Source organism: Urocitellus parryii, chromosome 1 (assembly GCF_045843805.1).
Source record: "Urocitellus parryii isolate mUroPar1 chromosome 1, mUroPar1.hap1, whole genome shotgun sequence".
Classification (NCBI taxonomy): Eukaryota; Metazoa; Chordata; class Mammalia; order Rodentia; family Sciuridae; genus Urocitellus; species Urocitellus parryii.
The window spans coordinates 206,286,196-206,773,022 of record NC_135531.1 but is presented as its reverse complement, the minus strand read 5'-3'; the positions used below and the strand labels follow the sequence as shown (position 1 = coordinate 206,773,022).

The window sequence follows — 486,827 nt, the reverse complement described above, 5'->3', positions numbered from 1 at the left end:
TCTCTTGGTCATCTATCTGTGTCTGAGTGTGTGTGTGTGCTTGTGAGTTATGAATAGTTGTTGGTTGGTTGGTTGGTTTTTTAGTACCAGGGATTGATCCTAGGGGCACTTAACCACTGAGCCACATCCCCTGCCCTTTTTATTTTTTATTTTGAGACAGGGTCTCTCTAAATTACTTAGGGCCTTGCTAAATTGCTGAGGCTGGCTTTGAACATGTGATTCTCCTGCCTCAGCCTTCAGAGCCACTGGGATTATATGCCACCATACCTGGGAAGAATAGTTTTATAGCTGGGTTCAATAGTGCATGCCTGTCATTCTAGCTACTTAGGAGGCTGAACTGGGAGAGTTGTGAGTTCAAAGACAGCAGAAGCAATTTAGTAAGATCCCATCTTAAAATAAAAACGATACTTTGATTTGATTTTTGAAAACTGCAAATTAGCCATGAATGCAAAGTCAGGAACCCATTTGCTCAGCAACTAGAGGGAAATGAGGCCTTTGGCCTTGCAGGTGTCCCTGGTGAGCACAGAGAGGGATGCAGGAGGTGCTTGGCTCCTAGGCAGAACAGAGGCTGGGTCTCCAAAGGTATTCCACATGAGCTGGTGGAGACACGAACTGCCACACATGGAGCTTCATCTCAGATCTCCCACACAGCCACAGGGCTCTCTGGCTTCAGCCACTTGGCTGAGGAGTTGTTTGATTAATATGTGGTTACTCTGTTTACACGACACAGTACAAGGTCCTTAAGAGACCTCAAGATCTCTGAGTTCTCTTCCTGGGACTTCTTCTCTCATCTGCTGGAGGCCATGCCTAGGTCTCCTTGAATACTCACAGGCAGTGTCGTGAGAAAGGTCACTACCTGGACATCATTCCCACAGCTCTTGTTGACAATTTGGGTCTGGCTTGCATTCATAAGCTGTGATATCACTTAGCATCTGCTAATCCAAAAGTTACCAAGCACATATATTTTGAGTCTTACATTATTCCATAACTATTTACTGAGTGTGTTCTACAATGAATTAATTTTTTAAAAAATCCAATTCTGCCTTGCTTTTCAAGGGAAAAATCTCACTATATAAAAATGGGGTGGTGGGGTGCTACAATTCTGTGATAAGCTTCTACTGGGGTAAACTCAAGGGAACACCTTACAACCATGGGCTCCAAAAACCATTGTCAGAAACCTCTAAGCAAGGAATATTTTCAAATGTTAGAAAGGGGGTGGTGGTGGTAGTTGCATGTCAGTTCTATGTCAATAGCCAGTTTTAAGTAAGATGCTACTAATTTAAACCACAGTCTAGTTAACTCTTTGGGGAGCTATTGAACTCGTATTACTTAGCAAATAGACCGTCCTGAGAGTCAAGTCAGAGAGGAGAAGGTCTCAGAGAAACCAACTGTCACATAAGACACTGTGCCTGAAAGCATTATGTAGATGGGCGATGGATCTCTAGATTTCTTGGCATCTGATTGTTCAGAGCACACCAGGCCATGGAGACTCTGACTGTGGACCGTGAGGTGTATTTAGTGTGGTCAGTTTAAAAGTAGCAGGAACCATTTCTCTTTCTGGTGACTGATTTGAAAAAACTAACTGCCTTGAAAACTTGGATTTTTCTCGATCTTTTCTCAGGCAAAAGGGGAAACAGATGGTGAGTACAGAGTCACTCTCTTTCCCATCTGATCCTCCCGGCAACTGTCTGTGGCTGACTGGATGATTCCAAGCTCAAGTCACGATGATTCTCTGTTAGAAATAACTTAATTTGCATTTAAAGATTAATAAGAAAATACAACTTTTTCTAGTGAGGCATAAATTGGATAGCTTTGAAGTGACACATTTTGAAGAATTTTAGATGTCTGAGACGTCTGAAAACAAACTTTCAGGACTTCAATTTTGTTTTCCTTTTCCTTTTGCTATGGATGTCATCTTTCCATAACTGACATGTTTAATATGGTGATTATTTTCCATCAATGGTTGCATAGACAGTAAGAGTTGCATTAGCTTGATTGTAAAGGTCATAATATGTCAAATGGTGTTGATTGACATCAATATCAGAAATTTATACCCACATCCACCACATGTATGTATGTTTGTGTATGTACACGCATGTGTGCAGCATATGGGGACATTGAATGACATCTTTTATCAACTCAAAAGTAAACATCAAAGTGATACTCATTTTTTAATTACAAAGACTAATTTCTGAGGTGAAACAGTAAGGCAAGTCAACTGTTTATAATTTACCTTTAAAAAAAAAAAAAAAAAACCAAAGGCCAGCTGTGTAGCTTGAGTTGCTCTGAGGTAAGGGACAGATCTGAGGCCCAGGCTGTGGAGCTAACTCAGGGTCTCAGGTTCCACCGTGTCCTCCAGGTCTATTTTCTGCTTTCTTGGTTTCTCACACTGGCATCTCCATATGCCTATTAGATTGGGAAGTAGTTCAACATTCAAGGGCTGAAGGCTAGAGGTAGATCCCTTCATTTGCTTGAATATGCATTCATTGAGCAGCTACTATGTGCTGAGTTACAGATAAATAACACCACTTCTGCTCACAGCCTAGTGATGAGTGACAAAAGCAATACCACACAGGAGACCCTGTTCTAACAGATGCCTGGAACATCTAAAATAGGCTGCGAAAACAGAAGTTAAGAGTAACTCTATATTTTAGATCCCTAGGGCTATTGTAACAAAATATTACACACTGGGTAGCTTACAACAGAAATTTATTATCTTGTAGTTCTAGAAGATAAAGAATCTTTATCTTGTAGTTAAAGATTCCAAATTAGGACTCAGCAGGGCCAGGCACCCTAAGACTTGCAGGGGAGGACCTTCCCTCTTCTAGCTTCTGATGTTTGCTGGTGGTCCCTGGTGCTTTTTGGCTTGCTGATGGGTCACCAGATCTCTGCCTCTGGGAGCATCTGACTGTCCTTTCCCCTTTGTCCCTGTCTCCTCCTGGATGCTATTTACTTGGTGAGCCTTTCCACTTTTCACAAGGTCACCTGTCATTTTGGGATAAGGGTCTACCCTACTCCAGCAAAACCCATCTTCACTAATTGTATCTTCAATAATCCTGTCTCTAAATGAGGCTGCAATCAGCCTCTGGGGGATGGGCCTTCAGCTTATCTTCTGGGGGGCCCAATTTAACCGATAACCCCCTGAGATCTAGTTTGTAAAATATGAAAGTTTTGGGAGACTAAGTCTGGCCTGTTCCACTTCCTTGTCAAAGTCTCTGATTTGCTTTAAAACAAAAATTTTTAAATACTGCAGCAGGCTCATTAAGCTTATAAACACTGTGAGACACTTCAGATGGTTTCAATTAACATCTGAAGTAAACTTCTAACACACAAAGCAGAGGGCAATACAAGTACTAGAACCGGGGATGTCATTTGGTCATCGAGTACTTGCCTGGCATGTGCAAAGCCCTGGGTTCAATCCTTAGTATCGCAAAACAAACAAACCAACAAAACAAAACCAACTAATTGATGGTGTATTGTCAGAAGATATAAATGTTAAGTCCCCAGATGAATGGTAATGTATTTGTTGGTTTCTGTCCGTCAGCAACTGTGACGCTCATCAGTCATAACTTCAGACACCTACTCTTGAGGTCCTTGGAGACAGGTCCTGGATGCTGCTCTTGCTTGGCAGAACAATTTCTATTGGAATGTGTCTGGAATGTGCCAGTTTCTATTGGAATGTTCCCTTCTACCTGCTGAGCCATCAGCACTGCCTTTGCTTGGCTTAGCTTTCCACCCGGCCTCATGCTTCTGACTCAGAGCAGCGTCCGGCTGACTCCTGCCCTCTCTTCTTCTCCATCCTGCCTGCTCTTTGCCAGAGGGTGGACGTGCCACCATCAAGGCTGCAGGTGGCTGCTATTTGCAGCAGTGAGCTCCGCACACAACACTGTACTCAGCCCAGGCCTTAAGCCTGTTTGCTCTTGTCCCATGACCTGAGAGATCTCTGGGCCCAGAACAATTTTCTGAGTGCTGCAAGTGTTCTCGAGAGGCACTGTGAAGCCTACTGTAGTATAGTCTCCACATCTGATGGAGAGAGACTGCTTCACCAGACTCCACGGCCCCTGCCCCAGAGAAGTGATAATAACCAAGTTTATTGAACACTTAGCCGTGTACTGGGCACCGTGCTAAACTCCTTACATAAGTTCTCTCATTTAATCTGCACAAATCCTTACAAAGCAGGTATAAAAATCATCCTTATTTTATAGATAAGGAATCCAAGGGACAAAGCAGGTCCCTTGTGGGCCAGGTGACTACCCAACAGTCACACTGTTGGCATCTTTGCGGAGCCAGGTGGCCCGCCACTCAGGAGCTCTCACCCCAGGGACGAGATCTCTCACTACTATAATTCTGTCTTGGTCTTTTCAGGCTGCTATCACAGAATACCATTGACAAAGGTAGCTTATAAACAACAGAAAAAGATTTTTGTTGGCATTTTGTAAGTAAGTCATTGTAAACAGCAGTTTATTTTTCACAGTTCTGGAGGTTGGAATGTCCAAATTCAAGGTGCCAACAGAAATCATGTCTGCTAAGGGCCACTTCCTGGCTCCCAGATGACCATCTTTTTGACGTAATCTCTCATGGCAGAAGGGGCAGGGGAGCTCTCTGGGGCCTCTTTTGTCAAGGGCTGTGATCCTGTTCAAGAGGGCTCTGTCCTCATGCCCTGGAAACTCACTCTCAAAGGCCCTGCCTTTGAATAGCCCTCATTAAGAATAGGTTTTAAAACATGAATTTTGGTTTTATAGGCAAACTGCTGAACAAGGCAGGAACGAGAAGTGGATTAGTCATTTCTAATGTTACTTTTCTTGTGAGATGGGGACAGGGAAACACAACAATAGGAAAATGACTGATTAGTTAATATCGGGTTATTTCATGTTCCTTCTTTTGTGCAAGGATTAACTCCATTTCCATGTCAATTGAAACTGACCTGTTTGGGAAATTTTGGTCATTTTTTTTCTCTAATCCTTATTTCTTCTAAGGTCAGATAAACAGACTAGGTTCAGTTTAGTCACTGGAATTTAGCATGACTAACTACATTTTGAGCTATAGCCTGGTCTGTTGGGGCTAGTACAGCTTGGTTCAGAATCATGTCCTTCTGTGATTTTTATTTAACAGATGTGTGAGACATTATCTCGAGGACTTGATATATCCTGAGTGGGTCAATCAAGCTCATGAGGCACAGATCTATGTCTATTCAACCTTGTATCTGCTCTCAGCTCACGCATCTATTGTCCACCATAGACCTTCCTCTACAGGGGGCCAGGTGTGGTCTAAATGCCATGAAGCAGTAAGGCCCAAGGGTGAGTGTTTGGGGTTCTTTGTGACACTACCTGAGTGTCATTTCCAAGTTGGGTTAACTTGGGCCAGATTTTTTTTTCAATATCTGCGTGCCTCAGTTTCCTCTTTTGCAATTAATGAGGAGGGATTATAATCCCCCCTTATGATGTATGTTAAGCTCTCATATTAGGGCCTTAGAAAAAGCTTGTGCTCTTTAAATGTTGTCGAGTATAATTATTACAATTATTTAGTAAGACCTTACTTTCATCTTGTATGCCAAAGCTTTCAAAGCTTGTTATAAGTGTTTTCTCAAGTGACCCCCAACCATTCACATGTGATAGACAAGGAAAGTATTGATCACTAATTTACAGAGGAGGAATTCATATCCTAGAGTTTAGGAGCATATGAAATCCTAGAGCCTCAGTGATAGATGTAGAAGGGTCTGGAAGCCAGGATGCCTAACTAGGCGCTGAGGGCTGAGAACCCCCTGAGTAAAAGGACCCTCTCTCCTCTACTCATTCTTCACTGCAGCAGCCTGAATTTCTATTTTTAATTTTTTTTTTTTTAACTTGGGATTGAACTATAGGCCTTACCCATGCTAGGCAAGTTCTACCTAATAGCTACATCCCTGGCCCATCTTTATTTATTTATTTTTTTTTAAACAGTCTCATTAAATGGCCCAGGCTGGCCTCAAACTTGTGATCCTCTTATCTCAGCCTCCCCAGCATGAGGAATTGCTCTGAGCTATAATCATCTCCAAGGTTTGCTTGGGCCTTAAAGGATTGCTTTCCACATGCCTATTGCTCACTTAAGGGGAGGGACAGAAGGGGCCCTTTAGACGCTAAGAAATGAAGCTATGATTAGAGATGTTCCAGGGACTCCTTCAAGCACTAGAAGGACTTAACACATTTACATTTTAGATAGATAACTCCAGCTACTGACGTCAATAGATAGGAGGCCTTGATTCAGAGAGACCATCAGAGGTCCAAATGAGGAATGTTGATTGTTTTGAATTTAAACAGTGACAATGAAGGAGAAGAAAAGAAGTGATGTAGGACAGCTTTCGGAGGCAGTGCTCAGAGTTTCTGTTGACTGGGTAGATGTGGCAGAGATGGAGAGCTGTTTGGAGATTCTTATAGTCAGGCTGAGGGTGACAAGCAATACTTCCTGGAGCAATGATTCTCCAGCAGCAGCATGTGTCAGGATCCCTTGGAGGGCTTGCTAGAATAGACTGCTGGGCCCTGACCAAGAGTACTGGTTCAATAGGCTAGGATGAGGCCCCAGAATTTGTATTTCTAACAAGTTCCCAGATGGTCCCAATGTTGCTTTTGGTCCTGGGACCACACTTTGAGAACCACTATCCCTCTTAATAGTGTAGTTAGGTTTGATGTAGTGTCAGTTGGAAAGACTGAGGCACAGATTGAGAAAACACAGGAAAGCATTTTCAGACCTAAGTGGCATGGGCAAGGCAGTAATGAAAGATTGTGACATGCCCATTCAAGTGGTCTCTTGAGGGCCAGAGCATGGTGGAGATGACACTTCCTTTCATAACCATGTGCTTTTGTGGCATTACCTGTTTTTGAGAACTCTTCTTGCTCATGTTGTGAAATGGCCATTGGACATAGTGTGACTTACTATTTGTTCTTCTAGATGTAGACACAGAGAAAGTGACAATGCTTCATTTAAGAAGTATAGACACCTAAAAAATAAATATTAAAAAAAAGAAGTATAGACAACTACAAGGGAGAAAGGCATAGTGCATAGGGAAGAGGAGGTTGTTATTAACCCACAGGAAACAGGATCAGTTCAAATCACATGCCTTGGAATTTTCCCGACCAAGATGGAAAGGAACTGGAATATATGTACACTAATTCTTGAGCATCATTATTAAGTGCCACGTAAGGTGACAGGTTAGATGTGTTAATCCCTTGATACTTCTGGTCTTTGCTTTAGCAGTACAGCTTCCCTTAGCCCTAGGGAAAGAGCCCCAAACACAGATATGCAGATACAAGCTTTAGAAGTAGTGGGGATCAATGATCCTGAGGAGAGGGTGACTATATATAAAGTACCATCTGCCAGTAATAATCCCTGATAAGGCTTCTGATTTGGACCTGTGGTGACCATGGTACAATAACAAAGGGCTTTGTGAGTCTGTGTTTATTTTGTGCATCTAGAGAAAGAGAAATCCATCACGCTTGGGTTGAGGTGGGGTAGGGAGGATTCCTTTTGGCATTCTGAGGATGCCAGATAGTTAGCCTCTGGAAACAGTGCGTTTTGGAGTTAATCTTTCCTTCATGTGGGAGTTTTGTTTTGTTTTGTTTTGCCTACTCTAAGAAGCAGAAGGAAGTTCCAAACTGCTGTTGGGATCTTGGATTTCATTTTGGATATTCATTTGAGATTAACACATTGCTTGTTTATCATCTCATAGTTTCTCCCTATGACTTTTTCTCAATCTGTATTTTTCATTGGGTATTCTTTAAAGTACTGTGTCTTAATTTGGTTTGCTGTACCTAGAGACCACAGACACAATGATTCAAACTATAGAAATGTATTTCTCACAGTTCTAGAGACTGGGAAGTCCAGCATCTGCTGGCAGATGCATTGTCTGGTGAAGGCCTCTTCCTGGTTTTCAGATGACCATCTTCTTTCTCATTATCCTCATACAGACTTTCTTTTTTTTTTAGGTGTAGATGGACACAACACAATGCCTTTTTTTTTTTTAATGTGGTACTGAGGATCGAACCCGGGTCCCGCCCGTGCTAGGCAAGCACTCTACCGCTGAGCCACAATCCCAGCCCCGAGCTCTAGACTTTCTCTTCTTAAAGAGTCACTAATATTATGGTGGCTCTACACTCATGGGATCATCTAAATCTAATTATATCCCAAATGCCCTCTCCTAATATCAACCCATTGGGGGTTAGGGTTTCAATGTATGAATTTGGGAGGATACAAATATGCAGTCTGTAACAAATACCTGTTCCTGTAAGTTTTATTTTCTTGGTCATCTGAATTGGATTTGCATTTTACCTGTGGCTTCTTCCAGTCTCTGCAGTTTCAAATTCATTTTTAGATGAGTAGAAGGATATTTCTTTGCTGCCATTTACAGTTTAAGCAAAATGAGAGAGAAACAAAATGTTTTGACCACTTGTTAAGGACCTGGGGTGATTGAATGAGTTGCGCCTATGACTCATCAAGGACTGTACTAACCATATTGAAATGTCTTTTATTTTTATAAAAAAGCAAAAGCAAATAGAAAACTTTAAAGTAAGATGTCATTATTAGTCCCATGACTCCTGGTGTAACTCTAAAATTTATTGAAATTCTTCTTGGAATGTCCAGAGACATTTCCAAGTATTTATTAACTTTACATACATTTAAAAAAAAATAAAAATCAGGACCTTCCTTCATTTTTGTTAAATAAAATATATATGATTGTTTTGCAATGTAATGTAATATAATGGTTTAAAAATAGTATAAAATACTTATTCTTGGAGGTCAAATTGGTCTGGTTTGAAAGTAACTAAGTGTCAATCTTCAGCTATAAATTCATCCTGAGACCCAAGATATGGAACATCTATTTATGGAGGATTAGCTGTGGTGTCTGTCATTCAGCAGCCTAAGGGCTGTAGAGAGGTCAAGTTCTAAAGTGAACCTGACCCAGAGGAAAGTATTTCATGCAATGACAGAGCTGAAAGGGTCATGAAGCTCACTCATTTTACAGATGAGGAAAATGAGTCCCAAAGCAGGAGAATGACTTCCAAGAGTAACACATTTAGTTGTCAATTAAATGGCATATAGGTCAGAGATGGGGAGGATGATAATATGAGCCTCTCTTCCCAGTACTGGGTGCCAGTTCTATTCAATGTCAGCCCCAAGGATTTGGGTTTGGACCAGGCCAGGTCTGGAGCTGCTGTTTTGGACAAGTGTTAAAGTACGGATTCACAAAGCACATGTTGGGCAATAAAACTAACTGGTGTTACTTAAAGATATTGTTTTGAAGTGGTGTAATTTCACACATGCAAGGTGAAAGAAAGCCAGTAGGACTCTTTTTTTACTTCAAGGATCAGCTTCTTGGAGTCATTACAACTTGACATACCTACAAATATCTTAGGGGAGTTACAGTGTTGAGCATCTCCTACACTTGCGGACCGTGGAACTCCCTTCTCATGGATCAATTTATGGAATTAATGATTCTTAAAAACTCATATGAGACAAGGTCAGTCCCAAAGGAAGCCACAGTGAGGTTTTATAGGACCAGATTTCTATTTTAGAAAAATAAATTCTCAAGCTTAACTAAGGTCTAGATATGCCTACTCCATAGTTTACTGAAAAGACAATTCCAGAGATGTATCAAGTCAGGCTTCATTGTGGGTCTGAGATTATCTGTCTAATTCAGGGTTCACAGTGCTGCCTTGGCCCTCCCTAAAGTATATTCTAGGTCACTGGAGACAATAGAATTGACCTAGTTTTTTAGGGACTTCCAAACTACCAGTGTTCAATGTGTCATCTGTATGGTATATGACGAAGTGGATTTTAGGAATAGACCTGTGCTCTAGACATTTTCCCCAAAATAATATAGATCTGGGAATTAATGAGACAACTGTTTTTCACTGTTTATCTACCCATATTTTCTATTGTCAAGCTTTCAACAGATGCTATGTAATTGATTATAAAAGGTGAATACAGACAAACTTCTCTTCACTTTCTAGGAAAAGGACCTGTTCTGGTCCCAGATACTTTTAGTAACAGTGATGGGAATATGAGTTAGCTATTAGTTAAGACTTGGTCAAGTGACTTTGACATTTCCAGACTGTTCATTAACTCAAAAAGATCATTAATAACTATTTAATCAAATTGTTTTTAAAAAAAGAAGAAAAGAGAGCCATTTAATAAATTATTGTCCAAGGAAGGCTTAATTGGGTTAGTTTGGCATTTAAAGGACTTAGTAAAATGTCACCTGCTTCCACACAGCCTTTTCTGGCTAACTAGAAGTTATGTGACAGTTTCCTCCCCAAGACCAACTCATATGAAAACTAATGAATGTGGAAAAATCTGAAATTTTAAAAATTGTCATCTGAGTTAGAGGACCTTTTGTATTACAAATTCTGTAGCTGCCTCTATGTTCTTATTCACATTTCCATGCAAACCTAGATACATGTAATGTGTCATTTTCTAATGCTCAGATTTATTTTTGACAACAGTGTAAGGACTTACATATTCAAATTAGTATTTGATAAGTCATTTTTTCTGAAAAAATATACACATAAATACAAATGCACATGTGTCCACACATGCATATACAAATAATTGGTATGTGAGGAGCAAGCTTTGGAGATATAGCCTATGCAGTTATAAATCTGCTACACAAGAAAATGAGTTTTGCTATTTTATCTTTTATATTGCATATTGGAAATTCCTTAGAAGTTAGCAATTAAGGACGGGCACTTGTGAGTCTGGTTGGAGAAGGTTAGTAAATTGTGGTTCATCTGATTGTTCACATTAATAATTGGATAATGTAGTTGAAAGAACAATTTGGTACTGGCTGTGAGAGGGGAAGATTAGAACAAAACATTGAAAACATTGGCTATTCTTATTTCAATGCAGAAGACAAAAGACAGGTGACTTAAAATTCAGACTTCTCCAAATAATAAAATTTAACACAAGAACTCACTTAGAAGATAAACCTATGGCCCAAGTCCCTTAAGAAATAAAGGGCAGGAAAAAAAGAAACCAAGGGGGGAAAAAAGGTCAGAGGAAAACTTAATGTTTTTAAAACCTCTTCTTTCTTATTTGTGTTTATGTATTTTTCACAGGGTCTGATTGTAGGGAACATCAGTAGGAGGCGGTAGGAGCATTTAGAAGGGAGAGTGGGCAACACTGGCGAAATGTATTATGTTACACCAGGATTTTGAAAAGCAGATAACGTTTGGGAGGTTCGATGGTTTGTGAAAGCTGTTTTCAATGCTCACACAAATTTATACTTATCCTGATGTTCCTGCTGTGTTCTTGAATCTGCATACTTCACAAGTGAATATGTTTAATTGTATACTGAATAATGTATTTTAGAGTATTTCTACTTTTTCAGTGTCTGATTTGTCTTAAAGCTTTACATTTTGTAGAACAGAATAGCAATATGACAATGTCAGAGCATAGTAATCCTCCACTGCTAGGTTGGGGGCTTGAGATCCTTCTTGTGTAGCTTTACACCATGGTCTTCCATTGCTACATATACTTTATGTTTGATCTAAATCAGATTAATCTACATTCCCCAAACACACCTTTCTGCCTCTATGGTATTGCTCACACCATCCTCCACTCCTGGAATGCTCTCCTGTCATGTCTAGTCCTCAAAATCCTAACTAAAATTCATGGAGAACACTATCTCCATGCTTTGGGTTCAAGTTGGGTAATATGCATCAAACTCTCAAATGTTCAATCTTTCTGAAAATCTCAATGAATTTACAAAAACAAGTTAATAAATAAATAAATGAACAACAGTAATAAAAAAAAAAAACAAGAATCTGGGCTGGGGATGTGGCTCAAGCGGTAGCGCGCTCGCCTGGCATGCGTACGGCCCGGGTTCGATCCTCAGCACCATATACAAACAAAAATGTTGTGTCCGCCGAAAACTGAAAAATAAATATTAAAATTCTCTCTCTCTTAAAAAAAACAAACAAAAAAGAATCTTGATAAAGAGTATCTACTAGAAATTCTACATAGAATCTACAAATTCTACTAGAATTTTATTCACAATGAAAGTAAATGTTTTAAAATACATACGAACATAAGGGTTCCAAGTATGGGTAGTTTGCAGGTCAGGTCTCCAGAAATAGACACTAAGATGAATTTGGGGTATAAGGCATTTGTTTGTTGTTGTTGTTGTTTTTACTATTATTATTATTATTATTATTTAATGCTAGAGATTAAACCCAGGGCTGTGCCATGCTAGGCTAGCACTCTACCATTGAGTTGTACCCTCAGCCCCAAGATGTTTATGATTAACCTAAGAGAACATCAACTGATGGATGAATAAACAGAATTAGAATCTGAATATATTTCACATTATGGAATATTATTCACTCATAAAAGGAATGAAGTATGGATATATGCTATAATATGGATAACCATTAAGTGAAAGAAATCAGTCCCAAAAGGCCATATATTATATGATTCCATTCATATGAAAGATCCAGAATAGAAAAATCTATAAGGGCGGAAAGTAGATTAATGGTCGTCAGGGGCTAAGAGAGGAGGGAATGGGGTATAACTGCTAATAGGTATGGAATTTCTAAGAGTCATGAAAATGTTTTGGAATTAGTGGTGATGATTGCACAATTTTGTAAATATGCTAAAATCACTAAGTTGTACTGTAACAGAGCAAATTTTTAAAAAAGAAAAAGAAAAATGTTAAATTGTACAAAAGCTTTCAAAATAGCTTCTTTAGTCTCACTGGTTATCTAATGGTAGAAGATTCACATTTTTTTCCTCCAAGGAAAATATGTAGTAACTTTACCCAAGAAGCCTACATTCTAATCGTAGTAGGCAGGCTATATCTGCAGTATTGTCATTCCATTAAAGAATTTGCAATAAATCTTAATAATACATGCAAATACCAAAAAAGCATAAGAATATACTCAGACTATTCAATATGCAAGACCTATATAGAGAAATCAAAATTTTGCTGAAGGATATAAAAAGAGGTATGGAAAGGAAGATTACTTTGTAAAAGTGTCAATTCTTGCAAAACAATCTATAAATTCAATGCAATTATTTTTTTTTAATGCAAGGATGATTTTTTTGGATGCCTCTTCTTTAAGAACAATAGTGAAGGATGAAGGCAGCCTGCCGTATAGATCTCAAAGCTCAATAATGAGCTATAGTAACCAAAATAGTGTGACACCGACTTAGGAACAGTTTGAGACTAATTGAATAAGAGAATTTTTAGGAAAATTGATAAAGTAGTTTCAAAATTCAGATGGAATATACAAGACAGGAATAGTCAAAACTCTCTTGGACATGAAGAATAAGGTGGTGATGTAAGACAGTTGAGGCTGGACACCTTCAGTATTAGCAGGAAGCAAGTTTATTTAAGCTGCCTGCTTTTCCAGAAATCAGGGCTTACTGTAAAGGTATGGAATTAATGCAGTGGCTGTTGGTGCAGAGATAGACAAACAGACCTGTAGATAGGAGCTCATAGAGAGCTCATGGGTAGGAGAGCAAGATTGCTAGCAGAGAAAAACTAATTTCATCCGGGGGGGGGGGGGAACAAAATTCTCAATAAATGGTGCTGGGACAACTGACTATCCTTTTGCAAAAAAAAAAAAAAAAATTAAATCTCTCCTTCATGCCACATAAAAAAAAATATTTTCCAGATAGGTTAAAGATTTAAATGTGAAAGTGAAACACTAAAACTTTTCAGGGTATATGAAAACATATCTTGTGTGACCTTGGAGTACAGAGTATCTTATTGAAAGCACTAGTCAAAAATGAGAAGATTGATGAAGTAACAAAATAAACAAAGCAGCATGGGATTATAACTCAAAAGTACAGAATAAAAAACCATGACCCTTTCTGATATAAATAAATAATTGAATGAATTGATCGATTGGGGAAAAGATAAAAACCTCCTATGCTGAAGAATTTCAAATAATTTAGGCACTCACTCCACCCTGGAAGAGGGGTGATCTCCTCTTCTTTAGGTTTAGACTGTGCCTAGTAACTCCTTCCAAAGTGTAAGGTTTGGGGAGGGCAGAGAAAGAGGAATTCTCTGGAGCTTCTGATAAATGCTGCGGGCTGATGTCTCTGAAAAATACCAGGAGCAAATTTTTTAAAAGTTTGAGGTAATTAGTGCCAAGTGTGTATAATCGTGCTGCCCAGCACCATGGCCATCTGCTGTTTAGTTTAAATAAAACATTTAAGAATTCAGTTCTACAGCCACACTCGGCACATTGTGAATGTGCCATGGTGGCAAATGGCCAATGCTCACCCTACCCGGCATGCTGGGGTGGATCAGTCACACCATTGCAGGAAGTTCTCAGAACACTGCTTGTCCAGAAAGATCAAGCCAGGGGAGAAAATATGAGATGAGAAAAATATCAACTCCCACAAAAACGAACCTTGAGGCAGAAAAATAAAGCAGTCAAAATATGTGGGATCGGACTGTGATTAGCCTTTTGTTAGTCATAATAATGTCAATGTGGAATCCTGAATTCACTGGGCGAGTGGAGCAGTGGGAGGCGAGGCTGTGTGGGTGAGCCTTGACTTCCCAGGTGGACACTCAGTAGATGAAGCTTAGGATTGACAAGCCTCAAAAGAGCCATACTAGGGTTTGTTTGTTTGTTTTTGATTTTGTTATTTTTTATTAAATTATTTATTCTAATTTGTTATATATGATGGCAGAATGCAATTCATTTCATATTACACATATAGAGCACAATATTTCAAGTCACTGGTTGTACACAAAGTATTTTCACACCATTTGTGTCTTCAGACATGTACCTAGGGTAATGATGTCTGATTCATTCCACCATCTTTCCTACCTCCATGCCCACTCCCTTCCCCTCACCCCCCTTTGACCTACCTAAAGTTCCTCCATTCCTCCCATGCTCCCTGCTCCCATCGACGTTATGAATCAGCCTCCTCATCAAAGAAAACATTCGATCTTTGGCTTTTGGGGATTGGCTTACTTCGCTTAGCCTTATATTCTCCAACTCCATCCATTTACCTGCAAATGCCATGATTTTATTCTCTTTTAATGCTGAGTAATGTTCCATTGTGTATATATACCAAAGTTTCCCTATCTGTTCATTTACTGAAGGGCACCTGGGTTGGTTCAACAATTTAGCCATTGTGAATTGTACTGCTATAAACATTGATGTGGCTGAGTCACTGTAGTATAGACCAAGGAGTGGGATAGCTAAGTCAAATGGTTGTTCCATTCCAAGTTTTCCAAGGAATCTCCATACTGCTTTCCAGATTGACTGCACCAATTTGCAGTCCCACCAGCAGTGTATGAGTGTCACTTTTTCCCCACATCCTCTCCAAACTTATTGTTTGTATTCTTGATAGGTGCCATTCTGACTGGAGTGAGATGAAATCTTAGAGTAGTTTTGATTTTCATTTCTATAATTGTTAGAGATGTTGAACATGTTTTAATATTTGTTGACTGATTGTATATCCTCTTCTGAGAAGAGTCTGTTCAGTTCCTTGGCACATTTATTGACTGGGTTTTTTGTTTTTTTGGTGTTAAGGTTTTTGAGTGCTTTATATATCCTAGAGATTAGTGCTCTGTCTGATGTGCACGTGATAAAGATTTGTTCCCATTCTGTAGGCTCTCTATTCACCTCACTGATTGTTTCTTTTGTGAGAAGAAGCTTTTTAATTTGAATCCATCCCATTTATTGATTCTTGGTTTTTATTCTTGTGCTATAGGACTCTTATGAAGGAAGTAGGGGCCTAATCCAACATGACGGAGATTTGGGCTTACTTTTTCTTGCATTAGGTACAAAGTCTCTGTTTTAATTTCTAGGTCCTTGATCCACTTTGAGTAAAGTTTTGGGCATGTGAGAGATTAGAGGCTTAATTTCATTTTATTGTATGTGGACTTCCAGTTTTCCCAACACCATTTGTTGAAGAGGCTATCTTTTCTCCAATATGTTTTTGGCACCTTTGTCTAATATGAGATAACTATAATTATGTGGGTTTGTCTCTGTGTCCTCTGTTCTGTACCATTGGTTTACAGGTCTATTTTGGTGCCAATATCATGCTGTTTTTGTTACTATTGCTCTCTAGTATAATTTAAGGATTGCATTAATATGTATAGTGCTTTTGGTATAGTGTGATCATTTTGACAATATTAATTCTGCCTATCCAAGAACAAGGGAGATCTTTCCATCTTCTAAGATCTTCTTTAATTTCTTTCTTTAGCATTCTGTAGTTATCATTGTAGAGAACTTTCACCTCTTTCATTAAGTTTATTCCCAAATATTTTATTGTTTTTTGAGGCTATTATAAATGGGTGGTTTTTCTAGTTTGTCTTTCTGAGTATTTGTCACTGATGTACAGAATTACCTTTGATTTATGTGTTGATTTTATATCCTGCTAATTTGCTGAATCCGTTTATTAGTTCTAGAAGATTTCTTGTGGAATTTTTGAAACTTTTATGTATAGAATCATATCATCTGCAAATAGTGCTAATTTGAGTTTTTCTTTTCCTTATCCATATCCCTTTAATTTTGCATCTATATTCATTAGAGATATTGGTCTGAAGTTTGCTTTCTTTGATGTGACTTTGTCTGGTTTTGGAATTGGGGTGATATTGGCTTCATAAAATGTGTTTGCAAGTGTTCCCTCTTTTTCTATTTCATGAAACAGTTTGAGGAGTATTGGTGTTGGTTCTTCTTTAAAGGTTTTGTAGAACTCAGCTGTGTATCCATCCAGTCCTGGGCTTTTCTTTGTTGGTAGGCTTCTGATGGCATCCTCTATTTTCTTGCTTGAAATTGATCTGTTTAAATTGTGTATCTAGTCCTGATTTAGTTTAGGTATATTATATGTCTCTAGAAAATTGTCGATGACTTAGACTTAACTGATACATATATCAGTTAAGTCTAAGTTATTGGTTATATTATTGAGTTCTATTATATTATTATATACTCTATTTGTTTAGCTTGTTTGAATGAAAGAGGTGTGTTAAAGTCATCCAGAATTATTGTATTGTGGTCTATTTGACTCTTGAATTTGAGAAGAGTTTGATTGATGAACATAGATGCTCCATTGTTTGGGGCATATATATTTTTAACTGTTATGTCTTATTGATGTATGGTTCCCTTGAGCAGTATGAAATGTCCATCTTTATCCCTTTTGATTAACTTTGGCTTGAAGTCTACTTTATTTGATATGAGGATGGAAACCCCTGCTTGTTTACTCAGACCATGTGAATGGTATATTTTATCCCAACCTTTAACCTTTAGTCTGTGGATGTCTTTTTCTATGAGATGAGTCTCTTGAAGGCAGCATATTGTTGTTGTTGTTTAACCAATCTACCAGTCTATATCTTTTGACTGCTGATTTCAGGCCATTAACACTCAGGGTTATTATTGAGATATGATTTGTATTTCTGGCCATTTTTGTTTAGTTTTGGTTTTTAACTTGACTTGGTTTCTCCTTTAATGAATTTCTTCCCTTTGCAGATTTTCATTGTTGTTTTTCATTTCCTCCTTGTGGAATATTTTGCCATGGAATGTTCTGTTGTGCAGGCTTTCTTGCTATAAATTCTTTTTTATTAAATTTATATCTCACCGCAGAATGCATTACAATTCTTATTACACATATAGAGCACAATTTTCATATCTCTGGTTGTAAACAAAGTATATTCACACCAATTTGTGTCTTTACATATATATGTACTTTGGTTAATGATGTCCATCACATTCCACCATCATTTCTAACCCCATACCCCCTCCTTTCCCCTCCCACCCCTCTTTTAGCTTTTGTTTATCATGGAAGGTTTTTATTTCATCATTAAATATGAAGTTTAATTTTGCTGGATGTAAGAGTTTTGGTTAGCACCCATTTTTTCAGAGCTTGGTATATGTTGTTCCATGATCTCCTGGCTTTGAGGGTCTGGGTTGAAAAATCTGCTGAGATCCGAATTTGTCTTCCCTTATATGTAATCTGATTTTTCTCTCTTGCAGCCTTTCAAATTCTATCCTTATTCTGCATGCTAGGCATTTTCATTATAATGTGTCTTGGTGTAGATCTGTTATAACTTTGTACTTTTCGTGTCCTGAAGGCCTCTTATCTAAGGTCCTGTCTTCCAAGTGATCTAGTTGTTGGTGATGCTTTCTATTGAGTTTTTTTATTTCGCTTATTTTTTCTTTCATTTCAAGGATTTCTGTTTGGTTCTTCCCCCACCCCCCAAAAACTCTGTCTCTTTCTTGAAGTAATCTCTTGCTGCCTGTATTTGTTCTCTTATCTTTTTCTTGAAGTGATTGATTTTTGCTTTTATCTGCTCACTTAGGTCATTCTTTAATTCCCAGGTTATTTTAGTTATACATATTTTGAACTCTTTCTCTGACATTTCATCTACTGCACTCATCTATGGATTCTATTGTTATAGTATCTTGGTTTGTTTGGGCCACTTTCCTCCCTTGTTTTTTCATGATGTCTATGTGTCTTTCTATCTTGCAGTGTTGGCCTGAGGTATTACAGCTCCTGCCCAATTGTCTTATAGTGTCCTCACAGGTTACCAATGCCTCACCTTTAAGGGGGAGATCAATATTAAAGCACTCAGTGTACCCAACATTCAGCCATACATCAGTAAGCTTTTATTTTTCATTTACAGTTTTGTCACTATAATCAGAAATGCTGAGTTTGGTTATCTTCTACCATATAGTCAATTGGCTTGCGTAATGGGTAACAGTTTCTAATGGTAGAATGGGAGGCTGGGAGGTTGGCTGAGATGTTTATGAGGTAGGATGTTAGAATATGAGGTATTAGATTATATGACTAGTGAGAGGGTAATCATAAGAAGTTGGCTGTTAGGAGAAATGAGAGAGGCAACCCATGCAAGACTCCTTGCTACCTCAGCAACAGGATAACCGTTAGCACCCCTAGAAGAGATACCTCTGGTGCAGCCAGGCCCACAGGAACCTTGGTGACATCTTACCAGGTCCTTATTGTTGTCCCTTGAGAGAAGTGGCGATATCCCAGTTTTGTGGCAGTGGCTGCCTTAAGCCTATATATACCCTGATGTTGGGCTTTGGAGCCATGTTTTGGTGAATAAGGAACCCCCCACATGGGTTGTGGGCACAGGATGCCTCTCTCCTGGTCCCCAGCCATGGAGTGATGGGGTGGGTCTCTCTGCTGGTCACCTGGCCATATGGAACGCCATACTAGTGTTTTGTAAAATGTTTTAAGGTATATGTAACAAAGACAGCTAAAGGAGAGTTTGTGATTACTCTAGGGAAGAAAAAAAGGAGAAAGAGTGCAAGTGGATGCTGATTTAACAAGTCTTGTAAAACATCTGATCCTTAAACTATGTGCATACATAATTTGATCAAAATAAGGAATAAAATCAAAGAACTTACAACAAACACTCTGTCACAATGCCCTCTCCCCCATCAAATCTCCTCTGTTCCCCAGGCCCAACATTTCTACACTTTGATGTTTAGGAAAGCATCACCTGAAGTTCTGCTCTCCTGTGACTCTTTCCCTTTTTATGTGCTTTGAAAATTATTAGGGCAACTTTCTTCAGGCCAGTGTAGCTGGGACTTTGGGACCTTTGTTCTTTTAGAAAGAGATCCATCCCAAGAAGTCTGAGACAAGGTCTACTTATGCAGACTCATTATCCTGGCCCCATAACTTGTTAGACCCTGTTCTTCTGGGATACATCCATTTTATAAATGGGTTTTGGAATTCTACTTATCTGGAGTCTCTCTTTTGCCTGCTGTGGTGTTTTCAAAAGTGATGAACGAAGGATATCTTTTCTGCTCTGCTATACCAGAAAAATCATAAACTCTGTGGCTTATAAAAATTAGAAATTTACTTTTATCTGTTCTGGAAGCTGGAAGTCTGAGATCAGGGTACCAGCATGATTGGATTCTGATGAGGAATATGGGTTGCATATTGCCATCTTCCTGTATCCTCATGTGGCAGAAAGATGGCAAGGCTACTCTCTGGGTCCTCTTTTATAAGGATGCTAATCCCATTCATGAGGGCTGCACCCTCATGACCTAACCACCTCCCAAAGTCTGACCTCCCGATTCTACACATTGGAGGATTGGTTTTCAACATATAGATTTTGAAGGGACACAAGATTCATCCTACAACAAAGGAGTTGAATATTTGCCCATTAGAGTGTACATATTTGAAAAGGTTGTTAATCCCTAATATTATTGATATGTGTGCACAGCAAACTAGTGTAACTATTTTCGATGGTGCATTTGATGATATTTATCGGTTCTCAAGATGTGCCTATATCCTCTGCCTCAGTAATTCTATTTCTAGAGATTTATTTACAGATATATTTCTTATGAGTATACAAAGATAATGTGCAGGGATACTTACTATATGTTTTATTTTGTCATAGCAAAAATTGTAAAACAATCTTAGTGGTTATGAATGAAGTAGAAATTAAACAAATTATACTCTATTTATTCAATAGAATTGCTTATGGGAAATAGAGTAGGATATAGCTATGCAAATTTTCATAAAACATGTACATTAAATTTTGCTAAATATGTAAATGAATGTTAATAACTCTCTTGAAAATATCTAAAACTTAAAATTGATTACTTTTAAGAAGGTCTATGCTTATTTATTAGTTACATAATTTTGTACTGTTTTTAAAAACATGTATTATTTGTCAGTTTAACAACAACTTTTTACAGCATGTGTGAAATAGGAAGTCACGATTCTTCAAGTTTGCAGCTACCAAGTGAATGATCTCATGTTACACAAATATCCTTTGGTCATAAGACTTGTGAGAGCACATGAGATGAACAGGTACAAATAGTTAAGATGATAAAATGAGGTTAACTATTACCACTGTATGAATCAAGGAAGAGGAGGAGAAGTAAATATGTTTAAAATATGAGATTACTTTCTAATATTTAACTTCAACAGTTACAATATGTTTATCTCAAATCTTTATCAAGATAGGAATGACCCATAGGGTTTTTGCCTCAATTTAGAAGCAACCCAGAGAAAAAGGGCAATTCTCTGCCCTATAAGAGCTTGTGATTTCTATGCTATATGTAGGTACATACAGACAGAATTAGATTTTAAATGAAAAGAATAGTCCAGGAGCAAAGAAAGTGCAAGAGCAAGGAACAACAGGTAAGTTTTAAGAAAATTGTTGGATGATTTTTACAAAGTAAATGGATTATATTCGGAAATGCCTAGTAGGACATTACTTTATTCTGAGTGGTAATTTACTGATTTTCAATTTTTCTGCTCTTGCTGTTTAGAAAATGAGCCTTTTGAGGCTTATGTCCACACTTTGTCCCCAGGAGCCAGGAGTTATAAGTTAATAGGAAATTAGAAGTCAGTGACCCCATTCCATCTGAGAGGCTCTGCATTATTAGTAGCTGGCCCTACCTAGGTTGGAGGTCAGGGAAATGAGTGGGCAGACCCCTTGGTTTTGTTACAGAAAATGATGCGGCCTAACCTCATTATACTGTGGATATCTTATCTAGTGTCACCATCAAATATTTTCACCTATAATTCCATTCATCACATTTTTAAAAATTGCTTTTGACAACTTGATGTTTTCTGGATCCTATTTCTCTCACAGCAGCACCAGTATAACTTGCCAGTAGTTCACCTGGTGACCGTCACACCATCCTGTACAGATGGTGTGACGACACAGTTATCGAAGGGTCAAAGTCTCTCAAAGTCATGCTAATTTTCTTTAAGTTCTTTTGCCTGAATAGGATCTTGAACGAAGGCGCAGTAAAATGAAAAATGGAACCTAAATTTGACCTCTAGAGTTTGGAAGTTAGGTAAAATTCCATCACGTTGGAATAGTTCTAAGCAAGCAATTTGTTACCCTTTATCCTTTAGTGGAACTGTTGAACAGGTGGTTTTCAGAAGATCACTCAGTATATTTAGCTGCTGAAATTTGAGCAACTCAAGGTCTGATTGGCTGCTCCTGCCACATGATAATTCGAAGCCCAGGCACTGAGCAGGCTCTTGCCTGGGGTTCTCAGGAGGGGAGAGTTGGGAGAGGATTTGCTGCTGAGGAAGTTTATTTGATAGCTTGAAGGTAAGGTCTGTTTATGTCTTTTTCTCTAATGTTCTCTCAAGAGATATTCCACAGTTTCCCTTGAAGTAATTTTCAAAGTTTGGGGTCCTAACTGGGGGTAATAGTGATAGAAATGTGCCCAAGAAAGCCTGTAATCCTATTGCCCTTCAAAGGCCCTATGGATATCTGACATGTAGCATGTCTGATCAGAGTCAAGTCCTGCACCGACCGATTTATTGCTTGACCAAGTTGACTGTCTTGTCCAACAATGTTTTTTTCATTTTTTTGCCTTCAAGTTTTTCCCCTAAGTATATTAGTATGAAGGAGGACATTTGTCCTACGTGCCTATATTTATCCTGTTCTACTGGGCTTCATTGGCCTCAGATGGAGGGGTGGTTTCGCTAGCTTAATAAAACCAGCCACTGTGGGGTATTGGTTTACACACAAGCATCTTTGGGCAAAGGGACAGCTGCTCCCAGCCATCATCATCTTATATGGGAAGGCCCTACTTGTTGGCATCAGACTGAAAAGGCCTTGGGAGATCCTTTCGTTAGTTCCTGAATTAGAAGCTTAAGCCAAAGACCCATAATCTTATGTATACTTCAACCAGTGCTTTAAAAAATTTTTTCCCCTTTCAGGGTTGAACAAGAGCTACAGAAAAGAAAGAAAAGATCCGTATAAGCCAATGGTTTTCCGGAAGAAAATAACCCCATTGCCTTGAGGTTTCTGTTTTTCTCTTACAATTTATCGACAGATTTATTTTTATGTGTTCTAATTCAAAGTGTGAGATAAACTGCAGCATGCTAGAGCAGTACAGAACTCAGTTGACCCTTTTTTTTTTAAAAAAAAAATCTTTTTAGTTGTTGAGAGATCTTTATTTTATTTATTTATTCGTGGTGCTGAGAATCAAACTCAGTGCCTCACATGCCAGGCAAGTGCACTACCACTGAGCCACAGCCTCAGTCCCTCAGTTGACCCTTTTGACATTTTGGCTGTATGACCTTTACTTCGCTAAGAGTTTTGCTTGAAAATGCTTTTTCTCCAAGTGTTTAGACATTTACATTCTCTATCCCTGGAGTCCAGACTCTCTTCTTACTCACTCACCTTGGTGTCCACATTCAACTTTAACTGAATTGATTGTGTAGAAGGAGCAATATTCAATATTCAATAAGGAGAAAGAGGTTTGAGGTTTCCTTTGTTTAGGCCCTTATTCTAAATGTGTTCCTCCCCTTAGCCTGCAAAAAATATGTGTTATGTAGATTAGATGGGTCTTAACTCTATCTTTTATAGTGTTATAAGATCGTTTCTGTCCTGGAAATAGATGCTAATGTGTTTTCATTTGTGTGGAATATGGAAAGTTTGTAGGTGCCACTACTACTCTGGGAAAATGGCAGACGACGAAGAATATGAGGAGGTGGTGGAGGTAAGACTAAAACAAAAACAAAACACACAAAAAGCCCCACAATAGCTCTGATAGTAAAGTAGCCCTGTAGTGACAAAGCTGTGTAGGTGAATTGATCATTTAAAAAAAAAACACACACACATTTTTTATTATAACCTCACAAAGAATCATCATTAAAGCTAAGAAAGGAATATTTTATGTTCAGTTTCACTGTAATAATGTGGGGTGTAGAATGGAAAGGAAATACCACTACTTGTCATTTTTGCTTTTGTTTGAACTCACAAAAACCAAAACCAAAGTGTGCCAAACCTACAGGCATGTTTTACTCCCCAAATGGCTTTTTTTCCCACCTCCCAACACCGATAATCAAAGGGACAGAGGTGACACTATGGGGAGAAAGTTCCAGAAACTAAACTGTTTCTTAGTGTCTGCACAGCAATAGAGGAAAAAGAACTCAATCCTCCTTGATTCAATTTATTGATTGTCTGTCTGTAGGGTGATGTGGGTTACCTAACTCAGAATCATCACATCTGTGAGATTGTATATATGTGTATGTGCATATATGGCCACAAATATGTAGAAACAAATTCATGAAGGTCAGAAGTGATAGATAGTTGGAGCCACTTTCCCACCAACTTTATTGTATTTACCCATATAAGCAAAATTAGCTTTTGCTTTTGAAACTTGAATAAGTATGAAGACCGTAGTGGGTATCTTGACAAATTTTCTCCACATTATTGGTGGACGTCTGACATTTTATAAAGTCATTATTTTATATTTGTATCAGTTTACTTTGATCATGTTATAGAACTGTTTTCCTTACCAGTTTTTACCTTCAGCTTCACATTCTAGAAACAAAATCTAAATGCTTGGGGCTGTCACCCATACACAGTGCCATGATCTGAGAGTGCTTAATAATTCATAATTAATGATAATGATCTAAATATGGAAGCAGTTTTTAAAAATCTGTGCTCTTTAATAAGACTGAAAGTAACTGTAAGAGCTGCTCCAAAACAAATTCTAGATGAAAGTGTCAAAATTTATCTATGGAAAACTATTTTAGCAACCAGTCTCTATTTAGATGAAGAGGGAAGAATATTAAAAAACAAACCAACCCAGAATGAATCTCATACACTATAGTATTTGGTCTCTGACTTAAATGCTGATGGCCACATCTTCCGTAATATTCTCAATATTATTACTAGTGAGCATTTTATGTAGGTCCCTAAGGATCAGAATTATCACTATCAGATATTAACATAATTATAAATTAAATTATCTTTCATATGATGACAATACCAGGAACACTTTTTAGCCTCTTACTTAAATATCCCTTGACTTTCTTAAAATAATTGTGTTCATTTGTCATTGGAAATTGTCCTCAGTGCAGGGCCTGATTGATTTAACTAGTCATAAAAACGGAAGGGTCTATTTTTAGGCATCCCATCCATGCCATTTTGTCCCCATTACTACTTCTGAGTCTGACCAGCAGGTGCTAGACTAATAGACTGCCTGCCAGTGAGTGTTGAACCGAGGTCTCTTTGGTCTCAAAAAAAGATCCTGAGAATGGAATGGTGGCAGATTTGAGAAAATTGGTCAGGGAAGAGTTTAAAAACAGAAGAACTAGCTTTAAAAATATATCTCCTAGGGATCTTGGACATCTGAAATAAAATTTTACTGTCACTCTTAAACTTGGAAAGAAAAATAAGTAAGGATAGATGTACTATCTAATTAGTGGCACAGCTCTTTAAAAAAGAGTGAGACTTGGCACACATGTTAATGCCAACCATTTGGATAATGCTGCCTTTTTAAAAACTTATTTCTAAGATATATTTACCAATTGCAAGAGCCCAGAAAGGTAGGATTGGATGGCTCCCAAAGAGCTTCTTTTACTTGGATATTAATAAAATCCAAAATATTGGGCATCATTCACTTTATTTTATTTTATTATTTTTTTAAATAGAGAACTTTTATTTTATTTTATTTTTTATGGGTTCAATTTAGTAAACATTTTTTTAATGGTTGTTCACAACATTACAAAGCTCTTTACATATCATATTTCATACATTAGAATCAAGTGGGTTATGAACTCCCATTTTTACCCCAAATACAGATTGCAGAATCACATCGGTTACACATCCACATTTTTACATACTGCCCTATTAGTGACTGTTGTATTATGCTACCTTTCCTATCCTCTACTATCCCCCCTCCCCTCCATTCACTTTAGTTTAATATTTCTTTTCAAGTCACTCATGCTTTGTGTGACCAAAAAAATGGATCCATGTGGCATCAGTATCAATATTTTGTAAAGTGTCCAAACAGTATTTTTTCATGTGCTGATGTCACAAGGGTAAAAGAGCATTTCTCTGATTCCTATTGCTATATGTAAGGATATACAGAAAAAAATATATATTTTTTTAGTAAAAAAAAAAAGACATTAAGCAGGTGAAATAGAGCAGGTGGCCTTTTGATCATGGTTAACTATTTTGATGAGAATTTGCTGAACACAGGGCAGAAAAAAAAAGGCCATTGAGGAAAATTTTGCGACTCTTTCCCCTCCCCTCTCCCCAGTAAGTATTTCGGTGTCAGAAATAAGAGAAAAGAAGTGTAAAATGTTATGTATTTTTTGCCTGAGAAAATGAGCCAAGAATTTCATTTTTATCCCTTGCCTTGTGTGTCTTGGCCTAAATGAGCTTTGTCTTCTGTTTGCCCAGCAGAGCTGGGTGAGGCTGGGGCAGGATTCCACTCTCCTTACGCATCTGAAACAAAATGTCAGCCGGTTCCTATCTGCATCTATTTATTGCTAATGATGTCAGAAGTAGAACAAAAGTAGACTTATTTTCAGATCCAGGCTGCAGGCACCTTGTAGCCATCCGTGGCAAACAGCAGCTCAACTGCCCCACATTTTGTGTGGAGTCTTCTCATTTTTCCTTCCTTACCTTGGCATTTACAGATTGTCTTCTTAGCACCTGTTTAGGACCGTCACACGACGTTTCCCCCATTTTTCTTGTTGGTGCACTATAATTATGATTATAATTATAATTATTGTAGGATCCATTGTTACATATTCATACATGCACATGGCATAAGTATAATTTGGACCATACTGGGGACCATCCCACTATTGAAAATAGCCATCCCTCCAGAAGGATCGCTTAGTAACCAGGGATGTAGAGGAATAATTGAGATGTAGGTATGCTCTTGGATCTTATTTCCATGATTTCCCTTTAAAAATTTATTCTCTCTGGGGTGTCTGTCTTGTTTTGTTGTCAGTAAACAGTCTTAGTGCAGTTTCCCTTTGCCCAAAGGGCACACTCAAGAAATTGTTATTGTATTCTTTGCTAAGCAAATTCTATCTGGGGTACAATAAGAAACCATGTTACATGTCCCAGGAAAATAGCTTCCCCTGACTAAAAACCAACCTCATTACTGCATCTTTTCAGATGTCATTTACTTGAGCTTTCCTGAAGCTTCCTGAGGAGAAAATGGGCCCCCAAGTATGAATAGGCTCCCTCACTACATCCTTCCCACAGATATTCTAAACCAACTAAGCTAGTGATGTCCCTAAGGGCTCAGCTGAGGTGGGGGTGAGGTGGTTCCTGCTCTGCTTCTCATGACCATGCCTTTATGCTCTGTTTATAGTACTACACAGAGGAGACAATTTACGAAGAGGTGCCAGGAGAGGTAAGGCCCAGTCCATACCTGCATGAGCCGCATTCTCATTGAAGTGGGAAGAGCCTTCTTCTCTCTCAGACTCTCAAGGCCGCAATGATGGCAGAAGGGAGTATCTGAGGAAAGCTTACCCACCTACCTGTGCCCAGAATTTGGTGGTAAAAGAACAAACATTGCAGTTTGACAGGTTATCTCACGCTTTTTGCTATTCAAAAAGTCAGCAGCTGATGGTTCCTCCCATTGCTCATACTCTTTTGTGTAGACATTGCCCATTAGGCTAAAGTCAGTGGCTATCATCACTCTATAATAGCCTTGGACTTGTAACTGACATAGGGTCCCTCAGTTGCATTGTGTAGAGTTGTAGGATACCATCTCTGCACTAGGGCCTATGACTCCAAGATTTTGTCCCTGATGATGCAATAAAATGTTACTGGGATTTTAACACATTGGGAATTCTGAGAAAGCCACTCCCATAAATAGTCCAACTTGGAACCTTTTTTTTTTTTTTTTAAACACCAAGTTGAAATACCTCTCTAATGCTTCATTTTCTGCATGAAGCTGTTTCTCTTGGAGCATGATACCCAGTGATATGGATGGCTAACCTTGAGGCCTGCTCAGAGAGCCTGTGTCTGCATTAAAAATAAACATCTGTAGATGCTATAAATTGGTTGGTTTCTCATGATCAGCCATGGATTAGCAATAATGGACAGAAAACAACCAATTAGTAATGATCCAGCAACTTTAGAGGGAGTTTTCCTGAACGTACAACTTCTCTGTCAGGTTTCTCTTTTCATAATTTATGCCAGAACTCTTCCTTTGGCACAGATGATATTTGATCTGAAGGAAACGATACTGTGAGATGGATTGAAGACTTGGCTGCATACCTTCTTTTCCTACATATAGTATTTTTAACCTTGATCTAGATTCAAACTTTGAATCTTAGTTTCTTCCACCATAACCTGTTGTAAGAAACCATGATTTCCCACCTACTATATACACGGAATTGTTGTGAAGAGAATGACCTCATTTATGTTGTCATTATTATTCTTGTCCATCTAAGTGTGAGTGGGAATGGCACTCCAGTTCACATTAATTAACTCAGCCAAGAGAATGGTAAATACTTAAACTATGGATGCAATTCATTTTTTAAAAGTCCGTTATTCTTTATCTCATTCTATAGAGAAGAATGCCTGAATGCCTTCAGAAAATGCAACTGATTTTTTTCTTTACTCATTTAAAAGTTAAAAGTAAATAATCTGAGCATTATTCAGTTGTCTTAACCTTTTATTCCCCGGTCTTAAGTTTGCTTTCATTTTATGCAGACTACTTAAAATTTTCAGATGTTTATGAATGTTATTTCTGATTTTATGCTAGCTCGAAGTGTTTGAGTGTCTTTCTGTAAATGCAATTAAGGCAATGTCACCATCAGCATTGGGAGTTCTGTAACATAATATGCCTTCATATGGCTATAGTGTGTAGCTTCCTGTTTTGGCCTGTTTTATACCTCAGAAGTAACACCAGGAATGTAATCTGACTTAAAGTTAAAATAGTGTATACCAATACCATGGCACCACAGTTTTTACTTTCATAACAATGTTGAACTGCATGTCAAATTTTCAGACAATAACAGAAATCTATGAAACCACGACAACAAGGACAACGTCTGACTATGGGCAATCGGAAACTTCCAAACCTGCCCTGGCAGCGCCAGAGCCCGCAAAGCCAGTGGAGAGGAAGAAGGTCATTCGGAAGAAGGTGGACACTTCCAAGTTCATGACCCCCTACATTGAACATAGTCAGAAAATGCAGAATCTTTTTAGCCCAGTGAGTATCCAACTCTTGATGAACTGGTTTTATTATTGAGAAGTTACTGATCTTAACTGACTGTTTTGGATGCTGGCTAGATTTTTGTTTCTCAACCTTATACGAAAAAAAACTTACTGTATAGAAACACAAGCTCCTTTCTTGTGATTCTTGAATTTCCTTTCATGTGTTCATTTGTACCACTGCAACATCAATGCAAATTATTCCTGAAAAAAATAAGCATAAGGCCAATTATAAAGCATTTATTGGTACTTAATCACTACTTGCCAATCTTGAATAATGAAATCATAAATATAGACTTCACTGAGGTCAGTTCAGGAAAGTGAGATAACATACATAAACTATGAGCAGAATAGACTCTTAAATAGAGTAGCTAACAGAATATTAAAAATCTGTAAGGGATATGCAGTGAGGAAGAACTTGTAGATCAGACTGGAAACTCACTTGAGATTGAGGATCAGATATACTCCAGAACCATGGTTTTTAACCATGACTTCACAGTGGAATCCCTAGGAGCTTGAAAACTCCTGATGCTTAGGTCATTCTAGTTTAATTGGGCCAAGGCTCATGTCTGTGCAGAAGTAGCTTTAAAAGCCCCCCAGGTGATTCTCATGTACAGCCCAGGCTAAAAATCACTGTGCTTGGTGGTGTCTGATCCTTTAAGTCCCTGTACAGTTCTATAGTTACACTGATGGGCAGCAGATTTAGACCCATTTTGAAGCATCTAACTTGTTGATTTTTTTTTTTCAAGATCTAACTAGGTAGTTTGATTGCATGTCCTATGGGGGCTTAAGAAACTGAAATCCAGATCAGGGGAAGATTGGATTACATAGGACTAAAGTTGATGTCAAAAGTGCCCTGTTGCATTTGGCCAATTAATATTTACTTTGGGTTAAGTATCAACTCCTGGCAACTACTGAGTAAATTTCTACTTCATATTCTTGAATGATCTAAGATTTAGGTGTCTAAAAATTAAAAATTTCTTTATCACTGCCATATTCATCAAAGATAGAAAATTGTTTTGTTAATTTATTGCCACAAAATCTCATTAGTTCAGACATTACAAACCTAGAATTTCTGATATTCTGAAAAAGACTGTCAGCAAAGTTCTATAATATTTCAAAAGTGATTAGGAACAAAATCAATGATATAATTTAGATTGTTGACTATTCTGCTCAAGAGAACTCTTTGAAGTCTTAATAGTGATAAATTATGCATGTTATTGTTAAAGCAAGAATTCATTGTATAGTTAGCAGAAATAATAAAAATGCCTTTCATTTCAAAATATTCCATAATTTAGACTTTTCATTAATTCAGCGGGTGTCTCAGCTATCTAAACCACTGAGGTTTAGATGCAACTTCTGAATTGAATATTTTTTGTATTGTAATAACAATCAAATCTTTTCAGACTTAACTCATTTTCTATATTTATTTTCTAAAATAATTGAGGTTCAGGCTTTTTATATGCACATTCAAACAAAAAAATTTGAGAGACTCATTTTAGGGCATTTCCAAGACAATAATCTCTAACAAATTTCTACTATTTCTAGGACCCAATCATATTTAGGAGGAATGATTAACAAATCTATTTTAGTTTTTGCTGAGAGGATATTAGACAAAATAAAAGCTGTTATAACTGATAATTGTTGTAACTTGGAGAGTTTTTTTTTTTAAATCAGTTGAGGATAAGTGTATTGTCTGACATTTCTGCTGCTATCTTATCAGATTCTAGGTGAGTATCTAACTTTTTCCCCCCTTTAGAATAAATACAAGGAGAAATTTGAGAAAGCAAAAGGACAGCCATACGCCAGCACATCTGATACTCCAGAACTTCGCAGAATCAAGAAAGTGCAAGATCAACTTAGTGAGGTGGGCTGCATTGCTTAAATAAAGAAGAGAGACATTTCGAAAATATGCCTAGCACTGGGGGCTTTAAATATGTGTAGTGAGAATAAGGGGTTGAATTACTGTGAGCAGGTTCAGAAATCTAGAGAAAGCATTGACCATAGATTATGTTGCCATAAACATGAACCCAGAGACTTCTGTGAGCTTGGCTCAGCGATGAGCTTAAGAGGAGACTGAGGTAGAGGCTGTAGTCCTCCACATTGGAGCACAGTGAGGCCGAGAAGGAGCAGGCTAGAGATTCAGCCATGAAAGCAAAACAGTAGATGCAGGCTCTGTGTCAGTCTTTGGAGATCACAGTGTCCTAGATAAATTCAGAAATTTTGCCTTGGGATGCAGACTTAGTCATTGAGTTAATGATCTTCGTTGATAAGCTATTCTTTAATATTCTCACGTTTTAGCTTGTCGTAAACTATAACCATGCATCATTTCTGCAGGTTAAGTATCGAATGGACGGTGATGTTGCTAAAACTATATGTCATGTGGATGAAAAATCAAAAGATATTGAACATGCAAAGAAAGTGTCGCAGCAAGTCAGCAAGGTGAGGCTGTGGCCTGGGTGGCTGGGCTATTTAACAGCAGGTATGTTACCTCTGCTTGTCCTGGAGGAGAAATGGGTGGGCTGATCCTGCTCACCAGTCCCACAGGCAGTCTGAACTAAAGGCCCACACATATCAGAAAGCCTCCACAGAAAACTGAGTTGCCTATCAGTGGATAGAGAATTCTGTGACGTGCCCAAAGGGGCAGCTGAAACTTAGCTCCGGGGGTGCTGCACAGAATGCAATCCCAAAGTCCTGGAGACTCTTATTTCTTTCTTTATTTTTTAAGAATTTGGGGTGCTGACTTTCTATGAGAAATTTCCCAATTTCAAATGTATGCAATTCATTCAAAACCATTTTTAGAATAACATGCAAGTCAAAAGAAACATGTCTGCCACCCAAACTGAGTCATGACTGATTGCAACCTTTGAAGGAATCTGTACAGACTCCAAAGTAATGAATTAGTTCAAAAAACTAGAATTTTTAAGCGAAATCTTCCTAATTAGGTGAAGGTCTGATAGTATGTGGACATGGTCAGCATTTTCCTGGTAACCTATCCACAGCTTTTGCGAGAGGCCCCCTTTACTACACTATAGTCCCTCTGTTGTAGAAATCCTCATGCCTTGGGTGAGACATCCAGACATAAGTCTTCTGCTCTTTCTCTCTAGGTTTTATATAAGCAAAACTGGGAAGACACCAAGGATAAGTACCTGCTTCCCCCTGATGCCCCTGAACTTGTCCAGGCCATTAAAAACACAGCCATGTTCAGTAAGGTAAGCCTCTGCTTCCTCATTACCTCCAGCTTCCTCCATGATCCCGTCATAGAAATTTATCTCAATACCTGGTACATTCTTGACAATCTGGAATACAGTTCTCCAGTCTTTTTGTGAATAGCCTGGAGACATATAGGATTGCAAAGTGGGGCTTGGCCAAGAGGAGCCTCAGCTCCTCTCAAAGCTCTTGGGCAAAAGGGTACAGAATCTTTTGAGACCCTGAGAACCAGCTGGAACATGAATGGAGAGAAGGAAAACACACTTGAGAACCAGCTGAGATTGACAAAGTACTATTTTAAATTTTTTTGTAGCCCCTGTGCTATACTTCTGTTATCCCTGGCATAACCCTATTAGAGGTTTATTTTGTGGCAGAAACTATTGGACATGCTTCCTGGCTTCTGACACTTGTGTTAGCAGTCATTTCAAGAAGCAGGTTAAGTTTCAGGGAGAAGATAAATTCGGCACATCTGTGTGGGTTTGATGGAAAAGGGGGGTTACCTATGAATCTCATCTATCTCTGTTCTCAATTTGCCCTTGGTGCCTTAGGCCCTTAGTGAATAAGTTTAAAATCGTGCACTTTATGTGTGATCACATTTTATTTCATAACTTTTCACTCTTTTCGGATTTAGAAACTGTACACAGAAGACTGGGAAGCAGACAAAGGTTTGTTTTACCCATATAATGATAGCCCAGAACTGAGGAGGGTTGCCCAGGCCCAGAAAGCTCTCAGCGATGTAAGTGAACTGAAGTCGGCATGAGTGGGGTGTGTGGAGTTGGGGAAAACTGGAGTTACACCTTCTGGCCAGATGTTCACTGAAAGTCTTTTTTTTTTTTTTTTTTTTTTAAAAAAAGACTATGTGCCATTATTGCTAAGGAGTACCTCCAGAATCATTGTTTATGATATCTAATTTAAATTAGACATAGAATGTGCTATATATTAGGTGTAATTTAGTCCAGTCCTTTCTTCTAATAGGTGAGGAACTTGAGCCTAAGATCACATAGGTAGGTCACATAGTGGCAAAGCCCAGACTTGTGTTCCTCCCACAAACCAGTGTTCTTTCCACTAGATCACGTGCGGTTCTCTAGGCTTTGTTTGAAGTTCTTCTGTGACAATGGAGTGGCATTTTTTTTTTAACAGCTATGGAATTATAGCCACGCTCTCACAAATGTATTAAGTAAGCAGTATTATAGAGGAACTTTGTGTTGCTGTCCTGGTCAACAAGTCTTAATGGTACTGTGTCTTACTTCTGCACAGAGACTGACAGGCGACTTGTTGAAACATGTTTGTGTGGTTATCCCACAAAGAGCTCTGAGCAATGGTGTCTGGAGAGGATATTTCAGAGTTAGCAAAAAATCACCAATCCCACTTGACAGAATTTTAATATTCTAGACATTGAAAATTGTATGTTAGAGGAACTTAAAAGAGTGAAGAAGCTCTCCTTAAAATTGAGAGCCCCACTCAGGCCTAGCACTTGCCCTTGTTTTGAGGTACTTTATTTCTTGACCCCTGGATTTGCTGGAAATCATATGGAAAAATCCAAAGTCTCCTGATCTAGGTTTTAGCAGAGCTCTGTGTTATAAATACATGGTACTTGTTGTTCAACTGTTGAGCCAGATCCTTGAAACTTCTTATATTCAATATGGACTTGAGCTACTTGAGACCTAGTGAGATTTACTTGATTTACCAATGGGTGCTAGGGTTCAATCTTGTCCTGAACTGAAGTTTACATGCTAATTTGATGGTGCCTCCAACTTTTGAAGTATAATTTTTATTGCTTCTCATTTAATATCACCTGAAAATTTAGTGGACTCATTTTCTATCCCACTTTTCATGTGATGAAGGTAAACTCTTACCTTTCCATAAGGGCAGGTGAGAAAATAAAGAAGGCTTAATAAGATCCTGAAGTCACATAGTACATAGAGTGTGGGTACCTACTTCTAAGATGAGCTTTTGATTCTGTAGTTCATGAATTCATAACATTGTTATGAGCCGTTAGCAAGTGATTAGTGATTATTTACTGAACTCCATTATGCATCCATACCTAGCAGGATAGGAAAGTACTACAAGAAGTGTTCATCTTTTCCTTTGAGAATTTATAATTAGGCTAAAATATGACCACGCTATATGTCCAACAACAACAAAAAAATGTTAAAAACAAAATACTATAGTCTAATACCTGATATAAGAAAGGACACATACGTAATCAGAGAAGGCCATGTGGAGGCAGATCCAGAAGGGCTGGGTAGTGATGAAGAAGAAAGACATCCCAAGTGGAGACTGCACTTGAACGAGGGACCAAGGTCAAATGAGTCTGGATATCATGGAACAACGAATGTGAATGATGTGGTTGTGAGATTGCTGACAGCAGGACTTTGGAAATCAGACAAAATACCTTTGCCACAATAGGGGAGGCAACGAACAGCATCATTGGATGCTTGAGAGGGAAACAGCATGATAAAAGAATGTGGAAAAATTTTGATAGGCAATATGTTGAGTTGGGACTAGGAAAAACTAGAAACAGTGAAATTTGTAGAAGTCTATTTTAGTGATATAGATGGATCAGATGGTGGGAGTAAAGATGAAGAAAGTAATTGATGGTAATAAGTATTAACAAATGTTAATGATACTGGATGCTGGAGATGGAGAGAAAGAAGTCATAAATGAGTTTATGATCATAGATAGGTGGTCAGGGTGAATGGGGTACACCTGATAAAGATGCACTAATGGAAAGAGAAGCAGATTCGTTTTAATGGAAGGAATGTTCAGATCAAGGCATTCTAGGAATATATAGAAATTTAGAATGTCAAAGAGATCAGAGATTAGGGCAAGAACTCAATATTTAAAAGTCATCAGAGCGAAAATGGTAGCTGGGGACTTGAAATGCATGAGGGAGGTAGAAGAGTGCAGGGTCAAGGGCAGCATTGGAGGATACCCACACTTAGGACATCTGGAGAGGAGCCAGCAAAGGATGAGATCAGAGAAGCTGAAGGGGGACCAGGAAATGCCATGTCATATAAGCCCAGGGAGAGGTTTCCAAGAAGACACTTAATCTCCTGTATCTCCCTTTATCCATGAAACAGAGGAAGGATTACCTCCAGTGAATGTCAAACAATTGATTTGGCTACACTTTTGAGATAGCACAAAAGAGAACATAATGAAGGAGAATACATAATAATGAAATCTTCTCTACTCTTCTTCAGTAGGACCTGGCAGTTACAGTAGAGCTTTTGTTTTGATTGCAGACCAAGTATGCACTAAGTATCAGATTATCAACATGCTATTAATACTATTGTCAGCACCACAAACTTCTACAAATATCCAGCATAGAGCCCTAAGCAAGCATTTGTTCACAGAACATACCACTGGGTAGGCATATAGGTTTTCAGCTAGGGGCTTAGATTTAGATGTTCCTGCTCCCTCTCCTGTCTCTTCTTCCTATGACAATTTTAACTCTACTTATTGTAGTTCCCTTATTATGTAAGTAGAGACAACATATATTACAAATACCAAGAGAGTCTTTAAGTTGATCTATTTATTTTTAAAAACTATTTCTTAATGTTCATAACATTTTTTCCCCTTTCTTTTCTTTTTTCTTTTTTGGTGGCACTAAGAATTGAACCCAGAACCTTGCACATTCAAAGCAAGCTCTCTACCACTGATCTACATCCCCAGCCCTTTAAGCTGATCTAGAGTGCAGAATTATAACGAGACAGAATTCTGAACAAGTTTCTGAGAAAATTGGACTTTTAGATCTGATTTCTCTGAAACTTCTTGACAGAATGTCATTTGGAATAAGCATTTATCCTGTTTGCATGTTATCTTCTCCCTAAGGACTGAAGCAGGCATGGAAAATTCCAGTTGGCCTATGCCTGAAATAAAGTCTTCACTTACTTAAAAGAAACTTAGTGGTGGAATTTATGCCTTTTATGCATTTTTAAAACTGTTTTGTATCCCAGTTGATTTGATGTTCATGAAAGCTCTTGTTACAGGCACTAGACAGATGGGGTAAGCTACAGTTAGACTTGGTTAAAGAATAAAATGATTAGGACCGTGGAATTATCCAATCCTTTTTTTTTTTAAATTAAGAATACTGGTTGTGGAAGGAAAAAAAATTGTAGGAGTCTCACAGTTGTGTGACAGAAGAGTTGGGATAATATTCCTGTTGTCCTCTCCCAGACTTGGTGTGTAAGACCCACATTCTGAAATCAGTCACTGAACATTCCTCCAAGTCAGGGACCATGCAGGCCACAAGTGTTCCCAATGAGAAGACATTCCTTTGCCATCCCAGGACTCACTGTCCAAGAAAAAACAGACATGTAGACAATTCCTTACAGTGTTATCTGAAGGAGGTAAAGGTCACCTTGAGTGAGATCCCTAGAGAAGGAAACTGCGTCTATGTTGGGAGTCAGGGAGGGCTCATGCCATTGGGTACTGGAGACAAAGGAGGGCAAGTCATGCCATCCTGAGACCAGGAGAAGCAGCAGCAGTTTCAGACAGATGGGGAGTCAGTGGGGTCGGGATATTCCTGAGAGAGGAAACAGCATACAGAAGGCCCTGAGGAATTTGAGGGCCACATATATCTAAGAATCTTCTATGGATAGTTTCACATTAATGGAGGTGGGGCCACAATTGGTGGAAGAAAACTCCAGAAGAGCCAATAATAAAGAGAAAAAGAAGAACAAGAGTGAAAAGGATGCATGACTCGTGAATACCATCCTTACTTTAAGGTGATAGAGGTCTTTTAGAGGCTGAAGGGAAGGCCTTGGTGAAGAGGAGAGATTGAAACTGTGAGAAAGGAAAGGGGTGACCATCAGAACTGGGCGCAAGGGGCAACAGGAAGGAACGGTACCCAGGGTGCAGAAGCCGGGCCCTTTGGAAGGGATGCTTCTCCTAGGAGTCAGGGCAGGCAGTGGGAGGGGCAGGGGTGGGTTGGAGAAGCGTAGCCTTTGTTTACAATGGGGAGCTGAGAGTAAGGTAGAGTTGACTGGGAACTTAAGGACAGTGCTGGGGTTTTAGACTAGTTTTTGGGCATAGGGGCTGACCAGAGACATACTATGGGATGCTAAAGCCTTCTTGAAGACAAGTGGCAAATGGATACCACAAAGTTATAGAGTATTGGATACAGAGAGCAAACCAAGTTGTTCACAGAACATACAAGTGGGTAGGCCCATAGATTTCGAGCTAAGGGCTGGGGTTCAAAGCTTCTTCCCCTATACCTTCTTCCTGTGTCCCTCTTAGTCCTACTTATGTTATCATTACCCCATCCATAGATTTGTGTGATTTTTCTTCTGTAACACTCAGCATTCTTGGCATAAGAACAGAAAGTATGTGATAGTGTTGACCCACAACTGAGGGCTAATTAAGTAGGAATGGAGAAAAGACAAGATACTGAGAGTTGAGGATGCTGGTGAAAAAGAAAAATTGAAATTATACAACATGGTATGAAAACAAATGGAAGGAAACAAAAGATCTAGAGTCAAGAAGACCCCGGAAAAGAGAGAAGACTCAAAGACATAGAAATAACTAGCTGTACTGAGAACTAGGACATGCACTGTCTAGAAGGACAAATTATGATAACATGGGTACTAAAACTGAAGACTTCATACAAAGATGGAAGCATCATCTTTTTTAAAAAAAAACATGCTAATAAATGGAATATGAGAAATGGTATAATTTTATGACTCATGAGCATTCCTGTCTTTTATTTTGTTAGATTACCTACAAAAAAGGTCACATCGAACAGCAGTCTCAATTCACATCTCTGGCTGATCCTCCAGATATTGAATTTGCCAAGAAAGTAACCAATCAATTGAGCAAGGTAAGTAAACAGAGCTGGGACCCTGTATCTTTTGGAAATTCTGCTTAATGATTTCAACCATTTAAGAAAGAAACTAAAGGTGAATTGAAAACAAAACAGAATGTTTTCTGCATGTGAAACCAAAACCCTACAGCAAGAGTAACACATCTATCCATACTATAAACGATGTTAATAAGTTTAGCCAGCTTGATGACTTGGTCATTTTTAAATGTCAAAATCACCTTTTGAAAACAGAGCCTGTGTCCTAATGTCACTTGACATTTTTACTTATGAGACTAATACTAACAGAGTAACTTGAATAACTGCATCCTTCCATAGAGGATCTGGGCTAATTTGGTGTGAAGACACTTTACAGTTTTATACAATCAGGTGTGCACAGATAAGAATGTGTGAGTGGGCCCTCAGACACAGCTTAGCTGACAGCACTGGGCAGTACACTCCATAACTTTTAAGGCCCTAGCAAGCAGCTTAGTCTGCCTATATTTAGGCTGGTGAACTAGCTCAGAGGAATGCAGCCCTGATAAGGAATGCAGCCCTGACAAGGAATGCAGAAACAAATGTTGAACTGCTGAATAGGCCCATGCTGAAGTCCTGTTTTAAATTGGTCCAAATCAGGTCACTTTCTCCTGGGATACTGCTGCTTTTAAATACCTTTCTTTGTCCTCGGTGGAGTTGAGTCTCAGTTTAGTCTTCTGCTTGAATTTTCATGGAACCTCAAGATTTCTACTTTAAAAAAAAAAATTATCTTGGGCCAGGCATGATGGCACACACCTGTAATCCCAGTGGCTCGGGAGACTGAGGCAGGAGGATCACAAGTTCAAAGCCAGCCTCAGCATCTAAGGGAGGCTCTACACTTACTGAGACCCTGACTCAAAATAAAAAAATATAGAAAAGGGCTGTGGATGTGGCTTAGTGGTTGAGTGCCTCTGGGTTCAATCCCTGGTACAAAAAAAAAAAATTAAAAAAATAAAAAATGATTTGCTGGTGGGGGTAATATTTCTTTCCTAGAGAATGAAAAAAAGATACAGATGATGAAATCACTTCAGTGTTTGCTTTTGTGGACTACACTGTAGAACCAGGAGCTGTTTATAGAAAGAATCTAGAAAGTATAGTGAATTTTCACTAATAAGAAAACACCAACCTGACATTTTCCCAGGGCTAAGCAGAAATTAACTTAAGTACTGTGTAAAGAGATGATTACTGAAAATGTTGCTATTGGAAATAAGATTGGGGAGGACAATTTATCTTTTAAAATAAAAAAGTTGTTTTTAAATGGTCATTTAGAGATAAAAAAGAATATTTTTATTTAAAGCATATTTAAAAAGATGTCTTACTAAGGAAATATTCTTTTACCTTATTTGAGTATGCAATGTTGGCAATTTTAAAAACTCACTTTAAACCCCTCTGTAATAATTTTTTTTTCACCAATTTAGGTTAGCTAGATTAGAACTATGCTTTTCAATCTGGTAACCACTAGCAAAATGTGACTATTGGGCCTTTGAAATGTGACCAGTATAAACAGAGTATATTAGTCAAGTTGGGCTCTATAACAAAATGCCATACACAAGATGGCTTAAACAACACACATTTATTTCTCACAGCTCTGGAAGGTGGAAGTCCAAGATCAAGGATTCAGTTCCTGGTAGGGCCTCCTTCTTGGCTTGTGGATAAGCCACCTTCTTGTTGTACATGGTAGAGACAGAGAGCTGTGTTCTCTCTTACCCTTCTTATAGGGACATGACCTCATCTAACCCTAAGTATTTCCAAAAATCTCCACCTTTAACTACCATCACATTGGGGGTCAAACCTTCAACAAATGAATTTGTGTTTGGGGGAAAAATTTGTTTCATAACACTCAAAGCTCTATATGTGAGAAATATACACTTGGCCTTGAAAACTTACTAGGAAAGAAAAAAAAACAATGTGAAGTAGCTCATTATTTTATATGATTACATGTTGGAATGACAATATTTTGCATTTAATGGGTTAAAGTATATTATTAATTTCCCACCTGTTCCTTTTTACTAAAATGCCCTTCATTGTATGTCTATTGGAGATTGCCACTCTATTTGGATAAGGTGACAGTGTAGGGTACTTTGAAAGCATTGCCAGACCTGAGTTTACCCTTGTGGTACAATATGAGATAAGGGGAGAGTGGCTGTGGATAAAGGTCACTGGATTTGACCATAGTGACATAATTCATCCTAGTCTTATCTAGATTTCCAAGTTCTTAATGACTATTGTGCATCCAGAATAATAATCATGCTGGAGATTAATGCTTGTGCTTGGCAGCACTCCATTTAGCAAGAGAGGCGCATGGCTGCCAAGGGTGACTTATCTATGGGGCTCTTCCCTTCTCTTGAAGTCTCCCCCATTAACAAGCTCTTCTGACCCATATTCCTACATCATCATGTCCTCTTTCTCTCCAAAAAACCTCCTTTACCGACTCTCATGTATTTAAACACTTGGCATTCCCTTGCCAGATTGTATCTTCCAGATCCCTCCTTTGACTTACAGTGCAGATGGTAATGGTCACATATCTGCAAGAGTTATATTCATAATACATTCTATTTATCAGCCTTCCTTATTATTACCTGTCAGAAGAAATTCTCTTACCTTGGTCTTTGGCTAAATTAATGAGCTACCTGCTAGCACCCTCTCCTGGCTCAGGTGTATGCTATAGCACTAAATGCAGATGGATAGGTAAACAAATTTGTTCATATCAGCAGATATTCTTGGTGAGGAAAATAGGTGCCCTGTCACCACCTAGAAGTGGGGTTCTGAATGGAACACTTGGAGGTCCCTTCAGTTCCTCTGGGCCTGCCTCTCTACTTCCCTCCAGATTGACAATAGTAAAAACATAAGATTTTATGTTAGAAACTGGAATCTAGAATTTTTTTAAAAGAAAATCTTTCAGCAACATATTGTTACATAGCAAAAAACTCTGTTCTTCTGAAATGGAAACTCTATTGCATAGAATTGAGAAGACTCCTATTGATTTTACAAGAAGAGATTTGATTGAGTCAGGAAGGTAACCCTGGGCCCACAGTTGGCAATAAAAATACCAGTTGGGACCCCTTCCATGCTCTCTGAAAGGATAACTTCTATGAATGGGGCCATCAGGAGTCTCAGGTTTAGCTATTCACAGAAAAAAATGTGATTAACTAACTAGCTTTATATTCCTTTCTATTTAATAACCATATAAAAACTCAGATGCAAACATGGAAAATAGAAAATGAGGTCATATGCTTCACCAAGACATTAAGGGTCCTGATTGGCAATTCAATGGAAGTCACTTTAGTTGACTTCTGGGGAGGATAGACAATGCTTTGGGGACAGAATCTTGGTCTATTTATTGACATGTGGCCCCCTCTTAGCCACAGAAGGTGTCCTAGAGCTTGTAATTGTCCCAGTGTATTTTCCTCTATTGAACAAATAAAAAGAGTAGGGAAATTTAATTTTTTTTCTCTAGGTGTCCACTGGTCAATTCTGAAGTCAGTGGAGTGGGAGAGAAGTGGTAGGAGGAGTTGGATGTCACACCCATGTGATGGTATTCCATGTGTCACCACAAAATGCCCCAACGTGCACAGTGAGACTCCTTGGATGGCAGAGAGGCTCCATTGGCATCTGCCTCCCTCTTCCTCTTACTCCTCCAGCTACAGGGCTTTGTCCTTTTAACTTCTCTCCACCTGCAAATTCAGGGGAGGCCATGACTTCCTCAGCAGCTAACAAGAACAGAGTCATCCTGGACTCAGGAGTGGACTGCAAGTAATCCATCTCCACCCTGACCCATTTCAGCTGCTGTGTAGGAAGAAATAATAATCTTTAGTTCAGATAGGTTAAGAAGGCAGGAAGGACCTTGAAATGAGGGGTCTGGTGGTCTTATAACTCTGTTTTATATCTTGTTTTAATATCTTTTTAAAAATCAGACATCTGCCTTTCACTGTGAGGATTATCTCCTACTCAATTTTCATTCATCTATTGACATAATACAGGAGCCCAAGGTTTGACCCTATTATTTAGGACTATCTGCTGCTTCTAAACTTCAAATGGCATTACAAAGTTCTCTGTATCTTGGTTTGGGGATGCGTCAGGCCTGAGTGCCCCTCCCAATCCTACAGTTTTCTTCCTCTGACAGCAAGCAGGATGAAGGGCTATATCCCTACCCAAAAAAAAAAAAAAAAAAAAAAGAGTTTAGAAGATCTTGAATTATGTGTTCATAAAGAACCTCTGAAAATTTAAGTGTTTTCTTTTTTTCCCCTTAGCAAAAATACAGAGAAGACTATGAAAAGAATGTCAAAGGCAAATGGAGTGAGACACCTTGCTTTGAAATTGCAACTGCCAGAATGAATGCCGATAACCTCAGCACAGTAAGTAGGAACAGAAGGCTAGGTTTCTTAGCAGGGGACCCTCTTTCTGCATGACTTCTAGCCATCTACCACATCTCAAGTAGTGCCAGAGCCCTGGAGGTCCCTCTTCTTAGGGACAAGAGGTGATGCAGAGTTCCTATTTTAAAAGAAATCCCACAAACTCTTTCCTTTTAAAAATTTATTTTGAACAAATGCCCTTATTTTTACCTCGATTTTCACAGGAACAAGATGGTGAGACCCTCTTACTGACTGCAAAGTGCAGTTGGTATAAGTTAAAGGGGCTCTTTTGTGTTTATTCTATATGAATCCCACCATTATATGCTATTATAATGCACCAATAAAAATATGGAAAAAAATAAATTTATTCTTTGCATGGGGCACCAAACTACCTTTGTAAAATTGATTAATTTAGTTTCTTTTAATGGGAAGTTGGAAATTTAATTGTTCTTTTTCTTCACTCTGCTTCTTGCTTTCAAGAAGCACTTTCTTAGTAGCCAGAACAGGCCTTTCTAATTATTTTTCCAGCTTATTCTGATTGTTCTAAATCTCCATTAAGTTGTGATCATTTTTGCAAGGGCACCACATTCTCTGATTGTAATCTGACCTCTTAAACCAAGGGGTGTTTGGCTTTGGATGACTTCAAATGCCCTGTGTCCTCTTATGTGAACTCTTGCACGGTTTGTTCTCCAGTATGTTTATTGTTTTACAGAGGAAATATCAGGAAGATTTTGAGAACCTCAAAGACCAGATCTACTTTATGCAGACCGAAACACCAGAGTATAAAGTGAATAAACAAGCTGGGTTGGCAGCTAGCAAGGTATGAGGGATTGTCCTGTTGATCTTGATGGTTTCAGTGGGGTAAATTTCTAACTCTGCTCTTACACATAATGAAAAAGGAAGGGTGGGTTTTGGAGGGAACTATCAAGGTTGAGACCAGTGAATTTCAGGCATTTGAAGAGCAGAATAAAAACAATAATATATCAGCAAAAGGAGGTAAGTGCAGAGATGGGAAAGAGCCGTATAAGCTGAGGAGCAGGTGAAGTGGGAAGGGAATCATCAAGAGTGTCAGATATTTCTGAAGTAGGTTTGCTGACCCCTGGGTGGCAATCTGTAGAACAATTTGGTCAAATCTACTTGGAGAGGGTCCATGAGTGAATAAGAAGGAAAAAATTGAAGTGATGAGTATATTCAACTCTTTCAAATCATTTTCCTGGTGGGGAGGGAAGAAAGACAATGGGGAAGAAGCTGATGGAAAAGTGGATGAAGAAGGATTTTGTAAGATAGGAGAAAAAAAGAAACCCACCATGTTTCTATGATGGAAACCTTCAGTAGACAGGGGACATGGGTTGATGTTGGAAGACGGAGAACGGCTGGAGTGGCATCCGTGATAGGTGAAAGGGGACGTGATCTGGTGCTTAAGAGGAGGGATGGCTTTGTCACAAGCCTTGACAATCCACCCACATAACAGAGAAGTCTTTGTATCCCAGAAGCAGATAGGGGAGAGGGGGATTTGTGAATTTGCTCTCTGGTCATTTCCATTTTTCAAGAACATATATAATTCCATAAGGCAGAAAGGCTGTGTCTTCTACGCCAGTGGAGTCCCCCTGTGATACTGTAGGCTGCAGGATTGGTGCATCTGAGTTTCAGCCGTGTGTCTCTTGCCTTACGATACTAAGCTGATCCATTTTGTTTTCTGAGATTCTTCAATTGTTGGTCATTTATTTAGGATTCTTTAAACTTCTATGATTATCCCAACTGAAAGAATGATTTAGACAAGGGATCATGCTCAAAACCAGAATCTTGTTCTACCCCCCACTGATGTGCTCCTGGTAGGGACTTGAGGCTCTCCTCCCAGCCCACCACCAACTTACTGCTTCTGCCAGGGCTGAAATGAAAAGTGCAAGTTGGGAAGGACAGAATGACAGGGTGAGGTTGCCACTATTCTTCCCACCACAGCTCTTTCCTCATCTTCCTGCTTGTGCATTAAATATGTGCTGCTCAACACACAGTCGCAGGTGAGGCATGAAAGAAGAGGGTGATGATGCTTCTAGCTGAGTTTCTTTAAAACTGTGTTGACAGAGAGGCAGCTGGAGGGTAAGAGCTGAGTGAAGGTTCTACAGCAGCAGGCATCTGGGACCCGATGTGCTGTCTTTATTTGTGTCATTCTCTCCCCCATTATTTATGTATCTTTTTTTCTCTTTGAGGGCTGGGACCATGTGTTATTCTTTCTTGTGTCTGTCTCAGAGCCAGGCACATAATCAACCTCCTATGGATATTTCTGAATAAATAAATGAATGAGAAGAAAAAAGTATCCTGGAAATTTATGCAGTTTCTCTGCCGCTATTATGAGTTACTATGAGTAAATAGTTTGTAAAATGTCAAGCTGCCATTTTTCTAAAAAGAAAATTGATTTGTGGAACTATGTCATAATACCCATGATGGAGATTGGGGACAAAAATAACTGGAGTTACTTTATCACTTTATTCATCCTACAGGTAAAATATAAAGAAGACTATGAAAAGAATAAAGGAAAAGCAGATTATAATGTACTTCCTGCTTCAGAGAACCCACTGCTCAGGCAGCTGAAGGCGGCAGGAAATGCCCTAAGTGATGTAAGTATACTCTTCTCAAAAAAGTGTCTTATAAACCTTGGCTGCAAGAATGATGTCTTTTTTCTTTCCATAATGACTAAATATATACATAACTTTACAAATACTTGAAGGTTAGGGAGTAACCATTTCATGGGAACTAGTTATGAATACCTCTGAGTGAGATAAGGCTCAGTCTCTGCAAGCTTGGGGACTTAGTTCAATGAACAAGGAAATCCTCTTGTGGTTAGAAGCTCCAAGTGGCTGGACCTCTGTGGGCAAAGAACACAAGGAGATGTACAGTGATTTTGACAGAGCAGAAGACTTTCAAAGACAGATATTAACCCCAGAAACCATCGTTTGCTGACAACACAGCTTAAAAGATTGCTCCCTGTGTCTCAACAGGAATTTCTATTTTCTACATGTGGAATTAAGAGTCTGACTAAGCCAGTAGATGTAAAGTAAATTAGATAAATAAACCTGACTTTGATATTTAAAGACTAATGACCTAAGACCAATTTGATCTCCCCCACCACACCACACACACACTCAATATGTGATCATTTGAGGTTTTTCTTTATGGTAGATTGTATTAAGCTTTCTCAATAGTTAATCATTTTATGCATCTCTCTGGGTGGGTTGGTTATCTTTTCTTTACCCTTGAAGGAAGTCAGTGCCATAGGAAATGTGTGCATGAGATTGGGGAGGGGTGGGGTGATGGGGCAAGTGAGAGAGTGCAAGTGTCCAAAATGGTTCTGGGAAATCAATACAAAACTTGTGCTTTGAAATGAAGGACATCTTTATCAATCATGTACAATCCCAGGCGCAAATCTGCTTTTGTTGATAAAAGCGGGAATCTAAGCACATTTTAAAAGAATAGAATCATTTTAAATTTTGAAAACCCAACATGAAAAATGTAACAATGATCTGCTTTCACAGCTGTGCATTTAAAACCAATAATTGATTCATTGCTGTTCAAGCTAAAGATAAATCCTAGCAGAGAAGAAGAGTTAGTAATGACTCATTGTTTGGATTCTCATATAGGCCTTATTTTGGGGGGATTTTTTTCCTCCCTTGGTACAAGAAGGAAGAGAGATTATGGATTTCTCAACCTATGTTTACTTCTTCATGAGGGTTTATTAAAAAAAAAAAAAAACTTGTTCAAAAGTTCAAAACCTCCATGTGTGCCAGGGTATCCTTAGTGAGGAAATTATGTGCATTGAGACAAAGAATAATCTAGAGATACCCAAGCATCTGAACTAAGGCCTTGGTTAGAGGTGGAATATTGGTTTCTTAATTTTTAAAATGTTAAAGACTTATGCTTTACAATACTTGCTAATACAAAAGGCTTGTGATTCATGGCACCCCATGTTTGACTGTCAGCTTTTAAGAGAGTTGACAGGCAATATCTTTTCTTCTTTTGTTTAGTTTTGGAAAATACGAGTGTTCTAATCAGCGTGGGAGTGACAGGAATCTATTTTAACTGATTTTTTTTTCTTTGACAGAAACTATACAAGGAAAACTATGAAAAGACAAAGGCAAAGAGCATGAATTACTGTGAGACCCCCAAATTCCAGCTTGATACTGTTCTACACAACTTCAGTAGTGACGTAAGCAATCCTACCCCCGCGGTTAATAAGGACCCATCATTTGATAAATTACTTAATCAATGAACAAATGAAATACATTTTGTCTTTCAGACTAAATATAAAGATTCCTACTTAAAGAATATTTTAGGACACTATGTAGGCAGCTTTGAAGATCCATATCATTCACACTGCATGAAAGTCGCAGCCCAAAACAGTGATGTAAGTCCTGAGACAGTTGTTTGGCTTTCCAAATAGCACATGTTGGGGGGCGGGCATACAATGGTTGCATCTTTTTATCTACTTCTTTTTGTCTTCATAGAAAAACTACAAAGCAGAATATGAAGAGGACAGAGGAAAAGGCTTCTTCCCCCAGACCATAACTCAGGAATATGAAGCCATCAAGAAACTAGATCAGTGTAAAGATGTAAGTCTCTAGTGTGAACTCGGAATGTTATTGCCCTCCATAGTGTCTAGTGGTCAAGATAAAGTTAAAATGTTGACACTTATGCAAATGTAAGTGAGGAAATTGTAAGAAACCAAAATCTATCTTGTAATAGAGTAGCTATTTTCTTCCTTTGGCATTCCCACATTTCAAGAGCTAATTCCAGCTCGTTTTTCTTAAATGAGTTATGGGGACTCTGAGGACATGAGAAGGCTTTTCAGATAGCTGTAAGAGCATCCCCCAAACTACAGACTATAAAACTAAAAAAAACTAAAGTTTTCAGTTTTAGTTTTTTAGACTAGTTAGAACTAGACTACAGTCAGTGAATGTTTCATTAGCATTGAGGAGGTAAAGTTCTGTCTGTGATTCAGCCCATGGATCACCTTGGATTTGACAGGTGCTGATAAAACAAATCTCTTTGCTTCCTACAGCACACCTATAAAGTCCATCCAGATAAAACAAAATTCACGCAAGTTACCGACTCTCCAGTTCTGGTACAAGCCCAAGTCAATTCCAAGCAACTGAGCGATGTAAGTTCCTCTAAATAGCTAGGAAATCCACTTATAAGGGAGAGTATTTTATAATTCTATATGTGAAATTCAGTTTTATTTCTTTATTGAAGGTCTGGTGATAAAACCCAGGGCCTCATTCATGCTAGGCCAGGGTTTTAACATTGAGTTATATACATCCCCAGCCCATAAAATCCAATCTTTTGTCACATTTATAGGAAAGGTTGTGTAAATTTTAACAAGTTTAACTTTTATATATCTGTAATCACCTAAAATATTTTCCTGTTTGGTTGTCTTCAATCTTCCTGGGAGAATAATGCTTCTGTGATAGAAACTGATGTCCCCCCTTAAAGCAGGGAAAATATGAGTCCTGGAATCAGACTAAACTTCCAGCTCTGTCACTTATGACCAGGTGGCCATGTTCTTTAACATCTCTGTGCTTCATATGTCCCTTGCATAATTTATGGCTGTTGTGGAAATCAAGTGAAAGGAGAAGTGTGAATAGCATTCAAGGTGGCCCTGACCAGGTATTCAACATATGGGATTTCTCTCTCCCAAATAAGTTTCTGGGAAATGGGAGTCTTTGAGACAATTTTTTTTTTTCATTTAAGCTCTGAGTATGAATTTCCAAACTTGTGTGAAAGGATAAAAATACAAGTGATCTCAGCAGATTCATAGTCAGAAATGAAGGCTCCTGTTGGAGCATCAGCAGCGCTGATGGACGTGAGGTGACACGCAGGGAGGCTTCTCTAGAAGTGAAACATTGATAATGAAAGGAAGATGGACTATGTGTGTCTCAGGACCTAGCGGGCCCACTGTGGCGTGCACAGGGGAGGGGTGAGGTGGGGGAAATCCACTTCATTCCATGAGGGTCTTGCCATGGTGACTCTTGTGGTATCAGCTGTCAAAGGTCCAGCACATGGGCTCAACAAAGCAGGGTGGCCAGCTGGAGCTCTGGATCTCTCTTTCATCTTAACAACTTTGTTCCTACACAAAATGTTCCATGCAAGAGAAGTTTTTTAATTTTGCAGAAATTCTTCTCCTGAACTAATTGGTTCTCTTCTACCCCTGCCCCCCCCAACACCCCTTTCTCTTTTAGCTAAATTACAAAGCTAAACATGAAAGTGAGAAGTTCAAGTGCCACATACCCGCTGATACTCCTGCCTTTATCCAGCACAGAGTCAACGCTTACAACCTGAGTGATGTAAGTCCCATTCCCACTGTACCATGTGGGGTACTGACAACCAGTGCTTTTATCTTTGAATTGCCTCACTGCAGTTTAACACAGGCTTCAAGGTTAAAGATGGAAGAACAGTTAACATTTACATCGTGTTGATATGTCTGCCAAGGTGACTATGAGAGTTCACCTTGTAAGATGTGTATAGCCATTTTATAAGTAGCTTCATTCAGTTAGGAAATCTTAATATCTTTTAACCAACCCTAAAACTACCACCTCTCAAGTATGCTTAATTGCAAATCTAGGTATTAGATCTTTTCACCATATTTTCATTTGTGTTATGCCACAATTAATTTTTTCAGAACCTGACATTTTAGATATAATTTCATTTCCATTTATTCCCCAGGCCTATAATGTCCTTATTTTACACAAATTATACTTATTTCTCCATGTAAAAGAACTTGCACTAATGAGAACGCAGCGTAGTTAAAGGGCAGAAGGCCAGGTATCTATTGCCGTCTTTCATTTTCTGAGCTTAATTTTGTAGAAAAGTCAAATTACCCTTGAGGATCTCAATTTCTTCAATTCTATAAATGAATTCTAAGATTATCTGGCATCAATGAGTACAGTAATGATTCATGAAATAACCTTTGCAAAGGATTTAGAGATCAAATGAAAGTGATGCCCTTATACCATAAAAAGTAAGTTAACTGTAGAATATTTGTGTGCCACTCTATAAAACATTCAGTGTTTAGAAATCAAATATTAGTATGAAAACTAGAATTAATTTAACGAAAGATTCTAAGGGAAAGCAGAGAAGCCTGATCTTGGAGAATTACAAATTCTAGCTTCAGAATTATCTGAAGTATGCATGATTTCCTCAACACTGCCCAGAGTCTGTCTGTTTGATATTTAGACGAGGTAACACTTACCCTTTAGCCGTTAGGTGTAACGATACACTTATCACTTTTGTTCCTGTTCCTTTGCTGAAAATTTCCTGTCCAGAATGTTTATAAGCAAGACTGGGAGAAGAGCAAAGCTAAGAAGTTTGAAATTAAAGTGGATGCCATCCCCCTGCTGGCAGCCAAAGCCAACAGCAGGATTGCCAGCGACGTGAGTATGGCCCTTCCATCTGGGCAGGAGGCCCCAGGCTGTGTCCTGGTGAGTGGGCTCCAGCAGGTGGGATGTCTTTGCAGGTGATGTACAAGAAAGACTATGAGAAGAGCAGAGGGAAAATGATTGGAGCCCTCAGCATTAACGATGATCCCAAGATGCTGCACTCCTTGAAGACGGCCAAAAACCAGAGTGATGTGAGTTTCTTTGTAAATCACTCTTACTTTCAGATTTGGCCACACTGATGTTTAATATAACCTTGAGTTGTCTATTAGTTAGCCTAACTGATATCTCAGGTGCACGATGACAAATCAAATGTGAAAGGCCCGATGATTAAGAAAGATGAACTTTCTCATTTTTACTGATGTCTCTGTACTTTGAGATGACGCTAAGTGTTACAAAGGTCCCTTAGTGTCCTCTGTCTCATTAGGAGGAAAAATGTACTAGCTATATCATTTTCTTTATTGTTTTTCCTAGAAATGGGCTCCGTATCTTAGTATATATAAATGTATGTAGCCTATGGTATTCGTGTATTCATTCAGTGCCCTGAGCTGATTAAAGTTGTTTGCAAAGACATAGGCAGGAAAATAAAAAGCAAGATGTGAGAAAACCAATTCACAGACAAAAAGCAGGAAAAACTAGATAGAACATAAACTCAAAAACAAAGTATTTTACTTTAGGAATTTTATAAAGTATCGATCTCATTGTAAAAACTTTAAAACACTTGCTAAAAATAAAACCTTTACCAAAATTGTTTTTCTAATTTCTATTAAGAAAATAATATCCCCTAACTTTCATATCATTTACAAGTATTCTTATCTTTATTGAATATATTTTTTGATTTCTATATGAGAGAATTAAATTAAAACTAGAAGAAAGATGATACATACATTAAAAACAGAAGTCATCTTTTCATGTTTTGCTATTACAAAAAAAAAAATGTTAGAACTTAATGATAAAGCCAACTTCTGGGAGTGTAATAAACTGTGTTTTTACCAAGTGGTAAACTGATGCCTCTTCTAGACTATGCCCAAGTATCTAAGGTCCACCTTATACTGTTACACCTCATTTTGCATCTAAAAAAAATTCATTTTTCTCCCAAAACATTCAAATGGAATGAATTATTTTAGTACAGTAACTTTCCTGAATAATAGTATTGATGTGCTATAATTTATTCAGTCTGAGAAATATTGGGACAAATAATGTAAATACATTTATGGTTTTTAGCAGATGAGATTATACAAGACATGAGCCTCAAGCATGGATGGATATCCTGCTTTTCTGCTTAGTGGAAAATACATGTGGAGAAAATACATTGGTGAAAGGGAAGCAATGGCATGCCAGGCTTTTATTCCATGAGATGAATTTTTCTTTGTTTAATTTTCTTTTCCCTTTGACAGAGATTATACAAGGAAAACTATGAGAAGACAAAAGCAAAGAGCATGAATTACTGCGAGACCCCTAAATATCAACTTGATACACTGTTGAAGAACTTCAGCGAGGTTTGAGTGGCCCAGGTTACCTCTGGGGTGGGAAGGCTTTCCTCTTGTTTGACAGATGACTATTAATATGAATTGTGCACATTTTCTTTTTCAGGCTAAATATAAAGATTCATATGTAAAGAATATTTTGGGACATTATGTAGGCAGCTTTGAAGACCCATATCACACACACTGCATGAAAGTTTCTGCTCAAAATAGTGACGTAAGTTTGAAGACAATTATTCACGCCTCACAGAGACATTGTTTGGAACAATAGGAATCCTGATCTATTTTTATTTTTTCTCATTATAGAAAAGTTACAAAGCAGAATATGAAGAAGATAAAGGGAAATGCTACTTCCCTCAGACAATAACACAAGAATACGAAGCAATTAAGAAGCTGGACCAGTGTAAAGACGTACGTCAGCTGCCCTGGATTCTTGAAATTGGGTTTAGGGTTCTTGTGACATCTAGTGGTAAATTTAGCAGGAATTTAAATACTAACATCTAGTGGTTAGCCAGAGACATTAAATTTAAAATTTTGCTTTTTGGGTAGAATCAGGAAACACAAAAATTACTACAAAGAAGTCATTTCATTATGAAGTAATTTTAGGTTTTATAGAGCTTTACTGTCCTTAGTTTATATGTATGCAAATTCAGGGCAAAAGGAGGACACACAGGTTGGTGAGAGGTTTGGTATTCACCATTCCACAAATTTACAAGAGGGGCTGGCAGGTGCCAGGCACTGTCCTTGGTGCTGGGAAAGGATAGAGAACACAGTGAGATGCCTCTCCTGGAGCTTCCAGGGAGGAAGAGACAGATGATAAACAAAGGAAGAGAGCTCAGAAGCGAGAAAGATATGAAAAAATGATGAGAAAATCAGGAATTAAAACAGGATGCTACTGAAAGAGTGGTTCAGTGCCTTGAATTACAAGGTCAAAGAAGGTCTGAGACAACCACACCAAGATGAGCGGTAGAGAAGCAGGAAGAACAGTCTGAAAGGATGAGGTTACTGTGATACTGGGGAGGGAAGAGTAGCAAGAGGTAAAATGGCAGGAGGTGAAGGAGGGTGGATCCTGCAGGGTTCCTCCACCATGGTGCAGTTTAGATTGCAAACGAAATGCAATGGAGAGCCACTGCAGTGCTTCAGCGCTGGAAGATGAGTGACTGGGATGTAGCAGAAAGACGAGATAACTGCAGGAGGAGAGAGGAGGAAGAGCAAAAAAGGAGTTAAGAATGTTATCAATCAAGTTTTCAAGAATAAAACAACTTTTGGCTAGAGCCTTTTCATGCTTTAGTGTGTATATGAACAAGAATATGAAGATATAGCATAAAATTTCATTGAAGGATATCTTCTTTTCTAGCATACCTATAAAGTTCATCCGGATAAGACTAAATTCACGGCAGTCACTGATAGTCCTGTACTACTGCAAGCCCAGCTCAACACCAAGCAGCTCAGTGATGTAAGTGCCTGGCTGGTGCAAGTGTGGGTGACCCAGAGTGCTTGGCTTATTTAAAATGTCAGTATTTACAAGCTTATTCTTCATAGACTCATCTACCATCCCAATAATGTTATTTTGGGTTGAATAAAATGCAAATAAAGCTCCTAGATTGAGATGGAACTTAAGGAAAACCATGTTAGACAATAAAAGTAGCTCACATTTCTTCAATACCTCATTGATTTTTACTAGAAGTACCAGACTTACTCATTAGGGTCTATCATAAGCACGCTAAAACTTCATGCCATCTTTTTAAATGAAGCACCAACAAATGCATTTATTGGGGTAGGTAACAAGGCAAACATTCATATTCTTGAGTTTGCTAACAAAGATTTACAAAAAGAAAGCACACTAACAACAATGACTTCAGGCAATGATAAGGAACTAGTAGACAATTATCCTTCTGAACTAAAATAGAATGGCGTTGGAGAGTGGATGGGCATTTCAACCTTTTAGTTAGGAAAAGTGGAAGGCAGGAATGGCCCAAGCATGCTGGAATCAGGAAGAACAACATGCTTCCTAAACATGCACATTCTTGTGATTACCCAGTGTCCCTGTTAATGTGTAGATTCTGAATCACTAAGTCTGGGGTAACCTCATGCTCTGAGTCTGTAAGAGTTGTTAGGTGCTGCTGCTGCTGCTGCTGCTGCTGCTGCTGTGATTGCTAGACACACTGTAAATAGCAAGGTGCTAATGTGCTAAGTTCTAAAGTCAGGGAAAGATATAGTTCACCCAACTAGAAAATGTGTTTTAGTCACACAAGTTAGCCCCCATTCAATCGGTAAAGACAATAGCATTAGTATCACTTAAAAGTCATATCAGTTCATATGCAACTTTCCCTAGCATGTTAACATTTTGGAACCCTATAAATAACAGCTGAATACTAACCATATTGCCCAGGCTGGACTCAGCAAACTACAGAAGAATGTGGGGCTGTACAGTTGTCTAGTTACAGTGTTCTTCTTGTTGGCCCAGTTAGGCCACAGGCTCTGTCTTAGAGGTACTTAATGCACAGTTCTCAGTCTTGTGCATTTTGCTTTTAGCCCTAAAATTCAACAGCCTCATTCCTTCTTTATACTTCTACCTTATATCACCTTCTTAAAAATTTAAAGTCCCAAGTTTAATATTTTAATGAGAATTTATCTTTTTAGCCTAATATTTTACTTAGAGTTATTGGTGGCCTTTGTTACTAGTCTGATTGCAGAATTTCATAGGTTTTGGGTTTTCAGGCCCACTAGGCACAGCCTAGTGGTGTTGATCAGATTTGTTCCCCATGTATATAGTCTAATAGTAATTACGAAATGGTGCCCCAAAGTCTGGTTATACCACCATCCCTGAAAAAGAAAATGAGAATTCAAATTCTGTGCTAGATTTTGACAGGATTGAATTCTGTTAAGAGTTATTTTTCTTTAAAAAAAAGAAAAGAAAAGAAAGAAGAGGGCCATCAAAAACTTTGGTATATATATATTGCCCTACATAAATTGAAGGAAATTGCTACCCTGCACTGTTTGGATATCTGTCTTAATCTATTGTCTGTTGCTATAACAACATACCTGAGATCAAGTAATTTATAAAGAATACAGGTTTATAAATAAACCTCTCATATTTCTGGAACCTGGGAAGTCCAAGAATGTGATGCCAGCATCTGGTGAGGCTTTCTTGCTGCATTATAATGTTATAGCAAGACAGATCTAGCCACCCAGAGCTCACTTTTATAACAAAACCACCCCTGTGATAGCCCTTTTATCCTTTAATCCATGAGTGGATGAATGCATCCATCAGGGCAGAGCACTCATGATCCAGCCATCTCCCAGAGGTCTTACCTCTCAAATACCAATAACATATGACTTTGTGATTTAACTTTGCAACACATAAAACTTGGGGATACATTCAGCCCATACTAATATCCTTTACTGTTTTTCAGCTGAATTACAAAGCCAAACACGAAGGCGAGAAGTTCAAGTGCAACGTGCCAGCAGATGCCCCAGAGTTTATCCAACACAGAGTCAATGCCTACAACCTGAGTGACGTAAGTACCAAAGCCTCAGAAGCCTGTGTGAAGAGAGGAAATGTCACAGGTGTTCATTTAAAAAGACAAAATTAGGAATTATGCATACACACCACTGTTGAGATTGTTACCAGAGTGCAAGTGGAACTTGTAAGGCTCAAAGCATCGAAGACCCTTACTTCGCTTTCAGATTTTGTTTTCCAAGGCCTCTGTAATTATCAGAAGTATTCTCTCATTTATCCCTCTGCTAACCCCAGTAGTTTTATAAGGTATCTCTGATGTAAATATCCCATTTCACCTTTTGCAAATGGTCATCATTTTGCATTATCCATTATACATCAGGATAGCAGTCTTTAGAAAGTCCCCAGAAGCCAAGTGCAGTGGTGCATGTCTGTAATCCCAGTGGCTCAGGAGGCTGAAGAAGGAAGATCACGAGTTCAAAGCTAGTCTTAGCAGCACAGCGTATGGAGGCCTCAAGCAACTCAGTGAGACCCTATCTCTAAATAAAATATAAAAAAGGGCTGGGGATGTGGCTCAGTGGCTATGTGCCCCTGAGTTCAATTCCCAGTACCAAAAAGAAAAGAAACGAGAGTTTCCAGAACATTAAAGAGTGTTCTGGTACTTAACTTAGTGATATGGAGGAAGAAACTAGATGATAAGTAAATCAATACTACCATTTGGTAAATAAAGTATTTCTAGGTAAAATAAACCTACATATGCAAATTACGAATTTTTAAAAAAATTTTTTACTGGATTAATCTGTGTTCAATGTTGTTTTTATCATTTTCTGCTGAAATTTTCCTGTCCAGAATGTTTACAAGCAAGACTGGGAGAAGAGCAAAGCTAAGAAGTTTGAAATTAAAGTGGATGCCATCCCCCTGCTGGCAGCCAAAGCCAACAGCAGGATTGCCAGCGACGTGAGTATGGCCCTTCCATCTGGGCAGGAGGTCCCAGGCTGTGTCCTGGTGAGTGGGCTCCAGCAGGTGGGATGTCTTTGCAGGTGATGTACAAGAAAGACTATGAGAAGAGCAGAGGGAAAATGATTGGAGCCCTCAGCATTAACGATGATCCCAAGATGCTGCACTCCTTGAAGACGGCCAAAAACCAGAGTGATGTGAGTGTCCGCTCATCTTCAAGGGGGCTTCCTTGTGAGCATGCTGGAGGGAGTGACGTGAAAAAGCACCTTATGCCCTTCGCGCCCTCGCGTTCACATCTACACACCAACTCATCGGTTTACACTGATGAGAACTGGAGGAGGAGGAGTCCCCAAACTCTTGCACCTTCCAACATTGAGGACAGAAACCACTAATGGGTGCTTGGTGTCCTTTTCATTTTGAAAAATGTATTCAATAATAGCAATAGATTATCAATTGCCGTTCTCCAAGCCCCTTGGAAAACATCAGTAGATGTTTTCATCTAGGTGTAAAATAACTTTTGAAATGATGATTTTAAAACTACTTTGGAAAAAAAAATGTCATGAATCACAAATACAATATCTAAATATAGGGAGCTGGGGTAGTGGCTCAGTGGTAGAGCACTCTCCTAGCATGACATGAAAATAAATAAATAAAATAAAGATATTGTATCTATCTACAACTAAAAATATTTTTTAAAAGTTCTAAATATAGCTATTAATGCTTTTTATTGACTTCAGTAATTAGTACTGGCCTAGGTATAAGGAAAATACTCCGTTGATTATTGGCTCCTTGAGAATATCATAAAAAATTTTGAGCCACTTCTCTAGAAAAATGAACATTTTTTTTCATTCCTCTTGCCTGAATTTCAGGGATCTTGTAGATACCCTTAAGAGCACCTATGGGGCCATCTATCATTTCCTGGTTAAGTTTTTACTCTACAGGGGAAAACATTTGCTATTGCAAATTACAGTATATATTGTGTTTTTAAAATGTTTAGAGTAATAATGATATCCAACAAAACTTGCAAATAATCATTTTTTATTACAAAGGAAGATGTTCGTATCATGTCCTTTAATGTTAACGTTCGGTACGTTCCTTCTTTATTATTATGTCAGTGCTCACATACCTAATGCTATCAGTTCACCAGTTCCTCATACCCTCTCAATAAGGTTATAGCTCCCCATCAACACCATATGTGTCTTTATCTTTTGTTTTTAACCCTATCACTCAATGTATTAGAACACTAGGCACAAAATATATCAATAAATACTTGTTAATTGATTTATATTGGCAACTGAAAGACATAATCTACAAGTCATTTTCTCATAACATCCAGTCTGTATTTTGACAGATTACACATACACCTTGCCTTGCCGTCATATATATCTAAAAATAACAAATCAAAAAAGCCTATTTGATAAAAGCAACAACAATAAAAAGTATCCACACTAAATGCTAAACTGCAGGTATTGAAAAGCCATTTGGATCTTTGACAACATTTTCTATGCACGGATACATGTCTGTTTTATGAATACGAACAAAAAAGTAAAAATCACATCTACATACCAACTACAGTTGTGACATTGCTTTATCCATTTATTTATTTTTTTTATGTTTTTGCATACCATAATAAGTCTCCATATTTTCATAAGCCAGGTTTGAGATTTTACAATTAAGAGCTAAGTTTATTCAGTGAAAATGACAATCCACAAAATATGAGAAGGAAATCAAGTTCCCTTAGCTAAAAGATCGGTCCACTGGTGAAAGAAAGTTCCACAGGAGATTGATAATGCACACCTGTACTTACTAGCTCGGCACTGTCTCTGATACTTATGTGACTATAGGGAGATAGGGTGGGTTTATGATATTCCCACAGGCAGTGGGTCAGAATTTTTCTGTTAAGGCAATGGGTGAGAAGATATGATGAAGTCGTGACTTTGCCCTAATTAGCACCCTGTCTAATCATTCCAGAAAAACCGCCAAGAAAGGCTGGTGCCTCCTGAGGCCCTACCAGGACATTTGGTTTATGAGAATATTATACATAAGTGCCAAGGCTACTTATGGCTCAGTTTCACAAACTTTTCTCCTCTGAGGTTTTTTCTCCTCTGAGGTTGCAATCTGAAGCGACTTTTATTTTTTTTAATTTTTTAATTTTTTAATTTTTATTGTTGGTTGTTCAAAACATTACAGTTCTTGATATATCATATTTCACACTTTGATTCAAGTGGGTTATGAACTCCCATTTTTACCCCATATACAGATTGCAGAATCACATCAGTTACACTTCCATTGATTTACATACTGCCATACTAGTGTCTGTTGTATTCTGCTGCCTTTCCTATCCTCTACTATCCCCCCTCCCCTTACCTCCCTTCCCCTCTTCTCTCTCTACCCCCTCTACTGTAATTCATTTCTCCCCCTTGTATTTTTTTCCCTTTCCCCTCACTTCCTCTTGTATGTAATTTTGTATACCCCTGAGGGTCTCCTTCCATTTCCATGCAATTTCCCTTCTCTCTCCCTTTCCCTCCCACCTCTCATCCCTGTTTAATGTTAATCTTCTTCTCATGCTCTTCCTCCCTGCTCTGTTCTTGGTTGCTCTCATTATATCAAAGAAGACATTTGGCATTTGTTTTTTAGGGACTGGCTGGCTTCACTTAGCATAATCTGCTCTAATGCCATCCATTTCCCTGCAAATTCTATGATTTTGTCATTTTTTAATGCAGAGTAATACTCCATTGTGTATAAATGCCACATTTTTTTTTATCCATTCGTCTATTGAAGGGCATCTAGGTTGGTTCCACAGTCTTGCTATTGTGAATTGTGCTGAATTGACTTTTAAATTGTTACCAAAATTAAACTTGGTATAAAAAAACAAAACCCTTGCTATTCTCAGTGGGACTTATCTACTGTCAAGACTATAACAATCAGGTTGGAAAAAACTTGGTAACTATCCATTTAAAAATGACTCTAGAAAGTCAATAGTCTAGAAAGTCAATAGTTTATGAAGTAAATATCTTATGAAATCAAAGGCTTTAAATGATTGTCATGTGATTTTCATTAATTAAAAAATGATTCTTGGGCCTGGGGCTATAGCTCAGTGGCAGAGCACTTGCCTAGCATGTGTGAGACACTGGGTTTGATCCTCAGCACCATATAAAAATAAACAAATAAAATAAAGGCATTCTGTCTATCTACAACTGCAATAAAAATGTTTAAAAATGATTCTTGATTACAAAATGCTTCAAAGGCTAGATTGCATGAATAGAAAGAATGCTTACTAGTAGTCCTTGGGAAAACCTATTTTTAAATAATGCTGGCTTAAGCAGAAGCTGTAGCCCTTGCTGATGTCTTCTGTGAGTCTGGTAGCTGTTTTTTCGATCTAAAAATCTTTAGAAAGATCCATCCCTGTGTGCTTTTTCTGGGGCATTTCAATGATGGTTGACATATAAGCAAATTTAGGGGCCAAGTCACTACTCAGATGTTTGTACCCATTTGTCTAAATTCCATTTTCTGTACATTCTTGGAAATCCACTGAGGATGTGTGGTAATAAATGATCATCTCCATTTTGCAGCGTGAATATCGTAAGGACTATGAGAAGTCAAAAACTGTCTACACGACACCTCTTGATATGCTCCAAGTCACTCAAGCTAAGAAATCTCAGGCAATCGCCAGTGATGCAGACTATAAGCACATCTTACACAACTACAGCTACCCACCCGACAGCATCAACGTGGACCTTGCCAAGAAGGCCTACGCGCTACAGAGCGATGTGAGTGAATGGCCTTTCTCTATTCCCTCTTTGGAAGGTAGACACCAAAAGGGATTCCTACATCGAGTGATGCTTGGGTACTTCCCAGAGGCATCTGTGTTGTCCTCCGTGTGTGAGCAAATAGGTAATGGAAGTTACCCAAGTGGTTCTGCAGGAACACACCCTTCAGGGTTAGGGACCCTTGGTCCGGCAGGCACTCCACTACGATTTCCCTTTGGGAAAGTTATCAATCTTGCTGAGTCTGTACTCCTCCTCTGGTTAATTGGAATAAAACAAAAACATAGTTTGGAGGAATTAAATGGATGCCAAATACTTAGCATGGTATCAAAGCCTTGGTAAGCTCTCAAGAAACATGATTATCATAATTGTCACATTTATCATATGTATATATACACATATATTTTTTTCAGTACTGGGCATTGACCCCAGGGATGCTCTATCATGTAATTATATCTCTAGCCTTTTTTGAGTCACTAGAATTATAGGTGTGCGGCACCCACCACACCTGACTAGATTCATTATTATCAATAATTTACATAATCACTATTTTGTCTGCAAAAATATATCCTTTGCAAAAATCACTTTTTATAATTGAGTTTTTCTGCATATCATAACTAGCCAAATTAATGTAAGCTATAGAATCAAATACTTTATCCTAACAATTACATTTGTTAGGATAAAGTTGCAAGGACCACACAAAGAATATCAATTTGAATTTTGTGTCTAGAATATAAATTTTAGGTACCATCTAGAGCCAGACAGAGTGAATCTTTATTTTAAAAGTGTCAAGGAACTGTCCCCCAAATAAGACCAATTCCAAACATTAACTGCTTGCTTATGAAAATTAATGAGTTAGACTATGTTAAAATGTTTCATTGGCCAGTGTAGACATACTCCTAAACTGACCAGTACATATGAAGTATAATATATACAAATGCTTAGGATAAATAACTACTTGTGGAGAGCGGTGACAGAGAATGGGAGAGCAGTGACTGAGATCAGGGTCAAAGCTGATAAGACTCTTGCACAGAGCCTCTTTGGGCCGGGAGTCACCATAGCAACTAGGCATCCTGTACCCTTGCACAGAAACATTCCCAGGCAGCAGGAGCACCACAGCCCTGAAGTCATCAGAGACCCCCAGTTTCAGTCACTGCTCACCACAACTACTACCAAGTCTTATCTAATTAAAAAATGAGCAAAATTATCACCTTCAATGTGACCATCAGGGCTAATTTGACTCTAGAAACATGCTAGAGTTCCAGGGAGCAGGCAGGTGACATCTGATCATCTAAATATTTTTTTCCATTTATTCTTTGAAACACGGCTTTGAATTGAGCATTTTTCAAGATTAGAATCATAATTCCACAAACTTCTATTAAGTTGGAAATAAGGATAAAATGGTACCTAAGCCAACTAGAAGAAAAGAAAAAAAGCCTCAGGGCTGTTAAAATCTCTCACCAAAAAAGTGTCTATGTTAACCTTCCCGTGTGGAGTGAGGGAGCAGGTCAGAGATCCTAAAACATCCTGAGTACCGTGTTACCGATTTATGTAAAAAGGTTGGCAGTGAGCAAAGAAAAGTCTCTTTCCTCTTGGTGTTTTAGGTGGAATACAAAGCTGACTATAATAGCTGGATGAAAGGCTGCGGCTGGGTGCCTTTTGGGTCCTTGGAAATGGAAAAGGCCAAGCGGGCTTCAGACATCCTTAATGAGGTAAAGTTGCTGGGCTGTTGGGAGAGGTCTGAATGTGTCCTGCTGCAACTTTCAAACCCATGGAAAGTGCTTCCTTTCTGCCTCATTCTCTGATTATTTTTTCTGAGAAAAACTTACCACATGCATGAGTTAGTTATTCAGGTAGATAAGCATACTTATTTACCAAAATCATTCATACTATTTATAATAGAAATAGTTCTAATAATTTTATTAAAGTATATTTTTTGTACCACAAAAATCACCTATTTTAAGCATGTTCCTTGACAAACTTTTATAAACTCATGTAACTGTGCAGTCATCACCACAAATTAATTTTACTTTTTTGAAGGATGGCGGTATAGAGAATTAAACTCAGGAGCACTTGACCACTGAGCCACATTCCCAGCCCTATTTTTTGTATGTTATTTAGAGACAGGGTCTCACTGAGTTGCTTAACGCCTCACTTTTTCCGACACTGGCTTTGAACTCACAATCCTCCTGCCTCAGCCTCCAGAGCTGCTGGGATTGCATGTGTGAGCCACTGCGCCCAGCCACAAATTAATTTTAAATGCTATCAATACTATAAAAAGTTTCTCAAAATATCCTATGCCCATCTTTAGACCCACAGCTGATCTACTTTCTGTCTCCATATTTTTAACCATTCTAGAAAATATAATTGGCAATAGCTGAGCTGTTTGTCTCTATAGTTTTAACTATTCTAAATTTTTCTTTTTAATATGGATTCTTTTGCTTCTCATGATGGTTTTGAGGTTATTCGCATTTCTGTCTATATTTAAAATCATTCCTTTTTCTTAATTAAGTAGTGTTCCTTTGTATGTATATACCAAATGTTGATGAGTTCTTAACCAGATGGTGAATGCGTGGATTATTTCCAGTTTGTGATGATTTTGAATAAAGAAACTGAAGAATTATACGCCATCTTGTATTCTTGGTGCATCTGAAGTAGCATGCAAGTTATTTTTCAGTCTAGGAAGGAACAGTCTTCAAATTCAGGCTCTTAGCAACATGGTTATTTGTCCCTTCTCTGTCAAGACCAAAAACTGCCACTGTGGGTTGTCAGATGGACATGTCTATCAGGGAGAACAGATTTCATAAAGCACAGAGGTGCTGAGTAACAGTTGTCCTTCAGGCTCAAGTTTTTATTCTTCTTATATTGTGCTTTTGTTTGGTTTTGGCAAAAACAACTTTGCCAGACTGGGGATGTAGCTCAGTTGGTAGAGTGCTTGTCTAGAATGCATAAGGCCCTGGGTTTGATCCCCAGCACCACAAACTAACTAACTAACTAACTAATTAATTAATTTAAAAAGAATAAAACACAACTTTGCCTACTTGGAATTTTCAAGAAAAAGTTGTTTGGCTTGGTTGTTTTTCAGAAGTCCAAAGTTGAAAAAATGTCGTTACTATGTATGCAGAAGTGGAGTGTATGAGACACAGAAAGGATAAGGACTGGGAAAACAGAGAAGATATGGGAATAAGAGTGGCCAAAAGTTGCCAGTTCCCAATTGGGCTACCTTCCAAAAGTCTCTTTTCTTGGCCTCTTCAGCCCTTCAGTGATAACCTATATTTAAACCAAAGTGAGGCTTGCAAAGCAAGTGTCTGCGGTCTCATTAGTAACCCCAGCTGAGTGACATTCCTAAGAACTTGACAGTGTCATGCAAAGAAACCCAAATCTCCTTGTTTGCTTATCTGTTAATCCTTCAGAAAATTCTGTGATGTTTCTGGACCTTGCATAGCTCCGAGTACCTTTTTTTCTTGTCAGGAGCAAGAAATTGAGGGAGCAGTGTAAGTCCAGTTCCTGAGAGTTATATGATCTGTTCTCCCAAACTACCCATAATGAAAATGATTTTTTAAAAACATTGATTTTGTATTGTATTCTTTTTTTTTGTCCAAGCCAATCAACACTCTGATATGTTTACATTTTTACGTTTTCTCTCCAAAATAAAGTTCAAAGATTTTGAGATGTTAGACTTCAGTGAAAGTAACACAATTTCCTCTTTTTGATTTACCAAACAGAAAAAATATCGCCAACATCCAGACACACTCAAGTTTACCTCAATTGAAGATGCTCCGATTATAGTACAGTCTAAAATAAACCAGGCCCAGAGGAGCGATGTAAGTGTTCATCTACCAATATTTTGATCACTGTTAACTAATATAAATGTGTTTGTATTTCAAAGGTACTGACCACCTGCAGCATTACACAATCTAAAGAGCCTTGCTTACATGAGAAACTGCATAATTTTCCACCAGTTCATTAATAAAGCAGACCTCATTCAGATCTTCAGGGAATTATGTATACAATACTGTACATAATGACTATTGTTTCATCCCTTGGCATTACTCTAAGGAAAAAGTATGAGGGACTTCTCTTAATGAACAGAAAGAATAAATATAGGCACTGCATCAAATGGAAGAAGTATGTTTTAAGTCAGAGTTAGAACAAAATTCATAGAGACAAAAACATCCCTAAATCCCTTTAGTCACCCATGGAAGTGGCTGGTGTATTCCCCCCTGTTAGCCTTTCCTATGTGCAGAAAAATGTCTGCAGTTAAAATTTTCATCAGGTTACCTTCCTGGGCTAAGGTCCACCAGGCGCCCCTCTAGGTAGGTCCTGAGATTCTGAAAGTATACCAAGGAATCTTTGCCAAGACTGAAGCAGCACTGAGATAGAACCCTTTGCAACTGCACTTGTGACCTTGAATGCCTAAGAGGTATGTGCAGATGAATATGGACAGTACAGAGAGCCTTTCCTAAAACCACCCCTATGTAAAATGATCCTGCTGAAATTATTTTCCTATGATCTTAAATGCTTATTTCTCCTAAAGATTTATTTGATTTATTTATAGACGTTTTTTCCCTTCTAGATTGCTTACAAAGCCAAAGGAGAGGAAGTTCTGCACAAATACAACCTGCCAGCTGACCTGCCGCAGTTCATTCAGGCTAAAGTGAATGCCTATAATATCAGCGAGGTGCGAATATAGACTCAGGCTGACCCGTGTCCAACCTCTGCTAACGTGAACCTTGGGGTGAAACTCAAATGATGTTTTTCTTTCAGAACATGTACAAGGCAGACCTGAAGGACTTGAGCAAGAAGGGGTATGACCTGCGAACTGACGCCATTCCCATCAAAGCTGCCAAAGCAGCCAGGCACGCGGCGAGTGACGTAAGTCCAGCTGTGGCCACATGTGTAACTAGAAAACACAGGTAGGGGGCTTAGGGGCCAGATGGGTGGCCAGAAGTCCCTGGCCAGAAGCAAATCTGGCTGAAAACTGTTCAGGAAAGAAAGTTCAGGTATGAATGATCTTGGAGGACTGGATTAGGGTAACTTTCTGATGAGTTCTCATCAGGGCCCTTCATTTAAGATCATTATCTACATTTCTGCCCCAATTCACATTGCCTCTCTTATGGAAATGAAGAAGCAATTTACCATTTAAGTCATCCTGATGGTAAAATTTTATCTTTAAACTTTCCTAATTTATGTGATTGCCCTCTTTCCCTTTTTCTCTCTTTTTCCTTCATTATGTCTAGAGACTGGTGAATTGGCCTCCAGTTTCCTACCCCCTAGGAGTCATTAGTTTCCATGAAAGGAAAGAATTTTAAGGAGCTGAGAATGCAACTCAGTAGCAGAGCATGTGCTTAGCATCCTCAAGTACTGCCAAAATAATAATAATAATTTTCTTTCCCAGATGTGAACTGAAGTCACTTTTGCTCTTTCAGATTTAAATGAAATTGGCTCAAGACCCCATCTGTTGTCCTATAGGAAGTAGAATCCCCACCCCCACTAATACAACCAACACTGAGGTCTTTGCTTTTGCCGTCACCTCTGGCTCCTAGATTACAAAGGGTAGTTTTACTTGAGCTCACCTGAGCTCACCTCTGGTAGATCTACTTCTCCTTCTGCCCTGCACGACTCAGAGATGGAACAGCCCTTTGGTTTTGATTTCCTTGAAAATGCCAAGCACAACTATGTCCAACCAGACACAACTAGAGATTTGCATTGCACCAATGTAGATACTTTACAATTAAACAACAATATCCTTGTCCTGAGAAACCCCACCACCCAGAATTTCCCACTAACCCTTTCTCTGTGGGTGTTTTCCTTTACCACCCTATGCCCCACAAATATTTCCTCATCTCTGCCTCTGTTCCTCAGGTCCTCTCCAGTTCTTCCCAGGGATACTCAGTTCACCTCTCTGTATTATTTGGAGCCCATTAACATTCACCACTACTGGCTCATTCTGGGTCTCCCTTTGAGTAATGAGGAACATCAAATTTCTGTTACTAAATTCTGGCTAATCAAACAGCCAAGAACTTGGGGCTTCAACCCAATTGGAAGAGATAGTGAAATATTTAACTTTCCATTCTTCTCTCCTGATGTCTAAATGGACAGGAGCATTATAGAGACTTATCACTGATATGAAATATGGTAGCATCCCCATCCCAACCTCTCTTGGGTGGGCAGAAGAAGCTATGGACACCCAAATGGATTCTAAACATTTTTATATTACCAGGCTACATTTCAAAGTACAGTTGGCCCTTCATCTCTTTGGATTCCATATTGACAGACTCAACCAACTTTGGATTAAAAATATTTTAAAAAAGATAGGCGTGGTGGCACATACCTGGAATCCCTGCTACTTTGAAGGCTGAGGCAGGAGGACTGCAAGTTCAAGGCCAAACTGGCAACTTAGTGAGACTCTGTCTCAAAATAAAAAACTAAAAAGAGCTGAATGATGTATCTCAGTGGTAGATTGCCTTTGGGTTCAATCCCCAGTGCCAGGGTGGGGGGAATGCATCCATATTAAATATGTAAGGGCCTTTTTCTGATCATTATTTCCTAAATAAATGCTTTTTTAAAACAATATTTATTTTTTAGCTTTAGGTAGACACAATATTTTTATTTTACGATTATGTGGTACTGAGGATCGAACCCAGTGCCTCGTGCATGCTAGGCGAGCGCTCTACCACTGAGCCACACGACACCAGCCCCAATAAATGCTTTTTAAATAGCATTTACATTGTGTTAGGTATTATAAATAATCTAAAGATGATTTAAAGTATAAATGATGGTATCCACAGGTTATATGCAAGTACTGTGCCATTTTATAAAAGGGACTTGATTTTGTCATCTGAGGTGGGGTGGGTAGGATCCTGGAAATAGTTCTCCTGGAGGATAACTATATGCACACTGACTAGCTAATTGTTTATCAAAGAATAGTAATTTCTGGAAAACTTAATTAACTTGAATCATAGCCTCATTGCTCAGTAAAATCTTTTAAGATATGCCCTCCTCTGTGTCCAATAGGTTCAATACAAAAAAGATTATGAAAAAGCTAAAGGGAAGATGGTCGGCTTCCAAAGTCTCCAAGATGACCCCAAACTGGTTCATTATATGAATGTGGCCAAGATACAGTCCGATCGGGAATATAAAAAAGACTATGAAAAGTCGAAGACCAAATACAACACTCCTCACGACATGTTCAATGTCGTGGCAGCCAAGAAAGCTCAGGATGTCATCAGCAATGTCAACTATAAGCATTCTCTCCATCATTACACCTACCTGCCTGACGCCATGGACCTGGAGTTGTCCAAAAACATGATGCAGATCCAGAGTGATGTAAGTGACAGGTGCTCCCACGAGGAAATCCCCCTTAGGTTCTGAGCCTGCTGGGTCCTCACGCCTCTCTTCTCCCATGCTGTAGAACACCTACAAGGAGGACTACAACAACTGGATGAAAGGCATCGGCTGGATACCTATTGGTAGTCTTGACTTAGAAAAAGTTAAAAAGGCTGGAGATGCCCTGAATGAAAAGAAGTACAGGCAACATCCCGACACCCTCAAGTTTACCAGCATCGTGGACTCCCCAGTAATGGTCCAGGCAAAGCAGAACACACAGCAAGTCAGCGATGTGAGTACAAAGAGCCGGCAGAAGGTGTGGAGGGGAGAGCTGGCAGCCCGGTGCTTTTATTCCTCTGCACCAGTATCTTTTCATTTTAACTTTATTGTGTATTTAATTTAAAGATAACCTTACAGTTATTTTTAGGTCAGGCACTAAAATTTTCTTTTTTCTTTTTTTTTTTTTTAATTTTTTTAAGAGAGAGTGAGAGAGAGGAGAGAGAGAGAGAGAGAGAGAGAGAGAGAGAGAGGAGAGAGAGAGAATTTTTAATATCTATTTTTTAGTTGGTGGACACAACATCTTTGTTGGTATGTGGTGCTGAGGATCGAACCCCGGGCCGCACGCATGCCAGGCGAGCGCGCTACCGCTTGAGCCACATCCCCAGCCCAATTTTCTTTTTTCTTAAAAATTTATTCCTTTACCTTTCTTTAAACTTTTTTTTTTTAAATCTGCCTTGAAAAGACCTTGTTATTGGATACATTGGACTTGGTACAAAAAATTCTAATACTACCCATATATACACACGCAGAATTTAAGCTTAAATCAAAGACATGTTATTGTGACAAATTCATTGATTTTTATTCTATATTAAGTTGTTCATATTTGTTTTTCATATATAAAACATTAATATGGTGAAATACTACAAATGAATGTATGTTTTGCTTCTCAGAGTTCAGCATATGAAAAGAGACACTTAAACTCATGCCTTGGTGGAGATATGTGTTGTCTGCCTGTCTGTGAGCAATATATATGACCTGGCTAAAGTCAAAATCCTCTAAGGAAAAGTTTGGCATAGAGAAGAGTTAAAAGAATATCAAAAAGCATTCACGCATTAATTCATTTAATGATTTTTTTTGCACACCTACCATGTGCCAGAAACTGTATTATGTCCTAGTGGCAGAAAGATAAAATTGATGAAGATTAATTAGTGAGATACAGGAATTAAGGAGGGCTGGGGATGGAGCACAGTAGTAGAGCTCATACCACACATGCACAAGGCCGTGGAGTGATCCCCAGTACTGTCCTCCCCACACCAAAAAAAAAAAAAAAAAAGAATTAGCAAGAATATAGGACGAGAACATAAGAAAAAAAGCATTTATAGAAGCAGGGTTGCCATATGGAGATGAAAACTGTGGGAGAAGCAGCTGTTAAGTACAAACAAGCAAAGTGGGGGGTGACTCCTACCAGAGATTTCCTGGCAAATGTGGGAAGGACACACTCCTGACAAAAGGAGAACAGCAACGACAGGGAGGAAGGAGGGAATCCAGGAAAGGAAAGAGCTCGGGACTGCAGCCTGATGGTCAGTCTCCTGTATGCTAATTTGTAGAGGCCGAAAACTATGGGGGAGGTGGAAGATGTTAGAGATTTTTAATCCATGGAGTCCCATCATTAGGTCGTGTATAAAATATAAAACTCCAGCAAAAGAAAAAAATACGTGGGGACTGTAAGGGAGAGGAGAGAGATCAGAGACAGACATTTGAATTGGACATCTTGCAGAAATCAAAGATAAGACTTCATTGAAAAACTAAGGCAGTAGCAATGATAGTAAAGGAAATGTTTAGAAGGTAGAATCATGAAATTTGGGGAATGTTTAAATAATGCTCCTAAAGGCAGTGAGAAATTAAAGAGAATTCTTGGGTTCCTAAAATAAATGATTTGGTATTTGGGCATTGATTTGAAAATCAACCGTGTGTTGTTTTACTTGTGGTATGTTCGCACCATCTATGTAAGATTTTTCACATAGTCAGCCCTGGGAAGTGGATGTATAAAGGAAATGACAACTGAGAGACAAGATCTATCTACCATTCTGACTGCCTTTTAGTTTTAGGAAATATTCGTTTATTTCACTATTACCCAGAGGGTTCAATAAGATCGCAATGTCAGATAGTTCGATGTTTTTTTTTTTGTGAAAAGTGTATGTAATTTTTACAATGACAAAATAGGATAAGTGTAAAATGATAAACCTTTTGAGAGTACCAGATCCATGTATAAGCACCTGCCCATTATGAGAAAAATATTATATGCATTTACTGATAGAATGGGAAAGGCTTTAACAGAAATAAAAGACTCAGTTAACTGCTATTTCCTCTCTAGGAATGAAAAACCCTAGAAATAACAAAAACCCAAAACAAAACTTTTAGAGCTATTAACTCCACAGGCAAGAAAATAAAGTCATCTGGCTTTGGTGAATTTTGTTATTCATGTGAAGTTTTCATGTTTGGATTGACTTTCCTGTCATCTCTGGCAGCCAAAGATTTCTATGTACTTAAAAGATTTTTTGCTCTTTTAACATAAATAATTATTGAATAGTCCTAAATATAATAAGATTTTTTTTTTTATGTAAGAAAATGCCTTTGATGATTTTTAACAACACAAATAGGGGAGATTGTGTTAGGATTAACTCCTTTTAAGTGTGCACTTGATGGACCTTTTTCTTTTAGCATGATGTGTAAAGGTTTTTTATTTTCATGTCTGTGTATTGCAGATCTTATATAAAGCGAAAGGAGAAGACATGAAACATAAGTATACTATGAGCCCTGATCTTCCACAGTTCATCCAGGCTAAGTGCAATGCTTACAATATCAGTGATGTAAGTAGAACCTTTAGAGTGTGAAACTCAGAGCTGACAATAAAACAACAGAATTTTAGAATAAGAGAATGGCTTGATAATTAAGTAGTTCAGTTTCCCACATGGCCCCCAGTAGAGGGAAGACCTATGGGAATGTTCTTTGCCTCTTGAGTTGGCCCTTTTTAAGATAGGAAAACCACAGGACATTGCCTTCTTCTTATGTATTTCCCTAAAATTTCTACTTGGTTTATCTAGTTTTGCTTATGGGGGAGCTTATTACTCTCCATAAAAATGAAAATAAATAAAATCACTATTTTTTTTTCACAATCACCCTAAAATTTCTAAAGCTGATCACTGTGTCTTCTCTTGACTTTCCTTTCATAAGACTGAATAGCATACCTTACATACCAGGGTTTCCAGAATCTTCATTACTCTCCCCTGGATCTATTCCAGCTTTTCAGGATCTCTTTTTAGTAAGTGCCAACACCAGCTTTGGGTGAATAAAGTGCAGAGTCCAGGAATGGACTAATTCATGCTAAACACAAAGGGTGACACTTTGCTCCTGTGATTTCCTAGAAGAGGGTGTGCAAGAGGGGACTCCTTTAGCTTACTTCTGGAAAGGAACAAAACAACCGCCATTGTTTAATGCACAGCATGCTGACACCCTTGTTTGCTCTTCCATCCCAGGTCTGTTATAAACGGGACTGGCATGATTTAATAGCCAAGGGCAACAATGTCCTGGCTGATGCTATCCCCATCACTGCAGCCAAGTCATCAAGAAACATCGCCAGCGATGTGAGTAAAAGTCTTAGGTGAAATTTGAGTGATTGCCTTGCTAAGAAGTAATCAGATGTGGGCTTGTTTAAATGGATACCACATTGAAAACAATATGTTGAATTAATGACATTCGCATTCTCCACAAAAGATTGTTTTGAAAACCTGTCACTTTTTCAACATTTTTTGATTCTTTTCAGTTGACCCCACTTGGTAGAGCTGTCATAAATCTGACAGTGGCATTCTCCCCTGATTCATAGCCCAAATTACCTTTGCTGACACATTTTCCTGACAACCCACATTTATTTTCATTGGGAACACCCTGAGTGACACTAACACATTAAATTCAAATGACTGCCTGCATTATAATTATATTTAAAAGATTGAACAGATATTATATAAATGTACATATTTTATAAACCAAAAATTTTTTTAAAGCCCACTATTTTAGGATATAATTTTGAGACAGGTAGATTGATGTCCATTTCATCTGTAATTTTTTTTAAAAAAATATACACTTATTCCCGTCTTTTCTTGAGGGGAGGGATACTGGGGATTGAACTCAGGGTCACTCGGCCACTGAGCCATATCCCCAGCCCTATTTTGTATTTTATTTAGAGACAGGGTCTCACTGAGTTACTTAGTGCTTTAAGTTGCTGAGGCTGGCTTTGAATTCGCGATCCTCCTGCCTCAGGCTCCCGAGCTGCTGGGATTATAGGTGTGCGCCACCACACCTCTCAAAAATTTTGCATGTGTTGCAGGGTTCACCGTCACACACAATTCCGGGGGCTACCATCTTGGTTTAAGAAAGAAAACAACCATGTGTACAGCCCACATAGGAGATGGAGGCATAAGGACTCTACATCTTTCCCTGTAGGAACAGTACTGAAAACATCTTCAAGACTTTGCACATAATGCACATTGCTATGAAATACATTTCTAGTTTAAGTCAAATGCAAAATTTTGAAGTATATCTTTTTGTGTGTGTGTGGGGGGGGCAATTGCCAATGTTCTCACTACATGCCTAGTGATCATTTGATAATCCTTGCTTGCACTTGCTAAACCCTTGTTTAACAATGCATACTTACACTGCAGGAGCTCAGTGTCTGTAGGGTTTAGGTAGATTTGAATGCCCTCACACAAAAATTGAGGTTTTGACCTATTATAGGATATAGCTCAATCTACATTCCATTGCTGATCCCAGCAGTGATAAACTTTGAACAGATTCGCTTTTTAGAATAGGTTTTTACTGATGAGAAAAACCGGCAGCAGTTTCTGCCCTTACTGTAGCCCCTTAATTCATTCATAGCTGTTTCATCTCTGAGTTTGGAAGAGGACTGTTTTGATCAGTAGGTAGGCAAAGGCTGCATAGCTAATACTCACATTCATGATGTGAAATCACATATTGAATCAGGAGAATTCACATCCCTGTGAAACCAAGATATATTGGTTTTATATTTAGAAGGTGACATGTTCATTTTAGGTGTGGAAATTGAGTTGTTTTTAACTATGGTTCTACATGCAAATCACCTGTAGGAGTCAAAGCAATGGAAGAGAGCTGGTCTTGAATTTATCATAACACTCTCTTGAAATCCCAGCTGAGTTCTGAAATTTCTGAAGAAGGCGAGGTGTGGTTTGCATTTCTTGATCACTCTTCCAAAATGTCATGATATTCCCAGTGCCTCTCTGTGTGAATGTAATTGATGTCCCTTGTGTTCCCAGTGCTTAGGACAGATATTTGTTATCAAACAATTTGCTAACCAAATTCTGCCTCTGCAGTACAAGTACAAAGAAGCTTATGAGAAGTCAAAGGGAAAGCAAGTGGGTTTCAGAAGCCTCCAGGATGATCCCAAGCTTGTCCACTATATGAATGTGGCAAAGTTGCAGTCTGACCGTGAATACAAGAAGAACTATGAGAATACCAAAACCAGCTACCACACACCTGGGGACATGGTTAGCATTACAGCTGCAAAGATGGCCCAGGATGTGGTTACCAATGTCAACTACAAACAACCGTTGCATCATTACACATACCTACCTGATGCCATGAGTCTCGAGCACACTAGGAATGCAAATCAAATTCAGAGCGAAGTAAGTATGTATATCATGACAGACCCACAGATCCTTGTACTTCGAGGGTGATCATTTTTCTCCATTTTATTAGGCTTCCGATACAATAAGATATTTTAAAAATACACTTTAATATAAGCAACATTTGTTTAAAAAGGCATGGTAGATAAGTTATATTTTTGCTGGCTTTTTGTGCTTATAATCATTGACACTGTCTTTGTTCATTTATGGATGAAAGGTAAGACTTTACCTTTTCCATTAACTGCATAAGCCACCTTGATTCTCAGCCAGAGGTGCTTCTGTGGGCTTGCTTCTAAGGTGATAGCTGTATAATGCAAAAGAGGAGAATTATTGATGCTTTCTGAATTTAGGAAGGTTTCTTTCTTTCTTTCTTTCTTCTTCTTCTTTTTTTTTTAACACAAGGTCACATTGTCAACCATGTAAATCCATGTAATGAGTCATCTAAAATGAACTGGGAAGGCTTTGTACTTGCAGCATGATTCATGGAGAGCCGCACAGGGAGGTGTTTAACATTCAGGGCATTTCTTTCTGCAGAAGCCAGATTTCTGTAAGAATTGTCTTCTGTAAAGGGAAGAAATGGAACTCACTTATTGGTGCTGCATAAAAATCTCTCTACCCAGCTAGATCAGGAATAGCTCAGGTAGACAGTGTAGATGAAACTCAAAAGTTTTGGAGTCTTCAGTGAAATCTAAAAGAAAGTCCAATTTACTGTCATAAGAAACAAAATTTTTTTAGCAGTACCCATGGAAATATATGACCTAGATTCCCTTCTGGTGCAGTATAATGCACTCTAACAACAGAACTGCTTTTTCTTCTCATCAAATTCCAGGTAATAATCCCTGTGACAGACATGGTCAGACAGGAGCATACTGAAAAGAATTGCTGTCTATTTTCCTTGGATAGAAATGCAGACCTAAGAAACATCCCTTGAATATTCCTTAGGATGCCTCTTCACATGAGCTTCTTCTTTTACAGAATGTATATAAAGATGAGTACAACAACTTCTTCAAAGGCATTGGGTGGATCCCTATTGGCTCTCTGGAGGTCGAGAAGGTCAAGAAAGCAGGTGATGCACTAAATGAGAGGAAGTATCGACAGCACCCAGATACCATCAAGTTCACAAGTGTGCCTGATTCCATGGGCATGGTTTTGGCTCAGCAGAACACAAAGCAGCTAAGTGATGTAAGTGGCTTCCCTTCAAAGGATTTGTTTATGAATAATCCCCTGTGACAGCCACTCCACCATCCTTAATTTAATACATGAGGATGCATCTATGCTAACTAATAAACTACTTTCAGAGGTATAAAACACAGGTAAAAACAGTCAGGGGAAAACCTGTATGTTCCAAATTTATTTTCCAAATGTTATTTGTTTGTGATATTTATAAACAGACCCTCACCCATTATACATGGTAAAATGACATTATTACTATTATCATCTGCTACTCTGTCTGGGTTGCAACAGTTCTACCCAGGTACACAGGAAAGAAGCATAATGTCCTAATTCCCTTGCATAACAGCTTCATGCTCTGAGAGGCAATCTTCGGATAAGGCCTCTGGGGAGGGGATAGGCAGTTTATTTGCAGGCATCCTGGGTCTCACTTCAGATTCCAGGACCCTTGCTCTTTCAGTCAGAGGCTAATTATAATGCTTTGGGCTTGAATCATTTAGTAATTTCAGAGTTCTGTTAAAATGCCTTCATCAGAAGGAGAGAGGTAAGTAAAAAGCAAAGAAAATGATTTTGTTCTTAGCCCTAGGTTTTGAAAACTGGGGAACACTTTAGTGGACTTGACATCTTAGGGTAGTCCCTGCCCTCGTATTACTGCAGATGTTTAAGGATTGAATTCCATTTCAATGGTCATAAATTGGTGTAGTTTCTTTTGATTTATTTTGTACTAAGCACGGTGGTGTCACTTCTCATTGAGTTTTTCTAGTTAGCTAGGAACACTATATTCTCACTATATTAAGTCTTCCCTGTCCTAAAAAATGCCATCAATGTCTGCCTGGTTACTGAAGCCAGAAATGTGGTGGTCACCTGTAAGACCTCCTTGGGAAGCCCCTCATCCTGTATATCTGCTAAGTCAAGGTCCTAAATACCTCACTGGATGCTTGTGCTTGTGCTGCCACATCCTACAACTGGCTTCCTTATCTCTCATGTGGATGACTGCAACACCTATAGTCAGGACTATCTGCCTGGTGTCTCAAACAATAGCCAGAGGTCTTATATGTAACACCTCTTAGGAACTGCCCTTGAAACTTAAAACCTAACTCGTTATAACTCATTAACTTGACTGAAAGTACTCTCCACTCCAGGGCCTGGCCCACCTGACTAACCCTCTTGGCTGCCCTTGGCACATTCCAGCCCCAGGTCTCAGGCTGCTCTCAGATCTTCAAGGTGGCCAGGCCATTTCCAGCCTGAGAGTCTTGAATGCATTTTTGCCCTTACTCCAAATCTGAGTATAAATGTCCCCTCTGCAGAGCACCTTTATGAACATCCTTGTTCCTCTCCTATAGTTACTCCATTTTCAACACATCATAAATTTTAGCTATAGTTTATAGTTCACATGTTTATTATCTATATCCTCTACTAGACTATAAACTTCAAGAGGTCAGGTCTGCCTTTCTCAGCACTTTAAACACAGAGCTACCACCCTGCCTAGCTACAGTCCAGTGGAACGAGAACACCAATATGTTACCCGAGTCTCTTCCCTGCCAAAGTAAGGCATTACCATGTATGTGGAAATCACAAATGAAAGCCTTCTTTTGCAAAGAAGTGAGTGCTTGGTGAAACTCATGTCACATCAGCTGATGACATCTGCACACTTCCTCCTTTGTTTGCAGTTGAACTACAAGGTGGAGGGGGAGAAACTGAAGCACAAGTACACTATTGACCCTGAATTGCCTCAGTTTATTCAAGCCAAGGTCAATGCCCTCAACATGAGTGATGTGAGTATTTGAGTATTTGGCGTGATGCCATATTGCTTATGTGAGCTTCTCCTTCCTGTTCTGGAAAACGTTTTCACTGAGTAGTTCAAAGGGAGAAAACTGAGCCCTTTATCATGCAACATGTGACTAAAGGTCACCATAAAATTTTGTTTAATGTGGACTTCTTCAAACTATGGGCTGTGACTCATTGATGGGTGGTAAAATCAGTCTAGGAACTGGTATTTCATTTTGGAGGGAAAAAAGGAACAAAATGAGATAGACAAGATTGTAAAATACAGAAATGCATAGTCAGTAGTAAAGGTTAATATTTCTTAGTATAACTTTTGTTTCAGTTATTTATTGAAACTTTCAAGAGTTCAATTTTCTTCAGAAACTGTGTTTTTTTAAATGCAGTTAGCCTGTCTCTTAGGTAGTCTAGACACATAAATGGTGATGATGTTTAAATTCACTATATGAATTGTTTCTTACTTATTTGTTTCTTTATTTATTTATTATGGTACTAGGGATCAAACTCAGAGCCTCATGCATGCTAGGCAAGCACTATACCACTGAGCTATATCCTCAGCCCTTTTTCAAATTTAATATTGAGACAAGGTCTCACTAAGTTACAATCCTCCTGTCTCAATCTTCCAAGTAGCTGTGATTACAGGTGTTTACCACTGTGCCTGGCTCTCTTTTTTAGAAAAAGAATGTTGGAAAATTCTGATATAAAATTATAATCATGGCTGGGGCTATGTGTAGCTCAATGGCAGAGTGCTTGTTTAGCATGTGTGAAACACTGGGTTTAATCCCTAGCACAACATTAAAAAAAAAACTGAACAAAAAAAGGCATGCTGTCCATCTACAGCTATAAAAAAATGTTTTTTTTTTTAATTATAATCAAACCCAGATATAACTGTTCATTTCTTTAGAAGTAGGCTTAGTCATTCTTTCTGACATTTTTAGGTTTATCTGGTTTATCTCCAAATATATTTTTTTGGTAATAATTTCCAGATTTTTGGTTCATTTGAAATTTCTTTCCTAATTTTTTAAGTAACATTTAAGCATGAAGGTCAGTTAAAGCTGGGTAGTATTAACATCTGATTTTTTTTATTTTAGCATCCATGTTTCTCTATAAGTTTGAATTGCTTTATTATGAAAACTTTGCCCAAAGTATTACATAACATTATTATTATGTAAAATATAGAAAATTGTGAAAAAATAAATGAAAATTTTTTTGTTATCCTATATTCAAGGAATTATCTTTTTATTCCTTTGTTACTCTAACATATACAGTTTTTAGTCAGTTAAGATTATAGCATGTACAGTTTACTGACATTTTAAAAAATAATCTAATGTGTATGTAAAACATGAATGAATAAGCCTAACTGAATTCTCTTCATAGGAAGAGATGTGTTATGACATGTTTTATAAGAAATATTTTGGCATCCTCTTTCATTCCTCTTTTTATAATGTCAAATAATAAATAATCTTTCCTATTTTTGAAGGCTCATTATAAAGCAGACTGGAAGAAAACCCTCGCTAAGGGCTATGATTTGAGAACAGATGCTATTCCAATTGTTGCTGCAAAGAGTTCAAGGAATATTGCTAGTGATGTAAGTCTAATTTGAAAATAGTTCTCTCTCTCTCTCTCTCTCTCTATATATATATATATATATATATATATACACACACACACACACACACATGCAAACACACACATGCACATATATGTTTTAAAAATCTGTACATTGAAGATGAGACTATGAATTATATAAGGAAGCAAAGAAATTATAATATACAAATATTTCCTAATATCCTAAATGCCAATGATGTTTTTTACATTGCTTCATTTAAGATATCTTTAAAAATTCAACATAACTGTTATCAAGAAAAAAACCTTTTTTTCCACATTGTGAAAAAGTTGAAGCTCTCATTAACATATTATGAACATAAGAACTCCTTTTTATTTGGATCCTGCCCAGAAAAAGTCTTGACCTACCAAAATATCACTAAATTTAAAGAAATTCAAGTATTTTATTAGAATATGCTGTTTTAATTTCTTAATTTCCATAAATAAAAAATCAAGTGAAGTAAAAACCAAGAAATATAAATTAAATAATAAGATATTAATTAATTACTCTTTACAGATTAAGTTATACTTTCTCAATGAATTCATATAAATGCCTCAATAGAGTAAAAATTTGTTCAAGTTGAATAGTTTGTATTAGAGCTTTGCAGAAATTTACTCATGATTACGCAACTACTTTAAGGTAATGGAAATTAATAGAAACAAGGTAAGAAATACACATCAAACACTTAACAAACTTTTGAGGAACCTTTAAGCATATTCAGAGAATCTACTGGTGAATAATCTGGATACAAATGAAGTATTCCATTCTCAAATATCCTGTGAACAGGTGCCAAGACCATCCACTAGAAATATTTTGCTAGTTTTTTTTAAAATACTAAAATAAATAAATAAATAAGTTTAGATGTTACCTGGATTAAAACTGAACTTGGCTTTTGCTTGTTATGTAAATTCTGTTTCTATCAGACATTGACATCTACTCTATCAAACTTTGCTTTGCTCTTCTCTTTCAAACAGTGCAAATATAAGGAGGCCTATGAGAAAGCCAAAGGCAAGCAAATTGGGTTTCTCAGTCTTCAAGATGATCCTAAACTGGTTCACTACATGAATGTGGCCAAAATACAGTCCGATCGTGAGTATAAGAAAGGCTACGAAGCCAGCAAGACCAGGTACCACACACCTTTGGATATGTTCAGTGTGACAGCTGCAAAGAAATCCCAGGAGGTTGCTACCAACACCAACTACAAGCAACCCTTCCACAACTACACTCTCTTGCCTGACGCCTTGAATGTGGAACACTCCAGGAATGCCATGCAGATCCAGAGTGACGTAAGTACCAGATGGCAGCAGGGCTCATAGTCCATTTCTAGAGGTGGGAGAGAGGAAGGAAAGCCACGCACTCCATGCTGGGCTCACTGTTCTCCAGGGGCCTCCTGCAGAACTTGAAATTGTATTTGAACTACATGTAGCTTCGTTGATGTTTTAACATACATATCTGATATATTAAAATAATACTTTTTAAACTTTAGATGTTTGACCCAACATATGATGCATTTTGTGAATTTTTTTTTTATCCCAAAAGACCATAGGGAGTAAAAAACAGGCATTCTCCCTCCCCTCCACTCTTCCCTCACCGTTTTTCCTGATTCATTAATGAATAAGTCATGTAGACAAAGAAATGCAAGCCCTGGCTATTTTCTGAAAGGAAAATTTTTATTCTTGTTGTAAAGAATCTATACAAATCTGACTTCACCAATTGGATGAAAGGGATCGGCTGGGTCCCCATAGACTCCCTGGAGGTGGAAAAAGCAAAGAAAGCAGGAGAGATTCTTAGTGAGAAGAAGTATCGACAGCACCCTGAGAAGCTGAAGTTCACGTACTCCATGGACACAATGGAACAGGCACTGAATAAGAGCAACAAACTGACTATGGATAAGGTAAGAGCCACCTGCTGGCCCCAGCAAGGAGCCCTCAAGAGCTCCTCCTATTGAGCCCAGCTGTGCCCCTGTAAGCTACTTCAGCACCTTCACCTTTCTGGTGGTTCTGGTGGTGCTGATAGGGGATTCCATAGCTTTCATCATGTCCAGGGAGCCTTCTTATTGACCTCAGGCCGTCTCTCACCATCATGTTGCAGAGGCAACAGAACTAAAGAGCTCCATAGAGTTGTGAGGTGGGGGCAGGATGGAATTTGCTTCTCCAGTGGAAGAGGGCTCCTCTGGTTTGATGGTTATATTTCTTGTATATCCATTTTCCTTAGCTGTCTTGCTATTTCATCCATATCAGATATCAGGTTTAACCTCTTTTACCATGGAGACGTACTCTCTTCCTCTTGCTAGCACGATTACAAGCTTGTCCTGCTACAAAATCATGCACTGACCTTTGTGTTGCAGAGGCTCTACACTGAAAAATGGAACAAAGACAAGACCACCATTCATGTCATGCCTGACACTCCAGACATTTTGCTCTCCAGAGTAAACCAAATCACCATGAGTGATGTACGTAGATGGGGGAGAAGGTGGGAGGGAGCTAATATTTTTGGAATGTCTGTCTTTACTTGCCAACCACTTTGGAATCAGGATCCCCATTCTAACCCAAGTAACATGCTATTATTTTTCTGTTTCATTGTCTAGAAACTATACAAAGCTGGCTGGGAAGAAGAAAAGAAGAAAGGATATGACCTGAGGCCTGACGCCATTTCAATAAGGGCTGCAAAAGCCTCTCGAGACATTGCCAGTGACGTAAGTGTTTCCTTTGGGCCTGCTGAGGGCCCAGTGAAGGAAAGAAATGAGCTGTGCCTGTGGGTGTCGCGGAGCTGTGGTCAACTCTGTTTAGTTTTGGTGGACACGCCATCCCATGTAACTCACAAGTTCCCACCTGTTTTAGTCAGCATTTTTTGTCACTGTGACCAAAAATCTGACAAGGACAATTAGAGGAGGAAAAGCTTAATTTGGCTCATGGTTTCAGAGATCTTCTTCCATAGAGAGCCAACCCCATAGTTCTGCACCAAAGTGAGGCAAAATATCATGGTAGAAGGACCCAGTGGAGGAAAGCACCTCAGGTTATGGCAACAGAAAGCAGAGAATGCTCTGCTTATCAGAAACAAATATAAACCCCAAAGGCACATCCCCAGTGATTTACCTCCTCCAGCCACACACTAGCTGCCTATAGTTACCACCAGTTAATCTGTAACAGTAGATTAATCCACTGATTAGGTTACAACTCTCATAATCTACTCACTTTATCTCTGAAAGTCCTTGCATTGTCTCATACATGAGCTTTTGGGGGACACCTCTTATCTAAACCATAATGCCTCCCTTCCCCCAGTCTAAGCACTCTCTAATCATTCATTCATTCTTTAAGGTACAAAGTAGCCAGGTCTTACTTTCAAATTTTTCTTTTGGAGTATTCAAATCATTTACAGACAACTCTAAGCAAAGGTAATGGTGCAGTCTACACATTTTACCCAGCAGAACCATGGCCAGGTTCTCTGGAACTTTAAAGATGCAGCCTGAAGATTCATGCCTGCAGCTTTTTCTGTGCTTGGACAGCTGACAAGAAGAGCTGCTTTCTCAAACACCCTAAGCCAACTTAGTTTTGCATCTCTTTGATTAACTCTGTTGTTACTGTCTTTCTGGGGACTCAAGTCTAAGATGGATTCAAAGCACAAAACTTAGCTCCCCGACTAACTTAGGAGAGCTCTAAAATCCTTTACCTACGACTTGTGACTTGTGAATGATCCTTTGTTCTCCTTCCTTCATCATTTTCATTGCCACGCTTTCTTCTCCTTCCACAGTACAAATACAAGCAAGCCTATGAACAAGCCAAAGGGAAGCACATTGGTTTCCGGAGCCTGGAAGACGACCCCAAACTGGTGCACTTCATGCAGGTGGCCAAGATGCAGTCAGACCGTGAATACAAGAAGGGCTATGAGAAATCCAAGACATCCTTCCACACGCCAGTAGACATGCTCAGTGTGGTGGCCGCTAAGAAGTCTCAGGAAGTGGCCACCAACGCCAACTACAGGAATGTGATCCATACCTACAACATGCTTCCTGATGCCATGAGCTTTGAATTGGCCAAGAATATGATGCAGATTCAAAGTGATGTATGTAAAAGCCACAACATTGACAGAACGTTTACCCTAGATAATAAGCAAATCACGGGGCTAGAATTTTGGCTCAACAGTAGAGTGCTTGCCTAGCACGTGAGAGGCGCTGGGTTTGATCCTCAGCACCACAACAAAAATATATTTATTAAAAAAAAAGAAGCAAGTCGTGAGTGACTATCAATGATGACATTTTAAAATCCTGAAAATCATGTGCAGATTACTGATGAGGGATTTTATTTGTTACCTTACATTAAATTTATTTCTTTTAAAAAATGGTGATTAACTCTAGAAACTAAAGTCTTATTTTCTGCTGTTGTTGTGAACATTGTTGGATTGTGAATTCAGCAAGCACAAATAAGATTTGGTTTCAGGAAGAGAGTGTTGAAGGAAAAAAGTCTACCAAAGGGAATCAAATGCATTAAAGGCTCCTGATAGGGGAATAAAAAGGAAAGCAAGAAATCAGATAATGCAATAACTCCAGCTCCTCGATCCCAACTTGCTTTCATTCTTATGTCTGTCTTTGCAATTGTCTATCTTACTGATGATATATCGAGGAGACAATGATAGGCTGTTTTTTGGAATGAGTATAGAGAAGGCAGAGAAGGGTTCAGAGCCAGGAATTTGGCTAAAGAGGTTATTTGGTGGCTGAAAGAAATGAATTTAAATTACCAACCAAAAGCAGACAGCCCCAATCCAAGCCTACGTTTCTCCGTGGGAATGCAAACCTGAACTATTAATTGCCAGAAAGATACATCAGTGCCTGAATGAATGAGAGCAATTATGGCACATCTGTTGGAAAGAAAAAGAATAAAATTTGCAGTAAGAACCAATAAGGGTTCTGTGTTGTCTGAAGGAATGGGATATAGATTGGATTGGATATGGATAATCAAAGACTGATAAAGAGAGAAATGGGGCTTGCAAAAGTAATCTACTAACCAAGGGAACTTGGAAGTCTTGGTAAGAGAGGTCACATAGTCACTTTCTCAGGGAGAAAATAGTCTCTTGGCCAATTAATCGATTTGGTATTTCTTACCACTCTTTATTAAAGTGTCAAGAGAAGCAAATCACCAAGATATTTCTGTTTACTTTTAATTTCCCATGCAAGGAAATATAAACAAAGATAAAAAGGGGCAAAAATGGTCAAAGTTAAATACACTGCTGGTTAAAAACTGAAGTGGAAGTTATGGAATATTAAGTATATACTCCTGATACTTGGGAAGTTCTGATTTCTTCTCCTCATTGAATTATTTCTTCCTCTTGGACAGAATCAGTACAAAGCTGACTATGCTGACTTCATGAAGGGCATTGGATGGCTCCCTCTGGGCTCCCTGGAAGCTGAGAAAAATAAGAAAGCCATGGAGATTATTAGTGAAAAGAAGTACCGCCAGCACCCAGACACTTTGAAGTATTCCACATTGATGGACTCAATGAACATGGTTTTGGCCCAGAATAATGCAAAAATTATGAATGAAGTAAGTCTTTCAATAATAAAGTGTTTCATATGCATCAAAGGAAATTTGGGCATGTCAGATTTAATCTACAAGTTTTGCTAACACAGTTAATAAGGATCATACTTGAGTTTTACTTTACTTTGAAAAGGGGCATTGAAGATTAAAAAAATAACATAGAAATTATTTCCCCAACTGTTTAACGAATCATCCTATCACATTGAAGTAAAAAAAAAAAAATAGGGATCCTTTCTTTATATACATATTGAAAATACATATCAAAAGTCCCTTTTGTCCAAGGTGAGGTTGAGTAGAATTTCATGGCATTGAACCAGCAGAGCACCAGGTAACAGCTGGGACTTGGCAGCTGTGCTTCTGGTTGCTTTGATGGGATCAAAGGAAACTCCTGGGTTACATGGCTGTAGCATCATTCAGAGCCAGAATCTCCTCAGTGCGGTGTGTTGGTGCAGGTGGCAATCCCAGCTACTCCGGAGGCTAAAGCAGAAGGATCACAAGTTCAAGGCCAGCCTCAGCAACTTAGATGTGACACTGTTTCAACATGAAATTTTAAAAAGACTGTGAGTGTAACTCAGTGGTAGACTACTCCTGAATTCTATGCCCAGTACCAAAAAAAAAAAAAAAAAAAAAAAAGGAAGAATCAGGTCCTTCTCTGGGTAGTCATGGCAATAAGTTTTGTATACCACTATTTTCTTGTACTATTTATTAAAACTAAAGTAACTTTCTAAAATAACTTTTAGAAAAGCTTACTGTATTTTTTATATTTATTTTCCATAAGATGGTATCAAAACCAATAAACATATCAACCCTAGATACCTATTTTTAAAGTTAAAAATAATAAAATAATTATAGCAGCACTGGTTATATTGTGTGGATTACAATTAGAAATGCTTTTGATTTTCAAAAGAAAGGAAAAAGTATTCAGACCTTAACCGTAAACAATTGGAGAAAATAATGGTTCTGGTTGCACTGGAAATACGGCTGTCTTACATACACTCAACCTTGGGGTAAATCCTCTGGCATCTCTTCTGGAGACAGATTTTTCAAGAAGACCAACCTTCTTGAAAGGTACCTGCCTAAACAAGGCACAAACCTCAGTATTCCTTTTCAAAATTTGGAATCTAAACTATCATGAAGATAGATTTTTAAAATATTAGATACTTTCATTTTTTCAGTGTTAGAATGAACATTTTAGGAGAATGATGCCAAAATGAGAATCATAGAAAGGCAAATGATATTGAGAGAGATCTTGGTGATTATCAGGTTGAATCTTCTCATTGCAGAGTTAAGGAAAGTGTGACCTAGAGAGACAAAGACCTTCTAATGAGGACACAGCAAGTCAATGGCTGGGTTTAGACTAGAACATGGAGTCTTATGACTAGCCATTGCTCTCTCCACTAGAATTGCACTGTCTAATCCTATAATCACGAGCCATTTGTGGTGACTTATATTTAAATTAATTAAATAATAATAATTCATTATTCACATTAACCAATACTCAATACCTTTATGTTGTCTGAGGCTACTATATTGGACTGTGCAGAACATTTTCATCTTCTCGGAACATTCCACTGGGTAATACTGGCCTAACACAGAGGTTATAAAACTATTGCTTTTTTGTCGTTGTTGTTGTTGTTGTTGTTTTTGAGACGGTGGTCTTACTATGTTGCCCAGGCCGGTGTCAAAGTGGCTCAAGTGATCCTCCCACCTCAGCCTCATAACCAGATGTAAAGCAAGTTTTACCATAACACAGCTATTCATCTGTATATTGTCTATGGCTGCATTTGCATTATAATATCAAAGTTGAAATCTTGTGTCCCACAAAGCCTAAAATATTGACTATCTGTCCATCTGCAGAAAAAGTTTGCCAACTCCTAGTCTGGGGAGTTTTAATTATTTTAATTCAGCCTGACTTAAAGAGCATTTTTAACTTACTAGATTTATAAATAGTAAAAAGTGTGTCGTACACAGTATCAGAAAGGGAATTTATATTAATGCACAATTTTAATCAATAACTGTTAAAATGAAAAATGCAGATGTTCATTATCCTATAGAAATCCTTAATATTGTGCAAAAATACACATAATACATGTGTAAAATAACTGTTCTTGAAAGTGAGGGCTTCTGAGAGAAAATGTTGAGATGGAATTAGGGGAATGGGGTATTTTTTAGGAATTAGTACCTGTGGGAGAGAAAGAGTGGGCAGAGAGAGAAGTTGAACTATAATACAGACCTGAGAAAGCCTTGGCCAGTGCCTTGGCGGGCTCTCAGGTGTCACTTGTTACAAGTGGGCTGAAATGAACAGGCCTTTGTCTCCCACCCTTGCTGGGTGATTGGATGTGGGCATCTGGGAAGGGCATGCTCTTGGGTAAGGCAGCCAGCCCTAGGAGCTGACAGCTAGAGGCTGTCTTGCCAAAAGCTGGGCAGCAAGTCCTTCTTTGATTGAGTGTCTGTGTGTTTCTCCAGGCCCACCCCAAATATCATGGCATTGTTGCTTGTGGTGGAAAAAGACTGAAAACCACAAATTAAATATCTGTCAATGAAGAAAGGGTTAAATCAATTGGATTATACCACCAAATGGGATACTATGCAGCTTTTTAAATGAATGAAGTCAATTACTTTAGGAAGGTTCCAAGATGTCTAATCTACATTAAGTAAAAGAGCAAGCTGTGGAATGTCATGTATTATGTGACTTGACTTACATTTTGAAAGGACTGTGAGTTGTATTATATGGAGAAAACTTTAGGAGGGAGATGATATCTATGGGCTGTAAGTTAAAGGGTTTAAGGTACTTTCACTTTCTTATATCTTCTCCGCTGTATTTTTTGAATGAACGCCTTTTTCACTAAAAATTTTTCTTTAAACCTAGGGAAAAAAAGCAAAATATAGGCATATAATATATTGCATAGTGATATTTGTGTGCTAAGTGAGCTCCTTTAAAGATATCATACTTTTCTTTCTAGCACCTCTACAAACAAGCATGGGAAGCTGACAAGACCAAAGTCCACATCATGCCCGATATCCCCCAGATTGTGCTGGCGAAGGCCAATGCAATCAATATGAGTGATGTAAGTATGATTCCTGTTATCTGTTTGAAACCGGTAAAAACAAATTAATCAAGAACTGTTTCAATTATGTGAGTCAATGTTTAAAGAACAGTAGTGGAAATCTACAAACAAGAATCTTTCCATTTCTAATCTTGCTCTGCTAAAAGATGGAGTGGCCAGTCAATGGGAATTGGCATAAGCAGTTAGGAATTTAAAGGGTAACTGGATTTTGTTTTGGAGTAGACACTTGGTAACTAAGAGACTCGGCAGGAAGAGATGATGTGGGGGTTACCAATGGAAGGAAAAGAAAGTAAAAGTCCCAGGACCTCATTTTTAGAGAGCCCTCTCCACCATGAAGTCCAAAAGAAGGGTTAAATGGAAAGGGAAGATGGGCATTTTGAAGAAACTGGGGCAAGCTCTCCAAGGAATGTGGAACACTTGTTAGAAACTGCATTGATGTTTTATTTCATTTCCTTTCTCATCCTAACCATAATTGCAAGGAAATCCTCTAATCCTACCATCTTTTTCCCTTCGGTTAAATTCCACGGAGATTTGGAATTGCTGACTTTTAAAATTATAGAATCCACATGATTGTATAAATAAAAGTGTCAATTGTAACACAGTGAAGTTTTCTTTTGATGTATGAAGATGCACATTTCTTTTGATGTTTCGTAGTCTTCCTTTTAACCCTTGTCAGATAAAATACATCAATAAGAACCTACTAGATTTTATATATTTCATGTATATTTGCAACCTGACAGAGACCAGGGCCTTTTACCTTTTTCTGGTGGTTTCTTGAAAATATGTTTGAGTTTGTAATTACTTTTTTTCAAACACACTTGTGTTATTCATGAGGATATTCAACCATTAAGCCACCAACAAAGCCTTTTGCCCCAGATTTAAAGACTGCCACAGAGCTAGTTCAATCTTCTAGAATAAATCCAGGCTTTCCCATTTAGAAAAAAAAACCTATTGTCTTTGCCTATTACAGAAACTCTACAAACTTTCCTTGGAAGAGTCTAAAAAGAAAGGCTATGATCTCCGAACAGATGCGATTCCTATCAAAGCTGCAAAGGCTTCTCGAGATATTGCAAGTGATGTAAGTGTGTAGGAAGGCGGTGGTCGTGCTGGGGCTTCCAGGAAACCAAAATATAAGGGCTGCATTCTGGAAACACCGATGGGAAAAATGAGAAACAATGGCGTGCCTGCCAACAGTGGCCTCACTGTGTTCCATGTGTGCCTCTTAGCCTCGTTCCTGTGTTGTCTCTGGCCTTTCTGAAAGACAGACTGCTAACCCTGTCATGATGCTCATAGATCTTGGCTCCCTGCCTCAGGAGATCTAGGTGAACTTTGAATTCTGTTAGAAAGGCGATAACATGTAGAAACCAAAGCCCTTCACCAAGTTGTCTTGGTAAAGGCTTGTGTTGTTCTCGCCTTCTGCCTCTTAGGAATGACTTCCTGACAGGTTGTCTCCCGTGGTGTCATGCAGGGGAGCTCATCATTTGGGTTCATGACAAGTGATCATGATTTGGGCTCAATGACAGCCTGTTTTTTCAACTAATCAGAAATTTTGCAAAGCAGTTGCTAAAACCATTGGCAGCTTGACATCAGTTGTCTTGGGAATATTTATATCCCAGAAATGGTGAACTCTGTGAATTAAGGCTCCCCTCACCCCCAGAAAGCTGGTGTACCAGCAAGCACTGTCAATATATCTCCTACGTGAAACAGTTCTTTCTGTGTATTACTATTTCCCCTCTCTAGAAACTACGATGGTAGTAAAATTTCTTCCCAGTTAGGCTAATTTAGAGAGCCTTAAAAGAAGTGGAACTCTACAAATATAAAGTCACTCTAAAATTATGCTGTGTAATTCATAATTGAATCTATTCTAATCAGCAAATGACTGTTCCCCAGGGCAGTATTAAACTGCTTAGACCATTGTGTTTTTCTCTTATTTGCTGAATTCTTTCTTATTCTTATAATAACAGTGTGTATAAGTCCGTGTGATACAGCATCACAAAACCTAGGCTCCAATCCTTAGCTACCTCAACAAGTTCATTCATCTCTCTGGTTTCAGCTCATAATCAACTATGAAATAAATGGGGGCAGTAATAAGAACTTTGCTATCTACCTTACCATGTGTAGTTTTGAGAAATGTCATAAAATGTGTTTTGTGAATGCACAGAGAATGTCAAGAATGTGTTTTATGAACTATAGGGTTCTCTACAAGTATCATTTTTAGTGAAATACAAAACATTGATATTGGAATGATTTCTAGTCCACAGAATTGCTCTTTATGCACATTTATATTTTCTTCACAGTATAAATACAAGTACAATTATGAAAAGGAGAAGGGAAAAATGGTTGGTTTCCGCAGTCTTGAAGATGATCCCAAATTAGTCCACTCCATGCAAGTAGCGAAGATGCAATCTGATCGAGAGTACAAGAAAAACTATGAGAAGACAAAGACCAGCTACCACACCCCTGCCGACATGCTCAGTGTCACAGCTGCCAAGGATGCCCAAGCCAACATCACCAACACTAACTACAAGCATCTGATCCACAAGTACATCCTCCTTCCTGATGCCATGAACATTGAGCTGACCAGGAACATGAATCACATCCAGAGTGATGTAAGGTTCCCTTCCACCTGGGCCATGGTTGGATTCCTAGATGGGCAGGAAGAGTACAGTCTTCAATGCCAAACTTTGGTGTCTAAGTCATTTAGGTAAAGCGGAATTTGCCTCTTCTCTTTATAGAATGAATATAAGCAGGACTACAATGAATGGTACAAAGGGCTTGGCTGGAGTCCAGCTGGTTCCCTCGAAGTGGAGAAAGCCAAGAAAGCCACTGAATACGCCAGCGACCAGAAATACCGCCAGCACCCTAGCAACTTCCAGTTTAAGAAGCTGACTGACTCCATGGACATGGTGCTTGCCAAGCAGAATGCACACACCATGAACAAGGTAGCGAGAACACTTGTCCTGACGCATAACTCCCAAGTGAGGAAAGGGAAAGGTTAACCAGCTTTGGTTTCTGTTGGAGAAATTTAACTCGGGTCTACCATTTCCAGGAAATGGCAAATAGTTCTGGAGCATTTCCAATGCCATTTTCTGATACTCATCTCACATTTCTTTCCCTTGCCCTTCTAGTAAGATTAGAAATTACTTATATTTTTATTAGAGCATTTGAGTTATACATAGTTGGGGAAATCACTTATATTTTAAAATGATTATCTTGAAGTACTTTCAATCCATTCTGGATGATGTAAATTATCTAAAACACTATTTTTTTAAAGATCAAAGTTTGTAAAAGCCAGGTGCAGTGGTGCATTCCTGTAATACCGGTGACTAGGGAGACTGGGGCAGGAGGATTACAGGTTGGAGGCCAGCCTCAGCAACTTAGCAAGACCCTGTCTCAAAATAAAAAGTAAAAAGGGCTGGGGAACGTGGCTCAGTAGTAAAGCACCCTTGGTTTCAATCCCTAATAGCCCCTCAAAAAGTAAAATCTGAGTTTTTAATATCTTTTCTGAATCATATCTTACTTTAGTTATTATTTACTTGTTCTAAGTAAGCATGTTCAAATCACCTGTATATTTATTTTCTTTGCTGTTTGTCCCAGTTTATTCAGATTTCATGTATCTTTTTCCTCTCTTCCCAGCATTTGTACACAATTGATTGGAATAAAGATAAGACCAAGATCCATGTGATGCCTGACACACCAGATATTTTACAAGCCAAGCAGAATCAAACACTATTTAGTCAGGTAAAAGTACATAAATATTACTATTATGTTTTAACCTTAAGACTTATTAAACCTGTAAATGATGTACTAGTAAATAACTGATGTAAATGCTAAGCCATGGAAGTGAGTGACTCTCAAGCTGCTTGGCTTAGGGAAGTTGCAGAATGTATTAAGTTGCAGAATATACCTTCAGCTACAGCCATATGCTACATGGAGGCAGGTACTGTATCTATTTTGTTTATAAGGAAATGTTGAAACAAAACAAAATTGCATCAAAAAGACCTGGTGTGGGCTGGGGGTATAGCTCAGTTGGTAGAGTGCTTGTCCCACATGCACAAGGCCCTGGGTTCAATCCCTGGCACCACGCAAAGAAAAGACCTGGTGTGTGTTTTGGCTTTGGCATTTATGAGTTACTTGATATTGAGCAAATTACCTACCTCTATAAACCTCAGTTTTCTTATTCCTAAAATTAGGAATAAAATCATAAAAGTGCCTATGACATTAGATTTCTCTGAGGACCAAATTAGAAATTCTATAGAAAGCTCTCAGCCTAGTACCTGGTACTATTTTACATGTAGATAGTGTAAAATTAGCTGTCAATAGAAAGTACTGGATAACTGTTATTTTTGTTACTATCCATTTTTAACACTTACATAGGTTAATTCATTTGTTGCAACTTTTAAAAGATATTTCATCTATTACTTTTATCACTTAAGTAATTAAAATTTTGTGATCTCATTTTCTTTTAGTTTTCTCAATATTGATCTTTAGAACAGTGAACCAGACTGTAGTTAACAGCAGGAGGAAAGGTCCCTTATATACCCCATGTGACCATATTGTTGTTCAAATATACCACTAAGGATTCTCAGAGCCAAAATGAAAATCAAGCCAGGTCACATGATACAGCCTCAGTACTTTTTCTATTATAAAACCTATTGGGGTTTTATCAATATCTTTGTAGAGATCAAGTAGATGATATTAGAGTCTGATAACTATTCTCTGAAGTAAACTTCTGCTTGATAATCTATTGAGATTTTTAATAAAGAAGAAATAATGCTAATGAATTTCTTTAATTTTCAGAAACTGTATAAGCTGGGATGGGAAGAAGCTTTGAAGAAAGGCTATGATCTCCCAGTAGATGCGATTTCAGTACAGCTGGCCAAAGCTTCAAGGGACATTGCTAGTGATGTAAGTTCTATTTTGATTTGTTTGAGGATATTTTTATCAGAATGACATAATGTTGGCAACTATTTTTGTAGATAGACTTTACTTTTAAAAATGTAATGTTGTTCCCTTCATATTCTCCTCCCTCTTTGGTTAAACAGTCTGCACTTTATCTTTCACTATTCAAATAGGAACAGGGGCTTCTTTGCAGGTCAGCCAGAACACCTGTCAGATCATTGCTTTAACATGTTGTGTCTCGAGATACACCAAAGAACCAGATATTTCAGTTTTTCTATTGTGGCCTCAAATTAATTTTCCTGTTTTCTGCTTATATATTTTGGACAAAGGCAAATTGCTAGATATAAATCAGCCTCAACAACACAATGTTGATAGATATTACATGTAGATAGTGTAAAATTAGCTGTCAATTATTTTTATTTAGCCCATCCTTTTACTTACATCATTACAATTAATTAGCTTGGGGCATATAAAAATCCAGAAAGGCTCAGAAATTTAGGTTTTTTGGCATCAGAGGGTTTAACTCTACTTTCTGCTGGATGTCTGGTTCAAAGTTCAGAGAACAAGGATCTTTGTGTTCCAAAAAGTAGCTTCTAATTACTAGAAAGGGTAATATATCTGACAAATAAACTAAACATGGTTAAATTTTTGTATGTTACACTTAGATAATCTACCTATAACCATTTAATTTTGCTCATCTCAAAAATTAATGGGAAAAAATTCATAGGATATTGGTGATAGAGAATAAATTACTAAAATTTCATAGAGAAATATGACCTCTTAATGAAAATCTCAAAAATAAAAGAATGATCTGGTTCAGTATACAGGTTGAAGTACAGAAGGGAGAGACAGTGCTTAAAAACAGAATCTGACAAATTCTAAGAATTTAAGGGAAAATTCTGCCTAATCAAATTGTGGCACTCCAGAAATGCTAGATAATTAATCTGATAATATATTATCCACACTCTCTAGCTTATCTGTCAATAATTCATTAGAATCGATATAATGATGAACCTAAAGCGATAATGATGCTTGAATATTCCCCAGAAAGAAAATTCATTTTCATTTAATGTTATATACTAAAAATAGTTTAGGAATTGAAGAAATAGCATCAATAATTTCTGAACAACCCAACATTTGACAGTACCTAATTTCTTTTCTTTTGAACCCATTAATTAGATAGAAACTTTTTAAATCTTCCTTTAAAATCAGCTAAAGTGAACTTTCCCACCATTGTAGATATTGTATTTCCTTTCAGTTTCAAGTGATTGTTATATCTATAAAATTTCAGAAAATGAATGCTATTTTAAATATATAATTTAATACATTAAAATAACAGAATTTAGAGTTAGAAAATACATAAAGGTTATTTAATCCCATCTCCCCACTCAGCATCAGATCTTTTCTCCAGGTCTAATAGTCTGCGGATATTTACAATTATAAGCTTTTGGAATCCTTCAAAGCAGGTCACTTCCTTATTGGATCATCTCCATTTGTCATTATACACTTTCTTATTTTCAATCTTAAATATTTTACCAATCAGTCTCTGTTCTAGAACATCACAAAGTAGCTTATTTTCCCTTCTCTTTGATATCTCCTCAAACATTTCAAATTCTTATTTGCTCTCCTTTGGCTTTAATTTAATAAGTTTTTCAATCTTCTGATCATCCTATTAGTGGTTTATCCTGTGTTTTTTTTTAAGTATCTTAAAATAGAGTGTCTCAAAATTTAGTGATAGTCTATTGCTAGAAGAGGTCAGGCCAGAATAAATGAGATTCTGATATGCATTTATCTGTGCCCATACAGACTTTATGGCCCTAGTTTTTATAAGCAACTTTGTCAGATTTTCTGTATGAAGCTACAGACAATTTAAAGTCCTGAGTAGTTTTACTATGCATAACCATGAAACTGAGTATTGTGAGAAAGCCGGACCTACTTATCTGAGTAGTAATATATGTTTAGCACCTAACATCCAGTAGATGTTATTATACTCATTATCATTGTTGTTATTGTCATCCATTGCTAATGTAATTTTTCCCAAAGAATCTGAATGCCGGATTTTAATTTTACTCTCTTTCATTTATATAACTCATTTTTACCCATTTGGACACCCATGCATGCAAGACATAGATTCCCAAATAGGACAAGGTGTATGACATAACGATATGACAAATATCTAAAAATCCTGCTACTGAATAAATACAGTTTTAAGCCTGGTGACCAAGTCATTTATCTTACTAATATGCATAACCATGAAACTGAGTATTGTGGTTATGTATATTAACAAGAATATTTTCCATTCAGCCTATATTTTTTTCTCATGAGATTATCATTCCCCTAATAATCTGACAAGGGCTTGATAAAAATGTAATCTGGAAAGTCAGCATATATCATGTCTAGCATATCCAATGATATATTTCTACCTCTGGTTGGAATTAATTTCTCAACTACATTAGGTTTCTTTGATAGCCTCCACTTAAATAAAATTTACCTAAGTAAGAAAACATTTCTTACTAAGTTAGCATGGTCATCTATTTTCTCATTTCAGTTTTTAAAATCAAATATAAAAACAAAGAAAATTTAATGTAATTTGGTTTTTGTGTTAATAAAAGGACTATGTTTCCTCTGATTTCAGTTTAAATATAAACAAGGCTACCGGAAACAACTTGGACACCATATTGGATTCCGGAGTCTGCAAGATGACCCGAAGCTTGTGTTATCAATGAATGTAGCCAAAATGCAGAGTGAACGAGAATATAAGAAAGATTTTGAAAAGTGGAAAACCAGGTACACCAGCCCAGTGGACATGCTGGGAGTGGTGCTAGCCAAGAAATGTCAGGCCTTGGTTAGTGATATAGACTACAAGAACTACTTACATCAGTGGACATGCCTACCTGATCAGAATGACGTCATCCAAGCTAAAAAAGTATACGAACTACAAAGTGAGGTCAGTGTCTATTAAATTTAATAGTTTGTGTATTACTTCATATTTCATATTAGTAGCCACTTAGTCATAAAAAAAGAAACTAGAAAGAGGAATTGTCATTGAAAATCTAAAGTGCATCTATATGTAGAGCATAGAATCACTTAAGGCATAGATACAGGAGAGGATGGGGTTTTGATGGCTTGCTTTGTCCTTTGGCAGAATGTGTATAAGTCTGACCTTGAGTGGCTGAGAGGCATAGGATGGAGTCCCCTTGGTTCTTTGGAAGCAGAAAAGAATAAGCGGGCTTCAGAAATCATCAGTGAGAAGAAATATCGCCAGCCTCCAGACAAAAACAAGTTTACCAGCATTCCTGATGCCATGGACATAGTTCTGGCAAAAACAAATGCCAAAAATAGGAGTGATGTGAGTAATTCTTTAGAAATTTATTAAATACATTATACTGGCTGCCATTTGGCAGTTGCTTAGTAACTTTCCCTTAATAAATGAGTAGAAATCTGAGCGTGATGTTGTGCACCTGTAATCCTAGTGACTCACTGGGAAGGCTGAGTTGGGAGGTCAGCCTGGGAAACTTAACAGGACCCTGTCTCAAAAACAAACAAGCAAAACTAAATAAATAAGTGAATAGATTAGGAGAGAATTGCATCATATAACACAGCAAAAACGTTTTACATTGGTTTGCTTTGAATTATCAACTACCTTACACTGAATAAGGTAAAAAAGTCTAGTGTCAATTTTAGTCACCTAAACCTTCCTTACTTAGCTAGATGTATTGAGAAATTATTGATTATATTTTTTCTTTGAAACTTGAGTGCATTAAAAACCTAGGATTTTGTTGTTGTTGGGATAAAGAATACTAAGGCAAGAGGTTCTGAATACCTTACAAAGGCACAGTGAAAGTATTATAAAGATTGTTATTTTTCTGCCAAATGATTGATAAAGTTAGTTCTACTAAATCAAGATAAATCAATAATACTATTGCAGAGTATATAATTGTGTATTTCATCTCCAACTTATTTTCTTCTCTAGTACTGACACCATTGCCTGGTAAATAACAGGTGCTCAGGAAGTATTTATTGAATAAAATAAATAAAAGCAGTTTGGAATAATTTTATGCACAGAAAGGAAAGATTAATCGGTACTCAACTAAAAGCCTAATCCTGATCGTTTCAGTAGATTGAATTATGTGTACTGAGATTCTGGAACTGGTAAAAAAAAATTAAATAAAAATAGAAAGGACTGGAAGGTGTAGCTCAGTGGTAGATTGCCACTGGGTTCAATCCTGAGTGTGGTTAAAAAAAAAAGAAAGCTTAAATAGATATATAATTAGACACCTGAATGGTCTAAATACATATACTATATTTAATATCTATATATTTTATGTTTATCATATGCATTATGAGTTTTATGTAACATGTAAACCCATAATCAGCTTATAGTAAGCAATCAGTAAGTTTTAGCTCCTCTCTTCGTAAGCAACCCATCAGATTTTTTGCAATTTTGTTTCCAAAATTTAAAGTAAATTCTGACTTGTCAACTTCATTATGAATGTCTAAGTATTCATTTCTTCTTCTTCTTCTTCTTCTTTTTTTTTTTTGTTTTTATGATGGCAAGAGTATTTTCCTTCTCTTTGAATCCTAGTTTCTTGGGAGAGAGCTCTGACTAATAAGATGAGCAAGAGAAAAACCTGAATCATAAAGTTAATGGACACATCCCCAGCCGTGAGCCCTAGGTACAGGGATGCAGAAATACTGATCTGCTAAGGCCTCTGGAATAGAACCCAGACTAGTTAGGCTCCTTGCACCTGCTGCCTCTTCTTTTATGTAGGCTGATAAATCTGCCAGCATATTCAATATTAGCATTTTTTCCTGGGTTCCATGGAATGAAAGTGGCACATGCCACTGAAGCAATGATCTCATTTAGTGGTTATTAACCAGAGACAGTTTTGTCCCACAGGAGACATTTGACATCTACAAATATTTTTGTCACAACTTGGGGGTGGCATGCTGCTGTCCTCTAGTGGATAGAAACTAGGTATGCTGCTAAAAATACCACAGTGCACAAGAGAGCCCTCTACAACCAAGAATTGTCCAGCAAATGAAACCAGTAGTAATAAGGTTGAGAAATTGGTGTTCTTGATCAGAAAGGCTGGTGCAGAGCTGGAAAAAATAATGAAAAATGATGAGCTTTGATTTGTCTGGGCCCTGAAGATCTTAATCAGCTTCTCTAGGTTATATGAGCTGTAGTATATATATTCAAAAAGAAAAGTGCCAACCTACTCATCTCACACAAAATATCTTAAAGGGAAATTGACAAATCCAAGGAATCCATGAAATTTTGAAAAATGTTATATTGGAATAAACTTAGGCATACATAAAAGTTCAAACCCAGTATAAATTATGTATTTTTTCCACTCACATTTCACAAACATTAATGTTTTAACACATTTGTATTCTCTTTCCCTCTCTTCTTCCTTCCCTCATTTTCCCTATCTCCTGAATGTATCTATATGACAAAGTAAATTACTTTATGATGCCTCATCACCCTGAAATACTTCATGTGTATCTGCTGAAAATAAGGACATCTTATATAACTTTCATTAGAATGATCAAAATTATGAAATTAATGTTGATAATTATCAGTTTGCAGAATTTGTTCAATTTTGTCACTAATGTCATTTATAGCAAAAGAAATTTTTTTTTCCTGGTCCAGGATCCAATCCAAGATCATGTGCTACGTTTTCTTGCCATATCTTTAGTTTCCATTATTCTAGACTATTTTCTCAGTATTTCTACATCTTCCGAGTCCTTGACATTTGTAAAAACTACAGGCCACTTATTTTGTAGGGTCTGCTGGAGTTGTGTTTCCTGGTGTCCTCATGATTAGATTCAGATTCTCTTTTCAGGCTATCTCACATTGTGTCCTGAGTATATCATATTAGGAGGCACATTATATCAATTTGTTCCATTACTGATAATTTAAACTGATCACTCTCAAGTTACCATTTTACCCTTTGTAATTGATAAGTATCTTGTGGAGATATTTTCTAATATTATATAAATAACCTGGTTTAGATAAGTGAGATAACTGAGTTTTTTGTCTGGGTCTTTTTGTTTTCTATTGAGGACAAACTTAAGGATAGCTTTTGAACATCAAATAGATTTTAATAAATTCCCAAATGTAATCCTTTTGGGAATCCGAATCCTCAAAAATAATATTAACATAAATAGTAAGCCTGTTAGAAATACTGAGGTGCTGCAAGAAATCAAACACATTCAAAAGTAGGTAGGCAAGGCATTTAATTCTGACAGAAGGGCAAGCTACAGAACTTGGCTAGCAAGTGCACCTGGGCAAGCAGTCCACTAACATAATGCTGCCTTTCACCCTATTTGGAGGACTTGGATACAATTTATACAATTAGCTAATTCTAAAATTAGGGTGGGTAAAAGGGAAGGGCTATGGTTAAAATGGCTATTATTGGATCCAATAAAGGCTGAAAATGGACTAGCAGACTTTCTATTTCTCCCAGCCACATAAAAAATGAAACTCCCTAATTTCTAGGCAAACTTTGAATAAGTTATTTTTTGAGAAGGCTGGGCCCTCTTGCAATTAAACACTAAGGGAAACTTTACAACCCCCAAAATGGAAAAATCTGTTCCTTTTTATAACATTGGAAAAAGTTCTAATTATTTGGACTGGTTTCTTAAGGGCAGAATTATCTGTAACTTTGAAAGTGTGGTCCATAATATACATTTTGGAAGACAATCGTGTTCCAGATGTTTATATTGTCTACTATTTCATCAGTAATAATGTTTAATGTCAATGTAATATTTGATGATGCTTAAAGTAGAAGCCACCTATATCATGTGCTGATCTAATACAACCATTGAAAAATTCTTATTTCTCATTTTAGAGACTTTATAGAGAAGCTTGGGACAAGGACAAGACCCAAATTCACATCATGCCTGATACACCTGACATTATTCTGGCTAAGGCAAACTTAATCAATACAAGTGATGTAAGTTTCCAAATTCAGCATGCATTTTCAGAAAGCTCATTTTAATTGCTTCTGTGTCATTGAAGTTGTTTGGAAGTCTTTTTGAATCCCTGAACCATTTAAATTAACAAACTACATGCGATTCAGATCCCTTATATAAAACTTTCAGATTGAAGCTCAAGATTTTGGTACTCCTGACACAGGCAGAGTTGGGAAGCTGCTCTCTCTGTGCCTTGCGTTCCACTATTACACATCTCAAAGTAATGTAATGTCCCTATATGGGGCATGTGTTTCTTATAGGCAATTCCTACTGGGTCTTGAGTGCTTACCTAGCACGGTGCCCAACACATAGTAGATGTTCAATGAAAGTTGGAGTGAGTGAGCATATAAAATTCATGCGGGATAATTTCATTTTTATTGTCAACATAATCTCCTGAAATTTATAGATGAAAAAAATGAACTATTTTAAGAACCCATTTTAAGCTCCAGGAGAGTGACTTCAACATTAAATATGTTAGAATAATAATACCATAAGGATTAGTATAGTTCTTAATTATGTCACAAATATGAAGAAACAAATGACTATACATAAATTGTAAAAATTTAATGGTTAAGCTCTTTAAAATTTTTAGCTTTAAAAAATTTTGAAGGATTCTGTATATTACCTACAGATGTTGATCCTTCTTTAGATGGCCCTATATTATAAACAATCATTCACAATGCATCAGCCACATGAAAGCAGAAGCAGAAGCCACTTACACAAAATTTTCCCCCTAGAGGAGAAACATGGACAGGTGTTACTCTTTTCTAAAAATAGCTCCTAGTAAAATACTCCACATTAATTGGAAAACAGTATCTAAGTATCTTTCATTCCATTTTTCTATCAATTTGCTTCTGCAGTCTCATAAGAATTTGGGAAGAGCTGACATTTAATTTTGTTCATCTAGGCAATTAAAAAGCTTTAAAGTTTAAAATAAGATCATTAGCAATCCCCGACCATAATTTCCAATTATATTTGAGTAGTCTAGAGCACAGATATTATTCCATGGACTCTTAAAGTATTCAGCACATTGGATTCATTATGCTGCATATGCAGTTGTTTATAGAGAACAGTTTGCCAAGTGACCTTCTCTCAACAGAAAATCTACCGAATGGGTTATGAGGAGCTGAAGAAAAAAGGCTACGATCTTCCTGTTGATGCCATACCAATCAAAGCAGCCAAAGCATCCCGGGAAATTGCCAGTGAAGTAAGACCTCATCCCCTGTTGATATTGATTGAATTACAATTAATCCCTTCAAAGCAGTCTCAGTGTAATTTTAAATAGAACAAAATCTTCTATGGGATAACAAATTAAAACAGTGAAATAGTCCCAGACATGCAGTGTGAGATGAGGAATAAGATCAAGGATGCATTTATTATGTATGAAATTGTAACTGAATTTAGCCTTTAATCTTTCCTATCAAAAAACAAAATCTGTGGCTTTCCAGGATTAGTACAATATTTAGAATTAAAGTTATTTGTGATTTCCCACAAAAAAATGGCAACATAAGTTAATTTTGAAAGAAATGAGATACATTCTTTGTTCCCCTCAGTACAAATACAAAGATGGGTACCGAAAACAGCTGGGCCACCACATTGGAGCCCGAAATATTAAAGATGACCCCAAGATGATGTGGTCCATGCACGTGGCCAAAATCCAGAGTGACAGGGAGTACAAGAAGGACTTTGAGAAGTGGAAGACCAAGTTCAGCAGCCCAGTGGACATGCTGGGGGTGGTGCTGGCCAAGAAGTGCCAGACCTTAGTGAGTGACGTGGACTACAAGAACTACCTGCACCAGTGGACATGCCTGCCTGACCAGAATGATGTCATCCATGCTCGGCAGGCCTATGACCTCCAGAGTGATGTGAGTCTAAGGTTTCTCTTTGATCAGTTAAATATTGTTTATGTTTTCCTTAGTGTCAAAATTCCCCTAAAGTGATTGGAGTTGAGGGCTGGGGAAATAGCTCAGTTGATAGAGTACTTACCTTGCGTGTGCTAGGCCCTAGGTTCAATCCCTAGCACCACACACACACACACACACACACACATACACACACATACACACAAATTCACCTAATGTAATGGGAGTGGAGGTTACACAATGAGTTCTACATCCCTGAACTAATGCCCAGTTTTATCCACTCACCAACATCTGGAGGCATCATTATTCCACAAAGAAAGATCAGCAGAGTCATTGCTTTGATGGAAACCTCTAGATTGCTAATCTAGGCAATTAAAGAATTAAGTTGTCCTTTGCATGCTTCTGTTAAGTGTTTTCCAAAATATGCTTCTTTTTTTTTTTTTTTCATTAACCACACAAGTCTTTTTATTCTAATGTAAAAATACAGAATTTTTTAGAGGGAAGGATAACATGAAATAAATCAGAAAACATCTTCACATTAATCAGTCTTTTCATATACTTCAAATTTGTACTTAATGCCTTTCTCCTCCTGGACCTCAGAAAGAACACCTGGGTATTCTGGAAGAAGTTTATATTTCTCCAAATCAATTTCTGGGAAAAATGTGTCACTTTCAAATTCCTGCATGATCCTTGTCACAAACAATTTAATATGGCCTGGTTGAATCATGGCTTCCTTATAAACAGAACTGCCTCCTACTATCCAAATCATGTCTATTTTACTTGCTAATTCTGGCTGCTCAGTAAGTTTTAAGGCATCGGTCAGACTTTTGGCAAGAAAATGAGCTCCTTGTGGAAGTTCTCTTCTACTGAAGGGGTTGTCGTCATTCTTTGGAAATACTTGAATTCATTCCTGTCCTGCGATGTCTCGGCGGAAGCCTGTATCGGGCAGTCTTTCTGCAGCCGGCCCAGCCCATGGGAGACAAGCAGTTTTGAGCCGATTCTTTCACTCCACGGGAAGCCTCAAATCCATTTAGTCTCCTACGGAAGCCGCGGCGAAGGCAAACCACGGCTCCGCAGCACTCTTAGCGTCCACCGCCCAGCCTCCCAAAATATGCTTCTGATATGAGCATTTTGATGATTGAAAATTCATTCCAAAATTTTGAAATTTTGTAAGAATTCATTAAAATATTATAGATGTATTATATATAGTCATATGTAATGTTACATACTATAAACTCTTATTTCTTCAGGGACATATGCTTTTGTTTAGTGATTTGACACTTGTAATTTCAGAATTTGTACAAGGCTGATCTTCAGTGGCTAAAAGGCATTGGCTGGATACCTTCTGGTTCTCTCGAGGATGAGAAGAACAAAAGAGCTACTCAAATTTTGAGTGACCATGTTTACCGTCAGCACCCAGATAAATTCAAGTTTTCCAGCCTTATGGACTCCATACCAATGGTTTTGGCAAAAAATAATGCTATTACCATGAACCATGTAAGTCCTTTCTTTGCATGAATGAAGTACTGATTTTTAAAAAAATTGGTGGAAACACTGAAATTTTTTAATATAAAAGAAAATTCATGTTCAATTCTTTTACTTGATATCAAAGTAGTTTTTAAGTAAGTGTGCTTCTTACTGACAGGAAATGTCTCAACCTGTAAGTGTCACAACCAGGTCACAGAGCAGAATCTCTTTAGTCTCATTAGGAATCAGATTATTCATTACTAACCTGTATTTTGTTTGTTTTAGCACCTCTATACAGAAGCTTGGAATAAAGATAAAACTACTGTCCACATTATGCCAGATACCCCTGAAGTTTTACTAGCTAAACAAAACAAAGTAAATTACAGTGAGGTAAGCAGTATATTAGTGGTAAATGATATGTTTTCCTTACAATGCACTTTATAAATAAAACTTATGATTATTTATGTCTATTTCAGAAATTATATAAACTTGGCCTAGAAGAAGCCAAGAAGAAAGGCTATGATATGCGGCTCGATGCCATTCCTATTAAGGCTGCCAAGGCCTCCAGAGACATCGCCAGTGATGTAAGTACACCTGAGAAATTCCTCATCTTAGCTTTGGATCCAAGATCACTTTCTCTAGCCTAGATGTATAGTAGAGCAAGTAAGCTATGAGGCTAAAACTGTTGCTAATGGTTTGGTTTTGCAGCAGATAGTTTAAAATAATGGTAATCAAATTCTTAGCACCCAGGTTAAATTCTACCTCTTCTACCTATGACTGAGTCCATAGCAACATGCATTTCAAAACATGTCCATTTCCTGCTGAACAAAAGCATTGGGTAATTGACTGTAATTTAGATATCTTTTTGGTTTTTCCACATGATCTATATATATAATCAAATTTATTGTAGGGTTCCTTTAAAACCAAACCTAGGCACTGCAGAGACTGAGTAAATAGGATACATTACTCAAAGTCCAACCATCCATGCAGACCATGTTTGTCCCTGTACCCAGTGATGGGCTGCAGATATTTGCTTTCTTTTTTTTTTTAATTTGTTCTTTTTAGATATACATGATAGTAGAGGGTATTTTGACATATTATACATATATGGAGTAAAATATGGATTTTCTCACATTTCTAAAACTTTTATCCTTTCATTTCTTTTGTCCATCAGGTAAAAAAAAATATTTTTCTTTTATTTCCAAAATGTGGGAAGTAATGATCATAATTTAAAAATGAATAGTCATTTGGGAATAGGAAGACTGTAGAATGAATTGGACATAACTTTCTTATGCTCATATATGAATACACAACCAGTATAACTCTACATCATGTACAACCACAAGAATGGCAACCTAAATGTAATGGGTTGCACTCCATGTATGTATATGTCAAAATACACTCTACTCTCATGCACATCTAAATTTAAAAAAAAGAATGATCAACAATCAAAGGATGAAACATAGTAATATAATCCACATAAAGAAAATCAAGTTTAAAAATCAAATTTATAAAGACTACTTAGTGACACAGGAAAATTCTTATATAATAACCGAAAAGAGCAGGCAACAACCCATATAATGTTTGACTCATGCTCTAATTTTATTCTGTTTTATACACATGCACCACAAAAATTTCTCTGAGTAATAGAGTAGTGTTTTAATTTCTTTTTGTATATATATATTTCATTTGTTTTCTAAATGGCTTTTAAGATGCATATGTTGTATACTTATATATTCAAAGAAAACCATTACTTTTAATTAATATAATAATTTAAGCCTAGTAATGTTTCTTAAAGTCAAAATAAATAACAAACAATCTTTTTCTTCTTCTAGTTCAAGTACAAAGAAGGCTATCGTAAGCAGCTGGGTCACCATATTGGTGCCCGAGCTATACATGATGACCCCAAGATGATGTGGTCCATGCATGTGGCCAAAATCCAGAGTGACAGGGAGTACAAGAAAGACTTTGAGAAATGGAAGACCAAGTTCAGCAGCCCAGTGGACATGCTGGGGGTGGTGCTGGCCAAGAAGTGCCAGACCTTAGTGAGTGACGTGGACTACAAGAACTACCTGCACCAGTGGACATGCCTGCCCGACCAGAATGATGTCATCCATGCTCGGCAGGCCTATGACCTCCAGAGCGATGTGAGTACTGAGGATCTTGGACATGCAAAGGTGGGAAGTTGGTGAATTAATTCCCCTTGGAGAAGGTAGCAATGGGTGGCACCAAGCTCACGAATCCTAGTCAACAAAGAATACTTGCCTTTCTTCTTAGGAATGTTGTTAATCCTTTAACCCTCCAGACAAAATGTCCTGCAGTCTGAACACTACATGCCTACAAAACTGTTTTTAAGTGTACTCTTACTTGATTTTATGTTTTATAGATAAAAATGCATTTCCAATGAAGGGATAAATACTGATTCACTATTTGTGTCAACAGAATTTGTATAAGTCAGATCTCCAGTGGATGAAAGGCATCGGCTGGGTGCCCATTGGCTCTTTGGATGTGGAAAAATGCAAAAGGGCAACTGAAATTTTGAGTGATAAAATCTATCGTCAGCCTCCAGACAAATTCAAATTTACCAGTGTGACTGATTCTCTGGAACAAGTATTGGCCAAGAATAATGCCATCACCATGAACAAGGTGAGGTTTCAGAGTTCTGAGATCCAAGGTGGGGCTGAATGGAAGAAAAAGTAGCATAATTGAGACAAGACATGGAATATTGAGCAAAAAGAGACACCCATCATCCTTCATTATTTCTCCATCTAATCTATCATAAAACTGATGTTATTTATACTTTAATATTTCAGTTATTTCGTGGTTTTGATAAAATGGCATAAATTTATAGAAAATAATCTTTGTATAAAAGATGTTTATTCTTACATTCCTTTTAATTATTAACATACATGTTTCAGGTTCTCAGAAGGTATATATAAATATCTATTCTGCTGCGAACTGATTACTTGAAGACATTTATAAAATACATAATGAATATAAAATGCCATGACCTTGTCTTTTTTTTGTCGTTGTTTATATACAACAAAATTCCTATTGATCGTACACTAAATTCTTTTTCTGATGGATTAATATATTTTCTTTAATAGCGTTTATACACAGAAGCCTGGGACAAAGACAAGACCCAGATCCACATAATGCCAGACACGCCAGAAATCATGTTGGCAAGAATGAACAAAATCAACTATAGTGAGGTGAGAGCAGATGCTAGTTCTTTGATCTTTGCACCCTATTTCTTACTTCAATCAGTTTATTCCAAGATGTGTAATGCTGCATGGCAGATTTATCAAGAATCTTTCTTCGTGCAAAAAAACAAATCTTAGATTTCTCAATCACCCTCACAGATGTCAATCTTTAAGTAGTGAGAATTGTCATTTAAGGAGAACGAATGATAAGAATTAATGATTTAAGTAGTATCCATAAGATTAAGTAGTCTATTTTGTTTTATTATTTAAATTTTTTTAAATTGTAAATGGATACAATACCTTTATTTATTTATTTATTTATTTATTTATTTATTTATTGAATGTAGTGTGGAGGACTGAACCCAGTACCTCACACATGCTAGGCAAACACTGTAATACTGAGCTATAGCCCAGCTCCTTGTTTTATTATTTTGAAGTGAAGAAAAAAGCAATAGGCCAAATGTGTCTCTTCTTGACAGTAAAGCAAAGCTTTTGTAAATATATTTAAGCTTTTTAATGTGTAAAATTAAAGTCAAGGACTAAAATTACAATTCCACCAAGTAACATACACTTGTAGAGGGTTGGGAACAGAGACAGAGAGACTATGAAAGAGAATCTGTCAGTGTGTGTGTTAACAAGCCATTTCCTTTTCACTTCTAGACAGCATAAGGCCACATGCCCCCATTTTAGAATCCTTTATGCTAAAGACAGAGAGTCCGCATCTCTTCTGATAAAGGAATTCCCACTCCACAAATCATTGACCCGCCTTTGCTCAAGGGTTCCCAGGGACAGGGAGCTTATCTCATAAATCCATCTGTTCTGGAAAATTCCATTAGAAAGTGCTTCTGATACATGATTTTTAAAAAGTGCTTCTGATATATTGAGTCACAACATTTCTCAAATCCACGCAGTGCTCTGAAGTTAGCAGAACTAATCTGTGCCTACCCTCATAGGTAGTGATAGCCACAGGGGTCCTCCCCCACCAGTCACACCCCAGGTTCTCTTTGTAATCTAAACATCCCAAGTTCCTGGGCATTCCTCACATAAAATCCCTGGCAAAATGTGACTGAGACTTGAACAAAATACTGTGAAGTCGGAATAACTAAAGTAGAATATAGTTAGCTATAACATTTCCTCTTCTGACCTTCATTTCTGCACCCTGTGCTCCCCAGGGGCACACTGGCTGCTCCCTCACTGCTGGTGCACATGAACTTGGGATCAACTCCAAGGCATTTACATGGTCTGAAGCTAAGTTTTCTCTACCCAGAATTTATGCATTTGGAAGTTCAAATCTCGGTTCAGAGATTGCTATTTATCTCTGTGTCATTTCTTAGACTGAGGCTATAGGTTTAAGCCTGTGGAGATTTTTGTGACTCTGTGACTATGTAAGCTGATCGATTGTATTTTTTTTTAATCCCAGCTTGGAGCCACCAGCAAGTAAAGTATTATTTTTTTTGACAGCCCAGATCAATAGAATTTTACTCTTCTTCAGGTTACAATTTAGAGAATTTAGATAGAATACCCTCCATCTTAAGTGGCTTTAGGGATGCAGACTGCAGTTTTAGTGCTTGTGTAAGTAGCTGTTCACTAAAAAATAAAAACATCAAGTCCTGCTCTTGAATTTTTAGCCAAACTTATAGTGGAGGTCCTTAATTGGTATAGGAAAACATTCATTGCATGATTGCATGTGCAGAAATTTCAGGAAACAGAGCCTTGTAACTCTCCATTTAACATTTCTGAAATTTCCAACTCTGCTAAAGAAAGCTTAGAAAAAATGTAGGATGAGTGATAGTTCAAAAAGGCCAAGGGAGAACACCCTCCATTGAGTGCTTAGCCTGCCTGGTTTCCTTTCTCTGTCTTTTCTCTATCAGTCAGCTTATTTCAATTCTTTTGTGTTTCCATTTCATTTTGGGCAGGAAGTTATAATGCAAATTTAGTTTTCACTCTTTTTCTGGAAGATTTTTTCTTGGTTTCCTATTTTCTGTAGAATTGAGCACCATATTCTTAGCTTCAGGTGTTCACAGTCCAACTTTGGATTCCTCTCCTGCCACCTCCTCTCTGGGGCCTCTCCCACTTCCTTCACCACCCGGTGCCTTAGTCCACTGTGCACTGATTCATGCCATTCTCTCTTCCCTTGGCTCCATCTTAGTCTGTGGAAACCAGCCCATGACTCAAGGTCCAACTCAAAGATCACCCTGCTGCAGGAACTTTCCTGATGCTTAGTCCAGAGTCAATGACTCCTTTCTGGAGGTCTTTGCTAATAATGCCATTAAATCACCTGTTGTGGTCTGACTTCTCAGCAATTGGTTTTGTAGGTTATCTGTCTTTTATCACTTGTCCCGGAAGCTTTAAAGTTCAGAGCGGTCTCTTCTTCATCTTTGATTTCCAAGTACCCAGCTCAGTCACAGACACAGAGTCAGTATAGAATACATGCGAATTGAATTAATTGCCATGAGCAATAGTTTATCCACATTCTGCTACTGTTTGCCTGAGTTAAAGCTTAGTTTTTTCCCAGTATTTTCAAACTCAATTCACTGCTTAAACTAAGATTTTCAAAACAATATTATATATATATATGTATATATATATATATATACACACACACATATATTTACACACATATATATTTACACACATATATATGTGTATAAGTATATACATACACATATATATGTATTCAAAATATTTTAAAATAAAGATGCAGTGATCATCAGAGGTACCATTCTTAAGCCTTAATCTAGTAAAAGAAATTTAGAAGATTTGGTATTCTCAAAACACTGTCATAGACACTATCTGTGCAGAATTTTGTGAATTATCTAAGTTCTATATCGGCTTTTGGATATGAGTATCAACATCTGATTTTTCCCCCCAATTTCAGAGTCTGTATAAACTCGCCAACGAGGAAGCAAAGAAGAAAGGCTACGACTTACGAAGTGATGCCATCCCCATTGTGGCAGCCAAGGCCTCCAGAGATATCATCAGTGATGTGAGTTGACAATTCCATTCCCAGTGTGTGATCAATCTGATGTGGCATTTTCACTGATCTAAATCTTTAAAAACAAAACAAAACAACAACTTTGCTAAACTTTTGAAGTGTATCCTGATATATTTGTGTGGGGTTTTTCAGAAACCTACTTTTGAGGGAAATGGAAAATTTGGTATTTGTAAACAGGACCTTGTAACCTGTAAGACATGGTGTCTTCATCCCACCAAAGACGGGAAAGATCCATGCATGTGTAAACTGCCAGAATGCAGCAGTAGGCTTGGAGATATTTACACAAAAATTATCACTGTGCTTATAGAAAGTATAACTCATAAACTTAAGCTCACTCACTGAGAATCATATCTGGCTTTATGTAACAGTTTAATATTCAGTGTTTTAAAATGCATATGAAAAAAATAAACTGTAAAGTTATAAAAAAAATAAAAATAAAAAAAATAAAATGCATATGATATTCACAGCTGGGCGAGGTGGCACATGCCTTTAATCCTAGCAGCTCGGGAGGCTGAGACAGGAGGATCGTGAATTCAAAGCCAGTCTCAGCAAAAGCAAGACACTAAGCAACTTAGTGAGACACTGTCTCTAAATAAAATACAAAATAGGGCTGGGGATGTGGCTTGAGTTTAATTCCTGGTACCAAAAACAAAAATTCATATAACATTTGCTATTACAATTTGCCCTTGTAAGATTATAAAAAGAACGCAATTGATCAGGACCAGAAGGAGGATTCTGACCTATGCAGGTAGCCTTTACAGTAGCAGGAGCCTGGTTGTGTAGGGTAACCTTCCAGGTAAAGCCATCATCCTTTCTTGGTGCCTCAGGAACAGAACACTGCTCCAAAAATCAAGGACCACTATTCAAGAATGTTCTTTCTTTATATTGGAATATCATATAATTGATTCATTTGTGCATGTTAAATCCCCAACAAATGGATTTATGCCAATAATAATAATAATAATAATAATAATAATAATAATGGCTAGGGCTGTAGCTCAGTGGTAGATGGCTTGCCTAGCACATGCGAGGTACTGGGTTTGATCCTCAGCACCACATAAAAATAAATAAATAAAATAAAGGTATGTGTTCAACTGCAACTAAAAAAATATTTAAATAATAATAATAATATGAGTATTAGAGCTAAGAAGTGTGCTCACCTGTGCTTAGAACTTTATGTGTATTATCTCACTTCATAATTACCCTAGACTTCACAATTGCCCCTAATTAGTGTTTAAACAACTTGCCCCAAATCAAAGTCTCAGTGGGGAGCAAAGTTGAGACTCTAGACAACCTCATTCCTTCCTACTAAGCCAAGTTCCCACTACCCCTACCAATTGGTCCCTACTTTCTAACTCAGTTGTCCTTGAAATCAGAAGCACATATTTGGGATAATTGGCTTAAGTTCCAGGGTGAAATCATTGGACATGGAATAATAAAAACATTGTTGGCCCATGTGAAACTGAAACCCATGACCTTATGAGGAGCATGTTCTGACCATTTGATTTGCTAATCAGTTTTCCAAATGATGCCAAAAATTGGCCACTGTCACTGAATGCATGAATTCAATATAAATAATAAATTCTCTGTTGCCACTCTAGGCAGTACTTGACCTGGAGTACTGGTTCCTGGTGCTTACAGGAACCATACACTCATTTTAGAACTTATTAAACACACCATGCCGCCAAGCATGCTTTTTCTGACATGCTTTCAGTGTATAAGATCCAATTTTCCAGGTCACCTAGTCCAAATGCTCTCTCCCTGATTTCTGCAGGTCACCCCTCGCCACTGTGTGTGCCTTCTGCCTCCAGAAATATTCTTTAGTCCCATTTCATAGATGTTTTTGAGTATACTCTACAATTAATAAATTCTATCTATTTTACCACATCTCTATGCTTCCAGGACAAAAGCCAGGATTACTGGCTGCAGTTAATGCTTATCTGCAAAACTACAATGAAAGTAAGATGATTTTGTACAGATGTGTGGTCTCTAACAGTTTATAATGAAGACTTATTTGTGCATTTTCATTTCAGTACAAATACAAAGATGGCTACCGCAAACAGCTGGGCCACCACATTGGAGCCCGGGATATTAAAGATGACCCCAAGATGATGTGGTCCATGCACGTGGCCAAAATCCAGAGTGACAGGGAGTACAAGAAGGACTTTGAGAAGTGGAAGACCAAGTTCAGCAGCCCAGTGGACATGCTGGGGGTGGTGCTGGCCAAGAAGTGCCAGACCTTAGTGAGTGACGTGGACTACAAGAACTACCTGCACCAGTGGACGTGCCTGCCTGACCAGAATGATGTCATCCATGCTCGGCAGGCCTATGACCTCCAGAGCGACGTGAGTGCAGCATCCATCATAGATCTGTGTGTAGGAATACTTTATGCAATAAAAATAGGCCTATTATTTATATACCTTTATATTATATAATCCATTGGCCTATTTAAGCTAGGATTTAATGTTCAGTAAATGAGATTTGAATCCGAATTTTAAGTAGTTTTATTGCTTATCATGAATACATTAGTAGTCCTTATAAGGAAATGAAGTTTGCAAGTGGAATTGATCTCATAAAAAACAAAACTGGAGCCAGGCATGTTGGTTCATACCCATAAGACTAGCTATTTGGGAGGCTAAATCAGGATTTCAGGATCAAGCATGGGCAATTTAGACTGTGTCTCAAAATAAAATATAAAAGAAAAGACAGGATATGACTCATTGGTAAAGTGCCCCTGGGTTCAATCCCTAGTACCAAAAAGGAGGGAAAAAATGGAATTAAGCAATGCTAGAATTCAGGGTCCACCAGAGGGAGACATTTTCTTTTATTCTCTTAATGGGGAATAAAGGAACGCATCTTTATTAAAAGAAAAAATTACTCTGGAATTTGTTGTTGACTTTCTTGCCAAATGAATGAGAGTGTAATTATTGGAATGCTAATGCCAGCTAGGATTTAATGCTACATGTCATTCTTAGCAAATGAAGGAAGCTGCGTGTGTAAGCTATTGGGTCGTTCCACTGACTCCTGATCCTTCAGTGAAGCTCTTTGTATGGAGGAGCCACACAATAATGACAGAACTCGGTACCTATTAGAAGTAGATGCACAATCTCAAATCAGGGTGTGAGAAGCACATTGCCTGCACAATTTTATAAACATTTAAAGGAATTTTTAAGTATTTGGGAAGCTTTGGAGAATTAAGACAAATTCATAGTAATCATACATTAATTGGTTTTTCAGCCCATCTGAAAAACTTCCACACTCTTAAGTAGCTTTCAACAGACATAGGCCTGTACCTCCAGAAGAAAGGATTTGCTTGCACATAAAAGGTAGTTAATAAGGGTTGTTGTCACCCATAGAGTGACAGTGTTGACATATGGCTTGCCATTTGTCTGTTTGTCAGGCACCTTTTTGGATTGGCTTCCTTCCATTGTGATTGGTTTTAATAATATGGGAGGCATTTGAAAGTTAAAAGGCACTCTAAAGGTATAAAATGTTATTGTTTTCATTCTTGCTGTTATTATTGGGGTTGGGGGACAACTAGTCAGCACAGAACAATTCCTGTAGGTTTTTTGTCTGCAGAATACCAGTTTGTATTTTCTACTTAGCTATTATAGGTGAACGCTTTCCAATCAATTGAGCAGAGGTCCAATACCATTGTTGAAAAGTAGTTATGAATACCTACGGAGTACATAAAAGTCTTTAGCAGAGAAAAAGACTAAAAATGGCAAGATAAGTCAGGATAAGAGTCAGTGATTCCTATCCTGAGAGCTTGGTGAGGCAGGAACTGGAACCCTGGGACAATGATATGGTCATTTACTGTCCCGAATCTCAGATAATATTGAAGTCATCAAAGGTCTGTCTTGGGACATCATTATTGTATAATACTTCCCCTCTCTCTTTCTTTTCAAAGAGTATTACAGCTATTTCAAGTTATTAGAAAAGGGACATAGAAGACAATAATAATCCAGTTTGATCCAACCACTAAAAAAGTCTATTCTTGCATCTGTAATTCATCTACCCTCATTGTTTCCTGCATTACTTATTCATTTAATATTATATTAACATTTCTATGTATTGTCAATATTCTTAGAAAATGAGGCTTTTGGTAGTTGCAGAGAGTTTTATTTGCCAAGGCCTAACATTGATTTATTGGCCTGTTTCTGGACATGTGTGGTTTCTCTCCCTCTAAGGTCGCATTCTTTCCTGTGCTCATGGATATTTTATATAACAGTGTTCACTGAACTGACTGAGAGAAGATATTAGTTGGGATCATGCCTCTCCTAACAAGCTGAAGTATTTGACAACCCATCATTATGGCTCAGAGACATTTCTGGGTCAATTTAGAGTATATTTCTTCTTTTAGTCTGTCTGCTACAGTGAGCTTGTTTACTATAAGAAAAATATGGAATCATACTTTATTATTGATACCATTTGCATATTTGCCCTAAATATTTTGGTCCTGATGAAGAGTTTCTGCATTTTCTTTTTCTTTTCTCAGAATATTTATAAGTCTGATCTCCAGTGGTTGAGAGGCATCGGCTGGGTCCCCATTGGGTCTCTGGATGTGGTCAAGTGCAAGAGAGCTGCAGAGATCCTGAGTGATAACATCTACCGCCAGCCTCCAGACAAGCTGAAGTTCACCAGTGTGACAGATTCTCTGGAGCAGGTGCTGGCCAAGAACAATGCTCTCAACATGAACAAGGTGAGCACTGGATGCCTCAGACTTTCAAGACTTTCTAAGATGCCAAGAGATGTTATGATATTTTAATGAAGAGCAGATTAAAAAATATTCATGAAAGAGTAGGGTCATGTTTATCTTTTAAATTACATACTGGAAATCCTCTAAATAATCTCTGTTTCTAGTTTTGACCTCGATGACTAGCAGTCTCAAACCTCCAACGAAATACAGGTCAATAATAACCCTGTTTTAACTTGGCTTTTTGTAATTTCTGTCTCAAATGTTTTCAACCAATACCTTATCTTCTTTTATAGCGTTTATACACAGAGGCCTGGGACAAAGACAAGACTCAGGTTCACATAATGCCTGATACACCCGAGATCATGTTGGCGAGACAGAATAAAATCAACTACAGTGAGGTGAGGGCAAACCCTGGGGTGCTGCATTTATTCTGTTGTTGTCATTGTTGGGGTTTCTACATTTAGTTTCAGGGAGATTCTTGGGCCTCAGCTATAAGGGTGCATGCGAGCTTTCTTACGAATACACAGCCCATCCAACATTTCCTCTCTGGGTTGAATATGCTATTTCATGGGATTCTGGACAAATGAAATTACATTGTCTTTTTCAGTTCATGGCTATTCCAGGGTGGTTAGTAGCTCTGAGAAGTCTTTTGGGCATTTCTAAGAAGTAGAATTGCCTTATAAAACACTGGCTCACTATTTTTGTTTTACACGTGGATACACTATCTTTATTTTGTTCATTTATTTTTATGTGGTGCTGAGAATTGAATCCAGTTCCTTACATGTGCGAGGCAAGCACTCTGCCTCAGAGCCACAACCCCAGCCCTGGCCTACTACTTATACTAAAATATTCTTTGTTTTTGCCTGAAATTCAAGTTCAGTTGGGTGTGTGATATTTTTATTTGCTAAACCTGGCAACCCTACCAAAGAGGACTCTAGGGGTCCTAAAAAAAATTGAGAACTAAAACTATGGGGTAGAAATAGCAGTCAAGTGTCACTATTTTTCTTTTAACTACTAAAGTTAGGTCAAAGGACACATATTTATGACAGTCGAACGAGCCAGCTAACTGAATGTGGGAACTGGTTTCCCTACCAGGGTTCTGGCACCCTGGAAACAAGTAATGTGCCTGTCGTCTCAGAGGTGAGCCCCTGCTTAGAGGGCACTAGGCTAGTTCCCTGGAGAAAGAGAGAGCTGACTGAGCATGCCCACTAATCCCATCCCCACCAACCACAAAAATGAGTAAGTCCCTGCACCTCTCTAGGTAAGAGAGTAAAGGAACAGAGAAAGGCCAGAGTTAAGTAATTGAACTTCTTGTCTAGAAAGAAAACCTCAAATGTGCGAAGAAGCATTCTCCATCAACAACACAGCCTACTGATTTTTTATAAAGTAAAATATAATTTTTTAAAAATATTTATTTTTTAGTTGCAGTTGGACACAATACCTTTATTTCACTTATTTATTTTTTTATATGGTGCTGAAGATGGAACCCAGGGTCTTGCACGTGCGAGTCGAGCACTCTACTGCTGAGCCACAACCCCAGCCCATAAAATATAATTTTTAAAAAATATTTTTAGTTGTAGATGGACACAATACCTTTATTTATTTATTTATTTATTTATTTTACTTTTATGTGGTGCTAGGGATTGAACCCAGGGCCTCGCACATGCTTAGGCGAGTGCTCTACCACTAAGCTACAATCACAATCCCAGTCCCTAAAATATAATTTTATAGACACATATTTTACTAATACCATAAAACCAAAATTTAGAATCTTAAAGTTGAGATTATAGTCAGGTTAACTATGTTGTAAGTTAAGTTACTCTTTCTTTCTGATATACTTTCTAAACATTATAAAATATTATGATTGTTACAAAATTTTAAGTAATAAATGAACAAAAGTGTATATATTTTATTTATAAATTAATGATATTAAACACATTATTCTGCCATTTCTTTTACACTTAGTAGTATATATGAATTGATGCTCTATGAATCTATATAGATTATATTCTCTATTGATATGTATATCATTAATATTACAATCTGCAAATAATGTATTTAATTTAAAATGCTATAAATATAATAGATGAATATATCAATCTATATTAATACCTATTAGTATATCTCATGTATTTCTAACACTATATAGTTTTTTGGGTACGATATAATTTATTTGCTAGAAACTTAGATTGTTTCCATTTTCTAGTTTTTTAAAAAGTATAGGGTATAGGGCTGGAGTTGTGGTCCAGTGGTAGAGCACCTCGCACGTGTGAGGCCCTGGGTTTGATCCTCAGTACCACATAAAAATAAATAAATAAAGGTTAAAAAAAGTATTTGGTATAAATTACTTGATAATCTCCAAATTGTTGCTGTCAAACCTTTTGTTTTAACTCTTTGACTTTCTTTCTACAGACCCTGTATAAACTTGCCAATGAAGAAGCAAAGCAGAAAGGCTATGACTTGCGAATTGACGCCATCCCAATTGTGGCAGCCAAGGCCTCCAGAGATATCGCCAGTGACGTAAGTAACAGCACCCAGATATTTATGTGGAAGGATGGGGAGGGGAGACTGACTCACTACTAATACATGATGTTGCATCCAGATGTCTTACTGAACACTGATTGATCAATGCTTCTAAAGCATTTTTTAATTTGAAAATATTTCTTTTTAATTTTAAAAGTCTATAATGTCCATGTCTCAGGGAGAAAGAGTTATCCTAAACTTTGGTATAAAATTGAATCAGAATCCATAGTTTTTTATAATTATGAGAAATTCATCTTTACATTTTGAGCATGTAATTCTGACATAATTCAGAAAATGCTAGAAGAGTAATCATTTGGTCACATGCCTTGGTTCAATAGCAGGTGAACACCAGGTACACAGCCTGGTCTAGGAAAATGTACCTTTCCCCAGATCTGCTCTGTAGTTTTGCCAACTCTTTCTTTGAAAATTATTTTAAGTGCTTCCTTTTGAATTATTTTCCAATGAAAACTAGAAAGACAAACAACCAAAAGATGAACCTGTTGCTCTCTGAAGGAAATAGGTCCCTTGGAAAAGAATTCAGACTTTTATAAATAGGTACTAGAATTTGTGTGATGTTGTTGCCTAAAGTAGATAGAAAATACCCAGAGTCAGCCCTTGCCAAAACCAGCAAGATGTTTTCTTGCTCATTTATAGTTCATTTTTCCACTTGAGGGATCCCAAACAAACCTCAGCCAGCTATCTTGGGCATAGCAGGGCAGACACAATCCAGTCCATCTCGGGGAGCCAAGTGACCCAACAAAAGTCATCAGAGCCAGATTTTAGAGGGGCAGAGAATGGGTTGGGGGAAAGAGAAAATGTGGATTTAGGATTAGCATTCTCAAAGTTCCATGTGAGATTTCCAGGTTAGTGATGTCGCTAGACTAACATGACAAAAGGCAGTGAACAGTACAGATTAATCTTCTGAAAAGTGTCACCACTTTTATTTCTAGGAACTAAATGTCTGCAAACCATGGGACTGTGTATTTCAGCCTGTCTTCCCATTTAGACTAGTGCTATGAAGTTTAATCAGCTTAGGATAAGGAGTTTAGTTGATGTGCAGATAATTTCATTTTTTTGCAAGAATTATAAATTTTAAAATAACAATGTTTTAAATTAATGAGACTTTTAACACTTTCTATTAATTTTTTTTATTTTTATTTTTAAGTTAATTTTTTATTTATATATGACAGCAGAATGCATTATAATTCTTATTCCACATATAGAGCACAATTTTTCATACTCTTGGTTGGATACAAAGTATATTCACACCAATTCATGTCTTCATACATGTACTGTGGATAATGATGTCACATTGCACCATCATTTCTAACCTCTTGCCCCCTCCTTTCCCCTCCCACCCTTCTGCCCTATCTAGAGTTCGTCTATTCCTCCCATGCTCCCTCTCCCTACCCCACTATGAATCAGCCTCTTTATATCAGAGAAAGCATTCGGCATTTTTTTTGGGGGGGGGAGGGGATTGGCTCACTTCACTTAGCATTATCTTCTCTAACTCCACCCATTTAACTGCAAATGCCATGATTTTATTGTCTTTTATTGCTGAACAAAATTCCATTTTGTATATATGCCACATTTTTTTTATCCATTCATCTATTGAAGGGCATCTAGGTTGGTTCCACAGTTTAGCTATTGTGAATTGTGCTGCTATAAACATTGATGTGGCTGTGTCTCTGTAGTATGTTCTTTTTAAGTCCTTTGGGTATAGACCAAGGATAGCTGGATCAAATGGTAGTTCCATTCCCAGTTTTCCAAGAAATCTCCAAACTGCTTTCCACATTGGATGCACCAATTTGCAGTCCTACTAGCAGTATATAAGTGTACCTTTTCCCCCACATCCTCACAAACACTTATTATTATTTGTATTGACAATAGCTGCCATTCTGACTGGAGTGAGATGAAATCTTAGAGTAGTTTTGATTTGCATTTCTCTAATTGCTAGCAATGATGAACATTTTTCATACATTTGTTGATTGATTGTATATCATCTTCTGAGAAGTGTCTCTTTAGGTGCTTGGCCCACGTATTGATTGGGTTATTTGTTTTTTCGATTCTTAGCTTTTTGAGTTCTTTATATACCCTAAAGATTAGTGCTCTATCTGATGTGTGAGAGGTAAAGATTTGCTCCCAAGATTTGCTTCCTTAATAAGACTCCTTTGGCACAAAAATTAAAATCAAGAAACAATAAATGGGATGAGCTCAAACTAAAAAGTTTCTTCTCATTTTTATTTTTGAAACCACCATTTTTATTTCAGTATAAATACAAAGATGGCTACCGCAAACAGCTGGGCCACCACATTGGAGCCCGAAATATTAAAGATGACCCCAAGATGATGTGGTCCATGCACGTGGCCAAAATCCAGAGTGACAGGGAGTACAAGAAGGACTTTGAGAAGTGGAAGACCAAGTTCAGCAGCCCAGTGGACATGCTGGGGGTGGTGCTGGCCAAGAAATGCCAGACCTTAGTGAGTGACGTGGACTACAGAAACTACCTGCACCAGTGGACGTGCCTGCCTGACCAGAATGATGTCATCCATGCTCGGCAGGCCTATGACCTCCAGAGCGATGTGAGTGCCTGAGAGCCATGATAACTGCATTTGTGGGAGCAATGCATATTAACATGTAGACAAAGGTCTCATATTTGATAGAAACCTTGGAGGATGATGTTTTTTGTCTCTGTTCCTCATTTTTTCAAGTGTCCATTACTTTTTTTTAATAGATGATATAATACCATAAAATGTCTCTAATTTTCCTTTATATTTTAATGGATAGAGATATAAAATTTAAGATACCAATGTTTTTTCAGTGTTTCCCCCCTGCCCCTCTGGCTTTGGAAATCAAGTGTCATAACAACTTTAATAATACTTGCTTATGTGTTTGATTTCTTCAGAATGTTTATAAGTCTGATCTCCAGTGGTTGAGAGGCATCGGCTGGGTCCCCATTGGGTCTCTGGATGTGGTCAAGTGCAAGAGAGCTGCAGAGATCCTGAGTGATAACATCTACCGCCAGCCTCCAGACAAGCTGAAGTTCACCAGTGTGACAGATTCTCTGGAGCAGGTGCTGGCCAAGAACAATGCCATCAACATGAACAAGGTGAGCCCCCAATTTGAGGGGAAATGAACAGGATGGAATGTCATTTAGAATACCTATGATTGTTTAAGTTGATCTTTTTTTGTTTTATCCAATTAAATTACTATCCAAACTATAGTGATGTGGTTGAGTTTTGTATTCTCTTATATAAGAATCCTACATATATATGATAGGAATTCTGCTTTGATATTACTCATGAAATAGAGTTAAAAATGGGACAGCTGTTTGGGGTTCAAATTGTTTGAAGTCTATGAGAGTTATATATTGTTTGGTATATAACCTTCTAATAAGATTCCTATCTTGCTGGGTGCCTACCCAGGTAAACATAGAGAAGATAAATTAGATGCAAATCTTTATATCATTCATTAAAAGAAATTCTAAACATGACATACTCAGGCACATTTGCAGTTAATAAATGAAGAAAAACAAAACCATAGGAAGAATTGAATATAGTCGCACATAGATGTGTACATATACTTGGGAAATGCCTAATTTTAATTTAATTGGAGTGTGGGGAACCTGGTAACATGTGTGTGTTAATGGTATTTATGTTTACATTTATATTTAGTTATAATGAATACTCTGTAAAACCAAAGAGGTTGAAGAGTGTTAACATACTGTATACTGTTGAGATACCAGGGATAAGTTTTATCATTATCTCTTAAATGAAAACCATTTTCAAAAAAACTTTGTTTTTCTAACTCATCAACCTTTTTATCCTTCACAGCGTTTATACACAGAAGCCTGGGACAAAGATAAGACCCAAGTCCATATTATGCCTGATACACCTGAAATTATGCTGGCAAGACAAAATAAAATAAATTATAGTGAGGTGAGACCATTTGTTTTATTTTCTTCTTCTGAACACATTGGTTTTTGCTGATTTAGAAATGTCATATTATGAATTAATCACCAAGCAGGCTAATTAGTTCAGTATTGTATTTTATGCTCATTATCCTACCTTGACTGTATATATCATTATAAAATAGGTAGAGAGAAAAATAAATAAGCACAAAATATCTCAGGAGCGAAAAATCCTCATAGTCAACTATTAATGTCTGAAATATTAAGTTTTATTTAAAGTAATTATTGCTATTTATCAAATTAGAACTTCCTTCAAAATTTGTTCTGCATGTTTGTTGTTTTTCGTTTATTTTACCTGTAAAATGGGATAAAAATCTCTATCTTGAAAATTTTTTGTGGTGACTCAATGAGGTAAGATATATAAATGCCCAGTGTAAAGCCAGGTATAAAATAATTGCTTAATTCATAAGCTTGAATTTCTCTCCTTTACTCTAATGTCACCTGAAAATTGGACATGTGACATGCTCAAAATGATGACATTTATTTATTTTATTTATTTTTTTTCTTTTTTGACATTTATTTATAAGAAGTGAAATAAGAATTCTCAAACTCACCCATTTCAAAATTGCCTGAGGATAATAAACTACATTCTTTCATGAGCTACTCCAGCCTTGCTAAACTTGTAATCACACATCTTTCAGTCCAGAAATCCTGTTGCATAGTCTTTTGCTCAATTGCTCTTGCCTAAGTCAAGAATTAATCTGGTTGATTCAAGAATACTGATTTCTTATATGGTTAAATATATTTTTTAAAAAAATGAAGACAGACTTTTCAGTTTGAGATCACTGGAAAATTTAAACATTTAGTCTCAAGACTTGATTGAGATAATTATTTTACCTTTACTAGATGAAGAATTATTTTTATTATTCTTTAGTCTATAATTATATAAAGCTAAAAAGGAGGCATGTTTATATCAAATAACCAGGACAAGTAAAATGAAGTGGATATGACTTCACTTTCTCCAGCATCATAAAACAGACCTGAGTTGGGTTCGGTTGCAGATGTCTGTAATCCCAGAGGCTTAGTAGGCTGAGTCAGGAGGATTGAAAGTTCTAAGCTAGCCTCAGCAACTTACTGAGTCCCTGTCTCAAAATAAAAAAGGGCTGGGGATGTAGCTTAGTGGTAAAGTGCCCCTGGGTTAAATCCTGACTCCCCCACCGTCCAAAAATCACTCTGAGGAGAGTGATCACAAGTATTTGATTGAACTTGGCTGTACTCATTTTCAAATGAGCCATTTTCTCTTGGCCACAGAGCTTCTCTGTTGAGCTACCTTCTCTGGGAGCTTTATCTTAGCTAGGCAAATGAAGTTTAGCTTCTATCCCAGATTGTACGTGCATCTCACAAACCTCTCCTTTTTACTGAGGTGAGTGAAAGTTGCTGAGAGGATATTGGGCTATTTTTAATTCTAAAAATTTCAGCTGGATCTACTGAGATTGCAAAAATATATTAATTCTGTAAGAACTGTTTTCTTAAAAATAGATTTCAGAGTGGTGAACTTGAACTTCTGCTCAATCTGTGACCAAGGGTAATTTCATCCCGTTCTTTACTCCAGAAATATAAAACAAAGCAAACACATCTTACTCATTTCCCTTAGATTCTCATTTACCTATTCTAATTCTCTTGGGTAAGTGACCTACCAAACTTTAAATTGTAGCCTTGGTGATAATGAAAGGCATTCTCTTCTTTGAAGTACTACATCTTTTTAGAATGTTGGGCATATTCAAGAAATCTGTTTGATCTGAAGCAAAAAGATGATTTAAGCACATTTTCCCCCATTACCATAGAAAAACATAATAGATAAAGTATTTGATTCTTTAGTTATAAAAGAAATATTTCTAGAAAATTTTCAAAAAAACTAACCCTCTGGGGCTAGGGCTGGGGTTCAACTGATAGAGCACTCACCTAGCCCATGTGAGGCACTGGATTCCATCCTCAGAACCACATAAAAATAAAATAAAAATATTGTGTCCACCTAAAACTAAAAACAAACAAACAACAATGACAAAAAAACTAACCCTCTGTATATTATCTTAAAAATATTAAATTTATTCTTATTTTTACTTTAGCTTTTCCTTATGAAATCTCATCTTAAAAAGAATGTAAACTGTCACATCTTGCTGATCCATGTTATAAACAAACAATAACATCTACGACCCTTAAGTCATTTAATATTAATGCTTCTCCACCATATTTAAAATTCAGATATTGGTACAGTATTCTTAATTCAATTTGAGAATTATGAAACAACTATTTCTGCCACACTTTCAAAAAATTATCCTTACATCTAAAATTTTGTCTTTACATGGCCTAAACAATTTAAAAGTATGTTGGACAAGGTAAGGTAGAAAGAAGGATCTAAAAGAATTATAGATCATTGTTTTTCCTTTAAAGCCATAAGCGATTTCTAAATCATTTCCCAGAACTATCTACTACTTCTATGTCTACTTTAACTGACTCAATAAATCTCTATCCTAGAGGAAATGAGAAAGAAAGATTAAATAGTTCAATTGTAGGCTGATGTGAGTGTGTGTGTCTGTATTGGGTATAGGGATGAGCTGCCTTCCAACCTCAGTTACCTTTGAGTTTGACAAAGGTTTTATAAGGGGCACGCTTGCATGGCTGAGTGTAAGCAAGGAGTTAACAAAGCTTCAACTTCTGTATGTACTCCCTGCCTGGGAATGCCCCTGCTCTTGAGTGGTGTTCCATTTCCTTTTTCATAGTCATTCTTCTTTCACTTTAAAATAAAAAAGGTACAGTTTAAAGGTGAGGAGAGAAACTAGACCAAAAAAAAAAAAAATGCAACTCATGATCTTGAATTTAATTCTGGAGAGAAAAATAACATTCTATAAAGGATTCTATTGGGATAGTTGAAATTTGAATGATCCTGTATATTGGACAATGATATTGTATCAGCATTAAATTTCTGGCATTGGATAAATATATTGGGATTATATAAAACTATTTTTAGTCTTTGGAGAGAGATACATGGTGAAGCATTTTAGGTAAAGTTATCATGAGGTCATTAGCTTTAAATTAAATAAATATACTATGTAGTTCTTAATCCAAAGTTCTACATCCATTCTTTTGACCTTATTACAGTTTTGGAGTGAATGTGAATTCTGTGAGAACCAATTAATTTTCTCTTAATTGGTTCAACAATTGAAAATAATAAGAGAAAAATATACACAATATATACACACATAAAGAGGGAGGGAGAGAATGCAAACATATGGCAAATATTAAAGAAGTAGTTAGTTGTGGATGTTCCTTTTCCCATTCTTACAACTTTTCTGTAGGTTCGAAATTTTTCACGAAAAGGAAAATGCACATTTAAAAATATTGAAACATAAATTTAAATATTCGACCAAGTATTGTTATATAAAGATTTAATTATAAAAAGAAGAAAAAGAAAGAAAGGAATATCTGCCCCAGTAGGTACTGTATTATCTGTCAGAGAATACTAAAACAAAACTTTGCCAATTTAATTCAGTAGTGCCCGACAAGATCTGTTTGAGTCAAGGCACTGTGATAAGTCACAAATATCTTGTTAAAAGAGCCAATAAATTTTTACTTTTTATGTTTAAAAATAGTTTATCAAAATGCATTTCATTTTGACTTATTGAATACCAGTACTAGCAGTTGTTTTAAATTTCATGTTTTGAGGATATAGAATTAATTAAAATTCGTGTAAACAAAGAAACTGACAAAAATGGCTAAAGACTATTAGTATGGATAATTTATTTAAAGTATGGTTGTCAAACTGTGCACCCATGGAACACCTACATTTTGCCTTCTGTGTATTTGTCCTGCCAGGGCTGAATGGTGGTGGTGGTTTTTTTTCAAAGAAAAAAAATAAGAATTTTATCATTTTTGTACTTTTGACTTATAAATCTTTGGAACCCTCTATCCCCACATCCGCTAACAATTTCCAACAGTTAACACAAATAAGAGAAGAGAAAATATTAGCATAGAAATTGAGAAACAGTAATTCATCCTTCATTCATTTCTTATCAGGGACACCATGCTCAAGTAGTGATGATATATATTATTATATAACCATATTGGCTGCTAGTAAAGTTATTCTTAATTCAGATTTGGAGCTGAATCAGTATTTCTTGGTCGTTTCATTTAGAGCAAGTGCTGAACAACATAAACACATTTAAGAGCTATTGATTTAATGTATAAAAATCTATGAAGATTTGTACAAAGAGAAGTTGTGATGTTAAAATTTGCTGAATGTGGAATTTCCACTTAATTGTTTCAAAAACTGGTAAAATAAAGAGGTCTTTTTTTAAAAAAAAAAATTTAAAGCTGAATATACTAGTGTAGTTCTATATCTATTCTTTTGACAAAAATCACAGTTTCAGAGTGACTGTGAGTTCTGTATCTCTCCCCTCAGAGCCTCTATCGCCAGGCCATGGAAGAAGCCAAGAAAGAAGGCTATGACTTGCGAAGCGATGCCATTCCCATTGTGGCTGCCAAGGCCTCCCGGGACATTGCCAGTGATGTAAGAGCTGATCGAGTCCTGACATGGGTCCCATTAGGCCAGTCACCTGCATGGGGGATTGTGTTCTGGGAATATAGCAGGATGTCTCTTTAGTCATTGTCCATCTTAATGCCCTCAAATGCATGATCATATAAATTGGGACGTGAGACTATAGGTGACGTCCCTAGGGTCACAACCCTCATAGTGTCCAAGCCTAGATTGGAATGTGGTTCCTTTGACTATCATCTTTTCCTCTTTGCTTGCTAGGAATGAATGCCTCACTTAAAGTCAGTTGGACATGTTGGGCTACTCATAAAACCTAATGAATTCTCTTCTGGGTACACCCAAGGCAAAAGTGACAGAAAAGAAGCAGGTTTACCTGAGTTCTCGAGAGCCCACAGGAGGGAGGACACAGGATAGCAAAGCAGCTAGAAATCTTCATACTGTGGGGTCTACAGGATCATTTTTTTTTTTTTTTTACTTTAAGAACAACATGTTCCTGGACATCTTTAAAATTTATCCAAGAGTAGAAAAAAAAAGTTTGTTCTTATAGGTTTTTAAAACTTTTAAATTGTGGGCAAAAAAAAAAGAAAAAAAGGGGGAAAAAACCAAAACCTACATAAAATTTACCATCTAAAGCATTTTCAAGTATACAATTGCACAGCATTCAATATATTCATATTGTTGAACATAGATCTTCATCTTGCAAAACTGAAACTATGTCCATTAAATAAAATTGCCCATTTTTAAACTACCCCTTCTGGATTATTTGTGAAAAGGAAACTGTTTCTCTATAAAAATTTAGTTTAATTTCTAAAAAAAAAAAAAGTAATTTCTATAAAAATTTTAAACCAGCTAAACACGCACCCCAGTTGTTCTCTCAGATGGAGTGACTCACATGAGGACTTCCAAGGCGCTATCATGACTTGTCATTCTAATTGGGCTCACTCAGTGTTCATCTTTTATCACTTTTGACACCATAGAAATTCTCCAGCATATATAGAAGAATTGTCAGGGGTCCTTCTGTGGAGACTTTAAGCGTAGCTCCTTCTTCTTTGGACCTAAGTGGGCCCGTATACAGCATCAGAGCAGCTCATTTAAGGAAACCCCCTGTTAACTTGAGGATTTCACAGAAAGAATAGCAGGGATCACCTTTGGTGCCACCTCCCCATATGTTGGGTTCTCTCTTTCAGTACAAATACAAAGAAGCCTACCGTAAGCAGTTGGGTCACCACATTGGTGCCCGAGCTGTCCATGATGATCCCAAGATAATGTGGTCCCTCCACATTGCCAAAGTGCAGAGTGACCGTGAGTATAAGAAAGAATTTGAGAAATACAAGACAAGGTACAGCAGCCCAGTGGACATGCTTGGTATTGTTTTGGCCAAGAAATGTCAGACCTTGGTCAGTGATGTGGACTATAAACACCCTCTGCATGAATGGACCTGCCTGCCCGACCAGAATGACATCATTCATGCCCGGAAAGCCTATGACCTCCAGAGCGATGTGAGTATCCCTGCTGTTGCCTCTGTATGTCAAAAGCAGATCTGGAACATGTCTGTGGGTTCCAATTAGTGCCAATGGACTGGAATTTATATATTTCAGACAACATGCAGTTGAATGCTCTGAAGGAGTTTCCAGCTAGAAGTACTATAGTTTGTTTTCCTCTCTAAAAGTTATATGTAAGAGGAAATAAATAGTATCCATTCTGTACAAGAGCATATCCTAGTGATTCAGGAATACTTTGTCTGAGTTAGATGAAACTTAACCCTCAAAAATAAATCACTAGCTGGGCACAGTGGTGCACAACTGTAATCCCAGCATCTTGGGAGGCTGAGGAAGGAGGATCATGAGTTCAAAGCCAGTCTCAGCAACTTTGTGAGGCCCTAAGTAACTTAATAAAATATTAAAAAGGGATGGGGAAGTGGCTCAGTGGTTAAGTGACCCTGGGTTTGATCCCTGGTATGTATGTATAAATAAATAAATAAACAGATCACTAGCAGCTGAACATGGTAATCCCAGAAATTCATGTAATCCCAGAAATTCATGTAATCCCAGAAATTCAGAGTCTGAGGCGGGAGGATCACAAGTTCAAGGTCAGTCTCAGCAACTTGGTGAGGTCCTAAGCAACTTAGTGAGACCCTGTGTCAAAATAAAATGTAAAAGGGAATGGGGATGTGGCTCAATGGTAAAACACCCCTATGTTCAATTGCTAGTGCCAAATAATAATAATTAAAATAATAATAATAATAATAATAATAATATCACTATCAACTTTTGGGTAGAGAGGTGGAAATGTGTGTGAGTATTGATATTAGAGTGTAATATGGAGAGAGTGGGAAGAAAAGTACGTTGTACTAAATTACTTTAATAAACATTCAAGTCTTAACATTTCCTGATGGAAATAAGGAAATAAGACATTCTTACTTTTTTTTCAAAATAAGTCATCTAATACTTGTTAATATTCAGTGTGTCCTATTGAAAGTAAAAAATAAAATGACCAATTAGATGAACACCCAATACCACATTTCCTTTATGTACCTCATTTTTAAAGATGAAAACTAAAGCAAGAGCTTATGATGTCAATAATCCCATGCCATTGGTCTGAATGTGTGGTTTTATTTGCAACTATTACCACACCTTTTTTTAATATTAAAAGAACATTCCTCCTGGAAAAAAAATCTTGTAATTCTCTCAAGGGCAGAACAATGTATTTTAAAAAAAAAATTATCATTCTTAATGTAATCCTCTGTACCAAAGAATGATCAGGAAAAGAATGTCCTTATGATCGAGTGACTGCTAATTGAGGATGCTGGCCTCTTTATCTGTTGAATAGTACCTTTCATTTCTCTGGTATGATCCATTTTGTGACTATGAAGTCAAAACACTAATAAATGATAAAAAACTAATAAATTTATTTTTTTTAATCAATTGATCTTCAGAATTTGTATAAGTCCGACCTGGAATGGATGAAAGGTATTGGCTGGGTTCCAATTGGTTCCTTGGAAGTGGTTAAAGCCAAGAGGGCCACAGAGATACTGAGTGATAATATCTATCGTCAGCGTCCAGACACCCTGAAATTCACCAGTATAACTGACTCACCGGAGCAGGTGCTGGCAAAGAACAATGCTTTAAATATGAATAAGGTGAGTCTTTGGTCCTCACTGTCGGAGATGAGAAGTTACCCTAGGACTAGGTAAAAAGTCTGATATGTTTTTAAATTTCAGAGATTACCATGAGATTTATAACACCTTTTAAAATGATCTTCCACTGCTCAGTGCTACTTCAAACCATGAAACTGATATTAAAAATACTGTGCTGCACAATTCACAATAGCAAGACTGTGGAAGCAACCTAGATGCCCTTCAATAGACGAATGGATAAAAAAAAAATGTGGCATTTATACACAATGGAGTATTACTCTGCATTAAAAAATGACAAAATCATAGAATTTGGAGGGAAATAGATGGCATTAGAGCAGATTATGCTAAGTGAAGCTAGCCAATCCCTAAAAAACAAATGCCAAATGTCTTCTTTGATATAAGGAGAGTAACTAAAACAGAGTAGGGACAAACAGCATGAGAAGAAGATTAACATTAAACAGGGATGAGAGGTGGGAGGGAAAGGGAGAGAGAAGGGAAATTGCATGGAAATGGAAGGAGACCCTCAGGGTTATACAAAATTACATACAAGAGGAAGTGAGGGGAAAGGGAAAAATAATACAAGGGGGAGAAATGAATTACAGTAGAGTGGGTAGAGAGAGAAGAGGGGAGGGGAGGGGAGGGGAGGGGAGGGAGGATAGGAAAGGCAGCAGAATACAACAGACACGAGTATGGCAATATGTAAATCAATGGAAGTGTAACTGATGTGATTCTGCAATCTGTATATGGGGTAAAAATAGGAGTTCATAACCCACTTGAATCAAAGTGTGAAATATGATATATCAAGAACTATGTAATGTTTTGAACAACCAACAATAACAAAAATTGAAAAAAAATTTTAAAAAATAAATAAAAATACTGTGCTGCAAAATATTCATAATGCTTTACAGATATTTAAATACTGCAACCCAAACATACTTTTTAGAACTGTTAAAATTTTTTAATGGTTAAATTATTTAAGGAATTTTAATGAAAAACAAAAGGAGTTTATATACAGCTTTAATAGTTTTGTTTCTGCTTTGCATTCAAGAGAGATGAATGGCATATAATCAAAAGAAAAAAATGTTTATAAACACCAAAATAATTTTTTTCATTTTCTTTTAAAGCGCTTGTATACTGAAGCCTGGGATAATGACAAGAAAACAATCCATGTCATGCCTGATACACCAGAAATCATGCTGGCCAAACTCAACCGAATAAACTACAGCGATGTGAGTATCTGTGTTTCTGTGATGAACTATAGTATCTGTTTTATTAGTGGAATATTTTTGTTTCCTTTTGTTTTGTTCTTCTTTTTTTTTTTTTTTTTCTTTTTGGTACTGAGGTTTGAACTCAGATCTTCACGTACGGTGAGCAAGTGCTTAATCACTGAACTATATACCCAGCTTTTAGATTTTTTTTTAAATTTTGAGACAGGGTCTTGCTAAATTGTGAAGTCTCAAATCTGCAATTTTCTACCTCAGCCTCCCAAGTGGATGGGATTAGAAGCCTGTACCACCATGCCTCCAGCTCTTAGTGAAATGTTTTGACTAACTTATACATATTCCAAACCAACATTGTCATTGAGAGAATTCTCCCTTGGTTTAATTTTACATCATGTGGTAGGTCCATAATGAAGGGCAGCCTATCAGGAAATAAAATGTGTCTGAACTAGATATTCTTGCCAGAGCAATTAAGGAAGAAGAAGAAAATAAAAAGGATAAAAATAGGAAAGGAAGATTAACACTGTTTGCAGATAATATGATCCAATATTTAGGAGAATGAAATAGCTCCACCAAAAGACAACTAGAGCTAATCAACAAATTCAGTAAAGTAACAGGTTACAGAATCCACATACAGAAATCAATAGCTTTCCTATTTTCCAATAATGAATCAGCTGAGAAAGAGATCAGGAAAACAATTCCATTCACAATAGCCTCAAAACAAAAGCAAAACAAAACAAAGAACCCTAGGAATAAATAAACCAAGGAGGTAAAAACCTCTACAGTGAGAACTATAGAACATCAAAGAAGCAAACTGAAGAGACAAGAAGATGGAAAGACTTCCCATGTTCATGGATAATCAGAATTAATATTGCTAAAGTGGCCATACTACCAAAAGCAATATACAGATTCTATGCAATTCCCATCAAAATACCAATGGCATTCTTCCTAGAACTAGAAGAAAACAAGTTCTAAAATTCATTTGGAAGACTAAAAGACCTAGAATAGCCAAAACAATTCCAAGTGATAAAAGCAATATTGGAAGCATCACAGTACCTGACTTGAAATTATACTGTATGGTAGTGGCTTAAAAACATACATAGAGCAATGGTATGGGATAGAAGACAGAAAACTCCATGTATCCACAGTCATCTGATCCTGACAAAAGTGTCCAAAATATACATTGGAGAAAAGTTAGTCTTGTTAACAAATGGTGCTGGTTATCCCTATGTAGAAGAATAAAACTAGAACCTTACCTACACAAAAATAACTCAAAATGGATCAAAGACCTTGGAGTTAGACCAGAAACTATGCCACTCCCAGAAGAAAATGTAGGGTAAACACTCCAACATATAGACACAGACAATGACTTTTTCCTTAGGAACCCTAAAGCTCAGGAAATGATGCAGAGAGTTAGTAAATGAGATGGCATCAAAAAGCTTCTGTACAGCAAAGAAAATAATTAAGAACAGGAAGAGAGAACCTACAAAATGGGAGAAAATATTTGCTGCCTCATGGAGAAATAGCCTAACAGTAATTACACTCTTTTCTTTAAATATTTTTTAGTTGTCAGTGGATCTTTTATTTTATATTTATTTATATGTGGTGCTGAGGATCCAACCCAGGGCCTCACACACGCCAGGTAAGCTCTCTACCACTGAGTCACAACCCCAGCCCTCTTTTTTTTCCTGTCACAGTCAAAATAGTTTTTAGTGTAAGCCTTAAAATTTCTTTTCAGAAGTAACTTTAAAAATGCTTTCCTAATTATGGGAGAGTAGACCCAGGTAGTCTAGTCCAAGAAAAGGAGAATATTTCAGCTTAAGATACACCAAGGAAAGTCAGTGTTTTGCTTGTTTGAAAGCAAACAACAACATAGAGAAATTAAGACATATGTATACATATTTCTTAAAAAAGAAAAATAAACTTTTCTAGTATCAAGAGAATTTTCCTGGCATTGTTGTTATCATTGCCACAGTGACTGATATTTGTTCTTTGAACCAAACACTCAGAGAAGGATCATATGCTTTCAGCAGTGTTGCAGCTCTGGGCTTTGGGATAATAGCAAGATTGCCAGGTTATCGAGCTTCATCACTGGCCCACAGCATAGCCTGTGATCAGCTGGGCCAACTGTCATAAAAAAAAGAATGTGACGTATTTATGCCAAAGAAAATAATTCCAACATATGCAAGAAACTGACATAAATGTCTTCTCCTCCTTCCTCTGGTTCCAGTTGATTAGACCTAGCTTTAGGTCGTGATGATCTTAAGACCTTGTTGTTTGGGTCTTGCATGAAAAGAAGAAGGATGAGCTATTGCTTTCAAGGCCTGAGTGACAAAGGGAGGAAATGACATTACTTAGTAGCATAATAAGTAACTGATTTAATAATGCTTGGGGCAAATGAATGGATATGTGAGAGCAGAGGATGCCCCAGGCATGTCAGCAGAAAGGAGAGAAAGTTAGAGCACAAGTATTAAGGAATAGGGTACTTTGGAGGGGAAAATGGTAATCACACTCTTATAACTTTCCCCTACAGATATCAGTATGTGTATCAATCAGCCCCTCATATCTGCAGGTTCCACATTAGTAGATTCAACAATCATGGATCAATACTGTTTTGTTTTGTTTTGTTTTTAATTTGCATCTATGCTGGGTATGGTGGCCCATGCCTGTAATCTCAGCATGTTGGGAAGCTGAAGCAGGAGGATCGTAGGTTCAAAGCCAGCCTCAGCAACTTATCGAGGCCCTAAGCAACTTATTGAGACCCTGTATCTAAATAAAAATATAACAAATGGATGGGGATATGGCTCATTGGGTAAATGCCACTGGGTTCAATACCTGGTACCAAAAAAAAAAAAAAAAAAAAAAAAAGAAAAGAAAGGAAAATTGCCCCTGTACTGAACATACACAGACTTTTGTTTTTGTTCCCTAAAAAATATAGTGCAACAACTATTTACATGGTATTTACATTGTATTAGCTGTTATAAGTAATCTAGAGGTGATTTAAAGTGTCCTGGATGATGTAAGTTAAATGCAAATCTATGCCATTTTATATGAGGGACTTGAGCAGCAAAGGATTTTAGCAGAGGAGAAGAGAAGTTTGTGGAACAAACCCTCATGGATGCTGTAGTCAGCTGTGTTTTATTCAACAGTTACAATAAGCAGACAGTAGGTTGGAACTCAGGAAGTTATTATGCCCTGTATTATTTTGCTGCTTTAATATATTCTGTTTGTCATATAATGTACTTGCACAGATAGCTACACCTGACGATAGTCCACAGCAATGAAAAAAACAATAAGAGCAACAAATTGAAGTTTTTGTAAAATCAAAAATGGATTTTTAATCACTCCCTATTCTTTTTCCTCCTTTAGTAGTAAGATGGCCATCCTTTACTTATGATGACAACTGAAAATGGTTGTTTTCACATGTGCTTGTTTATCAAAGTAAAATTTTGGCAACCAAATGCTGATTTACCTACAAATTTATGAAATTTACCAGTCAACAAAATTCCAAAGTTTAAAACTTGTACATAGTTTGTAAATCCACTTGAGTAGTTGACTTTGTGGATTTTTTTCCAGTCATTTAGTGAGGACAGAAAAGTTAACAAAACAATCAGCTTCATCTTTTATGAAAAAGTGATGACTAACGACTCTCTTTTCCACAGAAACTCTATAAACTTGCTTTGGAAGAGTCTCGGAAGGAAGGCTGTGACCTGCGGCTGGATGCGATTCCAATCCAAGCAGCCAAGGCTTCAAGAGATATTGCTAGTGATGTAAGTTGAAAGTTTTGAAAGAAGCATTTCTTACTCACAGATGTGGACAAATGGCAGCTTTTAGAATTTTTCTCGCCAGAATTTCAGTTGTCCTTACAGATCTCAATTTCCTCTCATGATTCTCACACACACAAAGTTGCAAATGACAAGGGAGGAAAAGAAATCAGGTATTAAATAATGTGCCAGTTGTACCTGTTAATCCATCAAGAAAGAGACACATTCTTTTTGGTGGGAGAGAGTTACAGGGGATTGAACTTTGAGGCACTTGACCCCTGAGCTGTATCCCCAGCCCTATTTTGTATTTTATTTAGAGACAGGGTCTCACTGAGTTGCTTAGCACCTCTCTTTTGCTGAGGCTGGGTTTGAATTCATGATCCTCCTGCCTCACTCTCCTGAGCTGCTGGGATTATAGGTGTGTGCCACCCCACCTGCTAAAGACATATTCTTAAAAAGTAAAAAATAGTTTTTTTTGAGTCTGAAGAATTGAGCATCTAAGATGCTCAAACATCCCAGAGGTTTGTGAAATTAAAGATATTAATACCTCAAGTAAATTGATCAATATAAATGTGAACTCTTTCACACTACTTCTGTCCATTTATTATTTGACACTGAAAGAAGAATAATGATGAATATCTCCATGTTCTCTTACTAAGATGCCCCTAGCAAGAATAAACTGTGAAATAAGTGAAGTTTCTTTGCAGCACCTATTTGCCTCTTCTCTCTGCTCCTTTTCTTCATGTGAAAAACATCTCCTTAGGGTATCCTTGACCTCACTGTCTACCAGGCCTCCCCAGAGCAAGATCCAGACTTCTGGAAGGGCCCATGCCTCAGACTTACATTCTTATGTACTTTGGACTTCATTCCTTCTATTTTTAAACACTTTCCAGCTATTATGCTAGAGAAGCCCACATTGTGATCATCTCATAGTAAATCGGATCTTGATGTTATTCTTGGATTTTAAAAGTAGTCTTAACCCCAGCATGGGATTCTGTTGGTGGAAGTTTAATGTTCCCAGGTCCAGTAAGAGAGATCTTTCCTTGTGGCACATAAACTATTTACATGTGATATATATCATTGGCCAGGGACTTCACTTTCGATTCTAATAATAAGGAAGGTGTTCTAAAATATTATTAATGTTAAACATTTAAAAAAAAACATGCATTTTGTTTGTTTTTTGATACTGGGGATTGGAAACAGAGGCCCTTTACCACTGAGCTACATCTTCAACCCTTTTTACTTTTTATTTTGAGACAGGGTCTCACCAAGTTGCTCAGCCTGGTCTCAAACTTGCAATCCTCCTGCCTTGACCTCCCAAATAGCTGTAATTATAGGCATTCTAACATGGGGTAGATGACCCATTGGGTTGTACAAGATGTTTTATTTTTACTTGTTAAGGAAGTACAATGGTACACCAGGTAGTATAGTGTAGAGAAAGGGAAAAAATATTAGGAACAAGAAGCTCTCCATCTAGGCTCAGCCCTACCCCCTACTTGTGATGTGATCTTCAGGTGCCTACTTTATAAAATGGGGTTGATGATATTCACCTCTCTCCTCATGATGGTAGAGGGTAAAATGAAGAAAGAGTGTGTATTTTTAATCATTAGACTAATATTCCTTTTCTTTCTCCAGTACAAGTACAAGGAAGGCTACCGCAAACAGCTGGGCCACCACATTGGGGCCCGGAACATTAAGGATGACCCCAAGATGATGTGGTCCATCCATGTGGCCAAGATCCAGAGTGACAGGGAGTACAAGAAGGACTTTGAGAAGTGGAAGACCAAGTTCAGTAGCCCAGTGGACATGCTGGGGGTGGTGCTGGCCAAGAAATGCCAGATCCTTGTGAGTGACATTGACTATAGGCATCCTCTACATGAATGGATCTGCCTTCCAGATCAGAATGATGTCATTCAGGCCCGGAAAGCCTACGACCTGCAGAGTGATGTGAGTGACTCTGACATCCTTCAACCATGTGTTTAAAAGTCTTAAAAGGGGGGTTCACAAATATTTCGTGCCATAGATTCAAGTACTATCTTTTGAGTATTGTAGCTCCATGTTTTGATCAGGCTCTGACTAGTCACTCTTGGAAGAATAGTAAAAATAGTGTCATTGTTTTAAAAAATGTTTCCAAAAAATATTCAATAAGAATTGTTACCCTTATTTATGAAAAAAAAATTCTTCTGTAGTCAATTATTTAAGTTCAGGGAAGAAAATGAAAGGGATAAAATTCCTTCTTACTCAAATCCTAAGACAAGAGAAGGAACTTAAAGTAAAAAGGTGAGTATTCTTTGACTTAGAAGCATGCACATAGAATCATATGAATAAAAATGCCATATTTTATTGTTCCCCAAAAAACACATTAATTCACAAATGGTCGATCACAGGCATTCATCCTTTGCGTATATCACATGGCTGGCTGAGAGGGCTACTGTCCATAAGATAGGAACCCACTGAATTCTAGTAGAGTATTATTCCCACACAAGTATGTATGGAGAATCACATCAGAGAATAAACACCTTGTTTCAGGAGGGAGGTGGTAATTTCCTTAAAGTGGTTTTGTGTCACTGAAATAACACTATTAAAGAGATTTTATAGGTCTTTAAAACAGCTAATATTGACTTCTATCAAAGGCAAGGCATTTGACCAGCTATTCTCAATAAAGTAAGGCAATCCTGTGGATTGTCCTAGAAATGTACACAAATAAGTCTCAGAATTATAAATTGTCTGTATATGTTTAATCAAGATTGAGCTGTGGGTGGTGGCACAGGCCTGCAATCCCAGCAACTTGGGCGACTAAAGCAGGAAGATCACAAGTTCAAGGCTAGCCTGGGCAGCTAGACCCTGTCATTCATTCATAAATAAATAGAAACATCAAGCTCTGGCACCAGGATCATTAGGTAATATCTCCATATTTGACATTATTTCATGTCCAGGCTATTTACAAGGCTGATCTTGAGTGGCTGAGAGGCATTGGATGGGTTCCTATTGGCTCTGTGGAGGTGGAGAAGGTGAAGAGAGCTGGAGAAATCCTGAGCGACAGGAAATACCGCCAGCCTGCAAACCAGCTCAAATTCACATGCATCACAGACACCCCAGAAATTGTCCTGGCAAAGAATAATGCCCTCACAATGAGCAAGGTGAGTCCTCAGCTGCTTCCTGTTGCCAGAGTCATAATGAACTTGGCTTGTGGAGTAGAAAATGCCCTCAAGGGTCACCAGAGAAAGGAGGTAGAATGGACCTGATTCTCATGCAGGCCTTCACCTAAGTATCTGCTTGGCTTCTGGAAGGCTGGATCTCTACACTGTCTCAAACCATGCCCTCTAATTCCCTGTGTGCCTATGAAAACAAAGCCCCAAGTAATTGCTCGGAGTACTGCACATTCTCTCCTGAGCAGGACCTAGCAATACCAGGAATGCATTACCTTTCCCTGAACACTCCCCTAGGCAGAGCAGACTGAGGCTGTTGGTTTTCTCTGTCCATCTAATAAAGAATATAAGCCAAGCAACATGAACACTCCCCTAGGCAGAGCAGACTGAGGCTGTTGGTTTTCTCTGTCCATCTAATAAAGAATATAAGCCAAGCAACATGGTGTTTCATAGTAGTGCCAGAACACAAATTAGTTGCTTTTCCATCTTAGGTTGTAGAAATCCACTTTAAAAAATGAGCTGCTATTTCTGCTTTCATTACATAAGATAGATGATCACTTTTGTCCTCTAGAGTTCTATCAATCTGTTTATTCCATGAGTAGGCTCTTATTATGCACATTTTAGATTGAATTGAGCTTAACTGAATTCTGGCCTGGCCTGAACATTTTCTAATCATTCAGTAGTAAGATTGAGTGCTCAAATCGGAATAGGAAATTGGCTCTCAAACAGCAGACTTCAGAGTTGGAGCTATAAAACTCCAGAAACTATTTCATTCCATAATAGCAACCACAAAGATAATAACAGTAGGAAACACCAAAAGAAAAAAAAACTTAAGAACCTACTATGGCTCAGACATTTTATATATGCAGCTAGTCCTTTAAAATATTCAAAGAAGATATAAATATCCCCCTCTTAGAAAATTTGAGAAGTTTTGTACCATTCTGAAGATTGCACAAGTTAGAGTGAAGTTGAGTTTGAACTTGAGATAGACTCTGGTGTCTGGGGATTCCTATAGCTCTATCACCAAGCTCTGCCTCCAACATCCTAAGAGGAAGCTTGTGATTCATTGGATTAAAAGAATTCATAATTAGAGCTTTATATTAGCTGTGAAACAGCTATGTAGTGTTTAAATATTGCCCTGTTTTATTCTCCACTACCCTTTTTTTCCCCCTACTTCCAAATAACCTTAACAGGATTGATTTTGTAGTTAAATTGGATAGTAACTGGATTTTAAAGAAGGTTCTGTTTCCCCCTACCCTCCTGTAGCATTTATACACAGAAGCTTGGGATGCTGACAAAGCCTCCATCCATGTGATGCCGGACACCCCAGAAATCCTGCTGGCGAAGAGCAATTCTGCCAATATCAGCCAAGTAAGAGATTTCCTGATTGTCCCCTATGCCTTTCTAGAAGTCATTAAAATGCTTCTTCTACCTTAATGATTTCTTCTCTAGAATTGGCCTATTAACTTCCTAAAACACTTTTATTTTATTTTTGTGTGTGTGTGTGTGTGTTTTATGTTCCACCTAGAAACTTTATACCAAAGGGTGGGATGAATCAAAGATGAAGGACTATGATCTGAGAGAAGATGCTATTTCCATCAAAAGTGCCAAGGCCTCTAGGGACATTGCCAGTGATGTGAGTACCTTCCATCTAACTCCCTGAGTCCCCGCAGTGCTGAATAACCCAAAGTTGGACTAATGGACCACACTTTGTAATTGTTTCCACATGCCTCCGGTCCTGCTTCCTTGAAAGATCTTTCCCTTAATTGTCACAGAGAAGAAAAATACTTTTGGAACTTGAGTTGGAGTTGCTGCAGGGAAAGTTCCCACCAATGAAAATATAAGAGTATTTTTATTATAGTATTAAAAAATAACATAAAATTGCCCAGAGATGTCAAAATGTCTGAAGTATAAAATTCTTACCCATTTCATATTGTCTGTAATTCTCACCATGAGCATGGTCCCCAAACTAAATGTCTAAATCTGTATTTCTGGCATTTTAGTACAAATACAAGGAAGCATATGAGAAACAGAAAGGCCACCATATTGGAGCCCAGTGCATTGAAGACGATCCCAGGATTATGTGTGCCATACATGCAGGGAAGATTAACAGTGAACTTGAGTACAAAAAGGACTTTCAGAAGTGGAAGACCAAGTTCTCTAGCCCAGTGGACATGTTGGGCATCTTGCTGGCCAAGAAATGCCAGACTCTGGTCAGTGATATTGATTATCGCAACTACTTGCACCACTGGACCTGCTTACCTGATCAGAACGACATCATCCAAGCCAAGAAGGCCTATGAACTGCAGAGTGATGTAAGTGATTTGTGCTTTGGGAAGGAAGGAACTGAGGGCTGAATATCATAGATTTGCGAATTGTCCAGTATGCCCCTGTGGACAGATAGTCATGCACTGTGTAACTCAGGCAGGGTGAGGAGACACTATTCACATTAATACAAACCCCTAGTTAGGCATTTATGGGAAGCATAGAGAGATGAAATCATGTCCTTTATTTCCTGGCCTTGATTCAAAACTGTTTTCTTATGTCATTTGTAATTTCTAGCAATGAAGATATATTTCACACAAATATAAAGCATCTGAGTGTTTTTAAAATAATTGCCACTGTTAGGCCAGATCCAAAACACTAAATAGTATTTCATTGGATCAGCTATTATAGGATTAAAATGGAATAAGATTTAATAAAATAGTCCTTTAAAATTTTTCCAATTTTAAAACTTTTAGAAATATCAAATAATTATATCATGAAATTCTTTATTAGAGGTGTTTCTTATTTGTGGCTTGTAGAAATAATTTTGGTTTTACAAATGACTTTTGTCACCAACATATATCTTATGTAAGATCTTAGGTCTTACTTTTTCAGAACTACCATTCTGTGCTCATCACCCCCTCCACTTTATTTTTCCACTGAGGGCTGAATGTCTAACACTTGGAACAATGATTTCTCTACCGTCTTTGTAGAGTGTGTATAAAGCAGACCTGGAATGGCTACGCGGCATTGGCTGGATGCCAGAAGGCTCCGTAGAAATGACCAGAGTGAAGGGTGCACAGGACCTTGTGAATGAAAGGCTCTATAGGACTCGACCAGAAGATTTGAAATTCACCTGCATTGTTGACACTCCAGAAATTGTCCTGGCAAAAGCCAATTCTCTGCAAATGAGTGAGGTAAGAATCATCGAACTACCAAGCTTCTGTCTTTCTGGATTGTGTGTTCAGATAATGGCAGTGAAACCAAACAAGTACAAGCTCTCTTCAGTGAATTACAGTGGTGGGCAGATCCAAGAGTCACTGGACTAGTTTAGTGAAAGCATGTGAAAAGCAGAACTCTGACAAATACATTGTGCCTTCCCCTCCCACACACATACTTTGAAGCAATAAAATGAAAAATATCTCTCGATGATAAGGCCGGGTGTGGTGGTGTAACCTGTAATCCCAGCAGCTCAGGAGGCTGAGACAAGAGGATCTGAAGTTCAAAGCCAGCCTCAGCAACTTAGCAAGACCCTAAGCAACTTAGCAGGACCCTGTCTCAAAATGAAACATAAGAGGGCTAGGGATGTGACTCAGTTATTAAGTGTCCCTGGGTTTGATCCCTGGTACAAAAAAAAAAATCTCAATGTTAATTCAAGGAAACAAATAATTCTATTAATAATAAGACATGTAATATAATGTTATATAATAAATGGTATAACATTGTGAGAGTCAGGATTCCCTAAAGGAACATATCCTATTGAATGTATTTATAGATGTATTTATGAACACACAGAGAGACTGAGATTTTAAAGAACTGATACATGCAATATTGCAGATTGGCAATTCCAAAATCTGCAAGGCAGAACAGCAGATTTGAGACCCAGGGAAGACCGCAGTTCAAGTTCAAAGACAGTTTTCTGAGCCAGGTGTAGTGGCACACACCTGCAATCCCTGCAGCTCAGGAAGCTGAGACAGGAGGATTGAGAGTTCAAAGTCAGCTTCAGCAATGATGATGTGCTAAGCAATTCAGTGAGACCCTGTCTCTAGATAAAATACAAAATAGGGCTGGGGATGTGGCTCAGTGGTTGAGTGCCCATGAGTTCAATCCCAGGTACCTACCCCATCACCACCACCAAATGATAGTTTGCTGAAAGAAATTCCTTCTTGTTTGGGGAAATCAGACTGTTAAGGACCTTCAATTGATTGGATGACCCCCAACTCCATTATGGAGGGTCCTCTGCTTGGTTTAAAATCTGCTGATATAAATCCGAATCTTATCTGAAAATTATTTTAACAAAAACATTCAGAATAATATTTGACTAAATATCTGAGTATCATTGCCTGGCCAAGTTGTCACATCAAATAAACCATCCTAAACATATTTTAGAAACATTTTCCCAAATAAAATAGTTACTAAGTCTTAATATTTCAAATGTCCATTCTCTATCATTGAATTAAATATTTCCCTTCTCTCCACAGAGGCTGTATCAAGAAGCCTGGAATAAAGATAAAACCAACATCAACATTCCTTCAGATACACCAGTTATGCTGCAGGCCCAAATCAATGCCTTGCAAATTAGCAATGTAAGTGCTATAAATATGGACTGTAAAGGCATACATTGTGGGACAGTGTCAGTCAGCTTGTGGAGTGTGTTATAATTGAAAAATTACCTATCTTAGAAATGTTCATGTCTTTCAGTGCTAGATTTTTTTTCTTTAGCTATCATTCCCAAAGTAAATGAATGTAGATTCTCATTTAAATGTTAGCATAGATACATGGCTAGGTGCCTGGACTGCAGGAGTTGGAATACCTGAGTCCTATTGGTGATCTGCTTTCAACCTTGATCCATCCTCCTATATCCCAGCGGTTGTGGCTCCATTTCTCATATGTTCATTGGGAACAGTGGAACCCTAGTCATGTTCCATTGACTCTCAACAGTGTCTGTTATCTTATTAGTGTCTGTTTTGATTGACCCAGAACTTTCTTGTTTGACATTTCAAAGCCATATGAAAGTCAAAAGAAATTTTAGTCATATTTGAAGAGCAGGGTCCATATGATATCTATGTCTTATACCTTTAGCAAACACATCTGATGCATCAAAGGGCAAAATAAGGGAAAAAATCTTATCCAGTCTTGTTTGGTACTTTGATACAGATTCTCTGGTTCTCTGTTGACTCTTAGTTTCCGTGTCCTGTGCAGTGGAGTATTTTCAAGTACATACCATGTTATGATGAGTATAAATATTCAAATATTAATAGAGTTAGATGTTTAGCTTTAAAAGTATTCTATGCTCTACAAAGTAAACAACCAACAATAAAAAGAATTCAGAAGTAGGTGCTTTTTTTCTTATGCCACTTTCCATGTTTTCCCTCAATAGAAACTCTACCAAAAAGACTGGGACGAAGCCAAGCAGAAAGGCTACGACATAAGAGCAGATGCCATTGAAATCAAACACGCCAAAGCCTCCAGAGAAATTGCGAGTGAGGTAACTTTCCTCGATTTCTTGTGATTCTTCTCTTCTATAAAACAAATGGGGACACTATTTGTCAAGAATTTTGTCTTTTTAATTCATGCAAACAATTGCATTTTGTCATGTGCTAAAAACTTTCTCTTAGTTAAAAATGTTAATCTTTATTGCTACAGATAGATATAGATAGATAGATATAGTAAACGGGCCAACAATAAAAAGAATTCAGAAATGGGTGCTTTTTCTTCCATGTTTTCCCTCAATAGAAACTCTACCAAAAAGTAGTTTCAGATAGATAGATAGATAGATAGATAGATAGATAGATAGGGATAGATAGATAGATATAGATCGGTCTTCTGCTTTGTTTCTAAGTAGAAACAAAATATCATGAAAAATTCTTAGGAAATTTTTGGAGAAAATTGAGAAACAAATATAATGTATTTTATCCCCAAACATTTCTGCCATTTTCCACAATATAAAAAATAGATGGTAGTTTCATATTAGACTTACCACTGAACTCACATTTTATATTAAACATTTTATACTGAAGGCTTATGTAGAATGCTTTCAGTAATGTTTTCAAATTCACTTAACACTAATTTTAAAACTAATAGTCAAAATGATTATCCTACCAAGCCTACTCCTACTCTCAGCTCCAAATCTTTAAGACACTCTTCCCCGCCCCCACCTGAGGTTCTTCTCTATTTATTTGTTTTTTATCTCATGTATCCAGCTGTTACCTCCTTCTATGCCTCATTTTTACTTTCAATAACCAATAACCACAGCTGGTTCACAGTAACTGCCTTAGTCCCAGTTTTCTCTCCCTTCTGTCCAGACTTCCCCATCTTATCCAATTCAGGAAAGAAAAGGACATCATTTTTGTTCTCAACTCATCTGATGGAAATTCTAGTCCATAGACCTTTAATTGTCATTTTCTGATTCAAGTCAATAATCTTGATTTCCATCCCCAAAATGTATATATTTCTTCTCCAGCTCCAAAACCAATCACATGACTTTTCCCTGCCTGAGGTATCCTCAGTGCTCTTGGGAAACCATCTGACCTTATGTTCCACTTGCCAGGCAACCTTGGTTACCCTCATGTGCCTTATTTCTCCCAATTAAATATAGGATAATAATAGTATTATGGGCAGAGTGGCACCTGCCTATAATCCCAGCTATATAGAAGGCTTAGGCAAGAGAACCACAAGTTCAAGGCCAGCCTGGGCAACTTAGAAAAAATATAAAGATCTGGGTATGTAGCTCGGTGTTAAATGGCTCCTGAATTCAATCCCTAGTACTTAAAAAAAAATAGTATCTACCTCATAGAGACATTGTATAATTGTCACCATTCAACAGTTTTCGACTAAAACACTTCCACGGTTTCATATGGATCAACCTAATTCATTTGAAGCTCTCATAATAGTGTGTGGCATACAGTGACTGCTTAGTGTGATGGTGTTAGTCTGTTTTCTATCACTGTGACAAAATGCCTGAGAAATCAGCTTAAAGGAGGAAAGATTTATTGGGGCTCATGGTTTCAGTCCACGTTTGGCTGGCCCCATATCTGTGGTTTGTGAGGCAGCACATCATGTCAGTGAGAGCTTGGTAGAGCAAAACTCTCACCTCATGGGGGTTGCGAAGCAGAGAGAAAAGGGCCAGGGATAAGAATAATATTCCAAGGGACTTACCTTAAGGACCCACGACCTTCAACTAGGTCGCATCTCCTACAGTTTCCCACACCTTCAGTTATGAATCTATCCATGAATTAATCCATTGGTGAAGTGAGAGCCCCCGTGAGCCTGGCAATTCCCAAGTCCCATCTCTATAAACATTGCTGCACTGGAGAAAAGGCCTTAAACACAAGAACTTTGGGGAACATTCCAGATCCACACTATAACAGTTAGTTATTATTTTTTATTCTTGTTTGCCATGCTATTTTCTTCCTGGTTTATTCATTTCTTCTAAAAGAAAACTACCTAAAATTGTCCTATTTTCTTTAAAGTGAACTGAAATATATAATAACTGCCAGTGTTGAGCTAATTTACATTAAAGTTAAGAAAATATCCTGAAATCATTTAAAGAAAAATCCTCACTACCTTATTTTCATATGTTGTTGTTGTTTAATCTGTTTTTTCACACCTTTAGTACAAATACAAAGAAGGCTACCGTAAGCAGCTAGGCCACCACGTGGGTTTCCGCAGCCTGCAAGATGACCCCAAGTTGGTATGGTCTATACATGCCGCCAAGATCCAGAGTGACAGAGAGTACAAGAAAGCTTATGAGAAATCTAAGGGAATTTACAATACACCTTTGGACATGATGTCAATTGTCCAAGCCAAGAAATGCCAGGTCCTGGTTAGCGACATTGATTATCGCAATTATCTGCACCAGTGGACGTGTCTGCCAGATCAGAACGATGTGATCCAGGCCAAGAAAGCCTATGAACTGCAGAGTGATGTGCGTATATTGTCATCAGATTCTGGGGAGATGTGTGTTTGTTCCCTAGAGGCTTAATTTAAATGGTAATCTTAATAGAACCTGAAGTATTCTGTATAATTCATGGTGACAGAGTCTTTTCAAACATTTTCTTTCTTATAAAGAATTCTTTCTTGTAGAAGCAGGACCTTATCACCAAGATGAAAACCAGTCTCTTATACTTTGTAATTAGGTAGAGAATTTCAATCCTAGCTGTTCTGATCTATTACCTTTGCATGATAAGATGTCTAATTTCAGAAATAGATAAAAGCATAAGGAAATATTGAACTTCAAGTTTATCTGGCACACAGATAAATATAGATAGAGGTAGATTTTCTTCTCATTATATATACATCTAAGGATCTTTTTCTCTAAAATTCCTACAGATGTTTTTGTATCTCAGTGATACATAAAAGGCAGACTTCAAGTGAGCCCAGAAGCTCAACCTAGAATAGAAAAAAAAAATTATGTGCCATTGCTATCTGTCATTCTAACAAGTGTACCACTTGTGAGCCCTGCTCCAATGCTGTAGGATATTGTGAGCTTCTCCTAGAGATGTGTGCCAGAGACATAACACCCACCTTCTAACATTTAATGTTATCCTTGAATTCTATGGATTGGTTGCCTAGCTGATGGAGTCTAGAGGTGGTTTGCAAGCATTGAACTCTGTGGGTAAATTTGTTTCTTCCCTACTGTGTGTTCCTCTCCTTCCTGTAGAACATATACAAATCAGACCTGGAATGGATGAAGGGTATTGGATGGTTGGCAGAGGGTTCTGTGGACGTGATGAGAGTGAAGAATGCGCAGAATCTCTTGAATGAAAGGTTATATCGTGTAAGACCTGAGGCCCTCAAATTTACCAGTATTGTTGATACACCAGAGGTGGTCTTGGCAAAGACCAATGCTCTACAGATCAGTGAGGTAAGCTGGGTTGGTGACATTCTCAGACAATTTAAAGACTTCTCCAGAAGTCTAAATGTGAACTGCAAACTGACAATACCCACATTAAGATCTTGAACATAAAAGTATCTAGATAGATCTTCATGCTGTCAATCTGTTAGCTGTCTCTAGATTTCGTTTGCTTTGATATGTCTTTGTCAACACATGTGGGCCCAGATTCTGATATATTTAAATCACATTTTGAAATCCAGACTATAATACAGATGATTTTATGATACCATAATCACAAAATTCCCTCCTTTTAATAACTATTCAATCACAAAATAGCCTGAGAGGTCCAGGGATAAATATTAGATATTATTGTAGCTCTTCGTAATAAGAAAGAAAGGTCCTGACTAGCAATGTGAATAATCATAGTTTTTCTGCAAAGGTGGGCTTACCTGCCAGATCATTAGATGTGAATTAATGGAAAAGGATAATTTTACTACTGTATTTCTTATTCATTATAAATTTATGTTGTGTCACATATAAGTGTGTTCTTGAAGTTACTTTTGGTACTTTAAATAAAAATCACAAAATGAGCCAGGAATGGTGGCATATACCTGCAATCCCAGTGATTTAGAGGCTGAGGCAGGAGGATTGCAAGTTGGAGGCCATCCTGGGAAATTTAGTGACACCCTGTCTCAAAATACAAAATAAAAATGTCTGGGGATGTGGCCTGGTGGTAAGTGTCCCGGGTTCAACCCCCAATACAAAACAACAACAAAAACAAGCAAAATGAAGGCAAAACATGATCTACATTTTTAATTAGGAAACATGCAAAGGTAACTTTTAACTTTATTTAACATTTTATTCATGTAGTCATTACTAATCAACACCTCATTTTAAAATTTTTTACCAGCCACGGTATCGTGATGCCTGGGACAAAGAGAAAGCTAATGTGAATGTGCCAGCTGACACTCCACTGATGCTGCAGTCCAAACTCAATGCCATCCAGATAAGCAATGTAAGACACAGCTTGTTCCTCTGCTTGACAGCATGCTCACTGCCTAGCCAAACCTTTTATCAAAAGTTGGGCATGAAAACATTTTTCCACCAGTCTCTTTATTTCTAGTGTTTAAGCTAATAACAAGTAGTTATGTTGGTCTCTGTGTATTTTTATAATGTAGAAGTGTGCATTGCTATTTTTATTGGAAAAAAAAACTTAAAGATGCATGAGTAGTAATATTTAGTTTTGGTTTTGAGTGGCTCATCATTGCTTTTTCCTCTTAAAAGCTAGATTTGCTGTCTTCTAAATTTATGTCTTTTAAATAAATATTGAGATTTCTTTTCTAAATATCATTAAAAATCTACTCAAACTCAAGTTCTATCTTGTGAATCTCAAGGAGAGATTAATGGCCTGCCTGTTCATAGCTATTCTTGAACACAAGTAATGGTGACTCAGTAGCTCCCCCTTCAGACTGATTGTGACATTGCACGCTCAATTCACAGAAACAGTATCAGCAAGCTTGGGAAGATGTCAAGATGACCGGCTATGACATAAGAGCAGACGCCATTGGAATCCAGCACGCCAAGGCTTCCAGAGATATCGCCAGTGATGTAAGAGCTCTTCCTTGCCAAGCCTTAACAAATGCTAACTAGTAAACACCTAGGGAGTTGAATTTCCCAGGAATTATATTTAGATAGAATACAAGTTATTATTAGTATATTTATATCATATCATTAATATATTAGTAACATATTATTAGTATATTATTTTAAAATCTCAAATTCTAGTACAACTCATACAGTAATTTGAGAAATCCCTTCATCTGTGCTTGGTTCTGCAATTCTTATATTTAAACACAGTTTATTTTTCCCCAGAAATCTCAGTATCAGTCAGTTTATAGGAATTGGAAATATCATGGGTACAGAGAATTCTGTTGATACACAAAGTATGCCATGCTTACTACTGATGGTTCCTGAGATAATTTTATGTGGCACTATTCTTTTAAATAATTACGTGTCTGTTTTAATATGTGCTAGAAAAACATTGATTATCCTCCATTTAGATTGGGTTTTAAATTTTAAATAAAATTTTGAAACAAGTTTATAACTTAAGGATTACATCTATTTAAACAAAGGATCATTTTGACTTAAAGGAATATGAAGTGCAGGTTGTATTTGTTTGTGGCAAAATGTCTAAGGATAGTAAACAGTGACTAACATTTGGAAAATGCTGAATGGGACTCTATTAAGAGATGATCAGATACACAGTTCTTGACTTAGAGGTATTCACAATATTTTCAATTATGTACATATAGAAGACAGCCAATGTAACAAAAAGTATAAAACTTAAAGCATGAATTTAAAGAAATACTAATGTCTAAAAGGTAATCTAAGCAAGGTGGAATTATATTGAATAGCTATCTAGAGAAAAGCGAATTTTGAAAAACCCCTTCCTCTGTTCTCATCTACCAGTATCTGTACAAGACTGCTTATGAGAAGCAGAAAGGCCATTACATTGGATGTCGCAATGCCAAGGAAGATCCAAAACTTGTTTGGGCAGCAAAGGTGCTGAAGATGCAGAATGACAGACTGTACAAGAAAACCTACAATGACCACAAGGCCAAAATCACCATCCCACCGGACATGGTGTCCATCAATGCTGCCAAAGAGGGCCAGGCATTAGCAAGTAATGTGGACTATCGTCAGTACCTGCACCAGTGGTCTTGCTTTCCTGATCAGAATGATGTGATCCAAGCCAGGAAAGCTTATGACCTGCAGAGTGATGTAAGTATGTCCCTCAGGAAAAAAGGCTTCTATGGCTTGGCACAGCGACTCCTTCCCATGCTATGGAAAACATCTCTCCCAACCTAGGCACTTCCCTTTAGTGTTTTACCAAATTTATTGATTACCTACTTTACTGCTAAATTAATTTAGGAAGTTTTCATTTTCATTAAAGTTGCTACCAGAATCTTTCTATTCAGTTTTTAAGGTGTATAGGTTTATAGGTTATTAAATTTAAAAAAAATACTTAGTCCTTCAACTATGTATTAAAGGAGGACAGAAATTAATTTCAAAGATTAGTGTCATGCTCTAAATTCACTTGTTTCCCTTAACTGGATGTTCTTCACAATGTGGTGTTTCATTAATTTTCCAAGCCATTTTTAGATTTAGCCATTTTCATATGTTATGCCCATTCAATCTTGTAGAAATAATGGACTTTATAAGGTTATTTGTTTCTTGTGAAGAGTGGACACCTTCTTTTAATTATCTGAACTTAGTTTCCTCATGCTTCAGGAGATTTATTTTTTTAATAATAAATGAGTTTACTGCAGGCAAGTAGGCTCATCTCTTGAATTGCCTAGTGGTAGAGGTAGGCCAGTTTTTAAAGAACTGCAGTCTCTTCATTCGCATGAACACACTGGTAAATGAGGCATGCATATCAATCAAATTCTTACACGAAATCAGAGAGGGGAATTTGTATGTTATCTTCTTTGAGAATTCCTTCTGAATTTTGGAGATTCATCATATTTTAAACTCTAAAACATATAATGTCATTCTTCCTTAAGAGGTAGAGATATTCTAATATTTTTAATTCCCCTTACTACCATTTTTGCTTGATATTTGTATCCTGTAACTATTACAATACCATTTTTAAGCAACATACTGGCTCTTAATAAATTTAATAACTGGTGTTTAACGTAGAAAATTTTTATCTGCTTAACATTTTAACTGTATGTGGGAAAGCAGGTGTAGTAGATAACCAAGAATTTGCAAATTCCAATTAAAAGCAAGATGCTATCTTAGATTTTAAAAAGGCTCAATTGTGAACCAGTTGTGGAGACTGTTGGTTGAATTCTTTTTCTGAGAGAGCATCTCTCTATATAGCCCAGGCTGTCTTCTAACTCCTGGAATCAAGCTATCTTCCAGCCTCCCCACTAGCTACGACTAGAGCCAGGTGCTACCAAATCCAGCTATGAATTCTTAATTATCCCTTTAAAAATATCAGACATTGTGTTAGCACAATATACAGCGGTAAATATAGGGGAAGGAAAAAGTAAGACATAGCTCCTGAGATTAAGGAGTTCACATTGATAACAAAGAACTAGATGTTAATTAGAGAATATCAATGAATGAACAATGGGGTGAATAGCTGAGTGGGTTCCATGATCCTAAGAAAAAAGAGGTCAGGGAAGGCTCTTTGGAGAAAAAGCTAACTGTGGGGTGGGAGCAGATGAATTAATGATGATTAATTCATGCCAATAGGCCTGGTACAAACTACAATCGCAGAGTGGTCAGAAGCACAGGGTGAAGGGACACCTGAGACTGTATGTAGGGACTGTGTCAGACCACCTGTCTCCTCCTAGTCCATGTTAAGGATTTTGATCTTCATCCTTAAACACTGGGAAGCTATAAGATAAGCAGAATGTTGTGACATCAGATTCATATTAGGAATTTTGAAAAGATCATACTGACTGTCATGTAGAGAACTTACCAGAGAACCCATTATTATTGCTTTAAAAGTCCACAATGGCTGGTATAATGATTGCTTAAATATTCGTCAAAAATTGACCATGTGTACCCCCAAATAGAGAGCTATTTCCATGTCATTTCAACTTTCAGAATGTGCATAGGCACCCCAATACATATGCACAGAAAACAAAACAATGCTGTGTGTGAGGAATTACATCAGTCAGCAGCGCTCTAGATGTTTAATTTTTTTTTTTTTTTTTTTTTTGGTAGTACTGGGGATCAAGCCCAGGGCCTCATACTTTCTAGGCAAGTGCTCTACCATTGAACTATATTCCCAACCATTTTTATTTTATTTAGAGACAGGGTCTCACTAAGTTGTCCAGGCTGGCCTGGAACTTACAATTAATTCTCCTGCCTGAGCCTCATCAGGATTACAGGTGTGTGCCACTGCACCCACCCCGTGATCTATTTTAAATAATTTTGTTATTTGACAAATCTTTTTTTTTTTTTTTGGCACTATGGATTGAACCCAGGGGTACTTTACCACTGAGCCACATCTCCAGTTCTCTTTGTTTCTTTATTTTGAGACAAGATCTTGCTAACATACGTAGGGCCTCACTAAGTTGCTGGGGCTGGCTTTGAACTTGTGAACATCCTCTGCCTCAGCCCCCTAAGTGGCTGGGATTGCAAGTACACACCACTGTGCCAAGCCTTTAATTATTATTTATTATAAAAAACTGTCTCCTCATTTTATTACAACAGTAAAATAAAAAAACGCTGCTCTGCCCTAACTTTGCTTTCTTTCCCAGGCCATTTACAAGGCTGACTTGGAGTGGCTGCGTGGCATCGGCTGGATGCCAGAAGGGTCTCCAGAAGTATTGAGAGTCAAGAACGCCCAGGAAATCCTATGTGACAGTGTCTATCGAACACCCGTGGTGAACCTCAAGTATACAAGCATTGTTGACACACCTGAAGTGGTCCTTGCTAAAGCAAATGCTGAAAATATTAGCATTGTAAGTCGCTTTTGTTTCCATCTATCAAAATCAAATTGGAACCATAAATAAATAATAAATTCCCAAGATCAAGATAACATGATAAAAATTTTTATTAAAATTTAATAAAGGATGTTGACAGCATTCTTTTTGCTTATTAAATTTAAACAAAAATATATTGATTGAAGGTATAAATATAGACTTTTATCATATTAAATTGGAATTACTCATTGAAAAGATTCTAGAAACTTGGCTTTAATATGAAAAGATTTTGGATCCGATTCAAAAGAAAAGTTAAAAGTTATACACTGAAACTAGCAAAATTACAGATTGTGAAGTGATTTTTGTTATTGGTTCTTTCCATAGCCAAAGTACAGAGAAGTCTGGGACAAAGATAAAACTTCAATCCACATCATGCCAGATACGCCAGAAATCAATCTCGCTAGAGCAAACGCTCTTAATGTGAGCAATGTAAGTACCACAGCAGACGAGGTTTCGTTTGGAGAAGGGTGGGGGACGGCTCCTTGACATCAGCCCTTGGCCCAGAGTGAGAAAAACAGCAGTGACTGGAGAGCCAAGTCAACATGTCGAAAGGGTGAGGTGAAGGACAGAGAAAAGGGAAGAAGAAAGGACAATTAATGACAGATTCAATTCAACTTGAAATATTTATGAGAACTCTTTAGAAAGCCATACAAATGAATTTTAAAACCCGGGTCTATGGGGGATTTTCTTTAGGAAATGACAAATAACTCCTGGGGGAGGGGGAACAGAAAACAGCAAAAAATGAAATGTTATTAGACACATTCCTTCATTATCTCAAATGCTAAGGTCATTCTCTGGAAACTAATAAAAGAAGGAAAGCCATCACAATCACCAAAACTTATCAAAGGTAGTTCCAAAAATGAAAACTGTAGACCATTAATAATGGGAAAATAAATTCTGCAGTACAAAGGATATGATCCAAACAACCAAGGCTCATGCAGGATTGCCAAGACAGCTCTATGTTCAGAAACCTAATCATTTAATAGCACAAAAAGCAAAACCATATGCTCATTTTAATAGACTTGAAAAGGCGTGCGGCAAAATCCAATATCCATTATTTTTTAGTAAAATCTTAGTTAAACAAAAAAGATAAATGAATATTTTCTTGAGACGATTAAAAAATAAATCTTAAATCAAAAGCCAACTCATTCTCATTATGTAAGCTTTTCTTTTTCTTTTTCTTTTTTCTTTTTTTCTTTTGGGGGTTGAATCTAAGGCCTTGTGCAGGCTAGGCAAGATCTCTACCATTGAAAGTAAGCTCCTGTTTCTTATTCAAGCCAGGATAAAACCCAGGATGCCACACCTGTAATCTCAGCAACCCCGGAGGCTGAGGCAGGAGGATGGCGAATTCAAAGCCAGGCTCAGCAAAATCGAGGTGCTAAGAACTCAGAGAGACCCTGTCTCTAAATAAAATACAAAATAAGACTGAGGATGTGGCTCGGTGGTCGGTGGTTGAGTGCCCCTAAGTTCAATCCCCTGAGTTCAATTTTTTGGAGGGCACCCTCCAAAAAAATAAAAAATAAAAAACAAAACAGGATGCCCCCTAATGTCATTTATTTAACATTTAACTGACTGAGTAAGTTTCTCATTAATACTAAGAGGTAGATATTGGAAATAAAAAAATAAAGTCATTATTGCAGATAAATCATTTGGGGTCTGGAAAAAACAAGAGCATCAGCAGGGGAAAAAATGTGTTAATACGTAGAATTCAGTTACATGGCTCTTACACAATTCAAGGAGGTTCAAAAGAGGTACCATCTTCATGGATCAGAGATTGCTTGTGCATGGAATAAGTCTGACCTTAAAAGAGGGATACCACTTTAATGCAGTGGTTTGGAACATGACATCCTTTCAGAAGAATAATTAATCTTTCTGAGGAAAGAAGTGTGCCAAGTAAAAATTCCTCACCATATGTCCAACTTCTCCATTAATTCTACTATAATGAGCTATTTGGGTACTAATTATTTTCCAGTGTTTGGAAGGAAATACAATTTTAGGGCATAGATGTGCTTTGGGGAGGTGAGGCCAGAATCAACATCATAATGCAGTATAATTCTTGTCAAGTGGTTGAATCGAGAGGCAGTTAGTTCTTCATTACAGCATAGACTGTTCTTCAATTCAATCTTTGACAGGAGAGTTCTGGAAAGTCTCATATGCTACTTTTGTATGATAAATTTCTCAGCTGAAAATACCAGAACCTTACCATTGCTATCATGATATGAACAAAACTAGCGCAGTATTCAGAACTATGCCAAAAATCAAGCTATTAACTTTAGAAATTTAATGAGAGTAGCTGACATTTTAGAGGAAACCAAACATCCCATTTGAATTTAAATGAAAATGTATATATTTTTACACATGGTATTGCTGTTATTATAATCTTGATATAATTTGCTCTTCAAAACTGCTTCCATTGTTTAGAAAGCACAACTTTCACAGAATATTTTTATATTATTTTATGGGTGACAAAATATATTCATATTAAATTGATTCATAATTTTCATACTACCTATGTTAATAAGGTATGGTTTGTTTTGCTTTTATTAGATGAGAAAGTTGAGATACAAAAGTCTATGTTCTCAAAGTCTCGAAGTTAGTAGAAAAAGAATTAGTTCTCCAGCCCAGATTATTTTTACTTGACCTCATAAAATTTATTACGTAAGAAAAAAAATAGTATAACTATCTGTGTAATGAAATAAGATAAAAGCAAAAAAAATCAAATTAAGGGACAGAGGTTGTGACTCAGTGGTAGAGCACTTGCCTGGCATGTGTGAGGTACTGGGTTCGATTCTCAGCACTGAATATAAATAAATGAATAAAATAAAAGTCCATCAACAACTAAAGACATATTTTAAAAAAATACTTTGGTGAGGTCTGAAATATCTCATGCTGTTATTCTTCAGGAAAGAGAAAAACTAATAAAGTTTCCCCTGTCCTTTGCTTAAAGAAATTAACCTTTCAAAAATTAATTTTAAAAAATAATAAGTAAAATTAAAAGGTAACATGACATTTTTACATTAAATATCCTCTTGTATAATACATTTCAATTTAGAGAATAACTTTTTCTTTTGTACATAAAACAAATCAATTGGTAAAATAGGCCCACCCAAAATGCAAACAAAAACTTAAATGAAAATTCATATAAAACTCAACCATGCTTACAACTATTAAATTAATCTGAGCTTTCACTTTTCAGAAACCAAATGCTATGAAATTGTAATGATTGAAATTCACCTCTTTCTGCACAATAGAAGCCCCATACTGATTAGTTTGATTTATGAATTATATATTTAAATTACTGTTATTTCTGAGTCTTTCCGCCATTGTCAATACAGAATGTATCTATTAAAATATAAATATATATTTAAGTACATCTTTTAAAACATCTGTAGATCAGTCACTACTTTAGTTAAACTCTTTTAAAATGCAAAACAAATAGCTGTCACATCCAATTGTACTTTAGTAGATCTAACATTCCTGAGTAACATGCACTATTAATCATACAAAAAGAGCCAAGAAAAACTCACAAATGTGAAAAGGCTAATTCTTAACCTTACAAAACTGAATTGAGTCAAAGACATTCAACAATAACAATAAAAGCCTTTTAATGTTTGAACTTATCCCAATGCTGTCAATCCATTAACAAGGAAAAAATAAGTAAAAAAAAAAAAAAGTAATTACATTATGCATACAATTATAACCTTGAACTCCAAATCATTTTATGGCCCAATACAATGGTGCAGAGAATGATTTTTGTCACCTATTATCTCTTATCATTTAACTGTTCTTCAGTCCTGGAGCTTCGAATCTGCACCCCTATAATATTAATTTTACTTTACTGGGAGTTATTTTAAATTTGAATCTAGAATGATACCTTACTTTTTCTCCTCTTTAGAAAATTTACCGTGAGGGTTGGGATGAAATGAAGATGAGTTGTGATGTACGGCTGGATGCCATCCCTATCCAGGCTGCCAAGGCCTCCAGGGAGATTGCCAGTGACGTGAGTGTGGCCATTTTTACCTTCTCAGTTTTTTAAGCAGGTACCCCAGGGATATGGGAAGAGAATGCTGTGATCCATCTGCTTTGTTTTTTCCATCCCCAGTATAAATATAAGCTTGACCACGAGAAGCAGAAAGGACACTACGTGGGCACCCTCACAGCCAGGGATGACAACAAGATCCGGTGGGCCCTCATCGCTGGCAAGCTTCAGAATGAAAGAGAGTACCGGCTGCATTGGGCCAAATGGAAGACTAAGTTCCAAAGCCCTGCAGACATGCTCTCCATCTTGCATTCTAAGAAATGCCAGACTCTGGTCAGCGACATTGATTATCGCAATTACCTGCACCAGTGGACATGCCTGCCTGACCAGAACGATGTGATTCAGGCCAAGAAAGCCTATGAACTACAAAGCGATGTGAGTGAAAAATGTACCATGAGCTCTTCTATCATTTTGCCTTGATTCCCAGAAAGTTTGTGACATTAAATCTTTTTGTTGTCATTTCACATCTTTAGTCAGCCAAGAATTTTATATCAGTTTGACCTTTATAATGTGATATCAAAATCACCAAGACCAGAAGGGATCTAGACTTTGTATCATGAAATAAATAGTAGTGTGAATGATCTGTGAATGCATCAGGTTAAAGAAAGTTGCTGTGAAAAAAAAATATTATTTTTGTAGAATTTAAGTAGCAGTTAAGGTTTATATCAAGGAAAATATTGGTAGCCCGTGGACAGTATCTGGGCACAGATCTCTTTTTTCAGTTGACACCATTGTTGAAAATTTTTGAGTTAAGTTGCTGAGGTTTTTTAAAACAGGAAGTTTTTAAGAAATCTAGAATTTACCATTTCTCCTGAAGATTCAGAAGCTGTAGCTCTAGATATGAATTAGCCTTTGGCAACAATACCTGGAACTGAATTGAAGTTGACTCATGTTAAGTAGAAAAAAATATCCTCGAGTTTGTCACACTACGTGACTTAATTAATTTTCTTATATTACCTCCCTGGCTGCTTGAGTATGTCATCCTTGCCTTATAGAGTGTCTAAATTGTATTTCTTCATCAGACTTGTGAATAGGCTAAAAAGGACGAGGAGATTTGAATTTATTCTGGCCCTGTTTTCACAGGCTGTTTACAAGGCTGACTTGGAATGGTTACGTGGAATTGGTTGGATGCCAAATGATTCTGTTTCTGTCAATCACGCCAAACATGCGGCAGATATCTTCAGCGAGGTATTTTACAATGTTGCCATTTCCCAAGAGAATGAACAAAAGTACATGAGCCAAAATATAGTCATTGTATATCAGCAATTTAAACCATTTTTAAGTGCTGTAACTTAAGCTAGACATATTTTCCCAAAATAATCCTGTAGTATTTCTATCACATTATGGGACCATATTCCTAATATAATATCCAGCACACTCATTGATGCTTGGAATTGTATAAAAGGAAAAATTCTTTGGTCAGCAATAGAAACATATTGGGAGCAGTTTGACCACTTGAAAAAAAAATAGATTGTTATGATACACATAATTATGTGACTCTTGGAGATAAGCAAACTTGTTACTTTATAATCTGTAGGAAGAATAAGAAGCCAACTCATTTATTTAAAAATAAAATGGCAAAAAGAAAACAAAATTGTCATGAAGATGCCATTCATATATGGAACTCTGTGCCTCAATAGAGGAGGGCCCTTAAATTTAGTTAATCTCAGTTCACCAAGACCAGGGACTATGACTAAGGTTTTTTTCCCCCCCTGTAGAAAAAATATCGCACAAAAATAGAAACTCTCAACTTTACTCCTGTGGATGACAGAGTTGATTATGTGACAGCGAAACAAAGTGGTGAGATCCTCGATGATGTAAGTATATGGCTGTTCTTTTGTTGTTTTGTTATTTTTAGTTATACACAACAGTAGAGTGTATTTTGACATACCATACATACATGGAGTATAATTTATTCCTATTAGGATCCCATTCTTGTGGTTGTACATGATGTGGAATTTCACTGGTGGTATATTCACATGTGAACATAGGAAAGTTATGTCCTATTCATTCTACTGTCTTTCCTATTCCCATCCCCCATAAAATCACACAGCCTTGCAGATATCATTTCCAGAGCTTTCCTGCCTCCTTGCATTCAGTGTGCAAGAACTGCCTGAGAAATATATTTTAAGTAACACAATGATCGTTGCTAGCAATTACTTGGACATTATGGTTTGGGGGGGGACGGGGCAGGGAGGGTAACTGAGGATTGAACTCTGGGGCACTTGACCACTGAGCCACATCCCCAGCCCTATTTTGTGTTTTAGAGACAGGGTCTCACTGAATTGCTTAGCACCTCATTGTTGCTGAGGCTGACTTTGAACTCGAGATCTTCCTGTCTCAGCCTCGTGAGCCACTGGGATTACAGGCATGCACCAGAAGAATGTTTTCTTAATATCAAGTAACTTGCCCCTTTGCCTTTCATTTTTAGATTAAATACCGGAAAGACTGGAATGCCATCAAATCAAAGTACACCCTCACAGAAACCCCACTGCTGCACACTGCCCAGGAGGCTGCTCGGATCCTGGACCAGGTATGGATTTACTCTGATGCCTGATACTTCAGTGGGGATGCAGAACCCTAAAGAAACCATTGGGGATTTATGCACATGGCTCACCTCTTCCTTCTGATACCTCACTTAACTGCTATTGTGGCTCTGTCTTTTAGTACCTCTACAAGGAAGGTTGGGAGAAACAGAAAGCCACAGGTTACATTTTGCCTCCAGATGCGGTGCCATTTGTTCACGCCCATCACTCCAGCGATGTTCAGAGTGAGGTAATGAATTATCCTGTTCTAAGTGTACTGTGCTGGGCATCGCCCTTAAGGGATGTTCATTTCAGCTTGACAGACCTGGGTGGGCTTGCTGAGAGCTGCAGTTTGTGCTCCGCTTTGGGTGTTTTCCCATGGGGTTTGGTCTGCTTCTTCCCACCCCCCACCTTTTTTTTGTTTTGCTTTTTCAACAACTATTGTTTAAGTTTTAATTTTTTCTATATTCTCTTCCCTCTCTAAAATCTCTAGGATTCCAGATAGATACTTTCAGAATTAAAGAATGCATATAGGAATTTTTTTTCTATTTTAAAATAGCAATTTGGGGCTGGGGCTGTAGCTTAGTGGTAGAGCGCCTACCTCGCATGTGTGAGGCCCTGGGTTTGATCCTCAACACCACATAAAAATAAATAAAGAAAGATATTGTGTCCATCTACAACTAAAAAAAAATATTTTTTTAAATAGCAATTTCTTCATATTTATTTATTTCAGTGCTTTGGTTATCTGTTTCTTGGGGAAGGAGTGTCAAATGGGAGGCTGAATTAGCAAATGTTCCTTAGAAGATAGTCAGGCTCCCTCTGCCTTGTGTACTTATCAGCACTGACGGGATCTCTATTCTTCTTCCCAACAGCTGAAATACAAAGCTGAACACATAAAGCAAAGAGGTCACTACGTTGGTGTTCCAACCATGAGAGATGATCCTAAACTGGTTTGGTTTGAGCATGCAGGCCAGATTCAGAATGACAGACTCTATAAAGAGGACTATCACAAAACAAAAGCCAAAATCAATATACCTGCTGACATGGTGTCAGTCTTGGCCGCCAAGCAGGGGCAGAACCTTGTCAGTGATATTGATTACCGTAATTACCTGCACCAATGGATATGTCATCCTGACCAAAATGATGTTATTCAGGCAAGGAAGGCCTATGACCTACAGAGTGATGTAAGTGATTTTTGTTTCTTCTTTTTCTAGAAATGTATAGTACACTCTGAGAATGATAAGCAGCATTTCACAACCACCTGTCTTTGAAGCTTTAAATCATAAATATTTCATTTGTTCCCAGAAAAGAATCGAGGCTAGATAGGAAGTAGAGAAAGATCAGGAGCAGTAGCTGATTGATAGCTTTGCCTATTGACTACATTTCCGAATAGCTTTCAATTATTTTAAAAATCTGCTCTTCTACCCTGTCTGCCATCACCCAACTCCTTATTTATATTCTCATGGAGAATTATCATTAACTTAAAATAGTAATTGGCCTGGGTGAGAAAGGAGATTGAGTTGAGGTTTGGCAATAGTAGGTGATCATATAGACAAGGACCTAGGAATGCCTCATTCCTGCTTTGCCAAGTTCCTTGAGGCCTTTATGGAGAGTTCCTTGTAAGGAGTCAAAGTAAAAGAGACGAATTATTGCTTAAGCTGCACAAAGGCCCAGCATTCCTCACAGAAAGCTTTGGGAAAGCTTGGAGCAGAGAATCTGGCAGTCCACCTTGCACCAAAGCCTGAATTAAGATGGCTCCCTGCCCCCAGGCATAGGTAGCTGAGGAGCAGAAGCTGATACATAAAGTTTACTTGCTCTGGTATACAGAGTCACTAATCCTACCTGAGTCTTCTCATCATTACCAGAACATAGACAGGAAGTCAAACCTGCCTGAAGCATAGGTGCTGAACTTGAACATCCCTCCTCACTGGTTACTGCCCCAGAATGACTAGGGTGAAACTTTAATCAGAGTAGCAGCACCTCCTCATCTGGCATGGGGTGGTCTAGGAGGATCCAGGAGCTGGGAGTGGGGAGAGGTGGTGGTGGTTGAAGAGATAAGCTTGATGAGACTGGGAGAGATGCCTACTCCTTCCCTACAAAAACATGAGCATTTACTTGTGTAGTTTCCTTCATTTAGTCTCAGTACCCTAGATACCTTTGCATAACTAAATGCACCAAGTCAATCTGAGAGTGCCTCCTTCCTGGTAAACCTTTTTTCATGGCCACCGCTGAAAATATTGCTCCCTGCACCTAGAAGAGCACTCATGTGGGCTTCCTTTCAAGCACTTAACCTTATATCTTAAAGCACCGTGCATAGTGCTTCATGCACAGTCACAGACTTAAGAAATGTTGCTCCATTGAAACCAATATTAATGAAGGAGATAAAAGTCATGAGAGAGAAATCTTTCTAAAACAAAAGAAAGAAAGAAAGAAAGAAAGCAAAACCTGTTTAGAATCTTCTGTCTGTACTCCTGTGTGAGTCATGTGTCTTCCATCATCTCTCTTCCTACTCTCAGAATGTCTACAAAGCTGACCTAGAGTGGCTCCGTGGCATTGGCTGGATCCCCTTGGATTCTGTGGAACATGTGAGAGTGACAAGGAACCAAGAAATGGTGAATCAGGTATGCAAAGCTCATTCCCTTTTGAACCTGATACCTGTGCTCCTTACCTATCTTGTAGGGGTAGGTGCCCTGTGGCCGTAGATCTGTTTTCATTATATCTATTGCTTTGCAGATAAAATATAAGAAAGATGCTCTTGACAACTATCCCAACTTCACAAGTGTGGTGGATCCTCCAGAGATTGTTTTGGCCAAGATTAATTCAGTCAATCAAAGTGATGTAAGTTTGCTCTGGATGTACTGAAATACATAGTCAGAGGAGGTGATTGTCTATCGTTGAGTGGATTTGGTTTAACTCTAGATAGTTGCTTGTAAAAAATTGGAAGAGGGGTAAATTATAAGACAATCTTTAGGGAGATGTCTGAAACTTAATGTCTAAATGTAGATTGATTATTATGTTGCTAGATAGATCCTATAAAAATTTAAGTATACATGTATAGTAATCAAAAGGTTTTATTTTCTCTTCTTAGATAAAATATAAAGAAACATTTAATAAAGCCAAGGGCAAGTATATATTTTCTCCAGATACACCGTATATCTCCCACTCCAAAGACATGGGAAAGCTCTACAGTACCGTAAGTCCTACTTTATGTTATAACTACTCAGTTCCTGATTTATAGGTTCTTGTCAGTATTTATATTCTTAGCTGATTTTATGAAGAGCTGAAATGGTAGGGTGACCTACTGTTTTCATTGCATTTCATCTTCTCTGTTAGGAGGAGCATAATATTCAAAGCGAAGAGCATGCATTTGGCTGGTAGTTTCTGAGCTTCTGTGATGAGCTCAATGAGATGAGGCCTTCATGAGCTCACACAAGGGAGAGGAACAGACATAACTAGATCAATAATAATGTGACAAGTGCTATAAGGGCTCCAGGAGCACATAGGACAGAGCAACTACCAAGAGAAAAAGCAGGAAAGGCTTGTCTTTCTACAGCAGTCATGCAGTATTTCCAGCTAACAGAGAACTTGCCCTCCAAAATTCAGTTCAGCTAATTTAAAGGAGGAGGCGTGTGTGTGTGTGTGTGTGTGTGTGTGTGTGTATGTGTGGTGTATGTGTGTGTGTGTGTGTGTGTGTGTGTGTACACGTACATGCGCCCCGGTAGGAAGCAGTCTTTGGTGATTTATTCTTTGGCAATTTCTCATCACTTTATATGGAACTTTAAATATAATCAACTCTATTATAAAGTGCCTCAGAAGCTATAGATCTAATCTGCAATCAATCAAACGATTGCCGTGTTCTAGGAAGGCACACTAATGGCTAAAAATTAAAATTTAAGCCTTGCTTTGAACATTAATGTTTTACCTTAAGTTTACCAATTGTTTTAGTGGAATCTGAAAGTAGTTAAATGCAAGATTTTATTGACACATGTTTCTTTGTTCTAGATTCTATATAAGGGGGCATGGGAGGGAACCAAGGCGTATGGCTATACCCTGGATGAGCGCTATATTCCCATTGTTGGAGCCAAGCATGCTGACCTAGTGAACAGTGAGGTCAGTATGGCCTTTGCCTGTAATTAGGTTTGGGGATCTTTGTTGAGGGGACAAAAGGGACTGGTTAGAAAACTCTACTGATTCTCAACGGTGAATCTGCTTCACAGCTGAAATACAAAGAGACATATGAGAAGCAGAAAGGTCACTACCTGGCTGGAAAACACATCAGTGAGTTCCCTGGTGTGGTTCACTGTCTGGATTTCCAGCAGATGAGGAGTGCGGTAAGCCCTGTGTCTGCCTGTTTATAGCTGCCCTGTGGCTCAGGATGAACTGGGGGTGGAGTAGTGGGATCTTTCTTGGAACTTCCCATCTCTTCCTGAGGACTATGATCTTCCTCCCTCCCCTTCCCTCCTCCACTACAAAACACACGTGGAGGGCTCTGCATGGGGAAAAAGAAAAAGCAACAGGGTCTCTATTGACCTTGTACTGTAGAAGGATAGGCAACTTAAAAAGGAGAAGAAAATAATAAAAGATCACCTTTTAAACATTAATCGATTCTAGAGGTATATTGGAAATAAGACTCTAACGAGATTGATATGAATCATTTCAGTTTTCATTTTATTTTCTAATTTTTTGTCTTTAAAAATATTATTCTTTAGCTGAATTACAGAAGAGATTATGAGGACACAAAAGCCAATGTTCATATTCCTAATGACATGATGAATCACGTGCTGGCTAAAAGGTGTCAGTACATCCTGAGTGACCTGGAGTATCGACACTACTTCCACCAGTGGACGTCTCTTCCGGAAGAACCCAATGTCATTCGTGCCCGAAATGCCCAGGAGATCTTAAGTGATGTATGATGTCCTCTCTGCATCTTAACTTAGTTAAAGGCTTCACCCCATCCTTTGTTAGCACAATCACCCCTGTGCTTATTGACCCAGCAACTTTAAACTGAGTGGCATGAATAATACCACCTCTTAGTGTGAGAATCCCTTTGAGCCTTAGGACACCTAGGTTAAATAGTTAATCTGTTCAAGACTAGACTAAGGCTTAGGTGCTGCTGCCCCTAGGTTTTATAGACCAGGACATTAAAAACCTACCAGCTGGCAAGAGGCCTACCCAGTCTCCACTAAGCATAGCCAAGGGCCAATAGGAAATTATCAGGGTGCTCAATTGTAAATTCAGAACACCTGTCACATTTCATTGTTTTTTCTTGCAGAATGTATATAAAGATGACTTGAATTGGCTAAAAGGCATTGGTTGCTATGTTTGGGATACACCTCAGATCCTCCATGCCAAGAAATCATATGACCTCCAAAGTCAGGTAAGCTAATCTTCCTAGAAGCTCTGGCTGTCCATAGGCCATTGGAATCCATGTTGGTATCAGTGGGCTACTGGCCAGGCTATGTCTATGCTCTGTTGGAGAAGCTTCTGGAACTGTGTATGATCTAAGAGGATCAAGCCTCCCCTTCCCTTGCTCCTAACTAAATATCTCTGGTGTTCTACTTGGTGCTGGACCTTTTTGGTATGGGTTTCTCCTGGAGTTAAAATCTATGCAAATTTACAACAGAAAGTTATCTGAGTGGTTCTACATCTTGAGCTATTCTGAAGCATCTGTACCTTGGCCAGGTTAACTGTTAGAAAGTGGGAAGCGAAAGCATAGTTTGACCACAGGGAGATATATGTTAAAGGGAAAAATAAATTCTGGAACATTTTCTAGCATATGGTTCAGCTCTGATAGGGCAGGTGCAACAGATGGTTGAAATCGTGTGGCTGCTGTCAGGGTGGAGAATGAGCATGCAGAAAGCAACCAAATGAAGAAGAGTCCCTGGTAAACATCCAGACCCCACCTTTGATCAAGGGAGATTTTTTTTTTTTTGGGTTGCCATATAAGGTCTGAAGAACTACAGTGCAATAACCTGTTTCTTAGGATTAAAGCAGAAACCCAAAACTAAGTCAAGTCACATGTAAGTTGGCACAGACAACTAAAGGTAATGACAGATGGGTGTCTTATCATTATGGGTGACTTCTGTTTTTCTTTACAGCTCCAATACACAGCAGCAGGTAAACAGAATCTACAAAACTACAACCTGGTCACAGATACTCCACTTTACGTGACTGCTCTCCAAAGTGGCATCAATGCCAGCGAGGTACGTCTTCCTTCTTCTTCTTCCAAGGACAAGGTATTTCTTGTCTTTACACGTCTCCCTGACAGTAGAAGTGAATAAGCAATTCTTTCTTTGCAGGTGAAATATAAAGAAAATTATCATCAAATTAAGGACAAATACACCACAGTTCTAGAAACAGTGGATTATGACAGAACCAAGAACCTGAAGAGTCTTTACAGCAGTGTGAGTTGGGATTCTTTCCTCTTATATATGAGTCATCCTTTCCTTTTCAAAGATAATAGGAGAATAAGTGGGGGTAAGTATCCTATCCCCCTAAAGGGTTTTCCGGGTTTTCTTCTGGATCTTCAAATTCCCACTTTGTCTCATAAGATTCTTATATGTATAATTAAATAAACCTCAATTTGGAGAGAAGTCCTCGGGGTTGGCAAGGAATTTCTGAGAAGGCCAGAAATGAGGAAAACCTGCTCTTGAGGAGCTGACCAGAATGCACTGTCCCATAGTCACAAGATTTGTAACCCCTCCAGAACCTGTACAAGGAAGCCTGGGATAAAGTGAAAGCCACCAGCTACATCCTGCCGACCAGCACCCTGTCTCTGACACACGCCAAGAACCAGAAGCACCTGGCCAGCCGTGTAAGTTGAGTACAAACGTGACAGCCACACACACCCGCCCTTTCCTGCTCCCCACATTGAGAATCCTTCAGACAGGTTCAGAGGTTGCCCAGAAGTATTCAGGCACCTCCACAGCAAATAATTCCAGATTCTGCACTCACCAACTCCTCTAAGGTCCTGTGGTCCAGGAAAGATCACAAACACCAGCAAGAATGCAGAAGTGACCTTTTTTTTAGGCTGCTTGTCTGCAGAGGACATGGATGGAAAGTCTCTGTTTTAGCCAGAAGTGAGGAGAGAAGAAGATATAATAGACCATATAAAATAGACTCTTAGCAGAGCTTGGTGGCGCATGCCTATAATCCCAGGGGCTTGGGAGGCTGAAACAGGAGGATGGAGAGTTCAATGCCAGCCTCAGCAAAAACTAAGCAACTCAGTGAGACCCTGTCTCTCAATAAAATAAAATAGGACTGGGGATATGGCTCAGTGGTTGAGTGCCCCTGAGTTCAATTCCTCATAACCGCCCCCCCCAAATAAGCTTTGTCAATTGAATAATGTACATTTGGGGGCAAAAATATGATTATGATAACTGGGTATCATACCATCACCAAATAAACAGAATAGACCATGCCAGAGGGGCAGACTTTTCACTTGGAAAGAGGAGTTTTATAGATAGGATTTACAAAGGCCAGTGGAGGCTTTATCCTTTAGTCATGAAAACAGTAACAGAGGCAGGATTCTAGGCCAATTGTTTTTGGAACATGGTGGGCACAGGGAAATTAAAAATGGATTCCAACCTCAGTTTATTAAAAAAAAGTTTTAAGAAAAAAAAGAGTTCTTTTGAATACTATCCTCTTTATAGCTGAGGAATACATTAGAAGAAACTGGAATGTTCTGGAAAATTCTGGTGGACATTTTGGTTGGTCTCCAGTCAATGAAGGGCTTAGTTGGAATTCTGAAACAAATTCTCCCAACTCCCTTTTTCCACTAAGAATTGGGTCTCTGGGTTCTAAGAGAGTTTTTATTTTATTACCATGTGCTAGGAGTTTGGATCTTCATTTCTGCTTTAACACCTAATTCACATGATCATGGAACATTAATTCATAGGTAACACAGCATAAGAGCTGAACGTTTTCCCTCAGCTGTTTGCACTGTGTTGTTGAAAAACTTGTAGAAACTGAAATTTAATTCTCTCCCCTAAGCATTGAGTTTTTCAGTTATTAAAAACAAAGAGAGGGATGTAGCTTAGTGGTAGAGTGCTTGCCTAACATGCTCAAAGCCCTGTGGTCCCTAGCACTACAAGACAGATAGATAGACAGGAATTCCTGAGCAGAGTTTTAATCTTTTATTTAAAATAGTAAGAAAAAAAGCCATTATCACAAAAGAGATTATTTAAAAATCACATAATTTGGGGCTGGGGGTACAGCTCAGTGGTAGAGCACTTGCCTAGCATGTGGTTAAAGCCATGCATTTGATTCTCAGCACTACAAAACAATGAAAATGTAGTAATAGACTAAAAGTCATGTAATCTTAAAAATGAATTGGTTAGGGGTTGGGGTGGTGGCTCAGTGGTAGAGTGCTCACCTAGCATGCATAAGGCACTAGGTTCGATCCTCAGCACCACATGAATGTAAAAGAAAGATATTGTGTCTACCTAAAAAATTTAAGAATAAATATTTTTTAAAAAAATGAATTGGTTATAGTGGCAGCAAAGCCTCCATTAGTATACATGTTTTGAAAACAATGAGGGGCTGGGAATATAGCTCAGTGGAAGAGTGTTTGCCTAGCACTCATGAGGCCCTGGGTTCAATCCCCAGCACCACAAGAAACGAAAGCAAACATAATAACTAAAATTTTATAGTGCTCTGCAATGTAAGAGTACTTTCAGATACAGCCTGATAAAAGCCTCACAAATGACCCTGTGGTAGGCATTGGTCCCTATATATCTCTATAAAGACAAGGAAATAAGTTCAGGGGAATGATGTCCCCAAGTTAGCCAGATCTTGGGACCAGGTCCTTCCCATTAAGTTTCATTTTTTTTTAACAAAATAAATCCATTACTCTCTTTAACAATTTCACCCCTTCTATTTTTTTTTCTATAGATCAAGTACCGAGAAGAGTATGAAAAATTCAAAGCTCTTTATACTTTACCAAAAAGTGTTGAAGATGATCCCAACACAGCGCGATGCCTCCGGGTTGGCAAGTTTAACATTGATGTAAGTAACTCCTGAGGTCTTACTTCAAGCCAAGAAAAATAGCTATGTATTATCTATCAGAAAATTTTCCATTGAACCATGCAAGGGGCACTGACTTTTAATATATACAGAAGCTAAACATTATCTCAGCCTTTGTTGCTTTAAAAAATTTTTGTAGTATTAATTTGTGAAAAGTGTCCACTCACCCTGTTCCTACAGCTTGCTGTGAGCTGGCTGCCCTGACTTCTCTGGTACAGGAGCAAGGCATATATTCCATGATGGCTTGTCACAATTGTCCTGTATCATGAGCATGTAACTTTAACTTCACAGCGCCTGTACAGATCAGTTTATGAAAAGAACAAGATGAAAATCCACACCATACCTGACATGGTGGAGATGGTTACTGCCAAGGATTCTCAGAAGAAAGTCAGTGAGATCGATTACCGCCTGCACCTCCATGAATGGATTTGCCACCCCGACTTGCAAGTCAACAGTCACGTCAGGAAAGTCACAGATCAGATCAGTGATGTAAGCCCACTGCCTAGTTGGGGCCCCTGTTTCACCCCCACTCACCCAACCTGAGGAGACACAGATTTACCTAAGTGTTTGCTTCAGCCTTTCCTATGTATCCATGGGTCTGGCTGGGTTCGGAGCAACACCTGGAGGAAGGGCTCTCTGTGTGGGTGTTTCTGTGGCATCCTTAGCCTCACTGCATAACGAATATCTTTTGGTTTTTATTCCCCAAAGTCATCTGGGTCCAGGTTTGCATGTTTCTTAGTGTTGATATTATGTTCACTTTTTTTTTTCCTGATCCCCTGAATTGGCTGAAACCCTCCAGATTGTGTACAAGGATGATCTCACCTGGCTGAAAGGAATTGGTTGCTACGTCTGGGACACTCCAGAGATTCTCCATGCAAAACACGCTTATGATCTACGCAATGATGTACGTTTCCTTGTTTCTTTCTTTTTCTTTTCTTTTTTTTTTTTTTGGTATATTTCCATCTGTATATGGACTAGTGTTGAAGAGATAGTATGCAAAGTAGGGACATTGTCATAGACCAACTGTGGATTAAATCATATTGAGGGTGGCTGAGCTAGAGAAAGGTGCTAGAACAGAACAGCCATTTCTCAGCAGTGCATCTGGCATTCCTGTCAAACAGCATGGTCCAGCTGTGCCATTGTCCTTTGGTAGAGAAAGGATATCTGGCTCTTTTCTCTGCCTTTTGGACTTTCTTGAATACAGTAATAAGAACATAATTGTCATTATAGGCAAATATCGTCAGCTAGAAGTTTATGGACTATAGGCAGGCTTTTCTTAAAAAGAGCAGATTTATCAGGCAAGTTTATATTGCAATGAGGAGTTCAGTAAGAAAGCTTAAACTTTCCTAGAAAAGCAGCGGTCGAGTCTCCTAAAGACTCTAGAAGCCTCAGAGAACTATAAGCATTAGTTACACGGATGGTTATAACATTCAAATCCATTGTTGTCTGTCGAATGAGTGTTGATGAATGTGAATCTCATGAGTTAAAAGCTACCGAACCCTCTGTGAAAGCCAGCAGTTTCTAGTGTAATAAATGGTCTAATGCAGGCTGTTTCTTTCCTCTTGGCAGATCAAGTACAAAGCTCATGTGCTGAAAACAAGGAATGACTACAAGTTGGTCACTGATACACCAGTCTACGTCCAGGCTGTCAAAAGTGGGAAACAGCTAAGCGATGTAAGCACTCTCTGGGGAACTTACAGTGGACAGTAACAAAGTCAGAGGCCACCACTTGGTCAAAGACTGGGCAGCACCAGCCTTTCCTAACTGGGAAACCAGAGTTGGTCCCTGGACAGTACTTCAGATGCTGACTTTGTTTGCTAACACATGAAGTGTCAAGTACTTCTCTGGGGTGGAGTTGTAAGTGAGCTGGTCTATGAAATACTTCGTGTTTTAGAGCTTCCAAAGCCACTTCTTGTATCTATGTGTCATGAGCAACTGTTTCTTTCTCAGTGTCTAGGCCTTCTAATAATTAGGGCCACCTGGGGCAGAGTAAAAAGCCAGCAGGCTCTAAACTGGAAGTGTGGGTGGAGTCCTGCCTCCACCACACACAATCTGACCTGGTGAAAAGCATTTAGTCCCCTGAGCCTCAGCATCCTTATGCATAAAATGGGAAAATGTACAGAACAAATACAAAGCTGCTTCTTAATAATTAAATCCTCAGGCTTGTAAGTAAATATTAGATCCTCAGTGAGCTAAGAGGTTGAGATCTATTATTTTGGAACTTCTTGTGATGAAATGCCCAGGTTTCCTCCTTTCATATCTGGGGTGTCTTCACTTCTCAGTCCAGTGTCCACAACCTGGCCCTGATCCTACTACAAGAAACAAGAACATGTCAGAGTTCTCTAGGGAAAGGGAAGCAGGCTACTGACTTTTTTTTTTTTTTAAGAGAGACTTTGGTTTCCATTTACTTTGCTTCTTTCTAATAAGATTGCCTTGGTCTGAATCAACTCACTCTGCTTCTGTCTACACCCAGGCTGTCTATCACTATGACTACGTGCACAGTGTCAGAGGCAAAGTGGCCCCAACCACAAAAACTGTGGATCTGGACCGAGCACTTCATGCATACAAGCTCCAGAGTGAGGTGAGTGGTGAGAACTTGAACGTACCACTAGGAATTCAGACTACTGGCTCCCGTGGAAGCAACCGCAATGTGGGCGTCTTCTTGGTCGGATCTTGCAAAATATAAATAGTGTTCCATTCAATTAGTTGGCAAAACAAAAACAGAGTATCACCTGTCTTTCTCTTTGCTGACAGAATCCTCCTATCAAGCAATCAAATAAATAATAGCAATATTTCTAAAATATTGCTAAAATTTTTTCAAATATTGCTAAAATATGTCAAAAGCTTAAAATGCAATAACAAAGACAAAGCATTAAATTTTAAAAAAAATTCTAACAGAAGAGAAAAATGTAGACATGACTGTTGGAATTTAGAAGAAAGAGAACTTAGACCCCACTCGCATATTTACTCTCTTTATTCTGCATTACTCTGTGGAGGTGTTTTGGTCTCAATTATATTTTCAACTTCCCATCTTGAATATTAGAAGTAATTTAATTTTTAATTTTAAACAATATTCTTAATCCTGTAGTTATCTGAGAGCCACAATACTTAAGGTCATAATTAGAAAGTCCCCTGATTCCTGGCATGAGTATGTGCATCCTGACCACTTCCTAGCCTGTGTCAAGGCACTGTGCTATGGGGCAGGGAGGAGGGAAGTTGGAGAGGGCAACACAAAGAGGTGCCTGATCATTAGGACCGGCTCAGGGATTGGTGAGGGTTTGAATATCACCTGAAGGTGGGATTTTGGCTGCCTATCTTCTCTGCATTTCACAAATTCTCGCTAAATGCTCTGCATGCAGTCAACTGGGTATGTATTTGGAAGCAGAAAAAGAATTACTTTCCATGTGCTATTTCTTTCACTCAGCATTCTTTTTTCCAAAACAATGGGTTCAGAGCAATGTGATTCATTTCATGCTCTTAGAACTTACTTGCTAGGCATTATGGTGCACACCTATAATCCCAGTAGCTCTGGAAACAAGGTAGGAGAATCCTGAGTTCAGAGCCAGCCTTAGCAATGGTGAGGCATTAAGCAATTCAATGAGACCCTGTCTCTAAATAAAATACCAAATAGGGCTGGGGATGTGACTCAGTGGTTGAGTGTCCCTGAGTTCAATCCCCAGTATCAAACAAATAAACAAACAAACAAACAAACAAATAGAACTTACTTATATTCTTCCTTAAATCAATTTATTGAGCATCAGTCTATTGAGTATCTGATTTTAAAAATCTAATATGAACTATATGTGATTTGTTCAACTGGGATCAGTTTTTGATGCCAACTGTCATTTAACCTATTCTTCCATTTTGGCAGAATCTGTACAAAACTGGCCTGCGCTACCTGCCTACTGGGTATAGGCTTCCAGTTGATACCCCTCACTTCAGACACAACAAGGACACCCGATACATGAGCAGTTATGTGAGTGGCCTCCTTCTTGTTCATTTGGGATCTGAAGCTGGGTGGGAGGGAACTATTATTAGTTAATAACCTATTCTCATCCTCAAATCACACCTAAATGTTCAACATGATATAATGATGGGAGAAGGGGACAGCATTTGGGGGCAGGTACTGTAGAATCAACTATGTCTGCAATCAGGCAGGGTCTGGGTAGCCCAGTGAGTTAGGATGGGACATTCATGGGAGCTTTGGCTCAGGATTCATGGCTGTCATGATTCCTCTACTTCTGCTAGCCTCAGTACAGAAACATCCTGAAGCATCCAATCCATTTACTGGAAATTCAGCTTTGCACACACGCTATTGAGGCCTGTAGAAGATACGAAACTGTGTGTCTCTTAGAAAAGAAAGGACTTCTTTCCCAGCTGTTGCTACTGATACACCCTTCCTCATTTTAAAAAGTACCAGATTGTACCTGCTTGATGCAGTTATCCCATGGACAAATCCTAGAGAAGTTTGGTCGTCCCAGTGACTGGCCACAGACTGTACTCATAACCCAGCCTTTGGCTGCAGACCTAGTTCTCCTCTCCCTGCCGACTTTGAGTCCTGGAAAGCAACCCTGATGGCCAGATAAGGTTGTGACCCATTACATGTTTTGAAGGCAGAGAGTAACAGATATGAAAATCTACCACGTTATTTTTTTTAAATCAGTCTACAGTCATTTATCAATTTTGAAATTATTCTCTTGTTCTTCTTCACATTTCTAATTTCCTAGCCACATTGGTACAAAAGATGTAGGCTTTTCTTGCATTTTGAAGACCTATCTTACAAAAAGATCTCACCCAGAAAGGTTAAAATGTATTCCTTTCTGGGTCTAGATTTATTCTCCAACAAATAATTTTCAAGACTTGGGACAATATTAAAATTTTGTCACTGACTTTTCCCTGTATTTAAGGCTTGAAGAGCAATTCTCAAGTAAAGGTGACATCTCTTTTCTAACTGAGAAATGCAGTGCTGCTTTGTGTACCAACCATTGATCTCATTCTGACTTTGCTTCTACAGTTCAAGTACAAAGAAGTCTATGAACACATCAAGGCAAATGGGTATACACTAGGCCCCAAGGACGTTCCATTTGTCCATGTCCGAAGAGTCAACAATGTTACTAGTGAGGTACTGTGACCGCTGAATTCTCTGGGGGGAATTTGAGTTTCAAATACCATGGCTTTGTTTGAAATGCATTAGAAGAATTTGTTGAATTTCAAACTTACACATCAACAAAGAATTAGAGTACTTTTTGTATCCCTTGGTGGTGTTTTTATATATTTAGAAACATCATCACAGAATATCATTTCTATATTTATGATGCAATAGTTTTCTCTTTTAAAATATTTTCAGATGTAAATGGACACAATATTTTTTTAAATTTATTTATTTTTATGTGGTGCTGAGGATCAAACCCAGTGCATCATACATGCCAGGCAAGTGGTCTACCACTAAGCCACAACCCCAACCCTATGATGCAGTAGTTTTCTAAGGAAACAATTCCTTCTGTTGACATTTGTAGTAAAAAAATCTTTAATAAGTTTGCATTTTAGTCAGACTCACAACCTTGGTTTTCAACATCATCTACTGATTTGTACATCTGATCCTACTATTTTTGTACTCAGAATTCTTCACCTAAATGAAATATTATTTTTTAATTTTTGTCCTAATCTTAATAATTTTTAACATTCCCATTATTTTCTCTGCTGACTTGGTACGTAAAATATTTGGTTCTTAGTCAGTAGATGCCCTGGTCATCCTATACTAAATATCTGGAATGGTTTTATTTCCCCAATGTAGAGACTATATCGACAATTGTACCATAAACTAAAAGACAAGATTCACACAACTCCTGACACACCTGAAATCCGCCAAGTCAAGAAGACACAGGAAGCTGTCAGTGAGGTGAGTATTTTCTTAATAGAGAGAACAGTCTGTGGACCCCAGGGGTGAAAGTGGACCATGCCTTTAATGTGCATGTCTTTTTCCCCCTTAGTTGATCTACAAATCAGACTTCTTCAAGATGCAGGGCCACATGATTTCCCTGCCGTACACACCCCAAGTGTTGCACTGCCGCTACGTGGGAGACATCACCAGTGATGTAAGCATCCTGTAGGGCTCTTTCTGGAAAGCAGCCTTGCTTTCAGCCTTTTCCATTAAGAACTACTAAACTACTGGTACAACTTAGAGGTGGCACAGTGCAGAAGCAGGATTCTGCAGTTTCCTAGCTATGCAAACTCTAATAAGAGGACCTCTGGGATATAAAAGAATTGCCACTGTTCTTTATCACTCAAATGACCACAATTATATATTAGACACTGGGTCCTTACTCCTCACTCTTTGGTGCTCTGTATTCCAAGTCATGTTTAGTAGCTTCTCCTACTCATCCTGTTCCCATCCTCTTTAGCAACTTTGCATTGCCATTTAAAAAAATTCTTGCCTGTTTCTTTCTTCGAAAAGATCAATCCTTTCCATCTGGGCTTTTCTCCCATCCATATGAGAATAAAATAATAGCAGTGCTCTCTCCTTAGCTCAAGGTTAGAAATTTGTGATTTATTTAAGTGCAAGCAAACTAAGAGCATAGCATGAATATGCTGAACCAAAGTGAAAAATATAGTAGCCCCCTCTTATATGCAGGGGATATCTCCCATGACCCGCAGTGGTTGCCTGAAACTGTGGATAATACCAAACCCCATATATGCAGTTTTTTCTACATAGTTAGAATAAAGTTTAATTTATAAATTAGGCACAGTAAGAGGTTAAAAATAATAACTAAGAAAACAGCACGATTATGATAATATACTATAATAATTATCTTAAACTCATGAATTGTTTATTTCTGGAATTTTCCATTTAATATTTTCAGACTGTGATGGACAGTGAATAACAGAAACCAAAGAATGGGGCGGGGTGGAGCGCTATTGTATATCAACTAAGAAGTGCTGCTACCCTCTCTTTTTTGGTTCCTGGTTTACGTTTGCTCATGAGTAAATATCTATTTGTATTTGCCCCAACAGATTAAGTACAAAGAAGACTTGCAGATCTTAAGGGGACTTGGTTGCTTCCTGTATGACACTCCTGACATGGTCCGCTCCCGACACCTGAGGAAGCTCTGGGTGAGTACATTTTTTCATGACACAGCTACTCCTGCACAGCTGCCAAGTGCCCATCACCAGCCTCCAGGACTAAGAAGAAACAAATCTTAGCCTGCAGCTACTTTTAAAGAGAAATTTACCATCAATTCACTTGGACAGGTTATAACTTACTTAAGATGATTTGTGCCTCCTATAAAAGGTAATGATCTTAAATGACAATTGTTTTTGTTTCTACCTAATAAAACACCCAGGAGACAAGAGGGCCTGTACCACTTGCACATACCAACCCTGTGAAAGATAACATGTCAGTCTCTTCAATGATTAATCGACTTATATATCTACTGTTTTTTTGTTTTAGTCTAATTACCTGTACACTGATAATGCAAGGAAGATGCGAGACAAATACAAAGTGGTACTTGACACTCCAGAATACAGAAAAGTGCAGGAACTGAAGACCCATCTGAGTGAGGTAAGTAAGGATGCTTTACCTGTGGCTCCAAGTAGACCAAATTGACCAGTATGAATAACACTACTCAGGAAGGTTCTTAGTACCTCTCTCTAGCAATCACTCTTTAGGCAACTGCAAATGTAAAAATTTCCCTTCTGCCCTTAACTGCAGAGTGGCCACAATGTCTAAGAAAGTCAGTTGACCTCACTTTGGCTCAATTTACTTACTTTTCCCCTTTTGGTAAAGTGAGAATATTAATACTTACCCTTCCTGTGACTTGAACTGATGAGAGGTTTTACATGATTTTATAGAAAGTCCTTTTGTCATACACTACTGTTGTAGTCTCCAAATTGAACTTATTTCAGATTTTTCTCTCCTGCTATCAGGATCCCAATCCTGGCAGTGACCTTTGAATAGTCTTCAATGGCTCCCTTTCTTCTGCCCGCTCAATAAATTCCAAACTAGTTTCATTTTCATCTGCCCGTCTGGCATTGAGGCTCATGATCTGTTGCAATATTTGTATACAGATTTGATCCTGTCACCTAGACAGTGGGTTCCTTGAAGTATCAACCCCATCTTCCTATCTTATTTACAAGTGTGTCTCCATAGTGCCTTGGCCACGTTAGTAGACATCTATGTTGGCCAGAGATTGGATGTGCTTTGCAAAAGTAAGAGCATTCCACAAATGTAAATGGTTGCTCTGTTTTCATTTTGATTTGTTTTAATGGTACTGGGGATTGAACCCAGGGCCTCATGCAAGCTACCACCAAGCTACATCTGTAGCTCTTGGTTGCTGTTCTTATAAGCGACTTGGCCATTCTCCTTCTACCATCAGGCTATATTGTGGCTCAGTTTAGCAAGCTTCATCAAGCTGAGCCAAGCATTGGCTGTCAGACCACTTCATCATTCTCAATGACTCTGATGGCTGCTGACTAGGAATCTCATACTCTTGGACTTACAGATGCCTTGACACAACAGATATTGCCCTCCTTGGAGGGGTTGTATAGCTTCTTACACTCTATGAGCCAGAGTCAGAGGATGATTAATCCTTTAGCTTTTATAAATGCTAATTGAGTCCATTTGCTTTCCTAAAAGCTTCTCTCTGTTATTTCAACTGGTACGCACACTCAGACAAGAATGCTAACATTCTTTTTATCCCAGTAAGTGCTTCTCCCTGGTTTAGGAGCAGAATAGCCAATGGGATGTTTTTAAACTACCCTTGGATGGACTTGACCCCTAGTTCCACTGGAGTATGATTTTGGGCATCAGTATTGTTTTTTTCTTTTGTACTGAGGATTGAGCCCAGAGTTGCTAAGCGACTGAGCAACGTCCACAACCCTTTTTATATTTTATTTAGAAACATGGTCTCGTTGAGTTGCTTAAGGCCTCGCTAAGTCACTGAGGCTGGCTTTGAACTTGCAATCCTCCTGAGCCACTGGGATTACAGGAGTGTGTCACCATGCCTGGCCCATCTGTATGTTTTCTAGATGCCCCAAAGATGATCCTCAAATCTACCCAGGGTTGAAAACCACATCATCACATCTCTACTTCAGCTACCAAATAATAATAATAATAATAATAATAATAATAAAATGCTTTGGTAATTTAAAAGTGCTTCAAAGTAAATACTTGTTTTGTTTTAATGGTACTGGGTTTAATGTCTGGATTCAGAATTATCCAAAACTTGAGTTTCCCTTCTTCTCACTTCCTGTTGGGATTTTATGTATACTGTGCATCAACATTTGAGGAAGAAAAAAGGGTCTTTTTCAGTACTGTAGTTTCTACCATATTTGCCTCTCCATAAGAATGACCATCCTCTGAAGTCTGGGGGTAAAGGCTACAATAAAGTCCTCGGGAGTTTTTGGTATCAGGAAAGCTTGAGAAATATTGACTTGGTAAAAAGTTTGGCAAAAAGGAAGTTCAATTTACTGACTTTTAAATTCTCTTTGCATTATGTAGATTCTTGACATAAAGTATTTGTAATGCTAAGAAACAGAAGCATGAACAATGCACACCTAAGTACAATAAAAATGTAACAGAAAAAGAACTATAGAAATGGCATGGGACACTGAATTTTAGTTTCAGGTTTACTTCCAATTAGCTGTATGGCCTTATATGAGTCACAATGTCAGCATTTTAATTTCCTAAGCTTGAGAAGTTGATTACCCGAGGAGAGTAAGACAGAGACAGAGGCAGACTGAACCTGGAAGAAATTAAATTTTAATTTAATTTTTTTCCAAAAGTGACACCACAGTAGCTCCAAACACATGAGCAACATTTTATATTAAATATAGTTCTAATAATTTAGATATTTTATATATATACATATATGTACATGTCAAGAAAATTTTAAATTTGTTTCTTCAACTGGTATTTATATCTGTATTAGAATTTATTTGGAATTCATTTGTTCCATCTAGTTTGCCTTATTAAATTCCCTCCACATTTATTAGGGGACTACTGATTTTCAGGCCTCTTGTCTAGGAATTAGGTGACGAAAAGATCATACAGCTGAGCCACTACATCCAATGTGCCCCTGGTCTGGGAGAAGAAATAAACATCAGTGTGATAAAAGGCATTTTATAGGACTAGTCAAAAGATTATGCATAGACTCTAGTTTCGACAGCAGATAAGAGGGAGAACATTGTAGGCAGGAAGGATAGTATGTGAAAGAAGCCATGAGTTCTAACAGCTGGGGTAGTTTAAAATAGCACATGAGGACTATGAAGAGTATAAAAGGGTTTTGGGAGATGAGGCTAGAAACCTCATCTAGGATTTTTCATAAATCCCAAAAGCCAGGTCATAATACCTTAAAGATATTGTAGTAGTGACCTTTGGGATTTATGAAAAACCATTGAATTATTTCTATGCAGGATAGTTTGAGTATTGCAAAAATCTGTCTCTCAGACTTGTGAAAGATGGGTGAGCCACATGGAGCAGTCCAGTAAAGGAGCCCAGCTGAGGAGACTCTTAAAGATGTGTAGAAAACAAACAGGACAGAGGCTGAAACAGGGTAGTGCTGGTGGGCAGGAGTGGAAGGGTTGGGAATTAGGAGTCTAGGATGACTCCCCAGATTCTCTCTGGGTGACTGGGAGATCAAGGAGTCATTTAGCAAAATAGAGAAGACATGAAGCAGATGTGAGGTAGAGATGGGAGTGATATAAAGAATTCTACATTAAATGTGATAAATCACATTTAGGAAGTTGTTGAAAGTTGGGTCTGGGGTTCAGGAGACACAATGGATATAAAGATTTGGAAGTCATCAATCTCAAAGTGAGGTCAAATGAGGTACAAATGAGCTCACCCAAGGAGAATAGATGGGATAAAAGGGACCAACACTTCACTCTAGCTCACAACAGACCATGGAGGGAGGCCTGGAGAGATAGGAGGCCACCAAGCAGAGGATGGTGGAGTAGGAAGTACACAAGACAGTTTTTAGGATTGAACTAGAACAGGGTCTGTTGCTACAGAGAACTGTGAAGATTTTATTGAAGCAAATACAATAAATATTTGGTACTCTTATCAAGAGTGACTTCACTGGTACAGTTGGATAGAAGCCAAGGATCTTGAGAAATTAACCAAAAAGAGAAAGAATAAACACGTAGGTGATTTGGTTGTAAACGGAAGGAGGGAAGCACTGGCTAGAGGTTAGAAAAATCTTAATGGAGGGAGAGATTTAGACCTGTTTTCAGATGAAGGAGAGTGCTGAAAAAGCAGGAAGGGCTGAGGATAGGAGGACGAAAAGGTAGCTGTCAGTTAAGGGTTCCAGAAGAAACAAGTGGGAATGGTACTAGGAACAGAGCGGGACGCTTGAATCTTGGACAGGTAGGTGGGGAATGTCTCTTCTTTTGCTAAAGAGGAGGGAAGGCAGGCTCAGAAGGTAAGTACTAATAAGTCATTGGTTTATTAGGAAGAAATAAGACTTTTACAGTGGGGGGGGGGTCCTGCTTTTCCTATGAGCAAGCAATAAAGGGATCTACAGAGAATATATCAGGTCAATGAAGCAGAGATGACGGCCATGATGTGTTTTATGTACAGCTGGTGTACAGAGCCAAAGGCAAGAAGCTGAAGTCAGTCTTCACTTCAGTTCCCGATACTCCTGATCTTTTAAGAGCCAAGCGGGGGCAGAAGCTTCAGAGCCAGGTAACACCAATTGTAAATGAAGATTCAAACCCTGCCATGTGGGTGGCATTGCCTGGGGTGGGACTGTGCACCTGGCCTCTCCTAACCAGTGGTAGGCCCTTAGCCTTGCCTGTTCTTGCTGCAGTCTTGTGCCCATCTGCACTTCACTTTAGGAAGCATCTACCTTTCAGGACATCACCATTACAGCTAGGTTTCATGTGAGCAAGGATGCCACACCTTCTTTTCTAAGTGCTGAGCAACTTTAGTCACTTCATGAGTGGTCTGTGACTGCACGTTGTGAAAATGGTTATTGGATCATTCCATTGGACTTGCTATCCACAGATAAATGAAACCACATTTCATGCATTCAGGCAAAATTAAGGGACAAGTATGCTGAGGGAGCTCTCAGAATCCTCTCACTGCTCTCCTGGCATTCCTGATCACCTGTCTTTTCCATACTCAGCAGTAGGAATAGTAGATAAATGGAACATATATGTGTTTTTAAATTCGAGACACAGAGAAAAATTAACAATTGCCTATAACAAAAACACAAATAAACAATCAAACCAGGACAACAGATTCTAGAAGCACTCCCTTCCCCTCCCACTGAAGGGTTAGAAATGAATGAAGAGGGCTAAATACTAAATGCTTCATCTTTGTGACATCTCACCTTATTCTCTTATTTTAAAGTATCTCTATGTTGAACTTGCCACAAAAGAGAGACCCCATCATCATGCTGGAAACCAGACCACAGCCTTGAAGCATGCTAAAGATGTAAAGGACTTGGTCAGTGAGGTAAGTTGGGATTTTGCACTGAGTTAAAGAAAACAAAACCTTCACCTGCCCGGTGTGTGTGTGTTGCTGGGGATTGAACCTAGGTTTTGTGTCTACCAGGATCTACCACTGAGCTACATCCCCAGAATCCACCTGTTAACCTCTGTTCAGAGAGTTCATTATTCTAAGTTGTACTCAGCATGATCAAAATACAGAAAACAAAGCCATTCTCTCAAAGAGTGTGATACATTGTCTCCCTCTGCTAGATCTGTAAGTTGGTTATGAATTGGAGTAGGGTAAAAACACCTGACCTCAAATTTGTCTCTCTCTTCTATTTTTTTTTCCTTAGAATAAGTACAAGATCCAATATGAAAAGATGAAGGACAAGTACACTCCGGTGCCAGATACACCAATCCTCATCAGAGCCAAGAGGGCTTACTGGAATGCCAGTGATGTATGTATCCTGCCCTTCTTTTTCCTGTGTGATAGGGAGAGCTGCGGTTGCAGTACCAAGGAACATAAGCTCTTCAGTCACATCCACAGTTCAGAGTCAAGGCCCACAACACAGATCAGGAACAGAACAGAAACACTGACCCAATATCAGCCAAGCAACGTAGCTGAGAATAGTGTTAAGAGATGCTAGAAGCCTACTGCCCCTTTTCTCATGAGCAAAAGTGTGGTCCTTTCTTATAACTCTTTTGCAGTATTTCCTAGGGATACTTTACAACTAATTTACTTACCCATAAAATCATGGTCTTAAAGTGAACTGAACATGGATTCAGTCATGACACTGTCATATGCTTGCTCTATGACTCCATAATTTGTTTAATATTTCTTTTCCTATCAGATGAAGATGAGAATCATGAAAAATAAGTAAACTACACAAGAACATGTATATAATATTCCTAGCATGCTATAAGAAATATGTGTTCCTTTTATTCTCCTAATTGCCTAAATGTGGATCATGTGAATGACATACAACTCAGGTGTTAGAATTAGGAGAGACAGAATTTCATTTCTTGTAGCATGTGATTAAAGGCAAGTCTGCCTTTTTTTTTTTTTTTAGAAAATGGAAAAAGAAGTTTTATTGCTTAGCTAGCAAAGGAGTCATCTTTTATATGTGTTTTTTCAGAGCTACCTAAAAACAAAGGAACTGTTTGAGGTTGAAAACATATTAGTCAAAGAAGCACTCGTCTTATGTAGATGAGGTGAATCTTCTATGATATTCTTTTTTTTTCTTCCAGTACTGAGTATTGAACCTAAGAAGCACTTTACTGCTGAGCTATATCCCCTGCCCTTTTAATTTTTTGAAAGAGGGTCTTGCTAAGTTGCTCAGGCTGGCCTCAAACTTGTGGTCCTCCTACTTTAGTCTCCTGAGTCACTGGGATTACAGGCGAGCACCACCATAGTCAGCTGTCTTCTCTAATGGTCTTAAGTTAGAGTCAGAGCTGTTTTCTCTTGAAATATCACACACCTAAAGAGTGGGGAATGCCTATAATCCCAGCAGTTTGGGAGGCTAAGGCAGAAGGATCATGAGTTCAAAACCAACCTTAGCAAAAAGCAAGGTGCTAAACAACTCAGTGAGACTCTGTCTCTAAAATAAAATACAAAACAGGGCTGGGGATGTGGGTCACTAGTCAAGTGCCCTTGAGTTCAGTCGCCAATACCAAAAAAAAAAAAAAAAGTAAAAATAAAATTTTAATATTCTTAGTGCAGAAGTCATTTTAACAGTAGGAATTAGAAGCTAAATCTTTCTCCTCTTTCCATATATGTTAGTATGTCTTGTACTCAGTTCATTTTTTCCCTCCAAAATGAGTGTTTGATTTATTCATTTTACATTTACAAAAAGATTTTAAATAGTCTTAGAGTTACCGAAAAGTGGCAAAGATAATACAGAGAATTCCCATATACCCCTCTGTTAACAATCTACATTACAATCATGCATTTGTCATGGCCAATAAACCAAGGTTGAAAATGTTATTCTTGCATCAAGCTGTACTATGTTTGGGTTCCATTAGTTTTTCTTAGTGTCTTTTTCTTTTCCAGGATCTAAAATGATCTTCTTAATTTTTTCTAAATGTGTTCACAAGAAAACCTAAGAAAGAAGAGTTCAAGCTTAAGAGAGCCCAATTATTCAGTGTAGTGGTTCTCATAATCTATGTGCTTGTTTTCTTTCCAGCTACGCTACAAAGAAACATTTCAAAAAACCAAAGGGAAATATCACACTGTGAAGGATGCTCTGGACATCGTTTATCATCGCAGAGTCACGGATGACATCAGTAAAGTATGTCCTTGTATTTCTACTTATGTTGGACTCTCCAACCCACCATTACTTTCTTTTCTCTTCTTAGAAAATTCCCTTTTGTAAAACTCCAGAGAAGAGGAGACTTTGTACGTTAATTTTGGGAAAGACTTTATAGCTGTCTTTGTTTTTTTGTGGCAGGTGAAATACAAAGAGAATTATATGAGCCAGTTGGGCATCTGGAGGTCCATTCCTGACCGCCCAGAACATTTCCATCATCGGGCAGTCACGGATGCAGTCAGTGATGTGAGTGTTGACATCTGCTTTCACATATAAGTTCATATTCTCATATGAGTTATGATGTCAGCCACTGTGGAAAAGCTGATAAGACTCACACCTAGCTTTAAGATCTTGTGTATGGATGTTTAAATTATAAAATTCAATTGCTAAATGAATAAACTTCGGTGTGTAAGAGGAAAAAATATGCTCAAGTTTGTACCTATTTTTTTCTTCTAAATGACTGGAAGTGCAGTACTTCATCTAGAAAATACTCTGTTTGATCCACTGACAATACAACTTCATGGAGCAATTAAAACAGCAATGCTCATTTAGATAAAAATTTCACCTCTCTATATGAAAATATAACTACCAAACTAATGAAATACTCACTAGGAAAAATATATCTTATTAAATTTGAGTTATTTTAATGAGTAATAAAAATGAAAATGTTTACATACTGTAAACCATGTACCATAAAATAAGCAGAAATTACTATTACTGGAAACCTCTTTAAATAATAGCTTCACTATTTTATTATTCCATATACTTCAGGAATCAGAGTTTGTATTTGTTCCACTTGTATAGACCCTAACCTACAGCTGTTTGGAGTAGGTTCTTAAAAAATCTTTGATGCTGATGTTCTCATCTCAGGTAAAATATAAAGAAGATTTGACCTGGCTTAAAGGCATTGGCTGCTATGCTTATGATACCCCTGACTTCACCCTGGCTGAACAGAACAAGAAACTCTACAGCAAGGTATATCCTCAAGAATGGTCACGTGCATTCAACCCAGACCTGGACTCACAGGCAGATTAGCACTGAGGAAATAGCCTTTCCTGTGTCTGTCCCTGTCCTTGCTTCTAGACACTGTAACTGCAACACATACTGAACTGTCACTCTCCCGCGGAAATTTACTTATTTTTACCTCAATGACTGTATTTTATTTGAATTTATCTGAATTTGATGAAAAGTCACCACAGTGTAGCATTTCACAACCCTCCCAGAATCTCCTCCCTATTAATACATTTCTGGATGATTCACTGTACTAGAGATATGGTAGCAGGTGTACAGTGGGGGTGTTTCGGTCCATATTGTGTGACTCCAGGCAAGTCAAGTCTTTTATGTCCTCATTTTCTTATTTACAAAATAAAGCAGCTGAAGAGTCTTCTTTGGGGTTGTAAAATAGGAGTTAGCCATTTTTTTTTTCTTTCTGATAAGTACCAGACAATAGATACTTCAGACTTTTGTGAGTCACATTCCTTCCAGTTCATATTCTCCTTTGTTACAACCCCTTTAAATTGTAAAAAGACATTCATAACCACATTCAAAACATGTGATTACTAGATAGGCTATAATTCACCCCTACTCTATATAATCATAAGTATCCAATTAATTGTTGAGAAACTATATTCAAGTTAATGGACTAAAAATGACCATCAAGTGTACATGAAAATACATTCAATGTAAAATAATAATATATAGGAACAAAGAAAAAATTTATTTAGACTTTTACCCAGAGTGTATAACATCTGATATCCATTCAAAGAAAGTGTTTTCTAATGTGTCTTTTGGGTTAGTTTTCAGGACATCCAGGCAGGTGTACCCATCACTGCCATTGGGAGTGGGTAAAGGCCTAGGGAATACTTCTTAGCCCTGTACATGAATCATCACAAGGATAAGATAAATAGCATGCCTCATTCTGAAGATTCACTAGCAAATAATCATGCTCTTTTCCTCTAGTATAAGTACAAAGAGGTATTTGAAAGGACAAAGTCAAATTTCAAGTATGTTGCTGACTCTCCAATCAACAAGCATTTCAAGTATGCAACTCAGTTGATGAATGAGGTATGTTTGAACTAATGCAATTAGACCTATTTAGTTCCCTGAAGAAGTCAATAGAGTTGTTTGATTAAAACCTAATATATAGAAAGACAGGACAGTCATCCTAAGTGTTCATTCAAACTAAAGATTTGGAAAGACTGTATAATGTCACCATCTCATGGGGTCTATGTAAACCATGAATAAGGAAAAGCAAAGGGACCATTCAGAGTGGAGTGAGGACCCTACAGCCACCTGTCCCTCTGCATGCACTATCATGGGGAGGCACAGCCCTGTGAGTGCTGACACAGGTCAAGGACTTTGTGGACTATCATATTAACTCCCTTAAATATGATATTATGTAAAGTTGGGAGATCCATAGTTTAATGTTAATTTAGTGTCCCCTATAAAGACACCAAAATGGCAGTGGTCGGGAGACCACTCCAAGGGGATAGTTGAGATTCATGTATTCAAATATGTTGCTGTTGTTACTATCATGTATGTTAGTACACAGAAGAATCTATTTGCACAAAAAATTTCCTTTGTATTTTACCCAGTCTTTCCTGTTAACCATCCTGCGAGAATTTAAGTTAAATTTTAAGTTGAATTTAATTCAAGAATGCTGAAAAATGCAAGATATGAATTTATTTATGTCTGGATGGTTTTATAATTAAAATTGTACTTAACTGTATTTTTAGGTTTTCCACAAACTTATATAAGTTCAAAACTAATGCTAGAAATGTAGTAAAATATATCTAATAATGAAAATATAGCAAATAGTATATTTATTCATGACTTTGTGTTGTTCATGTTCATTTTTTAATTTGATCTAGTTCATTTTCAGTAGACATTTCCAGGCTGGACAACCCTGAAGAACTACTATCAGTAGCTTCCTAGCAGTGCAGTCTTGATATATTTTGTTTCTATTTTTCTATTTTGCAAAGGATTTCTAGGTCTTTTTTATAATCAAATAAATTAACTTGTGTTCAAAGACTATGACAATTTTTCCATAAATGTTTTAGCGTTAGTTATGCTTTTGGGTTCACAGCCTTAGATGGTAAATCCATAGCTTATCAATATTTTATTTTATATTTTAAAGACCCCTGGGCTGGGCTAGTTAGGCCTCAGTAGCCATATTAAAATCATATGCAACTTCATTTTTGTGGTTCTGGCTATAGAGGCCAGGGCCTAGCACCTGATAAGCAAGTGCTGTACCACTGAGCTACACCCCCAACCCTAATCCCTTTATATTATTATTTATTTATTATTTATTATATTAAATACAATGTAAGATGCCATAAAGCCTAACATTGCTAATGACATCATATGAAAAGGTAGATTAGAAACTTCAATTCCAGCTTCATTAATCTGATCTATCCAGGTCCCAGCTATCCCCAGACAATCGCTCTTTACTGTCTCTCTTTTCTCCATACCCATCCCCCATTTTTACTGTTCTGGGTGCTTTGGGAAGCCACTTCTAAAAATGATATGTTTCTGGCTCTCTGGAGAGTTTACCTTGGGACATTTCTCTGTGGCCTTGAAGTTGTACTCTTGCTATAATTTGATATGATGTTTGAGCAGAAAAAATACAGAGCTGATTATGAGCAGCGGAAAGATAAATACCACCTGGTAGTCGATGAGCCTAGACATCTGCTGGCTAAGACCGCAGGCGACCAGATCAGCCAGGTACTGTGAAGGGGCTGGCCGATGGTCCAGGCAGACTGTGCTCCGGGTTTCTCATGAGGTGTCGTCCCGTCTGCTGCAAGGATGTCATAGGTTCTGCCTATGATATTGAACTGTTCTGTTACTAAGTATCTGTGTAGCCACCCAAAGAGCCCATGAGCTATTTGAGTGTGCCAGTCTGTGCTCTGTGTCCTCACTTGTGCTGTGGTGAAGATGGAAATGAGGACTGGGTCCTCCCACAAGTTTTTTTTCTTTTACACAATTTCTTTGCAAATGTCAGTTGCAAACCAAGCTATAAAACTAAAATAAGACAAAAATTATTTTCTGTTCTGATGATGTCTTCTCTGGAAGACACTTTTGGTGGTAACATAAGTGAGACTAGCTATGTCGTTCCTGTTCACAAGGACTCTGGACAGTCAGCCATCAATACGTCTGTCACTGTGCTCACCACTGTCGTGCATCTGGCCTCTTCACCCACACAGTCATGTGAGGGCACAAAGCATATATGCCTACATCTCTTCACTCAGAGGTGACTGGGATATAGAGCCGTGTCCCTTTCTGTCTTCATAAGTCTCTTTTGTGCTTCACTGCTCTTTGCATGGACAGAGAAAATATAAATCTAGTGCCAAGATGCTTCTGAAACAAGGATGTAATGAAATTCTGCGTCCAGATATGTTGACTGCTCTCTACAATTCACACATGTGGAGCCAGGTAATGTCTTAAGGGTGTGAGGGAGGAGGTTAGATTCTTAGGTGCGTTCCCTCTTCTGCTTTCTTTGGTCTCTGCTCCCTACCCATGCTGGCTTCACATGATAAAACTGCATAAATATTCATTCCTTATAAATGAACTCAACGTGGCTGAAGGTAGTGATGGAAGAGCCATCATCTATATGGACCTGATGCTGTAGAAAGTCCTAGAAAAATTAGCTGAGCCTCCTTCAAATGATATTTCCAAATTAGTATAATACCAATTTATATTTTTTCGGTATTTGCTTCAAAGAAATAGATTCCTTAGAGACTGTGGATATAGAATTAGTCAACAGCATTTAAAGGTCTGAATATTTAATGTTTTCATCTAATTTTCCCATTGTTCAATTATCACTGCAACTGTTCCATTTGGGAGAGATGAGGATTTCCATGCAGCTCTTTGAATATTACTTATATTCATGGTGCCTTTTGAGTGTGATGCTGAATTGCTATATTATTGCCAGCATTTCTGTTTTCACACACTTGTTAGCAGTGTTGCTGATAAAATTGCCTTCCTACAAGGCCAGTGGAAACATATGCGACCATCTTTCCATCACAGGCTGAAAAGAAAATATGGAGCAGCAATAAAGAGTGGTAATGTTTAACTACAGATATAATGTTAATAAAATGCCACTTTCTCAGATCCTCCCCCTCCCCAAATTTTAATCTTTTGAATTAGCAAGATGTTTTATCATTTTAGTTTGTCATCAACTCAACACACACAATGAGAAGGAAGACTCTCTCCATAAACATCCTGTTTGCCTAAACTTTCTCATTGGCCTTAATATATCATCATCAAATAGTTGTGCATGAGATTTTGTTAAGCTGTCTGTATCCGTCCTGCTTAAAACAGCTTGTGTGCATGTGATTTTAAAATTGTAAAAACAAATGATTTTTTAAATGATAAATACTTTTCAAACTCTATACACTCATTTCCTATTTTATATCTATTTTATCTTTGATATGGAGAAATCCTTTAAGAGACTGTACACACTTAACAGTACATTGTGAGTGCAATGGTACTTTTCAGAGTCTGGAGAACAAGTTGCTCTGAGACTCATTCTACAGGTTCCATTGACTCAGTGTCCTAACCTCTCAGGGACTCCATGTGTAGAAAATAGATTATTATCTGTTCACTCTACTATACTATTGCTATCAAGTGCAAATTTATCTCCAACAATTCTAGTTAGGATTTAAAGTGAAAGCTGTATGACACTATATCCCACTCGGGTGTTTCATTAGATTTTTAAAGTTCTCTATTCTACTTCTTAGAGTGAACTAATTCTTCTCTTCAACAATTTAGATCAAGTACAGGAAAAATTATGAAAAGACAAAGGACAAATTTACCTCGATTGTGGACACTCCGGAACACCTGCGTACCACAAAAGTCAACAAACAAATCAGTGATGTAAGTACAGGGAACACTGAAGAGATTCACAAACTTGGGCATTCACAAATGTGGAGGGCCATTATGGATTGTCACGTTTATGAAAGGCTACTGCTATTTGGTGGGAGGAAGGGGGATGCTTCATGTCTGCTATGCATAGGACGATTCTTCTTTCACAGTGAAGAATTGTTCCCACCAAACTGGCCAATCACCAGTTGAGAAACACAGAGGCCTTAGAAGATAGCACTAACACACTCAGTGAATTTATTAAATTTTCTTTCCTGTATTTACTAAAAAAAAAAAAAAAAATGCATTTATATTTGTACATTGTAAAAGAAGCATAACATTGTGTCCATCTTCTTTTAAATCTCTTTTAGATACTTTATAAGTTGGAATACAACAAGGCCAAGCCCCGGGGCTATACCACGATCCACGACACGCCCATGCTGCTGCATGTCCGCAAGGTCAAGGATGAAGTCAGCGATGTAAGTACTGCAACGGCCTCTCGGTCCCTCTCATCTTGGCCTCCTCCTGATGTGATGTAACAAATCCTGGCTCAGTTTCCTGTGTTGTTTCTGTGAAACAACTACCCCAAAACTTAGTGGCTTAAAAATAGCCGTCTTCTATTTTGCTTATGACTCTGAGTTGACTGGGCACAGCTGAGTAGTTGTTTCTATATGCAATGGGCAGACCTCCGAGGCTCAGTTAGTCCAGGACATCCAAGGCAGATATTCCAGAACAACCCAGTCCCAGCATATAATTGCCCCAAGATGCAGTAAAAATAAAGAAAAAAAGGCAGGCAGATCCACAGTGGCATAGAGTGCAGTTTATTAGGACTTATAGACAGAAGCTGGGCCTGGATAGCAGCAAGACCAGGTAGATCCCCGTGATTTGGGTCAGGAGGAAGGGTATATATATTGGTCAGGACAAAGGGACTTTATTCAAGCTGAATGTCCCTGGTTTATCCTAAGATAATGTCAAAGAGTCGGGAACATTCCTGGTATCAGAGACTGATTGAAGAAATAGATATACCATGTTTTGTCTATTTACCTACTGGGAAACCATGCAGAGAAAACTGACTAGGGTTACTCTGGGACAGTCATGGAAGTTCAACTCAAGATGGTGGCAGTCAATTGAATCCATACAGTAACTCGCTCACATGGCTGACAATTGGTGACTGCTATGGGCTGGGAGCTTGGCTCTTGAATAAGTGAGGACCTATGCATATGGCCTCTCCATGTGCTTGCACACCTCACACACAGTATAGTGGTCGGGTCCAAGAGGCAGGAAGTAAAAGCTTCCGGGTCAGTTAGGGCTCCTCCTAGAACTGACACTGCATCATTTTTTTTTCCATCTTTAAACTCTCAGAATCAAGACGTACGTTAGTTAGCTTTCTGTCCCTATAAAAAATGTCTGAGATATGTTAACTTATGAAGAAAAAAAAAGGTTGATTTTTGGCCCTCGGTTATGGAGGTTTCAGTCCCTGATTGACTGGTCCTGTTGCAAGGCAGCACACTGCTAACCTCATGGCCAGGACACAAAGAGAGAAAGAGGAAGAGCTGGGGTTTTAACTGTCCTTTTCAAGGACATGCCCTCAATGCAGAAGACCACCCCCCACTGCCAGGCCTCCCTTCTTAAAGATTTCACTACTTCCCTGTAACACCATGGACTGAGGACAGGACTGTAACACATGGGCCTTTTGGGGACATTCCAGATCCAAACTATAGCAAGAGGTACAGCGAAACATGCCATCTCTGAACAACTGGCAGAGCCACACTGTAGAAAAGCATGTGGAACAGGAGATATTGTTGAAGTCATTCTAAAATATGCAATGTGCCATAAATGCTATTTGTACTCTAAGCTTCATCTTGACTAAGAGGAACAAACTTGTTATCCTAATATTCTGAATTGGAAGAGAAGTTGTATTCCTAAGTTTTCAGATATTTGGCTTGATTCTGTAGTTGAAAACCGTCATTTTGGTTGAAAAAAAAAAATTCAACAGTTTAAAGAATTCCATGGCTACATAAGTGCCTGGGCACTAGGAAGAAGAGTCAAGGCAGTTGTGGAATCGCTCATTCCTATCCCAAAGTCTTGACTATAGCTAGAGGCTCAGGGATTCTTCAATAGATGAATAAATATGACCCTGAGTCACCATGCAAAACAACAAATGCATTCAGTGCACTGGTTAAGAAAGCTGAGATATACGAAGCATCTGAGATATATGAAAATATAGGTTTTGGTGCTATAAACATGAACATTAGGTATTCATAAACATCTATCAAGTAGATCCCTTAATGTGGAACAGCCCATTCCCCAACACTGAAGAAAGATGAAGAATTTCTATATTCATTTCCCCAAACTTTCTGATATAAGATTTTGGGGATCCTGATCTAAAATATTAATTTATAGGCCTTTTCCTCAAAAATATTGATTAGTAAGTTAGGTATGTGGTAAAGACCCCCAAATTGTAATTCTTATGATTCATTTAGTAAACCCTATAATGGCTCCTTTAGATCAGTTTATTTTGGCTTCAATCACATTAAAACCTGGGATCCTTCCCCAATAATTTAATGAGAAAGCCTAGATTGGGCCCGAGGACCACAAAATTTAGGAAGCCATGAAATATGGATGAAGTTAGAAGCTACGTATTGGGTCTGCAGACACTCCAAGCCTTCTCTGCGCCCCACCCACCCTTCCCAACCTCCAGGTACCCAAACTAGGTAGAAACACCTCTAGTAATGACAATGGTGATGACTGCATCCATCAATTCATTCATTCATCGAATGTTTACTGAGTTTCAATGTGCTGTACACTAGGAATGACATAATGAATGACCCCAAACCTTTACGCTCAGGTGGTCCAGCTAATAGAGTAGGCAGATAAATAATTACAACATATCTCAACAACAGCAAGAACTGTGGGATCAAGACTAAAAATCTAACAAAGTGGGTTGGAGTGGGGAAATCTTCTCTAATAGCTATCTTCAAGATGTTCTGAACTCAGGCATTTCTGAGTTGGGGAAGGGAAAACATGCATGGAGAGCAGTCCATCGGCCCTCTCAGCACAAGCTCATGGAGGTAAATCCTGGGGTAACACTGATGACCACTTTCAGTGTGCACTGGTGCTGGTGTTAAGATTTCAGATAGAAAGCTGTGCCTCTGCATAGTTGCATCCTTTCTTCACAGAATATTCTTTTTAAAATATTCTATCTTAGAAAGTTTTGAGTATTATAATCACAGTTCGAATTTCTTGGTTTTTAAAATGCTTAGTAAGATGCCATAAAAAATTAACTTTGTCACTCCATTTTTTCCCACAGCTAAAATATAAAGAAGTTTACCAAAGAACTAAATCTAACTGCACCATTAAACCAGATGCGGTTCATATCAAAGCAGCCAAAGATGCCTATAAAGTCAACACCAACGTAAGTTCTAGGAACTTCCAGGCTGTCTTAGTCTGTTTTCTGCTGCTAAGATGACAGAAAATGAGACTGGGTAATTACCCAGATAATTACCCCACTCCAATAATAACAGCTGAATCCATTCAGGAGGACTGAACCCTCATGACCTAATCACCGCTTAAAATCCCACATTGTGCCCAGCAGAATGGCTCATGCCTGAGACAGGAGGGTCGCAAGTTCAAAGCCAGCCTCAGCAAAAGATAGGCACTAAGCAACCCAGTGAGACACTATCTCTAAATATAATACAAAATAGGGCTGGGGATGTGGCTCCATGGTGGAGTGCCCCTGAGTTCAATCCCCGGTACCAGAAAAAAAAAATTCCACATGGTAATATTATCACAATGGCAGGTCAATGTCAGCATGAGCTTTAGATGTTTATGAGTTCAGCTTACTGAGTGATTTCTTTCTGTGGTATTAAAAACAACTGGACTGGGGCTGGGGATGTGGCTCAAGCGGTAGCGTGCTTGCCTGGCATGCATGTGGCCCGGTTTGATCCTCAGCACCACATACAAACAAAGATGTTGTGTCCGCCGAGAACTAAAAAATAAATATTAAAATTCTCTCTCTCTCTCTCTCTTAAAAAAAAAAAAAACAGCTGGACTACAAGAAGCAATATGAAGCCAACAAAGCCTACTGGAAGTGGACCCCTGACCGACCAGACTTCATTCAGGCCGCCAAGTCATCCCTGCAGCAAAGCGATGTAAGGAGGGAATGGCAGCCTCAAGGAGCCACCTGGCCTTTGAGCTAGCTCTGCTGGGCCCAGACACCGAGGACGCAGACTCCTGACTGAGGCTGGGGAGGGTCTGGGGGAAGGTGGGATGGGAGAGCACAGTCCTGGTCCTGGCCCTGGCTGCTGGATTGGGAAGGAATCCAGCATGCAGAAGGGGGCCAGGCAGCCCTCCCCTCACTCTGTGAACACATCCACGTCGTCTCCTAAAAAGGGCTCCCCATAGGTTTCATCAGATGCTCAGCTTCCACTTGTGCCTGTGACCCACTTTGTCTTCCTTTCTTCTGTCACAGTTTGAATATAAGCTGGACCGAGAGTTCCTCAAGGGCTGCAAGCTTTCTGTCACTGATGACAAAGACATGGTGCTGGCCCTCAGGAATTCTATAATAGAAAGTGACGTAAGTATTCAGTCCCTTCCATGATGCCTAACCTCACCCTGGATCCTCTTCTGTGGCACCAGTCTCCAGGGATACCCAGGAGGTCTGTTCTGTAGGAATTCAGGTGTGGTCCTGAAACATGGCCATGCACTCAATGGACACCAGTGATGTGACGGGGTCAGGTGCAGCCATGCCAAGGCTATTAAACCCAGGTGACAGGTTTTGGTTTATACTGTACCATGAGGCAGTTCACACTACACAAATTAGGAATCTGAAGACCTGGCTTGATTCTATGTAGAAACAGTCATTTCTTTTCTATAGGATCCTCATTTGTAAGGGGGGAATAACAATGCCTCCCTGGGCTGACGGGAGGGCGGAGAGATGTATTTGAGAAGAGAATGCTCTCAACTAATGTTTGTCGGTTGAAGATCCATCCTGAGACCCTCAACTTGCAAGCAATAAGGAAAACACCCTTTTGAATATTTCTCAGGATTTCCAAGTGTCAAATCTTTTATAAACTAGGGTTTAGTGTTCCTAGTTTGTCAGTGATGCCCTTCTCCCAGCTATAAGATTTGGGGGTTTAATAAAAATATACAAGTTATTCAGAGAAGCTTAAGAAAAATATTTTTTCACTCCCATAGTTGAAATACAAAGAGAAACATGTCAAGGAAAGAGGAACCTGCCATGCTGTGCCTGACACTCCTCAGATCCTCCTGGCAAAGACTGTCAGCCATCTGGTGTCTGAGGTAATCCTCCAACAGCCATATGCTCTGCTTCCATCATGGGCTAAGGTCCCGGGCAGATACCTTAACACCGTCTTTCTGGATTCCCCCAGAACAAGTACAAGGACCATGTCAAGAAGCACTTGGCCCAGGGCTCATACACTACACTGCCAGAGACCCTGGACACGGTTCATGTCAAGAAAGTGACCAAGCATGTCAGTGACGTAAGTGGCTAGCCACAGGACTCTTAAAAGCAGCAATGCCACTTCACCTGAGGAACTGGTGAAAGACTTTCTGATGCTCTTTTGCATATAAGTGCTCTCCTTTATGTAGCTTAACTCTTACCATCAATACCTATGTGAATCCTCAACTCTAGTGTTAAAATGATCCAGTGTTTATTGGTTTTCCAATTATGATAATTATGGCAGATGTGGGTTTTGCCACAGGACGTTATCTAGAATATAAGATGTAACTAATATTAATGTTAATAGTGGAAGAAAGCATTGTCAATTAAGAGTGGCCTCTCCTATTTTTAAACTTGACACATTTCTTAAGAGGTAAAAAAAAAAATCACCTTTTCACGTTTTACTAATCTCTGGCCACTGTATCCTTTTAATGTATAATCATGGAATTATGAGCTTTATATGGCTTTATATTTATAAAAGGTAGAAGTGATAGGAAAAAAGGTTTAATTTACTTCTATTCAGTTCTCCAAAGATTGCTAGATGGTTCCATTGTTGGGTTCCAGGTCAGAAATGACAGGGAAGAACCAGAATATGGGCCAGAGATCGAAGTCCCAAACTGACGCCAAAATGGGAAGCCATGGATTTTCTTGGAGAGTTTTGAGAGTTCCTCACATAAAACAATTCTGCTCCCAGCTTCCTCCACTAACAGGAATAATTTCTCACTCTATTTAGACAAATTACAAAAAGAAGTTTGTCAAGGAGAAGGGAAAATCCAATTACTCCATCATGCAGGAACCTCCCGAGGTGAAACATGCCATGGACGTGGCCAAGAAGCAGAGTGACGTATGTTTCCCCTCCTGACATCCTCAGGGTCCACTTGAGGCAGTGGACCCCAAACTGGTGCATGCTCTTGTTCCAGCATGTGCTCACCAGAACTTTCATACCTGGTAGTCAAAAAAAAATAAGGTGATGGGCATTCGTTTGGTTTTAATTAAAAAGGTTGTTCATGCTTAATGGGGACTTTTGGGAAGACAACGTATCTCAAGTGAGTCAATATTTACTTCCCTAAATAAAGGTTGCTTACAAAAAAGATGCCAAAGAGAACCTGCATTATACCACAGTGGCTGATCGGCCAGACATCAAGAAGGCCACGCAGGCAGCCAAACAGGCCAGTGAGGTAAGGGTGTAGTTAAAATGTCCCTGGTCCTGTGGCTACTGCCAACAAGTAGTAAAAGGCACTCATCAGCAAGAATGCTTTGCCTATTCTGGATTTCTTTAATTCAGGTGGAATACAGAGCCAAGCACCGCAAAGAAGGCAGCCATGGGTTAAGCATGCTTGGTCGCCCAGATATTGAGATGGCTAAGAAGGCAGCCAAGCTGAGCAGCCAGGTAAGGTAGATGGTGAAGTGGCAACTCTAGTGTGAAGAGATTTTAGAAACCTTGCCGAACGAAGTGATTTCCAGAATGAAACTGCAATATTAACAACCAAAAGAGATTCTGGATCTTTAATCACACTGCAGAGCTTTGAAAAGTCACATCATGGCAAGAATGCTGAGGACCTTATCTCATTTTCCTCTAACCAGCTTAGGCCTTTCTCACTCTCCACTCCTCCATGTACGGATATGCACACCTAGGTAGGTGTCTGTGTACTTAATGACCATCATGTGACAAAGGGCACGTCACCCCAGGCAGTGAGAGTTGTTTCCTAAGGATCTGATTCATACTTCAGTCACCTGGGAGAGATTTGTTAATGTGTAAGAGCCGTGACATTCTAACTTCTAACACCTAACCAGATGAAGGAACCTTTCTTCTTTCCTTCACCATATAATCATTGAATGCCTGGACTAAGAACTAGGGATGAGCAAATGTCCTCAGACTACTTGTAAGTGGATAAATAATTACAATTTGGTGTGATGAGTGTTCATCAAGGTATGTATGCATAGGGTGCTCAAGAAGATGCTGCTTTCTAGCAAATTTCATGTTATTGAGAAGATGGGACTCAGAAATGTGTCACCCAAAGCTGATTGCCACATTGCTTAATTTCCCTTGTGAAGCCAATTACCTAGAGCACCCCCAAGTTATTACAGATTTTCAGACTTAAGCTCAGAGACCCCATGACTTTGCAGAGAGCAAATTTTGGTCACAGTACTTGAGCTTAACAATCTTATTTTCCTTCCAATTTGGAGATACCAATTCCCTCTTTTTCATGGTCCATTCTCTTCAAATATTTGGTTGAAGAAATAGGTTTGGGATACATTTGGTGGTTGTATGTGCTGACTTTCAGCAATACCAAACATGGGATCTGACTCTTTAGAAAGCTATAAAGTATTACTGTCAAGTGACAAACAAGTTGGAATTATGAAAAGATAAAATGTTCAGATGACTGATAACAAGCAAATATGATTTTTTATAGCTATACTTAAAAATCCTATGAAATATTTTTATTACAAATTAATGGAATTGTATCTGAGATAAAAATTTAAAATTACTAATAAAACAGAATTGTTAAGATTAATGAAATATGACAATATAAAAATGTTTAAATGTTTTTAAATTTCCAGTCATACCCTTATCAAATTCAAAACAACTTTGATGTTGAAATTTTGAAAACTTCAGTTTTGAAGGTTAAGAGGCTCATATTTCTAATCCTAAGGAATCCTATGTTATAAAGAATGGGACCCAGCTGGTATACAACTATAATCCCAGGAACTTGGGAGGCTGAGGCAGGAGGATCTCAAGTTCAAAGCCAGTCTCAGCAACTTAGTGAGACTTTGTTTTGAAAAAGAAAAAGGGCTGAGGATATGGCTCAATGGTTAAGTGCCCCTGGGTTCAATCCCCTGTACAAAAACAAAAGGCGGGGGACACAATCAGATCCTTTTATGAGCTCATCTTTCTGAGTTCGCTTCCTATGAAAAATGTTTGCATCTGGTTTGACAGCTTCATGGTGTGGCCCCTGACCCAAAGAGACCGTCCGTCCCATTCTGACTTTACTATCTCACTACATACTCTAGGCGGAATACCTCAAAGACCAAAGGAGAGGGCCCGGGCACGGCGCTGCATCTTTTGACACCCCTATGATGAGGCATCTTAAGAAAATTAATGTACTCATCAGTGATGTAAGATTGACATCAGCAAGCCAATATCTCTGTCTTTCTCTTTTTCCTGTCTTCTTTTCTTGGTCTCTGTCAGAGAACTGACCAAGTTTTACTTTTCTCTGTTGGTTTCATGTTGGAACGTGTAGAATGCTGTGGAAATTTGTTGAAGGATATACTTTTGCACACACCCTTCTTTTCTTGCATGAAACTTATTCCCTGGATCAGAAAGAGCAGATGTGGAAATGGTCTCCTATCAGCAACTTTAGGTTGCATGTCCTTTATCAAATTAAAAGATGAAATAAAAATAAATTGAGGATCTCATCTCCAACCACACAAAGGAAACCTCAAGGACTGGAAATTAGCTCAGTCATTGAGCACTGGCCTAGCATGCATGATGGCCTGGGTTTGATCCCCAGCACCACAAAAATGAAAACAAACAGAAAACTTCCTCTTCTTCTGAAGCTAATTACCCTTGCTAATATTTCAGGTATTTAAGGCTGGTACTCAGTAGAGTTTCTCAGTTTAGATATACTATGAATCAACAGAATAAACCACTTAAAATGTTTTCATTCACAGCTTCTTGGTGCTTTACAGTCTTCAAAGCAAGCAATTTAATAATTTAGGCCTGTTCTTCCATCTTTACAAATACGAATACATAATTCCCTGAAAAAGAGCTGAACAATTAGATGTTAGACTGTTAAATACAATTAAGCTTTGGAAAGGAAATTAATTCATAATCACCTTCCTGCACCACATCCATAATAGGCCCAGTATCTGAGCCCGAGGGATGACAGAACATTGGTGGTGCTACTTGTTGGTGCTACTTGTTGGTCTGTGGCATGGTATAGTTACCTCCCAGGCTTCCATGGTTAACATTCTAGAAGGCTTTACTGTTCCATAATGCCACATGTATGCAGTATTACCATGCTTATCATCTAGTCCAACCCCATTCTACAAATTACTGAACTCCTGAATCTGATGTGTGTCCTAATCTTTCAAGAGGTAGTAATTCTTAAGAAGACCCAGTCAAAACGGAAAGTTCAAAGTGCTGCAGATTCATATTAGAAGTTGTGCTAGGCTGTATTTGCTTGCAGCCCTCTTGTTGGAGAGGAGAGGCATCAACTTTTTTTTATTAAAGAGTTGGAAAATTAAGTTGAAATGAATTAAAGAAACTAAAGTAAAACCAATAGAACTGCTGCTTTTCAAAACAAGTTGTTTCATAAAAGAAAGAGGACTTTTAGCATGTTTCTAGAAGCATCAGCTTTTCTTCTCCCCCCAGACAGTCCTCTGCTGCTCTTACACCCCAGTCTAGCTCTTTTGCATCTGTTTAACTTTCTCTTTGGTGTTTTGCTGCTTTGGGGGAATCTCTCTTATGTTCTGGGTTCCTATATCCCTGAGGAGAAGTTGTCTTTTGGTCTAGACACCAGCTCCCCACCTCTGGCTTTCCTTTATAGATTATTCTATTTCTTCATTTTAAGAGTGAATTTCTTTCAGAGAAGAACCACTGTAGTATTCTTCACATTTTGTTTTGCTGTGACGTGGGGTTTCTGCTTCCCCTCTGAGTGTGCCTGCCTTCCCCTGTACTGTTGTGTGTGCTTGATTTTTCTCTGCATTCTTATTATGGATGTGTTCAAAGTGAATGAGTCTCAGCACTGTGGATGCTTTTTATCCCTGTTTTTAGCATTTGAGTGGTTTCTCTTTGTGTCTGTTTTTCTGGATATGTCAAGTTGTAGAGAATGGAAGTACAGTGATGGAACATGAAAGATACTGGTTTTAAAAGCCCACAGTGAAATATCCTGGTGACTGGATCCTGGTATGCTGACTTCCTATTGAAAGAGACATTCATCTTACCAGTAACAGCAACTCTAGGTTTCCCAAGAGTCAAATATTGCCCTTTCAATTGGCTCACGTCTAGAAATAATTCATTTTGAATCTTCCTAGAGTATGTAACTGATGGCATTCTACTTCTGAACTTAATCCTCCTATATTATGGACTAAGGTACCCATCTGTTTTTCAATAAGGAAGAGTTTCTGTCAGTTATTCAGTTAAATTCTCCTGATAAGTAAATCATCTTTACGTATTTTATGTAGGCATAATGACTGTCTCTTCCTTCTGTGCAAATATTTGTTGAGCAACTATCAGTGTAGGCATTGTACTGATTTTTAAAATTGAGGATATTTAATCCTCTGCATATCCTTTTGTGTATCCTAAAAGTACATTTAATGTTTTCTCCTTATGCTAAAGTATCTCGCTTTTTCCTTACTTCAAACCTGAAATAATAATTGAAGCCATTAACACTCAGAATCTGTTCTTTTTTTTACTCAGAAGTTATGCCATCTTTGGCCAAGTCTAAAAAATTTAAAATGATATAATCAAAGTACTATTTTAAAATAAGTTCTTTAACTTAATAGATTATTTTACTTCTCGACCTTCCTGCACATTTACAACCCCTCTTCCAAGTCCTTACAGTAGACCTAAAGAGTTTTTTTGTTTTGCCTTAGTTAGGAGAGCCACACCACTCCAAAATAAGTACATTAGATTGCTTCTCTGAAATTAGCTTGAAGTCCTTTCTTATTTTTCATACCTCTGGATAATATAAAAATGAGCAAGGCCAATATTAAATCACTGGATCTTGTACTTGCTTACCTGTTGCCCCAACAAGATTAATAATTATTAACAGTGCCTTCTTTTTCTCTTAAAAAGGTCTCAAATTGGATGATAAGTTATAGGATCTCTTTATGTATAATATGAATATTCTTTGGCATTTATGTTTCCACTATTCTTTAGTTCCCAAATTTGTTGATGTTCAGGAATAATTTAGATGTTTGCATTTGCCATTAGGTTAAATACCGAGAAAATTTCGACAAAGAGAAGGGCAAGACCCCAAAATATAATCCAAAAGACAGCCAGCTCTACAAAGTCATGAAAGATGCCAATAATCTCGCAAGTGAGGTATGGAGTTTATTTTGTTTGTTTGATTTTTAAAATTTTTGTTCAATTTTAAAAATTTGTTCTTTTTAGATATACATGACAGTAGAGTGTATTTTGACGTATTTTACATACACAGAGTATAACTTACTCTAATTAACACCCCATTCTTGTGGTTGTGCATGATGTAGAGTTTCACTGGTTGTGTATTCATATATGAACATAGGAAAGTTATGTCCAATTCATTCTACTCTCCTTCTTATTCCAGTCACCCCCTTTCTTCATTTCGCTTTGCTTAATCCAATGAACTTCTATTTCCCCACCCCCACCTCTTATTGTGTGTTAGCATCCACATATCAGAGGGAACATTCAGCCTTTGTTTTGGGGGGGATTGGCTTATTTCTGTTAGCATTAATTGTGGTTAATATATAACATAATATTTGCCCTTTAACTATGTTTCAATATACAATTCAGGAGCATAAATTACATTTTCAATGTTGTTCAACTACCACCCACTACTTCCAAAACCCTTTCATCACTCCAAACAAAAAGTCTCTATTAAGCAACCCCTGTTCCCTCTTCTACTTAGCTCCTGGAAACCTCTACTCTCTATCTCTACAGATTTGCTTAATTTATAATTTTTATATAAATGGAATCATACAATATGTCTTTTTATGTCTGGCCTATTTTAGTATAACATTTTCAAGGTTCATCCATATTATAGCATGTATCAGAACTTCATCCCATTTTATGGCTGAATAATATTTCATTGTGTATACATATCACTTTTTTGCCCTTGATCTGTTGATCACTTGGGTTGTTTGTACCTTTTGACTACTGTGAACATGGTATGGTTTTTCATAACACCTCTAACATTTGTTTCATAATGGGATATTTTACTGGGATTTCCATGAGTGCCATTTTCCATTTTCTATAATTTCCTTTTTCTCTCCCTTAATATGTAGGTTAAGTATAAGGCTGACCTGAAGAAACTTCACAAACCTGTGACTGACATGAAGGAATCTCTCATAATGAATCATGTCCTAAATACAAGCCAACTTGCTAGTTCTGTAAGTTCAACTGTTTGTTCCAGAAACAACTTATTTCACCCATCTGAACTCCAGTCCTTCTCTGAGCTCACATGTATCTCCATCTCTGCTACTGATATACTGCATTTATTACAAAGCTGCTCTTCTATTTGAGTGTATTCTTCCAAATTGCATTAACCTATCAATTCTCCATTGACTATAACACCTCTCAGGATGTAAAAGTGCTTCTGTTTTTAGAATATTTCAATCTTCTTTTCTCCCCAATTAACCATTCCCTTTTCTCCTTTCCAAGGACATAGAACTATCATATGAAATAGTTCTTTCATTTTGAACTTTGAACTTATAGCATCTACTTTGAAGAAGCTGAAGTAGTGTTTACATCTGGTAATAAATGACAATAATAAACTGGGGTCTTCTATCTTTTAAAACATTTTTTTACCCCTCTTCCCCATTTAATGTCTGCAAATTTTAGCTTGGTCTTGACAATGCTGCTGTGCAAATGTCTAAGCGAAAGGAAAATTAGGAAACTAAGCAGCTTTTCCACTGAGGTGCCTTTTTTGTCCCCTCCCTCTCAGTACCAATACAAGAAGAACTACGAGAAGAGTAAAGGCCACTACCATACAATCCCTGATAACCTGGAGCAGCTTCACCTAAAGGAGGCCACAGAGTTACAGAGTATAGTAAGTCAATCAAGGCTGGCTTCTCACCTGCTGGGCCTTTGTCTCAGTGTCAAAAACTTCCTGATGGGAGTGATGCTTTTAATTGCCATGGTTTGAAAATAAATGTACAAAGATAGAGAATCTTTGATTTAGTAATATTTTGAAATACATTTTTGTTAAAATTATAATAGCAATTGCATATAGTAGAGAAATATGTATGTGGTATGTGTTATTCAGACTACTTTCAGGGCTGGGAGCACAATGATGGTGTTGCAAGGGTGACAACTCCTCACAGTAACCCCTGTGTCTGTTCCCAGGTTAGAATACATTAATGGATGGTAGGGAGTCTTGAGAGAATTTTAATCAGGGAAGTGACATGATCATTCTACCTTGAAGAAATGTCTGGATTTTTAAGAGATTGCTAAATTTATAAAATAACTGAAGATTTCAGAGGAAAGAACTTGTTATCCCATGACCTCTATATAATAAATTCATTACTATTTAGGTCCCCCTTGGATTTTAATCAGAGAACTATGTCCTCATGTCCTATGTAAAGTAGCATATGCCCCTAGACCACTATCTAATGTCTTGTTATAACCCAGAGCTGAGATTGAGCAACGCCATTAAGGTGTTGTGTGAACAAGGGCTTTTGCCTCTGTCTTTCAACTTCTCTATGAAATATGAATATTTATGTGGCTCCCCCATTCCTAATAACGTGTTATAAGGATGAGGAAATTTAACTTGTAAAATAGCCTTATGAGGGGCTGGGGTTGTGGCTCAGCAATAGAGCATCCCCCTAGCACAGGCAAGGTCCTGGGTTGATCCTCAGCACCACATAATAATCAATAAAGTGAAGGTATTGTGTCCAACTACAACTAAAAAATAAATATTAAAAAAAACAGCCTTACAATTCTTTTGATAATGTTAAGCTTATTAATAACTCATTCAACATGCAAACTAGTTTTTATATACATAGTATAAGTTAATTTATGTGTTTTTTTCAATATTTATTTTTTTGGTGTAGATGGACACAACACAATGCCTTTATTTTTATGTGGTGCTGAGGATCGAACCCGGGTCCCACCCATGCTAGGCGAGCGCTCTACCGCTGAACCACAATCCCAGCCCTGCAAACTAATATTCATTTTTTTTTTTTGACACTGGTGATTGAACCCAGGGGCACTTTTCCACTAAGCTACATCCCCAGACCTTTGTATTTTTATTTTGAAACAGGGTTTTGCTAAATTGCCCAGGCTGGCTTCAAACTTGCAATTCCCCTGCCTCAGTCTCCCAAGTCCCTAGGATTGCAGGCCTGTGCCACCATACTCAGGTTCTCAGTTCTATATTCATGTGTATTGGCTGTATTAAATATATGACCAGTTACGACCAGAGAGAGTTGTTTACTTGTAAGTAAGGTTGTATTGACTTATTCAATCAAGATCCCAGGTCTCTAATAAAGTTCTTAGGAAAGAAAAACTGGAGATTTTTATCAGAAATAGTTACTAATGCTGTTAAGGTGTTCACATCTACACACTGAATCTTGGCCAAACTTATTTGTGGGCAATTTTCTCCATCAACATTTCTCTCAGCTGATTCTTCTCGGTGCTATTTTTGTCTCCTTGAATTGAATCTAAATCTTGACTATGCCTTTCAAACAGTAATGGTACCCCTTCTACACCCAGGTAATAATAAAAAGATACTGCCTCTGAATACAATAGGAAACTTGTTTGGAGAGGCAATGAAATGACTGAATCAAACATAATGTATCAATTAGAAAGAACTGTCTTTGAACTGGTCTCTGTTTAGGAACTGACCAACATTGAGATCTAACAAGGCTCTTAATCACTAGGTAAAATACAAAGAAAAATATGAAAAAGAGCGAGGAAAGCCCATGTTGGACTTTGAGACACCAACATACATCACTGCCAAAGAATCTCAGCAGATGCAGAGTGGGGTAAGTTGTACAAAACCACACTATAAACAAAGGTATAGTTAAGCTAACAAACACAAGCTCTGTCCAGCCTCCTGTTACCCCAAAGTGGTAGATGGTGGAATTTCTTAATATATGATCACTAAAATATTTTTCATTATAGAAAGTCTATAGTTTTCTTTTTTAATACTCTAACTAGTAGATATTTACCATATATATTTTATTTCAATGACTACTTTTGTAAAAATAGAAAACTGTTCCTAACACTAAAACAAATCATACTGAATTTAATTTGATATTTTCTTTGATGAATGGGAAGTTCCCTTCCATACAGATACACCATTGGCTTTGGACTACTAAGTAGGATGTGCCACGTCTAAAGGGGATCTGTGATCAAGATGTCTATCAAGGCCCCCCAAAAATAAAAAGTCAAGGTCCCATATTTCCTATTCTGGAATTTTAAGAGCAGATATTTTTAAAAATCTTTGTCACTTGTTTTGTTGTTGTTGTTGTTGTTGTTGTTGTTAACCATGAGTAGAGAAGAATGGAATCTTATTTTGAATCTTAAATCTGTTTCATTGGGAAAAGTCCTATTTGGAATTTGTTTGCCTCTCCTCCAACTATAAAGATAATTTTTTAAAAAAATTAACAGTTTGTGGAGTTTTCTTGTGTATAGAATGCTAGCTCATGGAGTTTAAAATAGTTATCAAACAATTGGTGGAGCTAAATAAAGGATCTATGGAATTCCTTGTATTTTCTTACAACTTTTCTGTAAATTTAAAATCCACTGATATTTTTTTTAATTATAAAAGTAGAGTTAAACATCTATTTTCAGTTCTCTCTGTAAGATACTCTTGTCCAGGGGTGGAAGAGGAGATGAGATGGACAGGGGTGGAGTTTCAACTGTAGACAAAAACCACAGGTTCTCTGTGCTAGTTACCTACTCATCTATTTAGTGATTCAGAAAATAGGTCATGATTATGATAAAGGCCAAGTTTGCAGTGGCCTCAGGCTCTCCTGTCTTCCTACTTATCCTCCTTGAGTCACTTACTTCAAATTCTGAAATAAAATCTTTTGTCACCTTAAAAATGTGGGACAGTTTCAAGAGAGACAGTGAATTCAGAGTTGATAGTCCATCCATCCTTCTACTCTGACAGAGCGCCAGCCCCAGTTACAACCTCATGTGAGTCAGGGACCCATCAAAGTTTCTCACACCCTCATTTCCCCGGAGCCATTTGCCATAGGCACAATATTTCCAGAACAATCAGATATGCTTAAAATCTCTGACCATTGGCAGAACCACAATCCAGTTAAGAGGCCACACGTGGAAATAAAATGTTGTAATTTTTTTCTTCCTAGGGATGAGACAGAAAATATAACAAAGATTCTTTTTTTTTAACCTGTCTTTCCTTCCTACTTATATTAGAAAGAATATAGGAAAGATTATGAAGAGTCCATTAAAGGCAGAAACCTGACTGGCCTGGAGGTTACACCAGCTTTATTACATGTCAAATATGCAACCAAAATAGCAAGCGAGGTAGTAGCCACTTGGTCTTTTCTTTCCCTTGTTATCCAAATAATTGCACTAATGACACTCATCAATGTGTTCCTCCTGCCCTTCTCAGTACCATCTAACTGCGGGTTTCAGGTTGAGTTCCCATGTGTTGGCACTACTACCTAATCTATTACCCCTGTTAATTGTTCTAATTTTTTACTGGAGTACTTATTTTAAAATGTGCTTACCTTAGCATTCTATTAATTTCTAGTCTTTCATTTTATATTGACTATTAACTGATGAAGCTTATACCCTGCCTTTTTTCAGATCTTTACTTAACCATAACTGTTAAAAACTCGAAGTGTAAATCCTTCAAAAAAAAATTTTTTTTTTTTGTTTTTCACCAAAGAGAACAATCTAGGCTTTCTTGTCAGTGTTGTTACTTTTTGTGATCTAGAAAGAGTACAGGAAAGATCTAGAAGAAAGCATTCGTGGAAAGGGTCTCACTGAAATGGAAGATACTCCCGACATGCTACGCGCAAAGAATGCCACTCAGATTCTCAATGAGGTGAGACCAAAGTCAACCACCAATGTGTAACAGAGCATTTTCTTATCCCAGTTACACCAAAAAGACAGGCAAAGATAGTTTTTAAATTTCAAGTTCTACATCTAGCATAATTAGTAACAATTAAGTAAAATATGTCAATTTCCAATGAGTGGATATTATAACATGTTTCTATAGTGGTTGTCATAACCAGTTATTTAATATTATTTAACTTTGATACATTCATTGTGCTCATTTAAATTAAAATACCATACAGGAGTAGTATGCACCTAAATTTTATCCTAGTTATGTACCAAACCAGATTTAAAGATTTTTATTTTAACTTTCTCTAATTAGAAAATGATAAAGCATTCAAAACAAGGACTTATATTAACATGCACAGAATAGTTTCCTACAGGAGCTTCTATAGACACCATTCCATCCTGTCACATGCAACAGTGAAGGTAAACTAGCAAGAACACTGTGACAACTGTGGTAGCATGTTGTATGGATTTATATAACTCAGTGTGCTTATCACCTACATGCAGAAGTTAGGTGACTTTTTGTTTGTTGTTTCTCTGTTTTACTATTGCTCCTACAGAAAGAATATAAGAGAGACCTGGAGCTGGAAGTCAAAGGAAGAGGCCTGAATGCCATGGCCAATGAAACTCCGGACTTTATGCGGGCCAGGAATGCTACTGATATTGCTAGTCAGGTCAGTATTTCTATTCCATGTCAATCTTTCAAGAAGGTAGTTGCAATTTTAAGGACATATTGTCTTTCCTCTGTACATTTTTTTTCAGGGGGGGGGGGTGAGGGGGGGTAACCTGGGATTGAACTCCAGGGCACTCCACCATTGAGTCACATCCCCAACCTATTTTGTGTTTTATTTAGAGACAGGGTCTCACTGAGTTTCTTAGTGCCTTACTTTTGCTGAGGCTGGCTTTGAACTTGAGATCCTCCTGCCTCAGCCTCTCCTAGCTACTGGGATTTCAGGCATGCACCACAGCACCTGGCTTCCTTTATATCTTACTTGTTCATTAGTGACAGTCAAATGCAAACAGTGGCATTCTTGAACATCTGCCTAATGAAATCTGTTTCAAATGATCAGGGACCCCCTGTTAGGTTGTTCTGCCTTCCAGAGTTTATAGCCACTGCAGACATTCAGAGAAAACAGCAGAAGCTGGATAACCAAACCACTGTTGGTGCTGGGGTGGACTGACTCTTGACCTTGCTTCTTAGTCTCCTCCTCATTTGGCACCAAGAATTCCAGTCTTTCTTTCACCATCAAGGCCTAAATTTAAAACACATCTTTTAGACATCCAATGTTGTTTAATGCTAATTTATGTGGGTCCTTACTACCTGTTGATCATCTGTGTCCTTATACTGAATCCTGTACCTAACTGGATGGTCTTCCAACAGCTAAAATGATCTTTCTGAACATCACTCTTTAACATAAAGCTGTAAACACAATGGGAAGGAATGTCTGTTGAACATCAAATGGATAAATCTCTCTTGGAAAAGAAATATTGTTGACTTAAGGAAACTAAGCCAACAAATGTTGTGCACATTGTAAACATTTACCCAACTGTTGGGTGTCCTTCTTTTACAGATTAAATATAAGCAATCAGCAGAAATGGAAAAAGCCAATTTCACTTCTGTGGTTGATACTCCAGAGATAATTCATGCCCAACAAGTCAAGAACCTTTCAAGTCAGGTAAGGTCATCATTAATTAGAATATATCTCACAAGTTCGAGTCATGGAGAACAAAAGTCCCACTGCTTATACCTAAGGAGGGTTTTTAAAATCACAATTTCCCCCAATAAAACAAATGAGATTTACATATGATACAAATTTGAGTCAGAGTTGAAAATTCTGTATCAGATTTTTAAAAAAATGATAACAGGGATATAATCCAGTGATAGAGTGTTTGCCTAGCTTGCTCAAAGGTCTGGGTTTGATCCCCAGCACCACAAGAAAATAAATAAAATAGATTTTAAGAAGAGCTGGGGCTATACTTCAGTAAGAGTATGAGGTCCTGGGTTTGATCTCCAGCACTGGAGAAAAAAATTAGACAGAATTTTAAGATACTAAAGAACTCTTACAAGGTACAACTCACAATAATTTAATATGTAACTTTTATTTTTTTTAAGCGAGAGTGAGAGAGGAGAGAGAGACAGAGAGAATTTTTAATATTTATTTTTTAGTTCTCGGCGGACACAACATCTTTTGTTGGTATGTGGTGCTGAGGATCGAACCCGGGCCGCACGCATGCCAGGCGAGAGCGCGCTACCGCTTGAGCCACATCCCCAGCCCTAATATGTAACTTTTAATATGGATATAAAATTTGTGTACAAATCTAGAAGACACCATGTGAACAGCCCACATTTAGATTACCAATCTATAATGAGTGAGATTGGATCATCAATTCTAACTACATGATCTAACCCTGAGTCCTCCCATCATGGGTAACTTCCATCTTCCTACCAATAGATGAGCAAAATCACTTCGTACAACAGGATATACTCATTTGTGTAAATACTCTTCAATGATAATCAGAATTGAGTAGCCCCAAGTTAGTACTTTTGCTTGTCTTCTGAGCTATGAGTTCCAAAGCAGTAGTTATAACCTGACCTGGCTGCTTTAAAAAAAAAAAAAAAAAAAAAACCTGGTAATGTAGATTTCTTGGTTGTACCTGGAATTCTGAAGCTTGTAAATCTGAGGTAGGTGCTTAGAAATCTGTTTTTGTTTAAATCTTCACAGAGGATCTCTTTAATAGCCTATCAGATTGAGAACTATTGATTTATTACTAATGTATAATTTATTACTAATGTATAATTCTCTATTGTAAAGTTAGACATGAAAAGAAGCTATTACCCTGGGGATGTGGCTCTGTAGAGCACTTGCTTAGCACGCGTGAGATCTTAAGTTCAATCCCTAGCACGGCAAAAATAAATTAAAAAGAAAAGAACTATCATTAGAAAAGTAGTTTAATCGGGAAACATACATATTCAAATGGGAGAAATTGACCTTTTATTTGGGGGCAGAACTTTTATTTGGGAAAAGCAACTTTTCAAATTTACCAAAATTATGTGAGTCCCAAACTACCCTGCTGTGTTCACCGGGAGAGCCCCAGAGCCCAGGGTTCCTTGGGCTGTGAGGCACATAGCAGCTATACTACATTCTGTTTTCAATATTGCTGACCTTTGAGGAGAACCACAGCATGCAGGCCTATTCCAGGGAGGCCTGGATAACTTACTTTGCTGGTGTTTCCTCTCCTCGGGTTCTCTGTGGCTGGTTCCTGAGGCCTAAAATATGATCAGGCATGTTACTTCCTCAACAATTTAGACCAGTATTAAAAAAAATTGAATGATGGAATTGTGCTAGTATTTTTCACAAAACTGCTTCTCCATTTCCATTTGGGGAGTATGTATTTTATAATATCTAAGCCTTTTGGGAATTAATGACAACCTTGTGAGCTCATTCACCAGTTCTGACACTGGACTGAATATAGACCTTTCCCTTCCAAATACCATCAGGTTCCATGTGTAAACTGATTACCTCTCTCAGGGATGACAGAATCACAAGGATTGCTACCTAAGTTAGTTTTGTAAAACCCATAGAGGCAGTTTTTACTAATTTTAAAAAATAAAGCCTGCTTATATTCTTTTCCCAGGAAAATGAGAACTTTCCCCTTATATTTGTATAACTAAAAAGAGGCATTCAAGTAACTACTTCTTGGACAAATAATCTGTTCCTGTTCTTCTAGAAATCCACATTAAACAAAATATAGGCCTAAATCTCTGATTGCCTAAAACTATTTGTCTTTGAGAAGATTAAAATTTTCAATACTACTAATAATGCATATATACTACAATCTAGATAGAACAGTTTTATCCACATACAAAAGTGGCTAGTCTCTTTCCTCAGTCTATATCCCTATACACCCCAAACTTCCCTGAACTATAGAAGAAACTAGAGTTCAATAAAGCTAGAGAGAAAAGTGGAAGGACATACTGACAAATGATAAAAGATAATAAAGCTCTAAGGCAGAGTAAGAGTTCTGCTACAGAAAATAACTAAAAACATCAGTCTGGTGCTGGGACTGGCTGTGTATGTCCAGAAAGTTTATCCCTTATAGGTACTTCTCTGGCCAAAGTCTAGTGCAGGCCAGGGAGGCCAAAAGAAAAGTGATGGGTGACTCAGAGCAGCCCTTGGTAGGTTAAGTTACCCAGGGTTGCAGCCCTAGGTCTTCCTATTTAGTAGGACCTCCAGTAACAGCAGGCTAGTTTCTGCAGCATGAGAGCCATGTTCTGGAAGTATCTGCTTGCTCAATCAAGCAAGCAGTTAGGAGCCCAGAATGTAACTGCTTCAAGTTCAGCAGAAATTTCCCAGTCACCACTGAGGCTGGCTTTCAGGAGAGTGAAAGTTCTAATCTTCCTGTTCTTCTCTTCCTGCCTGGCTCCTGGTTAAGTGACTTGGTCTAACTCAGAGATGACTGACACCACTGGAGGCATCTCCATCACCCCCCGCCCCTCCCCACCCCAAGAGCCTCATTAGCAGTGACTTCCCTCTTGTGGGCCTTTCTCTGCCAGCTTTGTCATGACAGTGGGTCCTATTAAATGCTTGGTCTTCATTCTGGAAAGAAAAGATATGGCCCTTACTGACCAAGAAGACTGTTTTATTACTCTCTAACATACTTGTATAATCAAGATGTAAAGGACTTTCCCTCTGCTGAACCAGAACAGCTATTTCAGGTTCCATTTGGCCCATATTCCTATGGTGTTCACTCGTTTCTTGGAATCTATTCCTAGAAAAAGTACAAAGAAGATGCAGAGAAATCCATGTCATATTATGAGACTGTTTTGGACACTCCAGAGATGCAAAGAGTACGGGAGAACCAAAAGAACTTCAGCCTTGTAAGTTTTTTATTGACTCTAAAGCATAACCTACTGATATCTGGGATCATGCAGGCTAAGCACTTGGGCATCCTGCCACTGAAACATGGCTGTTGAGTAGCCCTCCACTACTCTGTTCTTGCCCTCAGAAATGTGTGTTTGATTCTTCCCTGGCTCCCCTTATACTTCAACCCCAAATCAGAGTCTGAAAGTAAATACTTGGTGGGTGGCTTCTTGTTACTGAATATGAACTATCACCATCTTCCATTATTGGTGACATGTCTTCCTCAAAGTTAAATCTAGGGAAGGGATACTTTGATAAAGAAGCCTTAATTTTAACAATTTCAGTTTTTAAAAATCAGTTTCTGGGACTGTAATCCCCAATACCCCTACCCCAAATGAGTTTCTTCATAAAATTTTTATTAAAGAATTTTTCTTTAGATCTCAGATTATTATTATTGTAGCATGGACTTTTTAAAATATAGAACTTTAACTTCCTTGTGACTATAATTTAGGAAAATTAAAAATATATAGAACAATGATGAAATCTTAACAGGATATTTACTCTTTTTTCATAGCTCCAATACCAGTGTGACCTTAAAAACAGTAAAGGAAAAATTACAGTTGTTCAAGACACGCCAGAAATACTGCGTGTTAAAGAAAACCAAAAGAATTTCAGCTCGGTATATTTACTATTTATTTTCCATTTAATGCTAACCTAATAATTCCATTCTCCTCTTCTAAAAAACATACTAGTCTCACCTTGATACAATTAACATCTAACCATTAAGTTAATACTAGTGGTTGTTAAAATTCCCTATACTTTGCTCCAAAAATCATCATTTCAGAGACCATTGAAATAAACTTCAAAGTAACTGTTCTAGATTTTTTTTTAATACTGGGGATTGAACCTGGGGTGCTCTACCACTGAGCTAGATCCCCAGCCTTTCTAATGTTTTGAGTAGGATCTCACTAAATTGCCCAGGTTAGCCTTGAACTTGCAATCCTCCTGCCTCAGTAATCACAGAGCAGTAATGTGTGTTGTTTGTTTCACAAAGGTGAATTTATTTTTGATATTTTGACTTCTTTTATAATCCTTCCTAAAATAACTGACATAGCACTTCTTTAATGGATTTTGTATTTCATGTTAGAGGAATTCTGTTGTCTTTAATCAGTATTTTCTGTTTTATCTCATCCTGTATTCATATAATATGATAATCTTAAAAGAAATCTCAAGATCTGTAAAGTGAGTGGTGTTGTACATGTGGTCTGAGTCAGATACTGACGAAGAAGCTGTCAGATGCAACACCCTAGCCCTTGCCCGGGAAGACTGTCTCTGGTGTCTTTTGTTTTCACAGAAGCCATATATTCTAGGCTTTCTCCAGGAATTGCTGGGGTCTCCTTTTCTTCTGAGTAACAATCTCTTCATTCTGAATGTCCAGGTTTTATATAAAGAGGATGTCTCACCAGGAACGGCGATTGGAAAGACACCCGAGATGATGAGAGTGAAGCAAACACAGGACCACATTAGTTCGGTAAAGACACAGTAGACTCATTTTCAATATTTTCCACCCCTCTGATTGTTCACAATGACCTCTGAGTTGCATTGGAAATCTCTGTCTCCTTAAAAAGTTTACATTCTAAAACAGGTGCCTGTGTACTGCCATTACCATGTGGTGTGTGCCAGTGGTCAGTGCAGTTCTGTGGTGGTTTTCATGAAGGAACAGTTAGACATGGAAAACAGGCTTGTGAGAAAGTAAAGTATGTTAGAGTCAAAGAATCAGCCTTCCCAAAGACCTGTATATGAATATAACTGTCCTAGTCAAATGAATTGTTGCATATAAAACCGCTGGATTAGTCCTCTTTTTCACTTTCTGTAGCTTCAGTTACCCCTCAGTCAACCTTGATCCAAAAATATTAAATGGAAACAATCCAGAAATAGTTCATATATTTAAGTTGTAACCATACTGAATAGCATGATGAAACCTCTTGGCTTTCTGCTCTTTCCTACCTGGGACATGAATTCATCCCTTTATCCAGAGTATTTACACTGCATTTGCTACATTCCCTAGTTCAATAGCTGTCTCCATTATCAGATCAACTGTCTTGGTATCCAGCACTTGTGTTCAAGTAACCCTTATTTACTTAATAAATACCCCAAAGTGCAACATCAGTGATGCTGGCAATTTGGATATGTTACCAAAAGGGAATCATAAAGTGCTTCCTAAAGGTGTAAGTTCTCTTACACCTATATGTTGAGGTTGCCAACATCTACATTAGAAATAATCTGTTCCATATTGTGACATATCAGATTGCAAAAGATATGCCCATAGTTCATGGTAAATGCTTAGTTAAGATGAAAAAGGCACTCAATTTGCATATGTATATATAAAACATAATACATATAGGGTTCATTTCTAGCCACGATTTTAGGTATCCACTGGGGATTTAAAACAACCCCCATGGATATGGGAGACTACTGAATACAAGGAAGTTAAAGGGTTACATCTAAGTAGGGACCTCTACCCCCAAAGACACAACAGAGAGATCAAAATGCAAGTGTCCCCTCTTCAGAATTGTTCTCCTCTGACCCAGTACTAGAATGTGGCTCTATCCAAACTAAGTACAGAGCTTGTATTATTTAAATGGTTATTTGAAAAACTATAGTGGAGTTGCAGCTCAGTGATAAGAGTATATACTTAGCATGCCCAAGCCCCTGAGTTCAATTCCCAGCACATACAAACAAAACATTGGACTACTAATTAGACATAGACTGTCCAGTATATAATAATACCCTTATTTTCCTGTTTTTCTATAGGTGAAGTATAAAGAAGCAATTGGACAAGGAACTCCCATTCCTGACCTACCTGAAGTGAAACGTGTCAAAGAGACCCAGAAGCACATTAGCTCGGTAATGACCTATACTCTCAGCATGCATTTGTGTGACCAACCATCTTTACACTGTTACCCTAGTTCTACTCCTCCCTTCTTCCTTTTACCCAGGGCCTCCCATGTCTTGGTGATATTATGCATCCTTCCTAGGTCCTGAAAGGGGCCTACAGATTGCAAAAGAAGATAAGAAACCTTGCAGTTTAGCTCTCATCCCCTGTTTATAGCGTGGATTCCTTTTGGTACAAACTTCATTTTAAAACTAGATCATGGCTCCTGTCCTGCTTTGGATTGCAATTTCTCTAGTTTTATTGTCCATGATATGTCCCACCTTCCTAAGTAAAGGGTTAAAGACATAACTTTGTTACCAAGATGTAGATTTTCTAAGATTTTGAAAAGTTTCCTGGAAAAACAAAGATGTCACTGCTAACTTGTCACTGAGTCTACCAATTAATCCATGACACACACCTGTAGGTTTTTTCATGCTGCTCCCCAGTCCATGCACTAGTATACCATAAAATCCATCTATTTCAAAAGAATTCAGGCTTTAGGTTGAAAATTCTTAACATTAAGAAGAAAAAAGTCAAGAGTCTCCTTACTCTCTTTATTAAAATTTATAGTCCTTTGATACTACCCCTAAAAAATATGGATTTCTTCCCACTCAAAAAATACTAGTTTAGAATATGGTCACGCAAGCCTGTGATACCCACTCAAGAGGCAGAAGGGTCATAAGTTCAAGGCCAGCCTGAGCAACTTAGTAAGCCCCTGTGTCTACTTGATCCAGCAATCATCAATAAAAATTTCAGAAAAAAATGCTCTTCTTGAAAAATAAATTAAGTCTCTTCTTATCAAGGATACCTGCAGATTAGAAGCCACCTAAGAATTTCCATCAGAAAATATGAGTAATAATTTTCATTGAGAAAATTTTCAGTGATCCTGAAGGAATAGAATATCATATGATTAGTAAATTATAAAACAAGCAACCTATTTATTGAGTACAAATCCAATATAGACCTACTTTATTCCAGACATTAATATTGGATACAGTAAAATGTTTAGATTTTTATCATTGTATAATTTATTATCACTATTTAATACATTTTAGGAATGCACTGAGTGTTGGCTATAGAAAATGCAATTCAGTACCCAATTGTTAAGGCAGTACAATTACTACTTTAAAAAGAGAACATAAATATTTATGGAATTTGTTTTCCTTAGTCCTTGAGTATCAGTTGAAAACTAGATTGTATTCTCACCAAATAGCCCACATATTGCTGTAGTCTAAAGAATTTATGGTTATTTTACCTTTTGGGGTATTCTAATTATTTTCTACAGGTTATGTACAAAGAAAACTTGGGAACAGGCATTCCAACCACTGTCACTCCAGAGATTGAGAGAGTCAAACGCAATCAAGAGAACTTTAGCTCGGTATTTACCAATTTACCAAATAAGAAACTATTTCCCATTAAAAAAACAACAAAACTACCAGAATAACCTATAATCCTTTTTTAAAAAGTAACATCATAACAACAAATTGCGTGTGTATGTCTGTGTGTGTACTACCTGACCAAAACCATCTGACTTAATACAGAATTACTCCTCTTGTGATTCTACTTTAACATTTTCAGCACCTGACTAGTGTGGGTACTTAAGTTGGAAATACTGCAAGTAGCATTAACATCATTATGATACTCACATCCTATAAGTTGATGCTTTCCATTGTACTTTTCCATTCCAAAATTAGTTTTAGAGAGTTCATCTTTAAAACTGTGACGTACAAAAGTAAAAAGCATTATTCTTTTTTTTATTTTTTTTTAAAAGCATTATTCTTACTAAATATTACTCACTAAAATAACTCCCTTCTCACCTACACCCAACTCCCTTCCTCGGTCTTTGTGCTTGTTTTGAATATCTTTTGGGTACTTTCTTGTATCTCACAGGTTTTGTACAAAGAAAATTTGGGGAAAGGAACACCCACAGCTAAAACTCCAGAGATGGAGAGAGTCAAACGCAATCAAGAGAACTTTAGCTCGGTATTTCTTAGGGGGGGAAAAAAAAACACAGAACCCTTAATTCTTATTAAAATATTTTAACACATTACAAATATAAAATTACTAAGTTCATATTATGAAAGGAATGATACCAAATATTACCTCAGTTTTCATCCCAAGTCTAATTTAGTATTACTCTAGTTCTGGTGTGAAATTTTAACTGTTTTCTCTAAAACACAGATATTTATCACTTTCCTTAAAAACCCATAATACTCAGTGTTTCCTTCCTCCAGTGCTCCTCTAATAACAATAGGTAATTCTAACTGGTGTGACACAAATGAAAAGTAAAATCTAACACTACTTCAAAATGCAATGCTAACTAGAATTTTATTTGTATTTATTGTGGTTATTTGATGTATTATTTGTGTCTGCAGCCTTTCTTAAGATTATCATTCTTAAATATTTTCATTCAAAGACAACATATCGTCAACTCACAGTAACTCAGAAATACAAATTTACTTGTCTCATCTATTTTAATATATATGACACAAGATATAAATGAGCTTTACTTTGGAATATATTCAGTATAATGAAAGCTAAGCTAATATTTATTTAGCTTTTAATATTAATTAATGTTTAGTTTCCCCAAGCCTTTTTTTTTTGGTTTTCTAATTGTTACCAGCAACTCATTAAATGCTTTTCAATGAAGCCTAATCCTTCTGTCTTTGAGGAAGGCATATGCAAATCAAGCTACTCCTGCCTGCAGCCTAGCAGCTGTGTATGCATCAGTGCCACTCAAAGACAGATATTGTACTGTGTGACTATGTTGCTCTCTTAAAGTTAGGTATATTTTTCTTCATTATTAAGACAAAAAAAATTTTTGATACTTTTTAAATTCAAGTTTACCTAAAAGATGGGTCCAGGCTGATTTGATTGTTGGTTTTGTGCACACAGATATTGTACAAAGAGAACTTGAGCAAGGGGACTCCCATACCTGTCACTCCTGAGATGGAGCGAGTCAAACGCAATCAAGAAAATTTTAGCTCGGTATTTGGGAGAAAGCTCCTTTAACTCCATATTAAAAAAAATAATTTCTATAAAACAAATTTCTCACTACTTGTCCCTTTAACAACAATCTATTTAACAAACTCTCTTTTAAAATCTTACCAACTGAATCCTTCTGTTTTACAGATTTTTTTTTTTTTTTTTTACTCACCATTTGATTCTAATGCTGTACACTGTTATTGCTGGGACTTTTGAAGTTGATTTCCAAAAAGAGTACAAACACTCAAGCTCTTATTTACTGGCAACTCTTTGTATCTGACATTTCTGAGTTAGCATTGAAAAAAAAAAATTACTGAACTAGAGGCTCTTTGGAAACAGGGGTCACTTTAACATAGATTCTAACCAGATAAACAGTAGCACCAAACTGCTTAATATTGGGACCAAAAGCACTTCTTTAGTTACTTGTTCCAAACAAATCTTTTCATGAATAGAAATCCAGACCTCCTGATTTTAAGAAATATGGAAGTCAGATCATACATGTATTTTTTATTTTCTCTTTTACTGTTGTTTCTGAAAAACGCTATAATGAAGTGTGATACTTATATATAATGAGCTTAGGTTCACTTATGCCTGAGATGGAGAATCAAATGTCAATAGGAAAATTTACCTAGATTTACTTTTGGAGCTAGGGAGTTAGTCCAACATGTTTTTTGTTTTTAAATAATATTATGTGTTGTTGTTTCAAGTTACTTTGGCATTCTTTTTTAAAATACATATATTTATATATTTTTTTAGTTGTAAGTGAACAGAATAACTTTTTAAAATTTTTATGTGGTGAAGAGGATCAAACCCAGTGCCTCATGTGTGCCAGGCGAGCACCAGCCCCAGTCCAACATGTTTTTAATTGTCAGTGTAAATATTTTCTAAGCCAAATGTGGTGGTGCATACTTATAACCCTGCTCCTTGGGAGACTGAGGCAGGAGGAACATAAGTTCAAGTCCGGCCTTGTCTACTTAGTGAGACTCTATCTCACAAAGGACTGAGGATGTAGCTCATTGATACAGTGCCCCTGGTTCAATCTCTAGTAAAACAAAAATAAATAAATGTTTTCTAAAAGTTTTTTTTCTTTTCCACATAATTCCATTAGTAACTTTCTTTGGTCCTACTGTCATTTTTGTCTTGTTATTAATTACTATTCTTTAACAACTTTACAATTTGTTAGATTTTCAATATAAGTTAATGTCCTTTGTAATGTTGTATTTAATTGTTTCCCCCTCCCCCCCCCCCGTTCATCATTATTCCTTTCTTTGAAAGTCTTGTAACAGTTTTCAAAATTATGTTTTAATTATTTATTTCCTTCTATATTAGAGTAAGTATATTATTATTTGTATCTATTTGAAACTAATGTTCCTGGACAATTTTTGAAGTAACCATTTGTATTATTTTTACACAGGTTACATAAGGCAAAATTGTCTAGTGGTGCCTTTTACTTTGGGAAATACTGTATAATAAAACATTGACATTTACACTTGATCATCTCTACAGCATAAAGAAAGACCAATTTTGCTATATTGCACAAAATTGGTCTGGAGTTTTAAATATCTGTTATCATATAAGACAAACATTATATGTAGGAAAGTACTTACCAATCTAGCTTAAAAACTATTCTATTGCACACTGAGCATTTTAGTGCTCTTATAAAATTATTTGTATTTTTTTCCTGAATTTGTAACATAGGAAATTAGCATTTCCATGTGGGACAGGATAAAAAGATGAGTTATCAAATATACTTGGCACTTCTGCATTTCTCACCCAGATCTGTGCTTGCATAGAGCAGTGGACTTGGTGAATTTATCCTTTCAGTTTGATATCTGTAGTCTCATAGTAGGTTCCCCACAAAATGGATGAAGGGGCTGTTTTGACTGCTCAGTGTTCTTTTCTGGATGCTTTCTTGTGTCATACAGGTGTTATATAAAGAGAACCTCGGAAAAGGGATTCCGATTCCCATCACTCCAGAGATGGAGAGAGTCAAACACAATCAAGAAAACTTTAGTTCGGTATTTAAAATGAAAAAAAAAATCCCTTTAACTATTTTTAAGATGCTTTAAAAAGATTAATGGCTAGATTTTTAAAATCTAATCAACTTATTTCAATAAAAACTTTGACCTGTCTTGTTCCCAACTTAATGCTGCCATTTCCTATAATCAGTCTCCCTACTTTAGTTAAACATTAATATAATAATGTTGACTTAATTTTTTAAAAAGTGCTGAGTATTATATTCCAGCTTTCAAAACTATAACATTCTTAGTATCTAAGCATCCACTTTTTTCTTGCTTTGGCAAATCTGATCTGAACCTAAAGCTTAAAATTTATTCTATAAAGATCTGACATTTGGCCTCATTTCCTATTCTAACCTCTGTCTCTACTGGTATTTGTACAGATATTTTGAAATTTCTTTTTTACCAACTTGTCATTGCTCCCTACTTGCCTTAAAAATAATTCTTCCCAAAATGCTCATCCAAACTAAAAATTAAATACTTTGACTTCTTCTGGAAGTCAACAAAAGATTTGTGTGTATGTATCTTCAAACAAACAGTATTTATAAAACCCAGATATCCTTATGTGATTTATTAATAGCATTTCCAAATCAAAAATAACTTCCTTGGTTCTGTTTCTGTCTCCTGTTTTTATCCCCCCAGCCCCATAACAAGTTGAGGAAGACTAATTTCTCCTTTCATGGTATTCTTTATTGCTCAGTGCTGCAGCAATTAGTTCACACAATAAAATAACAAAACTTTCTTTTTGTATTTCTTAGTTGTGCTGCTCTTTTCCTGCATTCCTTTGCCTTAAGGATGTCTTTAGTCTCATACAGGGTGAACCTAAAAGCTTCTGGTGTTTCCTTCCTCTAACTCATTCTCTTCTTCCCTCTCCAACCACTCCCAACTGCTCCAAGAGGGAGGAAGTGATTGTCTTTCTTTGTTCTGGATGCTTTCTTATCATACAGGTCCTATACAAAGAAAACCTAGGGACAGGAATTCCAATCCCCATCACTCCTGAGATGCAGAGAGTCAGACACAATCAAGAAAACCTTAGCTCGGTATTCTAAAAAGGGGGGGGGGGGGGAAAGATGCAATTTAACCTCAGAACTAAACAGATCTTTAATATTTATTCTTTTTTTTTGAAGCCTTCTCCCCTTCCTTTGCTCCTAATGTATCTTACTTTGCATAAAGACATACTTTCTCATTTCTATAAATTTTTATTTTTACTTCATCTGATATTTAAACATGTTTTTGAAAAAGAAATAACAAATGTTTTAGTTTGTGTGGATAACAAAACCAAGTTCTAACCATCTCAAATCCCTCTGATTGTTTAGGAGACACTATACTTGTAGAAAAGAAAAATTAATATGGATAACTCCAACAGCCTTTCAAGCTTCTGGTGTTTCCTTCCTCTAACTCATTCTCTTCTTCCCTCTCCACCCACTCCCAACTGCTCCAAGAGGGAGGAAGTGATTGTCTTTCTTTGTTCTGGATGCTTTCTTATCATACAGGTCCTATACAAAGAAAACCTGGGGACAGGAATTCCAATCCCCATCACTCCTGAGATGCAGAGAGTCAAACACAATCAAGAAAACCTTAGCTCGGTATTCTAAAAAGGGGGGGAAAAGATGCAATTTAACCTCAGAACTAAACAAATCTTTAATATTTATTCTTTTTTTTTTGAAGCCTTCTCCCCTTCCTTTGCTCCTAATGTATCTTACTTTGCATAAAGACATACTTTCTCATTTCTATAAATTTTTATTTTTACTTCATCTGATATTTAAACATGTTTTTGAAAAAGAAATAACAAAGGTTTTAGTTTGTGTGGATAACAAAACCAAGTTCTAACCATCTCAAATCCCTCTGATTATTTAGGAGACACTATACTTGTAGAAAAGAAAAAATTATATGGATAACTCCAACAGCCTTTCCCCAGCAGCTGAGGATGAAAATTCCTCAACCCAGTAATGGCTTCCACTAAAATAATATATAGCATATTATCGGCATATAACTCCTGGCTCCTTGAACTATTGTGCCATTTTATAACATGAAAGTTGTCCTCACCTTTAAAACATCACAGCAAATGAAACGTTTCTCACAGATTTTTTGTTGTTGTTGTTGATATTTTCTCATTGCACAGGTGCTATACAAAGAAAACATGGGCAAGGGAACTCCTTTACCTGTCACTCCAGAGATGGAGAGAGTCAAACACAATCAAGAAAATATTAGCTCGGTACTCTGCAAAAAAACAAAGAAAAAAAAAAAAGCCTTCTTTAATGATATAAAAAACAACTACTTTAATGATTTAAAATAATACATATTAATCCCACTTTTTAAAGACAACTTATATTTTGTGAATTTCTTGACTACATTTATCCTTCTTTCCTATGTGGTATTCCCAGTCTTAACCCTATAACAACAAAATTGCTTTAATCCATAATTTCAAGTTCTGATATCAAGAAGTCATATATTTTCCTACAAAAGAATCTTTTGCTTATCTCTCCCAGACTTAACTCTTATACCCAAGGTCTCTTTGTTTTACACATGAAATTTGGAGTGGGCTGTGCAGTAGGTATAATGGGGCTCTTTTTGAATACTGGAATCATGATTTCATTGTGTTTTTGAGTTGATGACTTTAGGTTCTAATTTGCCCTGTCAGATTTGGGGTTTTATTTTGCAGTGCTAGGGACCAAACCCACGGCCTAGAGAATGCTACACTTGTCCTTAAATACTGAGCTACATTCCCAGCCCTGTCAGATTTGGACAAAGAGACCTTGGGGAAAATAACTTCTAATCTTTTCCTTCAAGGATAATGATACAAATTATAATCCAGTAACAGTTTTGGCAATTGTCAATTTACTTAAGAGTCACCAGAAGTAATATTTGTTTTACTCATCTTAATTGTTGTTCTTTGTATTTATCATGGTCTTTTAATGCTAACTTTAGTAAATGACTATGCTCTGTGATCTTACATGTGTCTATAAATTTTCTGGGGGAGTTGGGTTTGTGTGTGGACTTTAGCTTTCAGTAAGTAGTGAACAACCTTATGTTGCTTATACTGTTTACAGTTTTCTCGAAACTTTAAACCCAGTACTTCCCAGTAGTTCTGAAACATTAGCATGCATCAGAATCATGCGGAGGGTTTATTAACCCAGATCTCTGGATTCTGCCCCAACAATTTCTCCTCTGTAGGTCTAGCATGGAGCTAGAGAATTTGTAATTCTAATAATTTCTTAGGTGGTATTGACCTGACTATCCAGAGACTCCTCTCTCAATACCACTACTGGAACAGAATTCTTCCAACCCTCCTGGGTTCTCTAGAATGACACTAGGGTGAGACATTGAGGTTAAGAATTTATAATACATTGTATTGCTTCCTATTGATTTACAACATTAACTACCTAAAACACTGCTACTTTTTGATCAGTGTGAAATACTAAGAAAATGCAGGAGGTAAAGACAAAAGATAGAGATGAAAAAGGAACAGTAGAAATCCTTTCTGCCTTGTCTGAGGGCCTACAATTTTACTCATATGTTTGTGAGAGTTAAGTGCTGGAAAAAGGTCCAGTAACCAACTGCTGGAGCAGCTTCAACCTCAGTATGATTCAAACCCAAGTCTGTAATTCCCCCTTAGAAGATCTGTCAGGAGCTTGACATTATTGTACTAGTAGTAATATGATGATGGTCCTGCCTCCTTCCTGGGAACACTGCAGTTCTCTCTTGTAATATGCAAATATTTCAGGGCAGGATTCTACCCTGGAAACATGTATCTTCCTGTAACTACACTCATCTTCCTTTGGAAACATAATGATTGCCATCTAACCTTATTGACTAAATGATTTAGTGTCCTGGGCCTCATGTTATCTATTCCATTTCTTATTTTGGTAACTGTAATTCTTTTCTTTTTCCTTTTTGGATCTGTTGGACTCACGTAGGTTTTGTACAAAGAAAATGTGGGGAAAGCCACCCCAACCCCTGTCACTCCAGAGATGCAGAGAGTCAAACGCAATCAAGAAAACATTAGCTCGGTATTGTCTTGAGAAATGAAAATGCTTTTGATTTTACAACATAACCTCTGCAGTTTGGCCTGCTCCTAACCTCATCCAAGGTTAAAAATAAACAAAATGAGAATTACATTTGAATACCCTCTAAATTTTATCCCACATTTAGAGTTGCTATTAACTTTCTTAAGCTTTCTACTTGAGAGCTGTTCTGATAGTAATAGAATATATAGATTATACTTAACATTTTCCTTCCCCCCAATTGTATTATATTTCATAGTAAATGTTGCCTCTTAGTGACTTTTGGGTACAACTTTGTATCTCACAGGTATTATACAAAGAGAGCATGGGGAAAGCAACCCCCACACCCTTTACTCCTGAGATGGAAAGAGTCAAACGCAATCAAGAAAACTTTAGCTCGGTATTTCAGAGAGGAAATATAAATCATTAAAACTTTTAACAAGCCTGGCCATCATGGTTATACCACTAATTTATTCACAGTGTTTCCAAAATTCTGTATATATATTAAATTCTTTCTTGTCAACTTAAAAACAACAAATCAATCCCACTAGCTCACACTGATTCTTTTGCTTTCTCCCATAACATTTTAATGGCTTTTTCTTCTTGAGGTGTTTCTTATAGAGTGTGATATAATTGAGCCATAACAAAAGCTAAATGATTTTTCAGAACTGTTTTTCTGTTTTCTGATGTCTGGATGCTCTCTTGGCTCCCTTAGGTATTGTACAAAGAGAATATGAGAAAAGCAACACCGACACCTGTTACTCCAGAGATGGAGAGAGCTAAGCGCAACCAAGAAAACATTAGCTCGGTATTTTCTAGGATTAAAAAGAAGTAGTGCAACAACTTGGAAAATAACATTTTAACATCATGAAAACGTGTCTTTCTCATTCAACTGAAAAATACACTAAAATTTAAAAGGAGAAATGCAACATGTTGAAAATAACGTTTTAACACCATAAAAATGTGCATTTTCATCAACTGAAAACTAAAATTAACACAACCGTGCTTTTCAATTCCAAATGATCATACTAAAAATAATTGTCAGTGTTTTTCCTCTTCTTTACTCTGAGGTAGTTTTTCATAACCAACTATAACAAATTGACTCCCTAACATCCTCAATCTTAGGTTCTACATTGTGTTTAAGGTACCTTATTAAATAGTGAATACTCAGAAATAGATGCCTTAGTTGGCTTTGATATTTGGGGATTTTAGTGTCTGGAGGACTCTGATTTCTTTATTAGCACCTTGGTTTATGCAATCTGGATATTACCTGAGATAAATGATTACTGTTCTAAAGGATAGTTCTTGCGAATTCTCATATCAGATTTAATGACAAATATCATCAAATATGCTGGTGCTAGTGCTATAAATCCAAGAAGTGCTAGAAAATCCAAGAGGCCACTTTCTTCCACTTTTTTCAAAATTATACGTTACCCCTTTCTCCTTTGAAAATGGATACTTCATTTTCAAAGTCAAAACAAGTCCTTTCTCTCCTGATGTGAGCTCTACTCCTCTTTGTGCTAACTAGATCCACTGTTAGTCATGTGTCTCACTGGGTTCAATCAATTGACTCAAGTTTCCCTCATCAGCTTCTTTCATCTCCATCTCTTGGAAAGGCTTAAGGCTTCAGAATGAAGACAATACCATGAGTTATACTCATTCATGGTTTCTCCTCCCTAGGTTCTTTATTCTGATAGCTTCCGGAAACAAATACAAGGCAAAGCTGCCTATGTGTTGGATACCCCAGAGATGAGACGGGTAAGGGAAACTCAACGGCATATCTCAACGGTGAGTCAAGAATTCTTTAGGGTTGGTTGGACAACCTGTTGGAACATGCAAAAAGAAAAATGGTCATACCATCATATTTTCATAAAGCAAATTTACATTTCAGGTGAAATATCATGAAGACTTTGAGAAACACAAGGGTTGCTTCACGCCAGTGGTGACTGATCCTATCACTGAACGAGTAAAAAAGAACACACAAGACTTCAGTGACATTAACTACCGAGGTATTCAAAGAAAAGTTGTAGAAATGGAACAAAAGCGCAATGATCAGGATCAGGAGACTATTACAGGTAACAGAACAAAAGTGACATAAGCTACACTAAGGCAAAATACAAAGGACCTCAATCTTTTTCATTAATTATGAAAGAAAGCCCCTATTATCTCAGTTTGCAAAGATGAGGTCTTCTTGTACCTTATCTTTGTTCTCTTCTTAGGAGAGGAACCAGAGGTAAGCTGATTAAAAGTGATTCATTCTGCCTGTGGTTGCTTAAATTCATGCTTTGGTTTTCAAGTTATTGAAAGAATACAAGAACAACTGTTCTGATTGTTGGTTTTCCTTTCAGGTCTACGTGTCTGGCGTACTAATCCTGGTTCAGTTTTTGACTACGATCCTGCGGAGGACAACATTCAGTCCCGAAGCTTACATATGATTAATGGTATGTTAGCCCACAAGAGGCTTACAACATCAGTGTCCCCATATAATGGGCTAGAGTCAATCACTTTTAGGTTCTTAGGTTCTTTCCATCCAGGGTTTCATTTTCTGAGGTGACCATTGACTAACAGGCCAAACTAGTTCAAGTTAGAAAAAGACTTTGTTTCACTGCCTGAGTTCATGTCTCCTTCAGTCCCTGTTATTAATTTTTCCTAAAGAAAATAATTACTAAATCTTTGTATTACAGAAATGATGACAACAGATATATAGGCAAAGGAAAGAGAATAGTTCTGATCTTAGGAGTTTTCTGAGCTTTTTTGTATCAAGGAAGATTATTCATTAGTGAAATACCAGCATATCTTTATGCTTTCTGTTAAACAGTAGAATAATATATAGTCCTTTTCTTCAAAGGACTTATACTCTGGTTTATGGATGAAAACAGACAAGTAAATCCTGGTTATACCCTGACACATACATTTTTAAAGATCTGCCCAGAGTTTCACTGGAACAGAGAGAGAACACCTACATCAGTTGGAAGTTAGGAAGAACTTTCTGGGGAAGATGAATTTAAATGTGATTACTAGCTATTTGTTTTGATGAGCCAGGAAAATGGGCAAGATGGTGGGAAGCAGTAGTAGTTAGGATAGTTTCTTGAGTTGGAATCCTGGCTATTCCCAGGGTATGATGGTGAGCACCTCTAATCCAAATAGGAAGCTAAAACAGGAGTATCTAAAATTCAAGGACAGCCTGAACAATTTAATGAGACCTGTCTCAAAATAAATATAAAATAGGGACTGGGATTATGGCTCAGTGGCAGAGCACTTGCCTAGCATGTGTGAGGCCCTGGGTCCTCAGCACCACATATGAATAAACAAAGTTAAAAATCCATTGGTAACTAAAAAATATTTTTTAAAAAATAAAATTAAATAAAAAGGGCTGGGTAACGTTCAGTGGTAAAGTGACTCTGGGTTCAAACCCCAGTACAAGGACTGGTAGGAGAGGGAGACAGAAAATCATGGCTGTACCACTTCACAGTTATATGACCTGTGGCCATTTATTAGGCTCTCACTTATAAAATAATGACAACTACACATCAGAAGAGCTGTGAGGGTTTAATCCACAGAAAACTACTTAAAACTATGCTTGGCAAAAAAAAAATAATAATCACAACTGAGATTCAATTACTATTAGGCATTACAACCACAGAAAATTCACCTCTGCTATCTCTCTCCCAATCACTTCTTTCCCAGTCCAAGCTCAGCGCCGGAGCCGGGAACAGTCAAGGTCTGCCAGTGCAATGAGTATCAGCGGGGGTGAGGAAAAGTCTGAGCACTCAGAAGCTGCTGATCACCATCTTTCCACCTACAGTGATGGAGGTGCCTTCTTCTCTGCAGCCTCAACAGGTACAGATGGGATGGTGCTGACTTTACTGGAAAGCGACTGATTGTTTTAACAAACAAAAACTTATTCTAATGACAAAAGACGAATTGTGGATCATTGAATGAACTTACATGTTTCATTTCCATCCGTTTTATTAGATCCTGCCTTCTTAGAAATCATTAAATTGGGGAAAAAGGAAATAAATACTGCTTGGCTACTAAGCATAGATTAAATGTATAGTCACATTCTCTTTTTAAAACTATTGTTTCCTTCTTTACAGCTTACAAACATGTGAAAACCACAGAGCTCCCACAACAACGATCATCTTCAGTTGCTACTCAACAGACAACATTGTCTTCTATACCATCTCATCCATCTACTGCTGGAGTAAGTAAATGAAGAACTTACTCAAATCACTCTTGTTTTTTGATATGTGAAAAAAAGTCATAGGTATTATATTCTTTTTAAAAGAAAGCTTCTATTTTATATAATGCCCTTTTACTTCACATCTCATGTTAATGGTCAATATCAGAAGACCTTTATTACTACCCAAACCCAAATTAATGAAAGGCATCATTCAATGATTTTTAAGAAATCATGAAAAGTATTAGCTTTGGCTCTTTGGTTTTGTGCACAATCTTAAACTGAACCTTTTACTTACTGCCTAGAATCATTCTTAAAGCATGTATATGCATATGTGCATACATGTATTCATGTCACAGCGTATATCTCCCATACTAACATATAATGAAAATGTATGCTAAATCATGTTCACAGTTCACCTGACTGCTTTACAACTCTTATTTTAAAACCCTGGACCACCTCTTTTATAATGTCACAAAAACACACTACTTAGGACTGAATATGAAGACAACTATCTTCACTGAAGGACATAAAAAAAAAAGACCTAAATATGTGTTGAGACCCATTATATTTCTGTGTGAAATAAATCAGTAAGTTCCAGACAGTTCCAATCAACTTACCAACAAGATTTTTTAAAAACTTATGCTCTAATCCTAAAATTTATTTGGAAGAGTAAAAATACAGTAATCAACCAAATATAGATTTGGGATGGTAAAAGATATAAAAACAGTTGGAAGTCCAGAAACAGACTCTAAAAGAATTACAAATCAACAGGAAGGGGATGTATTCATTATTTAACTATATGGTCTTCAGAAAACTGGTTATTTAGCAAGAAAATTTAAAATAAGAAGATATTCATCTTGCTGGGCATGGTGGTGCACACCTGTAATCTCAGCAGCTGGAGAGGCTGAGACACAAGAATCACGAGTTGAAAGCAAGCCTCAGCATTGGAGAGGCACTTAGCAATTCGGTGAGACCCTGTCTCTAAATAAAATACAAAATAGGGCTGGAGAGTGGCTCAGTGGTTGAGTGCCCCTGAATTCACTCCCTAGTACCTCACCCCTGCCAAAAAAAAAAAAAAAGGATTAGATACTCATCTCAAATGATATTTATTTGGAAGCTATGCCAAGTAAATGTAAAAAAAAATGATCTAAATGTAAAAAAACAAAATTGTAAAAATACTCCAGAAAAATTAATTACTTTTATAACATTTGGGGTGGGGAAAACGTTCCTAAGCAAGATCCAAAACCTGGAAGTATAAAGGAAAAAAAAAAAAAACAACAATGGATTTCACCATAAAATTTTAAATGTTTCTATAGCAAAAAGAAACAAGTTGAACTGGGAGAAAATACTTAAGAGTATAGATTACAAAAATATTAATGTTTAAAAAGTATAAAATTCGATGACAAATTATTTCCCTATCCCCCAAAAGAAGGACCTGAAAGGGTGTGAATAGACAATTTGACGTAAGAAATGAAAATGGCCACCAAAAAAAAAAAATTTCACCATAACTAATAACCAGAACATGCAAATGAAGTAAAGTATCATACTTGACCATTAGAGCAAAAGCTCTTAAAAATAATTATGTACATCATTTGACCTAGGCTAACACTTACCTTTAAAAGCTGTTTCTTCCCAGCACATGAGGCGATAGGTTCAATTCCCAGCACAAATAACTTTCTTCAGAAATTATTTGCCCAAAGACAACTAGGATGCTCATTATAGTGTTTAAAAAAAATGGATATGGCTAAATAACTTGTGGTATTACTAAAATGTGAAATTCTCTGTGTCAATCAAAAAGAATGAGAGTTATAGATGAAAAGATTTCCAAGCTATATTAAATGAGGAGAGTATGAATATTATAGTGTTTTTCCACTTACATTAGGGAAAATGCAAGAAAAAAAATGGGGGGCTGCTCTTAGAAAGAAACTGGGTATTTTACTTATATTTCAAAAAAATTACTTTTTTTCTTTTTGTTGTTTATATTGTGTTGGATATCTTTTAGAAAATTTTACTACTGATATGCTACCAAATTTCCAAATTGAGAGATGACCTGTGTCAACCTAAGTAAGAATTAGATTCTCCAAAGCATAAAGGCATTTTTTTGGGGGGGGTACTGGGGATTGAACTCAGGGATAATCGACCACTGAGCCACATCCCTAGCTCTATTTTAAAGATAAGGTCTCACTGAGTTGCTAAGTGCTTTGCAGTAGCTGAGACTGACTTTAAAATTGTGATTCTCCTGTCTCAACCTCCCAAGCCACTGGGAAGACATTTATTTGGGAACAATAGAGCACTGCAATAATACATATGCTATAGTAAACTATGGGTATATTCAGAGAGGGTGAGGAAAACAAGGCGAAGTTTTCAAAAGCAAATGAGGATTACAGAAAATATTTTTAAAACAATAATCCTTTGCTACAAGGATTAACAAGGGTAGAGACAGTCTGAAACTGAATAGACTGTTGCTGAGCAGATGACCTTGGAGTATTTGCTGTATAAAATTGCAGTGGCCTATGATCCAGGCTGTGGTTCTGGAGCATTCTTTTGTGATAATTACACAAAATTATCAGACAATCGCGCATTAAGATTCCTTCATAATCTTCTGGCTTTCTTTTTTTGGTTAAGGCTTGACAAAAATGACTGTATTTTAATTCTGACAACTTTCACATAAGCAATATTGCTATGGCATTTCAAGATTTTTTTCTGAAACATAGCCTAACTCCTCAAAAGGCAGACAAAGGCTGGGTGTAGTGGCACATACCTATAATCCCAGTCACTCAAAATGCTGAAGCAGAAGATTGCAAATTCCAGGTCAGCCTGTGCAACTTAGTAAGGCCCTACCTCAAAAATAAGAGTGGGGGTTGTGGCTGAGGATATAGCTCAGTTCTTGCTTAGCATGTGCAAGAGCCCTGGGTTCAATCCCCAGGAATGCAAGCACACAAAAAAGCCAAAGTTACATATAAAATAAGCATATTCTCTTTTCTCTGTGGGCATACAGTTTTATGGATATATAATGAACACAGAATGAAGTTCATAATTTGAAGTATATAATTCACTGACATTCATATTTAATTTACAAAGTTGTTCTACTATTAGCTTAATCTTAGAATATTTCATCAACATTACAAGGAAAAGCAACTTATTCCCATTAGCATTCACTCCCCATTCCCAGAGTCTCCCTTCCAATTCTAGTCATCTACTACTAATCTACTTTGTCTCTCTATTTGGGACATTTCATACAAAATCATGGGATATGTAGATTTAGTACATAGCTGCTTCTTAATGCTTTGAGGTCCATCATATTGCATCATGTATCAGTACTTCATTCCACTGTATGGATATATCTCAGTTTGATTATTCATTTATCAGTTGGTGGGCATTTGGGTTGTTGCCTCTTTGGGGCTATTAGGAATAATATTGCTATGAACATGGTTCTGCAAGTTACCACACAAACAAAGTTTTCATTCCTCTTGGTTATATAGGAGTAGATTTGGTGGGTCATATGATAACTGCCAAACCATTTTCCAAAATGGCCACACCATTTTACATCCCCACCAGGAGTTAATGAGGGTTCAAAATTTCTATCCCATTTCTCTAAAACCTATTGTTTTGTTGATGATTATCACCATTCTGTGTGAAGTGGTATTTTGTAGTTTTGACATGCATTTCCCTGATGACACTGAACATCTTTTCATGTGCTTTTTGGCTGTCTGTATATCTGATAGGAGAAATGTCTATTATACACATCATGTTGAGTTGTATGAGTTCTTTATACATTCCAGATGTTAATCTCTTATCAGATATGATTCACAACTATTTCTTTTATTTCCTGAGTCACTACTTTCTTGGTGATAGTTGCACATTTTTTTTTAGAAATTCAAATTTGTGAAATAAGTCAGATTTTAAAATTAGATATTGGTTATTACAAATCCTATAGAATTTTCCATTTCTATCCCCATAAATAGAAAATCTTCCGTGCCATGTACGACTATATGGCTGCAGATGCAGATGAGGTGTCCTTCAAAGATGGAGATGCTATTGTAAATGTTCAAGCTATTGATGAAGGATGGATGTATGGCACTGTACAAAGAACTGGAAGAACCGGCATGCTCCCAGCCAACTACGTCGAAGCTATTTAGGCACTTCAAAAACTCCTGCAGTGTTCCAGTTTAGACTCAACACTATTGCTTCTCAAGTTAATGTTTTTTTGCCAATGTCATTTATGGCAGTAACATCTCATTATAATTTATTTCTATATGAACTCCAATAATTCTCCATTAAACCAAATATTCATGTTAAACTGTCCAGTTTTTAAACTAGACTTACATTTTCATTATTTTCTGGACCTGCACATAAAACTTCAGACAACATTAAGTCTGTTAAGTTCTTTATATTAAACACTGCCATTATCAAATTTCCTTTGGGATTTAAAATCAGTTGAATTTCAGAATAGACATTTTAAAAACTCCTGCTGTGTTATGTTATTACTGTGTCAACCCAGAGTCTTTCCCAATTATAAAAAAAAGAGAACATTATTTCTTAAAAAGAGGCATTCTGGGGCTGGGGTAACTCAGTAGGAGAGCAATTGCCTAGCACATGCGAGGTGCTGGGTTTCATCTTCAGCACCACATAAAAATAAATAAAAGTATTGTGTCCGACTACAAGTTTTTTTTTTTTTAAAAAAGGCTTTCTGAACATGACAAATACACTAAAGGAAAAATGGCAGATATTCATATTTCCCTTCCTTGCTTTTAAATGCTAATGCTTGTGTTCCTAATCCATTTCTAAAATTATAAACCTGGTAGTGAATATAAACTGGTGATAAACTGGTAACTAATAAAATTGTTTTCTGCAACAAACTCTGCTGATGGAATAAACTTTATTTTTAATGACTTCAATGTACTATTAAAATGCATAAGAGTAGACATTCTCAATACTGTACATAATGTGTTCAGCAAACTTCCTTGAAGAAATAGATGTAGCTATAGGATTCCCAATGAAGAAACATTCACGTCTTACTTCCTGTCTGGTCCCAGAATTGGTAAAGGGTGAATCCACTAGGGCTGGCTGTGAGAGAAGAGCAAAATTTGTTCCAAAAAGAACTAAGGCATCATCAGTATTTCTGTACGTGGAAAAGGGAAAAATTATCCCTTGTTTGAAACATAGGTTACTAATTTTTTTTCTAGGTCTGAGAAAGAACAAGGTGCACTTAAATGAGGTCCAAGTCTTGGAGGACATCAGGGACTTTTCAGGTCCTTTCTTGTACAGTCTAGCTATTCAAGTTAGCAAGTGATCATTTTCACTTTCCCAATAAAGCTCTTTTTCTTAAAGAAAAATCTGTGCGAGCCAATCCTAACCTTAGAAGATCCCATCTGTATCTACTGGGTCAACAGCATAGGACAAAGGGTGGAAAGATGAACCAACAATGGCCTAATGCTTTGATGAATGAAAGTTGGTGTCCTCACAGAATTTATAACCCTAACAAAACAGACCTATTAGCTTTCCACTACCGTAACAAAATTCCTGAGGTAATCAACCTTAAAAAAAAAAAAAAGCAAAGGTTTATTTTAGCTCACAGTTTTGGAGGTTTCAATCCATGGCTAGTTGGTCCTATCATCTTTCAGCCCATGGCAAGAGTATATCCAGTATATGGTAACAGGAATGACTGGGAGTGGAAGTCTGTTCATATCGTAGCTGGGAATAAAAGAAAGGAAGAGACCAGGGTACCACAATCCCAATTGAGGGAACACCCCCAAAGGACTATCCTTCCTAAAAAGCTAAAGATCTGTCCTTGTATCTAGGACCTACTCCTACATGTTCCACCACCTCTTAAGAGCACCACAGGGATGAAACCTTAAAAACATGGGCCTTTGGGGGACATTCCAAATCCAAATTGTAGCATCCTAATGATGGGAAAGGTAATCATTCTCACTCCAAAGTCTTCATCTTCACCTAAACTGAGTGAAAACGTTAAGGCAGGCAACAATTCCATCATGCACATACTTCCAAACTTTGTGAACACACTGTACCATCAGCACAATGGGTGGTTTTCATTTTCCTACTTGCTTTATAAAGCAAGTAACCAGATATTCAATGTGCAGTTACTAGTACAAAGATAACTATTACAGAGGCACTTTCCCTACAGGTGGAGACTGGATATTGTTATCTGCACAGAATGAACACGTGGCAAAATCAAGATATCACCTAAGATTAAGATTTTCCAGGCTTCAAAGGGAACAAAGAGACATTGGTTTTAAAGAAGTTCTTAAGTGAATCAGTGTAACATCAAATATACCTGCAGTTTCTTATATCATGAATGAGATCCTTCTGAGAATGAGAATGATCCTGACAGTCAATTTAGGCATAAATTGTACATTGTTCTTCATAATGGCAATTTATGCATGTTATTTTAAGACAACTAATGATTTTGAGTACCTTAAGTACCTTTTTCTTTTGCTCTTTTTGGTGCTGGGGATCTCTTCACACCTTGATGCCAATGATTTATAATCAATCTGCAGTTACAATGTATATAAATGATTTCAATATACTTAAGTTCTACTTTTCTATTTGAAGAAGCACCAATACATGTAAAGCCTTCCTATAAGTTTACGAAGCCTGAAATAAAACTCGGGAACTAGAAGAGATGTAAAGAGAATACTGGATAGTCTTGGTTAGAGTATCATTATAAGATTTTCTAGTTTTCAAAAATTTGGGGTTGCAATGAAAACAAATTTCAATGTGTTATTTTAATTTTCAGTTAATAAATGTGTACGTTGTACGTAGAGGAATTTATTAAAATTGACCTATTTTATAAATATTCTAATTACTAAAAACCAAGGAGTAAATTTGTACACATATGCACATAAGAAAGCTACATGAAGATGAAGGCAGAGACTGAAGCAATACTAAATACCAGAAATGCCCCCCCAAACTGCCAGACAATCACCCAAAACCCAGGAACTGGCACAAAGTCTTTCTCACAATCCTTATCAACGGGGTACTTTTGTCTCTTTTGTTTCTCAGACTTCAAACACCTAGTCACTTGGATTGTAGTATACTTTGCAACAGCCTTAGTAAACTAAAAGCAGGTTCTTTCAGTATAAGTTGGTCACATTTTTTTTTAAAGCTATGGATTCAGAAGTCTATGGAACCCATAAAATTATGAATAAATCAGAAAACCTCTTTAAAATCCTCTAAATAGCAAGTCCTAAAAGGAGGAAAATAAATGGTTCATGCATGCCTCTTACTCATTTTGGCTCAGCCAGCAAGCCCCCATCCACCCGGCAAACAAAAGGGAACACGAGAATTTAGTTGTTATAGGTTTATTTTATGAGAAAGCGCATTTCTTAAAATGTTTCAATAACCAGTTTCATTTGGCAAATAACATCAATTAACTCTCAATGATTCATGAAAGGTTTTATTGTGGATCAAATAAATTCTCCCTCCCTCAATACAGTCACATCAAGCAGAAACACTCACTTTGTAAGTTTAGATCTATCTGCTTTGAACATTTTATGAGCATTACATAATCAAATCTGGCTGCACTCTATTTTTCATCTACTAGTGCAATTAATGAAGGAATTAACAAGTGCTCCTATTAAATCTGAAATGCTTATGTAAACACTCAAGAGTTTACCAACTGACAGTGACAAAAATAGGGTTAATAAAGGACTGAATTCGTTCGTATCAATCTAAATGCATAAAAGGGATATCCGAGGAGGTAGTATTAAAATAGACTGAAATAAATCAATAATTCACCAACACAGAAAGCAAAGTCCTGTGCCATAATTTCACAGGTGTGGTTTAATGTATCAGTGCCAGATTCTGTTTCCCTCAGACCACCAAAATCCCTGAATACTATGGCAAACATCACACTATACTTTTAACGTTTGAGGAAAATGTGGGCTAGGGATTTGGTTCAGTGGCAGAGCACCTGCCTAGCATGGGTAAGGCCCGGGGTTCATTTCCCCACACTGCAAAAAGAAAAAAAAGTGGGTTATTCTTTAAAAAACACTGGTACCTCTTTGTATATGTGATTTTGAGCAGTACTCAAAGACAAAATTGTATCAGGGGAATCCACTTTGTAAATGAAACCTAATGTGTGTAACAGAGGAGTCCAGACCCCAATCTGTAAGTGAGGATACAAATAACCAAACTGATCACATACCACATACAAACAAAATTATCCTCTGTAACAGGGAATGACAAAGGGCCAGCGATTTTAGGAGACATAGATCTGACAGACTACTCAATTCTACCATTTTATAGGAAGACAGTACTTTAGTAAGCATGACTGTGTTTCAATAAACTTTATAACACTAAAATTACATTTTCAAAATATTCTTTCAACGACTTCCAATCAATCAAAAAAACTGAAACAACCAGTTGTAGCTCAATGGCAGTCCAAAACATAGGTGGCAGCTTGTAGTCTGCTAATTCCTGCTCTATAAAAACTTAGTATAAAGACTGCCATCCTTCAGTTTCTGTATTTGTAACCAATTCTCTTAATTCCATTTTCTCTTAGAAAAACATTCTATAAAAATAAGATGCCTCAGAAACTTTTACTCAATTATGTATAAAAAGTTACTACACTACATTCTATTTTCAGCTCATGATACTCTTCTTCAAATTCACGTGTGTGACACTGGGGAATCACAACCAGGGCCTCATGTGTGCTAGGCAAGCGCTTCTTGCTACAGGAAGAGAATAAGTTACACAGGCCTTTTTCTTCTTTTTGGTATAAACAATTAAAAATACTGCCTTCAAAGGGCTGGGGTTGTGGCTCAAGTGGTAGAGTGCTCGCCTAGCACGCATGGGGTACTGGGTTTGATCCTCAGCACCACATTAAAAAACTAAAACTAAAAAAATATATATTAAAAAAACATTGCCTTCAAAAAATCTGCACGCACATACATACACACACAAGAAATTTACAGTCTCAGTGAAGTGAAGGGGTTGTCTTTTATCCTTATAGTATTTGTTTTCCCCAGGGGTTTAACAGCTTAGCCCATCATGTCTGGACTTTAAGTGCTATTTGAAGAGAACAAAGCTTACTGTATAAAGGAGAAAATGGTTAAGATCCTATTATATAATTCAACATGTTCCAAAAATTGAATGACTGACTGAAATTTCATAATTCTGCAAGACTAATATCTATACACCCTCAAACCTGAAGAACTCAGATTTTAATGAATACATCCAAAAGGCAAAATGTAAAGTCAGGCACATTAACAGACCTACCATTAACTCAGCCATCAACACCCCCCCCCCCGCGCAAAAAAGCAATCAATAAATCTTGACAAACCAATTAAAGATACCCATTACTTTACTTTTGTCTGCATTTTCTGAAGCACACTGAATGAAGTAAGTTCTTACACACAGATAATTTAAATCTGTGAAAGAAATCTGTTACCTAAACAGAATTCTAAGAAAGTCACTTTTAGAGAATCACACTGTTCAACTCTTATCTTTCAAACTTCACATTATAATGAATTAGGAATTCCCAACCACAAAATCTCCCAGCAAATTAAGTCACCAGAGATACTCAGAAAAATGACAAGGTGTGGCTGTCAAATATGACTTCGTCATAGAATTACTAACTTAATTACTAAATGAGTCTCAGGCATAGTGTCTGTCTTCAAGGCTTATTAATAATGAAGAGTCATAATACACACAGCAAGGCTTAGGGAGTGAATGTATTTCTAGTATTTGAAAATCTACATTAATATTAACACTCCCAAAATGAGAACATAAGCCACTTGAGAAAGCTCTGTGTCTAATCTTATACCTAAGAAGATTCTATAAAGTTAAATTTTTAAGTCTTTTGTGAATTTATTTTCAAAAATAATTCATATTTTTAAAAAGACTCCCCGAAGAGGAAAAATTCTACCCTTAACTTTCTTTAAAAAAAAAAAAAAAATCACACTTTAATTTGTAGTCTGCATCCTCAATTTATAGACTTGGAAAAGTTATGAAGGTCTAGCTTTTATGTTTTGTGGCAATACTACTAAGGACTTAAATCTGCTTGGGTTAGCAAAACCTTCTGGACAGTCTAAAACCTCTTAGACTTCTATGACCAACTAGTGTTAGCACCTGACTTCCCATATTTGTTTTGTCTTTTAATTGAGCACATACACACACACCCATCTACTGTTAGAACAGTCCATTGATATTAATACCTATATGAATCCCCTAGAAGTCTGATAGAAATGCAGACTCTCAGGCCCCATCTCAAGACCTTCAGAATTTGAATCCACATTTTTACACACACCTCCTAGATTGAGAAGCACTGTGTTTAAAATCAAAACTTCAGTCTAATGTTTGTATACAGAGAGAATAAGAGTTTTCAAATGGACATACGTTGTGGTAACAAGCAAATAAACCCCAACCCACAACTGCATGCCACCATACAAGTCTAACCCTAATAATGCCAATAACCGCTGTTTTACAACTCCTTGCTTAGCTAACAAACTACCTCTGCAAATCAGTTACGAAGAGCAAGACGAAGTCAATGTTGCAAGGAATGGCTTTAGGAGAAAATGTTAACTCTGTAAGAAAGCATTAAAAACAGCACTTTTTAAAAATTATTCTTATTCCTTTACCTAAAGAAATAACAACAAAAAACACGGCCTCACTTACATATTCAGATTTGTACCATTTTACCCCAGTTCTGATTCTCCCACTTATTCACGTTTTTACAATGCTTAAATATGTAACAGAATCTGACTACCTTCAAACTGTACAGGAAGAATGAACAATGGGCAATGTTAGAATTATTATATTATTATTATTATTATTATTATCATATTTTTGACTGTATTACTGATGAAGCATTGACTTTGATTTAACCTACATTGTTTAGAATTAATAATAGAGCTTCACATTCTTCAGCATTTTGTTTTTACTGGGCTAGGATTGAACCCAGGGCCTCAGGCACACTAGGGAAGTCCTTTACCACTGAGCTACATTCCCACCTTAACAACGGTTTTCAAACCTATTGAAACAGCAAAGAACTTTTAGCAATGGACTCAAAATGAATGGATTCCATAGTACCACTTGAATTTTCACCAAACAGATTTACCATTTATGAAAAAAATTATACTACAGTTCTAATTGCCACTAAATTCAACCTTAAAACCATAAAAAAATTAAGAAACCACATTTGAGTGTGATCAATATCTGCCATTGTTTTATTTAAACATTAGAAAAGAGATGAAAAACAAACTTCATTTTAATAATGGAACAAAACATCAGAGCTGATCAAAAATTTTTTTCTTTTTCTTTCTTTCAGGCAATTTCAGGAATCATTCAGGGAAAATCAGCAGAAAGTTTTCAGGCAAGAATACTGAAAGGTGATTAAAATGTATGCTTATAACCATACCAAGAAAAAAGATACATAACAAGCTGGCCTTTTCCCTCAAAATAGTATTTTTAAACATATCACTGAACCATAATTTGTTTTAACTAATACCTGTGCTTCTATCAAATCCAATAATTTAATAAATGGTAATCTTTTTGGTTATATTTTCTGCTTTACTATTCAGCTTCCTAAGGACTTCATTCCACCAACAAATTAATTTAGTTCATTCACATGTTAAGATATGCAGTCATAAAATGAGCTAATTTTGACTCATGTCTATGTCTACTGTTAACACTTACCCCAAACATACACACACACCTTTTTATTCACAACTTTTCACTAAAAACTCATGTATTTTTTTCCCTTAGTTTTCTCCAAGCTACAAACCTTAGTTCAAAAATCAAAAGAATTTCTTTGTAAAACCATCGCTGGTGTATATATCATATTTAGATCCAAAAATATCTATATTTATGATTATAGAAAAAAAAAACTTTCATAGAAGTTGGATGAAGTTCCCTGTTGAAAAAAGGAGACCTTACGTAAATTAGATGCAAGGATTAAACTTTCTATGACTTACTGCAGAAACATGCCTTTTCAAGTAGGGATTAGGTTCTGAATCAAGTGTGAAACTCACTGATATATTGAGAGTAAGTGAGGTACATGCTCAATTAAAAGACAAAACAAATATGGGAAGTCAGGTGCTAACACTAGTTGGTAAAAATTTACAAATAATTATACACACCCCCTTTATAAAAAATAGGCAAAAGATACACGTATAAAAACAGTTTCAAATTTCTTCCAAGTTTAATTTTAGTTAAAGATGAATAAAGCAGATAATCTCTAGACTTCTTATAGTCCAACTTGCAATGAAAATATTCATTCTAACTCTCCATTAAGAAGAAATGTAATGAGGCACGCTTTCTAGTGGCTGGTATTCGCTTCCAAACCAAAAGAAAAAAAAAAAAAAAGCTAAGGGCAAGAATTTCAAAGCTATCGTGTAACATTTTCTCATTTAGAATACTTTAGAAAATATATATATATTTTAAAAAAAAAGTGGTACTGAGGATTGAACCCAGTACCTGTGCATGCTAGGCAAGCCCTCTACCACTGAGCTGCACCCCCAGCCATTCTTTATTGTATTATTTTGAGACAGGGTCTCACTAAGTTGGCCAGGCTGACCTTAAACTTGTAACCCTTCTGTCTAAGCCTCTGAAGTCATTGGGATTACAGGTGTGTGCCATTGGGCCTGGCTAAGCTCATGTTTTAACTATTAATTAAATATAAAACTAATTGTTGTTTTATATGCAGATACATAAGTCTACAAATATCTGCAGCAAGCACATGAAGCACTTCTTCTGTCCACACAGATATTTCAATATTAAATATATACAAAATGTTTCTAGTAAGGAAAACCAAGGTATTCACAAGAAGCTGCAGAAAAATTCATGCAATTAATGAAGGCTGAAATTTATAAATTAAAAAGTCATCTACACATAATGTACAAACAGTCATGCATTTAGAAAGGAATACTATGTCTAATAAATTTTCACAGGAAGCTGCACAAATACTTGCTAATGCAAATGAAGGGAATCTGAGAAATTCTACAATAATATTTCTACCTCAAGAAATTAAAACTTTTGGTATTTTTCCCGAAATTGTCCAAAGGTGACATTTGTGGGGAAAAAGTCCCAGTTTTTTTACATCCCATTTGAGGCCTTTACAAAAAACAAATTTCCTGTACCTCAGGCACAATATATATATGAACAATTAAACAAACAAACAAACAAACTATAAATGCCTTTATCAGTTTAGCAAAAATCAAATAAAAATTTTCAACATTAAAGTATTTTGCATTACATGTTTAACCAAAATATGCATGGAGTTTAAAAATATGAAGTAAAATGAATGCTTGTTTCTGCTTTTGCTTTCAAATCTAAATAAGGTATTTAACATTTCTTGAAAAAACTATAGCAGCCAAGAAACAATGGGGAAAAAAAATCTTACTTAATGATCTTATAAAACTGAACTTATTAAGTCACTGCCCTTCACAGGTTTGAAATGTTATCAACCTTGAGGTCTCCCCTTTTAAACTGATTGATAAAACAAGTCTGAAATATACCAATCAAGAAATCTGGGGATGTTTTAAAAAATTCAATTTCTCTTAAAACACTAAATGGAATTTTCATGGGCTGTTGATCTCCATCGTGACTGCAGATTTTTTATTATAGAGTTTGCCATAGTACCAAGTTTCTCATGCATTTCAAATAGCTGGCTTCCTGAATAACTGTGGAGATCTTCTGCATCCAGTTGAAGAGCAAGAGCACTAATCTGTGTAACAAGATTTTTAGATAATGGAGTTTCAAAGGGAACAGGATCAAGTAAATCTAAAAGAAACAGAAAAAAGAACACATTAAATGTATACCAGTTAAAAAATTAAATGTATGTGTGCATGTACATATTCCCTATCAAATATAATAAGTTTGTAGGATTCAATTTGAGAAAGTAGAATGAGGGGTCCCTCTTCTCAAAGGAATAAGACAGACACAAAAATCTACTATGACATATTATTCTGTGCTAGTAAAGAAAAGACTTCATTTTATTATCATAACTGTTAACAGAATATATATTCTATATCCTTACTGGAGATCTTAAGGACTAAATGTTGACAATTAAGAAAAAAACACCTGAAATCAAAGAAGTTTTTCATGTACTTGGCATCAAGGAAAAAAATAAAAAACAAAAAACTTGTTGAATAAGGCGTAATTAAATTAAAACTAAAAGCATAACAAAATATTTATTCAAGAAAATCAGCTTGTCTTCTACATAAAATCGTCACACTATGCTAACATATACCTGAGGCAAGTCGTTCTTCATCAGTTGAGAGAGACTTATTTTCTATTCCATTTACTGCTTTTTCAGTAATATCAAAAATTGGAATCTCTTCTAATCCACGAGATTTTACCTTGATTATACAGAGCAGTTAAAAACAAAAATCAGAAGTTACTTTTCATAGCAATAATGGTACAAATATTGGGAAAAATACATTATATGGAACATTATGGTCCAGTCAATCATACATTAACTTTAAAAAAAAAATTAACTTTAAAAAAAATTCTACTTTCAAAAAGAGTTACCTTATAACTTAGCAATTCCAAATTTTTATATATATATCTCCAACATAAATGAAAACAAAGCCCATACAAAAATTTTATGAATGTACCCAGAAGCACTGTTCATAATAGTAAAAGGTGAAAACAACCCCAAATGTCCATCAACAGAGGAAAGGCTAAACAATGTGGTATATCTATACTATGGATCATTATCTTGCCTTGAAAAAGGAAGGAAATTTTGGCATATTCTATAGCAAAGAAACCTGGAAATGATATGGTAAGTGAAATAAGTTAGGAAATAAAGGTGGTAGCCTCACTTACAAAAATGTCCAAAATAAAATCTATAGAGAAGTAAATAAGTGGTTATCTACAGACAAGGGATAAAAGTGACAACTAAGAAATTCAGGATTTTTTTCTTACAGGGTTTAAAACCACCAACAAAAATGTTCGAAAATTAGTTTATGGGGATAGTGATGTAACTATGAACATAGTTAAAAAAAAAAAAAGGGGAAAAAAATCACATAGTAGATTGCTATGGTAAGTGAATTTCAGAAATTCAATCTATTAGACTGAAAATTACTACTTTCTGGTTTTGTTTTTAAGTCACAAGTCAAAAGATGTTTTAAACATCACAATTTTAAAAAAATCAAGGACTTTATAGCAGAAGCCTTCATATTTTCGCCTTTAGTATATCATTTATTTGCAGTGTCTAGTAACATTAACAGATAGAAAGTCTAAGTTTCAACCAATTCTGTGAACCCTGAAATTATGCACAAAATTTTCTATATAAGTCTTTATTGGGGGAAAGAATCAGTTTTCATCAGAAATATGAAAATTGTCCTTGACTCTGTATGTATGTATATTGTGTGTATATACACACACACCACACACGTGTATATATATACATGTATGTGTGTGCATGTGTAAAATGCTGGAAGGAAAAACACAAATAAGTAAAAATGTGTTAGACATCAAAATCAAAAGTTTTATGACCTAGAAAGTTGTAAAGCTTTCCATAAATGTTTAGATTTCAGTATCTAGGCTTTAGAAAAGCAGCAATGAAAATCCATCACCATCTGGTAAAAATCATAAAGGGATACGAGGACAGAATTCAAAGCAGAAAAGATAATTTGAAAAGAAATCTGAGGTGCATTAAATAAAAACAGTATAGCCTGGCGCAGTGGTGCACCCATGTAATCCCAGCAGCTTGGGAGGCTGAGGCAGAAGGATGACGAGTTCAAAGCCAGCCTCAGCATCTCAGTGAGATCCTAAAGCAATTCAGCAAGACTTTGTCTTTAGAGGGGAAAAAGGGACCATAAAACGGGATTTTAAGCAACAGGAGTTTAAATATAAACTTCTACAACTATGCTATTGGGTCACTGATTAATACATAGTTTTAAGTACCACCTGAGTTTTTACCTGCTGTTCATGATATACTCTAAGAGCCTTTTTTACATTAGAAACTTTGGGAGACCGGATAGGAAGAGTTTTTATTTCAGATGCTGTAAGAGAACTCAGATCGCCAATTGTTTTTATATTCTTGGCTCTGATAAGTTGTCCTAGGCCTCTTGCCCTGAAAAGATGAGAGAAAAAGGAGAATCAGTTGTCAGTATATACTACTAGTAAGGGCTTATTCGGTTTAATTTCTCCATTTAAACTCAACCATAACTGACTTTAAATTACTCCCTTTGTTTTAATGTGCCCTCTCTCCCAACTTCTATAATCAGAAATGGACTCAGTATTTGTCAGTATTTGTCCTTGGAGGAGTTTAGGAATACCTCATGTCCTATTGTCAAATGATAGGGCAAAAGAGAAATTATCAAAAGATCTTACCAACTATCTTAAAATACAGTAATCTAGAATTTTCTAATCAAAAATAATTTAAGTTTCCAAGACTAACAATCAGAAAAATTTTAATTAAAAACTCTTAGGTTAATTTTTTTTTTAAGAAAATACCCACCAAAAATATAGGTTTTCTTTTTTTTTTTTAAAGTTTTTTAGTTTTATTTATTTTTTTTTAAAGAGAGAAAATTTTTTAATATTTTATTTTTTAGTTTTCGGTGGACACAACATCTTTGTTTGTATGTGGTGCTGAGGATCGAACCCGGGCTGCACGCATGCCAGGTGAGCGCACTACCGCTTGAGCCACATCCTCATCCCCTCTTTCTTTTTAATTTTTTTTTTTTTTTAGTTGTCAATCACCTTTATTTTTTTTTTTTTTATATGTGGTGCTGAGAATCAAACCCAGGGCCTCACACATGCTGTGCAAGCACTCTACCAATGAGCTATGACCCCAGCCCTCCAAATCAAGGTTTTCTATGTGAACCTCAAGCTTCACATAATGACTTATTACCAGGGCAATCTTAGTGGATTAATCTTTGTAAATTTTATTTTATAAAACAGAAATGATATTCATACACCAAGAGCAGTGGAACATACCTCTAACCTCAGCTACTGAGGAAGCTAAGGCAAGAGGATTGCCAAGTTTGAGGCCTTCTTGCGCAGCTTAGAAAGACCCTGTTTCACAATAAAACTTTTAAAGTGCTGAGGTGAGGGCTGGGGATGTGGCTCAAGCAGTAGTGCGCTTGCCTGGCATGCATGCAGCCCGGGTTCGATCCTCAGCACTATATACAAACAAAGATGTTGTGTCCGCCGAAAAAAAACCTAAAAAATAAATATTAAAAAACTTCTCTCTCTCTCTTAAAAAAAAAAAAAGTGCTGAGGTGTAGCTCGGTATTACAGCACCCCTGGGTTTGGCCCCAAGTACCACAAAACAGTATATATTCCTTAAGGAATTGGTAGTAACGGTAAATTAAGATAATGTATATAAAAAGTTTCTACATAATATCTTAACAAATTATTCACAAACATTAATTTTATTAGCATAAATGATTTTATTATTGCCCTACAGCCTATCATTCAATCTACATTTTTATTTATTCCTGAAATAAAATATATGAAAGGGATACATGCTAATAAATTCTAACTAGGAGAACCTTTACCATTCAAATATTCCTGTTACTGAAGTGGCATCTTGGAATATAACCCCAAAGCCTAAGTAACCACTTACCACATATTTGATGTTATCTGAGGCAAAATAATGTCAACTGGTGCTGCACAGTTCACCAAAGCTGGGTAAACACTTTCTGTTGGGCAAGGAATGGATTCTTTGGCCATTTCTGTTATCTTAAAATAAATTTCAAAAGCTATTAAATAGAGATCACTTGACTAAACACAAAAATATAAAAAGTTACATGAAAACTAAAGCACTTCTTACTAAACACTTCTTTGAGCTCTTAAATTTAGAGCTACGTGATCCTGGGGACAGAAATCCTTTAGCTGAAGTGGTATTATGCTAGACAAAAGGAGAGAAAAAAAAGACTCACTTAGACCCTAGACAACTACAATTTTAATCTTAATCTTAGACTGTAATCACTGTTTTAAAATATCAGAAACAGAAAAGAACTGCTAGTTAATCAATTACTTGCTGAATGATCATTGCCTCTTACTACCTTTTCAGGTCTACTTACCATGAAGCACACAAAGAACCAAACCAACAAAGTTCTATTTCATAAATAATCTTAAAACAAACTATACACATATAATTCTAAGCACATATAGATATGTGCATACTGTAACACCTGTTGCTTACCTTAGATTGTGCAGTAGGTGATGTTTTAACATTTTTCATTATGGGAGAACTACTTGAAGAATGGGACCTAACAATGGAACATCGCCTATCAATGTCATCTGCCAATCCTGCCTGGTATATTGGATCTGCAAATGAGACACGTCGAACCTGAAAACACAGGTCAGATTTTAATATTTAACAAAACTAAAGTCTTTAAAGATGACACCATAAATTCTCATCAAGAGGTTATCCAAAAGTAGCATGTGGGTTTGGAAGTCTACAGCATATAACTGTTCATCTTAGTGACTACTTTTATTAATTATCTATGTTCTAAAGCTGCATAGTTTAGGTTGTGAAACTAGGATAGTAATAGAAACAATGAATTATTAATTATTATTAATTATTAATTATTAATTATTAATAATAATATATTAAACTAATTGATAACTAATTGATAAGTACACAATAGAGAACTCTGATAACCATTAAGATATTATTACATGTTTTCTATTCTTGATTTCCAAGAATACAAGATGCAAGTTCTATAAATCTGTCACAGAAAATACAGCATGTTGTGTTAGGGGTTTGGATCAGTGCATAAGCACTTGCCTAGCCTGAATGAGGTCTGATTCAATTCCTAGAACTGCAAAAAGAAAAAAAATACACACACACACACACACACACACGTATGTACATATATGCAAGCACTATCTCTGTTGCCTAAATAAGTATTAAATATAAACTTTATCAAAACTACAACTACTTAAGCCATGACTGAGTATGATGGCACATGCCTATAATCCCAGCAACACAGAAAGCTGGGCAAAGAATTCAAGCTCAAGGTCAGCCTTGGCAAACTTACAGAGACCTTATCTCCCTCCCTACTTATGCAAGGAGTGGGAAGGAAAAGAAAAGAAACTATTAAGTTGTATAGGCAATTTAAAGAACACTGACATGTTATTTCCAATGCATTTTATCTTCACAAAGTTTTCAAGAATGTCAATGGCCTATTAAACTTAAGATATTAAAAAGAAACAAAAACTAAGTAATAGCCTTAGCATCTAAAGAGGGGAAAAAAAAATCTCAACAGCCGTTAAGTTTTCTTAAATGGATCAATCTCTCAATTCTCAGCAAAACTTTCAATATATTTTGGAAAGCTGAAAACTACTCATAGAGATTAAGAAGGAAAGTTTTTAAAATGTGCTTGCTTGGGCTGGCTATGTGACTCACTGGTAAAGTGCTTGCCTGGCATGTATGAAGTCATGGGTTCAAATCCCTAAGCAAGTGGGTGCGCGCACGCACATCACCCCGCCCCCCCCAAAAAGTGCTTGCTGAAGGGGGGGGGGGGAATCAAAGTATCTTTTTTGGTATACATTCACATATCTACAAGTACATCTGACAATAGCAGATTCAATTTCAAAATTAAGTTGCAGAATGTCAACACCTTTTCAGAACATCTACTTAGTTACATAGAGGAAATTGGTCTATGTAGGCACACCTCACTTCCTCTTTCTTAAAATTCATTCATTCAATAAACTGTGAAAGAAAAGGGTATAATCTAGACACCCAGAATCCAATTTTTTTTTCTGAACCAAACAAGGTATGGCTTAGTGCAGGAGATGGCAATATAAATAAGAAAATAATGAGAGAGGATCTGTGGGTGTAGCTCTGTGATAGAGCACATGCTTATCATGTGTGAAACCCTGGACTCAATCCCTAGCACTCCAGGAGTAGGGGTGGGGATTCATAAAATTGATAAAGGAAGTCCAAGGAACTTTCTAAATCATCATCTAAGGATCTATATAAAAACTTAAGTAAAAGAGACATTATGTCCCAGAAAACATTAAGTGCTAAACCTGTATTATCAATGTCACCCGAGTTCCTCATGTGTTATGGTATGCAGCGCAGAAAAGACCCTAAGAAGAGGTCTTACCAATTTTGCTAAAGGTGAACAATGTACAGAGCTGCATAAAGATCTTTAGTGTTGTGAGATGAAGGAACATCCTGAAAGTTTTGATCTCCTTTATTTAGCACCTTTTGTTCTACCTGCTCTTTCCCTAGCATTCACGACAAATAAAGAAGTGGTCATATAATCCTAGTATCTGTCATTCACCATATGACACAGTATGGCCCAAAGTTTCAACCAAATATTAGACTTCTTTATATTCAACCTCATTCCTCCTACCTTATTAACAGGTGAGGAGATCTCATCTTCTTGGGGTCTTTTCAATCCTCTCTTTAAAATGCTGGTAGATGGAGAAGCCAATGGGGACCAGACACATCGTGTTTGCATACCACTAGGACTGTCGTTTGCAGACAAAAGTAAAGGATCAAGCTCCCTTAATTTTTGAGGAGATGCATTATTATCTTCTGTTACCAGTTCAGAGATAGCTGTTTCAGATGACGAAGACTGTAATGTTTCCTCCATTGTCTCTGAAGTATGATGAACTTCCTGTAAAGTATCATTTCCTACTACCACTTGATTGTCATCTAATTTCATTTCTTCAGATTTATTAAGTTCAATATTAGTTTCAGTTTTATTACATTCAATCTTTCCTTCTTCAGTGTTCATTTCAAGTGTGTCAGGAATAAAGTTGTCAGTTTCTACATTCAAACTTTCTGTTTGAGCTTCTTCTGGCTTAGAGGTTTTGGTAGTCCTGTCCCTGTCCTTTGTTTCCTCGACACTGTCAGTTTCAGAATTCACCTGCTCAGTCACTGTCTTTTCATAATTTTCAATTTCAGAATTGATTTCTTCAAGTGAGCTTAGATCAGATTCATTACTTCCTCCACCCAATTTCCCATTTGCTTTTTGTTCAGAAATCTCCATCTGAGGATTCACATTTATAGGTGTGGTATTATCAGAAAGACCAGTACCTGAGTTATATTCCTGTGCTGCAGCTGCTTCAGCATTCAATTCTTCAGCATTGACTTCTTCAGCTTTATCTGCTTCAGGTATGCCACTTTTAGTATTTCCCTCTGCTACCATTTCTTCAGAAATATCTATTTTGGCACTCTTTTTCTCAACCAAGTTAGCTTCAGATTTATCTTTTTCTAAGCTAGTTTCAGATTTATCACTTTTTATATCCAATTCCATAGCTTCTACTTCCAGATTTGATCCCACTGTTGCTTTACATGCATTTCCTTCAACATTAACAATGTTAACTTCTTCTGGAGAAAACTCTTGTTTCCTTTTTTTAGTGTCCAAAGGAGAACATTTCTGTGAACTGTCCATGGAATCACATGCACATGGGCCCACAACTTTTAATATATTAGATGGCTCCTCATTTTCAAGACACGTTGCCACACCAGAATCCATATCACAAGTGTCCTCCTTAAAATTTACTATTTCAGGAGGAACAGATTTTTCAATAGTATTTTCTTTCAATTCAGTTGCAGGTACAATTACTAAATCATTTATAGTATCGTTCTCCTCCTTGAGACCCAAATCAAAATTCACACTGGGATGTTCATCTAAAATTTTTACTTCAGAATGCAGATTAGCATCACAAGTTTTTGATACAGTTCCAGGTGTCTGCACATCTGCTTTTGTTTCACTATTCTTTTCATCATCATTTTCTATGTTCCTTAACCCAATAAATGAATTTTCCTGGGGCTGTGATTTTTCCCTACAGCAGTCACAACCTTTAGATCGCCTGACCCTCCTACTTCTCTTGTGCTGGCATTCAACAATTTGAATACTTTTTTCAGAAAGCAGGGCAATGCTTGATGGCCCCACTTTTGAACACTCTCCCACACTATCTGAATCTCCCTTATGTAACCTTTTATTGGCATTTCTAGTCCTTAGATTTGATTCTGGCACAGGTGGCCATGTAAAGGAATTTTCTGTGCATTTGCTAGTCTTACTTTTTCCTTCATGTGTATTTGGTACATCATCAGAAACTTGCAACAAATCTGAAGATATTTTAGATTCTTGAGGTATTATCACAGTACTTTCACCTGTTTCACAAATCTGAGATTTCATATCTACTTCAGAAATTGCTTTAGACTCAGGTGTCTGATTTTCAACTTTTATACACTCTTGTACCATTTTTTCTTCTTGTTCTTCCATGTCAACACTATCATTACTTTTGTTTTTCCACTTTCCAGATCTCTTCTTCCTTGATCCTTCTTCTTTTGCCTCAGAACTATCAGATTCTGAGTTCTCAATGCTGAAAAGCAAACCCTGAGATGCTCTTCTTGTTTGATAACGCGTTCGTCCCCTTAAAGGTTTCTCAGAGGACTTATCAGCAATGTCCTGGGCACTATCTGCTTCAGAACTAATATTCTCAAGGTCTGGTTTTCTTTTATTTTGGTCAATTTCAGCATTAGCACTGGTTTCCCCCAAAGTTTTCTCATGTAAATTATTTCCTTTCTCAACTAAATTTTCCTGTACTGCATGTTCAGAAGTCAGTTTTTGCCTAGGTAACACATCATCTTTTACATGCAATGGACTCTTTTGAAGAGATTTTTCTTCTTCCTTACGTCTTTCCTTTTTTTGGTGACTATTTTCTTTATCTTGGCTATCAGTGTTTGACTCTATTATTTCTGAACGTCGCCTTGAAGATCGTCTAAGGGTTTTTTGGTTTGAAGTTATCTGAACCTGATTCTCTTCATTTACCATTTGATCTGCTGGTATTATGACTGGGGGTGTATTTTCTTTGGATTCCAAATTAACCTCTCCATTTTTCTCTTCCACACTATTATTTTCCAACACTACATCATTTTCTATTGTTGATTTAGGCTTTGTGTCTTCATACTCCACTGTAGGTTCAGAAAGATGACCCTGATTATTCTGCACACATTCTGTTTGGTTAAGCAAACTAGGTGGGTTATTTTCTAAGGCTATCATGTCTTCGGTAGATTCCTGAGTATTTTTCTCCTCTTCAGATTTCATTAAGGGCTTAGACTTTTTATTCCCAGACTGCTCAGCTTTACTAGATCTCCGGCTTGATCTCTTAACTCCATTCACCACTTTCTCTGAATCAGATTTTGATCGAGTCACTTCTCTTTTCTTTGTTTTTAAAGTAGTATCTGTTTTAGTCATGTTTTCCTGGTTATTTTTCACTGTAACAACTGATGATATACTATTTAAGGGGGACGGGCTGAAAGGTCTATTTTCTGAACCATCAAACTTTTCTAACGTAATAAAGGTTTGCCTTCGACTTGTGGGCTGAGGGGGAGTTCCAGAAATAGAGGAATTAGAAACTGAGCTGTTGACAACAAATGAACTTTCTGCATTAGGTATACATTCAGCTGAAGCTTTCTTTGATGAAGTTAAGGTGATTTTTCCGACATCATTACTACTGGTCATTAATACTTCTGGATTGGTTTCCTCAACAGAACTACATCCATTATTTGAAACAGAAGCCTTTTCAAGATGTTCATTCATACCACAGTTTTCCTTGGTATCTTGAGGAATAACACTGTCATGCTGCATTTGCTTTTCCTGTACAGAAATATATATACAGATTAAATCTGCAAACAAGTTTCACTTCCAAGGAAAATTTAAGTGCAAAACTTCAGTAATACAGAGATGACCACTATCTTTCAACAAAATGCAAATATTCCAAAAGTAATAGAAGATGCCCATTAATGTGCTCCTCATTTTATTCAATAAAAGCCAAACACATTTAAATACACACATTATGACTACAATTCTGTTAGTGTATGATTCTAAAATAAACCTTAAAATTAATAAAATGAAGAGCAGTCCCCAGTCTGCAACAATTTATTCCTAATAGGTGATTCTAAAAACCCTAAAATATAAAATATTGAATATACCTTAATTATCATCTCAGAATCTTCCATTGGTTTTTCACTTGAATTAGGTGTTTCCCTGAAATAAAGAATTATGGAAATTAAATTGTACTTAAAAAAAAAATAGGAGAAATTGTTACAAGTCCAAAAGCTTTCATACTTACACAGACTCTTCCTGACTATAATGACTAGAAAATAAGGTATCTTGTGAAACATCCAGATTATTATACATGGCAGGAATATCACACCTGAAAAATATTTTATTTGTAACTTTACAAATCTGATATTATTCTTACAATTAGAAATTAATTGCAATCTACCAAATTATCTTTTATGAATGTTACACAATCAAGATCTATATGGTTACTTTCCAGATTTCTCATGAACTTATCTTCTTATACAACCTACCTCAACAAAGGAATTCCATTTGGCAATATGTGGCACATTACTAGGCCACTTTATAAATTATAAAACACAGTAAAGTGTAATTTCTCCCATTAAAACTTACAATTCAAAGGGTCAGTGGTACTTGGCTGGTCTAGCATGTGGGGCCTTAGGTTTAATCCCAAACCAACAGAAACAATCAATTTACTAAACACATTATGCAACAACAAATCTGTAATTTCCTGCATGAAATCTAAGCATAAATAATGGATGTCCAGGACTTTGGTTGTGGCTCAGTGGTAGAGTACTCCCTTAGCATGCATGAGGCACTGGGTTTGATTCTCAGCAACATAAAAACAAAATAATGTGTCCAGCTAAAACTAAAGATACATGAATAAATACTTTACAAAATAAATATCCAATTCAAAACAAAAGGCCTACAAACCGTTTTGTTTTGAGTACTTCTTTTTGATGTTCAGTTAATACTCTTTCCTTTGCTTCTTTTTCTTCTGGAGGAATAAACACAAAATCTTCTGACTTTTCCTCTTCCAACAGCATTTCACTCTTTACTTTTGGAGATGAAGATTCTAATTTTAGCTGCAGATTTTAAAAAAGTAAATGTACATTTTCAGTTCCAACATCATTTTCAAATGACTTCCAGTTCCTTCTAATACTGATAAAGGTTTTTCAAAGTTCTAAGTCTGATGTACAGTCCATATGATATTCAAAATAACAAATTAGTAATAATGTTCTACTTCTAATAAATGCTGAGAAAATAAAATTAAGATGTGTTTTTTGGGCAAACATAGAAATCAAATGTAGAAATCAACTGGCGAAGAGTTTATGTATCACTTCCAAGCTGTAACAATGAACTAGTCAAATTAAGTAAGGCTGCCAATATAGTATGTCTTACATACTAATAACTTTGAAAATTTGTAAAGATAACATTGTATCATTCTATTTTTAGCATCTACAAGAATGTTTCAGTCTTCAGAAATAATGTTTGACTTTTATTTTGCCAGGGTCATGGTCTCAAGATTCTTGATTGGAAATTATGAAAGAGAATTCCTGTGGTGTAAAAGTAACTGACAGCTTGAAAGATCTCCTTAAAGATTTGACATTAAGGGGCTGGGGATGTGGCTCAAGTGGTAGCGCGCTCGCCTGGCATGCGTGCGGCCCAGGTTCGATCCTCAGCACCACATACAAAACAAAGATGTTGTGTCCGTGGAGAACTAAAATAAATAAATATTAAAACTCACTCTCTCTCTCTCTCCCTCTCTCTCTCTCTCATCTCTCTTTAAAAAAATTAAAAAAAAAAAAAAAGATTTGACATTAAAGTAGATAACTTAGCTAGGCATTCTCTCTCTATTCCAAGTTAAGTTCTACAATCTCTCTCTATTCCAAGTTAAGTTCTACAATCTCTCTCTATTCCAAATTAAGTTCTATAATAACAACAATTCTAAAATGTTCTCTTATACTACCTATTTTAGTCACTGGGACCTAGAGTCATTTTATCTTATGGAGGCTACTGCTAGGAATAAATTACATATAATAAATTACATACAAGTATTATCATGAGGCTAAGCATTACACAGATTTACCCTTACTGAGTCATCACCTTCCCCTTCCAGATTTTCATACTATGCTATTAGTCTTTGTAGAAGAACTCTGCCAATCCTCACCATCCCATATTTGTTAAGCCATTTATAGCTTTTCCTTGCAATGAGAAGTTTTGAAATAAAAAGCTATTATAAGCTTTATTTTAAAAATTCTATTAAATACCATGTTGAAAACATACTTTGACTGATGGTTTCACATTTTCTTTCTTATCCTTTGTTTGTGTCAAAAAGGAATCTCTTTTTCCACTTGATTTTCTTTCCATACCACTTATCTTCACATTTAATTGTGAGTTTTCCATCTGTTTTATTAAAAATAAAAACAATTTCATTAAGGACAACTCTACTACTTTCATTTCTTTTCACATCTAATAATCACATACTAATGATAACTTATTTTAAATTTAAACACTGTCAAAAGACAGTAAATGGATTGTCTAAATTTTACAATTACTGTTTTACACCATTTAATTTCATGAAATTTGAAAATAAGACATACCACATAAATATTGCAATATAAATCAAATTGCTAGACTCAAACACTGTACCCATTACTGAAAAAAAAAAAAGCCCACAAAACTTTCAACATTAAAGAATAAAGAAGATTAATAAAGCACACAGTTTAGAGAATATTAATGCAGGAAGAACATTTTCTCTTATACCTGAATGTATGGCTTTAGCAGACTAAATTACACTGAGCAACAAAGTCTTTACTGGTGAGAATTTTTTTTTATTCCAAAAGCAAAACATCAGTAACTATGGTTACTGATTTTTTTTCCTTACTGATTCTAAGCACACAAACCAATAGCTGTATAAGATCTGTTGCTAAACAGAAAAACATTTTCTAAGGATGTTCAACTTCCTAAGAATACAGTATCCATCCATGCCTTTATGCCTCTGAACTCCTAGATCTTTAGATGGTAATCAAGTATCAGTCAAAATGACCTTAGTCCTAAGGGTGATGTGATAGTAAAGATTTATTTTTTTCTGATAGAAGTAGTGATGAATTTAATACAAAGAAATGAAATCTAGAAGAACAGTTCTTGCTTAGGTATAAAGACTTTAGTAAGTCCATTTCTACTTTTTCCAAAATAATTCCACTGATGTGTTTTAACAGTCATGATACTTGTAAAGACTACATATAAGGTACATGAGTTGAACATAATTTACATTGAGTATTTCGAGAGAAAACTTTGCACTTAATTTATACTAGTATTTCAGGCCAGACAACTCAACATTTTTACATATGAAAAAAAAAATCATGCTAGGGAACTCTTGTCCAAGTTCTACTTATTATCACTTACGATAAACAAATCATTTAAACATCAAAAATTTAAAAACAAAATGACAAAAACAATAACTCACTACTTCTGAATATGGTCCACTGGATTCCTCCATGATTTCAACACTTTCCAAACCAGGCAAGAGAAGTAAAAGTGTCTGTTTGGCTTGTCTTAGTACTGGTCTTTAAAAAAGTACACAAATATATATACATTGAGTCAAGCGTACTGGTGCGCAGTGGTGATCTTAACAAGCACTGTCAAATACATACACACTTTCTCTCTGATAGTACTAGGAACTGAACTCAGGGGTAGTCTACCACTGAGCCACAACCCTAGCCCATTTTGTTTTTATTTTGAGACAGAGAAGGGATTGGTAAGTTGCCTAGACTGGCCTTGAACTTGCACACCTCCTGACTTAGCCTACCTGTTAGCTGAAATAGCAGGTATGACCCACAACATCAGGCTAGAGTACATTAATTACAAGTTCTTAAATTTTTAAACAGTAAATGAAAATTGGCTAAAAGCTTAAAAGATTGTATTACACATGTAAAAAAGTGGGAGAAATCTGTACTTTTCAAAAGAATCTCCAAATTTTCATCTCTAAACCTTTTGTCAAAATTTCCAAAATATTCATCATGGATAAATTCAAACAGAAGTAAAATATGACATTAAGCACTCAAGTAACTTTAAAAATAATCATTATCTTGCCCTTCTTTTTAGGATAATTTAAATTCTTTTCATTGGTTCCTAAAATCAAATTTACTGTAAGACCCAACAAAAATGTTAAAGAATGTTTAGTAATTACCAAGCAATCCAAATAATAAGTATAAAATCTTATGCAATGATTTCCCATATTAAGATTATCTTAATACCAAAAAACCCATTCATATTATCATAACAGAATATATAAGGAATAAAAATGTGTTATTGCATACTTTAATTCCTCAGGGTAAGTCAACATCGTCACTTTAGCAAATGTGGCATTCCAGAACTGAGCACTTTGTTTTCGAATCTGTTTATTCTTGTGCAAAAATATTATACAGAGCAGTGGAGAAAGCTGTTCAAGAAGTTCACTGTCATAAATTCCAGTGTAGCTATACTGTAGACAAGCAGTAATTTCTCCTAAGAGCTTTTCTAACTAGGAAAAAGGAAAAAAATAAGAGCAAAAAGCATTCTAAATATTAACTTGCAAAACATGTTGCTATTTCAATTTTTTAAATTTCAATAATTTTAAACAAGGCCCCCTGGTCACTGTAAATCTCTTTATATGCTGACAAAATATCTGGCAATTTTATCAATAAACCAACTTGATTTTGAGTGTATTTCCCATTGACAGGGGAAAACAATGTGTTTATATCAATTTAACAAGAATTAATAATTGTCAAAATATTCTTCACCTACAGAATTTTAGGCCCAACTGAGCACATATATAAAGAGATGACATCACGAATTCTATGGTTTTAAGCTAGCTTATTAACCCCATCTTTTAAAAAAGAAAATCTACTTATGAATGTGTCATATTATTTCATAATATTAAATGTCCATTAAAAATATGCAAAATTATATATAATGTAGACAAACATCTAAACTATTTTCTCATTATGAACATTTATGTTTTATGAACAATTTTTTATTGTTACCTTGTTGTTCAGACAACTGTACACTTTTGGAACTTCATCAAGCCTAGAATGGAAAAACACATAAGAGAGGACCGTTTATATTTTAGAAATATGACACTATGTTATCTATCAGTTTAAACCTGAAAATGAGGTTACCATAGTGATAAAAACAAATGTGTACATGTAATGACATAAAACACTGTTCCTAAGTCTTAACAAGGAAAACAAAAATGCCAAACTTGATTTAACATGGGAAAACCTCATCTTTAAAAAAACGAATCATTGAAAACACAGTAGACCTCAAAGTGTTTGTACTAGCTTCCTGTTTCTGTATATTTTTAAAACAAACTATTTTTAATACAGCAAAGACTCAAATAATTTGAAGAGGTAGTAAGTTCATGAATTTAATGTTTGGACTTTGCACTTCATAAAATCTGTTACCTATTTTTTTCCTCCATAAATTTATAAAAGACAAACTATTACCACCGAACAACACAAGCTTGCTACAAGATTATTAAGAAATTCTTTCAAAGTGTTTTTATAAGTATGTTATTGGGGAATTTTTCAGGTTCGTGGGCACTTCAATTCTACCTCAAAGTTCTATACTATTTGAGATATCTTTTAACAAAATATTTTAATATATTACCCTGTGTAAATTGTAAAGATTACCATCCATAACAACAAAACTGGTAAAAAAACAAAAGTTGCTACATATATTTTAACTGCACAAATTTAATTCAACAACTAAGCACAAAATACTTACTTTGAGTTTTCATAAAATAATGCCAGGGGTCTTGTTAAAGTTGCAAATATTTTTCGGATCATAGATGGCAGAGAAATATGTCCAAAAACATTGGAAAGCATATTGGTGATCGAGGTGCCAATAGCAAGTAGAGTATCAGAATATACTTCTTTGAAGCTCAGAGTGTGGAAAGAATAGATCACTTTCACAATAAGTTTAAATAAAGAAGCCAATTTCCCTAGGGGCTCCTTCTTCTTTTTGGACCAATCTGAAGATCTCTGTGGTGCTAAGACATAATTACACTGATCAAAAACTTACGTACTTTGAAAACAGTGTCACACTGTCTCAATGTACAAATTTATTTCTCACATTTAAAAGCTAGATGCATCAAATACACATGTATTTAAGTGACACTCCAAATAAACCCTAAAATCACACATTATTAATGGTCATATATCATAGTAGCTTTACCAATGAAAATTAGTGACAACAGAAAATGACATCAAATCTAGAATAAGAATACGTGAGTCTATTCTCCAGGAAATTCAAAAATACATTACAAATTTTTCTGTTTCTCAAAATTTTAACTATTTTTTTAAATCAACTATTTTTTTTTAGTTGTTGATGGACCTTTAATTATTTACTTATTTTATTTATATGTGGTGCTGAGAATCAAAGCTAGAGCCTCACACATGGCTAGGCAAGCATTCCACCACTGAGCCACAACCTCAGCCCCATCAACTAATTTTTAACAAAATACTAAATTATCTGGGTGTATCTCAACAATCTGGGAGGCTGAGGCAGGAAGATGACAAATTTCAGTCTAGTCAACTTACTAGGATCTTGTCTCAAAATAAAAAATAACAAAGAACTAGTACCTACTTTTTAATCTAAAGAAAATTATGTCATAATAACATTGACTTTCCTTTGTACTCTTCTTATAGCACTTCTTTCCAGACATCAGTGACAAGAATCAACCCATGTCATTCTTGCCCTGAAAAATCATACCCATTCCAAAATGTCATCTGTTTCTCTCAATTCATTTTTATAAGCCAGGAGAGCTCAGATTTAATAGAAAGCTCTAATCCAGTGCTTATTAATTAGTCTCATGTGGTAAAATGAAAAAAAGAAAAAGTGTTGCTAATAAAGGAAGTCAGCCTTCTGCACTAAAATCAGTTTCTTGGACGTGAATATACATATACACTCCTGAATGCTACCCAGAAATTCTTGGATAGGATATTAAGGTTAAGGCTAAGGTAATATATCAGAGAACTGGTTATATACCAGAGACTATAAATATATTGAGATTAACAACAAGCAGGTTTTCTCCCAGTTAAAGAGTAGTTAAATACAAATACAGAAAGATGAAAAATGTGAAATGGTGGGATATTTAGATGGTAACAAGAAGTACATCAAAAGAAGCAGGGAGGTGGGTCCAGTGGTAGAAGCATGGTAATACCAGAGCCTCAGGGGGCTAAAGCAGGAGGGTCATAAGTTTCAGGCCAAGATGGGCAAATTTGTGAGACCTTCTAAAACTAGAAAATAAAAAGGGGCTGTCATGTACCTCAGTGGTACAACACCAATGGGTTCAATCTCCATTACTGGAGAAAACAAAGCACAACAATAACAGCTAAGAGATTATACACCTCTATTTTTCAATTCTGTCCACTCAGGATCCAAGAACAACATCATCTTGTTAGCAATAAACAATCTTGGTTTCTAAAATGCTAATCTCAGCTAAATGGAACCATGTTCACTCGAGAATGGCTGATTCAAGGCTGCAAGGAAAGTGCAAGATGAAGCTAAATATTTCACGCCCAAGTTCCCTAACAATAATGGGATGTGTCAAAAAGTTATACAAGACAACTCAATGGTCATCCTTAATGAATAAATCTGGGATATCTTGGTCATTAAGATAAATAATAGTAACTAAAGTCCACTGAACAAACTGGAAACCCAGGAGTCCATACCAATAAAAATAAAATGTAGGATATCAAAAGGTTTATCTTACATTAGATGTCACCTACACTTGTACGATTCAATACATATAGAATTTATTATAGAGTAGAATGAAATAATTAAAAATAGGAAATAAGGCAAGAAGCATTAAGGGTTGATCAACTCATGAGTGAAAACTTCCTAAAGAATAGGATACTGCCTGGAGCAGTAGTATATGCCTGTAATTCCAGTCACTCAGGAGGCTAAGGCACGAGGACTGCAAAATCAAGGCCGCATCAGCAATTTAGCAAGACCCTATCTCAACATAAGAAATAAAAAAGGACTGGGGATGTAACTCAGAGATAAAATGCGCTGAATTCAATCCCTAGTAACAAATAAACAAACACCCCAGGATACTTATATAGTCTCAAAGTGTCTGCCACAAAACATTTACTAGTAAGTATATAGTAATTAATTTTACTGTGGAAATCTGTCACATTACCAACTGAACCAAAAAGTAAATGTTGTCTTCATCACTAATGGGACACATGAATTAAAAGACCCACAGCATTGTTGTTGTAATATTCCTATAAAAATGAATGAGAACTGAATCAAATCTTGAGGAAATATGACAAATTTAGATCAAGCTGCTTAAGTGCTCCGTTGTTTTGTTGTTGTTTGTTTGTTTGTTTGGGGGGGTACCTTTTTGGTTTTGGGGAAGAGGGGGTTGAAACCAGGGGCACTTGACCACTGAGCCACATCCTCAGCCCTATTTTGTATTTTAGTTAGAGACAGGGTCTCACTGAGTTGCTTAGCACCTCACTTTTGCTGAGACTGACTTTGAACTCATGATCCTCCTACCTCAGCCTCCTGAGCTGCTGGGATTATAGGAGTGTGCCATCATACCTGGCCCTTAAGTGCTCCATTTTAAGAGGCATGAAAGACAGGGCAAGAAATGTTCCAGATTGGGCTGGAGTTATAACTCAGTGGTAGAGTGCTTGCCTAGCATGTGTAAGGCACTGGGTTCAATTCTCAGTACTGCATATAAATAAATAAAATAAAGGTCCAGCCAAAAAAATAAAAGATGAATGAATTAAATAAAAATAAATAAATAAATAAATAAAAGGTCCATCAACAACTAAAAAATATCTTTTAAAAAGTAATAAAATGTTCCAGCTTGTTCACTAATCTGACATACTTTCATAGAATGAATAAAATGTATATTGGCCAGGCACAGTGACGCATGCCTGTAATCCCAGTAGCTTGAGAGGCTGAAGCAGAAGAATCATGAATTCAAAGGCAGCCTCAGCAACACCCCCATCTTTAAATAAAATATAAAAAGGGGGTGGGGAAGTGGTTAAGTACCTCTGAGTTCAATACCTAGTCCAGAAGGAGGTAGGTGGTTTATTGGGGGCAATGATAAGACAAATGCAATCAATTTATAATTGAGGAATCTGAGAAAAAGGATATGCAGTTTCTGTATGTAATTCTAGCAAAGTTTCTCTAAATTTAAAATAACTATAGGTCATCTAAAAAGTCCCCAAGAGATCCTGATGCACAGCCCTGGATGATAACTATATCCTTTATGCAAGTCTTTATTTCCTGTTTCTGCTCCTAGATTTCTGCTAGCAGATTTTGAAATCTTATTTTATAAATTTAAAAAGCAAAGGGATGATCTCTGGTTCTGTTCTAGACAGACATGGAATGATATAACCAGGAGAAATTTGTAATTGTGAGTTTATAGATCATGGACACTTCCGATATTCAGATAAATCTAAATTTTCACAAGTATCAACATGGCTAAAATAATGTCAACATGGGGCTAATCATCTTGGTCCTACATAATTCCAATGACTTATGAAATGTTTTCTAGTATCATTACATTTTAGTAATGATACTAGAATCTTTTAAAGTTATGGTGTTCAAAACAGTTTTATTTTTCTGACTTTGACATAATCAGATTAGGTACTGCTCAGTTCAAGAGGATAGCTGAAATTTACTACAAGCACATCTAAAACCTAATTTAGTTGAATTCAGGAAAGGATGTTGTGATATGTAACATGTTACTCAATCTTAATTTGGTAAAACCTGAAAAAACCAAAACATTCTAAAAGCATTCTATGTTTTAGAAATATTTATATTAAATAATTAATGAAAATAATGACAGATCTTAAAACAGAAAAATATAATAAAGCTCAACATCAACTGACATTTCTATTAACAGCAGGTAATCATCTCCTATATGGTAAGAAAATATAAACCTAGATGGGTATATTTTCTTATAACATTAATTAAGCCAGAAATAATGATGCATGCCTGCAATTACAGCAACCCAGGAGGTTGAAGCAGGAGGATTCCAAGTTTGAGGCCAGCCTCAGTAATTTAGTGAGACTCTGTCTCAAAATTTAAAAATTACAAAGGGCTGGGAATGAGCTCAGTGGCAAAGCATCTCAGGATTTAATTTCCAGTGCCAAAAAAAGGACAACCTGTTTTAATTCTAACTGTCCAATTTTAAAAAAAATGGTAAAAAAATTGCATTAAACGTGTAGATTTTTAATTTCTTATAAAACCACAACCAATTTAATAATTCTAACTTTAATACCAATTAAATGATTGTTTTAAAATAAATATTTTAAAAATTAGAACATTTAATAAAATAAAAAATTGAGGGGCTGGGGTTGTGGCTGAGTGGTAGGGAACTGGGTTCGATCCTTAGCACCACATAAAAATAAAGTCACTGTGTCCATCTATAACTAAAAATATACATATATTTAAAATAAATAAATAAATGAATAATGATAAAGGGTAAAATCCTAATAGAGAACTATTTGGTAGTTGATGAAATATTGCAACAATTAAACGTAATGAAGATACTTACATTTAACGTTGGGCTGATATTTAATATTATATGGTGAAAAATCGATGCAATCAACCATTACAGTAATAATATGAACAATCCTGTCCAAGTACAACAAATTCTAGGGAAGAAAAGTATCATGATTAGAAACTTCCAGCTACTAGCTATCCAATAATAATAAGCGGCAGTAGCAAAGCATGACTTTCTCCCATATATACCATAATAATACACATCCCATAATTTTTTCCATATAAGGTAAAAGTATACGGTTACTGTTGTGTACCAAATACTATTATCAAGATTCAGGGAAAAAAATCATCCATCTTTAAGATGCCCATTCAATACCTCATATGTTCAAAGTGGAAGCGCAAAGCTTAAAATGAGATTCTTGGGGGCCAGTGCTGAGGAAAGAACCCAAGACATCAGATACTAGGAAAGCGCTACACCACTGAGCTATATTCCTAGCCCCAGTAATTGCATTCTTTATCAAATTCTTCTTAAAAATTAAAAAAGTAATGATGTATTCATAAATCCCAATGGAAACAACAATCAAAGTTTTTAAATTTTTTTTGAAAAATGTTTTTAAGTTCCACCAATATTCTTTCTTTCTCTCCCAATCCAACTGAAATAAAAAAAGGTCGACAAATGGCAATATGTAAATCAATGGAAGTGTAACTGATGTGATACAGCAATCTGTATACGGGGTAAAAATGGGAGTTCATAACCCACTTGAATCAAACTGTAAAATATGATATATCAAGAACTATGTAATGTTTTGAACGACTAACAATAAATAAATAAAAAAAGAAAAAAAAAAGGTCGACAGACTCAAAAGATTACCAATTTATGGAGGTGAGGAGCAGCAGCAAACTAAAAGTAGAACAAAGAAAACCCATAGCTGATAAGCCAAAGAGAACACTTCAAAAATAACAACTTTCCAAATGGAACCTCAGAGTAACAGAAGTCACAGTGATATTTACAAAATAGTTAAATGGTTGATTAAAAGTTAGGTTTGCTGTACTTAGCTGGGTGCAGTAGCACACGCATGTAATTCCACAGGTTCAGAAGGCTAAGGCAGGTGGATTTCAAGTTCAAAGTCAGCCTCAGCAAAAGCAAGGCTCTAAGCAACTCAGTGAGACCCTATCTCTAAATAAAATATAAAAAAAGGGCTGAGGATGCAGCTCAGTGGTCGAGGGCTCTGGAGTTCAATCCCTGGTACCCAAAACAAAACAAAAAATTGTACTGCATTTAGAGATGTATAAAACAACTGGCCAGTGTTTCTTCTCTCCTTATCCTCCATTACCTTCCATTTATTCACTTAACTAGATTAACTGCCATATCTGCCCTAAAGACAGCCTCTGCCATAAAATGTAAGTACCAGAGGAAGAAAATAATGCCTGTGTTATGTATGTAAATCGTACAGAAAGGTCAGTTCAAATGGGAGGCTACATACTAGAAGAAAAGATGCAAAGATGTTAAATTTAGGAGCTTCCTCCTTGCTCACAATTATAAAGCAGAAGATGACTATAACCACAATTTTACCATTAAAGCTAGAAAAACACTTCTCTCTTGTATTAGAAAATACATTCCTACTATCAACACCAAGCACCATGATAAAAATGTGCTAAATACAAACTGAACTTTAATCCACCAGGAGTCAATGCAAGAAGCACAATATTCTCATGTTAAGAGGGAAATTATATTCATTTAAAACATTAAATGTAAATCAAAACAGTTCAATACTCCTCTAAACATTTATACGGCAAAGGAATGGGAACAACTGGAAATATCAAGATCCCAGAAGCAGTAATAACCAAAGCAAAAGAAAACAAAACTATGTGGAAAAAGAAAAGAACATGGAAGACAAAGTCAAAAGGTCTAAAAACAGTCTAAAGTATATGGGGGGGGGGGGGAAGCAGGGGCAGATACTACTCAAATAGAAAAACTGAAGGGCACCAGTAAAGCAAGGCATTATTTTCCTGACCTAAAGGCACATTTCTTTATATTGAAAAGGTTCACTAAATATTTAAAAACAGACAAGTAAAATTCCCAAACTTCAAAGACAACAGAATGATCCTAAACTTTACAGAGAACCCAAAAAATTCCCTAATAAAAAGGTTAGTATTAGACTATAGTCTAATGACTATAGTCTAATGACTATAGTCATTTGTAATAATACAAGTTTACAATTCTGCAAGAACTTTACTTCACAACTATTTTCTAAGGATGGAATAATTAACAGTTAAAATATCTATAGTACCCAAAGTGGTCTTCAGATTCAATGTAATCTACCTTAATATCCCAATGGCATTATGTTTTCCTTTTGTGTGTTATTACTGAAAATTAAACTTAGGGGTGCTGTATCCCCAGCCCTTTCAATTTTTTATTTGGAAACCAAATCTTACTAAGTTTTGGCAAGTTGCTGAGGGTAGCCTGAATCTTGCAATACTCCTTTGTCAGCCTCCCTAGTAGCTGTGATTACAGATGTGCACCTCTGGGCCTGAACCAATGGTATTTGGTTAAAACATTCAAAAGAACCTGAAGGGCCAAAGTAACCAATCTTGAGGAAAAATGCCACAAACAAGAAGCATCACACTTCCTGACTGAAAATATATTGTTATAAAACTATGTAATCAAAACAGTTTCGTATTAGCAATGAAACAGACATATACACCAATGGAACAAAAAGACCAGAAATAAATTCTCACATGGGTGGTCCTACAACAAGAGCGCTGACAATACACAAAGGGGAAAAGATGGTCTCTTCAATAAATTATGCAAGGAAAAACAAAAAAACACAGGAAGAATAAAATTGGATCCTTATCTCACACCATGTTCACTCAAAATGGAATAACTTACATACCAATACCTAACACATTAATACTAATAAAACAAAATGGGAAAGACTTCTTCACATTGGTCTTGCTAATGATTTCCTGCATAACATCAAAAGCACAGGTAAGAAAAGCAAACACAGACCAACAAGATTACCCCAAACTAAAAAGATTCTGCACAGCAAAAGAAGCAACAGCATGAAGGGACAATTTAAGGAAAAATGTTTTTGCAAACCATGTATCTGATAAGTGGTTGAATACCTAAATTACATAAGGAGCTCCAATAACCCAATATTAAGAAAACAAATAACCAAACTTTAAAATGAGCAGAAAACCTAGGTAAACATTCCTCAAGCTGGATGTGGTGATGCACACCTGTAATCCCAGTGATACCAAACCAACAAAAAAACCCCACCACATTACTCAAAAGTAGACACAGCCCAGCTAGGTGGTGATTACCTATAATTTCAGCAACTCAGGAGGCTGAGGCAGGAATATTTCAAGTTTGAGGTCCATCTGGGCAAATTATTGAGACTATATAAAAATAAAAACTAAAAAGAGTTGGGGTATGAGCTCAGCAGTAGAGCACCTGCCTACGTCAGCAAGGACCTGGGTTCAATACCCAATATGGGGGTGGGAGACGAAAGATAAATACAAACAACCAGCAGTTATATATGTAAAGGCAATCAACACCAGTATCAGGGAATGCAAATCAAAGCCATGACATCACCTTATATTTGGTAGGGTAGCTATTTTTAAAAAGAAAAAAAATTCAAATCTCTATTAAAAAAAACAAATCTCTATTTTGAGTAAGAAGAGGAGGAACACTGTACACTGTGGGAATATAAAATGGTCCACTTACTAGAGACAATAGTATAAAGAGTGTTCAAAAAATTAAACTACTAACCTATAGTTAATTTGTGAGCCTGTGGCTTAGGACAACAGCTTGAGCCCAGGAGTTCCGTGCCAACCAGGGCAGTTTATGAGCCCTTCTCTAGATGTGAGGTAACTTTTGGAGGTAATGAATATTTAAGACGTCATGACGATGGTTGTTATTATGTATCAACAACTTTTTACATTTTCTTATCCAGTATCAGGGATTGAATATAGCATCTGGGATTACTCGCATGTGCCAGGACACTCAGTTGTACAACTTTTCATATGTAAAACATATCTCAATAAAGTGATATAATACAACTGTGATACATATTTTTTTTTATCCCTAAGTTTGCTAACCAACCAATTATTTACACAAAGACAGGAAGATAGTGGTCATGTATCTAAAAGTAGTTGACAATTATTCTGTTCCCTCAGAAATAAAATATAAAGTAAAACAAGGAGAAAAAAATGGAACACAAAAAACAAAGCTAAACAGCAAAACCAAGAAAACATTAAACAGGTTATGTCAGCAGCATCTTTAATTTGTGGGGGACGGGGCGAGATTTCTCAGGTCTTATGGAATCCTTCAGAATAATGTAGGTACTCTAACTAAAAATTTAAAAATTTCAACAAAACCTGAAATGTGGCAAGCCCCATAAGAATGTGTGGGATGAAATCCTACCAGGTTTTTATCTCCTGGGATAAATGTTATGGACTTCAAATATGACAGAAGAAAAATTAAAAGTAGTATCTCAAGTAAGAAATTACTGGCAATAGTAATACATTTAATTTTGAAGATGAGAAAAGAGTGAAAGGGGACTTTTATATAGTCAGTTGTTTGGCTAAGGATGGTGGCCTATCAGTGATTCATAAGGTTGAAATAATAGGATCCCAACTTCAAGGTTGGCCTCAACCACTTAGGGAGACCTTCAGCAACTTAGTGAACACTTTCTTAAAAATAAAAGAATATACTCAACGGTAATGTCCCCTGGTTCAATTCCCAGTACCCTCTCCTCTGCACACACACACACACAGACACAAAAGTCAGTCCTTTGTATCCATGGGTTTTGCACATACAGTTTCAACCAACAACATATCAAAGACACACTCATACCTTGCTTGATGGTTACAGGTAAATGACAGATCACTTAATTTGACAAAAATCCTATAAGATTACCAAAAGCTGAAAAATTCCTATCACCTCCTATTGACAATGCAGCAGTCAATAGTGTAACCCATTACATCCTCATGGTGATGTTGGTATAAAGAAACATACTGTGCTACCAGTAACACAAAAGTATAGCATATATATAAAGAGAGGACATAATACTTGATAACCATGTTTGCTAGCAGCTTATGTATTTGCTACACTACACATTTTATCATTAGAGTCTACTTCGATTTTCTACATGATTTAGCTTTAAGTTTGCTCTATTGATTTTCACATGATGAAACTGCCCTAAGGACACATTTCATAGAAGGTATCCCCTCATTAAATTATGTACAACTATACTTCAGGTGGACAGGGAGTAAAAACTAAGTCTGTTTAAGACATTTTTCCTTGTTTTTATTCCCTAATACAGTATGACAACTATTTATATAGCATTAGGTATCATAAGTATTCTAGATGATTGTAAGAACATGGGAAAATGTGTATACATTATATGCAAATATTATTAAGTCACATTATATAAGGAACTTGAAGATCTGTAAGTTTTCGAATTATAAGCTGATCCTAAAACCAATCAACCTCAAAGACTAAGCAAAGACTACTTTGAACATTAAAAACTGCTGGGCTTGGCTGCATATGCCTGTAATCCCAGTGACTCAGGAACCCAAGACAGGAGAAATCAAAGTTTGAGGCCAGCCTGGGCAACTTAACAAAACCCTCAACAGCTTAGCAAGATCCTGTCTTAAAATAAAATATTAAATGGACTGGGAATGTAGTGGTAAAGTGCCCATGGGTTCAACCATGAGCACACCCCTGCACCCACCAAAAACAAACAAAAAACTAAAAACTTCCAGATTGACGTCTAACAGATATGAGAAAGTACACAGAACAGCCTACGCCTTGTATTGTTATTCTGAAATGCCTCCTGGAGGTACATAGTAAAATAGTAAAAAAGCTCTTAATGATCCTGGTACATGGACCCGAGAGGACCCTCCTTCCAAATAAAAAAACTGTTTCACAAAGCTGTACTTGTTTTCTGTATTAACTTGGTCTCTTATAAAACAGAAACATTAGTAAATGACAGTTCAAAAGTGTTACCTCCATTTACTTGAAAAGAATTTCCTTAAATACAAACAACTAAAATAACAGGCCAGTACCAAAACAAACTCACTGAAAGCGATTCATCTTCCAAACTGGACATTATCTTGGAAGAAAGTTCTTCACAGCACAAATTCTCTTCTGCTGTTGCCACCAAGGCAGCACAGCGAGCAAATGCTCTATATAATTCTGACCAACTTCTAAGTAAAGTCTTCATGGTAGCCTAATAATAAAGAAATTTTGTTAATATATACCTCTTTATCCAACAGCAAATAGAATCAATATATCTTTTAAGGTGTCACAGAAGAGTCTAGCATAGGTAATAACTTTTCCCCAATTCCCAAAATGTTCTAACCATAGTATCAGCAATCAAAGATAAAAAGAAACTTCTCTCTTCACGATTTTCCTTTCCCCTAAGCTAATAAAGTTGTATGAATCCTATCTTAGGCAAAATTACTGTTGAGTTCATTATAAACGTTGAAAAGGCAATATTTTTTAGAAAAGCACAAATTCCTTACACATAAAAATATGACACGGTCTTACCAGAGGAAATTTCTGTATTGAAAAAATATGGTTGATTGGCAAAGTAAGTGCACCATAGATGGCACTAAAATTATGTTCTAATGCATCACCTTGATTCACTTCATTGGTCTGAAAAAACAAAAATGAAAAAGTTATCCTCATCTACCTAGTAACATTAAGTATTTCCAACAGGTATAAAACTGTGTCCCGTGCTAATAGCATTAAGGATTTTTTAAACTCCTTTCCCTTGGTAGCTATGAATATGACTTATCTGTCCATAAGATCTTTGCAGATATAATCAAGTTCAGACAAAGTCATGATGCATTAGAGTGATCCTGAATCCAATGAATGGTATCCTTATGAGAGGAAGAAATCTGGACACATTGATAACACGAGGGTGAATACCATGTGAAAATCAAGGAAAAGACTGAAGCCATGTGGTCACAAATGAAAGAAGGTCAAAGACTACCAGCTATCAGAAGCTAAGAAAAATGGATCAGATTCTCCCTCAGAGCTCTAGAAAGAACCATATAACACTTTCATTTTGAATTCTGGCTTCTACGACTATGAGAGTGGTAGAGTGCTAGGTGGGTCGTCTGCCCCATCTGCAGCACAAAAATAAATAAATAATCTGTGGGAAATGAAAGCACAGAGTTTAGATCCTAAAAAGAAACCCAGAAACAACTCCCTAAATCTGTTACTATACATATACAGCATTCAAGCAAGGACCTCTGCTATCCTTCAAACAGTGGGAAGCTATTTAGAAATATAAGCTATTATTATTCAGTAGGAATATGTTTAATAGTTTGCTAGTCTGAGTAAACTAGTATAATGTAAAAAATTATGTGGTATCATTTTGTGCTTAGCAATATTAGTCCAGAGAATCTGTCCATGAAAGTGAACTTGTGCTCCCTGTTCTGTCAGTATCAACACCTTTTTAGTATTTAAGTATAAGAAATAGTAATCAACTCTAACTTAGGAGAATATTAAATGGCTTTGAAGTAATATGGCTTCACCAGAATTTATAACATTCAAGATGATCATTATTACTACCTATTGGTGTAACTACTCAAAGGACCCAAAATATTTAAGAATCTGTATGTATTATATATATTTCTCCAATCATTATTGGAGAAAACAAAGCTCTTAGACCCCTATTAAGTAAGGTTAGCTTTCTTTGGTAAATAAGGCAGAAAAAAAAAACCCCACAATGAAATCAATCTAGTAGACAGAAAATTCACCAACAGCACACACACACAAAATATTTAATATCTTCTATTCAAATTCAAAGTTCTAGCTGGGTGGCCCATACCTGTAAACCCAACTAAGCAAGAGAACTGCAAACTCACGGCCAGCCTGGGCAACAACTGCAAAAGGCCATGGATGTACCCTGGTGGGAGAATGCTGCCCTGGCAATGACGAGACCCCAGATTCAATCCCCAGAACCTCCCTTCAACACACACACACAGTCAAGCTTCTATTCATACCATAAAAAGAAAACAGTCTCTTAAATTTGAGTGGAAATATATAGCAAATTTACATCATACCTGATTAATCATTTCAGTTAATGGCGTGACTATAATACTCCACATTCTCCAGAGATGCTCCTTGTTTTCCAATTCCTTTGCATTTTGATTAATAACATTTAATACTGAGTCACTAAACGCTAATGGTGAAGTTGGACCAGAAAGCACATAACCTACAAGTGTTTCAAGATTGAGAAAAAACCTGAAGTAAAAAGAAAAAAGAATGTATTACTGAATACTTTTGCTGAAATACATTAACTGCACATTAACAAATTCTAAAAATAATTACAAAGAAAATAAAAAATGAATTCGAAGTCTTATTTATGAAAATTATTTAATAAAAGAATCTTATTCATTATATAATCTTTCCATAAGAAACCTCATAAAGTTTCCACCACTCTACCACTGTGCTCCAACCCACCCTGTCTGTTTTTTATTTTGAGACATGGTCTCACTAAGTTGCCCAGTCTGGCCTCCAACTTGCAAACATCCTGACTCACTGGGATTACAGGTGTGCATCACCATATCCAACTTCATATTGCTTATTTATATTTTTGCAAAGCTGGGAACTACGCCAAGAACCTTTTGCATTCTACATCATCATTCCACCACTAAGCTCCCTCCTCAACCTACAGGTTATTTAAGGTACAAACTTACCTTTCATCTGCTACACATTCCAGGAGATTATTGTTGAAAATTAACTGAATTAAGAACAAAGCTGGAGTTCCCTGAAAAAAGGAGAAAATGAAGTTAATCTTAATCAATTACAAAACATAGTATACTTGTTTGCTATAACCAGTTAAGAAATGATGATTGTCTTAGAATAAAAAAGTTAAATTTTATTTAGGTATCACAACAAATAAAACCCAGTATCTTTCTGTTCTAAATGAGAGCTATACCTTCTACAAGAGAAATAATGAACTGGTGAGATTCCAGACATTTAAAAAGCTAGAACTTACTAAATCGCCATCTACACTATGTAGGTAATGTCATTTCACAATATTAAGCCAATGTTCCTAAACATAGAAAATTTATAACAATATTGAGCTCTATTATGTATAAATGAATAGAAATCTTTCCTTCTGGGGTCAATTATTAAAGCCAGGAAAGTATTTTCACCTATTGATATATAAGCTATTTAATTCCTTAATGATTACCACTTGTTTGTTTTTAAGTCAGTCAACATATTTCAAATCCGATACTCTCAGAATCTTAAAACCTAAGTATCACCTTTATAAAAGAAAATATGGAAATATCATGGATTTTTTTTCTTTTTTTGGCCAATCTTTATCATAGCATTACATTTAAGATACTTGCATTAAGAATATCCATATTAGCAACCTGATATGCTGGTGAACCTAATACTTTCTGAGGAAGTCCTTGAATTGTAATTTCCATGAGGACCTAAGAAAGAGAAAAGATCACAGTAATCAGCCATTAAAAACATCACCTTATGGGCTGGGGGTGTTAACTCAATGGTAGAGTGTTTGCCTGGTACATGTAAGGCTTTAGAATTAATCTCCAGTAATGCTTAAAAAAAAAAAAAGAAGTCTATTTACTTAGTAAAATACTATTCTTTTAACTGTACTTTTAATAATTCATTACAAGATATGTTCTTTCAATAATGTTGATTAATATATATTTCCATTAAGCTAAAAATTTCAAATACGTAAATATGAAAAGTGCAAAGTAAGTACTTTACAGATAATGCGTTCAATTTGGAGTATATTTTCATAGATCTTCTAAATGTCTGCATGTGTAGGTACACAGAAAGAAATAAACTCCTATACATATTTTGCTTTCTGTGTGGTGCTGGGAAATAAACCCAGGTTGAACTACTAAGCTAAACCCCAACTCCATATGAACACTACTATAAACCAATGAGGATATTTAATGATATTTAACCATTTCACAATGTGAAATGTGTAAATCATTAATGTATTTCATTAATATATACTGATGCTGCTAAATGAATCAATGTCTATAATTTGTTTATTCATCCATTTTTCTAAAAATGAATGCTGAAGCTCTTATTTTGTACTGATAAAAGAAAATTTTGAAATGCATTTCATACTCAATGCCAAAAGCATACATTTCATAGGACTGTAATTAGAAACTGGGTTTAAAATTGCTAACTCAAATACGAATAAACCTACCAAACTGCTCTCTTAAAAATCTTCCTACACTACTATTAACATAGACGACATAACTTAAGTGTCACAGTAACATAACAAATAATTACAACAGAATTTTACATATTCTTCTTTGAAACACATTAAAAGCATTTATTTTGAGCTTTGTCCCCTATGCTTTCCATGTATTAACTAATTTAATTACCTATCAATACTACACAGCCTCTTTATAAATCAATCAGTGGGACCAAAAGGGTAGATAAACTATGCAAATTTACTCTAAAACACAGTTGGGGGATTGGGAGTATAGTTCACTTGTAGAGCTTCTGCCTAGCATATGCAAAGTCCTGGGTTCATTCCCTGGTACCACCATAATAAAATAAATAAAAAACAGTTGGTCGGAGGTTCAACCAAATCTGCTCTACAGTCCTTGCTATAAACCCCAAGCTATACTGCCATGGTACATTTACTTGTCACTGTACATAAGAAAATATAAGGAATTTAAACTAAGTTATCATTTTTTGGGTGGCTTACTATTATAAAATTTATATACAAGACAAGCAGTCCCATATGCCTATAATACCAGCTCAGGAGGCTAAGGCAAGATTGAGAAAGAGTAAATTTGAAGGCAGTGTTTCTCAAAATAAGACCTGGATGTACTTGATGACAAGCGTGCCCTGGGTTCAATTCCCAGTCTGTGATTAAAAACTTAACAAAAAATCCAGCAACTACATACTATTTACTTTCTCCTTTCCTTCACTACTGTATGTTTTTAAAATGTATTTAAAAGCTGGGGGTATATGTCAGTGGTAGAGTGCTTTCCTAGTTTAATGGGCTCTGGGCTCAATCCCCAGAACTGTACCAAAAAAAAAAAACAAAAATGTATTTAATACCAATGTCGTTATCAGGGTTAAAGAGTTAACAGAAGGCTGAAGTAGGAGGATCAAAAGTTCTAAAACAACCTTGGCAACTGAGATGCTGTCTCAAATAAGCTAGGGATATAGCTCATTGGTAGACTGTTTCTGTCTGCTATTCTTGAAGCCCTGGGTTACAATCCTAGTACTAATCAATAATGTATTCACCAGCTAACCATTAGTGGTATTCAGCACTCCTGTCATTGTATTAGAAAACATTCAGTTTCTTCAGTTCAAATTTCATGCCCTTTACCTCATTTTCTCAGTATAGCACATTCTTTTTATTAATTTGAAGATGTTAGTGGCTAATATAGTCATTTACTTTATTATTTTTTAAATGATTAATATCAATAGAATTATTGATATTAATACAGAACAAAACTGCTGATAAATACTTGATTAAAAAGGTCTCTCCAGGGGCTGGGGTTGTGGCTCAGTGGTAGAGAACTTGCCTAACATGTGTGAGGCACTGAGTTCCATTCTCAGCATCATATAAAAAAATTAAATAAAGGGCCACCAACAACTAATAAAGTATTTTTTAAAAAAAACAGTCTCTCTGGAGGGTTGGGCATATAGCTCAGTTAGTAGACTGCTTGCCTCGCATGCACAAGGCCCTGGGTTCAATCCCCAGCACTGCCCCCAAAAATGTAACAAAGTCTCTGGAAATTTGTCCTATTCAAAAATTCATTACAAATATGATTTATTCAAAGTTCAACTTACAGATATACTTACCAATGTTTTTGACACAGGATATACTTCTGACTTTACTATACTTTCCAAAGATTTTAGTAGGAGGGTCAGAACTTCAGACCCTGATCTTTCTTTTCTGTTACCTATCAAAAAGCAAAAGGTAGAGTATAGGTCTAAATACATATTTTAGAGATTAATATATGTGCATAGAAAGCTTTAAATGTTACTAAACAGTAATTTTTTTCCAAATCAGCAATAAATGCTCTAAGGTAAATTAATGAGAAAGCCAAGCACAGACACACACATCTGTAATCCTAACTACTTGGGACACAGAAGGATGGCATAATTCCCAGGCCAGTCTGAACATTAGACCCTTTCTCAAAATAAAATGGGTTGGTTGGGACTATAGCTTGGTGCTAAAGTTGGGACTATAGCTTAGGTTCAATCCCCAGGACTGCAAAAGAAGGGGTGGCGAGTCGCATGGAAAATGATACAATTTTCAAATTAATTTTATACATGAAAGACAAACAATTCACTGGATTCTAGAAAATCATTTCATTGAATCCTCTGCAATGAATTCCTTCTTCTCAAATAGAGACTCTACTGCACAATAGATCAAGTCCTGTTTTGCAGAGATTTATCCTGTTCCTAATAGAAGCAGGAAGGTGGAGTGAAACTAATAGATTCAAACAGTAAAGCTGGAGGAACAGCAAATGATGGCTTCAAGTTTCCTATAAGTTACAAGGCCAGAGGGGAGGAACTTATGAGACTCAGGAGAAAGAGTTTTTAGAATGAAAGGAAAACAAAACCCCCAAGTTAGAGGAAAAAGAAGAAGCCTCAGAGAGGGAGAAGGAAGAAACCTCAGAGGAAAGAAGAGAAAGGAGAGGATAATTCTCTATTATGTGAGGAACAAGACTAAACCTTTCAGGGTCTTACTGTGGTAGATTCAAAGCACAGAGCTGAGGAAATAACTAGGGATGATGTGAAGATTATTTTAATTTATTTGATAGTGGATTCTGAGTCAGAGGAAGAAGAAGGAAAGTCTCTGAAGTAAAAAAGGCAATGACTACCTCCCAGACAGAGAAAAAATGAGAGACCTTCTTATGTGGATTTAAAGAAATTGCCTTTCGTTACTCGGTTTGGGACTCTATGAAAAGAAAAAGCAGCTGAAACCCCAGATGGTATACAAAACCCAGAAGGGAAAGAAATTAGCTAGGCTCAGAAGTCAAGGAAGTAGGATGGGCTGTCTGATCTCCCAACCTTGCCCACAAAATCAGAGATAAGTTATAAATGAGCATAAAAACATTTGTGTATATACTTGAATGATCCATCAGGAATCACCAAGGTTTTAAGGAAAGTAGATATTATTCTTGAAGTAGAAGAGCTAACATCCAAAGAAACAGCCCAAGGAACTAAAGAAAATTTTAGTAGAAGTATGATCAGTACCTTCAGAGAGATCCAAGACTGGAAATAAAAAAACTTCCATGTAGGTGTCTTATAAACCAAAAACTCAACAAATGATCTTAGTAGTAGAATGGACATACATGAAGAATGAATGAGCAACCTATGTAATCAACTAGAAGAATTCTCTAAGGATACAATACAGATGGCCAAGTAAATAATCAATAAAGACAGACTAAGACTAAATTCAGAAACGTCTTTGTTAGAAACTCCAGAAAAAGATGGTAAAGAGAATGGTGCTGAGGACACAATTAAGGAAATAACTGAAGAAAGCTTTCCAGAGCTAAGGAAGAATTCGTCTTAAGATAGTGAAAGCTTGCCAGGCATGGTGGTGCATGCCTGTAATCCCAAGAGCTTGAAGACAGGAGAATCTCTAGATCAAATTCAGCCTCAGCAACTGTGAGGTGCTAGGCAACTCAGTGAGACCCTGTCTCTAAATAAAATACAAAACAGGGCTGGGGATATGGCTCAGTAGTGGAGTACCCCTGAGTTCAATCCCTGAGAGGGAGGGAGGGAAGGAAGGAAGAAAGAACAGGTAGTGAAAGCTCACCAAATATATCAAGCAGGATTAATGAAAACAGACTCGCCCCTAGACATGTCTTGGCAAAGTTTTAAAATTCTAGTAATAAAAAGAAAATCATAAAGGCTTCTAGAGAGAAAATAGCCTACAGAGGAACAAGAATCAGACTGACAGAAGATTTATCACTGGGCACCATGGATACTAGAAGTAAATGGAACAACACCATAAAAGTTCTTCAGGAAGAAAGTTTTCAACCTAGAATACTGTATACAGTCAAATTAGCATTTAATTTTGAGGGTAAAACAAAGATATTTTCTGATGTTAAACAATTTAGAAAATTAATTTGTGTGCCCTTTTTGAAAGAATTACCAGAGAATATATTTCAGCAATCTTGATGACTACAACCCATCTACAAAATGCTTTCTTCACAACACACATCTAGAAAATCACAAGTAAAACATCACATCTCTACCAGAAGGATGGAAGCTAACAGCATATTTGGGGATTAAGGGATGTTAATTACCTAGATATTATTATAATTAAAGGATATATTTTAAAAATTTCATGTTAGCCATCCCGCCTTATATATGAGCAAACTTTACATATTACTAAGGGGGAGGAAGAAATCCTATCAATGTAACAGATGGGAAAAGGTGAGGAGAAGAATTAGAAAAACAAACGAGAAAGATGACAATTTAATGTATGAATACCAAAAAAAAAAAATGCAGAAGCTGAATGCATCAAGAGAAGTTTATAATTTTTAGCATTTATCGCAGTCAATCATTATATTAAAGCTTTTTGTTTTGAAGAAAAATATCGTTTCATCAATGTAATAGTGCTTACCTGATTCAGTAACTGATTTCACCAAGCTAATTAGCTCCTTCCAGACAGCACTGACAACTGCATCTGTCAAACAAAATACTTTTAATAGTGTATATATGAATACAAAGGCTCTCCCTTTCTTCCATATAAAACAGAAGAAATAAATTGAGCAGTATTTACCAAGGTGATCATAATTCCCTTATAATATTCATTACAACAAATTTATAAAGCTATAACATTTTAAACATCAAGTCATACAAATAAGGGTAACTCTTATTTTCTGAATTCTCTGTAAGACTTATAACTAATAAGAAAGGACAAAAAATGAATCCTAAGAATATTTGAAAACCAATAGAGAAAAAAAACACATAATTCATTCTTCAATTACCTAAATGGCAAAATATTCTTCTTTGTTTTATGGTAGTACCAGGGATTGAACCCAGGGTACTCTACCATTGAGATACATTCCCAGCTCCTTTTACTTTTTGAGACAGTCTTGATAAGTGTCCCAGGCTGGCCTGGAATTTGCAGTCCTCCTGCCCCAGCTTCCATAGTAGCTAGAAAACTGGCACACACCATTGTGCCTGTCCATTGGTGCTTGTCCATACGTTCAATTTTTAAAATATTTTTAAAATGTTTTAAAACATTTAGACTATGGACCCAGGGGTTTAAATGCATTCATTTACATGTTAGAGCCACAGAGCCTAGGCATAAATCATAGCCCTATTATCTGCTATGTGACTTTATCCAAGTTACTGACATTATCTGAACAGCTCAGTTTCCTCATTTGTAAAATGGCTGCTTTCAAGATTAAATCAATTAAGTATCCGTGCCCAATCTGACTAATAAGAGGTACCACATAGAATATTTACCATTCTACCTTCTTTTATTTTTCTTGGTACTGAGGATTGGACCTAGGGGCATTTTACCACTAAGTTATATCCCTAACCTTTCTCTTCTTAAATTGGAAGACCGGGTCTCAAAGTCCAGGTTGGCCTTGAACTTCTGATTGTGTTGCCTCAGCCTCCCAAGCTGCTTATAATTACAAGCAAGAACCGCTGTTCCTGGCTCTATTTTACTTTCTTTTAAAACATAGATTTGAATAATAAAAAATTTTTTCTTAAATATTTACCAGAAGCATCCTTTCCAACTGCAAGAAAGCTATCATGTACGGCAGTAATAAGTGTATGTGCGTGCTTGGAAAAAAATGAAGGGCTGCTGATTAATGGATGTTCAAGTGGCTCTAAAACAAGAAGAACAAAAAGATAATTATATAAAACGAAAGATATGACAGCATTCTCAATATAAAATTTTAGATGGTCTGAATGGATGTGATTTTTACTAAAACACTTTGCACTTATTTCACAAACAATTACATTATGCTATGGAGAAAAATAAGACCTTTCTTTACCAATACAGCAAGTCCTGGATTGTTTTAATAAATAATTTTAAAAATAATTAAATACCTAAGCTCAACACAAGTTTGTGCTGCTTAGCAAAACTCAATACTTCTGGACCCATCAAAAAATGAAGCAACATTTCAAGTCCCAAAAGTTGAATGGAAGGGATTGTGGCCATTCCACCTAAATTTGAACTCATGTTCATGCGTGGAGTTCCAGGAACTCCATAGGGGGAAGCACCTTAAAAAAGAGAGAGAGAGAGAAAAGTCCATTTATATAAGGTTATTTTATATTAGCTACCAAAATGCATGTACTTTATATCATTACAATGTAATTTTCAAAACAAATACAACTTAAAATTTCAGGCAGTAATCCACACCTTATAATTATGCATATATAGGTCTTTCTGGTACTTAAATATGAAAAACACTCAATGCCTAACAAAATAGTAATAGCAATTAACTGTTTATGTTGTACGCTAAGCCACATTTCTTTTATCTGCAAAAATCTGTTGTTTTTAACCAAAGCTCCGAGATTCTGCTATGGAAAAAAACATGGAATTTTATGTTACTTTCTATTAGCTATCCTGAGTTGTAGGTAAAGCACATTCATCTTTTCCAACCACAACTCTGCAACTTAACACAGTAATCAGTTAACAAAGAAAAACAAAATGTCTTATTTAATAACAGATCAAAAAATGATAAAATACTTCACTTCATATGAAAGATACTAAGTAAAAAAGCCTTCAAAATCTTTTCAAAAAGAGAAAAAAGGAAGTCTATTCCTTACCTTTGTGTACAGGAGTCATAGGACTTAAACCTGGAGAAGTAGCTATACGATTGCCTTGAGGTAAGACACAAGAATCAGTGCTAATTGTACTCTGAATCAGAGGAACACAAACCTATTGGGTGAAAGAAGGATAAATACATATCTTTAAACCAAGTGTCATTTTTTTCAATATTTATTTTTTAGTTGTACCTGGACATAATACCTTTATTTTATTTATTTATTTTTATATGGTGCTGAGGATCAAACCCAGGGCCTCGCAAGTGCTAGGTGAGCACTCCACCACTGAGCCACAACCCCAGCCCTTGAGTGTCATATTTTTAAAAGCCTTACATAAATTTCTATTTAGAGCAATTTTAATTCTTTTGATATGGACACTGAGCACCCTAATTCAAAAATTTATAGAAGCTCCATCCAAAAGCCAGAACTCTGAGCCCCAGGATACCAATGTTGGAAAATTTCATACCAAACTAGTCTCAGTGGTGGGCCAGTCCAAACACCAGAACACTAAAAATAGTGTAAAACTATCTTCAAGCTATACCATGTAACATAAAAGAAATAAATTTCATGTTCAGACTTGAGTCCTACCCTCAGATACCTCATTCTGTATATAAAAATAATTCAAAATCTGAAATATTCTTCCTTTTTGATCCTACGCATTTCAGATAAGGGAAACTCAAGCTGTATTGAATTGTATTGATAGTTTTCTTACAAAGACTTAAAACCAGAATTGAAGAAAATAAGATCTTTCTAAACCTGTATTTGCCCTAAATGTGTATTTATATTTCAGTTCTACATTTGAGACAGAAATTTATACATATAAATTTATACATTGGACCCAGGGGCACTTTACCACTAAGCTATTTAATATAAATATAAATAACTACATATAAATAAGCTACATAGAAATAACTTCCTTCTCCCATGTACTGGGGATTAAACCTAAGGCTTCACACATGGTAGGAAAGCACTTGAACACTGTGCTACATCCCTAAACCTTTCTATTTTTTATTATGAGACATGGACTAATTAAATTATCCAAGCTGGCATCAAACTTGCAAACCTCCTGCCTCAGACTCCTGAGTAGCTAGGATATAGATATGTAACACCACACCGGGCTACAATTACTCCTTTTTATTTTTTAAATAAATTGAGAAAACAAGGATAGAAATGTTTTTTTAAAAAATTTAGGCCAGGGGCTGGGGATGTGGCTCAAGCGGTAGCGCACTCGCCTGGCATGCGTGCGGCCCGGGTTCGATCCTCAGCACCACATACCAACAAAGTTGTGTCCGCCGAGAACTAAAAAATAAATATTAAAAATTCTCTCTCTCTCTCTTTATAAAAAAAAAAAAAAAAAAAAAAAAAAATTTAGGCCAGACATGGTGGCCTAAGACTGAAATCCCAGCTGCCTGGAAGGCCAAAAGGCAGGAGGACTCCAAGTTCAAAGTCAGCTAGGACAATTTAGCAAGACACTGTCTCAAATAAATAAACAGAGAGAAATTAAAAAAAAAAAAAAAAAAAAAGCTAGGGATGTAGCTCAGTGGTAGAGGACCCCTGGGTTCAACCTCACCATAGGGGGTGGGAGAATATAGACAACATTAAATTTACTATCTAAATGTTAGGAGAGATATTAAAATACAAAGGGATTTGTAGTATCTTTTTTTAAATTTTTGGTACTGGAGATTGAACTCAGGTACACTCAACCACTGAGCCACAGCCCTATTTTGTATTTTTTTTTTTTTTTTTAGAGAAGGGAGGGAGAGAGAGAGAATTTTTTAATATTTATTTTTCAGTTTTCGGCAGACACAACATCTTTGTTTGTATATGAGGTGCTGAGGATTCAACCCGGGCCACATGCATGCCAGGCGAGCGCGCTACCACTTGAGCCACATCCCTAGCCCCCTACTTTGTATTTTTATTTAGAGACAGGGTCTCACTGAGTTGCTAAGCACCTCACTGTTGCTGAGGCTGGCTTTGAACTCTCAATCCTGAGGATGCTCCCAAGCTGCTGAGATCACAGGCATGCACCACCATGCCAAGCTTGTAATATCATTTTAAAAACTTATCATCAGGGCTGGTGTTGTGGCTCAGTGGTAGAGCACTTGCCTAGCCTGCATAAAGCACTGGGTTCCATTCTCAGCATCACATATAAATAAATGAATAAAATAAAAGGTCCATCAATATCTAAAAAGTATATTGAAAACAAAAGGATTTTATATTAAAAAAAACCCCTATAACCAAATTAAATGAGTGATTATAACTATGTAGCCTAGACAAAGGATAACTAAAAACAAATAACTGAGCCAACTTTTTATCTATCCAGTAGAGCACTTGACTAACATTTCACTGATGTCAAAAATCCTCTTGGGGGGCTGCAGGTGAGATCCATCTTAAAATCAATACTTCTAGAATAAGAAGAGATATTGTGTTTGCTGACCAACAAGTCTTACAGGGCTCCATTTCAGGCCATTGGAGAACACCCTTTGGAGAAAATGACCATAAAGTTCTGAGCTAAGGGGGGGAAAATATATTAGTCTACTAATATATAGCAAAAACAACACAAAAAGATTAGACTGGAAAGATCTGAAGAACACATTAATTAAAAAAAAAAAAAACAGTGGCATTTAACACGTGTAATATTACCTGTTCAAAATTTGCAGGGAGATGAGGTCCAAGTCTCATCAGTAAATACCACCAGACTTCTAGCTTTGTTAATGCTAGAGTTTCTGTTCTCACATGGATGGAACTCAAAGGCTGCATTAACAACTTGAGTCTTTTTGCACTACACAGAATATCTTAAAAGAAAATAAGCACAGAGGTGAATATTAAACTTCAATAATAAAGTATGTAAGTCTCTTTTTTCCACAGCAAGACAACATGTTTAAAAAATAAAACAGATTTTCTTGCTGTATCCAAAATTTGTATTCCTATAAAACTCAGTAAGCTGGACTAAAACCAATTAATATGAACAAGCAAGGTCTATTAGATACCGTGTGTTGGATGATTTTCCCAATAATGTCTACAGTATTTTTGGTTATCACAACTGGAGGGATGTTATTAGTATCGAGTGGGCTGAAATCTAGGATGTTGCCAAACTTCCTAAAACACAGCAGACACCCCCAGCAACATATGAACCTATGCAAAATGCCAAAATTGAAAAGCAGTCCTATGTTAGCATTACATCCATTTAACAAAGAAATAGAGGCATTTTTTACATTATGTTAAAAGAGGATATCATTCTTTTAATCAACTAATAACTATTATAAACATTGTTGGCAACCCTGTGTGATGGTGCATGCCTATAAAATCCCAGTGAATACGGAGGTTTAGCCAGGAGTTCAAGGCTACTCTGAGCAACTTAGACTGTGGCTCAAAAATTGAAAAAAAGGAAAAGAAAAAAGTACTGAGGATATAAGGCTCCCCTGAGCTGAATCCCCAGTACCACACACACACACACACACACACACACACAAAAAAAAAAAAAACCCACATTGCTAGGGCCACTGATTATGTTTTAGAAACCTAAACAGAATTAGATTCAGATCTACCTTACCTTAACAACAATCAGATTGTTAAAATTCAGCATACAAGTGAATTCTGGTTGTTTAAATAGAAATATATATGTAAGTTGGACCAGGGATATATACATTAAAACATTTAAGTAATATGTGCTCAAGTACCTTGTTAAAAGGTCATGTATTTGGTGGAATAGTTTTCATCAATGTTTCTTAAAACTGCTCTGTCATACAGACATTTCAACTAACACTTCTACAAGAAAATGAAGTTAATCACCTATAATCCCAGCAACTCACAATAAGGTACAGGATCACAATTGTGAGGTCAGCCTGTAAAATTTAGTGAGACCATCACAAAATAATAAATTAAAAGGCTGGGGGTATAACTTAGTGATAGAGTACCCCTGAGTTAAATCCCTAACATGAGGACAAATAAAGAAAATCAACTCTAATCTCTGCAGAACACAAGTTCTCCAGTCCAGGACACTTTCCTTTCTGAATCCTTTTGTCCATGAAAGGGGCTCCAAGTATAATTCTAAAAGATTTTAATCCCCCAAAACTGCCTCATACTGCTGGGTACATAACTAGCTATACCTAAATAATGGTCAGTTAATAAGGATTTCATTTTTAATATTAAAAAAAAAAGTGCCACAAAATATACTTTGATCCTTTTTTCACTGGGGATGGTACAAATCCAGGGCATAACACATGCTAGGCAAGCACTCTACACTAAGCTACATTACTGGCACTTTTTGTTGTTATTTTGAGATAGGGTCTTACTAAATTGCCTAAGCTGGCCTCCACCTGCAATCCTCTTGCCTCAGGATTAAAAAAAAAAAAATTCAATATTTTAAATAAATATAACTAGTAATGCAAATAATCACCTTATGAAATATAGAAATATGGAAAGAAAAGGATTAGTGGTCTCTGACAGGGAAAATCAGGATAAAAATAACATTACCTAGTAGATCTTATAAACATAGTACTAATTAAATCTAAGATTAAATGTCACCTACTTAAGTACTCATTCGGACCCACTTTTGGGCCAAATACTCTTCCTCATAAACATACATCAGGATTGAAGGTGTAGCTCAGAGGCAAAGTGCTTGCCTAGCATGTGACTGGGTTTGATCCTCAGCACCACATAAAAATAAAGATATAAAAAGTATTTCAAAAAATACATCAAACAACTCCATTGCACAATAAGGTTATAAGTTCAAAGAAATCAGTTTCATATATTAATGCTAACCCACTATTTGGGACTTGTCTAGAAATGATAGAAAAAAGCTTAGTAACTGGTATTTCACGGCTATCATCGCTTCCTATTCCCTTATGATAAAGTCAATAAATACCTAAGTTTTGACATAATGAGAAAAACTTGTTTAATCTTGCTTAAAAGTAATTCAATGAAAAATAAAAATTTTTATTATTTTAGACCTGCGAACTGAACCCAGGGCACTTTACCACAGCTACATGCCCAGTCCCCCCCCCTTTTTTTTTGGTACTGGGGGTTGAACTCAGGGGCACTTGACCACTGAGCCACATCCGCAGCCCTATTTTGTATTTCATTTGGAGACAGGGTCTTACTGAGTTGCTTAGCACCTCGCTTTTGCTGAGGCTGGCTTTGAACTCAAGATCCTCCTGTCTCAGTCTCCAGAGCCACTAGGATTATAGGCATGCATCACCATGCCCAGCACCACTCCCATTTGAAACAGGTTCTCCCTACATTGCTGAGGGCTTCCCTAATTATAGAAGCTGGCCTTGAACTTGTACCTCAGCCCCCAGGGTTGCTGGGACTATAGGTGTGTGCCACAATGCCCAGTAGAAAAATCAAAAAACTTTGAGTACCTGGATTTAAGGCAAAATTATCTATTAAGCTCTTCCATGCAATAAAAGCTATTTTTTTAATCATGGGTGTTCCGCTACGAAATCCCAGTTCCTCCAAATGTAACAAAGAATTGATGAAACTTCCACTTCGATGCAAAGTCTAAAAAAAAAAAAAGAAACATTAAAAACTTGTTTATCTGAATGAAACAAAATAATTATGGGCACTGTTTTCATTCATTTATTCATTCAACTTAATATATGTCCTTAGGAGACAAAATACATTACCTTCAAAACATAAAATAGATGTCAACTCTTAGGAATTTGAGTTCACAGAAAATATTGAACAGTGAGTATGCTTTCAAAATTCAAGATTACAAAAAAAATACAAAATTCAAATAAAGTATATAACACATAATACAGAATACTTCCACTACAGAGAAAATTAGGAAGGTAGATAAATTCCAAATTTTATCAATGCAATACAATATCAAAGAAAATAGGTACAGGTTGAGTACCCCATAATGGAAATGCTTGGGACCAGGAGTATTTCAGGTTTTAGAAGATTTACATATACATCAAAAGATTATCTTGGGAAGAGAACACAAAATTCATTTGTCCCATACACACATAGTCTAAAGTAATTTTATTCAATATTTTTAGTCCACCGATGTTCTGACAGGGAATTGTTACATGAGGTCAGAAATTTTCCACTAGTTGTGCCAAGTGAGGACATAAAAGTTTTCCAATTATGGAATAATTCAGATTAGGGATGCTCAACCCTGGATCCTCCTGCCTCAGCCTCCAGAGCTGCTGGGATTATATGTATGCGCCATGGCACTTGGCAAGAAGTAATTCTTAAAAGAAGATGCTGGGCATGGTGGTGCACACCTGTAATCTCAACAACTCAGGAAGCTGTGGAGGAGAATAAGTTCAAAGCCAGCTTCACCAACTTAGTAAGACTCTCAGCAACTTAGTGAAAATCTATCTAAAAAATAAAGACGACTGGGAATATAGCTTAGAGGTAAATTGCCCCTGGGTTTAATCCCCAGTACATGCTTGCAAAAGAAGAAAACATAAGATTTGACATTGGATTTAACAGTAACTTCATGAATATGGCTTTGAAAACAAAAGACCATAAAAAACTTCATCAAACTTAAATGTTTGTGTAAAGGTGGGATGGGGGGAAAAGCTCAATGGTACAGTGTGCACTTAGCAGGTAATGATATCCTGGGTTCAATCCCAGCACTACATACACATTTGTCCAAAAGACATTATCAAAAAATCAAAAAGATGCCAGGTTTGGTGGTACACCCCTATATTTCCAGCAACCCTGTAGGCTAAGGCAGGAAGATCACGTTTGAGGCCAGCCTCAGCAACTTGGCAAGATCCTGTCTCAAAATAAAACGTGGTGGGAATATGGCTCAGTGGTAAGCACCTGAGTTCAATTCCAGATACTCCACTTTCCGCGCCCCCAAAAAAGAATAAAGAAAACCTCTATAATGGAAGAAAATACTTGGCAAATCAGATTAACACTGAGAATATATTAAGAACAAAAGACAATCCAACTCAAAAATGGGCATAGGACTTGAATGGGCAATTCTTCAAATACAAAACAAAAGACAAAAATAAATAAAATAAATAAAACCCATATACAGATCAAAAATAGAAATACAAACCAACACTATAGTGAGATACTACCTCATATCCATGTGCATGACCATTATGACACAAAAAAGGAAAGTGCTGGAGAAGATGGTATGTACCTAAAATCCTAGAGCATCCGTCCTATTGGTCATGATGTAAAATAATACACCTGCTGTAGAAAAGCTTAGCAGTTTTTAAAAAATTTCAGCATAGAACTTCCACATGAACCAGTAATTCTACTCTTTTAAAAAAAATTCAAGAACTTGGTCACCAATAGATATTTTCTACAATCGTGTTTACAACAACATTGTTCATTATAGACAAAAGGGAGAAAAACTCCAAATGTCCACCCACATGAGCAGACAGATTAACAAAATGTGGTAAATACATAACAACAGAATATTATTCTGCCGTAAGAACAAATGACATTTTCAAATATGCTGCAACGTGAATGGATCCTACAAACATTATACTTAGTAAAATAAGGCAGGCACAGAAGAGCAAATGTATGGTTCTACATATATCAGGTACCCAGAATAGCAAATTCATAGAAAGTAGAATAGAGGTTAACAGGTAGAGAGGTGGCAGTTATTGCTTAATGGGTAGTTTTTATTGTGGATGAAGAAAAAATTTTGGGTATAGTTGTTAATGCTTATGTAACACTATATTTGTATACTTACAAACACTTAAAATAACTGTGTATTAACACAATAAAAAAGGCAACCCTGCCCAAAGAATTGGCTTTAATTAACACTTGATTTTCATTATTCACAGTATTCATATTGTATAGTCACTTTGAACACAGAAAAAAAAAAGGGCTGGGGATGTGGTTCAATGATTCAGCATTTGTCTGACATTCATGAGACCCTGGGTTCCATTCCCAGTACCATTAAAAAAAAAAAAAAAGAAAGAAATAGAAAAAATCAGCCATCACTATTAAAAGAAAATACAGAGTTGGGTTTTTCTGAGCAAATTCTCTGGTCTCAGAACTTGCATCAACTATTTAATATATAATCTTGTTTTATGTATTTCTTCATGTAAAGGTACCTTACTCAATATATACTAATTCCCTTACTTAATATCTATTATTGATTTCCTAGCATTGAAATGAAAGCCAATAGCATTGTAACTTATGTTAGAATAAAGCTTATTTAACACATGAGTATTTCTTCATAAGGCACATCACAGCCTTCCTGTGCTTAGGAACACTAAAAAAAAAAAAAAAAAAAACACAAAAGTTCATGCTCAGGAACACTAAAATATATATAAAGGGTTAGGGATGTGCTTCAGAAGTAAAGCATCCCTAGATTCAATCCCTACCCGGGGAACTGGGGGGAAGACAGGGTATAACCTTGTTGAACTTTGGCTGAGAACATGCACACTGGGTGACTCAAATCCTTTCCCATTCTACATGTTTACAAATTATGAGAAAGCTACAAAAGTACTGATATGGAGTTTACATACAAGTTCTAGTGAGCAGGCAAATTTGCAAATAAGGAAAACAAACTCTGAGAATGGACTGAACTAAAGAAAGTTTAAATGAAAAGGTCTGGCATATAAAAATTGTGAACTGTTCACCTAACTCTGACACTTACCTTTCCAAGAAGTTTGACAAACAAAGGCCACAATTTTAACACGTAGGTCTCATTTTTACTCATAAATAGCTTTTGGAGTTCTGAAATTAATTTCTGTAAGTAAAAGCGAAATATTTACCAAATAGTCTCTTCAAAAGGAAAAAATAATCCAATATCAAAGCCTAGAAATAATTTCTAATACTTGATTATCAGCCAAATAATCTTTGCCACAATAAAGTACCCTTATTACCTCCCCCCCAAAAAAAACCCAAAAGGAAAAATTTAGAAAATATACCAAACCCGAAAATGTTTTACCATAAATATCTAAATGCCAAAATCTAAATTCTATCATTAACATTTACTTAGCTATGCTTGTCTATCACACATCAGGCCTTCTCATCATTCATCAATCACACTTAATTTCCACCAATATACTGGTAGAAAAACTTTCTCCTAAAAACTTCAGCCTGTACATCATTAGAGTTCAAATGATAGTGTATTAGTTTTCTCACACTAGAAACTTAAAAAAGCAAAAAAACTTTCACAGTATCATAAACAATATGAGAAAATCTTTTTTTTAGTATTTATTTTTTAGTTTTTGGTGGACACAACATCTTTATTCTATTTTTATGTGGTGCTGAGGATCGAACCTAGCGCCCCGCGTATGCCAGTCGAGCGCGTTACCGCTTGAGCCACATCCCCAGCCCATGAGAAAATCTTACTTCAAATTTATTTATAAAGCTGTACATAGGGTACTGAAGATGAATAAATTTATGAGAACAAAACAATTCTCTTTTTTTGATACCAGGGCTGCTTAACCACTGAACCACAACCCCAGGGACCCCCACTTTTTTTTTGAGACAGAGTCTCCCTGAGTTGCTAAGTGCCTCGCTATGTTGCTAAAGCTGGCTTTGAACTTGTGATCTTCCTGAGCTGCTAGGATTACAGGCATGCACCACTGTGCCTGACAAAACAATTCTTAAAGATACTATTTTATTAAACTTTAATCTTCCTGCTCCTGCTCTATCATCTCCCAAGCCTGTTCTCAACAGAGCCAGAATAATCACTTTAAAATTCAAATCAGTATATAATACTTGGAAGCTCAAAACATTCAAATATGACTTTCCTTATAATCCAGAGTAAAAATTGCATCTTTACTATGGTCCCAAGGACCTGTGTGATTAGGTCCTCTGTTTCTCTAACAATATCTTCCACTCTTCTCAACCTCATAATTCTCACTTCTGTCATACTGCCAAGTGTTCGCTGAACACCAAGTTGGTACACAATGTAAGAGCAGAATGGGATCCTCCCCTTTCTTTTGCCAGACAAGGGACTGAATCCAGGGACATTCTTAACAGTTACACCCCCGGGCCCCTTAAACAAAAAAATATATATATATATAAATATAAACTTGTTTTGAGACAGGGTCTTTTTAAGTTGCCTAGACAGGCCTCAAACTTGGAATCCTCCTGCCTCAACTTCTCCAGTAGCTTTGATTATAGATGTGTACCACCATTCCCTGCAACGAGAATGGCCCTCTGCACTCATGGTTTTCTTGCTCACAATGAGCTTACCCTATATTATCCACATGGCTAACTCCTATACTGTCTTCAAATCACAGCTCCAATGTCCTAATTTTTACCTTCCCTGACCACCTCACCATTTCTCTTTGATGGCAAACTTCAGCCTGTCCCTGTTATTCTATCCTCCATAGTGATCTTCACTTAATACATTATGTGCCTCCCTCATTTCTCATTAGAAAACAAGTTCTATAAGCCTTTTGTTTACAACTATAGTCAACAGTAATGCAATGCATATAGATGCTAAAAGATGTTTACAAGAACAAATGTTGGTAAGCCTAAGACTTGAGGAAAGTAATAACCAGCTAGGAAATTATATGGACTAGATGAGCTTACATGCATGAAAATTCTTAACTACTGGAATTATATAATAACTCAAAAATAACACTGAATTGGGTACTGCTCTCCCTTATTTAGAAATATAATCCCTTGTTGGGGGGGGGAGGCTGGGGTTTTGGCTTAGCGACACTGTGGCTTAGCCGTAGAGCACTCACTTAGCACGCATCACATAAAAATAAATTAAATAAAGGTATTGTGTCCAACTACAAATGGAAAACAGATATTAAAAAAAGAAAAGAAATATAATCCCTTATGTACAGCCTTACCACCCTGAAAGTGCCTGGATGTCTGATCTCAGAAACCAAGCAGGGGTCTGGTTAGAGGATGGGAGAAATGCAATCACTTTCTATTCAACATACATTGAGGATGGGATAAAATATCTACAGTGTATTAAAAATGAATAGACAGTTCATTTCTGTACTGTTATGTATAATTGGTCTACACTAACTTAAGCAACTCTTTGGTTTTTTTTGTTTTGTTTTGTTTTAAGAGAGTGAGAGAGTGAGAGAGTGAGAGAGAGAGAATTTTTAATATTTATTTTTTAGTTCTCGGCGGACACAACATCTTTGTTGGTATGTGGTGCTGAGGATCTAACCCGGGCCGCACGCATGCCAGGCGAGCGTGCTACCGCTTGAGCCACATCCCCAGCCCGCAACTCTTTGTTTTAATTCAATGCTAAACTCCTAGATCACAGTGCAATTAAATCAATGAGCTTAGCTGAATTTGATTTCAAACTGAAACTGAATTTCAAGCTTAGCAAAGAAACTTTTAATACAGTATTTAGAAAATTCTTAAGTAACTTAATGCTTACAGTAGTCATAAGCTGCTCTGTAATAGATGCTATTTCTTGTTGTTTCTGAAGCAACAATGGCATTCCCATCTCCAGAGCAGTGGCTCCCCTCAAATGAACCTTCTGTGCTGAATGAGCCACTAAAGGTATGACCAATTTTGCCCATCTCACTGACTCTTCTCCCATTTGAACTGGAGCTTGTTCAATTAGCCTATAAAGGAGAAATCAATAAGTTAGCTTGAATTCACTTTTTTAGTCTAATCTAGCAGGAAAAATAAACAGCATAATTTAGAATGCATACATAAATTCACCTAGAAAAATACTGTATCACAGATTTGCTGCCACCAATTTTTTTTCTTTTTTGGAAAAAATTGAGGTACAACCAATAAGTTTTTTTGTTTTTATTTTTGTTTTTTTAAGGGAAAAAAAGTCAGTTATCACTTAAAAGTCACTTATTATAGGCTAGGGATATAGCTCAGATGGTAGAGTACTTGCTTTACATGCACAAATCCCTGGGTTTGACCCCCAGAGCGCGCGCACGCGCGCACACACACACACGCACATACACACACACACAAAAATCATTTATTACTGAACTCAGTCTTTGGTGCAAGATTAGAATGCATAAAATATTCATGAATATACACTAGTGTATACTAATGAAGTAGCAACAACTATGTGGTAAAATAAAGATCAAATTTTTCTTGCTAATTTGTATACTGCTTTACTTTTTATGTAAAAATTCTGTTTTTGTGGCAGGATTTAACCCAGGGCCTCCTACGTCCTAAACAAGCACTCTACCATAAAGCTCCATCCCTGGCGTTGTTATTGTTGTTTCTTAATATTTTTAGTTGTAGATGGACATGATAACTTTTATTGTGAGGATGTGTGTGTTGCTGAGAATTGAATCCAGTGCCTCACACACGCTAAGCAAGCACTCTACAACTAAGCCACAACCTCAGCCCTGTACTGTTTTTAAAAGGGAGCCAAGGAACCAGACTATAATATGATCATTAACCACAGGACCAGAAGGTGAAATTAAAACAAACAGCTCAAAAACTAAAGAAAACAAAGAATGAAAAAACAAGTCAAGAGTTTGTGCCACATGTCTGTTAAAAAGTAGGGCTGGGGGCTGGGGATATAGCCCAGTTGGTAGAGTGCTTGCCTTGCATGCGTAAGGCCTGAGTTCAATCCTTACCACTACAAAAAAAAAAAAAAAAAAAAGACTAGGGAAGGGCAAGTAGAAGGGACTTTCCTGCTCCATGCTAGACAACATGACTGCCTTCATAAATACCCTTTTCCAGCCCACTTACAAGGTTGTATTATTTTTTAAACCCTTTAAGAGATTTTAAAAACTTTTAAAAACTTTAAAATTTTTAAAAACTTTATTATGAACAAGACTTTACTTTTAAGACTTTCAGTAAAGACACGCCCCCATTCTTTAACTGTCGATTTCATATTTGAATCTCAGAAAGTTCAATCGTTGAAATAAATTCTAAATTTATAGAAACAGTATTCTAATGTGAATTGCATCCAAACTGCATACCTTATGATAACATTTAATGCTTCAAAATCAACAACGGCAGAATGTATCTCTCCTTTATTAAATACTATTTCTAATGAGTCAATTATACTGGATACCTAAAAGACAGAACCAAATATATACAAATCAAATAAAACAGAACTGTTTTGCTGGCATGTAGATGTAGAGAAGACGTAGAAAAACTGTACTCACCACTTTTCCAACAACTTCAGTGGGGAACGTCTGTTTGGATATTACCCAAAGTGCCCTGGTGCATACATTTTTGTCTGAATTCTTAACAATATTATTCAATTTTGAAAGCAATTCTTGAATATTTGCCTCTGAAAAGCAAGTAGTTTTAATTATAGGAACAGTATACAATCTTTTCTTCTGTGGTACTAGGAATTGAAACCAGCCTAGACCACCAAGTTACATCTGCAGCCCCAATCTTAAAATTTCAAATATAAAAGTAAAGAAAAATACTCTTAAGTCAAAAAAACTAAATACATATTCAGAGAAGGATCAAGGAACCACTACTGATATCAAACTTCCCAAACCCTAAATCCAGATCGAAGTTATCATATTCAGAGAAAACAAAGCACTGAACTCCAAAGCAGATAGTTCACACAAAAATAACCACGGGTATCATTACTAGGTATATGCAATGTTTAGCAAGATATTATAACCTCACACTTCTGCTCCAAGATGAACAACTCGTACTCTAGGGTGCTAACACTTCTATACATAAAAAAAGAATAAGCAGGGCTGTGTGTGGTGGCACTGCTCTATAATCCTGGCAATTTAGCAAGACTCTGTCTTCAAAGAGAAAATAAAAAGGGCTGGTGATGCTAGGTGTGGTGGCGCATTCCTGTTATCCCAGCAGCTCGGGAGGCTGAGGCAAGAGGATCACAAGTTCAAAACTGCCCTCAGCAACTCAGCGAGGTCCTGTCTCCAATAAAACATAAAACGGGCTGGGGATGTGGCTCAGTGGTTAAGTGTCCCTAGGTTCAATCCCCAGTACAAAACAAAGCTGGAAGTAACCCCACTTCCTCAGAAAAACAAATGGTAACAACTTTCTGATCCTTATTACCTATTCCTAATTTCTTCTCTCTAAAGATCACTTCCTAGCCAGGAACATGCCTATATTCCCAGGGGCTTGGGAGGCCAAGACAGGTGGATCGCAGGTTCAAAGCCAACCTCAGCAATGGCAAGGCACTAAGCAACTCAGTGAGACCCTGTCTCTAAATAAAATACAATAGGGCTGGAGATGTGGCTCAGTAGTCTAGAAGTGGTCTGGTACCAAAAAAAAAAAAAAAAATCACTTCCCAGCTTTCCTCTAGGGTAGCAAACTACTTAGTTAAACAACAACAGTTTAGGCTACTTGGAACTTGGAAAGCATCAGGTTCTGGGTTTTCACTACCACTTTTAGTTCACAGTTATACTACATTTCACACTAGTATGAAAGAAACTTCCAAGTAAACATGTTCCTTAGTGTATACACCTAAATAAAACAATCAGATAAGTTATTAACTTCCAAAGACAGCCATGTTTTATTAAAGTTTCTGTTTTTAGCCAAGCACAGTGGCACACACCTGTAATCCCAGCAGCTTGGAAACCTGAGGCTAGAGGGTCCCGAGTTCAAAGGCAACCTCAGCCAAAGCCAGGTGCTAACCAACTCCGTGAGAGACCCTGTCTCTAAATAAAATACAAAATAGGGCTGGGGATGTGGTTCAGTGGTCGAGCCCGCCCCAGTTCAAACCCTGGTACCAAAAAAAAAAAAAAAAAAAAGGTTTTTACATCAATCATATTTATTCTGTGCTAGGGAATTGAACCCAGGACCCTGGCCAATTCAGAGTTGTACCCTCAGTATGCAATTATGTTTAAGCATCTTTATTTTCTACAGCAGATTTCAATCTATCAAATTTAGAACTATGTATGGGTGATGAAGAGATCCAAACATTTCTTGGAAGCAAATCCTAAACTACAAATTATGAAACTAACTCAGTGATAACAATACTTTTATAAAGTTACATTTAAAAATTTAAAAATATTAATAGTCATAATTATCTACCTGATAATCCTGAAGTAATTTTGGGATTATATAAGCAAAACCCCAAGGCCTGTAGAGCAGCACTACACAGTTCTGAGTTTTGACTGGAAATATGACTCTACCAAAAGAAAATCACATTTATCACAAATAAGTACAACTGTAAATAAATTTGTAGAAATCAAAAGTCAATAACAAAACAAGCAAGCTCATAACATTTTGATCTAATCAATCAACAAAATTCTCAGAGCAGGTAAGAACATATGATCAGAAAGTCAACTATAACCCAATTAGGTGGTGCATGCCCATAATCCCGTGGACTTAAGGCTAAGGCAGGAGGACCTCAAATGTAAGGCCAGCCTCAGTAACTTAGCAAGACCCTCAGCAACTGAGCACCTGTTCAGATAACAAATAAGGTTTATGATGTTCCTTAACTGTGTTGTCTTTTTTATTGATGTTTTGCAATTCTGAGGACTGAATCCACAATTAACATGCTAGGCAAGCATTCTACCACTGAGTTATATTTCTAGCTCAATAAAGGTCTGCCTTATCTTCAAGAATGTTGAGTTCTTAAGACAAATCTAGCAGAATTCTGAACAAGAACACAAACATTTTATCTATCTACTATGGTTCCTATTTTGAAGAAATTTAATTATTGTTTGGTTGCTTAACTTACATAGATACCTTCTACTAATTGTCCTAATCTTCCACTTGCTTCCAAATAATTCATTAGCAACTTTACATACAAACTCTACTTAAAAACAGTGCAACTTGACTCAAAATGCATGCAACAGGGTCCGATTCCATGCTTTCAAAAATTAAACACATGAAGATGCATGTCTTCACATCAAATATACTGCTAGAATGTGAAATGTAATAACGAAGAAAAATGAAGTATCGAAGTTAATGTTACTTAATAATACTATTTCCATGTTCGCTTTGGCAGCATACATAGTAAAAATTGGAACAAATCCAGGTATGCTAACACATGCCCATAATCCCAGCCAATTGAGGCTGAGGCATATGATCACAAATTAGAGGCCTAGCCTCAGTAACTTTGTGACATTTTGTCACAAAATAAAAAGCAGAGTATAAATCAATGGTAGAACACCTATGGGTTCCATCCCCAATATACAAGAAAAAAAATTGGAACACAGAGAAGATCAGCTTGGTCCCTATGAATGGATGATAGTCAAATTCATGAAGAATTCCATATTTTTAAAAAATCCTTTAGAGAATTAAAAAAAATAAGATAAAATAATACTGCTGAGGCTGATAGTGCATGCCTGTAATTCTAGCTACTCAGGAGGCTGAGGCAGGAGAATTCCAAATTGGAGGGCAGGCTCCACACCTGGCTAATTTTCTTATTTTTAAAATGAAACAGTTGCTGGGCTGGTGGCTGATGAGGAAAGTCCATAATCTTAGTCACATGGGAGGCTGAGGCAGGAGGATGGAAAAGCTCATGAACAGCCTGGGCAAATTAGCAAGATCCTGTTTCAAAACAAAAAAATTAAAAGGACTAGGACAGTAGCTCAGTGGTACAGTGCCCCTGGGTTCCATTCCCAGTACTGGGAGTTGGAGGGGAAAGGGGATTAAAAAGTTAAATGCTAAGTAAGAAAGGAAAATCAGGAAGCCTCCTAAGTAGTCCACGACAAAAACATATGTTCTTAGTTTGACATTAAACTATGCCACCTCCCTGTAAACAAGCAAAAAAGAAAACTGCAACAGTTTCTAACATAGCAAAAATGGAGGGTGAGTGAAAATAAATTACAAATGCTATTCACAAAGTAGACCTGAGACAATTACTATTTTGGAATTCCTTACTTATAAATAAATTCCCAAAAGGAATGAAAAGAGATTAAATAATCTCGGATCACTGCTTTGATCAGATAAGATTGATAATTCAGGCTGTGGGTTCAAGTGGCCATGGAAAACCTTAGACAAACTAATTTCTCCATCTGCAAAAGTGGAGATTATAGAGCAAACTAGAGGCTGAAGGTATAGCTGAATGAGAAATAGTATGTTGAGGCCATGTTTGATCCTCAGAACTGCCAAAAAGAAAAAAGGAAAAGGTAAACTCATCGAGGTATGAAGAATAATGTGAGAAAAAGCTTGTGAAAGATGTAAAGTAATGAAGAGCCAGGCAATCCGATGATAGCCTGTCTTCACACCTACTCAGGAGGCTGAGGCAGGAGGCCAACACTTCATATACAGTATATTAATCAATAAAAAGGTACATTAACCCAACCAACATCATTGCTTTTATTTTAGAAAAGTTCTTATGGGTCAGCTGGGTGGTTTTTAACACTCAAAACACTATTCAACAGTAGATACAGACCTTTAAAACTTTGTACAGCCGAGGAAGATTTTTCTCAATTTCTATGATGACTTCTTTTCCTTCTTCTCCAGTCATCCGACTTAAAAAGCAGATAGAACAAGAGATTAGGCAAAAGACAAAGTACTGGACACTAACTAACAGTATCTCTATAAATGCTTAGAAATGAACTGGCCCAATTCTTATGGTGCTTACGAATATATACTATATGATGCAACACACATCAGAAATAAGAGAGAACACACATCAGAATGACTTTTGCCTCCACAGAGTACCCAAGTTTTGACAGTTTCATCATGTGAAGACAGCAGCGTAATCCCTATCCCAGGTACAAATTTACCAATTTTATCAAATTCTTTACAAAGCTTTAGGCAATTCCTTTTGAAGAATTATGTAACTGAAACAAAAATCAGGCTAGTGGTCCATTAAAAAAAAAAAAAAATTCTGGGTCGTTATTTCGGGATACACCAGGAGTTCGCAGGGACTTTCGCACTGAAAACCACTCCTCCAACTACTTCCAGCAGAAACTTTAATCCTTTGCTTGCAAGACTCGCGTGCAGTCTCCTTCATTCCAAACAGCTTAAGCGCTGCAGCAGCCCCTGAAACGTCACTTGGCATATACGTCCCCCTCCACCCCACTCATCCCCGGACTCCGGTGTCCTCCTATTTACGAGACTAAAAGAATTCACTCATTCTACGAGTCCCAAACAACCATCTTGCGTCCACCTCCACCGAAGCGCCTCCCACCCCAGCGGGCCTCACCTGGTCAAAGTTAGGTAGGCATCCGTCTGCTCGCCCAGGGAGGCGGAAGAGTCTTCCAGTGTCTCCAACAGCGGCGCGAGAGGGCTCGGACCTGGGGCCGTCATGTCGGCCACCCTAAGGCCGGGCCGGAAAAGGAGAAAAATGTAGTGACCAACGCAAAGAGCCTCACGGCGGCCCAGCGCGAATCCGGCGCTCACACCTTAACACGGGCTCCCGGACTCGCAGTTCCGCGGTGTCCACAGCGCCGGCCTCTAGAGCCCAAACCCGAGCCCTAACCTCCTCCTCCGCCTAGTAACACGCACTGCGGCCCACGCCGCGCTCGGGCCTGGGCCCGCTCCCGCCACCACTTTCCCGGGCAGCATTCAACGGAGGGAGGAGACCGCGCGGGGGGTTGGGGAGGGGCGGGAGAAGACCCGGGAGCGCGGCATCTCGCCGCGAGGGGGCAGAGGCTGCGCCAGGCCGAAGGTTTCCTTGACCTCCCACCGCGCCCGGGATACTTAGCCCTACGTACAATGTTCAGGACAGCGTCCTCTCCGCCACTGCGCCGCTGCACTTGCAGGCTGCCAAAGCCTGACTTTGGCGACTCGGGCAGTTTACTCACGCGTGCGACAAGCTCCCTCCTGGACCAAGATGGCGGCGGGGGCGGGCCCAGGAGCGCGCGGGAGTAGGACAGGCCTGGCGGGAGAGGTTCGAGCCAATCCAACAGGCAGCGGCGCGCCGGAGGCGTCGATCGCCTCGCTTCTTTGCTCAGCTCCCCCACCCCGCCCATCCCCTGAGGTCACCTTCAGGTGGGGATGTTTTATCCAAAGAAATGGACTTCATTTTCAAAATGTAAATTCGGCCCAAATTTACCAGACGAATGAGTGAGACTTCAGACCAAGTGCTCAAACTCCAAGTTTGAAATATTAACGAGCAGATCACTTAGCAAAAGGGCATAATGCACTGTTAAATGTAAGATGAAGAGTTGCATCTCAAGCACGTCTTGGTTCAACCCCTGGTTGGGTTTGTCCTTAGGAATATAATTATCCTTTCTGTACCTCAATTTCCTTCTCTGTAAAATAGGGCAAATAACAATAACTGGTGCAAGGTGTAGCGTGAGAAGCTAGGCCAACCGTCCTCAAGCTTTCAGTGAACATAACAATGGCCTGGAGGTAGGAGCTATTAAAGTGCAAATTTCGGGCCCGGACCTTCGACTTGATGATTCTATTGACTTAGGTAATTCCCAAAGATTTGCATTCTTCTGTTGGAGTAGGGGTTGGCAGGAGCTTCATACTTGGAGTGTAAATCCTTAAGTTGATCTTATTATTATTACTATTTTGCTCCCCTTTTCCTTGTGCGGCTGAGCTTTCCCCACAGCCGGCAGGATTCAAATAGAGCACCGAAGGCCCAGAGAGCAACACAATGTTTCCACTCTGGCATCACGTGTTCCTGGCCTTGCTTCTGAGCCACCCCCACCCCCACACAAGTACACACAATTCAAGGATTAGCTCTACAGCTCAAGGTTGCTTTTTGCTTTTCTGTTATTTGTGTTTAGCAAAATTTATGCCATACCAACCATTCAGTACATAATTTGTTAAGTGAAAAAATGAGGGCAGAGGGAGAGGGAGAGAGGGAAACATATAAGGCCTAGTGAGCGAAACTTTCAAATGAAAGGCTTAAAAATGGTGAACAAAGCTGGGCATGGAGGGGCACGCCTATAATCCCAGCCCTCAAGACGCTGAGGCAGGAGGATCCCAAGTTCAAAGCCAGCTTACAGAATTTAGAGAGCCCCTGTCTTAAAATAAAAAATTAAGAGGGCTGGAGATGTGGCTCAGAGGTTAAACATCCTTGGGTTCAATTCCCAGTACCAAAAAAAAAAAAAAAAAAAAGTGAAATGGTGAATCTGAAATGCAAAGACTGGGTGGAAACAGGCTGAGAAAGCTTTGAGAAGCCATTATCCTTTAGAGGGAAATTTGGTCCTCCTTTTCTGGGCTTTGGTAAGAAAGGAATGTGTTTTAAAAGGACAAGTTATTAGTGAAAATGAAAAGTATGGACAGGCTTGCGGTACTTAGACTTTAGTTAAAATGTAACTGTTGTGTCTATGATGACTTTGAGAATTGTGAAAAGAACCATTGAGTTTCTCTTAAGAAAGGTATCTTTTCCCAATCATTATATTCCTTACTCTGCTTTATTCCTTGTAGCACTTATGACTAACTCATATTATGTATCTATCATTTATAGTCTGCCTCTCCTTGCTAGAATATAAATTCTACAAGAGTAGGGCTTGTACACTTTTCCCCTTTAAGTTTTTCATTTTTAAAGAAGGGGCTGTGACTTTTTCAAAAGTATAGTTTCTGGATCTGTTTAAAATGTTTTGTTTTATAATCCTCACTCCTGTGCCAAAAATCCTCCAGCAATTTCCATCAATTATAGTATGGATCTCTAAAGCCTTGGCATAACATGCCAGACTATTATGATTGGGTCACTGCTCTCTTTCATCACCACACTTTTCCCCCACATTGCTTAGCCACAGGTTTTGGACAGTCCACCAGATCTTCAAATTTTCTGATTTTGAATATTTCATGTGTTTTGAACATTCCTCTTTTCAAAAGTGAAGGGTCAATCAAAACCACTCCTTTGTATAAAATCTCTCCCTCACCTACTATCCCCTGATGGACATTCCTCCCATAGAAATTTAAATGCTCAGGTCTCATTCTATAGATCTGTTAAAATGAGTATCACATTAATTAATTATTGTTAGGTCATAGATTTTGGCAGTAGCAGCACCTCAGAGGGCTTAGTTCAACCTATAATCTCAAAGAATACCCTTCCCTGCTGTTTGGTCATTTTCTCAATCTGATCTAAATTGCTAAGAGTTTATTAAATCAAAACAAATCCCCTCCCCCACCTTCACCCTTCTCCACACATCCTTCCAACCTGATTGTTAGCTCCATGCTTCACTTTTATACAAATTACCATAGACCTCCACCAGGCCTCCTGGGTCAGGCCTTTAATCCCAACTACTCAGGAGGCTGAAGCAGAAAGATCACAAATTAAAATCCAGGCTGTGCAACTGAGATCCTGTCACAAAATAAAAAATAAAATGAGCTGAATAGGTTGCTCAGTGGTAGAGCACCCTGGGGCTCAATTCCAAGTATTGAAGGACAGGGGTGAGGATGTAGAGAAAAAAGAGAAGGGAGTCTTGTTTATTCCCCAGTCCTGGAGATTGACTACTAGGAGGCTCTATCCTTGAGCTATATCCCTAACCTTTTTAGTTTTTTTATTTTGACACAGTGTCTTACTAAATTGCTGAGGCTGACCTTGAACTTGCAATCCTTCTCCCACAGCCTCCTGGGTTGATGGGATTAGACTCATGCATGGTGCCTGACTGAGAGAAAGGAATTACTGCAAACTATTGGTAGGCATGTAAATTAGTACAGCCATTATGGAGAAAAGTATAGAGGTTCCTCAAAAAGTTAAAAATAGAACTACCATATGGTCCTGCAATGACCACTGGGTATATATCCAAAGGAAATGAAATCAGTATGGCAAAAAGACATCTCCAGGGCTGGAGATGTGGCTCAGCGGTAGCGTGCTCGCCTGGCATGCGTGCGGCCCGGGTTCGATCCTCAGCACCACATACCAACAAGCATGTTGTGTCCGCCGAGAACTAAAAAATAAATATTAAAAATTCTCTCTCTCTCTCTCTCTCTCTCTCTCTCTCTCTCTCACTCTCTCTCCTCTCTCACTCTCTTTAAAAAAAAAAAAAAAAAAAAAGACATCTCCACTCTCATGCTTATTGCAGCACTACACATAATAGCCACACACACACACACACACAAAAAAAAAAAACAAAAACAAAAAAACCTATTTGGCATAGTGATACAAAACAGTAATCCAAACTAATAGGGAGGCTGAGACAGGAGGATCATAAGTTAGAGGTTAGTCCTGCCAATTTAACCAGAACCTGTCTCAAATAAAAAAAAAAATACAAAGGGCTGGGGGTGTGGAATAAGTTTTCGTTCTTGTTTTTCAAATCTCTACTAAACATCCCAAAAAGAGAGAGAAAAGGAAAGGGAGTGGGAGTTTATCTTAGTGGTAGATCACTTGCATGCACAGGCTAGAACTGCAAAAGAGGAAAAACAGAAACAGGTCTATTATACAGTGTGGCAAATATAATAATAGCTTATTGTACACTTCAACTTTTCTAGGAGAATAAATTTCTTATCACAAAAAATGATAAGTATTTGAGGTGATGGATATGTTCATTAGCTTGATTTTATTAATCCACATTCATAAATTGTAACATCACATTGTACCCAATAATATATACAATTGTAATTTGTCAATTTGCAATAAAATAAAAACGCAAATAGTACACTGCTGACAAATGCCACACTGCAGCAGTTTGAGAGAACTTTATTTCTTTGTTTGCTATGATTTATACATAATGGGAAAAATATCTTTTGAATCCCATAGTATGATGTAAATTTGTGTTCTATTTATCTTTTTCCTTCTTTTTTCTGTGGGCAAGGGTCGGGGTGGGGAGGATTGAACTCAGGGGCACTTGGTCTCTGAGCCACATCCCTAGCCCTATTTTGTATCTTTGTATCTTATTTAGAGACAGGGTTTCCCTGAGTTGCTTAGAGCCTTGCTTTTGCTGAGGTTGCTTTGAACTCATGATCCTCCTGCCTCAGCCTCCCAATTAGCTGGGATAATAGGCATGCACCACAGCACCCAACCCAAGAATGATTCTTTTTTAAAAATATTTTAGTTTTCGGTGGACACAACATCTTTATTTTATTTTTATCTGGTGCTGAGGATCGAACCCAGCGCCCCGCCATGCCAGGCGAGTGCACTACCGCTTGAGCCGCATCCCCAGCCCCCAAGAATGATTCTTTACTCAATAAAATATTAAATAATAGGGCTGGGGCTGTAGCTCGGTTGGTAGAGTGCTTGCCTAGCACATGTGAGACACTGGTTTTTATCCTCAATACCACATAAAAATAAAATAAAGGTATTAAAAATATATTAAATAATAAATTTTAAAAGAAAGAAGAAGAAGAAGTGGAGTATAAGTTCTGAGAGACATTTGAAATGTTAGCTGCATAATAATAATTTTTACTGGCTTTTTAAAAGTCATATATTGAGGCCTTTTTAGTTTTTAGTTGTAACTGTTGTAAAATAACTGTGTTGCTGAAAGCATCCCCAGATAGACTTCTCAACAACTGATAATTTTTTAAAAAAAATATTTTTTAGTTATAGGTGGATAAAATGTCTTTATTTTATTTTTATATAGTGCTGAGCATCGAACTCAGTGCCTCATGCATGCTAGGCAAGTGCTCTACCTCTGAACCACAACCCCACCCAGCCCCTGATAATTTTTTTTTAATTAAGATTATTTCATCCCAAGCTGGGGATATAGCTCAGTTGGTAGAGTGCTTGCCTCTCATGCACAATGCCCTAGGTTCTATCCCCAGCACCACAAAAAATAAATAAATAAAAGAGATTATTTCATCCCATCATTATTTCATACACAATAAATATATACAGCTAATTACATGTTTTATGACTAGTATGGGTTAGTATGGGTTTGCTACCCTTGCAGTCAGACATACTTTAAAATGTTACCAAGTTGCATTAAGACCAAAAGCTTTATTTGGACCAACAGTTTTATTCTTTCATTCTTTCCATTGAGCTGGGAAGAGAGTTCCTACCAATTATGACCACACCACTCCTTAGTACATGAGAAAATTGAACCAGTACAGTTTGAGTGAAAACAAGTAACAGAGTGCAATGGCTAAACCTAGATCTGATAAATTTGAATCCTAGCTTTACTGCTTTAGTTATATGACTAATGCGGGACTTTGGAAAATTATTCAACTTCTTGTACCTCAGTCTTCTTATCTGTAAAATGAGGGTAATTGCACTTACTTCAAGTATTGGTGAAAATTATATATGTTAATGTATGGAAATTGTTGAGAACAATGGAACAGGCCTGTGCTGTGTATATTTTGAAAAATGTTAGCTACTGATACATTGATTGTTCAAGTTCAAATAAAACCGTCATAGGAAAGCAGGGAATTGAAACTCAAAAACCTTGATTCTTGAGTTCGGAGGAAAGAAAACTTAAAGTCAGACACAAAAAGCCATGCAAGAGAACTTTATCATAAGTGAAAGTAAAGTAAAATCAAAGTGAGGTTTAAGCAGAGAGAACTCTCAAGAGAGAGACTCAAGAGAGAGAACTACAAAGGAGACAATGCTGTGTACAAATTTGTTACTATTTTATGGTTGACTTGAAAACTGGGGACCACCTTTAGCAATCTTTGCCAATCTGTTGTTCAACTCCTCTGTCACATCAGTTTTTGATCTTAGTTGGTCCTCTCCAGAACTGTCATGGTGGCCATACTATTTAGGAGGGCTTCATCTATAAGCGAATCCCATCTATAAGCGTTAATGTGGGCACTGGGGTCAATGGTTGGTCATAAGTTACCTTAGTGTGCCTATGGTACTAAAGGAATCTTCCTTCCAGTTGGAAGAGGACACTAGTAGCCTTAATTCTAGCTTCGCATCAACCGCAGTGGACCCTGTCAAGAATTAGTCCCATTAATCCTTTTATCTCGACGCATTTTCCAAATAGCTCTCTTGCTTTTGTTTTTTACAGATTAACTGCCACCATTTGATTTCATGTCCACTCTGAGGATAGTTTAAAGAAGACCCTAAAGTAATTTAAAGAACATCTTGTGACCTTACCATGCTCATTGCTAGCTATTACCTAATGAAACCACAACAAAATTATGAATACCTTCCAAAATGGAAGCATTCTTTTATTGAAAATGGACTATTTAGTTTGCTTTAAAAATACGAAGTTTCGGGCTGGGGTTGTGGCTCAGTGGTAGAATGCTTGCCTAGCATATGTGAGGCCCTGGGTTCGATCCTCAGCACCACGTAAGATATTGTGTTCACCTACAACTAAAAAATAAAAATATATATATATATATATGAAGTTTCAAGGTGGGCAAAGTGTCACAGCTGGTAATCCCAACTACTCAGGAGAATGAGGCAGGAGGATGGCAAGTTTGAGGCCATCCTGGACAGCTTAGTGGGATCCTATCTCAAAATAAAAAGGACTGGGAATATAGCTCAGTATTACAGTGCCTCTGGATTCTGTCACCAGTGCCACAAAATAAATAACAATAAATTTTAAAAAGAGGTGGGCTGGGAGTATAGCTCAGTCTTTGAGTGCCTACCTAGCATGCTTGAAGTCCTGGGTTCAATCCCCAGTATAAATAACAGGGTGAGGGGAGATGAAACAGGGATTTAAAGCAATCAGTAATAATTAAATATTATATGTCTAAAAGTGCATTTCTAAGATCACTGTACCAGAATCACAAGGAAGCTTCTTTGTATCCAAATATGTGGGCCATATCTCTTAGACCTACTTAAGAATTTCCAGGGCATGCCCACTAATCTACATTTTTTAATGTGCACCCTAAATTATTCCTATTAGCTCTAAAGTTTGATACTCCTACATCCCTAGCCCAGGGGGGAAAGTTCTGGGAACACATTGGAAAGACTCAGAAGCCAGCTTAAAGGGCTCCCACTGACTAAATTTGGAACAGCTGATTTTAACCAATCAATTAAAAAAGAAACAAATGAGCCATACTAAAAGTAAACCACAGAGGAGGAATGACTGGAAATCACCATTTTCAACCATCATTGCAATAATTATAGGAAATAATAATCATCTAAATTCATTAAGTGAAAGTTTGGTGGAAAGCAGTCTAAACATACTATAAAATACTGATTATGAAGGGTAAAGGGTAACCTTACAGTGGAGATACTTATGAAAACCACCAATTAGCATATACAGCTGATATCACTGGGATTCTGATATGATTTCCTAAGGAAAAAATACCACTTCTATATTTCTGACAAAAGTTCACAGCCCAAATCTATCCTTAAATTAAAACAAAAATCCCGATTGAAGGGTGTTCCATTAAAACAAACAGAAAACTGGCCTGTACCTTTCAAATGACAATGTCATAAGGGCAAAAGAAAGCAGAAGAACTGTTGGAGAATAAAAGACTCAAGAAAAATGACAAAATCCAGGATGTGATCCTGCATTGGAAAACAACAAATTTTGTTTGAAGCATTAGTGAAATGTGAAATAGACTACGTTTTTATATTTAACAAATGTAATGGGGTTACGTAAGACAATCAAAATAAGGACTTCTCAAAAACATAGGAAAAGACTGATTATTCTGTAACCATAGAACCAAGGAGCACTTTATTCTGTTGATCTGGAGAGATCCCCTTGAATTTAGTCCGTCCCCCACCCCCAAACTAACCTATTAGCATCAGCCTCTCACTTCTGAAAGTTAGCCAATCAGGGAGGAACTCACTGTAAAAAAAAACGTGCCTTAGTGCTTAACAATAGTCTTGTCGCAAGAAAGCAGGGAGCTGAAAATTCAAACCTCAGTTCATGTGTTCCAATGAAAGAAAATTTAAAGTCAATCTCTGGTTATACCCCCAACCCCTCACTGTTAAAAAAAAAAAAAAAGAGCTGAATATGCTTACTACAGTAATATTCATGCAAGAGAACTTTATTTAAGTGAAAGTAAAGAGAAAAGAAGGTGAAAGTAAAGTAAAAGCAAAGTGAGGCTAACAAGCAGAGAGTATTTTCCGGGGAGGGTGGGTCATCTCCCAGCAGATAACAACAAAGGAGACAAGACTGTCTCCAAATTTATTACTGTTCTATGTTTACTAGAAGAACTGGGACCACCTTCTTTCTGTACTCTTTTGCCAATTGTTGTTCAGCTCCTCCTTCACATCAGGTGATGGAGTTTTTGGCCTTAGTTGGTCCTCTCTGGAACTGTCATGGTGGCCATACTATTTAGGGGGGCTTCATCTATAAACCAATCCCATGTTAATGTGGGCACTGGGGTCAGTAGCTAGTCATGAGTTACCTTAGTGTGCCTGTGCTTCTAAAGGAAGATTCCCAGATGGAAGGAGACACCTATAGCCATAATTCTAGCTTCACATCAACCTCAGTGGACCCTGTCAAGAGTTAATACCATTAATTCTTTTTTATTGACCTGTTTTACAAATAGCTCCCCAGCTTTTGTTTATTTTCTACAAATAACTACCACCCTTTGGTTTCTCATCTACTTTGGAAGTAGTTTAAAGAACACTTGTGACCTTGCCATGGGTTTCACTGCTCATTGCTAGCTACTACCTGACAGCCTTACCCTAGGAACCACAAGCTTTAAAGGACCAGGCCAATTCATTTTTGGCCATGAAAATGTCTGCATCCCTAAACTCTGGGTTTTCCTCAAACCCTGGGTATCCAGCAGCTGGCTCTGCTCAGAGACATGCCTGACTGGTTTGGATGTTACTGTAGTAAGCATATTCAGCTCTTTTTTTTTTTTTTTTTTAACAGTGAGGGGTAGGGCCATGTAACCTGAGATTGAACTCTTGAGGGACACTCAATCATTGAGTCATATCCCCAGCCCTATTTTGTATTTTATTTATTGAGGGTCTCACTGAGTTGCTTAAGGCCTCACTTTTGTTGAGGCTGGCTTTGAACTCGTGATTCTCCTGCCTCAGCCTCCTGAGCCCCTGAGGATCTACCAAGGTTATTTTGGAGACTTTGGGTTGGGCAGCATTCTGGGTGACCCTAAAACCAAGAAGTGTACTTACTGAATGGGCCTCTGTGTCCAAACTTCACTGGTCCACCAGACCAACTGCCAGATAAATTATTCTCAGTAACCATCTAAGCTCTACGTGCACTGGATTCTTGTTCCTGTGTTTATTGATTTATGCTAGGCTTTGTAACCAAGTACATCTTGCATAAGGCCATTAGTCTTAGATCTTTGTGCTCAGTAATTAGATCTTTTGGTTAGAGAAGCAATGTATGGTGATTAGACCCAGATGTTTCATATGGTTTGGTGGTATATCATGTGAAAATATATTTTCCAGTAACGTGTTTATTCTACAGTTGCCTGCTTTGTTTTGAGGGTTTTGGTGTTTGTTTTAGAAATTTTAAAACAATTATATATTTAATTAAAAACAATAATGAACTCATGATAACATAAATACTACATTATAATGAAAAAAAAAATTTAATGAAAAAAATTAGAAGACCTGTCTCAAAAAAAAAAGACAAAAAAAAAACCCAACAAACTCATTTCCTTCTCCACTTGAATTTATCATTCCTGCATAGCACATTATTAATATAGCTACCACTTATCACATTCAAATGAGTTTGTCTAGTAGACTCTAAGCACAAATGGCATTTTCATTTCAGGAAGTCCAAATACTCATGAGTGCCTACATATTTCAGATGGTATCTCTGAGGAACAAAGTATTGAAATATGCCATACAGTTCCCTAAGAATTCAACTTTAGGGTAGCAAATGTAAATTTTCCCAAATATTCAAATATACCTTATTGTATGGTATTTATTATGATCCATTTTAGATATAGATAATGTGCCAATACTCAGTTTCTTTCATCTCAACTCCAAATCCTCTCTTCAGAGCTGGGTGTAATGGTATGCACACCTGTTATTCCTGTTACAAGAAATCTGAGGAAGGAGAATTGCAAGTTCAAGGTCAGCATTGGCACCTGTTTTGTTGTTGTTGTTGTTGGTTTGATGGTTGGTTGGTTGGTTGTTTAGTGCAGAGAATTGAACCAGGGGCACTTTAACACTAGCCAGATCCCCAGCCCCTTTTTTATTTTTTGAGACAGGATCTCAGTTGTTCAGGCTAGCCTCAAATTTGCAATCCTGCTTCAGCCTCTAGATGTGCTGGGATTACAGGCATGTGCCATCATGCCCAGCTTTTCCCATGGCATTTAGTGAGACCCTGTCTCAAGAAAAAAATGAAAAAGACACTGGGTGTGGTACATACCTATAATTTCAGGGAGCTGGGAGGCTGAGGCAGGAAGATCGCAAGTTTGAGGACAGCCTTAGCAACTCAGTGAGACCCTTCCTCAAAATGGAAAAGATTGGGGATATAGCTCAGTGATAAAGTGCTCCTGAATTCAATCCCCAGTGCCATATACTCAATCAATCAATCAATCAATTCTCCCTTCATTGCTTGCCCTGTGAAAATGAAGATGTGCCCTTTATAATTACTCTTTATCAGTTTGCACCATGTTAAGCTTTGTCAGTAGAGGGCACTGAAGAGACATGAGGCTTTCCTTCCTGGTTTCAGTGTTTGCTCAGCAAATTCCTAGAGTATACTTGCCATCTTCCGAACCCTTCTCTTGGAGTGACACAGAGTCAGAGCAAACAGCAGCTTCCCCTGGGAGAGATTTTGTAATGGAGGGTTGCCCATCAGATGCTTCTTTCTACACAGCTTTCTGGGAAGGTTGCTTTCCAGGAAGATCCTTCAATGCTGTACCACAGTAACTTAGTCATCCAGTGACCTCTGTCTCCAGCAAGGAATGGGGTTGAAGTCCTATGGTGTATTAGTCAGGGTTCCCTATAGGAACAGAATTCACAGGTTGGCTTACACGACCAAAGGCTGATTAGTCCACAAGTCTACAGGCTGGAGAACTGGAAAAACTAGTAGCTGCACAGTCCAAGAAGCTGAAGCCCCCGAATAAGAGGGATCACCAGTGCTACCATAGTCCAAGATCAAAGGCTTCTGGAGAATCACTGGCAGAGTTCATTTTGGAAGAATGAAGAACTCAGAGTCCAAAGTCCTTAGACAATCATAGCAGCAATCAACAACCTGTTCAAGAACGGGTTTTTTCTTCTTCCAACTTTATTCCATCTAAACTATCAGTGCTGAGCATGCTTTGGGAGGGTCTCCATTTCAATTGGCTATCCCACATGACATTCATTCCTAGACACACCCACATCTTCTTAATCCAATCAAGTTGACGATTCAAATTAACCTTTACATATGGGTTGAAGACTATTCCTTGGGTTCCTTTCTCAGACCGAGGGACAGAGGCTGCTTTGTATATCTGCTTATATCTCCTTACGTGTTTACTAGCCAATTTCTTATTATTTCATCCTCCTATAATAGTAGTAGTAATAGTGATAGTATAATAATTGTTTATAATAAATATTTGCATTGTTTGTATAGTTGCTCCTGATTGGAGCAGACTCTTACAGATATGAGCATTATGCTGTATTATCTAACTTGGCAGATAGTAAGAATATTTATGCTATAGCTCACACTTATTTTTTTTTTAAAGAGAGTGAGAGAGAAGAGAGAGAGAGAGAGAGAGAGAGAGAGAGAGAGAGAGAATTTTTAATATTTATGTTTTAGTTCTCTGCGGACACAACATCTTTGTTGGTATGTGGTGCTGAGGATCGAACCCCAGCCGCACGCATGCCAGGCGAGCGTGCTACTGCTTGAGCCACATCCCCAGCCCTCACACTTATTTTTCTCACTTCATTTACAGTTTTTAAGGTAGTTATATTTATTTTAATATTTATTTTTTAGTTTTGGGTGGACACAATATCTTTATTTTATATTTATGTGGTGCTGAGGATGGAACCCAGTGCCTCATGCATGCTAGGCCAGCGCTGTACCACTGAGCTACAACCCCAGCCCCTTAGGTAGTTATATTTAATATTCTATTTTTCATCTTAAAAAAAAAAAAGAAGTTAGAGTCAGGCATAGTGATTCATGCCTGTAATCCCAGGGGGCCAAAGCAGGTTCCAAGTATGAAGCCTGTGGGCAACTTAGGGACACCATATCTAAAATGAATAAATAAATAAATAAGAAAAGAAAGAAAGGGGGTTAGGGGTATAGCTCCATGGTACAATCCCCCTAGGTTCAAACTCTAGTACTTCAAAAAAGGGAAAAGAAAATTTAAGGCTAATACTGATTCTTCCCTTCATTTAATTGAAGCCTGACAATAATTGGTATTTTAGTATTTATTCTACTATGTGTCAAGCTCTGTTATAGTATATATAGCTCTATTAGTGTTTTTCTTTTTTAATTATTTATTTTTTTAGTTTTAGGTAGACACAATAGCTTTATTTTATTTTTATGTGGTGCTGAGGATCAAACCCAGTGTCTCATGCATGCTAGGTGAGCACTCTATCACTGAGCCACAACCCCAGCCTTTATATTAGTGTTTTTTAGAAAGCTGAAAATAACTTTTCTCATGAAACTTTCATTTTAGTAGGGGAGAGAAAAGAAGAAAATAATTAAAATACATAGAATGTTAACTAGTAATTTATTCTAAGATTTAAAAACAAACAAAAAGCAAAAAAGAAGATATAATATTTTATGGAGAAGATAGTCGAAGGGCCCAGAAAGACTTCACTGAGACTGTGATTTTAGAGTAAAGCATTGAAGGCAAGGAGGAAGTGTGTCATGTGACTATTTGAGGAAGAGTATTTGAAGCAGAAGGAAGTGTAGAGCTAAAGGGCCTGAGGCAGGCATGTACTAATTTGTGTACTGAAATATGTCCAAGTGTAGTATGGGCACCCGTGTATAGTTAGGATAGAGACAATGGTGTAAGGGGGCAAGGGGTACAATAGGGAAAGAGATGGCAGAGGTAAGTACAAGGGGCCAGATCATGCTAGGCTTTCTAGGACACTGGAATGACTGGCTTTTCTTCTGAGCAAGACAGGAAATTATAATCACCACCATCAGCAATACACTGTTACTTTAAACGATTTTGTTTGTACTTGAAAAATATTGATTAACTCTCTCCGCTTCTTGGTGGCCATGTCCTGATCTGCTTTCCTCCACCACACTCTTCTACCATGGTGTCCTGCTTCCCCTTGAATGCAGAGCAATGGAGCTGGCCATCTGTAGACTTGAGACCTCTGTAACTGTGAGCTTCAAGGTAAACTTTTCTCCTCTGATTGTTCTTGTCAGGTCTTTTGGTCATAGCAGTGAAAAAGCTAAAACAGAAATTGACGCTCAGAGGTGGGGTTGGTCCCATCCCTTCTTTCTCTGCCCCTATTTTCCTCTTGTGGAATGGAAATGTTTACTCTGTGCCTTGTACATTGGGTACATGTAACTTGCTTTGGATTTTTACAGAGGCTTTCACTGAAAGTTTATCTTGAGTCTCAGGAGACTGAACTTGGACTTTTGGTTAATGTAAGACTATTGAAAAACTATGGGGACTCTTGGAAATGGACTAAATGTATTTTGCATTAGAAGATAGACATGAGCTTTTGTGGGCCAGAGGCAGAATGTCGTGGTTTAGATATTAGGTATTCCCCCCAAAACTCATATGTGAGATAATGCAAGAAAGTTTAGAGGTGAAATGATTGGGTTATGAGAGCTTTACCCTAATCAGTGCAATAATCCCCTTATAGGGTGGTAACTATACACAGGTAGGGTGTGACTGGAAGGAGTGGGGTCATTAAGGGGGGCATGACTTTGGGACATCTATTTTGGCCCTGGAAAGTGAAGTTGTCTCTCTCTGCTTCCGGGAACCAAGTCCTGAACTGCTTTTCTTCTTCTGCCACATACTTCTGCTGTGTTGTTCTGCCTCACCTCAGGCCCTAAGAAATGGAGTCAGCTATCTATAGACTGAGACCTCTGAAATCGTTAGCCCCCAAATAAACTTTTTCTCTAAAAGGGTCAGGAGAGGGTGAGAGAAAGAGAGAGACTACTTGATTACTAAACTACTTGTTTTTCTTTCTTTTTCTTTTCTTTTTTTTTTTTTTTTTGGTACCAGGGATTGAACCCAGGGGCACCCAAACTCTGAGCCACATCCCCAGCCCTTTTTATAATTTATTTTGAGACAGGGTCTCTCTAAGTTACTTAGGGTCTTGCTAAGTTGGTAAAGCTACCTTTGAGCTTGTGATGGTCCTGCCTCAGCTTCCTGAGTTGCTGGATTATAGGCGTGTACCATCATGCCTGGCAATAATTGGTTATTTTAGAATAGAAAACAAGAGAATCCTTTTAAGGTTATTTTGTACCAGATCCTCATTCATTGTATGAGGGACAGAATTTCAGAAAGCAATTTGAAAATTAGTTTGTGTACTGTACTATACATGTAATTTTGTTTTAAATGAACATCTTGATTCAATTTAGTAATACCATGAAATTTTTCCTTTTGCATCATGAGAATCACTATGAGATTATTAATACTTAGGAATGAAATGGCCTCATTTATAATTGACTGTCAAATAAATGCTCCAAAGTGATTGTGTTTTATAGCATTGTTTGATATGTAGTTTTTGCAGGGGAGACCTGAGTGACTATGTTTTTAAGGAGTTTACTTTTCTTTTTTTTTTTTTTAAAGAGAGTGAGAGAGAGAGAGAGAATTTTTTAATATTTATTTTTTAGTTTTTGGTGGACACAACATCTTTGTATGTGGTGCTGAGGATCCCGGGCGCCTACCGCTTGAGCCACATCCCCAGCCAGGGGAGTTTACTTTTCTATACTTGAGTTTTATGGGATCTGATTTCTCCTAGTTGTTTTCTTTGTTGGGCATTTATTCAGAAGGAAACAAAACATCTGTGGATGTATGATTTAGAAACCTAAAAAACAAATGAGACATGACAACAACATGCAGGAAAATAACTTTTTTTTTTTTTTTTTTGAGGGAGAAGAATTGGAAAACACATTCTTTTTTGGTTTTGGTATTGGGGATTGAACCCAGGATCACTTTACCACTGAGCTACATCCCCAACCCTTTTTATTTTTATTTTGAGAAAGTGAGCAAAGTTGCTAAGGCTGGCCTCACACTTGCGATCCTCCTGCCTCAGCTTCCCAAGTTGGTGGAAGGCATATTCCTATAACACTTCCTTCCTGCCTCATGGGATATTGCACACCTATAATTTCAATTATTTCCTGGAAACTGAAGCATAAATTCCAGACCAGCCTGGGCAACTTAGTGAGACCCTGTCTTGAAATTTTAAAAAAAGGATTGGTGTGGGCTGGAAGTGTAGCTCAGTGTTAAACTGCTTGCCTAGTATGCATTAAGATCCTGGGTTCAAAAGGACTACAAGAAAGTACTGCAAAAAAAGAAAGGAAAGAAAAAGGGCTGTGAATAGTACAGTGAGTGGTACAGTACTTCTGGGTCCAATCCCTAGGACAAAATGAACAAATCAAAAATTTCTTTCCAAAAGTCTAAACTCAAATGTTTTTGAATATATACATGTTATTAACATCAGTATGTTTAATTTTCAGCAATGTTATTAATATAAATATCATATTTAATTGAAACTAAACCTTATTTTAAAAAAGAACTACCTCCAAACATACACATAAATGTGTCAAAGTAGAGAAAATCTGTAAATAAATCTGAACTGGTACATTAAATTAAAAACAGAAGTTAAGTAGAATTACTAAAATACAGGAAAAAATGAAGCACACATGGAAAGGAGTGCTAAATTGAGAAAAGACAATCAAGTTTTTTTTTTTTAACAAGAATAACAGAAAGCAATTTGAAAATTAGTTTGTGTACTGTAATATACATATAATTTTGTTTTAAATAAACAAAGGTAACAGCAATTTACTAAGAACTTGTCTACATATGGCCCACATTCCTTTTTTTTTTTTTTTGGTACCAGGGATTGAACTCAGGGGCACTCGATCACTGAGCCACATTCCCAGCCCTATTTTTGTATTTTATTTAGAGACAGGATTTGGCTTAGCACCTTGCTGTTGCTAAGGCTGGCTTTGAACTCACGATCCTCCTGTCTCAGCCTCCTGAGCTGCTGGGATTACAGGTGTGTGCCAGCACACCCGGCAAGAGCATACTAGCTTTCTATCACCACCGCTTAGTAACCTAAAACAACATAAATTTGTTACTATATAGTTCTATCATTCAGAAGTCCACCCTGGATTACACTGGCTAAAATCAAGGTGTTGTCAGGGCTGAATCCCTTTTGGAGGCTCTAGGGGAATCTGTTTCTTTGCCTTTTGTAGCTTCCAGAGGTACCTGCCTTTCTTGGTTCATAGTTGCTTTCATCCATATTCAAAGCCAGCACTGTAGCATCTCCTGACCCTGCTCATGTCATCCCATGTCCTTCCCTGACTCTTGCGGACTCTTATACTTCCTTCATCCATTTTCATGGGCCCTTATGATTGTATAGGACCCACCTGAATAATCTCATATACCTCCTGTTATGGTTTAGATATAAAGTGTCCCCCAAAAGCTCATGTGTGAGAATATAGGAAATGTTCAGAGGTTAAATGATCAGATGATGAAAGTTGTAACCTAATCAGTGGATTAATCCACTGATATGGATTAATTGAATATCATCTAGATTGTGGCTGGAGGATGTAGTTCACTGGGAACAGGACTTTGAGGTTTATATTTTATCCCTGGTGAGTGGAGCTTTCTCTCTGCTTCCTGGTTGCTATGTCCTGAGCTGATTTCCTCTGCCATGATGTTGTGCCTCACCTGAGGCCCAGAGCTGTGGGGTTGGCCAGCCACAGAGTGAACTAAAATAAACTTTTTCTCCTCTACATTGTTCTTAGTGGGTCTTTTGGTCCAGAAACCAAAAATTTAACTAGAACTGTTCCCTATTTTAAGGTTCTTAGTCAAATCTGCAATGTTGCTTTTGCTATGTAAGATAATATTCACAAGTTCCAGGGGTTAGGACTTAGACATCTTAGAAGGAAGGAGCATTATTCTGCTTATTACCAAAGATTATCTCTAAAATCCTTTTGTCTGTGCATTACCTCCTGTCTCCTCAAGGTATTCTCGCTCATACTTTGATTCCTTAACCTTTCAAGCCCTATAGGGCCTTCACTTCGAGGCTACCACTTTTTCACTGCCTCTCCTTTCCTTGATGTCCAGGAAATGATTTAGGGGTTATCATTATAATCCCTCCTTTATGTACACCTTCCCTCCCTTGTCACTCTTGTCTTATTCACAAGACAAAATCCCAACCGTGGTTAACACAACTCTACCCCTAGTCTGCCTTTCTCCTCATGTAGTTGAACATGGCTGGAGGAACACTCAATCTCTCTGAACAGTCTCCTATTCAAGTCCATAACCAGGAACTTCAAATGGGCCCTTAAGGCTGCCTGGCAATCATGTGATGTCTTTCTAGTCCATTCACTTTTCCACTTTCCTGAAAAATAATTTTACGTTTTCTCTCTTCTCAAACCTTTTATATTTGCTTCTCCATCCTCACTCTTGGCTCATGACTTGACTCTTTCTTCACTGAAAATATGCAAGGCAAGCCGGTCACAATATGACTGTAATCCCAGCAACTTGGGAGGTTGAGGTAGGTGGATCACAAATTCAAGGCTAGCCTCAGCAATTTAGTGAGGCCCTGAACAGCTAAGTAAGACCCTGTCTCAAAATAAAAATAAAAAGGGCTCAATGATAAAGCACTTCTGGGTTCAATCCCCAGTACAAGGAAGGAATGAAGGAAAGAAGGAAGGAAGGAAGGAAGGAAGGAAGGAAGGAAGGAAGGAAGGAAGGAAGGAAGGGCAAGAAGGAAACCCTGAAGATTCCCACCACTTATTTTCTTACCTGTCAGCTTCTATGTCATTGTGCTCTGCCTTCCTGCTAATGGGTCTTGAACTGAATCCAAGGGGCTGTGATCTTGTATATATGAAGGGAATGAATCTTTATTTTCAATAATTTTATCTGAAATCTAGCATTTCATTCAATTATGAATGTAGATAATAAACATAGTAGCGTTAGGGGTGTCCATGCTTGTGGCCATAGGAACCCACTAAGAACCATAGGAACATGAAACAGGTTTAGTAAATATTGTAGAATACTCTACACATGAACTACTACTTTGGAATTGGGGTAATTATTAGAACCAGTGCTAGATGTTTTATACTGCATTAATGAAGAAACACATGTGGCCTGGGGATATAGCTCAGTAGTACAATACTTGCCTAGGATGCACAAGCCCTGGATTTGACTATAAAAAAACAAACCAACAAACAAAACCCACATACATTAATGTACCACAGATTTGATTTTTAAAGCGATTTGATAACTATGTGTTGGTATAACTAGTTTTCTTATGTATTTCATGCTTTTTTATTTATTTATTTTTTGGTGATGGGGATTAAACCAAAGGACACCTGACCACTGAGTCACATCCCCAACCCATTATTTATATTTTATTTTGGGACAGGGTCTTGCTAAGTTGCTTAGGGCCTCACTAAGTTGCTGAGGCTGGCTTTTGAACCTCCTTCCTCAGCTTTCCGAACTGCTGGGATTACAGACAGATGTGTGCTACCGTGCTCAGCTGTTTTTTTATGCATTTAAAAATATTATTTTAAGGAGCATCCATGGGTTTCACCCTTCAAAGAATACATGACATGACATATAGGAGGATAAAGACCCGCCCCCTGCAGATGCTCTGTCCATGCTTCTATCTATAGTCTGTTTCTCTAGTTGTGCACTAGATCTCATCTTCTTTCACCCCCTGTTCCATATGTCCTCCTTTGTTCCCCCAGGCCCTCTACCTTCCATATAGTCTGGGTGCTGGAGCTGATCTCTATGAACGGCATCAACCAGGTATCTTTATATTCTGACTTCTGTTTGGACTCAGATAATAGGAGACACCAACAGATCATAGAAGGGTAGAGTAGGGAAGAGTTGGGGTATTTATCCTCATTCTCTGCCCTATCTTGGGTTAGCAGAAGCTCTGTTATGACTTTGTGTCTGCAACTCTTCTGTTTGTAAAACTCCCTCTCTTGAATTATAACTAGTGCTGAATTTGTTTCTTCAGGGGGTCCTTCTGCTGTGGTGAATTCCCCAAATTCACCACCCCTTGGGTCTTCCCTTAAGTCAGCCCACATATCTACAACAATCTCTTTAGGCTTCCTCTTTTGAGTACACCATTTGTTTTTTTTAGCAGGACCCTCACTATTTAGTATGTTGGGGCTCAGAAAATGATTCCACCAAATATGCTGCTTTAGACTTCAAACTGAGAGTACCAGAGGAGTAGCATATGCAAGAAGTGCTTTCTCAAGTTCCCCAAGGAGGGACAAAATTGCCTTCAATCCTCTTCCTTCAATTTCATTAATGAGGAAAGATTGATGGAGAAAAAGACTGACAAACACCACATGTGGAATGCAAATAAACTTTGTCCCAGGTCATTGTGTGTTCTTTAGACTCATTTATCTCTTCTACAAATCATTTACTCTTTTTCTAAAATTGTCTACAATCCCTCCTTCCCTCTACACTATAAAAAGGGTTTTTAAGCCTCAACCATCTGGCCCTTCTTTGAGTTTTCATATTTGATATGATTTCCATGCACATTTGCACATTAATAAATCTACATGTTAATAATCCATTGCCGGGGCTGGGGACGTGGCTCAAGCGGTAGCGCGCTCGCCTGGCATGCGTGCGGCCCGGGTTCGATCCTCAGCACCACATACCAACAAAGATGTTGTGTCCGCCGAGAACTAAAAAATAAATATTAAAAAATTCTCTCTCTCTCTCTCTCTCTCTCTCTCTCTCTCTCTCTCCCCCCTCTCTCACTCTCTCTTTAAAAAAAAAATAATAATCCATTGCCAATTATTTTCAGCAAACTTAAAAGCTCAAAATCTCAGAGGATGGAGGGGAAATTCTCATGGCTGTACAACCTAGACTACCTACTCACAGCTTTCCCCGGGAACTCTCCCAGCCCTTGTTTCATTCCCATCATGAAAGTCTCGGTTTTCTTGGGAATGGCAGCTGCCAATTCCTAGATAGCCAAACCCACTGCTATGGTTTTGGGTGGTTTGAGTGCACCATTGTGTTTGAAGGTTTGGTCCTCAGGGTGGCGGAACCTTTAAGATAGAGAGCTCAATAGGAGGTCCTTGGCAACATGAAGTAGCCCAGGTTTGACCTCCTGAGTTTTCATTAGAGGGTTGTTATAGGAGAAAACCTGTCCCCTTCTGTCCACACTCTCTGTTGCTAGTTTTAGATGCACTCATTTACTTGCGCCTGCACGCTCCTCTGCCACTGCTATTCAGGCTTGTGTTGAGTTTTTAGAGTGTTCAGCCTCCAAAACTGTGAGCTAAATAAGTGTCTTTTCGGCCAGGTGCGGTAGCGCACGCCTGTAATCCCAGCAGCTAGGGGGGCTGAGGCAGGAAGATCTCGAGTTCAAAGCCAGCCTCAGCAATGTTGCGCTAAGCAACTCCCTGAGATCCTATCTCTAAATAAAATACAAAAATTGGGCTGGGGATGTGGCTCAATGGTTCAATGTCCCTGAGTTCCAATTCCTGGTACCCCTCACCCCCGCAAAAAAAAAGTCTTTTCTTCATACCTGCCTATCAGGTATTTTGTTATAGTGACTGTTTTAGTCAGCTTTTTCACTGCTGTGACTAAAGGATTTTACCAGAACAACTATAGAGGAAAAGTTTATTCAGGAGCTCATGGCTTTGGAGGTCTTAGTCCAGAGAAGCCCTGCTCCATTTCTCAGGGCTCAAGGTGGGGCTGAACATCATGGTGGAAGAGTGTAGTTGAGGGAAGCAGCTCACATTATGGTGACCAGGAAGCACAAAGAGAGACTCCACGCTCCAGATACAAATATATACAAAAAAGCCACACCCTAATTCCACCTCCTCCAGCCACACCCTATCACTTCAGTTATCGCCCAGTTAATCTGTCAGAGGATTAATTCACTGATTGAGTTAAGACTCTTCAGAACCCAATCATTTTTCCTTTGAACCATCCTGCATTGTCTCACATGTGAGCTTTTGGAGACACCTCACATCCAAACCATAACTATGACAAAATAACAAACAAACAAATAACAACAAAAACAACAACAACACAAAAACTGGCCAACACATCCTCTGTCCCCAATTCCTCTCCTCTATTTCAGTTTTAAACCCACTTTATTTGGACCTTTGCCTCTTTTATCCCACTGAAACTACCCGTCAAGGTCCTGAACCATCTTCATAGGATAAGTAATTTAATATGCAGCACTCTAACATGTAACTTAATAATTTATCACTTATATTACTTATTCTCTCTCTCCCTCCACCAGACATAAGCTCCTCAAGCTTAAGAATTTTTTTTTTTTAACTTGGATTTCTGGTGTTCCCATGTGTTTAAAACTGTGTTTATGTATGTAAATTTTTGTTGAATTTAATTGGCTGGTAATCATTGACTCTCATATACAAAGGAACAACTGTGGCTTTTCCCCCTTGAAAGGTGAAGTGGTAAAACAAAAATAAAATCAGATAAATATTTATACAATTTCATAATAGAAATAGTCATCCTGTTACATAAAATATAGAGGAGGCCTTTGATTTTGGACTGAGCTCCTGAATCATGCCCAACAGACCAGACCAAAATGGAGCTACCCATGCTGAAGCTCCACCTCACCAAGAAATTAAGTTGTTTACTTGATGTTTCATGAAATCAAGAGAGCGATTAATATCCCAACCCCTCAACAACTGGCTTTAGTTGACATGATTACGAGGTTCCCTTTCTTTTACCTTTGTAAGGAAAATAACTATGAAATGACCAATCCACTTTTTGTTCCTCTGTTTCTGCTTTCTTCAGCCCTTTTTTGTCTATAAAGTCAACACATCCCCTGCTGAGTTCATAGCAACACTCATTCTATTTTAAAAATGAGGTGTTGCTCAATTCTAGAATTGCAAATAAAGCCAATTAGATCATTTTTTTCCTCTTTCTTTTTTTCTTATTTTTTTATGTTACTAGGAATTTACCCCAGGACTCTTTACCACTAAGCTACCCAGATCTTTTTGTTTTTATTTTATTCTTTTTTTTTTTTTTTTTTGTACTAGGAATTGAACCCAGTGGCACTTAACCACTGAAAAAACATTCCTATCCCCCACCCCTTTTGCTTGAGAAGATCTCGCTAAATTGCTGAGGCTGGCTTTGAACTTGCAACCTTCTGCCTCAGACTCCTGAATAGCTGGGATTACAGGTGTGTGCTACCACCCAGTTAGATCTTTAAATTAATTTTGTTTAAATTTGTTATTTTGTCTTTTGACAATTCTAACATAAATAAAAGAACAGAAACCAGGCTCCATGGCTCTTGTCTAAAATCCTAGCTACTTGAAGGTGTAGGAGGACTTCACCTTCAAGGTCGGCCTTAACAATCTAGCAAGATCCTCACTCATCAACTTAATGAGACCCTGTCTCAAAAAATAAAAATTATTGAAGATGTATGGGGATGTAACTCAGTGGTGAAGCACCCCTTCCCTGTACCAAAAAAGAAAAAATAAAAAAAAAATTATAATCTCTGATTCTATATTTCTACTTCTAGATTCCTGTTCCCCCAAATTAAACAACTACATAAATATGTACATCCAAGAATATTTATTCAGCAATATTTATGAAAACAATCTAAAATTCCAACAATAGAGAGGTTTAAATAAAGTATGAAATAATCATACCATGGGAAATTTTACAGCTGTTCAAAATAATGATTTTCTAGAATACACAATGATTTGGGACAATGCTTAGGCTATAAAGTTTAAGGTTAAAGAAAAACAGCATATAAAACTGTACATAGAGTAGGATTCCAAACTTCAAATACAAACACACATACATACATATATACATATACCACAAGTAAAAAAAAAATGAAAGAAAAATATATAAAAATGTTAACACTAGTTATCTCTATGTAGTGAGAGTATAAGAGATTTTCATTTGAAGTTTTCTGTATTTTTCAATTTTCTCCAAAATTATGTATTGCTTTCACATTTAGAAAAATAATAAATAAACATTAACAATAACAACAATAATAATATAAAAGTGAGATCAAAAGGTTTCCAAAAGATGTAACATTGTATAATTTGAGTATCCTTTTTGTTTTATTTTATAAATGGCTAAATCTTCCAGCTAAAAAGTTTTTATTTCCAGTAGTAGTACTTGTATTTTTTCCTTGACTGGATTTGGATACAGGATCCACTGCAACATATTTGATTTGGAAACCTCCTGCTGTTACTGAAGCATCACTCAGAAACTTCAAGGTCATGACATTTCCTATGGGGACAGGAGCATACAAAAGAACAAAGTTACTTTTGTGTGTGTGTGTGTGTCTCATAATTTGAAGATTCACCTTTCTCATATAAAAGTGGCCCTTCCTTCCCTTTCTTTCCTCTTTTGTACTGGGAGTTATATCAGGGCCTCACACATACAAGGCGAGTGCTCTCTACCTCTGAGCTGTCTCCCCAGCCCTTTTTATTTTATTCTGACACAGTCTTGCTAAATTGCCCAGGCTGGACTCCAACTTGCTGTCCTCCTGCCTCAGCCTCCCAAATCATTGGGATTACTGGTGTGTGCCATCTCTTGCCTTTGTTTGTTTTTAAAAATAGAATTCTCAGCCCATCCCCCAACCCCAACCACCTCACCTATTATCTCCTGCAGCTCTGACACCTTTCAACTTTCTGTTAACATTAAATATGTTTTCAAGAGTAGAAAAAGAAATATAAATAGAAGTTTTTTTTTTTTAAAGAGAGAGTGAGAGAGGAGAGAGAGAGAGAGAGAGAGAGAGAGAGAGAGAGAGAGAGAATTTTTTAAAAAATATTTATTTTTTAGTTCTTGGCAGACACAACATCTTTGTTGGTATGTGGTGCTGAGGATCAAACCCGGGCCGCATGCATGCCAGGCAAGCGCGCTACCGCTTGAGCCACATCCCCAGCCCTAAATAGAAGTTTTAATAGATCACCTTTTCTAGAAAGGTTGCAACAGAGTAATAAATTAATAAGATTTGAGCATTAATCATTCAAGGATAGAACAGGACATTCCATATTTTGTAATAATGATGAATAAATTAGAATTGAATGCACTGCAAGGCTGGGTGTGGGAGTAAGTGAACTAGAAGTGTCTGTTTAAAGACTACTTAGAATCACAGCTCAATGTAGCTTTGGTATTTTTAGTTGCACAAGTATTGTGATAATTTTATGACTTGGAGGAAAACTGAGAGTACATAAGAATGCCAATGACTGGTGCTGGGGATGGAAAAAAGAAACGGAAAAAAAAAATGAAGACTTCTAAGAAAGTTAAGATTCTTCACTAGAAAACAGCAATTTGGGATAATATTAAAGAGTAATAATGCTTATTGTGAAAAATGTATACCTCTACAAGGACATTTCTGGAGGCATATTTCTTAGAAAAAGACAAAATAATTTTGGGAGGAGTAGATTTTGGAAAACAGCCTATTATATTCAACCATTTGAGATTTACTATACAAATCAGCACATTAAAAGTTCCCTGTGGTCTTCCAATAAAAAAAAAAAATAAATGTGTTTGACAGTGTTTAACCCAAAATTTCCCAAATTAACTTGACCCCAAAGCCCTTTGCTATTTAAAATATTTTACAGAAGCCTTTTCTTCAGAATACTCTCTGGAGAATGCTGTTCTAAGATAAAAATGTAAAAAAAAAGTAATGTACAATTATTTTTAGCTACAGGTTTTTGGTTTGTTTTTTGTTTTCTCTCTCTGTGTGTGTGTGTGTGTGTGTGTGTGTGTGTATGTGTGTGTGTTGCTGGGAAATGAACCCTGGAAATCAATCATAAGCTACAGGCTACAGTAGTGTTCGAGGATTTACAGATTCAATATTCTCACTGAATTTCCTACAGATAAAGAGGGCCTAAATATTTTTAGTGCAAGGAGTTGGTATAAATCTTTAAGTATAAATAAAAAAAATTCTTATTGTTTCCAAGCTAACAAGCTATATCTAGTCTTAGTTATCACAACTTTACTTATTTTTTTATTTTTACTTTTTGTTGCTGGGGATTGAACCCAGGGTGTCACACATGCTAGGCATGTTAGTCAAGTGTTCTACCATTGAGTTATGTCCCCAGTTCCTAGCTCTCTCAACATTAAAAATTCAGGTGTGGTGGTCACATTTGCAATTCCAGCTACTCTTGGAGGCTGAGGCTGAGGTAGGAGGATGGCAAATTGAGGCCAGCCTGGGCAGTCTGGTGAGACCCTGTGTCAAAATTAAAAAATTAAGAAAGGACTTGGCAGCAACAGTGAGACACTAAGCAACTCAGTGAAACCCTGTCTCTAAATAAAATACAAAATAGGACTGAGGATGTGGTTCAGTGGTTAAGTGCTCATGAATTCAATCCCCACTACCAAAAAGAGAAAAAAAAAGAAAGAAAGAAATGATTGGGGATGTTGCTTAGTGGTAGAGCACTATCTAGGATGTGCTAAGTCCTGGGCTTAATCCCTAGTATCACACACACACACACACACACACACACACACACACTCATTTACACATACACACACAACATACAAAGTTAAAAAGTGAATGAGAATAACTAGTATCCTTTACTATCAGGGATACAGTAGTAAAACAAATCAAAGTCTTGCTCCTAGACTTGAAACATTACCTGTGCTAATGATGTCTTCTGGAAGCTCATCACCACAGTACCTGAAAGGGAATTTTTAGAAAAAAGAGGTCACATAAAAGGATCTTTTATAGTTATTGAAGTGGCTCTTTGATTCCTTTAAGCAGTGGCTCATTTTTCTATAATTTTAAAAATATTTCTTGTTTTTTAACTTGGATTTGTAAAGGAGAAAAAGGGTTGAAAGTTTGTTGTTTGAATCAATCTCACAATATTAATTAACTATTATTATTATTATTTTTTTTTTTTTGGTACTGGGGATTGAATCCAAGGTACTTAACAACTGAGCCACATTCTCAGCCTTTTTTATTTTGAGACAGGTCTTGCTAAGTTGCTTAGGGACTCGCTAAATTGCTAAAGCTGTCTCAAACTTGCCAATTCTCCTGCCCCAGCTTTCTGAGCCACTGGGCTACCACACCAGGCTGGAGAGTCTAAAATAATGGTTACTGTGGTTAGGGATGTTGCTCAGTAATAAAGTGCTTGCCTAATATGTATGAGGCCCTGTATTTGATCCCCAGCACTGATAAAACAAACAAACAATACAAAGAAAGAATAAAAAATGAGTTATTAAGTGGGGACATACATATATACAACACTTAATTGTATATTTATGTCTCATGATATTTTGTTCCCTTTATTAGAAAAACACGAAAAAAATATTGCGGAAGGGAGCACTTGTTTTTTTTTTTTATGGCAAAGAAATCTATTTTAAATAAGACATACATTGTACATTTAGCTAAATTGTAAAAGGGAAGGGGCTATTCTTTGCTAATTTACTTTGCATTCATATTACTTATCACAAGGCCTTTTACAAGGAGAAAGGCAACAATTGCTGAATTTATAATCATTTTTAGGAGGTTGACAGGAATTAGAACACTTAATAACTCCAACAAATTCTTCAACTAACATCTCTCTTTTCCTATTGTTAGTCAAATCATGAGTTTTAAAATACATTAATAAATTAATCAAAATGCTATTATCATATTTTAATAATAAGTACCTGTAGCAGTCAACTAAGAAAAATCTTAGTTGAAAAAGAATGTGATGTTATCAAAGGGTAGAAATATAGGAAAATCAATATTATATGCTAAGAAAAAAAAAAAAAAGAAGCAACAAGTAATACTGAGCATTCACTGAACTTCCTGTATGTAGAAACACACGTACCTTCCCACAAAGCCATGGATGTCATCGTAACTGTCATATATTTCAACATAGTCAGCCAAGCAACCTGGGTCATCTTCAATGTCAAAGTCCAAAAAACTCAGGTGAATACGCTGACCATACTTGAGTCTAATGTGCCAGTAGCATACCTGGTTATCTTCATACTCATTTGGAAAACCTGGAGATTTAAAAATTCGCTTTGGATCTGTAAAGATACCACCACATTCCTTTGCTGAAATTGAAAAGAAAAGAAAAGAAAGCCTTAAGAAAGTAATTATCCTTATTTAAAAATAATACTTCCTTCTTAGACATTATTTATTACTCTTTATGAAATACTAAAGAAATTGCTTAATATATAGTACCTATAGCATATTATGTATGCATATAGCTAAAGAATAAATATATTTTTTCATTAAAAGTTTCTCAGTTACCTAAAATGAACATGAAGTATTTGTGATTATTTAAAAAGTAAAAATAGCAGGAAAAATGGTAATTTAATTGTGTTTCTGTTTTCATTTTTAGACACAATGTCTTTATTTTATTCTTTTTTTTTTTTTTAATGTGGTGCTGAGGATCGAACCCAGTGCCTCACATGTGCTAGGCAAGCACACTACCACTGAGCTACAAACCCAGCCCTAAAGTGCACATCGTTTGTTTATTTATTTATTTTGGTACTATGGATTGCTTAACCACTGAGACACATCCCCAGCCCTTTTTAATATTTTATTTAGAGACAAAGTCTCATTGAGTTGCTTAGGGTCTTGCAAAGTTGCTGAAGCTGGCTTTGTACTCACAATTCTCCTGCCTTGACCTCCCAAGTTGCTAGGATTACAGGGGTTCACCACCACATCCAGCTCACTTTTATGCATTTTGCCAAATATATGTATGCACCCATCTTATCAGCAGCCTAATCAAGATGGTAGTGATTTATTTATTTTCTATTACTGGGCATTGGATGCAGGACCTTCAGCAAGTGCTGTGCCCCTAAACTACATGCTCAGCCCTTTTTCTACTTTATTTTCTAAAAAGATTTATTGGTGCATCATTACTATATATAATACTGAGATTTATTGTTATATATTCCTACAATGCACACAATAGAACAATAGAATTTGGTCAATTTAATTCCCCAGTACCTCCTCTTTCCTGGTCCTTTTCTAACATTTTACTTTGGGACAGGGTCTTGCCAAATTGCCTAGGCTGGCCTTGAAGTTGCAATCCTCCATCCTCAGCCTCCAGAGTAGCCAGATTGCGGGTCTTATAATCATTCTGAAACTTTTCATTTATTTATTTTTTGGTGCTGGGTATTGAACCCAAGTTCTTGTGCATGCTAAGTTCACACTATTCCACTGAGCTACATCCATAGCCTTCATTCTGTACAGTCTATAGTTAGGGGATTTGTTTTTATTTTGTTACTGGGGACTGAACCCAAGGATACTTTACCACTGAGCTATACCTACCCTGTCCCTCTTATGTTTTATTTTGAGACAGGGTCTCAATAAGTTGTCCAGACTGATCTCAAACTTGATATCCTCCTGCCTCAGCCTCCCAATTTGCTGGAATTATAGGCATGCACCACTGTGCCAGGCTCTATACTGGTTTTAAACCAACATTGAAATCCTAATACTTGAGAATTTGGTGGAGATATTCATGTTTGTTTTTTCCAAGTCATTCATCTTACAGATTTCAGTATGTTATATAACCTGTCATAAGAAAAACAAGCAAACCAAAATAGAAAGAAAAAGAACAAATAAAAATCTCTCTCAGAACTAGTGGGTTTGCAATATGACCCAGAGAGAAGACTATGGTGGAACTTAATTTTAATGCCCTATCAGTTAAGTTTTTAGTGTCCAGGATAAAAAAAAAAAAAAAGTAGAAGCTGGAAACTCAAAAAATAACCTGTGTGGGTAGCATTTGAAGATATATTTATTTTTAATATATGAATTAAAAGTTTTCTCCAAGAATATTCTCCTTTAAAATAGCAATTTTTTTTAAAGAGAGAGTGAGAGAGGAGAGAAGAGAGAGAGAGAATTTTTAATATTTATTTTTTAGTTCTCAGCGGACACAACATCTTTGTTGGTATGTGGTGCTGAGGATCGAACCCGGGCCGCACGCATGCCAGGAAAGCGCGTTACGGCTTGAGCCACATCCCCAGCCCCATAAAATAGCAATTTTAAAAACATTGTGTTAGAGCCCAGCCTGGTAGCACAGGCCTGTAATCCCAGTGACTCTGGAGGCTGAGGAAGGAAGGTTACAAGCCTTGCTACTTTAACAAGATCCTGTTTCAACATAAAATATTTAACAAGGTCTGGGGATATAGGTTGGTGGTAAAGTGTCTTTATGTTCAATCCTCAGTACCAAATAAATACATAAATAAATAATTTAAAAATTATTTAAAAATACTTAATACTATAACAGTTAAGGGAATTTATCTTCCTAAGGCTTAATCTGAACAGGATCCTAGAAGGCTGGGAAGAAATGGAATGGCCAAGGACCTAGTTGAAGCTCCATGACTATTCTATATTTCATTTTCTTCCTCAGTAAAATGTAACTATGCCTACCTCACAGAGTTATTCTGAGAATAAAATATGGAAGATAATTTATGAGTGTTATGCAAATGTAAGCTAATGTTACTGTATCATGAAATATCATGTGATACGTGGTTTGTCTGTGTTCATAAACATGACATTACCAGCTTTGGGAATTACTTGTTCTATTCGTAGCATCCTATTTTTGTTGTATGTCCGTTAGGAAAATATTTCAAATACTGAACTAATTTGGTTGCTTATTTAGATAAACCTATTTAGCTTTGTGGTTATTGCTTAATTCATTGCTTATTTAGAAAATGACAGATTCGCAAAACTGAATATCTAACGACTATTAATTGGTTAAAAAATGTACATGGGCAATGGTGTTGCATGCCTGTAATCTCAATGACTTGGGAGGCTGAGACAGAAGGATCACAAGTTTGAGACCAGCCTTGGCAATTTAGTGAGGCCCTAAGCAACTTAGCAAGATCCTGTCTCAAAATAAAAAGGGGCTGGGGGGGTGGGTTTAGCTCAGTGGTTAAGAACTCCTGGGTTCAACTCCCAGCTCAAAAAATAAATAAATAAATACATCAATCAACATCATGTCATGCATTCCAAACTTGAAATGAGCTACTTCTTCTGAATATTTAACAATCTTATTATTACTTATTTTAATCAACTCTAACTTGATAATTTGATAAGTAATAATGATTTATTTCTTGATACTATAATAATTTTTTTCACTCCAATTATGTTTTAATGAGCTGTTCTAGTTCTAATTTAGGCAGTTTGCACTGTCCTTCAAGAAGCCATGTCCTAAATAATCAGCATTCTACGAAATCTAAAAGTAAACTAAATATATGGAAGAAAAGGGGGGAAAGGGAAGGAGGAAAGGAAGATTAAGATACTGTTAACCATGAGGACTAAATATACAGTAATAAAGTACTATCTAGGACTAAATCATGTTAAAACATGCCAAAAGTGACTTGGAAGTTACAGTCCTATTATAAACGCATTGTAAACCCAGAGTGGTTGTGTATGCCTGCAATCCCAGATACTCTAGAAGACTGAAGCAGGAGAATTGTGAGTTGGAGGCCAGCCTGGATAATTTAGCAAGATGCTATCTAAAAATTAAAAAAAAAATAAAAGGACTGGGATAGCTTAGTGGCAGAGCACTGGCCCTACCTGTGTGAGGCTATGGGTTCAATCCTCAGTACTGAAAAAAACAACAACATATATCTTGTTTCAAATAAGATGAGGACATAGCGCGAAGCAAAATTCTTTCTATTGGGAATACACATACTTTTGAGATATAGGTTAGTTACAGACATAAAAGACTGTTCTTTTGTGATTAGTGTCATTAAATAATAAATTCTATAACCATATGCTAGAACTTCACTGTAACTCTCCCATTGTGCTATGGAATTTCTTACAAGGTGGATCCGAGTGGAACACTACTTAAGTATATTTATGACCTATGCCAGAAGGACTTTGTAACACATTATATAACACTTGAAATATTGTCCTGGGGGGGAAATATCCCAGAAGAAGAGTCTATTTTTTTCTTCCAATAACATAAACAAAAATAACTATAGAAATTATAATGAATTAATTTTCCAATTAAATATTTTGAGCAATCAAGAAAAATATGAATAAAAATAATAATAAATAATCATAACCAGTATCTACAGAATATAGTTGTTAAGCCAAATCACAGAGTGAGAGTTGTTTTGGTTGGAAATCTAAACATTTAAATCTTCCTCCCCCAAAGAAAATTACAGAAAATATTTATTTATTTTGTCTTCTTTTCCCCATTATCCAAGGGATAATTTTGAACAGTTAACATTTGGTCACTTCACTTTATTGCTGTAGGTAAGTAATTATGACAAATTTATAATCTGGTCCTCCACCCCTCTCTTTTTTCTCTTCCTTGTAACCAGGAAGTTCCTTGGCACAGAGAAGACCCAAATTCTCACCCTACCTGCCTATTAATTATTGGTTATATGATTTTGGATAAGTTACTTAACTTCTATAAAAGTTTTAATTTCTTGATTCCTAAAACAGCAATAACAATAACTCCTTATAGAGTTGTGAATATCAAGTGAAGTTGTGAATATCATGTTGATGGAGGAGGCTACTTCAGTGACTGGCATAGTAAAAGCACTCTAAGAGTTATTGTTAATATTTACCATTACCAAATTTAATGTTTTTCTGGAAGAAAAAGCCATTTTTTTAAAGCCATCTCTGAGAAGTCTATAACTATTTTGTTGTTGCTTATTGTGTAATTTTGTTTGTAAAACATCAAATGCTCATTTTTAACAAACCATGTGGGTTGAAGCAATAGGCATCCCATCTTTCACTCCTATTGAGACGGACTCCGTAATCAATAATTCCAGTTTTTCCAAATCCACAGTTGGGCCCTGGCTTCACAATGGGGTAGCCAACCCTGCCCTTGGCCATCCATCCAGCAGCACAGACATGAAATCCTGCAAGCAGAAGAAAGGGTTATGGGCTTAATAGATAAATTCCTCAGCTGAGCTGAAGTCACCTTAACAAAGAGGGTCACTTCCAACAATAAGTTTCCAACTGCCCAAGTCCAGTTCATGTAAAATGGGAAAAAACTACAGGTATATACTACAGGTGTATACCTGTAGTCCCTGAGACTTGGGAAGCTGAGGCAGGTAGATTGCAAGTTCAAGGCCAGCCTCAGCAATTTAGCAAGGCCCTGGGCAACTGAGTAAGATCCTGTCTCAAAGTAAAAAGTAAAAAGGGCTGGGAATGTGGCTCCGTGGTAAAGTGGTTTCAATCCTCCCACCACCAAAAAAGAAAAGCTTGATGTCTCTTGGCTAAGGTCAAGTGCGGTATCTATTTTTATTCATTTAATATTTAATACATCCCCTATCCTTGGACAATATACTGAATGGATTTTTGAAGCAAGGAAATGGAATAGGAACTTGTTTTGACCACTCTAAGAAGCCACCTAGTATTGTACTACCTACAGAAATGGTATACCCCCTTGGATGGCAATAAGAAAAAAAAAAAGTTTGAACAGAAATAAAATATAACTTGTTACTTTTACAAAAAAATGATCTTACTAGGAAAAAACAAATAAGATGGACCACAAATCATACAATGGGCATAAAAATATTCCAGGTTCAGAGCTGGTTTTCCCATTACCATTAAATAATTTCTGTAATTACTGTAAATTCAAAAACATATTAAAAAATTTCAAGTGACAATTTAATGACTTTCTATTTCAGGATCAATTAAGATATTAGTACTATTTGAAAGAATTTGAATAATGATAAATACTATTACAAATTTCAAATGAAGACTTGGCCTTGTTTCCCTGGCTCAGGTTTGGAGGTGTTTTAATATCTGTCACTGCCATCGAACAAGGATGTTACTAGAGGTCCAGGAAGGATCATAAAGACTATGGCCTTGGTGTCCACCATGACAGTTCCTTTGCCCCCCATAGCCTTGAGCTGTTACCTGGGAAGGCTTTGGGGGTATCTGAGAGAATACTTTTACTGATGACCTTTCATGTACATAGATTCTGCATCTGTGCACTCAACCAACTGGGCAATCAAAATCTCTCTCTCTCTCTCTCTCTCTCTCTCTCTTTTCTTTTTTTTTTTTTTTTTTTGGTAACAGGGATTGAACTCAGGAGCTCAAGAGCACTGAGCCACATCCCCAGCCCTTTTTTAAAAAACTTATTTTATTTAGAGACAGTGTCTTACTGAGTTGCTTAGGACCTTACTAAATTAGTGAGGCTGTCTTTGAACTCATGATCCTCCTGCCTCAGCCTCCTGAGTGGCTGGGATTACAGGTGTGCACCACCCTAATGGCAAAAATCTCTTTTTTAAAAAATTGTATCTCAGGGGCTGGGGTTGTGGCTCAGTAGCAGAGGGCTTGCCTTGCATATGTGAGGCACTGGGTTCCATCCTCAGCACCACATAAAAATAAATAAACAAAATAAAGATATTGTGTCCACCAAAAAAAATTTTTTAAAAATTGTGTCTCTGTTGAACACGTACAGACTTATTTCTTGTCATTATTTCCTAAACAATATTTTGTAACTATTTACAAAGCATTTAAATGGTATTAGATGAGTAATCTAGGATGATTTAAAATATGTGAGGGAAGGGGATGTAGCTCAGTGGTAGAATTCTTGCCCAGCATGTACAAGGATCTGAGTTTGATCCCTAGCATAGCAAACTAATAAATAAGTAAGTAAATAAAGTCGATGGGAGGATATGCATGTGTTAGGTGAAAATACTTCACCATTTTATATAAAGGATTTGAGCATCCTTGGAATCCATAGGAATCCTGGAACCAATTTCTCTCTGATATTGTGGGATAACTGTATATCACTGTTATTATACAAAAGCATAAGTTTGACAGGCATTTTCCTGTCAATAAAGGAGTTCTGATGGGTGTGGTCCATTCTCCTACAAGCCCAAGAGAGGACAGCAGCACTGCCTCTCCCCACCCTTTTTTCAAAGAAGAAAGTAGCTCTATAATTATGAGTCCTTCCTTCCTTCCTTCCTTCCTTCCTTCCTTCCTTCCTTCCTTCCTTCCTTCCTTCCTTCCTTCCTTCCTTTTTCTTTTGTGGTACTGGGAATTGAACCCAGGGGTACTCTACCCCTGAGCTACACTTCCAGCCTTTTTATCTATTTAGCTACACTTCCCGTGTACACTACCAGTGTATGCTCAGTGTGTACTACCACTGAGCTACACTTCCAGCCCTATTTATTTCGTTAGTTTTTGCAATGCTGGGGATCAAACTAGGACCTCATGCACTGGAGGCAAACACTCTACCACTTTCAGCCTTTTAAAATTTTTGTTTTGAGACAGGGTCTCACTAAATTGCTCAGGCCGGCCTCCAACGTGTGATCCTCCTGCCTCAACCTTTTGAGTAGCTGGGATTATAGGCCTGTATCACTCGGCCCAGCATTTTTTTTTTTTTTTAACCAGATATTCTTTTTTTTTTTTTTTTTCCAAGTTTCTTCTGACATTTTACAATTTGCTTATCTTTTCCTCATAGCTTTCAATTCTGCAGTACAAATGTAGTCTCTCATTTAATGTTCTAGAGCCCTTCTGGCTCTAGGTGGAGAGAAGAGGAGAAACCAAACAGCAAAGATGTCCTGGGTGCTAGAGAACTATCCAAAAGTACCTGTAAGAGAAGACTCACTGAGCATCATAGGAAAGGTGAATTGTTTTCCCCCAAGACTGAAAAAGAAGAAAAACCAATACTAAATGAGTTACCAATTTTTCTGGCTGCCTCTAGCTGCTTGTAGGTGGCAAGACGACCGCCCTCAAATTCACACACCGCCTTAGCTTCTGCGTAGGTGAGCTTGTACTTGCCAGACCGGGCTTCTCTGTGGTACACGCCTGCTGCTTGTTCTGTGAAATCACAAAATGTCATCAATACACTCTTATCCATTCTTGTGGAACAGGGAAATTTGCCTTAGCTGGAAGATTACTTCAACTATTGTTCCTGCCAAAGAACATTCTAGGTCAGCTGCTTTGGGTAGCTGTTTTTATTATTAGAAAGCTTTGGGAAAAAATATGAATAAAGGGAAATTTGGGGACATAAGCAAAAACATGAGGCTGGATTGTTTCTGACATGATAACCAGAAAGAAAGGTTTCTTTCTTTCTTTCTTTTTTAATTGTAAACAAGATTGTATTTCTACATTATCATTAAGTGATAAAGTTTCTATTTCTTTTGGTTTTAAGCCCTAAAAACTTGGAAAAGTAAGCAACAGGTAAGAAAAAAAGGAGTGAAAGCCAAAGAAACCAATGAAAATGGATCCATTATGTAGGCTTACAAATGATGGAGAAAATAAGCCAAAATGTCCACGTGAGGGAAATGACTAAGGCGATATAATTGAGAGCTTAGTAAATAAATTAAAAACTACAAGAGTCCAAAGCAAATGAATACTTGGTTAAGGAAAAGGAAAATAGATTCGAACACACTAAAGAAAAATTGGGCATACTTAACTGCCAGTTAGTCCCTCACTTCCTTGTTTGGGTTTTTTTTTTTTTTTTTTTTCTAGTTCACATGCTGTTTCCAACATATTTTAGGCAGTGTTAAGTCATACATGAGTTGTCTTCCAATAGATCATTGTTTAAATGGATTGTTTTTGAGTTGGAGTAACTTCTGCCATAGAAACCATGTGAAGAGATTCCAAAGACAATAGTCATAAAGTTAGCCCTAATAGTTCTACCCGATTATGGTTCTGCCAGATTATGGTTAAGTATGTCTACCCTAACCTGTGCAGTCAGCCACCATTAAGACCATTCCCAACAAGAACGTATATTCCTTAGCACGCAGCAAAACATAAATCCAGTGCTATTAAGATACACAGTTCAGTCCAATTCAATGTTCTTCCCAAACTAAAGTTGACACTGCTACAATTCAATGGGAGATGGTGTGTGGCATGTTCCCTGCTTTTCTAGATTCCAAAGGACCCTGCTCTTTGTTATATGGTAAAGGCCTAACTGTCACACACAGAACACCTTAGTCAGTTTGATGCTCATAGATCCAAGAATACTAGCAAAATCAAATCATACCCAGTCAAGATGTCTTCCCTTTTGCAAATCACCTACCGCCCAGTGTCCTTCCTATGGCGAAGTCTCAGTAAACTTCCACTAATTTCCATTTTGATTATTTTGAGCATATACCACGAGCTATTTTGCTAAGCAGGGTAGATCAAGTCCCATCCTCAAGAAAATGGGACAATAGTGGGTTATGTGTGTTATCTTTATCTTTAAATAGTTAAAACTCTAAGACGTTTGATAGAAAAAGGAGGCATGCCTAATTTACTTACATATTGTAATAAAGATTGTTAATTTTTAAAGCTGTTAAAATTGTATCTGTTCCCCAAGAATATAGAGTAAGAATCCTTATTTGAAAAAAAAATTGTAGGAATTATTTTAATGTGTTACAAACTTTCTGAAACTGATTTCTTCCATATTTTACTCCAAAATTGAAATATGATGTTTGTAGGGAAAAAAATTAATAGAGAGATTTTTTAAGAAAATAATTTAAAATCTCCCCTGCCCCAGTAATTTTTTTTAAAAAAAATTTGTTACATGCTGATACTTTTCTCGTAATAAGATAGTAATTCCCAGGAGGCTGAGGCAGGAGGATCTCAAGTTGGAGGCCAGCCTGGGCAATTTAGCAAGATTCTGTCTCAAGATAAAATAAAAAGGACTAGTGATATCACTGAGTGGTAGTGTGCCCCTAGGTAAAAACTAGTAACTGAAATAGAAAAAAATGTGTGCGCTATCATTTTCAATTTAATTTGCCAAATGTTAATATTCTACATTGTTCCTCCCTCAAAGAGCACCAAAGTTCTCAGTGTCTTGCTTGATGAGCAAGTACAGAGAACTCTTGATGTTTCTACTTGGAAATTTTAAACAAGGCTTTTATTTTAAACTACTCCTCAGTTCAGAATTTTAAGCTATTAAGATGGGCCTTTGTATATTAAATCCTAATTTTAAAAGTTTTGCCTTTCAGAATCAATAACATCTTAATAATTTTTAAATCAATAGTCAATTACTTTTTAAAGCTGAAAATTTCTTTAACACACACACACACACACACACAAATATATATATATATTTTTTTTTTTTCCAGTAGGTTGTAACAGTAGTGAGTTGACTCTGGTTTCCACAGCTGGTCCTACCATGGAGGCATTATGTGACCTTGTATAAATCACCTCCTGAGCTTCAATTTCTCCATCTGTCAAACAGAGGTAAAACCAGCTCCTGTCCTATAAGAAGAATTCAGGTATGTTGTTATCCCTTTCCCTTGTCTTCCAGATTCAGAACAGAGACTGAAAAGAATTGCTATTTGTATATTTTTAATGTTCATGATTCATGTAAACTAATCAAAATCTCTTGTGCTTTAGATTTTGTTTTTTTGTTGTTGTTGTTCTGTTTGTAAATTACAATTTAAGGAAGCAGAAGATATCAGAGTTAAAAGTGTCCTGTTCTTGATAGTTGCTGGCAGATTTCTGCCTTCTAATCCAATTTTCTTTCCTTCCTAAATAGTTTCTAACATTATATGGACCCAACCAAGTGTAAACGATTTGTGCTAGGCTGACTGGTCAATAATTTGTCCCAGATTGAAGCACTTTGCAATTATTCTGAGCCTCAGATTTGTAGCATACTATTAACACATATTTGAATTTGCTTCTTTCTCTGGGGCAGAACTTCTATAGTAGGTTTATATTTTTGTAATATACACTAACGCTTAAAAAAGTCCAAATTACTTGATCACTAGAGAGTTTGATAACATTTCAGTTTATCTGTATGGGTTTAATTTCCTACTAGCCTTGTGATTTTTTTCCATTTCTGACAAATACGTGTATATTTCCTCAATTTGATTGTATGCAATGAACATAAACAAAGAGGTTTGTTCATTTCTCTGCTAGATTCCAGAACCCATCTTGGCTAAATAGATCACACTGAAACTGGTTCACTGGTTCAAGCTGGAAAAAAAAAAGGCGGCAAGGCTGTGCATTACAAATCGGCTTCTTAATGAAATCCGCATGCTTACAGTTATCGCCAGGGGGAAATAAGCTGAAAGGGAAAATAGTCTACATCTACAACCATGTGCTGCTTAGCAAGCATAAAACCAAAATCTAGGTTAATATTGTTTTCTTTTTCTTTCTTTACTCTGTTTAAGAATCTGTCATTTTTATCCCCAAGCAATTCAGATTTTTCAATATTAAACACAATAATGAATGTCAAAAATATCAATTTTTGTATGATATGAATTAAAGTATTGTTTACAGTACTATAAAAAGTGTTTAGCATTTTGTGTATTTTGGCTTTTTAAATTTTTTCCTCTTGTTTATCTGTGCTGTTTGGCCTATGTCATTACTTACATTTAGCAAAACAGAACAACAAAAGAAACTCCTTGTTTAACAAAAGGGTTAGAAAAGTATTTATATGAATAGCAGAACAGTAACAAAAAGAAGCAAATGGTAAGAATGCATTCAGAAGTAGAAAACTTTTTCATTTTTTTTCCCTATATTGCAAGTTGGCTTTCTTAAAATAGTTGAAAGGAATTTGGAAAAATTAAGACATACCCTACAGCACAGAGTACATAAAACAATGACTACAAAATTTTTGCATATTCTACTTTATTTGAAATCTGACTGCAAATGCAATTGAAATAAAAACAAACTAATATATTAGTGATTTTAGTTTGCTAAAGAAAACTTCTCACTATGCTATCACATCTGCTTTGAAGAATTTTAAAATACACTTTCATAAGAAATATGAATCTTAACCTATTTTCTATCAAACAATTCATTTTATACAGAGCTATTTTTAAATTTTAGAAGGCAAGCACACTTTTATTTTCAAATGGTATTTCAATGGCTCTCTTTCCTAAGCATTTTCTTTGAAAACAGCCTGAATCAGATTAAAATTTTTCTTTGATTCACTCCTTCATGGTTTCAAAGAGTTGACATTCCCAGCAAGAAGCTTATGAGTGAAGTTTCTTACCAAGCCATATGGAGTTATGAAAAATTCCATTCTTGAATCCCCATCCTTGAGCCTCTTCCCACAGCAAGACGAATAAGTAAATTAAGATGATCATATCTTCAGTTATAGTGAAGTTAACAGCCCAGCAGAGGCTGCTCACGATAAATTCTCAGAACAGCGGCTGAAATGTGACTGAAACATCTGGTTTGCACATCTTTTAAATAGTTTTTTTCAACTGTGAGGTCAGCAAGTGCTCTCCAATGGCATTTTCCGTTGTAGAGTTACACAATTAACTCAGTGTCTAAAGCCAAGTCCTCTGACTCATTTGCATTGGCAACCAAAACTAAGGCTATAGGATGATCATCTTTTTAAAAGTCACTTACTCAGAAAGGAGTTCATTTATTCTGTCAGTCACAAACACTTTTCTAATAGGAAGTGTGTGTCATTTGGTGCAGATTCAAACATGATTAAAAGAAAGCCAAATTTCAGTAGGAATTTTAAGACAAATCTTGAATGTCTTATGAGGGGCTCAGCACTGATCTTGACCCTGGTAATGTTACATTGGTTTTCCTAAACACTGCCAAATTTAAAACGTTGTGCATAGGCAAATCCTGAGCCTTCTTCAGTGATGTAGGATTTCTTGCCTGTGTTCTGGGTAAAGTCTATTGCAATCTTTGGTTTGTTGTGTTCAGCAGCTAAATAAATACATGAGCTCCCAGAAAAGTAGTTCAATTTCAGAGCTTTGGTACATTCAAGTAGCTTTGGAGTGTTCTACTATAACATAAATTTCCCTGGGTCACACATCCTTGAAGTGTTGGGGGAAAGGTGGGTAGTCAGTAATAAAGCTTCTGTATATCACTCAACTTTTTCTAGATAAATCTAAGATAAAAATAATAGGTAATAATTACCACAATAAAGTTACCATGCCTTCAAGAACCCCCAAATTTCCATTTTATTTCCCTAAACAAAAGCATGTTGTTTGGGCACCTTGTCTGGTAATATTTCCACCGCTGCTGATGCTAATGGCATTCCCTGTTGTTGATTGATAGTCATTTATTGGCCGCCTTTGTTTCTCTTTCTTACTAGCCATTCATGGTTACTTAGCTTCTCCACTCTTGGTCCCAAACTGCTTCCCATTTGCTTGTATCATAGTACTCAGTTTTCTCCTACTTTCTTAGTCCCTTCAATGATGGTGACATCCTTTCAATAAGCCGACTTCCTATACATGCTCTGATCCGACGTTAGCTTTAAACCCTTTAGATATCTTTGCATTCAACATCACAGGCTTATTCTGGTCTCATTCCTTCTAAAAAGAGCAGTAATGGGGATGTAGTTGAGGGTACAGAATTTACTGAACATTCACTGAGATATGTATTCAGTTCCTGGGGTTCAAAATTTATATTTTGGGCCCCTGGCAAGTGAAAGATGAAGAAAAGGTCCCTTGACTGCATTAGTGAGTTTAAATTTGGTGCAAAAGGACACTGTCTAGACTATGTGGGTATGACCATGAAGTACATGGCAATGTCATTGAAAACCGGATAAATAGAGAGTTGGAAGGAAAGAAGGAGTGAACCTTGACACTCCTCCCCCGCAAAGTGCAATTAGATGAGTGTTTTAAATTTGTGGTTTAGGATGTAAATATAACTATTCGTGCACTGTTATAGCAAAATCGTCACAGCCTCCTGTTGTTTTTCTGGTCACATTCTCTGACCATGTCATTTCTGCATCTCTCTCAAATACCTAATTTTCCTATGGTTTTCATTTATTAGAAATTACTCTCAGGAAAGCGATTGTAATTAATCTCCACTTAGGCCAAGTAACTAACATCAGATCCCCTTCTATGTTCATTTGCATTTTAATGAAGTTCCAAGTACAGCAGGGTGTGAATGTTCAACTTGTTTCTACATGAAAATTTAATGAGTTGCTTTGATGCATTAACCCAATCTAGGATGGGGAATTTCTTTCTCCCCTCTTGCAACTCCCATGCAGAATATAAATATTTCCGCTTACCCTGTACAGTGTTTGAAAACCTTGTCCTCTGTCATCCAGGAAAGAGAAAACAATGCCTAATGATGTGGGTTCAGGTTTTGAGCAGGTGTTCAATTCTGTTGTGAAAGAAAAGAGGAAATGAGATTTTTTACCTAGGAAAGGTACAGGTGGAAGGTCATTCATGGGAAGGAAAAGAAAAGAAAGGAGTAGCAAAAGGAGTGTTGCTCTTGAAGTATGCTGAGAAGTACCCCCTACCAAACTCCTAGGACACACTACCCAGGATGTATCTTGGACATACTGCCTCAGGAGCTGAGAGGGGATACACTGATAAAAGCTCTTTCAAGGGCTTGGAAGACTTTACCATCAAATGTTCTGCCTTCATGGATGAATGATCCCCCTCCCCCAATTTCTTCTTGATCCATGGGTGGCACTGGGGATTGAACCAAGGGCTTTGGTGCACACTAAGCAAGCACTCTACCACTGCATTATACCCCCAGTACTTTTTGATTTTTATTTTGAGACAGGATCTCACTAAGTTGCCCTGTCTGGCCTCAAATTTGGAATCCTACCTCAGCCTCAAGTAGCTGGGATTATAGGCATGGACCACCATGCCTGGCAGAGTGGCTCCTTTTGCACTGGTTCTCACTGGCTAAAACCCTGCTTTTTGTCGTTGTAGTTCCTTTTGTGGTTGTTTTTGCATAAATTCTAATCCCATAAGCCCCAGCGGCTAATAGACACCTAAAGGCTCAGGGGGGAGGACTACACCTCTGAATGAGGTAGGGCTGCACAGGGCAACCATTTACACACACACAGTGGCTTAGTGATGCCAGTGTTGTACAAACTTTTGAAAAGACTCTAAAATAGACTTTTAAACATCTACCAGAAAATGGGGGAGGTATTTAGCATCCTTTTGAGTGCTCACTCTCAGCTGACAGGAAAAAGGGCCACACGTACCTGTAGACACAAGAACAAAGAGAAAAGAGGGAAGGAAATGAGTTCTAAAGGATCACATGTTTGATTGTACTGAAAAACAGAAGAAAAATGCAACTCTTTGACACACAATATGGAAACTGAAATATTGATTATATTTTTGTCATCTTGGAAAGAAAAGGAAAAGGGTGGAGTTCAGTAAATTACAAAATATGTTGATAGAGGACAATTTTAACATTGCCAGTAAAGACATGAAGTTACAATACTGGAATGCTCTGCCCATCCCAGGATCTCCACATGAACCAGGATGGGAAATAAGGCAATAAAGAACATTAAACTCATTCTGCTTGAGTAGGATTTAAAACAAATGGGAAAAAAATATGTGGCATAGAACATAGTTAAAGAAATAAAATACAGCCAGGTGTGATGGTGCGTGCCTGTAATCCCCAGTAACTCTGGAGATTGAAGCAGGAGGATTGCAAGCTCAAGAATTTCCTCAGCAATTTAGACAGAACCTAAGCAACTTAGTGAGAACCTGTTTCAAAATAAATTAAAAGGGCTGGGGATGTGGCTCAGTGGTTAAGCACCTCTAGGTTCAATCTCTGGCACCAAAAAAAAAAAAAAGAAAAGAAAAGAAAAAAAAAAAAAACAAAGAAAGAAATGAAATAAATGTGACATTCTACTCTAATTCTATTCAATAATAAGTACATGTTTTGCAGGGCCAGGAAGCATTATGGGGCATAAATAGAACAATAGGAAACCTGTGGGAAAGTAAAATATTTAATAATTTTGTATACAAACAAAATAAGGTGCATTCAAGTTTGGGGGAAAACAGATGGTAGAGGTTTTAGACATTGGGCTTCCCATAATTATATGGTATGGTAGTTATTAGTAAACTTCAACAAGTATTTCTAGCTCTCTACCTTCTAGCAACACGGTAGCATTGTTCTTGTGGCCATCTGTGGTCACATAATTATTTTTGGACAACTAGAAGTGAGTAGAAAATATGTATGTTGTCTCAGACATGAGGATTTGATTGCTAATGATCCAGAATTCTCTTTCCCTGTGGTACGGAAGGAAATGTTTTGTTATTCAGTACAATGTCCATGTGGCCTGACTCCACCCTAATTGTGCTTATCTTTGAGAACAGGACCTTTGGACGTGAAGAGGAACTCTTCATGGCCAGGTGTGGTGGTGCACGCCTGTAATCCCAGCAGTTTGGGAGGCTGAGGCAGGAAGATCACAACTTCAAAGCCAACCTCAGAAACTTACTGAAGCCCTAATCAACTCAGCAAGAACTTGTCTCTAAATACAATATTAAAAAGGGTTGAGGATGTGGCTCAGTGGTTAAGTATCCCTGGGTTCAATCCTTGATAACAAAAGAAAAAAAAAAGAAGTTCCTATTCATAACAGGGAGAAGTAGTGCACGCCTGTAATGTCAGCTACTAGCTAGGCTGAGGCAGGAAAATCACAAGTTCAGGATCAGCCTGGGCAACTTAGTGAGGCCCTATCTCAAAATATAAAGGGCTTAATAATATGTGTGTGTGTGTGTGTGTGTGTGTGTGTGTGTGTGTGTGTATGGCTGGGGATGTAGCCAAGTGGTAGAACAGCTGCCTAGAAAGCATGAGTTTCCGGGTTTAATCCCTAGTACCAGACACACACAAAATTCCTCTTCATGATAACTGACTGAAACTTGACAGACCCCAAATGGCCACCTTGATGACCTCTAGAGGACCTCAAACTTCATTATAACCCAATTTCTAGGCTAAGTAGTGCACCTACCAGCTGCCAGGACAGGAAGCACCAGACCATAAAAGGAGCCAAAGAGGTGGCCTTTGAGTTTTGGGAAATTTCTGCCTGTTACAAGAAAAGACAAGTATCAGCCTATAATTTCCCCTCCTTTCTTTTGTGCTATACAGATGGCTTCCCTAACCTTAACAGGTCAAGAAATTGGGTTCTGAGCTAGGCTCTCTCTTCATTCTTTGGCTACTGAATAATCTTGTACTGTTGGCACTCGGCTTCAGTTTCATCGTTGGCTTCACAGGCACTGCATTAAAAAATGATCCCTTTCTTGGGGGGGTCTCTCTCTTAAGAGAGGGGCCAACGATAATCTTGAAAACTTCTATCTCCCTTTCTCCACCTCTATCTTCCTTTACTTTAGTCGATTATAAAGGAGGTCAGTGTGGGGGGCTTCGAGGTCGGCTCAAATTCTATCTGCTATGCTATGTTTTGCTGTCCTTATTTATTTTAACCTGCTTGTTTTTGGTTAAACTTTTTTTTTTTTTTTTTTTTTGGTAGTGAGGATTGAGGGGTGCTTTACCTGAGCCACATCCCCAGCCCTTCCTTTTATTTTTTATTTTACGACAGGGTCTCACTAAATTCCTGAGAGTCGTGCTAAGCCGCAAACGTTGGCCTCGATCTTGAGATCCTCCTGCTTCAGCCTCTCTGGTAGCTGAGATTACAATCATGGGCCATTGCCCCAGTGTGTCACACATGCTAGGCAAGCACTCTACCACTGAAGGACAACCCTAGCCCCACCTTTTAAATATTTTTAAAAAGTAGTTTGGAGCAGGGTGTGGTGGTTGTACTTGCCTGTAATCTCAGTGATTTGGGAGATTGAGGCAGGAGGACCACAAGTTTGAGGCCAGCCTGAAAACTTAGCAACACCCTGTCTCAGAGTGAAAAATAAAAAAGGCCGGGGATGTAGCTGAGTGGTAGAGTACTTGCCCAGCATGCTCAAGACCCTGAGTTCATTCCTTAGTACTGAAATTTAAAAGAAAAAAAAAAAGGTTCTGAAATATTAAGTTCAATGATCCTATATTGATAGAGGAAAAATATATATCATATGATTTATATATGAAAAGGGAAAGTCCAGAAGAATATATACACAAATGCCAAATATCTTTTCATGGTTTAATTATGCTTTTATTGTTGTGTACTTTTTAATTTCTTCTTTTTTATATTTTAAATTTTTATTCAATAAATGTTATTTGTGTAATGCATAAAAAGTTATGATTCATATAGATATATTTAAAGGCACTGTCTTAACTGACATAGCAATGAATCTGTAAAAATCGTGACCAAAGAGATTATGCAAATTTTACAAGATCCTAAGAAAATTGAGTTTTGTATATTTAGCCAGGTAAATGAACGATCAGATTACAGCCTTTCTAAGGACAGAGATTAGTCATTATGGTATCAAAGCCAAGTCATAATTTGGGCTGAGGTTGCATAGCACAGGTGGGTATTTTTGGAATTCTCTCCAGGCTACTTGAGATGTATATCTTGACCTTAACCTTAACTACAGATATTTAATTTTTCATAAATGTTTACTGAGGGCATAATTTATGTTGAACATTATGCTGTATATTAGGTGGGGATATAAAGAGTAATAAAATATGATCCCAAAGAATTCACATATTCCTGTTTGGAAAGTTAACAGGTTGGTTTGATTCTTCACTTGGAAGTTCTGGAAAGAGGTTTAATTTAACATCATGCATTTCTCCATGGTCGTTCCATATCTTCTGAGATGGTAAGAGGATAATCTATCAGGAAGATTTTTTGGTCTCAGTCCCCCCCTTTTTTTTTGTTTTGTGGATTGAACCCAAGGGCACTTAACCGCTGAGCCACATTCCCAGCCCTTTTTTATATTTTTAGTTAGATACAGGGTCTAAGTTGCTTAAGGCCTTGCTAGTTATCAGCACTTTTGATACTAATAAGGCTGGCAAGAATAATTTTCATCTGCTGTCACCAGAACCAATGGCTGTGTTCTCTAGTATTAGATATAAATTAGCCAGGCTGGGTGTATCTTTCTTCAAAAAATAATACAGTGGGATGCAGTGGCATAATCTGAGCTGATCAGGAAGCTGAGGCAGGCAGATCCCAAGTTCAAGGCCAGCCCCAGCAAATTTGTGAGACCCTATCTCAAAATATAAATTTAAAAAAGGGCTGGGGATGTTGCTCAGTGATGAAGTGCTTGCCTAGCATGGGCATAGCCCTGGGTTTAATCCCCACTATGGGAAGAAAAAAAAAAAAAAAGAATCTATATCATCTCGGACAGCCTCTTCTAGAGATGATTTCCTCTCCTTTTTCTTCCCTCTTCTTTCATGATGGTATAGTAATATCTTTGCACCGTCTTCCACTCTCTATTGTTCTTATAGTATAACTGATGGAACCAAGGGAAGGAGAGTAATCAGGCATATCTCCTAAATCTTCTTCCTCCTTATTACCAAGCATCACAAGTGAGTGAAGTCCTAGGTTTCATTTGTGATTCCTCTTTCTTTTGCCCATGATTTCTTTATCCTGTAGTCTGCCTCCAAAACAAAATGGTGGTAGAGATTGTGAGATGATTATCAAACCAGGTTCTGTTTCTACCTCGGCACAATCATTTCTCTGTTTCCTTGCTGTTTTGTGCAGTCATGTGGCTAGATTCCAGCTTTTAAAATGTGAGTTAATGTGAAGTATAACACTTTCAGACTAGTTCCATAGAAATTGCCCAAGGGTGGCTGCTCATTTCCATCTGGTGACTTAATGAGGACTTTTGAGGCCCAAGAGGAAAGTCAAAAGGCACAAACCAACAAAAATTCTCATTTTCTATATGACCAGACAGAGGCTGGTAAAAACATCAATCAGGAACATCAAACAAAATTCTACTGCATCAAACCACTGAGATTGGGATTTATTGTTACCCTGACACAATACCACTAACTGCTATGCCTGCCTCTGTTAACACCTGGTCCATGGCACCGTAAATCTCTTGCTTGGATTTTCACAATAGCTTTCTATCTCCTTCCTCCCACTCTTGGTCCTTACAAGTCATTCTCTACATAGCAACCCGAATATTCTTTTCAAGTCACAGAAGGCTCCTCAGTGGCAGAATGCATGCTCAGCATGCACTAGGCCCTGGGTTTGAATCTCAGCAATCGCCCTAACCCCCAAAAAGCAGAAATCAGATCTTATAACTCCCTGCTTAAAAATCTTTTAAGTTTTCCTGTAGTGGTAAAATAACATCAGTCTCTTAATACTGATTTCCAAATCTCCCAGACTCCGACTTTTGTCGAATTCTCCAACCTCACCCACCCTACTCTAGCTGGAGCATGCCAAACTGGTTCCTACTGCAGGGATTTTATAGTTACTGTACCTTTTTCTGAAATGATCTTCCCCTTCACCTTCTCTCTTGTACTCACACTCAGCTTCATTACTGGGGATTACTAGGGACTGAACTCAGAGGCACTCAACCCCTGAGCCACATCTCCAGCCCTTTTGTATTTTATTTATTTATTTATGGCACTGGGGATTGAACCCAGAGCCTTGTGCATGAGAGGCAAGCACTCTACCCACTGAGCTATATCCCCAGCCCTTTTTAGTTTACTTTGAGACAGGGTCTCATTGAGTGGCTTAGCGCCTCACTTTTGGTGAGGCTGGCTTTGATCTCATGATCCTCCTGCCTCAGCCTCCAGAGCCGCTGGGATTTCAGGCTTGCACCACAGCTCCTGGAGCTTTTGTTTTTCTTATAGGACCTTACGTGTCAAAGTTTATTGGAGGTATAATTTACAAAGTCACTCTTTGTAAGAATTGATTTTATGAATTTTGACAAATACATTCTGTTTGATTACTGCCATCAGAGTCAAGATGTGGAGCCTTTCCATCAACCCTCTGTTCCCTCAGTATCACCCTATTTTAAAGCTCTGTATCACATTCACTACAATCTAATATTGCTTGTTTATATCTATATGCTTTCATTTCCATTTGTTAGGTGTCATCAATGTGTCATTGGTAGAGTAAGGGAGTCTTATCTCATGTTTCACTTCTGAGTTCACAGTGCCCCAAATATGCCTGACGTATCATAAACTCTTAAAAAGTGTCTGTTGAAGGAAAGAAAGAAGGAAAGAGAGAAGGTGGGAAAGAAGGAAGGAAGGAAGAAAGCAAGCAATAGAGGGAGGAGATGGCTTCTGTCTTCATATGCCCAACGGGATGTGGGGATATGTAATATAATCCCTTTAGAGCCCTTGTGAGGACTGCAGGAGATGTTGACTATAAAAGTTCCTAGTATGGAGCCTGACATTTAGTTCATGTAGTTCTTATTGTCTTTGAAGATAGTTTATCAATCTTCCTTGACCCATAAGATGTTTTCAGTAGAAAGGGGCTTCTTCTTCTTCTTTTTTTTTGCTACTTTGTTTCATGAATTTGCTTTCCACTGGTCCAGGGTTTTTTTCTCACTAGTGTCAATCCTTGAAGTCAGGGTCGTTTCTGAGTTCCCTCAGCAGCCTCCATAGTAGCAGCGAAGAGAAGTGTCCAGACCCCTTTCTGTGGTGGGTGGCCTGTGATTACATGAGTTCCTTTCACAGGATGTACAAGTGCTGGATTAAGTAGTGAGATAAGGAATTCTGTGTTGTCTCCTGTCTCTAGGGCACCAGTGATTCAGCAGAGAGGTTCTTCCGGTGCCTGTGGAGAATACCAGTGATGTAGGAGGCTGAGACAGGAGGACGTGAATTCAAGGACAGCCTCTGCAATTTAGTGAGATTGTCTCAAAGTAAAGTTAAAAAGGGGCCCAGTGTGGTGGCACACACCTGTAACCCCAGCTATTCAGGAGGTTGAGGCAGCGGATGGAGAGTTCAAAGCCAGCCTCAGCAACTTAACAAGGCCCTAAGCAACTCAGGGAGACCCTGTCTCTAAAACAAACAAACAAACAAAAAAACAGTGGTCAGTGCCCCTGAAGCTGAGAATACAGCTCAGCTCAGTGGTGGAGCATCTGCCTAACATATGCAAGGCAGTGGCTTAAATCCTCAGTACAGGAAGTGGGTGGGGGGAGGTGGGAGGGGATGGTGGTGAGACGGTGGGGGGTCATCCTGCTGCAAGATTCCTGGATTCTCTCTAGGATTTACTTCCCCCTATAAGCCCTCCTTGTTGCTCAGTCTTGGCCTAGGAGTCAGCCCTGGTGTCCTTTCAAGTGACTATCTCAGAGCTGAGGCTAACTTGACCCCAGGCCTCAGTGTTCTGGTTGCCTTTGGCATTCAAATGCAAACATCTTGTTGCCATACTCCATCCTTCCTCTTGGGAGACTTCTGCCTACACTCTGGACCTTTCTTTTAATTATTAGTCAATTTATGGTGAGGACAAAGCTCCCAGTACAGATTTTTTGCTTTAAGTACAGATATCTTAGAAAATATACAACTTCCATGGGTGTTCAGTCTGGCATTGTTTATCATCAGATTAGAAGCAATCATGATATCAATTGACAGGAAAATGATCAAATAAATGATGGCTGGGCCATATCATAGAATACCACAGTGCATCAGTGTAAAGGAAGAGAAGAAAGAATTTCAAGATTCATGAGGAGACATTTATTCACCAGTATGATTTCATTATTTATTTTCGTAGTACTGGGGATTGAACCCAGGGCCTTATAAGCATTATAACTATAAAAGGACTCTGATGAGCTACACCCCCAGCCCTTTTTTAAATTTTATTTTTCTTGAGATAGGGTCACTTGTTACGTGACCCAGGCTGAACTTGAAATCAATATCATCCTGCTTTAGCCTCCTGAGTAGCTAGGATTATCAGAGTTTATTTATTTAAAATGACAATGTGGTTACTGAGTAATTAAAATTAAATTAACCTAGAAATTTAAAAAAAATTGATAAATAATTTAAAACCTGGGGAGTTTCTTCCTGACATTCTCATTTGCAGATGTAGAAATGGAGGCCCAGAGAAATGAAACTGGCTATCAAGGTCATATTTATCAGAATCTAGAGTAAGACCACAGTCTGCTGACTCATGTTCACATATCATTAGTAAGGTCAATGTGTTATCTCTGGGAGAGAGGAAATGGGCTGTTAGCTGAAAGAAGTCTTTACACCTATTTAAGACATCGTCACTGCACCAACATCCTCAGAGATATTGATGGCCTTGGGATCAAGGAGGAGGCTGGCCCATTAATCACTGCCAAGGCAGAGATAATATTCCACATATTGAGATGAAACACAGTAGCCAATAGTGATAAATGCAAATCTTTCAACAAAGAATTATCTTTAAGCTGTGTTAGTATCTTGGTGAAATAAACTTGCCAGGGTCAAAATGTTCAGAGCAAAGGAAGCACATTTCTTGAGGCTGAGAATCTGAAACGGGTCTCCCTTGGAAAACAGCCATTTCTCCAGTGGAATTGTAGCAAACTGGGACATAGTTGGAGAGGCCGGCAAGCTTTAGCAAGGAGGCCTACTTCTCTTTGCAAACTAAGGACTTTGAATTTTATCAGGAAGGCTAGGGGACATTTCTTGAGGCCAAGAGATTTTTCAGAACATTTTTTTTCCCAAGCTGTATAAATCATTTTACTTTTTTACAACATTTTTCATTCCTTAGTTACTTCAACCTTATGGCAGCAGGATTGCAAACTGATTGGCAGTTGAGTAACTTTCAACACTTGCTTGCTTCCTTCCTTCCTTTCTTTCTATCCGCCCCCCCCCCCACCAGTCTCCCACACACCCACCCACACACGTTGCTTGAGGAAATAAAGAGAAGAAAAATATCTCCAGAGACAGTAATGTGTTTAGGATTTTCCAAGGGGAATTTCTTCTTTTTCCCCTCTTGGTTTTGTCCCTCTCAGCAGATCAGAACAGATGTGTTCAGCAGAGTGTGAAGGCATGCTGTACTCCCTGCCAGGACTTCCAAATAAGAAGAGATGGGGAGAAGGAAAAGACTTTTGAGGGAGGAGAAAGTTACTCTACAGCAGGGAGGAGGACAAGGAGATTTAGAATGCAGACAGATATCTGCTGCTCTTCTTTCACTTAGTTAACACCAGTTACTGCCAGCTAGCTGCTGCATTCAGATCTTCTTCTTCTTGTTGTTTTTAAATCCTCTTTGTGGGCCATGGTGGCGCAGGCCTCTAATCCCAGCAATTCAGTAGGAGGATTGCAAGTTCCAGGTCAGCCTCTACAATTCAGCTAGGCCCTAAGCAAATTAGTGAGACCTTGTCCCAAAATAAAAAATAAAAAGGGCTGGGGATATGGCTCAGTGGTAGAGCACCCCCAGGTTCAAACCACAGTTCCAAAAATAAATAAGTAGGTAAGTGCATTAAAACAAAACAGAACCTCAAACTTAGGGGTATAGCTTAGTGGTAGAGTGCTCATCCATTGTTGGTTCAGTCCCCAGCAACACACACACAAAAAGCCATCCCTCATTTCTGTCACTCTTTCTGCTGTGCTTATATGTGAATGCTTTTAGAAATTTATTTGTGAAAATGGCAAATATTACTTCTTCATTAAAATTGGTATTTTTCTTCAAAATAGTCAATCTAAATATCATAAAAATAATTACAAGTTGTGGTGAGACATCTCAGGTTACTTGACATTGACTGTCTCAGACCTATCCTTTCATTTTTCTTTTCTTATGTTGATTTTATTTTTTTAAATACACAACAGGAGAATGCATTACAATTCTTATTACTCATGTAGAGCACAATTTTTCATCTTTGTATATAAAATATGTTCATGCCAATTCATGTTTCTATACATGCACTTTTTTGTATTACAATTCTTATTACAAATACATACCACAATTTTTCATATCTCTGTTTGTATGTAAAGTAGGTTGACACCCAATTTGTGTCTTCAGCATACCTATTCTTTCTTTCCTTGCTAACTTGGTATGTCACTCTTGTTGTTCAGTTCTTTTATCTTTGTGTGTGTGTGTGTGTGTGTGTATCCTTGGGGGTAATAGTGCTGCAGATGAGCTTTGCTTACCTTTTCAAATGCTGCCTCTTTGTCTTCCAGGCACTATCTCCCAACTCTCCAGCCACACCAATCTTACTATTGCAAGAACAGCCTTTGCCTTTCCATGCCTTTATGTTTTTGCACAGTGTTTTTGTAATTGTGTTATTCAGGAGAAGTGTTACTGCACGTGTCGGAACTTCTCTGAAATCCTATCCAAATACCACCTTCTTTGTGCAGTGTTCTCTGGCAATTAATCTCTTGAATGCTTTCCTTCTGTATGTCCCCATCACACACAGGACATATCTCTAATATGCATATAATGATATCCTTTTACTTATCTGTCTCTCCATCATGGGCTGCCATGATGTGTATGAATGTTTTAGGATTTTTAATATACAATCGCAGTTACCCTTCAGTACCACTTTTTTCTTTCACTCCAATGATCACTGAATATCATAGTTTAAAAATATTTCCCAATTTGGTAGATCCAAATTGGTATCTCATAGACATTTTAATTTATATTACCATGATTATTTATTTATTTATTTGTACCAGGGGATTGAACTCGGGGCACTCCACCGCTGAGCCACACCCCCAGCCCTATTTTGTATTTTATTTAGAGACAGGGTCTCCCTGATTTGCTGTGACTGTCTTTGAACTCGAGATCTTCCTGTCTCAACCTCCCAAACCACTGGGATTATGGGTGTGTGCCACCGTGCCTGGTTATGATTACTTTTGAAATATTGAACAATATGTTTTGTATAGTAAGGATTATTTCTGTTTTGAAATAATCCTCTTTTGAGGTCAATCCAACTCTATTATTTTATAATGTTGTGCCTTGCCCTTCCTAAGCCATTACCCCATCAAGTTCAGCACCTCTAGGGATTATTTCGTAAAACATTGCACTGTGGTGATCTGATTAAGATTTTTCACAGGAAGATACTATTAAGGTCATAACATGTTCTTGGAAGATGGTAGCACTAAGCCAGTTCTTAATAGTTAACTCTGCCCAGTCATAGTCATAGTACTTCTGAATTACACATCGCTACTAGTAAGTCCAGTAAAAAATTTATTCCAAATGACGTATTGCTAATAAATCTGGATAAAATTTGAAAAGTCCCTGGGAGTCAGTGGATAATTGTTTTTTTTTAATGCTAATAAAATTCTAAAGTGCATTTTATATATTTGTATTGAAGATTCTTATTAGGAAAAGAAGAAAGGGTTTAGAAAATAGAAAGTTTGTTAATGTTTGATTTCATCTGAATGGTAATTGTTCCCTATTAATAACAATAAATAAAATAACAGTGATAACAACTAAGATATATTGGGTGTTTCAAAGGTGATAGACATTCAACTACTTGGAAGGCTGAAGCAGGAAGATCCCAAGTTGGAGGCTAGTTTGAAAGACTTAGTGAGACCCTGTCTCAAAATAAAAAGGGTTGGGGATGTAGCTCAGTGTCTAGCACATGCAAGGCTGTGGGTTCATATCCCCAGTCCTGGGGCAAAAAGAGGTGACAGTCATTATTCTAAATATTTACATGTTTCAACAAATTTAGTCATTATAAGTTTCTCTACCTCCTCACTTTGCTTTATTTCCTGAGAGACCAAGGTTTATAAATAGCAACACAAGGGTCACCTGCTGTCTGACCTCAGGGGTTAGTATGGCTAATGGGAAGTACTGACAGGAGATTGGAGGGAGGCAGGAGAAGGTGAGACTGGGCTATCGATTCCCTTTCCAGGTTGAGGCAGTTGTCTGCATCTTTTGTTACAGCATGGGGCCCTTGTCTTATGACCACCTGTACACAGCTACCTCTGTGTATTCTTCCCTTCCTGCCAGTGCTTGTAATTTTGCTCTGCCCAAATCTTTATATCCAGTCCTTTTAAGGAAATCTCCATTATTCTCCTGGAATATTTCATCTCTTTTCTGGCTGAAATATTTGGTTGGTAGTTTGGTTGAATATAGAATTCTTTTTTTAAAAGATATTTATTTTTTAGTTTTAGGTGGACACAATATCTTTATTTTACCTTTATGTGGTGCTGGGATTGTAGCAGTATGTCACTGTCCCTGGCTGAGAAGTCTGATATTTTGATTTCAATCTGCCTTACCCTAAGATCTCCTAACATATTCTGCCCTACCCTAACATATCCTAACATTTGAAAATTCAGAACATGTTGCCAGTGTTCAGAGTTTTCAAAAAGTTGTGTCATTTTGGAAGTTTTTCCTCCAGGGTGTTGCATGGTGTGTTCTTAAAATCTGGGTGTCTATGCTTTTTTGTACTGGGAGTTTTTCTTGATTACTTTGCTGATGATTTCTTCCTCTCTGTTTTCCAAGTTCTCTTTTTCTAGCATCCATATTATTATATATTAGATATTGGAACTTCCAGTCTTACCCTCTACTTTTCCTGATCTTTTTTTATACTTTGAACTTTGAACTTTACTTTTTTAACTTACCTAAGTTTATCTTCCAATGCTTCTGCTGAGTTTTTCTTTTCTGCTATCACTTAAAAAAAAAAAAAAATCTCAAGATCTGTCTTCTGCATCTTGAATGTATTTTTTTTTTTTTTTGCACTAGGGATTGAAACCAGGACCTTGTACATACTAGGCAACTTCTCTACCACTGAGCCATATCCCCAGCCCTCTGATAACCTCTTGATGTGAACCTTCAGTCTCTGGGCACAATGGAATCACCTGCTCATGATGCCTGCTGTCAGAAGGTGACTGAAGTTTCCATTCCTAGGAGCAGCTGGAGTCAGGCATAAATCCTGCTTCCTAACGGCCCCCGGACTCCATTTGAGAAGCTCTTCCATGATGTTTTCATAATGCTTTCCCCTTTTATTTCAAAAGGGCAATAGCCAAGCTGGTTAGAGTTGAGAGGTGGATCTGGGAGTAATGATGACTCTTTAACAGCCTTTCAAACAATCCTCATGGTTAACTATTTATATAAGTGTCTGGCTCTATCAATTCCTGAGCCTTTTTTCCTTTTTTCTACAGCACAAGTTCATTTCTTCTCTTGGACTCTCTGACTACTAAGACAGGACTTAGCTTTCTTTTCTGTTAAGGTAGCTGCTACTCTCACATCTGCTTTCTAGCTTTCAAAACCTTCATATTAGATAGAGATCTTTAAAAATATAACCATTTAGGACTGTCTAAACAGGATTTCAGGAGAGGATATTAATATGTTTGGTAAACCCATTATCTTTACCTGTTGATTGTAATTTCCTGTGGTTGAAAAGAGTGATCCACATCAGCCCATTCTTTACTTAATATGTACTTTAAATCATTTCCTTCTCCAGTATTTGACTTTTTGTTGGTTGCTGATGAAACAAGGTAACTTGGTAATTGGTTGAGACTAGAAAGATGTTCTATTACAAGGAAATGAGTGGTCTTATGAAAAAGGCAAGGGCGACTTAAGGATGGTGCTCTAAGTATTGCTAGAGCAGCCTATCTCATGGTGTTTAATAGTATGTCCCTAGTAGGGCCAAGCAATTTTGTTCTTGACCATGGCCATGCCAACTGTGGCATTTTGTCTTAGTAGGCTTATCTACTTTTGAAAAATCTCCCAATACATATACTCTCAATGGTCTCATCTTGGACTTGGACAGATTCTGGGGACATATGACCTTGGATCATCTTCTTGAACACTCTCCTGTGTACTTCGTCATGAAAGGCATGGGAATGGGAACAGATGGAGGCTGGATTTATCACCGAGGCAGGAACCTCATTGTCCTGTTGGGTGACTGTTGCCTGGGTTTCTGTTTGACCTGATCACATAGTCACCCCTGAGATGATTTCCATTTTCTCAAGCCTTCCCATCTGGGTTTTCATTAATTCAGTCAGCTGTGATGACCTTCTAATAAATTCTCCTTTGTTTCAGTTATTTGCAAACAAAAGCCTTGACAGATAAACAGTGCAAACACAGGAAGGAAGTTTGCAAGTGTCACAGGAGGCTGACAGGTGGGATCAATTGTCGAAAATCCAACAGGTCCTCAGAAGATAAATTTAAAAATGCATGCACCATTAGGAATGGATTACCAGTATTCTCTGACTAGGAAAACAATGGTTGACTTTTTCAATCTCTTTTGCTTACAATCTAAGAGTAGGGCAAAGGCATACTTCTATGTCTCTGAAATCCCATGTTTGTTCTACCAGAGCCAAAGAGAATGACTCACTAATGAGGACCAGATTTGCCTTTGTCTGCAATGCCAAGGGAGTTGTTTAGTAATCTTTGCAAACAATCTCTGAAAAACAGCACAAATCTAAAAGAGTCCAATAAATTAGATGAGAGATAAGATTTTGGGGCTATCAATATTATACTATTCCTATATTCTCAGGTAAATCAAATAAATTCAGTTCAATTTATGACCTAATAATATGAGTTACTTGATATTAGCGACAATTTGACACACACACACTCGTGTGTACACACACACACACACACACACACACACACGCATGCACACACGTCATATCTTGAAATATAAGTACTAAAGAAACACATGGAATGAACTTATTGTGGGAATACTTTCAAACAATACAGAAATATGTAACACCGAACTCAAAAGACTTTTTTTCTAGCCCTCACTCTCCTCATGCTACCCTTGATCTTTGTCCCTCTCCAGAGATAATCTCCAATAACAGATGTGTGTGTTCTTCCATACCTGGCTGTGACTTTTTTTTTTAAGAGAGAGAGAGAGAGAGAGAGAGAGAGAGAGAGAGAGAGAGAGAGAGAGAATTTTTAATATTTATTTTTTTAGTTTTCAGCGGACACAACATCTTTGTATGTGGTGCTGAGGATTGAACCCGGGCCGCATGCAAGGCGAGCGCACTACCGCTTGAGCCACATCCCCAGCCCCCTGGCTGTGACATTTTATTCCTACACAGGTAGTCACAACATTTGCTGATCTGAGTTTTTACATATCATGTTACTCTGTGACATGTACTTTCGTGTATCCAATATATCCTGAAGACATTTTCATACCAATACATATAGACCTCCTTCACTTCTTAAGACTACAGAGTGTGCTATCATATTGCCTAGACACAATTAATTTGGTGATTCCTATTTATCCAAGTTCATTTCTGACCTTACATTGTTTGCATTTTTCTCTATTACAAACAATGCCAACATAGATATGTTGTATTACATATGTTCTTTTCCTATATGACAAATTATTCCTAGAGGTAGAGCTAGGTTAAAGGTGGTACATATTTTGGTTAAAAGTGGTACATATTTAACATTTTGAAAGATCTTATGCCCCTACCCTATATCTTTCATAGTTTTAAATTCTATTTCTATGTTTACTATAAAGTTTGAGCATCTTTGTTCATATCTTGGATGTGAAATTACTTGTTCTAATTATTTGTCCACTTATGTTAGATTGGTTATATCTTTCTTATTGTATGAGATATATTGTCATAGTTTGGATATTAGGTATCCCTCCAATAGCTCATGTGTTAGAAAATGCATGATTATTTAGAGGTGGAATGATTAGATTATGAGAGATGTAACCCAATCAGTGGATTGATTCATTTGGTAGATTAATAAATTGAATGGATTACTGGGTGGTAAGTTCACCGGTGGGATGTGGTTGGAAGAAGTAGATCACTGGGGGCGTGCCCTCAAGGATTATATTTTGTCCCTGGTTCCTTATATGCTCTCTCTGCGTGCTTTCTCTCTGCTTCTGTAATACCGGATTTGGGGGATCCCAAAAGACCACCAGGAGCCGAATCCAATGCAAGCACACAAGAGTCTTTATTGCATACTGGAGCCTGGACTCACAACGGTTTCTGACTCAGTGGTTCCAAGGAGTGAGTCCCAGTCCTTTGTTCAGTGAGATTTTATAGGTTTTGGGGATACTCTATGTGTCACAACATCACACAGATTATCAGGAAAATCAAACAACAACTCTTAACATTGATTAGCACATTCATTGGCCGGAACAAGTCAGGTAAAGGTGATTGGTTAGTTCAGGAGGTGGATACGTTTGAACTGATTGGTTTAAGCCGTGAGGGGTTGCAAAGGTATATGTGCTATGGGTCATCATGGTCAGACCTTAGGCCTCAAACATTCTTTGGTCTTTCCAGGAACTAGCTGAGTCAAGGACATTTGGCATCACAGGACTTTCCTGTTATTCACAGATAAATAACTGAGCAGGGTAATTACATGCCTAGGAATGCTCTGTGGGTTTTCCAAGAACAAGGGTCACCCCCCAACCCCTTGGACAGGACCTGCTCTAAGGTAGAGGCTGGTTTTTCCAAAATGGAGTCACATCAGCTTCTCACTTCCTGGTGGCCACCGATCAATTTTCCTCTTCCATGATGTTCTTCCTGCCTCACCTTAGGCCCAGAGCAATGGAGCAGGTGGTTGGTCATAGATGGAGAACTCTGAAACCATGATCCAAAATAAACTTTTCCTTCTCTAAGTAGTTCTTGCCAGGCATTTTGGTCACAGTGATGGAAATCTGACCAACACAAATGTATTCATATTAAAACGCTTTCATGGTATACAGTAGAAGTCTACAAATGGCAATCCTACCTCCTGATTCCATTTGCCTTAATTCAGCAAATGAATATAAAAGCCGGATGGCTCACTCAACTTTTTAATATTGTTTGCTAAGTCCATCAGTTTCAGCTATTCCATGACATGTGTTTTTCCATATTGATTTGAGAATAAATTTGTGTAGGTCAACAAATATCCGAATTTTTAAATTAATTAAATATATGTAATTTAAAAGTGCTATGTAGGGAATGTAACCTCAGGAATTATATTCGTTCATCTTTTAAAATCATTTGAGATATATGGTACAAGTCAATTAATGCATATGGCTGATGGACAGTGACTGAATCCCTCTTTGGGTTCAATCAATTTGCCTGAGAAACTCATCGAACTCAGGGAAACATGTTTTCTGGTTTACTGTAAAGGCTATTACAAACGATACAGAGAAAGACACGCATGGGGAGAGGTTAGGGAAAAAGGGTGTAGAGTTTGCATACTAATCTCTAGGAACCTGTCTGCAACATTTCCCTTGCCTGGGGTTTGGGACCCTTCTGGAATGGGGAGAGTCTTAGGATCTACTATTTCACGTGATAGCCAGGAATATATCATAATGTCACAAACTGCTTTTATGCAAGATATCATGTTTTCACCGAATGCTTCCCACATTCGGAGACAACTTGTGCTTGTAATTTCTGGACCTTTAAAAAGTTTGGCAACCAACTCTCCATGCTTTTTGGCATCTCTACGCTCATCCCTACCACAAACATCTAATTTCAGCTTCCTCTAGTCTGCTAAATCAGTTATCACAAGTCTGTTTTGTTGCCATCTCTTGGCTGCTATTAGCACTTCTTCCATTCTTCGTGTGCTTTTAATTTTTGAAGTTTTCCTTTAAAAAGATACATTTTTTGTTATCATTTCCATGAGAATTTGGGTGTCAATGAGAGCTATGTTTGTGTGGCAGTCCAAACTTCTTGCCTTATAATAAAAATGCAAATGGTGATTGCTTCCAAAAGAATAGTCTTATGGGATATTCTTAGGGAGACAGGAGACAACTGGGTCTTTGTCTCCTAATTGTTCTTCACTATTTGTTCTCCCGGGCAGGTGTTTTTTTACTAGTGGAATTTTCAGGTAGGCATAAGGCTGCTTTTGTGTGCAGGGCTTGGCAAGTGGTAGATTTGATGGCCAGATCTCAAAGTGTCTATGTGACTAATCTCTGGCCAATGAAATGTAAGGAAGTGATGAGTATCAGTTTTTCTCTCTGAAACATAGACATGCACCATTTGGATGAAGGAGGCAGAGCAATGAGAAATACCACACAGCAACTCAAAGGAGCAACAAGACAGAAAATCTTGATTCCTAACACTGTGAAACTGCAGCATCCTTATGCTTGGATTGTTATGTGGGAGAGAAAATGACTTTTATTTTGTACGAAACTCTTTGTCTCTCTACTTTGGTACAAGGGATTGAACTATGGGGCGCTTAACCACTGAGTCACATCCTCAGCCCTTTTTATTTATTTATTTTTTTTATTTTGAGACAGGATCTCCCTAAGTTGCCCTAAGTTGGTTAGGGCCTTGCTTAAGTCGCTGAGGCTGGCTTTGATCTTGTGATTCTCCTGCCACAGCTTCCTGAGCCTCTGGGACTACAGGTGTGTGACCCTGTGCCTGACACAAAACTCTCTTGTTGCTTTTTATTTATTTGTTCTTTTTGTTTTACACACACACACACACACACACACACACACGCACACACACATATTTAATAAAGGGAAAGCCTTATTCTGGCTCACAATAAAACAGCCTTTTAAATATAAATCAATATGTTGAGAATATCAAGAAGAGTTGTAAAAATAGAAGGTGAAAAAAGAAAGGAAGAAAGGAAAAAGAAATTGTTAAGGATGGATTTTCTTATGAGTGATTTTACATTTCACTAAAATAAGACATCATTCCTCCAACATTCAGGGAACAAAATCTCTTATCCTGTGTTTGGAATCTTTCTGTAAAGATCTTTCTGTGAAGTTCATCTGAGTGTGTCATGTTAATTTTTATTTTATTTTATTGGTGCTGAGGGTTGAACCCAGGGCCTCATGCATGCCAGGCAAGCACCCCACCCCTGAGCCACATCCCTAGCTGGTAACATTTTTTTTTTTAATATTAAAAGACTAGATATATTACCTAACTAGTAGTTAGGTAATATATCAGTTTTTTAAAAAATTATTAGTGAAAAATGGAACTCCTTTTTTCCATTTCTATATTTTAGTTAGACATGACATCAGCAAACCCATTACATTTTTACCCCCTGAGATAAAAAAAAAGTGATTAGATCTTTAATACTTTCAGTAACTCTGTTCCCGTTCCTTCCCACAGATCTAATAGTCCTTGAGTAAAGCAAAACCACAGAGTTACCCTATGAGGCATTCCTTACTATGTGCCACTTGGGGAAAAGCCTCGGTGGATCAACCCGACCTCAACCGATGTCATTTTTAAGAACTTTTTCTCCCTGGTGATTCAGCATCTTTCTCATGTACCCCTCCTTGTCTAGGTTCTTGGGTTGGGAGAAGATGATGTTAGACTTTTAAGTTTTACTTAACATTACTAAAAAAAAAGTGCTGATATTATAATTTTTGTTTTTAAGAAATACAACTGGGCTCCTCTAAAAGATTTACTTTTATTTTCTTTGTTATTATATTTATGAAAGTATAATTCACATAAAATAAAATACACAGACAGTACATATTCAGCTCAGTGGATTCTGACAAAATGAGACATTGACTGCTTCTAGAACTTGAGAAGATTTCCTCATGCTTCTTTCCAAGCAGATGTTCTGCTGTGCTTTGAGTGTTTTCTCCAACATTCATGTTGAAATCCAGTTGCCATTGTGACGGTATGAAGAGGTGTTTAGGTCAGGAGGACTCCACCTCACCAATGGATTAATGCCATTTTTATAGCAGTGGGTGGTTCCCTCTCTCTCTTTCTGTTTTCATTTCAGCTCTTCACCATAGGGGATGGCAGCAAGAAGGCCCTCCCCAAAGGCCAACAACTTGGTATTGGGCTTCTTAGCCTCTAGAACTGTAAGACAATAAATTTATGTTCTTTATAAATAAACCAGTTTGTGACATTCTAGTATAGCAGCACCAAACAGACTGAGGCCTCCTCCAAACCCCCAGAATGATATCTATCTGCAGATTAGTTTTACCTGCTTTTGGAGTTTATATAAATGGAATCATGTACTATGTATTCTCCCCCCCACCCCCCATAATGGAGATTGAATCTAGCGCCTTCTGCATGCTGATCTACAACCACCAAGCTACATTCCTAGTCCCTAAGGTGTATTCTTTTGCAATTAACTAATTTTGCTCAACAAATTTTTGACCTGGAAGGTTCAAGATAATCACCTGAGCAGTGAAACCAGATGCTTCCATTGTTGGGTCATTTTTGCTATCACCAGCAACATTGCCACAACGAACATCTTTGACAGACATGTTCTTGACATAAAGCCCACACTATCTCCAGGAAGAGCTTCACTCAGAGCTTCATGGTACATTTCAACAGACTTTACTTCAGTTGTGACATTGACTGGAGCAAAGGTGACCACTATGCCGGGCTTGAGAACACCACTTTCCACTTGGCCCACAGGGACAGTACCAATACCCCCAATTCTGTAGACGTTCTGGAGAGGTAGACACAAAGGCTTGTCAGTTGGACAAGTTGGTGGCAGGATGCAGTCTAAAGCTTCGAGCAGTGTGGTTCCACTAGCACTGCCATCTTTATGGGTGACTTTTCATCCCTTGAACCAAAGCATAATAGCACTTGGCTCCAACATGTTGTCACCATTCCAACCAGAAATTGGCCCAAATGCTACTGTGTCCGATTTCTTAATGTAGGTGCTGACTTCCTTAACGATTTCCTCACATCCCTTCCGACTGTAGGGTGGCTCATGAAACCCGTTTTGTTATCACCAACAATTCATTGTTTCACACCCAGCATGCTCATGGGTCTGCCCATTCTTGGAAATACCTGCTTCAAATTCACCAAAACCACCACAACAATGAGGACAGCACAGTCAGCCTGAGATGTTCCTCTAATCAATTTTTTTGAAGCAGTCTCTGTGTCCTGGGACATCAATGATAGTCACATAATACTTGCTGGTCTCAAATTTCCGCAGGGAGATGTCATTGGTGATACCACACTCATGCTCAGCTTTCAGTTTATCCAAGACTCAGGCATAGTTGGTCCTTTCCCATTTCAGCAGCTTCCTTCTCAAATTTTTCAATGGTTCTTTTGGTCCCACCACATTTGTAGAACAGATGGCCAGTCGTGGTAAACTTGCCCAAATCTATGTGTCCAATGACAATAATGTGGATGTGAGCCTTTACCTTTACCTTTACCATTTTGGTGGTTTCACGACACCTGTGTTCTGGCAGCAAACTCATTGCAAAAGAATTGAAACCCATTTTCCTATTGACGGATGTCGTAGGCAGCTTCAGTCATGGCTCCCAATGATCCTTACCTCCTGATATCCTCTCCTTGTGAGTATGGATTGGATCTTGTGACTTTATTATAATACATAGAAAACACAATGACATTTCATTTCCAAATTTGGACATAAAAGACCCTTCTCTCTCTTTCTGGTTCTTCTTACTTTCTTTCTCTGATGAAGCAAACTGTCATGTTGTGAGCTGCTCTTTGGAAGGGTCCACATGACAGGAACTGAGGAGGACCTCAGCCAACAGCCAATGAGGAAATCAGGCCAACAGTCCTACAGCTTGTGAGGAAACGAATCTTGCCAAAAACCAGTTCTGAAGCTTCTCCAAGTGTGAGATGACTGCAACTCCAATCAACGCATTTATTGGAATCTATGAGAGAAGAGACTGCTTTTCTTTTGATAAGATTCCCAACCCACAGAAATTGTATGACAACAAATGTTTTAATTCACCAAGTGTTTGGGTAACATGTGATGCAGCAGTAACTATTACAATAGACATGTAGGCTGTTTCCAATCTGGGGCTATGCTATATAATACTGTTATAAACCTTCTGTTCAGTCCTTTTATAAACTTAAGTTTTATTTAAAATTTTTTTCTTATAAATGGCATACAGTTGCAAATAATATTTTTGTTTCCTATATATAATGCTTTTTTTATAGCTAGTTTTAGGAATTTTTATTATTTTTGTTTTCAGTAGTTATACTATAATATTCTCAGTTGTGTTTTCTTTATATTTATTATGTTAATTTTTACTTAGTTTCTTGGATACTTTTTTAAAAAAATTATTATTATTATTATTTTTTCAGTACTGGGGATTTTAACCAGAGCCTTGCACATGATAGGGAAGCTCTCTACTATTGAGCTATAACCTTCATGCATAATTTTGAAAAAAAATTTAAGCTTATAAACAATAAAAACTTATTTCCCTTCCTCTTTTATGTTGGGACTGCTGTTGACACTATCATTTTGATATTTTTTAGTTTTTAAATTTCTAATATTTTCCACTTGGTTCTTTCTACAGGTTTCATTTCTCCAAAGAATTTCCCCATCTATTCATATACATTATCCAACCGCTCCACTAAAACTTTGAACATCTTTATCACAGTTTCTTTAAAGTTCCTATCTTTGAGTCTACAATATCATCTTTGCACTTCCTCTCTTGATTTTATCTTCTCCAAATCTTGGGTCACATTTTCTTGCTTCTTTATGTGTTTTGTAATTTTTTTTATTGTAGGAAGACATTTTGTGCAGAAACCCAGGAAAAACTGAAGTAAACAATATTGCTCCCTGTGTCAAGTTGGTGGTCTGGTTGCTGAGTCCTTCTAACCTGGGGATTTCTCCCTCTCCCTCTGCTCTGCAAGTAATGAATGCAGCTATGGGTTTCAGCTCTTACAGGATGGGCTTATCATTTTTGGGAACTTAGTTAATCGAGGCTTTGGGAGATATACTTAAAATCCTTTGATATGTTTTAAACACCATGATTTTTGTGACCAATGTAGCTTTCAATTGCCAGAAGTGTGGGTAAATATTCATAAGTACTTTCTAAGTAATTAATTTAAAGTGGAATTCTCTATTTTTTTTCTTAACAGATTTTAATTTTGTAAATGACAATGTGGACTTATGTAGTTTAAGAATCAATTTTTCTTTCTCTTTAAGGGATCGAGAAAAATTGTGAAAGATTTTGAAATAGTCAAAAGTACTGCTGGTATTTTCAATGGAATGTTAGGAATTATCTAGTATACTTCCTAAATTTTTAGATTTGATGAGTGTTTTTGTCTTTTATTTTTTATTTATTTATTTTAGCTACTTAGCTGTTCTTAGCTATTTTACAACTTTTTAATGGCTTTTTAAGTTATATAAAACTGAAGATAATGCAACTTATTCTTATCTATAGAGTATAAATTAATTTTGGTCAATGTACACACATACACACACACATATTTATCGTTCTGGGGATATTGGCTAGTTTTATTTATTAGTTACTTTATTTCGGCATCCTGATTGCTTGTGTCTGTGTTTGCTCTTTCAATTGGTCTTTGTACTATTTTATTTTTGGTACTGTGGATTGAACCTGGGGAAACTTTGACACTGAGCCACATCCTCAGCCCTTTTTATTTTTTGTTTTGAGATAGGTCTTGCTAAGTTGCTTAAGGCCTCCCTTATTTGCTGAGGCTGGCTTTGAACTTGTGATCCTCCTGCTTCTGCCTCCCAAGTTGCTGGGATTACAGGCATGTACCACCATGCCTGGCTTGTCTTTGAACTATTTTTTAGTTTTTGTTTTGGGAGGGGAACCATGGATTGAACCCAGGCCTTGCACATGATAGGTAAACTTCCAACCATCAAACTACATTCCTAGCTCAGTCTTTTAAAAAATTTTATTTTGAGACAGTTCCTTCTAAATTGTCTGGGTGGACTTGAACTTGTGATCCTTTTACCTCCCCTTCTTGATTATAGATGTGTGCCACCATGCCTGGCTATGTTTTAGTTTTAACATTTTTTAAAAAATTTTTTTTTACTGGATCCCTGATTAAATCGTGAGTTAAATAAAATCTTTGATATGTTCATTTTACATTTAGTTGATTTTTATGATACAAAATTTATTACTTAGCAAGGCTCATCATTCTCTAGTATGTCATCAATCTGGAAACTTATATTTTCTCTGCTGTTCTAAGTCATGAATGGGCCCCTTTGTTGTGTTGCTTTTTTCTGGGCTTCTTAGGCACAGACTTCAACAGTATTTATTCCTCTGATTATGCATCAGATGAATGTGCACAAAACATGGCTTCCTTTTACTGATGTATTTCTTCATTTTCCACAACGCCTCCACTTAAAAGGCTTTAGACTCTACTGAAGGATTTCATTGGTAGCAGGCATCTATCATTTGTAATTAACCTGCGTTTTTCAAACACATTCATATTTTAATAGTGAGAATCTTCCTTTTTCAATGAAGAATGATAACCAATGTCCAACTTCCTTGCTCCTGGGTGCAGATGTGAGATATATTGTACCAATCAGATGCATCACATTAAACTGGCTCAGACATTAGTTTCCTGGTGAAAGAGACAGAACACAGAGCATCCATTCTGTAGGCATTAAGTGAAGCAGAAGCTGTATTGTGTTGGGGCTGGCTGCTATGACCAATTTCTCAGTGCAGCAACAGCCTGTTTTACATAGGACTGAAGGGAAGCAATAAATCATTATAGTAACACCCTTCAATGAATCATGCCTTTCTCTATGTCCTTGTTATTTTTGGATCTGAAATGTCTTCCAAAAGCTCATGTGCTGAAGGCTTTGTTCCCAATGCAGCAGTATTCAGAGGTAGGGCCTTTGGGAAGTGATGGATCATGAGGATTCTGACCTTATGAATGGATTAATCCACATGGACTCATAGCTGAATGGGTTATTGGAACATATTGGAGATTTTAGGAAGTAGGATCCAGTTGGAAGAAGTAGGTTGCATGCCCTTGAAGGTATATTTTGCCTCTAGCCGCGCCCCCGCTTTCTCTCTCTCTCTCTCTCTCTCTCTCTCTCTCTCTCTCTCTCTCTCTCTCTCTTTCTCTCCTTTCTGGTCACCTTGAAGTAAGCAGCTCTGCTTCATCATGCACTCCCTGCTATGGGGGTTCTGTCTCACCAAAGGCCTTGAAACAACAGAGCTAAGTGACCATGAACCAACCTCTTAAACTGTGAGCCAAAATAGATCTCTCCTCCATGTAATCTATAATCTCAGGTATTTTATCGCAATGACAGAAAGCTAACTAATATAGTCCTTATGTACAGTCCAGCTGCCACTCAATTTGAGACAGACGAGGAAGGGCCCAACCCTCCCCAGAAGATGTCTTTCTGCTTTTTCCTGGTGTTTTTTAAAAAAAAATATATATATATATATATATATATTTTTTGCTTGGACATAAATTGTTTTTACAGACAACAGAAGCTGCCTGGGGCCAGCGAAAGTGGAAGCTCTCATGACCAGTTGCCCAGCTGATACTCACTGCTGCTTTCCCAGGTGTAGCCAGGTGGCACCACTGGGGCTGCACATAGCACCCATCAGGGTCATTATTCTTGTAGTGACAGCCACTGCTGCTTCTGCAGCTGCATGGCAACAGTTAAGGTTGTCATTATTGCCATGACAACCACGGTTTCAGCTGCTGCTGCTCTGGAGGACACGACTGTGGCTGTTGCTGCCCCCAATGTCCATATCCAGCTGCCACTCCAGGAGATGTTGCTGTAGCACGGCTGCTTCTGTGACATCAAGGCAACCACTGTAGCTGTCATTGTTGCCATAGCAACTGCTGCTTTAGTTGCCATTGTTCCAAGGCCACCTTTTTAGCTGCAGCCATTTTGGATACCTGTGTGGCATGGTGCTGCTGGCTTCCCTTAGGGCTGGCTGGGAATTTCCTTATAGATTCCTTGGGTGGTGGTAATGAACATCTCTACCACCCCATGACAACTGAGTGCAAAGGGACCCAGCAGACATGCACACATCTCCATGACTAGCACAGCTGTGCAGAAATTATGTGGTCTACAGCTGACCGTGCACCTGCAAGTGCCCCACTCCTCCTGCCTAAATAAATTTCCCTCCTCTCATCCTCAGAGAGCCAATCTGGGGATTTTGTCCTACATACAACCTCCCTTGTGCTGCAGCATAAGCCCCAATAAAGCCTCCTTCAGATGGTTTTACTTTGTCTATTTATGATCTCTAGCTCAAATTGAGCAGGATAAGCTGGTAGCACAAGACCTGGTGACACTGAAAGAGCTGTTAGCACTCAGAATTGAGTTAAAGGGACCTATGTTTACCATTTTGTAATTTCTGTCCAAATTGAACTCTGAGTTAATTGGTAACAAATTCATCAAGAATTGGAGTCTATTTCTCTGTGTTTTGGAACTTGGGATGGTCTTGACTTCCATACTTTGAAGATGTACAATTTAGTTTGCTGAAGAATGATGGACCATGTGGAGGAGAACAATGCTCTCCAGCCAATAACCAATCCTGAGGTCTTGGAACATGAGTGAGGTCATCTCGGATCTTCTGGGCCACCCTGGTTTCCACCTGAATGTAACTATGACGAGCAGTCCAGAGGTCATGTAAGACTGTCAGAACCATTGAGACTGCCAGCCAGCAGAATCAGATGAAAAAATAAATTATTGTTATTTCAAGTTGTTATGCCAGATTCGTGGGACCCCAGTAGACCTCCAGGAGCCGAATCCGATGCAATCACACAAGAGTCTTTATTGCAAGCTCGAGCCTGGACTCACAACCGTTCCGACGCAGTGGTCCCAGGGAATGAGTCCCGGTGCTTTGTTCAGTAAGATTTTATAGGTTTTTTTGGGGATACTCTATGCGTCACAACATCACACAGCAAATCATTCCATACCGCGGGAAAATCAACTCTTAATATTAATTAGCACCTTCAATGGCGGGAACAAGTTAGGTAGGGGTGATTGGTTAGTACAATAGGGGGATTCGTTTGAACTGATTGGTTTAGGCCACGAGGGGTATATGTGCTAAACTACATGGTTTCCCAACACGTTATCAACCACCACAAACTATTTGGGATCATTTGGCATCCCAGGTATTTTCCCTGTTTCATGCTGATTGGAGGTTGCTAGGGGGGTTGCTATGGGTCCTCACCTAGCCTCAACTGAGTCAGGGACACCTGGTGCCACAGACCTCTCCTGTTATTTACAGAAAACAACTCAGCAGGGTGGGTATGTACTTAGGAATGCTCTGTGTGTTTTTCCAAGGACAAGGGTCCTTCCTTGGACAGGCTTTGCTCTGTGGTAGAGGCTGATTTCTCAAAAATGGAGTCACATTAGTTTCTCAAAGTCACTGTTATGGTTTGGTTATGAGGTGTTCCCCAAAAGTTTCTGTGCTAATGCAGGAATGTTCAGAAGTAAAGTGATTGGATTAGAAGATCTGTAATCTAATCAGTTCATCCTAGTTTGAATGGCTGGGTAGTAACTTTAGGCAGGTGGGGCATGGTTGGACGACGTGGGTCATGGGCTGTTCCCTAGAAGAGAGCATCTTCTGTGTTGTGTCCCCCCTGCCCCTACTTCTGCTTCCTGTCCCTTCCATGAGCTGAGCAGCTTTTCTATGGTGGGTCTTTCTCAATGCTGTTCTGCCTCACCTTAGGCTCAGAGTAAAGAAGTTAGCCATCTATGGACTGAGATCTAGGAAACCATGAGCCTCAAATAAGCTTTTCTTCCTCTAAGTTGTTCTTGTTGGGTATTTTGGTCCCAGTAACACAAAAGCAAACTAAAACAGTCACTAAAAATAATAAGGTGGTTTCAGGTGGTTTTGTTATGTAACGATAGATAACTGAAACAGAAATTGGGATATTCCTGCAATAAAAAAAACTGAACCTTAACTTTGAAATTAGGCAGTGAACAGAGACTAGAAGGTGAGAGATTGTTAGGGCAGGCTGGAAGAACAGTGAGGATAATTGCTATTGAGGGTGTAAAATGACAACTGATTTAAAGTCCTAGTGGAAAAAGTGATGCTATCACCTGCTATTACTTGGAAAAGGAAAAAAATGTACCTAATAAAATTATAATTGGCTTATGAGAACAGGAAGGTGCCAAAAGGCTTCCTTTAACTTTGACAAGAAGGTATTACAAAATAAAGGACTAAATAAGGAACCATTCTCTTTGCAAGAAGAATGCAGAAGAAATATGGGATCCCAAGATTTATGGTTGAAAACCAAGATGGTTTCTTAACCCTAGCTTCTAGAAGGGAAAACAAAACAAAAAAGCAGGTCAGAAAGAGTAAAGATAAAATCAGAAGGTGCCTGTAAGACTTCTTGTTAAGAACCCTGAAAGCTTTTTATTATGGTTTATGGTAGAATCTCAGCTAGAAAAAAGGTTTGAAAGATTCTTAAGGGTGTTGTTCCATTGCAGCCTCACGTGACACCATAAGGAAGGAAAAATCATTTTCTTAACTGGTGCTTGTAATATGCAGGGCCTTTCCTTTCAACATGCTGGCATTGGTGTAACTAACGCACATCACGTTGGTGCCTTTTATGTGTATCTCCCCTCTGATCCCTCCACTGACCCAAGCCCAAAGATTTTTGAAACAAGAAATGACCTCCTTTATATATATATATATATATATATATATATATATATATATTTTGCTTTTCAAGTCACACATACCATTTTTAGGTCTGTGAAAATATTCAGGTGAATTTTTGAAATTTAAGCCTATAAAATTCTTTAAAAATTTTAGGCAAGAGATCTGTATGTATTATATACTATTTATTACTGCATTAAAAATGACCTCAAACTTAGCAACTTATATCAACAAACATTATCTCACATAATTTTTAATTTTGTTTTGTCTTTTTGGTAACAAGGATTGAACCCAGGGATACTTTACCGTGGAACTACATCCCCACAGCCCTTTTTATTTCTTTTTTTGAGACAGGGGTCTGTCTCACCACACTGCCGAGGCTGGCCTTGACCTTGCAATTCTCTTGCCTCATCTTCCTGATTAGCTGGGATTACAGGCTTTGCCACTGTGCCAGCTCTCATATAGTTTTTAGAGAATATAGAAATGTCTTCACTGGGTCATTTTGGCTCAGAGTCTCTGACAAAGTCGAGGTCAAACTGTTGGCTGAGGCTGTAGTCATCTCAAAGCTCAACTTGGGCTGCAAAATCTAATGCCAAGGTCACCTGCATAGTTGTTGACTGGTCGTAGACATACTCATTTTTGTTGTCTGCTACTGATCACTCAGACCAACCCTGGCACAATGTGAGCAGGAACTACACAGGTGTGGGAACCAGGAAAGGGGGAGCATTGTGTGATTATATTCCCCCTCTAGTGACATTTATCTGCCTTCAATATTAGTAATTGAGGATCATATATAGACTGTTGGTTTCTTCTTCTCATCATATCTATATCCCAAACTCCAAAATCCAGCATAAATTCAGACCCTTGTTTCTTTCCTGAGCATTGCTGAATAAAGAAAATAATCATGATGCTTGGTGCCACTAGAAGTTTCTGGACTTCTAATCTTTCTTTGGTTCTTGTTGTTTCTCAACAAAACTTTCACTGAGCTCTGTTGAGCTGCTTTCATTCATGCTTCCATCACGGCTCCTCTAAAATTCTCCTCAAGCTTTCTATTTCACGCTTCTGTAGATAACTTGGCCGCCTACATAATATAAGCAAACAAGAACCAATAAACAAAACCAGACTATTCAGAAGTGAATTTCATCACTTTTCTGCCCAGGTCCCTTTCTTTTTTAAAAAAATTATGAATTACTGCTCATATTTCTGCTCTCCCTAGTAATTAAATCTAAAATCAGAAATTACATATCTGAATGCATCAGCAAGTTTAATAATCCAGTATTCCCAGTGAACAAAGTCTTATTGTCGACTGCATCATTGAATCTCATTACTATAGAATCAACATTTCCAAAATGAAGGAACCAGCTCTGCCAAATACCGTCACTTACCATAACCAGCATATTTCCTTAAATTAGAATTGTAAACAAGTGGCCCAAGAAGCAGCTGCATCTTGCTATTGAGTGTGTTTTGTCTCATCAGCACAGTGATTTAAAATTTTGAAATGTGTAAGGCACAGTGACACATACTTGAAGTCCCATCTATTTGGGAGGCTGAAGCAGGATGATTGCCTGAGTCCAGGAGTTCTGGCCAGCCTGAGCAACACAGGGAGACTCTGTCTCAAAACTAACCAACCAACCACTACCAGCACTACCACAAAAATTTTGCAATGTCCAGAAGGAACCACTATATTCCACTATACTGATTTTTTCTTTTTTTGTGTGTGTGTATTTGTGTGCTACTAGAGATTGAATCCAGGGGGATTCTACTATTGAGCTACATCTCCAGCCCTTTTTATTTTATTTTGAGACAGGTCTCACTAAGTTGCTAAGGCTGGTCTTGAACTTGCAATCTTCTTGCCTTAGCCTTCTAAGTTGCTAAGATTATAGGAATGTGCCACTGCAACTGGTCACTATCTTGAATTTTGATAAATCTTGCCTTTGCTATTTATTGTTTTGTTTCCCCCCTGGAAAATAAAGTGATTTGTTTTACAGGATTTTTATTTGGTTTGTTCTGGAATTCACTGAATTTCTTTAATTTGAAGGTTTATAGTCTCAATAAATCTTTAAAGAATTAGAAAATTTTTAGAATGTGGATAATTTTAGATATTGGATGTATAGCTGAGTTTGTCCACAGTTCCCATGGCCTTATGTAGACCTCCCAACTCATATGCACTCCTCCCTGTCAGCTCCTGACACTACGGGGGTTTGAACACTTCTTCTCTAAATGAATTTCAGTTTGTCTTTGAATTTTTTAAAAAAGGAATTTACTCTTTTGTTTTTTTCCTCCTTTTGGTAGGAGATATACCCTCCTGTTGTCCTCTAGAGAAATCCCATCATTAGTTATCTTGTCCCAAACCTGCCCTGTCAATTTCTCCTCCACAAGTGCATGTAAGCATGTTGACTTCTTCACACAACTCTAAAAGCCCTCCTTTGCCTTTGACTTCTATTTATTGCTTAGTTCCTTGCTTCCTATGGTAGCCAAACATCTTTCTCTTCCATAGCTCATATCACTGCAAATTGGAATCTGCTGAAATGTTCCATGTTTTAATTTTACTTCAATTAACCACAATAAACCATATTCTTCCTATTTATAACTTTATTTTCCTTGATCTGGTAAAAAATTATAGAAGTTGGATAAATTCCCTAGATTTTCATTAATTTTCCCCCCATCGGTAAGAAAGAAAATGAACCAATTATCAAAGGCTGAAAGTGCAAACTATTAATTTTCCTCCAGGCTTCTCATCTTCAGAGTACTCAGATATGCCTTATAATATTTTCTTATTTTGAAAGCAGAATACAATTTATTATTCCCTAAGACTAAATGGCATCATAGTGTAGTAGTTACTTGATTCCAAAGTTTGGAATTTCAGCTCTGACACAAGCTGCTCATCTTCTCTGAAATTTACTTTTCCCCTCTGTGAGATGAACGTAAAAAAATCTAATTTAGTGGTGGTTTTGAGAAGCAAATGAGATAAGTGTTGTAAAACCCTTAACTTAGCACAGTCTTGGGCATGTAACAATATGAACATATTTATTCCTCATCAGTTGTTGGTATTATTGTAGCTGTTGCTATTTTTATTGTAGCTACTCTAATTATTGTTATTATTAATAGCAGTAGTGTTTGATTCTCTTCTTACCTTTTTATTCTTTCACAATTTTCTGTTAGGGCTTTTTGTCTGGTTATATAATAACGGCTCATATTCTCTGAGTTTTGTTCGTGACTCACTTTTCTTGCCCCTCTACGTATTTGCTTCAATTGATTCCATCCTTTTGGAGAATATTGACTGCCAATTGTATGCAGCCCTTTCTGTCAAGTTTTGAATGTACACACCCAGCTACCTATCAGAGGCCACACATTGGCTATTTCCTAACAAGTATAAATTTGCTTCTTTCCAAGCCTACTGCTGTTCTTGTGCCCATATAGAGGTAATAGTACCAGTAACACCAGATGTCCACATCAGAATTAGGAATAACCTTAGCCACTTTTAATCTACTTATCAATTCATTACTCATGAACTCAAGATACTCTGTGCTAGAGAATATAACTATGACAAGATTTCAATCCTATGTCCTTACAAAACTCATAGCCTAACAAGTTCCAATTCACAAAGTCCTGTTAATTCTAAACCTTAACTATTCCCAGAATCTACTCTTCCTTCTCTTCTCTTACTCCTTACCTTATATAGTTGGTCTTCCCCTGACTAGTTTGCATTCCTCTCTTTTGGGTTACTGGGGATTGAACCTAGGGGTGCTATACCACATCCCCAGCCCTTTTTATTTTGAGAGAAGTTCTTAGTAAATTGCCCAACTAACTTTAAACTTGCAATCCTCCTGCCCCAACACCCCAAGTTATTGGGATTACAGGTGTGTACCACAGTGCCAGGCCTCAGGTTCCCCCATTTTTTATTTTTCACTTTGAGACAGGGTCTTGCTAAATTGTCCAGGCTGGACTTCAATTTACCATCCTCCTGTCTCAGCCTCCCAAGTTGCTGGGATGACAGCTGGGTGCCACCCGTCTTCTTTTAGTTTTAATTAAAACTTTATGTGTATGGTAAAATACACATAATAAAACTTACTTTCAACCACTTTTAACTGTACAGGTCAATGGTATTAAACACATTTGCATTGTTGTGCAGTCATCACTATCATCCATCTCCAAATCTTTCATTTCACAAACTGAGACTCCATGCTTATTAAACAATTCCTTATTCATCCCCTCCCCAAACTCCTGGCAAGCACAATTGTGCTTTCTTTGTAAATTTAACTACTTTAGGTACCTCAAGTAAGTGGAAACATACAATATTTGTCCTTTTGTGAATGACTATTTCACTCAGAACAATGTCTTCATTTACTCACATTGAAGCCTCTGTCAGAATTTCTTCCTTTGAAATAACAATAATAAGGCTGAATAATATTCTACTAAATGCATATGTCATGTTTTGTTTCTTTGCTCATCTAAGTAAACTTATTTGGATGATAATCCTATAACCCACAGTCTTATTAAGAGTTCAGACTGCTTTGCGGACCTGGAAAAGTTATCACTGTACTGCTAGAAAGTTTCCCAACATTTCCTGATTTTATTTGACAGCCTATACTTTGGGATGCTTTTTATTCTCAGATATATCTGATGTTCTCCCAGGGAGCAGGGCATCTTAGGGCCAGCACTATGGTTGGATAGGAAAAAGTGCGATAAAAGACATAAATAGGTCCACAATACCTTACTCAACACGTATTTACAGGTCTCTCCTGTGTGGAGTGCACTGCCACAGTCAATGGGGGTTACCCACTCCATCCACACTGGCAAGATGGCCCTTGGTGGCGAGATTGGATGAAAAGTACTCAAACAGGGGGCATGGCATCCCTTACATCCTAGCTCAGTAACTAAGATAGGTGCCTGGGCTTTTCACTCCCATACAGGAACAGCCGAGAAACAGCAGAAGATGGACAGGAGGCTCCTCCCTCCTCCCATCCACCTCATTCATCTCACTCAGGTCATCCCAGCTCCCTGTTTTCAGCAGCTTCGATTAGAGGGAATGTTGTAAATTAGCGGCGGAAGAGGACCAGAGAAGATAGTGTTCTAGTGTTCTTTCTCTGCACTACTTAAACCCCACGGAGTCTCCCATTACCGTCACAGTATTTTCAGTATAAAGGATCTAGCCAAGGTGACAAGGGTGCAGCACTGTATGGACTGACATAGAGAAAAGGAATTTCCTCTTTTCAGATGCTTTTGTGTATGTTATCACTGTCGTCAAAGCAGATAAAAAGCCGAATTGTCTCTGAGTCACAACCCTCTCAATTGTACACCCTCTCACTTAAATCTATCCAGAGAACTGATGTAATTTCTTGGAAAATAGTGACTTTTTTTGTGTGTGTCTCCCAACAGTATTACTTTGGTTTATTACCAGCAAGGCAGAGATTGGCTGTCATTTTTATTAGCATGGATTAAATATTTTTTTTCCTAATAATTCTCTTCTGGGATTCTTTTCAATTATGTTTTTGTCATAGTAGTGCGATCCAAGAAGTTTCAGACAATGAAAACAATCCAGAGATTTATAGTATAGGAAAGATTTTCTACTTTCTCCCCAAAGCGAACCCAACGAGAATGAAATATGAGAAAGTAAAATTGTTCTATATTTTCATGTCTCTACCATGGCAGGGAAATTCCCCTGGTAAATTAGTTGTCTTCTTTCTTCCAGAAAGAAGTTTATTATAAAAAGTCTTATGAACTGCCTCTGGGAGTTGATGAAATTTCCATCTCTTTGACTCAGCGTAACTCAGTGGGAGGGAGTCGATTCTGAAGAGTTTTGGTGGTGGTGATCTCACTGTTTTTGTATTTCATGTCTACACTTAAGTTTATATGCCAAGGTTGATTTCCCTAATGGAAAAGATCCTAAGACAAAGTTTTTCTCACATTTTCATGTGTCCCTTTTCCCTCCCAGACATGAATCACACTCTTCGTACTTTGGCATGTGGCACTTACAAGTTAGCTCAACCCCAGCAAGATGGTTCTCCTCCAGATCCTTACTGGCATTTGTTATTTGTACATCCAAGGGTACAATTGGTAATGAGTGAGCTTAACTGAAACCCTCAGTCAGCAGGACAAGATTCCAGAAAGGGACTGGATGGCCACAGCCAATATGTGGGTTCCTCTATTCTTCTGTCTCCCAGGTAGAGGCCAGGAGATAACCCACTTAGATATGATGATCTAAGGGGTAAAATATGGATGTGCACTCCTGAAGTGTCTCCCTAGGTGGTCTACGGGGGTGACATTGAAGTCTACTCTTCAAGTTAATGTTTTAGTTCAACAAGACTCCATAAGACTCCATTTAAACCAGGTTCTTAATCTAAGTTCCATGGACTCCCACGAGTCTATGACTGGCTAAGAAGATAAGTAAGACATCTGAAATCTTATGCAGAGTTTTGTGTGTTTCTAGAAAAAGAATCCCTAGTTCTCTTCACCTTCTCCAGATGTCTGTAATGCTCTTGCTCTTTGAGTGACCTGGGATGATGGCACTATAATATATGCAGTTTTAAATTATTTAGTCAATCAATTTTTATTGAGAAATATAGGGTAAGTGATCACCTGAGAAAGGCACCATAATAGGGTTCTCAAAACAAAACAAAAACAAAAAACAAACAAACAAACAAACAACAACAAACCAGAGCCAGTAGGGTACACATATGGATGTATAGAAAGAAATTAATTATGAGAGATTACCTTACATGGCTATGGAGGTAAGAAGTTCCATGATTTTCCATCTGTGAATTAGGGGTTCTAGAAAAACCAGTGGTGTAGTTCTAGTTCAGACCCAAAGTCTTGAGAACCAGGAACTCTGATGTCTGAGGGCATGAGAAGATGAATGTCTCAGCTCTGGAGAGGAAATTCACTCTTCCTCTGATTTTTTGTTCTGTTTAGGCCCTCAACAGATTGGATGATGCCCATCCATACTGGAGAGAGCAGATCTGCTTTGCTCAGTCTATTGATTCAAATGCTGAACTCTGTCTGACATATTTCACAGATATACTCAGAAATAATGTTTTATCAACTAACTGGGCATCCCTTAGCTCAGTCAAATTGGTACATAAAATTAACTATCATTAACATTTTTGGGAGAAACAAATATACAGTATAATTCTTATTTTGGAAAAGATTATCATCTTGGAAGGATGAATTGTGTATTATGAAGATGGAGATATGCCTAGTAAATGGCATGGATATAATATGCTAAAATAATTTATTGAGGAAGGATCACTAGTGGCCCCTGAATTGTTGGAAAAGGAGCTTCAGTTGAGCCTGGAGATTCATCAGACAAGGTTGATATTGTTGTTCAGCAGGTATGTTCTTAATGTTCATACCAGTTGTTAAACAAGGAAATATTTTTGTAAGTAGCAGCACTCTTCTTTCCCACTGCCACCCCAGTGCCACCATTGTCCTGGCTCTCTATGTCCCTCCATCGGAAATTCCCAACTCTTTTCCTCTCAGTTTTCCAAGGATCCAACAACTGAAGAAGTAAAACCTGGATTCCCTGGGACACTGCTACAGAACTCTGGCTAGAGCCATTCTGATGGTTCGACATCCTTGTTGACCAGTTGTGCATATTTTGACTGTCACCACTGCACTTGAAGTGTGTGGTGTGTATCTGTTGAGAGTTTGCTTGTAGGGCCGTGTGACCGACATGATGATTAGGAAAAGAAGGAAGCACATCACAGGAGAGGAAACAGTGAGAGGGAGAAGAGGCCCCATTTATTCTTGAATTCGATAGCTGGCGAATTCAGCTGGACGTAGAGAAGGGGAGTGATGGATGATAAAAGAACTCCAAGCTCCAGCCAGCCTGTCATGGTAACAATTTGGCATTGGGAGTGTGGGAAGGGAAAGTCCATCTTAACGCTGTGGAGTTTGGACTCTGTATTGGATGTCGGTAGTAAATGCTTAACATGTGGGATGACATGATGAAAGTAGCATTTTTTTTTTTTTTGGATGAAAAATCTGGCAGGAGTATGCAGGATGAAAGGAAAGAGAGAATCATTAGCAGGGTAGATTCCAGATGTCAGTTAACCATCATGAATAATCCTGTGGGCATGAAACCATCAACGATGAATTTTCATGCAATAGGATGTAGGGGGAAAGGGATGTTGACTAGGCATGAGGAATAAAACTGGGTGGAATAATTGAAATTGATTCTCAAGAAATCTGGACCATCTGGTCACCGTGTTCTCAGGAAGAGTGCAGAGAAGCTTAGTGGCCACAAAGGGGCTCTGGGAAGGGCAGAGAAAATCACATTGCTTTGTCAAGGTAGTAGGATGGATAAAGATTGCCTCCAAATCACTCCATTACCTGTCTCTCTGATGTATAGTTGACATAAACAATTCAGAGAGAGAGACTGATAGAGAGAAATAGCTTAGACTTATTGTTTGACTTACTTGCCTTTCCTCCTTCTAATTCAATTCTAGATCAGCAACCAACCACATTTTGGCAGCCCAGAATTTGTCCCTAACATGCATCCCACAGTTCCAGGGGATGCCAGGTGGCATTCTGCAGTGCACATCCAGTGTCATTTGGTATGATTGCCTTGGTGAACCAACTCAGGCCCTAAATTTAATTGTTATATAGTTATTTTCTCCTATCCAACAATCCCCCCTTTCATGATCATATCTTAAAATCAGAAGAAAACACATTAATAATATTCTTAAATTTTTCGTTTTCTGATCAAAAAATACTTTTATGTACATTAACTCATTTAATCCTCATAAAATATCCTATAATTATTAGGTAAATGGGTGGTGCTATTAGGAGGTAATGGAGCCTTTAAGTGGTAGGGCTTAGTTATATCAAGTTACATCATTGGTCATTGGGGTTGTGCCCTTGAAGAGAATATTGAAAACCCGACTCCTTCCTGTCTCTCTCTAGTTCCCAGGTATCATGAAGGGAACAGGTCTCCTTCCTGACATAAGATACTGTGCTACCACAGACCAAAGCAACTGGATAAAATAACCATGGACTGAAATCTCTGGAACTATGAATTTTAAAAAAACCCTTTCCTCTTTTTAAGTTGATTATCTCAGGTATTTTGTCACAGAGATGGGAAGCTGAGTAATACATTTAAACGTGAGGAAACTGAGAAACTGACCTTCAGAAAGCTAAAAGGAAGTATAATCAGCAGTGACGTATTCATGAGCACTTGGTATGTGTCAAACTCATTACATATCCCATGTTCACAGAACTAGTAAGGGTCAAAGTGAAGAATGACTTTGGTTCTCCCGGAGATTTTGAGATACTATAATTTCCATCACAAGTCAACCTGTCAGCTGTGTTTATCCACCCAAGAAAACTTTGAGTATTGGCATCAAAATTAGAGTTCTATTCTTTAAAAGGTTGAAAAACAGCCTAGGCCAACATCCCAAAAGGCAACAGTGTTTCCATTCCAATTCATATAGTCACAAAATGATAAGATCTGAAGGGCACATTTTTGTTTTATCTTCACTGGGGATGAAGCTTGTTTTTATTTATAATTTCCCTGGAGGAGTTTAAGTCCTTAGAGGGATAAATTAACACTGGCTTCATATATCAGACATCGTCCAATTGCCCCACGCTGATATTTTGTTATTAAAATGACTCTTGTGTGTGAGATCATTCTATCTTGTTACATTGCACACCAGGACAAGCTGCTTAGAACAAATGAAAACGAATAATTAATGCAGGAGAAAAGAATATTCCTTTTAAGTTCCCAGATATACTAGTCTTTTTTTTTTTTTCTTTTTTTTGGTTTGTTTTTTCCCCTGGATTCTCCTGACTTCCTTTTCTGCTCTTTTGTGTCATTTTGAACCATTCACCCTCACAGTTTATTCCTTCCTCTCCATTTCAGAGTAGCTGAAGTGGTGACCCAGTTACAGGCAAAGAGCCAGTGCTCTCTGAAGGAGATGGCATGGGGGACTAGAACAGATATCGTTCTTTTTTTTGGAAAAGGGCACCATGGACTCCTAGAGATACCTCACTTTCTATCAGTGGGCCCGCTAATCAGATTGGTAACTGGAAGGCCCTTAACTTCCCAGGAGAGAGACAGGACGGGGAGAGCCGGGTATCCCATAGAACCTTCCCCCTGGAATGACCATTTGTGGTCATTCTTTGCTTTAGTGCACTGGTAAGTCCAGCCTTGTTACTCAAAGTGTAGTTCAAATCCAGCATCATCAGCGTCAGCTGGGAACTTTAGGTATACAGAATCTTCACTCTGTATCTACAAAATCAGAATGTATATTATAACAAGATATCCAGCTGAATGGTGTGGACTTTCAAGTTCCAGAAGCCTTGTTCTCCAGGATGTCTTCCTGTCTAGAAACAGGTCTTTTCCCCTTTCTTGTAACTATGTGCACATTTCAAGGGAAATCAAGAGAGGCCACATACTAAAATAAGATAAATATTAGTGAAGCTGTGTTCTTACATGTAACTTGGCTGGATAAGACCAACTAGAAAACAAATCTAACTTAGAACAAAAAATTGAGTTGTTTTGCTTGTTATGTTTTTGACATTCTGAATACATGAGAGACTTTGTTGTAACCATTTGTTACCTCTTTTCAAGTACTGTTCAAGACAGGGAAACAAACAGAAACAACTTACGCAAACTCCAACCCCAATCTTGCTTCTTGGCAATTTCTAGAACACCCCATGTAGCCCCTCAGGTGGAAACAATCTACACATTCTCAAATCAAACACAATGATACGCCAAGCAATGGCACAGCCAGTTACTCCGGAGTCTGAGGCAGGAGGATCACAAGTTTGAGGCCAGCTTCAGCAACTTAGTGAGGCCTGTCTCAAAATAAAAAGGGCTGAGAATGTAGCTCAGAGGTTGGGTTTTCCTGGGTTCGACCTCCTGTATCACAAAAATCAAAACCCACAAATAAAAACAAAGACATTTAAGAAAAATATTTTCTTCTAATGTTTCTTTAACTGTTTTCACTGTAGTTTTGCAGGCTTTCTTAAAAACTGAACTTCCTGCTGGTCTTGGTGTTGCACATCTGTAAACCCAGTGGCTCGGGAGGCTGAGGCAGAAGGATTGCAAGTTCAAAGTCAGCCTCAGGAATGGCAAGGTGCTAAGTAACTCAGTGAGACCCTGTCTCTAAATAAAATACAAAATAGGGTTGGGGATGTGGCTCAGAGGTCAAGTGGCCCTGAGTTCAATTCCTGGTACCAAAACAAAAAACAAAAAACTGAACTTCCTGAAAAGCTGTGTTGATTCATTTGGATGCTTTGCTTGATTGTCTATCGGAGTATTTGGTGATAACAATAAGTACTTAATATTTCTATTTTCCCAACCTTTCAGGACTATATTCTCTTTAAATCTTGTGACCCTTAAGATTCTTTGAACAATGATTTTTAAACTCAAACCAAATAGTTAAGTTTATGCTAGCATCAATCATACTCTGTGAATTCTGTCATAGCAGACTTCAGTTTGCAATTAGATACATAAAGCAGAAAATCTCAGCAGTACTCTCAGATTTCCTTAAAATAATATTATTATAATGTTGAATTTTCTTGCTAGATAAATGGGCTTGAATATTTATTTCTGAACCTTCTGTTCATGAGCAAAACACTGTGTTATTCCCTTTTATAGCATTTTTATTTTTAAATTTATCTTTATTTATTTATTGCTGGTCAGTTTTGTTTTTATGGCTTTCTCTTTATCCTCCCCCTCAGAATGATTCTGCAGGAAAAGGGATTAGGGTCAGGAAAAGGTATGGGTCAGGGCAGGCTAATCTCCTCAATAACAGTACAAAGTGCATTAAAGACAGATCCCCAAAGCATCAAGAAGGGCTGAGAGGTCTACCTTATGCAGGATTTTGGCACCCTGCAGGGGTAACAAATGCCTAGTCCCCTCATTATACAAAACTATTCATTTCCTAGATTATTTTTTAAAAATCAAGCTCATCAAACCTGTGCTTCAACACCTTAGGGAAAAAGAAGCCCCACCTGTGATAAAGACTGGGCCTCCACAGCACCAGGAGCAGCCTTTCCCCCAGAATGAAGCCATCCCTGTGGGGCTCCGCTGAGGAAGGGCACTCAGCATAGGGCCCAGAGGGGAATGTGCTTAGCAGGAGGAGGGAGGCTGGGCAGCTCACCCCACAACAGAAGTAGCTCCCTGCTGGACAGGAAGGGAGATGGATCTGGTAGTGCTCAACAGTCAGGGCCAGGGAACAGGCCCTTCCCAGCCAGGCCCTTGCTTTCACAGGAAGGGCCTGTCATGTTTCTGAGTGCTGGAGCAGACAACCAGGCAATTGCAGCGTGGGGCTGCAGAGGGCAGGAGACAGGGCCTCCTGTGCCCCATCTCCTTGAAGGTCTTATCACTCACGATGGGCAGATTGGTGGTCGAGCTGCCGGTCATCGTAGGTGCTATAGTGCTTGACACAGGATCCCGCAGTTCATAGGCTTCCTCATCTTCACTGGGGGAAGCCTGGCTGCGGCTCCGGCTTGTGGCCTCCAACAAGGAGTTGTCAGGGACTGGGGGGGTGGGGGGGTGGTGTCTCGTAGAGTAGGACATTGAGTGTCTCCTCATAGATTCGGGCCTCTGGAAATTCCACCTTGGTCTGCTTCTTCTCTGTGGCATACACGATGGAGGTGCAGCACACCTCTGCCAGCTTATGACCCTGGCCATAGAGGGACCAGCAGCAGATCTCGTCACTGATGACATCCTTGATGAAGAGCACGGGGCCACTGAAGCGCAAGGACAGCTTGTCAAACAGCTCTATGTTTTTCAGCAAGTGGTCATCAGAGTTAGTTGCTGGTGCAGGAATACTTGTGGTTGCTTCTATCGTACAGCAGCTTCACCACGGGCTTGGTGGAGGATTTGATGAGCCTGTCCTCCTCCCTCAGGGATGTGATGATGGGGATGTTGGACACAGGCTGGTAGGAGTCCTTCTTGTCCTGCAGGGCAGTTTGGCACATGTTCACCAGGCCCTGAATGAGGTGATATTTTTCTTCAGCCATCAATTCTTTGATTTCTTGCAGGTTTTGAGGGAGGGTAATAGTGTCATCTCGGAGGTTATTCAAAATGGTGCCAAAGTGCTTTCCACATCGGTCTATGAGGATCCAGCCTTTTTTTATCGGTCGGCACCTCCAGGCGCCCACTGAACATGGCCTTGAGCATGGTGTCATGCCGGGTGAGTGCCCGCACCGTGGTGTAGTACAGGGAGCTGACTACATTGAGCTGCACGTACTTGTTGTCCAGCCCTCCTCCCTTGAAGCCACTTAGCTTGGGCTTGGCACCTGAGGCTGGGCATAGACATGTGTGCCCCGACATCTCCTGCTGCAGGTAGGTCACCACACAGCAGGAGGTAGGCTTGGAAGGCTCCGAAGTGGTGGAAGTGTTCACAAGGGAGTGTCCTGGGGAGGCCAGAGCCTCATACTCTCAGTGGGTCCCCAGGGGCTCTTCTTCCTCTCAGCTGAATGCCAAGCTAACTCCTTGCCACCCCTAACCTGTAGCCGCCTGCCCAATAGCAATCCCAGGCTGGGAGCTCACATCCTGCTCCAGCAGACTCCTCCCCGTGCAGCCGCCCATCCCTGCCTATCTGAGCATTTTTAAAGACAATATGTCATTCTCTATATACTTCAATACAACAGACTTTTCTGACTGGTCAGTTATGTTTATATGATAAATCAGTGACTAAGGCAAGATTCATTAAGATAAAATCCTTCATTCTGTAACTTTATGATTATTTTGTTTAGATTTATTTATAAGTGACTGATCTATATTACAATATTTTATTTGCTTATAAAAACTCACTTAAACATGTGAATATGAAAACCTGTACAGGGGACTACAACACTGGGCTCACAGCATTTGACTCCTTGCTGATATTTAATCAATAGATGTAAATATATAGCAACCAGTAGGTATAGTCACTATACTAGGAAACTGCAGGTGACATGTGGAAATTTTTATAAAAAGGGGGTGTCTTTGCCTTAATACTACTTCTGTAGGTAAGGAAGATTAAAACAAAAAGACAAAAAGAAAGAAAGAATATAAAAGGATTGAAATGTGTTACAAAAATTAAAAGAACAATAAAATCACCCTCCCCATAGTATAAGCTACCATTTCCTGACGGCTTGCTATGGAGGGGTAATGTGCTTAGTTCTTGATGTGCAGTCCTACCTCATTATGACAGCTGAGAAAACTAAGACTGGGGAACTTTAGTAACTTAGAATTGGTACTTATAGCCACATCAGACATCATTAAATCCATGTTTTAACTATCTAGTACTGCCTGCCTGGTAAAGAGTATGTATTTTGTCAGGCATGGTGGTCCAGGCCTGTAAATACCAGCAACTTAGGAGACTGAGGCAGGAGGATCACAAGTTCAAGGTGCACCTCAGGAATTCGGAGGGGAGGGGAATTAAGTAACTTAGTAAGACCCTATCCCAAAGTAAACAATAAAAAAGTGTTGGGAATGTAGCTCAGTGGCAAAGTACCCCTGAATTCAATCCCTCATACTTGCCCTTCCACCAAAAAAAAGGGCACCAAAATAGACTTATAGTGCAAAAACAGCATTAAAAAGAAAAGAAAAAAAAAAAAAAAAAAAGTAAGCACCAGTATACTGGCACTTGCCTATGATCTCAGCAGCTCCAGAGGCTGTGGCAGGAGGATCACAAGTTCAAAGCCAGCATCAGCAACAATGAGGCGAGGCACTAAGTAACTCAGTGAAACCCTGTCTCTAAATAAAATACAAAATAGGGCTGGGGATGTGGCTCAGTGATGAAGTTCCCCTGAGTTCAATCCCTGGTACTTGGAAAATAAAAGGCAGGGGTAAGCATTTTCCTTTATCATTTGTATATTCCCAAAGCAAACTTCTTGAAAACTAGACTGGTGTTACATGATCACTTTGAATTCCTGAAGATCTTGTATAATGCTGATCATAAGTGTTTCAACTTCTCCAAGGATGAACTGCAACTTTTTGCAAAAGTGTGCAAGCTTGGTATCTTAGATCTTTTCTGAAAGGAAGGGCAGGAAAAAAAAATGATATCAGATTGCATTTCCCCAATTTGCATACCCATTAAATTCTTGGTGCCTTGTAAGTTATTTCATGCTTTTTTGGACCTTTCAGTCTACTATAACAAAACATCAAAAATTGGTAGCTTTTATAAACAACAGAGCATTATATTGGGTATGATGGTGCACACCTTAAACCCAGCAACGAACGCAGGAGGCTGAGGTAGGAGGTTACAAATTTGACACTGGTCTTGACAATTTAGCGAGATGGTCTGGGGGAAAAAAGCCTGGGGATGTAGCTCAGTGGTAAAGCACCCCTGGCTTTATTCCTAGTAACACAAACACAAAAACATAAATTTATTTTTCAGAGTTTTGAAGGCCAGAAGTCATTATCAAGTCATCAGCAAGTTCAGTGGTGGTGGGGGGGCAGCAAATTCTCTTCCTGGTTCATAAATGGCACTTTCCCAATGGGTCCTCACAACAATGGAAGGGACCAACAAAATCATTTGGGCCTGTTTCATAAGGGCACCAATCCTATCCATGTGGACTCCACCCTGTTGACCTAACCACCTCCCATGGGCTCCATCCCCAAGACCATCATCACATTGGGGGTTCAGATTTCAACTTATGAATTTCAAGGGGACACACTTGAGTCCATTGCCTTCTGGGACTTTTCTCCCAATGATTTCATCTCAGTCCACCTCCTCTACCTTTAATCTTTCCCTCTTTTGTGGAGGAGACATCTTAAATTTCCTCAGGTAGAGGGGATTAGTCTATTCCTCAGGTTAATGGTGAGCTGAGTGGGGGATGCTGGCTTTAGGGGCAAGGGGGAAAATAAAAACAACTAAGGAAAGTAGAAAAAAGAAATAGAAAATGGATCGGTCTTTCAAAACTACTTTCCTTGTAAAGGTTTAAGCAGAGAGACCTCCTTATCATGCTGGTTAAAACTGGCTTGGTTTGGAATTTGGCTATTTTATCTTTCTCTTAATTTTTTGGAAGTTCAGATCAACAACTTAGTTTTTTTCTTGGTGATGTAGAATGTCATCAGGAGTAACTCCATTTTCCCCACATGGCCTCCTCTAAATTTTATTTAACAAATTTGTTAATGCTCCCTCTAAAAGTCCAGGGTAAAACAGAATTAATATCTCCCACCCCCCAAGTTGCAACACATGGGGTTTTTATACTTTCTATCCAGGATAAACACAAGTCCTTGTCACTCAACATTTTTTTTTTTTTTCACTTAGACATGCCACTTTAGACTGCTGTCCATAAAAATCCTTTTTTTTTTTTTTTGTACCAGAGCTTGAACCAAGGGGTGCTTAACCATTGAGCTACATCCCTACCCCTTCTTATTTTTTTAAATTTTGAGACACGGTCTCATTAAGTTGTTTAGGGTCTTTTTTTTTATTAATTTATTTATTTATTATTTTTTATTTTTTGTTTAGGGTCTTACTAAGTTGCTGAGGCTGGCTTCGAACTGGCAATCCTCCTGCTTACATGCACCATGCCTGGCTCAAGATTCTTGATGGGAAGGAATTTTGCTTCTGCCTGTTATTTTGGACTACCACATTAGTTACTACATACAACTACATGTCACCATAAACAGGAATTGATTGATGCCTTGAGATAATTTTGATTCATCTCCTTTCCCCACCTCTGTGTATGAGCGAGTGCAGCTGTGGGGTGGGTTCTTTGTGTAGGATTAGGAAATTGCAGTTTTTGAAATTAACCAGATGTTTTTATTTTCAAAGGAAAAGTTCACACCTAGTGAAATATTTGTTTACAAGCTTCACAACAAAACAAAAGATTATGAGAAAACTTTCAAGGGACTTGGGTCATAGAAACCAACTCAACACCACGGCTTTCCCAATTTCATAGCCCAGGGGATGTGGCAGAGACAAAGCATCACTCACTGTAAAAACTCATAAACTAAGGTTACAATGTCTAATAAACAACAGTTATAATCTGGAAAGATTCCTGCTTTGACTTTGGTTTCTATCCATTTTTTCCAACAGTCTGTGCTGTAAAATACACTTAAAAAATGTGTTTTAAAAATCATGTCCTAAAATTAGTGTTTTAGAAACTTTAGGAATACTTGTTCGGAGAATGTTGGCGCAACAAAAACAAAACAACCATGTCTCAAGAACCGAAAGTGAAATCAGTTCTAACTTTTTGTTTCTGTTAGTGGATAATCACGGGAGCCACAAGCTTTAGTGTTCCTAGTCGTGCTTAAGTTTTAAAGAAAAGTCTTTTCCCCCCTTTTCTGTTCTTTCTTTTCTTTCTTTCTTTTCTTTTTTTTTTTTTTTTAAAGAACCAAGCGGTTTGAGTGAGTGGCACCTACTCGAGGGCACCTAAGCTGTTTCGGGGCGCTCCTGCAGGAGACTGCGCCAGCTCCAGCACCCAGTGCGTCGCCGCCCAGCCGCGCTGGGCAAGGGCGGTTTCCCGGAAGGTCAAGCGCGCTGGAGCCCGGGGGCGCTGCGCTTGGCTGGTGGACGCTGGTGAGTGGGGCGCCCAGTCCCTGGCTGCTAATCCCTGCTACCAGCAGCCCCTGTGGGAAGGGAGGCGGGTTCCACCGCAGCGACGCGCGGGAATTGGGGAGAGCCAGGGTTGGGATCCCCGCACTTTGGGTGTTTGGGGCCACGTAAACCCCTGCGGCGCACCTGCCTCGAAGGCCATTTAGCCTTCTCTGCGCGGTCGGGCCCTCAGACCCGGGGTCTGTTTGCTTTGTTTCATTCGGGAAATTGAAACTTAAAATGATTTATGTCTCCCTACTGTTTTCTTGGAGGGTCTCCAGGAGGAGTTCTTAGGAAAATGGATTTCTATTCTTCTTGGCAGACGCAGAGTTCTGCACCCATGCCTCACTTTTCAGAACTGGCAAGGTTTTCTTGTAGGAGGCATCCAAAGGAGAATACTATTGTAAAATCAAAACTATAGGGGGCCATTATTTGGATTAAGCTCATGCACTGGGCCCCAAGAGACCAGACTAAAAAATCAATATGGAGTAACCCATGCTAAAGTTCCATGTCACTGAAGTAAAACTAAGTTGTAACTGTCCTTCTGAGAAAGATAACAGCCAAGTTTCCTAAGCAGGCTAGTTTCAATTTGCATGATAATGACTTCCCTCTGATTTAATTCATACAAAAAAAAAAAAAAAAAGTAACCTGAAATAGCCTGTTGGTAACCAAGCAGTTATTTTTCTATTGTTCTGATTTCCTGTCTGTCCAAGCCTTACAAAGAAAGTAACATTGCAATGACCAATCTACTTTTTGTACAAACTTCCCCCCCTTCTGCTTTTTAAAACTTTGTCTGCAAAACCAACTTCTACTCAGCCCATGGGAACATTTAAATCTATCTATGAAATAAAGTGTTGTGGGATTCTCCAATAGTAAAATAAAGCCAAGTAAGAGCTTTAAACTGTTGTACTTTTGTCCTTTGACACTATGTTCCAAGTATATACAACATGCATACATTGTATTTCTTCTTCTTGCAGATGGGCCCGAATATGCAAAGATTCCATTCAAAACCACTATGCAACACAGTGATATGATATTTTAGGGAAACGAGATGATGGTGGTTTGTATTGGTTTTTATTTCACCACCATAATGAATTACATGGATTTAGTGGTTTATCCCCCTCCCTCCTTTTAATTTTAGAATTCTGTAGGTTAGAAGTCCTATGAAGGTCTCACTGGGCTAAAGCCAAAGTATTGGCAGGGCTGCTTTCCTTTTCTGGAGGCTCTTGGGACCAATTTCCTTTCTGAGTTCTAGAATCTGCCCACCTCACTTGACTCAGTTGCTCTTTTTCCATCTTCAAAGCCAGCAACTTTTGCATCTCTGGCCATTCTTCAGTCCTCACATCTCACTGACTCTTCTGTCTTCCTCTTTTACTTTTAAGGACTCTCTGGATCACACTGGTTCCCAGAAATAATTCCAGAAGACTTCCATATTTTAAAGACAGCTGATTGGCAACCTGAATTTAATCTGCAGCCTTAAGTCTCCTTTGCAATGTAATCTAACATTTTTACATTTGGGGATTAAGATGTGGATATTGAAAGGGTCATTATTCTGCCCCACCACATGATTGCGCAAAAGGAAAGTATTACCACACATCTGACTCGCTTCAAAGAGGGATATTATTCAGGTGGTGAACATGCCTAAGGAGTTGGGGGGACCATTTACATTGAGAACCTTTAATACATTGTAAAAATGATTTTTTTTTAGGGGGGGACACTTTACTGGGGATTGGACCCGGGAGCATGTTACCACTGAACAATCAATATTCCCTGTCCTTTTAATTTTATTTTGTTTTTAAAATTTGAGACAGGGTCTGAATTGCTGAGGCTAGCTTTGAATTTGTGAACCTCCTGCCTCAGCCTCCAAAATTGCTGGGATTACAGGCATGCACCACCAACAATAATAATTTAAGAAAGCACTTAAATAACAGTGCAGTTTCTGTCTTTTGGAAATATAATAAAAGAACTTCACATGCATTCGAGGTCTGTGCAGAACAAATATGCAAGATACCATACACTTCCATAAATTGAATATTTTCATTGTGTAAAGTTGTGCTTTGAATGGATTGCAAGAGAGAGTGAACATGATTCCTGTCCTCAGTCACAGAAAAAGACACAGATACAAAAATAAATTCAAGTACTCCTAACCAAAAAATGAAGTGGGGGAGGGGATGTAATATTTTGGAGGAATCAGACAAGTCTTTAAGAACTTTGGGGAGATTTGGAATGGACCTTGAACAGCAGAATTTCTTTGGGTTGAACTTAATTAAGGTTGGGAGGGGTGGAAGGAGGTGATATAGTGGGGTACAGGAGACAGAGGAGGGATCCTCCTTCAAGGAACCCTCAAATGTGGTTGAGGAGTTGTTTAAATATGGTAAATAAGTTGGGGTCAGATTGTGTTAGACTTTGGGTGAACACCATTAGGAAGATTCTGCAATTGTTTATACAACAGTGATATGTGTGTATATATATATATATATATATATATATATATATATATATATATATATATATATTTGTGTGTGTGTGTCTGTAGTTTTAAAAAATGTATATATTTTTTCATCTTAGACCATCTCAAACTTGCAGAAAATTTTGAAGTACAGTAGAACAATTTTTGTTTGCCCTGAATTATTTGTAAATAAATTTCCAACTTGATGATCTATCACTGTGAAATACTTGGGCATAGATTTCCTACCAAAAAAATGTGCTTTTATATAACCACAATATAGTCATCATAATCATGAAATTAATAGTGATATTTCTACCATCTAATCATCATATTTAATTCAGACATCCCAGTTGTCCCAATATCAGAATCATGGACTGCGTATTTAGTTGTGATATTCTTTGGTTTCCTTTAGTCTGGAAGTTTCTCTGTTTTTCCTTGATTTTCATGAACTTGACACTTTTATTTAAGAGAACAGGCCAGTTGTATTGTAGAATATGCCTAAACTTGAATTTTTTTTTTTTTTTTTTTGTCTTAGATTCAGAAGATGGCATCTTTGGCAGGAATATCATCAAAATCACACTATGACTTCAGGGCATCTATTTCATGTTACATGATATTGATTTATCACATTATTTAAATTATCTCAGTATGGTGGCTTTTGCCAGGCTTTTCTGCTGTGAGTTACTTGTTTTTTCCCCTTTGAAAGTAGTACGTATTTTGTGGGGAAGTATTTTGAAACTAATTAAATATTTCTGTCTTCACCAAAATTTCATTTTTAAAATTTATTTACTTAGGTTTCATCTCACAGTTTTGTTTTTTACTCAGTGGCTTTAATCATGACTACCATTATTTGTCTTAATCCCTAATTTATTCCCAGATTTGGTCAGTGAAAACCAACTAAAGCTGGATCCTGTGTCCTTTTGACATGTCCTCATCATTCTTTAAGCATTTCCTTGCTTTTTGGCATCACAAGATGTCCCAGGCACATTTTGAAGTTTTTCTGTTCCAATCCCTGGAGCAGTCATTTCTCCAAAGAGCCTTGGCTCCTCTGAGTGGAGAATAGCATTAGAAATCAAAGTCTGGGTGCCTGGCAGATGTCACCATAATGAGATGATCAAAGTAAATAGGGGGATTAATCAAAGTCATGTAACGTGTAATAGGGTAAACTGGGATCACAGAGTGACAGAAGATATTCCAGGCTTATCTTATATATTTCCTGTCCTAGGACTAAAATCGACCATTGATTTAAGGAACTTTGGTTCATTTTATTGGAGATAGTATTAGAAACCAAGATTAGAGTGCTATGTGACCCTCTATTTTTCTTATATTCCTGTATTTGCACTGGGTAAACTAGGGCAAGACTAATTTTTTTGCTAGTCTTCTCTTAAAAAAAAAAAGCTACACACACAGCGTCTAAATATATATATCTGAGGATTGAATCCTGGGGTGCTCTATCAATGACCCAGACCTTTTTATTTTTTATTTTGAATCAGGGTCTTGCTAAACTTAGCTGGCCTTGAATTTAGAATTATCTTGCCTTATTAGCCTCTCTAGTTGCTGAGATTACAGACATGTGCCATGGTGCCCTGCTGTCTTTTATTTTTAAAAAGCAATAATGTTTCTTTTTGAAAATACTAGGAATTTAACTACTTATAGTCTTGGAAAATGATACAGCAGACTGGCTATTAAGGTTCATCTAAAACCAGAAAGACAATCATGATTTTTTTGTATCAAACAATCTAGCAAGTTTTCATCTTAGTAATTGTACAGACTGGTCTTCTTGACTTTTTTTTTTTTTTATACCATTTACTCCTTTGCTAGAGTGACAAAACGTATGCCCCCCCCCTTTTTTCTGATACTAGGGGTTGAACCCAGGGGAGCTTTATCACTGAGCTACCCCTCTAGCTCTTTTATATTTTTTATTTGAGACAGGGTATCACCAAGTTGCTGGCCTTGAACTTGTGATTTTCCTGCCTTGGCCTCCCAGTGTCATGAATTCCAGGCATGTGCCACCACACCTGATGCCTATAGGCCTTTCCTAATAAAAAATGAAGTTTTTTAAGTGTATAAAAATACATAGACTAGGGCTGGGGATGTGGCTCAAGCGGTAGGATGCTCGCCTGGCATGCGTGCGGCCCAGGTTCGATCCTCAGCATCACATACAAAGATGTTGTGTCTGCTGAAAACTAAAAAATAAATATTAAAAAAAATTCAAAAAAAGAAACACTCCTGAGATTAAAAAAAAAAATACATAGACTAACAAAGGAAACCGATTTTTTTCTTTTCCATTTTTATTGGATTATTATAATTGTACATAACAGTGGGATTCATTGTTACATGTTTGTCACAATGAATAATTTGGCCAATATCATTACCTCCTTTTCTCCCTGGTACCTTTCTTCTACTCTAATGATCTCCCTTTGATTTTCATGAGATCTCCCCACCCCTGCCCCTCTTTTCCTTTTTCTTCTCTAGCTTCCACCTGTGAGAGGAAAATATACTACCCTTGACCTTCTGAGTTTGGCCTATTTGACTTAATATAATGTTCTCAAGTTTGATCCATTTTCCTGAAAATGACACGATTTCGTTCTTCTTTATGGCTGAGTAAAACTCCATTGTGTATATATACCACATTTCTTTCTCTGTTCATGCATTGATGGTCACCTAAGCTGGTTTCATTGTTTGACCATTGTGAATTTTGCTGCATAAACATGGGTATGCATGTATCACTATAGTAGACTGAATTTAACACTTTAGGATAAATACTGAGAAGTAATATAGCTGGGTCATATGGTAGTTCCTTTTAGTCTTTTGAGGAATCTCCATACTGATTGAATTTCAGGGTTGTATAAATTTATAATACCACCAACAGTGTAAAACTGTTCCTTTTTCTCCACAAACTCTTCAGCATTTATTATTGTTTGTATTCTTTTTTTGTTTGTTTGATTGTTTTTGGTACCAGTGTGGAACTCAGGGGTGCTTAACCACTGAACCACATCCCCAGCCCTTTTTATTTTGAAACAGGGCCTTGCTACATTGCTGAGGCTGGCTTTGAACTTATGGTCTTCCTTCCTTAACCTCCCAAGTTGCTGGGATTATAGGTGTTTGCTACTGTGACTAGTTATTGTTTGTATTCTTGATGGCTGCCGTTTTAACTGGGGTGAGATGAAATCTCAGTGTAGTTTTGATTTGCATTTCCCTAATTGTTACTGATGTTGAGCAGTTTGTCATGTATTTGTTGTTCATTGTATTTCTTCTTAGCTCATTTGCCCATTTATTAATTAGGGTACCTGTTTTTATGATAAGTTTTTAAAAAAAATTTTATACCTATTCCGGATATTAATCCTGTCAGAAGCATAACTAGCAAAGATTTTCTCCCGTTCTCTAGGTTCTCTCTTCATATTCTTAATTAAGAAAACCAATTATATTGAAATATGGTTATCAGAATATTTAAACAAACTTTTGATACTCATATGTATTCATATATTACAGTATTTCACAAGATCTATCAGTGAGTTTAATAACTACTGTAGAAGCTGTGTTAAAAACGATATTTCAGTATATTTGCAACAATTATAATATTCTATGAAACTATCTGTACTTTCTACTAGTGACTTTGTTACAGTTGGTATGAACACTACCATAATTGCCTACATTTATACTTGAAAAGAATGTTAATTTTCAGTTAGAGGTTTTAAAAACACATGTAAATTAATTGACCCCAGGGAGAGTTTATTAAAACTCCAAGTGAGATCACCTGTGTAGAGAAAGAATGCATTGGGGGCCTTTAGACTTGGTTTACTTTTGGGAAATACAGTAGAGAGAATTAAATGTTTAAATCAAAACCTTTAGAAAGGTTGGAAGATCAAACTAGTCGTCTTTTAAAATGGAGCATAATATTGTAATTGGAATGTGAACTGTAAGGAATGTTAATACACATTATTTTCTATATATCCTTGAAGGCAAATGATTTTAAGAAATTTTTATATACTTATAGGTGTGAAAATTATTTGAAATGTAGACTCTATAAAAGTTGTTATTTCTTTCTTCTTCACCTTGTATGTGTATGTACTATTTAAAAAGTATTTTAAATTAAATTTCTTCTCCTCCTCCTTCTCCTCCCCCATCCCTTCTCTTTCTCTTCCTTCATTTTTGTGGTGCTAGAGATTGAACCCAGGGCTTGGTGCATGCTAGGCAAGCATTCTACCACTGAGCTACATTCCCAGCCCTGAAAGTTTTTTTTTTTTTTTAATTAGAAAATCATGGAAGCTGATAAAGACAACAATAAACAAGTTCTTAAGGAACATCAGACAAATGAAGAATTGATGAAAGACGACCAAAATGAGGTAAAAAGGAAAATAACTAGATATTAATAAAAAATTTAATTTTTAGTAAAGCACTTTTACATGTCTTTGTCTAATATTACCTTGCATTTTGGAAGCTATTAGGATCCAACATTTTTGGAAATTTTTTGTTGTTTTTTTTTAAGTTTTGTTGTGTTATTTAAGCCTTGTAAGAAGGTTTGTATTTCTAATCTTTTGCTTACAGAGTTTACAACAGAATGTAGCTGCTTTCTCATGCATTCCCTCATTTCTTGGATTTGCACCTGGAAGTTCAAAGATTAATTAGCAATTATCTGATTTAACCAAAGAGGGAGCAGAGGCCCAGGTAGTTTAAGCCTGTTACCCAAAGGCTATGTGTTCGACCTTTTAAGACAGCTGTAGACTATGGGAATCACAGCTAACTTATTTATTTATTTATTTTTAAAAAATATTGCCACAGATTAACAAGTTGAAAGTTTTGGTGTAATTTAAAAGTCATTTAGTAGTCACAAATAGCAAGGAAGCGAACTAGTCTCAATCCCTGCCTCAATTATAAAAATGTCTTTGACTTTGGTCCTGGGTGAAAAGCAGTTTCCTTATTCATATTATAGAGATAGAAAAATTGAAAATGTTAGCAGAATCACTGGTGATAAGGTAAAATATACAACGAAGATATTATTCATGAGAGCACAATTAATTCTGAGAGTATCTATTACCTTTCTTTGTCTTGCTCAGGTGGGGAAATTTAGCATTTTTAATTAATTTGGAAAAATGAGCTCATTTTAAACTCTATGAGTTTTAAACTAATGAGCTCTATTAAACTTTGTGGGTACCATTTGATATTTTTTAGGGATTAATTGATGAAATTACAAAGAAAAATATCCATTTAAAGGAGGAGATTCAAAAGCTTGAAGCCGAGTTACAAGAGGCTGCCGGAGTCTTCCAGGTACTCTATTTTGTGTTTCACATTTTTTATGGACATGTGCTTTAAGAAAAAGTGATGTAATTACACGAAGTTCATTTTAAAAACATTCAGAGCACCAAAACAACGTAAATGTTCTTCCAAAATAGGATAAATTAATAAATCAGGGTATATTCACACACAATTGAATATTGCACAACATTGAGAGTGACCAGACCACAACTACATAAAATAAGATGGATGAATCTCATAAACATGGTGTTGATCAAAAAAGACAGTGGAAGGTTGTTAATTAACGTTTTTTGTTTTGTTTTATTTTGTGGTGGTGAGGTTGAACCCAGGGCCTTGTGCATGTGAGGCAACCACTTTACCAACTGAACTATATCCCCAGCTATTGTTAATCAGCTTTTAATTCTTGTCACCAAAATACCCAACAAGAACAATTTAGAGGAGGGAAAATTTATTTGGGCTCCTAGTTTCAGAGATTTAGAACTTAGTGGGCCAACTCTATGGCTTTGGGCCTGAGGTGAGGCAGAATGTCAGGGCAGAGGGCGTGGTGAAGGAAAGCTGCTTACCTCATGGCAGCCAGGAAGATGAGAGAGGGCAAGGGGCCTCAGGAAGATGCACTCTTCCAGAGCACACCCCAGTGACCCACCTCCTGCAGCCATGCCCCACCTGCCATATGGTTACCACCCAGTCAGTCCATTCAAACTAGGATGGGCTGTTTAGTGACAGCTCTCACAATCCAGTCATTCTTGCATTAACACAGGAGCTTTTGGGAGGGATACCACGTATCCAAACCATAACAAGGGTATACCATTTGTTTCCATTTAAATAAAGCACAAAAACAAGATGTTCAGAATTAGGCCAGTAGTTGCCTTCAGAGGCAGGTAAGACCCTTGTGGAAACCCAGGATGGTTTCTGGGGTGTTGTCATGTTCTGGGTACCAGTCACACAGTGTGTCAGCTTTGTGTGATTTTTATCCTGATATATACTTAGGATTCATACACGTTTCTTTTTGGGTAGTGGGGACTGAACTCAGGGGTACTTTATCACTGAGCTATATCCCTGGCCCTTTTTATTTTGAGGCAAGTTCTCACTGAGCTGTCCAGCTAAGCTTGAACTTTTGATCCTCCTGCTTCAGCCTCCCAATTGAGATGATAGGTGTGTGCCATGGTACCTGGAGGATATATGCACTTTTCTGTTACTTATATACACTTTAATAATACTTACAACCTCCTCCCCCCCCAAAAAATGAACAAGATTTACAAAGTCAAATAAAGTGATAGTTATTACCAATCGCTTTTGGATCAAATACTTGGTCTTCTCACTAAATCCATTTATCATCTTCCTCATCCAAGGTGCTAGTAATTTGACTGAATTTTAGTTTAAAAAGTTGGACTTATATTAATCCTCACCATTTAAATTCTTTCCTAAATTTTCCTATAGTTAAATTAGATGTACCTTTCACTCCTTGTTTCTTCTTAACAGCCCTGATAGTTAGAAAATTAAAACATTATCACTTTGTTGTTGAAATTTGAGTACCTGGAAGTGAAGTTGCCCCTGCTCATGAGATGGGTGAATTTCAGCAGAAGATGTTAGGATTCTGGTTACTTCTCAGACTGGGGCCAGATCAAAAACCTTTAGAAACCAGCCAGTCCAGTAGACCCACTTTGCAAGGACCTAAGTTGAAATCAAGAGAGCCTAAGTGAGTTGTTCTCTGTCACAATAGAGACTAGCCAGGACTAGTATTGGGCTTTCTCAGTCACCCTGGAAAGCTCTTGCCTTCTCAGGGTATACTGAGAAACCCCCCTTCCCCCACTTCTGCCCCATATTGTAGGGGTGTGTGTGTGTGTGTGTGTGTGTGTGTTGATGGGGATTGTACCCAGGACTTTGCCCATGATAGGCAGGCAGGGACTGTAACACGTGAGCCATATCCCCAGGTCACCCTTCTCCCCACAGCCCTATTTATTTTATTTTTGAGACAGGGTCTCACTAAGTTTCCCAGGCTGGCATGAAATTTGTGATTCTCCTGCCTCAGCCTTTGGAGTAGACGGGATTACAGGCATGAGCCCCTGTACCCCTGAATACAGATATGCAGATGCAGATTGTCTTGGTTAGCCTATGGTAATCAGATTTATTTTTGGTCCTGGAGATTGGATTTGGGGGGCACTTTACCACTGAACTATACTCTCAGACCTTTTTATTTTGAGACAGCGTCTCTTTAAATTGCGTCAGGCCTTGCTAAATTGTTGAGGTTGGCCTCAAATTTGTGGTACTCCTTCTGAGTAGGTGGGATTATAGGCATGTGCCATGGTACCTAGCCAACAATCAGAAATTTTTACTGAAGTTAGATGTAAAGATTAAAATAAGTGTCAGGTTAGATCAAATGACTCAGTGAATGTGTCTAATCTTTAGTGATACACCTTTTATGCAAAATAACCATGAAAAATAGGAATGTAAAATAACCAGGGGAAATAGAAATGTAAACATTTAACTCATTTGTGCATTTATGTGTGTTGTGTATGTCTGTCAATCCCAGTGATTTTGTTTTTTATTTTTATGATGTGAGGATCCAACCCAGATCCTTGAGCATGATAGGCAAGAGCTCTACTATTGAGCCGAACCAGCCCTTGTTTAATTAATTAATTATTACTGTGCTGGGAATCAAACCCAGGGGTACTTTATTTGTATGTTAGGCAAATCCCCATCATTTTAAATAGTTAATCATAACCACCTAAATTTATCCTTCAGGTTGCAATTCTTCTTCTTCTTCGTCTTCTTTTTTTTTTTTTTTTGTTATTGTTTTCCTTTGTAATGCTGGGAATTGAACCCAGGGCCTTATGTATACTAGGCAAGCACTGAGCTACATCCCCAGTTCCTTTAATTCTTGTTGTTAGTATCCCTTAACTTTTTTATAAGTCTATGTTGTGGTAATGTTTAAAAGTTGATAGGTAGGTGTGGGGAAATATGGAATTTAAATGTGATAAATTTCATATCATATGATTCAGTAGTCTTTCATTTTAGATGAAACTCTCTGGGTTTGTCATAAACATAACCACAGTACACCCAGTCCTATATTTCACACTTCTTTGCAGTGAAATTAAACATGTTATCTAATGATTTCCTTGTGAGATAGTGCATTATTGGCACAGTTATTTAGAAGGTCCTTGTCTACATGAATGATGTGGTCTTTAGAGTGGAACACATACCGACCAGTTTAAACATTGACTAGAAAAAGTGGGAGGATTATGTATTTATAATTTCATTTGTGAAATGATATTAAAAGATCAGTATTTGATTACATTACTGAGTACTTGCAGGGGAAAAAGCAATTACTAAAGATGTTAAATAAGTCTACAGTCAATATTCTATGAGGTTCTAAAATCAGTGGAGAATGAATTATTGGCTAACCAAATCTTTTGTCATTGGTGGGACTAAAGTTATTTATTATCTTGATTTTAAGCAAACATTTCTATTTGAATTAGATTAAAGAGGATATTCCAGAGACAAAGATAAAATTCACATCACTAGAGACTCCTGAGGATGTTAGCCAGTTTTCAAACATTTCCTATTCATTTGAAGTGAAATCACAAGTGCCTTATGAGCTACAAAAAGGACAAGCACTTATCACCTTTGAAAAAGAAGAAGGTATGACTACTCTTCCTTTTCTTTTTGAAGAAAAATAAAAATAAAAATCTTTAATAATTAAAAGTAAAACCATTTTTTTCTAATATCTAACTCTATTCTGCCTTTTTGGATGTAGTTTCTTTTTCTCTTTTTTTTTTTTTAAATATGTTCTTTTTAGACATAGATGATAGTAGAGTATATTTTGATATATTTATATACATGGAGTATAACTTATTCTAATTATGATCTTATTGTTGTGGTTGTACATGATGTAGAGTTTCACTGGTCGTGTATCCATATATAAACATAGGAAAGTTATGTCCGATTCATTCTACCATCTTTCTGATTCCCATTCCCCCTCCCTTCCTGCATTCCCCTTTAAGGTATGATTAATCTTAAAAAAATATATATGACCATGTTATCTTTGGAGAGCACTGGAATTTTGACAGGTCTTTCCAGATTTTGAGATAGTGCATTATTGGCACAGTTATTTAGAAGGTCCTTATCTATGTGAATAATGTGGGCTTTAGAATGGAACACTGTACAATACTGACTAGAAAAAGTGAGAGAATTATGTATTTATATGTTATATATTTATTTCTTAGATATTTGGTTATTGTTTACAATGTTTCCATATAATATTTTTTCTCATCCTTGTAGTGACACTCTGAAGCAGATATAATATCCCCATTTTATAGATGAGAAAACTGACTATAAGACATTATGTGTGTTAGTTAGCTTTTCATCACTGTGATAAATACCTGAGAGAAATCCACTTAAAGGAGGAAAGGTTTATTTTGGCTTAAAGCTTTGGAGGTTTCAGTCCACGATCACTTGCCTGTGTAATTTCTCGAGGACCAACATTCCTCTGAGCAGGTTGGCCTTCATTCTGGTATTTGTGAAGTTATAGGGTGGGACCTGGTGGTCTTCAGGGCCATTCAATGTTTATATTCAGAAATTCTAAATCATAACCCCTATCTCCTGACTCCCGGTCCTACCATGGTAGCCTAAAAATAAATGTTGACAGGAAAGACTTTCCAGAAGGTTGGTGAATGCTCAGATGAGGCCCCCTTCCCCAGCCACCACTGCAGCTGAGGAGAGGCCAAGGCCAGGAGCCACATTGGCAGTGGACAGTGGTAGTCGGGATGGAACTGGCAGACATAAGTGAGGATTCTGAGCCAGGTTTCTGCACAGCCTTTACCTGGAAATGCTGGGATTAGGATTTTCTCCAGATAGAGCCACATCGCTGTTTCTACTGTTGACATGGCTCTGAGCCCCTGATCTCCTGGGACAGGGCTACATTTGAACGCAATGAATCAGGAGTTGGCCTTTGACTGTTGGAGTCATAGAAGTTGAGACATAAAGTGGTCTCTCTCCACTGTGTCATATCACCAGATGTTGGGAGTTTCTTGGGGAGGGGGGTGTGAATGGGAAAGAGGATCATCTGAGTATTACTTCATTAATGTTTTGTGTAACTGTCGTCTGTTGCCCTTAGCAAAAAAAAAAAAAAAAATTATCCAAGTTGTAAAGTCATGTTGTGGTACAGTGAGTCTGAATTCCCACAAGACAACGCCCTGCCTTCTAGTCCTGTTTCTCTCTCCCTCCAGCTGTGCTATCTGGCTATCATAAACATAGTGAGGTTTATGAGACAGAGAATGAACATCTCTTGTCTTCATGATACATTAGAACAAGCAGTTCCAAATTGTAACAACTGAAGTGTTCTAAACTCATGCCCCACAATTAAAAAAAGAAATACCTACTCACATACATTTTAAATTTGCATATAGTTGCTCTTTGGATTTTTAATGTTTTTGGCATAATTATAGTACTGAGCCTGTCCCATTTGTGTGAAAAAATTAGACCTGATGGCTTTGTGATTGGTATAGTGGGGTTCCCTGATTTTCAAAAGAATGATTTCAAGAGCATTTTAGTGAAATGAAATGCCTCATTAAATATGACAAAAAAATAAAAATCACCAACAAAGCAAAATAAAATATTCTCACTCTGATAAGCAAGTGTACATTGTGAAGTTATAGGGTGGGACCTGGTGGTCTTCAGGGCCATTCATTTTTTATTATGTTATCCTTATCAAGACAAAGACTAAAACGACTATGTATTTCTATGGTGCTTGTAACATGGGAGTGACAAATGATTAAGTTAAATACAGTTAAAGTTAATTGTAAAAATGACATTGGCCTGCAAAAGTTTTCCTAACTTACTCAACATGGAAGAATTTCTGACTGAGATCTAATGTATTAGAGGAATTCTCTGGTAATGCTGTCAGTGGTGGAAAGAAGGGTGTGTGCCTGATGGAAATAATATATGAATAATATATGAATTTCTAGAGGATTATCATTGGGCATGTCTCTTAAGATAAATCAGAGGAGAGATTGATCCCTTAAGATGAATATGGAATTTGAGAAAAACTCTCATTTTTGCTGATGTATTGCAATATAAATATATTCTGCTTTGATGACAAGACCATTAGCATTTGGAAATCCCAAGAAAAATGTTAAAATTATATCATTTGCTATTAAAGAAAATCAAAACATTCATGAAAATTTATTCTTAAACAAGCACAAAAACTTCAGGGAAATTGGAAATTAATACTTTCAAAATTATTTTCAGTTGCACAAAATGTGTTACAAATGGAGAAGCATCGTGTGCAGCTGGAGGACGTGATTCTGGAGGTTACAGCCAATCCAGTTCCACTCAACCCAGGAGTCAGATTCCAGGTAACACAGTAATTTAAAGCTTTGAGGAATTCTGTTGAACACGGGCTCTTTTCTCATCCATATTTCCAAACATGAAACCGTTTCCCAGGTTCATGTAGAAGTTTCTAAAATGAAGATCAATGTTACTGAAATTCCTGATGAGTTGCCTGAAGATCAGATGAGAGACAAACTAGAGCTGAGCTTTTGCAAGTCCCGACTTGGAGGTGGAGAGGTGGAAAGTGTGGACTATGACAAGCGATCCGGAAGTGCCGTCATCACATTTGTGGAAGCTGGAGGTACTTGCCCACTGAGAAGTTTAGTACTCTGTCATTTAACTCTTTTCTGCCATTTCTGAAAGTATTCCTATTCTACTTCCTTTACTTCTAATGATCATGATAATTGGGGATTTTACTTCACCTTATAAAAGGGTAGAGTCTAGAAAATAACTTTTTTGACTACTACTGAGAAGGCTAATGTTGCTACAGATAACACTCCCATGATCCTTAAACCATAAGGTCACCATCAGACACGGCACTGTGTGTATATTGTACACTGACACTCTATCTATTATCTCTTCTGATTCTCACACGACTCTGGAAGTAGATGATATATTTATTTTACTGACGAGGAAACAGGCCTAAAAAGATAAGTAACTTACTTACTAAAGTGTAAGTGTAATCTCTCTTCAACCAGTAACTTAGGAGGCGAGATAGAGGGATCACAAGTTTGAGGCCAGCCTCAGCAACTTAGTAAAGTTTTAAGCAACTTAGTAAGACCCTGTCTCAAAATGAAAAATGAAAAGGGCTGGGGATGTAGCTCAGCGTAAAGCACCTCTGGGTTCAATCCCTAGCATCCCAAAATGAAACAAAACCAAAACCAAACCCTCAAAAAACCCAACTCTGACTTTCATCTCACATATTATTACTGACAAAGGTCTTATAGGTAGAGGAAATCTATTCCAGGAGAGATGAGCTAGACATTTGTTCTTTTTTTCTGGTAGAATGGAGTTTTACTAGCTGGATGTGGTGGTGCATGCCTGTAATCCCAGCAACTCAGGAAGCTAAGGCAGGAGGATTGCAAGTTTGAGGCCAGTCTGGGCAACTTAGGGAGACCCTGTCTCAAAATAAAAAATAAAAAAGGTCTTCAATGTTGCTCAGTGCTTATGGTAGAGTGCTTTGCTTAGCATGTCTGGGGCCCTGGGTTTAATACCCAGAATCTCTCTCTTTCTCTCTCTCTCTCTCACATGCACACACATAAAAGAAAAAGGGAAAAAATGGACTTTTATCAGATCATATTAGGAAGGTTTACATACTTACAAATGAAAAGATTCTACAGTTGTTTTTTTAAAATATGTTCAAGTGATTCTCTATGTAAAATACTCAAAATACTCTTGTTCTTGTTAGTGAAATACTTGGGCTTCTCTTGGGTTTATATGTATAGTAAAAATCCAACTATATAATTAAAAAACATGGATTATATTTTTTCATACCAATGTAATAAGTACTTCTTAAAAAATTGAAATACTGCTGCTTTGAAAGCATAAATTTAGTAAAAAGTGAAGCATTTCCTCTGGACCTTTGGACAAAATTTAGAGCTTTTTTTTTTTTTGTGTGTGTGTGTGTGTGGTGTGTGTGGTACTGGGGGTTGAACCTAGGGGTGCTCTATCATTGAAGTGCATCCTGTACATTTTATTTTTAATTTGCAGACAGGGTTTTACTAAGGTACCCAGGCTGGCCTTGAACTTGTGCTCCTTCTGCCTCAGCCTCCTGAATAGATAGGATTACAGACAAGTGCCATTGTGCCCATTTGCAGGTGTTTTATAGTTAAATAGAGACACAAATGGAAGAGGTCTTAGAAATGGATCATAACTTGGTAGAAAGTTCAATAGTTAAGGACCCAGATTTTAATTTTCCAAGTTCTTATGTTCAATTTCTCTGCTTGATGTTAGTGGTCCATGTCTTGTATTAAAAAAATCAACAAGAGACTTATCTGTGCATTAGAATATAATTAAATACTTTATAGTGGGTGCTAATATGAGCTTGAGAATCTGAGCTCATGTCCTTTCTGGGAATATCCAAGGGGTTATGTCTGGCTGAAAGGAGATAAAAATATTGAACCTTATAAAAAGTAACTTCTGAAGGATATAAAAGTATCTGAAGGTGAATATTTCAAGTAATTCAGAACTCTGGTTTTACAAAATCATCACGACAATTTATGAGATGGATAATATAATTATACCCATTTTGCAGAAAAGAAAACCGAAATGTCAAGAAGTAAGCAAAAAAATCCCATTGTTAATAAGTACCAGAGTCAAAACTGAAGCAAGTCTATTTGATGTAGGGCCTGAACTTGTTAAAAATTGTTTTTAAATGGTGATTAAAATATACATAATATGAAATTTATCACTCTAACCATTTAAAGTATATAATTTAGTGACATCAAGTACCTTCAGAATGTTGTACAACTATCACCACTATCCATTTCCATCATCTCATACTGAAAGTCTATCCCCATTAAACAAGATCTCCCTCTTACATTCTCTTTTAGCTCCTAGTTAATAAGGGCAATGACTAGAGTCTCATTGTGGGGATCTTCTTCCTGCCCAGGAGGGTGTAAGACACCTGAACACTTAAAGTCTCAAATAATTAGTGAAGAACAAAACACAAATAGTCAGAAATATATTTACAAAAAGCAGAGCCCCTGATAGATCTAGTCCACATGGGTGCTGGCATTAGACAAAGGAAAGATGGCTCCAGTGGTTTATTTAAGAGGGTACATCAAAGTCAGGGATAAGGTTTCAAGGACAAAGTCTTGCTTTGTGATGTCTTACAGTCAGCAGGTTGATTGGCAGGTCACACCCATCTCAGGTGCTGGGTGGGTCAGGGCAGAGTGGGATAGAAATTCTCACTGTCCCTGGGCAATTGACCAGAGAAAATGTCCACTGGTCATTCCCAGACACCAGATATTTCTATCCTCTAGGCTTCCATGCGTGGTGACCCACATGCAACCCATGGGTGGCTCATGACACCTGGTGACCACAATTCTAATTTCTTCTCTATGAGCATGCCTTTTCTGAATAAGTGGAATCGTAATACATTGTTAGTCTTTTCGTGTCTGATTTAGTTCACTTAGTACAGCTTTATCTGTATTGTATTATAGTCAGAATTTCATTATTTAAAGCTGAATAACATTCTGTTATGCCTGTGTGTGTGTGTGTGTGTGTGTGTGTGTATCTAGCACATTCATCTGTTGCTTTTACCTTTTGGCTGTTGTGAATAATGCTTCTGTGAATATTGGTGGGCAAATATCTATTCAATCCCTGCTTTCATTTTTTTTTGGATATATAATTGTGAGAGGAATTGCTGGATCATATGGCAAGTCTATTTAACATTGGAGGAATTGCCATACTGTTTTCCACACTGCCTGTACCATTTTACGTTCCTTCATACAGTGCTTCAGGGTGCCAACTTCACATCCTCACCAAGAAGACCTGTACTTCTAACCATTGTACCTTATTGCTGACCCAAGGTGGACTTATGAGAGGATTTTTTTAAAAAAAATAGTTAAATATTCTCAAGGATTGTTTCTGTTAAACCTAATCCAGTTTTGACATATGACTTTTCTCTACTCTAGGGAAAAATGCTGCTAAAAAAATCAGACTGTCCTTTCTATCATTTGTGTTGGAGAAAACTGATGAATTTTTGTTATTTGTCTTCCTTTAGTACCCTCCTTCTCCACATTATTTCAGTTTCCTGAATAAGCTATACTGGGATGACCAAATAATTTACTATATATATGTATAATGTAAAATAAATTTATAACTTACTGTATATTTATGGTGTTCTAATCATAGTTTTCATTTGTACTTATTTTTTTTTTTTTGATACCAGGGGTGGTTAACAACTGAGCCATATCCCCAGCCCTTTTTAATTTTTTATCTTGAGACAGGGTCTCACTAAGTTGCTGAGGGTCTTGCTGAATTGCTGAGATGGCCTCAAACTTTTGATCCTCTTGCCTCAGCCTCCCTAGACACTGAGATTGCAGGCATGTGCCACCATGCCCAGCTCACTTATTCTTCTTGAGAAACAGAAACCCTCCAGTCTTGTTAGGATGAGTGCAGATGACTATTGTATTTTTTTTTTCTTTTATGGTACCAGGGATTGAACCCAGGGGTTCTTTACTACTTAACTATATCCCCAGCCCTTTTTAAATTTTGAAACAGGGTCTTGTTAAGTTGATGATTGTCTTCAAACTTGCCATGATCTGGCTTCTACCTCCTGTGGGATCATAGACATATGCCACTGTGCCCAACATGACTATAGTTTCTTATGTAACTCAGTGTCCATCTGAGAACAATCAGCCCTCTGTGCATTGATGGACTGTAGGGGATAGTTTAAGGCAGAAGGAACTATTTAAAATTATGTACTGTGAAGTCTCCTTGTGGGTGGTAACATTTCTTAGAAATTAATCACTCAATTCACTATTCACAGTGATATTATTTTGTAGGAAGGAAGTTTTAAGTTTGATTAAAAATGTTTATGATATTAAAAAAAAACCTTTTTGCTTACTTTCAGTTGTTGACAAGATATTGAAAAAGAAAGAATATCCTCTTTACATAAATCAAAGCTGCCATAGAGTTGTTGTTTCTCCATACATAGAAAGACATGTGAAAAAGTATCAGGTAAAGTTATCTTTTTTTGTTTGTTGGTTTGTTTTTTGAGATGAGAGTCTCACTAGGTTTCCCAGGCTTCCCTCTTGAGCAGCTGGGCTTACAGTTCAAAAAGTCATCTTTTCTTTCATTTTGAGAACTTACTGTACAAACCTACCCTCCCTCCCCACCACAGAGAGACACACACAGAAAAGAAAAAAAAAATTGTGTCTGTTACTATTTGAATTTTATCAGTGAGGATTTCAAAATAGTATTTTCATTTTTTTCTTGGCTCAGAATGAGTCTGACTTTTTAAAGAATATTTTAATATAAATCAGTGCCTTATTTTACTTTATTTATTTTTAAATGAAAATTACTCACATAATAACAAAACATCTTTATTTTATTTTTTTTCAAAGAGAGAGTGAGAGAGGAGAGAGAGAGAGGAGAGAGAGAGAGAGAATTTTTAATATTTATTTATTTTTTTTTAGTTCTCTGCGGACACAACATCTTTGTTGGTATGTGGTGCTGAGGATGGAACCCGGGCCGCACGCATGCCAGGCGAGCGCGCTACCGCTTGAGCCACATCCCCAGCCCACATCTTTATTTTTATATGTGGAACATAGCTGCATTTCTCTTGTGTATCTGTTATCACTGGGTATTAGAAATCATTCTTTCTGCTGTTTTCATTGAACTCATTATTTTTACCACAAACCCTCTTCCTGTTCCTTCTAAGATGGTACCACTATCTACCGAGTCCACAAACCTGGTGGCAAGAACTCATACTTAACTCTTCATTTTGCCTCACCTCCACCATTTCAGATTCACCAAATCATGTCAGTCCATCTCTGACTACCTTTTTACCTGTCTCTTGAACTGCCCTCCTTTCCTCCATTCTTCGTAATGCCACCAGACTTATCTTTCTGACACTCAGATCTGACTCTGACATTCTCTTTGAAAAATCCTACAGCCTCCTATTTCTACTGACATAAAATCCAAAATTCTAAGCACAGCTTTTGGACGAAAGGTTTTGAATTCAAAACTTTTGGCAATTTTTGTATTTATCTTTTTTTCTTTCTTAGGTATTTTCAGGAATATCTAAGAGGACGGTGCTTCTGAAGGGAATAGAGAACATTCAGATGGAAGAAGAAATTGTGGAGGATTTAATTAACATTCACTTTCAGCGGGAGAAGAATGGAGGTGGAGAAGTAGATGTGGTCAAGTGTTCTCTAGATCAATCTTACGTCGCATATTTCGAAGAATAAACTGATGGAATCATATGAACATTATAGCTTTTAATACAAATCACTGTAAACATTTGGCAAAAATGAATATCCTTTCCTTTAAAAATCGAAAATTTTAATTCTTTAGTGTCCATTTCTTTTTAAATAAAAAAATATATTTCCAAGTTTTTGAATTCATCTTTGTTTTGAACTTGGCTGTATGTTTATAAATATGTAAGTACACTGTGTTAAAAACAGTTTTGTTCATAAGTTATGTGGATGAGTTCCATGTCTGTTGAAATCGACCTTCAGTGATCCAGATGTCCCCCTGCCCATGTTGGCTCATTCTGCCGCAGTCATGTTGGCCAATTCCATTTTGGCCCTGTGCCCACCAACATGTAGACTCGATACTTAGTATTATCCAGAGGAAATGCAGTAACATTGAGCAGTTTGGGATTTCTGTAGACTTTACCAAAAATTCAAGGAACTTCAAGAGTGAAGGAATAGGGGCTGGGGTTGTAGCTCAGTGGTAGAGTACTTGCCTTGTAGGCATGAGGCCCTCCCTGGGTTCGATCCTCAGCACCACATAAAAATAAATAAATAAAAATAAAGATATTGTGTCCATCTGCAACTAAAAACATATTTAAAAAAAAGTGAAGGAACGTAGTTACACTTGGTGGTTTGTGATTTCTATAGACTTTACTCAAGATTCAAAGGACTTCAGGAGTGATCATGCCCCACTTTGCATAGCAATTAACTCCACAGACCCAACGTTCTCAGAGCTAAGTGTGGTCTTTTTCTTGAACTTTCCTTCTCTGAGCATGCCAACTGTCCCCTGACTCCTTCCAATCCCTCTCCTCTCCAAAGAGAGCTTCTAAAGACTAGCATTTTCTTTCTTTAACAGTGACATTAAAAAGAATCCGTCTAAGAGATGGAAAACCTTGAAACACAGGGAGAAGTAAATGCAAAGCTAGGGGCTCATTACTTCTCCCTCTAGATACCAAGAATGGCTGAAGGTAGCACATGGTTCCTGCCCTCTCTGGGTTTAAGTGTAATTTGGAAAGAGACCCAGTTTATTAACATTTCATTGTTCTTAATTTGTGGAAACTTTAAGCATAAAATTTAAAATCCTATTCAGAGAAGTAAAGTTCTTTTTTTGGTGAAGGACATTTATTCTGACAATATATGTTTCATGAAGAGCTGGAAAGTCGAATTAAGTCATATTTAGACAAGAAATCTAGAAGTTTCTAAACCTTTTAAATGCTAGCTTCCACCTGAAATTAAAAGGGAAAAGTTTTTTTTCCCTGATATTTTTAGGTTTTAGTACCATCAGAAGTATTCATTATTTTTATATTTTTGTTAGAAATGAAAGCTGGTGTCTAAAAATGTTAAAATTCATAATAAATCTTTATATTTACCGTTTAAAAATCCTATGCCTATTTTTCTTTGGAAAGAGTCAGATTAAAGTTCTTGAAAATGTTGAGAGTGTCTTATTCTGTTATCTGTTGCTATTATAGATAATCTCAGACTTGATAATTTATAAAGAATAGAAGTTTAGCCAGGCATGGTGGTGCACAACTGTAATCCCAGCTACTCAGGAGGATGAGGCAGGAGGAATGGAAGTTTGAGGCTGGCGTCAGCAACTTAGTGAGACTCTGTCTCCAAAAGACAAAGGTGGGGCCTTTGGGGATGTTGCTCAGTGGTAGAGCATGCCTGGGTTCAATCCTTAGTTTGAGGATAAGGGGCAAGCCAGTTTTACCCATCATGCACAATGTCTAGCACAACTTGGCAGGGGAGTCTCTGTATCCTTATCGCTTGGAAGCCCCATCTTGAGATATACCTCCAGAATCACAGAGCTGGGTAAAAGCAGAGTCTGGAGAGACTTGGACTATTAATTAAATGCTGTGATCCAAAACTGACCCTTGTCATTTCTTCTCATATCTCAGTCAAGAAATAGTTACCTAGCCCCATTCAGATATAAGGAGACTAGAAAATCCTTGTAAAGTTAGGAGAACCAGGTTTGGCTGGGCCAGAATAATCACCAGCATAGTTTGCCTTGTCCTTTGAATCACTATCATTTGGTTCATTCTTCTTCATACACAAAATATATTTACCTCATCCCCAAAAGAATAGAACCAAAAATTCCATCCAATCAAGACATCAAACTCAGAAAGTGTGAGCGCTCAGTGACACGTGCCAGTTTCTCTATCAGGTCTGAACTGTATCTAGAGACTGCAACACACCCAATATTCAGTGATGGAACTGAGAATGGTAAGTGCAATAAACTCTCCCACGTGGAAAGGGAAAGAGTGAGAGACACTAAGCCAAAGCAATTCTGAAATCTCATTGAGTAGATGTGTGCACCATACCTGTAATGTGTTGAATTTTGATTTAGGCCCTGATTTCATTCCCTGGAAATTCTTTTCTTGCTGATTGTCTTAATATTTCCTGGACATTCTTCTTTTTTTTTTCCAAATATTCTTCTTGGCCAATTCTAGAAAGGGTGTTCGAAATGTATTCTTCTGGAGTCTGAAACCCTCAGTGCACTTCCTGAATCAATATTTGGAGCCAAAGTTTATATTTATCCCCTCTCCCCCTACCCACCTGGATTGAACTCAAGAGTGCTTTATTACTGAGCTATACACCCTGTCCTTTTAGTTATATATATATATATATATATATATATATATTTTTTTTTTTTTTTTTGAGACAGGGTCTTGCTGGTTGCTGAGGCTGGCTTTGAACTTGTGATCTTCTTGCCTCAGTCTCCCGAATCTCTGGGATCACAAGTGTGTGCCATTATAGATTTTAAGATTTAAGTTCTGAATGTTTTGAACAAACAATAAAAAAAAGGAAAAAAAAAGATTTAAGTTCTGGCACCAAAGATTTTAAGATTTTCAATACTCCCAGTTTCTTCAGACCGTCTTTCACCCATTGAATGGTCTTGATACTCTTATTGAAAATTATTTGACCATATGTATTAGGGTTCTTCAGAGGAACAGAACCATTAGGAAATACATAGATATTTAGAAAGAGATTTCTTATGAGGGACTGGCTCATGAAGATAAGTTGCATGATCTACTTGCAAGCTGGAGTCCTGGAAAAGCTAGTCCTGTAATTCCAGTCTGAGTCTGAAGGCCCAAGAATCACAACTGCTAGTGTCTGAGAGCAGGGGAGGGATGTTCCTGCTCCAAAAGGAAGAATGTATTTACCCATCTTCTACCTTTATGTTCAACAGATTGGATGGTGCCTATCCATATTCGTGAGGGTGGATCCTTTTTACTTCAGTTTTCCAATTCAATTGCCATTCTCTCCTAGAAACATTCACAGATATACCTAGAAATAACATTTTACTGGGCATTCTCTAGCCCAGTCAAATTGACACATTAACTATTACATGTGTTGTCAGCTTTTCATTTTATATCATTAAAATTTTAGATTCTTATTAGGCATTCAAATGGGTACCTGAATATATGAATATGGAGATAAACTATAAATTTTGTGTAAATCTACCTCATTCTGTTTTAAAATCTTCATAGCCTCATGTCTTGTAGAGATACCATCATATGTACAATAGAGAGCTCCATTCACTGAGTGGATCCGTTTTTTAAAAGAAATTATTATTACCTGTGTAACAAGAGACATACAATTAAAAATTTTAAACAACATCTTAGTATCACTTGCTACTTTCACTTCAGGTTTACTACTAAAAATGAATCGCTAAGTCTAAGGATATGTGCATTTTATTTCTTGCATTTTACGTGTTCATAGTGTAGAATTGAGAAGGTGTTACATTTTCCTAAGCCATCATAAAGGTCACACTTCTACAACAACAACAACAACAACAAGGTTATCAAGAGAAAAAGCATAATCTATTTAATCAAAGTTTTATGTGACAGGAGCATTCGGAATTGAAGACCCAGAGAAAACTCTTTTTATGCTTATGTTGATGGACAGCTGTGCAGAAACGTGACTGCATCAAAGGTATTATCTAATGATAACAGACTGGCCCAATACCAGGGGCCCAGCAAGGCCGGTTCAGATTCTTCTTGGCTTCCCTGAGTAGCATTCCTTCGTCCTGTGTATAGGGGAGGACTTTTCTAGAACGAGGGTCTCAAAGGAACAGGGAGAAGGCGTAGAGTGACCTTTCTAGGTTCTATGGCTTGTTTATTGGAAGGGGGATTCTAGTTTCCTTCACCCACCTGGAAGAAGAGAAATTCCGGTTTCTTTGATTGGCTAAGGGCAGAAAAGGGGAGGGATACAGGAGGGCCCAGGAAGAGACTCTTTTGACCCAAGTCCTTCATTTAAAGTACTCAGCATACTGAGCCATGTTGGAGTGCTGTGTTCTGAGATCCCTCCATAGGGGTCAAAATCCTTCAAAATGTTCTCATGACTTGCAACAACATTGATGTTCTTTACAGACCGGCTATCGCTGGGAAAAATGGCATCGCGTTGTGATTTCAATGTGTATGTCTTTATTATGGATAAGACCAAGCATCTTCACATTGGCCATCCGTTTGCCTTTTTCGTGTTCTCTTTAATTTTACTTTGAACTTGTTACCTATGTGGATTCCCTTTGCCCCAAGAGCCAGACTCAGAAATCCAGCACTTCCTGAGTCCAATTCTACAGCAAAGTTTAAAACATAGACAGCATTTATGTTGGCTTTTTACATTTGCATATAGGTGGTCAGCTCCCTATTGGCAGGGACTATGCTTTTCATCCTGTGTCTTCGTCAGGGGCCCCAATCTGGGAGAAGAGACCACCCAGGAATACTATAGGGGGAATACTGAGGGTTCAGGAAGGAGCATCCAGAGTCCATTGAGCGCAGGACTGACGTATTACCGGGAGAATCCCTAAATTTCTGCCAGGGAATCTCCGGGCCTGTCTTTGAAAGCGTGCTTTCAAAAGTTGCAAAACTACGGAGGATGTCTGGTCTGGTGCCAGCGGCCCTTCCAAGTCCAGGCTCCCACCTAGAGGCCACCCGCTACAGAACAGCCATGTGGGATGGAAAGGCCGCCCTTTCCTTGTATTGTCTCCAAGTGAGCGGGAACAAAAAAACGAAACCAAAACCAGCTTGCCGGGCCCTCTGCACCGCCCGCGCTCCGCTGGGTTTGGGGCTTCCTCGCGGCCGCCAAGGGCGCGTCTCTCCTCCACCATGGCAAGTCATTTTTCTTTGGGTTTTGTGGTGCAGGGGAGTGCCCATGCCGTCGCCTAGGTCCCCCAAATGGGCGCAGAATCCCTTGGGCAGGTCCAGGGTGCGGGGCTGAGCGAGGCGACGGTCTGGAGGCCCTGGGGCTGCCAAGAGCCACCAATCCCCGCCGCCGGTCAACCCCAGGCGCGATCTCTGCACCTGCCCCTGCTGCGACGCTGCGCGTTACTGGAATTAACCTCGGGCTGCGAGAGGAAGGGCCCAGGCTCGGACTGCGACCTCCTGCGCCCACTGCCCCGCACCGCAGTTTCGTGGAGGAGTTGCTTTGCACGCTGTAGGGATCAAACTGTTGTCCTCCCACGATTCCGGGGTGGGGGTTGGGGGCGAGCAAAAGTGGACAGATTACCCAGAAATGAAGGTTACAGCTTCTTTTGGAAAAGAGCTAGTTGAGAACGGATTCAACCAAGGACACAAGTTAGGGAGGCATCCTGAAGTCTCTCCTGGTGCGAATCAGGAGATTTTGTGGTTTTGTGGTCTTAGTTCTTTATCCAGAGACACAAAGGGCTCAGTGTTTTCACCATCTGTGCTGGCTAGGAGCAACAGACAGCAAATTCAAGACTGAGTTTGTGTGTGTGTGTGTGTGTGTGTGTGTGTGTGTGTGTGTGTGTGTGTGTTTCTCTAACAAGCATTTGAAACTGTGGCAGAGCTTTCTGATCTGAAATCCCTGAGTCCTGGTAATGTAAAAGCAGTTGTGAGATGCAAATGTGCTTTTGTTTACCTGGTGAGAGTAAAGGTATAATCATTGAAAATAAATAACTGATTTTGAGAAAAGAAATCTAAGTAAATGTAGCGAATGAATCTTCCAATTATTTCCTAGTCCCTTGCTTTTTTTAAAAAATAGATTGTCTTTATACCTTTTTGGATCCTGACGGCCAAAAGTTTCTTAAAAGATAACGTTGATATGGGAAAAAGTGCCATCACCTTAATGTCTCTTGATTTCAATGCTGTTCTTGTTTCAAAATCCTTGGGAGGAATTTCTTTCTCCAGGTTATTTTTTTTTCCTCTCTAATCGTGGATAGAAGAGATTAGTTATTCTCATTGTTCATAACTGTCCTCAGCAGAATTATATATGTTAGCAATACTTTCTCAGACATATGAAAGAAAGTTAAGGAAGAATCCTGGCAGGTCATTGAAATAAATCACAAGATAATTTATAAAAAAAAAATTAAATTGTTAGAAAACAAAACTCTTTTGTTTTTCTCTCCTAAAAATACCAGCTCAGAAAGTTCTTTTGATTAAATTATGTACAGACATTTGGATGAAGAAATATGGTATTAGTATTGATGAGGGCATAGAGGTAGAGTGATTTTTTGAATTTAAAGTGATTGATAAATTTTCTTTGACATTGATGCAGAGCAAAAAAGAAATTAATTCTCTATCCACTGACACACTGAGGCTGGTGGGGGTTGTTAGAGCAGGATGTCATCATTACAAATCTCAAGAAATAGAGTTTTCTGAAAAATCTAAAAAAATCTATTCAGTCATTTTTTTTTTCTCTGTCTCTCTTGTAAGGGAGAATTGTCTTGGGGAAATTGCATTGTACCACTTGGGAATAGGTTGCCTATAGGCACACTTACCATCTGGTATATTTTTGCTGTTTCATTGTACAATCTAGATAAATGATTTTCATCCATAAAAGTATCTCCTAAAACAAATAGCCAGTAGAGTTTTTCTCATTTTATTTTCTGGAGACATTCCCTTTGTTCTATATATGTATCAACATGAGCCAGTTTCATGCCTCCCCCCTTGCGCAGCTTTTTCTTGGTATCTTTGTCTCATCAATTCAAATTTGACCTCAGCCTTAAAGACCTCTCTTTTGTGGAGCCTTTTTCAGACTCGGTTAGCCAGAATTAATTAATCTTGCTTTCTAATTTTGGATGGCATTTATTGTAATTTTAGGATTTTATTGTGGATGGTCTGTGTCCTTCTAAAATAGTGTGTTGGACTGCTTCCTCCTTAAAGCAATAAATAGATCTACTTCTTTCATGAATACCAAGCTCTTTTGAAAAGATTTATTTATGTGTCTGCCTCCTCTTTCATGTATAGACCCTTCCCACCTCCACAGTTTTTTATATTAATCCTAAAGCCTATCTAAGTGCCCCACACATAACGATTTACATTCTTGTGGGGGAACTGAATTTCAGGACAAGGGACAAATTTTATTTCTTTCTATGTATCATTATTTCTGAAACTCAGCATATTGCCAGGCATGGAGCACATATTTAATAATACAGTATTTGCTAACTGATTAACTAATTGACAAAATAGTATATATTCTAAAAAATTCAGGTGCATTCAGATGCACCTGATTTAAAGTGAATTAAAATTCACTTCATCAGACAGGTACATTTTGCTACTTTATTTCACAAGCTGCCAGCTGAATACCAGAGATGCCCCGGGTACATATGCTGGGGCAGTCAACATTGACTTAATCATTGACTTAATCATAGTAGGATTCTGTCAAATCCTACTATGATAAATAAGGATCTCATTCAGGTAACTTCTGACTTCTTTCTTTGCCTTTTAAGTCTGAAAGTAATGTAATATTATTTTTTATTCTTCTTTTTCTTCTTCTATGGATTATTTTTATAACTTCTGTAAAGGACTTAAAATGGGAGTACTATTACATGATTCAATGTAGGAGATTTTTAAAAATTTTTTTCTCAACTGCTGTTACCTCTGCATTGACAGAGTTGTGTATTTTCATTTTATTCTGTAACCATTATTTAAGTCTTTGATATTTTGAAGACAGCAAGTTCAGTTGAAAAGTTAAAAACCAATAATACTGCATTGTAAATAGCAAATGCTGTTTATAGTGGGGCTTCATTGCATGCTGTGATTACTTTTTCTCTTTTTGGTCCAATATCATGTGTATTTTTCATTTTCTATGTATAGGAAAATGTTTCTAGCGGCCGGGTGAAATGGATTTCCCTTTTTCTTTTTGTATGCTATAATTTACTCAAAATCTTGCCACACTGTAGTTTGTTTATGATTGTTAGGCTGGGGCTTCTTTAAATGCCAGAAACAGGAGGAGGACTTGTCCACACTGGCTGGTCAAGTTTTCTCTAGAGTGTTCATTTAGTTCCCCCCTTCCCATCCCCCTCTCCCTTCCCCCTCTCCCTCCTATCCCCCCTTGCCCCCCTCTTCCCCTTGCTCTTACTCTTTTCCTTCTTCTTCAGTAAAATAATTCTATTTCCTACCATGTTCTGCACCAGCTGCCTTTGTCAGAGTGTGTTCTGTGTAGAAAGGTTAGGAGCTAGTAACATGGGAGACACTGGAGCAGTTTTTCTTTTTTTTTAACCAATAGCCTTTCAACAACATCTTGTATGGGTACCTTTTATCATTTCTGAGATTCTGCTGTGCCTGTTGTCACCATTGGCCCTGCAACATCCATTTGCTTATTCCAGGTTAGCTTCTGCTCTCTGTCATAATCTTCCATATACTTCTGTGTTTTTTCAGTCTTTCAGAAATTTATTGAAATCTCCGACACTGATTGTTTCATTGTAACTGAGTTTATTCTTTTATTTTCATCTTAAGGAGTTCTTGGGATGGACAGGACACTCTTTGTGTGCTTAAGCTCTTTTCTTACCTCTGGGGAGGACAGAAGTAGTTTGCCAATCCCTGTGGAATCGGATTGTAAGTACAGAGTCCTGTGGACTGAGAGTCCTGAGCTCCTGAGTGGTCTGTTCACCATGGTTCAGGCCCTTGGGCCATCCTGTCCACCCTCAGGTAATTCTTTTGTTGCACAGGCTGGACTAACTGTGTAAGCACTGGGAGAAGTTCACAAATCCACTTCCCTAAATGGGATTGGGGAGCAAATGAGGGCATTATGTGGATAATTCAAGAAGTTCAATGAGAGTGAACCCAGCACAGTTGGTACTCTGTGCCCAGCCCTGTGGCTACAATAGCATGCACTCTTTTTAAGGCTGGATTTAATTTCAGATACCTCTGCAAGGTGGGATTTACTCCACCACAGAATCCATGTTACTCCTGGGGTTTTGTTTTTTTAATGGTAATTTCCCCCTGATTCTGATAATAAAAGGGATGTATTTTTTACTAGCTTATTTACTTTGGAATCTACAATCCATAAAAAATACAGTCACTTCCACATTACTGTATTTTGTGACTATTTGATTATCTTATTTTACATTTTAATTTTTGAAATTTATATTTCCTTTTTAAATTATTTTTAGGCTTTCCTAAAATGAACAATTAATCAACATTTCCACTTATTAAAAAAAATAAAGGGATCATTTTTACATTTAACTTTCAAATTTGGCTATAATTTATGTTAGTAGATGGTTATAAAGCAAAGATCTATTCCCTTTTTAAAAAGTATCTACTAGTTACACTGTTGCCTTTATTGAGTAAGATATTGTCTTCTATTTTATGTGATGGTACTTTCCCTAAGTATATTTTAAAATATATTCATAATATAACTGTTTCTCTTATAAGCATTAGTTTTGACTTTTAAGAAATACAAATATTCTGAAAGAACTATTGTAGTCGCTGGTCTTCCTTTTGGCTTTTTAAAAATTCTTTTTATTTTTTAAAACCTTTTTTTTTTTGCCCCTTGTACCAGGGATTGAACCCAGGGGTGCTTTACCACTAAGCCACATCCTCAGCCCTTTTCCTGTTTTATTTTCCGACAAGGTCTCGCTATGTTGCTCAGGCCCTCACTAAGTTGATGAGGCTGGCTTTAAACTCACAATGCTCCTGCCTTAACCTCCCAAGTTGCTGGGATTACAGGTGTGGTCCACCACACCTGGCTAAAAACTTTTTAATTTAGAAATTTTTAGTGCATTGTAGTCATACATAATAGTGGGGCTCCTTTTGACATATTCATAAGTGCTTAGAGCATAGTTTTCTCCATCTCAATCCCCAGCACTATCATCTTCTTCCTCTACTCTATTGGTCTTCCTTGTATGTATTTATTTTTTATTTGATGCATTACCATTATATATAAGTTGGAATGCATTGTGATACAGTCATGCATGCACATGGCATAATTTGGTCAACTCTATGCACCAGTTCTTTCCTTTGCCTTCCCTCCTTCCTCCCACTTTTTTTTTAAAACTTTATGTGATCCCACTCTTCATTAAGTAGAGCTTATATTTTTAAATAGTATTCTACTTTTTCTCTTACAGGCATCAGTTTCGAATGTCAAGAAATCGAGAGCTCCTGAAAGAACCATTGTCGTTGCTGGTCTTCCTGTTGGCCTTTTGAGTGATCAGTTGCTGACTACATTAGTGGAGAGTTACTTCCGAGACATTAAAAATGAGGGTGGAGATATTGAAGATGTGATATATCCAACAAGAACCAAAGGAGTTGCATATGTAATATTCAAAGAAAAGAAAGGTATTTCCAAATCAAAGTTTTATAATTTGAGAAATACTTAGTAAAATTAAAATTAGATTTTGTTGAAATGACTCATGGAATTAATAACATTTGAAGTAGATTTAAAATTATTCTATTCTGAAACTGGCCAACATTATATGAGCAGAAATGTATGAAAATGACTCATGATAAAAAGCAACTGGTAAATTTTTGAAAACTCTTAGTAACTGGCAAATTTTTGAAAACTTCTTTTCTCCTATACTTTAAATGTATCTTGGGATAAAAGTTTTATAGAAAACTTGCAAAATGCAGAAAAATGTAGAAAATCCCCCTGCTTAAATGATATATAATTCCACAAACAAGATAACTACTTTGGGACTTTAAGGTGGCTTCAACAATACAATTATACCCTCTGCTGTTCTGTGTTCAAACTATCATATGGATATTCTAACATAGTATCTGCTTTATTACTTGCCAAATTGAATTGAGAAATACAGTTTGGAGCTGAGATAAGATGGAGCCATCCTGTTCCCTAGCCCCATCCCTGACATAGGGGATAGATACAGTTGGGTCTGCAGAGGACACTAACTTGCTATGAAAAAGTCTACGGGAGAAGAGAAAGAAAACATGATGGATGGTGCTATTCAAATACAGTGGCTAGGAAAACACTTTTAAAAAGAATATATAATTTGGTGGTGCTGGGAATCAAACCCAAGGCCTTGTACATGCTAGGTAAGTGCTCTACTGCTGAGCTGTATCCATAGCCCTGATGTCATATGTTTAGGTGACATTTGAGCAGGTACCTGAATGAAGTAAGAGAATGAATCATGCAGATAAATGGGAAAAATATTTCAGACTAGGTGAAGGACAGGTAGAAATTCCACAGGGGAAACATGCTGGATGTTTAGAGGAACACCAAGGAGGGCTGTGTGGCTGGAGTTTTATGAGGTTGGGCTGTGTGTGTGTGTGTGTACAATAGATGTGGTTAGACTGGGAGCTGGGGCCAGTTTTTGCTAAGCAGCTATGGGTCAAGGCAAGGTGTTTAGATTTTATTCTGGTAGAGGATTCAGTTCCGAGCAGAGGATTGACACCTTTACTCAGATGGTCAAATCGGTTGCTGAGGAACAGGAGATACTAGTCATTGCTGCCTTGGAGAGGTGCAGTAGGGCAGCTGATGGGCACTCGTGGGTATTTGTGAATTTTTGAGTTGGGAAGATTGAATGGAGTATGTTCAGGAGGGGGATAAATATCAAGTTGATTTTGGGTCATTGAAGCACCTATTAAGATAATGGAGCAGAGAGAAAATTTTGGAAGCAATGCATATAGGGTTGGTGTCTAAAGCTGTGGGAAGTGTTGAATTGACTAGGAGGTAGACATAGGTTAGCAAAGAAGTTTGAGGACTGAGGTCTGGGGCTTTCTAACATCTAGAGAGTGGGAATAGATGGAGAATTAGCAAAGGAGCCAGTGAATTAGGAGGAAAACCAGGACAGTGTGGAACCCTGGATTCACAGACATGAGAGTTTATGTGACCAGTATTAGCAGAGTGGGGGATTTACTCTTGGGTTTCTGTTTTCTATTCATGTATGTACTGTGTGTGTGTGTGTGTGTGTGTGTGTGTGTGTGTGTGTGTGTTTTGGCATTGGGAGTTTAACCCTGGGGTTAATTGGGAATTTAACCCTGCTTTACCACTGAGCTACTTCTCCAGCCTTTTTTATTTTTTATTTTGAGACAGGGTCTTGCTAAGTTGCTTAGGGCTTTGCTAAGTTGCTGAGGTTGGCCTCGAACTTCCTCAGCCTCCTGAGTTGCTGTGCCTGGCCTATGTGTGTTTTCAAAGAAATATGATTAAGAATATATTAATACATGAAATTAACTTTAATATGTGAAAATGCAAGGAAAAAGTTATTTGAATGTTGTATTTAGAGGAAAAATATAGGAAAAACTCAGACTTTCTAAATAACAGAATCAAATTTCTCTATTTTTAGGAGTTAAAGTAATTATTAGTGTTATGCCACAACCACTTTTGATGTTAATGTTTCCACTTAGTTGCAGAGAATGTTGTCAGACAAAAGAAACACCATCTAGCAATTCAGAAGATGGTACATGCTCAACTCACAGTCTCTCACTTTAGTGAAAAGGTAAGGTGTGAGCTGAGGGTGTGCGGGGAGTTCTGGGTCCCCTTTGTCCTGTGAAGTCTTTCCTGTGTAAAGAAACACACAGTGCTCTCACCTCATGGATTCAACTCTCTAACCTGAGTCATGTCAGTACAAAAGACCAAACCTGCTTCTTGAAGTTTTTGCTTTTATATTTCTCTGTTCCTACTTAATGCTTTTAAAGTGACAGTGAGCTTTTGGGTTGTTATAGATAACATCAGGTACCTACCTAGAGATTTATTTTGGATAAAAAATTAAGATGCACACTAAAAGGGAGTTTTGAAAGGGCAGGAAGGGTAGAAATAAGAGGAAAAATGAAATATTTGAAGTGTTGGTTTATAAACCATATTCTGCAAGAAACCTGGCATTCTCTGTAACCATGTGATGAACTTCAAACTGGAAGGGAAGGGTGGGGATGACTCTAGAGGGACTTCTGGAGCAGAACTAGAACAGTTTATACCTATGTGTTGCTTGAGACTTTGTTTCAAAATAGCAATTTGCTTCTAAAAATGATGTGACTGCCTCTGTTTTAGGGTATGTAACAAGGGACTGTGAATCTCAAACTGAACAGCCTGGGTACCACGGATGGGCTGCCTGGGTGTGAGAAGCCAGGAAGTCTGGGTTTGGCCATTAGAGTCTGATTTAAAGTGACTGTACGATAAGAAGTTGGTTAAAAAAATGAATTTGTTTATGTTTTTTTTTTTTTTTGCCTCAGTAAGCAGTGCTATTTTAATTTTTCTTTTTAATTGTAGGTCTTCAGCTCTGTGAAAGCTACCCTTGATCTTTCTGTTTTTCGTGGTCAAATTATCCTGGAAAGCCTGGTAATAGACCTGAAAAAGAAAATCCCAACTTTAAACTTCAGTCCCTTGGGACCTGGAGGAAGAATCTCTGTGGAAGGACCCTTTCTGGCTATCAAGAAGCTCAAAGAGTCTTTGCTATCAAAAGCAAGTTCTCTTTTAGAAGAAAACAGGAATTTTATGACTGAAGGGAGAAAACAGAACAGACAAAGCCCTGAAAAGAGTCTACAGAGAAGTGATAACTTGGTGGAGACGCTCAGGCCCTTAGTACCTGAAACTGTTAGAAGCCCAGAAATGCTTGTGATGGACACAGATGTTTTCCTTTACCTGAAATGGAAGTGTGAGTTTTATGAAATCACACTGAACAAATTTAATATTCTAAGTCAGGAGAGGGTGGATGGTGATGTCACCACCATTTGTCTAGCAAGTGCTCAAGGTGATTCTGGGCGAAACAGTGCGCGGTACGTAAAGGAGCTCATTGAGGAATGGGTCCAGGCTCTTCACTCTGAGCTTAGGAAAGAGACATTTATTTTGGAAGGAAAGGGAAATAGAGAGAAGAGAAATATTGAACGGGTATGTGAACAACTACAATCAAGACACCTTAGGGTTCTGGTTAATTTTCATAAGACACACATTGACATTATAGGTTCTTCTCCTGACACTTACCTATTTAAAAAAGAGGTCATGAAATTAATAGGGCAAAAGGTTAGTTAATAAAATCTCAGTCATAGATGTTAATAGTGCCCTTCCCTTACCGAGTAGTGACTATACCCATACTACTCTATCTAGCTCACATTTCACCTTTGGTCACCATCTTTCTTTGTGAGCATTACTATCCTTATGTTGTAGGGGAAGAAACTAGGATTTGGGGAAATTAAAACTCTTGTGAATTTATTCAGCTAACAAGAAATGAGACTGGGAACCTAGGAATGGGAACCTAGTCTATCTGATTACAAAGATAATATCTAAATAAAACTTTGGAAAAACTAAACTTCCAAGAAATCTCATATTCTCTGGAAATCCAAATTATTAGAAAAGAAGTAGCCTGAACACATGGGAGTTTGGATGATCATTATGCCTGTTGGCAATTTGTTAATAGTTACCAAGTCTGTATTTACTCATAGAATTAGAATGATATCAAAAAACTTGGGAAACTACTTGAAAGTATTTTTAATGGAGGTATTATATATATATCACATATATATATCATATATATATTATATTACTATATATATTTCTGAATTCCATTTTTATAAGTTTGCTGGATAGGTGAGGCAGTTCTGTTATTACTTATTTAGCTTATGTGCTTTTATAAAATGTTAGTTCTCCTGTTAAGTTAGGAATTTTGAATGAAATCTACAATTGCTATTTACATGCTCCTTTTCTTACATGGGATTATACCCAGATAAGCTATATAAGTTGAAAATATTATAAGTCTAAAATGTGTTTAATACATGGAACTCACTGAACATCCTGTGTAGAAACACAGCACACTGAAGATTTGCCTTCGTGATCACATGGCCAACTGGGAGCTGTGACTCACCACAGCTGCCCAGTATCACTCGAAAATATGGCACTGAATATTGTTAGTTAGAAAATCAAAATTCAAAATATAGTTTTACTGAATGCATATCAATTTTATGCCAATGTAAAGTAAAAATTTGTAGAAAAATTAAATTGTAAGTTGAACAATTGTTAAGTCTACATCTGTATTCTTAACATCTGTGATCTTATTCAAATGCTACTACTTTGATGATATAATTATAAAATAAAAAAAAAGAAAAAAGAAAAAGCCACAATGATTTATTTCAAAGTCTTTAACTTCCTTAAATTTAACTTCAGATTAAATTGATTTTAAGTATCTGGGCCACTGCATAGATCTTCCTAGTTGCTCATCTCAAACTTAACAACGTGATTATAATCGTTCAAACTATTGTGTCCGTAGAAAAAGAATAAGAAAAATGTCCCTTCATTTTCCTTCGTCATCTAAATTCTAAATGTGTAAATAATTTCCATTTCCTTAAATAGTGTATTTCTGACACCAAAAGTATAGGTGACAAAAGCAAAAACTGACAGATGGCACTACATCACATTTAAAAACATTTTTGTGCATCAAAGGACACAATCAACAGAGTAAAAAGAGCTATTCAGTCAGTTCAGACAGCTATAACGAAAATTGCCCGGTGACTTAAACAATAGATGCTTATTTCTTACAGTTTTAGAGACTGAGGGGCTGGAATCTGAGAACAGAGGGAAGGCATGGTTGGATCCTGAGGAGAACTCCATTCCTGAAGAGAGGAAACATCTCTCTTAGAGGGGCTCTTCTCCATCACGCTATACTTTCATGTCTTAATTATCTCCTGAAGGCCCTACCTTCAATTATCATCACATCAGGGATTAGAGTTTCCACAGATGAATTTTGAGGGCACACAAATATTTAGTTCATAGCATTCTATCCCTGGCCCTCCAAAATTCATGTCATTGTTAAGTGCCAAATACCTTTATTCTATCCCAACAGCCCCAGACATGAACTGATTCTGGCATTAGCTCTAATAGTCTAATAATCAAAGTTTCATCTAAATATCACCTGAATCAGATACTGGTGAGACTTGGGTGCAATTCAATCTGTGCAAAAATCTTGCCCATGTATGAAGCTAACAAGTTTTGGGCTTCCAAACTATAATGTTGGGAAGGAGATAAGACAGATAATCCTGTTCTAAAGGAAGAAACAGGAAAGAAGAAAGATGTTATGGGTCTCAAGCAAGTTGAAAACCTGGCAAGGTGAACTGCATGAAAATAATCTTGGATTCAATGCAGGCTCACTGGGATCACCATGTGCAAGCCCTTACCAGAGAGCAAACCTACTAGTTATTTGATCTTGGATTTCTAGCCTCTGGAAGTGTGAGCAATAAATTTCTGTTGTTTATAAGCAACCTAGACTAGGATTTTGTTATAGCAGCCTGAACAGACCAAGTTAGTGGCAGAGAGAGGAGTGATACAACTATAGCCAAGGATCTACAAGGGTTGCCGGGAGCCACCAGGAGTGGCAGGAGGCAAGGGAAGGTTTCCCTGGAGCCTTCACAAACAATGTGGCCCTGCTGACATTGATTTTATAATTCTAGCCTTCAGGGAACTGTGAGAGAATATATTTCTGTTGCTTTAAGCCACCAGTTTGTAGTAATTTGTATGGCAGCCCTAGGAAATGAATAAACCTGACTTTTTTTCAAAAAAGATGATTTTGGGTGTGGGTCTCTGATGTGTACTCCTATATCACCCTTATCCTTTAGGGCAGAAACTTCTTTTTCTCTTTTGTTCATACCCAGTTTATAACAGAGCAGCTGGCATATAGTAGGCATTCCTACTTGTGAATATATGCGAATACTTGTGAAATATATGAATTACTTTTTTAATATCCATAGAACTTAACACAGGGGTTGGCACTTAATAAGCATTTAATAAATGGGTGTTTATTGGGTCCAAGTATTTTCTGTCTCTTTTGTGCTATATAGTCTAACTTATCATCATAATATTATTAATTTTAATTTCTTTTCTCTTTTTAGGATGGGTTTACATTTTTTCTAGTACTGTTTTCTCCAATGTAGGAAATTATCTCTAGAAAGACAAACTCAAGTTTGATATGCCTCTTTTATAGTCTTGTCAAGCAGGTTGGTCAGTAATTGCTGATGGTGGAAAGGCACAGGGTGTCTTTCCTGGACGTACCTGGGGTGCTTCTCTCCACTTTGTCTATCTCTTGACTAGGTTGCACAGGGAAACAAAAAGATATTTGATAATTATGGAGAATCTCTGGGTCTGTCGACTCTGGTATCTGGTTATTTTCAGGTAATAAGAGGTCACTCAGGAATTCTTAAGGTTGATAAGGAGTCTACCCATTAATGCTTGGTACCTTAAAACATATTACTAGTAGAAAATACTGTGTGAGAATTAGAATGGATTCTACTGTCATGTATAACTAAGAAGAACCAAGAAAAAAAAAAAGAAAATAGTGTATAGCAGGTGTAAGTCTGTTGAGACTGTCCTGTAGTTAACACATTTCAAGTAATGCTGACAAAAGCAAGAGGGGTGGAATATACATCCTTTTGATGTTTTTTAATGAGATTTAATATTGGAGGAAATTAGCCTAGTAAGTATTTTACCGATTCAGTGCTATAAAAGTGTTGACTTAAAGAATAGGGAATTCTAGAGGTGGATGGGAGGAGGAATATAGAGCATTATATAGTATGTCCCCTCTCCCCCCCTTTTTTTGAGAAAGCTGCCTGAAATAAATAATAGGTGATTTCATGAGAGGAATAAAGGAGCTCAGCATTTCCAAGGGATGCATACGAAGGTCAGGAGGAGCAACTTCCTTCTGATGAAGATGGATATTTATGAATTGTCTATAAAGTTGGTTAAAATTTCTTATCCTTCTTCCTTTTATACAGGCTGACTCTTAGAGTGAAACCTATATATTTTCCTTCCCTCATCTCTACACAGCAGGCATTTTGAATTTTATCTTCAGACCACCCCTAGTATTTGTTTCTTCTTTTCCAATCTCTATGACTCTCATTAGCTCATGCTTGGGTTATTGCAGTGTCCTTCTAACTAGTCTTCCTGACTTGGCTCTACCCAGCCCGTGCCTTTAGTTCATCCTGAACACCACTGGAAAATAAATGTGCTGAAATGATCAGTGGTATTTGGGAGGATCAAACTGATTCACTGGTGTTCATCGTCCTACCTTGAAATCTCATTGCAACATTTAATCTTATATTCCTCTTCTTTTCCATTTTCAGCATGTATTTTCTGAAAGGTATTCAACCTTTTCTGTTTTTACTTAATGTCTATTTTCAGGTAAGAATAGTTTCTTTTGATTGTTCCCTGAGCTAGTAAGCATGGCTTCCTTACTGGCAGTCCTGTGTGTCAGGATGATGTCTGTGTGGTGGTATTACTGTGTAGCAACTGAGAACAGGGTTTTGTAGCTTGATAAGTCTGAGACTGACTGTTAGCAACACTACTTACTGTGACTTTGGGCATTCAGTTTCCACATCTCTGTATTGGGCATAATAACTATGATGTCATACAATTTTGTAATAACAAGATGGAGTCTTCAGGCTAGGGCTTGGCTCTTTGTGGCAAATAGTAGCAATTCCCCCCATTCCTGTCAGTCATAGCAGAAAGTATGATGTAGTTCCCAATCAATATAATAAGACCATGTGCTTTTGCTTTAGGCCCTTTTCTGTAACAGGAAGCAAGGAAGGCCATGCTAGATATTGCAAAACACCTTTCATATGAGAGAAAGGGCTCCTCAAATGTCTCCCAGAAGGGCTCCTCAAATGGACAGATGTATGACCGATGGAGGGTTATTGTTTCACAATACCATTTTGGGTGAGAGTATCAGAATTCTGTTCTGATGCTGGGGCAAGATAGGAATTTTCTATCCAGACTGAAGACAATAGATGAGTCCACCCTTTGATCCCTGGAGAGAGCTGGAGTCTTGTTTGGCTTTATTATATTAAGGGAACTCTTGACTCCTCTCTAGTTACTTTGAAGGAATCACTGCTATGGCTCTATGTGGAGTTTTGCCCCAAGGATGCTTTGGACCAGACTGTGGAGTACCTTACAGAGAAAGCACTTGTATTAGTTAAGCTTCCATCAGGCATGAGTTAGGGCTGCGGACCGTGAATTCATTGTTATGATCAACTAAAGACATAATATGGTTTTCCCCTTTATTGATGTGCTTCCTGCCTTCTCCCCACAATGTCAGTCACTTCTACCTCCCCACCCTACTCGGAGAGGATAGAGAAAGTAGGGTTCCTGAGCCCTTTGAGCAATTGGAAAGAGAACAGAAATCAAAAACAACCATGTGACAGAGATTGACAATCAAAAAGTCTAAAGTGGAGTGGGAAAGGAGGGCAGAGAAAGGGGAAGAAAGAGGGAGAGCTCTAAGAGGCTATCTCCATTACCCTCTGGCCAAGAGCAACTGGAGAGAAGTTCTCCCACACTGAAGTGCAGGTCTGTAGAAGGCAGGTGGCATTGGAGCCTGAGGAAGGAGGAGATCCAGGAAGGGGGCCGCTGCTCTCCTGGTAGAATGGGCCCTCCTGCTTCCCTCAGGGGCAGTGGAGTCACAGGCATGCATATTTTTGTCACTATAGGCAGGGCAGTGCGTGGTGTTTCTGTCTAGCTGACCCACAGTGGCACAGGTGGGTGGAATGACATGGCTGACAAGGAGAAATCAGACATCCTCAGCTTGAATCTGAATTCACTCCGGGTCCAAAAAGTAGAAATCCGAAGACATCGAGTATTTCCTTTTGCTCAAGTGTCCTGTTCAAGCTTTGGGGAGGCTTTTCTGCTGTCAAGGGGACCTGGCCTTTTTCAGATCTTCTCATCCTCAGAGAGACATTTCTGCAAAGGATTCTCCCTTTATATTTCAACTTTGACATCCTGGCAACTGTGTGGGACAGGGCCAGGTTGCAGGAACCTGGAGTAAGGGTTTCTGGATGGGCAACAATATATATTAAATAAGATGTTTTTAAATAGAGAGACACAAAATATGGCGATGTATTGACCAATTTCCAAAAAAAATGGGGCCAGGGGCATGTAGGAATTTAACACTATATTATCTGCTAGGAAGTAGGATGGCTCAGTATTTGCTAATTCTGTAGTTTCCTTCAGTGTTTATGGGGCATAATGCCAATGATCAATTGTTCATACAGTCGTTTCCCTAAGATGGGCCTATAACATCAGGGAGGATGATAGCAGTTGTCCTGTAAGGACTTGTAGAAGGAACTGACACTCCTCATTCCCCAACGGCCATCCCTGCTCCTATTGCTGTTCTCCAGCAGCCTTGTACTTATATATACTCCCTTGACAAGGGGGCTCTGTCCTTTCGTCTCTGCTATTAGTTAGGGAGGGGTGGTGGAGTGTGGGACAAGGCGGGAGGAAAATCCAGAGAGGCTGTGGTGGAACTCACTTTTGCCCATCTCAAGTCAATTACATGGTCTCTCTTTTGGGCCAGATACGGCCTCAGAATAATTTGTGGTGGGAATACTTACTTTCTTGCTCTCATTCCCTCAATATATAATCACAAAAATTAAGAACAATCTGACACTGGTACATTTCTCAAGATCTGAGCTGTCTAGTGGTAGCCAAGGTCACCCCGATAGAAAATGATGTAGACACTGAAAACAGCTGTCTGTGGGCCCTGCTTCCGTCACTTCTAGAATAAAACATCAGGGGAGCAAAGAGTAAATCAACCCTGCCCACAGTCAAGTCAGGCTGCTCTGGCGGGAGATTGAATTCATGTTTAATCAAAACTGTATTGGATTTTGTTGTTCAATCTTAGCTTTTTGGTGGAAAAATTCAAAGGTGGCAGTGTTCTCCTAAATTTGACAAAGAGTTGAAAAGATTTATTACATGTGCAGAAGACCAGTCTTGAAGAGTTATATTATTGCTACCCTGAGAATTGCTATAAAAGGGGTTTTGGGTGCACTCATCTGTGTTTAAGGGATGAAGCTCAATTTATACCTTGTGTCTCTTTTGACATCAATTCAGCTTTATTTTTTTCATGAATGTAACCTTTTTTTTTTTTTGTTTGTTTAAATGGCTTGTGGAAGAGTAATGACAATTTTAAAACATACAAATAAAAAATTGTGTTTAAAATTTAACATTGTAGCAGAAAATGCCTTCATTTCCCTATACTCAGAGATATGGAACTTATTCAAGGTCACCAAGGCTTCCTTGATTAGATGTATCTTTTCTTGCTTTTGCTTTTTCTCTTCTTATTTAAGAGTTACAACACTTTGTATAATCAATTACCATTTAAAAATACATTGATTTAGTGTATGTCAGTTATTTCTGATATTTTCTACACTTCCCTCCTCTTGCCATCCGGTGGTATGACCTGGTTTTAAGGATTATTGTAAGTTCTGTGTGTTTTTCTTCCATCTTGTTTCTTCTGTTCTTTTTTCAATCATTCTATGCCATGACAAAAGTGGTCATAGGGTACTTTACTGCTTTTAGAGAAACCCATGTTTACTTCTCTAATTTGTAATTCAAATATAATGATGGAAAAAATGAAATAGTATCAGTTTGAAATAAAGGGGCTAGGGATATCTTGGAAACACTGGCATAAATGATGATTATGTTACTTTGAGTGATAAAATATGAAATCTCCATGTTAGAGTAAAGAATTGGGTGAGGAAATAAACTTTTAGCTTCTGAGGCTGAGGTCGCAGGGTCATGGCAAAGAGCTTGCCTGACTTGCATGAAACCCTGGGTTCAATTCCCAGCACCCCAAACACCCCCAGCTCACTCCTCTAAATAAGCCATTTAGCGTCTGACTCTGCACTTAGCATTCAGTGACTATTATCTCTCATTATTAAAACTACTCATTGTTGAGTAAAGTGAAGTGAGTAACACTCAGCTAAGAAGGTATTCAGCGGGAAATATTTATATCAGGATCGTTTCTCAATTGGTTTGAAAATCGGAAACAGTTATAATCTGAAAAAGCACTAGAGGGAGCCAGATCCCTTTGTGATGAATTCTTCTTTGTCCTGGAGCTAGAACACAGCTTCTGCTCATGTTTCAGCTCAGCTTGTAGACTTGTGAATTTAATGCTCAGCCTGAGTCCACAGACACAATTACATGTGCATTAAAAATTAAACAATCACAGGCTTTAGAGGTAAACTGTTCCACGTTAGAAGGGACTTGAGACCTATTATCTAAATACAGTCTATGGGCATTGTTTGGATCATGATTCAAACAAACCAGCCTTAAAAAGATCTTTGTGAGACAACTAGGGAAATTTGATTAGAAACTAAATATTACATTATATAGTGGAATTATTTATTTTATTAGGTGTGATAATGGTATCTTGGTAATGCTAAAAACCTGCTTGTCTAGTAAAGACACAAGAATTTTTGCATGAAATTATATGATGCCAAAATTCATTATAATCTATTCTAAAACAAAGAAAGTGTGTGTGTGTGTGTGTGTGGGGGGGAGGTGGTGTGAATGGGTATTGAGTGAGGGGATAAAAGAAGAGATAAAATTAACAGCATCTTGAAAATTGTTGGAATAGGAGTTTGTTATACCATTTACTCAGCTTTCCTGCCTAAAATTTTTCATTAGAAGTAAAACACAAAGTACAGATATGATATTTTTACAAAATACATTTATAGTTTAGGTTATTGTCATTTAGGCTCATGCATATTTATTTCCTAGGTTATAAACTCAATTGTGTGAGAAAAGATTACCCTTTCCCCCAAAGTTGAATTTAATTCCAGGATGGAGCCTCTATTTCTACGGGGTGTCTGAAACTAAGCATCATATAATTCAGAGTAATCTCATATTGCACTGTCAAAACCTTAATTGAAGATAATCTGAATTTTCCCACCTCCACTTGCCCGCAGAATTGCTGGGTAAAAGCTGGTAGTGAGACAGGATGATGATGAATTGGGGGCTGGATCTTGTTTGACACCTCTGGAGGCAGACATCTAGTAGGACCACGTTAACCTCCCCCTCTGGGGTCAGTTTGTTCTTGCAGATGACACCCACGTTGTCCAACGAGCATTCACAAGAGCTCTTCCTAGTATTTCTGTACCTCTTTTGGCATGGGGGGAACAGCCAGAAACTTACACTCTGGCTTTCTCAGCCCTGCCTACTTAGCTATGTCTGCTGTACTTCTAGACCACATTTGCAGTAGAAGGCCCTGAAGGACTCCTCTAGGACATTTGCCACTTCTGCAGGTTCTGCTTTCAAATCCCTTAACAAATTTGGGGTATTTTGGGTTCAGTCCTCAGAAGAGAGGGACTTACATAGATTACCTCCTTAAGGGAATATTACAATGTCTGATACCTGTCTCTGAATCCTGTGGTATCTCTGTCTGTTCTGGTAAGTAAACCTAGCATGTCATCTTCCTTAATGATTGATTGTGACATCAACATGCCAAAGTCCTTTAGAGCCCCAAATGCAAAGAAGATTCATGGGCTCACAGGATGATGAAGAAAATTTTCTTCAATTAATATCATAATAAAGATTTTCTATTGAATAATTTTAATTTTAAACAATATTTCCTTCTCATATAGAAATAAATGAAACAATAGTAAATAGTGGTTCAGAACGTGGATTCTGGACTTAGTCGACCAGTGTTCTCATGCTGTCTCTATGTCTTCTTCAGTGGAGATCAGCACAAAATTTTTGAAGATTTTTAAACTGCAATTTTCTTATTTATAAAGCAGACATTGTAACATTTATCGTGCAGTGTTTGGGGGAAGGTTAAACAAGAACATGTATATAAAGTGAACAAGAAAATTTAGCCCTTTGTCTAAAGCCTATACATGGCCATCATTTGTTATTATTAAGAATAACAAAACCAGGAGGCAAGGCCCCTTATTCATTTTTCACATCTGGTTATTAAATTTCTCCCCTAAGACTTCCTAAGTTATTAGCTCAGGTCTTAAAGGACCACATGGGAATTTGGGTGCAGCCCCAGGCACTGAAACTACTACAATTTGGAAAAAATTCTGTCTGGTTCTACTCCCAGGTATATGGAACCTAAATTCCCTTGGTATTTAGAGAAATAACTGCTTGACTTTCATTCCCAGTGTGGCCCATCCTTTATGGACTGTCAGTGGAAAGGAAGCAGATGAAAGGAGGAATTCCAAGAGTATAATATCACCATGGCCTTGAGAAGTAGAGGAAAAGAAACCCAAACAATTTACAGTGGACAAGCTTCCAGATGTTTATTGCCTTTTGCTCAGAGTGAAAAGAAAACCCAAACAAATGCCATGTTCTGCCTAGTAAGAAAAAGCAAAATTACTTTAGTCAGTGTCCTCCCTCAACTCCCAGCCTTGATGGCTTTGGTATTCTGGCCAGGAGAGGAAGATAAATTACTGCTCAGTTTCCCTGGGCTTCCTTGACAGTGATTCCATGCCGAACTGGCTTCTGATTCCTCTTTGCTTGTGGACATTAGATTCCAACCTCCCGGGTAGAGACGTCCAGCTGTGTAATTAGCCTCCTTCTAGAGGAAGTATGGTATTGGTAAGGTACCAAGAATTGGCTTGGAGTAAGAAACCCCAGTCTCACATATATATCTGCTCTCTATCCAGAGGCAATCTGTTAATTAATCTTCTGCACTCAGAGTATAACATACATTTTAATGCTTTTGTGCTTCAAGTATGTTCTGTGAAAAAGCAGGACTCACATTTAGAAATCATTGATCTCATCCTACTATTGAACACAAACCTCTCAGACCAGAGTATTTTTAAAAAATGTCTATGGTGGGCACCAGTATTAGTTTTTCCACCAGTGTTAGTAGTGTTGCTACTAACCCAACGATTATACTGGGTTTTCCCAGATAATCTGGATAATTCCTTAATCACAAGATTCTTAACATATTCACATCTGTAAAGTCGGTTTTGCCATGTAAGTAACGTGTTTACGGGTTTTGCAGATTAGGATATGGACATCTTTGTGAACCATTTTTCATCTCTGTCCTCCAAAGATTTACTTCCATCCCATCTGTAAAATCCATTCACCCCATCTTATCTCCAAAAGTCTCAACCAATTATGGTATCAACTCAAAATCCAAAAAATCTTGCCTAAATCTCATCAGCTCAAAAGTCCCAAATCTCATTAGGCATGGGTAAGGATCTGGGTATAGCCCATCTTAAGGCACCATTCATCTCTATCAGGGAATCTGGGAAACTCGAGAAGTGAGTTATCTGCTTCACACATATAGAGGTGAAACAGGTATAGGAAATCAGATACAGACACTCCTGTTCAAAAGAGGAGAACTTGGGCTGGGCATGGAGGTGCAAGTCTATAATCCCAGAGTCTCAGGAGGCAGGAGGATCACAAGTCCACAGCCAACCTCAGCAACGGTGAGGTGCTAAGCAACTCAGTGAGATCCTGTCTCTAAACAAAAAATAAAAAGGGCTGGGGACATGGCTTAGTGGTTAAGTGCCCCTGAGTTCAACCCCTGGTAACTCCTCTTCCCTACCCCCATCCCCCCACCCCCCAAAAAAGAGGGGAACCTGGAAGGAATAAAGGAGTCACCAGTCTCAAGAAACTTCAAAATCCAGCTAGGCAAACAACACTAGGTTACAAGGCCTGGGAATAATCCTGTGTTTTGCAGTTCTACCCTCTAGGTTTCTGGCTCTGTGCTTGGAATCATCTTTCCTTCTTCATGAAGATAGTTTTGAGTTTCTTCTTCTCTTTAAAAGAGAAAATGGAATAGGTATCATATTTATAAATTATGTTAGTCAGCTTTCTTTTACTATAACAAATACCTAAGATGATCATCTTATAAAGAAAAAAGGTCTATTTTTGCTCACAGTTTTGGAGATTTCAGTCCATGGTTAGTTTTCCCTGTTGCTTTTGGGTCTGAAGTGAGGCAGTACAACTTGATAGGGAGTATGGGGTGGAGCAAGCTGCTTACCTTATGGAGGCCAGGAAGCAAAAAGAAAGAGAGCAAGAGACCAGGATCTTGTAATTCTCCTCAAGAAAGGCCCTCAGTGACCTAAGATCTCCCATTAGGCTCCACCTCTTGTTCCAACTTTCAAAGTTCCACCACCTCTAAGTAGTGCCACAGGCTGAGGACCAAACCTTTAGCACATGGGTTTTGGGGGGACATTGCATCTGCAAACTATAGTGGTCCCCTTTAGTCCAAGCTGGCAGAAGTTCTTAAGAACCTTGTGGGTCTCCAATGTATAAGATGGGTATTTACTCTGTTGGATCAAAGGCTATTCTTTTTTTAAAAAATTTTTTATTAGTTGCTCAAAACATTACAATGATCTTGACATATCATACATTTGATTCAAATGGGGTATGAATTCTTATTTTTCCACGTGTGCAGATTGCAGAATCACATTGGTTATACAGCCACGTTTATACATACAGCCATACTAGTGTCTGTTGTATTCTGCTACGCTTCCTATCCCCCTCCCCTCCCCTCCCCTCCCCTCCCATCATCTCTCTCTACCCAATCTACTGTGACACATTTCTCTCTCTCTCTCTCTCTCTCTCTCTCTCTCTCTCTCTCTTTTTCTTTCTTCCCCCTCACACCATCTTATATGTAATTTTGCATAACACTGAGGGTCTCCTTCCATCTTCCGTGCAATTCCCCTTCTCTCTCCCATTCCCACACAATGGTAATCTTCTTCTCATGCTCTTCCTCCCTGCTCTGTTTTGAGTCGCCCCCCTTATATCAAAGAAGACATTCAGCATTTGCTCCTTAGGGATTGGCTAGCTTCACTCGGAATAATCTGCTCTAATGCCATCCATTTCCTTGCAAATGCCATGATTTTGTTATTTTTTAGTGCTGAGTAATATTCCATTGTGTATAAATGCCACTTTTTTAATCCATTCATCTATTGAAGGGCATCTGGGTTGGTTCCACAGTCTAGCTATTGTGAATTGTGCTGCTATGAACATTGATGTAGCTGTGTCCCTGTAGTATGCTCTTTTAAGGTCTTTTGTGTATAGTCCGAGAAGGGGAATAGCTGGGTCAAATGGTGGTTCCATTCCCAGCTTTCCAAGGAATTTCCATACTGCTTTCCAAATTGGGTGCACCAATTTGCAGTCCCACCAGCAATGTACAAGTGTACCGTTTCCCCCACATCCTCGCCAGCACTTGTTATTGTTTGACTTCATAATGGCTGCCATTCTTACTGGAATGAGATGATATCTTAGAGTGGTTTTAATTTGCATTTCTCTGATTGCTAGAGATTGTGAGCATTTTTTTGTGTATTTGTTGATTGATTGTATATCCTCCTCTGAGAAGTGTCTGTTCAGGTCCTCGGCCCATTTGTTGATTGGGTTATTTGTTTTCTTGTTGTTTAATTTTTTTTATTGGTTGCTCAAAACATTACAATGCTTTGTTGTTTAATTTTTTGAGTTCTAGATCAAAGGCTATTCTGCAGATATTTCCTGACTTCATTAAGATGGCAAAGGGGAAACCACGAGTCATATGAATAATCTGTTGAAAGAATTCTCTCTGTGACTGAGTAGTTGAACTTTCAATATTCCTGAAGCACTATAAAGAGGTTTCCAGTCATATTCTTAATTTTTTTTTTCCCAAAGCACAGTGAATCTGGACAGTGAATCTCCTAATTTTGGTGTCTTTTTGAAATCTTAATAGATTGAACTTCCCAAATCATTAAGAGATTGTTTCTCTTTTGCTTAATAATTGTTCCTGCAATTTCTGCTTGCATTTTATTATAAGAAGCAAGGAACAGATCACATCTTTACCACCCTTTTTGGAAATCTCCCTAACTTCTTATGGTGATGTTTTGGATATGAGGTATCCCCCAAGAAGTTCATGTAGTAGACAATGCAGGAATGTTCAGAGGTAAAACTTGAAAATACATGAGCAATCACCTAATCAGTGGATTAATCCACTTGGATTTGAAAGGACCACTGAACTGAGTGATAAGTAGGTCTCTGGAGGCCTGCCTTTTGGGGAAAATATCTTGCGCCACTGGCTCCTCTCCCTCTCTCTGCTTCCTGCCTCCAGGAGCTGAGTAGTTTTCTTCTGCCATGTCCTTCTGCCACGATGAATGTCCTTCTGCAATGAAGTTGGCTCACCATGGACTAAACCTCTGAAGCATGAGCCCCAAATAAACTTTTTCTCCTCTAAGTTGCTTTTATCAGGTATTTGGTCAAGAGGTAAAAACCTAATACAATATCCAGTTTTATTGTTTGTAAGTTTGAGTTCTGCTCAAGTGTAGGGAATAATTCACCTTGCTTTATGGCACTATTTAAAAGAATCTCTTTTCTTACAGTTTCCAATAACGTGTTCCCAATTTCTATGTGAATCCTCATGACAGCATTTTGTTTTTTTTTTCTTTTTTCTTTTGTTGTTGTTATTGTTGTTGATACTGAAGATTGAACTCAGGGTCACTTATACACTGAGCCACATCTCCAGACCTTTTTATGTTCTTTTTTTTTAAAAATATATTTTTAGTTGTCAATGGATTTTTTTTTTTTGTTTATTTATATGTGGTGCTGAGAATCGAACCCAGTGCCTCACACATGTTAGGCAAGCACTTGACCACTGAGCCACCTCTCCAGCCCTTTTTATGTTTTATTTTGAGACAGGGTCTTGCTAAATTGCTGAGGCTGGTCTAAATTAGCTATCCTCCTGCCTCAGCCTTCAGAGTCACTGGGATCACAGGCTTGTACCCAGCTTGTGGCAGTGCTTCTAATGTCTCTATTTCTATTAAAAGTCTCTTCACTTAAGTATTATCTAACACTATAATTGTTTCCTCTACCATGCTCTCCATTTCTTTCTGAGCCCTCACTAGCAGAATAATTAGCATTCATATTTCTATTAATAGTCAGTAGGCAATTTAGGCTTTTTCTATGATGTTCCTCAAAATTCTCCCAGGCTCTGTCCTGTGATCAATTCCAAAGCTGGTTCCATATTTTTAGGTATTTTTTTTTTTATAGTAGCACTTCACTTCTAGATACCAAAATCTGTATTTATTTTCTATCACTGTTGCAGCAAATTGCCATGAACTTAGTGACTTGAAACAACCATATTTATTTTCTTATAGTTCTGGAGCTTAGAAGTATGAAGTGGATCTCATGGAACTAAAATCAAGGTGTCATCAGTGCTCTGTTTCTCCTGGAGGGTCTAGGGAAGAATTTATCCCTGACTTTTAGCTTCTAGAAGCTACCCAAATTCACCGGCTCATGGCCTCTTTCCATCAATCACATTATTCTGATCTCTGCTTTCGTTGTCACATCTCCTTTTCTGACTCTGACTCTCCTGTCTTTTTAACTAATAAGGATCCTATGGTTATCTTGTTCCTGGCTATATAATCTAGGATGATATCACCATTTAAAACCCCCTACATTGCCAGGTGTGGCAATGTGTGAGTCCAGTGACTCAGGAGGCTATAGAAGAAGGATTGGAAGTTTGAGGCCAGCTCAGGCAACTTAGAGAGACCCTGTCTCAAAATAAAAAAAATAAAAAGAGCTGGGGATGTGGCTCAGTGGTCGAGCATCCCTGAGTTCCATTCCCAGAACTGAAAAAAATATGTTGAAAATTTGCATTGGGCCTTAATGTGGCTAAGGTCAAACACGAGGGAGATATGACATGCTGTATGTAGTGTTGATGTCTGATTACAAGGTAAAAATGACACGTAAGACTACCAATCTAGAAGCTGTAACCCAAAGCAAATTTTAATTTTCCGTGATGCTATGAATTTGTGTATGTTTTTTTCTATGGTCAGTATCTATGGTGATCAGAAAAAAAGTTATATCATCTGACACATTATATGTGAAGATATTTGCAAACAAACATTTTTTTGTATATATAGTGTCTTTTTGAATTCTGGTCTCAGCTATGAAAGTCTGTTCCATTCTTGTAGTTCAGTGAAAATAAAATCTTGACTCCTTGTGGACTGTGGCAACGTACACGTGAGACACAAATTAAATCCTCTCATTTTGTGATTTTGGACTCAAGTTTTTAGGTCACATGATTCAAGTCTCTTGCATGATTACAGACTAATGCATAATTTATTCTCAGTGCTACTCTCATTTGAATCCTCCAAAATAATCTATAACTTCCTGAGGCACGTATATGTAATCGAGATTTCAGATTCTGAATGTGTGCAGACTTTTAGTTGGTTCTAATCAGGACTTTGAGTTTTCTGATTGCAAGTAACTTGAGATAGAAACTTTCTTATAGAAACAGCATTGTTTGGCTAAATTATTAATGCAGTACTTGACAGAGAAAGAAGGCACAAAGAACTATGTCTATGTCCTATGGAGCAAGACTGTAGCCTATGTGGGCCAGTGGATCCCACCTGCATTGCCAAGATAGAAACCTTTGTGAATAACCTTTTCTAGTTCTGGCTTTCACCATATCTACTCTGTGTTAGTTAACTATTTCTATGGTAGCAAATTACCACCAATGTAGTATCTTAAAAAAACATAAATGCATTATAGTTCTGGAGGTCAGAAGCATCAAATGTATCTTGTAGGGCCAATATCAAGATGTCACCAGTCTGGTTCTATTTAGGTGCTCCCATTCCCTACCATCTCTAGCTTTTAGAGGCTGCCTGCATTCCTTGGCTTATGGGTCCATATTACTCTACTCTGCTTCCTTTGTCTTTTCTCTTTCTCTGACTTTGCTATGGTCTTATGAGGTTCCCTGTGTTGACTTTGGGTGCACGAGGATTAGCCAGGATAAACATCCCCAGTTCAAGGCCTTTAATATATTCACATATGTAGTCCTTTTTGCCATGTGTGGTAACATATTTATAGGTTCCAAGAATGAGAAATTTGTTTTGATCCTTTTTGGGCTGCTATAATAGAAATACGTCAGACTATATGATTCATAAAGAAAAGAAATATATTTATCAAAGTTCTGGAGGCTAGGAAGTTCAAGGTAAAGATGCTTGCAAGTTAGAGACTAGTGTCTGTGCTTCCAAAATTGTACCTTGAACACTGTGTCCTCCAGAGGGGAGGAACACCATGTTCTCATATGACAGGAGAGCAGAAGAAAGTGAACCCAAGCAGTTCCCGTTAGGACCCACCTCCCAACATGTCACAGTGATGAATAAGTTTCCAACACTTGAATTTTGGAGGGAACCAAAATATTTAAACCATAGCAGAGATGGATTTTGGTTGACATATGAGTCAACTTAACATAAAGCCATTCACTTTGTGCCTACCAACTAAATTGGCTTCTGCTAGTCATTGTTAATAGTTGCTACTTCTCACAGCAAATCTACATCTATTTGAACGCTTTTAAAAGCCTTCTGTATTTAGACCCTTCCTTCTTTCTAACTTTAGCCCTCACTTCTTCCTTACATCTAACCTCATGATAGGCTATTCTTTGCTGTACCTAGTTCAATTTCTGTGCCCTTGTTTGTGCTGGTTTTCTCCTTGGGAATGTTTGATTTTTTTTCACTCATTCTTTCTGAATCTCATTCATTTTCCAAGATTCATGCTCAAATCCGACTCATAATTGAGATGTCCCATCATCACTCTGGCCTCTTTGATTTCTTCCTCCAAGATCTTATACAGCATTTGTGGTGTTTGCACACAACTTAGTGACATATAATTACATATACAATATGTATTTGGCTACTTCATGATTTTCATTTTCCTTGCCTACTTATTTTGATTATAAACTCTTTGAAAGTAGGACAAGTGTCTTATTTCTTCTGCACGCTGACTCATCCTTGGCATGATTCTCAGCACACAGTAGTAAGAAGTAAAATATTTGCTCACTGCCTCATTTGGAGTTCTCTTTTTGAGAGGTCCAGGAATTTCAGAGACTTCCTTAGAATACAAGGAAATAGAGCTGAACTTGACACATCCTGAAGAAGCACTCGGAGATTCTTTGTTTCCATTTTATAATCTGCCATAAAGTTTCTCCATTTGCATTTTGAGATCTATACTGCAGAATGCTTTAGATTCAAACTTTCTCAACATTGTGATAAGAGCTACATGGCATCCAGTTCCTCCTTTGTGCCAAATGCCTTCCCTCTGTGGAATCGTGTTCAATTTGATCCATGTCCCTCCAGGTTATAAAGGACCTTGTTGCTTTTCCTGAGCAGATGTTTGACATTAGAAATTGTTGCACTGGCTTCAGAGTAAGCCTTTCATGCAGGGGCATTTTTGAAGTTCTTGACCATGGAAACGGACCTTTATCTTAAATTTATAAGAACAGACTACGTGACGTGTGTGTGTGTGTGTGTGTGTGTGTGTGTGTGTGTGTGTATGTGTTTCCTTGTTACTTGGTTCATTTGGTAAGGTTTTTTTTTTTTTTTGGGGGGGGGGTAGTGGTACCAGGGTTTGAACTCAGGGGCACTTGACCACTGAGCCACATCCCCAGCCTTATTTTGTATTTTATTTAGAGACAGGGTCTCACTGAATTGCTTAGTGACTTCTTTTGCTGAGGTTGGCTTTGAACTCTTAATCCTCCTGCCTCAGCCTCCAGAGCACTGGGATTACAGGCATGTGCCACAGTGCCTGGCTATTTGCTAGGGTTTTGTCTGAGGCTTATTGTCCTTATAATATATTACCAAGAAGGAAATTGTGGAGGAGAAGATGCCCCTGCCCACTCCTAATTGTGACTCTATCAAGGAGGCTTTCAATATTTATCAAAAGAACCTGACAGTTACTGAGTGGCCATTTTGACCTGAGTCAATTTGTAATAATGAACCTAGGAGAAAAGTACTATTATCATTACCACCCTCATTTTATATATTCATTTAATAGATGAATACACTAGGGTACGTAATGTTAACTGACAGGTCAGTGATGGGGCTAGAATTTGAATCCAGGCAATCTGACTTGAAGGTATTTACTCTTTTTATTGGACAATTGAGTTACATTTACATTCACCCTGGACAATTGGTAAAAAGCCTCATGTATGAAGAATATATGCTGCCATATAATGTAGGATAAGAAAATGTTAAAAGACTCGAAACTGCTGAAACAAAAAGGTCTTCTCTTTTGGACTAGCAGCATTTAAAAGTATGGCACATCTTTTGCACATTAAGTAGGCTTATTTTGTTTCCTGCTCTTGTTGCTAAGGAGTAAGTAGGGAGAAACTTATTGATTCCCTCCAAGGCAAACTTACTAGTGAAATTTTGCCTGAAAGGGATTCTATTGCTTCAATTTCCCAAGGTAAGAGGTCATTATTGACCACCAGATCACAATGGTGTAGGGACTATTGGTCTGTGTAGACAATGTTGTTACACCGTAATTGATTCCTGAATGCACACACACAGAGAAACAAATAAATACACAAACACACATGTAGACATAGATATGTATATATTTCATAAAGCTATTTTTATTCATTTCAATTAATTCATTTTCCTGAGCTCTCAAATTATGAAATTGTTTCACATATTTTTTTAACCAGAAATATTTAAGTCTTCAAAGAATATAAATATTGACTGTGATGATGTGCCAGTATGTTGCTTCTACTTTTGTATTAATTATGATGGATTGTAAATAACTAATCTTAACCAAATCCATTTGTATTCGGGTATCATTTTTAGTAAAATTTATGAAACACACCACATAGCTAAATAAGGAATTTGGCTCTGAGGGGTAACTACTGATGTCTAATTTATGCTCTGTGAGCAAAATATGATACAGCCATCTGCAGCACTATAGTTTATGGAAGATTAGAGTACTACAAATTAGAGTACATTGCAGAAAAAGTGCAGCAATGCAAAGTATTTATTTTTAAAATTTTCAACTAGCTAGTGAACTCAGGTAGGCTAAGGAGCATCCTTAAAGATCATCAAATAAGTAAGTACCTGCTGCTACTCATCTTGCAGCACAATACATGGAGTTGTCCCTATTGCAAACCAATTCCTATATTGACAGAGGGTGGGCTTTTAACCTCATGAGGAGGCAAGAGAGGAAGTCCATGCAAAGTGGAGAGCTGGGAACAGAACTCCTAGGGCACTTATGATGCTGGAAGACTTTCCCCTCTGTAGCAGAGAAAGTACCCATCCAGATAGATCAGAGAGTATTTTCCTTTGTGTGGAAGAAGAAAGAAAAATTTCCATTAGAAAATGAACCCCCCATATGTGGGTGTGGAATCTCAATTTATATGATTCACATAGTATAAGGGCCTCTCATTCAAAAAATAAAATCTGACTTCAGTGTAGTGAAATTTCTTGGTGTACTTTACAGAAACAGTGCAAAACAACTTTGTATAAACACTCCCAAGGCACATGATCTATTTCACTGAAAATGAAAATAAACTCAGAAGGAAAGAATGAGATGTAAGCCAATAAAAATAAATTGGTAAACATGTGGTTAAAACTACATAAACATTGATGATAAAAGAATTTCACAATTTAAAAAAATTATGTTTTTTGGGGGATGCTTTGATGGTGGTTCTTAAAAGCAGTGAAATGAAAATACTGAGAAAGAGTTAAGTGGTAGATGAGAGGGAATGATTGGAATTAAAGTGTTCTCAATCATTTTTATTATTCAGGCAGATTATCTAAATATCAATTAACTCTAGACTTTTAGTAAAATATGCAAATTAAAAATTTAAAGTTAACACAAAGAATAGAAATAGAAATGCAATATGGCTATGTGTGGTTTTATTTTATTTCATCTTGGAAATTATTATTATTATTATTTTTGGGGATACCAGGGATTGAACTCAGGGGCACTCAACCACTGAGCCACATCCCCAGCCCTATTTGTATTTTATCAGAAACAGGGTCTCACTGAGTGCCATGCTTTTGCTAAGGCTGGATTTGAACTCACGATCCTCCTGCCTCAGCCTCCCCAGCCGCTGGGATTATTGGAGTGTGCTACTGTGCCTTGCGGAAATTAAAATTTTGAATCATAACCTACTACTAACATACACAGATTCTAAGTGTGCTCAATGTATTTAAAAATTAAACGTACTTGTTTACACCAGAGTAAGACATAGAGCATTATCATTTCCCTAATGCCTCCCTTGTGATCTGCCCTCAGTAATTGTATCATAGATTGTCACTGTTCAGATTTACCCCACTATAGATACGTTTTACAAGTTTTTGAACTTCAAAACATGGAATTATACTCGATATAATCCTTTGTAGTTGCCTTACTTCAGACTTTTGTTGGTTATTCATGCTGTTGTGCATAGATGTAGTTTGTTATTTGGCAATGCTGAATAGTATTCCATTGTATGAATATGCCATGATTTATTTAATTTTTCCACTATTGAAGGATATCTGGATTATATTTCAGTTTGGGCTATTATAAAGCTTCTATAAGCACTTTTTTTTTTGTTTTTAATAGGGATTGAATTGGGGCATTCTACCACTAAACTACATTCCTAGCCCTTATTATTTTTAAATTTTGAGAAAAGGTCTTGCTAAGTTGCTGAGGCTGGCCTCAAACTTGGGATCCTCCTGCCTGAGTCACTGGAATTACAGATGTGTTCCACCACACCCAGACTATACACATGGTTTTATGTGACTTTTGGTGCAGATATACACTTATTTCTTATGGATGTGTCCTAGGAGTTGAGCTGCTGGCTCATAGGGCAGGGGGTATGTTTAACTTTAAACTTTTAACAGCTTTTCAAGTTGGTTTACTAATTCATACTCTTACCAGCAGCATATGGAAGTTCTAGTTATTTACAGCCTTATCAGTACTTGATATTGCCAAATTTTAAGCATATCTTTGTCATTCAGTTGATTTGTCATTCAGTTGATTGTGTAGTGTTATTTCAATTGCATTTTCCTGATCACAAATAACGTTGAGAATCTTTTCATTTGCTAATTAACTGTTCAGGTATTTTCTATTGTGAAATCTCTGTTTGAGTCTTTCACACATTATATTTTATTTTTAGTACTGGGGATTGAACCCAGAAGCACTCTACCACCAAGCTATATCCTCAATTCTTTTTTCAGTTTATTTTTTCTTCATTTTGAGACAGGATCTTGCTAAATTGCCCAGGCTGGCCTTGAACTTTTGATCTTCCTATTTCAACCTCCTGGGTCTCTGGGATTACAAATAGAATGCAAAAAATACTAAACATTCACCCATTTTTTTTTTTCCATACTGGGGGTTGAACCCAGGGATGCTTAACAACTAAGCCACATCCCCACCCATTTTTATATTTTTAATTTAGAGATAGGGTCTTGCTGAGTTGCTTAGAGCCTTGCTAAGTTGATGAGGCTGGCTTTGAATTTTTGATCCTCCTGCCTTAGCCTCCAAGCTGCTGGGTTTATAGGTGCATGCTCCACCATGCCTGGCCCCTTTCACTCATTTTTAAAGGCTGTCTTTTTCTTATTGACTTAGGGAAATTCTTTCTATATTCTCTTTCTATATTGTGGGATATAGATATTGCCAATACCTTCTTCTGCTTTGTGACTGGTCTTTTAACTTTCTTAATGATTCCATTGAATTAACCAAAATTATTAAGTTAAATGAAGATAGTTTATTGAGCTTTTCATGTTTACTATTTTTTGCCTTCTATTGGAAAAAAATTCTTTGCCTGACTTGAGATCAGAAACACATTTTCCTGCACAATTTTCAAGGCAATTTAGTGCTTTGCATTTTACATTTAGGTCTATTATTCATATGGAATGGATATTTATGTGTGATGTGAAGTAGAGATTAATAGATTTTTCTTCCAACCGATTTAGAATCATTTATTGCAATAGTACCTTTATCACACACTGGGTGACTGTGGGAGTCTGTTTCTGGGCTCTGTATTTTTCTACTGGTTCAATTGTGTAGGCTTGCACCTGTCATACATAGGATTTTATTCTTGGTGCTGGGAATTGAACTCAGAGCCTGGCTCGTGCTAAGCACACACTCTACCGCTGAGTCACACCCCCAGCCTGCATACTGTTTTGACTTATCTAGCCGTGTAATACACTTCAGTATTTGATATTGAAGTCCTTCAACTTTTGTTCTTTTCTTGAAGATCATCTTGGCTATTTTGTAATCAGTTCACTAATTATTTCCAAACCCCATTCCTAATTGCTAGCAGTTGCATTGAATCTATAAATCAATTTGGAGAGAATTGAAATCTTTATATTATCAATTCTTTTCGACCATGAACATGGTAATTTTTATGTGGGGGTCTCTCATTTTTGTTAGATTTAATTTTAGGCATTTGGCATTTTTTGAAGCTAGTATAAATCATATTTCTAAAATATTTATCCTCATAAAGAAATAAAACTGATTTTTAAATATTGACCTTTTGTTTTGTGACCCTGCAAATTCTTTTGTTATTTCTATTTACTTTGATAGCCGTGTAAGTAGACTTACTTTAAATTATTCTGTTTGGGACATTGTTATGTTTCTTCAGCCTAAGGAGACATCAGTTATGGATTTTTTTTGCCCATTATTTTAGTTGAATATAGTTCCTTCATTTTTTTCTTTCGTTTTAAAATTTTTCTTTTTCCTTTAGACATAGAGTGCAAAATTGAACATTGTTAAAGACAGAGAAAAATATGCAGAACAACCTAAAAGGAAAAGATTACTTACAAATGAACAATAGGTAGACTGGCAACATATTTCACATTGGCAGAAAGAGAAGCCAAAAACAGTGAAGCAATGTATTTGAATCATCAAGAGAAACCATCAACCAAGATTTCTATATCAAGCTCAACTTTCATTAGGGAGGGAGGGAGGGAGGGAGAGAAAAAGAGAGAGAGAGAGAGAGAGAGAGAGAGAGAGAGAGAGAGAGAGAGAGAGAGAGAGAAAGAGAGAGAGAGAGAGAGAAATAGTGACATTTTCAGAGAAAGACTCAGATAATTAAATACTCCTATAATTTTACTAAGAACTACTAAATGATACATGTTACTAAGAGAGAATGCAGAATGAAATATCAGGGAGAAGAGAAGAGCTAAAAGTGCTGATGCTGGAGAGGTTTAAATACATTTTTGAGAATATCATGAATATTTCACCAATGAATTTGAAACTTTGTATTTAAAGGAACAATTTTCCGAAAAAGTTAAAAATTTTAAATAGAATTAGAGAAATAAATATTGGAATAGACTAAGATTCCTTAATAACAATGAGTAAAATAAAATCATGTCACATAAAGAAGTGCCCAGATGGAGAAATTCTAACAATCTTGAAAATACAGATTACCTGTATACAAATGACTGTAATGAATAAAACATAATTTTCTAACCTAATCTTAAGCCAGTTGCATAATTTTGATAAAGACCAAATGAATGAGAACACCACAAGAAAATTTAGGAAATGAATTATCAATAAACAAAAATTAGCAATTTATAATGTCATCATATCATATTTAAGTCAAATATATTAAATATGTCATATCTAAGTTGTTTTTCTCCAGAAATAAAAGACATAAACCACAAACAAAATATAAAGGAAATTTACAAAACAAGAACTCTTCCTTCAGCTGAAAATGGGTATCAAACTCACAGTCAGTGTCCCAGTGGTGAGACATTTGTAAAGAAAACAGGCTCTGCTCTGCTCGGCAGACATGTCGTTTATTTGGGGTTTATTTAGGAAGACTGGGAAATGTTCTTTTTTTGTGTCCCAAAAAACTATTTGAAAACTTATACTGAGTGATAAAGCGCAGTTCATGTCAGAAAAGCTATGATCTACAAATAGTTTATTCTTAGGTGTCAAGCAGTTCATTCAGGCACTTCCAACTATCCATTCAAGATGTTTGGTTTTGATATTTAGACAAAGACAGACTGCTTGTGTTTTAGAGCATTCCAACTTAAACGCTTTCTAAATCTGGTTATATATACATTTCTTACAAGAGCTTATCCATGTATAAATAAAGCATGAAGTCATTGGAAAATCTATGACTGAGCCATTGCCATTAAATTATATTATAAGATAACAATGACTGCTAAGTAACCATTATACGGAAACTTCTGTTATTGCATGCTATAAGAAAGAGATAAAACAGGTATACGAATTAGAAGTCAAGAAACAAAAAGGTTGGCATTCATAGATGATATAATTGTCTATGTAGCTAATGCAAAACAATTGAAAGAAAATGCAGTGAGTTACTAGATATAAAACAGCTCAGGACATTTTATTCAGGACAAAAAAGCAATTAGAAAATGGAACTAGAATAGAGAACCCATAAACAATGGCAATACAAATTATAAGGAACCTGATTATAAGGAGTAAATTCAGTAAAAAATATGTAAAACCTTATTTTTAAAATAAATACATATATAAATACATACTCACTCTGTGCATGGATGAGGTTACCCAAACACCATATGGCGATGATCCCTAAATGAATTATTAAAATAGAATTCAAAAGAAAATATTAGTATTTTTTTATCATGAAACTTGGGATCCTGACAAGAATATTTTACAATCAGATATCCAGCATTTGCACATAGCAAACATTAGTTACTTCAAATGTTATTAACTATAGTAATTAAAACATGTTCTATTAATGCAGGATAGATAAACCTTTGGAACAAAATGAAAAGCCCAGAAACAGAGGGACATATGAAACTTGATGCATTTCTTCCATGAATATCTGTTAAGCACTTCATTTCCTTGCTGGTGGGGACTTCTTCAGGTTGTCTTCCGGTTCTTTTTTATTATTCTAGCAACTGTTGATGGCTTACTGACTATCTGATCTGACTCTCTGATATGACAAAAATTTCCTGACTCTCCTGGTACATTTCTTTTTTTTTTTAAATTTTTATTTATTTATATATGACAGCGGAATGCATTACAATTCTTACTACTCATATAGAGCACAGTTTTTCATATCTCTGGCTGTATACAAAGTAGATTCATACCAATTTGTGTCTTTGTACATATACTTTGGATAATAATGATCATCACATTCCACCATCATTTATAACTCCATATCCCCTCCCTTCCCCTCCAATCCCTCTGCCCTATCTAGAGTTCATCTATTCCTCCCATGCTCCCTCTCCCTATCCCATTATGAATCAGCTTCCTTATATCAAAGAAAACATTTGGCATTTGTTTTTTTAGGATTGGCTAACTTCACTTAGCATTATCTTCTCTAATTCCTTCCATTTACCTGCAAATGCCATGATTTTATTCTTTTATTGCTGAGTAATATTCCACTGTGTATATATGCAACTTTTTTTTAAATCCATTCGTCTATTGAAGGGCACCTAGGTTGGTTCCACAATTTAGCTATTGTGAATTGTGCTGCTATAAACATTGATGTGGCTGTGTCCCTATAGTATGCTGTTTTTAAGTCCTTTGGATATTGATGGAGGAGAGGGATAGCTGGGTTAAATGGTGGTTGGTTCCATTCCCAATTTTCCAAGAAATCTCAATACTGCTTTCCATATTGGCTGCACCAATTTGCAGTTCCGCCAGCAGTGTATGAGTGTGCCTTTTTCCCCCAGCATGATAGCTGCCATTCTGACTGGAGTGAGATGAAGTCTTAGAGTGGTTTTGATCTACATTTCTCTAATTGTTAGTGATGATGAACATTTTTTTCATGTATTTGTTGATTGATTGTTCATCATCTTCTGAGAGTATCTCTTCAGGTCTTTGGCCCATTTATTGATTAGGTTATTTGGGGTTTTTTGGTGCTTAGCTTTTTGAGTTCTTTATATACCCTAGAGATTAGTGCTCTATCTGATGTGTAAAGGGTAAAGATTTGCTCCCACGATGTAGGATCTCTATTCACCGCACAGATTGTTTCTTTTGCTGAGAAGACACTTTTTAGTTTGAGCCCATCCCATTTATTGATTCTTGATTTTAATTCTTGTGCCAAAGGAGTCTTATTAAGGAAGTTGGGGCCTAATCCCACATGATGGAGATTAGGGCCTACTTTTTCTTCTATTAGACACAGGGTCTCTGGTTTTATTCCTAAGTCCTTGATCCATTTTGAGTTGAGTTTTGGTGCATGGTGAGAGATAGGGATTTAATTTCATTTTGTTGCATATGGATTTCCAGTTTTCCCAGCATCATTTGTTGAAGAGGCTATCTTTTCTCCAATGCATGTTTTTGGCTCCTTTGTCTAATAAAAGATAATTGTAATTTTGTGGGCTAGTCTCTGTGTCCTCTATTCTGCACCATTGGTCTACCAGTCTGTTTTGGTGCCAGTACCTGGTACACTTCTAGCTCCCAGCCTGAAATTAGCCATTTCCTCAAGAAGTTTTGATTCATCCCACAGGAAACAGAATTTCAAGACTGTGATCTACAGTTTGGGCTACTCTTTGCTACTGGGTTGGTCATTTTTTTCTAGGACTTTTCAGTCAGCAGGGTTAAAAAATTAAATGTATTTTACATATACATACACACATAATATCTTTAAATATAGTAAAGGTCTCTCTATATATTATGTAGTTAAGTATGTAACACACATGTATAAAATAACACACATATATACATATGGACTATATTTAAAGATAGAAATCTTATGAGTTCATACTGATACTTCATATTTAAACTTAGGAATAGGAGATTTTTTCTTCTTATATTCTCATATGTTCAGTCCAGTCTCCTTCAACATCAAAAAATGCAGATGTTTAGGCCATAAAGGATGTGGTGAAATGAGCTCAGATGAGCATCCTTCCAGGCTAAACATACTGGAAATTTCATAATCAAGTCAAGCAAACTGTGATAGCAACGAGGATGTCTTTGGGTTGTGGTTAGTAGAGAGGTCAATGTGTGGTTTGGATAGTCTTCAGCAACCCTTCAAAACTATGCAAATAAAGATACAATTTAAATCAAATGGTGTGATTACTATCAAAACACAGCGTAAGAAAAGTACCTTATTGTCCTCTGCAGTCAGATTGCTACTTCTAAACTTCCTCTATGTGGACATTCTGGAGCTTGCACTTGTACTGGGAATGAACTATGTTTTGTTTGTCTATCACCATTTCTACTACTTTGGCATAGGCTTACTAATTTCCCTTCAATAAATTATATCCCTCTTGAAATTCCACTTTTTGGAGGTTAACTACCCATTCAATAGGCATGCGACTCTGACTTGATTAATCAAACTCTGCTGGAACTTCCAATCTTGATTGGGCCAGTGCAGAAGGGTACAAAGTGGTAGGAGATCATTCATTCCCATGGTGGTATGTGATGAGAGTGCTGATTATTCCTAGTGCTTCGGAGTTTCCTTGAGTCTTGACCTTTTCCAGTATTATGTCAATTTTGTATTATGTTACTAATATCTAATACATTCGTTTTCTGTTTAAAGTTGGTTTCTGTGTGTCACCAAACTGATTATTGATTCAGAGGTGATCCCTAGAACACATCGACAAAGTTCAATTATTTGAATTGCAATCCCTTTCCCAGCAGTTCTGATCTTCCTTTTCCTGCTCTATTTAAAAGTGCATTTTGTAATTTACTTAGCAGGGTTTATTGTTTATTGTCCTTCAGTAGAATGTAAGCTTTAAGTGGGCATGGGTTCTTTATTTAAATCTTTTTCTTTGACTCACATTTACCAAATGCTTAAGGCAATTCCTGGAACATAGAAAATGCTCAAGAAATATTTGCACATTTAATTAATAAAGTTTTAGGCCATTGTCTTTTGAATCTCTTGACTGTATGGAACAATAATTAGTGCTCAGTCATTGAAAAACCTTGGCATGATTTTGCTGTAGATGTTTTTGGAAGTCATCACTTTGTGGGTTGGGAGAAAATGAAATTACATGGAGGACAGCAACCAGCTGCTGTCTACCTCCAAGGACATAAACAAAACTCTGACTCAGATGGTTAAAGTTCTATATGATCTTCCAGGTCTTGATATCTAATCAAAGTCTATTTTACTATCTAAAGAAAAAATTGAAATATCAATGATTTAATAAGGTAAAAGCAGATTTGACTTAAAGTCTAAACATAATGCATTCTTTTTAATAAAAAATATAAAATTCAAAAGTTTGCACTTTTTCAAATGAATGACATACCACCCAAATGAGACTGAATGTCACAACCAGGAGTAGAATCTCAGATTGGCAAGGATGTCCAGGAGAGATGTCTAGTAAGCAATTTGAGGCATTATTATAGAAACTGAGTCCAGAATGAGGTTATTACCAGCCTGTTACAATTGCTAGTGGAAGGTGAATTGAACAACTCATCTTAGGCAGTGAAGAGGTATTACTATTTATAAAAGCAAGTCTTATGTTCCACATGAGTTTTACATATGCCTTTCATTTTTTTCACATTATCTTTGAAAGAAACCATGTATTAATACTATCATTTTATAAATAGAGAAATTGAAATGAGAAGTTAGTTAAATTATGATCACATAGCAAGAAAGTGGCCAACACAGAATTTGACTTAGGTCAACTGGCTCTAAATCTCCCATTTTTTCCACTATGTCACCTCTAACAAAGGAAATTAGACATTAAATCAGACAGTCTAGGACACGAGCCATTTTTGCTGGGTAAGGGTGGTGGATAGCTACCACCCTCTTTTCAAACTCTCAACCTCTCTACTACAACAATTTGTTGTTGTTGGTAGTATAGGGAATTAAACCTAGGAGACTTTTACCTCTGAGCTACTTTTTTTTAAATATTGTACTTTTTTTATATTTGAAAATTTGTACTTCTTTTATATTTAAAAATTTAAGAATCTTCCTAAATTGTTCAGGCTAGCTTTGAACTTGTGAACCTTCTGCCTCAGCCTCTGAGTAGCTGAGATTATAGGCATCTGCCATTGTGCCTGTATAACAGTACTTATTTTAAAAGGCATAAAGACTTGAAGACAGCATAATGGGACAGAAAATGGAGAACAAAAATTTAGGAAATTGATAAAGAGATGGGAAAGTGGAACCGACCAGTCAGAATCAGGATGACTGAATCTGAAGCTGGCAGTGGAGAAAGTTGAAGAACAAAGTGATTTCCCCGTGGAATCCCCAAGGCTCAATTAAAGTAGACAACTTTGTAAGAGCAAGGAACATCATCTGATTTTGAGGCAGTTGGGTTCCCAGACCTTGTCTCAATTGAACAGAGCTAAATGATGGTGTCCTCCTCCCTTAACCTGGAAGACTAAAGGCAGATTCTCTGAAGAGGGTAATGTAGAAGGTTACTGCAGGATCCCAAGCACAGCTCATGAGATCCAATTTTTATGTTCAGTTCTGCAATCACTGGATATTTTCCCCCCACACCTTGTATGTGTGTATGTTTGGCCAGGCATATGCTCTTCAGGAGTATTTGGATAATATTTTATAGATCTATAAAATTATCTATCTTAGATAATAGATATTTTTATATATAATAGATAATTTTATATATAATAGATAATAGATATAATTCTATATATAATAGATAATTTTATACATAAATGGATAGTTTTATAGATATTTATATATTTTATAGATAATATTTTATAGAGATAATATTTTATAAGGATATGTAAATATTTTATGATATTTACAGCCCATGGCTTTCTAAGAGGAAAGACCTCACAACATTAACATTAGGGATTCTTCACTGCAACAGCCTTCTTGTTGCTTGCAACCAAAGCCCATGGTAAACCAGTTCCACCTTTGCACTCAGAGTTTCTAATCAACTTTTAAAACAACTTACATTTTTTCCCCTAAATTGTGGTTAAAAAACATATAACATAAAATTTCCCATCTTAAAGTATAGAATTCAGTGACGATAAGTATTTGAGATTATTCATATTGCTGTGTAATAGATCTCCAGAATTTTTCATTTTGTAAAACCAACTACACCTGTTGTACAATCACTTCCTTCCAATGCAACTCCACTCTGTTTCTATGAGTATGACTATTTTATATTCCTTGTACAAGTTGAGTCCTATAGGTTTTCTGTTCTGTGACTGGCTTATTTCTCTTAGCTTAATGTCCTCATGCTGTATGTTGTAGCATATGATTGGATTTCCTTCTTTATAAAAACTGAATAATATTCCAGCTTTTAATCAACTTGTATCTCTTAAATATGAGGAAGCAATCTACAATAACTAGGCATCAGAGGAATGTTTTCTGCACAACAAAATAGAGACAGAGAGAGAGGGAGGGAGGGAGAGTGTGTGAGATAAATAGATAGATAGATAGAGAGTAAGAGACAGAGACCCTCAATCTATTCAGGGGAAATAGAGTTGACTTACAGTCAATTTTGTCACAAGCTAAAAGTGAAAGGATGGAAACTGATGTATGCAAATGGAGCCTGAAAATGATCAGGAGTAGCTACTCTCATAGCCAACAAAGTCAACTTCAAAACTAAATTAATCAGAAGAGACAAACAAGGTAAACTCATACTGGTAAAGGCAATCATCCAAAAAGAAGTTAAATTTATAATAGTATATATTTATGCCCCCAAAGTTGGTGTGCCTCACACATAAAACAGGCACTACTCATATTAAAGGCTCAGATATACCCCAGTAAAATAATACTGGGTGATTTCAACATATCTCTCTCACAAACAGATAGGTCATCCACATTTAAACTCAGTAAAAACTCTTTGGATCTCAAAATATTATAAATCAAGTGTACTTAATAGACATCTATATTCTATTTCATCCAATAGCAGTTGAATATACTTTCTTCTCAGTGGTTTGTAGATTCTTCTGAAAATAGAACACAGTTTAGTCCACAAAATAACTCCTAGCATATACAAAAAAATTGATATAATTCCTTTCATCTTTTCTAATTGTAATGAAATGAAACTCAAATCAACACCAAAAAAACCTTATAGAAGCTATACAAACATATGATCATTGAACAGTATACTATTGAATGAAATCAAGTAGAAGAAATGAAGTAGAAGTTTAAAAATTTTTAGAATCAAAAAAATAGTGATGTAACATTTCAGAACCTCTGGAACACCATGAAGGTAGTTCTAAGAGGAAACTTTATAGCTATGAGTGTCTATATAAGGAAATCAGAAAGATCCCAAATAAACAACCTAAGGATGCATCTCAAGTCCCTTGAAAAAGAAGAACAAGCCAATTTCAAAACCAGTGGAGGGAAGGAAATAATTAAGGTCAGAGCTTAAATCAATGAAATTGAGAATTTAAAAAAAACACAAAAGCTCTATGAAACAAAGAATTGGTTCTTTGAAAAGATAAACAAGAAAATCCCTTAGCCAAACTAACCAAAAGAAAAAGAGAAGATTCAAATTAATAAAATTAGAGGTTAAGAAGGAGCAATCATTATACATCACAGAAATCCAGAGTATCATTAGAAACTATTTTGAAGACTTATACTTTAATAAATTGGAAACCCTAAAAGAAATGGACACATTTTTAGACATGTATGATCTACTAATGTTCAATCAAGAGAACATAGAAATCTAGCAATGAGATAGAAGCAGTGATAAAAAGCCTTCCAAAAAAGAAAAACCTAGGACCAGATGGATTATTAGGTGAATTTTACCAGACCTTTACAGAAGAACTAATACCAGCGCACCTCGAAATAGTGCATGAATAAAAAGGAATGGAACCCTTCCAAATTCATTCTATGAGGCTAGTATAACCCTCATAACAAAACTACATAACACTTAAAACAAAACAGAACAAAACAAAGACCAATATCCCTAATGAACTTAGATACAAAAATTATTAGTAAAATATTAGCAAATCATACTTAACATCATATTAAAAAGATCTTTACAACATGACGAAACTTGTTTTATCCCAGGGATGCCAAGATGGCTTAGCATATGGAAATAAATAAATGTAATTCACTACATAAATAGAATTATGAACAAAAATCATATTGTCATCTCAATAGATGCAGAGAAAAACTTTGACAAAATTCAGCACCATTCAAGATGATAAAGCTATTAAAGAAACTACGAATACAAGTAATCTACCTCAACACCATAAAGGCTATATATGACAAACCCAAATCCAAAGCCAACAATAGGGTGATTGGGGAAAAAAATGAATTTCCTTTAAAGCCTGAAACAAGACAAGGATATTCACTCTCACCATCCTATTCAATAGTGCACTAGAAATTCTAGTCAGAGCAATTAGGCAAGAAAAGAAAATAAGAGAGAGAAAAGTAGGAAAGAAAGATGATAAATTATCACTGTTTGCAGATGATATGATACTATACTTAGAAGTTCAAAAAAACTACAACAGAAGACTGCTAAAGCTAATAAATAAATTCAGCAAAGTAGTAGGTTACAGAATCAACACACAAAAGTTTATAGCTTTCCTATAAATCAATAACGAATCTAATGAGAAAGAAATTAGGAAAACAATCTCAATCACAATCGTCTCAAGATAAACAAATGAACAAACAACCCCACAAAAAACTAGGAAAATCTAATGAAGGAGGTAGAAGACCTCTACAATGATAACTACAGAAATTGAAGAAGATACAGAAGATGGCAAGACCTCCCATGTTCAGTAGGCAGAACAAAAATTGTTAAAATGGCCATACTACCAAAAACATTATACAGATTCAATACAATTCCTATCAAAATACCTATGACATTCTTCACAGAACTAGAAAAAAAGCAGTCTAAAAGTTCATTTGGGAGAATAAAAGACCCAGGATAGACAAAGCAATTTTTAATTTTTTAGTTGTAGTTGGACACAATACCTTTATTTTATTTATTTTTATGTTGTGCTGAGGATCAAACCCAGGGCCTCATATGTGCTAGGTGAGCACTTTACCGCTAAGACACAACCCCAGCCCTAGCCAAAACAATTTTAAGCCAAAAAAGTAACGCTGAAGGCATTGCAAAACTTGATTTCAAATTTTACTACGGGCAATTATAACAAATTTAGATGGTCGTGGCATAAAAACAGACACATAGATGAATGGCACAGAATAGAAGACACAGAGACACATCCCACACAGATGCAGTCATCTGATTCCTGACAAAGGTGCAGAAAACATAGACTGGAGAAAATACAGCCTTTTAAGCAAATGGTGTTAGGAAAAGTGTTTAATCCATTGTTAGGGTAGCTGGTGCAAATATCCATGAGAAAAACATCACTGAGTTTAAGCAAAGGTTTATTGACAGAGAATATCTGCCAGGCTGCGCTTCTGTAAGGTGCAGCAGCCTGCTGGAAAAAACTTCTTAGCTTTATATTCGTGTACACTAGAGTATTTAAAAAATAACCCATCAGGTTCTTTCATTGCTATTTGGTGTCTTTGCTGTGGTTTTGGTAGTTAGGGAGTCCTTGGGGGAGAGGGGGGCTAATGGGAAGGTCATGCCTGGGTGCTGATTTTCAAAATGGAGTTACTTTGGCCTAAGGACCTAAAATCCATATGTAGAAGAAAGAGATTAGATCCTTATCTCTCACTCTCCACAAAAATCAACTCAAAACAGATCAAAGACCTAGGAATTAGATCAGAAATTATGGAACTCCTAGAATAAAATGTAGGGTCAACATTCTAACATACAGGCACAGAAATAACTTTCTCAATAGGACCCCAAAAGTTCAGGAAACAATGCAAGAGTTAACAAATTGGGTGCCATCAAATTAAGATTTCAGTACAGAAAAGGAAACAATACTGTGAAGAGAGAACGTGCAGAATGGAAGAAAATCTTTGATCATTATTCTTCTGAGAAAGGATTAGTATTCAGAATATAGAAAGAACTCAAAAGACTTAGCAACAATAACACCCCAGCCCCCATGAATAACCCAATTAATAAATGGGAAGTTAACTAACCAGACAATTTTCAAAAGAAGAAGTAGAAAGACCAACAAATATATAAAAAAATGTTCAATATCATTAGCAATTAGGAAAATGCAGTTCAAAACCACACTGAGATTTCATCTCACTCCAGTTAGAATGAAAGTATAATCAAGAATACAGGTGGGTGGGGGGAGAGGGGATAAATATAAACTTTGGCTCCAAATATTGATTCCAGGAAGTGCACTGAGGGTTTCAGACTCCAGAAGAATACATTTCGAACACCCTTTCTAGAATTGGCCAAGAAGAATATTTGAAAAAAAAAAAAAAAAAGAATGTCCAGGAAATATTAAGACAATCAGCAAGAAAATAATTTCCAGGGAATGAAATCAGGGCCTAAATCAAAATTCAACACATTACAGGTATGGTGCACACATCTACTCAATGAGATTTCAGAATTGCTTTGGCTTAGTGTCTCTCACTCTTTCCCTTTCCACGTGGGAGAGTTTATTGCACTTACCATTCTCAGTTCCATCACTGAATATTGGGTGTGTTGCAGTCTCTAGATACAGTTCAGACCTGATAGAGAAACTGGCACGTGTCACTGAGCGCTCACACTTTCTGAGTTTGATGTCTTGATTGGATGGAATTTTTGGTTCTATTCTTTTGGGGATGAGGTAAATATATTTTGTGTATGAAGAAGAATGAACCAAATGATAGTGATTCAAAGGACAAGGCAAACTATGCTGGTGATTATTCTGGCCCAGCCAAACCTGGTTCTTCTAACTTTACAAGGATTTTCTAGTCTCCTTATATCTGAATGGGGCTAGGTAACTATTTCTTGACTGAGATATGAGAAGAAATGACAAGGGTCAGTTTTGGATCACAGCATTTAATTAATAGTCCAAGTCTCTCCAGACTCTGCTTTTACCCAGCTCTGTGATTCTGGAGGTATATCTCAAGATGGGGCTTCCAAGCGATAAGGATACAGAGACTCCCCTGCCAAGTTGTGCTAGACATTGTGCATGATGGGTAAAACTGGCTTGCCCCTTATCCTCAAACTAAGGATTGAACCCAGGCATGCTCTACCACTGAGCAACATCCCCAACGGCCCCACCTTTGTCTTTTGGAGACAGAGTCTCACTAAGTTGCTGACGCCAGCCTCAAACTTCCATTCCTCCTGCCTCATCCTCCTGAGTAGCTGGGATTACAGTTGTGCACCACCATGCCTGGCTAAACTTCTATTCTTTATAAATTATAAGTCTGAGATTATCTATAATAGCAACAGATAACAGAATAAGACACTCTCAACATTTTCAAGAACTTTAATCTGACTATTTCCAAAGAAAAATAGGCATAGGATTTTTAAACGGTAAATATAAAGATTTATTATGAATTTTAACATTTTTAGACACCAGCTTTCATTTCTAACAAAAATATAAAAATAATGAATACTTCTGATGGTACTAAAACCTAAAAATATCAGGGAAAAAAAAACTTTTCCCTTTTAATTTCAGGTGGAAGCTAGCATTTAAAAGGTTTAGAAACTTCTAGATTTCTTGTCTAAATATGACTTAATTCGACTTTCCAGCTCTTCATGAAACATATAATGTCAGAATAAATGTCCTTCACCAAAAAAAGAACTTTACTTCTCTGAATAGGATTTTAAATTTTATGCTTAAAGTTTCCACAAATTAAGAACAATAAAATGTTAATAAACTGGGTCTCTTTCCAAATTTCCATGTGCTACCTTCAGCCATTCTTGGTATCTAGAGGGAGAAGTAATGAGCCCCTAGTTTTGCATTTACTTCTCCGTGTGTTTCAAGGTTTTCCATCTCTTAGACGGATTCTTTTTAATGTCACTGTTAAAGAAAGAAAATGCTAGTCTTTAGAAGCTCTCTTTGGAGAGGAGAGGGATTGGAAGGAGTCAGGGGACAGTTGGCATGCTCAGAGAAGGAAAGTTCAAGAAAAAGACCACACTTAGCTCTGAGAACGTTGGGTCTGTGGAGTTAATTGCTATGCAAAGTGGGGCATGATCACTCCTGAAGTCCTTTGAATCTTGAGTAAAGTCTATAGAAATCACAAACCACCAAGTGTAACTACGTTCCTTCACTTTTTTTTAAATATGTTTTTAGTTGCAGATGGACACAATATCTTTATTTTTATTTATTTATTTTTATGTGGTGCTGAGGATCGAACCCAGGGAGGGCCTCATGCCTACAAGGCAAGCACTCTACCACTGAGCTACAACCCCAGCCCCTATTCCTTCACTCTTGAAGTTCCTTGAATTTTTGGTAAAGTCTACAGAAATCCCAAACTGCTCAATGTTACTGCATTTCCTCTGGATAATACTAAGTATCGAGTCTACATGTTGGTGGGCACAGGGCCAAAATGGAATTGGCCAACATGACTGCGGCAGAATGAACCAACATGGGCAGGGGGACATCTGGATCACTGAAGGTCGATTTCAACAGACATGGAACTCATCCACATAACTTATGAACAAAACTGTTTTTAACACAGTGTACTTACATATTTATAAACATACAGCCAAGTTCAAAACAAAGATGAATTCAGAAACTTGGAAATATTTTTTTTTATTTAAAAAGAAATGGACACTAAAGAATTAAAATTTTCAATTTTTAAAGGAAAGGATATTCATTTTTGCCAAATGTTTACAGTGATTTGTATTAAAAGCTATAATGTTCATATGATTCCATCAGATTATTCTTCGAAATATGCGACGTAAGATTGATCTAGAGAACACTTGACCACATCTACTTCTCCACCTCCATTCTTCTCCCGCTGAAAGTGAATGTTAATTAAATCCTCCACAATTTCTTCTTCCATCTGAATGTTCTCTATTCCCTTCAGAAGCACCGTCCTCTTAGATATTCCTGAAAATACCTAAGAAAGAAAAAAAAGATAAATACAAAAATTGCCAAAAGTTTTGAATTCAAAACCTTTCGTCCAAAAGCTGTGCTTAGAATTTTGGATTTTATGTCAGTAGAAATAGGAGGCTGTAGGATTTTTCAAAGAGAATGTCAGAGTCAGATCTGAGTGTCAGAAAGATAAGTCTGGTGGCATTACGAAGAATGGAGGAAAGGAGGGCAGTTCAAGAGACAGGTAAAAAGGTAGTCAGAGATGGACTGACATGATTTGGTGAATCTGAAATGGTGGAGGTGAGGCAAAATGAAGAGTTAAGTATGAGTTCTTGCCACCAGGTTTGTGGACTCGGTAGATAGTGGTACCATCTTAGAAGGAACAGGAAGAGGGTTTGTGGTAAAAATGATGAGTTCAATGAAAACAGCAGAAAGAATGATTTCTAATACCCAGTGATAACAGATACACAAGAGAAATGCAGCTATGTTCCACATATAAAAATAAAGATGTGGGCTGGGGATGTGGCTCAAGCGGTAGCGCGCTCGCCTGGCATGCGTGCGGCCCGGGTTCGATCCTCAGCACCACATACCAACAAAGATGTTGTGTCCGCCGAGAACTAAAAAAAAAAAAATAAATATTAAAAATTCTCTCTCTCTCTCTCCTCTCTCACTCTCTAACCTTAAAAAAAAAGAAGAAAAAAAAAGAATACAAACAACAGTGTGTATAAATGTGGCTGTATAACCAATGTGATCCTGCAATATGTACACGTGGAAAAATAAGAATTCATACCCCATTTGAATCAAATGTATGATATATGATATGTCAAGATCATTGTAATGTTTTGAGCAACTAATAATAAAAAAAAGAATACAAACAACAATACATGCTGGAAAGGATGTGGAGAAAAGGAACACTTTTTTTATAGTGTTGATAGGATTAGAAATTAGTACAACCACTAAGGAAATCAGTATGGAGGTTTCTCAAAGGACCTGAAACAACCATATGGTCCAGCTATTGCACTCCTCAGTTTTTATTCTAAAGAACTAGAGTCAGCCTACTACAGTGATACATACACACCTGTGTTTAAGACAGCACAATTCACAATAGCCAACTGTGGTACCAGCCTAGATGTCTGTCAATAATGGGTGGATGGAATAAAGAAAGTATGGCTTCACTTTTCTTCTTTTTCTTTTTTTCCTTTTCTTTCCTTCCCTTACATTCTCTTTCCTTTCTTTTCTCCTTCCTTCCTTCCTTCCTTCCTTCCTTGTACTTGGAATTAAACCCAGAGATGTTCTACACCTGCGCTATATCCCCAGACTTTTAATTTTTTTATTTTGAGACAGGATCTCGCCAAGTTACTCAGGCTGGCCTTAAACTGATGATCTTCCTGTCTTCTGTTGCTTGGATTATAGCCACGTGCCACTGTGCCACTGTGCCATTATTTTTAAATAAACTTTTAATTGTAGAATGGTTTCAGATTTACAGAAAAATTGTGAAGACACTCCAGAATTCCCACTATGTCATACTCAGTTTACTGTCTTGTTAATGACTTATATTGGGCCACATTTGTCACAATTTATGAACCAATATTGTTACATGTCATTCACTGAAGTTCATACTTTACTCAGATCTTATTATTATTATTATTATTTTAATATAATATTCTTTTCTTGTTCTAGAATTGCATACAGGAGACCGCATCACATTGAGATGTAACTGTAATATGTTTTTCGTGTCCTCTTGGCTATGATGGTTTTACAAACGTTCTTCATTTTTGATGACCATGGCAGCTGTGAAGAATTCTGGCCAGGCATTTTGGAGAAGGCCCCTCATTTGACATTTGTCTGATGTTTTTCTCCTGGTTAGACTACTGCTATGGGTCTGCAGAGGTAAGCGCCATTCTCATCACATCATAAGGGTACACACTACTAACATGACTTATCACTGTTGATGTTGAATTTGACCACCTTGATGAGGTAGTGTATATCTGGTTTATCCATTGTAAAGTTATTTACCTGATCCCTTTTCTTAATGCATTTTTTGAAAGAAAGTCATGATGTGTTGTCCACACTTATGTGTGAGAGTTATGGGCCACCTTCCTGAGCATATGGAGCATCTACATAAATTATTTGGAATTCTTCTGCATGGTAGATTTGTCCTTTGGCTCGTGGATATTTATTTTACACCGTGGGTTATAATCCATTATTACTACTTTTATTTTGGTGTGCTTCCTTTTTCAAACACTTATTTCAGAGGTGCTGTCACCAAAGATCCAGAATATTCTAATTGTCGTCCTTCTAATCTAGATCCTAAAACACATAACATTGACATAGTGAAAACAATGGTTTCCTACTTGTACACAAGTCACAGACTTTTTATTCAAATAAATGCAGTCAGCATTCTCTGTTAGCGGTGAAAGCCAGTCCACGGAAGCTGTGGTGCCTGTGGAGCTTATGGTCTGCTCACTTTCTGTAACGACATTTCCCTTGAATTAGCTCTATTGAGACAAATTTATGCTGTAGTTAACTGAGCTGCTATGGAACCTGAGGGATTGGAATGCTCTTACTGTTCTGATTTTCATTAGACTCAGATTCCTGTCAAGCAGGATATGCAAGAAGATATATTTTATTTAATTTTAAATTGCTTTACAGAAAATAATTACATTTAGAGTAGATGCAGTTTTCTAAGCAGTCTTATAAGAAGAAAACAATCCTCAAAAGATTTAAGTACTAAATCCTGAATACTTTTTAAAATATATTTGTTGTTTGCATTTTCCAATTATTTTTTTCTGTCTGAATTACTCTTGATATAGATTGTATATCTTCAATTGTATAAACTACTACTAAGTTCAAAAACAAAGGCTCATAATAAGCTATTAGCCTTGGAAAAGTTTACCAGAACATGTAGAAGAGTGTCAGTGATAGAAGTATTTGTCTTATTCCTAATATTAATTTGAATGTTTCTTATGTTTAAAGTACAAAGTTTTCTCGAGGTTGCTGATAGAAGCCATTTATCAGAGTTAAGCAATTTCCTTTTATTCTTTGCTTTATAAAATTTTTACATTGAAAATCAATATTAAACTTATCAAATACTTTTAAAGTAACTCTCATTTATTATTCTCCCTTAATGTCTTATTATGTCATTTGTATGAGTAGATTTCCTAACCTTGACCATCATTGGCAAAGATGTTACTTAGCTCATATAACATAAAAACTATTTGTGCCTCAAGGAGTTCATAATGCTTTCTTGTAAAAACACCTTGGGCTAATACCTTTACTTTAGGATAGATATTTTACTGTTTTTTTTTTTTTTTAACTGTTTCTGTGTTTAGGTGCTAGGTTTAGTAAGTTTAGTTGAATCAGTTTTTTTTTTTTTAAATTTATATTTTGCTAGGCCAGCTTCTCTTTTATCTAGACTTTTACATTTACTGGTATAAAGTTTTACTAAATTATCTTAAAATTAGAGATAATTTTATGTATTAATTACTTTTAATTATACTATCCCAACATTATTTGTGTTTTTTTTTCTTGAATCAGACTTACCCAAATTTCCAACTTTATTGGAAAATAATCAGTTGTTGAATTTACTTTGTTGCTTTATTTTTACAAACAAAATAACTCAAAAGAACCACTTAAAAAACTCAATTCTTGGGCTTGGGTTGTGACTCAGCGTTAGAGCGCTCGCCTAGCAAGGCCCTGGGTTCAATCCTCAGCACCACATAAAAATAAATAAAAACAAAATAAAGGTATTGTGTACAACTAAAAAATAAATAAATATATTTTTTAAAAAACTCAATTCTTTGTGGAGAAAAACTGGCTTGAAATATTTGGTTATTGAAGAGGAGGACCAAACAAGCCCCCCTTCTCCCACATCCTGGACCAAAATAAAATTTAGGACATTTAAATTATCCTGTTGTTTTTTTCCAATAGAAAAGAAACTCTCTTCAGGCTGGGAGTGCTTGTCTGGCACATGTGAGGCCCTGAGTTCGATCCTCAGCACCACATAAAAATAAAAATAAAGATATTGTGCCCAACTACAACTAAAAAATAAATATTATAAAAGAGAAGAAACTCTATTTTATGGTGGTATTCACTGTTTTTTCAAATGTCTCAGATACATCCTTAGAGAATGTCAACAGTGTTTTGTCCTTAACAAACTGACTTGGACAGAAATGGAATGATCCTCTGCATACAAAAATAATTGCTGTTTCAGTTATTATTGTAGACCTTTCCATAATGCATAATGTTATAAAGTGATAAGAAGACTGCATAATGGACAGAGGAGAAACCCCTTTGGCAAATCAACTTATATAACAATAGACAAATGAGTTTGCACTAAAATTATGCATGTATTTTATGCATATACCTAAAATGCCATAGAAGACTGACTTCTTCCTAATATTGTAAAACAGATGTACTAGTTCTATTCTGCCTCTGGGATCCTTTAATGACTGTCCCTGCAGGCAAACTTTAATAAGAGGAAAGAAAATGAAAACACTTGCATTTTAAATAAGTTTTAACATCATTTTTTTTTGTCTTCTTGTTTTAAATTCTCACTCATGCATTTTTTGTAAACATTAAAACCAGAATTGATTAGAACAAGAACTCTGTGGTCTGCACAACACATCTTAAGTCCACACACTTGTCTGGAAGTTGGAAATTTATCTTTGCAAGCCAGGCTAACACCTAATTGTCTCCACATTGTGACAAGTGTAAAGGCCATCATGACAATGGGGCAGAAAGTTGAGTCAATTCAATTTAGATAGCACCTCATAACACTCTGAAGTTTTTCTTCACTGCTCAGCCTTGTAAAATTTATTATGAACCTTTAATCCCCCCTTCTGCTTCCCTTAGATTTTTTAAAGTGAATGTAAAGCAAAACAAACACAGTCTATAAAAGCATTTCCTCTGTAGCAGCACAGACCTCATTGCACGTGCAGTGACTTCAGGTTGTCATTGCCTTTAAAAATCTGTTCCAAGAGTGTTAGGCTTTTCACACATTTTTATAGACTTTGTTTTTATGTAAAAGAGATGTCAACAGAAAGTCAATGTTGGTACAAATTATATTCCTCATTTTGAGTTTACTTTCTAAATATTATTATTTTTAATATTAAGGTAATATAGTATTACAATGAAAACACCACTTTTACCAAAAAGATAGTATATTTACAAAAAAATTTAAAAACATTACGGAAAGAAATAAACTAAAAAATAAAAATTTCTTGTTCCTCATCTTTACCTTTGCTCTAGGATACTTTGTCTTTTTATAAGTGTGAGAAACATTTATACAAACAGAGATATGAAAAATTAAGTTCTATATGTGTAATAAGAATTGTGATGCATTCTGCTGTCATGTATTTAAAAAATAAAAGAAATTTTAAAAAGTGTGAGAAACATAAATATAGATTAAAAATGCTATGGATGGTTTAAGAAGATAGGGATTTCTTTACCAAGCAGAGTAACAGAACAATAGTCAAAAAAGCAGAACAAAATAAAACAAAACATTAGGAAGATTCCTGTAATGTCTGCTTGCAGGGTGTTATTTCTGAGGGCATAAAATAATGACTTATTTCTCCTTTTATCCTAGAAAAGAATTAACAATGCCAATAAAGAAAATGGATTTATTCCAAATGAGGAAGATCTTTCTATTGGATGATGGTGGACCATGTAAATTGTCATCCAAACAGGGACAAAAACCATAAATAAACCAGAACAATGTAAGATAAACTGTGACATGTGGTCATATTAGATAGTACAAGCACTCTATTCAATTAGTAGCATCAATTACATAATGTGTGTTATTTTTATTTGTAGTTTGATGTATTAGGCCTTGTTTTATATTTTAACTCTCAGTTACTTATTACCACCACCACCACCACTACCATCAAAACAACAAAAAATGACACCAGAGTTTGTTGGAGGTAGGATCCAAGGGAAAGGTGATAATTGTTGGAAGAAATACCCCACTAAAATCTTTCTTTGAGAGGGAAATATTCTTTTTCTTTGGGATTTCTGCACTTGCATTGCTAGGTTTGAAATGGTTCTGCACTTGCTCTTAAACAAAGGTGTATAAGACACGAGACTCCACTGGCTACAAGTTCTACTCAGGGGGACAAATGCTTGAGCCAGTGAGTCACTCTTTGGTGCTGTGAGAATAACCACACACAGACTTACGTCATCTCTGGGGAAAGCAACAAGGTCTATGAGGGTGAAAGTGGAGAATGGAGTGTGACTTTAGAGAAAGTAGAGTCTGATCTGGTTTGGAAAGTTGAATAAACTCTATTATGAAACAGGGGACTACAAGGATCATGGAGGCTTACGTGTATTTAAAAAGTCCCATAACTGAAAATGCTGGGTGATAGATAGAAACTACTAAAGTTGACTTGTGTGACTGGTTACATTTTTTCTAAAGAGGTATTTAGTTATGGGTGAACTCTTTCTATATCATGTGTTAGTATAAGAACTGATCTGAATGATATCAATGGTATTTAAGTATTTTTGTTGTCATAATGAGTATAATATAATTTAATAAGACATAGATTTTAATTAATTAAGTGTATGTTAAGAGCATACACATTTTTATAATTATATGCAACATAAAACCTTGACCCACAGTTAGATTTTTTTCCCTTTTAGCATTTATTTTTAAATGCTCTTTTAAAGTTGCTTTTTACATCTCCATAGAGGTATCATATTTGGACATGAGGTAAGGTCTTTGAGTTGCTTCAAATTCATAAACTTATGTCCAGAGATTATAGTTTCCTCACTAAACCATGAAACACATGTGCTCAAGTAATTAAGTGTACTTACGGGTTAAAACATGCTTGAAAGTCCATACAAACTTATTTGTAAGTACTTTCCCAGAGAAGGATTTACTTAAAGAAAACTGTGCTGGGTCTCAGGGCCACAGTGATTTGTGATGACTAGCTTTTGAAGGGATTTGATCCTTTGCTTGTATTTTGTTTTCTGGGCTGAGAGTATATTATTGGACTTGTGGTTGTGGATCCTGTGAATTAGAAAATTATAATAATTAAACAGTTTTAATTATTTTTCTGATTAGGATTTCTCACCATTCCTTGGTGTAACAATAACTAAATCTAGAATATATTCCCATAATAATTTTTATTTGTCCTCAGTAATCAAGACCCAATGATAGTGGTTGTATATGATTGGAAGGTATGGAAAACCTATTTCTTGGTGGATGTTGTGACTCGGTTCCATTTTAGCAAGTGATTCTGGACTTAGAGTAGGCTTATTCCCTTTGACTAATTTTTTTAGCTCTACTGTCTATAATGACTTTTCCTTACAAGTCTCCCAAGCTTTTTCCTTCTTTGGTCCTTTCCTTGGGGGAAAAGGAAGAGACATACTATAGTATCATCATCCAGTGGGAACTGGCATTTGGGAAACCAGTGCGGGGCTGGGGTTAGCAGGGGAAGCTGATATTCTGTTACTACTATTACTACTATTGTCAGTAATAAAACTCGTTTTCTCTGACCTGGGAATTTCATGTCTTTTGCAAGTTCAATAAAATCTGGCTCCTCACAGCTCTTGACATCTCCCTTACAAGGTTCTCTCTAGTCTACTTTCCTACCCAGCACTTAAATATGGGTGGTCCCCAAATTCTGTCTCTAGCTTACTGCTTTTCTCTTCCTTCTTTTTCCTGAGTGATCTTATTTAGTTTCATGTACGCTCTTCTAAATATTAGAAGATGAACTTAAATCTGCACTTCTAGTCTCAACTTCTCCTCTGAGTTCTGAACTCATATATCCAATTCTGGTGTTCAGGGCACCTCAAACTTAACACATCTCAAACTAATGACTTGTATTACCCCATTCTTGCCTTTGCCTCCTCTAGTGTCTCTGCTTCAGTTAGTGGTACAGTATGCAGTTCAGCAAAGCGATGGATTTTGACTTCTATCCCCTCACTTCCCCACATTTTGATCACTAGTATTACTGATTTTCATTCTTAAATTATATCATTTCCACATTGTTGACCACTGCTTTTCTATGTCTTGGGCCACAACAAGAGTGTATCAATTCTCTAAGAAATAGGACCAATAGGAAATTAATCAATTGAAAGAAATTGGCTTGTGAGATTTTGGAGGCTGGTAAATCTAAAATCTGCACAGTGGGCCAATGGTGTGGGAGACCCAAGGAGAGCCTTCTAGTGGAAAGATGTCAGGCAGAAAGAATCAATAAAGCAGGTAAAACATGAGTCCAAAGGCAGTCATCTGGGGAATTCCCTCTTCCTCAGGAAAGGTTTGGTTTTTTTGTTCTATTCAGTCCTTTCATTGACTAAATGAGGCCCCATCATATTATGAAAGGTAATCTGCTGTACTCAAATCAACCAATTTAAATGTTAATCTCATCTAAAAACACCTTCATAGAAATACTCAGAAAAATACTCAAAAACAAACAAACAAACGAACAAACAAACAAACAAAACTAACTCTCTGGACATTCTGGCCTAGGCAAGTTGACATATAAAACTAATCATCAAAAATATTTTCCTAAGTTGTCTCTTTATCTTCATTTTTGTTCCATTTAAATTTGCCCTCCAAAGTCTTCTGTCTGTAAGACAAATGAGACTTCATGACTCTCCTACTTAAAGCCTTCCATGGCTCCACATTACCTTCAGAATAAAGTCCACATCACTAAGCATGGCTACTTCTCCAGAGACATAGGACCAATAGGATCTAGGATCCTGTAGAGATCAGAGATAAGGATGATATCTTGAGGATCTAGGATCTCACCTTTGTCCATATCTCTACCTGAATTTCCTGCCACCTCTTGCCTAAAATGTTACGCAACATTGTGATATACTGTGTTACAATTCCTTGGACACACTAAATTGAGACCTCTACTCTTCCTCTAACTGGAATTCTTTCCTGCTCCCTTCATATTTGACTAATTCCTACAACTGACTCATTAAGTCAAGAGTAAATTGCAGGAAGATTCATGGTTTTCTGTGTTTTCCCAGGCTTAAGATTGTGCCTCTCTTTTGTACATAATATACTGTCCATATTTCTACAACTAGTTTACCACATTATATTCCAAATAACTGTTTATTGGTCTTAAATCTCTAAGTGAGAATAGTCTTTTTAAATATATCTTTATAACTTCAATGTCTGAATACTGTCAGGCATAGTATTGCTCAGCAAATGTTTGCTGATCAATTAACTGTTTTTAAGTCTACAAGAGTCCAGGTTGGAGTGAGATGGAAGAAAAAGGTTTAAAGGAAGACAAAAATGGGAATTTTTCTTGAGTGAAAAAAATATAACTTTAGAAAGACCTCAAAACCAGAAAACAAATTTAAATCCACCATGAAGTTTCAGATTATTTTGGGAAAGTGACTTTAAACAATGTCTAAGTAAATCAAAAGCTTCTTATTGAGCATTAAGAATGCTTGTGGGATCAGGGGCTGGCTGTGCCTTTCTTCACCATTATCAACAGTCCTCAAGTTCTCTGCTAGATGTCTATAGAGGGCTTGTGTTTTAGTGAAAGGATAAGTCTGAAGACCCAGGGCAGGGACAAGTGATTGCTGTCACACCAACAGGAAAGATCAGCTGGCTCTTAAAAAAGTATAATTAATCATTATTATTGTTCTTTTTGAAAGATTTTGAATTCTGAGAACACTATAATTAGTTTTTTTTAATGGCTCATACTTAATACACAGGCATTTCCCTGCAAGGCAGTATTTAGTCCATCTACTACATTGTAGCACCTTGAAACCATGGCAACCATGATTTCTGATCATTTGTAAGGAATTTAATTTGGCTTAAACACTTAGAGGCATTATTTTGCCAGTTATTTCTGGAAATGGTTTAAAAAATATTTCAATAGTTATTATGTTTTCATTGCCACCCCTCCCACCATTCTTGTGCTTTTCTTCTGAACCATTATCTTCTATTATTTTTTTAATATTCCAGAGGTAAAAAAAAAATGCTGTACCGTCATAAGGCTATCCATATTCTCATGGACCATTTACTTAGTATTTGAAATCGGGCTCTAAGAATTCAGACTAGGATAGACACTAGTACTATCTTTTAAAGAAAGATTTGCTGTAAGTTAACACCACAAAGAGATTCATTTTCCTATAAGTTAAAGTAACTTATAGGAGGGTTACTTTAACTTAAGTAATTTAAGTAATTTTAAATCCTAAAATTGAGTAATTTTAAATCCTAAAAGGCAAACATAGATAGGAAGACATCTGTTTTTACTTCCATATGTGTGTCAGGTCAGAGAGTAAGATGATATTACTTTTGAAAGCTACTAACTATATATAGGGGGAAAGTACATCTAATTTCTAACATATTCAGTCTCACTGTAGCTTTCCAAGGACACTAGCTAAATTATTGATAGATTACTGAGATTGGTGTCACAAAATAAGAGGCTGAGTTTCAGTTCTAAAAGCTCAATGACTAATGTCCTTCACAAGCTTCTCACAATCGGATTTTAGAAGCTTCCATCTGAATGAGTCAAGATAAATTCCCCACATTTGTCAAAAATTGTGGATATAGATGGAAAATTTTCTTCCATCCAATTTGAGAAAGATACTTTTGTTTTCTCTCAAAGTCAGTGGAGGAGTGCTGAAACTTCTTGTTGATAAAATATTTATAAAGCAGTATTTTCAAAGTTATAATCATGATATAAACACGTTTATAAAAATTAAATGAGGACAAGTGGGAATGTAGTTAAGTATCTTATTAGAAATTTTGGCGGGTTATAATAGAGATTAAGTTTCTAGGTCATTTTTAAAACAAAATTCAATGATTTGCTTTCTGTTAACCATTTTATAACTGTAATTGTGGAGTCATGCACATAACACAAATATTAAAATTATTTTTGCAATTATTTGTTTGGCTGACCTGTATCCAAACAGATTCTTTTTCTCTGACCAGATCACACACTTGACTAAATATATACTGAGTCTGTTAGTGGTAGATGTAGTTTTATAAATAAATTGGAAGAAATTTTGAAATATTTGTTTCTGTTTAGAAATATGGGCAAATAGTCCCATTTTCTCAATAATATTTTGGTGCTGTGATACAGTTTTGTAATATACAGTAAAGGAGTATTAAGAAAGTATACAGAGAGTGTGAAGAATCTTGGTTGGGCATCTCTACCATGATCTCCAATTGGCTTGGGCCCCACCAAGCAAATTCTACCTAGAATTGAGATTTTCTTTCTTTGGTTTCCAGAACATTTTCTATGCTGTAATAGAATTTATAGGTCTTAGATAAAAAGTTGGCTGGTGCAAGTTGTCTAAAAAACTCTAATTTTTTGAAGCAAAATTTTATGATTGGCTTTTAATTGTGTATTTAAAAATGCTGTCCACTTCTCCTGACTCATCCTCAGGACACTTGAGCTTCTGTTTTCCTGAGCATTCTTCATGTGCTTTGGAGGGCTGGCTTCCCTCAGTGTGTCTAGGATGCTTGCTGTCTGTCCTGGCCACTCCTGGTGAGTCAGATTGCATTCAGCTGCCTCTGTGGAAGAGGGGCCTGACGCTCTGTGCAAGGTTAAACAGTAGGGCACAAACCTGTACTGCATTGCCTAGGTCAGCTGATGGGAAGACTTCTCCTGGGCTGGGATGAGGGCAAAGATGACAGAGAACCCAGTTTTCTGAGGACTTGTGGCTGCTGGGCTGCCCCCACTCCCTAGCATGACTTCTCAGTCATTAACATGGACTTTTTTTTTTTTTCTTTTTCCTAACTGGAACACTGAGTATGTGTCCTTTCTTTGGCTAGAGGTATAACCTTCCTTTCCCAGTGGATCTGAGAGCTTGCAAGGAGGCATGAGGACTGTTTTGTGCTTTCATCCTGTTCTGTAAGTTTGTACCTATTTGAATGTATACTCCATCAAGTAGAGAAGGACCTGCTGTTGACTTGAACTTGAATATAGAAAATTAGTCTTAAGTCAGGCCAATACCCTCTGATGTTATCATTGTGATCTCATCCTATTCAATAGCTGATTTCCCAGTCCCCTTCACAAAGGGTTAGCTCTCTTTTTCCTGATTTCTGCGTATATATGACATCAGAAGGGAGTTAAGAGATTACAAATTAGATGCGAAAATATATCTCTATTCCTTTAATATATATTAATATTTCCTTTAATATAGTTAACTTCCTTTTTAAACCACTATTCTTACTGGGCAATAGAAATAATCAAGCCGTGTCCATGGATTCTAGTCAACTACATTTCAAATGTGTCTGTTGTGTAAATACACATCACTATTCACAGTTGTCTCTCTGACTCTTCTCTCCCTCTCTCATACAGTGCTACTTCTATTTCATTGAGCACCATGTTCCATCTGACCTGGAAGGCACAGAAGTGTTTGTTTATGTGGTTGATTATGTGGCAATGTAAAGTAGTTCATGCTCTTAATCTCATGTCTTATTCCAATGCTAATGCAGTCCAGTTTTTGATGCTCTTCGTGTGTCATATAAGATGATCTTCAGTGTCCAGCTGGAGCTCTTTACAGGGTGCTCCAGAGGATCCTGGGGAGGGACCACTGCTTCCCCTCTCCTCCTTTCCACTTTTTGAGAGTGTGGGTCTCTTTATTTTTTTCTGGCTAGCTTCTTTTGGGGCTACCAAGCTGGTTCTTATCTCTAGGTACTTTCAGGTACCTACTCTCATTTTTATAAGAATCCTAGAAATCTCTACACTGCCAGACTTGGCTAAGAAATCAGAGGTAATGCTTGCCTCACCCTGCTAATCTTTCTTCTTTTCCTTCTCTCTAGTGACCATTTCCACATGCCTACCAGGCATTCTACTGGATCTGCTGCCAATCAAGAATTGGTGAACAACTCCCTTCATTCAAAACCACACTCGCTCCTCTGGAGGAATTCTCTCAGGCATCCATTTTCTCCTTAGGATAATAGAAGAAAGTGACAAGGGAGGTGTCTCAAATATGATTTTTATCCTTTTCTTCAATGTACTTTTCCAATTTGTTTTATATTGATTTATATTTTGTCCTCTGGAGGGGGGTGGGTGGGAGGAGAAAACAATCTTCATGTTCTTTCACCAACTGTTTTTAATTTACAACCTGGCTAGCTGTTCATTGAATAGTTTGTAATATTGAGTGGTGTGTGCTAGTGTTGGGAATAGTGAAATATGCAGCAGTCCTTCCTATCTCTTATCTGGGATGAATATCATAAGCAATGTGCATCTGTCTTGCTTTCCAAGAATGGAAATTGTACTTGTTTGCAATTACAAAAAGTATAACATACTTAAATGTATATGTAACTGCTTTAAAATACTGCCCTACAGAAAAATTTTATTCTTATCTCAAAAGAGGATAAAAAACATCCTCAGCCTTCAATTTCTGCAAAAACAGTTCTTAATGGACTATCATACATACTGAGAGTCAGAAGTTGGGTTTCTTTTAGTGGCGAGATAGGGTTGAAATCAGAAGATCATAATGATAGACCCACTTGGGAAGTCTGACAAAGGAAATTACAATGTTAGGAGATCTAGTGAGAGATGAAGGTATCCAGGTAGAAAGTAGGTAGGAAGTAACAGTGCAGCTAGAGTTTAGAGACCAAAGAAGAGGGTGGAACTGAGGCAGAGTATGGTATCAAAAGGGCCTGCTAGGACCAAGTGTCTAGGCGATAAGGCAAACTCATAAGTATCATAGGTGGAAACAAAAGAAGATGTTGACCAAAAGTATGAGAACTCAAAAAGCCTCTGAAGCAAAGGGGTCAGAATCCAGACAAGAAATTTAGTAATGGTTACAGGGCATGAGAAATAACAAAAACCTTAAGCTCAAATTTAAGACTCTGAGATCAAAACATTCTGAGATAGAGACCAGATGCCGTCTTAGAGTGGTGTAGATAAATAGATTTATGTAGTCAAAACAAATAATGTGGATAAAGTATTCCAAAGCTGAAATCTCTAGAGAATTTTATATTCACACATACACACACACACACACACATACATGCACACATGTATGGAGAGAGGCCTGTAAGATTACAGAACAAAATGTTCACAGAACATGTCTTAGAAATAAAAGGAAAATATGGATGATTTCATTTTCTTTTTCCTTTTGCTTGTATATACTTTCTGAATTGTTTACAATGAATACGTGTTATAATAATAATATAAAAACTTTCTTTAAAAATCAGCTACCCATGAAGGCATTCCCTCTAAGATCTGGTACAAGACAGGGATGCCCTCTCTCACCACTTCTGTTCAACATAGTCCTCGAAACACTGGCCAGAGCAATTAGACAGACGAAAGAAATTAAAGGCATAAAAATAGGAAAAGAAGAACTTAAATTATCACTATTTGCAGATGATATGATTCTATACCTAGCAGACCCAAAAGGGTCTACAAAGAAGCTATTAGAGCTAATAAATGAATTCAGCAAAGTGGCCGGATATAAGATCAACACGCATAAATCAAAGGCATTCCTGTATATCAGCGACAAATCCTCTGAAACGGAAATGAGGAAAACTACTCCGTTCACAATATCCCCCCAAAAAATAAAATACTTGGGAATCAACCTAACAAAAGAGGTGAAAGATTTATACAATGAAAATTACAGAACACTAAAGAAAGATATAGAAGAAGACCTTAGAAGATGGAAAAATATACCCTGCTCATGGATAGGCAGAACCAACATCATCAAAATGGCGATATTACCAAAAGTTCTCTATAAGTTCAATGCAATGCCAATCAAAATCCCAACAGCATTTCTTGTAGAAATAGATAAAAGAATCATGAAATTCATATGGAATAATAAAAGACCCAGAATAGCAAAAACAATGCTAAGCAGGAAGTGTGAATCAGGCGGTATAGCGATTCCAGACTTCAAACTATACTACAGAGCAATAGTTACAAAAACAGCATGGTACTGGTACCAAAACAGGCGGGTGGACCAATGGTACAGAATAGAGGACACAGTAACCAATCCACAAAACTACAACTATCTTATATTTGATAAAGGGGCTAAAAGCATGCAATGGAGGAAGGATAGCATCTTCAACAAATGGTGCTGGGAAAACTGGAAATCCATTTGCATCAAAAAGAAGCTGAATCCCTATCTCTCGCCATGCACAAAAGTTAACTCAAAATGGATGGATCAAGGAGCTTGATATTAAATCAGAGACATGGCATCTGATAGAAAAAAAAGTTGGTTATGATCTACATACTGTGGGATCGGGCCCCAAATTCCTCAATAGGACACCCATAGTGCAAGAGTTAACAACTAGAATCAACAAATGGGACTTACTCAAACTAAAAAGTTTTTTCTCAGCAAAAGAAACAATAAGAGAGATAAACAGGGAGCCTACATCCTGGGAACAAATCTTTACTCCACACACTTCAGATAGAGCCCTAATAACCAGAATATACAAAGAACTCAAAAAATTAGACAATAAGATTACAAATAACCCAATCAATAAATGGGCCAAGGACCTGAACAGACACTTCTCAGAGGAGGACATGCAATCAATCAATAAGTACATGAAAAAATGCTCACCATCTCTAGCAGTCAGAGAAATGCAAATCAAAACTACCCTAAGATACCATCTCACTCCAGTAAGATTGGCAGCCATTAGGAAGTCAAACAACAATGAGTGCTGGAGAGGATGCGGGGAAAAGGGCACTCTTGTTCATTGCTGGTGGGACTGCAAATTGGTGCAGCCAATTTGGAAAGCAGTATGGAGATTTCTTGGAAAGCTGGGAATGGAACCACCATTTGACCCAGCTATTCCCCTTCTCGGTCTATTCCCTAAAGACCTAATAAGAGCATGCTACAGGGACACTGCTACATCGATGTTCATAGCAGCACAATTCACGATAGCAAGATTGTGGAATCAGCCTAGATGCCCTTCAATAGATGAATGGATAAAAAAAATGTGGCATTTATACACAATGGAGTATTACTCTGCATTAAAAAATGACAAAATCATAGAATTTGGAGGGAAATGGATGGCATTAGAGCAGATTATGCTAAGTGAAGCTAGTCAATCTTTAAAAAACAAATACCAAATGACCCCTTTGATATCAGGGGAGTAAACAAGGACAGGGTAGGGACGAAGAGCTTGAGAAGAAGATGTACATTAAACAGGGATGAGAGGTGGGAGGGAAAGGGAGTGAGAAGGGAAATCACATGGAAATGGAAGGCAATCCTCAGGGTTATACATAAGGACATATAAGAGGAAAGGAGGGGTAAGACAAGATAATACAAATCGAAGAAATGATTTACAGTAGAAGGGGTAGAGAGAGAAAAGGGGAGGGGAGGGGAGGGGAGGGGAGGGGGGATAGTAGAGAATAGGACAGACAGCAGAATACATCAGACACTAGAAAGGCAATTTGTCAATCAATGGAAGGGTAACTGATGTGATTCAGCAATCTGTATACGGGGTATAATTGGGAGTTCATAACCCACTTGAATCAAATTGTGAAATATGATGTATTAAGAACTATGTAATGTTTTGAACGACCAACAATAAAAAAAAATCAACTACCCAAATGAACTTCAGTGTATTTGCAGACAGTTTGAGAATTTGATATTTTGTTCAATGACTGGGTGACTGCTTCTGCCTAGATGGGACACAGATGTAAAACCCCATTATTGCAGGATACAACAAATTCTCTTGGAATTGGGTGAATTTCCATACACAATCTGTTTGCCTTTTATCTTATTGTAGAAATCTCTTGATTGACTGGTAGAATAGTCACTTCTTTCCAAATTAGTCACTCAGGGTGGGTCTATCCAGGACAAAGTGAAAAGAGAGTTGAAAATTATTGAACTGAGGTGATTAATTGGAAGGATTCAAAATGAATAAATTAAGATTGGATCCTATTCCATGTACCCTGCTGGATATTTTTTATTGGCTCATTGAGACTATAATAGGATTATGGAATAAAAAGAATGTTGGGTTTTATTTTTTAGTTCATTTTACAAATGAAAAATGCCTTGGGCAAACTTCTTTTTGTTCTTAAAGCCAAAATGTTTCACCATTAACCCAACACACAATGTATTAGATAATAATTTTTTTAAAAAACCACTGTACCAATAAAATTTAATAAAGTTGCAAAATATTTCTGATCTCAAATGTTTTCATTAACCCCAATGATATAAATACAGCCAAATACATCAATAATGAAAAGATAAATTCTGTTCGCAAAGTTTTTACTCATACTTAGGATTTGGGTTATAAGCCAAGAAGTATTTGGCTATTTGAACTGGCTATTTAAATTATACACATGTACATATCTATCATAATTTTCTGATCGAACTAGAAGGTTAGTTTTAATGGCAGATATGACTTTAACCTATTCTTGTTTGTATGCATTGCCCAAATTTTGGAAGGCCATGATTGTATTAAGATAGGAAGGGTCTGATTTGGCCATGCACTTGGATGTTAGATAATTCACAAGCTGTGTCCTTATTGCAAGGCCGATTATATTTAGCAAGAGATAGCAAATTGGCCATTGTCAATTCAATAGGTTCATATTACCCTTACCCATGCATTAGGCAGGTAAAGATCACAAAGAAGCCCATAAGGAATATAATGATGTTAAACAGACCCTAAATGTGATATTCTCCACTTAAGCACCACTGGAGATTATAGTATGACATTCATCAGGACTCTGCTAATTAGAATTCCTTCCCATTCTTTGCTAGGGTGAAATAATGCACCTCATTTAATATTGTCATTAATATCCTATAAGCCCAGTGATCACACCCATATACAAATAGTTTAAGTGACTCTTGACCTCCAGGTAGATGATGGATGTGTGTGTTTCTTGATTCAGCTCTTTGGGAACATAATATAGACTGAATGGAGTTGATTGTCAGGAGGATATGTCTGTGCCAGTCAAACCAAAGCAGTAGCTTTCATTGAATGTTTTCCTATTCCTTGTTCTCCATTTACCAGATGTGTCTCCTGGGGACACAAGCCCAGGTCTATAGATATTACATTTTTTTCCTAGTTGGTCCTACGAATTGTTCTTTCCTGCGTACTTCTAAGAGCTTTCTAGCTTCCAGGAGGTAGCCATGAGCCTGTTCCAGTTGCCCCTCTTTTATGAGCATGGTGTGGACACTGAACTCAGGAATCCTCTGCCCTATATGGTCTTAGTTGCCCTGTATCATTGTCACTACCCTGTTAATGTTGGTGAATTGTCTGGGCCATTGTCTCTGTACCTGACACAGAACTTGAGATGGCTTCCCTAAACTTCCATCCCAAAGCAGGATATCTTTTCCTTTTCTTTTTTTTCTTTTTCTTTCTTTTTAAATTTTATACCGTTAAAAAAAAAAAAAAAGAGTTAAGCTGCTGAGGCCTAGATTCCAGGCTACATGGAATCCCACCATGGCCCTGGACCATTTTGTATATTCTCTTGTTTTTTGTTCTAAGCAACTGGTAGATCCAAAACAAATTTGTCTTTGCAAAACAGTTGGCCATGGGCTGACCCAGCAGTTCTCCCTTTTCTTACCTGAGATCTCAAGAATAACTATAATGTGCTGGAAATACAATATCCTGAGATAGGGAGGAATGTTGGAATAACTTTCAGTCTCAGCTAGCAGCTACTAGCAGCTTGGAAGTGCTTGAAATATCCACCTTCCTTCAGGCCTGACAGGAGCGCCTGCAGGATGGGGTGAAATCACATCCTCAGCACTTGTGGTTAGCATTGCCAAACTACTAGGCCAGGAAAACGAGAGTCAGGGGCTTTAGGGCATGAAACCCCTGACTCAGTAAGGGCCTTACTAAGTAAAGACCCAGATTGCTTTCTGCCACGACAGCAATATTTAGAGTTTCCTCACAGTGCAGTTACATTAGGCAGAAGATGATTGGCTTATGGATATTGTTTTGCTTATGTATGATTGACAGGCCCGCCCTACTAGGACCCTATAAGAGTTGTGTGCATTCCAAAAAGAAACTGAGCTACTGGAGGACGACCTGAGGGGGGCTCCAGCCAGTTCTCTCACCAGCTCCCGGAGTCTGTGTGCAGATTCCGCATCTCTACCCCCACCCCCGACTTGACAAGGTAGCTGAGTGACCATCGACCACGAAGGGACTTAGGAACACATACAAAGGAAATAAGGAAATGCCTGAAATAGTTTGGGCTTTGTTCCTGTCTCTTCTAAGGAATGTAATATCTTTGAGTTAGGGAGGAACTGCCTAGGACATCCTAGGATTTGTTCCTTTCTCTCCTGAAAGCAGAATGTCCTTCAAAGTTGTAACCACTGAGTCATGTCATCTCTGAAGTATGTGAACCAGGATGAGCTGTCTTTCACGGTCCCTTAGCTGTGTTGCAATAGGATATGCATACTGAGATTCTGCCTGTCCTTAGCAGCTCTTTTGAGTCTTGGGGAACTAGTTTATAATGGATCTTTGGCTTCTTTTGTCCTTTGCTGTCAATCTGTAATAATAAATCTACTTCATATACTGCATCCTGTATAAGTGTGTTCTGTCTCACTGGACTCAGACATATTGGTAGTGCAACAATGAGCCACTTTTACCATTCTCGTGCCTTTTTATGCCTCAATGTGTTGATTCCCTTTGGATCAACTATTGGACTCCTTAGCCACTGAATGCAGAGTTGGGAAGAAAGGCCCACAGTAGGCTCCCGTGAGGTGGTGTGGACTGGCTCCAGCACACCAGTGTTCATGGGTATCTCACATTTTGCATTTTGTTCCTAATTGCCGTAAGAAAGCAACTTAAAATTCAGTGGAGTCAACAGGGCAGAGGCATACCTTGTTTAATGCAATAGAAATAGCCCTGAAAGTTGCACCTGAATAGAATATTTATTAATCATAAGGGAGATCATTATTTCAGAGAAAACTATAGTGAAGAGCTTAGTAAAGCAAATATTCATTTGTTTTCCCAAAATAAACCATGCTTTTGATTTTTGATTTATCTGATTTACAAATTTGCATTTTATGTTTCAATTTCTTTAAAGTAACATATGCCTATAAAATGAAACAAAAAAAAAGAAAGAAAATTTTTTGGAAGGGCCTGGCACTGGAGCAGAGATCTCTCACTATTCTTTCATCTTGTAAGTTGTGTCCTTCCTTTCAGAAAAAGTGACTGATCTCATTAGCAGATTTGTCCTGGTCCCTAGGAGTCACCTGAAAGGACTTTTCTTCCCAGAAAGAATCAGCATTTTGTGGAACTCCTATTTTTCATGTGTTTTCTTTGTTCCTTTGAACAAACACATAAGAAGGTAGGAAAGCCAAATGTAGGTCTTGGTTCTATCTCTAGATGGATGCATGCATCATGCATAAATCAGTTAGCCTCTCTGGGTCTCTCTCTCTATCTCTTTTTTTTTCTAATCAGTAAAATGAAAGGAGGTTTATAATGATTGCTTTTGTAATGTAATTTTAAAGAACAAAACTATTTTTTAGTGTCCATATTTTAAAACACCACCAAATCGTGAATTTCTCTTTTCATAGTCATATAGTTACTATTAAGGCCACATATGTTGTGCTTTTATGAGGGTAAAAAATGTCTCAGAACTTTTGGGAAACTTCTGTATTTAATACAGCTAAATGATTCGTGACTAGTAGTGACAAACTGCATTCTTGAGTAATGGTAGAATGTATTTTCTCAGGTGATAGTTTAAATTCAGATCTACTGGGGCTTAATTAAAGAATGCTGTCTGTAGTCATGAACAATTCTATAGAATAAAATCACTGAAGAAATAGAAATGCCCAGAGAGCAATGCCAGTCTTTGGCATTTGAGACATCATCTGGTTCAGTTCGTTTGGGTTCTTAAATCTAAAGGAAATTCAGGGCTCTGCTGGGTGGAACAGAGGTAAATCCCAGTGGCCATGGCCTGTTGCACAGAGCTGAGGAAGTTTATTTTGTGTCTGGACAATTGGGCGAGTTCCTGAAACCAATTTTCTGCTGGAGACAGTGTGTATCCTTCTGGCAACAGGCTGCCTGAGCTGTGAGCTGTCACATTTCAATGCAGAAGCCTTTTGTTTGGCAACGAGGTAATTTCAGCTCTTATGCTATCAGGAATCTATTTAGAAATTCGTCATAAATGCTTTTGGAGTATACTGGGCTCTTCACAGAGGAGCCAAGGTCCAAGGCAAATCATAGCGTGGGTTTTTCCTTTCTCATCTGCACCTCCTTCCGGGTGTCAAGTTTTGATGCTGTAAAGAATTCTGAGGGTAGCCTTGAAAGGTGGTTCCCAGAGCACAGTGTGGGCAGAGCACAAGGAGAACACATAGCATCTCACTCATGAGGGAGGTCAGAAAACAGCCGAGAAGCTGAATCTGTGTGTATTGGTTGTTGAGATTTTGTAAGCATCTACTGGTTTTATCAGTTTCCTCAGCTTTAAACATCTAAGACACCCAAACTGTGTATGTTACAAAGGTTGTGATCAGATTCTAATTGTTCACAGGCCCATAAGGACAGATCATTCAAGCCTGTTTACTTTCATTTTAAATTTTATGGTAAATTGCATGTTAGATCTTACTATTAGAATGATATCCAAACACATTTTCCTAACATTACTTGATGCTTCCCTATTCTGCATGCAAGGAAAAAAGAGACACAAAAAAATTGATAGCATTTGTAGGTGGCTTAGTGTATATTTTCTAGTAGCCTTGTGTAAAATGTAACCCACACAGAATGATGTTGATGTCCTTCTCTGCCATGCCATTCCTCTTTACTTTTCTTCATGTATGAAACTACAGCTTTCCCTTACATTTCCTTATATTTGCTCTGCTCACCTAACCTTTTACTAACCCTTTGGAATTCAGTGGAGCATGTAATTATTGCACCATATAGAAACAGTTGGGGGAAACAAATGGCATAGTGCAAAAGGTGTAATTTATGGAGGCAAGTCATCCAGAAAAACATGGAAGGAATGTTCAATTTATTTTAAACCTTTAAATACCATCGCCCTTTCCTCTTTTGGTTGTGTACATTAAATTCTTTTGTGTGGTACATAAAAAATTATTCAACACATGCCTATATAAAAATCCAGCAGAAGTTGCTGTAAAAATTAAAATGCTCCAATTTAAGTGATAATAGAAAAACAGAAAAATTTAAGGCACTTACGTCCTTGGTTCAAATATATGACTTTACCTAAAGTCTAGACATTTTCATTTGTCAGCAGCTCAAATTACTTTTTTCCTTCTTTGATCTTGAAAAGATGCAAAGGTGAAATCTCAGCCTTATAGAGCACAAAGTGGTGTGTGTGTGTGTGTGTGTGTGTGTGTGTGTGTGTGTGTTGGTATAAAGGAAATACTACTGACATTTTAATGCTAATTTTGTCCGAAAACCCAATGGATAGAATATATATGACTGTGATTGTGTAAAATTATGTACTCAAGCAGAATTATCACATGTATGTTTGTGCATATACAAGTATGAAAATGTTGTAAATTTAGGAATAGTATACTCACATATTTAATCTTGAAAAATTCCAAAATTAGCAGAAGCACCCAGGCATGGTGCATATACTTCTAGCTACTTGGAAGGCTGACAAGGGAGGACCTCTTGATTCCAGGAGTTCAAGACCTGCTTGGGCAACATAGTAATTACTGACTATCTCAAACAACCAACAAGCTAAACAAACAGCAGAAGTAGAGTATGGTATATGGAAAACATTATTCCCAAGTGTTTGCTTGAATGTTTAGGTTACTTAGCTTCTAAGTCTCTTGCTTAAGCATGGGTACCCACATCTTTAAACTCAGAAACTCTCAACACCAGATTCAACAGAATTAAGTAGGGGTATTTAGAAAAATAATCCAGTGCCCAAGCTCCATTCCCAGAAAACCTGATTTAATGGGGCTGGGAGTAGGGTTGGGCATTGGTAATTTTTCAAAACTTCCTTGATGACTCTAATGTGCAACCAAGGTTGATACCCATTTGTTTAGCTATGGGTTGACAAGAAATCACAGGGGGTATCTAGCAACAACCACATGGTGATCCTGAGTTTGCAGATATCTTTCCTGTGTTATTGTGATTGTCGCTGGAGCCCAGAGACTCTGAACACTGTGACAGCATAGGTAGTAAAAATGTCTCAGGAGGGTCTACAAGTTAGGTGACTTGCACAAGATACAAATCTAAGTGGAGTCAGGATGTGAACCCTCATCTTGTACAGTGATGTGGTTAAGAATGAGGGCTCTGGGATCATACTGCTGGCCAGATGTGCTGGCTCCTACATTAGCTAGCTGGTTGAGTGACCATGGGAATATTGTTTATTTGTCAGCTTGGTAAAGACTTGTAATCCCTCAGTTCCAGAGTCAAAGTTTGGGTGCAAAAATAACCATAGTTTCAGTCTTAGTTAACCTCTCTTGGCTTGGGTTTCAGACAGATGTGGCTCCAAATCCTGGCTCCATAACATATTAGCCACGTGGCTTTGTGCCTATTATTTACCATTTACCAACTACAATTCTTTTTGTATTATGTGGAGCTGTAGTGAATGAGTTGATGTATGCAGAACACTTTGTGCCATGATTGGCGTATATTAGTACTCAATGCACCATAGTATGTGGGTACATAAATTAGTTAAGTATGCTAGGGAGAGAGAGCTGTACAACTTGAATGTTTGGGTGTCTAAATATTTAAATGCTAACATATGGAAAAATATTTTTGAAAGCTTAAAAGGATATAGTATACTTGATTAGATTGGTTCTCTTAACTTGATTGGTTAGGCAGCAGTCCCTTGAATGGTCAAGAACCATCTTGATGAAGCCTTCTAATTTACAGCTGAGAAACTGTCAGCTTGTTAAATCAAAATAAATGTTATAAGATGTTAGCTCATCTGAGCAAAGAAACATCATTTTCAAGAAATGATGTCTCTTTCTGAGCTACTTGAAAGTCATTTATCAACATCTATTCTAAAAATACAGCAAAAATTCTCATGGAACACATGTGCACATCTTCTGTTGGCTGGCTTCCGCCACTCCAGCCTTTGGAATCCACACTGTGAGCAACAGGCTGGAGTCGGAAGAATGTCAAGGCCAAGAAGTGTAGAAGTGTGTCTGCATGCGTGTGTGTGTGTGGGTGCGTGTGCGTGCATGTGCGTGTGTATATGTGTGTGGTTAGGGGTCTCCTTTAGTCAGCTTTTTCGATGCTGTGACTACAAGACCTGATAAGAAAAGGAAAAGTTTATTCAGGGCTACAGTTTCAGAGTTCTCAACCCATAGACAGCTGACTTCATTCTTCAGGGCTGGACATCATGGTGGAAAAGTGTGGCAGAGGAAAGTGACTCACATGATGATCAGAAAGCAGAGAGATATTCCACTTTCTAGATACCAAATATATACCCTAATGACCCACCGACTCCAGCCACTCCCTACCCATCTTCAATTGCCACTCCGTTAATCCCATCAGGGATCCATCCACTGGTTGGGTTAGGGGTCTCATAACCCAATCATTTCTCTTCTAATCCCTGTTTCATTTTTTCACACATGAGGTTTGAAGGATACTTCATCTCCAAACCATAACAAGGTCCCTGTGTGTGGCTGCAGTCTAAAATTAATTATATCTTGTTTCTTAACTTCTCACTAGTTTAGAATTTACGTGTCATTCTTTTATACCACTAATTTGTATAATCTGGGATTGACCCCACATAGAATCTTTCATGGTATTTTTCCTTTGATCAGCAACATCAGATATTCAGAACGGAGCTTCATTCAAGATTCTCTTCATTTTTTCCTTGTTCATACCAGTTCTTCCCAGGGTTTATATCAAACAATTCAACCTTGTCAAAGAAAATTCATGCCTTTCCAATATTGCACTTAATTTTGTGCACTGTTATTTCTAACCTATGTTATTGATATCCCTTACACATTTGGTAACAATGCCATTCCTTTTTGTTTTCCCACTGGGTAGGAATATCACCTTGTAACCTTGTTCTCTCTCCTTTCTCTTCTTTGTTAGTTAAAAATGAAAGGATTATTTTGATTTACAAGCAGCAGCTGAGCTTGGCTCTCACCTTCATGATATCCTTGCACAATGAAGAAAACAAATGCTATTTTATTCTAAAAACATTGTATTTGAGATTTTTCTTCACATATCTTTTAAATCATCTTCTTGGCCTAAAGCTTCTTGTTACCCCTAGGTTTGGAATATTTTGCATGGCTAGCTTCACTTCACATGGCATGCAAAGAAAGAACTGGAGAATGCTGATTCTTTGAAATTCTCTCTTGAAACCAAGTTTCTTGCCCCCAGCAGTGTATATGTAGGGGAAGTTAGGCTGCTTGCTTTTCCTATAGCTATGTCAAAGTAATAATTTATGCTGCCTGATCAAACAGTTGGCAGGGCTTAGATGACATGCCAACCTTTCAGAATTTTGCATTAATAATCTTTGCATGAAAAAAAAAGCTTCAGATTACATTCAGGTTAAGTAATTCAACCCTAGGTATAAAATTAGAGAATTGGGAATGTTTGCCACATGGATGAGTATGGTTTTGCAGTTAGTTCCCTAATTATTTAATTTATCTATCTAGTCTGACATCCTATCTATTACCTATGGCTATGTTTCTAGAGTCATCTTTTTGAAATAGTTTTTATATAATTAAAAATATCAATTATAAGTATAGAATTCGTTGAGTTTTCACACACACACACACACACACAACAATCACCCAAGATATAGACCAAGCAAGATATAGAACATTTCCATCACTCCCAACCTTTCCCTGTGCCCCTTCCAAGGTGATAAGAATGAACACCTGTCAGAGACTGTCATTCTTTGAAGACAACACATCATTAAATCCAGTTGTAACTGTGTGACTATCCTTTAACAAAAGCACCATTCCCTGCAATGACTTTATTGTAAGTAGAAACATGCAGACAGTGAAAGAGCTTCTGCAATGACTGGCAGCTCATGGGGTGGCGGAGGGGGGGGTGTGTGAAGCGGGTGGAAGCGTGCGGATGGTGGGCAGCAGTTTAAAACAACTGCGATCGACTCCAGGTGATCCAACTGGCTTCAGAGGGAGCTGGTTTCTTGTGGCTTTAGGCAGAGGAATAAATTATGGTTGGCATCTGCCATGAAGGACAGCAAGATAACCCAGAATGAAAAGTGATGTGGTAGAGGTCAGAGAGTCTTGTTGAAGTATCAGTCAACAAATGCAGATTTGGTTGCAAAGATGACAGAGGCAAATGGTGTTCTAGGTATGTGCTCAATAATAAGAAGTAGACAGAGTGTGCCAAATGCTGGCCAAGGTATGGACCTTTCATTCCTTAGACAGCTGGGCTGGGCTGGGCAGAGAGAGGCAGGAGGTCATGCTGCTTGACGTAGTGTGTGAGAGGATGAAACAAAGACAAGGAAGCCGTTGATCCCAATTAAACAGGTTTCGTTTTGATGAGATAGGTCTGAGTTCTTTTCCCACCTCCCTGTGGGCGTTTGATATCGTTCAGACAGCTCAATTATAGGATTTTGATGTCTTTAGCGGCTCAATCAATCATCTGTAGAAGGTTTGGGTTGTTTTCATGCTGTAACGAGCTGATGAGGATGGCAGTTGGCTCTTTTATCATAAGAATGCTGGGACTGCAGCAGGAGAAACAAACTATTTCTGATTTAAATTGTCTGCACACAATTAGATCTGAAAGGAAGTGTTCCCGAAGAGATAGGTTTTGCCCATATGGCAGGCCGTGTTTATTTTTATTATTCAACTTATGCATCATTATTTATATCAAAGTGCATACAAGTGGGTTCTTGAGACATCTAACAAGTGAGGATTTCTCTGGAGTGGTTACAACAGAACCACAGAAGGAGATAGACAGGAGTGTGCAGTGGTTACTGTGGTTGAATTTCACATCCAAGTACAGATTGATTTTTCTGAAGCAGAGGATTTTGGATTTTGGTGATGTCAAGACATTGGGCAAAGTCTCCAACAGTAGTGGTACATTGGTGTTTTCTGCCCTATGACCAAGGCAGAAAGCCAACTGTTTAGCTGAACCTCCAGTCTCTCCAGAGGATATCTTTATTTCCCTTTGAGATAGTCCTATTCTACTTCACCATAATACAACCTATTGATTTTAATTATGAAGTTCTTCCCACTTCCTTAGAAATAGAGCGAGACACTCATTTTACTATGTGCTAAAATATCTTTTATCCTTTCCATGCCAGAAGGCTGCTTATCATTGTTGAAATAAAATAAATAATCCTTAAATAATTGCACACTTTTTGCATAGACATGTACTGGAGTTACCCACTCTTTTTTTTATGTGTGTGTGTGTGTGTGTGTGTGTGTCGGGGTGGTGGTGGTGGTTTTGTTAATTTGCAGTAAGCTAGTGTGTCTGATGATTATATGCCTCTTACAACGAGGTCCAGTTATAGTACTTTTAGTATATGCTAATTTTCTTAAGAGTAGTGTCCTCAACTCATTTCCTTGGACACAAAATAAGAAAATCTTGAATTTACCAAGATCAGAATCAGTACTTTTAGGAAAATTTTAGTTGTGAATTTTTCCAACCAAAATATATTCTGATTAAGAAAAAGAAAGTATATTTAACCTTCTTCTCTGATTCTCCAAATCACCTTTTAAATATAATCCCTCATTTCCCCCCAATTATTGGAGAAGCTAATTTTCTTTTCTCTCAGTTTTCTCTGTTTTCATGCCTTACATATGGCTGGATAAAAATGACTTTAACTTTTCATCTTACAGCTATGAGAGACCTTGACCTTTTGGTCCTAATAAAAGAGTTATGAACCATACCCTGCTAAAATGACTCCACTCCCCCTTCTCTCCCTTCACCCTGTAATTCCCTTGGTGGGTGATAAAATACAGGATTGAAATGGACACATTTGGTCTCTGTTAAAGCTATTTATGGCAAATTCTCTGCTGCAAGCATTATACTTAGGGCAACCAGATGCTTCTCTTTCTGCCCATCTCATAACATATTCTCTCAGTATTCCAAAAACTCCTTTGGGGCCAGCAAATTATCCCCTCTTGCAAGAACAGTTATATAACATAACTCCATGCAGAAGAACCAGCACATATAGAAAGGAAAAATAACACAAAATGGGAAAGCTACTTCAATTAAAAAGATAAAACATTTAATAAAATACCATGTGATTTTTCTTTGCCTATATTCTTAACTTCCTGTAGTGAGGTACTTTAGAGGTGGGCTGGAAGTTGTCTGGATGTCATGAACATATTCATTTTTGTTGCTTCTGAAATGTCACAGGAATGATCCATGTAAAGGCCCAGGAAAACAGACATCTACATTTTTAAGTTTATTCAGAGACCCAGTATTCTCAGATTTTCAGATATATTGTTTCACTTTACTCCATTAATTCTTTTTCTTTTTGTTTTGTGGTAGCAGGGATTGAATTTAGGGGTTCCTTACTACTGACTATACCCCCAGCCCTTTTTATTTATGTATTTATTTTAATATTTATTTTATTTTTATGTGGTGTCGAGAATTGAACCCAGTGCTTCACGCACACTAGGCGAGTGAGCTACCACTTGAGCCACATCTCCAGCACCCCCTTTTATTTTTTGAGATAGAATCTTACTAAGTTGCATAGGACCTCACTAAATTAATGAAACTGGTCTTAAACTATCAATCTTCCTGCCTCAGCCTCCTGAATTGCCTGGATTACAGGTGTGCACCCCCCATGCCTGGTTTAGTACAATTTTAAGTTTGCAGCAAAATTGAGTGGAAGGAACAAAGATTTCTCATATACTCTCTACCCTCACACATCCATAAATCTCCCCGTTATCACTCCCTCCTCCAGAGTGATCCATTTGTTACACTGATGAACCTGCACTGACATGTCATTGTCTCCTGAAATCCATGGTTTGCATTAGGTTAATTAACTCTTGGTGTTGTATTTTCTATGAGTTTGGACAACATGTGTTGATGTGCACTCAAAATGACAGTATGATCAGAGTATTGTATTTGCATCTTTGAAAGATCTAGACGATCTACTCTAGGTTATGGTTTGTCAGCTGAATGTTTGGTGTTGTGTTACCTTCTCAAAGTTTCACCAACCCCTTGTCCAGTCCCAACACTCCCAGAGACCTATTGCTTTTTGAGAATTATAGCTTTAACATTACTGTTAAAACTGCAGTTTGCTTTACTTATTAAAGTGAAGATTTTTATTTCCATATTAAGCTCCCAGGGTATGAAAGAGATCATTTTTATTACTCCTCCTGCAAGGGCAAGAGGCGTGTGGCTCACCATGACCTTGCACTTGGCCTTGCCCACCAGCATTTCTGCAGTTCCACAAGCAGGTTGCCAGTTCTAAAAAACAACAACCCCAAATAGATGATCAGATTTCATGGAGGCAAGGTGCATTTCTTCTATTGTTACCAGAAAATAATTTCCTTTTGGGAGTGTTAGGGAAATGAGTACTGAGAATTATATGGCAAGTTTCTTCTCATAAGCTGTGAAAAGTTTAAGCTGTGAAAGTGAATTTTTTTCCTTTTTTGTTTTGTACTGGGCATTGGACTCAGGGAAGCAGATTTAAAAGAGAACATTTGTTTCTGTTTCTCCAGGGGTGAAGTCAGTGTGCACATTGGACAATGTCCTATCCTAAAGCCACTTGGAGTCTGTCTGGCATAACATCTGGCATGAACAAGGCATTGGCATGTTTGCTAAATTAAGATTTCTGTACTAAAACAATCTATGAGCCATAAAAATGAAAAAAGCAGTTTTAAATATTAAGTTCCAGTAGAGGTTGTGGTAGAAAGAAGACACAATGATTAATGTCGATGTGCATGCATGCATTCAGAATGTTCATGTACAGTTTGTGGGGATTTAGTATTTATTCCTTTTATGCTGCAATTGGATGAAATTCACTTTTTAATGTATCTTGATCTTTGACTGTTTCCATTGCTTACTTTGGAATTGGCTCCCCTGTTTCCTGTGTGAAAACATGCCATACTTAAAAATTGTTTTGGAAGCCCTGATGTAATCTTTTGGAATTCAATTTTCTGAAGTGAAGCCTGCTTTTTGGGGAGAAAAAAAATAACAACTCACTTGGCAAAAGTTCTTTTTGGAAAATAGGATTGTTTATGTACAGTGGAGGCATAATTCAAACAAGGTTGTTACATAATTCAAATTAAATTCACAGAAACAGGGAACAATCTGAATCTCTGATATGATAGAAAAATAAATTCCAAGTTTGTTGAGATCTTACTTTCAGAAAATAAGATTTGATTTGAACCAATTTTACTTAATTCAACTTACTGAATAGGTACTTTGTACCAGACACTGCTTAATGCTAGCAATATTTTCCAGGAGCTTATAGACTGGTAGGGATGAGAGATAATCCTATTAGAATATCCTCCATGAGAGCAGGACTTTGCTTTATTCACCATTGTATCCCTAGCATCTAGAATAGTTTTTGGCACATAATATATTATTGCTCAGTCAATAACTTTTGATTATAAAGGAGTTACGGCAAAGGAATCCAACATGGCGGCCGGCGAGGAAGCAGCGTCTCCAACGTCTCCACTTTAACGGGATATGAAAGACTCATCGAAACAGCTGCAGCCTAGCTACGGAGGAACTTCTACCATAACTTCCTTAAGAGGAGAGCTGCCGTGAACTGGTAGGTTTACTCGAAGTGACAGGTTGCCCCAGAGAAGTGGATCTTGGAAGGCCACGCGGGCACAGAGGTCTAGTCCCCCAACCATCAGCCGCTCCGGCAGGCGGCTCCCCCTGGAGGCCTAGCTCTCGCCCTGGGAGAAGCGGCCCCACCCGCCCGCTTCCTAACCTGGCAGCCACAGCTACTCAGCGATAAAGGTGCCCACGTGGCGGGTGCAGAAGTTAAGTCCTGTAGACGCCAGCCACCTTTGCAACCCCCGGGAACCCTGAGTGGCTTGGCCCGCCCCGCCCGAACCGGCAGTCCTCCGCCATACGGGCTCCCCCCGGAGGCCTAGCTCTCGCCCTGGGAGAAGCGGCCCCACCCGCCAGGTTCCTAACCAGGCAGCCACAGCTACTCGGCAATAAAGGTGCCCACGTGGCGAGTGCAGAAGTTAAGTCCTGTAGACGCCAGCCGCCTTTGCAACCCGCGGGAACCCTGAGCGGCTTAGCCCGCCCCGCCCGAACCGGCGGGTGCAGAAGTTAAGTCCTGCGGACGCCAACCGCCTTTGCAACCCGCGGGATCCCTGGGCGGCTTGGCCCGCCCCGCCCGAACCGGCAGTCCTCCGCCATACGGGCTCCCCCGGGAGGCCTAGCTCTCGCCCTGGGAGAAGCGGCCCCACCCGCCAGGTTCCTAACCAGGCAGCCACAGCTACTCGGCAATAAAGGTGCCCACGTGGCGAGTGCAGAAGTTAAGTCCTGTAGACGCCAGCCGCCTTTGCAACCCGCGGGAACCCTGAGCGGCTTAGCCCGCCCCGCCCGAACCGGCGGGTGCAGAAGTTAAGTCCTGCGGACGCCAACCGCCTTTGCAACCCGCGGGATCCCTGGGCGGCTTGGCCCACCCCGCCCGAACCGGCAGTCCTCCGACATACGGGCTCCCCCGGGAGGCCTAGCTCTCGCCCCGGGAGAAGCGGCCCCACCCGCCCGGTTTCTAACCAGGTGGCCTCAGCTACTTGGAGATAAAGGTGCCCTCGTGGTGGGTGCAGAAGTTAAGTCCTGCAGACGCCAGCCACCTTTGCAACCCGCGGGATCCCTGGGCGGCTTGGCCCGCCCCGCCCGAACCGGCAGTCCTCCGCCATACGGGCTCCCCCGGGAGGCCTAGCTTTCGCCCCGGGAGAAGCGGCCCCACCCGCCCAGTTTCTAACCAGGTGGCCTCAGCTACTTGGAGATAAAGGTGCCCTCCTGGTGGGTGCAGAAGTTAAGTCCTGCAGACGCCAGCCACCTTTGCAACCCGCAGGATCCCTGAGTGGCTTGGCCCGCCCCGCGGGAACCGGCAGTCCTCCGACATACAGGCTCCCCCGGGAGGCCTAACTCTCGCCCTGGGAAAAGCGGCCCCACCCGCCCGGTTCCTAACCAGGCAGCCACAGCTACTCGGCAATAAAGGTGCCCACGTGGCGGGTGCAGAAGTTAAATCCTGCAGACGCCAGCCGCCTTTGCAACCCGCGGGAACCCTGAGCGGCTTGGCCCGCCCTGCCCAAGCGGCGGCGGGTGCAGAAGTTAAGTCCTGCAGACGCCAACCGCCTTTGCAACCCGCGGGATCCCTGAGCGGCTTGGCCAGCCCCGCCCGAACCGGCAGTCCTCCACCATACGGGCTCCCCCGGGAGGCCTAGCTGTCGCCCAGGGAAAAGCGGCCCCACCCGCCCGGTTCCTAACCAGGCAGCCACAGCTACTCGGCAATAAAGGTGCCCTCGTGGTGGGTGCAGAAGTTAAGTCCTGCAGACGCCAGCCACCTTTGCAACTCGCGGGAACCCTGAGCGGCTTGGCCCGCCCCGCCCGAACCGGCGGCGGGTGCAGAAGTTAAGTCCTGCAGACGCCAGCCACCTTTGCAACCCGCGGGATCCCGGAGCGGCTTGGCCCGCCCCGCCTGAACCGGCAGTCCTCCGCCATACGGGCTCCCCCGGGAGGCCCAGCTCTCGCCCTGGGAGAAGCGGCCCCACCCGCCCGGGTCCCAACCACGCGACCGCAGCTACTCGGTGATAAAGGTGCCCCCGCAGCGGGTGCAGGAGTTAAGTCCTGCTGATACCAGCCGCGTTTGCAAGCCGCCGGCACCCAGTGCGGCTTGGCCCACCCCGCCTGAACCGGCAGTCGGCCTCCACCATCCGGGCTCCCCCGGGAGGCCTAGCTCTCGCTCCGGGAGCAGCCCCCTGCAAGCTAGGGGAACCTTTGACCCATCGGGAGGTTAGGCCCAGCAACCTGCGGAGTGATAGAGGTGCCCCTCGTACCTGCTGGGTAGGCGGACCTTTGACCGACCAGCAGAGCAGACCTAGGGCCTCCCAGCGTGGTAGACGGATCACACCAATTGGAGGAGGATCACAGCCACTACATGCCCTGCAAGGGTGATTATTCAACTATACAAGAGCAATATAAATAAATAGAGGGAAAATTTCAAAACACAACAGTTTCACCAAGCAGAAAGAAACGCCAGCAGTATGAAAAGACAAGGAAAGAAAGGACCACAGGCAATGCAGGTCAACTCAACTTTAGAAGAGGTAATAGGTGCAACAGATGGAATGTCAGATAGAGAGATCAGGATATACATGCTTCAGATGATCTGGAGTCTCAAGGAAGACATGAGACAGCAAAATCAGATAATGAAAGATCACATTGACAAACAAATCCAGGAAGTAAAAGATCAATTTCACAGGGAGATAGAGGAAATAAAAAACAAACAAATAGAAATACTAGAATTGCAGGAAAAAATAAACCAACTTAAAAACTCAATTGAGAATACTACCAGCAGAGTAGATCACTTAGAAGAGAGAACATCAGACAATGAAGACAAAGTATTTCAACTGGAAAAGAACATAGACAGCTCAGCAAGTCTGCTAAGAAACCATGAACAGAACATCCAAGAAATATGGGACAATATCAAAAGACCAAATTTAAGAGTCATTGGGATACAGGAAGGCACAGAGCTCCAAACCAGAGGAATACACAGCCTATTCAATGAAATAATACGAGAAAACTTCCCAGACTTGAAGAATGAGACAGAATCCCAAATCCTAGAAGCCTACAGGACGCCGAATGTACAAAACCATAAGAGATCCACACCTAGACACATTATAGTGAAGATGTCCAACATACAGAATAAGGAAAGAATTTTAAAAGCTACAAGGGAAAGGAAGCAGATTACATTTAGGGGTAAACCAATCAGGATAACAGCTGATCTCTCAACACAGACTCTGAAAGCTAGAAGATCCTGGAATAACATATTTCAAACACTGAAAGAAAATGGGTTCCAACCAAGAATCGTGTATCCGGCAAAATTAAGCTTCAGGTTAGAAGATGAAATTAAAACCTTCCATGATAAACAAAAGTTAAAAGAATTCGCAGCTAGAAAACCATCTCTTCAAAAAATCCTTGGCAAAACATTGCAGGAAGAGGAAATGGAAAATAACATTGAAAACCAACAATGGGAGGTAGGACAGTAAAGGGGGGAAAGTAGTCAAAGAGGATAACAAATCAGGTTTAGTAACATTAACAAACAAATATGGATAGAAGTACAAACCATATCTCAATAATAACCCTAAATGTCAATGGCTTAAACTCACCAATTAAGAGACACAGGCTAGTAGAATGGATCACAAAACAAGACCCAACAATATGCTGTCTACAGGAGACGCATCTGATAGAAAAAGATATCCATAGACTGAAGGTGAAAGGTTGGGAAAAATCATACCACTCATATGGACAGCGGAAACAAGCAGGCGTGTCCATACTCATATCTAATAAAATAGATTTCAAGCCAAAGCTAATCAAAAGGGATAAAGAAGGACACTTCATACTGCTCAAGGGAACCATAAACCAACAAGACATAACAATCATAAATATATATGCCCCAAATAATGGTGCAGCGGTGTTCATCCAGCAAACTCTTCTCAAGTTCAAGAGTCTGATAGACCACCATACAATCATCATGGGAGACTTCAACACACCTCTCTCACCACTGGACAGATCTTCCAAACAAAAGTTAAACAAGGAAACTATAGAACTCAACAACACAATTAATAACCTAGACTTAATTGACATATATAGACTTTACCACCCAACATCAAGTAGTTACACTTTTTTTTCAGCAGCACATGGAACCTTCTCAAAAATAGACCATATATTATGTCACAGGGCAACTCTTAGACAATATAAAGGGGTAGAGATAATACCATGCATCTTATCTGATCATAATGGAATGAAACTGAAAATCAATGATAAAAGAAGAAAGGAAAAATCAAGCATCACTTGGAGAATGAACAACAGGTTGCTGAGTGACATATGGGTTATTGAAGACATCAAGGAGGAAATTAAAAAATTCCTAGAGTTAAATGAAAACACGGACACAACATATCGGAATCTATGGGACACATTGAAAGCAGTCCTAAGAGGAAAATTCATTGCTTGGAGTTCATTCCTCAAAAAAAGAAAAAACCAACAAATAAATGATCTCATACTTCATCTCAAAATCCTAGAAAAAGAGGAGCAAAACAACAGCAAAAGAAGTAGAAGGCAAGAAATAATCAAAATCAGAGCTGAAATTAATGAAATTGAAACAAAAGAAACAATTGAAAAAATTGACAAAACTAAAAGCTGGTTCTTTGAAAAAATAAATAAAATTGACAGACCCTTAGCCATGCTAACGAAGAGAAGAAGAGAGAGAACCCAGATTACTAGCATACGGGATGAAAAAGGCAATATCACAACAGACACTTCAGAAATACAGAAGATAATCAGAGACTATTTTGAAGCCTTATACTCCAATAAAATAGAAGATAGTGAAGGCATAGATAAATTCCTTAAGTCTTACGATCTGCCCAGATTGAACCAGGAGGATATAGACAACCTAAACAGACCAATAACAATAGAAGAAATAGAAGAAACCATCAAAAGACTACCAACTAAGAAAAGCCCAGGACCGGATGGGTATACAGCAGAGTTTTACAAAACCTTTAAAGAGGAACTAACACCAATACTTTTCAAGCTATTTCAGGAAATAGAAAAAGAGGGAGAACTTCCAAATTCATTCTACGAGGCCAACATCACCCTGATTCCGAAACCAGACAAAGACACTTCAAAGAAAGAAAACTACAGACCAATATCTCTAATGAACCTTGACGCAAAAATTCTCAATAAAATTCTGGCGAACCGGATTCAAATACATATCAAAAAAATTATACACCATGATCAAGTAGGATTCATCCATGGGATGCAAGGCTGGTTCAATATACGGAAATCAATAAATGTTATCCACCACATCAATAGACTAAAAAATAAGAACCATATGATAGTCTCGATAGACGCAGAAAAAGCATTCGACAAAGTACAGCATCCCTTTATGTTCAAAACTCTAGAAAAATTAGGGATAACAGGATCATACCTCAACATTGTAAAAGCAATCTATGATAAGCCACAGGCCAGCATCATTCTGAATGGAGAAAAATTGAAGGCATTCCCTCTAAGATCTGGTACAAGACAGGGATGCCCTCTCTCACCACTTCTGTTCAACATAGTCCTCGAAACACTGGCAAGAGCAATTAGACAGACGAAAGAAATTAAAGGGATAAAAATTGGAAAAGAAGAACTTAAATTATCACTATTTGCAGATGATATGATTCTATACCTAGCAGACCCAAAAGGGTCTACAGAGAAGCTATTAGAGCTAATAAATGAATTCAGCAAAGTGGCAGGATATAAAATCAACACGCATAAATCAAAGGCATTCCTGTATATCAGCGACAAATCCTCTGAAACGGAAATGAGGACAACTACTCCATTCACAA

At 37.5% G+C, this 486,827-nt stretch overlaps 5 protein-coding genes, 3 non-coding genes and 2 pseudogenes across 34 annotated transcripts; 6 read left to right on the top strand and 4 right to left on the bottom strand.

Moving 5' to 3' along the window:
* The first annotated feature begins 21,934 nt into the window (after window positions 1-21,934).
* Neb (nebulin) lies at window positions 21,935-227,528 on the top strand. Of its 25 annotated transcripts, XM_026388110.2 has the most exons (166): window positions 21,935-22,039; window positions 22,657-22,740; window positions 23,377-23,441; window positions 27,066-27,107; window positions 28,716-28,919; window positions 30,681-30,788; window positions 31,259-31,363; window positions 32,029-32,133; window positions 32,763-32,867; window positions 37,848-37,952; window positions 42,218-42,322; window positions 43,032-43,139; window positions 44,818-44,934; window positions 46,416-46,520; window positions 46,611-46,718; window positions 46,819-46,923; window positions 47,373-47,471; window positions 48,550-48,654; window positions 49,633-49,740; window positions 49,824-49,937; window positions 51,141-51,242; window positions 51,337-51,444; window positions 51,534-51,638; window positions 52,585-52,683; window positions 54,644-54,748; window positions 55,537-55,644; window positions 55,728-55,841; window positions 59,217-59,414; window positions 61,016-61,123; window positions 63,137-63,235; window positions 63,988-64,092; window positions 64,179-64,286; window positions 66,429-66,740; window positions 66,826-67,032; window positions 69,506-69,610; window positions 70,277-70,384; window positions 72,143-72,454; window positions 73,430-73,636; window positions 75,295-75,399; window positions 76,887-76,994; window positions 77,987-78,298; window positions 78,700-78,906; window positions 79,360-79,464; window positions 79,600-79,707; window positions 80,763-81,074; window positions 82,343-82,549; window positions 85,507-85,611; window positions 86,582-86,689; window positions 87,909-88,220; window positions 88,347-88,553; window positions 89,248-89,352; window positions 90,412-90,519; window positions 93,149-93,460; window positions 93,659-93,862; window positions 97,371-97,475; window positions 98,594-98,701; window positions 99,048-99,359; window positions 100,650-100,853; window positions 101,109-101,213; window positions 101,300-101,407; window positions 102,659-102,970; window positions 103,266-103,469; window positions 103,931-104,035; window positions 106,905-107,012; window positions 109,055-109,366; window positions 111,520-111,723; window positions 112,014-112,118; window positions 114,133-114,240; window positions 116,514-116,825; window positions 117,149-117,352; window positions 118,077-118,181; window positions 122,613-122,720; window positions 123,893-124,204; window positions 125,641-125,844; window positions 126,966-127,070; window positions 130,724-130,831; window positions 132,461-132,772; window positions 133,762-133,965; window positions 135,241-135,345; window positions 135,503-135,610; window positions 135,978-136,289; window positions 136,953-137,156; window positions 138,441-138,545; window positions 139,340-139,447; window positions 141,575-141,886; window positions 142,622-142,825; window positions 143,706-143,810; window positions 144,296-144,403; window positions 145,265-145,576; window positions 148,072-148,275; window positions 148,621-148,725; window positions 152,192-152,296; window positions 152,399-152,710; window positions 153,419-153,523; window positions 154,054-154,152; window positions 154,767-154,868; window positions 155,003-155,110; window positions 155,733-156,044; window positions 157,377-157,481; window positions 157,594-157,698; window positions 157,949-158,053; window positions 158,863-158,970; window positions 159,078-159,191; window positions 159,570-159,767; window positions 160,133-160,237; window positions 160,959-161,063; window positions 161,160-161,264; window positions 161,567-161,674; window positions 163,753-163,866; window positions 164,176-164,373; window positions 164,684-164,788; window positions 165,454-165,558; window positions 166,358-166,465; window positions 167,756-167,860; window positions 168,899-169,006; window positions 169,679-169,783; window positions 169,875-169,979; window positions 170,896-170,994; window positions 171,332-171,442; window positions 175,460-175,564; window positions 176,234-176,338; window positions 176,667-176,771; window positions 178,497-178,601; window positions 178,761-178,865; window positions 179,490-179,594; window positions 180,579-180,683; window positions 182,238-182,342; window positions 182,946-183,050; window positions 184,389-184,493; window positions 184,850-184,957; window positions 187,789-187,893; window positions 188,525-188,629; window positions 188,950-189,054; window positions 189,675-189,779; window positions 189,869-189,979; window positions 190,673-190,783; window positions 191,016-191,117; window positions 191,225-191,329; window positions 195,878-195,988; window positions 196,930-197,034; window positions 197,589-197,693; window positions 199,522-199,626; window positions 201,029-201,139; window positions 201,555-201,665; window positions 202,243-202,356; window positions 203,254-203,358; window positions 206,457-206,561; window positions 207,119-207,223; window positions 207,983-208,075; window positions 209,359-209,451; window positions 210,765-210,857; window positions 211,370-211,462; window positions 212,375-212,467; window positions 214,390-214,482; window positions 215,430-215,522; window positions 215,976-216,068; window positions 216,605-216,697; window positions 218,400-218,492; window positions 218,794-218,886; window positions 219,202-219,294; window positions 220,167-220,274; window positions 220,378-220,561; window positions 220,835-220,927; window positions 222,174-222,326; window positions 222,584-222,690; window positions 226,635-227,528. In XM_026388110.2, exons 3-166 carry the CDS (start codon window positions 23,406-23,408, stop codon window positions 226,806-226,808), a joined length of 22,668 nt encoding a protein of 7,555 aa, XP_026243895.2. In that variant the 5' UTR covers window positions 21,935-22,039; window positions 22,657-22,740; window positions 23,377-23,405; the 3' UTR covers window positions 226,809-227,528. The 25 variants fall into 25 exon arrangements, with proteins under 25 accessions (XP_026243895.2, XP_077658610.1, XP_077658611.1 ...); XM_077802484.1 differs by lacking the exon at window positions 182,238-182,342; XM_077802485.1 differs by lacking the exon at window positions 182,946-183,050.
* Window positions 227,529-227,660: 132 nt separating this feature from the next.
* Window positions 227,661-227,780, top strand: LOC113183392 (small nucleolar RNA SNORD22). The gene has a single exon (XR_003300872.1). It is a non-coding gene; the product is annotated as a small nucleolar RNA SNORD22 (small nucleolar RNA).
* Window positions 227,781-235,508: 7,728 nt separating this feature from the next.
* Window positions 235,509-292,262, bottom strand: Rif1 (replication timing regulatory factor 1). Its single transcript, XM_026388260.2, has 36 exons — window positions 292,167-292,262; window positions 291,656-291,769; window positions 290,897-290,975; window positions 288,583-288,679; window positions 286,725-286,852; window positions 286,536-286,630; window positions 285,011-285,200; window positions 282,302-282,394; window positions 279,084-279,222; window positions 276,364-276,515; window positions 273,724-273,835; window positions 273,001-273,174; window positions 272,667-272,777; window positions 271,556-271,618; window positions 268,774-268,874; window positions 266,313-266,399; window positions 265,653-265,723; window positions 265,017-265,197; window positions 263,491-263,598; window positions 263,021-263,170; window positions 256,987-257,086; window positions 252,192-252,456; window positions 251,450-251,492; window positions 250,745-250,947; window positions 249,892-249,991; window positions 248,709-248,828; window positions 247,356-247,507; window positions 246,691-246,774; window positions 246,551-246,605; window positions 242,955-246,215; window positions 240,791-240,937; window positions 240,416-240,493; window positions 240,209-240,324; window positions 238,558-238,711; window positions 236,882-236,990; window positions 235,509-236,412 (listed from the first exon to the last, which is right to left on the bottom strand). Exons 2-36 carry the CDS (start codon window positions 291,757-291,759, stop codon window positions 236,198-236,200), a joined length of 7,437 nt encoding a protein of 2,478 aa, XP_026244045.2. The 5' UTR covers window positions 291,760-291,769; window positions 292,167-292,262; the 3' UTR covers window positions 235,509-236,197.
* LOC113183380 (U6 spliceosomal RNA) lies at window positions 289,676-289,778 on the top strand. The gene has a single exon (XR_003300865.1). It is a non-coding gene; the product is annotated as a U6 spliceosomal RNA (small nuclear RNA).
* Window positions 292,263-314,893: 22,631 nt separating the features above from the next.
* Window positions 314,894-331,249, bottom strand: Tnfaip6 (TNF alpha induced protein 6). Its single transcript, XM_026389090.2, has 6 exons — window positions 331,101-331,249; window positions 326,843-326,980; window positions 323,899-324,060; window positions 319,050-319,278; window positions 317,871-317,911; window positions 314,894-315,510 (listed from the first exon to the last, which is right to left on the bottom strand). Exons 1-6 carry the CDS (start codon window positions 331,192-331,194, stop codon window positions 315,344-315,346), a joined length of 831 nt encoding a protein of 276 aa, XP_026244875.1. The 5' UTR covers window positions 331,195-331,249; the 3' UTR covers window positions 314,894-315,343.
* LOC113183410 (U2 spliceosomal RNA) lies at window positions 324,402-324,591 on the top strand. The gene has a single exon (XR_003300875.1). It is a non-coding gene; the product is annotated as a U2 spliceosomal RNA (small nuclear RNA).
* A 22,298-nt stretch (window positions 331,250-353,547) lies between the features above and the next one.
* Window positions 353,548-354,654, bottom strand: LOC113183150 (elongation factor 1-alpha 1 pseudogene; annotated as a pseudogene).
* A 19,430-nt stretch (window positions 354,655-374,084) lies between these two features.
* On the bottom strand, window positions 374,085-375,040 carry LOC144254841 (BTB/POZ domain-containing adapter for CUL3-mediated RhoA degradation protein 2 pseudogene; annotated as a pseudogene).
* A 3,894-nt stretch (window positions 375,041-378,934) lies between these two features.
* Nmi (N-myc and STAT interactor) lies at window positions 378,935-400,462 on the top strand. Of its 3 annotated transcripts, XM_026388896.2 has the most exons (9): window positions 378,935-379,223; window positions 380,621-380,732; window positions 385,944-386,033; window positions 386,860-386,955; window positions 390,420-390,582; window positions 393,190-393,296; window positions 393,385-393,571; window positions 397,850-397,956; window positions 399,006-400,462. In XM_026388896.2, exons 3-9 carry the CDS (start codon window positions 385,950-385,952, stop codon window positions 399,186-399,188), a joined length of 927 nt encoding a protein of 308 aa, XP_026244681.1. In that variant the 5' UTR covers window positions 378,935-379,223; window positions 380,621-380,732; window positions 385,944-385,949; the 3' UTR covers window positions 399,189-400,462. The 3 variants fall into 3 exon arrangements, with proteins under 3 accessions (XP_026244681.1, XP_026244689.1, XP_026244672.1); XM_026388904.2 differs by lacking the exon at window positions 380,621-380,732; XM_026388887.2 differs by lacking the exons at window positions 378,935-379,223; window positions 380,621-380,732 and adding an exon at window positions 380,212-380,298.
* Window positions 400,463-404,204: 3,742 nt separating this feature from the next.
* Rbm43 (RNA binding motif protein 43) lies at window positions 404,205-413,814 on the top strand. The gene is made up of 4 exons (XM_026388929.1): window positions 404,205-404,305; window positions 409,504-409,714; window positions 411,737-411,828; window positions 412,596-413,814. The coding sequence occupies exons 1-4, from the start codon at window positions 404,303-404,305 to the stop codon at window positions 413,352-413,354; spliced, it is 1,065 nt and encodes a 354-aa protein (XP_026244714.1). The 5' UTR covers window positions 404,205-404,302; the 3' UTR covers window positions 413,355-413,814.
* Window positions 413,815-486,827: the final 73,013 nt, after the last annotated feature.

What these genes read in the sequence shown, in the direction of transcription:
- Neb (XM_026388110.2), top strand. Translation starts at nt 23,406, where the DNA reads ATGGCAGACGACGAAGAATATGAGGAGGTGGTGGAG. An exon ending in GACACCTGAGGAAGCTCTGG is followed by an intron (nt 170,995 to 171,331) that starts GTGAGTACATTT and finishes TTTTTGTTTTAG; the next exon opens with TCTAATTACCTGTACACTGA. An exon ending in CACAGGACCACATTAGTTCG is followed by an intron (nt 208,076 to 209,358) that starts GTAAAGACACAG and finishes GTTTTTCTATAG; the next exon opens with GTGAAGTATAAAGAAGCAAT.
- Rif1 (XM_026388260.2), bottom strand. Translation starts at nt 291,759, where the DNA reads ATGACGGCCCCAGGTCCGAGCCCTCTCGCGCCGCTGTTGGAGACACTG. An exon ending in AGTTGGAAAGGATGCTTCTG is followed by an intron (nt 271,619 to 272,666) that starts GTAAATATTTAA and finishes TTTGTTTGACAG; the next exon opens with ATGCAGTTGTCAGTGCTGTC. An exon ending in ACAGTTGTCTGAACAACAAG is followed by an intron (nt 250,948 to 251,449) that starts GTAACAATAAAA and finishes CCTTTTTCCTAG; the next exon opens with TTAGAAAAGCTCTTAGGAGA.
- Tnfaip6 (XM_026389090.2), bottom strand. Translation starts at nt 331,194, where the DNA reads ATGATCATCTTAATTTACTTATTCGTCTTGCTGTGGGAAGAGGCTCAA. An exon ending in TCATAACTCCATATGGCTTG is followed by an intron (nt 326,981 to 331,100) that starts GTAAGAAACTTC and finishes GTGATTTCACAG; the next exon opens with AACAAGCAGCAGGCGTGTAC. An exon ending in CTATTGCTTCAACCCACATG is followed by an intron (nt 319,279 to 323,898) that starts GTTTGTTAAAAA and finishes TTTCAATTTCAG; the next exon opens with CAAAGGAATGTGGTGGTATC.
- Nmi (XM_026388887.2), top strand. An exon ending in TGAAAGACGACCAAAATGAG is followed by an intron (nt 386,034 to 386,859) that starts GTAAAAAGGAAA and finishes GATATTTTTTAG; the next exon opens with GGATTAATTGATGAAATTAC. An exon ending in CACATTTGTGGAAGCTGGAG is followed by an intron (nt 393,572 to 397,849) that starts GTACTTGCCCAC and finishes GCTTACTTTCAG; the next exon opens with TTGTTGACAAGATATTGAAA.
- Rbm43 (XM_026388929.1), top strand. An exon ending in AATATTCAAAGAAAAGAAAG is followed by an intron (nt 409,715 to 411,736) that starts GTATTTCCAAAT and finishes GTTTCCACTTAG; the next exon opens with TTGCAGAGAATGTTGTCAGA. An exon ending in TCTCTCACTTTAGTGAAAAG is followed by an intron (nt 411,829 to 412,595) that starts GTAAGGTGTGAG and finishes TTTTAATTGTAG; the next exon opens with GTCTTCAGCTCTGTGAAAGC.